Consider the following 555,741-nt stretch of genomic DNA (forward strand, 5'->3'; position numbering starts at 1 on the left):
GGCGGAGCCATATGGGGTGTGGCACGCTACGGGGGCGTGGCTATGAGGCGGCGGGGCCGCGCCCAGCAGCGCTGTGCTGCGCATGCGTGGCGCTATGGCGCCCGCCAGAGCCGTCATGGCCGACGGCTGCGGGCCCGAGCCGGAGCCGGAGCCCGACCCCGAAACGGAGCCGCTGCGGCTGCGGTGCCTGCGGGGTGAGGGGTACTTCGAGGTGCCGGCGGCGGAGCGGGTGAGCGCGGCCCGGGAGCCCCGGGGACTGCGGTTGTCGGAGGCCCTGCGGGACGGGTGACCCGCGGGCCCGGCACGGGGCGGAGGGGTCCGGGCGGCCTGGAGCGGGTGCCCGCGGTCAGGGGTGCTGGGCTCGGCAGCAGCACCGCGGGTCGGGCCGCGGGAGCGTGGCTGAAGGCGCTGTGCGGTGCCGGGGGGCTGGGGCCGTGACCGCTCGGTGCGATGCGGCTCTTCGGTTGTAGCTGGGGAGATGCCGGAGCGTGAAGGAGTTCGAGAAGCTGAACCGGATCGGAGAGGGCACCTACGGCATCGTGTGTAAGTGCGGAGCCGGCCGCTCCACCTCAGCTTGAGGGCGCTGTCATAGCCAGTAAAGCTGGGAAGAGGCTCCGCGTTTGCCGGTGCTGACCGCGTGTCGTGTTCTTCCAGACCGGGCCCGGGACACGCTGACAAACGAGATCGTGGCACTGAAGAAGGTGCGGATGGACAGTGAGAAAGATGGTAATGGAGGAGCAGGAGAGCTGTGGCAGGGGCGTCCCCGGCCCCTGCTCGAGGCAGTCATGCAGCGTGGATGTTGCTCTTTGCAGGAATGCCTGTCAGCAGCCTACGGGAGATCACACTGCTGCTGCAGTTTCGGCACACCAACATCGTGGAGCTCAAAGAGGTGGTTGTAGGGAACCATCTGGAGAGGTGGGATTCCCTCCTCTGGCCTCCCATTGTCTCCCGTCTTCTCTGCCTTTCAGAACCTGCACAGCCCCCTCTGCTGCCTCTCTCAGTGCAGACAAGTGCTGGAACACTGGAGAAGTGACATGGGGAAGGGTCCTGATTGTGTCTTGTCTATGACAGTATATTCCTCGTGATGGGGTACTGCGAGCAGGACCTAGCCAGTCTTCTTGAGAACATGCAGGCACCTTTTTCAGAGGCTCAGGTAAAGATCAGGCCAGGCTTCGGGCACGTTACCCCTGAGAGAGTGCTGCCAGATCACACTGGGCACCAGGGTGGGCTCCCTGGACCTTGTGCTGGGCTTCAGGAGGGCTGGGGAGTATCAGGGAGCCAGGATTCCTGGGCTTTGTGTGGAGCCTGGGCTTAGCTGGCCACTGGAGAACTCTCCAGGGCCTTTCCAGGCTGGGTTTTGGGCTGGAGCAAACTCTCAGGGGAACAGAGCTGGGAGAAAATGTGCCCCCAGGCAGCCCGTGGGGTGATTTGGCAGGACATGGGGACTTACACTCTGCAGAGCACTGACATACAGGGCAAACTGGAGGCACTCAAACGGGTTTAAGCACTGGGGGGGTTGCTGGTGCTGCCCTCATAGAGGTGGATGCTCCTGTCCTCTTTCTGTAGGTGAAGTGCATCATCCTGCAAGTCTTCAAGGGCCTGGAGTACCTTCACAAGAACTACATCGTCCACAGGTGGGAATGGAGGGATGAATGTAGGAAGTGAGGAAGGGGTCACAGGGAGAAGCAGCTGATGGGAGGAAGCCCTGCAACTACAGCGTTCTTCACCTCCCGCACCCATACCTGGGGACAAGCAGCACTCGGGGGGGTGGTTGAAGCAAATTGGTGGTTCCATGTGGGAGCAGGAGTGGGGCAAGGAGAGTTGAATGAATGATGGGATTAGCTTCGTCTCGTGGTCGCTTGGCTCAGGGCTCTGTAGCTGTCTATGAGCCCTGGATGTGCGTCCCTGAGGAGACGCAGGTACAGGAGGAGCTGGGCCTGAAGGGTGCTTCTGACCAAGCACTGACCTGCTCTTCCCTGGCAGGGATCTGAAGGTGTCCAACCTGCTCATGACTGACAAAGGCTGTGTGAAGATAGGTGAGCCCCCATCTGCTGCTGGTCCAGCTCCTGCCATGGATTGTACCCACATCTCTCCCTCTGTTCCGTGAGCCAGCTGGAGCCAAGAGCTTCCTCCTGATCCCAAGTCTCTGTTGCAGCTGATTTTGGACTGGCACGCACCTATGGGATGCCACCAAAGCCCATGACTCCCAAAGTTGTCACGCTTTGGTGAGTGGCTGGTGCTGGGGACAGAGCTGTGCTGGCTCAGTGTGACACAGCATTGTAGCAGGGTCTTCATTTGTCCCCTTGAGTCAGTGCTGACCCTTATGCAGGTACCGAGCACCTGAGCTGCTGCTGGGGATGGCGAACCAGACCACCAGCGTTGACATGTGGTAAGGGCAGGGCAGGGGAGGGGGCCTGCAAACCCGCAGGGTGGATCAATGGATGGGCTTTTCCTATCTCCACTGATTTTCATGTTGTCGGCCCTGCAGGGCTGCAGGCTGCATCCTCGCCGAGCTGCTGGCACACAAGCCACTGCTGCCGGGTACCTCAGAGATCCACCAGATCGATCTCATTGTGCAGCTCCTAGGGACACCCAACGAAAACATCTGGCCGGTGAGAGCAGTCCCCTGCTCCCTGCCCTCCCCTGCCTGCCCTGCCCTGCTCACCACCACCTCACACCTGACCCATGCAGGGCTTCTCCACGCTGCCCCTGGTGAGCCAGTACACGCTGCGGAAGCAGCCCTACAACAACCTCAAGCACAAGTTCCCCTGGCTGTCGGAGGCTGGGCAGCGGCTGCTCAACTTCCTCTTTATGTATGATCCCAAGAAACGGTAAGACACATCAGCAGCTCAGCCTGGGCAGGGGAGGAAGCCTGCTTCCCAAACAGGGCTGCGTGTGTCACACTGTCCCTAGGGCCAGGGGGAGCCAGGTCAGCACCTTCACGTATCCTCATCCCTGCAGGGGCACAGCAAAGGACTGCCTAGATAGCTCCTACTTCAAGGAGAAGCCCCTGCGTAAGTAGCCTCCCATGGGGCAGGGTTGGGGTGCTCTGTGCCCCGTTGACCACTGCTCTCTGCCCCACAGCCTGTGAGCCAGAGCTCATGCCCACCTTCCCGCACCACCGCAACAAGCGGGTGGCTGTCACCAGTGTGGGGATTGAGAGCCAGGCCAAACGCAGTAAGCCCTGAGCTCTGTCCCATGGGAGAAGCATGGCACATGCCAACTGGGATGGCTTTCCTCGGCTGAACAGCACCAAGGGCTTCAGCCCTTCCCAGGACGGCTCCCAGTGCGGAGATGGCCCGGCTGCAGTAGAGAAGCACTGTACCAGCTCCAGCGCGGAGCACCAAGAGCAGAAGAGAAATGAGGTGCAGGGATGCACAGGGCTCCATAGGAAGAGGCTGGCATGGGGCCCTCAGCCAGTGCTGGCTGCATGGTGTAACCCAGACTTTGCCATCAATAAAGGCACCTGCCAGCAGCTCAGAGTGATTTGCCTTATTCCTCGGTTCTGCCTGGGCTGGAAGCAGCCACAGCCCTGCTCTGTTCCCTTGTGCTACAGGCATAAGAGCATCCCTAGGCTCTGCCTCCCAACACAGCCTTAAATCTGCCTGGCCCCACTCTCCTTGGAGGAAAGAGCTGTTCCTGCAGGCCCCATCCCGCCCCTGTTCCCTGCTGCTGCCCCTGTACACCCCTGCACAGCATGAGGACACCACCACACTGCGAGGCAGCTGCACTTTACTGAGATGCATCCAGGCATGTACAATGGGAGGGCCAGGGCTGGAGCAGGCTCCCACCACCCTGGGGATGAAGCAGAGCATGGCCCATTCACTGCTCCCTCCCTGTGGAGCGAGCAAAGCGTCCCTCAGGCCCAGCAGTGGCTGTCCCCATCCCTTAGCGGGTGCAAGGGGATATGCACAGCAGCAGCACGCTGCAGTGCTACGACTGGGGTCCGCAGCTCTCGGACAGCAGCATGTCCACCTCCGAGCGCTGCAGCCAGAGCCGCTGCTGCCGCTCGCTGCGCAGCTCCTGCCCGCAGTGGCGGCTGCGACAGGCCAGCCCATCCGCGCAGGCACCGGCGTGGAGCTGCTGGCATGTGGTACAGCAGTAGGAGGGCAGCACGCCCGGGCGCAGGCACGAGTGCAGCTGGTAACAGGGCAGCTCTGGGGCCTCTTCAGGAGCTGAAGAGCAGGGAGAGTCCTGGGGCTCCCCCAGCACTGGGGGGGGTCTGCTCCCCACAGCCAGGGCAGGGAATAGGCTGCTGGCCCCACTGAGGTCCTGCTGCAGGAAGAGGTGAGAGGAGGAGGTGTCCAGGTCGGGGTTGCCGACAGGCAGCACCAGCTCCTGCCCAGCCTTGGGCTCTTTGCAGCAGTCCCAGCTCCTCATGGGCATGTCCAGGGCACCCACGGGGCTGCCAGGGTCACTCTGCAGTGCCTGGGGGGGGGTGTCCTCGCCCTCCACATCCTCGGGGCTGCTTGGCACGGCTTGGTAAAGGTCCACGTGGTCACTGCAGCCAACAGCCGCCTTGGGCTGCATCCCCATCTGCTGCAGCATCTCCACGCAGGCCTCCATGTCCGCAGCCAGCCATCGGGCCCGCAGCAGGTCCTCGGCGCTGGGCTGCTGTGGGTGCAGCCGCAGCACCACCTCCACCAGGATCTCACACTCCAGACGGCAGGCCAAGAAGCCGCAGGCAGCAGCGAGCAGCTCGGGCTCCGGGGGGAGCCGGGAGACCGTCAAGCGGTGCCGGTCCTGCCGTGCATAGCCCAGCCGGGCGAAGCTCCGCTCTAGGTCGTCTTCAGGGAGTGCTGAGCGCAGCGAGTGCACGTAGGCACCGGAAAAGGTCTGCAACGAGAGCGGCAGCACGGTTGGAACCCCGGGGTGTTCCCCCCCAAGCCCAGCCCCGGGGGCGCGGGCAGGCCCGCGGGCCCTCACCTTCACGGTGCCGAACTCCTTGCGCCAGGGGAAGAGGTAGAGGTTGATGGCCGCCAGCTCCAGCAGCCGGAAGGCGCGGGCCAGGCCCGGCAGTGCCTGCCCCGGGTCGGGCCAGCCCCGCAGCCCCCGGGCCAGCAGCTCGGGCGCGTCCTCCTGCAGGGCCCTCAGCACCGACGGCTCCCGCCGCAGCCGCCGCCGCAGCCGCTCCACGAAGGACGGGTCGGAGCAGGGCACGGCGCGGCCGCGGCGGAACTCGCGCTCCAGGCAGTGCCGGTACTGCTGCCCGTACTGCTGCCGCAGCGCCGAGCCCGCGCACATCCTGCCGGTGCAGGCAGCGTCAGCACCGAGCTCCCGCGCCCGCTCCACCCGCGCTTCCCTTCCTCTTCCCGCGCCACGCCCACCGCCCCGCTGACGTCACCGGGGCGCTGGAACCGCGGGAACGGAACCCGCGCCCCACAGCGCCCCCCGCAGGAAGGGAGGAGCAACCCCCGAGCCAGCCCCAGCTCTCCCCTTCCCCACCGCGGGGTCGGCTCGGTTCATCCCCACCAACGGGACCCCCGCGGCCCCACACCGGGTCCGCGGGGATGGGGACCAGCAGCACCTGGCGGTGGATGGCGGGGAGGGGTCCCCGCGGCTGCCTCCTCACTGCAGGGACTCCACGTAGGACAGGGCGCTCTGCAGGGACGTCAGGCAGTATCCCTCCTCCCCAATCAGGCACCTGCACCACGGCCACCGCAGCATCACAGCTGGGACACTGCCATGGCCACAACACTGCCATGGCCACCACACCGTCCCAGCCAGGACACCACCACCATGGCCGTCACACCATCACGACCACCACACCACCATGGCCACAACACTGCCACAATCACCACACTATCATGACTGCTACATGACCACAGCCAGGACCACCACAGGCAAGACACCAGGACACTGCCATTGGCCACGGAATTATCATGGCCAGGACATCACCATGGGCACCACTCTGCCATGGCCAGCCAGCACCACAGCAGCCAAGACACCAGGACACTGCCATGGACACCGCATCATCATGGCCAGGACAGGACACCACCATGGCCACCACACTGTCACAGCTGGGACACTGCCATGGCCACCACAGTATCATGGCTACCACATCATGGCCATGCCACAACCAGGACATTACCATGGCCATTACCCCATAGCCCTGCACCCATAGGAGCCACATCTCCCACCTGGCCCCCTCCCCATTCTTCCATCAATGCCTCCAGCCAGGGGGTACCCACACACCCCCAATGTTCCCCAGGCACTTACCCCTCGTGGATGAACTCCTCCAGGGCAGCACACTCAGACAGCAGCTGGGGCAGCCCTGTCTGCAGCACCACGTAGGACAGGATGGGCAGCAGGTCATCTGCCCCACTGCTGCCAACAGGAATCATCAGCCCCGTAGGCAGTGGGACCCCCCACATCCACACCTCCCATCTCCCCACCACAGCCCTGGCTCTGCTGTGTCTGGCCATGGGGCTGGCTGCCCTCCATGGCACTCACATGGCGGCGGTGGCGGGGGTCCGGCGGTCCCGAGCACCACAGTACTCCTCGGCACACTCGCAGATGCCGCGCAGGGCTCGCACTGTGGCACAGAACAGGGGATGCTAAGGCTCACCCCGGCACCCCCCCCCCCAGATCCCTCCCAGCCAATGCACTGACCAATGCACTCCAGCTTCCTCCGGGGACAGCTCTCCAGCGGGATGAGGCGCAGGTCCTCGATGGCAGAGCCATACACGGGGCAGCCGGGTGCCGTGGGCAAGAGCCGGGATGCCAGCCCCATGTCGGTGGGGCCAGCGTGCCGGTGCCGCTCCATGCTGCGGGCCAGGGCCGCCTCGCGGGTCTGGTGCACGCTCCTGCGGGCAGAGAGGTGAGGGGCTGCCGGGGAGGGGGCTCCGGGAGCCCAGCCCAGCCCTGGGGTCTCAGTACCTGTAGAGAGCCAACAGCGGGGCCCACAGTGGTGGGAAGAAGGCTTCCTCCAGGCAGGCCAGGCACTGGTCCTTGCCGGCGGCTGTGTTCAGCCCCTCGAAGGCCAGCAGCGTCAGGGACAGCAGCCTGTCTGAGAAGGGATGAGTTACGCAGTATGCTCAGTGAGTGACCCCAGGACACGCTGTACTCCCCACCCGGCCCCCTGAGATGCTCCAGCTAAAACAATGCAGTGCACTCCCCCAGATAGCCTACAGTGGGGGATGACTCCCCCGATCCCAGTGCCCATCCCTCACCGATGGCATTGTGGATGTCCCGCACGATGCCCTTCAGCTGCTCCGGTAGCGTCGCCTCTGTCCTGGGGACATCCAGGGGCTCCGCAGGGGCCCAGCCCTCAGGCGATGCCAGGAACCGCTCCAGGTCCTCAAAGGAGCTCTCCCGGGGGGTCTGGGGGGCTGCCGCTGGCCCTGTCCAACCGCCCTCTGCTTTTGGGGGGCCAGCAGCAGCGAGGGGCGTGCTGGAGACGCTGTGCCGCAGCCCGGCTGCACCATGCTCGGGCACTGAGAACATGCAGTGGAGGCTGCGGGAGGCACGGAGCCGGCGGCCCCCAGGCTCGGCGGGCAGTGAGCCCCCTGCGTCCAGTGGGAGAGAGCTGAGGCCAGCAGGGGACCCCGCGGCAGAGTCGGCAGCGCCACGGCTGACAGCCGGGTACAGGCGGGTGTACACCGCGCACTGCAGCTGCCGCAGGAGCTGTGCGATGGGGTGATCAGGGAAGCTGGAAGCATAGGGAGCGGTGGGCAGGGGGCATCAGCATGTGGCTGCAGCCCCCTTGCTCCAAGAAGGGTCCTTCCCCATCCCAGCACTACCTGAGGAGACAGGAGAAGAGCCCTGACACCAGGGAGAGATCCGTTGGGCTCCTCTTCAGCTTGGCTTTCCACTGCCTTGGCCAGTCCTGGGAAGCATCAGATGGGATGGCAGAGCACCCTGCCCCATGGCATCCTGCCCCCACAGTGACTGGGGATTGCACAGCACCCTGCCCCATGGCACAGCACCCAGGGACATCAAGATTTTCTGCCCAACAGCACCTGAGGGCAGCACGCATCCTGCACCCATGGCACAGTTCTTTGTCCCCACTCAGCCTCTGGTGTGTACTCACATGGTCCTGCTCATACTCGAGGATGGCAGCGTAGAGGGCTCTCTGCTCCTGCTCCTCAGGCGTGAGGGCCACGCTGCTGGAGAACCTCCTGTGGGTGGAATGGTCCTGGTAAAGGCACTACCAGGGTGACCCTGCACCGCAGGGTCCCTGCTGGGACACCCCTTTACCTGTTGGCAGCCTCCTGCAGCCGCAGCCGCCGCTCCTCCATCTTCCGCTGCAGCTGGGCCAGGGCAGAGTTAAGGCTCTGGAGCTCCCGCACCCCTGCAACAGCCAGCGCAACCGGCTGACAAGCACAGCTCCCAGGATCAGCCCTTCCCCACCTCCATCATCCCACCAATGAGTGGGATCCCTCAGGGATCGGTGTTGGGACCGGTCTTGTTCAACATCTTTGTCACTGCCATGGACATGGGATTGAGTGCGCCCTCAGCAAGTTTGCCGATGACACCGAGCTGTGTGGTTTGGTTGATACCCTGGAGGGAAGGAGGGACCAGGAGGGCCATCCAGAGGCACCTCGACACGCTTGTGAGGTGGGCTGATGCCAACCTCATGAAGTTTAACCATGCCAAGTGCAAGGTCCTGCACCTGGGTCAGAGCAATCCCAGGCACAGCTACAGGTTGGGCAGAGAAGAGATTCAGAGCAGCCCTGCGGAGAAGGACTTGGGGGTGTTGGTCGATGAGAAAATGAACATGAGCCGGCTTCAGTGTGCGCTTGCAGCCCAGAAAGCAACCGTATCCTGGGCTGCATCAAAAGCAGCGTGACCAGCAGGTCGAAGGAGGTGATCCTGCCCCTCTGCTCTGCTCTTGTGAGACCTCACTTGGAGCATTGTGTGCAGTTCTGGTGTCCTCAGAAGAAAAAGGACATGGAACTGTTGGAACAAGTCCAGAGGAGGCCACGAGGATGATCAGGGACTGGAGCACCTCCTCTATGAAAACAGGCAGAGAAAACTGGGGCTGCTCAGTCTGGAGAAGAGAAGGCTGCGTGGAGACCTCATAGCAGCCTTCCAGTATCTGAAGGGGGCCTATAGGGATGCTGGGGAGGCACTCTTCATTAGGGACTGTAGTGACGGGACAGGGGCTAATGGGTTAAAACTTAAACAGGGGAAGTTTAGATTGGATATAAGGAGGAGGTTCTTTACCTTACAGTAAGGTGGTGAGGCACTGGAATGGGTTGCCCAGGGAAGCTGTGAATGCTCCATCCCTGGCAGTGCTCAAGATCAGGTTGGACGAGGCCTTGGGTGCCATGGTTTAGTGTGGGGTGTCCCTGGCCATGGCAGGGGGGTTGGAGCTGGATGATCCTAGGGTCCTTTCCAACCCTAACTATTCTATGATTCTATGATCAGCAGCATGGGAGCAGGACCCCAAAAGCCTGTCTGGGGTCAGCCCAGGGCTGGGGCGGGCACAAGTACCAGGGATGGGAGATGTGGGGCTCTGTGGAGCCCGGCACACCCTCACCACCAGGAAGGATACAGTCTCCTCCCGGGCCTTGGCGATCACCAGGTTCTCCATCATCTGCCGCTGCAGGGACAGCGTCTGTGAAGCAAGCAGCGTGTTGGGGACATCTGCCCAGAGCCACCAGCACAGCCAGCACCGAGCAGGGGGCCCCTGGGCACTGCAGGGACCCTCTCCCCTCCCAGCCCACCCCGGGGGGGGCTCCCCACTTGCCAGGGACGTCTTCTGCAGGGCCTGGTTGGGGTTCAGCCGTGCCACCCGCGCCTCGTAGGCAGCCTTCAGCTTCTGGTTCTGCAGAGATGCCTCTTCCAGCGGTGTCAGCTCCCTGTTAGGAACCTGCCCTCAGCACCCACCACAAGGCACAGCGATAGGTGACAGGGCCCCTTCCCTGCCGTGCCCCACTCCTGGCACAGCCAGAGCCTGGGTATGGTCCATGCCAGCCCCACAGCCCCCAAGCAGGCCTGGGGCTGCACGTACTTGCGCGCGCTCTGCGCCTCGGTGATCTGCAGCTTCTGGAAGATCTCCGGGGGCAGGAATGGGGAAAGCTTCCCTCCCTCATCCGAGAGGACTCGGCGGTGCCTGGGGAGGGCAGCGGGGGCCCCGCTCCGCTCCTGCGCGGCCGGTTTGGCCTGGGCTTTCCCTATGGAGGGAAGGAGAGGTCACTGTGCCCCTCCACAGCCCGGCACAGCCTCCCCCGCCCCGGGGTCCTGCAGTCCCCCGCACTCACCCAGCGCCGCCGCGATGGACTTCACCCTCTCCAGGCACTGCTCTGCCAGCTTCAGCATCTTCGGCGTGTCGGCGGTGACCGCCTCGCTGCCGTCTACGGGAGGGCAGGGTGCTGCTCACCCCACACGGACACCGGCCACGGACCGCTCCGGCACCGCGGCGGGCACCGAGGTCACTGCCGGGCGCTGCCTTACCTGCCCCCGCCGCCTCCTCCTGCAGGGCCTGCGCGATGAGGGCGATGCTCTTCAGGTATTCCACGTAGGCCTCCTGCCGGGGACACGGGGCTGAGCCGCGGACCCCGGGTGCACGGGACCCCTGAGCTGCCTCCTCCTGCCCGGCACCCCCGGCCGCAGCCCCGGCGAGCGGCCGGGATCGGGCCCATCCCCGCGGTAACCAGGGTGTGTGGGACACACACACACACGGCCAGGCCACCCCATGGCCTCGGAGGGCCGCCGGGCCGCCGGGGAGGCCGAGCCCGTGGGGAGGCCCCGGGGGTCCCGCTCCGCGCTCACCCGCGTCCGCCCGGCACTGTCCATCTCCAGGGCGCCGCTGGCCGCCCGCATGGCGGTCTGCAGGGCCCGGCCCGCCCCGGGCCCCCACGGCCCCGCAGGGCCGCCGCGGCCCGCCGCGGCCATGGCGGCCGCCGCCCGGAACGGCGCGATCGGGCCGCGGCGCCCTAGGGGGGAGCGCGGCGGAGACGGACCGGGGGCGGGGTCCTCCGGGCGGCAGGGGGCGCTGCGGCGGGCGGGGCGGGCCGGGCCCGCGGCGGCGGCGGCGGGGATGAAGCGCGATCGGCGCGGCCGGTTCCTGGCGGCCGCCGGCGGCCCCGGCGCGGAGCCCCCCGAGCCACGGCGGCGTCCGGGCACGGCGGCCCGCGGGAGCGAGGCGGCGGCGAGGCCCGAGCCCACAGCGGGGTTGGCCCCGGCGGCCGCCGCAGCCGCTTGGACACGGCCCGCAGCGCTCGGCGGGGCCCCGGAGGCAGGTGAGGCCCGGCCGGGGCGGGGGCACCGGGAGCCCGCAGACGGGAGCGACGGAGCAGCCACGCACCGGGACGGGCCGCGGGGCGTCCCGGACCGGGCTCGGTGCAGCGGCGGACGGGCCTGGGGATGCCGGTAACCGGCGCGGTACGAGGGGCTGGGGCAGCACGGAGTGGCGAGCTCTTACCTCCGTGCTCCGGTGCCGAGAGGGAGCCGAGAGCCGAGCCGGGGCGGCTGCGGCGGGAGATAAGCCCGAGCACGGAAGGGTTGGAAGTTGAGCGTCTGAAGAGCGACCGGGGCTTGCAGGCGGGACCGGTCCCCTGCGGGCTGTACCGGAGGGTTTCCCTCACTCCGGTCCAGGAGGTTTCCTGGGATGGAGCCGTGCTCCGCAGAGCAGGAATGCCACGGGCGGGGGCTGCCGTATGGGAGGGCAGCATGGTCAGGGAACAGGGAGCGGGAAGGGTGCGTTGCATCGTGCGCCGGGATCACAGAATCCCAGCCTGGTTTGCGTTGGAAGGGAGCTTAAAGCTCACCCAGCTCCAACCCCTGCCACGGGCAGGGACCCCTTCCACTGGAGCAGCTTGCTCCAAGCCCCTGTGTCCAACCTGGCCTTGAACACTGCCAGGGATGGGGCAGCCACAGCTTCTCTGGACACCCTGTGCCAGCGCCTCGGCACCCTCAAAGGGAAGAACGTCAGCCTTATCTCCAACCTGAACTGCCCTTGTGTAAGTTTAAACATCCCAGCTCCCTGCCTGCTGCAGGGCACCACTGACACCTCGCAGGCTGAAGGCTGCCACCAACGGCTATAAATACGTTAGAGATAAATACCCTGCAGGGAGAAGATCTGCTTAAGCCGAGGGATGATGCTGGCAAAGCACACACTTGAGGGAGTGAGCCCCAGGAATGCTGCAGCTGGGAAGAGGATCCTCCATAGCAGCAACGAGGAAAAGCAGAGGCTGGTTTGGGGGTCAGCTGGTTGCAGAGCAATGCCCTGGTCTGCAGGGAAGGGTCACAGGGAAAGTGTCTTGCTTCCTGCCTGGCTTTTCCATGCTCATGTTGGGCTTTATAGGCAGCCTGGATTAAGGGAAAGGGAATGTCTTCCTGCACGCCACCACCGTGGGGCTGTAGGTGGCTGGGGTACTCCTGCAGCAGGCACTCAACGGCTGTGTTCAACCCTTCTCTGGCAGGAATTGGCCGAGCCCTGAGCACTGGGTATTGTCGCCTGTGCCACGGGAAGTTCTCATCCAGGAGCCTGCGCAATGCCTTCGGGAAGGTGCCGGTCATGGGGGAGAACTCGGAGAAGCAGCGCCGCGTGGACCAGGTCTTCTTCACCGACTTCCAGCGGCTGGTCGGCGTGGCGGTGCGGCAGGACCCCGCGCTGCCGCAGTTCGTCTGCAAGAAGTGCCATGCCCAGTTCTACAAATGCCGCAGCGTCCTCAGGACCTTCATCCAGCGCGTGAACGCGTCCCCCACGGGCCACACGAAGTCCAAAGGAAAGTACGTTGTGTCTCTTGCTTCCCGGGAGCGGTAAATGGCCACGTGTCGATGCCAGGTGCTTCTGTAACCCCCGAGACCTCACTGGGCTGTTCTGGGTTTTACAGGAGCGGTGTGGCTCAGGCCCAGCAGGGAGCAGAAGGAGGTGCCTCCTGCCTGGGTGAGTGCCTGCCCCCTTTCCCTTTTTTTCCCCTTCCTTTTGTCCTCTTTTCCCCTTCCTTCCTCTGTTTTTCTTTCCCTTCCTTTCTCACTTTCCCCCCAGCTTCATTTCTCCCTTCCCTCCCCCCCCGCCTTCTTTTCTCCCTTTTCCTCCCCTTCTTTTTCCCCTTCTTTTCCTTTCCCTTTTTGTGATGCCATCAGCACAGGGCTGGGTTTTTGGGTGTCAAGGGACTCCTCAAGCTGAGCTGCACAGTCACAGTCTCACACCACAAAGTGTGAGGCAGTAGCATGAAGAGAGGGTTTGGGTGGCAGTGCCAGGCCTGTTTCCACCACAGTCAGACACAGGGGACAAACAGAAATACACTCTCTGCTGTATAACTAACGATATCAGCAGCCAGTGGGGCAGCCCCAGAGCATCTTCAGGGGGTCTCGCAACTGCCCTGTCCCCTCCTTTGGGAACACCATGTCTCTCCCCACGGATGACTGTCTCTTGCTGTCCTGACTGACCATCCATGTGCCGCCTCTCCCCTGGCAGTCGACCTGATCACGTCAAGCCCACAGTGCCTGCACAGCCTGGTGTCATGGGCGCACCGGCACGCCGGGAGCTGCACATCGGCACCCAGCCTGCAGAGCGTGCTCTCCTCCGAGTACTGCGGCATCATCCGCGCCGTCTGGGGATGTGGCAATGGCCACGACTACGTCATGGACACCGATTCGGACTGTAGCACGGTGCTGGTCGACAGCGCCTTGTCTGTCAAACAGGAGTGGAACAAGAGCACAGCACAGCACTTAACTGACAATGGGGCAGAGGCAGACAATGCCGAGGCTGTTTCTGCTCCTGAGCCTCAGCATGCTCCAGTAAGGACAACTCCTTGCCAGGAGCCTGCAAACAAAGGGACCACATCGGTGCCACTGAACGTAAAGAATGAGCCGCTGCAGAACAGGGATTCATCTCACTCACAACTGGACAGCACAGTGCCCTTGCAGGAGACAGCCCTGCCGCAGCCTGTGTCACCAGTGAGCAGTGCCACAGGTAAGGGATTTGCTTTCTGATCTCCCCCCCAGGCCTCTGGGGAAGGATGAGGAACTGCAGAGCTGGCCCAGGGGCTGGCCCCCTACTTGGACACTGTTGTGGTGCAGAACAGTCACTGGTTCTCCAGCACCATGTTTGCCAGATGTTCCTTTCTGCTCAATTCAAACCCCATCCTTTTGAGGGCAAGGAGAGGCTTGCTGGCCCACTGCAGGTGATGCTGAACAGCAGGAGCCCCTTCTCTCCATAAAGGAAAATTGCCAGGCTCATAGGCTGAGTTACTGCTGAACTCCCCGCAGCGCCGCTTGCAGAAGAGAGGAATTAAATTAACACTGATTCTGAGTTACAAGTCAGGCTGCCTTTAGCTCTGACAGCCACTGCTGGAAAGGGGAATGGAAGCTGGGACACGTTGTGGGATGACTCATGAGGGAAACTGAAAGATGCTCAGGGGAACTGCAGGGTAAAGGCTCTCCTGTCCCTGAGCACATGAGACATGGAGTTAGGTTTAAATAATCATTAACTTTATTCGGTGTGGGCCATGCTAAGTGAACCCAGAGCGGCTGGTTCCTTCCTGGCAGCCATCTCCTCTGGCTTGGTTTTGCTGCTTTTCCTTGTAACACACCGTGTTCTCCTTCATTCCCTAGGACAGTTGAGTGGGAAGCAGGTTCTGTCTGCAACGTCGGATGAGCGGGTAAAAGACGAGTTCAGTGACCTTTCTGAGGGGTGAGAGAAGAGTGGGTTTAACATAGCCTAAATGTCTTCTTTGCGAGTATGCCAAACCCACCTCAGAGAGCTCTTTCTCCACCAGTGACCCGGCCCTCGAGGCCCCTCGGAACCAGTGTCGGAGGTGGATGGAGCTCATGCTGCTGGGGTTTGCACAGTGGTGTGTGTGGTTTTGCACGCACATGTGCTCTCTGTGCTGGCCACTTCCAGCAAACCTGGTCCTGTTTTGTTCCCTGCCCTGGGGAAGGAACCATGTGGGGGCTTGCTGGGGCCTGGGTTGTGCTGCTCCAGCCCCTCAGAGCAATTTCCCTTCATGGCTGCTCCATGCTGGGGCTCCAGAAAAGCAGTCGGTGCGAGGGGTTGGCAGTTGAAGTGTGACTAAATGGGAGGTGGGAGGGACACTGACAGCTTAGCAGTCTTTATGATCAAAGAGTTGGCTAAATCCCTCAAATGCTGGCATTTAAAGTGAGGGTTGTAAATAACAGAACTGAGTCTGAAGTATGGCCTAGTGCACATTTATTTAATTGTGTCAGCTGACCCCATCAGCTGTCACATTAAAAGTGCCACAGTAACTTATTGCCTGTTTCCTGGCCTCAGAATTAATTGCTTCTTGTATGGCTTAGGACTTAAAAGGAGAAAAAAGTAAAACCAAAACCTGTGTGGTTGCTGTGCATGATGAAATACAGAATGACCTGCAGCTTAACCCGTACCAGATAATTATATTACATTCTGCTGTAGAAAATTACTTTCCCAGTAAAGAAAGTGGTGGCAACATCCCTCAACAATAAATAGATCTTTCAGTAACAGCTGATTTTGTTCTCCTGACAGAGGTTCAATTATTCTTACAGAGATCTAGTCCTAAAAGAACCCGAATTTGCTGTTTGCTGTGTGCATGGGTGCTGTGTTTGCCTGGGGAGTTTATGGGGGAGGAGGACACGTGGAGCCTCGGCTGCCGTGCCGTGGGGGAGGTGGATGTGCTGGGAGCAGAGAACTCATGCTGCTGGTGCTGAAGAGCCAGGGTGGTGCTCTGTGGGTAAAGGGCATCTTCTTTCTCTCAGGGATTTCTTGAGTGACGATGAAAACGAGAAGAGAAACGTGCAGTCTTCAGATGACTCCTTTGAGCCCTACCCCGAGAAGAAGTAAGGGGCTTGTGGTGGGTGCGGTGAGCGGAGTGCTCTCTGGGTGAACGGGAGGGATGGTGCCTGCTCTGCAATGGACTTGGCTTGGCCAATGCCACTGCTTTCCTTTGTGGCCTCTGTTCCCTGTAAGTTCATGCCTGGAGGCCGCAGTCATGCCCAGTGCCTGTGTTCCGTGAGCTCCCCATTGAGTCCAAGCTCATCCCTCAACTCCAGGCTTGGCACTGATTACCACAGCTCAGCTTGTCCACACGTTCCTGCTTTGCCAGGGCAAGCATCGCGCAGAGCTGACACTCAGGGACAATTAGGTGGGAGAACTAAAACCAAAATTAAGTATTAAACCATTGTCCTTGTTCCTTCTTGGAGGGTTTCTAGCAAGAAAAGTGACAGCAAAGAAGTAAAGAAGGCAGAAGAGCCCAAAATAAGGAAGAAGCCAGGACCTAAGCCAGGCTGGAAAAAAAAGATTAAGTGTGAGAGGTAATAAGGAGTTAGGTGGCTGGGCAGTGCCCCCACTCAGCACGCTGGCTGATGGCAGGGCTCTGTTTCACAGGGAGGAGCTGCCGACCATCTACAAGTGTCCTTACCAGGGATGCACGGCTGTCTACAGGGGGGCCGACGGCATGAAGGTGAGTCAGGGTTTGCTCCTGTCCCAAACCTGATGCTTTCAGTACTGCAAAGCCACCTCCACATGAGGAGAGAGGCACCAGCAGATTTAATTCGCTGACTCTCTATAAGCACTATGAGCAGTCTGCTGAAAGAAGCTTTTTTCTGTGCTCCCAAACATAATAGGGGTGCTCTTCCTGGTCTGGAATTCTGCCACTGGCTCAGCAGCAGCCCTCAGCCCAAGCTCTGCTGTGTTCCATTAGAGCCCCTGCTGCCAGGGGTAGATTTGAGTCCAAGTGTCTGGTTTCTCAGTGAAGCAGTGCCAATGCACGAGCCTGCCAAGATGGTCTTTGAGGGATTCAAGCTTTTGGCTGGGGAAAATGCAGCCAGTGCTTAGAAGCTTTGTCCTTCCTTCACAGAAGCATATCAAAGAGCACCATGAGGAGGTGCGGGAGAGGCCCTGTCCTCATCCAGGCTGCAACAAGGTGTTCATGATCGACCGGTACCTACAGCGTCACGTGAAGCTCATTCATACAGGTGTGTCACAGCCAGCAACAGCATCACAAACACCCAACACTTGATTGCACAAGGCTTGTAGGTGCTGTGGCAGGGCGCTGTGTGGGGTGTAGAACTGCCTGTAAACCTGGAACAAGGCATCGTGTGGGGGATGCGAGGCAGGGGGAGGAATTCAGGCTCCATCAGAGTGTGGGCAGCTGCACGTGTGCTTTTCCCATAGTAGGAACTAAGCAGAATCATTACTCTCTCCTGTTTTCCATTGCAGAGGTACGTAATTATATCTGTGATGAATGTGGGCAGACCTTTAAGCAACGCAAACACCTCTCAGTCCATCAGATGCGTCACTCGGGAGCAAAGCCCCTTCAGTAAGTGCACACCAACCCTGCCTTCATAGCTGAGAGAAGGGCAGTGAAGTTCTGCTGAGCCCTCACAGCCACTGAGCTTAGCCCAGAGTGATTCTGTGACACAAACCCTGCCTGTAGCTGGCAGCATCCTGGCTGAATCACTTTAAATGTTCATCCTGTTTAAATGTTCCTGTTGCTGAGCACGTTATTACATCTCCTTCTGATGATGTTGCTGTTTTGAGTTCAGCAGGGGAGGGCTCAGCTACCACCAGCGAGCTGCAGGCCTGAGGAGAGGATTGTGTTGGATGATTGGGGTGGCTGTAGGAGACAGTGTGAGGCTGTGGTTGTCTTGTGGGGCTTCTTCAGTGTGACAGAGAGCTTCAGGCTCAGTGCTGAGCCCCTGCTTTGCCTTGCAGATGTGAGATCTGTGGCTTCCAGTGCAGGCAGCGAGCATCGCTCAAGTACCACATGACCAAACACAAAGCTGAGACAGAGCTGGAGTTTGCCTGTGACCAGTGTGGGAAGCGCTTCGAGAAGGCCCATAACCTTAATGTCCACATGTCCATGGTGCACCCTCTCATCCAGATTCAGGACAAAGCCAAGCCACTGGAGCCAGAGCCCATTCTCCTAAATACTTCAGGGACTTCGGAAGGCCAAGTGGTAAAGCCAGAAGTGACTGCACAGCAGGAGCCCACCTGAGGGGTTCAGGGGAGCTTTCCCAGTCCAGTCCTGTAGAAACCATATGGCAGAGCAGAGATTTTTAATCTACAGTTTAGTCTCCCAAAGAACTCGGTGGAATTAGCTTCAGCTTGCTCAGAAAAAGCTTGTTTTCATGCTGTGATCCTCCATGCTCACGTCTGATTCAGCAGTGTTGTACTAAGAGTCTGTCTAACCCCAGGGGAGTGGATGTTCGGCAGCACCCCTTCGTGGTCCCCCTTTCTCCCCACGCACACAGTTGTAGAAGCAGAGTTTGCCACAACTGTTCCCTGCCTGCAGGAGCTGCTGCTGCCTGTACTGAAGTGCCCATGTGTGGCTCTAGGGGATTATCTAGGACAGTGGAGCGAACTTTAAGCAGCCATTTTTGTTCTGGATTAAAAAAAAAAAAAATTATTCCCAAAGCAAGTCTAAACTGAAATTTGCAACCTACTTTTTATTGTAACAAGAGCTTCATGGTTATGCTTGTAATAAATTATTTACAAAGTAATTTGAAAGGAAGAGCAGTAGTGAGGAAGGTGGCACCTTGTCTGGCCCTTCAGCCACAGGCAAGGTGCTCTGCTGGGCCATGCACTGCCTGCTGCCCTGCCTGTCCCTCAGAACAGAACCAGTTCTTCATCCAGCTCCATGGTTGCAGAGGGCCTCAAGATGTGCAAGAGGGTGGCTCCCAGCTCTGGGTCGAATTCTTCACACGTGGCCAGTAGCTGGGGGGAAAGGGTGAATAGCATTAGACCCCCTCATGTTCCTCAAAGCAAGGCCAGAGCATCTTGCTGCTTCTCAAAAGCACAGGCAGAAGAGAGAAGCTGTTGCTGACTCACACAGAAGTAAGAACATTTCCTGGCTAACCTGTGGGGAACTTCAGTGCCTGCCCCCTTACTGTGCTTGATATTTCCCCCAAGACCAAGCATTAAGCAGTGGGAGTGAGACTGCAGAAGGGCAGCATTAATGTTGCTGAGGAAGATGGAGCCTGCAGCCCGGGGTTGGGAGGACAAGGCTATAGCAGTGGTTGAGCAGCAGGTGTCCTCCACTGCTCCCAAATGAGTTGCAGAAACCGTGTTTGTCACAGGCTCAGCAGACAGCACCAGCACAGCATCGGCACCCAAGAAAAGCAGGGTAAAGAGGGGGGAATCTCAACACACCGGTTGTATGTTTCCAAAGCTTTGGGCAGGGCATTGTGGGATCACACCAAGCAGGAACCGCCGGGCTGTGGAGAGCACCTCCAGGAGATCCCCCTGGAGAACAGGGAAGAGACGCAGCCAGTCAGGACCAAGCACAGTGTCACTTTGAGTTCTCAGTCCCTGCCTTCAGAAATGAAAAGAGGAACCAGTATGCCACACCAAGGGGCTGTTCACAAGTTAAGCAGATCAATACAGCCACACTGAGGTCCCGTACAAGGCAGTTTTGGGCAACAGCATGGCATCAGCTTCTCTCATCCCCAAGGCCTGAGCAAGCTTCCTGCCTGCCAAAGCAGCTGCACAAGCTCCCTCGGCCTCAGACAGGAAGGTAGGAACAAGGGGGATGCTGCAAGTGGCAGAGGAAGGGATAAGAATAGGATTCATGGTTCTCTTTTTCAAGACAAAAAAAAGGGACTGAGCTTCACTCACATGCTCTGTGGGGTCTGAGCTCTGGCTCGCTTGATCAGGCTGGGGCAGGTCTTTCCCTTCCACAAAGAGCTGAAGCAGCTGGATGTAGAAATCAAGTGCCACATAGAGAAAAGTCTGTTCCCGAGTGAGCAGCTGCTGGTGAAAGCCTGGGGTGAGGCTAAAGGTCACACAGGAGGTCTGGTTAGCACTGGTTCCACGACAGACACACAGAGCAAACACAGCCAGTGCCTTTGCTCTGGTTTACAAGTCCCACTGTGTGCAGGGCCACCCCACTGCTGGAGCAGGAGGGCAGCCAGGGACACTCCTGTTTGGAGCACAAAGCTGAAGAGGAACTTCCAGCAAAAAATACAGGGCTCCTTAAATATGAATCCTGTGAGATCAGGTATTCCCTCCCACACAGCTAAGGTAAGAGCTCAGCTCATCTACAGGCCAGTAGTAGTTACCCCTATGCCAGCTGCTGTACAGAGAAACCATCAGCCACATCCCCCCTCACAAACACCACCTGAGCCCAGCAGGTTGTTACCTGTAGAATGCAAGAGGCAGGAGCCTGATGTGATGGTCTGAGGCTGCACTGCGAAGGACACAGTACTGCCTAGTGTCTGCAGTGGACAAAAGAGAAGAACTAAGCATCTTTCATGATCCTCATGCCACTCTGCATGCTGCTATAGCAGCACAGGGGAAGCAGAGTTTCCTTCCAGGCCACAATAAACACTAGTGAAGGAAGCTGTCCCCACTGAGGCTTTCTCTGCCAGAAGGAACAATACTGAGTTTCAGTCACTCCTGCTCATCAGCTGTGTCACCAGACTGCAGGGTATTAGCAGGACCTTCTCAGCTTTTACTGAAGCAAGTCTCTTTTTGTGCTGCTAACAAAGGCCAGCTTTGTACACTCATTGATCAGAGACAGGACATGCCTGTCCAGCACTGAACCTCACCTTCCCACCCCTTGGCAGCAGGACTCACTCACCTTTCTCTGCTGAATGGAAGAGCAGTGGCCAGGATGCACCCCTCTCTTCCAGGCACTGCAAGATCTCCAGGGACCATTCTAGAGATGTCTGAAAATCCACTCCCTCCTGGGCATCAGAAAGGACAGGTCTAGTCTGGCTTTAGATGCACCGAAGCAGAAAGGAACCGCTCACAAGAAATTTTGTACATAAAGAGTTCCATTAAAGGACCTTTAGGAATTTAGCCCACATCTTTCCCCTCACCTGGCAGCCTGGATTCTCCTGGGCAACCAGGCACCAAAGTAGCACAGTGCCTTCATCACCAAACAAGGCCACCACAGGGCTCAGTTGAGAATGATTTGTGGAGGAGGAGAAGCAGCACCAATGAGCAATTGGCTCATCCCCAGCATACTTCCCAGTGGTGCTCGGCATGGAGCTACTGCATGTCCTGCACCAACCCACCCTGCTCCCCAGAGCAGGCTTTTTCCCCTCTAACTTTCTAGTGACAGCATGTCTTGGGATTGTGGGGTTGGGTTTTTATTTTGCATTAATTATTTTACTTGGAATAACCTCCCAGATGTTTCTTTGCTCAACAACTCTTTCTGCAGACTACTCCCAAAGGCAGACTATGATTATGTTTCACTGGAATCTGCTCCCTTATCCAATCTGTAGGTGACTACACAAATGGTTGCACTTCAAAGCTGTGAAGACAGCAAAGGGACAGAAACAGGCATTCACAGGCAGGAGGGTGCTTAGGGCAGGCAGCTGCTGGAAGAAACCTGTCATTTTTGCTCCTTCATTTAATAGTATTAAATCATTTGGAAACTAAAGTTCCCCCTTGCTGGTGACCCTTTCTCCTGTGAAACATCATGTACATTCCAGCTTTAGGAAAAACATCATCTAACAAATGTGAAATGCTGCAAAAAAGAGAAGATAGAGAGGAGGTTCCTGCACTACCTGGGAGGTGTAAAGCCTGGACAGGGAACTGAAAATTGTAAGTCATTCAGGAAGAGAAATAAAAGCTACTGTAGTGAAAAGGAAGATAAGGTCAGTTAGAGGGAAATACAGGTTTAATCTGGTCAGAACAGAAGGCTTTCAGCAGGCCCTGTCTGAGACATCACTGATCCCTTCCTTCTTGCAGAACAAGCTACCAGCCTCCACAGTACTGGTGCAAAGCATTTTTAGGCAGCAAACCAAGAAGATCAGACACATTTAGTGCCATGAGAATTCCCTCAGGGTTGAATTTACCTTTGGTGCTATTTTTGCTGAGATGAGATCCATGAGTGAGAAGAACAGTAGAGAAACAAGAAGCTGCAAGGAAAAGAGACTGCCTGTTAGTTGTATCCGTGGTGGTGACTCAGAACATGCACCTTCCCATTGGGAAATAAACACTTCACTGAGTATGTTCCCAGGATGGACCTGGATGAACCGCAAGCACTGCTGTTCCTCCCAGCTGAAGGCAGTGTGTTTGGAGATGACAGCCTGACATTGTCTGTTGCTTTTAAGGGTGTACTACACACCCAGTTCACTATTCTCAAAGTCAGACAACAGATGACAACTTCTCCCAGTGAAGGAAAAACTGAGTGAGCTACCACAGACATAAACCTGGAGGAGAGCTAGTGTTGGTCTACAGCCACCATGCCACCAGCAGATGCAAGTGCGTCGTAATCCTGTCCTAACATACACTGGTTATGGCTTTTCTGTATCGCTACTGCAAAAAAATCAAAGGATGCAGTGGCTCTGTGATCCTGGAAAGTAACTTCTCTATTTATGCTGCTAATCCAGTTGTAAAGCTAACCCTCCTTTCTTATCTATGTCTGAGAAAAGAGAGGGCCAAGCCAGACAGCACTTTCCATGCACAGCAGGTCTGTCTGCACATTCATAGTGGTCAGGGCAAGAAACATGGCAGTGAGAGACCTTTCCCTTCAGCTGAGAGCTTTCCAGAGGCACAGACTGCTGCACATGGATGAATCAAACAAAAACGAGAGGCACAAGTGGAATAGTTGCGTTCCTTGGATTTAACTGAAGTGTCTCAACCCCAAAAAGGTGGCTAATCCCACAACACTCCCATTTCTGACAGATTTGCCCCTTAAAGCTGTCACCTGAAGGGATGCAGCTCCCAACACCAGTGCTGTGTACAGAACTAAGTCCCCAATACACAGAGACCTGTGCAGTCCCACAGGCACCAGAGCACCAGTTGGGAGTGTGAGCTGGGGCCTGAACACCAGTCAGCCGCTGGAACCCCCACTGTTCTTACTCTTCCTGGCATCCTCCTCTCTCAAGGCAGGTTTTTGAGGTGAAAGCTGCTGTTACTCCACATGTACCAAATGCTCACATCAACTCAGTGACACCAGTTTCTGACTAGCAGCTTTTGGCTCTCAGCCAGTATAAACAGTAGAGGAGTAAATCCCATACCAAGAGGAACTGCTACCCTCACTGCTGCCCCAAGCAATAAACTGGAGAGTAAACAGTAAGCCACAGGTTCTGCTTCAACAGTGTTTGCCTGTGAATATTCTAATACAGTGACACTTTCCATATGGAGCTCTGGTCCCAGCTATCCCCTGCAAGATCAACAGACAGCACTGCGGGGCAGCAGCCCAGCTCCCTCCTCAGCAGGGTGCTTCAGATAATTCCCATGCACTGAGGGCACAGAGCATGGAAAGGCATTTCCTGGAACAGACTTGGGAAAAGCCTCCAGAAATCTCTCCCTGGGATTCCCAGCGTGTCTTTTGAGAGCCCCTGAAACATGTGCATTCCTGTCTCACAGACTTTCTGCATCTCCTTAATCTTCCAGCCAAGTTGCCTGTGCTAAAATCCACAGGGAGAGGTGATCCTGGCATGCCATGGATTGAGCTCTCCGTCCCTGCAGTGATCTCTCCAGCTTCAGCTTTTATAGCAGCTGATTATTAGTGCTCCCTGGCTTCACAAAGGAGTCAATAATGAGTTAAAAGTTAAAGTTTGGAACAGCTTTGCCTCTAGGATAAGTATTTAGCAACTGGTAATTTACAGCTTCACTTTATCAACTAGCCATCAGTAAGATTTCACAACAGGGTTTATCAGGGACAGGAGCAGTATCTCAGAACAACCATTTCTCAGCTAAAGACATTCTGCTTCTAGTATCCAAGTGCTGGGAGCAGCAGACACTTAAAATGTGCTCAGTCTTGCCTGTTGTGTGTCAGCCCCCAGCCTCTTCAGTGCCTCTCTCTCTTGTCCACGTGGTGACTGCTGCTGAACAGCACAATGGAGGAAGGCAGCTGAAATCCAAGGAGGCTCAGAGGGAGGGAAGGCCACTCCTGAAGAAAGGAAGCTAGGAAACAAAACCAGCATGTCATGAGTTTGGAAGAGGGAAATCAGCTTTGAATGAGGAGGAAATCAGGGGCTTGGGCAAAGGTGTAAGTCTGTGGCCAAAAATTCTTCCAAATTATTTTCCCTGCAGTTGGATGCTATGTAAGAGACAATTAAAAAAAAAATAAAACCCCAGAAGCAGGTGGAAGCATACCCGAATATCTTATCCGAGGTTGCACAGGTCGCTAACTGTACACTACTACACAAGCGATTGTCACTTGCAATAACCTGCAAGGAGATTCTTGTACTGAATTCCCAGCTTTTGGAGAAAAGTATCAGTCTGCTGAACAGACAGCAGAACAGCTAAATAAGGAAGGATACAGCAGAGAAGCAGTGGGTAGCTTTAAGAGACCAGAGATTCACCAAATCAGGGAGCAAAGGGTGCGGCAGCTTAAGCAAATGACTCAACACTGTGCTAAAGGCTATTTCCAGTGTTTCTCTAACAAGGACTCTGCCTTCCAGTCTCCTCTAAAAAGATTCTTTTTCTTATGGTAGAACACTCTAACCCATATTACACAGAAGGCCAGACTAAATAATTATAATGACCAATTTTGAGTTTAAACTCTACAAAGGAATCTGTATATAGCTGTCCTACAAGCCTCAGTCCACATTAGCATCTCATACTGCCTGCTGAAACCCAGCCTGGCTCAAAGAACAGGCCTCGTGGATGCCCATACCTCAGAGAGCAGGTTTTCCTGCTGCAGATCCACACTCAGTTCCTCATACACACCTGGTAGCTGAGGACTTTAGTTCCCTCAGTCTTTCCAGTTCTTCTGCAAGTGGAACTCCAAAGAGTCTTTTCCACTGAGAGCAAAGTACTGGCTCCAGCTTCGGCCACCAAAACTAGGAAGAAAGACAAACCAGCAGCATTAGTGGTGGTGTACTCAGTAGTTGTCTGCAATTAGCTATGCATGCTACCTCAGCCAGGTATTTGATATGGACATCCCTTCCCCTTATTGAAAAAGTCCAAACTATACATTCACACATAAGAACCATGAGGAGTTTCACATCCTGGAAATGTGAAGAGGGTCATATGTGACCATCATACCATGGTGCTCTGAAACTCCTGCAGCAGGACCAATCATAGAATCCTAGAATGGTTTGGGTTGGAAGGGACCTTAAAGCTCATCCAGTCTCAACTCCCTGCCATGGGCAGGGCCACCTTCCACTAGAGCAGGTTGCTCCAAGCCCCTGTGTCCAACCTGGCCTTGAACACTGCCAGGGATGGGGCAGCCACAGCTTCTCTGGGCACCCTGTGCCAGCGCCTCAGCACCCTCACAGTGAATAATCTGTGCTTTATGGACTTTTCGGTTGCTTGGCACATAACAATCAGCCGCCTTCACTGTGCATCTGAAACCCAGACAAGTCTCCCAGCTTCTCTTAAACAGCCTCTGTTCCTCTTGTATAGTGATGCTCCAACACCAAGGCTGAATGCCCAGAGCTGGAATCAGTGATACAAGGGTACAAAAACACTCCACAATTTCCCAAAGGCATTAAGAATTTCCCCACACTCACTTCACGGTTTGTATTAAATGAAGCTTAAGACAAGTGCTCTGAACTGGTACTTATCTAGTGATGAAATAAGAACAGTTACCGCTGCAGACAAAAGCACAATGGGACACTTGGTTTGACACGCTGTTAGAACATCGTTGATTGCTTCTGCAAATTTATTGCAGGCCAAGCTGGCATTAAGCAGGCCCTGGAAGGGGATAAATTACATGATGACTACACACGTATGTCTGTGCTGCTTTGAAGTATCTCACCAGCTCTGTGCAAACTAGTCAAAGGTAACTGTAGGGGTCAGCATGGCCCAGCAAAAGGAATGTGTTACCAACAACTTCTCCTCCCATCAGCTTTGGTGTGTTGTATTAGAATTAACCTCTACCATTACTGCCTCCTATTACTTCTCTGCATTTTCCTGGATTACTGCTTTTCTTTTTGGAATTTACAACAATGATTCTCAAAACAAGAGCATAAATAGGACATCTCATTGCCAAGAGTATCACAGTCTGGTATCTGGTGAAGAAACTACTCTAGTTAGCAGGGATACTGGAATAGAATGACAAAAGCAGCACTTACCCTAAAGAAGTGAGAAGTGATGTCATAGGACAGTGCATACCCTCTGGAACAGACGTTCTTCTGTGGGGAGAGGAAAAAAATCATTTCATCCCTTTTGAATTACGATTTTCTCTGAATATTTTGGGTGCCTGGCCCAACAGGACTCAGCACAAAAATCACCCTGTGAGATCCTGAGCATCAGTTCAGACTGTAATAATTTCATTTCTACATAAAGCAACACCACTGACTAGGTGGTGCTTTACAGTCCAGCACCAGGAAGCAAATCAGACAGCCCTGCTCACCACTCGTGGATGGCAGTTTGATTAAGTCTTGCAATGAACAGAGGTTTTTGGCTGTGCCTAGCATGACAGTGCAGCAGGGCTTGAAAACGCCAGTCAGGATGGATAAACAGAAAGGATAGCTATCCTCAGAGCACAAAACAGTGCTTTGGGGGACCCTCAGGTCAGCTGATCTCCTAGGGAGCTGCAGAGATCTTCCTACCCTCCTGTGTTACATACACTAGAGAAACATTTGACAGATGACACCAAAGACAGCATCCCCCAGGTTGCTGCACGCTTGTGCACACCACAAACATACACTGTCATGAGCAACATAACTGGAAAGAACACTCCCACCACTCAAGAACTGGCCAAGCCACCACCAAGCTACTCTGTGATCACCCACTGGTGGTTCTGCTTCTGGACTGTGCAATCCCAGCTCCAACTACTGCTATGCTGGCTGGCTCCACCCTAGATTTGCCTACACTATTTCCCAAGGATTCTCTCTCCATAGCATAAAATGCCACAATTCCAAACGAACAAACCCAAAAGTCATCATCCTACAGCAAAGTGCTGAGAGGAACTCTACAGAGCTAGGGGGTGTGAAGTCTTGAGCTCGATGAGCTGAATGTCCCTATGAGCTAAGCTAAGGTTGTTCCAAGTTTAGCTGCATTTTAACTCCTGTCCTAAACCCAAGTTTAAGGTCTTAATCTAGAGCATTTACCAACAAGAAATTACTGTTTGGCTAATGACACATACCAGCTCTGAGTTTACAAAACAGAAAAAGTCTTCACAGTCCAACACTGTCTTCTTTCCTTTTTGACATGTCATGATCAGAGTGGATGCAGGGAGCCCCACCAGGATCCTTACATAGGGAAAAACAAAAACAAAACTGAGATTACCATGAAGAAGAGAATCAGGCTCCATACTCTCAAGAACGCGTCTTCAATACCAAGGGAAGTTTGAGAGATGTTAAATGTGAGAGATCTCAAACACACAGACAGAAACTGCACAAGGAATTTTTCCCATAGGCAACAATCCCCCCTGCATTTCCATGATATACACACAACTTCCAAAGATACCAGCAATGACTCAAAAATGGAAATGCACATCTAGCTGACAGCAGCAAATAGAGTAATTTAACAACAGTTACAAATGGTTGCATGAAGAATGGCTGTAAACGTTGTCCATGAGGGCATGTGGGTCTTTGAAATCCAGTCTACTGGCAGAGCCAACTAAAGCCTAAGACAGCAAGACACAGTTAATTCACACGGGTACCATAGAATAAGTATCCCTTGCACAATTGTTACCATGACAATAGTGTCCTCCTCACTTGCAGTGGAATCAGAGGAGGGACTACCCAACTGCACTAGAATTTCCTTGAACAGCAGTTTTGTTCAAGATATTCCCAGCCTTTCAGATCTGCATTTACCTTCTGTGCAGCAGCAGCTCCTGCTGCCTCCACAACTGCTCACCCAAAGCAGAGCCAGGTTTTCTGTCTTTCAGTCTTTCCTGGAGAATCTCCAACAGGAAGTGCCTGGTGCAGTCAGAAAGCAACCTCTGCCTACACCCCAGCTCCAGCACCATCTCCTGAACAGGGAGATGGGGTAAAAAAAAATAAATCAGTGTTTGCCAGGACTGTACGCTAGTTTTCATTCAGACTCTCCATGTTTTGCTGAAGTAAGACAAAGAGATCAGTAAGAAAAATCTCCCTCCCCCCCAGTTTCCATGCCACTGCTGACGTGGAGAACTGAATGTCAATGTACACTGAGGTATTAGGAAATAATTTTTGACTTTGCTGGGTCAAAAATCAAGGATTGAATGTATAGATACATGGAGTCTGAAATCACCTGCAGCTTGCAGAAGATATCAGGATTGAGAGCTCTCTTTGACCGGCCGCAAGTACCCAGGTCCAACCTGAAATTAAGAGACACACCAGGTAACTAACCCTGTTAGCCCAGCAGGACAACACCATTCAAATAAAGTCAAATGGCTTCAGATGAACATAAAGCTCTAATATTAATATTCCTTAAACAAGCTGTAGGTGAGACAGCAACTCTCCTCTAGACCGCTCTCATTTTCCAGCTTCAGCCACTTCCTCAGGGGCACTGGTGCTTGTCTGGCCAAACAACCTGAATACAAATTCAGCATAAAGCTTGACTAGGGACTCTGTGACTGCAATCCCAGACCTGTCACCCAAAACAAGATTCTTATGCAAAGACTGGCGAGTCCTGCAGGGCCACCTCCCAGCTTTCACTCCCAACCAGACCTGTGAGAAGAGAATTGTTTCCACAGCCCCATGTGAGGCACAAGCTCACAGCTCCTATCTTGCATGGCCATTAGCAGAACTATTGCTTCTGCAGAAATGCAAGTCATGATGCAGAATACCTTTGTGAGGAATCCAGAATGGTACTGATAATAATGCCACATGCCTTCTCCAGGTCTCCATCGCAGCCACCAGAAGCAGAAGCTGCAGGAAGATACCACTGATAGATGGCCCAATAATGGAAATCCTGCCTGCAGTATTGAAAAGGAGAAGATAGAAACACTTATCACAGATTAGATTTTAATGGTGGTCTTTCCTTGATGTAAAAGGAAGCTCACACAGCAAGTGGAATGACACGTGAAAGCACCCATACAAGTACAGATAGAAGAGTCACCACCCAAAACCACATGTCCTGATGTCAGTCACCTCTTGCTTCTGGAAACAGGGAGGTTTTGTGAAAAGTTATTTGGAAGGACTGCATGTGCAGGCCAGAGCTTATCTTGGTAAGCTTCCTCAGTTAAACATGCCTCATTCTAGCATTGCTGCAACTCTGGACAAAGCATAGTAGTCAACAGGCATTTCTGCCCCACAACAGCTGGTTTATTTACTTCCTGATCTTCAGTACTTTTTCCTCATATGGGTGGGAAAGACTCTTGAGCTATGCCCTTTTCAACAGAGCCCCTCTGCACTTACCTTTCTGAAGCAGACAGAATATCCTTTTCAGAGGACACTTCCAGCTCCAATAGCAGCCACTCTCTGAAAGACAACTGGGCAAAGCAGTGAGTGAGGTAAGAGGGCAGACCAGCAAGGCAACTTGTGCAGAACAGCCACCTTCCTCCCAACATAAAACCCACCTTCGCCCACCCTCAGACACAATCCTGCACAGGTTAAGAGAGATGAGACAGAAAACATCAACTAAAAGTTCTTTCACTGTTTCTCTTGCAACCAATCTAAACTAAAACCCAATTGGCATTAAAAATTTACTGAAAGCAAGCCTATAAAACACTTCACCCACACCCACCCACCCCTCTGACATTTCTGAACATGCTCATCATGTCAAAGTCTAGATACCAGAATGAACACATGTTATTAGAAATAAATGCTAAAATGAACAAAGCACCATAGTCAGACAGACTGGTACAAGCATCAAAGAAAGGTTTTAATGCAAAGCTATTTTAGCTGCATACATCAAGCTAGCCAAGCACAAGGAGTCATTCTAGTAACATGACAGACTCCTCTGCACAAAGACAAACTGGTTTTATGTGAACCAGGTTAAAAAAAGAAATCCTGTCCAAGGGTGGTATGAAGAGAGTAGCTGTGATTTAAACCTGCTTCTCAGCAAGGCAGAGGCAAACAATCAGAGAAACACAGGTGGTTCAGGAGAACACTGACATTTAGACAAAGCACCAAAAAACCCCAAGTATTTTCAGTTATTTGACTCACCATCACTTCACAGGCAGTACACAGCAGGAAGCTGAGACCATGGACAGGTCTCTTCTCTACACTTCCTGACCATTTTCTCAGTATATACAATATAACTTGTCAAACTTTCTGCTTTCACAATAAGCAGGATGAAAAACTTAACTCTAATTTTCTATTTCTACCTTACCATCACCATCAACACTTACAAATAACACTGAGCACGTGATATCTTCAGCGGTCAGACCAACTTTCAAGCACATTAACTTTTTACAAGCAGCTTTTTATTGCCAATTAGTAAACTGCAAAGGGCATACTTGAAAAATGAGAATTACAGTGTGAACTGAAGTCATGAAAAATACTTATACCTGGAATGCTTTTTCCTTCAAGAGCTCTTGAAAGCGTGCTTGTTTCCATAAACAGAGGCTGGCTCTTCTGTAGTTCAGAGAGGGATGTGACAGGGAATTCCAGAGTAGCTCAGTTTTTGCCTCTTTGCACAGGATTTCCCGAGCTTCCAAGCTCAGCCGAGGCACTAAGTACTGCAGCTAAAACAAACATACAGACCCTGCACATTTCCATCACAAAAAAAAAGGCCCAGTGCAACCCCTGTGTGACATTGCCAAACAAGCAAATACATAAAATGGTAAGATGGGAGGATACCAAGATGCATTTTTATATAGTTTTCTTTGCATGAGTTAGTTTCACAGGAGCCTGCAGCAGGAAACTGAACTGAGACTGATCATTCTCACAAGTAAAACTTTTTTCCTTTTACCTTTTTAACAAGGCTAGGAGGAAGCAAGGCACACAACTCCTCATGAGAGCAGGATGAAAACTTGCACATAAAGTAAGATACTGCTGCAGTGCAAAACCTGAGAAAAAGAACAAACTCCATTAACTGTTTGGTTCAATCGTACCTTTTCCCACTCAAAGTCCAAAGTCAAAATAAAGAGTATTAAAAAAGCTTCTAACCTATTTGCTTTTGAGAGCACTTCATGTGCTCTCAAGCATCCCTCCTGTGGCAAACCTACACCAGGGAAACAAAGACACATGGTGGAGACACGACCTCACCTCATGCAGAAGGTAAACGATTCTTCCATCCTGCACTCTAGCAAGCAGTTCCAGAACTCAGAAAGGGAAAGGAGCTTTGCAGGAACAGGCTGAGAAATCCCAAAATTGACTTGCACTTCAGGAATTAGAGCTCTGGATTCACTTAAGTGGACCACAAAAGCTGCTAGTCCTAAAATATGAGCATTATTCAGGGAAGGACCCTGCAAGCCAAACATGAGTAAAGAACTGGAGAGACATATATTTAGAAACCACCTTTCTCAGAGGAAAAAAAAAAAGAGAATTAATCAAATAGCAGAACATTTACTTCTGTCCATTGACTAATTAGTGCAGCAGTATCAATTTAGCAGACAAGAGGCATCAATTACATCACAGGTTCTTCCTTCCTTGAAATTGTGCAGCTTAGGTCAACCTGCAGCAAAATTTGGACGTTTCTGTGACACAGTAACTTGAAGAAACTAGCTGTAAATTCAGCCCATCAGAACTGGAGATTGTCAAGGCTTTTAGCTTCTATGACATTTTATCATGCTTTTAGTCTGACATCTGCAATATCATGGAGTAAAGAAAATTAAACCAACAGTTCTTGAGAAGCCACACACTGCTGCACCCCAAATTTGGGGTATTTTTAAAAGGGGTGTACAACTGTGTTATTCAGTGTGGAAGCTCAGGAACTAAGTGTTCTACTAGTTTTCTTTTGGCTTGTTCATATACTTGCTTATTTTAGGTGCTGTTAAAATGTATCTCAGAATGCGTTAACCTTCTAACCTATGTATTTCTGCAGAAGAACATTCAGCTCACGCTCCTGAGAGCAAGTTCATGGTACTGGACCAAAATGAAGGTTTTGTGGAAGTTTGAACACTAGTGAAGTCCCTCCAGGGTGTAGTCCAGACAGGTACATGCCCCACAGCACAGGAAATGGAGGAAGGATAGCCTTTAGCACACTCTAACCACATTATTCTTGGCTGGAAAACTAACCTGATGATAAATAAGCTGGCAGAGCCTGCCCAGAAGCGAAGGTAAGAGATTCCTGTGTCCACACATCATCTTCACAAACAAGGAGAGGCATGGTCCCTGCCTGTGGAAGGGAAAACCCACATGCTCATTTTACTGCTGCTTTTTATCCCCAGTACAGGAAAAGGTATTTAAAAATGCTTAAACACAGTGAACCTAAGCCATGCTTGTAAATACAGGATAATTATCATTCCATCTAAGGGTTCAAAGAAGTGTCACTTTTGGAGTATGTGAGCAGAGGACCCCTACAAAGACATGAACACTACAAGTGCCTAATATAGTCAAAGAGGTGTTCTGAGATAACAAGGAGAGGTGGAAGCTGCCTGGGGCACAGTCAGCTTTTTTCACACAGAGCACAAGGTAAACAGAGGCAGAGCAATAAATGGGATCAAAAAAAACAAAGCAAGAGGAAAAAGGAATTAGTATGGCAAGGTCCTGTTGCAAAACAGGGGAAGGGACTTTCCCATCCAGCTGACAAAACCCAGCACATCCTCAGAGGAGATGGGATAGGGAGTTGGGTTTAGAAACAATTTCCTGGGATGTCCTTGCTTATCACAGCTACTTTTCAGCACAGGTTTTTGATACAGATTCATTTGCTCCGGGTCAAAACAAGCTGAATGAGGGAAAGATGCACCAGTTGCCACAGCACGCCGAACCCCAGGGGGGCAGGCACCTAGCTCAGTGCCACTGGCAGCTGGGCTTGCAGGCAGCTTCTCAGCACATTGTTGTTTCCCAACAAAGCCATTTTCCACTGAAATGTTGACCAGACCACAGTGTTTACAACTTCTGTTAACGTCAGGAAAGAGGTAGCTATTAACAGAGTCCATCCAGAGGCAATGGAGTGCTGCCTCTCCCTCCTCATACATGCCAGAATCAAACTGAGTCACTTCCAGGGGCAAGACGGGATGAGAGGTAAAGAGAAAGTGTACCATGCTCTTCCTGTGCCTGCAGTGTTAGGCTTTATGCCTCATTCATTTCGTATTACATATGGCATTAGGAATGAAGGGTGAACCTGCCAAAAAGACACCCCAAAGACACATCAGTACTCGCTGTCAGAAGACAAGCATTCGTCACCCCTGATCTCTAGAGTCAGCCAGCAAGTAATTCCTGGACAAAAGGAATTTGCTTCATTCCCCATCCTCCACCACTGAGCTGAAAACACCAACCTGAACACATAAGGTTGGTAGAGAGTTTTTATACATTGTCACAGAGCAAAACACAGAGCCAAAGGCCACCTTTTTCTGAAGGGAACAGTAACAAAAGAGGGGAAATACGTTCTATTTACAAATATACATCAAAGCACATTAGTTCTTAGATTACAGAGCCTCAGAATAAAGCAGCCTGCATCTGCCAGCCTGGCACAGTGAGTATGAACAAGCAGGAGTCTCTCCTCACCCCTGGAAGAGTTTTGGAATTCTAATGCACTAACCACTTCTGCCTTCTCTACTCTTTTTATCTGCATCTTACCTGTCAGGAGGGTTAAAGTAGGAAGCAGCAATTAGGTTTTGGCAGAATGATGTCAGCAGAAGATCGACAACCTGAAATTAGAACCACATTGCTAATTCCTAGTTGTTGGGCTGGATATCTAGATCTCATTTTCTGCTGTGTATATGTTTCCCAACATTAACAAGGAGACAAATCAGTTAATGACATGTGCTACAAGTTGTACAGATCCACTGGCACTAAGAGATGGAGAATTAAGCCAGTAACAGCTCAGGAATGATTCCAGCACACAACAGAGACAAGCCTGGTAGGGAAAGCCTAGCCCATTACAGGACTCCTTTGACAGAATCTATCTCCAGATCTTGCCACCAGTCATCCAACAACATCCAGGAGGCAGAAAGATATGAACAGTCTGTGCAGGGCAGAACAAGGTAGACAAAAGGAGAAATGTACTTCCTGTTCTCCACAGACAAAGCAGCCTTTCACACAGTATGCACTTTTACCCACCCAGCCCCTCATTTCTCACCCCAACGAAGGCTGTACTCACACTCTGATGGCAGGCCTCCAGCCTGGGAGCAGAAATGTCAATTTGGATTGGAGAATGCAAAGCAGCAGCTTCACTCTCATCACCACTGTGACAAAAGACTCTTGCCACTTTGTCAGAAACCACTGCAATCTGTGCTAGCACATCTGCAGGAAGATTAACAGGAGGAGAGTGTAACCAGGACAGAAAGCATAAAAGATTTATAATTCCACATAGCAGGAAGAAGAACAAGTGAAATATATACTCTAATTGAGTATGCTACTAAAAGCGTTACTGAGAAAGGAAAAAAAAAAGTTTAAATGGAACACAGTGATCATTGCCTTTATTTTAGAAGGCAGTGCTATTTTTCCCCCAGTACTATTTCCAATACACATTGAGAATAGTTTTTCACACCAGAAAGGAAACAACCTTCAAAAGGGGGCCCAGGTCACCGGGCGAGACCCAGGAACAGGGCTGCCTGCCTTAGCAAAGATCAGCGTGGTACCAAGTACTTTTGATACCAAGTATCACCACAGAGATCTGAAGTTCTGAACTCAAGCATGGAAACAGATCAGACATTAATACACATAGATATATAGATATATAGATATATTCATAGCTGGCAGGATTATACAGATCTGAAAGATTACCATCTTCAGGTGCCAGTGGCAACTAACTACTGCTATTGCTTTGGCTGTCATTAGCCACATTTTATTAATGCAGCTTTTAACAGCCAGTTATGGCTAGTTGCAACTTGCCTTCCCACATACCTTCATGCTTAGCCTGCTCTACAATCAGCACTCTTAGTTCAGCCAGGTCAGCCTTCAGCTGTTCCACAGGCTCTCTGGAACAGCTGGTCCCTATTTGAGATCCATCTAGACAAGCAAGAGAGAAGTGCAACACATTACCCTCACCTTTGTGCATTCCATCAGCTCAGAAAATGCATTCACCAACCTCTGCATAAATTTTCTGTAAAAACAGTAACTACTTTTCTATAAGGTACAACAGATCCCCAAACTGTCAATCTGCCACATAAACAGCTTTGGTTTCACATTCAAAATGTGCTATTTGATTAATTATTTATGAGTTTATCCCTAGTTGCAGAAAGGAAATTAGTTCTTAAAGGCAAGAGATAAAAGAGCTCTCCTTTCAGAGTTTTTTCCTACTTGCTCCAGTGCTCTGCCCCTTGCAGAAACATTTGCTGTCCTCAAACGACTGGAACCAGTTTCAAAATTCAGAGACAGTGTGAATACTACATCATCAGCGTCTCCTCCATGCAACATCTCCAGATGCTACATGTTCCTCTGTTCTGGTTTTTGTTTAAAAGAATAAAAAGGAAATTCCTTTTACCACTAGAAAGACAGTGCCACCAGCAACAAGCTGCCACAGCACAGCCCCAAAAACCACCCATACAGTTGGTCAGGCAGGAGCAGCATCTTGTACATGGGCCAGAAATAACTAAGGACTGAACATGAGAAGTAACAAACGTTAAAACTAATACTCATTATAAACACATGGCACGGTAACAAGGAGCCTGCTGAGTCATCTTTAGGTGCAAGGGTGAGCACTAATGAACAGCACAGGCTTAGACCTGACCAACACTTGATCCTGCCCTAAATCCAGCCTCTGTGCAAGAGCCCTACGTATGGGATTAGGATGTAGGGGTCGGGAGGGGACACAGATCAGGCAGATCAGGATGCAGTACCACTAGAGGTCACTGGCAACTCAAGGGCTCTTGCCAAGCCCTGGCTGCCCGTTGGGATCCTGCTGATCCCAACCCAGCATGTCAGATCCTTCATCCCTGCCGGTTGCTAGGACAACCTCAGCAGCCAGGCTGCTGCACATCTGCGGTGGCCGAGGACTGCTTTGTCATGCCTCTCTAGAGAGCTTCAAAGGCCCCAAGTGCCCTAAGAAGGGCTCAATTACAGATTCTGTGTACACAGAGCTCACTTATCTCCACCACACTGGCCACACTCTGCTTACCAGCCTGACCTTTCCATTTCTATAACCGTGTGGTGAGGATGTCACCCATTTAATATGCATCTGAAACACCCACTTGCTGAAAAAGATAAGAGGGCTCATTAAATACCTATTACACTGACACACACTGCACCAATAATGTGGATACAGTGAAGGGACCTGAAATTAGCGGGGCCTTCCCACACAAACACATGTAAACTATGGGCTGCAATCCCTGTCCCACTGGCTCTGTTCCTAGCCCCTCCTGTTTCTTCAGAGCTCATTCCTATCCCCTCCTGCTTCCCCAGAGCCCATCAAGCACAGTAATCCATTCTTAAAAGAGGACCATGATGATTTGAGACAGTGCCATTACGCAAGGTATCAACACAGCAGGTTCACACCCCAGGCTAGCCAGAGCCGAGGAGCATTCAAGCTGCAAATGCTGATTCATGGAGATGTCTCTAAGGTAGATTTAAATCAGCGAGCTCAGGCATTGTTTGCAGCCACAGCACAGAGCTCAACAATCCCACCCAAGCAGGATAGGCAGAGACTCATTACAAGAGTAACTCCTTAATACCTTAGTAAGACATAAAGAACATACACATATTTATGTGCAGATTAAAGGCCTCATCAGCTGTAAATTCTTGAAAATTTTCAATTCAGGAGGGCATCAATGGAAAAATTCACTTTTCTTCAAACTGATCCTGAAGTAAGTGTTCTACTTTTTACCTTGTAACATTTTCTTTTTCATAGCACCACAGGCTTGCATGTATGTTGAGTACAAGTTGGAGGGTATTTTATCAGCTCTGTAACAAAACAGAAAAAGCAAATACATTCATTATACCACATAACCACGCTCAAACTCCAGATTTATTAAGTATAAACCCAAACAACAGCTGTGCTATGAAATGTAATTAGAGGCTCCTAAGCATAGAAAGCATCTGAAGCATTTTTTCATCATCATCTGACACAAGGGCAAGAAATCTATACCTAAGGCTTTCATAGCAAGTATTATACACATGTAACACACACTACACAAAAACAATACTATATATATTATTAACACATGCATTGATACCCATTCCATATATAATGTGTCTAAGATCACATGAGAGTAAGTTGTGACATGCAGGATTCACACATCTAAAAGACTGATGTAATGGAGGCCAAAGTTTGACCTCTGATGCTTGCTGGGCAGGCATTCAGCACTAAAAACATGTTACATGAGGCTCCCCAGAACCCAGCTGCTTCTCTCAACCTTAAACAATGATCCAGTCTTTAATTTTAGAGCCAGACTAGAATGACGAGGCAGGACCAAATGCCTCATCTGTAGGCAGTGTCACGAACATTTTTTTCTTCATGATAGGTTACAGGGGAATTACTGGATTTAAAATAAAGCTGCTTCTGCAATGCAGAAAAGCACTTCTGAACACACATGTAGGACAAGCCTGAGTTCTGAGAGGGGCTGTGTTCTCCTGGGGTGCCTCAAGAGCAGCTCATAAAGCATTAACAGACGTTTCAGTTTCATCTTCCACTTCTCCAGTATTTTTTCCCAAAAAACTCCCCTTTATCAAAAAAAGGGGGGGGCTCATCTTCCTTATCAAATTTTATATTCAGCAGTATTCTCCAAAGTCTGCATAAAAATATGTCCTGCCTGCAGCCAGAGGGCTGCCTGGGACTCCTAGTTAATGGTTTCACAGTGGCTAGAGGCCTAATTACAGAACTGAAGACATTCACCTGTACAAATAAAATACTCCCTCCACGACTCAACTTGCACACCATGAGCCTGGCCATGAAGCCCTGCCAAGAGGGCTAGCCAGGGCTCAGCCTTCTGCAAACAAGGTATCAAAGCCTCCAATAATCTGATGTGAAGATAAATGTTCTGAGAAGAAAAGTCCAGAAGCACAGAAAGTTACACTGGGCAGTCACAATACCTCTTTAAAGAATCTATAAAAGCCATGCGCACATCTGGGGTTTTAGGGAGCTGCAACAGAAAAAGAGGCAGGTTAGGTACAAACTACACACTACGCACATCTAAATGGGAGGATCAAAAAAGAGAAGCCAAAAGCAAATACTAACCACACGCGGCCTGAGCAAAGCAGGAAGGAACCAGGAAGTATAATATCGTCGCCTGAAAATACTGAGACAGAAAATAAATAAAGCAAAATATTAACCATGACAAAGCTGTGCAGTACCATCTCATTACCACAACAGTTTATTTGGCTCCTCCAAACAAGAAATATTCATGTTGCCATGAATAATCACAGACAAATCAGGCTCAGATTAGCCAACAGTTATTAATTTCTTTAATTTTACTTTTTATTTACTATCACATTTGTGGACTTTTCCAGGTGTGCACATGCCTTTTCACTCTCTACACAAATAACCTCTATTTAGATGACTACTGAGGAAGGGAACAACATGGGAAGAACTTCCCAAAACCTCCTTTGCTCATATCCTCAATTTTTCTTGTTTTGTTACTTTGATTTGGACTTGGCTTTTATTATTATTAGCACCATCATCATTATTATTGTCACCATTATCATCACTACTACTGCAGCTAAAACCCGGAAGAGTTGGAGAGCATGTGGTACCTGGCTTCTATCACAGATGTTGGGATCTTCCTTGTGTTTTCAAATATCTGAAGGGCCTTTTCAACATCATGGAGTGCCTGGCCCTGGGGCTGGCTCACACAAGTAACAAGGAAAGAAAGACGTTGTGAGAAATCAAGGATGACAATACTTTCCCTGCTTGTTCTTCCAGAGTTAGTAACAGTCATCTGTGCTGGGAAGCAACTGAACAAACACAACAGAATAACAAGAACTACCTGATATGCAGAGTAAAACTGCAGGATGGAGAAGCAGAGCCTGAACCATCAGCCTGCCTCATTAAGGCTGTAACAGCTATTCTGGGTCAGCTCAAAGGTCCGTGTAGCTCTGTACACACCTCCGACAGCAACTACAGCTGATACTCCTGCTTAACATCACATCATATATCCAGTTGCACCCCATCAGGAACAGTATCTTTTCTGCTCCAGGTCTGGCTTATTTTGGTTTGTACACTTAGAATTAAACCCCAGCCCATGCTACTACACTCTGAGGGACTGCCATCATAGGTTTCTCTTGTCTGAGCTGTAAGTAAGCTTAAGACTACAACAACCTGTACCAGTTTCTCAACTGACAAACAGATCAGACTTGGAAGAAATGACATTAAATCTTCATTTACAACTTGCAGTTCATCACAGGACTAGACTTAATTGCAGTACACTCAGCTACCCTGTTGCCAGCCTGTATCTCATGTACTGAACTGACAGTATAGATGAGGCCCCTAGTGTACCATACTTGTGTTCAAAATAAAGGAAGGGATACTAAAGGCAAATGCTTCCTTATCAATTACTCTTACTACCCAAAACTTATCAAACCACAGTACGAAACTGCAAATTCCCTCCCAGAGTCTCCTTTGAGTATGAAACCTTGATAAAACACTAAAAAGATGACATGCTATACTGAAAACAATATATATAGATATTGATGTATAAAATGCTTTCCTATGTGATCAAATCGTTTGCACCAAATCCCTCGAGGGAGATGCTACCAAATCTGAGGAGAATCTGCATATTTATGGCCACTAACCCATCCTAAACCTGCAGAAGATTTGGCAGTGTGCTTAAACTTGGTAGGAGTGGCAGAGAGGTGGATAGCCTAAACTCTTTTCCAGAACAGGGGCATGACTGATGAGAAAACTGTTAGCTACACCAGCAGTACCTGCACAGGCTCATCTGTGGATGACAAGTCTTCGTAGAGCCCCATATCTTCTATAGCAACCTATGTGAGGTTACAGAGATACACACAGTCACAACACAACTCATATTTTAACATATCCAGGAAGAACTATTTGAAAAGAGACAGTTTTGACTGACCTTGAGGTCATCCAGTCTGGTTTTAGCCAGAGTGATGTACTCCAACAGAACAGACCGATGTTTCGTTGGCACAAAAGGCGGGTACATTATATGGACCTGAAATACGAAATTCACAAGATTAGCCACTTAACAGTGTAGAAATTCTGTTTAATGTTTACAGCCATTTATCTCAAATATTCCCCAAAGAACATGTTCTTGCTTCTTGTAGGATAAGCCATTTTCATGGCAACCAACACGAAATTTTTCCCCAGCAACAACACAAACAAAAAGCACTGACATGCTTAAATTTAGCTCCATGAAAGGAAAACTCCTTCTTGTCAAGTAAATAAAAATTTTGTACTTCCTTATTTCAGACAGGTTTTGAATAATGTATCAGCAGTAATGCAATTACTATAACAATATTAATAATATACTGAGCCTAGTCAAAGGCACACACTTTGGAGAAGTGTCTTTAGAAAACCATCTGCATTAGCATCTTCTCACCTTCAGGTACTGCGCTGGTTCAAAGGGCACCAGCTCTGACAAGAATTCAAAGAGGAAGAGCAGAGCTTTCTTACTGCTCGTGTGGTGACTACCAGCGTTCCCAAAGGAAGCCTGAAATAGGGAAAAATGACAATGCAGCCTTTTGGCACGAAAGAATCCCAATCCCAGCAATGCTGCAACTCAGCGCACAATTCCCAGGCATGTGTTAGAGATCTGCTCCCTATTAGGAGAACCTTCCTGGAGAAAGAATCTTTCTAAAGAATGACTATAGGCCATTAGGAAGTAATTCTTTACTGAGAGTGATGAGACACTGGGCCAGGTTGCCCAGAGAAACTGTGGCTGCCCCATCCCTGGCAGTGTTCAAGGCCAGGGCTTAGAGCAAGCTAAACCCTGTGCCTGGAGAACAGAAGGCTGGGTGGAGACCTCAGAGCAGCTTCCAGTGTCTGAAGGGGGCTACAAGGATGCTGGAGACGGACTCTTCATCAGCGACTGTAGTGATAGGACAAGGGGTGATGAGTTAAAACTGAAACATGGGATGTTCAGGTTGGATATAAAGAAGAAGCTCTTCCCTGTGAGGGTGCTGAGGCGCTGGCACAGGGTGCCCAGAGAAGCTGTGGCTGCCCCATCCCTGGCAGTGTTCAAGGCCAGGTTGGACACAGGGGCTTGAAGCAACCTGCTCTAGTGGAAGGTGTCCCTGCCCATGGCAGGGGGTTGGAACTGAATGAGCTTTAAGGTCCCTTCCAACCCAGACCAGTCCGGGATTCTGTGATAAGTCTCCAGAGAAAGTTTATTGAAGTCTCTAGGGACCTTTTATTTTACTTTCTCTGTCCAGTTTCCAGAGTCTGCCCTGTCATGCTTAACACTCATGTGCTACCATCAGAGGCAGACCAGTTAGAGGAGTTAAACAAGGTAACACTGAAATGCACCAAAAGGAGTGAGATTCATGAGGGAACCACACATCTGCAGGTTTCCACACAGGTTTACCCAAGCATTGTAAGGAAAATAAGCCAGTCTGAGACTATACAGAACATAACCAATTTACCTTTTGGTACATCCTGATCACTCCACCAGCAAAGGCTGTGTTTCAGATTTGCAAACTCATACAAAGGAATTTACAGATTTAAATTATGTGGAGATTTGCATACCTAAAATACTTGCATGTTTATAACTAGAAGCTAACAACCAATTATCTATAAGGTCAAACACAGCAATTACAGCTGCATGCAAACATCCAGGAAATATGAATGTTTCATCTGCAATAACCAACAGCTTATGCAATAACAGTGTTGGTTATCAAGATACTGAAATACATCCAAGATTATGATTATAACAGGAATTACATGTCTGCATTCCTGACAAATAATATGAGAAGGCACGATGGACTTAAGAGATGAAAGGAAGGAAGACCAGAGAAAGCCAAATAACATATTCTTCGCAGACATAAAGGCAGTAATGAATATTAAATCATTCCTAATACCAATACAATCACTTATTTCTCTTGGCTTTGGGTCCTCTCACCTTTCCCCCCTAATTCCTGACTATCTTGTGTGAAAGCGGGCTTCCACTGTGCAGCAGAACACTTCCTATGCACAGGTTTCCTCACATACTTAGAGTCAGGCTGCAGTTCATCTTACCTTAAACCATTTAGAGTAAGGCATGAACACAGCAGGGCCCTCTAGAGCAGCCTGCCGAGCTATCAGGAACGCTGTGATCATATTTTCCACGTCATAATTCCCAAAGGCCTTTATCAGAAGATGGCTCAGTAGGTCTAGAAAAATAAAACAATAACCCAAAACTTTGCTCTTGATACTGTTGTGTAATTTTCTACAGTAAATGAAGCCAAATAACTGTAATAAAACATCAGAAGGACATGTATTGCAGCTTGGGGAACGTTTAAGACCTGCTTGTACTTTTTCATGCACTTTCAACAGTCAGCTCTTGGATTTCAACATGCAGGAACTGCAGGGAGTCCAGCAATGAGATAATCAGTAAGAAGCTCTAAAAAACAAGGTCTGCTAGCAGAGGTGAGAAACAAGAACTAAGCTCCAGTAATTGCTACTCCAATTAAGAATGAAGGTAACTATCAAATAACCATTCTTAGCTGCACACAGAGTTTGAGAAGTGTCAGGCACAAGGCCTGGCATTCGCATGGCCAGGCCATCAACACGGATGTCTGAAGGGGAAAGCAGATTTTTCTGCTTTTCCACGCAGGAATCTCAAAACAGCAACTATAAATATCTATATTGCTACACCAGTTGGCATGGTTTCCCTATCAAGTACCTGAGAAACAAGCAGACATTAGATTAAAAGTTTGCTAATACCTACTTACCTTCAAAGAGCTGCTCAGCCTCAGCATGACAGACTGCCAGTGTGGAAACACAGGACAGAACATGCTGCCAGTTCACTTCATGAGTCTCCAGCACTTGCTGCAGCTGGCAGATCGACTCCTTTGCACTGAATGCCACAAACAGCTGGAAGAGTGAAAACAATTAATTTCAGCTATGACCCATATGCAGCCACCCATAAGAGTGAAACACACCGCCAGGATTAACATGCAGGTGTCTTTTGGAAAAACTATCCTGTGTACGTCTTCTGCATCAGCTTTCCAGAGCCAGATACCATCCTGGACTGGGACCATCCCTGGCTAAAATAAACAGTAGTATTCCAGCTCTTTCAGCAGTCATATCATATTCTATAACAGTGAAAATTCACATCTTCAGTTATCATCGTTTTTCTCATTAACAGCTTTGCACATATGAAAACCCCTGTAGTACTCTCTCTTCATGTTTCCTCCTGCCTACAGTTTCTGGCAGCTATGACTGGAACACACTGCTTTAAAAAAAAAAAGAACCTCATTTCAGGTATTTCAGTGAATATAAACCCAACATAATAAAGTTCTCTTTGTGAAACCAGGGAGACCTACTTTGCGATACAAGGTAGTGAGCAGCGAACAGGTTCTTGTAAAGCTCCACTCTTTCTGCATATGAATGGCATCGGACACTGCACCCAAAAAAAGAAGTTTACTTTTCAGCAATAAAATAAATTTTAAAATACACCCAAAACCCTTAAGTTAACCACACACTTCCACAAAAGATTTGGCTTTGGCAGCCAGATACTTCAAAAACTGCCCACTGAGATACTCTGTCTCCCATTCATTTGTCTTTGGAACACAGTCCATGGCAACAAGGACAGTATCATTTCACTACCGTGCTGCCACCTCGAAGCTGTTCTTGTGATCACACATTCATAGGCCAACAAAGAATCAGAGAGGAATTATCATTTTCCTCAGTAACTTCTCCCCACTGGAAACCAGCAATGACACTGCCCTCCCACACAACAGGCAAGCAGCTCTAATCATATCTCAGAGTGATTTTACCAGAGATTTTGTAGCCCAAACATATTTCTTCCTAAAACCATCAAGCTCCACAATTACCAATTGGGGATTAGAAGCCTTCCTGTTGCTACCTCTAATCTACCAAAAGAAACACCCAGCCAGCAGAGAAAGGCCATGTCTTATCAGTAAACCCAAACACGAGGGACCAGACTTGCTTTATCCACAAGCTCTCTGCAGCACTGCCTCTCCCACCCAGTTTCCCCTTTGGCCAGAACTGCTCCCAGAGGCCAGAGCTCTCCCGTGTCTGCCCCATAAAGGCTGCTATTACGCGTGACTCCAAATATCTGTTCACGAGCCACTGGCTGAAGTTCTGTTTGCTGACTTTCCACCTAGTTTTCTCCTGAACTACAGCCCTCTAGAGCCCAGATTTTAGGGAGTTTTGGTTTTGTTGTTGGGTTTTTTTTTTTGTCTGAGCTGGTACCCTGCATATATAGACCCTGGGAAAGAACTGGGAAGCCAGGAGCTTCTCTGGCTCCTCCAGGCTGGACTAAGTGAGGCCTGGTGGGATGGAGCTCCATACGCGCAGTGACACACCCTGGAGACACTCACTTCTCCCCACCTATTCCTACCTTTCAACAATGGGTTGTAGGTAAGAACCTCGATCAGGGTGTGTCTAAAAAACTGCTGCAAGGAATCCGGATGAACCGCACTGTTATAAAGTGACACACTGAACACATTCAACCTGTAAATGACAGGGAAATACTCAGAAACAATGCACAGGAAGTATGATAAACCAGGCGCTGATTATGGTGAATTACTCTTTTTCCTTCTACATCCATCTCTCAAATTGCCAGACACACACCCTTTTTGTATGTGTTTTTAAAATATCTATTGGTTACTCTACATCATGTAGCCATGAGATTGACAAACTTGAATCTAATGTATACCCCTGAACAGGATGGCTTTGACATGTACAAAGTAGTTAAAACAAGTTTGGAAGAAGGAACTGGAGAAGACAATGGCACCTTCCAGGTACTTCTGCTCAGAAACAGAGTGAGAAAACTCAAGGATGCTCTAAGATCAGTTCTCACACCGCTAGAACACCCTTTCCTACCTGACACGTATCTTTCTATAAGCATTTTTATTTGCACAGATTAGAGAGGAGAACACTAAACGTAAGTAACACTGTTGTGGGGTATGTGTAAATAAGTTACTAAAACCCGTAACATTTGCTTTACTTCAGTAACAAACATAACAGTGGATAAAAAAACTACTCCTGACATTATTCGTAGGAACTGCATTTCTTACCAGAACCTCCTAGCTTGCAACATGGAAACATCCTCCTGCTTCTCTTTACCAACAGCATCAAGCACCCCTGTACCCCAAAATAAAGACACAAAGCCACAGTGAGAGAAATGGAAATGGAAGGAACTGTGATACTAAACAACTGGCAAACTAACAGGAACAAGTAATTTGTGCACCTTTGAGAAGGTGACCCCATTAGGGAAATATGCAGAAGCCATTCAACAACATTAAATTCTTGCAATTTTTTTCGAGAGTGACAGAGAGACTCAAAAACTATTAACACTAACCTTGAACCAATTTAAAAGCATTCCCAAGAATGCGCTAATAAAGCCCTCCAAAAATGCACATAAATTAGTATTTAACTTCCAAACCCAGTTCCAACTGTGCATTGCATCTGCGAGTGTGAACACTACAAAGCTGCGTAAGAGAGAAGCCTGTCTGGAGGCAGACTGGCAGAACCAAGCTTTGAATTAACAATCCTGGTAATAAGGGTCTTAACCGCCAGGGCCAAAGAGGACACTGCGGTGAGTGCCACACATTCCAACTGCAGCAAGGCTTCATGTTACATCTGCTTAGCAGAAATTCTCTCAAAAGCTCAATCTGCCCCAAAAATGACTGGTGGAGGTCAAACAGGTTTGCAGCTTGCACAGCCTACATCACTCAAAGCCCACGCATTGAGAAAGCCTTTGCTTCACAGCCTGCTGCACCTGTTTCTCATCCCATCGTACCTTTAAAAGCCTCCTCTTGTAATAGTGAAAAAGAGTTTGGTTTGTTTATTTGTTTATTAGGATCAGTGAGCCACCCTTAAAAGGAAATTTACTGAGCTGTGTCCCTCACATGCTTTTCCAAGGCAGCCCACAGCATTAGTACATAATACCCTCTTCTCCTGCTAAGGAATACTTTAAGGTTAAGTAGGGGAGAACAGAGAAAAGGAGATAAACTCTACTTATCTTCAGCCACAGGAGTTCAATATAGCATTACTATGAAGCACAGTGCTCCCATGCTACTCTCAGCCTGTCCTTCTCCTCCAGTTAAGCTCTTCATTAATAGTGAATTATTTTACACAGAGAATCCTAATGTTCTTCAAAGCAGCTGATTAACAAAGCAAAAACCCTTAAAGGTGACCCAGAAGCATACACTAATAAAAATACCTTTTAAAGAACCTCATTTAATACAATTTTCAGACACACAGACTGCCAGTCAGTCAGTGGCAGCGCAGGCTGCACAAACGTGAAGGTCAAACGAAGAGCAGGTTAGCAGACTCCTGTCTGACTGCCAACCGCCTGCCTTTTTCCCCTCCAAAATCCCCCCTAGCCCTGCGTTTGGAAGGGTTATTTTTCAAGTACCAACATAAGGGCCTCCTGAGATGGGACTCATTAAATAATAAGCACTTCTTGCAGCTTTCCATTTTTAGGAACACTCCCTGAGGTCTGTGAGGCATCTCTGTCTACAGACAGTGCTCCCTGTGAGACACGGGTATGGGATCAGGCTGCCAGTGCCCACCACAAGAGACACAGAGGCGAGGGAGTAGTCCCAGTGTCACATCCTGGTTTTCCATAATCTTACAGCAGAGGGAAAGCACTAACCTCTGCAGCAGCACTAAGCATGTTGCAGAACCATACCAGCAACAAAAAGGAGAAAGTGCTGTCACTAAGGAGACAATGAAGTAACAGCAGCCACAGTCAGACTCTGCTAATACACCGGTGCAAGGCATGTGAGGAGGTGCAAGCAAACACTTCCTCTGCTGTACAGCAGATACAGCAACTTACTGTGAAGATCATCTGTTACACAAGACAAAAATAACCCTCCTGTGTTTAGTCTTTCTGCATTGGATTTGCAATGCAAACCAGGTGTTCCTCCTTGAACTCTCAGCAGCAGCATCTGGTCTGCCCTGGCTAAGACAGACACACCGTCCATAGGATAGCTTTTGAAGTCTGGCCATTTAAAGACTGCATACCTACATTAGATGTCTTTGCTCAGCATTAAAAACAAAATAGGTTTCACAAAACATTAGTCTGCAAATCCAGACTGTGAGCCAGCAAAATTGTTTCCTTGCACCTAACTTTCTAAATCCAAAGCTTAATTCACTGGGCAGGAAAAAAAAATTATCCTAGCCTAACCTCTGTGCTACAATTGCTTCCAATCCAACTTGTTAAAAAATCAGCTCAGATACTTGCTTGATGTTGCAGCTGGGAGCATCAAAATGAACTAGTATAAAAGGCAAGAAATTATCTGCAGTGTCAGGAGACACTCACTTTACAAGAGCAAAGGGAAAAGCAGAGGCACAGAGAATCAATGACACAAATATTATGCAGAGGAAAAGATTCTCAGGCAAAGTATTTCTTCATAGAGACTCAGAACTGAACAAGGAACACAAGCCTAGCAAACAGTGACTGCACAAAGCTACGAATCACAAGAATACTTACATGTCAACATTCTTTGTAAGACAGCATGACAGATCTGTTCAAAATTGACAAATTAAAACCATTTAAAGAGCCACAGTTATATGCAGACAAACTCAATTGACTTGAAGAAATAATTCTGTCCCTCTTAATTTAAAGCTTAACTTTTACCTCAACCTGTACTCCAGAACAGATACAACAGACAGAGGGCAAGCACTTCCCATGCTTACCAGCATTCCACTTACCAGCCTTATATTTAAATGAAAAGAAAAACAAAAAGCAATCGAGGTGAAACTGGGGAAGCTTAAAAAGCCCTTTCCATGCCACTTTGGAGAAATTCTCCGTTAAAGAAATGCTCTGTCCTGGTTTCACCATTTCCTCCTCACCCACCTTAGCACATGGACCACCACCCTTTCTTTGTTGCTCTGTGCTCAGATTTCTTTATATTCAGCAAGGCACAGAGGTGCATAATGGAACTACTTTTTCAACAACCATTTGTAAAGAGGTTCATTTTGTCCTTACATTGGGGACCTTCTTGAATTCCAGTTTCATTCCCAGCTCCAAATCTTGCTGAAAGCCATTCTGAAGAAACATGATAGCAAAGTCTGCAAATCAAGAATGAATTAGTGTTTCAGCATCCCCCTTTCATTAAGGGTCCCTTGCTCTTTGGCCTCCTCATCCCACTTTCCCAATAGTGCTAGTGTCTGAAAAGCTTCATTCACTATACAGCAGTTGGCAAGAATCATGTACTTTCTTGGAGTAAAATTACTCCCAGGCAAAAGGACCAAGAACAATGGATGGCAAGGAACACAGAAACATAAAAAGAATTACAAAGACTAAAGCAATTCCAGGTTTTATGCTCTATTGCCACCGCAGAACTCATACGGATTGTGCCTGACCACCTGCAGCAGGTCAAAGACGTAACTGCAACTCTTCAGTCAAATTGTGTAGTGATTTTTTGTTTTCTAAACAAAACCACCAAATAAATAATAGAAAATGACAGGGGGCAAAATGGAACTGTTAAATATTTCTGGCCTAAAATATCACTTTGCAGGATTGTTACGTTCTCAGTGCATGATCCCTACTCCATACACCCTGCAACTACACTTTCTTGGGATACTATAACTCCAAGGGATATAGAAAAATAAAACCAATTAATTTTTAAGGGGAAAAAATGGCTACATTCTTCACAAATACAAAAATATATTCCCCTCACTGAAACCGAGCACAGTAACACAAAGCTTGGCCTCAGTTTCTACACCTCCAAGCCTTTGACTTGCACAGCCCTCACCATAGGCTGAGCAGACCAGTGCCCAGTTGAGCCTTGCCTGAGAGAACGTGTCCAGGGAGCTCCATGTCCCCAGAGGACTCCACTGCCTGTTCACAGAGGCCACAGAGGCCACTGCAGAGCCACTCCACTGCAGCAGGGGCAGATGGGTTGCTGAGAACAAACAAAAACACATTCAATTTAATCCCTCCTGCTTGTGTGCTTGGGTTGGTTTTTTTTATACCACCACCCTCTTAGAGTCAGGAAAGAGTCATCTGTGTAGAACTCTGCTCTCTGTGTGGCATTTTCTTCTTTTAATTTGGAACCAGTAAAAGCTTTATTTGCTTTATAAAAAGATTCCACAACAAACACATCCAAAGGAAAACATACATGTGAAATTGTGTGTTCAATTATTTCCTAGTCTCTGACATTGAAGTGTTTCCATTTAGAAAGTTCTGCTAGACAGAAGACTTTGGTTCCAATGCCAGCCTGGTTTGTGTCAGAAGGCACCTTAAAGCTCATCCAGTCCCAGCCTCCTGCCACAGGCAGGGACCCCTTCCACTGGAGCAGCTTGCTCCAAGCCCCTGTGTCCAACCTGGCCTTGAACACTGCCAGGGATGGGGCAGCCACAGCTTCTCTGGGCACCCTGTGCCAGCGCCTCAGCACCCTCACAGGGAAGAGCTTCTGCCTAAGAGCTCATCTCAGTCTGCCCTGTTCAAGCTTGGACCCATTACCCTGATTTCTAAGATATTTAGATAAAAATGCTTTGGGAAAAAAAAATAAAAAATTCTTAGTCTATTCCTTTGGTTTCCCTAAATCTGAAGTACAGTGGGCACTGAAGGCTTTTTTCCAATCCCAGTAAAAGACAAGTAAACCAATATCAAAACCCCAAAAGATTACTGCAACATTCCTTTGACACCATTAAGAAGACCATCTGAATTTCACAAAGCATAACTGGGTTGTTAGCTCTGTATTGATAAAAAAAAAAAAATAGTAAAACCAAATCAATTCTTAGTATTCTCTGGAGATTAGCTCTGCCAAACCTTACTGAAGTGTACAGGTTTGTGAAGACAAAAGCACACAGCTTCTGCAAAGCTTCTCCTCAAGAGCAGCACTAACTCTTATAGGCTAAGAGAGTTTCCAAAGCTGACCCAGAGGCACAGTCAGATGAACTAAAGGAGCTGTGTTACCAAGTCCAGCACATCACAGTAACCACACACACACATACACACACAGAGCCAGTGAAACAAAGCACTAGGTAAAATATCACCCAGGACTCTCACCGAACCATTTCACTTTATCTCTGATTTGCACCCATCAGACAACCACCACACCTTGAACTGACTAATTAACCCAGAGTAACTTCTCAAACACAGGATAACTTCTTAAATCCTGCTAATCTGATCACTCACCAGCATCTGACTATATTCTTAGTCCAGAATACTCATGACTAATCCCTGATTATATTTCAATAGGCTTTAAGAGATTAAATACATCTGCAAACCCATAAACCTCTGCTCACCTCTCCAGCAGCTGTCCCAGGCCAATGATGTCGCCTCTGTACAGGTGCCACACCGCTTCCAGCACCGGAGGGTCCTAACAAGATGCCACAATTAGGTCATAGTCTGCATTTTGCAGTTAATATTTGTCTAATAGAAATTATATATTAAAAATAAAGATAAATTCACTTTATTCAAACTATCCAGAACTTACTGAAATTTGAAAATGACAACATAGGAAATACCAGCTGAGGAAAAATTATGTTTGATTTTTCCTTCCTACAAATTTTAAATGTTTTTAGGCTGAAGGTGCTTTACCACTTTAAATTTTCATGGTCAAAGTAATAAATAGATCCATCATTGTCCCTCAAAATAATGCTGATTCTGCATATGCAGAGGAGCAATGGACACCCCACAAAACTGGTAACACCACTAAGTTTCAAGTCTTCTTAATTCGGATCCAGAAAGAGATTAGAGAACGTCACGTGGTGTAGTAACTGTTTATTAGCCTCTGCAAAGCAAGTCCAATGCTTTCAAATCCATTTCTCAATAGGAGACTATACAAAGAGACACTACAATCATTCGGGCTGAGAGGCTGATGGACACAGAGGTAAAATAAACATCACATGGGCTCTAGATAGAAACACTCCCAGACAGAAACAAAGCTTTCACACCTCATGAAGGAAGAGGTACCTGGGAGTTTTGGGCACACAGGCCATTCAGAAGTAAAGGCAAAACCCAGGAGTTTACTGCAGTGAGTAGCAGCTGCCTCTCAGCATGACCCTGGACTCACCCACATACTTTGCCTTTGACAACCTAATTCTTTACTGTAACAATCTCAATTACACAGCAGCACTTGATCTCCATGTCTACCTGAGAACAAGGAGATCTTGATCAGCCTACAGAACACACAGAATTCTATTTTCAGCCCAGGATGGGATATTTGAGACTGGTGCATGCCTCTTTATCCTGGCAGATCAGCCTCTTCCTTGTTTCCCACCAGAGCAGTGAGCAATCAGAACTGCCCCACTCACAAAACATCCTCAACTCTTCTGAGAGCATCACTTATCTTAAGAAAACAAACCACCCAGATGAAATCAAGACAACACATTTGTAAAGCAACATGACCTGTTATCCCCTATCCTTTTTCTCTCAAGCCATTTTCTCCATGAACTCACTTGGGCTTATCACCAATCCCACATAAATGGAGGGATAAACCAGAATACCACTGAATACTGCTGGCAAAACACATAAAGGACTTTTGGGGCCTTGCCACTGCACAGCCAGCTGGGAGGTTCTGCACTGCTTGGTTAATTGACCCAGATTGCTTAGCCCACACAGCAAACCTATGTGTCAACTGATGAGTACTTCAGTGGTAGCAGCAGGGCAGCAAAGCTAAACAGGGAAGAAAATTATACCACCCACAGTGTCTAACTGCAGTGTCACTTCAGATGAGTTTAATCCCGTCACCCGTGCTGTAACTCCAGGCACTGAAGTGCCATGCCCTTCCCTAGCTGGTTCCTGGTGAGGACCAGCTGTGCCAAGGACAAATGGAAACAGTTCAACATCTCCCCCTCTACTAAGTCCTCTTCAAAGGAGCAAATCGTGCTACAGGGGCAATGAACTTGCTTTAAAATAATAAAAAAAACAAAGAAAAAACCCACCATAATTCAGTTCATGCTTTTGAAAGTTCAGAAAGACCACAGTCATCCTCAGGAGGAGTTCATGACTGCAGTCAAGCAGAGCAGGGTTGAGCAGTGGTAAGACTGCTCTAGATCACCAAAAAACGCGCCAAGGGAACCTGAACAGAATTTACAGCACTTCACTAGTCCATTTAACAGTTATCCATGACCATCATGGGAGAGATGGGGTGAAAACACACTACCACGTTCCACAGGTGAAGTCTAAATGGTCTGTAACACAGCAACATTTCTCTTACCTTCATTTTCCACATTTCTTGACAGAAGAAAGAGCGAGAGAACACATTGTTCGCCAGCAAATCCTTGACTGATTGAAGCAAGGAAGACAACTTTTTCTGGAAGCACCCCAGAAATGAAGCAGAAATAATTTCCTTTGTAAATAACACAGTCTTAGAAAATCAAATTTGTGGCTTTTCCCTGTTTACTGCTTTCTAAAGGGTTGAATAATTAAGAAAATTCATAGGAAAGGCCCAAAGTTTTCATTTTAAGGCTGAACTGAAGGCAATCTGGCTGACATCAGTAACACCTATATGTTTGGGTGACTTTACCAGAATAGATAAACTAGGTTTAAAGTTAAACCTAACATTACTGTTTTCTTGATAAACTAAATGTAAACCTTTTCCCTTACTCTCTGGTCCAAGTTCAGCAGTGGGACTGTAGAGGGGCTTGCAGAAGGCTGGCAGATCCGTTCGATGTTGGTAACCACATTTTTGGCTGCCAGTATTGCTGTGGGCACACCCAACCTTGAGGCCTGTTCCCGCAGAACAGAGACTAGGAAAAAAAACACAAAAGAAAAGAAAAAAAAAAAAAAACAACAAACCAGAAAGCTGTCAGTATGGGAGAAAAAAAAGCTTGAAAACATGACTGTGAAGACAGAAGTCCTAAGTCTTAAACATCTTCCAGCACAGATGTCATTTGTTTCACTGGGCAAGTCACTTTCATTTGCAGGTATCATTCATTTACTGCACATAAAACAGATGCAGAACAACCACAGAGGTGGAACACCCTTGTGAAACAGATTTCTGTGTTTTAGTCTCATGAGGCTCACAGTAACACTTTCAAATCAAACCATAATACTCCGTGGGGTGCCATCACCAAACAAGTAAGAGACATGTAGAATCATAGCATCGTTTAGGTTGGAAAGGACCTTTAAGATCACAGAGTCCAACCATTAACCCATCAGGTTTCTCTTCCAATAGTTTCCCTTCCACAGCAGGTCAGATTGTACCATTTGTTTTGCTTATCAAGATGCATTGTTTGTATCAAATGATAACATTCAAAATACTTGGTCAGTGCTGAATAACATGATTTTATCTGTACCTTTTGTTTACAGAGGCTGTCATGCTTGCAACATGCAGCTCCAACAAAAAAAGGCAAAAAATTACCTGTAAAAATCATGTGGAAAAACAAATAAAAAGCAGCTGGGTGGGACACCAGAACAATGAAAAGAAAGTAAAACTGGTATCACATTTAACGGACAAAAATTCATTACATGAAGAAAGCTTTTTTCCACATCTGTCTCCAATAGATACTCTTTCACTCACCTAAAAATGATTCTGATGGTGTTTCCTGGTGCTCTGGGCCATCCTCTCCAGCTGGCTTGACTGAATCTTGCACCTGCAACCCAAAATCCTAACAGTCTTAGATGTCTGTTACACACATTTACATACCTACACTTTCCAAAGCTCTAGCACTCCTGGGGGCTGGTGCAACTGAAGTGAAATTAACACTCCCAAGCTCCCATATGGTTATGGTAAAGCAGAGATTTCAAGGCACCTTACAGGAGACATATGTATAGTTATTATCATTTTATGCAAAGAAAAGGATACAGGTCACCCAACACATCAGCAGCAGCACCAGGAACAGAATTTCTATCTTTCAAGTCCCTTCTGTGAAGCCACACTGCCATAAATATTTGGTGAAACACGTCAAAACGTTGGATCCTACTCTAGGTAAATGCTCTTTTTATATAGACAAACGATCTCTAGAGAAAGAAACATCCTTGTGGCTGAACTATGGCAAGTACTGGAGCTGGCTATTGCAGTTACAGAAAAAGCTTTCTCCAGTGGATGAGAAGAGGGTAGAATGTGGCCAACTCAGAATACTGGCTCATGTGTCTGTACAGGCAGATTACACAGGTTTTCGTAAAGACAGTCACATTAGTTGAAAGTAATTGGCAATTCAGAGGAAACCCAAGTCTCTCTTGATTTCTTCCTATCCTCATAAGAAGCCAGTTCTGACCCCAAGGAAAAGGGGCTGGATTTTTCCTCTCACAAATCCAAACCATGCCTAACCATTTTTAGTCTGTAACAATAAAATACAGAAGAATCAAGGAAAAATAAAATAACAATCTCTGTTTTTTCTGTTTTTTTCTTTCCATGTATCATGAGAACGGTGCTTCCAGGGCATCCACTCTACAGCTGCCCTAGGAAGAACACCTCCAACTGGGATCTCCCACCATCCCCCAGCCTGACCTCTACACCCCAAACCACCCCACTCCTACCTCCAGGAGGAAGTCATTCAGGTTCTGATGGTGATCCAGAAGGCGCAGCGCTGCTTCCTGAAGCTCTGCTGGGCTTCCAAAGGCACTTTTCCGTTTCCTGGCTCTCCCTGCTGAGAAGTTGGGTTTATTTTATAACCCTAGCTTGCTCTGGCAGCCCCCCTGAGGACACCTCCCTCTCTTTGCTGCCATAGCACACACCACTGAGAGGGCAAAGGCAGGCCCAGGCTGACTGGCATTATCCAGCAGCATGCCAGGAGCAGCACGGGATGTTTGGGTATGGTTCGACGGGCAGCTCTGCAGACAAAGCCCCACGGCCTTTCACCACGAGCAGCCCGTGTCAGGCACTGTCAGCCTGCAAAGGCCCTTGGCACAAAGCATCCACAGCGGTGCCCTGACAACACCACCCTAGGGCAGTACCCGCGTCAGGGCCACCAGGTTTTGGAGCAGGGGTGAGAAGGAGCTGAGGCGAGGTGAGGTGAGGGGCTGCCAGCAGCCCAGAGCACCGCGGAGCCTGGAGGATGAGGGGTGTATGAAGGCAGAGAGGGGACATTCAATCCTCCCTTCCCCTCCGCTGTCCCTGCAGGAGGCACCGGGACAAGACATCCCCCAGCGCAGCCCCGGGGCCGCCTCAGCCCGCACCTACCCAGCAGGGCCCGCCACGTCCCGCAGCCAGGGCCCGCCATGACAGCGACACCGCCGCTTCCCGCCAAACAAACCCGCCCGCTCTGCGCCGCCATTGGCTGCCCCTGGCGGAGGCCGCCGCTGCCCATTGGTTGGAAGCGCGGCGTGGACCCGCCCCCCCGTCCGCCATGTTGGTAGTGGCGGAGGCGGCGGCTGCCATTTTGGGGAGGGCGGTCGGTGTGGATGGCCGCGGGTAGCTGCTGTGTCAGGCCGTGGGGCCACCCCGGCTGAGGGGGAAGACGCTGGTAGAGGGCATGGTCAGAGGGGAATGCTCTCCACAGCGGCTGTTTGTGGCAGTGTGTGTGGTGCAGGGGTAGCTCAGGCTGCAGCCATGACATGGCGGCCAGGAGAAGGACTTTTCCCTCACAGGCCCTGAGGGGAAGCTGCCTGCTTGTGAGGGGCTTAAGCATAGCAGCGACAGACAGGAACCCCCCCGGGCTGCCCGGTCCAGGCCACAAGGGCTGGGGACATCCTTCCGTGCCTCAGACCACTTTCTGATGCAGCATTCCCAGGACCAGCGCTGTCAGACACAGCGTTTCCCTGCTCCTGGGGTGTCCTGGTTATCCTGAGCACAGGACCCGTTGCCCTGTGTGCAGCAGACACAAGGTATTTGTTTGTGCCAGGTTCACACAAAAAGGGTGCTGGGTGGTATCCCACAGAGCTAGTACTCCTACCATAATTTCACCTATTTATACAGTTCAGCTCAGGTTAGTAAGTCCCTGTAACCCTCCAACCATTTAACAACTTGACAATTAATTTTCCTGCAGTTACATAATTGATTCCTTACTATGCATAATCAGGAAAAGGTCTTTTAACCCGGGTTTGGGTCTTTTAACCCGGGCTTGGGTCTTTTGACTTGAAGGTGTGATGTTTATTATTATATTGAGAACAGTTCATCTAAAAGACACCCTAATGTTGTGCTGACCATCAAAGCCATGCCTTAACAATGTCCATGTTTTTTCAGGATGTACCATCTGCAATGATAGTTCTTTCTGAGATTCATTAGCCCTGTTTCTTAAACTGCCTATGCATGGCCAAAGCCTCCTCCCCAGCTGACAATGCTCTTTGTTAGTCAGTATTGTTCCCAGGTCATCCTGACCTTTTAGGAGGTCCATTATCTGTTCAAGCTTTTCCATAGTGACACAAATACCAGTTGTTTAACTGTGTGTACTTTGAGCAACCTGGTATAGTGGAAGGTGTCCCTGCCTGTGGCAGGGGTTGGAACTGGAAGAGCTTTAAGGTCCCTTCCAAACCTAAACCATTCTGTGATTCTATGATAACATAAGTCCCTTTTTTTAACTGTATTTTAGCTATATCCCTTTTTTTTTTAGCTAAAGATGTCTACACCATCCTTGCAGACAGCTTGCGTGGTGAAACAGCCCCCATGTAGTCCTGCTTCCTTGGGAGCAAGGGTGCTGTGTGCTGAGAAGGGGACAAGAGGAGGCTGGAATTCCCAAGGAGACAAATCACCAGCCACATGCAGTCAGGTATTGCTGAAGGCCTTAAGGGCTGCAGAGGGAGCAGCATGGAATTCCCACAGGGATTTTGCCTGGTTACCTCTCCTCTGATCCTTCCTGAAGGTGAAGTGTTGCTGGCTGGCTGCTGTTAGCATGCCCTGCAGAGTGCTGGGAGCATGAGGTGGTAAGTTGTTTGGAGAAGGATGGCAGGGTATGGGCAGGTGAACAACCCCAGGGTGCTCCCTGTTGCTGCTGTTTGCAGAAGTTGGAGTTGTTGTGCTGGCATTGGCCGTGGGATGGTTTTATTGCAGTGCTGGCCCCAGGAGCACATGAGTCAGCAGCACTCACTGCCGGGAGCCAGAGAAATCCCTTCCTGGAGAAAACCCTTCCCGGCAGTGCTGGCGAGAGACTCTGGGTCCTGCTGCCATGCCAGGGAAGCTGCTGGAAGTCACCACAGCACCAAATCGTGGCTTGGAGACCGCAAGTGAAACCCTTTCCAGAATCACGTTTCTGAATCGCTTTAAGTCCCCAATCCACCCTCAAGCTTGTGGTAGCCCAGGTTTTGGAGGGGCACATCAAAAGAGGGAGCGTTTGTTTCCTCTGCAGCCAGTGGCTCAGTGAGCTCTGGTGCTCGCTGGAGAGCTCTGAGCTGGCAAAGCAAACCAAACCCTGCTCCACAGCAACCCTGTGGTGGGGGGCACATATGCTGAAAGTGGGTGACCTGTGCAGAGGCATGGAGATGAGGTGGTAGCAGCTGAAGGAGCAGGGCTGTGGGACCTGGCACCTCTGTGTTGTCCCTGGGAAAGCACAGCCAGGGGAAGCAAACTCCAAGGGGCGAGGGAGTACTTGGGGGTCAATAAGAGGGAATTGAGGGGAGCAGACGGAGGTTAGAGCCAGTAATTAACTTGATTAAGAAGCCGGAAAGAGGACTCATCTACAATGGAATTAAATATTTGCATCAGGAAGGGAAGGGAAAAAGGAAGGGAAGGGAAGAATTTGCCTGTGAACATCCTGGAGATAAGCAGGGAAGGAGAAAAGGAATTATTCAGCAAGGTACAAACAGAGAGTGTAGGATGGGACAGGGAGGGGAAGCTGCTTGTCCCTGAGCTCTGCGGTCAGCACTGTGCAGTTCAGGGGTCTCAGTTGAGCTCCCACCTCCAGGACATGTCCCAGGAACTTGGGGGGCTTATGGCACTGGGATGTCTCCTGCCCTGTCTTCCCCAAGCACCCCTGGCTCACTGTGGAGAGCCCGGTAGCAGAGCCATTGCCTACAGAGGGAATGGAACAGCAAGGGTCTCTCTTATTACTACTGCTGGAGGTCTCTCTGGCCTCACTGTTACACTGCTGTGCCAAGAGCTGTGCTCACTTTTAATCCTTCACTTTGTTATCTGTGAGGTACACTGAGTTAATGCAGTCTGCACAGAGAATTGGTTTTAATTAAAATATTAATGAAGGAGACTCAAGAAAGGAAAAGAAGCTTTAACAAACTCTGTGATTTCATCTGTCTGCCTCTTCAGCCTGCTGTGGTGTGTCACTCTCCTCCTGCAGCAGTGCAGATCTGGCAGAGCCCAGTGGTGCTCGGCAGCAGGACTAGCTGTGAGAGCAGGGTCCAGCTCAAACCAGGGCATTTGTGCTTTTGCAAAGGGGTCCCCCAGCACAGCTGGCCCTGGCAGGGCGTCAGACCTGGACCTGGGGCTTCTGGGGTACTCCAGTTGTTTATTCACGCAGAGAATAAGGGGACTGGGGAGTTCTTCCAGTGTCTGTGCCCTGGGAGCCTGGTGCCTCCTTGGCAGACAGCAATGTTGCAGACCCACTTCTGCCCCAGAGCGGGGTGGAGGGCAGCAGTAGGGAATGCATCAGGAGTTCTCAGTCTCAGAAAAGGGGCTGAAATGACTCGGAGTTGGCTGGGGTGTTTCAAGGAACCAGAAGGTCTTGGAGCAGCGAGTGCTGCTGGGCACAGTCAGGGACTTGTCTCTGGTTTAACCAAAGAAGAAAAAATGGGGTGAAACCATCACCATGATGGTCAAACCAAATGAGAAATGCTCTGAGGGGACGTGGAGAGGTGCAGCTGAGAGCTCAGCGTTGCTGTCCAGAGCCAGGGGCAGCACGTCAGACAGACACACTAGGAAGCTCCTCATGCTCTGGCCACATCTGAGGCCAGCATGCAGCAAGAGCAATCTGCCTTGTCAAACACCCCTCTTCATGGCCCTCAGTTCATTGCAGCATCTAAGGGATGTGGGGTAGGTGCATCCCACCCCACGAGTGCTCTGCGTGCTTATCTCAGGTTCCTGTGGCTTTTTAGGGAAATTGTTTTGCATGTGACAGATGAAACCCATGTGAATGCATTACTCACAAACAAACAGAGCGAGCAGTACAGAGCGTGCAGCACGCAGCCCTGCTGCAGGCTGGTGGGGAAGGCTCTGCCCTCTATCCCAACTCTGTGGCTGTCTCGCTGCAACATGTCCTGATTCAGTGCCAGCGGTGTCGGGGAGCTGGGAAGTCTAACCCACCTGTACTGCTCTGCAACCATTCCCAACCTGGTAATTTTTTTTTCCACATTTCTTTAATTTTTAATTGTATTTCCCCTGTGCACATACACACTTGGCTTTTTGTTTCGATTTTTTCCAAGACAGTAGCCTTTAATTACAACTTGATTTCATATTAATTACAGTTTTACCCAAAGCAAAAGGCTTTGTGCTTTGTAATTCAAATGCATTCCCCATTACTTCTGCAGGTTGGGTTATCGCCTCCTTCAAATGCCGCACATCCTCCCTGCTCCTGTTGCTGACGGTGCCGCCCTGGCTGTGTCCCCAGGGGGTGCGGGAAAGTCAGCAGCCGGCTCAGCACGGTGCGGATCTGTGGTGGGCAGCAGAAGCAGCTTTCCTCCCTCTAAAGGTGCTTCCCAAGCAGGCTCCGAAGCCAGATGATTACAGGGTAAATGTTGCATTCAAATCTCCCTTGTTGGTGTGGAAAGCCAGAGCCAGACCAGCATCGCAGCCAAGAGCTGCTCCATGTGCAACGTGCGGATCTAGCTGAGGCTGAGGCCAGCACTGGGCCCCTGACCCCTGCAATGTGTTCTTACCCCAGTGATGGCGTGCTTGAGCAATCCCAGAGATGCATGGCCAGTTTGGATCACTTGTATCCCTCCTCCCCCTTCCCAAACCCCAAAACACCACACAGGGCTCCATTTCCCAGCTGTCCAACCCTGTTCTCCCATTCTCTTCCCCAAAGATGGAGCTGACAGTGCTCAGGTTCTCTGGGAAGAGCACTGGAGGGCATTTCCCTTCCTTGGTGTTGCAGGGACTGACTCTTTGCTGGAGGACTCCATCCCCAGGGCAGCTTTTCAGCCGTGTGGGAAAGCTGGCACTCATGTGTCAGCTCTGTCCCTCTCCCAGCCATGCCAGCAAGGCTCTGGTGTTCATGCTCATGGATTAATGTAGCTGAGACAGGGTTTTATGCGCCTTCCATCATGGAAATGGGAAGCTCATCATCACAAGAACTTTAATTTGCTCTGTCTGACCTTTCAGCTCCCATTTTATCTGTGCCTGCCCACCAGGCACGTAGGCTTTGTTGGACAGCCACTGGGAACTCAGGTGCTGGGGGTGAGCCATGCCCCATGGCTATCTATGTGTCATGGCCACCACATCCCCTATGGTGGGGTGTTCACCAGTGGTGCCCTACACCTCACCCCCAGCACTCATCCTGCCCATGCCCTGGGGGTACCCACATCCTGCACCCTGTGCCCTGGGAGCACCCATGTCTTATGCCCTGCACCCCATGCCCCGGGGGCACCCATGTCCTGCACCTGAACCCCATCATATGCCCTGCACCCTGGGGGCACCCACGTTCTGAACCTTGTACCCAGTCCTGCACCCTGCAACCCATTACACGCACTACACTAGACACCCTGCACCCCGATTCTCCATCCTGGCAGCTTGGGCAGGCTGTACTGAGTTGCACTGTATCGTACTGAGCCTTACCATGTTGTACTGTGCTGTACTGAGCCTTACCGTGCCATACCAAGGCTTACTGTGCTGTACTGAGCTGGACTGAACTTTACCATGCTGTAGCAAGCTGTACTGAGCCTTACCATACCCTACCGAGCCGTACCGAGCTGTACTGACCCTTATTGTGCCATCCCAAGCCATACCATGCAGCACCGAGCTGCACGAGCCCATACCGAGTTGCACTGTCCTGTACCAAGCTGCACTGTGCTGTAACAAGCTGTACCGAGCAGCACCGTGCCGTACCAAGCTGTACCGACCCACAGCATGCCATACCAAGCTCTACCGACCCACACCGTGCCGCACCAATCTGTACCAACCCGCAGAGTGCTGCACCGAGCTGTACCGACCCACACCGTGCTATACCAAGCTGTACTGACCCACACTGCTATACCAAGCTGTACCAACCTGCACCTTGCTATATGAAGCTGTACTGACCTGCACCATGCCATACCAAGCTGTACTGACCTGCACCGTGCCGCACCAATCTGTACGAACCCGCACCGTGCTGCACCAAGCTGTACCGACCCACACCGTGCTATACCAAGCTGTACCGACCCACACCGTGCTATACCAAGCTGTACCGACCCACACTGTGCCGCACCAAGCTGTACCAACCCACACCGTGCTATACCAAACTGTACTGACCCACACCGTGCTATACCAAGCTGTACCAACCCACACCGTGCTATACCAAACTGTACCGACCCACACCGTGCCATACCAAGCTGTACTGACCCGCACTGCTATACCAAGCTGTACCAACCCGCACCATGCCACACCAAGCTGTACCGACCCGCACCGTGCCATACCAAGCTGTACCAACCCGCACCATGCCACACCAAGCTGTACCAACCCACACCATGCTATACCAAGCTGTACTGACCCGCACTGCTATACCAAGCTGTACCAACCCGCACCATGCCACACCAAGCTGTACCAACCTGCACCGTGCCGCACCAAGCTGTACCAAGCTGCACCATGCTATACCAAGCTGTACCGACCCGCACCGTGCCATATCAAGCTGTACCGACCCGCACCGTGCCGTACCAATCTGTACCGACCCGCACCGTGCCGTACCAAGCTGTACCAACCTGCACCGTGCCGTACCAAGCTGTACTGACCCACACCGTGCCGTACCAATCTGTGCGAACCCGCACCGTGCTGTACCAAGCTGTACCGACCCGCACCGTGCTGTACCAAGCTGTACCGACCCGCACCGTGCCGTACCAATCTGTGCTGACCCGCACCGTGCCGTACCAAGCTGTACCGACCCGCACCGTGCCGTACCAAGCTGTGCTGACCCGCACCGTGCCGTACCAAGCTGTACCGACCCGCACCGTGCCGTACCAAGCTGTGCTGACCCGCACCGTGCCGTACCAAGCTGTACCGACCCCACACCGTGCTGTACCAATCTGTACCGACCCGCACAGTTTCTCCCGGAGCGGCCGTCGGCGGCGGGCGGTGCCGCAGGCGGGGCCGAGCCTGGGTCGCTGGGGGCGGTCCTCTCCGCCGCCAACCTCTCCGCTCGTCTCCGCTCCGCCGCGCCCCCCCCCCCCCCATCCCCGCTCCCGCCCCTCCCGGGGCCCCGCCCGCCCGTGCGGCGGTGGCGGCGGCGGCGGCAGCAGCGGCGGCGGCGGCGCGCGGGGATGGGGCCATGGCGCGCGCGGGCGGCGGGGCACCGCGGGAGCTGTCCCTGGAGGAGGTGCTGAAGTGCTACGAGCAGCCGCTGAACGAGGAGCAGGCCTGGGCGCTCTGCTTCCAGAGCTGCCGCGCCGCCGCCGCCGCTCCCCCCGCCGCGCCGCTCCGCACCGCCGACATCCGCCTCCAAGGAGACGGCTCCGTCGTCCTTCCCGCGCCGCCGCCCGGTGAGCAGAGCGACCGCCGCAACGCGGGGTGGGGCTACCGGGACTTACCGGCACCGGCAGGGGGTGCTGTACCGCGCCGGCAGCGCCGGGGAGAAGCGGGATACCGGCGGGAAGTGGGGGGGGGGGGACGACACCCACAGCGGCTCCCCGCGGCGGGAGGGAGCGGTACCGGCAGCGGGGGAACGACGGGGGAAGCGGCACCGGCAAGGAGGGGGGCAGCAGGCACCGGCGGCAACAGGGAACCGGTGCGTGTCTGGGGCACCGGCTGCCGGGGTGCAGCGCCGGAGAGACTGGAAGGCACCGGGGAGCAGGAAGACGGCACTGGCAGGGACGGGGGTGAAGCCCCAGCTCTGGTCAGGCAAGGGGGAACGACATCTGCACCGGCACTGGTACTGCGGGTATGGGCGCGGGTGGTGGCCGGTGACTCGGCGGTGTCGTCGGCACTAGCACCGGCAGGGCCCGTCTGGGTGAGCCGGTGAGGCAGGACCCGGAGCGTGGGATGCACAGGGTGCCCATGGGTGCAGGGCTCACCGGGCCAGACCAGCCGTGGGGCTGCAGGACGCCGAGCCAGGGTAGGCAGGACACATGGCAAGGACAGACCCGGGGACACACACCTACACACACACCTGTACACAGCACACCCACCGCGCACGCCTGAACACTCGGAGCCCGCAGGGGACCCGGTCCTCAGCTCAGTGTCTCACCGCGGGGCTCCCACCCGGCCCTCGCTCTCCCCCGGCGACCCGGGAGCAGCCTCGTGGGGCAGCACCAGCACCGTCCCTGACCTTCGGACCCACGGCCGTGCCCTCTCTGCGGGCGGTTGGTACTGCTGGGCAGGGCTGTGGTGGTTACAGGCTGTAATTAAGCTCGGCCGGCTGCCAGCAGCGATGCCGGGTGCTCAGTGCAGCGAGGGCACCCCTGCGCCTAATGACAGAGCGCGGCACACGGCTTCAGGTGTCTCGCCCCGCGGGGAGGCCGTTGTGCCCAGTGACGGTGTCCGGTGCTCAGCACTGCCGGACGCTGCGGGGCTTCCTGGGGGCTCATGAACAGGCAGGGATGCTGCGGTGTCACTGCTTGTCCTTGCCCATGGCCGGGCAGGGGATGCTCCTCCAGGCAGGAAGATGAGCATGGAGTTGGGAGATGGGGAGCAGGGCAGGGGCAGTCCATAGGGGCCTGGGTGTGTGGGGCAGCTCCATGCCCAGGGCAGGGCCACACACAGGTATGGTATGTGCCCGTGGTGGCTGGGCATGGTGTGGTCACACCAGCTCCACCAGTTGCACATGGCTCTCTGAGCCACCAAGCCAGCGCCACTGTGCCAGCCCTGCTCCCAAGTCCCTCCCATGGCAACAGAGCCATCTCCCCAGGAATCAGCGTGTACCCCTCACAACAAAGCCCAGAGCTGGAAGGTCTCTGGATGCCTCCCAGTACCACTGCTTGTGGTGTCACTTGCCTGGCCCATGGCTCAGCACCTCCACCTGAGCACAGGGCTGGATCTGGTCTGGGTAAACCAGCAGCACCTGCTTAAGCTGATCCAACTGTCCACCCATAGGAACTCCCTGCCCAAGCAGCTGGAGGGAGCTTAGCCCATCAGCGTGGCACTCAACATGTTTGCTGAGCCATGGCAAGCAGGAGGGGACTCCAGCCAGGCTCTGGGTCCAGATATCAGTGTCCCAGGGGATGTACTGCTACATCCTCCCTCAGCCAGGGCAGGACATCCCAGCGTTGGCACAGCAGCAGGAGCCAGGCACGGCCATGGGGCACAGGGGTGATGTTAGGCTCATGTGTGGCCCCATGGTGGAGCTGGACCCTGTGCCTACACTGTTCCAACTGCCCTTCCCAAGCAGCACCCGGCCTGGCTGGCACACGGCCGGCACATCCTCACAGCTGCCGCTTGCTGCCGCATTGATGAGCTAAATGGAGAGCTAATGGCCATCGCTCCCCTGGGCCGGGGAAGCAGCTCTGCTGCTGCTGTTGGGAAAGCAGAGCCAGGGGCCCTGGGGCACGGACCTCGGGGACGCTGCAAAAGCCAGTCCTGCTCCTCTTCCCATGGCCACGGCTGCTGGGAGGGTGTGAGCTGCCCACAAGCTGGGCTTGTGCATGTGTGGGCACAGAGCTCTGTGAGTCTGTGCATGATGTTCCAGCACTGCTGGCTCTGCAGTGGAGAGCAGCGTTGTTTATTGGGCACGGCCTGTCACCGCATCCCACACTGGGCACAAGGGCCATGTCCTGTCTGTGATCTGCATCCCTGCCTGATGGTGCCCACACTGCTGGTGCCCGCAGCCCAGAGGGGTGCAGGGGGCATTTCCGTGTGAGTGCATAGCTCTCAGCTCTCTCCAGCCCCAGGAATGAGGGGTAAGGGGGTGACTCTGCCCCTACCATGTGCGTCCTGGGTTCAGCCAGAGGCAGCAGGGCCAAGTGGCTGGTGCCTGTTTGGGCTCGGCACACAGGTCCCCATTGTCCTGTGGAGCTGTGTGCTGAGACCAGGTCAGGATGGGACAAACTGGGGTTGCAAGTCCCAGCTTGGGGCAGCAGTTGATGGTGCTGGGACCCACTCAGGGTAGTCCCACAGTACCCTGTGCCTGGGGCTCGGTGGGTGCAGCATCCCTGGGCTGTGGGACAGGAGGTAATGGTGATGGGGCTGCAGGTACCAGTGGTGACTCTCTTCCTCCCCACAGAGCTGCCCCTGCTGCTTACACCCTCTGCTGAAGCCCAGGTATGTGGTTCTGGACATGGGGTGCAGCAGGGGGGTGAGACCCAGCACCAATGGCTAGGGGGGCAGCTGGTGCTGGCCATGTGTGCTGAGGGGCTCCCCACGGTGCAGCCAGTGCTGTCTCCCCTCAGATGGTGCAGTCGTTGGGCTTCGCCATCTACCGTGCGCTGGACTGGGGGCTGGACGAGAACGAGGAGCGTGAGCTGAGCCCGCGGCTGGAGCAGCTCATCGACCTGATGACCAACAGCGACTCGGAGGACAGCGGCTGCGGCACAGCCGACGAGGGCTATGGGGGGCAGGAGGAGGAGGAGGAGGGGGGCGAGGGGCCGCTGCGCGCCGTGCGCACCTTCGGGCAAGCCATGCGGTGCTGTGCCGCGCGCCTGGCTGACCCCGCTGAGGCGCAGGCACACTACCAGGCTGTCTGCCGTGCTCTCTTTGCCGAGACCGTGGAGCTGAAAGCCTTCCTTGCCAAGATCCGCGATGCCAAGGAGGTGAGTGTGGGTGCCCACCGGCATGGCCAGCCCCACTGCCTGGCCAGGAAACCATCCATAGGCCCAAATCACTGGGGTGAGCGCGGCACAGCCCTCTGCCCACCCTGACCATTTGGCAATACACTCTCTCCCAAGGCACTGTACTGTGGCACTGCCAGCTCCAACCTGCCGTGGTGGGTGCTGGCAGGGCTGGATTGTAGCGGGGATTGTGGTGCTTAGGGGTGCACATGAGTGCTGCGGCCCTGTGGCATGGTCCTGGCTGGACCCTTGGTGCCACCAGGGCAAGTGATGATGTCTTGTGTGGTGGCAGATGCTGCAGAAGCTGAAGGAGGACGAGGAAGCGGAGGAACGGCCGGTGGCAGAGCTGGGCAGCCTGCGCAACACCGACTGGGTACGGCGGCGTGGCTGGGCGCCAGGGCTGTGCCAGGACTGTGCTGGGGCTTACACCGTGTCCAAACCCCCCCAGGCCCGGCTGTGGGTACAGCTGATGCGGGAGCTGCGGCACGGTGTGAAGCTGAAGAAGGTGCAGGAGAAGCAGTTCAACCCCCTGCCCACCGAGTACCAGCTCACCCCCTTTGAGATGCTCATGCAGGACATCCGTGCCCGCAACTACAAGCTCCGCAAGGTCATGGTGAGTGTGGCCAGGCTGGCCCGTGTCAGTTCCCTGTCCTGTCACTGTGCTGGCCTTGGCACTGACACTGCCCATGGCCCCTCTGCCCTCTCTCCCAGGTGGATGGAGACATCCCTCCCCGGGTGAAGAAGGATGCCCATGAGCTCATCCTTGACTTCATCCGCTCCCGGCCCCCACTAAAGCAGGTGAGTGCCAACACCAGGACACCTCCGTGGCATGGCAGTGCCTGGCCTGGGGTTGGTGGGTCTCATGGGTGCCATCCTCACCCTGAGTGCAGGTCAGCACCCAAGCTGCAGCCACTGCTTGAGGTCCTATCTCTGTGTCCCGCAGGCGTCAGAGCGTCGGCTGCGACCGCTGCCCCAGAAGCAGAGGACACTCCACGAGAAGATCCTGGAGGAGATCAGGCAGGAGAGGAAGCTTCGGCCTGTGGAGATGCCATACCGTGGACAGAAAGGTGCCAGAACCACCCCCTGCCATATGGGGCTGCCAGTGATGTGCCCACCACCAGGGCAGGTCCCTGTTCTTCTGTGACTGAGCTCCATCCCCATCACAGGCTACAGCTCCCTCCCCTGCATCCCTCATGCCTGCTCAGGCCGCCTGGCCTCCAGCTCCTGCCTCGAGCTGTCCCGGTGCCCAGTGAGTGCCGCGCCGGTGTGCCCACGGCCCCGTGTCCTGCTCAAGGCACCCACCCTGGCCGAGATGGAGGAGATGAACATCTCCGAGGCAAGAGAGGAGACCTGGCAGGAGGATGGAGGTCGGGGGGACACAGGAGGTTCTGAGGGGACAAGGGGTTCCCCGGGGTGATGTGGTGACCTTGCAGGAGGAGGACTCTCCAGGCACAGAGGTGCCTCTGAAGCGGGACCGCTCCTTCTCAGAGCACGACCTGGCACAGCTGCAGAGCCAGATGGGGGTTGGCCAGCCTGCACCCCAAGAGCCAGAGCCGCTGCAGCCCGAGCCCCGGCCCCGCTCAGGTACCCACCAGGGGTCCCCCAGCACCACACCAACCCCATCCCCAGGGTGGCCATGGGTGCCCTGTGGCAGAGGTGGCACTGGGCAGCGTGGCAGTGCTATGACGTCCCCATCTCTCCCCACAGGCTCTGTCCCCGCTAGCTGCCACCCACTGCCGGACAGCTCAGCACCACCCCGGACTGCTCTCGGTGCCGTGGAGGAGAGGCCAGAGGATGGATCCACTACTGCTCCTAGCACCAGCTCCAAGCACCTCTGGCTGGTGAGTGCTGGCGTGGGGCTGGGACACTGTGTGAGCATGACTATGGGTCCACAGCAGCCCAGCATGAAGGCACAGGGTGGTTCATGGGATCTGCATCTAGAAGCACACTATGACCTGTGCCTATGCTGGGATGCTCTGCCCATGGCACAGGGATGCTCCAGGCCATGCCCTGTGCCACGGCCTTGCAGCAGACCAGGCTGACATTCCCCCTCACCCACAGGAGTTCAGCCACCCCGTGGAGAGCCTGGCCCTCACCGTGGAGGAGATGATCAACGTGCGCAGGGTGCTGGTCAAGGCTGAGATGGAGAAGTTCCTGCAGAGCAAGGAGCTGTACAGCAGCCTGCGGAAGGGGAAGGTGGGACCTGGGGCTGGAGGGGCTGAGTGCTGCCCGCCCGGCCCCCAGCTCTCACCCTGCTTTGCCCACAGGTCTGCTGCTGCTGTAGGACCAAGTTCCCCCTCTTCTCCTGGCCTGCAGCATGCCTCTTCTGCAAGCGGTAAGCACCACACCACGCCATGGGGCTGGGAGCGTGCCAGGAGGGTGCCTGTCATGGCCCCACTCACCGACCTCTTTCTGTGTCCCCAGCTCTGTCTGCAGCTCCTGCAGCCTGAAGGTAAGGATGCCACCATGTCCCTGTCCCTGTCCTGCCCCTACCCCATCCCCATCCCACCCTGACCCTTACACACCCGGCAGATGAAGATGCCCTCCAAGAAGCTGGCTCATATCCCTGTCTACGCGCTGGGCTTTGAGAGCCTCCCAGGCTCGCTGCTGGCCAAAGCCCTGCCGCTGCGGAGGAGAGAGACCTTCCAGTGAGTCCTGCAGCCCTAAGCCTTCCTCCCCTCTCCTCCTCCACCTCGGGCTGTGGCTGACCATGTGCCCTGTTCCACAGCTCCCTCTCGGGCACGTGCTGGCGCCGGGTAGAAGAGGAATTCCCCCACATCTATGCCCAGGGCTCGGTCCTGCGCGACGTCTGCAGTGACTGCGCTGGCTTCGTCACCGACGTCATCTGCTCCAGCCGCCGCAGCGTGGCTGTCCTCAACGCCGCACCACGCCGCGCCAAGGCTCGCTCCCTCTACTGTGACTCCTGGCACAAGTGAGGGGCGCAGATCCCACTGGCGGCCACCCAGATGTACATATATACATAGGACATATACGTACAGCCTCTATATTTATATACCTTATGGACCAGGGGGAGGCGAGGCACAGTGACATGATAGCCGCCTGCTGTCCCCCCTGTCCTCTCATATCCCCGCCACCGGCAGGACGCTGCAATGGCTACTGTGGGGATAGGTCCTGCCGCGGGGCACCCTCCATTGCCCATTACCCTCAACATCCACCTCCCCCCATCCCTGCTTCTGTGCCAAGCCCTGGCTGTGCCGGGGCAGCCAGTGCCGGGGGGCTGGCACGGATGCTCTGTATGTGCCCACCCCGGCTAATAAACCTGCTAGGCTGCCCCTGGGGCTGCGTGGCTGGTCCTAACTCGGGTCCTGGGTGGGTGAAGAAGCTGGGGTGGGGGGTGCTGGGTGTCCCACACCACCGTGGACTGCTTGATCACGTGTATCCACCCCGACCATCCTCCCTTTACGTGTCCCAGGCTGTGCTCCACTCGTGATCCCATGAGAACATCCCATGCCCTGAAACTGGCCCCCTGACCCCTGTGTGCCCGGGACACCCCCGCCTGCCCCCTGTGTGCCCGGGACACCCCAGCCTGCCCCCCGTGCCCCCTGAGCCCCCCAGAGCCTGCCCTGGGGTCGCCCCCATGCTGTGACCCCGCCACGACCCCGCCGGGGACCCGTGGGCATGCGCACATTGCCACGCCCCCAGCCCGCGGCACATTTCTCGCGGTGCGCCTGCGCGGGGCGGGAGGGGGCGTGCCGGCGGCGGGGCGCGCACGTGCAGTGTTGCGGGGCGGGTGCGCGCAGGCGCAGTGCGGGCAGGGCTCCATGTCGCGGAGGGCCTTGAGGAGGTTGCGAGGGGAGCAGCGGGGCCAGGAGGAGCCGGGCCTGGGCGAGCTGGGCTTTGAGCTTGGCTGCGATGGGCCCCCGACAGCCGCCGCCCCTCCCAGGGGACGCCACGGGTCCGCCCGCAGCGGTGGCAGCAACCGCTTCGAGCTGGTGAGGGCTGGCAGCGCTCGGGACGAGGGTTGGGGCCTGTGGGGCGGCCGGGGGGGACGGGGCCTGCGTGAGGTGGCAGCAGCCCGGGGAGGTGTGAGGGGGTGAGCTGGGGCTGTGACCGAGAGGGGTGGCAGTGCCAGGGGGGTGACACGGAGGGGACGTTTTGGGAGGGGGGGGATATGGGGTCAGTGGCTGGGGTGGGAGGGAGGGGTTCCGGTGGTGCGTGGCTGGGGGTGACTCAGGGGGGCTGGGGAGCGGGAGAGGAGAGGCGTGGGTGATGTGGGGGTGAAGGGAGGGCTCAAGGGGCAGTAACCGAGAGTGAACAGGAAGGTCTGTGAAGGGGTTGGGGGGACCAGGATGGGATGTGCTGGGGTGGTCAAGCAGTGGGTGAAACTGGGTTTAGGATGTCTCTGCCGCCTTTCCAGTGTCGCTAGGTCTCGGTGCTGGAGGCCAGGGACCTTGATGGAACAGATGGGACCTTGGGGTGATGGGTTCTGGTCACTTCTTGGATGGTTCTGCTGTCCACTCTCCTTCCCCAGGGGTTGGGTGTGTGAGCACAAGCTCGTTGCACGTTAGAGCCCAAACAGGGCCGTGCCATAGATGTGGTGTTGTGGCCTTGTGCTCCCTTGCAGCCAGTCAGTGGGTGCAGGGCTGTTCAGGCACCTCCTGGGTGACACATGTGAAATAAGGGGTCATCCTTGTCCATCTGCTGGAGAAGCTGCTCAGGCAGCTGAGCCCTGTGCTGCTTCTGCAGCATTTCTCTCCTCTGTTTGCAGATGGGAGAGGAGCAGACTGGATCCCTGGGGAATTCTGCTCCCTGGGCTCAGGACAGGACAGAGCACAGCCCCATGCTGGCTGGTTCTGCAGCTTATTTATCTCTGTGTGCAGATCACCGCTGAGGAGTCAGAGGATGAGCCGCCGTCTAGCGAGGAGCAAGTGGACACCTGGCTTGGCACACAGGATGCAGCAGAAGGGAACAGCAACAGGGCTCTAACTGAAGAGGCTGAAGGCGACAGGCAGAGGAATGGAGAGGAGGCAGTGCAGCTGGACCAAACGGTAACTGAACCTCAGAGGGAATGTTCCTGATAAGGACCTGATGCTGTGTCCTCATGAGCACTGAGGTCAGGAGGAAAACACCGTGGGGTTTTCAAACTGAGATTGGTTCTTTGCTCCTTTTGCTGCATACCCAATGAAGCTCTACACCACACACCATACATGGAGCTTGGGCTGGCGGGTGGATGCTCAGTGAAGTGTTTGGAGAGGAAGGTGTGAAGACTCCAAGCAAATACCAGGCGTAGTCTTCCCTATAATGTTGTGTTGTTCCATGTTAAGGTTCCCTCCTGGCTCTGTATCAGTTCAGAAGTGTCTCCTTGGAGTAGCTCATAATGAAAGGAGCACTTTAATCAACAATTTGACATCGTAAGTCTAGCTTGTATCTCACCAGAGATAAGGGTCAGGGTGAGAGAAGTCCAATTATCCTCCTGGCCTCACCTGTTGGGGCTCAGAGTTTGGAGTTTTGGTTGCCAGGCACTATGGCCAGTGGAGCAAAGACCTCTGTAGTGCTTTCTGGCAGGTTTCTGTGGAGATCTGGGTGACTGGTTAAACTGTAATGTTTGTTAGAAAAATAGAAATACAGTTTACCCTAGAAACTGAAGGAGGAATGAAACCTTTCCTCCTCACCTGGCATATCTAAACTGTTTCTTGCCTGATTTTCTAGTCTCAGACATTGATATGAAAGTCAGCTGAGGCTTAAACCTTTGGTCCTTTTCTCCACTTTCTCTTGGTGACTTAATTTCCAGTCACTGGCAAGCTTAAAGGAATGAATATTGTTTTTTTTTTTTTAAGGGCCCTCCTGACATGCTGTTACCCACTTCTAGTCATCCCTGTGGGTGCTAGTGATGCAGACAGCAGTAGCCTGAAGAACATAAAGAAGGACTACAGCGCCCTGGGAGAGGTGGTTAGGGGCTCTGGACCTCAGACTGTCCTTAAAAAGGCTAGGAGGATTGGGCAGGTTAACAAATGGTTAGAATGGTGTTGCCGCAGTCAAGGGTTTGGGTATTTAGAACACAGGATTCAATCTGGGAGGCCAGGTCTACTGGGGGCTGGCGGAGCTGGTCCAGGGGGAAGAGCGGTTTTTGTAGCAGTCTTGCCAGGCTGGTCAAGGATGCTTTAAGCTAGGTGTGTTGGGGAGGGGGGCATCATTCCATCCCAGCACTCCCAGTCAGCTGCCAGCACCTATAATAAATGCTCGGGGCAATGTAGAGATATCCCAGCCGCTCCAGCCAATGAGCCAGCTTCAGTTGGAGCTCGGCTCAGATGCCTCTATACAAACACCCATAGCATGGGGAGCAAACGAGGAATTAGAGATGAGTGCACGTCTACGGGGGTATGATGTAATGGGCATCACAGAAACGTGGTGGGATGGCTCCTATGACTGGAGTGTTGGAATGGAAGGTTACAGGCTCTTCAGAAAAGACAGGCCTGGCAGGCAGGGAGGGGGAGTTGCCCTTTATGTTGGGGACAGGCTGGAGAGTATGGAACTCTGTCTGGGGACAGGTGAGCAGTCAACAGAGAGTTTGTGGGTCAGGGTTAAAGGGAGAACAGCGATGGGAGACATTACTGTGGGGATCTGTTACAGAGCGCCTGACCAAGAGGAATCTGTGGAGGAAGCACTCCATAGGCAGATAGCAACAGCCTCACGCTCACAGGCCCTTGTCCTCATGGGGGACTTCAACCACCCTGACATCTGTTGGAAGGACGGTACGGCCCGGCACAAGCAATCCAGGAGGTTCCTCAATTGTGTGGAAGACAACTTCCTTCTGCAAGTAACAGAGGAGCCGACAAGGAGAGGTGCCATGCTTGACCTCGTGCTCACCAACAGGGAAGGGCTCATTGCAAATGTGACTCTCCAGAGCAGCCTTGGATGCAGCCATCATGAGATGGTCGAGCTCGAGATCCTCAGGACAGTGAGAAGAGTGTGCAGCAAGCTCACTGCCCTGGACTTCAAGAGAGCAGACTTTGGCCTCTTCAGGAACCTGCTCAGTAAGGTTCCATGGGATACAGCCCTAGAGGGCAGGGGGGCCCAAGACTGTTGGATGATATTCAAGGATCACCTGCTCCAAGCTCAGGAGTGTTGTGTCCCAACTAGAAGGAAGTGCAGCGGAGGGCCAGGAGACCTCCTTGGATGGATAAGGAGCTGCTGAGGAAGCTTAGAGGGAAAAAAGAGGCTTATAAAAGGTGGAAGCAGGAACAGGCGGCCTGGGAAGAGTACAGGGATGTTGTCTGGGATGCTAGGGACCAGTTTAGGAAAGCAAAGGCCCAGTTAGAATTAAACCTGACTAGGGATATTAAGGATAACAGGAAGGGATTCTATAGGTACATTGTGAGTAAAGACAGACTAGGGACAACATAGGCCCCCTCTGGAAGCTCTCAGAACTGGCTGCCCTGGATTTGGAGAAGTCTGAGGTTCTGAATGACTTCTTTGCCTCGGTCTTCACTGGCAAAGGCTCTGACCAAACCACCCAAGTCTTGGAAGGCAGACACAGGGACTGTGAGAACAAAGACCTTGTGCCCCCTGTAGGAGAGGATCTGGTTCGAGACCATCTTGAGAACCTGAACGTGCGCAAGTCCATGGGTCCTGATGAAATCCATCTGCGGGTCCTGAAGGAGCTGGCAAATGAAGTTGCTGAGCCACTGTCCATCGTAGTTGAAAGATCATGGCAGTCAGGTGAAGTTCCCAATGACTGGAAAAAGGGAAATATAACCCCCATTTTCCAGAAGGGGAAAATGGATGACCTGGGGAATTACAGAGCAGTCAGTCTCACCTCTGTGCCTGGCAACATCTTGGAGCAGATTCTCCTGGAAGGCATGCTAAGGCACATGAAAATCAACAAGGTGCTTGGTGACAGCCAGCATGGCTTCACTGAGGGGAAATCCTGCCTGACCAACTTGGTGGCCTTCTGTGATGGGGCTACAGAACTGATGGACAGGGGTAGAGCAGTTGATGGCATCTACCTGGACTTGTGCAAAGCGTTCGACACTGTCCCACACAACATTCTTGTCTCTGAATTGGAGAGACATCAATTTGATGGATGGACCACTCGGTGGATAAAGAACTGGCTGGATGGCCGCACACAAAGAGTTGTGGTCAACGGCTCAATGTCCGGCTGGAGACCAGTAACGAGTGGGGTCCCTCAGGGATCGGGGTTGGGACCGGTCTTGTTCAACATCTTTGTCACTGACATGGACAGTGGGATTGAGTGTGCCCTCAGCAAGTTTGCCGATGACACCGAGCTGCGTGGTTCGGTTGATACCCTGGAGGGAAGGAATGCCATCCAGAGGGACCTTGACATGCTTGTGAGGTGGCTGATGGCAACCTCATGAAGTTTAACCATGCCAAGTGCAAGGTTCTGCACCTGGGTTGGAGCAATCCCAGGCACAGCTACAGGTTGGGCAGAGAAGAGATTCAGAGCAGCCCTGTGGAGAAGGACTTGGGGGTGTTGGTTGATGAGAAACTGAACATGAGCCGGCTTCAGTGTGCGCTCGCAGCCCAGAAAGCAACCGTATCCTGGGCTGCATCAAAAGGAGCGTGACCAGCAGGTCAAAGGAGGTGATCCTGCCCCTCTACTCTGCTCTCGTGAGACCTCACCTGGAGCATTGTGTGCAGTTCTGGTGTCCTCAACATAAAAAGGACATGGAACTGTTGGAACAAGTCCAGAGGAGGCCACGAGGATGATCAGGGGCTGGAGCACCTCCTGTATGAAGACAGGCTGAGAAAGTTGGGGCTGTTCAGCCTGGAGAAGAGAAGGCTGCGTGGAGACCTCATAGCAGCCTTCCAGTATCTGAAGGGGGCCTATAGGGATGCTGGAGAGGGACTCTTCATTAGGGACTGTAGTGATAGGACAAGGGGTAACAGGTTAAAACTTAAACAGGGGAAGTTTAGATTGGATATAAGGAGGAAGTTCTTTCCTGTGAGGGTGGTGAGGCACTGGAATGGGTTGCCCAGGGAAGTTGTGAATGCTCCATCCCTGGCAGTGTTCAAGGCCAGGTTGGACAGAGCCTTGGGTAACATGCTTTAGTGTGAGGTGTCGCTGCCTATGGCAGGGGGGTTGGAACTGGATGATCTTAGGGTCCTTTACAGCCCTAACTATTCTATGATTCTGTGTTGATCCCTGTGCTTGTCTCCCTGTGGAGCTGTCATCCTTGCTGTCTGTAGGCACACTGACAGCTGTCCTGTTTATCTTTGCAGCCCATGTTGAGCAACAAGCCGCGAAAGAAGAAAAAGAAAAGGAAAACCAGGAAGACTTTGGCAGGAGAGACTCTGGTATGTCTGCATTTGCTCTCAGAGTTGGTGATTGTGCAAATTTCTCCTGGGGTTAGACAGAGTGGTAACTGAGGTAGCTGCAGAAAAGATTCCAAGGCAAAAATGCTCCATTTTTGCATTACACTCCTTGAAAATTATGAAACAGCAATAGCAGCTTTTGACTGTGGTCCTTCAGGCAGCCAGGACTGGCACAGCAGGTGCTTAGGGCTGTGAAATCCTTTCAGTAGCGCCTTCTTTCATCTCTGCTTCAAGGTTTCATGCAAGAGGGGTCCTGTGTGAGAAGTTTAGCTGTTTTAATTATATTTTCCTTGCTTTGCTTAGGCAGGTTTCTTGGCTCTGCAGAGCCTCGCAGAGCTCCCACTGCCAGATTCCATCATCCACGTTCCCTTCTTCTCCATGCACAGCTGCACACTGTTTCTGCAGTTGAAGATCTGCTGACATGCTGACAGGAGCATCTGCCACATGTGATTCCTATGGGACCTGCTCCATCCACTCAGTGGTGAAGGGAGCAAGGAGACAGTGATTCTCACTAAGCTGTCTACCCCTAAGGAAGCATGCTTGGAGCAAGGACTTTGTCCAGTGTCTCTGTGTGTTGTAGATAAAAATTGAGATGAATCTGTGTGCTTGAACGTACTTTTATCTGATAGTGCTAGGCTGGTAGTCTACTTCAGCTAGGCTAGGAGCCTAAATGGACCACATTATTGGTGGTCCCACTTGAATAAAGTTCAAGTGGGAGCTAGTTTGCTGCTGAAAGGATAGTGAAATCTTAACTATATTGACTGTATCTTAACTGTTCATGCAAGTGAGATTCTTTGCGCAGCATCCTGAGACACACTGTGTTGCAGCGCTGAAGGGTGAGCTGTGGCTCCAGTGTCAGTGCTTGGCTGGCCACCTCCTCCCTGGGAATTCAGCTGGATGAGCTCAGGAGTGAGTTAACCAAGGCAGAGAACCCAGAGAGCTCATTTCCTCTCACAGTCTCAGAATGACAAGCAGCAGGGTGACATTTGCCAGCTCTAGGGAGAATTCGTACCTAGAAACAGGCAGTTCCATTTGCCAGCTCGAGATAATACTACGTTTGGTTGAGTGCTTAAATGCAAAGCACGTTAAGCACTCTTCATGTATCCCCTCCATGTGGAGTGGCTATATTTAGCTGGAAGAGGCAAGCTTTCAGTTCTGTTTGGGTGTCTGAATGGAATTCTGTGTTCCACCCACGTTCATCATGAGGAGTATGTGAAGTGGCCGTATAAGAAATGTGTCACTTGCTATTTATGGGTAAAACCAGAGGAAAATCAGGATAAAAGTGTTCCACAGCTGTTGGATGTGCACTGCTGGGTGTATCCTTTGGGTTGTTGGAAGATGGGAAAGTGAGAGTGCAATACGTTAGGGTTGGGTTAAAATCAAGCAGGTTTGATACCTTATTAAAGGGTCACAGCAGTAGTGAGTAGTCCTGGGTTCAGCTGTAACAGTTATTGTTCTCTTTCCTGATATCTGGTGCAGTGCTGTGTTTAGGCTTTAGTCCAAGAACATTGATGTCTTCATTGTTGCTGTGTAGCATTTTCCCCCATCAAGGACTTTTCAGTTTCATGCTCTGCCATGAGGAGGAGCACGGGAAGCCGGGAGGAAGCAGAGACAGGACACCTGACCCAAACTAACCAAAGGGTATTCCATACCCCAGCAAGTCATGCCCTTTATAGAAGCTGGGGGGGAGTTACCCAGAAAGCCCAGATCACCCCTCGGGCTGGGCTGGGTATCAGTCAGCAGGTGGTGAGCCATTACATTGTCCCTCACTTGTGTTCATTGGGGTTTTTTTTCCACTTTCCCTTTTAGTTTTCCATTATCTCACATCATTAGTAGTAGTAGTTTTGTATTATACTTTAGTTATTGGACTGTTCTTATCTCAACCCATGGGATTTACATTCTTTCTGTTCTGCTCCCCATCCTGCTGGGAGCTGAGAGGGAAGGAGGGAAGTAAGCGGCTGTGTGGGTCTGAGTTACCAGCTGGGCTTACACCACAAGTAGCTTAGTGTTTCCATAGGAAGTAGATGGTACCAGACTAATTATATAAGTAATTTAGGATTGAAATCATCACTCCAACAGTTCAGAATGTTCTAGGGCTTGTAGTGGAAATAAAGCAAACAAAACCAGGTGAAGGCTGGGTAAGAAGGGGCAGACCAGAGACCAGACCTCCTGCCAGCTCCTGCCCGGGATAGATAGATGCAGCTGGCATATTCAGATTTAGGATAACAACAGTGCTGTGCTACCTTGAGCCAGTGGGGAAGAGCAGCCAGTCCTTCTGGGGGCAGCTGAGAAGGGAAGGCAGGCTCTGGGCAGCATTCCTGAGTGCTGCGTGGGGAGCAGGAGGTCTCAATAAGAGAGTACAAAGGCAGTGGGATAGCAGCAGGGTGAGCAGTAGATGGTATCGCACAGAGATCGAGATGCACCGAAGGACCTGGAGGCAGTGGGGTGTGATCTCTGCTGTCGTGACTTACTCTGTAGTAACTGCTTTGTCTTTGCTTATCTTAAGGACGACAATGACCTGGAGGACATCGACAGCTTGCTGGAGAAGATTGAGGATACCAGTGGGCTATGGCAGCAGACCCAGAGTGGAATAATTGCAGACAGCAGGCCTTTGCTCTATGTAGAGCACAGGTATGCCTCCTCCCATCCTGATTTTGGCCTTTGGTGTGATGAAGATATCTGTTCCCCCAAGGAAGAGAGCTGGGAGCCTTCCACTGTGATCTGGCCATGAATTCAGCACCTTGCTTGAAGGAGGCTGTGGGAATGGTTGTGCAGATCCCGATTTCTAACTGTTGCTCTTAGATCTATGTTTGGTTTTGAGCAGCGATTAATATTCTCTGCTGTCAGAACCTGGTTGGAGTGGGCGACTGGACCAGATTAGCCTCCAGAGGTGACTTGCAGCCTAACATACACTGTAGGAGAATCTTTCCAGAACTGCTGAGAATACTGGTGCATCAGCTTTGACATCAAATTGACCTCGCCAGGTGACAGGCTGCATTCAGCCCAGCACTAGGAGAGCAGGTCCCAGTACACCATGTGCTGTCCTCCAAGGAGGGCTGTGCAATGCTAGGAGCTAATTTCACCAGGAAAGCAAGTTAGACTTGTCTAACCTTTCCTGCATGTCACCATCAACAAAGTGGGCTAAGCACCAAGCATGTCCAGGAGCTGGAGGATGAACCTGTCTCAGGCTTGACATCTGTAACATCTGTGCCTGTATCCCACCAGGAAACCTGCTGGGAGTGGGCTGGGTGGTATGTCCACTGTGTTTCAGAGCCCTGGACTGGTGCAGAAGCTGGTAGCTCTTTCTATTCTCGGAGATAACATTAGTAGCTGGGTCAACTCAACCAGTCCTGGTTTTGAAACCCCCAGTCACACTGCGTCAAAACTGAGTCTAGGCTAGCACAGCTGGCTCAGAGACACTGCAGTAGGACTGGAATGTTTACCCAAAGGTGGTTTTGAACTCCACTGACTTCTCAGGTCAAACAAACATTCAGAAACTTTTGAGAGCTGGATAATCTCTGAGTAGGTGAGAGATGGCAGTGCTGGATCTCAACCTTCCCACTCCCTCTCTTAAGGCCTGGCTTACTGGGCAGCAGAGAGAAACCCCTCTCAAATACATCTCCCTTCTCTGAGCCAAATGTTGGATTAAGAAAACTGTAGGTGTTGCCATGCTTTGTTGTGAGATGTCTCTATTAATCTTTGCCAGCCTCCATGCTGTGGTTAGGATGCTTGCCCTGAGTTGTAGGCTGCTACTGCTAAACTCAGCAGCGGGTACCTTGTCTTTTCCAGGCACACATACCCCAGCTGTGTGCTCCTGAATGGAGGCCGACATGGGATTATCCCAGACTAAGGCCCCAGCTGCCCTGGAGAGGGCAGCAGAAGTATGTTCCAGCTCAGTGCTGTCTTTGGAGCAGAGCAGGAGGGCAGCATGCTCCTGGTGGAACAGGGCTTTTGATGTCCCCTGTTCTTGACCAGCTTTAGTCTCCTTTCTGTGTATTATGTCAGATCCATGGTGTGTGTGACAGATGGGGGGCTTGGCCAGAGGCAGTTTGAGGTACAGAGCACTTGGGGTTGATGGAGAGGATTCGAGTGTGAAACTTTGGGCTGTGTTTAACTGCTTTTCTTTCTTGTTTCAATCTTCTCAGAAACTTGAATCCAGAGAACGAGTTGAAGAGATACTTTGGGGCTCGCACTGTACTTGGTGATCAGAGGTTAGTTCAGAACTTTAATATTAAACCCTTTCAATGTCCACATTGGTGTGTCTGTCCTTCCCTGAGTGCAGCTTGCTGAGTCCCCAGTGCCATACCTGGGCAGGGAGTCAGGGTTCAGAGTGTCTTACTCATTTAGTAGTGCGTGTTGGGGCAGGAGAATATTTGTTTTGTTAGTAAGTGAGACTTCTGCAGTTTTTTTGATAGCATTTGCTTTTTTTTCTGCTGATATCCCTGCTCATTTACCATCAAAACAACCTTCTAAAATCCTTTCACTCAAATTCATAGAGTGTAGACTCTTAGATTCTTTCTTCCTTCTCCAGCATTTGTCTCCTGTGTCTGTCCCAGAGTCTGATGTCTTACAGATTGGACCCTGAATATGTTCTAGGGGGTCTCATACACTGTTTTCAGGGGCTTAGGAAACCTCCTGCTGTTTGGGCACAAGGTCTCTGTGCAGTTATCCATTGCACTGTGGTCAGCATCATCCATAAACTCCCTGCTTTCACGAGCTGATTAAAAAGTGTGCATGTAAGAAAGGATTAAGCTCAGAGCAGTGATGGTGGAAGCAAAAACTTTCCCTTAGAGAGTCTGTGGAAGAATATTTAGTGCTTGAGGAAGAAGCAGCAATGCCTTATGGAGGAAGCATGACTTTATTAGAGCAGCCTCAATTTCTGGTTTCCTTCTGCTGTGAACAAGTGCATTGGTTGCAGCTTAAACTGAATCAGTTGACATTTGAAGGCACTGCTGGGAAGAGAGGTGAGTCAGGGGCATGTGGGGCTCTCTCAATGGGACTGAGAAGCTGTTTGAAGCAAAGAAGCATCTGAGAACTTGGCAGGAATAAAAACGAGGGAGAAGCTATTGAAGTGGAAATGCTGGAGGCACTGGCTGGCCCAGAGAGAAATGCTTCAAGTAAAGCAGAGCCTGAGTGAAAGTATGTTGTGTCTTGAAGGCAGACATGTTAAACTCCTGGGCAAAAGCCCTGTGGCATGGCTGCAGATGGGGAAGAAGTTGGATCTCTTTTTTTTTTTCCCCTGGATCATCCTTTTTCTGGCTGGTTTCAGCTCTCCTCATTCTGTCAGTACAGAGAAACTGTGACGTGTCATGTTTTGTTTCCTCAGGCCAAGGCAGAGGCAGCGCCAGCACGTCCGCAGCACGTGGCTGACAGTTCCAAAGAATACCTGGCCACGCTATGGCAAAACAGGTGAGGCTTTTGGTACTGCTGCCTTGGCATAGGCACTGCAAGAGCCTCAGTGTATGGAAACCAGAGCTGCTTTCATCAGCTGCCAGGCCCAGGATAGGCACTGGCTGATGTGGAAAGGGAACTGCTCTGCAGCTGATGGAAATAACCTCCTTCCTCACAGGGAGAACTCTGTTGTGTTGTATCTTGGTATTTGAGGGGTTCTTTTCTCCCTTCCTGGAGGTAGCAGGTGATGAGAACTTCCTTTCTTAACAGCAGTGTTGCTGAAATACATATATCTACAAAGGTGCTGGAGAGGGGCTCTTCATCAGGGACTGTAGTGATAGGACAAGGGCTGAGGGGTTCAGACTGAGAGAGGGGAGATTTAGGTATATAAGGAAGAAACTCTTCCCTGTGAGGGTGCTGAGGCGCTGGCACAGGGTGCCCAGAGAAGCTGTGGCTGCCCCATCCCTGGCAGTGTTCAAGGCCAGGTTGGACACAGGGGCTTGGAGCAAGCTGCTCTAGTGGAAGGTGTCCCTGCCCGTGGCAGGGGTTGGGACTGGATGAGCTTTAAGGTCCCTTCCAACACAAACCGTTCTATGTTTCTGATATCCATGGGGAAGGCAAGTGGCCTGCACTTCTATAGTGGGTTTTGGTCTTTGACTCATGAGAGGAGGGAAAGGAGTGAAATTTTCTAGGAGTTTCTGAAGACACGTCTGGCTTTGGACTCAGTGACATGAATGAGCTTTCTGTGTGATAAGAGAGCAGAAGAGGTGCTCTTGCTGCTGTGCATCTCAGTGGTGGTACCCCTGTCTCCCATGCACCCTGTAGGTATCACCATGCAGCTGGTGGACACCAGGAGAGGAGTTCAGTACTTCACATTCGAGCACCATCGCGAGTACCAGCAAGTGCAGTTCAAGTTTCTGGATGCTGTAGAGTCTATGGACCCGAACAACATTGTGGTAGGTTGTGAAATTAAGTTGCCCATGCTTTTACCTCCTGCAGCCACTTTCCCTGGCAGGGGAGGTGGGCTGATGCATACCAGGGCTTCTCTTTTTTGCCAGTCTCATTTTGAGCAGTAGAGTCCTGTGCCCCCTCCATGTGGGGTGAGGTATAGTGTTGCTTGCTGAGCTCCACTAAGATAAGTGAGCACCTTGGTGCAAATGAAGTCCAGTGGATGGTGGCAGAACCTTGGTAGCTCTGCCCAAGAACATGCCATGTAGCCATCTGGAAGAGGAGCCCATTGAAAGGCTTTGGCTGAAAGGGTAGGAATAAAGCTCCCTTGTCTCAGCTCTTCAACTGAGGAAAAATACTGTATAAATGGATCTTTAAATGGGAATCTAAACTATAGCTGTTCTATTTATAAACTTGCATAAGTGAAAATGTGTCTTGTCTTGATATTTCAGCAAAACAGTCTTTGTATTGAAAGTTCTTCATGTGTGTCCAGCCTTGTTGAGTGGAATGGTAACATTTATAGTCTGTAGTGATAAACAGTGGTAAAATTGCTGTGCACGCTGCAGAACCATAACGGAGGTATTTTTGCTCTGAAAACCCTGGCCACATGAGCTCAGATACATACCCTGGAGACATTTCTTAAAGAGGCCATTGTCTACTAAATAAAACTTAACTTCTTTCTGCTTTCCCACCCTCTGCTTATGGTCACTGTTCTCTCCAGCTCATAAATGCTGCCTGCTGACTGGATGGAGGGATTTGCATTAAATGATGCAAGATGATTCCTCTGCAGCAGCGATGCACCAAAGAGCCAGTATCTTAAGGGCAGCTCAAACATGGTCTTGCTTTGCAGAGCAGGCTGGGGTTCCTGTGATGCATTCTTATGTTTATGCTCTGTCCCTGTTAAGTGGGTCTGGCTATGTTTGAAGATACTGGCTTTATTCTGACAGAGGGGAGATAGAGATGAACTCTTAGGCAGAAGTTCTTCCCTGGGAGGGTGCTGAGGCACCCTCCTCTGAGCAGATGTCCGTGCCCATGGCAGGAGGTTGGGACTGGATGAGCTTTAAGGTCCCTTCCAACCCAAACCATTCTATGATATTACTGCAGCTTTAGTCTTCTATTCTTCTTTTAAGTAAAGTTAAGTAAAATTTAACCTCTGGTTTTGCTGATGCCAGAAGTACTTCAAACCCCAACCAGTTTATCTGCAATAACCACAGTCTCAGTGTAATTGCCTTGCTGCTATCACTCAGCATAAAAAACCTTATTCTGGGGGGAGTCCTGCTCAGTGAGTGCTTTTTCTGCTCTTGCTAGTGGATTGAAAGGGTCTTGCTGGACAAGTTGGGTGTGAAGAGTGCTTTTTGACATCACCATGATCATTGGTGCTTCATCTCTTCCAAAAAGGACTGAAAAGGAACTTAAGAGCAAGCAAAGAGGGGGTAAAACATCAGGCAAGTGGCACGGAGGCAAAGGCACTGGACTGGGACGGTCCAGAGAATGAGGGTTTAGTACTGTAGGTGGTTGCACTGGCCACCATCCTGCACAACTTCTGGACCTTTTGAAGCTGCATTTTTCAGTTTATGGGAAAGAAAATCCTCAAACTAAACTGTGAGGAAATGTAAAGTGGTTTCACTATTTTAATACTGAAACTGAGTTTGAGGTGCTTGGGAAAAGTAGCCCATTTATAATTAGTGAATGCAGAAGGGGTTTGTGGTTAAAGTTCTATTCTGAAGTCTGGAAAAGAATTAATACATTACTGCTCAGGAGCTGGATCCTGCAGTTGCAATAGATGTATCAAAATGTCCTCCTCATACCTGATGAAAATGCCAAGAATTATTAAGAGATAGAGAATAAACCAAAAATGTAATTATGGCTGATGTGTGCCTCTTGACTCCTGAATGCAGTCCTGGGCCCTCCCCTTCAGAAGGGAATGGAGGAGCTGGGAGAGATTCAGAGGACAGTAGAGATGATCAAAGGCCTGGCATGGCCCTGGCACTGGAAGAGCTGGGTTGACTGGGGTGAGCTGCCTGAGGGAAGCTGTGATCAAGGGCTTAGATCGTGCTCTGAGTGGGAAGAGATCTCCCTGCTGTTCCTTTCAGCACATGGACAGAGCTGGCAGGTTGGGATGAAAAGAAGCTCTTCACACTGTGTGCTTAAGTGGCAGCTTTCTGTGTTGCAGAGCTGAGGTGCTGGAAAGGTACCTGTGTCAGGAAGGGAACAAATTCATGAGGGGAGATGCCACTAATGTGGATGGCATCTTTGATAGAGGGGTCCATGAACCCCTAACAGTTGGCAGCTTAGGGTGTGCTGGGAGCCATCATGTATGCCCAGCCTTGTTCCCTCTTTCCCAGGCATCTAATTTTGGAGACAGGGTGAGATGGACCTCTGCTCTGACCCAGTATGGCTGTTCTTAGGTTCTTTTAATCCATTGTTTCAGCTTTTCACATGAGGTGTGTCCCGAGCATTGCATTACAGTCTGAGCATTGCCTCTCTGATGGTGTGGGACAGGGTTTCTTCACCTTCAGATCCTGGAGGAAGAACAGCCTCTCTCTCTTGTGTGTGGTGTACGGGCATTTGCCTCCCTGCCAGGCTTTCAGAGCTTACCTTGTAGGCAGAGTGCACGAGAATACAGTGATTTGTGCCATCATCTAATAAAGGTCATGTTCTTCTGTAGCTGCTGCTTCAGATGAACCCATATCATGTGGACTCCCTTCTGCAGCTTAGTGATGTGTGCCGGATGCAGGAGGATCAGGAGATGGCCCGTGATCTCATAGGTAAGAGCTGAGGTGAGGAGCAGAGGTCCTGATGTGAATTAATGATCAAAGGCTTTTGGCTTTGGTTCATAGGAAAGCAGCAAACCAGCAAAGTTGGCTTGGCTCTGTGTTTGCGACTGGAGCTGTGAGCCCTCAGCCTTCCATTGTCCTGCAGACCAGCAGCTTTTCCTGGAGGCTTTTAAATAGATACAGACATGCTTATCTGGGGCAAAGCACATCAGTGATCACCTTCAAAATGAATAGAAGGATTGTCTGGACGTGGTGGATTCCCACCAGCAGGAAATCCCTTACAGGAGGAGAGTCTGACTTAGTAGCTACAACATACATCAGTGCAAGGGGCTGCTGCAGGAAGCCTACCCCTCTGCAGTGAGCCAGCACTGCCCTCCAGGCCAGCCTGCCTTGCCTTCCTCTGACCAGCATCTTGCAGGTCAGGCCCTGCTTGCTCCTCAGGGCTGCATTGAGCAGGAGGCACCCCAGAGGATGCTGTCCCTTGTATGGCCATGCTGCAATCTCTCGTGTCAGCTGGGCTGTTTGGTGTTAGATGAGGCATGTGCTCTGCAGCATGATAGCAGAAGCAAGAGGTAAGGTGAGGATGGGATCTTTGGCTTCCCCTTGTGAAAATAATTGTGGCAGAGGCAGCTGTACCAGTGTCAGTCCCAGACCTCCAGAGGAGTTACTTTCCACAGCTGGAGCATCATCTAATTTCCCACAGAAGGGAAGAGGGTTCACCTCCCTGGGTGTATCTTTTGCAACCACATAGTCTGCAGTAGCTTTGTGCTTTGCTAGGCTGTGAGCAAGCGTATATCATGGGGGTCAGAGCTCTTGGTGTCTTCTGGGCTAAATGAATTGCCTTTCTGTGAGCTCTGGGACTGTGTGGTGTGCTGGGGTGATGGCGTGCCCTGACACTGTCCTTGCTGCCTGCAGAGCGAGCGCTGTACAGCATGGAGTGCGCCTTCCACCCTGTCTTCAGTCTGACCAGTGGGACCTGCAGGCTGGACTACCGGCGGCCTGAGAACAGGTATGTGGCACATCTGCCTGCCCCATGTCTGCTGGAGAGCCGTCACAGTGTGTCCTGGCCTACTTTGGACACGGAGACCCAGATTCCAAATGTCTGCTGCGTCATCCATGGTGGCAGGGGGACCTTGAATGTCCCTTTCTGTCAGAACAGGCTCTGGCAGTTGGTGACAGTGCCCTCAGCAAGGCAGCAGCTCCTGAGATGGGTGCTGGGGTAAATGCAGCACTTGCTTCTTTACCAAGCTCTTTCCCAAGGGGTTTCTTACTGTAGCAGTAGTTGTTCCTTCCTGTCACGTCCTTTTCATGTGATCAGTGCCCCTTAGTCCAAAATGGCATGCATTGTCACAGTGTTTTTATGACTGTTCTTGGTCACTTTGCTTCCTGCCCGGCACTCGCCTGGCTCTTTACATAATGACAGCTCTGCAGCTGCAAGGAAAGGTGACTTTATTCTGGGAATTTTCCAGTCAGCTGACCCATGTCATGTATCCCGAACTGCTGTACCTGGAGGTTGCTCACTTTTCCAGGACCTGATCACTGACAGGCTTTGTGCCCTCTGTGACCTGAACGCTGTGATCTGTAACACCAGTTTGGGTGCTAGTGCTCCTCTGATAACACATCATGCATGCTGCGGCACTGTCCCTGTGGCTGGGCAGGCTGGGACAAGGCAGGATGCAGATGTTATGCATTTCCCTTTTTTTGTTGTCTGAGTTGTCGGCCCTGGTCTGTGGAGTCCATGCCCTGATCTGTGCTGCCCCTACAGTTGCACAAAGAGATAAAAGCAGTAAGAGGTGGGAACGTGGAGAGGTCTGTGGCACCTTGTACTGCACCAGGCCAGGTTTCCTGGACCCTCCAGGCTGCACTACAGTGCTAATGCTCAGGGAGCTGGGGCTCGCTCTGTGTCCCCATTTGTGAGCTCCAAATATGGCTTCTAAAACCTCTTGCTGTTTGCCACACAGGGCTTTCTTCCTGGCCCTCTTCAAGCATCTGATGTTTCTGGAGAAGAGAGGCTGTCCCCGCACAGCCCTGGAGTTCTGCAAGCTGATTTTGAGGTAGGTGTCCTCACCAAGGGCTGTGCCCCATTCCGTGGGGGACAGGACAGGGCATTGCAGGCTGGGGGAAACACACTTCTAACAATGCACCAAACCTGACCTGGGCAGGACAAAAACCCTGGAGGTGCGCTGCCACTCTCAGGCTCAGTGAGGGCTGTTTCCACTCCTCGACATGCAGTGTCACAGGTTAGCTTTGGTGCTATTTTGAAGAGAGGTGGTTGTAGAGAAGGAGATTTAAACAGATGGGACCGGGGTGACCCTTGCACTTGACCACTGAGCTGCGTGCCTGGATGGTTGGTAGAGCAGAACTCAGACTCTCAGCGGTGTACAGTGGTGGCTTCAGCCTTCCTCATAGGTGGTGATGGGGCACTGTCACCCCTCTGCAGGGACACAAGAGAGGGCAGGGCATTGAACCGTCATCTTGGCCATGTGGGAACAATCGTGTTCCTGTTCTCCCTGCTTGCTGAGTCACGGAAGTTCTCTGGATGCTAGTGGGAAAGTCTTGTTTGACTTAGAAACGAGGGCAGCTATTTCAGCTGTTGTGACACTGACTTTTATTTCCCTTCCTTGTGTTCTCTCCCCCTGAAGCCTTGATCCAGAGAATGACCCACTGTGTGTGCTGCTGATGATCGATTTTCTGTCCCTCCGAGCTAGAGAATACACCTTCCTGATCCGCATGTTCCAGGAGTGGGAGGTGAGATGCCAACAAGCAACCCTGGTGAGAGGCAGAGGGGTGGAAAATCTGCTTCCTGATGCAAGAGCAGGGAGGCCTGTCTGGGCTGTGTCACAGTGCAGGAGGGATTCCTAAGGAGGTTAGCCCTTTGCAGCTGCCTGGCAGTCAGGCTGCCATCCCAACAACACTGGAATGACCTGTGAAGACTTGGGGGGAGGGCTGTTTTTGTAATCCTGGTACCCTGCAAGCAACTGTACAGATTCAGATTGCTTACTCAGTGATGGGGGCACCAAGCCAGCAGCTGTAAAGTAACTTAATCGAGTGAGCAAGAACCTGTGTGCAGCCCAGCCCCATCGGGATGATTCTGCATAGCATCATTTCTCGGTAAACGTGTCCCTCTGATCTGCAGAGTCACCGGAACCTGTCCCAGCTGCCCAATTTTGCCTTCTCGGTGCCACTGGCCTATTTCTTCCTGAGCCAGCAGGAGGAGCGCTCCGAGCTGGAGCTGAGCCAGGCCCGGGAGAAAGCCACCCGGCTCATCCAGCTCGCGTTGGTCATGTTCCCAAGCGGTAAGTCTGTCCCCTCCGGTAAGTCTGTCCCCGCAGGCTTTGCCGCTCTCTCCATCTGTGAGAGCGCAGGCTGGGTCGCAGGCAGGCAAATGCAGAGACAGCAGTTTGCCTGTGGCTTGCAAATGATGTTCACCTCTGTCTGTGGGAGATGGGAGCCCTGACTCGGAGGGTGACCAGGCAGCCTGGTCATGGTGGCAGGTAGAATCCCAGACTGGTTTGGGTTACAGGGGACTTTAAAGGTCATTCAGTTCCAACCCCATGCCGTGGGCAGGGACACCTTCCGCTAGAGCAGGTTGCTCCAAGCCCCATCCAACTTGGCCTTGAGCGCTGCCAGGGATGGGGCAGCCACAGCTTCTCTGGGCACCCTGTGCCAGCGCCTCAGCACCCTCACAGGGAAGTAGTGGTGGTGAGATTCAGCCTTCCTGCACCATGGCAGGGCTGGTGAGAGTGTGGTGAAGCTACACAGGGCACCCTGCAGCTCTGAGCCTTTGACGTGAGTGCTAGGAAGAGACTGGTCATTGTTCTCTGTGCTGCACAGCCTCCTTGGAGCAGCTGATGCCCCTTCATTAGAGATGGTCATGGGCAAGTTGGGGGAGCATGAGAACCAGAGCCTTGGAGCAGGAAAATATTTCACCCCAGGGTTGCCCAGACCAGAGACAGCAAGCCTCTCTTGGCTTTCCCTGCCAGACACTGCTTGGTTTTAGATATGCTCTTCATGGGTGCCCATCTCTCATGCTTTCATCAAGCTGGTGCTGCTGTCCATGAAAGGAGATGCACAGCCCCTCTGGGCCCAGAGGAGGGTGTGTCTTTATAGGCAAGAATAACCAGCTCCCAAACAGAGGTTTAGTTTTGTGGTGGCTGAAACCATCTTTTTCGTCATGGTGACTGAAATAAAACCCTTGTTCAGGTTCAAAGGCCAGCAGTGTTAAGTGCAGAAAAATTCACCTTATTGCATCAGGGGGAAAAAAAAGTTTGTTGTTCTTTTACATTTACCCTGAATCTGTTTCCCTCATCCACACAGAGATCAGAGCACACCACAGCCCCCAGCAGCATCCTCACACCCCATATGGGTCTTCCATCAGTGCCTTGATGGGGTGCTGCCCCCCCAGGATGGAGCTGTGTCCCTGCAGCCCTCACCATGCTGTGGTGCTCCTCACCAGGCTGTTGATAATGAGCTGTCTGTCTTTCTCCTGCAGTTCTTATGCCGTTGTTGGATCACTGCAGTGTGCAGCCCGATGCCAGGGTCACAAACCATTCCTTTTTCAGGCTGAATGCTCAGATCAGGTAAGCCCTGGAGATGTTGTCAGTAAAGAGAAGGAATTGATCTTACTGGTAGTGGGGCTTTTGCTTGCTCAGGCAGCTAATGGAGTTACAAAACTGCGGAGGAGAATATTTGGTTTTCCTGAGTAGGCTCTTAGATGCTTTGATAATGAATTTCCATAATGGCCACCAGATAACGCTGATAGACGCACCTCACTTTAATGCAGATGGGTCAGAAGTTCATGCTGAAGCTTGTTGCTGCCTGTAGTGAGAGGGAGCAATGTGTGTGTGCTCTCAGGGCAGGCTGTCTCCTGCCAGTCTGGATTTCCCTGACATGTGGTCTTCCTAAACACACAAATGATCTCCTCCTCGTGTCAAGGCAACATTAACTTTCATCTCATGATTTTATCCCAAAAATAGACAAAGACAGAAAAACTGATGAAGATAGATGGAAATAGCAAAGCAGGGAGCTTGCGATTCCTCTCTTTGTGTTCTCGAGCCGAAGCACAGTGCAGAGACAAGCCCTTGCCAGCCCTCACAGGGACCTGCAGGTGGGAAGGAGGAGAGTGCCATGAGTAACAACTGTCTCCCGTAGCCAGCCTCCTGCCCTGAACCAGCTGACATGCCTCTACGTGGGAAGGACTCACTCACTGTGGAAGGACCCAGCTGTCATGGCATGGCTGGAGACCAATGTCCACGAGGTGCTGTGCATGGTGGATGCCCAGGACCCGCTGGTGGAAGAGTCTGAGCACAAGTGAGTGCAGCAGGAGGAGGTGAGCAGTGCTCACACCAAGCATGGGTGGTTGAACACGGGGACAGAGCGGGGCAGGGAGCCCCTCAACTACCTTTCTGATGGTGGCTGCTGATGCCAAATGTTACACAGTGGGCCTAGGGAGGCAAAAGCTTTTCTGTATTTTATGTAGAAGTGAATTAAGGGCTGTACCTCTCACCAGGGAATATGTACTACATGGGCTTCCCCAGCCTTGGCCAGCACATGTGCTGGGGAGGGCCAAGAGGCTGCTGGCTGGTAGAGGCAGGAATGGCTGCACAGCTCACACGCATGTGCTGCACAGGGCAAGCTTAGAAACACATCCCAACTCTGAGAAGCAGGAGAGAGGCATTTGGTCTTGTCCTAAACTGGAGTTAGTTTGCTCTGCTGGCCCAGTGAGAAAGATCTTTGCAGTGTCCCTGAACTGTTCTGCTCCTTTGTCTGGAGGTCAGCAGCTGCCAAGCAATTTTAGCTTGGCTTCAAGCCGATTCCATCCAGTACAGTGTGTGCCCCCAGAGCCAGGGATGAAGCTGATGGTGCACCTAGAGAAGCAGAAATTAAAATGTGGCTGTGCTGAGCTGTGCTCAGTGCGGTCCTCTGTGCCCTCCCCGCTTTAGGAGGAAGATGCGGTACCAGAGCGCACCCAGGAACATCTACAGGCACATCATCCTCTCAGAGATGAAGGAGGCCACGGCAGCTCTGCCTCTGGTGAGGGGTCTTGATGGGGCACAGGCACTGTCACTGTGTGCACTGTGGTGGCACTCGCATCCCTGATGTGCACGCAGATGCTGGGCATGTCTTAAACCCCAAACCCAGCAAAAAGTATCCACCTGACCCTGGAGTGTCCTCTCTATAGCTCAGCTTCCCAGGCCGTCACACAGGGCATGTGTGGACAGGCTGGGCACTGCACTCCCCCAGGCCTGTCCAGCTGGTCTGATCATCCCCATGCCTCGGTGCTTGCTGCTGCTGGCAATGCAGCTTCACCCCTTCTTTTTCCTTCCCCCCCAGGAGGTGACCTCACAGCCTGTGATGGGGTTTGATCCGTTGCCTCCTTTGGACTCCATCGTTTCCTACACCAGACCAGAAAGGTACCTCCTCCACCACTTGCTTCTGGGCTGGCACAACCAAAATGTTCCTGGCAAGCCCTCAGCCCCCAGACCTGGGTGCACGTGGGTGCTTGGAGCTGATGGTCCTCCTCCATCTCGGAGGAAGAGCTGCCTGGCTTGTGGCATATACAGGCAGGACTGGTCCTGCTGCTTCTCCTCGGTGGTCACCACTGGAGATGGTGACTGTTCACAGCCATTAAAGCAAAGGCCACAGATCAACTTCAGCTGTTTCTTTACCAAGGTGGTCTGGGATAAACACAGGCTGAAGCACAGCGAGCCGCAGTGTGCACGGCCTGTTGAGGTGAACCCATACATGTCTTACGCATTGACCCAGCTCAGAGCAAACCTGGCAGTGGTTTTAGTGACTGCTGTAGCCAGCTGCTGGCTGCCCAGGGGGGAAAAATCCCCCAAATCCCCAGGAATCCCCCAAATCCCTGCTTCAAGGCTGGCTCGGGGGCAGTCGGGTGCTGTTCTGGACATCATGGTTCTCTCCAGCATCCCTGTGCTGCCTCAGCACCAGCGTGAGATCGAGTACCAAGCTGCTCCCTTGACCCTGCTGCAACTTCTGTCTTTCAGGACAACTCATCCATCCAACGAAAGCACTTTATCTCTCTTCTTCCGCTCGCTGTTGCCAAATTTTAACTTACAGGTATGTGCACTGGGCTCCTGCAGGCGAATCTGAGCATGCTTCTGCTGTCGGTACACAGCAGTTTCCACTGCGTAGTGTTTCTGCAAAGGGAGTGGCTCTTGGCATATGCACTGTGTATTAAACGTCAGGTTGCAGAGCAGCCTGATGCTTTTTGGCAAGCAGCAGCGTCTCTCCCTGCCTGCTGCAGGCATGCAGCTCCCTGCATGGCCGCTCTATCTCTGCTGTCTTGCAGGAGGATCTCAGGCCTGATGGGGATGAAGAGGCTGGAGCAGGGCAGGACCTGAACCAGGGGGTGAACAGGCTCATGGCAGCCATGCGGGACATGCTGGCGAACATCCAGTTCCAGGAACCCCCCCGAGATGACAACCCTGAAGGAGATGGTGACTGGGACTGAGCCGGGAACACGTGTCATTCCCCACCCCTCTGTGACTGCCCCCCAACTCCTGTCCACTCCAATAAAGTGGACACAAAGCTCCAGGCGCCCACTCACTGTGGGGATGGGCTCTGGTGGGAAGGGGCAGGGCTGCCACCATGGCACCTTTCACCTCTCAGTGGGGGCTGAGGGCTGTCTGAGCGGGCAGAGCTAATCTACAGCAGCTGTCCCTCTGCCGCCTGTCAGCTTAGTCCCTTCTGGCCTCCTCCAAGCATGTTTGATGCCTCCTTCCTCTCTGGCTCTTGTCTTGTTTAATGGCTGGAGGCTTTTTTTCCATGCTCCTGAGCCTGAAGCCTCCTTCCCTCCATGAAACAGCACTGGATCTTCCAGCTCTCTGACAGAGAGCTCAGGGTCCCTGTTTTGGTAGCATTGGGGCACGGCAGAACACAGAATGGTTCAGTTTGGAAGGGACCTTAAAGGTGATCAAATCCAACCTCCCTGCCATGGGCAGGGACACCTTCCACTAGACCAGGTTGCTCCAAGCCCCATCCAACCTGGCCTTGGGCTCTACAGGGCCTCCCTCAGAGCTGTAGCTCTCCCTGTGCTCCTGGAGGGGTGTGCAGGGCGGCTCCTCTGTGCACTGCAGCCATTCCATCATGCTGGAAGCAGAAATCATCCCTCCTCTTTGTTTTCTCCGTCCCTCATCTCGCCACCTTCACCTTACAGAGCAGGGGATGAGATCAGCTTTTAACTCAGCCTTGTTGCCCACGAAGCTTTTTCCCCTTTTTCTGCTGTGTAATGCTGTGTGTTTGGCTCTGATGCTGAGCCAGGCTGTGCTGCCCGGAATCAATCCGGGAGGGCTCCCTGGGGAGCAGCCTGGATGCTCAGGGAGGGGGCTGGGGCAGGCACAGGCCCATCCAGATCCTGGCTCCCTGTGTTGTGCCCTTGCATCACTCACTTTTGCAGATTCGGCGTTTTCCAGCTGGGCTCCCAAGGCCTCCGTTTGTGAAGCTAAACATTCCCGGCACATACTGGTGTGCCGGGAGGGGTGGGGGGAGGAAGATGGGATCTGTTCATCCCGATTCCTGCTATTTACATTTCCCGGGAGGGCGAGCAGGATTTTGCAGGTCATCCAGCACCATGTGTTCACCGGCTTTGGTTCAACGCATGTCACGTGTGACCTGTGCTGGTTCTTGCGGTGAGGAAGGCACCATGGCAGCATGGGACCCCTGTTCTCAGAGCATCCGGAGCCGCAGGGTGCTCTGTGCCGTGGTGAAGGGCTCCCAGAGCCTCACAGGAAGGAGCGGATGCAGCCGACCGCAGGATGGGCCTTTTCATGCAGACGTGAATTGCCTCTTTGGCAGCCTAGCGGCTCCAGGCATCAACACCAACCCAAGGCACATGATGGTCACATGGGCCCCATGTCCCCCAGCCCTCCAGGGCTCCAGCTGGAGCACGGGTGCAGCATAGCATTAAATGGTGCTTTTGACAATGCCTACTGCACCCATCGCTTGCCCCGATGGTGTGAAACACCTTCCCTGGGGCCAGGCCGGGCCATTGGAGCCCATGAGGCCAGTGGTAGAGATGGGGATTGCGAGAGGCTCCTGTAGCAGGGATGATCCTACCGGAGTCTTGAAAGCGCATGGACACCCGAAGATGCGCAGTCCGTCAGGATGCTAGGATCTCCCAAGCACACACAGGACTCCAGGACACAGAGGACCACACACCACCCAAGCGTCACAGCATAGGGGTATGTGGTCTCCCTGGGACCCCAGGGCACACGTGGTGACCCCAAGCCCATGACTCCCCAGGGCTGTGCTGGGGGTCCGGCAACCCCGGCCTCTGCAGCAGCTCATCCCGCTGCCAGGGTGCCACCGTCATGCAGGTGACCACCCTCCTCGGGAGGAGGAGCCGCGGGAGCCGGCTTTAAAGTGGGGCAGAGAAAGGGCCCTTTCTTCCTCAACACCCCTGGCCCAGTGGGTGCGTGGCAGCAGGACACTGGGCAGAGCTGGCGAGGAAGCAGCCGTGACACGGGGGGGGGGGAGTGGGGGGGCAGGGGGCGGGAACCCTGCATCCCCAATTCCTCTGCGTCCCCTCGGCAGCACTGGCAGGCATCGTGGCGGGGCACAACGGGGGTTCTGGGGCTGTGCGGATGCTGTAGGGGGCCCTGGGGCTGAGCTGGGGCCATGTTAACATTGGCCCCCCTACGTCTGCTGCGTGAGCCCTGGAACAGCAGTGAGGGCAACCAGAGCAATACCACAGCTGGGGTCAGCAGTGGCTGGTGCCAGGGGCTCAACATCCCCAATGAGCTCTTCCTCACACTGGGGCTGGTGAGCCTGGTGGAGAACCTGCTGGTGGTGGCCGCCATCCTGAAGAACAGGAATCTGCACTCGCCCACATACTACTTCATCTGCTGCCTGGCCGTGTCCGACATGCTGGTGAGCATCAGCAACCTGGTGGAGATGCTCTTCATGCTGCTGATGGAGCATGGCGTGCTGGTGATCCACACCAGCATCGTCCGCCACATGGACGACATCATCGACATGCTCATCTGCAGCTCCGTCGTGTCCTCCCTCTCCTTCCTGGGGGTCATTGCCGTGGACAGATACATCACCATCTTCTATGCCCTGCGCTACCACAGCATCATGACGCTGCAGCGGGCTGTGGTGACCATGGCCAGCATCTGGCTCGCCAGCACGGTCTCCAGCACAGTCTTCATCACCTACTACCACAACACCACCATCCTCCTCTGCCTCATCAGCTTCTTCCTCTTCATGCTGGTTCTCATGCTGGTGCTCTACATCCACATGTTTGCCCTGGCCCGACACCATCTCCACAGCATCTCCAGCCAGCAGAAGCAGCCTGCAGTCTATCGTGGCAGCAGCCTCAAAGGAGCCGTCACCCTCACCATCCTCCTGGGCGTCTTTTTCATCTGCTGGGGCCCTTTCTTCTTCCACCTCATCCTCATTGTTACCTGCCCCACCAACCCCTTCTGCACCTGCTTTTTCAGCTACTTCAACCTCTTCCTCATCCTCATTATCTGCAACTCTGTGATTGACCCCCTCATCTATGCCTTCCGTAGCCAGGAGCTTCGGCGGACGCTGCGGGAGATGGTGCTGTGCTCCTGGTAGGGAGCGGGACACCGGTACTGGCCCGGCCGCCCCACCACGGGACAGAAGGACGGATGAGATGGGATGCACCGCGGGGTTTCCAGCTCTGGCACCCGATGCGGGCTCAGGGACTCGCGGCTCCCAATAAAGGCTCTTTGCACTGATGCCGTGGCTGGCACCGCCGTGCAGCTCCTGGGGACCACTTTCCGGCCCCACCGTCTCTTCCACGTTCGACTGCTCCCGGTTGCCACCTGCACCGGCCGCGGGGCCTTGCGGCGGGGTGCGGCCGGCGGGGCGCAGGGGCCGGGGCCGGTGCGGGGCACAGCCCGGACAAAGCGCCCCTCACCGCCGCCTTTGTTCTCGGGCCGCGCCCGCCACCGCCCGGCCGGCCCCGGGGGGATGCTCCTGGCACCGGGGACCCCCCCGGAGCGCACCCCCCCCCCCACCCCGGGCCCTGCCTCTTCCACCCCTGCGGCGGGACGCGGATTGGGGGGTGTCACCCACCCCGGCCGCCGCCGCCCCGGGGCGCTCCCGCCGCTGCTGCGTGGTCCCTGCGGCCGGTTCGTGCCGCGTGTCCCCTCCGGTGGGCGCCGGGGTCCCCCCCGCGGTACCGGGGCTGCCCCGTGGCCCGGGTGCGGGATCCCCCCCGCCGGTGCCCGCGGTGCCGGGGTCCCCGGGCCGGGCGGGGCGGGGCGGGGCGGGCGGCGGTGCCGGTGCCGCAGGGCTGTTGCAGCGCTGCGGCGGCGGCCGCCGATTGGTTGCGGGGCGGCGGTGACGTCAGCGCCCGGCCCGGTGCGGCGCGAGGCTGCTATAAAGGAGGCGGCGGCTGCGGGGCCGCCCCCCGCGCTCCCGGTGCCGCTCCTGCTCCTGTTCCCGCTCCTGCTCCCGGTCCCGCTCCCATCCTGTTCCGACCCGGCCCGGCAGCACCATGAGGGAGATCGTCCACATCCAGGCGGGGCAATGCGGCAACCAGATCGGCGCCAAGGTAACGGCGGCCCCGCCCCGCCGCTGCTGCGGAGCCGGGCGGCGGACAAAGACCGACCTCCCCCCCCCACCCCGTTCCGCTGCCCCCCCCCCGCGCTCCCGCCGCACCGGGAGGACAAAGGGCCCCGCCCGTTCCCCGCGCCTTTGTCCGCCCTTCAGCACCGCGGACAGCGCCCTGCCCGCCCCGCCGCCAGGGGGCGCCCCGCGGGTGGGTGTGGGAGGGCTGATGATGAGGGGTCCCCCGGGTCCCTGTGCCCCTCTCCCGGTACCCGGTGCCCCGGTACCCCCCCCCCCGCTGATCCCTGTCCCCCCCCCCAGTTCTGGGAGGTGATCAGCGACGAGCACGGCATCGACCCCAGCGGCAACTACGTGGGTGACTCGGACCTGCAGCTGGAGCGCATCAGCGTCTACTACAATGAGGCCTCCTGTAAGCGACACACAGGACCCCCCGGGACCCCTCAGGCAGGGCACCCCCGCACCCCCACCTTGGGCCTGGGGGGAACCCCAACATCCCTTTCTCCCCCATGCCCGGGTCTGCAGGGTGGGGCAGGTTGGGGGGGGGGGGGGGGCCGATACATGCAAGATACATGCCCCCAGCCCCCGGGGGCCCTGGGAGGGGAGCAGGGACACGTGCATCCCACCTTTGGAGCCCTATAGTTGGGGGGGGGGGGAGCCGTGCATCTGGGACCCCCATTATGTGTGGGGGGGGACACGATGACAGAAGTGAGCACCCAGCCCCTGATGGACACAACACACGCACCCAGCCCCATGGGACCCCACGGCTGGGGGGGGACACAACACACACCCCCAGCCCCATGGGACCCCGCAGGATCAGTGTGGGCTGGGGGTCAGCAGCAGGTCCCCCCCCCAGCACGGGCTCTCTCGCAGCTCACAAGTACGTGCCTCGCGCCATCCTGGTTGACCTGGAGCCGGGGACGATGGACAGCGTGCGCTCGGGTGCCTTCGGACACCTCTTCCGCCCCGACAACTTCATCTTTGGTAGGTCCCTGGGGTGGGGAGGGCGCTGACACCCGCGGCCCCACTCCCCTCCCGGGCCGTCGCTGTGCCCGGGGCGCTCGGCGGGCGCACGCCCTCCCATGCCGTGGGGCCCGGCACAGCCGGTTCGCTGCCAAACCTCTGCAGTTCCGACTTCCCACCCCACCCCGGCCTCAGATCTCGGCGATGCCGCCGGCGGCAGCGCCCTGTCCCCTCCCTGGCGTGGGCACCGGGGAGCCGGCAGCCATCGGTGCCTCTTTTCCCCACCTCGGCAGGGCAGAGCGGGGCCGGGAACAACTGGGCCAAGGGGCACTACACGGAGGGGGCCGAGCTGGTGGACTCGGTGCTGGACGTGGTGAGGAAGGAGTGTGAGAACTGCGACTGCCTGCAGGGCTTCCAGCTGACCCACTCGCTGGGCGGTGGCACCGGCTCCGGCATGGGCACCCTCCTCATTAGCAAGGTGCGGGAGGAGTATCCCGACCGCATCATGAACACTTTCAGCGTGGTGCCGTCCCCAAAGGTGTCGGACACGGTGGTGGAGCCCTACAACGCCACGCTCTCCATCCACCAGCTGGTGGAGAACACAGATGAGACCTACTGCATCGACAACGAAGCTCTCTACGACATCTGCTTCCGCACCCTCAAACTGGCCACCCCCACTTACGGCGACCTCAACCACCTCGTCTCCGCCACCATGAGCGGGGTCACCACCTCCCTGCGCTTCCCCGGTCAGCTCAACGCCGACCTCCGCAAGCTGGCGGTCAACATGGTGCCCTTCCCTCGCCTCCACTTCTTCATGCCCGGCTTCGCGCCGCTGACGGCCCGCGGCAGCCAGCAGTACCGGGCCCTCACCGTGCCCGAGCTCACCCAGCAGATGTTTGATGCCAAGAACATGATGGCTGCCTGCGACCCCCGCCACGGCCGCTACCTCACCGTGGCCACCGTCTTCCGGGGCCGCATGTCCATGAAGGAGGTGGACGAGCAGATGTTGGCCATCCAGAGCAAGAACAGCTCCTACTTCGTGGAGTGGATCCCCAACAACGTCAAGGTGGCCGTCTGCGACATCCCTCCGCGGGGGCTGAAGATGTCCTCCACCTTCATCGGCAACAGCACGGCCATCCAGGAGCTCTTCAAGCGCATCTCGGAGCAGTTCACGGCCATGTTCCGCCGCAAAGCCTTCCTGCACTGGTACACGGGCGAGGGGATGGACGAGATGGAGTTCACCGAGGCCGAGAGCAACATGAACGACCTGGTGTCCGAGTACCAGCAGTACCAGGACGCCACGGCCGAGGAGGAGGGCGAGATGTACGAGGATGACGAGGAGGAGTCAGAGGCGCAGGGCGCCAAGTGATGCCCGATGCCCCCCTCTGCCGCCCGCAGCCTCCCTGGCTTCGCGCTGCTGCACCCCCGGGCCCCGGCCGGGCTCCCCCTGCACCCCTTCAGTGTCTCCTGACCCCAACCCCCACCCTGAGCCGGCTCGGCCCCTCCCCCCCCCGCCTCCCCCCTTTTCGTTTTTTTTTTACTGGGTCGTGTCTTTTATTTTTTTTGAATACTCAATAAATTTATTGCTGTCCAGGTACCTCCTGCCTGTGCCTGGGGGGGGGGGGGCAGCGATGGGGGTGGGGACACCCTCTGCTCCCAGGGCACCCCCCCCACAGCCATGCCCGTCTCAGAGGGTTATGGGGACTCCACGTGCCCAGGCCATGGCAATGCACTGAGCCTCCCTGTGGGGCCCACATCCTCCTGCCCCACAGATCTGGGGGTGGAGGGCGGGTGCCGCTTTGCCCGGCTGTGCCTTTGTCCCCACTGTCACCCTTCTCCATGCTGGGAAGGGTCCCCCACAAACTGATCTGGGGGCATGGTACCCCGCAGTGCTGCCCCAGGGCTGTGCCTGCGTCTGGGGGATCCGGGACATCCCCAAACAACGCTAAGCCCCCCAGCTCCTGCTTGGGTGCTGGGCTGAACCCATAGTGCGGGGCCAGGATTTGCTGCCATGCTGCTGCAACCCCCCACGGGTCCCCGCGGGGAGAGGGGCTGTGCTGTGGGGTCTCGGGGGAGGGTTGAGGGCTGTAGAGGCGGGAGCTATGGGGCTGGGGGCTGTAGCGGTGAGGGCTATAGGGACAAAGAACTATGGGGCTGGGTCTATCAGGGTGGAGGCTATAGGGACAAAGAACTAGGGGGCTGGGTCTATCGGGGTGGGAGCTATAGGGACAAAGAGCTATGGGGCTGGGTCCATCGGGGTGGGAGCTATAGAGACAAGGAGCTACGGGGCTGGGTGTATCGGGGCGGGAGCTATAGGGACAAGGAGCTACGGGGCTGGGTGTATCGGGGCGGGAGCTATAGGGACAAGGAGCTATGGGGCTGGGTGTATCGGGACGGGAGCTATAGGGACACGAGCTATGGGGCTGGGTGTATCGGGACGGGAGCTATAGGGACACGAGCTATGGGGCTGGGTGTATCGGGACGGGAGCTATAGGGACACGAGCTATGGGGCTGGGTGTATCGGGGCGGGAGCTATAGGGACACGAGCTATGGGGCTGGGTGTATCGGGGCGGGAGCTATAGGGACACGAGCTATGGGGCTGGGGGCTATAGGGACCGCTGGCCGTGGGGTGGGGGCTCTGCAGACCTGGTTGTGGGGGCCGTTCCCGTGGGTCGCGCGTCCGCGTCCCCGCCGCGTCCCACGTGTGCCCCGCCCGTGCGCGGTGTGATCCTCCGGCCGGCAGGGGGCGGCAGCGCGGCGGGGCGGTGAGCCAGGAGAGAGCGCTGCCCCCTGGCGGGCGGGCGGTGGCGGTGCCGGTACCGGGGGCTGTGCGGGAGCCGGGATGGGGCGGTGCGGGGCCGGGCGGGGGCGGCGGAGGGGCGGGTTTGTCCGCGGCGCCGGTGCGGGTGCGGGTGCGGGGCTGAGGCGGCGGCCGCGTCCCGCAGGGCCATGGCGTACGACGAGCGGCTGGCCCGCTTCCGCCAGGCGCACCTCAACCCCTTCGACAAAGCCTCCGAGCCGCCGCCGCCGCGGCCCGACGGGGGGGACCCGGACCCAGGTGGGTGCTGCCACCCCCCCGCGCCCCGCACGGGCCCGGTACCGGCACCGGCGCCCGCTGGCACTTGGCCCCGTTGCAGGCCAGCGGCTGGACCCGTCTTCGGGGGACCCTGAGAGCGCGTTGGACCTGGGCCTGGCCGAGGATCACTTCTCCCGCCCCGTGGTGCGCGGGGCCGGGGGGGGGTAACGGGGCTGTGGGGGTGCGCGGTGCGCGCTGCCGGGCTCATCCTGCTGCTCCCCGCCGTGCCGCAGGGCCTGATCCTGGCGTCGGACGTGCATCAGCTGCGCCAGGCCATCGAGGAGTGCAAGCGGGTGATCCTGGCGCTGCCGGAGCACTCGGAGCAGCAGAAGGACGCGGTGGTGCGGCTCATCCACCTCCGCCTCAAGCTGCAGGAGCTGAAGGTGCGGCCGGGACCGGGACACGGGGGAAGGTGTCCCCGGTGTGGGGACGCCCAGGCGCAGGCTGACGGCCCCACGCGCGCCCGCAGGACCCCGGCGAGGATGAGCCCAACATCCGGGTGGTGCTGGAGCATCGCTTCTACAAGGAGAAGAGCAAGAGCGTGAAGCAGATGTGTGACAAGTGCAGCACCATCATCTGGGGCCTCATCCAGACCTGGTACACCTGCACAGGTGGGGCTGGGACCCCAGGGAGCCCTCACATCCATCCCGTGTTCCCGCCCCACGCTGACATCCGTCTGTGCCCCCTCCAGGCTGCTACTACCGGTGCCACAGCAAGTGCCTGCCCCTGGTGAGCAAGCCCTGTGTGCGGGCCAAGGTCAGCCATCAGGCCGAGTACCAGCTCAGCATCTGCCCCGAGAGCGGGCTGGACAGCCAGGACTACCGCTGCGCCGAGTGCCGGGCCCCCGTCTCCTTGCGTGAGGCTGCGCCGACGTGGCATGGGGCTGGGGGATGGAGGATGAGTGGGGCTGGGCTCCTCTGGGGCCTCTATGGGGGCTCGGTGGAGCTCGGGGCACAGCGGGGTTGGGGTTGTGTGGGGCTGGAGTCCCCCTTGTGTGTGGGGGGGCTCTGTGGAGCTGGGGCTGCCTGGGGCTGGGGAATGGGGATGTGTGGAGCTGGGGGGGGGGTGTGATACTGCATGGGGCTGGAGCCTGTATGGGCAGGGTGGAGCTGGGGCACAGTGGGGCTGGGATTGTGTGTGGTTGGGCTCCCTTGGGGGCTTTGTGGGGCTGGGGGGAGCTGTCTGGGGCTGGGGGATGTGGGGCTGGGCTTCTTTTGGGGTTGCAGGGTTTTGGGGTGGAGCTGAAGGCTGAGGCTCTGGGGGCTGTGTGTGGCTGTGAGCTATGGGGAGATGGGGGGCTCTTGGCTATGCAGGGCTTGGGGGGGATTCACAGTGCATGGGAAAGTGATGTTTGGGGTGCTGCTGTGCGTCCATGGAAGGACATGGCGCGGGGTGAGCAATGCATGGTGTGGCACTGGTGCCAGTACCTGTGCCAACGTGTGTGCCGGTGCGTGCCGCCGCAGGGGGGGTGCCCAGCGAGGCCCGGCAGTGCGACTACACGGGCCTCTACTACTGCAGCAGCTGCCACTGGAATGACCTGGCCGTTGTGCCCGCCCGTGCCATCCACAACTGGGACTTCGAGCCCCGCAAGGTGCCCCGGGAGGGGGCTTGGGGGCACCCCGGGGGCTGTGACTGTGGTCAGGGGAATCCCAGGGCCTCCATCCCTGGGTGGACGTCACTTGTAGGGCCCCATCCCTCATCGTGGGGGTCCCTGGGGGCCATGTCCCTGGGTTGAGATCACCTTGGGGCCATGTCCCTTGTCATGGGGGTCCCTGGGGACTGCATGGCTGGGTAAATAGAGGTTCACTTTGTGGGGGCCGTGTCCCCAGGGCTGTGTCCCTAGGGATGGGGCCCAGTGGCCATGGGGTGATGGTGGCTGCGGACGTGCAGGTGTCGCGCTGCAGCATGCGGTACCTGGCGCTGATGGTGTCCCGGCCTGTGCTGAAGCTGCGGGAGATCAACCCACTGCTCTTCAACTACGTGGAGGAGCTGGTGGAGATCCGGGTGAGTGATGGGGGGGATCCCACCTGACCCTACCGTGCAGGGCTGGGGCTGGGGCTGGGCAGGGTGGGCAGCAGTGGGAGCATGGGGTGAGCAGGAGGGAGAGGGGAGCCCTCTCAGCACCTGCTGGGTCCCACTGACCTGGAAAAGGGTAGGGGTGGGAGTCAGGACAGCAGGTGCCCAAACTGCGGCAGGTCTGAATTTGACTGAGCTTGACTTATCCCCATCACACCCCTATCTCCATCTCTTATCTTCATACTACCCTATGCCTACACCATCCCCATCTCATCCTTGTACCTGTCCCCATCCTGCCTCTGCCACCAACCTTTTCTGTCTTGTGCCCACTCCCATCCCCATTCCCTCCTGCCCTGTCCCCGTGCAGAAGCTGCGCCAGGACATCCTGCTCATGAAGCCCTACTTCATCACCTGCAAGGAGGCGATGGAGGCACGACTGCTGCTGCAGGTCAGGCCCAGGGGTCAGGGCTGAGCTGGGGGGGACCCTGGGACTGTGAGGGGGGGTCAGGAGCCTGGTGCAGCAGTGATGGGCACAGGGGTGACAGGCACAGCAGTGACAGGCTCCCTGCCTGCAGCTTCAGGACCGGCAGCACTTTGTGGAGAACGATGAGATGTACTCGCTGCAGGACCTGATCGATATCGAGGCCGGTCGCCTGAGCTGCTCCCTCACTGAGATACACACCCTCTTTGCCAAGCACATCAAGCTGGACTGCGAGGTGAGCCACGGGGCAGACCCACAGCATGGCTCCATGTGGGGCCAGCGCCGTGCTGGGGCGGCTGGTGGGGTCCCCTTAAGGCAGCTTTGGGACCTTCTGTGCTCCTGCCCCAGCGCTGCCAGGCCAAAGGGTTCGTGTGTGAGCTCTGCAAGGAGGGCGACGTCCTCTTCCCCTTCGACAGCCACACCTCGGTCTGCACTGACTGCTCCGCCGTCTTCCACAGGTACGGCACGCGTGGCGGTGGCCGTGACCGCGGCACCGGTGGGGGTACACAGTGTGGGGTGACCACTGCTGTCCCCTCCCCACAGGGACTGCTACTACGACAACTCCACCACCTGCCCCAAGTGCGCGCGGCTGAGCCTGCGCAAGCAGTCCCTCTTCCAGGACTCCACCATGGAGGCAGAGCCCTGATGGGGGGAGCCAGGCCCCACGGCCACCCCATGGCACCCTGGCACAGACATAGCCCCCCCCCCCTTCCCCCCCGGCTGCTTGTGGGCCAGGGTGGCTCCTGGCTTCAGGACCCTCTGCCTGTGGGGACAGCAGCGCTGGGGGCCCTGAGGGATGAGAGGGGATGGGGTGTGTGGGGGTTACTGCAGACCCCAGCTGCTCCTTACAGGGGGAAACAGGACCCCATTGGTGACCCACAGCAGCTCCCAGCACTGATCCCACCCACAGCAGAAGTGCCTGGAGCTCAGGGGCAGGTGCAGGCAAGGCAGGGGTCCCGTGTCATGGGGCAGTGTTACCGGCTGAGCCAGAGCCACGGCTGCACCGCAACCAACCCGAGCCGAGCTCCCACGGGCTGGGCAGGGCGGCAGGAGCCAGGGGAAACCCTCTTCCACGTCCACACGTTACCGGGATAGCGCTGCTGAGTCGGGGGCAGCACCCGGGTTTCCTGTAGCATCAATGAGCCTCTGTTCAACCCAGCACTCGTGTCCCTGCTTTGGCGTGGAGGGATGGGGCGGGCAGCGGGACGGGGGCTCCGGTGTCGAGTGCCATTGGCAGGGGGCAAAGCAGCGCGGCACCGGTACGAGCCGGGCTCCCTCTTCTACCCCCCTCCCCTGGCCGGCTCCGCTCCCTCCGGGTGCTCCCGGGCCCGACGGGAGCCCCGCGTCCCTCCCCGGCAGCGGCGGAGACGGGCGGAGGCGCGGCGGTGGTGGGTCGCTCGGTTTTACCGGAACACGGCACTGCTACATGGGAACCGGGCAGGCCCCGGCACCGGCCGCGCTCCGCCGCGGGTCTGTGGGGCCGCCGGTCCACCGGGCACCCCCGCGGGACTGCGGGCCGCTTCTCCCCGCGGCCGATCCCCGCTGACAGTCCTGCGGGCCGGGGCGGGCTCCAGCGGTGTCGGAACGAAGCGGCCGGTCCCGGTGGGTCCACGGGGCCGTCCCCCGGGGCAGGCGCCGTCCCTACGGCTCCCGCGGCCGGTCGGCGGGCAGGAAGGCGTCCGGGGGTCCCGGCGGCAGCTCCGGGTCGCTGAGGTGCTTCTTCTCGCGGCCCTGCTCCCGTGCTCGGGTCCAGGAGGGCGAGCGCAGGTACCCGGCCCTCGGCACCGGCTGCAGCCCTGCGCGACAGACGGGAGGCTCAGGCGGGTGGACCGACCTGGGAGCGGGATGGGACCGGGACCGGCCCCTCGCTCACCACCGGGAGCTTCCCCGGCCGCGTTCTCCTCGTCGGAGTCGGCGAAGACCTCGGCCAGCTCCTGGTCCGACATGTCGGTCAGCTCGGTCAGGTCCAGCAGGTCGAAGTGCACCTCCAGCGAGGAGACGCTGCTCAGGGGCTCTGCGGGCGGCGGCCGCGCTTCGGGACCTGCCCGCTGCCAGGCCTGGCGCCACGACGAGGGGCGGGAGGCGCTGGGGGGCACTCGGGGAGAGGGTAGGGGGGGACTCGTGCTCAGGGAGGATAACGGGGTCAGTGGGGGAAGGTGACCGGTTGGGGCTGCCCGGGGACCCAGGGGCTGGCGAGAACCTCAAGGGATGCTGAGGGCAGGCAGGGGACCCCAGGGACAGGCAAGGGACCCCTGGGACTGACAGGGGATACTAGGAGCAGGCAGGGGATCCCAGTGGCTGTCAAGGAACCTCAGGGACAGGCAGAGGACGCACGGGCTGTCAAGAACGCCAAAGGTAGGCAGGGGACCCCAGGGGCTGGCAAGAGACGCCGGGAGCAGGCAGGGGACCTCGAGGACAGGCAGGGGACAGGCAGGGCCGCACTCACGTCGGCGTTCGGTGACCTGCAGCAGGCCAGCGCTGGGGATGGGGATGCTGCCCTGCTCCTCTGTGGGGGGCCCGGGGGGCTGCTGTGCTGGCCCATGCGTGGGGGTCCCCGCTGGGCGTTCCGGGACCAGAGTCTCCTTGCCGAGGTCTGCAGTTCCGGCATGTGTCACATCGGTGATGACAGCTCCATCCCAGGGCACCACCAGCCCTCACGGGCAGCCCGGGTGAAGGGGACGGGGACAGCGGCCTCCCCCGGTGGGACAGGCAGAGCTGCCCAGGGCCATGTGCTGGCAGCCACAGCCCCGCGCCCCCCGCCCCGAGCAGCCCCTTTGTGTCGGAGAGACAAAAGCGCGGCCTGTGCTGGAGCCCAGACAAGGGCGGCTTGTCTGCCTGCGGTGGTGGCGTGGTGATGGACACCGAAGGAGGGCAGGAAACCCCGTGAGCCCGCCGCAGCAGCACCCAGACCCCTGGCGCACCCAAGGTTGGTGCTGGAGGAGGATGGACCCGGCTGCACCCTGGCACCATGTGCCACCAGGCCCTGCCATCACCGGGTGAGACAGCATAGGGATGGGTTCACCATGGGCTAGGCATCTCCTTGTCCCCCCAGGATGGTGACAGTGGGACAGGGAATAGAAATGTCCCCAACCCAAAAGAGCTGGGATGGGTAAAGGGGCATTGTGGGGTGTTAAGTTCCTGGTTCTGGCACATTAAGCTGCAGGGTGCCCGTGCCCCAGTACTGGCTCTACCACATTCTGACCCCACAAGGTGAGATAGACCAGGCACCCCACACTCCCAGCACCTTCCAGTCGGGAAATGGGGTCCTCACCCCACTCCAACGCTGGGAAGAGCTCCCATCGGATCACAGGTGCTGTGCGCTCCTGCCTATTTTCACCACCCTACCACCCAGCACCGGTGGGTGACATGGTGCTGTCACCCTATGGAGTGTGTCCCCCCCACCACCGGCAGTCCCCTACATCCCCACCCACCGGGACACTGCTCCCTGCCGCAGAAATCCCCGCGGGCCTCCGCCTGCATGGTCACACCACGACACCGGCCACGCCGCCCCGCTCCAGCCTGGGCTCACCGGCTGCCTGTGGGGAGCGGAGCCGGTGTCAGGGCTCCCTCGCCGCTGCCACAGCCGCTCTGCTGACTCACGTTAAACTGCAGAGCCCGGCGGTAGCCGGCTCCAGCCACCCCACCGGCGGCGGTCCCGCTCCCAGCTGCTGCCCATCCTGATAGCCCTGCCCGGCTGCCAAACTTTCGGTGCCCCGGGGCTGCCACCGGGACGCGGTGCAACCGTAATGCAGGGCACTTGTGGGAGGCAACGGTGTGTGCGGGAGCCACCTGTGTCACCATCCAGAGACTTGCCGCAGCCCTCTGTAATACCGGGGACCCACCAGCGTGGCCAACACCCTGTTCCCAAGCACCCACCCAGCCCTCCACACCCCTCCTACAGCACCGGCACATCTGTACCGGGGCTCTGCGCCGTCCTCCCGTGTGCCTCAGCCTGCCACCGGCACCCCAAACCCTGGCCTCGCACCCCACTGCTTCCCCGTGCTCCCTGGGCACCCCACTGCACCCCTACATCCTTCGGACATCCCGCTGCTGCCGCTTGTCCTCTGGACATCCCACTGCATCCCTGCAGCCCCTGGGCACCCCACTGCTCCCTCATCCCAGCCTCCCGCCTGAACCCCCCCTGTCCCCATCCCGAGCCTCTCGGTCCCCACCGCAGCTCTCGGGCACCCCCAACTCGGCCCCGTGCACCCGCACCCGGCTGTACACGCACGCCCCGTGCACGTCTGCGCCCCGCTTGCACGCACACCCCTCCGTACCCCCCCCGGCCCCCCGCATCCCCCTGCATCCGCGTACACACCCCCGTTACACCCCCCTTGCACACACCCCCGTTAACACACCCCTCTTCCCCCCCCTCCCGTCCTACATCTCTCCGTGCACCCCGGCCTCCCCCCCGCTCCCGCCCCGCGGGGCCCGGCCCGGTTCCGCCCGCTGCAGGCTCAGAGCCGCCCGGGCCGGGGCCGCGGTGATGGGCGCGCCGGTCCGTTATCCGCCCTCCCCCTCTTCTCCCCCCGCGGCCTCACCTGCGGTGTCGGCCGCTCCCGGAGCCGCCATGGGCCGGTGCCGGTGCCGGTGCTGGGCGGGGCGGGCCCGGTGCCAGCCCGCAGCCCGCACGGTCCTGCCCGCCGCGGCGGGGGCGGGGCCGGGGGCGGGGCGGGGGCCGGGGGGGGTGGGCAGGCGCGGACCGGCCCAGCCGGGACCGGGGACAGCGGGAGGGGAGGGGAGGGAACGGGGCGGGGTGGGGGCAGGCACGGCTGAACCGGGGGTGCGGAGGGGACTGGGTCGGGGGTGCGGAGGACACGTGGGGGGCACACACACACACACACGGGGGTGGGGGCCGGTGCAGGGTTCCGGGGAGGGGAACAGCGGCGGGGCCGGGGCGAGGGTGCGGAACGCTGCTCCCGGTGTGGCGGAGGGGCCCCGGGCCCGGTCACACAGGAGAGCCCCCGCCGGGCCCGGTCCGGAGCAGGCCCCGCCGCCGTTGCTAGGGCGGAGCGCCGCGTTGCTAGGGGGCGTGTCCGAGCTGGCGCGCTCCTCTCGCGAGATCATCTCTGCCGTTGCCTGGAGACTGCGGCGCCGGCGGCAGCCGCCATGGTGAGAGCGGGACCGGGACCGGGACCGGGACCGGGACCGGTACATGGGGGGCTCTGGGCCCGCTGCTGAAGGGTCCCTGGAGCCGGGGGGGGGGGGTGGTGTGGGCAGGGGGGCGCGGCCCGCTCCTGGGAGGGTCGCGAACGCCTCAGGAGTCTCCCCGGTCCATCGCTCCCCTCTGCCTCGGCCGTGAGGGGCTTCGTGTGTGGGCTGGGTCAGCGTGGAGAAGAGAAGGCTCCTGAGGGGGAGACCTGAGAGCAGCTCCAGTGCCTGAAGGGGCTGCAGGAAACCTGGAGAGGGGCTTGGGACAAGGGGTGTAGGGACAGGCCAAGGGGAATGGCTTTAACCTGCCAGAGGGGGGACTGAGATGAGCTCTTAGGCAGAAGCTCTTCCCTGTGAGGGTGCTGAGGCGCTGGCACAGGGTGCCCAGAGAAGCTGTGGCTGCCCCATCCCTGGCAGTGTTCAAGGCCAGGTTGGACACGGGCTTGGAGCAAGCTGCTCCAGTGGAAGGGGTCCCTGCCCATGGCAGGGGTTGGAACTGGAGGAGCTTTAAGGTCTCTTCCAACACAAAACATTCTGATTCTGTGATTTTTCTTATCTTTCCTTAGGCACCCAAAAAGAATGTCAGGAAAAAAGGGGCTGCGAGCAAAGGTCCGGCAGTGCAGGATGCCTTGGCACCAGAGGACATGACCAAGGGGGAGGTGAGAGACACCCCATTTCCCAGCCCACCCCTGGGCAGGAGAGCATTGCTCTCAGGACCCCTGCTCAGTGCCTGTCTCTGGCAACAACAGGTGGCAGAGAGTGATGGAGACAAGCAGCTGGGTTCCCTTTGCTGCCTAACGCCCGTCTGGGCTATGGGTGGGAAAGGAAGGAGCAGCCACCTCATCCTACCCTCCCTGCCGCTGCTCTGGGGTGCTCTGCTCTCTAGCCGTGTGTCCTTGCTGCCTTCTTCCTGACTGCGTAACCCCAGGATCTGGGCGATGGCTCAGCCCAGAGCTCTGTGACTGCAGCCTGCTGCACTCCTGGTCCCATTGCTCCCGGGCCAGGAGACTCCCGTAGGCATGGGGAGGGCAGGCAGAGGGGAAGGTGCAGCTGCTGCCCTCCATTGTTTCAAATACCTCTTATATTGCTGGGTATCATAGAAACAGAGGAGTAGGTGGCCCTGACCTGGGACCTTGCTCCTGCAATAAGGTCTTAGACATCTTGGTGCAAGCAGCGTGCCCACATGGCCAAGAGATACATCCTGGCCTGTATCACCACTACTGTGTCCAGCAGGACTAGGCCAGTGGTAATCAGTACTGGTGAGGCTGCACCTTGAATCCTGTGTTCAGTTCTGGGCCCCTCACTACAAGAGAGACATTGAGGTGCTGGAGTGGGGCCGGAGAAGGGCAACAGAGCTGGTGCAGGGCCTGGAGCACAAGTGTGATGGGAAACGGCTGAGGGACCTGGTGCTGCTCAGCCTGGACTAAAGGAGGCTGAGGGGAGATCCTATTGCTTTCTGCAACATCCTGACAGGGGGATGTAGTGGGGTGAAGGTTAGTCTCTCCTCCCAAGTAACAAGTGGTAGGACAAGAGGAAACATCTTCAAGTTGTGCCAGGAGAGGTTTAAGTTGGATATGAGGAACAATTTATCCCCTAGAAGGGTTTTCAAGCACTGGAACAGGCTGCTCAGGGAAGTGGTGGTGTCACTGGCCCTGGAGGTATTTATATAAAAGACGCATGGCACTTCATGACATGGTTTAGTGATGGACTTGGCAGTGCTGAGTTAGTGACTGGACTCAATGATTTCAAAGCCTTTTTCCAACCTAAATCAGTCTATGACTCTATAATTCAGGAGCATTTAGACACCTGAGAATGGTGTTACTGGACATGAATACTCAGAATACCTAAGCTCAGGCTGTCTACAGTAGGATAAGTTTGTATTACTGCTTTTCCAGAGCCTGATGGGTTCTGTCAAGCCCAGGCTGGGTCAGGGGTCCTCCATTTCTCTCCTCCTCTCCATCCCAGTAACTGCCACTGTGTCCTGCCAGGTTTGCAACACAGTTTGCCATGGATATCTTGCAAAGGCACCTCCCTTAAGACCTCTCTGTCCCCCTCCCTAACTCTCCCTCTCCCCTTTGCAGCTGGAGAAGCACGTTTTGCGTCTCCGGGAGGAGCTGGACCGCGAGCGGGAAGAGCGCAACTACTTCCAGCTGGAGCGTGACAAGATGCACACCTTCTGGGACATCACCCGCCGGCAGCTGGAGGAGAAGAAAGCTGAGCTGCGCAACAAGGACCGCCAGATGGAGGAGGCGGAGGAGCGGCACCAAGTGGAGATCAAGGTGGGGCAGGAGAGGGCTGGGAGGTGCTCAGGGTGAGCCTCTGGAAGTCCTGAGGAGGAGAGGGAAGAGGAGGAGGAGGAGCTGAGTGGGATGTGATCCAGGAGCATCTCAGCCAATATCTCAGCTCTGGGTGTCTCCTGCTGAAGCCCCTCACCTGGTCTGTGGCTTGTCTTTAGGTTTACAAGCAGAAGGTGAAGCACTTGCTGTACGAACACCAGGAAAACCTCACTGAGCTGAAGGCAGGGGGCATGCTGTCCATGAAGCTGGCCCAGAAGGATCACTGGGCCCAGGAGTTAGAGATGCAGAAAGAGAAGTGCTCCTTGAAAGCAGAGCTGAAGGAGCAGGAACTGGCCAACGAGGCAGTGTTGAAAAACAAGGACCTGGTATGTCCCCGACTGAGCTGGAGCTGTGTGTAAGGTGCCTCTGCTGCACAGGGAGGTGGTGGGGCTCTAGGCTGAGCGCTCCCAGCCACAGTATATGAGCAGGAGCCTCTCTGGCTCTCTCTATGGGGTGTGATGGGGTTTTCCACAGGCACCAGTAATGGGTGCACTTGAAGGCACTGGAAAGTGCAGGAACAGGGAGGAGGGATTCTGGGGCAGCTCCTGTGAAGAGGAAGAGGGATCTGTGAGAGCAGCTGGAGAACCTATGAGACGCTGTTTGCATGGATAATGTGGGATCGGTACCACAGCAGGAGCCTTTCCCAGGGAGCAGGAGGGAATCCCTCAGGCTGTGCCTGACTCAGGATTTGGTTGTCTGTTTCTAACACGTGGCTTCTCCCTAACAGAAACAAGAGCAGGAGATCACTCGGCTGTGCAACGACTTTGAGAGACAAGTGAGAGGTCAGGACGTGCATGAGCTCCCTTTGTCAGTGCGCTGGGGAAGGCTCCTCTGAGCCTCCCAGCACAGCCTCGAGTAGAAAGAGGGATGGTTACCCCTAGTTCTGGCCAGTTCTGCAGACCCCCAGCATCACACAAACAGAATGAGACCAGATGCCTGTCTTATGGGCTGCAGGGTGCACGCAGCGTACCTGCGGCTGGAGATCTTCTCCATGCAATGAGGTGGCTGGAGGAGTCCTTGCAGAGTCCTCACTCCGCCGTCCTCCTCGGGGGACGTTTCAGGTTTCTCACGGGCTGACTTGGAGCTTTTCCATGCCCTCTTTCCAAGGATGCTATTTCTGGGCTCTGCTCTGCATGGTCCCAGTATAACTGCTCTGCAGGCTGGTGGCTGCTGTGGTGATGCTGCTAACAGGGGCCTCGTCCTCAGCCTGGCGCTGGGTAACGGAGCAGGTCTGCAGGAGGGCCTCACCCAGCTCCTCTGCTCTCCCCCAGAGATTGAGACCAAGTATGCTGAGAAGATGCATGTGCTGCGGAACGAGCTCGACTTGCGAAGGAAGACTGAGATCCATGAGGTGGAAGAGAGGAAGAACAGCCACATCAGTCAGCTGATGAGGAACCATGAGAAGGCCTTCAATGACATGAAGAACTACTACAACGACATCACCCTTAAAAACCTGGAGCTCATCAGCCTGCTGAAGGTACTGCCTGCACCCCTGCTGCCACCAGCCTGCCCTGCAGAGTGCCACCCTGCCACCATGGGGGTGGTCCTGGGAGGATTTCACCCGGATCTGGCCAGTGCCCAGCTGGTGGTGCAGGTGCTGCTGGTCTCCTGAAGGTTGCATGCTGTTACATGAGCAAAGCTCTTCAGCACAGGGAGTTGTGCTTGCTGGGCCAGCAGCAGGAGCGTGTCTGACAGTGGGGGAAGCTCTGAGGAGCTGGGCAGCCCCTGGGAGTTGGCACTTGTGTTCCCAAGAACAGGAGCAGATCGAGGACTTGCAGATTAGAACAGATCGCTTGGAAAAGGAGAAGGCAGATGCACTGCTCCAGAATAAGCAGCTGAATGAGTCCCTGCAGCAGGCCCAGGAGCAAATCTTTGAGCTGGAGAAGAAGCTGGTCCGCTATGACAAGGACAAGGAGGCCCTAATGGTGAGTGGCCAGCCCTGTCCATTCCCAAGCTGCCCTGGCTTTCCTGGAGGGAGTCACTCAGCCCTGACCTCTGCCACTCAGCTTGTCTGGGTCACTGAGCAAAGTCAGTCCCTTTCAGCTTGGCCGAGTGCTTGTGAGATCTCAGATGGGATTTTCACAGCTCTGAGAAACCAGAGTAGAGGGCAGAGAGATGGCATGGGTGCTGCTTCCTGTCTTTTCCCACCATGTCTCTGCTGGTCACTCTCCTCCTGTGCCAGAACACATCTCCCACACCTCCCAGAGAAACCCTTGCTCTTTAACTGTCTGTCCCCGCTTGCAGAATGCAAAAGCCCATTTGAAAATCACCCAGAAGGAATGGAAGGATCTTCAATGGGAGCATGAGGTGCTGGAGCAGAGATTCAGGAAGGTGAGAGCTGCATGTGGGTCTGGGCATTCCACTTCCCTCTCCAAACCCTGTCCCTGCTGCAGGGGACTGAGCACAGGGGCTTAGCAACAGTATGCATAGCCGAGGGCTTTGCAAAGCTCTAATCCAATGCTGTGTGATAACTGCTGCTCCCAACAAAGCTTCTCCCAGCTTTGGCCTCTCCCACGATCAGCAGACAGGCCTGGCCTTGTAGTTTGCTAAGCAATCATGCACGCTCCAGCGGTCTCTGCCTGGCTGGTGAGGGACTGTGACCACAGCAGCGCCTTGGGGGCAGAGGGATTGTCACGGGCCACCAGCCCCAGCCCAGCTTGTTCCCTCCTTCTGCTGGTGTTCAGGGCTCTCTCCCACATCGCTTGTTGTACCAGGATGAGTCCTGTTAGCTGAGTTCTTCCTGACCCAGCCTTTCCCCCTGCAGCTAACCCAGATAAATCTGTGGAGGCAGAAGGAAGCTCATTTGCAATTCATAGAAATCCCCAGGAATATGAACATTGATCTGAGGCCTTGTTAAACAATCCATCATTAAGGCAGCAACATATTCAGTGCATTCAGAAATAGGCTTTGGAGGAGAGACTGTCCTAATTAGGACACTTACTAACTAGCTGTGAGCCAGGGACTGCTGCCAGCTGCAGGAAGGGGAGGAGAGACCCCCATGTGCTGTGGGGCCCTCTCTGAGGGCTAAAACAGAGCTGCAGTGAGTCCCTCAGCCCGTTGGGCTCCCGGGGGTGGCCCATACCCAGAGGGGAGGTGGCAGCAGAAGTGCAGGTACCATCCTGAGAGGGAAGGAAGCAGTGCTGCAGCACCTGCCTTCTGGTGCCGTAGGGAATAGCTAGGCTCCTGCTGGAGCAGGGCTGAGCTGCCAGACCTGTTTGCAGGAAGAGCCCTTGCTGGGGGTCCTGAGCATACTGTGAAAGGTGGGCTGTGTTTTGGGGAGCAGGTACAAGCGGAGCGAGATGAGCTCTACCAGAAGTTCACCAAAGCCATTCATGAGGTGCAGCAGAAGACGGGGTTCAAGAACCTGCTCCTGGAGCGCAAGCTGACGGGACTCCTTGACATCCTGGAGAAAAAGGAAGTGGAGCTCAGCGAGGTCTTTGCTGCCTCCAAGCTCGACCAGGGTGCCCTCACCCTGGTCTCACGCAAGCTGGAGGTACCTGTGAAGGCTGGCTTGGGTGGGCAGAGGCTGCCTGGGGTTGAATGCAGACCTTGGAGCCTGCGAGTCCCTCATCCTGCATGGCTGGAGCTGCCACGTCACCCATTCCTGGCACTCCCAGGGCCATGCACGGTGCCGCAGGGCACTCCAGCTCTCCCTCGAGAGCAGAGCACGTGGGTGTCGGGGTTTGGCACTGCTCTGTCCCTCAGGTGAGGCCTGTTTTGAGGAGAATGGCACCAGGCCAAGCAGCCTTCACCAGCACGGTGCTGCCGAGCAGCCGCTGCATACAGGGCCACCAGCGACCCAGGGTGTCTTGTGCATGGGGAGTCACAGCTGGGGGACCCTGCCTGGCCTCCCTGGCTGCAGAGACGGTGCAGACAGGTTCCCAGGCGCCCTGCAGAGTCTGCCCTGCTAAAAATACCCGTGCAGAAAGCCCTGGCGCGGAGGCTGGGAGACCCACATTCCTGGAGCCTGCCGCAGACGTAACCGGAGAAGCAGCACTTACTTGGATTGGGTGGAGATGCAGGAGATGTGGGCTCCACACTCGGCTTGGCCACCATCCTGGTACCCTCTTGCTCATCTGACACCAGCCTGTCCCCTTACAAGTGCTTTCTGTGGTGGGCAGCAATGACGCTTGTGTTCACCCTCTTGCAAAGCGTGCCCTGGGGATGAGCACAGCAGCAGCCAAAGCCCTGGGGCCATAGGATGGATGTGTCTCCTACTAGCAGGTGACACAGCAGCAGGAAGCAAAACACATTCCTGGGAAGCTCTCCCACAGCTGCTGGGGTCCTGGAATTCTTATGCTCAGCTGCTTCCAGCATCTCCTCAGGGAGCCCCTCTCCCTGTAATCCCCCTGGTGCCGCAATGGCAAGGCAGTGATACGGGAGCACGTGCTGCTGTTGTGTCCCCCTTGCAGAGGGGCAGAGATGACGGCAGGGCTGTGCTGGCACTCGCGGTGTTGGTGCGGGAGGTCCCTGTCCCTTGGTGCTGGCTGTCCCTGGCAGCGCTGGCTCGGAGGGCACAGGCTGGTGGCTGCCTGCCAGGCCCTGCTGTGTGCATCTCTGCTGGAGCCAGGCCCCGGTGCTAGCCCAGCCATGCCACCAGGGCTGGGCAGCCACTGCCCAATGCACCCTCTCCCTTTGCAGGACGTGCTCAACTCCAAGAATGCCACCATCAAGGACCTGCAGCTCCAGCTGGCGCGGGTCTGCAAGGTGAGGGAAGGGGATGGGGGCTGTTGGATGATGGCTGCAGCTTGGGGGGGGGATCGGGGTGTGGAAATGGGATGTTCTCCTCCAGGCCTTGCCTGTAATGGGGGGGAATGGATGCATAACAGGCCAGCTGAGCAGCTTCATGCCCTGGGCAGGCAGGACCCAGCTCAGGCTACTGTTTGCCTGGCACAGGAAGATGTGTTGGGGTCCCTCCTGGTGGAGGGGGGTACCCAGGCACAAAGGGGCTGCCTTGGAGCTGGGCTTCGGGCTGACCAGGGGGACACTTCTCTTGCAGGCACACAATGACATGCTGCAGACATTCGAGGCAAAGCTGACAGCCTTTGGGATCCCTCTGGACAATCTGGGCTTCAAGCCCCTGGAAAACCCCATGCTGGGACAGGGCCCCGCAGGACTTGTTGCTGTACCCATCTGATGCCAGCCTGCACAAGGGACCTACCAGAGCCAGGCCAAAACGGGGAGCAGGGACACCCCCCCCAAGTCCCCTTATTTCCTGTGCTGGACTCCCTGGCTGTGCTGCCTGGGGCTCTCCTCCTCTCCCCCTCCAGAATTCAGGAAAGCAACTTATTTTGGAGACAGATGGTGCTGTTTGAAGCCTTTAATGGTGTTGGTGGCATAATTCTCCCCCAGTGAGCTGTGTCCCTGAGGGAGGAAGGCCGTGCCTGTCCCCTAGCTGCCCCGGTACGTTGTGTAGGAGTAGGGACTGATCAGCAGTGGGATGTGCAGCTTCTTGGCCGGGTCTGTGATGGTGAAGACAACCTGGAGGGCAGAGTGAGGAGGCAGCAGCTGGGATCTCCATGCTGGGGCTCAGCTGGGGTGCTTGGAGCATGTGTGATGCTCCTGCAAGCCTTGCCACGGCACCCAAACCCCTGTCCCCTGCTCCCTCCACTCTGTACCTCCACAAAGGGGTAGAAGCTCTCGTGCCCCAGGCGCTGCCAGTATGCTGCTGTCTCAAAGTGCAGCTTGTAGGTGCCAGCCTTGGCCTGCCCTGGAGCCAGGAGGGACTGGCAGCGGCCATCCTCATCCGTGCACCTGAAGGGGAAGCAGCGAGCCCTGCCGCGATGCTGTCCATCACCAGAGGACCACCGTTAGCCCTGGTGTGAGGGCTGAGCAGTCTGTGGGCTCATGGGTGGCTGGGCAGCAGCACCCTCTGCCCATGTCGCTGCCGCTGGCTCTCCTACCTCTGCAGCAGCTCCATCCACTGCGGCCCCGGCTCCTGCAGCAGGGACAGGCTGAGGGCAAGGCCGGCTGCCGGCAGCCCCGTGGCCGTGTTCAGCACGTGCGTGGTCAGGGAGCCGTTCACCGCCTCGGACATGCCTTTGGCCTGGGTCAGAAGGGTAAGCAGGGCTGGGATGCCTCCTGGCACCACCTTCTGCCTCTTGGTGTCCCCCCGGCCCCAATCCAGGGGGGTCCTGGTCCAGCTGCCTGTATGCCCCCTCCCTGCAGCCTATGAGCCGGTGGCTGCGCAGTCAGGGCTGGCTCAGCACAGCCGCAGATCCCTGCTGCGCCCCAGGGCCCAGACACGGGTGCCCACATGCTTCCCGTGCCGTGGGGCTCAGCTCTGCAGTGTGGGTGCCTGCCAGGGTCCTGCCTCCCCATTCACCACGCACCCGTCCCGGTGGGCCGCGGTACGGCGGCAGCAGCAGCTGGCCTGGACCCAGGGAGAAAGCGGCCCCGTATCCCGGCAGCCCCGTATCCCGGCAGCCCCGTGTCCCGGCAGCCCCGTGTCCCGGTTGCCCTGTGTCCCGGCCGCCTTCCCTGCCTGCAACGTCACGGGCAGGCGGATGTTAACCCTGCAGGCACTCAGGAGCTGCCAGGGGCTGTGGTGCTGGGGGCTCCGGGGCCCGTTCCCCTCCGTGACCCCCCCCCGGTTGTGCTGGCAGGATGGGAGCACGTCCCGGGGGCTGCCCGCCTGGAGCAGCACCAGCTCTGCTGCCTTCCCAGCCCCAGGCCTTGGCTGCTGAGTGGAGCAGGGATGCCAGAGGGGCACGAAGGTGAGCAGGGGTACGCGGCTGCTTACCTGGCTGTCGCCCATCCTGCTCAGCCCAGGCCCCGCAGCCGGTGGCACTCTGCAGGACGCCATCCCCGCTCAGCTCACACCTCCTGGCACCGCGGCCTCTCCCCACGGAGCTGCTGGGGCTGGATGCTGCTATCCCAGCGCAGGGCCGCAGCAGGACTGGGCGCTCCTCCCCAGCTGGGCCGAGCCAGAGCAGGTGGCTTCCCCTGGGAGGTGCATCCCGGAGCCCCACCGGCACCCACGCTCCGCAGCACCGCGGCCCCGGGGCTGGTGGACCAGAGCCTGCCAAGGAGGAGCCAGGAGCAGCCCCAGCGGTGCTGCCAGCCCTGGAAAGCGCCCGGTGCGGTGCCAGCTGGGCACCTGGAGCTGCCGGGACCCAGCGCCGTCAGCACCATGATCTAACCCTGCCCAGCTGCACCGGGGTGGGCTCAACGCCTCACCTGCACCGTGGTGAGGGTGGTGTCAGGGGCCTGCAGACCGTGACCTTCCATGTCAGCTGCTGGGGTCTCCAGGGTGTATTTGGGGACCGCCTGCAGCGAGAGAGTGGGTCACCCCCAAATGGGGTGACAGCCGGGCTGGGGGGCAGCAGGATGTACCCAGGGCTCAGCCGTGACACCAGCCCTGTGCTGCTATTAATGGGAAACATCTGGGGCTGGGGCTGGGCTGGTGTCTGGCGCAGGATGGAGTACACCACAACCCTGTTATTGGTGCTCACCGTGTCATCTGCGTCAGTAACCAGCACCCACAGCATGGCAGTGCCTGGGAGCAGGTAGTTACCGGTGACATCTCCTACATCCCCTCACTGTCATCTGCTCACTGCCTCCTGCTCGGTGGCATCAGCCTAACCTGGCTCAGCCACCTCCAACACGGTCCTGTGGGACACCTTGGTGAAGACGGGCCGGTTGTCGTTCTGGTCCGTCACGGTGATGATGATCTCCATGGGGTCCTCCACAGGCTGCCCGTTGGCTGACACGGCATGGGAGAAGAGCTGCGAGGGCACCGTCAGCTGCGCGCGGCCCCGGGACCGTCCCGTCCCCCCCATCCTGGCCCCCCACTCACGATGTATTTGTCGATCTCCTCCCGGTCCAGCGGCTTCGTCACTTCCAGCCACCCCGTCTCCCGCTCGATGGTGAAGACCCCCACGGGGGGGGTGTCCGCCCCCTGCCCCGTGATGCTGTAGAAAACCTTGGTCTCCCTGTCCTTGTTGGATTTGATCTGGTGGCGAGGCAGAGCGCGTTTAGAGGGGTCCCGGCACCACGGGCCCCCCCTCCGCACCCTGTGCCCCATCCCTACGGGGCCACGTACCTGCACCAGCTTCTTGGGGAAGGGCCCCCGCTCGTTCTCGGGGCAGTTGATGGGAGGGATGACCCAGTCCCTCTTCTGCCGACGGAGCCCGTGCCTGGGCTTGGGGAAGGTCAGCACATCGGTTGCAGTGTCCTGTGGGGAGAGCGTCTAAGCTCTGTGCCAGCACCTTGCCAAGCCCCTGCATGCTCTGCTCTGGGGAGAGGGCCTTTGCTGACCCCAAGAGAGGGGGTGCACTTTACCTCTCGCTGCTCCCGGTCATGGTGGCGATGGTGTTGGTGCCACCGCCTGTGCAGGGTCACTCTGGCTGAGTGCTTCTTGCCTGTAGCATCCCATGTGTGGACAGAGAAACTGATCTCCTGCCGCCGGAGCTGCAGGGGCCGGGTGGCAGAGACGACGCCGTCCCTGCTCACCTTGAAGCGTGTGTCGTCTGAGAGGTAGGGGGCACGCCGCTGCTCGCCGCAGTCCCCAAAGCTCACTGCGGACAGGGAGAGCGGGTGGGCATGGGGCTCCTGATGCTGCCCCGGGGAGCTGCTGAGGGCAGGGGCAGAGCCAGAGGGCACATGATAGTGTGAGACAGGCACACGCTACACAGCCACGGCACAGAGACCCGGGGGGACCGTGGGGCAGCAGGCGTGGCAGGGGTGTATTGTGCTGCATGTTCTGCCAGCATCCTGTCCTGGGCATGTCGTGTGGCACAGTACGTGGGGCATCCCCGCTATGGGTGCAGCACGACTGGCTGTACCATTGGATCCCTGCCAGCCCATGACAACAGGCAGATGGCATGCAGGACAGAGCGCCCCTACCTATAGCACCGTGCACTGCACATCCCCACGCTTCACTCATCTATGCCATGTGGCACGACCCCATGCATGGTGCATCCCTGCGGTGCAGCATGTCCCCGGTGTGGCATGTCACCCATGCTGTGCCCTGAGCTGCTGCTACCTCTTCTTTTCAAATAAAATCGGGGGCAGCACCCACTCGCTCGCAGTGACACCCAGTACCCTGAAACCCAGCACCCCGGCACCCATCACCCTGGCACCCAGCACTCCAGCAGCAGGGCTCTAGGGGCTGCCAGCGCACACATGGCTGCACACATGGTTCCATCGGGATCCCACTTCACCCCTGGCACCCAAAAGCGCCCGAGGTTCTGAGCCCCCTCGCAGGGTGCTGAGGACGCCTCTGGACCCTCGGACCCAACCCGAGGCGGTGCTCGAGGCACCCCGAGGTGAGGGGAGAGGACAACGCTGCAGCGCGTGCCCGACGGGACCCCCGCAGCGGCGGGGTAAGCACCCTGATCCCCCCGCAGAGTGGGGGAGACCCCGCCGCAGGGTGCCGAGGTTCCGGGGGGGGGGGGGGGGGGTCCCAAGAGCTGCAGCCCGGGCCGCACTGGGGCCGGGGGGATTTGCGGGGCCAGCGGCCGACAGTGCCCGGGGGTACCGGGGAGGTAACGGGAGCGCTCGGCGGTAGCTGGAAGGTACCGGGATGCCGGGGCGGTGCCTGCGGGGCTGGCGGAGGTTCCGGGGCACAGCGGCGATGGGGGGCACAGAGGCACCGGGGAGGGGTGCACGGGGGGGGGCGGCCGGGGCCGGGCGGGGCGGTACCTGCGCGGCCGCCGCCTCACCTGGACGGGCGCGTTGCAGCGGGCGGGGCGGGACGCGGTGGGCGGAGATCGGAGCGGCGGCGGCGGCTGCAGCGGACGGGCCATGCGGGAGCCGTGCTCCGGGCTCTGCCCGCTCTTCATCATCCTCCTCTTCCTCCTCCCGCCGCTCCTGCCGGCGGCCCCGCCGTGCGTCCCCCCGGGGCTGCGCCGCGGGCAGCTCCAGGCACCAGGTAAGCGGCGCCGTCGGGGCACGGCTCCACCTGGACCCCGGGATGAGCGGCAGCGGGGCCGGGATCGGGACTTCGAGGCCCGGGTTCGGGCCGCGTAGGGGCGGGGGTGCAGCGGGGCCCCACCTCGCTGCTGTGTCGGTCCCGCAGGGCCCTCGGCTTGTGAGGCCGGCACTGGGGCCGGCTGCGAGCCCCAGGCTACGGGGTCGCTGCTTCTCGGGAGAGTATCGGTGCTGCGCAGGGTGTGGGACCGCCGGGGGTCCCCGTGGTGCGGGGCCGAGCCGTGGGGCTGGCGGTGCCCCATCAGCGCGTCTGGCCCCACCGCGGCTGATGCCAGCGCTGGCCCTTCTGCTGCAGCTGCGGGGCACCCACCGGGCAGGGCCGGGTCCCCGCAGGGTGAGCGCCCGGCGCCGGGTTGGCGATGAGGATGGGTGCCCCGGGGCCGCCCGTCTGCGTCCGCGGGCAGGAGTGGGCACCGTGGCCTGCAGGGTCCGGCCGGCCCGAGGCTGGGCAGGGGCTCAGAGCCGCCGGCCTTTGGCGTGTTGCCTGGGCCTGTTTGGCCGCTTCAGCATCCCGGGGGAGCGGGGCTGCTCTGGAACCGCGATCGGAGCCAGCGGAGCACTCAAAGTCCTCCTCGCCTAATGGCTGCGGAGCACTTAAAGCCCTCCCTGGCGGTAACTGCTCCCGCCGTGCCAGGGAGGGATTGGCCCTGACCTTCTCCTGGCGTGGACACCGCATCCCGCTCCCTTCAGCCAAGCTCCTGCCGGGAGCGGGGCTGGGATGGGGCAGGGGCTGGGGTCCCGCTGCACCTTGGTGAAACCCCTCTGTGGGCAGGACGTGCCCCAGGCACCGGCCGTCCGGCTCCACTACTATGTAGGGGGGACACGGTGCCATGCGGGCTCTGCATGAAGGGACCCCGAGCGCACGGTGAGGTCCAGACCCCCGAGGGGGGCAGGAACAAGGCTGCAGGCCCCGACCCCTCTGTGGCACCAACCTCTGTCATAACTGGGGGACCGGGGCTCCTCATACCCCAGTCCCGCTGCCCGGGGTGTCTGTGGCCCTTCCTGCCCCATTATGGCAGCCGTCGCGTCAGGGAGGAGCCCAGAGCGCTGCCCTCCGGGCACGGCTGCTGGACACCGCGTGGGAGCGAGGGGCCCCACCGTGTCCCCGGGGCTCGCTCCTCGCCCCGGTGTGGGGCAGCCGTGGGGCACAGCTCTCCTTGCCCCTCAGCCCCCCCCCCCCCCGCCCTGCTCTCCATCCCCTCCCAGCCGCTCAGCCTCCGGAGCTGGTTTAGCTCTGCTAATCCCCTAATCCTGCCTCCGGCCTCGGTGCAGGTGCTGGGCTGTATCCAGCACTGGGGATGCAGCCTGATGGGGGGGGGGGGGAGGAAATGGGGTGGTTGGGGGCGAGCTGTGCCCCTTGTTCCTGGCCATGGAGGGCTGGGAGCCCCGAGGGGGTGACACAGGGTGGGGGGGGGGGAGCTGGGCAGGGCTCTGCCTGCCCAGGAATTTCCCGTCATCTACAAAACAAAGCCGAAACCTCACCGAAACCTGCGCCGCGCTCCCGGCATCCCCTGCCTGATCCGGCTGATCCGCTTCGGGGGGCTGGGGGGAGCACGGCGGATGCTGGGGGGGACACACGGGGTCCTGGGGCTGAGGGACAGGCTTCCCCCCCCCCCCCCGGCCACCGTGACCCCTGCTCTCTTCCAGCGAGCTGTGGAGGCTGCGTGGGGCCGTACGGGACCAAGGAAGCTGATGTTGGGGCGCAGGAGGACAGGGGCCCCATGCAGCTGCTGGGGGTGGGCAGGGTGCTCACTGCTCCCCCCCGGGATGCTGCCGTCCAGTCAGACCCTGCTGCAGTTCCCGTGTGGAACAGGCGCTCGCCCCAGGTAATGCCTGGCTGTCCCCCACCCTCTGCCCCCCCATCTGAATGCACCTTCATCTTCCTCCCTCCATCTTGCAGTTCCTCGGGGCTCGCAGTGCTCCCAGGAGGCAGAAGAGGGACTGGGTGATCCCCCCCATCAAGGTTCCTGAGAATGAGAGGGGCCCCTTCCCCAAAAAGCTGGTTCAGGTATAGAGGGCTTCTGGGTGCTAGGGAGGGGTCCATCACAGCTACATCGGGGCTGGCAGCGAGGGTGGGGGGTACTGAGCCTCCTCACATCTCCTCGAAGATCAAATCCAACCGGGACAGAGACACCAAGATCTTCTACAGCATCACGGGGCAGGGGGCGGATGCCCCCCCCGAGGGCATCTTCACCATAGAGAAGGAGTCGGGCTGGATGAAGGTGACGCAGCCGCTGGACCGGGAGCACATCGACAAGTACCACGTAGGTCCCTGCCGGGGGATGCTGGGGGTCTGGGGCCACGCTGCTCCCTGCACTCACCCCACTGCCCACAGCTCTTCTCCCATGCTGTGTCTGAGAACGGCAAACCAGTGGAGGAGCCAATGGAGATCATTGTCACGGTGACGGACCAGAACGACAACAAGCCCCAGTTCACTCAGGAGGTCTTCAGGGGCTCGGTGCTGGAAGGTGCTTTGCCAGGTAGGGATCCTGTGCCGTGGGGAAGCTCTGCCTCCTGCCAGCCACATCCCGTGGGGAATGCTCTGGCACCATCATAGAATCACAGAAAGGTGTGGGTAGGAAGGACCTTAAGATCACCCAGTTCCAACCGCTGACGTGGGCAGGGATGCCTCACACTAGACCGTGTCCCCCAAGGCTCTGTTCAGCCTGGCCTTGAACACCACCAGGGATGGGGCAGCCACAGCTTCTCTGGGCACCCTGTGCCAGCGCCTCAGCACCCTCACAGGGAAGAGCTTCTGCCTTGTATCCAACCTGAACTTCCCCTGTTTCAGTTTAGACCCATCACTCATCCCACTCACTCAACACCCTTGTTCCCAGGCACCTCCGTGATGCAGGTGACCGCCACAGATGCGGACGATGCAGTGGAGACCTACAACGGTGTCATTGCCTACTCCATCCTCAGCCAGGAGCCGCGGGAGCCCCATCCCCACATGTTCACTGTCAACCGGGCCACCGGCACCCTGAGAGTCATCGCCAGCGGCCTGGACCGGGAGGTGAGCTCTGCAGCACCACAGGGCGGGCAGCCCCAGCCCCAGGCAGGGCTCACAGTGTCTGTCCATCTGTCCACCCACTGCAGCGTGTGCGGGAGTACACCCTGACCGTGCAGGCGGCCGACCTGGACGGCGAGGGGCTGACCACGACGGCACTGGCGGTGATCGAGATCGCGGATGTCAATGACAATGCCCCTGAGTTCGACCCCAAAATGGTAACATCGGGCCCATACCCCTCATGGGAGCACTGTCTCGGTGCCCACCGCTCTGTGGCACTGACGCTACCCCTGACCTGCAGTACGAGGCGGCTGTGCCGGAGAATGAGGCCGGGCAGGAGGTGGTCCGTCTGGTGACCACTGATCTGGATGAGCCGGGCACGGCGGCGTGGCGAGCCGTATACTCCATCCTGCGTGGCAACGAGGGAGGTGCCTTTGCCATCACCACCGACCCCGCCAGCAACGAGGGCATCCTGCGCACTGCCAAGGTGTGTGCTTGTGTCCCCATGTCCCCCATTGCTGCCCGCAGCAGGGAACTGCCCGGCCTCTCTTCTCTCACAGGGTCTGGATTACGAGGCCAAGAAACAGTTTGTGCTCCACGTGGCCGTGACCAATGAGGGCCCCTTCGCAGTGAAGCTGCCAGTGGCCACCGCCACGGTGATGGTCAATGTGGAGGATGTCAATGAGGCTCCTGTGTTCGAGCCGCCGGTGCAGCTCGCACGGGTGCCAGAGGATGTGCCACCAGGGCAGACCCTCGCCTCCTGCACGGCTCAGGACCCTGACAAGGCGCAGGGGCAGAGGATCAAGTGAGCGGGGCCGGGGTTGGGGTCAGGGTCTAGAGGGGTCCCCGCTGTCCCCTGCAGTGGCACCAGCTCCCCTCTGCCCCTCAGGTACCTGGTGGGGCACGACCCCGCGGGCTGGCTGGCAGTGCACCCCGAGACCGGCCTCGTGACGGCACAGGGCCACCTAGACCGCGAGTCCCCCTTTGTCAAGAACAGCACCTACACTGCTGTGCTGCTGGCCGTGGACGATGGTGAGGCTGTGAAAGGGGCCCTTGTTCTCCCTCCTCCTCGTGAGGGACACATGCTGCCATCACCAGGCATCCTGGCTCCGGCATGGAGCTGTGCTGGGGGCTGCCTGTCCCCACTGTTGTTCAGGGCATCCCCATCCCTGTGAGGGTGCCAGTATTGGGGATCCCCCCCCTCCAGCGTTGCTCCTCGCCACAGGCTCCCCACCTGCCACGGGCACGGGCACCTTGCTCCTCACCCTGCTTGACGTGAACGACAACGGCCCCGAGGCTGAGCCCCGGGACATCACCGTCTGCAACCGCAGCCCCCAACCGCACGTGCTCACCGTCACCGACAGGGACCTGCCCCCCAACACCGGCCCCTTTCGCGCCGAGCTCATCCACGGCTCCGGGGACAGCTGGGACGTGGCGGTCGGTGATGAAGGTAACGCCAGGGGGGTGCTCGGTGAGGGGCAGGCTGTGCTGCGACCGGTGTGTCCCCCCATGAGACACCCATCTCCACGCAGGTGACACGGTCACCCTGCTGCTGGTGGCACCGCTGCAGCCGGATGTCTACAGCGTGTACCTGCGGCTGCTCGACCAGCCGGGCAAAGCCCAGCTCACCGTGGTCACTGCGCGGGTCTGCGACTGCGAGGGGCCGACGCAGAGCTGCCCCCAGAGAACACAGGCTGCCACCAGCCTGCCCTTTGTCCTGGCTGCCCTGGGCGCTCTCCTGGCCTTGCTGCGTGAGTTTGGGGGGGCTGCGGGGCTGCACCTACCATAGGGTGTGGGGGGGAGATGTCCCCACTGACTCTGCTGCTCCCTTCCAGTCATCCTGCTGCTGCTGCTGCTCTTCGTGAGGAGGAGGAAGGTGGTGAAGGAGCCGCTGCTGCTGCCTGAGGACGACACACGGGACAACATCTTCTACTATGGGGAGGAGGGCGGCGGGGAGGAGGATCAGGTGTGTGTGCTGGGGGCAGACAGGGGGGACCGGTGTCAGTGCAGGCAGCCTGACCCTCTCCTGTCCCTCTCCATCCTGTTTGTGTCCCCACAGGACTATGACCTGCGGCAGCTGCACCGGGGCCTGGACGCCCGCCCTGAGGTGCTGCTCCGCAATGACGTGGCCCCCACTCTTCTGCCAGCCCCCCAGTACCGGCCCCGTCCTGCCAACCCCGACGACATCGGCACCTTCATCGACGAGGTGAGCCCCAGCCCTGGGACCTGTGCGAGGGGGGGATGATGAAGTGGTTTGGCACCATCGGGGTACCCCCAGCCCAGGGGATATGGGCACTGACCCCTCTTCTCTCCTCACCCAGAACCTGAAGGCAGCTGACACAGACCCCACAGCTCCCCCCTATGACTCCCTGCTGGTGTTCGACTATGAGGGCAGCGGCTCTGAGGCCACCTCACTCAGTTCCCTCAACTCCTCCTCCTCCGACCGTGACCAGGACTACGACTACCTCAACGAGTGGGGCAACCGCTTCAAGAAGCTGGCAGACCTGTACGGCGGAGGGGAGGAGGATGACTAGGACCCCTACTGCCCCCCCCACCCCATGCCTTACCATTGCCCTTGTGCCTTGGGGCTGCCCCCTCCTGCTGTGCCCCTGCCTCAGTGGCAGCCCCTTCACCTTCCTCTCCTGTATGGGTTATTTTTTTGTAAATGTATGAAATAAAAGTAGTGTGATGATACGGACGAGGTGAGCGGGTACTGGTGTAACTTTTAATAAAGGATGTGGTGGTTTTTTTAGATGCTACAGCCTCTGCCTGCCTTTGTGCCCTGGGGATGCTGCTGACCTAGCCCCACTGCAGCCTCCCAGCCCCATTCCTCTCCCCACAGCAGTGTCTGGCTGCTCCCAGCCCCAGCACGGTACCCTCAGGCACGGCTGCAGTGTTACCCGTGGTGGAGGGGCTTTGCCCATGGTCCCTCCCACACAGGGGGTTCCCCCAACACCTTTTCCCCACAGGGTGCAGTGTTTGTGCAGGTGAGTGCAGGCAGGGCACCCCATGCCTGTGGCAGCAGCACTGATGGCACTGAGCATCCACAGTGCCAAATCACAGTCACAGCCTGGTTTGTGTTTGCAGGGACCCTAAAGCTCCTCCAGCTCCAACCCCTGCTATGGGCAGGGACCCCTTCCACTGGAGCAGCTTGCTCCAAGCCCCTGTGTCCAACCTGGCCTTGAACACTGCCAGGGATGGGGCAGCCACAGCTTCTCTGGGCACCCTGTGCCAGCGCCTCAGCACCCTCACAGGGAAGAGCTTCTGCCTAAGAGCTCAGCTCAGTCTCCCCTCGGGCAGGTTAAAGCCATTCCCCTTGGCCTGTCCCTACATCCCTTGTCCCAAGCCCCTCTCCAGGTTTCCTGCAGCCCCTTTAGGCACTGGAGCTGCTCTCAGGTCTCCCCTTCAGGAGCCTTCTCTTCTCCAGGCTGCCCCAGCCCAGCTCTCTCAGCCTGGCTCCAGAGCAGAGCTGCTCCAGCCCTCACAGCACCTCCGTGGCCTCCTCTGGACTCACTCCAACATCTCTTTGTCACTCTCCTGGCCTCGCTGCCCTGGTGGAACCCTGACTTTGCTGGCCACTGGGCTACAGGGAATAACTGCACTGATCGGTGGGACCAAGGCCTTTGCTGCCGTACGGGGGGGCACAGGGGCTGGTAGGGGTCCCATGGGCATCCTGCCCGTCCCGCCCGACCACGGCCCTGGACTGGCACCCGCGGTGCTCCCGTCGACTGCGCAGCTGGGGCGGAGGCTCTGGGGTGCCGGGGGCGGACGGCACCGCCTCCCTCGGGACGGGACGGGACGGGGCGGGTCGGGGCGGTTCCCCGTCGTTGTGTGGGGGCAAAGGCGGGCAGTGAGCGGCAGGACCGGATTCACCTGCGGCTCTGCAGTGGACGCATCTGTCGCTCCGGCACCGCAGCGGCACCCAGCTATGGGGCGGCGGGGGGGCTGCGCGGCCCCAGTCTGTTTCCTCCTGCTCCTGCTCCAGGTGAGGAACGGGACCGTGGGACCCTGCCCGGGGCGGCGGGACCCTGTCCGGACCTGACGGCTCTCTCCGGGCAGGTTGGCCACCGGCTGTGCGAGCGGGCACCGGCCTGCGAGCCCGGCTTCACCGCGGGCACCTTTGCCCTCACCGTGCCGAGGGACAGAGTGGCGGCGGGACGGGCGCTGGGGCGAGGTAAGGCGGGGGCTGAGGGGACGGGCTGGGTGCGTAGCACAGGGGTGGCTGTGGGGACGGGGTTGGAGCCTTGGGGCGCGCTGGGTCCGTCGTAGGGGGTTGGCAATGGGGTAAGAAGTGTGCCCGGGGAGTGCGGCGGTGACAATGGGGACACTCACTGCCTGGCTCCGTGAGTGGGTATCGGGACGGCGCTATGGGGACGGTGCCACGGACGGCGGGGACAGGCTTGCTGCACACCGCAGCACATAGCACCGGGACGGAGCCGCGGCTGTGTGTGTGCCCGTGCGAGGGCCCGCGGTGCCGGTGCTGCCACCGCCGCCGCCACGGCGGGGTCCGCGGGGGCCTCTCCCCGGGGTGCGCCGGCGCTGACTCAGGCGGTGCAGACCTGTCGGTGCCGGCAGCCGGGACGTGGGGCCTCGACGGCGCCCGTCCTGCCTCGGCCGCGGAGTCCCGGGGCTCATGGGGTGAACGCACTAAGCCCGGTGCTGCTGGCGCTCGGCATGCAGGGAGGCGCCAGGGAAATGCGTGCCAGGGGAAGCGGGTGTTGGGGACCCACCTTGTGTATCCTGCACATCCCCAGCCCCGATCCATGAGTGCCGGGGGGCTGCGCAGTGGATGGGGGTTGCAGGCTCCAAGAGCAGTGTTCGGGCCATCACTATCTGTGCTTATGAATGGTTTCGGGGGCTTCCAAACGCACCCCTGGTTCCAGAAGGGCTTTGCTTGGTTGCAGTGTGCAGCCAGGAGCTGAACCCTGCCCCACACAGCCGGAATTGCCTTTTGTTAGCTTTGTGACTGATCATTAACGAAGCTCAAGCAGCCTGTGCCCGGTACCAGGGTGACGGGCAGCCCCATGGCCTTGGCGTCAGGGCTGGTCTCTAGAAGCCAGGACCTGCTGGAAATTCCCCATCTCAGAACTTCCAGTTTTAGGTCCTGGCTGGAGACAGAGAGTGTGGGAGGAGCGAAGGGGATGTCTGCCTGGATGGGCCATGGTCCAGCTGGGTAATGCCTGGCCATGGTGGGAGGCATGGTGGGAGCTTAGCAATGCCACCCCACACGCCATGCAGAACTCCAGAGTCTGGCTGCTGTGAGGGCAGCCGATGAGGCGGCCTGTAATTAGCTTGATGAGTTGAGCGTGGTGTTTCGGTGTTTTCACTCCAACAGGTCTGGACAGGCTTGGGCTGGGGAAGCAAACATCTGCGCGGGGGCCGATGGGGACCCTATGGCTGTATTTGATGGGTGGGGAAGGGGGTCTCTGGGGCAGCCACATGGTGGGGCTGGGACGTTCCCATGTCAGCCCCAGGTGGGAGACCCTCGAAAGTCTGAAGTCAGGGTGAAACTGGGGTGACGTCAGTGGGTGCTAGCACCTTCACCCCAGCTCCCGCCGGGTGACGTGAGCCCCCCCCCCCGCTGTCGGCTCCCTCCCCGTCAGCGCTTGTGCAAAGGGTGAGTCAGGCTGTGCCCAGCCCTGGTGACATGCTGTGGGACGTGGGGTGGGGTGGGGACTGCACTGCTCCCCATCCTCGGTGGGGTCTCATCCTCCTGTCCTGGTCAGCACGGGGCTTGGCTGTCCCACCTAGGGGACTTGGAAGGGGGGATCCCCCTGAAGCACCCCTCCCAGCTCTCCTCACCACTCTCCCCACCATTCCCAACGAGGAGAGGGGGCCCCGGGGAGGGAAGGGCTGAGGACAGGTTTCCTTCAACTGAAGAGCTGGAAAAACAGGTTGTACGTGTCCGGGTGGGAAGTGGGAAGAGGGGGAGCGGGTGCTGAGCACACAGAACTCACTGCACCCACCTGGTGCAGGGCTGAGCACTGAGAACTCATTGCTCCCAATGTGGGGCTCGAGGCTGAGCATTCACTGCTCCCACACAGCACGGCGCAGCTCACAGGCACCAAGCCCTGTGCCTGCACCCATGGGTGCTGGGGTTCCTCCCCCCGTGCTGCCAACAACCTGTGCTGCGGCAGCACCCGGCCTGCCCCGGCACGTTCCTGCCTAGCCGGCAGCACCGGTCCCACAGCCTTTGCCGGGGGTCCTGCCATGGGGCCAGGCTGGGCTGGCAGCACCCAGTCCTCGTAGGCTGGGTTGGGGGCACCGTGTGGCTCAGCCCCCAGCCCAGGGCTCAGTGATCACTCCCCACCCGCCTCCATCCCAACTCTGATTTCCCGGCTCCATGTGGGCTGATGTAAGCCCTCGAGCTGGCCTCGTGCTGCGCTCGGGCGTGCTGCGCCGTGTCCCACCCCACCTCCGTCTCTGCGTGGTGTGGGTCACACCGGGGCCGATTGTGGCCGCACCAGTGGGGGCTCTGGTCCTTGCTGCTGGCTCAAACAAACCCTCTCCCAGACAAAGGGTGTTTGTTCAGGAGCTCCAGCAGCAAGGCCCCAGCTCATGTGATACTGCTGATGGCCCAGGCGTGGCCAGAACCTCCCCATGGACTCGCTGCAGACCCCATGTACTGGTCCTGGTCTGTACTGTGCCCGAACAGGGTGCTAAGCTGGTGATGTCAGGACAGTGCCTGCCTTGGACTGTGGTGGGTGCTGCTGTCCCTGGGGACCCCCATCAGAGGTGTTGGAGGCACCAAAGGGTGTCTGGGCAGGTTGGGTGCCTCCGCTGCTGCTCTGTGCCACTGGTGCACTGGGGCTGGCACCTTCCTGCCGCACAGATTAATGTCCCCCTCATGCAGGTGGTTGCAGTCTGAGCTGTCCCTGCTGCAGACACGTGGCCATGGTCCATGGCCATGCGGGGCCCAGGGACCCTTATGTGTCCCCAGGCACTGAGGCACCGTAACTCACCCATCTGCAGAATCCTGTGGGTCACCGCTGGCAGCCCCTAGAGCCCTGCTGCTGGAGTGATGGGTGCCAGGGTGATGGGTGCCGGGGTGCTGGGTTTCAGGGCACTGGGTGTCACTGCGAGCGAGTGGGTGCTGCCCCCGATTTTATTTGAAAAGAAGAGGTAGCAGCAGCTCAGGGCACAGCATGGGTGGCATGCCACACCGGGGACATGCTGCACCGCAGGGATGCACCATGCATGGGGTCGTGCCACATGGCATAGATGAGTGAAGCGTGGGGATGTGCAGTGCACGGTGCTATAGGTAGGGGCGCTCTGTCCTGCATGCCATCTGCCTGTTGTCATGGGCTGGCAGGGATCCAATGGTACAGCCAGTCGTGCTGCACCCATAGCGGGGATGCCCCACGTACTGTGCCACACGACATGCCCAGGACAGGATGCTGGCAGAACATGCAGCACAATACACCCCTGCCACGCCTGCTGCCCCACGGTCCCCCCGGGTCTCTGTGCCGTGGCTGTGTAGCGTGTGCCTGTCTCACACTATCATGTGCCCTCTGGCTCTGCCCCTGCCCTCAGCAGCTCCCCGGGGCAGCATCAGGAGCCCCATGCCCACCCGCTCTCCCTGTCCGCAGTGAGCTTTGGGGACTGCGGCGAGCAGCGGCGTGCCCCCTACCTCTCAGACGACACACGCTTCAAGGTGAGCAGGGACGGCGTCGTCTCTGCCACCCGGCCCCTGCAGCTCCGGCGGCAGGAGATCAGTTTCTCTGTCCACACATGGGATGCTACAGGCAAGAAGCACTCAGCCAGAGTGACCCTGCACAGGCGGTGGCACCAGCACCATCGCCACCATGACCGGGAGCAGCGAGAGGTAAAGTGCCCCCCCTCTCTTGGGGTCAGCAAAGGCCCTCTCCCCAGAGCAGAGCATGCAGGGGCTTGGCAAGGTGCTGGCACAGAGCTTAGACACTCTCCCCACAGGACACTGCAACCGATGTGCTGACCTTCCCCAAGCCCAGGCACGGGCTCCGTCGGCAGAAGAGGGACTGGGTCATCCCTCCCATCAACTGCCCCGAGAACGAGCGGGGGCCCTTCCCCAAGAAGCTGGTGCAGGTACGTGGCCCCGTAGGGATGGGGCACAGGGTGCGGAGGGGGGGCCCGTGGTGCCGGGACCCCTCTAAACGCGCTCTGCCTCGCCACCAGATCAAATCCAACAAGGACAGGGAGACCAAGGTTTTCTACAGCATCACGGGGCAGGGGGCGGACACCCCCCCCGTGGGGGTCTTCACCATTGAGCGGGAGACGGGGTGGCTGGAAGTGACGAAGCCGCTGGACCGGGAGGAGATCGACAAATACATCGTGAGTGGGGGGCCAGGATGGGGTGGACGGGACGGTCCCGGGGCCGCGCGCAGCTGACGGTGCCCTCGCAGCTCTTCTCCCATGCCGTGTCAGCCAACGGGCAGCCTGTGGAGGACCCCATGGAGATCATCATCACCGTGACGGACCAGAACGACAACCGGCCCGTCTTCACCAAGCAAGTCTTCATTGGCTACATCGAGGAGAACGCAAAGCCAGGTACGTGGGGGCTGGCAAGATGGTGACCCCGTGGCTGTGGGACCATGTAATGATATCCACTGGCTTTTGTGCCATGAATAATCTCTCTCCTGCTTGTCCCTGTGTCCAGGCACATCTGTGATGACCGTGAACGCCACGGATGCAGATGATGCGATCAATGTGAACAACGGCATCATTGGCTACTCCATCCTCAGCGAGGAGCCCAAGAGTGCGCAGCAGATGTTCACCATTGACCCAGAGAGGGGCATCATCAGTGTCATTGGCACAGGGCTGGACCGGGAGGTAAGAACCCTTGCTGCATCCCAGGGGACAGTGCAGCAGCTCAGTGATAGGACTTGCTGCAGGGACTTGGGTGTGCTGGAAATCCTGGGTCTGGCTGTTCTGGGGACTTGCCATCCCTAGGGCACTGTCCCCTGCTCTAGGGGTGTCTGCAGCCCCAGAAGCTCATTGGGATCTGCAGTAGGGATGTTACAGGTGTCCCTGTCTCTGCTGAGCCCCAGGAGTGGTGGACTGCCAGCCCTTTGGGTGGGCAGAGGGGACATCAACAAGTGTCTGTGTTGGCGGTGAACGTGGTGGCTGGAGAAGGGTGGAAGAGCAGTAGCCAATGCCCCTGGAAGACGGGGACGTACCAGACCCCATCCCTGCCCTAACCATGGTGATTTTGGCTTGCAGACTACTCCCAACTACACGCTGATCATCCAGGCTGCAGACCAGGAGGGCAATGGCTTGACCAACACTGCCACCGCCATCGTGGAAGTCACAGATGCCAATGACAATGCTCCTGTCTTTGACCCCACCATGGTACCTGAGCTGGCTCCCATGAGCCACTGCCCTCCCTGGGCCGTCTTGATACAAGTCCATTTTCCTCAGGGGGTCTGGGACCATGGGGCTGACCCTCCCCATTGCCTCTTTTGCAGTACCAGGGAACGGTGAATGAGAATGAGGTGGGGGTGGTGGTGACACGGCTGCATGTGACGGACCGGGACATGCCAGGCTCTCCAGCCTGGCAAGCTGTCTACAAGATCAAGACTGGGAACCAGGATGGCGAATTCAGCATCACCACCGACCCCAGAACCAACGATGGCATCCTGAAAACAGCCAAGGTGGGTTGTGCTGTCGTGCAGCCACCTCAATGCCACCTGCCTCTTTGTCAGCGCTGCCCAGCTCCTCTCTGCTGCTGCTCCCCACCAGGGCCTGGATTACGAGACCAGGAGCCAGTACAACCTCGTGGTGACAGTGGAAAACGCCGTCCCCTTCACCGTGTCCCTGCCACTCTCCTCTGCCACAGTCCTGGTGACGGTTGGGGATGTGAATGAAGCCCCTGTCTTTGTGCCCCCTGTCAAGAGGGTGGAGGTGATGGAGGACCTGCCGGTGGGGCACGAGGTCACCTCCTACACGGCCCAGGACCCTGATAAGGATCAGAGACAGAAAATCACGTGAGTATAGGAAAGTTGGTGGCAGGAGCCGTGCTGCAGTGCCCGAGAGGCTGCACTGTACCCACTGTGCCATGCACCCCTTCCTCCCCTTCACAGCATCCTCCCCATTGTCCCCTTCTTGCCCTAGGTACCGCATGGGCAGTGACCCTGCGGGGTGGCTTGCCATCGACCCTGAGAATGGCATCGTCACTGCAGCCCAGCCGCTGGACCGGGAGTCGGTGCACGCCATTAACAGCACCTACAAGGCCATCGTCCTGGCTGTGGACAATGGTGAGGAGCAGCCTGCCTTGCCCTTTGGGAAGGGGCTGCTGCCACCCACCTGTGTCCTACCACAGTTCCTGGGGCAGGGACTGGGCTAGGACCACCTCCCCAGGTGCCACACTAACCCCCAGGTTACCACTGCAGGGTCACCGGATGCCACTGGCACGGGGACGCTCCTCCTCCTTCTCCAGGACGTGAACGACAATGGTCCCATGCCGGAGCCCCGGCTCTTCGATGTCTGCAACCGACAGCCTGAGGATCAGACCCTGACCATCATTGACAAGGACCTGCCGCCCAACACCTACCCTTTTGAGGCAGCGCTGGAGCACGGCTCTGGCACCAACTGGACTGTCACACCAAAAGGACAAGGTAGGTGCTGCCTGCTCTGGCCTGGCCATCTGCTCTCGGTGTGGGGTGGCAGGGTGACGATGAGCAAGGGCCCATGCCAGGCCCCCTTGGCTTTCTGTGCTCCCTCCCAAGCACAGCTGGTGTTGCCCTTTGTGGTGGGGGACTGCACTAGTGCCAAGAGTGTCCCCAAACCAAGGAGCGAGGGTGCACCTCTGAGCCCATCTGCTCTCTCTGCTGCCAGACCAGCTGGTGCTGAAGCTGATGAAGGAGCTGGAGCCGGGGGAGTACAGCATCTATCTGAAGCTGACTGATGGCCAAAGCAAGTCGCAGGTGACACAGGTCAAAGCTCAGGTCTGTGACTGCGAAGGGCCAGCCAAGAACTGCGAGCGGCGAGCATATATCGCCAGCGGGCTGGGCGTCCCTGCCATCCTGGGCATCCTAGGTGGAATCCTGGCACTGCTCAGTGAGTACTGTGGGATGGGGACAGGATGGGGATGGGGACAGCTCACGCTCACCCTGCCATGCTGATGTGGTGCCCTCTGCTCGCAGTTCTGCTGCTGCTGCTGCTGCTCTTCGCCAGGAGAAGGAAGGTGGTGAAGGAGCCGCTGCTCCCACCTGAGGATGACATGCGGGACAATGTCTACCACTATGACGAGGAGGGTGGTGGAGAAGAGGACCAGGTGGGATGACTGCCGGGCTGGCCCTGCTGGCTCCCTGTGACACCTTTGGTCCTTCCCATAATGGTGCCTATGGTATCCCTTGAGCATTGTCTCCTCATGTTCTCCCTCCTCCATCCCTACACAGGACTATGACCTGAGTCAGCTGCACCGGGGCCTGGATGCCCGCCCTGAGGTGATCCGCAATGATGTGGCCCCCCCACTGATGGCTGCCCCTCAGTACCGGCCTCGTCCTGCAAACCCCGATGAGATTGGGAACTTCATCGATGAGGTGAGCACCAGCCCCATGCGGTGCTCCAGGCAGGACTTGGGGGTTGAAGACACTGATCCATGCCAGCACCATTGGGGTACCCCCAGCCCAGGGGATATGGGCACTGACCCCTCTTCTCTCCTCACCCAGAACCTGAAGGCAGCTGACACAGACCCCACAGCTCCCCCCTATGACTCCCTGCTGGTGTTCGACTATGAGGGCAGCGGCTCTGAGGCCACCTCACTCAGTTCCCTCAACTCCTCCTCCTCCGACCGTGACCAGGACTACGACTACCTCAACGAGTGGGGCAACCGCTTCAAGAAGCTGGCAGACCTGTACGGCGGTGGGGAGGAGGATGACTAGGACCCCTGGCCCGGCTGCCAGCCGCCCAGCCTAGGCAGCTTGCCTCATTTCACCCCACTGGACTGATGTTGGTTTTTGCCTCCAACACTCCTCACCCTGATGTCCACGTCCCCCTCAGTCGGCGCAGGGGAATTGCAGGGTCACCAGGGCTAGGGAGGGCTTTTTTTTGGGGATCTTCCTTATTTTTTGCCCCCTTCAGCTCCAGGCAGGGCATGGAGCTATCCAGCCCCTTACCCATCCTGGCTGCGTGGACCAGGGTCAGCTCCTCTTTCCCCAGCAGGCACAGGCTCCCACTGCCTCCCTCCCTTTGCTACAGGGGAAATAGGATTTCTCTGACGCTCTCCAAAGTACCTCGTGCTCCCTACCCAGACACAACCACCAACCTGCCACTGTGCTCAGCTTACAAAGCTGTTGCTGGAGAAGCGGGGCAGCCCTGGCACCGTGCCTCTGCTGGAGCGGGGTGAGGTGATGCATAAATGCAGACCAAAGATGCGCCGTCATGCGCTATACATGGGGGATTTATATTTGATACAGTACATACAGGCAGATTTCTATTTTTCTGTATCCCAGATTATGATGATTTCCTGCTGTGTCATGCCAGGTGTAATTATTGTGCAATGAAAGGCGCTTTCGGAAATCAAACCGGCTTCACTGAAATTCTGAATTCTGTTTTAGCTTGTTTGTATTTTTTATCATGGGAAAAGGGTCTAATGTGGGCTGGGAAGCCAGCAGTTGTCTAGTGTTGATTGTAAGGTTTTTATATAAAATTGAAATAATAAATTGTCTTAAGAAAACCAAAAGCAGCTCTGCTGGTTGCACTGCCTTTGCTGTGCTTGGTGGTCAGCCTGCTTGCAGGGAGCCATTCCTCCCTGTAGCTGTGGCCACTGCTGCCTCCAAAGGGCAGATGGGAAACACCCAAATCTGTGTAAGAGGGATGTATCCATACCAGAACGAGTGTTTTCTCATCACCAAGGCCTGGCCACTAACAGGAGGTCCCAGCTTTGCCTTGCGCCAACTCTCCCTGGATGAGTCCTAGAGAAAAAGAGAAGGGCACAGCATGAAAACCAGGCTTGTGCTTACCGTGGTGGCTGCATGCGCTGGCCCGACACCGTGACCTGCACACAGCAGAGGTGAGGAAGCTGTTAGCAAGAGTGAGAGATTGCTGATGTTTGTCCAGCCCCGGCATTGCTGTGACCTCCCTTCAGAGGCCCTGCCCTGTGAGGAAACACAAGGGAGCAACGCACCCTGCAGTGCTCGAAGGCTTCGAGGCATAAGAGGGTGGCAAAGGCAGTCATCCTGCCTCATTACGCTCCTGGGGAGGCGAGCTGCTCTTCAGTGTGCTTTGCAACACGCACACAGCCTGTTTGTTCCAAAGGTAGGTCTGGCCATTGACCTCAAGAGCCCGCACCGACACCCATCGTTATCCACCAGTGAAAAAGTTAAGGTATTGTAAAGGATTATGTGTGCAGAACCTTGCAATCTGAGCTTAGAGTTGCGTGTAGCAGGATAAATCGGTGTTTCCTCACCAGCTCACACACCTTGAGGAGAGGTAGAAGAGCGACCAGTGAACCATCTGCACCAGAAGAGTGACAAGTCACTTCAGAAAGATGAGGAAGGCAGAACTGATTTTGGAAAGCTCATAAAAACTGAAGATAACTGTGTTCTAAAGGAATGTGATTCATCGTAATTCTAAAAGTCACACCCCGAGTTGAGACCCTTGCTCACAGAACATCCACAGTGACACAAGTACTGTGGTTTTAAACAGACAAGAGCCAATGGCTGTAGGTACAGGCTGTTTTATGTAAGGAAAACTCTGCTTTTCCCCATTTGAAATGTGCAACTGGCGGACAGGAGAGGCTGTGACAGCTCTGTGGGGTTACCACCCAGCACCCACCCCTGTGCAGACATGAACTGAACAAGCATCCCAATTCTTGTGTGTTAACTGGGACCTCACCTTGTGCATAGACCCACAGAATAGTTAGGGTTGGAAAGGACCTTAAGATCACCAAGTTCCACCCCTCCTGCCATGGGCAGGGACACCTCACACTAAACCATGGCACACCAAGGCTCTGTCCAACCTGGCCTTGAGCACTGCCAGGGATGGAGCACATGCAGGGACCTCCACCTCCACAGGCCCATTACACCATGTATTGGGGCTCTTCCCTTGCAGAACCGCTGTTTTCTCTCTGGAAGCTGTTAACTTCTGTTGGACGCAGCCGGAGCTTGCGCTCGGCACAGGGACGAGCCTCGGCGTGGGGGCTCCCACAGAACACCTCACCCTCCAGCGGGGCTGCAGACGGGGCCCGCACCACCACGTCCCCACACAGACAACAGGGGGGCTGACGTCCCTCTGAGGGCCCCGCCGCCACACCGGGGCGGCCCCTCAGGCCTCCGCTTCCCGCCCTGCCCTGCCCAACATGGCGGCCGTCAGCACGACTCCCCCTCCCCTCCCGCCCGCCCCAAGATGGCGGCGGCGAGCCCCGCCCCGCCCCTCCGCGGCGGCCCCAAGATGGCGGGCGGCATGGAGCCGGGGGCGGGCCTGGATGTGGAGCGGGTGGTGGAGGCGCTTGAGCTGCTGCTGCGGCCGCCCGCCGGGCCCGGTGAGCGGGATGGCGGGGCCGTGCCCGGCCCGGAGGGTGCCCTGCGGCTGGAGACGCTGCGCAGCAACGTGTCGGCGCTGGAGGAGCAGCTGCGGCGGGAGCCGGGCTGGGCGGCTCTGCGCGGCCTGCGCCGTGCCGTGCTGGCCCGGGCCCCCGCGCTGGCAGCCGGGGCGGCGAGCGAAGCCGACCCGTGCTGGGCCGCCGCTTGCGCGCTGCTGGCGCTGCTGCTGTGCCTCAAGGAGCGCCTGGCCGAGCTCGCCGCCGCTCCCGCCGCCCGTGGGGCCGGGGCCGGGGCCGCTCCGCCGCCCAGCGCCGACACTCTGAGCGTGGCGCAGGGCCGGGCGGTCGGGCGGGCGCTGCGGGCCGCCGTGGGGCTGGGCCTGGTGCCCTACCTGCCGCCGGGAGTGGGGCAGCTCCCGGGGCCCCGCGCGCCGGCCCCGGCACCGCCGGCTACCAGCGGGGCCCGGCTCCACGCTGCCACCGCCGCCCTGTCCGAGCTGGCCCAGCACCCTGCGCTGGGTGCCCCGCTGCTCGCCCGCCACCTGGGCCTCCTTCTCGCCAGCCTCTGCCTGCTGGGCCATGGACCTGCTGCCTACAGCCAGGTCCGTGGGTCTCTGCTTCCATCCCCTCGGTGCCGGTGTTAGTACCCAGCCAAGCTCACGCCCCGTGGCTGGAGCCCCATAGCTCCCAGTAGCATCTCCCATGCAACGCGTGTTAATCCTCATGCAGGGGAATAGATGGGAACCAGGGAGCCTGGAGAAGGGCTGGAGGGGCTCCGGCACGGAGTCGGGACCAGCGGGTTTAATGCCGGTGTCCTCCCCGCCCTGGGGTTTGTTTTGAACAGGGTATTTCGGAAGCAGAGCGAGCACGATGCCGGGAAACCCTGCAGCACATCCTGGACCGCATCTACCAGCCACTGGCGGTGCGGGAGCTGCTCATCCTGCAGGGACGGCCTAAGCAGGTACCCAGAGGTAGCAGGGAGCCGCTGGCACGGAGCGCAGGGACTGTGTGTTCTCACCCTCAGAGGGTTCCTTTGCTGCTCCACTGCAGTGTGCTCACACCTTACAAACCAGTGCAGCACGCCGGTCCCTGCGTCTGTAGGCTGCTGGGTGTGCTTTCCATGCATGGCAGCAGCTCAGGCCCTGCTGTATGGGTGTGTGGGTGAGTGTGATCTCTCATTGTAGCACATGCTGCCTTGGCTTGGCAGTTCCATTGCTGTGCCTGGCCAAGCAAAGCGCCTGCTCTTCCAGAACCTTCCCCTCTCCATGCGAGGGGAGCAAAACAGTGCTGCCTTAGCACTGCCTGGTGCTTGAGGCCTTTTCAAAGGCTGCCTCGTGGTGGTGGGGAGGAGGAGATGGGAAATCTTGATACTGCTTTTAGAAAGTCCTTGGGGAAGGGAGCACAGATCCCTGCTCCAAGGGTGCTGTGGGTGGGTGTGTGCCCACCTGCAGTGTCATGGTTTGGGGGTCAGGACACAGGTAATGCAGGGTCACTGGATTAGGTGCAGCTGTCTGCCACAAAGTGATCCTCCAGCTGGTATCACAGCAGTTCCCAAAGGCAGAAGCTGGTTGTCCCACCTGTGAGGGATGGACAGGGTCCATACGAGGTGCTTGCTTGTGCAGGGCCTTGCTCTCAGTCCACAGTGGTTCTGCAGAAAAACAGGGGTCTCCTGGTTAAACAAGCTGAGCTGACATCCCAAGCTGATCTTTGGACAATGTCTGTAGTAACATGCTGTAGTTTTGGGTCAGCCCTGAAGCGATCAGGCAGTTGGATTAGATGATCAGCATAGGCCCCTTCCAGCTGAAAATGTTCTCTTCTATCTCCCTAAACACAGCAGGGCTGGCCTGTCTTCTCAGGGTGTCCAGGCAGACGCCTCCATTCAGACAGCTCACACTATGGGTTTGCAGTCTCCTGACAGCTCTGCTGTTCCTGCTGTCCTGGGGGATTGCTTTGCTCAAATAGGGACCCTGAGGGCTCACAGTGCCACCTCTGCAGCACAGTGTGCCACATCCTGGCAGGGTTCACTGCTGCAGACCCCTTACCTGCATCAAACCTGACTTGTCCCCCAGGCTCCCTGTGCTTCATTTTGGTAATGAGGCAGTCAGAGCTGCTGCCTGATCCTGGTAGGCTTTAATTAAGGAGAGGGGCTTAATTAAAGGGGCTGCACAAGGGGCTGTTACTGGGGAGGCTGGCCTCTCTCATTAAGCCTTAATTTGCTTTGTGCTGCTGGATGAAGAAGTGATTTATTTAAAACCTTTCCCTGTCCTGTGCTCCTATCTGGTCACAAGTCATGGAGGGCAGGGTGCAGGCTGTTTGCCTGTCAGTGGGGGGTGCACAGGGGTGTGCAAATATGCTCCTTACCCAGCTCCTTTGTTTCCTTTCAGAGTCCTTCCTCTCCTGGGGAAGAAACAAAGCCAGCCCTTGTGCGGGCCCCGGGGTGGCTGCGGCGCCTCTGTGGTCAGCTGCTCTCCGAGAGGCTGATGAGACCCAGTGGGGTTCAGGCTGTGGTTCGGGGCATCATGGAGGGAACGTGCGGTGAGTAGGGTGCTCTGACACTGCTCTTGGCTTCCAGTGTCGCAGATTAAAAGAGACTGTGATGATGTGTCTGAGATGTTCGATCCCACAAGAGGCCCAAGACAGGCAGTGCCATCAGAACACTGAAATGGGAAACAGCTTTTGTCAGGCCAGGCTGACTCTGTCACATACACGCAGATTCTGCCTCTGGCTATGCAGAACTCCCAAATGGTGAATGCCTTCCAACTGCAAACGCTTTTAGTTTGGGGTACACCATCCCATTTGAGGTCCAGATCAAAAGCCCCTGAACTCATTTAACCTGTTTATACCTCCATGGGGTCACACCTTGTGTGTGTTCATTCTGAGGAGCTGTGCCAGTGATGGTTTCGTGGGAGCTGTGTGTGGTGCTGGGCTGTGAGCAGCCGCAGTGAGACCTGTCCTACTCTTGGGCTCAGCAGCCTTGCTCTCCTGCTCTCCCATTTCCTGCCAGGGAAGGAAACTGTTGCTCTCTAAAAGCTGAATCCCATGGTTTTTAGTGCCAGAGCCACCTCCAGCCAATACCAACCTGATGACACCATCCAAGCATGACTTCCCTCTACTTTTTGGCTCTTGCACCTATTTGTAGAAGCTGTTTTCCATCATCAGATATCTTGGATAGTATTTTTTCCCTTTCTGTCCTTAGGTTTAGGTGTCTCCTGAAAGAGGCATGGTTAAAGAGGGTAGTAAAAGCCAGAAATGCCTTTTTTTTTTTTTTCTGGGCCAGAAACATCTGGCTTCAGCCAAACCTTTCCATGCTGTTTGCTGTCGGTCGGAGCTGATCTTGGCTCTGTGCTGCTGTAGCAGGTGGCGCTGGTGCTGAGGCAGCAGCTGTGGACTGGAGAAAATGCGACGCGGTTGCAAAGATCCTGGCTTCCTGCCCGCAGCAGTGCCGTTCCCTGCAGGAGTACTACCGACTGGTTTGTCCCCAGGTAGGTCTATCTCTTCCCTTCCCTTCACTGCTGGCCCTGACTGGGAATGCAGAGCCAGCTTCCAGCTTGGAGAGTGTTGGTACTGTCACATCCGCTCGAGCATGGCCTGGCTCAAGCTAGGACAACGTGGAGTTGTGTTTCTGCTGCTCTGGCAGTGGGATGTATTTCCTCCCTACTCCTGAATTTTCCATGTTTGATTGAAATGCTGCATAATTTTTCCTGATGGCACGAGAGCTGTTCAGTGCTGCGCTACAAGGAGCTCTCTGCTGTGGAGCTCTTGCTTCCAGCCTTTGGCTGTGGGAGTGGTGCAGGCTCTTGATTTGAGCCAGAAATTCATCCCACATTAACATGCACATGGGAAGGAGAACAGCTCATGTAATGTTACAGCATACAAGAGGCTCCTCAATGTGCTGTTGGCTGCAAGAAGCCTGCCTGGCCCCCTTCTGAGGTGCTGCTCATCTTTGTTCCTTTATTGTGGACTTCCCTTCCAGGTTCTGGGCTTGCTGCACATCCAGGACAAGCTGACAGCGCTCCAGTTCCAGCGTGTGGCCACCACGACGCTGCTCACCATGGCGAAAGAGCACCCTCAGCTGGCAGAGAAGTACCTGCTCCAGCCCCTGCTGGCACCGCTGCTGCGATGCTCAGAGACAGCAGGTACTGGCTGATCAGACAGGAGTCTGTTTTCTTTTTTCCTTGGTCTTTTGTCTTTCTATCAGAATTTTCCCTGGCCGGTTTCTGGGCTGCTGAGCGTGAAAGCCCAGCCCTGCCAGTTGTGAATGTGTCTCTGTGGCTGGGTGCAGCGCATGTACTAGCACCTGAGTCAAATTACTGCAGTCTAAAAGCTGAATAGTGGGGCTTCTGCCATGAGTTCCTTGGGAAACTCTCCCAGTCTGACAGTCTTGTTTTGGGCTTCTGGACGGAAGCTGTCGGTTCCCCACGCTGACCAAGCAGCTCTCCAGGGAATAATCCATTGAGAGGTTGTGGTCTGCTTTAACTGGCTTCTAACCTTGAGGTGTTTACAACAGTGTAGTGATATTTAGAGCAGCTAATGAGGGCTCATTGGTTCCCATGCTGCCTTGATGGAGGGAAAGCAAGAGAGCTGTCAAAGTGTGCTTTCTGGTGCTGGGCATGGTGGGGTTGCTGTTCTGTTGGAGACTCCCCAGAGTGTGGAGGTGCTGATGTTTCTGCCCTTTGTTTTCAGAGCTACTACTGGAAGATCTATCAGCAGGGGCTGTGCTGGTGACAGAGGCAGAGCTTGGCAGCTGCGTGGAAGATGTGCTCAAGGTATTGTGTCTGATTAAGGCCTGAGGGTAGGTGAGAAAACTACTCTTAAGAGCTGCTTTGAGACTTTCTGAGCAGTTCAGTGTGTGTGTGACCGTGACAAAACTCAGTGTCCCCTGCAGTTGTGATGCTGAGGTGAGGCCAAGAGCTGTGCAGAGTAACCTCCTATGCCATGCTGCACTGGTGGGACTGCAGCTTTATGTTGGATACCAGAGGCGCTGCCTGAGTCCCTTCAAATGTTCTCACCCCTAAATGTTCTGAGATGGGAGTGAGCTCTTGCTGTTTTTTTCCCAATGTCTTTCTGGTGCGTCAAAGTAAGACAAGTCTGAGCAGTGGGCTGGGAGCCAGGAGTCTCCATGGTGCTTTCATATCCTTTTTCTCCATGAGCTGCAGCAAGATTTTGTGAGCATTGCTAAATTATGCAGCTTCTGCAGGATTCCAACACAGCAGGAGGCCCTAGTCAGGAGGTCCATGGACCTGGCACACCTTGCCTTGAGCTGTCAGTCCTGGTCTGAGGTGATGCTGCTGCTTACCTTCCAGCATCAGCATTGTGCAGCTGGTCAGAGGGAAGGACAGACTGCAGGGAATCTGCAGGTGCTGACTCTTCAGAGGATGCCTGAGCTCTCCTCCCAGGCTGTTGCTGATCCCCTTCTCTTTAGTGGCTCTGCCTCAGTTTCTTTCCTGTAGAGCATGGATAATAAGGCTCACGTTGAGCCCTGTTACCTGTGTGGGAGGGAGTTATTCCCAGGAATTCTGGGAGCTGCTCTTCCTGCCTCTGAGGTCTGCAGAGGGCAGCCTGAGCCAGTGCTGGAGCCGAAGCCTCTACAGCTCCTGCAGCATTAGTTCCTCACAGAGGAATGAATGGCAGCCAGGTCTTGTGCTGGGCCAAAATGCTTCTGAATGAGTGACCTGGGAAAGAGGGCACTTGAGGTATCAGCAAGTGGCTGGCTGTGCTGCTTGGTCCTGCAGTGAGGGCAGCTTGGCAGGGCCCTGGCTTGGCTTGGTGGTTGTGCAGCCACTTGGCAGTGATGCATTCGCAGTGGGTGTCATGAAATGAGCAGATTCAGTGCGGCTCTGGGGCTGCTGAGCTGTTGCTGTGGTGTAAAGAGAATGAAGGTGAACTTGGAGGCATCACAGAGCCATGGGGAGAGGTGGGAGAGCTTTCACAGTTACCATGATGTCTGCTGTTAGGAAGCAGAGAATGTGTGGGTATGGGGCAAGGAGGGTGGGCAGCAGCTCAGCCACAGGGGAGATGCTGTGAGTGGCTGCGTCCTCAGTTCAGGTGTCCCAGAAAGTGGGGGAGGACAGTGCTGTTAGTTCCCATGGGGTGCCCCCTGTGGTTCATCTTCCCCTACTGTCTCTCAGGCAGCTAAAAACATCGGTCTGTGTAGTCCCACTAGACAAGGAGGGTAAACTGATAATGATATATCAGGAAAAATGAGTATGCTGTTTTGCAGGGACCATTCTGAGCTGAACCCAGTGACACATGCATTTCCATGTTCATGAAAACAATTTTGAAACTGGGTGGGTAATCCTTCAGCAGCTGCTGGTGTCCATCCACCTCCTCTGGGGCTGCTTGCAGTGCAAGACAGTACCTGGAGGCAGTGGTGGGGCCTTGGAGCTGATTTGTGTGCCCAGCTTTCAAAGCAGAAGGGATTATTTGAGCTCAGCAGCTCTCCCAGCCCGGATCAAGTACTGGGGATGGGGAGGGTTAAGGAAAATGGAAGGTAACTTGGATCTCATCAAGAAAGCACTCTGGCTTTGCCAGGAACAGATCACTTTCTATATTAACAGGATGTGTCTTGTGGGCAGGACGGTGGAGGCTTAGCACCTTCTTTGGAGTTCCTTAGTGCAAGAGGTCCCTTGGAGTTACAAACAGGATGTTCAGCAGCGTAGATCTTGGATCTGGTGCTTGGAGAAGAAGTAGGGTCCATCTTGTGATCCTTATTAAGGAACAGGGTTTTCAGTGGAGGAGGCCTCTCTTCTGAAACCTTTCCTCGTAGTTCCTTTTTCTGCCATTCCCACCAGCACCACACTGCAGGCTTTGCTGCCTGCTCTGACAGAAGCCCAGCTCTCTGCTGCAGGTTCCAACCCAGAAGGACATCTCCAGCCCAGGAATTCAATTTTAAGAAGCTGGTGACTTGCTTACTGGCATGCCCCTAGGCAGGCTAAGCTCTTAAATGCTGTGATTGTTGTAGTATTTTGTGTAGTAATGATTTGTTGTAACTAGCTGGCAGGCAGAGACCAGTCTGGAGGGCTGCTCTGTGGCTCCCTTCACAATGAGTGTTGGGGGAGTTTGGGGCGGATCCCTCCTTAATGGCATAGTGCTGGAGGCCTGACAGCAGCCAGATTAGTGACAGAGGCTTCAGCCTGTGGATTTGTGGGGGTTTCTTGCTTGGCAAGTGTCATTTGATGCTGAGTGAGAAACCATCCTTGGGGCTTCATCAGGGAGGCTTTGTGTACAAAAGGTTCTGGTTAGGAAGAATGGCTCCACAGGGATTAGCACAGGAAAAAAGGTCTGTTTGCATCAATACAGCAGGGCAGAATGTTATCAGGACAATCTCCCTCCTACCTGGGTTGTCACACTGCCTTGAGCAGGCAAAAGCTCTTTGGTTTGTCTCCTGGGCACCTCCAGCCTTGGAACAGGGATTATTCTCCAGCTGCAGAGGCTGGAGGTGTGGGAAGCACTCTGGTGTGAAGGAACAACAGCTTCTGAACAGGTAGTTCACCGTCTCACACAGCTGGAAATCTCTTAGAGAAGTGATAAAAGGACTTTTATTTCCCTGCACCTTCCTTTTTTTCAAAGCTAAAAGCTACAGGAGATAGAGCCTGATAAAATGAGAAGCTGAACGCATCAACCCTGTGTCCAGCTGGGTCAAGGTTGGTGTTTAACCGTTTTCTAGACCAAGTTTTCCCAGCATTATGGCTTTGACTGAAAGCGTCATACCTGGCTTCTGGTTTCAGACAATTCCTTTAAAAGGATTCAAAAGAAAACACAGTGTCATAAGACTCTTGTGAGTGTTTTTCCTCTGCTCTGTGGGCAGCGAGGTAAGACTTGTGTGCAGTGAGCTGGTAGCAGTGGCTTGCCTGCGAAGGGTGTGCTGGTTTCGTGGAGGAGGGCATTGACCATGTTTTGGGAGGGTGCTGCTTGAGATGGAGGAGAGGCACATAGCCCTACAAACTTCCTTAGAGCCGCTGCAACTCACTTGCTCTGCTCAGCACATGTCAGCCCAGCTGCCGTGCTAGGGACTGATCTCTGTATTTGAGATTTGGCTCTAAGTGCAGTATTTCCATAAAGATTTGCTAATTCAGAGGTGCCTGTTGCATCTCTCTTAACACAAGGCATTACCCCTAAGCAGCAGACTTCTTGAACAGCTGGCTGCAGTGTTCCTGTAGCTTGGAGCCTTTCTGTGGTTAAGCAAATGCTGGGAGAAAGATGGTGCTGAAGGCTGCTTTTAAAACAGAATATGGCATAATCAGGGAAAACAGGCTCCAGACAGAAAGGAGCAGAGCCTGAAAACCCTCTGCCCTCCTCCCTGGCAGCAGCCATTCTGTGCACAGACATTCTTTGTCCTTCCCTTTGCCTTCCTTCTGCTCCATGCAGGTGTTTGACTCTCCTCCCTGTGCCCTTCTCTCCGTAGGTGTATGTGGTTGGAAATGACAGCTCGAGCCTGCTGCTGGGATCCTTACAGTCAGTCCTGGGAGTGGTTTTTTCCCTCTATTCCTTCGCCAAGCAGAATGTGTCATACTTACGGTAAGGAAGGATTGCACACAGCTCCTTCTTGGGGTTTTGTCTTCTGCTTTCTGCCCACCTCCAAGGGACGTGCTCTATATGAGCACATTCAGTAGTCAAGACCAGTTCTTTCACCCCGAAGTGCTCTCATTCAAAGTAGGCAGTAATACAGGCAGAGTCATGGTGCACAACCTTACTGGTAGACCTGTGCCCAAGGAAGCAGCCGTCACATTAGGTTTTGTCTTTCCTGAAGCCCAAATGTTTGGTGTAGAGGCGAACGTGCCCTGTGGGAGCACAGGTTAACCTCTCAATGCCTGCTTCAGAGCAGGGATTGTGATTGTATGTGGATGGAGATGATGGTACCTGACTGAGTGTTGGAGAGATCTGTGTACTGGGGATCTAGAAACAGGATAAAACAGCTTGAGCACTGGCTCTTGGAAATACAAGATTGCTCTTCTCCTGTCTGGGATCACTCTCCTCTGATGCATAGCTGTCCCTCACACTGTGCCCAGCTCCCCCACGACTGATATATGATGGTAAGCACCACTTGTGTCAGTCATGGTGATAGAGAAGGTGGTGACCTGTTGCTGGCTGTCCTCTATCCTTTCCCCTCCCAGGCTTTCCGTGGGCTGCCCTGCGTTTGGACCAGGCTGGTAAAATTACTCCTGGTGGGGTTTACTCTGCTTTGGTGATACCGGCATGCGGGTGCTGGAGGCTTTCCCTAAAAGGTTTATGTAGACACAGCCTCTACTATTATTAAAGACATCGTTAATCACTTCAAAGAGTAGTGACTGCTGTGGCAAGTCCGGAGAACAAGCCAAGTTAACACTGCTGCTGGCTGAACAGAGTCACTCCTCGCTTCTCTGTTTGCAAAGGAATTTGGCAGGGGTAACTAAAACCACAGCTGCCTGGAAGCATTCAGGTTTCCAGACCCCTGGCACAGTGCAACAGTGCTACTCCACCTCATTAACCTGCATTTTTTCTTGGCAAGGGTTCCCACGCCACCTTTCAGTGCTCCCTGTCTCCTTCCTCCTCTTCCTTGGCACAGCTGACAGCTCTGTGCTTTGTCATGTTGGCGCGAAGCACCAGGCACATCGTGCTGAGGCTGCGTGGAAGTGGCTGTCCTTGTACAGACACGCTGTTCAAACAGAGTGCTCCCTTCCTCGCAGGGCTGAAGTCTTGAAGGACCCAAATCCTTCCATCTGGGAGTGCCAGAAGGACCGGAGGTGCTGCTGATCCCCTTATAAACTTGCACAAATGCCTTCAGCTGACAGAGCTGTCAGCCAGAGCATCCCAAGGGGTGCCCGTGGTTGATGCAGACAACTCTTTTCTTTCCCACCCAGAGATGCGTAGTCCCACTGCAGTGCTGGGGTGCAGTGGACAGAGAAAGGTCACCACTGCTTGCTCTCTCCTTGCCAGCTCCCCATGCCAGGAGATCCTGCTGTGGTTCCTGGAGAAGTCGGAGCGGGAGGTGTCACTGGCAGTGCTGGAGGGCTTTGCAGGGCTCAACAGCATCGTGCCCACCCTCCACCCGAGGTGCCGGTTCTGTGCGGGCAGCGAGGGTGGAGCCACCATTGCAGTGGAGGAGACCATCAGGTGAGTGCTGTTGGGGCAGTGCCCAGGCATCATTTAGCATGTAGGCCTTTTCATGGTGCCTTTTTGTGCCTGGTAGAGTCCAGGTGAGTGTGGGGCTGGCAGAGCTGTCCCACTGCAGTCTTGTCCCCCCCAGCCACACAGGTAGCTGCTGTCTGCTCCAAGCTTGGGCAAGTGATGTTTCTTTTCTCTGGGTTCCCTATACACACCACAGAGCTCTGACTTTCAGCCCTTAAAAGCAGCCTGCTCTGTCTGAGTGTTAGTGTGTGCTCTCACTGTGCTTGTCCTGAGTCCCATGTCCTGCCTGCAGGGTGTCTGGGAATGGGACGTGCTCCTTCAGTCCCAGTACTCGCCAGATTCAACTTCCAGCCTCCAGCTTAAGCCTGCCTCATGGCAGATCATAGCTGTGTGTATTGAGTGAAATCACTCAGACACAGGTGGCACCACAGCAGCAAGAACTCCAGTTATGCCAGCACCTGAACTCCCCTCCTGCTCTTGCAGATGGTCTCTATGAGTAGACACAGAGCGTGGCCATGTGGGAAATAAACTGCAGCGATTAGACTCCAGCCAGGCAAACTGGGCCTCTTCAGCAGTGTGGCATTTGGTGTCAAGAGGGGTGGCTGTTAGTTGGCAGATACAAGCCTGAGGCAGTGCGATTGAGCAGTCAGAGCGCACGGCTCCCGCCCAAGAGCGTCCGTAACAAAACCCTGTAAAAATACACTTGTTTTGGCTTCATTTCAGTGTGTTCCTGACCTGAATTAAAAGAAGGTCTGCACTGGTTAAACTGGGTATACTTTAAAATTACTCCTTAACAGCCATGGCTGTGCCCATGTCTGCCCTATTTTCATGGTTATGACCACTGCATGAATTAACCAGCGCTAATCCCATTCTTTGTAGGATGGCTGGGTTAAACATGTGCGTTGTGCTCATGGTTTCTGCAATGTTACTCCTTTAATGAATGCAGGTTAATTAATGAACTGAGTGTGTGATCACATAGGCCAAATGAACTGAGCAGTAGTTTGGCTCAGGTGCCTCCAGGCTTCTGCTTTCTGGTAGTGCTGGGAAGGGAGATTTACAGGAGTGCAGAAGCAGGGTTTCACCTTGCTGTTCAGTACTTTAGAGCCAGCCCTGGAAAAGGTCTGGATGCATTCATGTAGGTGACACAGGGACTTGTTTCAGTGATGAAGATGATGCCCTCTACCAGAAGATTTCCTTGGAGCAGTGCCACGTGGAGAACTTGGTGGAGCTTTTGTCTCACTGTCAGAAGAGTGGTCTAGCCGGAGACTTCTTCATCCGCTGCCTGCAGGTAAGGGCAGGCAAGTCACTGGGTTGGGGCACATCTGCAGGATCAGCTTCCTCAGACTGAGTATGGCAGATGGGAAAGGAGACCAGTGGTCCCCTTACATGGCTTGGGAGCTCTGAACCAGGCTACTGCACATGTTGGAGCAGTCCTGCTGTGTGCTGGGCAGAGCAGCATAGGTGCAGAAGGCAGCCCTGGTGTCCCTGAAATGGTTAACCGTTGTTCCCCCCCCCCAGTCTCTTTTGACAACCAGAGCATGTCTGAAGTTTAATGGTGTGTTTGAGGCCATGAATGATCCCCGTTGGTTTCTTGGCTTTAGCAAGGGGGCCCAGGCATCTGCTCCCTTTGATCCTGTTCAGAGTCCCTGCAGTTCCCTCCTGGCAGTGCCTGGGCTGCATTTTCTGTGCCCTTGCTGGTAGTTGGAGCCCCAGCCCACAGTCACACAGGTTGTACAGCATCGTGGGTGTAGAGAGCTGTGGGCAGCTCTCAGAGACCTTGATTGTACCCAGTGGAAAGTCCTGGTTGCATGAGGAGTCAACATGAGCTCTGCAAAGGGGAAGGGCACTCTGGGTACCTATGTGAGCAGCCATGGCCAAAATCAAGGCTGCCAGCAGAGACCCAGCCAGCCTCACAGCCCAGAGGATGGTTTGCCCTAGGACAAGTGTTCAGTGGTGCTCATTGTGGTGTCCATGGAGGTTTGTGAGGGTTTGGCCTAGTGACAAGTGAGCATCTGGAAAAGGGACAAGGCTGGAAGAGGGGAGGTAACCAGGAACCCTTTGCAGCAGCATGGAGGTTTGGATCACATGGACCTGCTGTGCCCATGACTACTGGCACAGTGACCGCAGTGTGCCTGGTGTGAATTTGCCTGTGTCTAACCAGTGCATGTCCATGTCCTGTTCTTTCTTCCCTGCAGGCACTGACTCATGTGGCTGCGGAGGATGAGGTGGCTTCGAACTTGGCTGCAGCGCCTGGAGGGACTCTCTTGGAGCTGGAGCAGTACCACGCCGGGCAGAGGAGGAAGCTGCTGGTCCTGCAGCTTGTGGCCACGCTGTGCGAGAACATCTCAGACACTGTGTTCACAGATGTTGCTCAGGTTGGTCATGACAAACCCCTGGGGTATCAGCTGGAGCGTGTGGCAGAGCTCTGGGCTGCTGGGCTCTAAGGAGACAGTGGCTAAGAAACAGCTGGAGAAAGGTAGAGCATCCCCAGGAAAAGCAGTTTATTGATTCAGTTGTGTCTCAAAAAGACACTGTCCTCTGCAGTGCCACCAGGAAGGGCAGAGTGAGCTGCAGAGAAAGGACAGAGAAGCCCAGCAGATACTTTCATATTTGTGTCCATGGTTGTGTATTAAAAGCCAAGAGAGCAGCCTGTGTGTTAACAGGAACTGACTTACCACCTTCTCTCCTTTGAGCAAAATTTATTCCCAAGTTTAACAAAGCTTTAAAATATCTGTACCCAACAGACTTTTTAAGCAAGCGCTGGCTGCTTATCCATGATGTCAGTCCTGTTTGTAATGACACTGCTGCCACATCCTGCCACAAAATATATTAAATATTGTGGTTCCCAAGGCCAGCTGGGGCTCCTTGAGCCTGCTACCAAAAAGGGTTGGGAAGGCACAGTATTCCCCAGCTGATCAGTGCATTTGAACTTCCTCATCCTGGTGTTCTGGAGTATTTTTGAGTGTGGGTTTTTTTGGTTGGTTTTATGTTTCACCTCGGTGACCTGGTTATGCCAGTTAACTGTGACTGGCTCGAGCAGAGGCGGTCACTGCGAGCACAGGTGTCCTCACTTTTTCCTTTGGGACAAAGGAGTCTTTGTGTGTGCTGTGCAGTGACAGAGGGGACCCAGGCAGTGTCATTGCAGTGCCAGGGGGAGTGGCAGCCAGCGGGGCTTTGTCCCTACCTGCCTCTCCATCACACCCACCAGCACAGACCCGCTCCACTCCCTGGGTCACAAAGTTAGGATGGGAAGTGGGGAAGGATTTGCCAGGTTCTGGGTCCAGTGTGAGTCCAATATAAAAAGAAGCAACCTCCAAAAAAGAAACCCAGACAAAAAAACAATTACACTTCCCCTCGGGTTGTGTTTCAGAGAGGGACAGGCAGTTGCAGAACTGATTTTGAGCAGGTTCTGCAGCACAGGGTTTCTTTGGGTTTTTGCTCTTGCTGTGGGCACTCTGGTCAACGGCTTTATGCTTAATGGAGTTGGAGCAAGCGTGATCTGCCTTCCCAAAGCCAGAGCCCAGGAATGGCAGCAGCTGTGGACACCCTCAGCCGCACAGTTTATTTTATTCACATCCCCCCAGCTTTCATTGGGTTGACTTGATTTCCTTGATGCTCCAGTGGTGCTCTCCTCCTGCATGAGACTTAAATGTGCCACAGTGGTTTATTTTATAACCTTTTTTCCTCCTTCTAGATTAAGATGGGGTATTTTTCCCTCTAGATTTCTTTTAGCCTTTTGTTTTTCTCAGTAGCTATCTACTGAGAGATTATTTAGTCATGATGCTCCTATTTTTTTTTTTTTACATTAAATATAATTTCAACCCGTACAGCTTGTGTGTCGCTGTTGTGTGAGAGCAGATGTTCTGACGTTTACTTTCTTGCTGTTTGATGACATGTCTTTTCTGGACTAATCAGGCCAGAAGGTACCTAAGCCGTTTCCACAGCTGCTCCCAGCCTGCTTCCTTCCTTGCTGCAGCAGGGATGTGCTTTAACAAGGCAGGCAGTGATTGATCAGCTCTTCTGATGAGGAAACATGTTGTTTGCACCCAATGCCCATGTCCTGGAGGCTGGAAATGGATTTGGTGCAATAGTACCTTGTTGCTCTCATACTTGGGAGCAAAGTAGTTCCTGCTCTTTTATATGCCTGTTTCATTGGAAGGACTCTGGTCCAGCCCCTTCCCAGCACAGCTGGCAAAGGCATGGGGAAAATAAACTCACTGATTTAAAGTTCCATTAGAAAGGCAGGAAGCGTGGAGGATGAGGGGGGTTGGTGTTTAACGTTGAGAAGGCGAATGGCAACCAGGCAGGATCATTATGGGCCTGGGGAGAAAAGAAGCCCACAGAATACGTAACACACATGGTAAATGGCCCAGATCGAGTGTGGCTCTATGGGGGTGGCTGGTGGCTGATGAAGGGGGGCTATGGACAGCCGTCAGGAGCTGGAGCTCTGTGGAGCTGTCCTAGGCAAGGGCAAGTGCTGGCAGCCCCTGCTGGGGCAGGGAAGGGACACTCTGCATCTACTTGAGTTTTCCAAGCCTAGGACTTTCTCTAGCACAATTTCATACAAACCCTTTGTGTTTCCCTGTTGTTATTACCAACACGACCTTCCCTCTCAGCCCCATCCCACTTGGCTTCCCAGCTCCCATCCCATGGCCATAGAGCAGGGACAGGAGGCAGAGAAGGGGCTGTTTTCCCTCTTCTGGCTCCTGCAGCCCTCACAGGGGCTTCTGCTGCCAAGAGTGGGCACCATGGTTTAGCCATCACCTTGTTGCAGGCTGTGGTTGGTGGGCAGTAGCGCAGACCATGCTAGAGCCCAGTGGCTGTGGGCACTGATGGACTGGGCTGCCTGGCTCAGCCCTTCTCCCAAAATCCTCCTTTAGACTGTCTGATGAGGGGCTGGGGACTGTGATCCCAGAAAATTAGCCCAACTGTGCTGCTGCCAGAGGGGCAGAGAGTGGTTCATGAGCTCCAGTCCCGTCAAGGAGTCCAGCTCCCTTCTGCATCCCCAGTGGATCCACACTTGGACTGCACTAATGTCCCAGCTGTCCCCCAGGTCACTGTGGCTCCCCAGTCCTGCTGATACCACTCACTGGACAGGGTGATGTAAAGGGAGTTGGGAAGGTGCTGGTCAGGGATGGGGCTGAGAGGGAAGTTCAGGGTGGCGTTAACAACAGGGAAACACAAAGGGTTCGTATGATACCATGCTAAAGAAAGGCTTGGCCTGGGAAAAATGAAATAGATGCAGGGACAGTGAGAACCCAAGAGCTGAGGGCTGCAGGAGGCAGCAGCACCACAGGAATCCATGTTCCTAACCACTGTTACCTGCTTCTCTTGCTGGCAGGTGCAGGAGTTTGTGGCAGCCACGCTGCAGCGGGCCTGTGCCAGCCCGTCACGAGGCCCCGGCGCGGCCGTGGAGGCACAGACCCTTGCCATGGCCATGGGGCTGGTGGCTGCCATGCTTGGTGGAGCCGTGCAGGTGAGGGGTGATGCTGGGTGCTGGGTGGCCTTGGGGTGTGGGGAGGGGATACCAGGCACCATCCCATTGTGTCCAGCCACGGGGTGCTGCAGCCTGGGTGCTCACTCGATTGCAGTCTCTGATCAGTCCTAGCATGTGTATGTGTGTATATGTATTTTTTCCTTGTGGCACTGGCTGAGAGTTTGACCTCGTCAAGGCAGCCCTAAGAGCCTGGGTAATTAATTTATAATCCAAAAGGAAGGCTCTGACAGAGCAGTGCAGTCATGTACAGCATCTTTAAATACCAGCACTGCATCCTCTGCATCCCTCATTCACAAGCTCCATCTCCGGAGCACAATGAACTTCCTAGTATTGGCTGTACCAGTATGTATGATGTATAAATATCATAGAATCAATGAGGTTGTAAAGATCTTTAAGATCATCAAGTCCAGCCATTAGCCCAAGACTGCCAAGTCCACCACTAAGCCATGTCACTAAGGGCTTCTCTAAAGACATCCTTTCCAAAGCTGGTACATCACCCGGTTGCCCCGTGACACAGTGACTGAACTGGGATCAGGGAGCAAGCACATGTTCATTACCTCACTGTAATCACTCTGGCTTCCACTTACATCATTGAGCTGTAGGGGTTGCTTCATCCCCGGACATGCCCAAAGGAAAATGCAACTGTTAATGAAAAATGATTATTGTGTCTTATTGCTAAATTTCTGACACTGGGAAAATAACATCGTTTAGCTGGAGAAGACTTGAAACCAGAATCTTGCGACTGTAATGGGCCCCCTCCCAGGCGAGCTCCTGCTCCGCTCTGGCGTTAATGGGAGCAACTTGACTTCACAAATTGAATGCAAAACAGCTGAAAAGCTGTTGGGATTTCAGTGGCCGAGGCCTTTTTTACAGAATCATCCAAAAGCTCTACTAAAGCATCACTTTTCAGGTCTTACAGCCCAGATTTTGCTTTAGCAGTTAAACCCGAGTCAGGGCAGGAATTTCTCCCTCTTGGGTGCTGCAGTCTGAGGACAGGTTGCAGCTTCTTTGCCTGGAGCTTCCTTCCAAGCAGGACCAAAGGCAGGAACAGTGGTAGAGATGTCCTCAGCTCAGCCCCTATGCTAAGCAGCAGGGTCCTGCATGGACACCACTTTCGTTTGGGCTCTTCCTCTTCCCATCCTGTCCAACAGCACCTTGGGACAGATCCATGTGCATTGCTCCCAGGAGCACCCCAGGGACCAAACCTACATTGCCACTGCAGTGATGCCAGTGCTGCTTCTCTCCTCCCACAGCTACAATCCAGCGACTTCGCCGTGCTGAAGCGGTTGGTGCCGCTGCTGGAGGAGCTCTCCCGCACCTACCCTGAGCCCGTCACCCAGGAGCTGGCCTCAGACCTGCGCATCGCCATCTGCACCCACGGGGCCTTTTCCCCCGGGACACTGGGTGCTGCTGCTGACGGCGTGCTGGGGAAGAAGCCAGGGACTGGAGTGCAGAGGCCTGCTGGCGTTCCCAGTGGAACACCAAACCTGAAGGGTGGCTGGGCACCATCATGGCACAGCCACAGCAACTCCTCGGCTCCTGGGCAGAGGAGTGAAGAGCAGACATTGAGCCGTGAGCCCAGCACCACTGGTCCTGCTCTAGCCCCATGTACTGACAGCCCAGCTGGGCTCCAGGAGCTCCTGGTGTCAGCCTACGACCCACAGCCGCCGGGCCGGGCAGCTGCGCTGCGCTGCCTCACCAGCCTCATCACACAGCGCGATCCAGAGGCCCTGAAGCTTCAGGAGAAACTCCTGCAGGTATCAGGCTCCCACTGTGGTCCCCATCCTGTGCAGAGCCGGGGCTGGGGATGGTCCCTGTTAGCTGAGAGCCCTCTGACTGTGCCATTACTGGTGACTGAAGGCATCAGGCAGGAGGGACCAGGGCTGTGGGGCTGCTGCCAGTGGTGCTCCCTTCTCCTTGCAGGTGTTCCTGGAGAACGTGCAGCACGAGGATGCCTTCGTCTACCTCTCAGCTATCCAAGGTGAGTGGTGCCTGGCCAGGGCAAGTGGCAGTGCTTTGTAGGAGAAGGTTTTGTGCTGGGGGCGGGGGGTGGGTGGGTAAGGAGAGCAAAGCACAGGGGACCTGTGGCCAGGCTGAGGGCTCAGCATCTTTTGTCCTCCTGGACTGTGTCTTTGTGGTGTTTGGTCAAGCCTGGAGCCACATGCAGGTTTTGTACTGTGTTCCCAAAGCCAGCAGGCTTTGCCTCCCAGTTGTTCTTACTCAGTGGGTAATTAGTTCATTTACCTTCTGACTGAACTGCTGGATCTGCCCAGACCACAGGTGCCTCCTTAATGGAGACAGACCCCGAGGTGAGGGTATCCTGGGCAGGCTCACCCTCAAGGCATTCCCTGGCTAGAGGACACCCAGGAGCCCATCCCTGTTCCTGTGCCAGGTCCATGCCACTGACCTGGGGCTGCAGTTTCAGTGCAGTGTGAGCACCCTGGCCCTGCACCCAGCTGACTTTCTGGCTTCCAGGTCTGTTCTGCTGAGGCTGGCAGAGGAGCCAGGGCTGTGGGGACCCACTGGTGCTCCCTCAGGGCTCTGCCACATCCATCCCGATGGAAAAGGCAGTAACAACCCAGTGCTGCCACTGCTTATGCTGCTTCCAAGAAAACCCTTGGGTCCGTGCTTGCGCCGGGATGCACAGCACAGCCCCATGGCACTGGTGCCATTAGGATTCACAGGCAGGTGCCTCCATACCCAGGATAATGCAGGCATCCTGTACGACAGTGGGTCATGGTGCACCAGGTTACATGGAAGGGAGGTGCCATTCCCATGCCCAAAGCCATACCAGTGGTGCCAGGAGCCCCAACTGCCTTGGATAGGGAACCTTTAGCAGCAGCTGGAAAAGGAGCTTATCACTGTGCTTCCTTCTGCCTGTACGGTCTTGAGTGGGATGGGTTTGTCCTTGCCCTGCAGGTGAAACACAAACTCCCCAGCCGTCCCCCGGTGATTAATTCACCCTCTTCAGCTGCCTCCGTGTTTCACTGCGGCTGTGATTAACCCTGACGCGGTTCCTTGTGGCAGTGACTCAGGCAGCCCCTGCTGTGCTGGCACCGCAGCTTGCCATGCGTGATGCTGGACACTGCCAGTGGGGTCCCTGCTGCCATGCTCCAGCTCCCCAGTGCAGGGGCAGGGCTTGCCCACCACCATGCTGGTGCTGGGACTGGTGCTGGTTGTCATGCAGCCAGACTCTGGGCAAGGTAAAGCCAGAGGAGAGGTCGCTGCCCCACTGGATGTGCCTGGGCTTGCAGAGGGTAACCAACTCTGGGCACCCTCTGATAACCAGGGAATGGGGTTGGAGGTGAAGGCGGATGCTCCTGGAGGGCAGGGGAATGGGGCTCACCATGACTCACTGCTTGGCACTGCTGAGGCTCTGTTTGCCCTTTCCCTGGAGAGCAGCTGCCTTTCCCCATCAGAGAGGCGCCTGCTGCCTGCGCTTTCCCTCAGCCTGCATCTCTAAAGGGATGGTAAAGCCAGTGCGGCCCTGCAGCACAGCCCGTCCTGTATCCCATGTCTGGGGTCTGACCTCTCTTTATCCTTGGGGAGATGTGGCAGGCATGGGGCGCACTTAGGCTCCAGCTCCCAGCTGAGCCAGGCAAACCCAGGGGCTTCATGGAGCTCCAATGGGCACAAGGACACCCCAGGAACATGTGCCTGATGGCCAGGAGCAGGGAGCAGTGACCAGACACTGGCTGCACATGGCCTGCAGTACCCAGCTGTGCTGTTGCTGGGCCAGCTCAGGGCAAACCCTGCAGCCAGCAAGGTGAGTCAATGCTGGGTTGATGAACATTAACCAGCAGCAATTAGTGGGCACCTGCTGCCAACTTCTAAATTACTTATTTTTCGGCTTGGCACCCAACCAGGCCCAGCACTGGGCTGCCCCAGTGCTGTGGTTTTGTGTGAGGCTGGGGCAGTGCAGGGGTCCTGCAGGTGATGGCTGCACCCAGGACATGGGGTGGCACAGCCACCGGTGGTTCCTCTGCCGAGGGTGGTGGCATGTGTCTGGCTCTGACCCACACTTACCTCTCACTGCCCCCAGGTATTGCCCTGCTCTCCAGCGAGTACCCAGAGCGGATCCTGCCCATCCTGCTGGCAGAGTACCGGTGCCCAGCACGTGGCACGGAGGATGCTGCAGCTGCCATCACCAGGATGAAGCTGGGCGAGGTGCTGATGCGTGTCACCCAGGCACTGGGTGAGTCCATAGCCACGTCCATGAGCACGGCAGTGCTGGATGCTGACAGCAGCTGCAGAACTGTGCAGCCCCTCGCCGTGCTCTTCTCTGCCGTCAGCTCCAGGGGGTAAAGCACATGGGGGATTTTGGTAGTCCAAAAGTGAGAACCAGCTCCTACAGCCTGGTATGAGCAGGATTGGAGTGGTGGATCCTGTCGGCAGCCCACTGTCCCCTCAGTTGGCAGCACTGGGTTTGGAGGCTGCTGGGAAGCGCCCGGACACGCAGGGCTGAGGGGTAGAAGCTGGATGAGGCCTTTCCGGCAGCTGCTGTTGGGACATGTCCTAAAACGCCTTGTCTTATTCCCAGCAGAGGCCAGAGCGGCGAGAGCATGTACTGAGAGCTGTCTATGGCCAGGGAAGGTGGCAGCCGCTGTCCTTGCTGCTGGACAGCCAGGCAAGGGTTCCCCATCAACCGCGGGTGCTTTGTTCCCTGGTTGGCCATGGCAGAACCAACCTCCTCCTGCAGAGCCAAGACTGCCTGAGGCCCTGGGACCTGTGCTGGCTGCCTGGCTTGCTGGAGCTCTCCTCTGGGGCACAGCAGTGTCCCCTGGCCATGGTGACATCCCTGAGCAACGCCACTGCAGGCATCCCACTGGGACCAGTGCTTCTAGGGCCAGGTCATGCTGCTGCCCTGCCCAGCTGCCAGGATGAGGACGGCATTGCAGCCAGTGATCCCATCGTGTCCCAGTGGAGCTCCGGTGGGCAGCGTGATAGGCAGCAAACGCTCTTAGTGTCTAAAGGCCCTCGGGCAATGTCCGTCCATCCAGCCCTCGCTTTGCATGGCACTGCACGGTGCTGGGTTTCCCTCGGCAGGGCTGGCAGTGGGACGGTGGCACAGCCTCCGCTGAGGTTCTCCCCCCACTCCTCAGTGCCTCTGCCGCGGGCAGTAGCTCCAACGCGTCCTGGCTCGCCTGCGTATTTATAGAGCAAATCGCACAAAGTTGTTTTTGTTGCAAAGCTTCAGGATTTAAGAGCGAGCACTTATCCGGTGCTTCCAGAAGCGCTCTGCTGCCTACAGTGCCGAGCTCCTGCGGCTGCTCTGGGACCGCTGTGCCTCCCTCCTGCCTCATCCCTGTCTCTGTCTCTGCCTGACATCCACTGGAGTGGCTTTTTCCCATCCAGGAGGGGATTTTACAGCAGGCTCCTATTGCCTGGCAAATCACCAAAGCACAGTCCTGTCTCCAGCAATGTGGGGCCAAGTGCTACGCAAGGATTCGTACAGACCTTGCGCCAGCACAATTAGCTGTTGCTGCAAACCCATTAAATCTGCTCTGGGTGCACCACAACAGACCTTCTCCCTTCTCTGTCAAGGGAGCATGCGCCTGGTTTGCTGCAGGAAAGGAAGCACTTCATGCTCTTTCTGTGGCTGATCAGCAGTGTGCTGTTGGCTTTGGAGGAGCTTGGATCGTCCAGCAGTGCTTGGGCTGACTCCTGGGGTGCAAGGACTGAGCAGGCTGCATTCCCAAGCAAGCATGGCCATCCTTGGCATCACAGTGCTGCCCTGAGCTCTCCCACCCTGTGCCATGGAGGAGCCATCCCTGCTTCTCCAAGTGCGTAGTGTGAGAGAGAGGGCCATGTAGGAAGAGTGAAGCTGCAATGGAGTGGTCCTACAGAAGGACCTGGTTTTTCTGTTCCTGCCCAGCTCTTGGCCATCACATGGTTGCACACAGCCCAAGGCTGTCAGTGTGCCAGTGGTGCAGGGGCTGGCCAACCCCAGCCCCTCACAGTAGAAGCCCTGAGCCCCCATGTGCAGGATGGGTTCCTCCACTGCCCATGGGGCTTATTTCTGTCCCTGCATCCTGGGGCATCCCACTGCCTCCACTGGCTGCAAGACACATGCAATCACAGAGTGGTTAAGGTTGGAAAAGACCAGCTCCAACCCCTAGCATGGGCAGGGACACCTTGCACTAGAGCAGCTTGCTCCAAGCCCGTGTCCAACCTGGCCTTGAACACTGCCAGGGATGGGGCAGCCACAGCTTCTCTGGGCACCCTGTGCCAGCGCCTCAGCACCTTCACAGGGAAGAGCTTCTTCCTTATATCCAACCCAAACGTCCCATGTTTCAGTTTTAACTCATCACCCCTTGTCCTATCACTGCAGTCCCTGATGAAGAGTCCCTCTCCAGCATCTTTGTTGCCCCCTTCAGACACTGGAAGCTGCTCTGAGGTCTCCACGGAGCCTCTTCTTCTCCAGGCTGAACAGCCCCGATGTTCTCAGCCTGTCCCCATACAGGAGGTGCTCCAGCCCCTGAGCATCCTCGTGGCCTGCTCTGGACTTGCTCCAACAGCTCCATGTCCTTATGCTGGGGACACTGGAACTGTCATCAGTACTCCAAGTGGTGTCAAACCAGTGTCCAAGGAGTATCCAGAGCTCAGGAAAGCCAGGAAACCACCAAACTCAGAGTGGGAGCTGTGCCCATGCCATGGCCACCAGCCATCCATCTCGCACAGGACCATGTGCCTGGGTGATTGTGCATGCCGGTCACGGGCTCTGTGTGCAGACCTGTAATTAGGCGGCTCACACATCCCCGGGGCCTCCATGTGCTAATTGGGGTGGGGGTTTGTGCAGCTGAATTATGTGAGAACTTGGGCTTCGCACATCGTTTCTGTGGCTGTTCCTGGGGTCACCTCTGAATGGCCCCGTGGGAGCTGGAGGATGTGGAGGGCAGCCCCACACAAAGGTCTTGGCTGTGGGGTCTGTTGGGGGTTGCTGGTGTCCCGCAAGTCCCCGCTGAGGCTCTGTCCATGCTTCACAGAGGGCTGTGCCAGGGTCCCTGTACTGGGCACAAGCCACGCTCCAGATGTTGCATACAGCTGTTTGGTGGTGCTGCAAGGAGCAGGGAGCAATCTAGTTGCTCCTACTGCAGCGGGGCTTTGTTAGGAAGGGGCTGTGGGTGTCTCCTTGCCCATGACGTGCTGCTCTGCTCTCTCTTGCAGGGGACATGGTGTTCAAACATCGGGAGCCACTGGTCCAGGCCTTCCTGCAGGGTGCACGGGACCCTGACAGCGCGCTGCGGGCCAGCAGCCTCTCCAACCTGGGCGAGCTCTGCCAGCGCCTCGGCTTTCAGCTGGGCTCCATTGTCCAGGAGGTACCAGCTCCATCCCAGCGCTGCCAGCCCTTTTCCGGGGTCCCTGCCTCCTTAATGAGGGTGGTTTGTTGGTGGATGCTGAACTGCTGAATGCTCGTTGCTGGGGACACAACAGCTTGGGGTTTCCACAAAGGACATGAGTGGTAGTTCCTGATATTGCAGGATATAAAAATCATTGGACCTTGCAGCAAACCCTCAGGAAATTCTAGCCTTGATTTTTAGGGCTAAAAGATCTGTAATCAGCTTTATAATTGGATGTTGTTTGTGCAGAGAAGCGATAGCCCAAGGAAAAACTGTGGTGCTGCTCCACCCATGGCAGTCTGCAGGAAGAGACCTGGGGGCACATTTATTACCTGCCAAAGGCACCTCCTCATGCTTAATGATAAATCCTTACCAGTCCATTATCAGCATCAAAACCCAGCTGATAGCTGGTGGGGTGAGACACAGTGCTAGAGCCACCAGAGCTGTGATCCTGGTGGGGTGAGCCTTCCTTCTGGGGGGATCTTCTCCCGGATCTCCTTGATGGGAGTTGCGGGCATCACATTTGGCAGCCCTTGAGCCAGTGGCTCTGTGATCCTGTAGGAGTTAAGACCTTCAGCCCACGTTGCCTCCTGGAGTGGGAGGAAGGTCAGGAGACATCAGTGACACAGTGCACAGGGTTCTTTCCCTGCTCCCCACTCACAGCCACGCAGCATCAGTGGGGTACCGGCAGTCTGACGAGATGCCAGCGTGCCACACGCTGCTATTTTGGGAAGGCTTGAGCTGTGCTAATTCTCCGGCTGTCACTGCTGGGGTTTAATTAGGTTCCTTTGACTATGCCTGCTTTTTATAAAGCTTCTCAAGGCAGCTGTGTGGAAGGAGAGGGAGGGCTGCTCGCTGCCCTGTGCCACGCGAAAATCAACCCCCCTGGGCTGGGTGCTGGCAGGGGAATGTCCAGCTGGGAGTAGGGGTCCCATCCTCATCATCACCTGCTGCTCTACTGGGTCCCCCAGCATCCCCCTGCCCTTGCTGATGGTTCTCCCACCCTGTCCCCACAGGTCACCTCCTGTGTGACGGCCATAGCCAGGACAGACCCTGAGGCAGAAGTGCGAAGAGCCGCTGTGCACGTGGTGGTGGTGCTGCTGCGGGGGCTCAGTGAGAAGGCCACTGAGGTGGGTCACATCCCTGCCTCTCGCCAGGACCAGAGAGTCTCTGCCAGGCTCCTTGGCACCCCCAGGCCCTGTGAGGGCTGCAGGGCTCATTCCCAGGCAGCTTCCAGGGAAAGTCTTATGGGACTGGGGGTTCCAGCTTGTGCCTCCCTCACCGAAGGGTCCCTTTGCACTGGATCCTTCTTGGGACAAACAGGACTTCATGGGGCCATCTCCCTGAGCTGCTTGGCTATGCTGTGGGGCAGAGCCATGCTGTGGGGCAGAGCCACGCCATGCCATGGGTAGTGCCAGCTCCTGGGAGGTGTGGGAGTTGTTCATCACTGATTTGACTTGGTAATGCCCAGTTTATCCGTGGGCCGTGGCCTCCCTCCCCACTTCCCATCTCTGAACATGTTGGGACTCAGCTCCCGTGGAGGAAATGGCTGATTCTCCATGGGAATACCCACAGCCAAGATCTCAGCTTCCCCTCATGCCCCCATGCTGGGGGGGGGGCACCACAATGTGCCGGTGCTGGACTGCACTGCTGCTCTGTGGGGAAACAAGTCACTGCCTGAGGCAAGGGGGGCGGTGGTGCCGCTGCGTCCCGGCACCAGCAGTGTCAGCGGAAGGGCCAGCACTGCGCCTGCTAGGGCACGCTTGGGGTTGTGGTTTGGGTTGTTGCGGGTGCGGGCGAGACCCCGGCGGATGCTGACGCTCCTCCTGCCCCCAGGTGCTGCAGGACGTCCTTCGGGACCTTTACCGGCTGCTGAAGCACGTGGTGGTGGCTGAGCCTGACGGTGCAACCAAGCTGCATGCACAGCTGGCGCTGGAGGAGCTGGACGTGGTGATGAGGAGGGTTCTCTTCCCTCCACAAACGCTGGAGAAGAAGATCACAGTGCTGCCATAGGCTGCAGAAGTTAACTCTTCCTGCTCAGGAGCTGGGGCCAGCTCTCCAACTGGAAGGGTTCGCTGTGCCCCTGGGATACCGCCAGCCAGGAGATGGCTGGGGCAATGTGGACTCGCTGGGATGGGGCAGGAAATAAAATGGAGACGTGCTCAGCACTGTGTCCGTGATGTCTCTGGGAGCTTTGTGAAGCTTCTGGGTGCCGTCGTTGCCATGTCCCAGCCTTCGTGTGCTTGGGCTGGTGGCAGTGACCCAGGCTCTGAGTGAGCACTTGGGTGCCGTGGAAGGGTGGGCATCAGCCAAGGGCGCCAGGAGGTGAGGGGTCTGCACAGCCACACAGCCTGGTCTGGTCCTCCCTGGCACTGTGCTCATGCCATGAAGGTGCTGGAGGGAGCTGGGACTGCTGGGATGCTGGCAGAGCCTACATGCTCCCTGCTGGGTGCCCGCTGGCATGGAGGAAGCTGTTCTGGGTGCCAGCCCTGGATGAGGGACAGGGACAATCCCTGGAGGCAGCAGCTGAGCCAGCTTCTAAATGTTGTGATTTTAGCCAAATCTGAGTGATTTTCCCGGGGTGGGGGGGGGGAGAAGGAGGCGGAGCTGGCATTGCCAAGCCTGCCAAGGTGGTGATGCCACAGTGCCGGGAGTGGGGCTGCATTTAGGACCCCATGCCCCTCTGCAGTGTCCCTGGGGAAGGCCCTGCCATGGCACTGTCCTTCTGCGCCTGTTCCTGGGGTCTCCCTCACAGCGAGATCTTAGGATGAGGCCCTTCCACTGCAGCACCAGGAGCCCCATCTGTGCCAGGACCATGTGTGCTCGGGGACATCCCAATATCAGTATCACCCGTCTCCCTGTAGCCAGGGCAGCCCCCGTGAGTGCTGCAGCACCACGGGCCCCACTGCTGCACCATGGACGCACCGGGTGGGGGGAGCAGGGCTGGGGACTGCGGTAACACAGAGCCCTCAGGGGCCCAGCCCAGAGTCCCCCCTTGCACTGGGCAGCCCCAGCCCCGCCATGCTCGGCCCCGGGTACCTGATACCGGTGCCGGATGGTGTGAGGTGCGCAGCACCGCTGCTCCCCGCAGGATTGAGGCTGCTGGGCTGTGTGTTCACCCCGCAGCGAAGCCGCCTGCGCCGGGCCCGCACCTCGCCGTGCCGTGCCGGGTGTGCTCGGGCAGCGGGAGTGCATTGTCCTCACCGGAGAGCGGCTGCAGCCCCGCGCTCCTCGCTGTCGCTGCTGCCGCCAGCCCACACCGGTGCCGGTGCCGCGCACGCCGCGATGCTGCCGTGCGGGCTGAGCCTCCCCGGGGCCTGCCGCAAGCAGCAGGGGACGGATTCTGAATGAAAAGTCTCTTTTGATGGGGCTGGGCGGGCGCCGTCCGGCCATCCTGCCGCAGGGAACAACGCGGGTGGCTGTGCTGCAGGAGGAGGGAGTTTGGTTTCCATCTCGGGCAGGGCTCCTGCGGCCAGAGCCCGGCCGGCAGCGGCGAGAGACACCCGGCAGCCACGGGCATAACGGAAGGTAAGGGGCAACCCCCGGGCTGGGACCCTGCCGAGAGGTATGGGGAGGGCTGCAGGGTGGGGACACGCTGCCCCTGTCCCCCGTTCTCCTCCCTGCTGCCTGCCTGCAGCTATGGGCACCCTGCATGCGCCTGGCAGCAGTGGCATAGGCAGCACCCTTCGAGATCTGATCCACACCGGCTTTCACACCTCCATGTCCCAGCGCTGCCCGGCTCAGCCGGGGCGTGTGGGAGCCCCACTGGTGGTGCTGAGGGTCCTGGTGGATCTGTGCCTCCTCCCCAGCGTCCATGGGCTCGCCAGTTCCTCACCACCTACTCCGAACACTGCTCAGCACCTGCAGTGGGGATCTGCTGCTCAGCATCACAGGGGTGCTGGGGGTTCCAGCTGAGGGCAGCCATTTGGCTGGGGTGCTCCTGCTGAAGGGATCCACTTCCCCAGACCCCGGGGGGGGGGGGGGGGGGGAAAAGGGTCAGGGCCTAATCACAACATCAATTTGCAGCCAGCTCCCAGCCCACATCAGGATGAAACCCCAAATGTGCTGGGTTTGAGCTCAGAGCTGAGGCTGCAGCTCCTCTGGGCTCTTCATGGTCCCCCCGGGGGCTGGCTGTCCCCTGCCAAAAGCCGGCACAGGGCTGCGGTCTCCCGGGTGACCCTGGTCCTGCGCTGAGTACCACTGGCCATCAGGACAGAGTGAACGGTGTGGGGCAGGCCCTGGGCACCCCCAGGGGTTCGCAACCTTGTGAGGATACCGGGGTGCAGGGACTTGACACGTAGGTTACCCGCGGTGTCATGAGAGGGATCGCGAGAGTGGGGCAGGGGGACGGGGTGTCCCGGGGTGTCCGCTGAGGTGTCCCCGGGTGCCCAGCCATGGTCAGGCAAGGGGCTGCGGCCGGCCCCTGGCCAGCGGCTCTAAGCCGGTGGCCGTGTCGCCTGTGCCGGATGCTGCCGGTGCCGGTGCAGCGCAGCGCCGGGTGATGCCGGTGCCGGTCATCACTCCCGCAGTGCGGGGCTGGAGCCGGTGCCAGGTGCTGCCGGTGCCGGGAGGGTCTCCGCTGCTTGCGGGCGGTGCCGTGGGTGGTGCCGGTGTCGGTGCCGGTGGTGCCGGTGCCGGGCGGAGCCCCCGCGGGCTGCGGGCGGTGCCGGCCCCGCCGCGGTATAAAGGGGCCGCACGGGCCGGGCCGAGTGCACAGCGGCGGCGGCGGCGGCGGCCGGGGCGAGCGGCACCACCGGCACCAGCACGGTGAGTCCCGGTCCCTCCTTCCCCCGGTTTGGGGCGCCCCGACTCTTCCACCCTCTGTCTGTGCCCCCACGCTGCGAGAGCGGCCGCGGCGGCACCGGGAGCACAGAGCCGGTACCGGAGGCTGCGGGGCCCCGGGGAGGGTCTGGGGCTGCCCGGGGGCGCTGTCGGTAGCTCGGGGGTCCCCGGTGGGGGCTCTGCCCAGGGCTCTGCGCCCTGCCCGCACCCCTTGCCTGCACCTTCCCCCACGTGTTCGTTCCCCCCCCACCTACCCGCGCTCCTTCGCCTGCCCGCACCCCCCGGCCGTGCCTGCGGTACGGCTCTGCGGTCCCCGCCGCTGCCCGTCCGCGCTGCCCAGACCCTGCCCTTACCGGGGTGGGGGTCCGGGAGCTGCCGGCTCCCGCTGCCGGAAGGTACCCGGGGACGCGGGGGGGCCGTGCACAGGCAGGGTGTCTCCCATGGGGACAGCCCGTGGCTCCCACGTCCCTGTGTCCTTCTCTGTCCTCCAGCCGGGAGGTTGCCTGGGAGCTGATGCAGCCCCTGCTGGGTTGGACGGGGCGTGGGGGGGTGCAGGCACCGTATTCAGTGGGATGCTTGGGACCCCCACGCTATGGGGCCACCTGGAAGGTCTCACCCCCAGACTGATAACTGGCGACGGACAGGGTGGCCATGGGGCGGCAGACCAGCGGCATCCCCGTGCTTTCCCCTCCTGGGGGTCCAGGCAGTGGGTCTGGATGTGGACTGTCCCCTGCGCCCTGCCCTGACACTGTCTGGTCCCCCCACTCCCCAGATGCCAGTGAGCCTCTCCACAGCCCTGCGCGTTATTGGGACCAGCCTCTTCGCCTTGGCGGTGCTGGGGGGCATCCTCGCTGCCTACGTCACAGGCTACCAGTTCATCCACACGGAGAAGCACTACCTCTCCTTCGGGCTCTACGGGGCCATCCTGGGGCTGCACCTCTTCATCCAGAGCCTCTTTGCCTTCCTGGAGCACCGGCGCATGAGGGGCGAGGGGCGGCCGGTGCGGCTGGGGCGCTCGGTGGCCCTCTGCATCGCCGCCTACCAGGAGGATCCTGACTACCTGAAGAAGTGCCTGCGCTCCGTCAAGCGCATCGCCTTCCCCGACCTCAAAGTGGTGATGGTGGTGGATGGAAACGGCCCCGACGACACCTACATGCTGGACATCTTCCATGATGTGATGGGCTCCGAGCATTCAGGCAGCTACATCTGGAGGAGTAACTTCCACGCGTGGGGAGAGGGAGAGACAGAGGCCGGGCTGCGGGAAGGGCTGGCCCATGTCCAGGCGCTGGTGCGCGGCACCACCTACTCCTGCATCCTCCAGAAGTGGGGTGGGAAGCGGGAGGTGATGTACACGGCCTTCCGGGCGCTTGGAGACTCCGTGGACTATATCCAGGTGGATGCATGGGCTGGGTGGGAGGGGGGGAATGCGGGCATAAAGTTGGGGCCAGGCAGAGGGGCTGCGGGTGGAGCAGGAGCAGCTCTGTGAACCCATCGCAGCACCTGCTGCCTGGTGCTGGATTCAGCCCTGTGCACTGGCTGCGGGGCAGCACCACTGGGGTTGGGAGGTGAATGGCTGCTGGCCCGAGGTGTCAGGCCCTGCCTGTGAGGGTTTCACATCACCTCTCGGTGCGTCCCCTGCCGCAGGCAGGTGTCACACTATGGGACAGTGTCATGGTGTGGGGTGCCAGGTCCCCACGCGCGACTGAGGGGTGGTGGCCAGGGCAGGTCCCATGGCAGGGCTGGGTGGCCCAGGGCAGCGGTGCCGGTCTCGGGGCTGTGCCTGGTCTCGCCGGCCGTGGCTCGGGCTTGCCCTGCTGCGGGCTGGGCTGTCTGCCGGTGCGTGGGTGCAGCGGGAGCGGGGCTCGACGTTCCCTCTGCCCCCAGGTGTGTGACTCAGACACGGTGCTGGACCCCGCCTGCACCGCGGAGATGCTCCGCATCCTGGAGGCTGACCCCCGCGTTGGTGGCGTCGGAGGCGATGTGCAGGTACCCCCCTGCTAGGGAGGGCACCCTGGGGTGGCGATGGGGGGGAGATGCAGCAGTACCAGGGCTCATGTCAATCCCTTTCCCAGATCCTGAACAAGTACGACTCGTGGATCTCCTTCCTGAGCAGCGTGCGGTACTGGATGGCCTTCAACGTGGAGCGCGCCTGCCAGTCCTACTTCGGCTGCGTGCAGTGCATCAGCGGCCCCCTGGGCATGTACCGCAATGCCCTGCTGCAGCAGTTTCTTGAGGACTGGTATCACCAGACCTTCCTGGGCAGTAAATGCAGCTTTGGGGATGACCGGCACCTCACCAACCGCGTGCTCAGCCTGGGCTATCAGACCAAGTACACGGCTCGCTCCAAGTGCCTGACGGAGACTCCCACCCGCTACCTGCGCTGGCTCAACCAGCAGACCCGCTGGAGCAAGTCCTACTTCCGCGAGTGGCTTTACAATGCCCTGTGGTTCCATAAGCATCACCTATGGATGACCTACGAGTCTGTGGTGACCGGCTTCTTCCCCTTCTTCCTCATTGCCACTGTCATCCAGCTTTTCTATCGTGGCCGCATCTGGAACATCCTCCTCTTTCTGCTCACGGTGCAGCTGGTGGGCATCATCAAAGCCACCTACGCCTGCTTCCTGCGGGGCAATGCCGAGATGATCTTCATGTCCCTTTATGCCCTCCTCTACATGTCCAGCCTGCTGCCTGCCAAGATATTTGCCATTGCCACCATCAAGAAGTCTGGCTGGGGCACATCAGGGCGCCGGACCATCGTGGTTAACTTCGTGGGGCTGCTGCCCGTGTCGGTGTGGGTAGCAGTGCTGCTGGGCGGGCTGGCCTACACTGCCTACAGCCAGGACCTCTTCAGTGACACCGAGGTGGCCTTCCTGGTCTCAGGTGCCATCCTCTATGCCTGTTACTGGGTGGGCCTGTTTGCCCTCTACATGGCCATCGTTGCCCGGCGCTGTGGCAAGCGGCAGGAGCAGTGCGGGCTGGCTTTTGCTGAGGTCTGACTGCAACAGGGGCTCTGCACCAGAGTGACCGTCACTGGTCCCTCCTTGCCCAGCACAACGGGTGCTGAGCTGTTGGTGCTGGGCAGTGCTGAGCGAACCCGCTGCTGTGTTTCTGATCAAGTCTTGCTGTTTCTTTTAGCATTGTTCTGGGTTTTTTCATAGATATTGATTTTTTTTCTGTACAAAAGCTGGCTGCTGAACGGGGAGAGGCCGAGCTGGTGCTGCCTGGCACCATGCTGGGCACAGCCTTGGTGCTGCAGGGGTGACAGAGGTGTCCCCCCACCAGTGCCATACTGGTGTTTATGTGGAGCGCTGCTGGCCAGGCTCCCCCACCCCTGTGTCCTACAACCTTCGGTGCTTTCTATGGGGATTTCATGGTCCAACCACCACGGTGCTATGGCAAAAAGGTCCCACTTGGCACCGTGTGCCAGCACCGCTGGCTGGTGCTGCCTCTGCCCCACGGCTGTTGTATGTGTGGGCATGTACCTAGGGGAGCCCTCATGGCTCCCTCCAGCCCCTTTTGGGGGTCTGGCTGCCCCAGGAGGGCAGCACCTCCTTTTAGCTTTGCCAAAGAGCCAAGGGGGGATCCCAGCACATGGAAACTGGGGGCTGTGGCTTGGCCAGAGTGTCACTGCAGCCCCATCATACCAACCCTGCTGCCTTCCTGGCACCTTGTCTAGACAGTGGGGAGACGCTGGGTTTTTGGGCTTTGGCATGCAGAGGAGGGTGGGGAAGAGCAGGTTCCCAACCTCTCCCCTTCCTGGGGAATTCACCCGGTCCTCTCCCATGGGCCCTCTTTTTTTTCAGGGCTTCAAAACCTTTCTACAATTGAGCTTTTAGATGGTTTTGTTTAATTTAATACAAGGTTTTTTAGGAGACTTTTGTAGCTCTTTGGTATTCAGACTTGCTGCGAATTGTTTGTAAATCTATTTATTTTTTAACCCGCGGTTGATTATTATTTTTTTTCTTTCATATTTTGGAAAAAAATCTGTTTTTATATCCTGATGGATTTGTCAAAATAAAGACTTGCACCGAGGCATGGTGGTGTGTGTGTGTGTGTGTGTGTCTGTGTGTATGGAGGGTGATGGTCCTGGTCCCCTGCCCTGGCTCAAGGGAAGCTGGGGCTCAAGTCCCTGCCCAGCACCGGATGTCCACATAGGTACAGAGGTGCTTTTAGAGGGGACACATCAGCAGATGGGCCCTGCTGCCACTCTCTGCCACAGGCAGGGGGCCAGGCAGAGCTGGCAGCACACTGGGACCTGCTGAGTCCAGGCCCTGAGGGCAGCCCCTGGGCTCAGAGGATGTCTCTGCTCACCTGGGATGGCACTTGGGTTTGTGCCCAAGAGCATGGCAGCTCTCAGAAACTGAGTCATTACAGGGGATACAAATGACCTGTGAAGGGCTCTGGGCACCCAGATGCAGGACCTGCACCATGAGGTGACCATTGGAGTCCTCTACACTGGATGGAGATGCCAGCCCTGCATCGCCCTGGTGCTCACAGCCACCAGCCCAAGTCCTCACGCTTTCTTGGGCACGTTGGTGATGATGGGTTTGGGGCGGGTTTTGAAAAGGAGCTTGGTTTTGATGAGGGCAGCGATGGTGTAACACGTATCCGGCCCCGCGGGGCCCGGCTCCTCGGCTCCCTGCTTCACCAGCACAGCGAAGGGCTTCTCCAGCTGCACCACCTTCCCGTAGAGGATGTGATGGCCCACGATGAGGACGGGCACCCCCTGCGGAGAGCAGCGAGGGGCGGCGGGTGAGGGCGAGCAGCAGCGCCCCTGTCCCCCGGTAGGGCCCGAGCCCCGGTACGCGCGCGGCCGCCTCACCTCGCGGGTGTAGTGCAGGTCTCCGAGGAGGCTGCCCGCCAGCGCGCCGCTCTGCCGGGGCTCCACCTCGCCCTGCAGCTCCACCAGCACCCACTGCGCCAGGCCCCCGGCCCCGCCGCCGCTGCTGCGGGCGAGACACGCGGGGGCTGCACCCGACGGCTCCAACACCCCCCCCCCTCCACCCGCCACCAGCACCCCGGTGCCGTCGGGGCAGGACCCGCACCCCGCGGGGCGGCGGCGGCGGCCTCACCTGGAGATGACGATCTGCACCATGCTGCGGGCCCTGCGGTGGGGCACGGTCAGCGCCGGGGGGGGGGGACGACGACACCGGCCCGGCCCGGCCCTTCCCCGGTACGCACCGCACCGAGCTCCCCGTTCCCTCGGGCCGCTCCGCGGGGCGCTGGTGCCCTCCAGTGGCTCCCGGGGCTGCGGGGCCGGGTCAGACCAGGGCACCCCGAGCCCCTCCCGCCTCCACCGGCCGCTCCCCGCCCACCCCCGGCAGTTCCGCCCCCCCTTCCCCCGAGGTTCTCCCCGCCCGGTCCCGCACCCGCCGCCCGGTAGCGCCCGAATCTCCCGCCGCCCCGCTCCTCTGCTTCCGGTTCCTCTTCCCTGCCCAGTTCCGTTTCCGGGTGCGCCGAGCGCACGTGGGGTTGCGCGGGGCGGAGCGGTCCCGGCCCGGTGCCGGTGTGGGGCTCGGTAAGCGGGGGGGGGGGGGGGAGAGCGCGATGGGGGAGTTCGAGGTGCACCGGGTGCGGTTCTTCGGGCTGGTGCCCGCGGGGGTGCGCTGCCTCGCCTGGCAGCCCCGCAGCGACCGCCTGGGCCTGGCGCGCACCGACGGCACCGTCGAGGTTTACAACTTCGCCGCCAACTACTTCCAGGAGAAGGTGAGGGCGCGGGGCCGGGCCGGGCCGGGCCGCAGCGGCGGGGGGAGAGCAGCGGGTAACGGGTGTGCGTCCTCAGGTGATCCCCGGGCATGAGGTGCGCTCGGTGGAAGCGCTGTGCTGGGCGGGGGACCGGCTCTTCGGGGCCGGGCTCAGCGGAGAGATCACCGAGTACGACCTGGCCGGGCTGTGCGTGGCTTGCTCCGTGGATGGCTGCGGGGGCCCCATCTGGAGCATGGCGGTCAACAGCAGCGGCACGCAGCTGGCGGTGAGTGAAGCGGGGCTGGGGCTGCGATCGAGGAGGCAGGGGATGAGGATTTGGGTCCGCCCATCCCGCTGGGGCTGATCCCAACCCTCCTGCAGATCGGCTGCGATGATGGCTCCGTTAGGTTATTCCAAGTTGTACCGGGTGGGATCCAGTTTGAGCAGAATCTGGACAGGAGGAAAGGTGAGTCCGGGAGCGCCCAGTACCTCAGTGCATCTTTACTCTGCCCTTCCTGTCCATCCTGGTGATGACCAAGGGGCTGCGAGCCCACAGGGCCACATCTGGAGCTTCCTTCCCCACAGGCCGCATCCTGTGCCTCTCCTGGCACCCATTGGGCACTCACATAGCAGCTGGCTCCATCGACAGTGTCCGCGTGCTTGATGTCTGTTCAGGTAACTTGTGCCCTGGGAGCTGAGCCTGGCCTGGCCCCTGGGTCTGTCAGCACTGGCTGAGCACTGGGGGGGAACCCGTTGTCATCCCAAACCATCCTTCCCCTATCTCAGGCCAAACTGTGCAAAGGATCATGGTGAATTACCACGTACAGAAGGTGAAGCAGGAGTGCATCGTGTGGAGCATCGCCTTCCTCTCCAGTGGCACTGTTGTCACCTCAGACTCCTTTGGGAGGGTGCAGTTCTGGGACTGGGAGCAAGGGACACTGCTGGACTCTCACACTGTCAGCAACTCGGCCATCCTCTCACTGGCTGTGTCGGAGGTAGGCAAGTCTCCTGTATCATTCCCAGGCTTCGGTGTGCTGGGGCAGGAGCTCCCTGGCTCGGTGCCTTGGGGCTGGGAGCGAGGTTGCTGGTCCCTGTCTGCCTCCCAGTGATGCCTTTTCCTTCTTTCCAGTCTGCACCCATAAACCCTTTCCTTGTTTTTCTCACCAGAAAGAAGACAGCATCATTGTGGGCACCTCAGCCGGCGCCACGTACCAGTTCCAGCTGCTGCCGGTGAAGCTGAGCAGTCAGGAGAAGCGCTGGATACGGACAAAGCCATTCCACTATCACACCCATGACGTGCGAGCTGTGGCGCACAGCTCGACAGCTCTCATCTCTGGGGGTAGGACAGGCTGCGGTAACCAGGAGGGCTTGGGTATCCCTGCCCCCAGACATATTTTGGCTGACCTGTGCTTGGCTTCCAGGGCTGGACGCCCAGCTGGTGATCCGCCCGCTGATGGAGAAGATGCAGGACAAAGGCTACGAGGCAGCGCTCCGCAAATTCACCTTTCCCCACGTGAGTGCTGCTCTGAGCCAAGGCAGGCTGGCAGGGCTGGCTCTTCCTGTGGGAGAAGGTTGGTCCTCCCTGCCCTCCTGGGTCCCCTCCCTGGCCCTGGCGCATCTGGAGGCTCCTGCCACGGAGGGTGTAGAAGCTGGCAAGCTCGTCTTGCTGGTCCTGCTAGCTTTCCATCTCCAGTCTCCCATTCCGTGGGACCCAAGTCCTTCCTCTCCCCCACCCCGGAGTCTGTGGCACCTCAGGGCATTTCAGCTTTGGCCCAGCCCTTCATGCCAGGCTGCGGGTTTATGACGGTCTGTTCTGCACGCAGCGACGCCTTGTCTCCTGTGCCAGGGAAGCCCGGCTGCTCCTCTTCCAGTTCTCCCAGCACCTGGAGCTCTGGAGGCTTGGCTCCACCAATGGGACAGGTGAGTGGCAAGGCCCAGCTCTCCAGTGCCAGCCCTGTGGCAGAGCCTGTGCTGGGTTTCAGGCACAAGCTGTCCTGTTGCTTGGGCAGCAGAGGAGTGGCTTAGTTCAGGTCCCTTCCTTCACATGGCCCTGCACTGGTGATGGCCCCGGGCAAGGCTGTGATTCCCAGATTCCCAGCGTGGCATATGCCAGGGCTTTCTTGTGCTTCCAGTGGAGCTGGGCCAGGCCCTGGGGGGTTCAGCCTCAGGGAAGGCTGGGGGAGGGTCTGGGTTTTCCCTTGGTGCTGCTCTCCATGATCCCCAGCTGTGGTTTCCCCACAATTTGGGTCCTGTGGGTTGGGAGCCTGGAGATGGAGACCCGTGTGGTTTTGCTACCATCACTGATGTACCGTGTGGTTTCTTATTGACCCAGGAAAGGATGGTGACGTCCTTCCCCTGAGCAGCATGCCTGAGCACCTCGTGCAACTCAAGAGCAAGGTAGGGCTGAGCTGGGGCTTGGGGTCCTCTGTGGCCACCCTGCTGCTCTCCCTCTGACAGCTGACCCCATTTTCCTGGCTGCGGGGAACTCACAAACCCTGTTTGGCCCCTCTGCACTTCCAGGGCCCGGAGCACATCTACTGCAGCTGCATCTCGCCCTGTGGCAGTTGGGTCACCTATGCCACTGCCTCCCGCTTCCACCTCTACCGGGTGCACTATGAAGATGACGGTGTCCGAATTGAAAAGGTGAGGAGGGTGATGGGCTGCCCTGCTGCAGGGACGGGTGGTGGGTGGCTGGGGGGCCGGGGCATGGTCAGTGTTATCACAGGGATGAGGGTGGCAGTGGTACGTGGCTGCCAGTGCTGCTTTCTTCCTATCTCAAGATCCCCAAAGTGTCAAAGCTGCTGCTCCCAGCCTACCAGCTCCAGTTCTCCTCTGACTCCAGCAGCCTCTTCATTGCCTCCGCTCGAGGTTCTGTCCACGTTGTCCTGCTCCTAGAGCCGGGGGGCTGCAGACACCTGCACACGCTTCAGCCACCATCAGGTTTGGGCTGGGGGGAACTGGTGGGATTGGAAGGTGCTGGGGGTCCCTGGGCTGCTGTGTCCCTCCCTTGCAGGGCTGAGGGCATCCCCCTTTTCCTGCTCCATGGTGTATGCATCCTTCCCCCTCTGCCCTTTGTGCTGCTCTGTAGGTAGGAAGCAGGGTGCAGATCAGCAGGGGGAAGACATGGGTCTGGATGTCCCGTGGTGGTAGGTCTGGGGCTCTTTGCAGGCTCAAGCACCCATTACACCTGGTGATGGTGTTTCCACAGGATCCCCTGAGGCTGTTTACCTGCTGGCACTGAGCGCAGATGGGCGCTGGGTGGCTGCAGTCAGTGGGGATTGGGCAATCCACATCTACAAGCTGAAACGCTTAAAGGTAGGAGCAGGAACTGGAGAGTGGCTGCAGTAACGGGCCCGCTGCCTCCTGCTGTGGGGATCTGGGTGATGGTGGGCTTCGTGTGTAGATCCCCTCCCCAAAAGGGGGATGGCTTTATCCATGGAGCAGGGCTGGGGGGTGTGTGTGTGTGAAGGGGGGTTGGAGGTAGCCTTGGGTGTTCCTGTCTGCATGCTGTCCTCCTGCCTTGCAGCATCACTGCACGGTGCCCATGTACAGCTGCGCAGTGACAGCTCTCGCCATCCACCCTGTCACCAACAACCTTGTTATTGCCTACTCGGACCAGCAGGTAGGAGCTGTACCAGTCCCAGACCTCATGGCCTCAGTCCCTTCCCTGTTTCTCCCCCTGGCCTTGAAGCTTTCTGGTCCCATGAGAAAGCTGCAGCTCCAGGCAGGAGCAGGGACTCAGTGTCTGGCTCACAACCTGGCTGGAGCTAGGGCTGCCATGCACCAGCATGAGGGGTAAGCCAGAGAGAACCAGGCCTCATGAGCCACCCCATCTCCCCTCTCCTGCTTCTCCAGTTGTTCGAGTTCAGCATTCCTGAGAAGCAGTACACGGACTGGAGCCGCACAGTGCAGAAGAGCGGGCTGCACAAGGTCTGGCTGGAGAGGGACTCGCCCATCACCCACATCACCTTCAACCCCAAGAACCCCTCACACATCCTGCTCCACGATGTCTACATGTTTTGCATCATCGACAAGTCCCTGGTGAGCCTGTGTGCCCGGGCAGGAGGGCTGGGTTTGTTCCCAGGTCACAGACATCCCTTGGCCATTGATACCTGTCCCTGCTGGGTGCAGTGCATGGCACTGGTGAGCCGGGCAGTGCTGACACATGCTGTGCACTCTTCACAGCCCCTGCCAGACAACAGTGCCCTTCTGATGAACCAGTACATCCTGAAGCAGCTCCCAGAGAGCGCCAGGCAGCAGCAGCTCCACGCCTTTAAGATATGCAAGAAATTCCAGGTAGGTAATGGTGTTACTGGGTGTGTGCTGTGTCAAGGAGGGGGTTGCCCTGCGCCTGTGGTCACTGTGATCCTCCCTGTACTCGTGCCCAGTTGCTTCCAGTGGTGTGCCAGCACCGAGCAGCAGAGCAGCTCTCTGTCTCAGCACAGCCACTTGCTGTGATCTCGTGGGCACAGATCCCCAGTCAGTGCTGGCTCTGTGTGGCTGAGCCCAGCAAGCCAAGGCAGACGGGACCTGGCTCTCATCTCCTGCCCCTTCTGTGCCCCCCAGCCCCTGCTCTTCGCAGATCTACTGGACGAGAAGTGCCTTGTGATGGTGGAGAGGCCCATTATGGACATCAAGACCCAGCTACCGCTGCCCACCCAACAGAAGAAATTTGGCACCTGAGAGCAGAACAAGCCGCTCTGGCCCCATGGAAACTGTGTATGTTGTTTTCCTAGAGCGCTGTACAAAATAAACCCCACTGTGCTGTATGCCTGTGGGCTCGTCTTTGCCCTGTGGGGCTACTCTGGTGTTCCAGGAATGGCTCAGGTAGGTGCTGGCCTGACCATAAGGGTGCAGCCTGCTCATGGTGTTCCCATGCTGGTGATCCTCCCAAGGACAAGGCAGCACTCCTGATCTCTCACCTTGTCACAGCATTGTGTCCTGGGTTCCCATGCAGGCCAGCAGCTGAGTAGTTTGGTGGGTGTATGGACACCCATCCCCTAATGAGGGAGGGGAAATCAAGTATCTAGGAGTAACTGGTAGATCAGTTCCCTTAGAAATCATAGAATCAAACAGGTTGGGAGAGACCCCTAAGAACATCAAGTCCAGCCTTTACTCCGGTACTGCCAAGGCCACCACTAACCTGTATCATTGATCACCTTGTCTCCACAAGTGTCCTGGGCAATCTGTTCCCATGCCTTACCACCCTTCTGGGGAACAGATTATTCCTAATCTCCAGTCTAAACCTCCCCTGGCACAGTTTGAGGCCGTTTCCTCTTGTCCTATCCCTTGTTACTTGGAAGGAGAGACCAACCAACTCCTCCAGCTTCCTTTCAGGAAGTTGTAGAGAGTGTTTTAAGTCCCCCTGAGCCTTCTCCACACTGAACCCCCCAGGTCCCTCAGCCGTTCCCCATCACACTTGTGCTCCAGGCCCTGCACCATTGCCCTTCTCCGGACCCACACCAGCAGCGAGGGGCCCAGAACTGAACACGGGATTCACCAGTGCCCAGCGCAGGGGGCGGTCGTTGCCCTGCTCCTGCTGCCACATCGCTGCTGACAAAAGCCGGGGTGCTCTTGGCCGTAAACCGGGCGGGCAGGGGCGCGAGGCTTTAACCGGAACCCGGGAAATGGAGAGCGGGGCTGGAAGTAAAGCGCGGGGGCGCGAAATCGCCCGCGGGGCGGAGCTTCACTCCCCCTCCCTTCGGCGCCACCAATCGCAGCAGAGGCAGTGAGAGCCGCCTCTGCTGCGATTGGTCTCACCGGAGAGAGGGGAGGGGCCTCTTAGCCCCGCCTCTCCCGCGGCGTGTAGCCTATAGCAGCGCGCCATGCGGGCGAGGGGCGCGTTTACATGCCCACGCCCCCTCGGTAAACCCCGCCCCCTTTCCCGGTGCGCGGCGGCGGCGGCGGTGGCGGCATCACCGGCGGCATGGCCGTGTGGACCCGCGCTTGCAAAGCGGGGCTGTTGGAGCTGCTGTTACGGGAACGTTGGGTGCGGGTAGCGGCGGAGCTGAGCGGAGAGGCATTGAGCTTAACGGCGGAACCGGGAAGCTGCGAAGCGGCGGTGGTTAACGGCGTGGTTAACGGAAACCCGGAGGCAGCGCCCGGTTGCGTGCGGAGGGTGCGGGTGGTGAAGGCGGAGGCGGGAGGGCTCGGTATCAGCATCAAGGGAGGTCGGGAGAATCGTATGCCGGTGCTCATCTCACGTATCTTCCCGGGGTTGGCGGCGGAACGGAGCGGGGCGCTCCGTCTCGGCGACGCTATCCTCGCCGTTAACGGCGTCGATCTACGGGATGCTACTCACGATCAAGCCGTCCAGGCGCTGAAGCGTGCCGGGAGGGAAGTCATCCTCGAAGGTACTGACTAAACCAGCCCCGTCCGCGTTCCCCATACTGGACCCCTCCTCTCCCGGGTGCCCCCCAGCCCCACTACCAGGTCTCACGACACTTCCCTGCCTGCTGTCACTGGGCTCCTGGACCCCCCCTTGGGCCCTTTTTCCGGTTGGGGGACCCCACTCTCCCTGTTCTCCCACCCTTCCCACTGTACATGTGTGTCCCCCCAAAACTCCCAACCCTGGTGCTGGGTCCCGCTGTGCCCCTGCCTGGCACGGGGACGAGGACAATGCGTCCTCTCCCCTGGGAGGGGTGCTCCTGCTCGTGGTGGGATGGGAACCCCTCCCAGCTGGCAACAAGGGTGGGCAACTCCTACTGACCATGTCCCCCACGACGGCAGAGCTGAGGTCCCCATGGGAAGAGCTGGGGTTGCCCGGTGCAGAACTGGAGCCCCCTGGCTGCAGTGGCCCCCCATGGATAGTGTCCCCAGCCTTCAAAGACAGAACCTCCACGGTGGGCACTTGTTCTTCCTGAAGCCCTGGGAGGGCTCTGTCCAGGGTGTTAGGGTCTGCCCGTTACCCTGGGGGCTCTGGACCCACCGTACAGCCAGTTTGGGGCTGGCCTTATGGAGCCACCAGCTCCTGCCCGACCTGTTCCCGGCAGCCCAACAAGCTCAGGCAGGACCCGCCTGCCCTGTTGGTGCGCGGCACACAGGGCTTGTGCTGTGGGGTGCTGTGCCCCAGGCAGCTGGCAGGACACAAGCCCTTTGTGTTGTGTGGGTCAGAGTGTCCCAAGCAGGTCCATGGTGCCGCACACGGCATCCTGTTCTCTGGTGCGTGGAGCTGCTCTGCGGACACAATGCCCATTGGGTGCTGGAATTGGTCACCTGTACCAGGCTGGGCTGTGCTGGGCTGATGCTCGTGATGGATGCTTTCAGCACGAGGGCAAGCAGGTGGGCTCCTTGGCACGGGGCAGCTCTCTGTGCCTCGGGCAAGGCTGGGCAGCTGTAAGGACCATGGTGGAGCTGTGTCGTTGGGCTCGGTGTTTAAACACCCACCGGTTCAGGGCCGCTGTCAACAGCAGCAAGAGAGTCCTCGCAGGACACCGTGCCCCATCCACCACCTCCCCACTGCATCCTTTCCCTGTCTGTTTGATCCTGTCCCACAAGAGCTCCAGCCCCGTGCCATGTTTATCCTTTGCTTCCGCCGCAGGCACAGGCGCCACAGCAGCCGCCCCTTCCCTTCCTGCTGCGGCGGCTCATCCAACGGCTGCAGCTGGCCCAGGGCCTGGCAGCACTGTCCAGCACCGGCTGGCACCTGCAGGCCACGGAGAGGACATGGGGGAGACCTTGGCTGTGCCGTCCCACCACGTCCCTCCCTCCTCACCAACCCCTGGAGCTGTGACAGCCCTGGCAGGGTCCTGGACGGTGCCAGGCTTCACCTGGGCCGGCAGCTCCTGCCCTGGGCACTGGGTTTGTCTGCAGGGACCAGCATCTGGCGCTGTCGTCTCGGGGTGCCCACAGGCACACGGCGTGCTCTGGCATGCTGCGGCGTGCTGGGGGCAGGGAGCCCTTCCGCCTGTGCTGGGAGCTGCGGGCAGAGCTGTGGCCGGCAGGCGCACACTGGGCAGGCAAAGGGGAAAGCCCATTGCAGAGCTGACCCATGTGCAAAGGTGGAGAAACCTCTCTGGTGTCTCCCCTCTGGGTGAGGCACCGGTGGCAGGAGGGGGCTCCAGCCCTGAGCACCAACTGGAGCTGTCCAGGCAGTGCACGGGGGCTCAGCCCCGTTGAGGCTGGTGCTAACCCGGCATTGCTGTGCAGCCAGAGCAGCTTCCTGCAGCAGGTTGGGCGAAGGGTGCCGGCAGCGACCGGGTTTCCTTTGTGGTGAGGTGTAGGTGGGGCAGCACAGGCTGTGTCAGGGGGTGGCTGTGCTCCGGACACTGCCTCACCAGGAGCAGAAGAGGTGGCTGCAGATGCCATCGTCCTGGCCTGTGGTGAGCTGGTGGCCGTGCCCCGGTGGACACTGGCACGGCAGAGTCTTGGCACAACGCTCTGGAGGGGGGTGGCTGCAGGGTGCCAGGCTCCCGTCTGGTGCTGAACGCAGCTGTCCACATCTGGCAGAAAGCCCCATGGCAGGACCTGCCCCGCGGCGCGTCCCTGCCCTGCCCAGCCAGGCAGCAGGATTAGGGGTGCGCGGGGACGGCGGTAATCCCGGGATCAGTGCGGCGGGAGGCTAATATTAACTCATTTGCTGCCCGCAGCAAGGACAAGCGTCTCATGGCAGCACGTCCCGCCCTGCTGTGCTGCTCCCTCAGCAAATCAAGCAGGCGGCTGTGGGGGGCTGAGAGCCCCTGTGGTGGGGGACGCAGCGGGTGAGCCATGGGCTGTATCATGCCCATGGACCCGGGGGTCCGGCAGTGGTTCTTGTGGCCGAAAGCAGGACCGGGGCCCCATGGCTGCCTCTGTTCCCCTCCCTGGCAAGGCGTCGGTTGTCCTGGCTCTGCAACAGGGAGTTTCACTTCATGGCGGATTACGGCTTATTTGCCTTTTTCTGTTGTTTAACTCCCCGCTGCCCTGGGGTGTGTGAGCGTTGCCGTTCCCGGCACGTTCCTCCACTGTCGAGGGGCTGTGGGGCTTGGCACGGGCACGCTGCTCTCTCACGCCATGCGTGCCGGGGGGTAGCGCGGCGGGCGAGGGTCCAGCCCCAGCTGCGATCGCCTTGTCCCAGGCTGCCGTCAGCACTCCTCGCAGCTTTCCTGCCTCATCCCGGCCCTGGCAGCGGCTCCACTGACGCTCCCTGACATCTTGGAGGCGTTGGCTTTCCCTTGGCGCGGCAGCTGCTGCAGCCTTGGCACAGGGGGAACCCGTGGTGGCACCGTGTGCGGGGTGAGCCAGGCCACCGCTTGCCCCATCACAGCTGGGATGGGCTCCAGGGTGCCCGCGCCTCTCTGGGGCTCTGCTTCATCCCGGCTGGGTGGTGCACACGGAGGGATGGTCTGGGGGGAATAGGAGTCGGTGCCTCTTTCCTTCCTGCCCAGCCTGGAGAGGAGCGTGGAGCCGGGATGTCCTGGCTGCAAACGCTTCTCCTCGTCTCCATCCCGCCGGGAGCGGAGGCAGGCTGCCGGCAGGTTGCTGGCAGGCACAAGCAGCAGCATGGGGTCAGCTCGCCGTCAGCGCTTGCGGCGCTGGAAACTTGGCCAGTGCTGTTCTTGCAACGCGGCAGCCAGGATGGGCTGCAGCCTGACCTCCTGCCCGGCCCCATTGTGCTGCGCCGCCTTCCCTTTCCTACACCCGCGACGGCAGCAGGGATGAGCCGCCACCGCCTGTCCTTCACTTGGGATATCTCCATCTCCGGGCAGGGTGGAACCCTCCAGGCCATGGCCCCATGTCCAGGCCTCTCCAGCCGTGCTGCACCCCCGGGTGGGAAGGGGGGTGCCCCTTTCCTGCTGCCTGTAGCATGAGCAGGGAGCGAAGTTCAGCTCCCTGGCACGTGGGCTGTGCTGGGGCTGCTGGGGAGTCTGCCCGAGACCCTCTGTGTGCTGTGGGGACAAGACACCCCATGATCAGAGCATCTTCGTCGTGCAGGGCTCGAGTGTAGGGGTGCAGGGTCCCTGCCCAGCCCTAACCTGTCCTTTCCCCTTTTCCCCCATAGTGAAGTTCATGCGGGAGGTGACCCCCTACATCAAGAAGCCCTCGCTGGTGTCGGACTTGCCCTGGGAGGGGGCTGCCCCGCAGTCACCCAGCCTGAGCGGCAGCGAGGACTCGGGCTCCCCGCAGCACCAGGGCCCCCGTGACCGCAAGGTGATCCCCTTGAAGATGTGTTTCGCTGCTAGGAACCTCAGCATGCCTGACCTGGAGAACAGGTGAGGGACTGCCCGTCCCGTCCCGTCCCCCCCCCGAGTCCAGTGGTTGCTGGTGGGGGGATCCACTCCCCATGGACTCCCCCAGGACAGGGCTGGGTGCTGCCCACGACCCCCTGCTTCCGCTGCTGAACTCTGACAGGGAAGTTGGGTGGTTTGGCCAGGGCTATGCTGTGCACTCCCTGACCCTATGGGGTGGCTGGCAGCCTCTCCTGCCTATGGAAAAGGGGTCCCTGCAAATCCCCCCAGCTCTGCCTGCTGTCAGGGCTGGCACCAGCCTCCCCGGCACAGCCAGAGCCCCAGACCAGTGTGGGCAGTTTGCTGGGCTGGGCACAGGTTCATCTGGGTGCCCCCGTTCCCATCCCCTCTCAGGCTGATCGAGCTGCACTCCCCGGACAGCCGGAACACCCTGATCCTGCGCTGCAAGGACACAGCGACGGCGCACTCCTGGTTCACGGCGCTGCACGCCAACATCACTGCCCTGCTCCCGCAGGTGCTGGCTGAGCTCAACGCCATGCTGGGCACCGGCGGCGCCGTGGCCGGTGGCAGGGAGGTGAAGCACATCGCCTGGCTGGCTGAGCAGGTACGCGTGCCAGGGCTGTGCTGAAGCTGCTGCTGTGGGGACAGCAGTGACAGCAGCGGCGCTGTGGGTGCAGCTACATGGCTGATGGAAAGCTCCATCACCAGCCTGGACACCCGGCTCTGCTGTTGTGGCTGCACCGCGGTGTTGTGGATTAAGCCCAACTGGTAACTCAGAACCATGCAGCCTCTCGCTCCCCCCTTTTGTCCTTTCCATCTGGGTGGGATGGGGAGGAGAATCAAAAGAATGTAAACCCCATGGCTGAGATAAGAACAGTCCAGTAACTAAAGGATATATAAAACTACTACTACTGCTAAGGGAAGTAACAAGGGGAGAGAATATAAAACTAAAAAGGGAAGGGAAGAAAACCCCAATGAACACAAGTGATGCCCAGTACAATTGCTCACCACCTGCTGACTGATACCCAGCCCAACCCAAGCAGTGATCTGGGCCTTGCAGGTGATTCCCCCCAGTTTCTATACTGGGCATGATGTGCTGTGGTATGGAATACCCCCTTGGCTAGCGTGGGTCAGGTGTCCTGTCTCTGCTCTTACGCAGCTTCTCATGCTCCTCCTCACTGGCAGAGCATGAGACTGAAAAGTCCTTGATCAGGGTTAAGTGCTACTGAGCAAGACTAAACCATCAGTGTGTCACCAGCATTGTTCTCAGACTAAAGCCCAAACACAGCACTGCACCAGATACTAGAAGGACAAATACAGCTGTTACAGCTGAACCTACGACACGCTGCAAAGGCAGTGCTTCCCATGCCCTCAGCACCTTCTCCTACTGGGATTTCCTGGCTATAGATGTCCATCACCCTCTTGCTTTTCCATGAGTTCACTGCCTGAGAGCCACAGCCTGCCCGGGTGGGTACCACAGTGAGGTCAGCCCCAGCAGTGGAGTCCCCTAAGGGCTGCTCCCAGCTTGGTTTTGTGGGGTCGGTGGCACCCTGCACATGGACACTACTGAGAGCCCTGCAGTGTGGAGCCGCTGCATCGGGGCTAGCCTGGTCATAGCTGCAGTGGCCCTCCCGTGCTCCTCACCGTGCCCTCGTGTCTCTTGCAGGCACGCCTGGACGGAGGGCGGCAGCAGTGGCGACCTGTCCTCATGGCAGTGACAGAGAAGGACCTGCTGCTGTACGACGGCATGCCCTGGACCAGGGATGCCTGGGCATCCCCTTGCCACAGTTACCCGCTGGTGGCTACCAGGTGGGCTGGCAGGGCTCAATCCATCCATCCTCATCCTCTGGGCCCAGTTCCTTGGCTCTGCTTCTTGCTGGAGCAGAAGACAGACACTGAAACACTGGTGGGCATGGTGCAGCATCCTCCTGATGCTGCCATCGTGCCCCTGACTACCCCACCTGTGTGTTCCCCCCACCCCAGGCTGGTGCATTCAGGCTCGGGCCTCCGCTCGCCCGCCCTGGGCTCGGAGCTCACCTTTGCCACCCGGACGGGCTCTCGGCAGGGTGTGGAGATGCACGTGTTCCGCGTGGAGACCCACCGGGACCTCTCCTCCTGGACACGCATCCTGGTCCAGGGCTGCCATGCTGCTGCTGAGCTGATCAAGGAGGTGACCGTGGGTGAGTGCTGTGGGGAGGGGACACTCCCGGGATCCCCCCTTCCCTGCAGCAGAACCCGGCTGTCCTGGCAGGGACCTGCACCCGGGGTGCAGCAGCAGCAGCAGCAGTGCAGGCAGTGGGTTAAGCCCTGCCTGTGCCCGCAGGCTGCACCCTGGGTGGGCAGGAGGTGCTGCTCTGCATCCACTACGAGTGTGGCTTCACCATCTGCCGCGAGGAGCCGGGTGGCAGCATCCTCTTCCGCTACCCCTACGAGAGGCTGAAGATGTCGGCAGATGATGGCATCAGGACCCTGTACCTTGACTTCGGGGGCCCCGAGGGGGAGCTGGTGAGGAAAGGGGCAGCCGGGTTCGGCCCTGGCTCTGGGTGGGCTTCCCTTTGTCATTCACTGTGAGGGTGGTGAGGCGCTAACACAGATGGAGCTGTGGCTGCCCCATCCCTGGCAGTGTTCAAGGCCAAGGTTGGACACAGGGGCTTGGAGCAAGCTGCACCAGTGGAAGGGGTCCCTGCCCGTGGCAGGGGTTGGAGCTGGAGGAGCTTTAGGGTTCCTTCCAACCCAAACCATTCTGGGAGTCGTTGATCCCTGCAGCATCACCATGGCTGCCTGGACCCGTTGGGTACCACTGGCTGGGAGCTCCCAGCCTTGGGTGTGAGATCCTAGTGCCCCCCATGGGGTTTGGCAACATGGTGGGGGGGCTGACTCCGCTCTCCCATCTCCCCCCCAGGCGCTGGACCTGCACTCCTGCCCCAAGCCCATCGTCTTCGTCCTGCACACCTTCCTCTCAGCCAAAGTCACCCGCATGGGGCTGCTGGCATAGGTGGTCCCACATGCCCCCCCCCGCCTTTCCCCATCACAGACCAGGGGGAAAGGGGAGGGCCCCCCCCAACCTCCTGTCCTACCAGTGCCTTTCCGGGGCTGGGACTCGCTGCCCCAGGAGCTGCCGGGGCAGTGGCAGGATGGCTGCTCTGGGCTGGGGGGGGTCTGAGCCTCTCCTGCTCTGCCCTGGCAATCCCAGCCCCCCCGGTTCTGGGGGGAAGGACAGGGCACAGACAACAGCTTTAACTCCCCCCGGGCCTAAACCCATCACTCATCTCACCAACTGTGCCTTGGAGCACCCCAGTGCTTCCTCCAGCACCCCTCCTGCCTTGGGGCTCCCCTCCAAAGGGGGTCACATTGTCCCCAATTGGGACGGGTCTGGGGCTCCGTGATGCCCCCATTGCTGCAGCATAGGGTCCCTCTGCCCCAGTCAGGGTGGGGGACACATACTTATCTTACTTGGGGCATTCATGGGTACAAGAGGGGACCCCCTGCACCCTGCTGCTGCTCTCAGTGCTGCTGCAGAGTGCAGCAGTGATCCCCCTAAAACCTCCCAAAGCCAGAAAACAATGCTGTGTCTCTGCTTCCTGCAGGGCTGGGGCTGCCAGGACCCCCCCCAATGGCACCCCCAACCCTGCAGCCTGGCCCCTTGCCCGGGAGCTGCTGGGGATCTGGCCCCCCACGGCTCGGGGGCTCGCAGGCCCTGGGGATTGGGGCAGTACATGTAGATTGATGCACTTTCGCTTTTGTACTTTCTCTCCCTCTGGGGGGGGGGGGGGCAACTCCGTGCCATGGGACACCCCCCCCCCCCCCCCCCCCAGGGCTCCCTGCTCCTAGCTGAGGCCCTGTTGCTCCTCAGCCAAACTCCTCTGCTCACTTTCTGCTTTCTATGGGGCTGTGCTAGCTGGGGCTGTGGGGTGCAGGGGGATCCTGGGGGGTGCCAGCCCCCACTGGGGCTGCAGCTCCCACACAAGCACTACAGGCCCCGCACGCCCCTTCTATTTTTGTATTCTTTGTAAATCGCTATTTATATCAGATTGCCTTTGATGGGGTGTCTGGGTCTCATTCTGGAGGGGCTGTGGGTGTCACAGAGGAGGTCACAGTGATGCGTGTGTCCGTGCTGGGGGTGAATTGACGGTACAGCACATGGTGGTGGTGGGGTGAACAGTGCTGGGCTACCCAGTGTGGGAGAGACTGGGAGGGACTGGACAAGGGGATGCTAGGGGGACCCTGGAGTGTTGTAGTTTGGGTGCCTGGGGTAGCAGAGCCATGAGGGTCATCGGTGGGCGCAGGGACACACAGCTGTAGGATTGTGCACACATACATGGGTGGGTGAAAAGGGGGGGATGTGTATCCGTGTTGGGCTGTCTGTAGGTGCAAGCACATGCCCGGGGTGCACACGTGTGCGTTTGTGCATCCATGTGTTGTGGTCAACATGCTGAAGGGAAGAGATGGGATTCAGAGTGACCTGAACATGCTTGTGAGGTGGGCTGATGCCAACCTCATGGAGTTTAACCATGCCAAGTGCAAGGTCCTACACCTGGGTCGGAGCAATCCCAGGCACAGCTACAGGTTGGGCAGAGAAGAGATTCAGAGCAGCCCAAGGAGAAGGACTTGGGGGTGTTGGTTGATGAGAAAATGAACATGAGCCGGCTTCAGTGTGCGCTTGCAGCCCAGAAAGCAACCGTATCCTGGGCTGCATCAAAAGGAGTGTGACCAGCAGGTCAAAGGAGGTGATCCTGCCCCTCTGCTCTGCTCTTGTGAGACCTCACCTGGAGCATTGTGTGCAGTTCTGGTGTCCTCAGCATAAAAAGGACATGGAACTGTTGGAACAAGTCCAGAGGAGGCCACGAGGATGCTCAGGGACTGGAGCACCTCCTGTATGAAGACAGGCTGAGAAAGTTGGGGCTGTTCAGCCTGGAGAAGAGAAGATTGCGTGGAGACCTCAGGGCAGCTGAAGGGGGCCTATAGGGATGCTGGAGAGGGACTCTTCATTAGGGACTGCAGTGACGGGACAAGGGGTGATGGGTTCCAACTGAGACAGGGGAAGTTCAGGTTGGATACAAGGCAGAAGCTCTCCCCTGTGAGGGCGCTGAAGGCCAGGTCGGACCCGGGCGCTTGGGGCTCCCCGCTCGAGTGCGAGCCTGGGGTCTGAGTGCGCGTGCGCGGCCCCCGGGCCGGGCAGGGAGCGGGGGGGGGGCGTGGTTTAACGCGGAGGGGGCGAGGCCCCGCCCCTCCCGCGCTGGAGGTGCGCCGGCAGGGGGCGCTGTCGCGCAGAGCCGCAGTCGCGGGCGGTCCCCCCCGGGCCCAGCTCCGCCGCCGCCGGGCCGGGCCGCGCCAGCAGCGGCGACCCCGGGCGATGAGATGACAACGTCCACCCTGCAGGTACGGGGGCTGCCGGGGCAAGGACCGGGCCCCGCCGGCCGGGGAGCGGCTCCTCCGCCCGCTCCGGGGGGGAGGCCCTCGCCCCGCCCCGGTGCCGGTGCGCAGCCGGCGGGGGAAGGCCTCGCTCCGCGCTCGGTGCCGGGCCCCACCGGGGCGGCCTCATCCTGCCCGTGGTGGTGGTGGCGGCGGGGGGGGCGGAGGAAGGAGGCTCCTGTCCCACCGGCCGCTGTGGGCCGCGAGCAGGGCCGGTCCGCCGGTGGTGGGAAGGAGCCGGTGCGTGCCCGGTGCCCGGCTCACCGCGCTGCGCACGTCCCCGGCAGAAAGCCATCGACCTGGTCACCAAAGCCACGGAGGAGGACAAGGCCAAGAACTACGAGGAGGCGCTGCGGCTGTACCAGCACGCCGTGGAGTACTTCCTGCACGCCATCAAATGTGAGGGCGGCGGCTCCGGGGGGCCGGGGCGCGGGAGCGGGGCCGCGGGTGACGGCTGTGGGTCTCTCCAGATGAGGCTCACAGCGACAAGGCGAAGGAGAGCATCCGAGCCAAGTGCGTGCAGTACCTGGACCGGGCGGAGAAGCTGAAGGACTACCTGCGGAGCAAGGACAAGCACGGCAAGAAGCCGGTCAAGGAGGCCCAGAATGACACCAAGGGGTGTGTGGAGGTGCTGGGCCCCCCCCCCCCAACCGACCACACTGGGGCCAGTCCCGCTCCTGACCCCATGTCCCCTCTCCCCAGGAGTGACAGTGACAGCGAGGGTGAGAACCCGGAGAAGAAAATGCTGCAGGAGCAGCTGATGGGTGAGGAGCTGTTCTGGGCACAGTGGGTACGGTCCTGATGGTGGCTGCAGGGTCAGCAGAGGGGTTCCTGAAGGGCCACTGCAAGGGGTGGCTGTGGGGAGGGAGGCAGGCTGTGGGACTGGGGACCAGGGGTGTGTTGCTGGGGTCTGGTAACCCCGGAACCAGCCTCTGTGCCAAGGGGTGGTGGGGTTGGTGTGAGTGGAAGGGTTTGGTGGAGCAGAGTGCTAGGGAGGGATGAGGGCTCCGGCTCTCCCGGCTTTTGGTAGATGCTGGGAGCATATTGGCCTGTCTCTGTGGGGCTGCATGGGCAGAGCTGCCTTCTCACAGGTGCCATCATGATGGATAAGCCTAACGTGCGGTGGAGTGATGTGGCTGGCCTGGAGGGAGCCAAGGAAGCCCTGAAGGAGGCTGTGATCCTGCCCATCAAGTTCCCACACTTGTTTACTGGTGAGAGGCACGGCAGCGCCACGGCTGCTGCTTGCCCATGGAGGAGGTGCCATGGGGCAGCAGGTGGGGCAAGCGTGTGCTGGGATGTGACCCCAAGCACAGGAACGTGTGTCCCTGTGAGCCCACACGGATCTGGCCTGCGCAGGGACAGGGGAGCTGTGACACTGGCCTCTGTCGCAGGGAAGCGCACACCCTGGCGAGGGATCCTGCTCTTCGGCCCCCCTGGCACTGGCAAGTCCTACTTGGCCAAGGCTGTGGCCACTGAGGCCAACAACTCCACCTTCTTCTCTGTGTCGTCCTCTGACCTGATGTCAAAGTGGCTGGGAGAGAGTGAGAAGTAAGCTGGCAGCAAGGAGGTGTGGCTGCTGCAGGCTGGCTCCCGGCCTCCCCACCAGAGCTTGGCTGGGGCCCTGTTAATGCAGACAGTGGGTCCCATGGCAGAGCGTGGGCACTCACAGAGCTCCACAGGGGATGATGGACCTTCTTCCAGCATGGTGCTTGCCTCGTTGTCAGCACGGGCTTCCCAGGGTGGGCTGGAGGAGTTTGGGGCTCCTGACCTGCGGCTGTCACAGGCGCTGGGTGTCTTTGGTGCTGTGCAGGGTTCCTGGTGGGGAACCCCATCCCTTGCTTTCTTTGTTCCCAGGCTGGTGAAGAATCTCTTTGAGCTGGCAAGGCAGCACAAGCCCTCCATCATCTTCATTGATGAGGTGGACTCACTGTGCGGCTCGCGCAATGAGAATGAGAGTGAGGCGGCCCGGCGCATCAAGACAGAATTCCTGGTGCAGATGCAGGGTGTGTGTGGGGAGAAAACAGGGAAAGGAGGGAGCGGGATGGACAGGCAGGCACAGGAAAACTGCCAGATGCCTGTATCACACATGTCTTTCCTTGGGGATCACACTGAGCGATCTGTACTGCATTCCTGTGCAGGTGTAGGGAACAGCAGCGATGGGATCCTGGTGCTGGGTGCCACCAACATCCCCTGGGTGCTGGACTCTGCCATCAGGAGAAGGTGAGCAGGACCTGGCAGCCTCCCAGCTCCAGACCCACAGTCCTGGCAGGGTCTGGCAGCATGGGGCTCACCCCCTGCCTGCACTGCTCATAGGTTTGAGAAGCGTATCTACATCCCGCTGCCTGAGGAGGCAGCACGGGCCCAGATGTTCAAGCTGCACCTTGGCAACACCCCGCACAGCCTGACCGAGGCCAATATCCAGGAGCTGGCCCACAAGACTGATGGCTACTCAGGGGCTGACATCAGCATTATTGTGCGGGATGCCCTGATGCAGCCTGTACGCAAGGTGCAGTCGGCCACACACTTCAAGAAGGTGAGTGGGGACAGCTCCTGGTTTGGGGGGCCTGTCCTGGGGTGGTGGGGGAGCCCCATAACTGGTGCTGGTGCTGTGGCCACCATCCCACCCTGCCGCTCTGCTGCAGGTCCGTGGTCCCTCCCGCACCAGCCCTGGCACCTTTGTGGATGACCTCCTGATGCCGTGCTCGCCTGGCGACCCGGGAGCCACTGAGATGACCTGGATGGAGGTGCCCAGTGACAAGCTAATGGAGCCAATGGTCTGTATGGTGAGTGTGGTCACTGCCGCAGTGCCAGGCACCCATCCCGGTGCGTGGAGGCTGGTGCAGGCCAGCAGTGCCCTGCCACATCCCTGTTCCTCCTCCAGTCTCTCTGTCCCCGGCCAAGGGTTGGGCAGGGCTGGGGTGTGTTAGGGGGCCCTTCTGCTTGCAGGAACCCCTTGGGACACTGGGGCCCATGGCAGCCTGCCGGGTGGGCAGAGCTGCCTGCACTGCTTGGGGGCTGGGGGGTCCCTACCCTGTGTCAGCTCGCAGCTGCCTGTGTTGCAGTCGGACATGCTGCGCTCACTGGCCACCACCCGCCCCACCGTGAACACTGACGATCTGCTGAAGGTGAAGAAATTCACGGAGGACTTCGGACAGGAAGGCTGAGGGGTGGGTAGGGTGTGGGGCTGGGGTGGCCCCTTCCCTGCTGCCTGTGCCAAACAGGTTTATCTTCTGCTCACCGCTCACCCAATTGCACTGCAGCACCTGGTGGGGCCCGGATGGATGGCCCGGGGTGGGGGGGATGGAGGGTATCTGGGCACGGCGTGGGAGCTGATTGCCCCCCCTGGCTGCACCCCACTCTTCTTCCTGCTCTTTTTTATTTTTTAAATTAATGCTGCTTTGGGTTCTGTCTTGTTTATATGAAAATAAAAACAATCCAAAAGCTTCAGGTGGTGCCTGGTCCCTTCCATGAGGATCTGACTGCACTGGCAGGGGTCAGCTTGGCCCCTCAATTCCACCCAGTAACACAGTGCCTGTGCAACTGCTGTGTGCAGGCAGGAGCCGCTGGGAGCTGCTGCCTGTACCCAGGCAGAGTGTAAGTGCTCTGCCCCCTCTGAGAGCAGTCCCCAGCCAAGGGAAGAGCCACAAGGGCTCCTGCCAGCTTGCCTCCCCATCTCACCCAAACTGCACGTCCCATCCCCAGCTCCACCCCAGACCACAAACAAGCCCTGGAAAAGGGGTTCCCTCTTCCAGTACAGCCCTGGCAGTGGTGCTGGTTCCTAGACTCATACGATGACTACAGCAGTCAGAACAATGAGGGCTGAACCCCTGTCCCACCCCCAACCCAGGAGCAGGAAGGGCCAGGAGCCAGGCTGAGGCTTCACTGTGTATTTTGGCTGTAGTAATGGTGAGTAGGAGCCCATGCAGTGCCGTGATGCCCCTCTGGCCAGTGTCCGGTGCGGGGCCCCGCTGCAGCTCTTCTCCAGTGGGATGAGGCCCGAGGGCGTCAGTCCATCAGCTCCATCCAGCTGATATTGGTGAAGGTGCGTGTGTCCATGCGGTCGATGTAGAGGATGCCATCCAGGTGGTCCATCTCATGCTGGACAACACGGGCGGCCCAGCCCTTTGCCTCCCAGCTCACCGGCTCCCCGTGCTCGTCCACCCCTGCTACCAGAGAGCAGCGGTCAGGGAGCAACCACGGCGCTGGGCAGACGCCGGGGGTGCAGGCAGGGCTGTGGGGTGCGTACCCGACACACTGACGGCCCAATGGCGCGGGACGTAGGCAGAGAAGCCGCGGATGCTGGCGCAGCCCTCGCGGCCGGTGACGAGCCGCGCGTCCACGACGCGAAGCACGGGGTTAACGAAGAGGCGGAGCGGGAAGGGCTCGATGCAGTGAGCGCGGCGCAGCGCCGCCGGGTACCGCTGGCAGAGGGCGGGGGGCAGCTCGGCAGCGAACACCCGCAGCGGCACCCCGAGCTGCGGGGCGCTCAGCCCCAGGCACGGCCCGCTCCGCAGCCCGGCCGCCAGCGCCGCCGCCAGCTCCCGCAGCTCGGAGCCGCCCAGCAGCTCCGGGCCCACGGCGGCGGCGGCCGCGCGCAGCACCGGGGCTCCCACCTGGCAGGGGGCGGCGAAGGGCGGCGCGGGCGGGCCCAGCACCCTCCGCCGCAGCGCCCGCCAGTACGAGCGCTCCCGCTGGGCCCAGCCCGCGGCGTCTCCGCACCCGCGGCCCGCACCGGGCCCCAACACCGCCCGCGCCGCCCCGCGCCGCCCCGCCGCCAGCGCCGCCGCCATGTGCAAACCCCGCCGGGCACGACGGGGGGAGACGGCGACCCCTGCCGGCGGGGAGGACCGAAGGGTGTGACGGGGTGACGCGGCGCAGCCCCAGCCCCAGCCCCGGCCCCGCTACTCCGTGGTCGCTGTCGGCAGCGGAGCCCCTTCGGGGGACCCCTCCTGCCCGTGTGCAGGCAGGGGTGTGGGCAGGGACTCGGCCTCCTCTTCTTCCTTCGGGCGCAGAGGCTCCTCCTCATCTGGTGGAGCCGGCAGCAGGGAAGCCAGCGAGTCCCTCAGAGCGACCACGTTGATGCGGCCCAGGTGGCCGAAGCGCTGCAGCTGGGTTGGGGGGACGCCTGCCAGAGAGGGAAAGGGGGGCTGGTGCGAGCCTGTGGGCAAAGGGAAGCCCCACAGAGGCGGGACCAGCAGAACTAGGGGGCAATGAGGCTCCCCACTAGACACAACCCCCTGGGATCTCACCCAGTGCTTGTGCGATCTGTGCTGGCGGGAAGAGGACCTGCAGGCAACGGTTCAGGTAGGGCAGCAGGTCATCCAGGAAAGCCGTGCAGAACTGGGCAAAGAGCTCCTGCTCCCGCCCGCTGAAAGCTGCCTCCTCCGCACGGTGGAAGGCCAGGATGGTTTTAGTCACCTGGGGTGGAAAGCAGAGTTGTTAATACTCCCCGCAGACAACCCCGCACGTAAAATGGACGCTCCTTTCCCACCCAATTGTACGAGGTTCAATAGGGCTCACAACCACCCCATGCAATGCTTCAGCTGCGGGGAAAAGTGACTGGAAAGCCGCCCACAGAAATAACCTGGGGGTGTTGGTCAACAGCAGTTGAACATGAGCCAGCTTGCGTGCAAGTGGACAAGAGCATCCTGGCCTGTATCAGCAACACCGTGGCAGCAGAGCCAGTGAAGTGACTGTTCCCCTGCACTGGGGACCAGTGAAGCTTCACCTCAAATCCTGTGCTCAGTTCTGGGCCCCTCACTACAAGAGCAACATTGAGGTGTGGAGCAGGGCCAGAAAAGTGCACCAGAGCTGGTGCAGGGCCTGGAGCACAAGTGTGATGGGGAATGGCTGAGGGATTTGGGGGGGGGAGTCAGTCTGGAGAAAAGGCTCAGGGAGGACCTCATTGCTCCCTACAGCTGCCTGACAGGAAGATGTAGTGAGGTGGGGTCGGTCTCTTCTCCCAAGTAACAAGTGATGGGACAAGAGGAAACAGCCTCAAGCTGTGTCAGGTGAGGTTTGGACTGGAGATTAGGAACAACCTCTTTCCCAAAAGGGTTGTCAAGCACTGGAACAGGCTGCCCAAGGAAGTTGTGGAGTCACCAGGACACGGATACACGGCACTTAGGGACATGTTTAGCGGTGGTTTGGCGGTTACCAGGCTAACACTTGGACTTGTTGATCTTAAAAAGTTCTTTCTAACCTAAATGAGTCTATGATTCCATCCTACCAGTACTCAGAGCAGGACGAGCCTGCCCCCATGTCCTCCTGGGACAAGGCACAGCTCTATCCCCTGGCACCTCACCTGACCAAGCGCATCCTCCAGGCAGGTGGTGACATCCTGTGCCAGGGCTATGGGGCAGCAGAGCCTCAGGTCATTGAAAGCGACGAGGAGGCTGTTGAGGAAGCAGGCGAGGGGTGGGAAGTCCAGCAGCACCATGGGAGGCTGCAGCGTCCCTGGCTGGGCCATGGGCACCGGGACCCCCACGGTGCCCCCCAACACTGCTGGCGTAGAGATGAGAGTGTAGGAATTCATCTCTTCCTGGAACTTCTCCACTGCCTCTTCCACCGCCTTCCTGAAAGCGCTGGCGGCCACATGCTGGAAGAGGGGCGCCAGCTGCCCGCGGAAATCGGCCCCTACCCGGCTGAAGGAGAGGCCGAAATACATGCACTGCCCTAGCAGCGAGTCCAGGCGGCCGCCCACCCCACGCCGCAGGTCGCGCTCCAGCGTCCGCAGGAACTCAGACACCTTCTGCAGCACCCAGCTGTGGAAGATGGCCCCCTCGTTGAGGGCCTGACCCTCGGCGGGCAGGAGCGGCTCCTCATCGGAGAAGATGGCGCGATACTGGGTGATGATGTCGAAAAGGTGGACGCGACAGGCTTCGATGGTCTTGGTGATGTGGAAGTAGGGGTCGTCATCGGGGATGGAGGCCTGGATGGAACGCAGCCACGCATCCCGTGCCTGCAAGAACTTGATGCGCAGCTCAGCCTCCGTGAAGACATCCATGCGGCGCAGGTAGCCTATGACCCGCAGGCAGGCTGGAAGCTGGATGTTGGTGCGGAGCTGCTGGATGAGCTGGTTCAGCATCAGCTGGGTGCACTGGCGCACTTCCTCCACAATGCCCTGGGGTGGGACAGAGACCTCAGCCACAGGAGCTGGGTGCAGGGTGGCACAGGGCAGGGGCAGAGCAGATCCTACCTGGATCACAGGAATGGTGCTGTGCTTCCTCTCCAGCCGTCGCACGTAGGCAGCGAGCTCCAGCGCCTCCTCGTAGTAGCCGTTGCGGACGCAGGTGTCCATGAGCTGCGGTATCTCCAGGATCTCCAGAATCTCCGTGTGCCGGTTCAGCGTCAGGCTGTTCATGCGCCGGCTGCAGGCGATCTCCTCGGCATCACGCATGAAGTTCCTGCGGGATCAGGGTGGGATCAGCACGAGGCTCTCCCCTGCAGCAGGTAAACCCCGGGACCCTCACACCCTCCGTTATTTCCCCTCAGTCCCATCCTTCCCAGCTCAGCACCACCTCCCTCTCACTCCCCAGCCCAGCCCTCCACTGCCCCATGGCCGCCTGTGCTCCGTCAGACCCTGTCCCAGCCTCCCTCCATCTCCCCCCGTGCCCTCACCGCCCCGCTCCCCGCCACCCCCGATCTCCCCGAGTCCCCGGCGGGCTCCCCCCCGGTGCCCGTTCCCGCACCGGCAGGCGTCCTGCAGCGCGGGCAGGCGCTCCAGCAGGCTCCCGAGGCGGCTCTCGATGCCGCCGAAGCCGTGTCCGGCGCGCCCGGTGCACTCGGCGGACCGGATGAAGGCGCGGTAGTGCTCGAAGGCCAAGCGGCGGGTCTCCGCCCCGACCCGCGCCCGCTCCGCCGCCAGCCGCGCCGGCTCCCGGCCCAGCTCCGCCAGCCCCAGCGCCGCCAGCTCGGACACGTAAGCCGAGAGCTCGGGCCCACCGGGCGCCGCGGGGCCGCGCAGCCAGGCCAGCAGCCGCGCCTCCTCCGCCGCCGCCGCCGCCGCCATCGCGCCGCTCCAACGGGGCGCCGCGCCACTTCCGGCCCGGCACTTCCTGTTCCGACGCTCATTTCCCGTTCCGGTGGCTCCGGTGGCGTCCCGCGTGTGCGGCGTGGGGCGATGCGGCCGCTGACGGAGGCGGAGACGCGGACGGTGTTCGAGAAGCTGGGGCGATAGTGAGGGGCCGGGGGCACCGGGGGGGGCGGGAGGGGGTGGCGGGGGGACCGGGTAGGGCTCACGGCGTGTGTCCCCGCAGCATCGGTGAGAACATCCAGCTGCTGGTGGACCGGCCCGATGGCACCTACTGCTTCCGCCTGCACCGCGACCGCGTCTACTACGTGAGGTGAGGCGAGGGCCGGCAGCGGGGCGCCGGGCAGCGGGCGCTGCCCCGGAGCTGCTCCAGCTCTGTTCCCGATCCCCGCAGCGAGAAGCTGCTGAAGGTGGCGGCGAGCATCCCCCGGGAGAGCCTGACGGCGCTGGGCACCTGCTTCGGGAAGTTCACCAAGACGCAGAAGTTCCGGCTCAGTGTCACGGCTCTGGACTTCCTCGCGCCCTACGCCAAGGTGGGAACCGGCCCCCGGCAGCCCCCGGCCCCCAGCATCCCCCAGCCCTTCATCGTGCTGTGTCTCTCTTGCAGTTCAAGGTGTGGGTGAAGCCGGGCTCGGAGCAGTCTTTTCTTTATGGCAACCATGTCCTGAAGTCGGGCCTGGGCCGCATCACAGAGAACACAGCTCAGTACCAGGGAGTGGTGGTGTACTCCATGGCTGACGTCCCACTGGTGAGTGGTTGGTGCGGACCCCGTGCTTCCCAGGGCGGGAGTACAGGGTTGGGGGGTAAACTCTTATCTCCTGTTCATTCAGGGCTTTGGGGTGGCTGCCAAGTCCACGCAGGAGTGCCGGAAGGTGGATCCCATGGCCATCGTGGTGTTCCACCAGGCTGATGTTGGGGAGTACGTGCGGAACGAGGACACCCTCATGTAAGAGGACTCCGGCGCTCCAAAGACTCAAGTGTTCCTGGCCAGAACAGACTTTGTCCTGCAGTGCAGGACAGTGTCAGTGCAGCAGTGTCACAGGGAGCCCACTCTGCTGCTGGGGTATGCTCTGGTGTGATAGGGCTGGGAGCCACCAGCACACAGCTGCATACTCTGGGGGAGCTGCTGCCTAAGTGAGGAGCTGCTCCGCAGGCACCAGACCTGCCCCTGCTCTCAAATAAAGCCTGTTCCTTTTTCTAAAGTGCCTGTTGTTTAGGGCAACGTCTCAGAGGCAATCAGCCTTTGTCTGTGGTACATGCCCCTGCCTTCCTTAGGCAGCATGATGCACTGGGGTGAGGCAGCAGAGGGGAGAAGCTGCACATGTAGCTCTGTAGAAGAGACTGGGAGAGGCACACAGCCTAGGGCCGGGTGGACAGGCTGACCACTGAGCTGAGGAGAGAGAAGGAGAGGGCAGGCAGCTGCCTGCAAGGCAGGGCTTGCTTTGTGCAGGCTTGCAGAGGATGGACAGAAGGCTGCTATCACGCCCCAGATTGGGTGCCAGGGGTTCTTTATTAAGTGCCTGGTAGAAAAGACATTATAGGACACCATAATGATGGGTAGGGAGGTAATAAACTGACCTAGCACACAAAGTCCAGTGTTGTGCTTTTCTTCTGTTGGGGTGATTTCAGCCAAGGGAGGGGCAGGGGAGCTCCCCTTCCTCAAAACAGGATCCGGCCTTTCCTCCCTCTCTGTGAAGGGTCAGAATTAGCTGTCAGCGCTGTCACCAAGCGCTGAAGGCACTGGTCCTTCCCACACTCTTGGACATCACTAGCACTTCTGCCTGCTGGGGGCTTGCACATTGAAGAGGCGCTTGAGGAAGTAGAGCTGCAGCACCCCAGAGAGGACAATGGCACAGCTCTGAGCCATCGACCACCAGTTGACGTAGTTGTAGTTGGACTCCAGGAGGAAGGAATCGGATGTTTTCCGCATCCGGGCAAAGTTGTAGAACCGCCACATGTGGAAGATGTGGAGCTGCAGTTTCTGGGTGCTGACCTGCGGGAGAGGTGAGTGCTCAGCAGCTGGGCTGCAGCAGAGCCTGGGGCTGGAAGAGCTGCTCTTGGAGCTCTCCCTGTGCTCAGCATTAACTTAAAGCTGCAGCTCAGCCAACAGCAAGCACCCTTCTTGGTTCCCTCGGGAGAACCTGCCCATCCCCGTGGCATTGGAGCACTGTGGTCACCTTCACACTCACCCCAATTGCCTCCAGGGTGTCATTCAGCTCTTTCCGCTCTTCTGGCTGCTTGTTGTCTGTGTCAAAGGCTTTGTAGTAGACACCAAAGTTGAGATACACCTGCATGAAGCCCAAGTGGTTTTGCTGGTTGTTCAGGCACAGCTGGTAGAAACCTGTGGAGAGAAATGGGGATTGTTGTTCCCTGAGCAGAAGAGCCACTGCCAGGCAAACCCATCCCAAGCGCTTGACCCTCATCCTCCCCACTGAGGAGGGAGATGTGATCAGACTCATAACGCCCCTGGGAAATGCTGGCTGCCTGGGCAGGACCAGGGCAGCGAGGACCTTTCTCCTTGGTGAGGAAGTTGATTTGTCCCCGCACATGCTGGGAAGCACCAAGCTGGAAGCCATTGGGGTCGCTCGCTGTGACCAGGATGTTCCTGCTGTTGCCGATCCCCGTTGCACGCTGGACCTGGAGGCAGAAAACACCCGAGTGGCATTCATGGGCCTGATTCTGAGCTCAGGGAACAGACAGGAGCCCATAGGAGCCCTCCTGTGCAGGGCAGGGGCCCAGTGTGGTCCAGCCTCTACTGAGGGTTGTTTTGGGGTCCATGGGGAGCTGCCCCCTCCACTGCTGTGAGCTGGAGCCAGGAACAGCCTCCAGTGACATGTAAAAGAACCCCAAACCTCACAGCCCTGGATGATAAACAGCAAGGCTCCCAGTGCCCGCCCATGGTGCTGCAGGCTCCTGAACACACCCCGTGCCTCCTCCCCCTGTACCTATTCGATCTCCCTGCTGCCTGGATGGGGTGCTCCTGGCACTCCTGCAGTGTTGGGAGATGGAGTTGTGCTGAGCCCCAGGGCTGTGCCGAGGCCCAGGGCTGTGCCACGCTTTTGTGGGGCTGCTTTGCTGAGGTCAGAGCCAGGGGGAAGCTGTCACTGCTGGGCATGGCCATGCTCTTGCTCTCCTTCAACCAGCCTAGTGTAAACAGGTGATGAAAGGCTGTCGTTTTCCCTTCGGGAAGGGAACAGAGCACGAGGACAAGTACATAGGGCTGTGCCTGAGACCTTTGGCGTGCCTCCCAGCTGCAGCTCAGAGAGACAAGGGCCGTGCAGCAGCCTTCAGCCAGCCCAGCAAATGGCAGAGCTCCCCCAATGCCAGGACACCCTGGAGCTCTCTGCATGCTCAGTCACCACATCCAGAGCTCTCACTACTCCTTTAAAACAGGTATTTAAAAAAAAAAGAAATGTGATTCATGACAGAAATTGCCTAAAAAAAGTACAGTCCCTGAGGTGGAATACCCAAGCGACTGAAACCACTCCTGTCTCAACTCAGGATCTTCCCCATGCAAGGCAAACCCCCTCCGTGCTGGGGCTGGTGGATATGGAGTTCAGCCTCAGTTGCCCTTCTGCACATAAGCCTGGTTCTAGGCCCACGGTGATGGAACTCCCACTGCAGGACCTGCAGTGCCCTCGGAGGAGGCAGTGCCTAGCACTGCCTGTGGAGCTGCAGCACTGGACTAAGCCAGCATAGCCATTCACTGACCTCATCAGCAGCTGCGCACCTTCCTGGGATGCACCTCCAAAACTTACCTCATAGTTGAAGAAGAAGTTCCCATTCTGGTGTGCAAACTGCCAGAAGCATTCCATGGTGCCGGCAGCAATGATGATGGCAAAGTCGTAGCGATCTGCCCCATGGAATAGCGGGTCCTGGCTGGATGTGCTGAGGGGCTCACTCCTGGGGCAGCCAGCGGAGCCCAGCAGAGCCAGGAACACCAGCAGCAGCATCCTGCTTCCCAGCCTTCTGCATTCCCTCCAGCCAGGGCAGGAGCGGGGACTGGAGGTGTCAGGGATAATCATTAACTTCCTCAGAGTGGCACCTTGGCAGGGCCAGGGCTGGAGTCGGGGGAATGAGGCACCCTTGAGATGATCTTGGGGAAGAGCAGGGGCTTATCCAGTTTGCCCACATTAGAGCTCACCCAGATGAACCCTCTGCAGAGGCTGTTGTGAAGAAGCTCCACAGTCACCAGCAACACTGAGCCAGTCCCCAGCTAGCCCTGCTCCTCACTGACCAATGCTCCACCAGTCTGTATCCTGTGAACAAGGAAATTAAGCAGGAAAAGTGTTTTACCACCAGAAAATGCACACAGGCATAAAGTGGGTTTGTGGGGGGATGACCTTCCTCCCTGGCTCCTCCCTGCCTTGGCTGCAACAGCCTCCCTGCATAGCCAAGGACAAGAGCCTGGTGCAGAGAAGGGAAGTATGGGTGAATCCATCTTCTCCAACTGGGCACAACCAATGGGCATTGCCTCACAACAGCAATTACTGGTCCAGCTTGTGGCTCACATCAAGCCTCTGCAAGTGCAGGGTGTCCCACCCACCCATGGCTGCTCTGGCCTCAGGGAACACAGTTTTACAGGCAGGCGGCAGGGGGAAACACACAGCCACAGCCAGGTGCTGGGGCAGGCTCAGTCCAGCAGCTCCTGCTGAAGGACAGAAGGGAAGCAGGTGTTTCCAGACAGGCTTCTCCCAGCCCCAACTCTGCAGGAATGCTGCTGGGAGAGGCTGCTTCTAGCAAATACCGCCGTGGCTCCTCAGCCTTTGACTTCAGCAGAAACCTCGTCCAGACGCTTCTGCCCTATGCAGCACCTCTGAGCATCACTGTTCTACCCCAAACAGCGGCTGACACAACAGCTCAGGAGGCAAAGGTAAAGCCCCATGTTCCTGACGTGCTGCCTGCCCCAACTGCCACATTTCCACCCATATGGTACAAGCTCACACTTACAACTCAAGCCGGCCAAGAAAACACAAACTTTATTTATGGAAGACTGGTAGTACATGAGCTCTGGCTCCGGCTGCTGGATATGCAATGCCCTGGGCACCCATACGCTTGCAGGGATTGCATACCAGCAAGAAGTGTCAGTAAGATATGGCCCAACTTTTAATATAGGAACAACCAACAGTTAAATCCTAAGATACACAAAATTATATTTTTTAAAGCCTCAAAGCTGTGAGGGAAAAATTCTCACTCCTAGGCTCGCTGCTGCTCAAAAAAAAGAAATGTGAAGAATGAAAGATCTATTTGTCTCAACCTCCTCCCTGTAAGCTGTGGGGCTACATGTTACCTCCCACCCACAGAGAACTGAGCACAAATGGATGAAACAAGTGACAGTTTAGACAACAGAAAAATAGGATGTGAGGGGACTACCCTGCTATTTGACAGCATCTGAGCAGACAAAACTCACTACAGCTGGGATTCATTCAACAAAGGTTGCAGTTGTCAGAAGAAAGTCCCAATCCAGGCCATTTCCAATCATGTGCTATCAAGCCTGCACAAAAACTAAAACCTGCAGCTAGAGCTCGAGGCTCCTTGGTTCTTGTCACCTGATTTCTGTCTGCTACATCAGTCTCAGGTGCCACTAGCCACAGGGGTCCTGACACACACACATCAGAGGCAGGCACAGCAGCCTCCCATGCTGTGACACTCCAGTCGGTCTTTCCAAAGAAAAAGGTTTGTGCACTGGAGGTCCTGTGGCTGCCAGCTTTAGAGGATTCCCAGTTTTTTCATGGTCCGCCAGCGATCCTTGATCATCACTGCTGTGCGGTTCTGGAAGGGGTATTTCTGGAAAATTGCCTTCCATCTCCCTTCTCCAAACTTCCGCACGCCTTCTTTGATCCACTCGCTCTCTTCCACTGTCCATTTCTACAAAAGAGCATGAAAGCAGTGTCCTGTGAGTACAAAGTGCAGCATCAGAGTGCCACTAGCAGAGAACCACATGGTAACTCTTCCCGTGTGTGTTAGCTCCCCTTTACCATCTGTGCTAGTAACACGCAGGAAAGGCACAGATGTCCTGTCAACAGCACATGCAACACTCAATCACTCCTCTGTGGATGTGCTCTCGTACCCGTTACGAATAACAGAAGTGCTCAGCTCCAGCAGAGTGCTACGTGATGTACAGCAGCACATGAGCCAGCAGCTCTCCTACAAGCCAGGCTGAGAGTTCCCAGCAGCCTCTTCCCAAGCAACAGCTTGGGGACCTCTTCCCAAGCAACAGCTGCTGTACGTGGGTCCTTCACGCAACCAAGATGCTGAACCTCTCCAGCATGGAGGGAACCCAGCAAACCCAGCTCTGAACCACATGCATTGAGGAAAAAGGACTTCATGCACATACCCAGTGCCCAGCACACAGCCTTACCAGCTACCAAACTGGGCTGTTTTAACAGGGAAAGTCCACGCACCTCTGCAAATGCAAAGGCCTGCACAACTTGGATCAAGCCTGCATACCACAAGCACCAGCCTGAGGAAGCACTTTCCAACCCAGCCTCCTCACTGAAAGCATGACAGCAGCTCACCCTGCTGTAGTGAACTGCAGGCTGCTGAGGAAGCAGTCTGAGCAGCAACCCCCAGCAGTGTATTTCAGATTGTCTGGCATTTTGCTCTTCTCTGCAGATATATCATGATCTCAGGCCTTGCTGAAAGGACTTAAGGGCTCCACATTACCTGTTTCTTGGAACTTAAGACTGTACTGTTATAGCTGGCTGTCTCAAATGATGCTGAAAAACAAGGCAACAGGGTTACATTTCACCTTAACTCAAGAGGTAGAGACTTCCTTGACAGACTGCCTTGAGCTTAACTGCTGAAATACAGAGCCTACAATGAGAGTACCCCATGACGGACAAACCAAACTCCTTTATCCTTCCCTTTTCTGCAGCCCCAGCTGTTTCATGTGAAAGCTTTCCAATAGGATCTGATTTGTTTTAAACTAGCCAGAACAGGGGCATCCATCCAGGATGTGGCTAGACTGTACATTGAAGCTGGAATTAGACACCCATTATCCACTCCTTTTCACCAGTTAACCTACATATCTAGCTGGAAAAAGGATTGGACAATTGATCTGACTGAAAACGTAAACTGAACCTTTATTTCATGGCACTAAAGTAGGAACAGGGAAAAAAGCTATATTTCTGATGTTCACATTCTTTAAGCTAAGCATGATTTATCTGAGACCGGAACAGGTGGCTTTGGCACACATTTCAAGGCAGATATACAAAGACCTGGACAGTTACCCATTTTTCTGGGTTTTAGGGTTTCTGGTTTCAAAATTCAGTCACACAGAAGGTAGCAAGAAACCCATAAATGAGCCCCACAGCCAGGATTAGCATCAATTAACACCCACAGGAGGGGCTCTGTTCTTACCGGCACCTGGGAAAAGCTCCTCCTCCTCACTCCAACTCTCTTTTTCTTCCAACCCCTGTCTGCTGTTCCACTTTCTTCTGAAGGACCTGAAAGCAGGCAAGCATTTACTTTGGCTGCTGGCTAGGAAGGATGCTGTTAGGGGAGAAGGTAGGGACACAGAGGATACAGCAAGCAAGTCTTTGATGAGGTTGCAGCGCTGAGAAAAGTGCCCATAAAGTGATTGATATATGTATAAACACACTGCCACCTCCTCAAGTCCCCTCTGAAGGTGGATGAATCCTTAGCAGCCTCCATCTGAAGGTACAGTGTGCTATATGTACTCGATAGAGGTGGAGTACTGTATTTTGTAGCCAGCATTAGCAAAAACAAGCGAGAGGGTATTAACTACACAATGAAGTGCTTACACCAGACAGAAAGCTGGACTTCCCAGGCCTCTGTATGTGGCACAGACTTGCCAACAACCTGGGGTAGAAGCCTTTAGACTTCCAAGGGAGCCTTTAATTCTTACTGGTTTACTGCTAGCACTACTGAGGTCAGCCAAGCTACAGAGGCCTCTCAGTGATATCAAGTGCCTCAGTGCTGTCACCTGCTTCCAGTCCTCAAACACAGACTTGTGAAGTTAAACTAAGCCTGTTAAAAAAAGCCTTCAGAAGGTTCAGCCAAGGATATTGCATCCAATATAATTGAAGCCACTGAGAAACAACTGATCTCTGCTCTTACTTGAGGTTGCACTGTTGAACACCTCTCTTGCACATAAAGATTTGTGAAATAGCCTCTGGCAGAGATGCACACAATGAGATTTCCAGACAGATGTCAGCACCACTGCTACCGTAAGTACTGACACAGAAAGACTTCAAGACAGGACATCCATACAAGGAGCACAGACAATAAATCACTTTCCAGGTGAACTGGAAACCAACTTGCACAGCATCAGGGCTTGAAACTCAAGAACTACCTACACCAATATCAGCAGCCCCATTCTTGGCTCCCACCCAGTCTGGCAGAACCCTCACTTTAGCTGGCACAGGATGGGAAGGCATCACATTCACGCCTGGCTGGCTCCTTCCCATGGCCATCAGGCAAAGCACATGGCCTCGGATGAGTTCACAAAACATCATCCTATTCTCACAGGGCTCCCTAGATCACCAGAATAAACTCCAGACACCCCAGGACAGCAACATCACCTACCAGAAAAAAAAAACCCAAACAAACCAAAAGATAAAGCATTGCCACTCAAGTCCTTGAAGAGCAGGAAACTTAACGGCTAAATTTTCCCCATGACTCTTAAGACAATAACAGGGTAGAAATCCCTTCCCAGCATCACCTCTGACAGCTTAACCCTGAGCAATGCAGACCAGCAAGAGTTTTTACTACTGCTTGCACAGACACCAGCTGCACTGCAGCACATCTCAACTTGTGGCCACCCTCCAGCACTTCAAAAATAGGCAACTCCAAAGCAGCCAAGCAATGCAGAACACCAAGGTCTTTCCTGCCTGCCCTTCAAAACCAAACCTTCATATTCTCGAAATTCTTAAGCCAGAAGACAAAGGAGATTGTGTTTTATCTTTCCAAAGACATGAAGCTCTCCTCAGTCCTTCCAGTTTCACTCCTGGGGATCCAAAACATCGTTATTGCTGGCTGCTCTGCAACTTCACTAAACAGAAGAGCAACTCAGATGTTTAAGCAGGAAGCTTTGCCACACCCTTGTTACAGCCTACAGGAACTACTCATGAGACTCATAGTTTTACAGTCTCCTAACAGTGCTAATTTTAAACTTCTGCCAGTAAGCCTACTTTGCTGTCTTCTGTGGGTAATCCTTATAAACAGGAAAAACCCCCTAACATATCCCACATCTTACTGCAGTCATTTCAGCTGCAAGGTAAGCGACAACTCATACTGAAAGAGAAAGTTACAACTAGGAGTTTCTCATCCAACACTGGTGTCAGGGGGGGAAAAAAACCACCCAAATAACAAAACCAAAAATCCCAGAGACCTTAAGCAAGGTGAAGAAGTAAAGAGAGTTTAAAACACACCACAAGATGCATCCATGAACTCTTTCCACTGTCAGTGTCACTAACCAAAGCACAGAGAAACACACATTACCCACAATACACACACTGGAATTGTCTACCAGTACTACCTGCAGTATCTCCAACCCACTGCCAGTGGAAAACAGGTAATCTTCTCCCCATTACACAAATAGTGAAGTGTAAGGACAAAGTATTTACTTCGCCCAGTTGCACATATGCTAGCAGACAAAGATGATCAATACACTCATCCTGAATTCAAGAGAAAGGTTTTTGTTCATGCTACCAATGTCAGCTGCAAGTCAAAAGACTGGGTGCATATTAGAATATACCAGAAGAGATGGACTTCATACTTGGCACTGTTGGTAGACACAGGCTGGTCACACAATTTCTGAACAGGTCTGGAAGCAGAAGATACAACTGGCTCTTGGGAAGAGTCTGGCCTCTCACTCAACTCGCTGCACTGGCTGTCTTGCTCCATGACCAGTTTGCTTATTGTGTACAAGCGCCTGGTCTTATGGATAATTTCAGGAGAGTCTGAGATGTCAGAATCTTGTTTCTCCGCTTCTTTCCGTTTCTTGGTTCTGTGGGATACAGAAGGAGACAGTTGCTTGGGGAAAGAAAAGTCTGTTTCATCCAGTTTGGTGAAGAGTGCACCAGAATCCCGGGAGTCAGACAGGATCTTGAAAGCTTCTCTCAGAACAGAAATCCCATACGTGGTTTCAGTTCCAGAGGGCCCCCTACAAAACAAACAGAACTGAGCAGGTTGTAGAAATACCACCAAAGTGGCTCCAATTCACTGAAATCAGGCTTTTCCCAAAAGGTGTGACCCTCAGTAACTGACCCCAAGGTGCAAATAAAATTTAGTGAAGAAGGCATTCTCAGCCCTTCAGTCCTCCCTCCTTTTAAACCAGGTGGTGCAGCAACGAAGCAGGTCTTGAGAGAATATGCCCATGTGCTATTCTCAAATAAGGGCTGAGCCACATGGACACCAAACGCTGCTTTGTGAGAGCAAACCTGCTGCCAGCCACTGCCCTCCCTCCCTGGTTTGCAGTATCTCCAGAAAAAAATCCCAAACCAACTGAACACTTTTACTGTGATCTAGACAGAAGCCATACACTGAGCACCTCCAGGGCTTGCTTGGGCAGACCCCCTGAGGCTGGCATGGGGGAAAACTTAAGAGCTACCTGGAGAGAGGAAACTACTGACTGGAAGAGAACGGCTGCCACACTTTATCCACAGTGCAGGCCCAGATTCCTCTGCTCACCTTTTTGAGTCCATGCAGGACACTCCCAGAGGTTGTGGAGTTGCTGCTGGGTCAGCAGCTGGAAGTTCTGGAGTTGCTGCTGCTGCTAGTTCTTTAGATATATGCATAGGCTCTGATGCATCTTCCAAGTTATTATCCGTTGCTGTTATATGATCAGGAGTTGCTTCTGGGTCAGTACCCTCTTCCATAGGCTCAGATGCTGTTGCGAAGTCACTAGTTCCTTCCCCAAGATCTGAACCTGCTGTGGGGTCATCTGAACCTGCTGTGGGGTCATCTGCCCCTTCTGCAGGGCTGGGAGCTCCCTCCAGGTCTTCCGGCATTTCTGCAGGCTCTGGAGCTCCTTCTGGGCCCTCTCCTTCTCCCAATGGCTCCAGAGTATCATCCTTTGGCCCATTTGCAGACTCAGGAGTCACTGATGGGCGTCTTGGTTTTTTTGCATGTTCTGAGCTCGAAGTCTTTTTAATTATCTTGGACAGAGAAAAAGCACATAACCATCACAAGATGATTCCTTGTACTGGCACCCAATGTCATCTCCTCTCAAAGGCATTTTGAGCTGCCACCTGCAGCTAAATCAGCCCCAGATACAGAGCTCATGCTTATCAATTAAAACTTGTTACACAGACTGAAAGATGCATTCACCTCTAGAAACCTTTCTGGAATAGACTGATTTTGTGGTATTTTGGATTTAATCCACCATTAATTAGCTGCATAAACTCAAACTCATTAACTGATACAGAAGGCATGTAAAAGACAAATTCCTGTATTTCATTGCTTTCTGGCAAAGTAAATGTTGGTTCCCCCAATATCTACACCCTGTGCTGTACTGGGAAGCCAGGTAGGCAAGGCAGACACATACTGTTTGCAGCAGGGGCTCCGAATCATCCATGTAAGTCTCCAGGAACTGAAATGTGCTCCGCTGGAAGTCCTTGTAAGAGAAGTTTCTGGCCACTGGATGACTGCAATCCTTGCCCTGGATGACAGTCAGCAACTCTTTCTTCTTTTTCTAGAGGAGATGTAAGAATGCTCTGAATAGATACAAGGATATAAACACAGGAGCTAGGATCCAGGCGAAGTGTGGCCCCTTCCTATTTGAGATTCTCCAGGCACAACTACTTTACACTGACACAAGGCTAGGAAAAGGCCAGAGGAACAGGACCATCACCTTGTTTCAGCAATCCTGACTTTCTGCTCCAGCACCCAAGACATTTCATTGCCTACAGAAAGAGGAATGGGGACTCTTGCTTTCAGAACCAACCCTTACCAATTCATGCTCTACACATGAGCCTGAGTTTTCCTTGAGGTAAAGGATGAATACCAATACTGGGAAGACCCATGGAGACACACGAGAGAATACAAGTAACAGATAGAGCTTCAGAAATTATCAATATGCTTGAGAAATGCAGAGCACTCAGGGTCCATTGCTCAAGGAGGACTCTTTAATTCCAGTTTTGGAATCCTTACCTTTCTTTCTTGTTTGTGTGTGTGCTTCTCAAGGAAAGCTCTTAAACCCTCAGAGGTCATACTGCCCACCCTGTAAGACATACCAGAAACTCCTCCAGGTACCCCTGCACCCCAACACCCCACAGGACATACCAGACAGTGCTCAAGCAGCTGTCTCTCATTCCAGCACAGACTCACCTGGCTTTTGGGCTCCTTCCCTATATGCCTCCTGACAATTTCTGCAGCTTTCTCAAACTCTCTGTTTCTGATGCAGACAATAACAGCCTACAGGAGAAAACAAAAACCATTTTCTCTGCTGACACTGAACTTACCATGCTCTGTAGATCAACTTTGGAAAAGCATATATGATCATCAAGCACAGCACAGGTAACAGCTTAGTACCAACTTACAAAGAAACTCTTCTATATTAACTGATGAAGAAGCACATGCACTGAAGATACATATTTGCAGATAAGTCAGCCCTAATGATGGTATACCTGAGGCAATTTTCACTGTCATTTACACAAGACCTTTGTAAAAGAGAATATTTACTCAAAAACATCTTACAGCTTCCTTCACCATTTCCCGAAGAGTTTCCATTGTCTCCTGAGTCACAGCGAATTCTGTATGAATAAGCTCAAGGACACCGATTGCTGACTCCAGAGGGGTGAGGTCCGACTCCTTATCAAAAGTGCAATCTACAAGAAACCAGAGCTGGTGGTTTGTGAGGAGTTCACAGACATCTTACACAGACGTAGTCACTTGTTTGCCTGTTCTGACTGCAAATCCTACAGCTACCGAGGATGAAGGTGAGAAGGAATGGAAGGCTGTCTGCCAAGGGCCTAAACTGCAAGATCCACCCCTAGGCATAGGAAGCTACAGAAACACCATGTGCTTATTAATAACTGATCTGGGGGAATGTTGCAGAAGCAACAAGGCTGAGCCAAAGCCACAACCACAGAACTGTAGAATCACGGAATGGTTTGGGTTGGAAAGGACCTTAACATCATCCAGTTCCAATCCCCTGCCATAGGGACACCTCACACTAGACCATGTCACCCAAGGATCTGTCCAACCTGGCCTTGAAAACTGCCAAGGATGGAGCATTCACCACTTCTCTGGGCAACCCATTCCAGGGCCTTGCCACCTTCACAGTGAAGAACTTACATCTAACTTGGATATGTACACTAATGTTGGTGTGTGTCTGGCTAACAAGACAGACTGGTATCTAGGACACTACTCCTGCCTACAGCAGCACGATGCAGACATGAAAAGCCACGCTCTTCAGACCCTTGCCTTCAGGGAAAAGCTACTACAGCTGAACAGCTTCAGCCCAGGCTTCTGCTCTGCGCAGAAACGCTGTTCCTGGCTGCTACTGGGTCGGAGCACAGGGACAACGGGCTGAAGCCTCACCCTGCCGCGTCTTTTCCCAGGGTATTACTGGGAGGTTTGGGGACTCACCGAGGTTCTCGCCTTCCTCGACCCGTGACAGGAATTGCATCAAGCGCAGCCTCCGGGCCGTGACGTGATCCTTCTCCAGGGGCCGCACAAGCAGCGCTGCGGGACAAGGGGTAGGTTACACGGCGCTAGTACAACACGGCGCGGCCCCGGCTCCCCCCCTCGGCCCCGGCGCACCCTGCATGACATCGCGGAGCTGTCGGAAGTCGCGGTTGCGCCCGGCGCGGTAGGCCGCTAAGGCCTGGTGGAAGTAGAACTGCAGGACGTGGCTGTTCACCGCGGCCTCCTCGGCGTCCCGCGCCCCCATCGCGTTCTGCCGCGGCGCCCGCCGCCGTTTCCCCACCATGGAGCCGGGCACTGAGGCACAGCCCCCGCCGAACGAGCGACGGCGACGAATCATCCCCTCGGCCGGCCGCGCGGCGGACCTAAAGCCGCGCACAGCCCGCTGGTACCGGCATGCACCGCGGCCAGCCACCCGCGCCACACTCCCACCCGCCCCCCGGACTGGCGCCCTCTGTCGGTGGGAGGTGCACCCGCCAGCCACCCGCCTGTTCCGCGCCCCGTAGAGCCCGGTCCCGCCGTGCCGGAGCTCGGGGGTTGCTCTCCGCCCGCCTAGAGGGAGGCCCAGAGCGAGGGACGGGGCTGTCCTCCGGCTGGTGTCGTCCTCTGGGTACAAGCAGCGTTTCCCGGGGCCCTGCATGCCCTGTTCGGGGTGGGAGGCGTGGAGCAGGAGGGCAGTGCCCGCTGTGAGCGATGGGAGCCTGGGTGAGAGCTTCCCCGTGCACCTCACCGGGGGCACACGTGTCCCTTCAGCCTGTCCCAGCACCCGGAACAGAGCCAGTGCCCTTGCCGTCAGCACAGACATGCTCAGAGCTGTGTGCCAAAGCATGAGCCATCCCACCCACCATGCCCAGGTGGCACTGGGAGCACCGACATGATGTTAAGGCAGAAGCACAGCCTGTGCTTGTAGATGTGACTGAACACTTCAGGTATTAGAGCAGCGTCATTATTTTATGCTTTATTTGGGGTTTTATTTTACTTTATGCTCTTTATTCCACTCTTTTGAACAGCTGGATGTTTTCTACACTGCATACACCCATTGCCATGACAGGATGGCTCCCACTCAGACACAGCACCTATGTGGCAGCACCTCCAGGGAACACCACCGAATGCCATTTGGGAGACAATATCACCTGAGGCGGAAAAGCAGGTGGTTAAAGGGGATACTCCCTCCCTTGTGAGCAAACTCCCAGTCTCGAATGGAAAACAGTAAAAGCAGGAGGGAGTTTTACAGGCAAACAAACTGAAGTTTGTTCCATCAGGAAAGGAGGGTGGCTGCTCATTTGCCAGGCCATCACGGTGCCACACGGCTGCTAAATGTTAGGAAGGATGTGACAACAGATAACACCAGCTGCTTCTTGGGCTGAGGGGGTGCTGGAGTGACACACTTCAGTAAAACACTTTTCCCTATGAAATACTTGTGCTCCTGCACCTCAGACACACACTGGTCCAACCAGATGAGCCAGGGCTTTGGCAGATCCCACCAGCTCAGTGCAGGTTTTGGGATTTTGGAGCTATTTTTGCTCAAAGATTGGGAAAGAGGAGTCCCTGGAGTCCTTTCCCAAGGGAAACAAGCTGTGTCAGGGCTTCCTTCCCACACATTATGGGGCCTGCCCATGCCAATTATGTACTCACAGCACCCAGCACTGGAAAATGAGCCTGAAACTGCAGTTTCCAGAGTAAACACAAACCAGTTTTACTCTCTCAATCTTGTACAATGAATGAAAGGGAAGCAGGGAATATGGAAGCAGGCAGTGGACCTGGAATGCTGGTGGCCTTCCTGTCCTTTTCACCAAATCGTTGCCTGGTGTCATCACCAATCCGTTTCAGAAAAAGGTTTAGGGCTCACGTGCCGGGCGAAATGCTGGGCAGGAAGGCACAAATTACAGTCATGTGCTTTTTAGCTGTAACTCATTGATTTATGGATTTGATGAAGTGATTACAGATTAAACAAAACATTCCAGGGAACAAGATCAGCACGTTGCCGCAGTCTCATGTCTTTCTGTATGAGTTACAGTGGAAAATAAAGGAGAATCACCGGGAGCACCTGGTCACTGCACTCTGTTCTCTTTGCTGTTGTTGAGCACGGGCTTCATAAACAGGAGATGACAGCAACTGTGCACAGGGTTTTTTGCTCTGCAGATGGGCACATGACAGATTTCTGACTACACTTTGGGCTTGATAATGGTAAGAGAGAGCAGTGACTGAATCGTGTTGCTCAGTAAGTAAATAGATACAGAGCTTGTTTGTTACTGTGATCATTAATGGTATTGCTACTTTGCCTAGAAAGCCTGGACATGGAACAGGGCACCACATGTAATGCACAAGTGGAGTTGTCTAACAGAGGCAGTGACAGCTGCCAAAAACCAGGCAGCAGTTAAACAGCAGGAAAGGGGAATGTTGAGGAGGATCATGAGACCGCTTGTGCAAAATACACGGCAAACCCTCCAGGTGTGAGAGCTGCAGAGAAGCACAAAGGCACTTATTAAAGAGATTTATCGAGTAGGTTATAGAAATGGATGCTGTGAACCAACTTGAAGCAGAGGTGAGCACTTCATATTGAAATCAAGCCAGGTGGGAATAAGCTGGGATGTAGAAGAAGAGATGTAGCTTTTGATGCAACCAAGGACTGGGACCAACCAAAATGTGCCAAGAGGTGGTCAGCCTCATGAAAGCAAAAGAGCAGTGATCTTTGCTGCAGTATTTTGTGCGAGATGAGACTTGGCTGCCCTTGCTAAGGCCAGGCAGAAGGATGTTGGGTGCATGATGATGAAATCCCCTTTAGTTTACAGTCTGTGGCCTGGCTGGGGGAAGCTTCTCTCTCAGATATGTTACCCAGTAAAGGACCTGCACAGTTGTATGTCACATCAGAGCAAGGAGCTAAAAGGCTTCCATTTCAGAGGGGGTACTTTGGTCACACAAAGAATCAAGGAAACATCTTTCATGACTGGGAAAAGGTACACAGAAAGAATCAAAAGGAGAAGAACAAGTTTAGGGTTTCATCTGTGCTGAGACTGACCTATTGATGAGGAGACTGCAGAAAAGTTTCAGGACAACAGGCCAAGACTTTGACAATATACAAATACCTGGTTAAGTAAATGCACGGACTTGCCCCAGTAAAGAAGATACCCAAATCTGTGTTTGCAGACAAAGTGAGAAATAGCCAGAGGCAGCTGAAAGGTCTGTGCGCTCCAGCCTGCAACAGAGCTCCATAGGAGGATGATGATTTTGGGAACAGCCTGCTACTTTACACAGCCAAAGCCTGTATGGAGAGAGCACTTGTTCTGACACTCAGCTTGGAAGAAGGCACTGTGCAGTCTCTTAGGCAATGGTAGGGAATGAGTGTATGTTTAAAGGAAGACTTACAGTGTGTACATGTTGCCTCAGTCCAAAAAACCTTCCCAAAATTATAATAGATTAAAACACAAAGAGACAATATTGTAACTCTATGGCCGTGTCAGTAAATGTCATAAAGTTTAATGTAGAGGCTGGCCACACAAAAGCGTTCAGTTCACCACAGTAATATAACAAAGGCAGTAAGTGGAGCCACACACTGCACTACCTACCAGGCTTTGGAGGAGCAGAAATCCTGGTATGCGTTACTAGCAAAGCATGAGTGATAACTGAGGAGATCAAGAGCTCGCTGGGAAGCACAGGGCAGTAAATGTGCTTACAAAAAAGACAAACACTGCTACAGCAGTGAGAAACTAGCATCTTACAGAACAACATGAGGAAAAGTTGCCAGCACAGCAGGTCCTAAAGGATGTGAAGCAGTCGGTACCGTGGTACATTCAGGTTTGCAGTTTACCTTTTTAAGATAGAGCACACTGATAGCAAGAGACAGGTATGAATCCTGCACATCCAATGCTTCCTCTCCCTGCACTTAGCTCTTTAACCTCTTAAGGTGGCTTTATTTCCTTGCTACTTTGATTGTACCTTGATCCCCAGTTCCTGGTACAAAACCAGCAGAACAATGACAGGATAAGCTGGTGTATGAAAACCAGCTGCCAATGCCAGGCCTCAGCCCAGAATTGCAGCCATTTGCAAAGGTTGGGCCTTACAGCAGTAACTGGATTAGAGATGACGGTTGGCAGGCACCACTGGAGCAATTCCTTTCCCTCTAGTAATAAAAGACCTTTGTCAGGATGACATCTCTGAGCTGATAAATCTCCCAGACTGTGCCATGAGGTATGTCACATTCCCATGGAATCCCAGCTTGGTGACACAGGTACCTACTTCACTGAGCTCCTTTTAAAGTCCCAGCTGCAGCAAACTGCACAGCTGTGAGCCTACTTCAATTCTCCTTGCAGATACCTTTAATCTTTAGTTAGTGTAGCCAATGATACTAGCACATATTACAACACAGCAGTTACATTAAAACAAACAGCCCACTGTCCAGCCTTACACCTGCAAGTGCAAGGAAATAATTTCCATAGCAAAAAATGTCAGTTTATAAATGAAAAGCATCAGACTTAAAAATTAATCGTGTTTTTGAGCTTCCAAACAGCCTGTTTGGCCCTAAATCTGTTCAGTGGGGCTGGCAGGGAAGAATTTAGATCTGCACGTGAACATTTTCCTTTGGGAACTGGTGGTAACACAGCACTTGAAGGTGTGCTGCACCTCCTCTGGCTGTTTAAAGCTCTGAGATGGCCATCTATTTTATGCTGATTCGGAGAAAACTCCAGGAACAAACTCGCCAGCAGAGTTTCAAGTTGACAAGCAGGTATTCTTTATTGCGGCGCCGGGAGACACGGGGAATAGCTCCTCCTAACGCGTGTCCCCGAATTGCTATACAGGTCATCCTTACATGGTCACTGAGCGTATTACATCACTTTCCAAAAGGTTTCCGGCACGCTTACAAAAATGTGGTGGTCTTTAAGGGTCGTTTACTTTTCCCAACAAGCTTAATTAACATTACAGACATGGCAATCATCCTGCCCTACTACTTATCAGTTAGTTTAACTGCTCTCATCCTGGACATCTGCTAGTGCGGGATACTCCCTAGTAGATGCTTACAGGAGCTTAATGGGTTTATTAACACCCCAAACATAGCAATCATCCTGTCCTTTTACTTATCAGTTAGTTTATCTGTGCCCACCCTGGACATCTGCTAGTCCCAGATACCCCCATCCCCAGGTCCTGCTTTTCTATTCTGCTTTTCTCACACCTTTTGTACTGAGGACCTGAACCTATGTCAACTACCTCCAAGCACCGCAGTTATTTTCCATTACAAAGCCATCAAACTTAACATTACTTAGAACTGATTACATTTCGTACTTTTGTGCCTCCTAGTCTCAATGTACATAAAGAATACACCAAAAGGAGGGGTACAAATCTCCTTCCCGTTGGCAGTGGAATCAAAAGCCAACCAAAGGTGCGCTACAGCTCGGCCAAGGGACCCTCACGCCTCAATAACCCTTACCAGCACACATCCCATACGCTTCCCAATGGAAGCAACCACTCCCTGTCCCCGCACTCATGTGGATGGCTGGCACCACTCATCCGCAGCCTTTACTACCGGAGGCCCAGCTCGGGAGGGCAGCTCAGGCAGTCCCTGACAGGGGCTGGGATGTGCAACCCGCTCTCCGGTAGCCCCGGAGGGATCCGGGGCCGGGCCGGGCCGGGCCGGACCGGGGCCCAGCGGAGGGCGCGGCCTGAGGCAAGGCGAGGCCACGCCCAACACCTTCCCGCTCAATCGCTCTGCCCGCTCCCTATTGGCCCAGGCCGGCGCCGTGCCCGCCCATTGGCTGCAGCCGGCACCACCGACCGCGCCACCGCCGCCCGCTCCTCATTGGCCCGCGGCCTGGGCCGGTGGCTGTAGGGGGCGGGCGCGGGGGGGGGGGGGGGGCTGTGCTGTCGCTACGGCGGCTGCCGTGAGCCAAACCCGTCGTTTCGCGAAGCTGTCGGCAGCCGCCATGGAGTCCGGGAAGGCCGCGGAGGCCGGGGATTGCTCGGAGGCCGGGCCCGTGTTCACGCTGGAGGAGGTGGGGAAGCGGAACTCCAGCCGCGAGGCCTGGTTCGTTATCCACGGGCGCGTCTACGATGTCACGCGCTTTCTGGAGGAGGTGAGGCCGGGCGGGGAGGGGGCATGGCCCGTTCCCCATGGGGCAGGTGGTGCGGGGTCAGGACATGCGGGTGCTGAGGGACGAGAGCCTGGGGTTGGCGCTGGGGGGTGATGGGGAAGGGGAGGGTTGGGGGGTGCGGGAGCGGTGACACGGGGGGGGGGAGGCAGAGATCCCGGGGCGGGAGGGGCTCCGGGCCCAGGGTGTGGGGGCCCAGCACTGGCGGAAGGAGGGTCCCATGAGCCCTGACTCTTCGCCTGTGCGGTTCGTGTGCGCAGCACAGGGCCTGCCCCTGCTCCAAGGACCTGCCGTAAACGGGAGAGGAACGGCGGGTCATGGGGTTGTGCTTGGACTCCTTTGAGTCACCTTCTGGTCCGCATGGAGCTGCTGCGGCACGCCTCACCTGCGAGGTGCAGCTCTCCGTACGCTGTGTTACTTCACTTCTGGCCTTGTAGGGTAAACCTCACGGGCCGGATCAGTAGTTTAAATATGACATCTCCAGGGACACGCCATAAGCCGAAGGAGAGAGTAATGGTGGTTCAGTAGGTGAGCACCTGCTGCAGCACTGCCTTCCCTCAGGGACCAGCCATGGATGGCGTGGAACCGATGCAGCCTCTGCTGCCTGATCTCCAGTTCTCTTGGCTCTGTGGACAAACATTGCTTCTGGACTTGATGCTTTTGCCTTCTGTTTTTTGAGAAGGCTGAGATTGTGGTGTTAGCATTTGGAGATGAAAACAGAGTGGGAAGAAACGGCAAAAACTTTCAAAGGGGTTTATCCCAGCTTAAAATACCACCAAACCCGTTGTAGCATCTACAGGGTAACGTACAAAAGTTACTCTGAATTGGCTTTAAAAGCAGGGCAACCCATTGAAAATGCACATGTTGCTGCTTGTTGGTTTGCTTGCCTAAATTAAACTACTATTTTCCTCCAGGCATGTATGATTAAAGCACATCTGCTATGTAGTCATAACATATAATGGCAAAGCTACCTTTGTGAGGTGTAGAAGCTTACCAGAGGAGGAGGGAACAATAACCTGGCTGCTTTCTTGCAGCAGACTGACAACTGAAGGTAGTGGCTTTCTGTGTAGGTTTTGGTATTTTATTACAAAGTTGGAGACAATCTGTTTTGTTCTTTGGGTCCAGCATCATAATATTTCCTTCAGGATCTGACTTGTGCTTTGAGTCTTGCCCCAACATTTATTTTAAGAGACCCTCTAAGGTATTTCAGTGGCCAGATTAGGGAGCTGTCTTTTACTACAGTGGCTTGAACTAGCCTTTGCCATAGCCAGTTCTGCACTGTTTATAGCTTTCATAACAAAACAAATCTTGCTTCCAAAGGACCATAAATGGATCCTGGCTGCTCTCTCGTTTGCTCACTGGTGTCTACTGTTGGTACTCCATCACTATAGAGGCCTCTGTGTCAGGTCCAGGAGCTGAAAGGCAGCTGCTGCTCTTGCTCTTGGGTCTTTGATACTCAAGAGAGACTTGAGGCCCCCAGTATGGTGCAAAGAAAGGCCTGTGGGACAGTGGGATGGTGCTTGGTGGAAGCATGGAGCTTTGGAGCTACAGACCAGCAGTGGTGTGAAGAATTACCAGCTGATGCTCAGCTGTTGGTTTTACCTGAGAGCCCATAGGTCCAGCTGAGGTGAGAGACCAGTTGCATGTTTAGTCACACACATCTACAACAAGATGCAAACTGTACTGTAGACAGCTTATTCTTGGGGTGGGAAAGAGAAAACAAATCATTTTGAGTGTAACTCTTAACTCAGGAAGCTCTGAAGTGGTGGAGCTGTGAGCAGAATTAAGGTACTCTGATTCCTGTTCCAGGTTAGTTCACAAGACCAGAAGTTTTCCGGATGGTATGTGAGGGTTTTTTTAAGCAGCTGACTGCTTCCTCCTACGTGTACACACAACCCACCCCTCCACCCCCTGGCCACTGTTTGGGCTCCCCAGCACTAGGCCAAACCTGTCATCTGGCATCTCTGAAATTCCTGAGAATTTGGGTGGGTGCAGTGGAGTACAAAGCTGTGAGCCCAGCTACCTCTGCTGAGCAAGTCAAACTGGCAGAGTGGTGGGTGTGTTCTGAAGAAGGCTTGTTACTCCACTAGTTTTTTAAATCTTCCATGTTTGCCTGCAACTAGAAGTCTAGTACAAGAACAAGGGGACATCAAAGAAGCTGGAGCCAGGTCCAGAACAAACAAATGGTGTTTCTTCATGCAACAGGGAGCAGACCAGTGGAACTCCTTGCCAAAGGTTGTTGTGGATGCAAGAAGGTTAAGTAGATTACGGGGAAGACTAGGCAAAAATGTGGAAAAGCAATCCGCTGCTGGTTTCTGAATAGCAAAGCACTGTGGGTTTAGGAAGAGCCAAAACCAGCTGGAGGTTGGGACAGTACTTGCAGAAACCATCTGCCTTGTCTTACACTTGCCTCTGTGTTCCAGATACGGTTGCTACTTACTGCTTTTCAGACTTAACGATTAGAAAAATGTTTCTGAGATACTAACCCTTGTGTGAATAATGATGTCCTTCAGAGCAGGGACACTGCGTGGTGCTCAGTCTTCATCTCAGTGTTCTCTGTTGCATCTGAGACATGCTCCTTGAGACACCTTCAGTATTATAAATAAGCCCAGAAAGACACTTTGCCCCCCCCCCCCCCCCCCCCGCAAGCTAGGTGTAGCAGTGCCCTGAATTTTACCTTTAGATGATATTTCATGTTGTCCTTTCCAAGCTCATTATCCCATTTGTGTCTTTTCCCCAACATGAAAAACTTCTACTCGGACTAGGGATTGAAGAATAAGGTGACTGTTTTAACTGTGCCAGTGTGGCTGACACAACAGTCTGCTGTGTATGCCCCTTGCTGATGTAGTGAGACTTTTAAGTGTAGATCAAGGCCTAAATTATTCACAAAAATGCACTTTATATCTCTTACCCCACTGTAATCAGTTGAGCGACAGGGGAACAATGTGCAACTGATTGGAACCAGGGATGTTTGTCTTGTTTAAAAGTTGAAGTTGTCTGATAAACTGTTCTGCTTTAAAGCATTGACTGGTGTAGCTGCAACTCTCAGGCTTTCAGTGGGTAGTGTTTCCCCTTCACCCTGTGTAGTCACTGAAGCTGTGTCTAACTGTTGCCTTTTCTGGCCTTTGGTCACAGATTATTTGAACAGGATTGCTGAATATCCATCAGATCATTACCTCAGAGTGCTTGTGTAATCTGAACAAGCCTCGCTGCTAAGAGATTGTTCAATTCTGCTTCATGGTTCCTGCAAACTAGGTACAGCAGGTCAGCCATTAGCTAGCCAACTCACAATCCATATGTTGTTTGAAGCATAGATCACTTTAAACTTCCAATTTACTTTGTTATTTGCTGTGTAATAGGAGTAATAATTAAGACACCACAGAGCAAAATTCCGCTGAAGTCTGAGGTGAACAAAATGCAGGCAATGTGTAAAGAAAGCAACTGATATTTCATAGGAGTTTCTGAGAGGCTGCAACCTCCTGTGCTTCAGAAAGCCTGTAAGTACATTCTGAGATAGCCTGTGGCAACAGTGTAATTTTCTCCCAAATCAAGGTGGCTGGACCACCAGAATACTACTCCTCATTGCAGCAGTCTAGAAAAGCAAGGGAAGGCTATGGCTAGAGTAGAAAGGGCTGGCTGCTCAGGTAGGTGTGAATGATGAGTCAGGAAGCGGAGGAAGGCAGGTCTACCTCCCTGACAGGCGCTTTGAGGGCTGGTCTGCTCACACATACACCCTCACAATCTGTAATAGACTTAATTTCACACGCATTCTAGTGATGGAGGGACACGGTTTATCTCTATTTTTACGCAGTACTAAAAGAGTCTGGAGGTATGTGTTTCTTCAGTGTATGTCTGTTGCCTGAGTCCGCAAGACACAGCGGCCACCACCACTTTGTGTCTTGGGATGTGCTGTTGCTTCTGATACCCATGAGAAGTGTGGCTAGAAATCTGTTTGAACTTGTTTCCAAGTGGCATGAGCCTGGGTTGTAACAACTCTAACCCACATTGGTCAGTTGGTTTCGAATATAATGTTCTTCAAACTGTGTTTCAAATGAAGGAAATACTCTACTACTGACAGCTTCTCATTAAATGTACATGGTTCTAACAGAGCATATCACTTAGATGGAAGTGGAGGGGCTTATCAGATGGTTGCTTTCACAACAGAGGCAGCAAGTTTGAATACCTTTCTTTGTCCTTCTGCATTTGAGTCTTGCTTACTCTGGTGTATCTGAAACCAGAACTCTGTAAGGGGGAAGGAGGAATGTCAGAGATCTGTTTTTGCTCATGCTGACTTGCTCCAGCTTTGCAGAGATATTTTTTGGGGAACCTGTTCCACATTTTAAAACAAGCTTTGAAGGATGTGTGGCTGATGAACACCATTGGTGTCTACGTGGCTGCTTGTCCTTGTTTCCTGTCTTGTATTGTACTGGCACCTTATTACTGCACAGTGATGCTCTTCCTTTCCTGGCTTATTTCTCTTAATACTGGGGGCTAGGAATGAAAGCTGCTGCATCCCTCCTCAACCTGATGATCCTGTGTCTTACCTGCTCCAGCAATCTAATTAGTCGTAGAGCTTAGCTTTGCTTCTGAGTTCATTTGTAGTCTGCAGTGGGTCTGTAGCAGCAGTTGCCAGGCAGACGTATGCAGATGGACACTTGGGAGTTTGCGGAAAGGCGGCTGGCTCTTGGCTCTCGCCTTCTCCAGCGAGTTTGTGTTGTGCCTTTGCTGTGCGCCTCAGTTCTGGCTTGCTGCTGCTTTTTGCTTGTTCCATATCCCTTCTAAAGGCTACACAGATAAAGCATCTTCTGAGGTCTCATGAATAAATACAGCCTTGCTGGCTGAACACTGGAGATGGACTATATGAGTTGCTAATTAGGAAGTGAGTCATCAAGGACAAACTTGGCCATCTTAAGGGAGTCAGTAACACTTAAGTGAGCTTGGTATGAATATGGGGCTGCACAACTCCCTACTCTGCTGTTCTCTGGACCCAGTTTGGAGAACTCAGTTGAAATGTCACACTGAAATGGTGCTTTTGAGAGCACCTCTTGTAGCTGTGAGTGCTGCAGAGCACGAGGAAGTCTTGGGTTTCCTCCCCCCAAGTCTCCTGACTATGGCAGGAGCAGGCTGGCCTCCCTTCTGTGCTGCCTGGGCCAAGGCCTCTTAAGCTGATGGTGGCTGTTGTGTTTTTTACTCCCAAAGGACAGGGTTCTCCCTGTAGAACTGTGTTCTTTGCTCAGTAGTGTTGGTCATACCCTTCCAGAATTGGTGCTTCAAGACTATTAATGTTGTTGTCAATGTGTACTTTACTGTGTGTGCTGAAGGCCCCAGTGACAAGGAGGTTCCACTTCTGTTGCTGTTGTTGAGGAAGACTTCTGAGGACTGGCACTTGGGCCCACCTCTCTTGTTCTTATTTGCTTTTGTCTGTTTCTTTTCAGAAACAGACATTTTTCAGCCATTGTTTCCTCTGGAAGCACTTCCCCTTCCTTCCTTTCCCCTCTCCCGCAGTTGCAACATTTCCAGTTTTCATGTTTTCCTGCAGAAACTGTAGCTTTGAGAAGTTTTGTGGCAGCGTAAATGACTTCCTGTATAAATAGTCTGGGTTTACGTTAGCTGAGATATGACAGGGTAAGAATTGTCTGGTTGCAGTTGTGGCTGTCCTTTTAGAAAGATGACATGCCAAAATGGTCTGAAGTCTTTTGGTTTGGGGATTACAGCAAAGGACAGATGTGCATGAATAATTAATTCTTTTTTTTTGTCACTGTGGATTTAGCAAGTGCATAGAAAGGCTTCAGACCCAAAGGGGAGTAAACTTTACCTTTCTTCTTGTCTCTCCTATGTGCAAAGACTCGATGCCACCAAAAGCCAATATCCACTGCATGTTCCCTATTACTGCAGGTTTTTTTCCTGCCCTTTTAGGGTGGATGATTAGGAAAGCAAAGGTGTTGCCCTTAAAATTCAGTTCTGATATTTTTCCATCTGAAATGAGATCCCTGGTTAAACATCCCCAAGGAGTTCTTCTAGAACGCTTAAAGTAGATGGCCAGTTTTTATCCCCTAGTTTCTACAGGTGCTTTTATAAGCACCTCAGCATATTTAGTGCTTGTTGCCTGATGCTGTAGAAAACTGGGTTAGTCCCTGTGTGTGCACTCCGAAGCCAGACTTTATTGGTTTAACTGTATGAGCTGATTGTTTAGATTTAACTAGTTGTTCACACTCACACTGTAAAGACATTGCATTTTGCTGGCTTTGTGGTTAGTATGCCTGTTCCTGGACTTATGGTATTGACAGTGCTAGACAAGAATCCAAACCATCAAGGAGAACAGAACTGCACCAGGGTTCTGCGTCAGTTCATACCACTTGGTCTGTCAGTTTTCTGTGACCATCTGCCACCACAGAATCGTCAGTGTTGTTGTGGAGCATCCTTGTGGATTTGGTACTTTTGTTGTTACAACTTCTGAATCTGAGATCGGTTTGTGATGTCGAACTGATCATTTTTCATGACACTTCTCTTCGTGGTTGTTGAGTGGCTGGTTGTACACTGGATGAATGCAGTATTGTTGGTGCTACACTTGAGCTGTAGCCACATATGCCACTAGCAAACATGATGCAGTTCTCTGTTCTTTTCTATTTGTTTGACTGTCAGCCAAATACTATTATTTTCTGAAATATCTAAAGAAGCAGAATATCCTTTCCTGGTGCCTGTGAAGGCAGTGTTGTCTTGTGCTTCTTAGCAGCTAAGATGCCTCAGGGCAGTTCTTGTGAAAATCATGCAGGAGAGGCTCCTCTGCAAGCAGGGGAGTCTGATTTGTGCAGCAGAGCCCATGAAGAACTACATGAGGATATTCTTCCATCTGTGTTATTTTCTTGCCCAAATCCATTATGGAATCACAGAAGGGATAGCTTTGCTGTGGGGGACAAAGCTGTGCTCCCTGTGTACATTGGGGATTTGCTTCTTTGGAAGGCTTTTTATTATGGAAGGTGTTTTCCAGGCTGTGCAGCACACATAGTTCTCTGTAAATTCCTGAAGGAGAGGTTAGACAATTGAACTTTTGGAAGATTTTCTTGATGGTGCTGGTTTGAGGCATCTGTGATGAACAGAAGAAACGAAAGCAGGCAGGCAAAGTTACTCTTGTACCTTTTTTGCATCTAGCCCTTTGCTCACCTGAACTCTTCTCTTCCAGCATCCAGGTGGAGAAGAGGTTTTGCTGGAACAAGCTGGCAGAGATGCCACTGAGAGCTTTGAAGATGTTGGGCATTCCTCAGATGCCAGGGAAATGCTCAAGCAGTACTACATCGGGGAGATCCACCCGGTAAGGACCAGCTGACTGTCACAGCCTCTTTCAAACACACGATGGGACTGTGTGAAAGTGTGATTCTCCTTTGTGTAACCCACTGAACACACAGACTAAGATGTGTCTTGTGAAATAAGTAAGTAGTTAAGGGTTTTGGGCAGTCTTTATGTTGCCCAGGATTTCTGTTGAGGAAAACCAATCTCTGTTGAGGAAACAAAACTAAATTAGACTTCTCTTCCCACCATTTAAAACAGATTTCTCACTACAATTAAATTAAGGGCACTTAAAGAATGTCATCTAATCAGTTTCCTCCTTTAGTGGTGGTACCATAACTTTGCCTTGCCTTGTAATTTAGAGTTCAAGAGGGTGAGAGATCACAGGGGCATGGCACAAACACCAGCTTCCTGCCTGCTGCAACAACTGTGCCTTTGGGTGCTGAAGGAATGACTCCTTTGAAACCTGAGTCCAGGCAATTGCCCCTTCCTTGAGGACTGTGTACAGAACAATTCCCTTGTCAGGACTGCAGGTTTCTCTTGCAGTCAGTGCTTATATTTTTTCTTCTTATTTTTTTTCCCCTTGACAGCACGATCGTAAAAAAGAAGGTTCCAAGGTAAGCTATTAGTATTTTACTTTCCTGTTTTAATTTAATGCAGTGGAAATGACGCTCATAGAATGAAACAAAGAAGTTGTCACACACCTCTTCTATGTGTTTGTTTTTTTTTTCTATGGAGCTTGTGGCTTTCTATTTAAACAAGCTAAAGTAATGAATAAATCTTCCAAGCAAATTATACATTTGTTCTGAAACTCAGCAGTCATCTTGGTGTGAAATTGGAAGGGTTTTTTGTGCCCTCTCTCCCCTGACATCAGCAGTGTTATTTCCACACCTTGAACCACAAACTGTTTTCTTTGCATCACTCGCTATGTCCTGACCACTGAACTGTTGGTGTTGTTTCATTCAAGCCAGCAGACAGGCACAGCCACTGTGGGGTTGGCTGTAAAACAAGAATTCTCTGTTAACTGCCCTAGTAATTACTGGCATTGCTTAAAACTCAGGTACTCCTGGATTAGAACAGAGCACAGTGTTGCAAAATGCCTTTGAAATGGATGGGGAGGGGGAAATGGTAATAAATAGAATCCCGTAGGAGAGGTAAACATGTGCCTTGCAGCTGGCTTCTTTTCGTGCTTGGCTTGAAGGCTTAGACCAGGCGCAGCTTTGCCTTCAACAACACTTTCATTAGCTGCTGTTCGAAGCAGGGCCACTTGCAGGGTAGCCGGACCCAAGAGGGAAACTGTCAACAGAGGGAGCAGTGGCTGAAGCCCTTGAGAGTGTTTGCTTGCTGTAGTCATAGAATAATTCAGGCTGTATGAAGCCTACACTTAGTTAAAACATGGGACTGCATAATTATGCATATATTCACCTTGAAATCTATTGTTTCGTTTAACTCTGTTTCATAAGCAGGGTCATAAATGTGTCTAGAAATAAAGAGTAATCTGAGTGGCTCCCTTGGATATGAGTTAAATACTTTTTCTCAACTGAAGATAAAGTCCAGTGAATTATGTACTGCTAAGGCCTTTCTCCAGTGTACATCATCTGTTTTAAAAAGCAGGCCCAAGTATAACCTAAAAACAGCAGCAAGAGGTAGAACTCAGTAATGTGAAAATAAATAGGTGGGAGGAACAAACACATAAAAAACTGTACATGTATATCCTTGTGATGCAGCTCAAGAGGTAGCTTCCCACAGGTAAGGGTCAGTGTTTAGCAGCCACTGGACGTATTACAGCAGAAGGGAAGCACTAAACCTCTCAGGAAATTGAGATAATTCCGTTCAGGATGGGCATGAAAGGTGATTTTTGGTTGGTAGTTATTGTTTAAACTGGAGAGCAGCAATCGCCATCGAGGCTGTAGAGCTGATGAAAGCCCAGCTGAGAACTGCAGCTGACTGGAAGGAGGATTTAAGTTTGCAAGAGTTCTATGAAAGGAGGAGTGCAGAAGTTTGGAAACAGGTTGTGTGCGAGGGAGAGCCGATGAGAACATTGTGGTTGTATGCTTCAGTGGTCAGGGAGCAGGATAGCAAATGGGAACGTGGGCAGGGGTTTAGAGAGGGCATCACACTGAAAGGATGGTCTGTATCGGAGTGCAGGTCACAGTCCCTAGTGTTTAAAAGGAACAGGCTGCTTTGCAAGACCTTTTATTATGAGGATGCAAGTTCCAGTGTGAAGTTGGTGACTGGGTGGGAGGGATTGGATTGGGTTGAATTGATGGAAAGAATGTGGAGGTGAAGACAATGGCAAACAGCCCCAGAAACGTCCATGCTTGTGATAGAGGGTGACTGGGAGAGGAAGGGAGCGTTATTTTTACCTTGTGTTTGTAATCACATGTTTAGTCTTGTAGTCTCATTAGCTCGTGTTTAACTCCCTATTTCTTCCTTCAGAATCCAAGTGTGACATCCTCAGGCCAATCAAGGTATAGTATCCTCTTAAGAAAAACTGAGTAAGAAATCAAGGGGTTAGGACTCTCCCTTTGTAAATCTGCATTATTAACTCTAATGGGCAGGAAAAAAACCTTGGGGTATTAGTGCACTATAGTCCCTCTGCACTATAGGGATTATTTCAGTGGGCACTGCAAACCACAGGGTGACACAACACAGTGATGTGCATGTTTTTGGAGGTTCTTCACCATGACCAGCCCCGTTTATTTGAAAATCCTTAGAGCCAGAACAGGGCCTTAGTCTTTTGTAGCTGATGCAGAATCTTTTAGCTAAGGAGGCTGCTGAAGGTGAGCCTGTGGCCTCTGGTTTATGAGTGAGGAAGATTTATTATGGGATGGATGTAGCAATTTCCATCCTTGAGTCAACTCAGCTGTTTGTATAGCACAAATTACAGTCTGACTTATTTAAGGAAAAACAAAACAAGACAAACCAACAACAAAAAAACCCAAACTGGTTTCTGTATGTGCCAGGCTGGAAGCTTCAACAATTCAGCTGCTGTTTTCTAAGGCACCAAGCCCTTGCAGGCACAGGGGACTCTCACAGGGACTGGGCTGAGCACTGAGCATGGGGATGGCCAATGCTGCCCAGCCCTGAGAGCCACAGCCCCTTTGGCTGGTCTGTCAGCTGATGAGAGATGGGTTTATAGAGTTCCCTGGGAGAAAATAGACATGTAATAAGTGATGAACATTTTGAATGAATCATTAACCTGTGATTTTCTTCTATTTTATGTGTGTGTGTTTTGGTTTGTTGTGTGTTTGGATTTTATTCTCTCTATAGTTTCTGGTCAACATGGCTAATCCCCATCTTCGGAGCACTGGTCTTAGGTTTAATGTATCGCTATTACACGTTGGATGGGAGAACCTCTTGAACTGACCTTGCTGGGACCTCAGAAAGCCTGAAGAGGAGGGTGTGAGAGAGAATGCACACATGCAACACATGGAGTTCTGTCCCCCTTAACCTTTCTTGCCTTGCTTTTAGCTTAGTCTGTCAAGTGATGTTGAGATCCATGGGACCAAGCTAATCCCAACCTGTACTAACTCTGGGAGCTGCTGTACTTTCCTCCTGTGGTGGCAGGGCGAGTGTAGCTTCCTGGTATTCTCTCATTTGTGTGTGATCTCCTCGCGTGTGCGTGGTTGTGCACTCTCTCTCGTGCTCTTTCTTGGTTTCTGAAGGAAACCACAGACAACATTTTTATTTCAATGCCTTTTTGTTAAGCCAGACGACATGAGACAGCTGCCAGTGAGCCTGTGGATTGCCTCAGTCCTTCACATAGCATCATCAGACATAAACTGCAAGTTGTCCAGAAGAGATGGCCAGAGATTCGGTTGCACAATAACTATTCCAGTGCATGCAGGCAACACTAACTGGAGCAGCAGGAAGTTGTTAGCTTTGCTAGCTCTTTCTGTACATGTCTTTTTTAACGGTTAAACAAATGCAAGCATTTTAAAAATGATTCTGTTCATTTTGTAATGTTTGTACTTGTCCCTTTTAAAATGTATGTTCTGTGAAACCATTTACACCTTTGAAGCCTGGTTTGTTTGGGTGCTTTTGTGCTGTGTGTCGCAGTGCCAGAAATGGGAGCTGACACGTGGCTGCTCAAAATCCAGATTTTTCCCCTTTTTCCTTGAGGTCTTGATCCAACCCATGTATTGGAAGCAAAACTCATTATTACTGTGAATGCGCACCAGACTGGGGGGGGGTGTTGGGGAAGACAAATCCTGTTTTTTCTTCCTAAATGAAAAGGGGAAAAAATCCATTTGAGATTTGTGCATAATGCTGGTTTTGTCTTGGAATAGAGGAGGATATTTCTCTCTTCTGTTTTTGTGTGTCTGATGTGGTTGGCCTCTAACAGTGCAGAGACAATATAAAGTACGCTTTGTGCATTGAGGCACAAATCTTTCCAGCTCTTCCAGCATGTTGGTCTGTGGCTCCAGGAACTGCTAAATAAAGGGAACTCATGTCCTGGTGTCTGATACCCTTCAGTGGAGCTCTACAACACTGCTCTGACACAAAGGTTACAGCAAAGCTGATCAGCTCTTTGAATTGCTGCAAAAAGGGATGCAATCTACTGGGGTCCTGTTTGTGAAGACCTCCTGGAGGTTGTGGCTTCTTCTTCCATGAAACCACTCTGTGCCCCTGAAGGTCATCTAGAAGAATTTATTGATGTGGGATTACACTCCACCTGTTCAAAGCAGAAGTCAAAGCTGCTTGGTCCCTGGGAATGGAAAGCTCTGCTGGTGCTTAGTCCCTCAGCTCCTCTCATGGGCATGGCAGTGCCAGCAGCAGCTTAGCTTTTGGTGCTCATTGAGCAGAGGAGCGACAGCAGTCCCTGTAGATGTCTGTCTTCCCATGGGACTTTTTCCACTGCCATCAATTGTTTTATCTCTTACAGTGGATTATCTGGCCAGAGAAACCTGGAATTCACTGCTGCAGTGGGTCTTGGATATCCCTCCAAGTCCCTCATTAGGCCTGGGCTGCTTCCATGGTTTAGTCTGAGTTTAGTCTGCCCTAACGAAAGCGTAGCAGAAGAGTGTAAATCTGAGCCAAGGAAAATCCCGTAGGAAGGACCTGCGATATTCTGGTTAGCTACATGATAAACTACAAAGGTGACAGGCCACAGAGTCATACGTTAACATTGGTCTTAAACTCAGCAAGGGGTCACTCATTGTAAGTTTATGGAAAATAGATCTTATAATCTAAAATTATATTTTTATATTCCAGACTACTGTTGGCAATACCGCCTGTCACTTTCTATCTCTTGCAGAACTTCTCTGTTCTGCTGCTTCCTTTCAGCAGATTAACTGCCTGGGGGAGACCTTCAGTCTTGTTCCAGGGCCTCTCAGAGCTGTTCAAAGTCTTGCCCAATACCTTGTGGAAACCCAAGCAACCTTTGCCAAACAGCTATCCCTTTTCTGCACACTCACTAGCTCTCTCAAGCATTTTGAGGAGCTTGAGATGCATTTACAGAACCCACATCCAAGTTTTCCCACTTCTCCATCAGGTACAAGCTTAGAACAGCATCAGTATGCCCAGCACAGGCACATGTTTTACTGGTCCATGGCTCTGCAGATCCTCCCTGCAGCTCTCTGCCCATGCAACCTGTTTGAAGGGGAGCATGTACATGATGGAGGCAGGCTAGCGTGAGCCTTGTGCTCTCCTGATACTGAGCTCCCCTGCCCAGGGCTCCCTCTGGCAACGTCGTGAGCCCAGCCTGCCTCCCCTCATCCTTTTCTCTGGCTTGATGAATGATGGGTCCCACAGGTGTGGAACTGCTCAGATGACAAGGGAGGCATTAACAAAGCTTGTTTACCTGTTTTATTTGAGGATTAAAAAAGACAATTCCAAATCTTTGTCCTTACATTGAACTTCTCGCTCAGCAATGGCTGGATGCCAGGTTCCCTGCACAATGCAGGCACTGTCTCAGCTTTCAGCCTGTGAAAAAACTCTCTGGCTGAAATTAAAGCTGTTTATGTGTGTTTTGCTTCCTTCAGGTGCTCTGGAAAATGAGTTGAGTGAAGAACTGTAAACATGAGCATGGAGGCAGCTTTCGCTGTTCATCTAACCATGTTGCTGGCAGAACTGTACAGGTCTCTTTGCCTCTCCACAAACCTGAATCCCTTGACAAAACAGAATGTAACTGTTGATTGAATTGATGGTTTGCAGACGATAAGTAGGAGGTCTGAGCATGTTCCTGGTTTTGCTGAAATTAGCTGATAAAAAGGAGTAGCAAGGGAATGTGATGTGGGGCTTTCCATACTGCAAAGGTTGGAGTTGGGAGCTGTGGGCTGGGCCTGGCTGGGCACTGCTCTGTTCTGAGCTGGGAGACCCCAGAAAATGCTGCTTCTTGTACCCAGAGTAATAAGGGTCACACAGCTACAGTGAACAAACTCCTGCCCTGGGTCATGCTCTGACAGTAGCAAAGCCTGTGTGGAGCCAGATGCTTGCCTTGCTGCCAGCAGACCATGAAGACTCGGTACCTCCTGATGCAGCCGAGTTGTGTTTGCCCATCATATCTGCTGCTCTGGGAGGAAATGCTAGGGATGCTGTGGTGGCTTCATCCTGGGATTGAATGGGAAGACCCATTGCATCAATGGTTTTTAAGTCTTTTTTCCTCTTTTTAAAAGCCTTACAAGCTAGCCAAATATTCAGGAAACCAGCAAATCACACAAACTGGGTTCTTGTCCCTAAAACCCTGCCCAGCTATCCGCCACACAGGCTAGGATCCCCAGTCATCCCATTCCCCATCTCCAGCATGAGGTGCAGAGGTGCTGGTGTCTCATGGCAGCAGTAACCTGATGTCTCCCAGCTGCCCCATACCTCCATTATGAGGATGATGTTGATGCCAGTGTCACATGCCTCACAGTGTCTCTTCTCCAGGGACACCGCCAAGAGAAATTACTATAAAACAAGTTTCCTGCCAACCTCAGCAGCTCTAATGAGTCAGGAAGCAGTAATCTGGGAATAGGGGAACTGTTGACAGAGCCTAATTATTTCATGACAGTCTTTCTAAAACAGTTAGAAAATAAAACACCTACACAGGCTTCAAAATTGGAAATGGGGTTAGCAGTACTACGCATGTACCTGCTAATTTATCCCCACAATCCTGGTTTAGGCTCCTTCCTCTTCACACCTGCTGCTCTCCAACTGCTTCTGCAGGCAGAACTTCATTGTAAAAAAGATAAAATACCTTAATTACACAGAACATGTAACTTCAAATGGGAAGTCTCCTGTTCTGGTGTCTGGCGGTTAATTTGTTAGGACTTCAGTGTATTTTGGTTACATGTATTCCATATATTATTGCAAAAAGCACTGCCACATTTCACAGACACGTGAGCAAGAACAGACTTGTTGAGGTGTCGTCTTGCCCAGGTCTGCTGCCATGTGCTGCTGCTCCTTCGTTCATTCATGCTTTGAGGATCAGGATTTTCCAGACTCCAAAGGCAGAATGCCAGCTGGAGCCCATCTTCTTCTAAATCTCTGCTGCAGAGACTAGAAAACCTCATCATAGCTGCATACCACACTCAGCTGCAATCCCTCCTGCTCCTAAACAGGGCACTGATTTCCTTTACTGTACTATTTCAACTTCCACTGTTTGTGTAACTTCCACAGTTTGGATCCTGCTTACTGTTCCCACCACAGGCACTGGTTTGAGTTTGCCCTTTCAGGACATTAAAGGTTTTGCCCATCAGCCAGTCTGACATTTGAAAAGGATCTACAGAACTTGTATACAGAATTCCCCAGCACACCTCTCCAGAGCTGGCACTGAAACTGTATGTTTATCCAAAGCAAGAGGCAGAAGATGTTCCAAAATCATAGAAGAAAAATACACAAGCAGCTCAGTGGTCATTCATGTATAACCTCCTTTAATATACAATAAAGCTCCCCAGTTTCTAGTTTTACTTGTGATCAAGACCTATAGCCCAGCACCAACAATGTGTTTGGAGGACTCGGTCCCACACTGACTTCTGGGGTTAGGTACCAAAGAGCTACACTGTGCCACCCTCATGAGCAGCTGGATTGAATCCATCCTATACCGTCCCTTAATTTTCCTGGGTAGGGAATACAAGCCAGGTTTCATTTGCTGTTAACACAGCACATCATTACAGTGAGGTATGAAGTGTGTGACCAGGGGCTGGTGAGAACATGCAAGAGAAAGATTTAGTTGAACATTGTAGTTGCTTTTGTAGCTTAAACCTCACCCTGATCTTGGGCAAGTCAAGGGAAGTTGGAGGCTAAGTTCCTGACTGAGAGTCATTAGTGAAGGTAACCCTCTCTCTTCCCTTGCTTTATCAGTTCAGCCTGTTCACATGAACATTTTCTCTGCCTTGGGAAGCATAAGCAGCTTTTCTTTCCTGGGTAATTAGTACCAGACCTCCACTGAAGGGTATCAGACATCAGTGAGTGGTGCTGGGCTTCTGCAAGCAGCCCAGAAGCTCCCCTGTGATTCAGTGAAAGTGCACGTCCACAAAAAGTAAAAACATAAGTAAAACCAATCCTGTAAGTCCTCGCTGCTGCTATCTACCAGCAGTGAGAGACAAGGCTCAATTAATGTACTACTTCATGGCATCCCCTGAACAGCACAACTGGTGCCCTCCCTCTGTGACACAGGATCCTCTGCCATGGGCTTGGGCTGCTGCCTCCTGCATTGGTGAGACCCTTCACTGGTGTATCCAGGCTAACTGGAATTTTGTTTTTCATGTATTTCCATCATACACCATTCAGGATAAGCATCTGTCTTAACATTTGTCTAAGGCGCGGGAGTGGGTCACTCCATGGGCTAGACGGGTGATTCAGCAGCTCTGCTTAATGAAACATTTTTTATTGCCTTGGGTAAATCTGTGTCCTGGCTCAGTTTGTCAACGCTGGGTATGTGCAATGTCCTGAACACACTCCCGGGCTCTGGCTCGTGAGGTCTTTCTGTTCACCCTATTGTGCCTCCTCTTTTTACCTGTCTGCCCCTTTCAATGTATCTTGTAACTCAAGCTGGATTTCAAAACTGTTAGATAAGAAGGTGCAGTCCTGCCTTCCCTGACAGCTCCTCTGTTGTTTGCTCCACATGGATTTTTTACCTGCTGGGGTCCATGGGAGGAGTTTATGGCTTCAACTGTATTCCAGTAAACCTTGTACTTGTGTTTTGCTGACCTGTCTGGCTGCAGTTATTTCCCCCGAGTCCCATGGCTAGGTACTGCTCCATGCTGCACCCTGGACTAATTTTATTTAGTCATTAGAATTCTAATTACACAGGACTGCATTCTCCTTCCAAAGAGCAGATTATCTGTTTCTTCAAATTTGGCCTTTGCCCATTGCCTCCCCTTCTTCATGCCCCTCCTCCCATTTCAGATGTGCGGTCAGTCCTGGGTACACTGGGGAGGGAGTTCTGTCTAAGAGTGGCATTCCCAGCACTCAGTGTCCCGATCAGACATGGAAGCCCAGGACAACGCCTGGGTGGCTGCAGGACACTGTGCTCTGGACACAAACACAGTCTGCATTGGTTGGACAGAGGTGCTTAGCTTGTGTCTTGAGCAGGAAGAGAATGTTCTCGTGCCACCTGCAACTGTCCTGGCAAACCAGTCACCAGCTGTGGGGTGACCTGTCCCCTGCTGCAGTGGAAGTCCTTCAGTTGTGTAGCTGCTGCAGTGCCAGTACATCTGGGATTTTGGCACTTTCCAGTCTGGCTGGCTGGCAATGAATTCTGCTCCACAAAGGCAGGGGAGCTACCTGCTCCATCCCAGACTGCTCTGTCTCTCATCATTCCTCTCTCAGAACTAAGTTGTGTTTTTCTTCTCTGCCACAAACCATCTGTTAGTAGCACCTTCTCAGAAAGCTTTTTTTCCATCATTACTTAGACAGGAGGTGATCATAGCACAGTCTGACATTTTTTATCCTGGATGCTTCCCAAATGGTTTGATTTTGTACTGCCAGAGTAGGAGTAGCTCACTCTCTTCTCAAGGCACTCTTCCCTCGCGGGGTAGGGCAACCCTCGCCTGGAACAGAGGAGCTCACCAGCCCTCCCAGAGCTGGCAGGTACATGATTTCAAAGGAGTGATCTTTCCCTTCAGCTCTTCTGAATATGACCACTCCACAACCTTTTTTTTGCCTCTCTCTGAAGTTCCCATCATAAAAAATAATTTACAATTGTTCAGTAAATTTATCAGCAAATCCTTTTAATTTCACAATCATATAATCTGAACCTGCCAGTCTGCGCAGTGCCATGTGTATTCTGCCCTCCTCTTTCCTCCTGCACACTCTGATAGCTCTACAAGGCCCCCGTGCTGTTCAGCCTTTAAATTTAGGCTTTGAAATTATTTATTGGATTTATAGCTGGTGTTTTACCTGATTTCAGTCACTCAGTATTGCTCCATTTGGGAAATTGCGTTGTTGGTTTTCATATTCTTAGGCAGCCTAACAGTTGAGGTTGGCTGTGGCCCTGCAGTCACGCTGAGCTACGTTGAGCTAAGCTGAGTTAAACTGAGCTGAGTTGAACTGGGCTATGCTGCTCTGAGTAAGTCTCACCTCTCTGCTGCACAACCTGCCCTGTGCTGGCACTCGCACTGAGCAGGATGGACTCCAGCTGCAAAAATGACCCCATTGCAAACTATCCTCAGTAACACATCCCCCCCCCCCCCCCCCAGCTTTAGACAGCTTCATCAGGCAGTGGTGATCCTGCAGCCTGCAGTTCCTGGCTATTTCCTATTTGTCTTGCACAGGAATGAACCAATATCTTTTCAGGACAGCAATGAAGTGGTGACAGCTAAAGGCAGCCTGTGAGTGCTGTGGGTGATACACAACACTTACTGCACCCCCCATCCTCTGCTAAGGACCCCCATCATACCCACGTCAGCTGTCCCTCCTCCTTTACAGAGTGCTGCCCACCCCAGCTTCCCATGGCCTTGTTCTCAGGGTCTCAACTGCTTTTGGACATGGCACATATCACGTCTTCACCCTCACAGACAGCTTGTATCACATACAGCTTCTTCTTATCAGCTACCATGAAACTGTGCATGAAATGCCTTCAAGTGGGATTCCGTATCTGCTCTCACATTGCTTCCCTTTCCTCCATTAACAAAAGGATAGTTTTGCTCTGGTAACATTTACAGAATCAGCCCCCCAAAACCCTGCTATCCGCACACTCATCTTCCAGTACGGGAATTTTTTGCTGAAGTTAAGAACTGCCATGCAGAACCTGGCAGTGGGACATCAACATCTGAGAGTCAGCAGCCCCTCTGTGCCATTGCCATAGCTTCAGAAAACAGCCAGCCACAGGGAAATGTTGCCTGTAAGCTGGTAACAGAGTGATTACAGGAAAACCCTCAGGAAGATTTTAATTTGGGAGGATACTTGTGCCTGGCTTGAAGCAAATGAACAATGTCCTCACACGATGCCGTCTGCCCACTCCACTGGAGAAGGCAAGGCTCTGGGGAGACCTTAGAGCAGCTCCAGTGCCTGAAGAGGCTACAAGAAACCTGGAAAGGGGGTTTGGCCAAGGGCCTGTAGGGACAGGCCAAGGGGAATGGCTTTAACCTGCCAGAGGGCAGATTGAGGTGAGCTCTTCGGCAGAAGCTCTTCCCTGTGAGGGTGCCCAGAGAAGCTGTGGCTGCCCCATCCCTGGCAGTGTTCAAGGCCAGGCTCGACACAGGGGCTTGGAGCAAGCTGCTCTAGTGGAAGGGGTCCCTGCCCGCGGCAGGGGTTGGGACTGGATGAGCTTTAAGGTCCCTTCCAACCCAAACCAGTCTGGGATGCCGTGTTTCTACGATTCCCATTCTGTTTGCTTTCAAACACATGCTCCTTTACCTGCCACAACGCAGAGCTCTGGCTCCCATCCCCATCCTCATCCTCACCCTCAGGACCAACACCAGCCCCACCCAGCGCCGCGCTCTCCCTCAGGGACCGGGGCCGGCCCCCGCTCCATTCTAGACGCTTCCACGCCCCCCGCCGCCACCGCGGCGGCTCTTCCCCCCGGCAGCTCCCCCGCGGAGCTGCGATGCCCTCGGACTTCATCTCTCTGCTCAGCGCCGACCTCGACCTCGAGTCCCCCAAGTCCCTCTACTCCAAGGGTGAGTGTGGCACCGGGCCGGGAGGTGGGGCCGCGGAGGGGGAGCACCGTGCCCGCGCCGTTAAATGCTGTTAACGGCCGGCCCTGCCTCCGGGCCCGCGCGTCGGGCCGCCGTCGGGGAGCTTCGCCCGCCCCGACCTCGCGCGCGCGGGCCCCCCCCCCCCCCCCCCCCCCCCCCCTCCGCCGGCGTGCGGGCCGCGCCGGGATGCTCGGCCGAGGGGCCCTGGCACCCGCGCCGGGGCCGAGTCCGGCTCCCCCGGCCGCATTCCTGGCCCGGCCGCGACGGCCTCAAGAATGTGTCCCGACAGGTTCCTGCGCTCGGGGCCCTGCGGCGGCCCCCGCGGGAGCGGCGCCACGGCGGGGGGCTCCCCCACCCCACTTCCTCTCTCCCCGCTCCCTGCCTCGCCGCCGGTGCCGGCCGGGAGGGCGGCCGCGGCCCCGCTGCCGCTCGCTTGACCTCGCCGTTTGGCGGCGCATCCGCAGGGATGCGGCTGGAGACCGACGCTGCCCCGATGGGGGCTGGTGGGGAGGCAGCGCCTTCGGCCTGGAGCTGCGAGGGCAGAGTAACGGGGTGCGGGCGTCTGCAGGCTCCCCGAATTTCTCGGGAGGGGGCTTCGGCCTCGGAGCGACCCTGAAGGCTCTGATTTGGGTTAGAAACTGGGCAGGGGGCCCCGAAAGTAGAGGGCTGGTTTCCGTTCCGGTGGTGTGTACCGATACCAGGGGGCTTGGAGCATCCCTGGCTGTTAACTCTTGGAGCAAGTGTAAAACGGCATCGCTGGGGCGTGGGAAGTGGAGCCTAAGGGAGAACGTGGGGAATATTAAACGAAGAGAACGCCAGTTTTCATAGGATTTCTGTTCTGAGAAGCGCACACTATCCGGGGGTGTGTGTGTTCAGAGAAGTGCTACATGCCACGCAAGTTCTTAACCTCGCCATTGCTTATTTGAGACTTAAGTCACTACAAGTAGTTTGTTGAGCATGTCCGCCCACGACACAGGTGGTGGGGAGCAGCTCTGCGGGGCATGACAGAAGAAATTGTCAGTCTTTTATTAGCCGGAAGGTACCTCAGCGGAGTTCTGTATTCTTACGGGAAAGATTAAACTTCTAAAGAATTTCTGGAGCTAACTGCAGTGTGCTCATAACTCAGAGTTGTGTGTTGTTAGTGGTGAAGCTATAAGAAATAAAAAGACTTTAACTAAATCAGAGCACACCTTTAAAGCTCTTAAAGTGCTCTAGGTTATTGTGGTGCTGTTTAGAGATCTTAAAAGTTAGCGCCAATTTGTAATAGTCTAGAAATTTTAAGATGTTCCTGCAGGGGCTTGAAGCTCTCCTGTTCCCTAACCTGTACGTATGCCAGTTGATTTCAGTCCTAGTGAGGGTGGCAGAAAGGAAAAGTGTATTTTGAAGCAGGGCAGCTTGATTGAAAACACCGAGGTGATAAATCCCCATCAAAGTGACCATTTATTGTATTGGATATTTGAGAAATGTGCAGTGTGAATTTGTAAAAATTTTAAATAAAAATGTTCTATGTGAGTTACTAAACTTCTTTAAGGACTTGTGCTTAACTGGGCAGAACTTTGGAACAATTTGATCTTACTATGATTTTCCAACTTTTTTTATATTTAATGGAATGGCTGAGATCCTTTTCCTACCTGAAACAGACACTCGGACTGATTAATCAAGAGTGTATTTTTAATTCCGGTGGTGTTGATGCAAGTTCAGAGCTACAGAAGATCTAGAGAGGGATGTTTGGTCCATCTCTATCCTTTTCTTGAGGGATGTTTAGGAGAGGCCATAATGAGCTGTTGGATCCAGCAAGATGGCACATGACAGAGGTGTCTGGAGCAGTGAGTGGTTATAAAGAGATTACAGCAAAGTTGGCTTGTCATGTTTTGTCATAATAAAAGATCAAGGAGATGTTAAGTTGAAATGCAGTTTAATTAAAATTTAGAGCCAATGAATACACTTTTCCAGAGTGAATAACAAAGCGATCGTCTCTTTATTGAGATGTATATTAGTATGATTTCTAGCTGGATTTAGAAAAGGTGGTTAGTGTTATCTCGTTAATCAGAACACACTTCAGTGTGCTTTTGGTTTTTTTCCCCTCTATATGTACAGATAAACTTACCCCATGGACAAATTTCTGGATCAGAGTATGAATACAGCTGATGCGATAAAGGGAAAGGCCTGAACACAGTGAGAAAGCCACAAATATGCATTTGTGATGAGGGTGTGTTAGGAGCATGTAGCTTCTCATAACTGCTCTCCTTTTAGAAATGCAGCTACCCTGCAGTTTGGAATCCATCTTGCAGATTGAATTGGGGCCAGTAACTTCTCCTCTGAATTGCATTCCTGTGTGTGAGTTGGGATGGTTGCGGTTTAGTGATGCCCGTCTTGTATGTTTGTCCGTGGCGATCCCTGTGGTGTTCTGGAAATGCAGAGATGATGAAAGCAAGAGATTGGGGTGGTCCCGGGAGTAACGGGGTTTTCTAACATTCAAACCTCAGTTAAAGTGGAAGAGTTTTAGAGTGTTGATTAAAACACACTTGCCTATTATTAAAAGTGAAGTTCTATTTGAAACCCCAGAGAATCAACATGCAGCTTCTGCTAGTGCAGTTTTTAATGGTACAGTTTGTCCCCTTCTCTGGAGAGATTGGGTTGTGTCATCAGTCATGCTGCGTGTTAAAGTTTTGGCTTGTGTGGCCATCTCAGTTAAGATTTTTGTTTTCATATTCCTCAAAAAATATTAAGCAAGACTAAAAGCACACAAACCTAAGGCAACATGGCAGTACAAGCAAAGGGAGAGTCATTAGTTTAAAATCTCAGTTATTTCTTTTCATTTATGCATGGCTTAGGAAAGGGAATATTTTTCTTTGACTATTTAAATACTTCCAGTTTTCACTCTTGTAGTGTGTTTTCATGAGCAGTTCCAGCCAGTATGAATTCCCGCTTGCTGAGTTCAAGCAGTCTTGTCCCCTGCCTGTTCCTTACTGCTCTGTGCATGTGAACTCTTGTGACAATGTGGAGAGCTGGGTTGGGGAACTGGTCATACTAAAATGAAATCTACTCTTCCCCCTATTCCTTCTCAACAACACCAAAAAGGAAAAAGGGAAGAGAAATGTTGGTTTTTAACTAGGTGAGTATCTTTGTCATGTTTGCTGTGGGTCTTTGTGAATGGCTTGTGCTGACTCAAGAAAAGGACATGTGGAAACTAGCAGTGGGGAAGGGTGGGACAGCTTCTTTCAGCAGCAGTGCCAGCTTATATTGGCTTAAAATGATAGTGAAACCATACTTAAAGTTGCAGGCTTCTGGAATATGACTGATTATAGCTGCAATAAATACGAAGTCTTGATTCCAAGGCCTGTTGCTGAAGCTTGTCCCCACAGCTCCTGAAAAACTGAGTTGTGCTAAGGACTAAAATCTGTCTTGTGATGTTTAATCGGTTGGGTTTTTTTTTGGAAGTATATCCTTTGTAACCATTGCAGAAGTATGATATCTCCTAACAAGAAAATAGACATATACAAAAATGTATGCATTTTTGAATGCTGAAAATCTTTAGAATGTAATGGGTTTAATTCCCATCTTTACATAACATACTGTCCTATTTGAAATAAAAAAACCCAAATGTGCATACAAATTAGTAATGTAGTAAAAAAATCACTGGAGCATAAACCATAAAACCTTGAGGCTAGTTTTCTGCGGTTGAATATCATATGCACCATTCAGATACAGCAGTTAGCTATTCATTGTCAACAGGCAGAGCTGAGAAACTGTGATTAAAGCAGTTCATCAGGTGTCAGGTACTAAAGCCAAATTGATTAAATATGGGATTAATATAGCAAATATATTCATTTTAAACAAAGTGTGTGTTTGTTAATACAGTTGCATTTTTGAACTGCAGCAAGTTCATCCAGAACTTTTTGTTCGTCGTCTCCCCCCTCTGATTTCTTTTTACACAGCCGAGTAACTGTAAAACTGTGAGACTTTCTGGAACTTGGAAGCATCAAGAAAAATGTTTGTAGTCTCCTAAATAACTCTTTTGTCCTAAATATGTCATATAGTTAGAACTCAATTTTCTTCCATGATTAAATGTTACATGACAGTAATCTACTTGTATTTACTGAGAACTGTTGGTACAGCGCGTGGTTTTGGGTGAATTTTTTTTCTTTTTCCTACCAGAACTTTTTTCTTTCCATGATCCAGAGGATAACTCTGGTAATTGAATTATCAAAAAGGGATGGAGCAGATGCTTTATAAAAACAGGAAGAGCCTGCTTTTAGTTTTGAACTTTAGCTAGTACTAGCAGATTTTAGGAATAGAAATAATACTTAGCTTCTTCTTGTAATAATACTTAGCTGCTTTCTAGCTTGCAGAAGGTGCCGTGCTGGACAAGGAGTGCTGAGTGATGGACTGCATGCACCCGCCTGCTGCAGCTCTGCCAGCTGACCCCAGCACCTTCTGTTTTAAGTCAAGGAACCAGTTAAATTCTGTGTCAGCCCTGTAAATGTCTATTTCTACTTTGAATCTTACTAGTTTATTAGCTATAAAAACAAAAGTCTGGAAAATATTGCTTCAAGATGAGTATGTGTGGTGCTGGGATAAGGAGAAGGATTTTTGAATTCACAGCTTTCCACACTGTAATTTGAATATTCTGGTGACAGAGCTGTTTTAACAGACCCCTTACCCTCCCATCTGTTCTCACCCATGTGCTGTTCTCTGCATTGTGCCAAAACAATTGCTTTTTGTGGTGGCAAGATGAATGGGATTGGGAAACCAATCTAGAATGAGTATCCTGTACTTCTGATAAGATCCAGGGAGAACAATGTTAAAAAATCGTAAGTGTGCTGCTGCACAAGTGATGGTGTGAGGGCAAGAAAAGGAGGTATTGAGGACTGGGATTAAATGGTGGAGGAGGTAGGAGATAAGGTAGAACTGAAAAACTGGCTTTGCAATGGAATGAAATGCTCCTCATGTTGTGCCTTCTGTTGCATTTGCTGTGCCTGTGCTCTTGTGCTTACACCGTGAAAGCCAAGCTTTCTGCCTGGGCTGTTTTTCTGGGGGATAGATGAGGGAATCCATGTCTGGAGCTTGAGAAACTGGGCAGGGTATAGCAGCACCTCCCCTGCTACAGGTGTGAATGGAACAGTGCGAGACTGTTCCTGCCATAGGCTCTCCAGTGCTTGCTTGGAGAATATATGTAGTGTAAATGTGTGGTGTGGGTCAAGGAGTAAAGGGATTAAGAGGAATTAAGTAAGCTTTTCCTTTAGTTCTAAGACTAGTTGGGTTTTTTCATTGCCAGTTTTACTCATTTTGAATACTTAACATCTGTGGAAGTAAAGATGTTTTATTTTCCTTTTGGAGAATCTCCATATATTGCCCAACACTCTTGTCCCATTTAAGTTTAGATATTCAGAGAAACCATGAGTGGAGAAAATATATTTCAATCCCATGGAAAGATCTGAATATTGCAGTGGGGAGCTGGAATTTGACTTGGTTTAGTGAGACCTCAGTGTCAGCATGGCCACTTGTCAGAGTAGTGTGTTTGCAGCGGTGGTTTCACAAGAAAATGGGCTCTGGTGCTTTGTCAGCCTGGCTGCTGCTTTTGAAGCCTGTGGGCCGTGAATGTGTGGTTCCCTGCAACCAGAGGTGTTTGGTCCAGACTTCTACTTGCAGAGTTAAACGGGTATGTTTTATTATGTTTTATTTCAGCAATCTTGGAGAGTTCTCAGGGACCCAGAGGCTAGAAAACTGATTTAAGTTACAGTGCAGATATTTCTGATCGTGAATGTGCTTTAGAGGAAGACGTGATTTTGCAATAGTTCCCATCCATTTTAGTCTATTTTCGGCTCATCACATTCTTTGCTGCCAGGTTATGCCACTCAGCATCCCTTATATTATATCGATCAGCATCATCACACCTTGCATTTTATTTTGTTCTGGAAAGTTCTTTTTGCACTTTTGACGCTTAGCAGAGATCTGAGAATCTTTAGAATGTAAAAATATGTAAGTCAAGAGTGCTTGTGCTTCAGTTAATTCAGGATTGTGCTTCATCATGTTTGAAATCCGCTGTAACTGCTCATAAGGGGAATCCATAGGGAACTGCTGTTCAGTAGTCAAGAGGTATAATTTTTTTATCTCATGTTTTCCAGATTGTAGGTTAGGATTTTTCTATTTTTATAATGCATCTGATTTTTATTTCTAAGTTTTTGACAGCATAGTTACCTTTTGGGGTCTGTTGACTAAAAATTGTAGTTAGTTTGAGGCTTGGATTTTTTTTTTTTTTTTTTCTGATTTTTGCACTGGTATGCATACTACTTAGTTTTATGTGGAAGTATATTTCTTTTGAGTTGGAGAAAACAAAAGAGAAGTAATGCATTCTTTTATGCAGAAAAGGCAATGGCCTGAACTCATTTTGAAGTGTAGATAATGCTGGTAAACCCTAGAGGGAATTGATGAGTGTCCAAAGTGCAGGTGAAGTAAGGCATGTGATCATGTCTCTGCAGTTTATCACGTTTGTTATCTTCTCTGGGTTTATGTAAAGAGCGAACTGATGAGGTTGAATATTTGGACAAGTTTTGGCTTTCTCGTCTGCAAGTACAGCAATTATTTTAGGAACTGACTGAAATGAACTCTTGGATCTAACTTTGAACTCTGGTGTAAGAGCAGATTCTGATGGGCACATAAGAAAATCTTAAGTATTTGTGATTTCTGAAAGTGTGCAGTGCTTTAGCAGTGTTGGATGGAAATGCTCAGAATCAGTTGCATTATGTTATTAACTTGTGTAGTTCTGAGTGATTTGTATAGTGAATATCATCAACTGAACTAGGAGGAATGTTTTCACTGTTTATATAAATAAACTCTGAAGAATTGTTCTCCAGTTCCCTCAATTACTTGTCCCTCCAGTAGTTGGAAGGGTAACCTGACAAAGTTTATAAAACTAATGCAGTATGCCAAAGTAATGCAAAGTTTTGATGCTGAAAGCAGATTTGAGTTGCTGTGAAGTTCAGATTGTTTGGCAAACAAAGGGAAGCTGGACAGCAGTCCCTGTTAACGTCCAGACAAGGTGAAGCATATAGGAAAGTAAAGACAGTAATAAATGTTTTCAAGTATTGGAGTTCCATTACTGTTCAGAAACTTTGACATTACAAGCCAGTTGTTTCAGCCTCTCATTGTCTAGAGGCCTGTGTTTTTTTGTATGTATTCACTCAGCAGAAGAATCTAAGTTTTGATAGCTGCAGAGTTCAGTAGCTTCTATTAACTGTGACAGTTTCTGTTGTCTTCTGCTGAGGGAACATGACCTTCTAATGGGACTGTTAACTGGTAGTGGTCATGCAAACGTCTTTGTGAAGTGGGGCAGGAAGATGTGAGTTGTAAGTTCCAATCTGCCTCTGCTAAAACTACATTCTGCTTCCCTGTGTGCTTCTCCTGGGAGAGTGTTGATGGCAGCAGTGGCTCCTCCTGAGCTGGAGGCGGTAGTGGAGTTCTTGTTGAGCAGGACTGCACACCTACATGTTTGAGTAACGTTGAGTACCACTGTTAACATGTGTTTCACAGTTCAGTCAGTACATCTGCCTTTGCAGTGAGGTTCCTTTGTGTGTATGTGTATACATGTCTAACTATGCCTGGCGCTCCAGGCATACTTAGCAGGTTCTAACTGTTTTAAACTCCTCTCTGCTGCGTTTGTTAAGAGTCATAGAATAGTTAAGGTTGGAAAGGATCTTAAGATCATCTAGTTCCAACCCCCCTACCATGGCCAGGGACGCTTCACGCTAGACCATGTCTCCCAAGGCTCAGTCCAACTTGGCCTTGAACACTGCCTGGTATGGGGCAGCCACAGCTTCTCTGGACAACCTGTGCCAGCGCCTCAGCACCCTCACAGTAAAGATGAATGCCACACCGCCCTCATTCAACCTAAACCTCCCCTGTTTAAGTTTGAACCCATAATAGATAGTGATAAGTGATGAAGAACTTCCACCATCTCGTCTGTGAGTATATTTCAGTGTGATCAGTGCCTTTCCTTAGCCTGTGTGCAGATATCATTTGGGAGTAGATCTTACTTTGCTTTTCTTTTAGGGCATCTGAGTTCTGGACAGGGCCATTTGTCTTGGCTTGAAACTTGAACCACCCCTGGAATGGCTTTGCTTTTTAATCAAATGGGAAGGAAAAAAAAAAGTTTTCTTATTTTGTTGTCTGAAAAGATTCAGTTTAAGCTTCCATAATTTAGTTATTTGCTGCCACTTAAGTAGGAATGGTTCTTTTGGAGGTGTGGCAGCAAGGAAGGGATTATATTGTTTAGAGTACCCCTTGCTGTGCAGGTATTTCAATACATTAATACAATAGCAAAAGAATTCATTTAGGAGGATTACTACCATTCTGCACCTGATCTGGGGAGTTTACAGGCTTTATTTACACTTCATTCAGCTTTTAGATATAGAGGAAAGACAGCTGAAGTACCCTGGGCGTTTGCAACAAACACTTTATATAGTGGGTTACTAGTTTTCTTGTTGAAGAAACTCTGAGTACAATTTTTTCCCTCCCTGAGAAGGACAGTAAGGGAAGACAACTTAAATCAAGCTGAAGAGATCTTTCAAGTTTAACAGCATATGACTTCTGAGAAGCTGGTCATAGCAGCCTATAATAGCTCAGTTTCTTGGGGAGCAGGGTGGGATAGTCTCAGGGAATGCTGGAATCCTCTGTAGGAGGTAGGCTGTATTCATCCAGATGTAATCATCTGCACGCTTGCTATTTATCCCCATGAACTCTAACCCTCAGAGCACTTGCCTTCTGTTATGTTGTCTTTCCTTGAATTGGTGTCAAGGTTTAACATAGACAAGGTCTTGCATGATTTAACTGGAGATACCAAACTGAAGAAGATTTAAATGAGGGGGAGAGGAGTATGAAAGCCAGGAATGGTATAGCACAGATAAATAGGCTGTGCTTGTTTATTATTTTTCATGGCTTCAGAGATAATATGTGCCCAATGCAAAGTCTAAGCAGCAATTTAAAACAAAAGATGATGTTGTGGTTCAAGCCCAGCCGGTAACTCAGACCTGTGCAGCTGCTCTCTCACTCCCTGCCTTCTTCCCCTCCTGCCCCCAGAGGGATGGGGAGGAGAATCGAAAGAATGTAAATCCCACAAATTGAGATAAGAGCAGTCCAGTATCTAAGGTATAACACAAACCACTACTGCTACCACCACTAATGATAATGATAAGGGAAATAACAAGGGGAGAGAATATAAAATGAAAACGGGAAAAGAAAACAATAAACACGAGTGATGAACAATACAGCTGCTCACCACCCGTGAACCAATACCTAGTCCAACCTGAGTAGTGATCTGGGCCTTTCGGGTAACTCCCCCCGGTTTCTGCACTGGGCATGATGTGCTGTGGTATGGAATACCCCTTTGGCTAGTTTGGGTCAGGGGTCCTGTCTCTGCTTCCTCCTGGCTTTGTGTGCCACTCCTCATGGCAGAGCATGAGACTGAAAAGTCCTTGATTGGAGTAAGCATTACTGAGCAACAACTAAGACGTTGGTGTGTTATCAGCATTATTCTCAGGCTAAAGTAGAAAACCCAGAACTGCACCAGCTATTAAGAGAAAGAAAAACAACTGTTAGAGCTGAACCCAGGACAGATTTTTTTTTTTTTTTCCCTTCTCTTCTATACACCACTTAGTTGTGGAAACAGTTGAAAAATGCTTTGAGTGGTAAAAGGATAAATGGTTCAAGAAGCTGTTAGATTTGTAGAGGGTATATCTATTTATGGAAACCTGTAAACTGGGGAGTTAATCTACAGTAGGGCTGCTGTCAGTCCATTCTCCACCTAGCCTGTAGTTGTGCTTGGAATTGCCCTGACTCAAGTGCAGGACCTTGCACTTGGCCTTGTTTAACTCCATGAGGTTCACGTGGTCCCACCTCTCCAGCCTGTCCAGATCCCTCTGGATCTTATCCCTTCCCTCCAGTGTTTTGACTGTACCATACAGCTCTGTATGGTGTCATCAGTAAATTTGCTGAGCATGCTCGACCCCACTGTCCATGTCTCCGACAAGGATGTTAAACAGCATTCACCTCATCAGCTGCATCCCTCTTTATCTGCAGCCTAAGGGAGCCTTGGTGCGTATCAGGAGCACTGCTTGTTGGGAAGAACATAGGACTCGTAGTAATGAGAGACAGCCTGCATGTTTCACACGCTTTTCGTGCAGTCACAAGGCATCTCAGAGCATGGCACACAAGTCCCAGATTACCTGCTCAGCTTTCTGTCACATTTAGCACTACAGCAGCTATTATAGCAGAATAGCAGTGTTACGGACAGCTTGTTCAAGGTAAGCTTTTACCAAGCCAAGGTGCTACAGTTCCATTTCAAGGCATTAGTAAACTGAGGGTTGGGTGGACTCCTCTGTGCCTCCAAACTTGAATGGTGCTTGCGCCTAAGGAATGAGCATAACTGTGTTTCTGGTGAACTTTGGTTCTGAAAACAATCCTGATGTTTTAACATGGTTGATAAATAGCTAATAATGATACTCTGTGGTCATACTGTATTTGGGTTTCTTTGAACATTTGAGAAATTAAGTCTTTGAGGTGGCAGAATGTGAAGTTGGGAAGAAAACCAACTCTCCTTAAAACCCATTGTAGTATAGAATCATAAATAACTAAATGCCATTGTTACGACAACTGTATCCAAGAGTGTTGCATGGGAAAATGAGGTGATTTGAATTCCTTAATTGAATTTTTATACCTGTCATATTTGGATTCTTTCCAAACATAAGATTAGCTCAGTTTCCTGCATGCTATCAGATTAAAACATGGCAACATCAGATTTACTGTTTTTAATTCTTACAGCGTTGTGAACGGATTGATTCCCCCCCCCCAATTTTTATTTCCGCTACCATTTTGGGTTGTTTGAGAGAACTCTTGTCTTTAAATGCTACTCCTTATACGTGATTAAAGCCTTTCAGAAATGTTGCTGAAGAGTTAACTTCATCAGAGCGGTACCCTGTTGTGCATGCATGTACTTTTCAATATGTCATTACCAATCCGTTTCTTGAAGTGGCAATTACTAGATAATGATGTTCTATCTTTCGGAGGTGTGTAAAATTGCATGCAAACAAGACACAGGATTTATACTGCCTGTCTACATTTAGAAAAGTACTCTTTGAGCTGTGAATGGGGATGACTGAAACACAGCCAGGAAAGCTTTATTTGATATTTGGATGGATGCCGTAAATACAATTCAGCTAACACATGCCTTTGCCAGTTGTGGAAATTCAACTTTAAAAGGGTTAATTTCTCAACCCTATCCTGCTGTTCAGAATCCTGAATATTGAGATTAACAGCTTTTCTGAAGGTTAGTGGAATACTGCAGTAGCTGGTTTTGTTCAGTTGTGAATTGCTTGCAAAATTACCTTTTTAATACTAGCAATTTTTGGTACTCGTACTTGTGCTTTAAAAAAAAAAAAGGCAAGAAACAACATTTAGGTTTCATTTTTAAGTACAAAAAAATAATGATATTACAGCTGTGATAAAAGTGTAATGACTTTGGTTAATAATAATTACTGATCATCTTTCTTAAAATAGAAGGTCTGTCTTCCAGCAAGCTCTTCTCTCTCTTTGCTAACACACTATAATGTGCATTTCAGTAGCAACATTTGCAGGCAAGATTTGGATTTTACAGCGTCTGGTTCTAGATCATCAACACAGAGTGCTTGGATCCTCTGCTGATCCTTCAAAGTGGAGCTGCACTGCCATAAACTTTTTAATCATTAAGTTTTCTAATGTGGTCAGAACCATGGCATCTGCCTTTGCCTATGTGCTTATGAGTTGTGTTGATTTAGGGTTTGCTGCTTTTGTCTGAAGCCAGAGGGAACTGGAAGGAAGATTTTCTGTTTGGCTGTGTAAAACATCCTTGTATACACTGCAGTTTCTTTGAAAACCTGCCACTGTTGCTGTAGCAGCAATATAATTCTGCCAGCATTGATAATAACAGGAGCACTGGCGGGAAGACTTGCTTCCAGTCCTTTACTGCTTTACCATCTACAAATGCTCTGAATATAATGTGGCAGATAAGAGGGAGGGAATAGTAATACTCTCTAGTTGTTTCCACTGACCTCTCCTTAGACGTGCTACTGAAATGAAAGCACCAGTACAAAGTCAGGAAGCATGCCAAGTGTCTTCACACCTTCATTTGAGGGATGTGTGAAAAATAGTGTTCTGGGTATTGCTGGAGAGCCTGTTCAGGATACCTTAATGTCTACAGGAACAGAAGGCTGTAGTCTCTACATATTTTAGGTACATTGTTGATTTGAACAGAGTCCTGTGTTTAACCACATTATTCTGAGATATACTTGAAGACATGAAATAAAGACATTGTTTTAGTAAGTGTTACCTAGCGGATTAAGCACTGTATGAGATCAGTTTGACTATGTGCTGTTGCTGGCTGGCAGGGAAGCCTGGGAAGTTACGTTCTTCTTACAACTCAGTTTCTGCATTGGCAAAAATAGGAGTAATCAGGCTGACAACTTTGTAAAATGTTTGATGGTGTCTGCATCAAGACTATAAAGTAGTCTTTTGCTGAGCATCATCTAACTGTTCTAAGATTCTATGAACTATAGTCTTTTTCTTGCTTTTTGACTTTTTTGACATGCAGTTATGCAACAAGTATCTTCATGGTGTAGTGGGACTTGGCAGAGAAGGTTTATGGTTGGACTCAATGATTTTAAAGGTGTTTCCCAACCTAAATGATTCTGTGATTCTTTGAATACTTGCTGCTTTTTGTCTGTTCTTATGTATGCTCAAGTAGGGTCTTCCCTTCTTGCTTGGTATGAAACTTAAACCTGCCTTCAGGGCTGTTTGCCTCATTTTCACTACTGCTAAGCAAGCCTGTGTTAAATCTACTGAAGTTGTAAAGACGTTAGGCAGCACAGAAGCTGTGGTAGTCTGTAACGTATCATAAATCCTCTTTTAACAGATACAGAACAAAAGCTGATTTACTCTTTTATGTCATCTACTCTTTTTCCAAATCTTTCCTGTAACTTTATAACATAAAATCTCTGCTGTTCCTCAAGCAGAGCTGCCATTGCCTGCAGTTGTGGTGAGTCTCACTTATGCAAGTGAAAGTTTTGGATCTCCTGTGGAGTACTTGAAAAATACAACCAAACTAAAAGGGGGAAAAAAACTGCACAAACCCAAACTCCCAACAGCAACACAAACACCATGCTGGAGTAGAAAGTACTTTAGTGGTCACAGGTTCGTCTGGCCTGTGCCTGTCTCAGGCTGTTTCTGTTCTGGTTTTATGCACTTGTCTGTCTCTCAGTCTACTAGTTGCCTTTCTTGACTCTCAGAGCTTCTTCTGTTGAGCTGCTTACTGGGTCCTGCTTATCCTGCTTTGGCTTCCTGTCTGTACAGTCCCTGTTTGGTTCACCATACCAGTCCTGGCATGCCATCTTACGGGGTTACAAAGCATTCTACAGGCAATGTACAAATTGTTTCATTTGCACAAAGGTACAGGTATGCATTCTCAATGTAGCTGTAGTAATGTTTTGTCTTGTTAACTTCGAGGCAAGCTGTATTTTCTATAGTTTTTGTTTATTTATGTCTCTGTTTTCACTGCAGAATGTAGTCCAGTGTATCCTCATGTTACTTCTTCCAGTTTACCCTAGATGAATGAAGCAAGAGCAGTCTCTGTGAAGGAAGTGAAGGATGGACTATCTTTGTTGGTTCTCATGCTTGAAGGGTGGCCTAAGTTTTCTGAAACATATCCTATGTTCTCTGTGCTGCAATAACCAAACCCATTCAGTAAATGTTTTTTTTGGGTTCTGCAGAAAAACCTGCTTGTCTTTGGTGAGTGTATGGAGGGAACCGTGGGGAGGGCTGAGAACTGGAGAGGCTCATCAGCCACCTCGTAGGGGTTCTTCCTGGCAGGCAGAAGTCTCTTCACAGTATTCCCACACCAACCTTTTTGCATACAGAAAAATCCACAAGGGTCACATGGCACTAACATTTAGCAACAAAGCGAAGCTTTCATTCGATGTTGAGTGTTTAGAGCTGATGTAACACTATCCTCGTTCCCCGCATCATTCGTTAAAAAACTCTTTGTGAACTAAGCTGTGGTGGTGGAATCAGTGGCATACGATCAACTCAACGATGAAACTGTATTTTTTATCATAGATACTGGACTTCTGAGTAGAGCAGAACTTGAAGTTAAACAAACCAACCTCGGGGTCTTCTGACAGATTCAGAGAACTGAACTTTTTAGGTGTAGAATAGATTCTGGGTTTAGCATCTCTTGCCCACAGAAGTTTCTGAGAGATACACAGCTGCACATTCAGTTTTATGGAAATGCAGCTACGTTTGGAATGAGGAGGGGTCACAGTCAGGCCCTTAGCTGACGTTTGGAACGTTGGTAATACAGGTTTAGCCCCAAACTCTGTCTTTACATAGACTGATTGGCATCATAGAATCTGTATACATGTGTGTATGAATACTTTGAACCTGATCTGTCTGCTTAGCTGGGGATGTGGTGAAATATGAGCATTATTATTTTTTCTTTTTTAGAGTTGTTTTAATTTGCTGAGCATGTTTCTCCACTTTCCTCACTTACCTCCCGTGTAGGAGAGGCTGCTTGAAGATTCATGTATTTCTAATTGATTTTTAATCTTCATTCCATATAAACAACTCTCTTTGCCTGCTTGCTTGGTTGTTTTTTTGATCAGCTTAGAGTACATCATTAGAAGAGATTTCTGCTTAGATGCTGCCAACTGATTAGAAGAATACACCAAGGTTTTTTCTTAATCTCTGGTATGACTGTCATGTGCTGCAGTGAGGAAATGGCCTTGGAAGAAGCAGCCAAATCTGTACGGGTATTAAAACATGTTGAGATGGGTATCAGTGGGGATCAAATGCACAGCGTCCAGTGCAGGGAGCTTATTAAAAGACAAGGATTAACTTTGCTGTTGTCCAGGAGGTCATGGAAGTGGATGTACCTACCCTTAAAGGCAAAAGCCACCACCACCAAGTGGAAGATGCCCTGTCTCTGCCTCTGTTGCAGACAGGCTGGTTTTCATTGTCACCCGTTTATTGATTGTGCTCTCCCACATAATTGCCTTTAGAGTAGGAAGGTGGTCATTACCGTTTAGCCTGGGGCTGGGGATAAAAGGAGTGCTGCTTAAGGATCCCCCGGTGTTAGAGGGGGTGAAGTCACAGGAGAAGATCCCCATGGTGGAACAGGCAGACAGACAGGTAGCCTGCGGAAGAACAAGGAGAGTTGGAATGGAGGTAGAAGCTGTAGCTGTAGCAGAGTTAAATGATGTCTGCTATCTTTGTTGTTAAGAGGGAAACTTCAGCAAAAAATGGGATTTTTCACATCATGATCAGAAATTGATTTAGAGGGCATTACGTGCAGTGGAAGGATGTCTTCATGCAAAGGCAGAAGCAATACTTCTTTCCTGGGTCCCTTTTTTTGTGTTCTTAGCTGTGTGTTGTCAAAAATAACCTGCTAACTTTCCCCCACTATTTCAAGTTTAACTGGTTATTCCACTGAAATTGATGACTTGAGCCTCCCCAGAACAGGAGGGTATAGGGGGAATTGCATGCCTAAAAATCAGAAATGGCTGTTCTACTGCCTATTGCTCTCTTGGTTCTGTAGCAGGATTCTCTGCACCTGTAGCAATCTGAAGATGACCTTTCCAGATGGTGATATCGGTCTCCCCCTGCGCTAGTTATGACCTCGTTTGCTAGCAGGTCAGGGCAAAGTTCTGCATCACATTCGTAACTTGGCTTCCATGTGTGGAAGTTCAGGATGGCCTGGCCTTGCTCCTGGTACAAAAGAGCAATGCGCAGGGAAATCATTGGCCTATATAAGCCCATTCCACAGCGTTTAAGGCGCTCATGGCAAAATGAGGATGCCAGCATTCATCATGGATGAGCCTGCTGTTGCTTTTGAACATTGAAAATGGGTATTCTCTGCTGGTTAATGTATCTTCTGTGCACCAAGTGCTGAGTTATGAGAAGAAGCTCTCTGGTCAACCAAGCAGAAGGATCTCAGTTAAATTTGGGATAGGGTAAGAAAGCCTCACAAAAGTTTGAGGACAGAAAAGTCCTTGGGTAGCATTGTGCACTAGTCCTAACACAGTGCAAGTTAATGAGGCACTAAATTACTAGAAATGGCAATTCTTAATCTGTACATCTGAAATTCCTGTGTAGCTGCAATGGAAAAGTCAGTCAAGATTCATTAAAGGTAAGCAGCTGTAGAAAAGGCTTGCAAGGGCTGCATGTGATAGAGTACTGGATCCATGTGTACTTATTTTGCTGTGTTACAGCTGATCTGATTATTTGCAACTACTTTCATTAGCTCTTCTGGGGAAACTGCTTCTCTTTCCTCTTCTGCCTTCCGTACTCTTGAAGTGACAGCATCTATTTCTGTTTCCGTGTTAAACTTACGTTATTTAACAAGAGGCCTTCTACTTGAAAGTGATTTCTGTTGTGACCATAAAAGGTCATTTTAAAATGAGAATTCCTGTTTTGCGTTAGGAGGGAGAGCCCTCTCCATGGTGGGAATACGTATGTTTTGGAAAAAGTGGGGCTTTCTTTGGGACATGTCCAAAGCTGGTGACTTCTCACAGAATCTTAGAGTTGTCTTAGCGCTCCTAGGCAGGAAGCAGTTGTACTGTGGTCCCTTTGCTCCCATAAGCTTAACTGCTATGTTCCTAAGAATAAAGTTTAAACAGAATCACAGTTTCTTATTTATAAGGAAACATCTGATGTTGCTGGTCACAAGGCATGGTCTGTTTCTGAAAGGTCCTTTGATACTGTGGTGATGAGAATGGTTTAAAAATTTCAGTGTAGTGTTTTCTGTTGGTGGTGATGGGGGAAAGCTGGAGTACTTAGATTTTGGTGTAAGCTCAGATACCTGTCAGCTGGGTTAGTCTGTGTGTAGGAATCTAAAAACATTCTTACAAAAGGCCCAAATGTCTGTGTGCAGTGAGGTGAATAGAGTCAAATAGGAAGAGAAGGAGCGCCTACAATTGTGAGCTTGCCATTGTGATCCACCAGCATTCATGCAATCACAGAATCGCAGACTGGTTTGGGTTTGAAGGGACCTTAAAGCTCATCCAGTTCCAACCTTCTGCCATGGGCAGGGACACCTTCCACTAGAGCAGCTTGCTCCAAGCCCCTGAACAACGCCAGGGATGAGGCAGCTACAGCTTCTCTGGGCACCCTGTGCCAGGGCCTCACCAGTCTTACAGGGAAGAACTCCTTCCTTACATCCAACCTAAATCTTCCCTGTTTAAGTTTGAACCCACTGAGATCAGATCAGCTTCACCCACTGCTTCTTACCTTCTGTGGGTTATTTTGCCTGCATCTTTCCGAGTCCTCTTCTCTCTCCTCCTCAAAGACACAGCTCCTGTCACAAGCTGTTGGGACTGATCCAGATACGTGTTGACCCAAGGAGATGTTTTTGTGGTGACGGATGGTGATGCATCCAGCCTTTTCACAGGTAGCTTTTGTTCAGTTCTCTCAATTTCAGCTGTGTGCAGCAGTTTAAATGAGGTGAACATACCTTCTAGGAGTGCTATATATATACTTTTGTGTATCTTCAGGTTTTGTTGCTGCTCTTGCAGCACTTTGGGAAGAGTGGTGGGGATACTTTTCACCTGAGACAGTATGCTGGCTTCATTCCCATTGATAGCTAGGTGTGCTGGAATGCTTATTATTTGGTTTGGGTGCACTGTTTTTGATGTGCTGCAAAAACCAAGCAAGTCTGGTATAATATTACTTAATTATTTTAATATTTCAATTCTGAACGCTTTGTTTCAAGCAATACACTGGCAAAAACTTATCTTCCTCTGACTGAAATTTGGCATTTTTGGTTATTGACCTAATTGTCCTGCTCAGTATAGCCACATGAAATGCAGCTTTCTGAACTGTCAGTGTAACTGGCAGGAAGATCAAAGTTACAAGCAGCTGATCTCAGATAAGAGGTTATAAGGATAGAATAATCGGATAAAGGGCAGTTGAAGAAATTTGACACTTGCTGTAAATCTGCCTCTCCCCATGTGTCCTTGATTTCAATAGTAGAATTTGCAAAGCCTGGGCTCATCTAGTTAGTTTAGTTATTTTGAGGGAAGGTATGAGATTTGGGAGTTTATTGTAAATAGGGTGTGTACTAACTTATTACATGAATGCAGGTGAAGGTTTATATGTGGAAATGAGTTTCTGTGACTCAGCTGATCATAAGTAGCTTGTTATATTGTTTGTGTGTTGATCTTATTTAAATTTATATACCCTGAAAAGTATATAATATAGATATTTTATATATCCTGAAACACATGTTCCTTTCTTCCAGTATGGTGAAAAAAAAATGTGTTTGGAGGAGATGCTGGATATAAATGGAGCTACTGCTAGAAAAAACAGCCCAGAATCTTCAGGTCAACTAATGTATTTGTCGAGAGGGTTTGAAATGAGCAATAAGTTACAAGACACCTTTTACTGTCAGTGAATGAAATTTCAGTTGCTGCTTCAACACAGTGCTAAAAACATTCCTGCTGAAACCAGGATTTTGTCTACATACTTTTTTTTCTTGTTAATTAAATAGAAATATGTAATGATGCTGAATTTTTCCTTTTGCCTTCAAATGTAATGCTGCATTTACATACATCTTTTATTTTTCTTTTTTTGTGGGTGTTTTCCACGTGAGTAGCCTTAAAATTATAGCAGATAATTTCATACACTTAATGTTCTTGTGTGCGCACTGGTGTAAAACATGGTGATGGAGGTGAGCTGATCAATAGGAGCTTTAGCTATTTAAATACAGTATCCGGTGTGGAGGGAAACTGTATCCTCTGGGAAGAATTAGCTTCCTTGCAACAACTCTAGTCTTTCTGGAATTTGTCAGTTTTTGCTTTAACGCTGTTTATAGTGCAGCATATATAAACACTGGCCTGTGTTTAGGTGAAAACACAAAAGTTTCATTTGAAGTCTGATGTGTGCAAAGCAGGTTTATTGCTTTCTTAAGCTTTCTTAAAGATACCCAAACAATTTCAGATTCTTCAGAGAAGTGTTGAAGCGATAGTTCGTAATAATCCACTGCACTAAAGATGTGTTTTAGACTGTGAAGCTACATCTGTTCTCATGAAAGGTCAGGAGTTTGTGTGGGTTTTTTTTCTTTTTTTTTTTTCTTTTTTTCCTTAAAGTCTGGGTTTGACCTTAAACTTCTGCCATGTGTTCATAGAATCCCAGCCTGGTTTGTGCTGGAAGGGACCTTAAAGCTCATCCAGCTCCTACCCCTGCCATGGGCAGGGACCCCTGCCACTAGAGCAGCTTGCTCCAAGCCCCTGTGTCCAACCTGGCCTTGAGCACTGCCAGGGATGGGGCAGCCACAGCTCCTCTGGGCACCCTGTGCCTGCGCCTCAGCACCCTCACAGGGAAGAGCTTCTGCCTAAGAGCTCATCTCAGTCTCCCCTCTAGCAGGTTAAAGCCATTCCCCTTGGCCTGTCCCTACAGTGAGGTGTGTGAGTTTCTTAGATGGCTTAGCAGGAAGAATTTGTTGCAGGGTGCACCTTGAGCTATGATCATTCTTTGTCAACACAGCTGACTGGGCATAATTTTCCGTATGGGAGGTTGTGACAAATACCTTGGGTGGCATTTACAGTGCAGCAGCTGCTGCAGCACTGAGCATCTGCCTCTGGCTCAGCAAGCCTGGGTTTTACTAACCTGTAGCACCAGTGCCACCCAGAATAAAGGCTGCTGCTAATTTACAAGAGTTTGCTGTCTGGAGCTATTGTATGAACTGCTAGCTGCAGGGGCAATTATAGTTCAAGGTGCAGGGATGTCAAGTAGGGAAGCACCCTCTTTTGTCATAACTGTATTTTTCTTCAGCTCATATTTGTGCTTTTTGTTACTGGGACAAAATCTGAACCTTCCATTCTTTAGTCTCTTGAATTAAGATACTCATCTTGAAGAACACTTGCAGTTCAGAAGAAAAGAGGACCACACACATCTTATGGTTTCCAAATGCCACATTTTATTTGGAGTATTTTTTGACGTATTGAGGCTAGTGGCCAAGCTTACAGGAGCCATTCAGTGTGGACATAAATAAGTGTTTCCTCTGAAACTGCTTGGGCTTTTGTGGTTTATAGAAGCTTTCTCAGAATCCAGCATGTCAAATAATGAACATGTGCAAATATGCAGCACTGGCTGTGCTTCAGGGGATGTAGAATGTGAGTGGTTTGGGAGCGTGAGTCAGGCTGGCTTGTTTTCAGCAAGGTGCAGACACATGTTTCATTCTTCCCTGGGCTTTGTGCATCAGGACTGGCTTCGCAGCTTGTGAAAGAAAACGGACTGAGACTGAAAATCCCCAGTAGCAGTCAGAAAGTATGGTAATGGAATCATAGTACAACTAGGGTTGGAAAGGACCTTAACTTCATCTAGTTCCACACCAGCTGCCATGGGCAGGGACATCTCACACTGGGCCTTGTATCCCAGGGCTCTATCCAACCTGGCCTTGAACACTGCCAGGGGATGGAGCATTTACTGCTTCGTTGGGCAACCCATTCCAGCGTCTCATAAATACAAAATACAAAATAAATACAATTTATTAGCAGGTGTCACTGTAAATTCAAATCTGGTTTAATAGATGGAATCATTAGAGTGGGAACCCTTTCTCGTTATCAGGGATCCTAGTGATAGGACAACAGGTAATGGTTCAAACTTAGACAGGGGAAGTTTAGATTGGATATAAGGAGGAGGTTCTTTACCTTACAGTAAGGTGGTGAGACACTGGAATGGGTTGCCCAGGGAAGCTGTGAATGCTCCATCCCTCCATCCCTGGCGGTGTTCAAGGCCAGGTTGAACAGAGCCTTGAGTGACATGGTTTAGTGTGAGATATCCCTGCCCATGGCAGAGGGGTTGGAACTGAATGATCTTAAGGTCCTTTCCAACCCTAACTATTCTATGATTCTATGAAAAAGAAATGTTACAGATAAATGGAAGTGAAGGATCTTACCTAACAAGAATTGGCACTTAATACATGGGAAGAGCATAGAGTGCTCTGTGGATGATGGTACTAAATTAATCTCTTTCTTTGGAAGTTGCACATCTTGCTCTGAGAATGGGTTTGTCTTTGATTCTCATGTACATGCTGTCAACCCCTTCATTCTAAATGAGGGCTGTTTCTGTGGAAGTTCATGAATTATTTCTTTGTTTGAACAAGATTGTGTCCTTTTGTTTCAGTCTTGAGAATGTGCATCTTAACATTTTTGTGGTTGGTTTGTTTTCTGACATAACTTTATTCCATGATGTTGAGATTTCCAAGTGCTTAATGTGACCTTTTCAAAGGCTGGATTATTGTTCCTATTTTAGGCAAAAATGTTATTTCTTTTCCTGTGCAGAACATGAATAACATTTTGATTAAATCCTTTATGTTCAACAGAATCTGTCTATGACCTTCTCCCAAAGGAGCTGCAGTTACCACCTTCCAGAGAAACATCTGTAGCATCCATGAGCCAAACAAGTGGTGGCGAGGCAGGTTCGCCGCCTCCAGCTGTAGTTGCTGCTGGTAAGTGTTCTCATTTATTCAATTACTTTAAGGTTGGTAACGTTCTGGCCAACATGAACAGTGCTGGCAAAGTTTTAATTGTGAAAAAGAGCATGTCGAGAAGTATCAGAGTTCATTCTAGGAGAACTCAGTATAAATTATGCTGGGTGATCTAAATTATCAGGTATTCTGTTTTAATTTGCTGTATTTCATCTGTGTAGATATTTATTTTCATAAGAAATAAGTTACTTGTGCTGTTATTATCAGCACAGACCTGTTAACTCCTAGAATGCTCTCTGACTTCAGTGGTAGTAAATTCCTGCTTGGAAATAAGGGACAATTCCGACCGACTAAACCAGCGAATTCTAGGTAGGATAAAAAATGGAATGGGAGATTACATTTTGGGTGATGAAGCTTTTGCCAGACTAAAGGAGGAAAAAAGGTTGTGTTTTCCTTTAAGAGGCCTGAGGAAGCTTAGTATTTAAACTCCATTCACACATATTACAAAATTCTCAAATACGTGAGAACAGAGTATATGTCAGGATGGCACTTTCATAAACTGTTAGGTTAGAATTAGCTACTTTTTCTAATTGACAGCATATAAGAATGAGGCATGACCTTTTTAGCTTCATCTTTATCTTGCTCCCAGTCATGTTTCAGACTTTAGTCTAAAGATGCTGTCGCTGATCTTCATTAAACATAAAAAAGTGAGGATTTAAGGACAAAGTTAGGTTAGCGTTAGTGCTGGTTTGCATTTGGAGTTCTTGTCAGTAACTTGTATGTTCTAGTAAATATATGTGCAATGGGGAAAAAATCATTATGCTCAGGACAGATGCATTTTTCTTCATTGGATGAGGAAGTTTTTGCATAATTTGATCCCTGTATTTCTTACAAGGTCATGTTCCACTTTCCTAATTGGCCTTAAATTGTTTCTTGAGAAAAATGTGTATATTTAAGGCGAGGATTCAGATAGCTGCAATATTCTTTTTTCTCTATATCATATGCATTAAATGTTTGTGTGAGAATGTTTCCCAGATTTGCATGGTACAGGAATCGTGTTCAGAAACTGAAGTGATTGTAGACGTGTCAGAGAAACTTTACAGCACTGCTCACCATTCATGTTTTGCTACACCTCTTCTGAGAGAACCTGTGGATTTAACTGTGCACAGTGGAACTTCGGTTATTGAAAGAATTTGATGGGTTTATTTATTATATTGAAAGGATTTGATATTTTTCTATCACTTATTAAAAATAATCTGAGCAATATATTTCTAAAATCAGGATGCTTAATGATCAGTTTGGTTTAAAGACACAGCAGCAGCCAAATCCTGTAGAAGCATGTATTGTAAAAACAAGTAAACAAAAGAGAACAATCCCACAAACCCTGTTACACTCTAAATCCACAGATAGACGTGAACTGCTAATTAATTCTGAATCTAACAGAGAAGACTTAAAAACTTGAATGGAACTAAATGTCTGCTACCTCCAGGTATTTCGTGTCTGCTTACAGCCAGTCCTGTTCCTTTTAAAAAACTAAGAACACATTAGCTGTGTTTGGGTTAAACTGCAGCACAATTTTATTGAATGAAAAAGTTAAATAGTGTTGAGATTATTTTTTTTTTTTTTGTTAACTCACAAAGGAGACCCACTTGTTCAATTAAGAACACATTTCCATGTCAGAGAGTCGTGTAGTTTCAGAGACTTCAGGGTGATACCACTACCCAAAGTGTGTGCTGTGTCAAGAATCTGCTCCAGGTTAGAGTTGACACTGGTGGGTCCACTGTGGGTCAGCACAACTGCTTTTGGTGGCGCAGGATGAGGATTGATCTGGAAAAGAGCAGCCAGAAAAGGTGGAGGTAGCTGGTGTCCATGTCTTTCAGCTTGTGCAGTTTGAATTGTTTGCTGACCCATGGCTTTGGAGACCTTCCAGAGGTGTGATGAAACAGTTAAGTTCCTGGGTGCTGTGTAAGTGAGAAGTATTAAGCACAAGCAACTAGAGCTGTTAAAAGTTGTGTTCAAAGAAAACTAACCAGCCAGACAAGACCCCCCAAACAGAGCCAAGGCAAGTTTTGTTTTCATTGCTTATGTCACTGTGCACTACAGTGAGGACAAAACCAGTGCGCCCTCAGCAAGTTTGCCGATGACACCAAGCTGTGTGGTTCTGTTGATATGCTGGAGGGAAGGAATGCCATCCAGAGGGACCTCGACACGCTTGTGAGGTGGGCTGATGCCAACCTCATGAAGTTTAACCATGCCAAGTGCAAGGTCCTACACCTGGGTCGGAGCAATCCCAGGCACAGCTACAGGTTGGGCAGAGAAGAGATTCAGAGCAGTCCTGCGGAGAAGGACTTGGGGGTGTTGCTCAATGGGAAACTGAACATGAGCTGGCTTCAGTGTGTGCTCGCAGCCCAGAAAGCAACCGTATCCTGGGCTGCATCAAAAGGAGCGTGACCAGCAGGTCGAAGGAGGTGATCCTGCCCCTCTACTCTGCTCTCGTGGGACCTCACCTGGAGTATTGTGTGCAGTTCTGGTGTCCTCAGCATAAGAAGGAAATGTAACTGTTGGAACAAGTCCAGAGGAGGCCATGAGGATGATCAGTTGGGGCTGTTCAGCCTGGAGAAGAGAAGGCTGCGTGGAGACCTCATAGCAGCCTTCCAGTATCTGAAGGAGCCTATAGGGATGCTGGAGAGGGACTCTTCATTAGGGACTGTAGTGATAGGACAAGAGGTAACGGGTTAAAATTTAAACAGGGGAAGTTTAGATTGGATATAAGGAGGAGGCTCTTTCCTGTGAGGGTGGTGAGGCACTGGAATGGGTTGCCCAGGGAGTGTGTGAAGACTTCATCCCTGACGGTGTTCAAGGCCAGGTTGAACAGAGCCTTGGGTGGCATAGTTTAGTGTGAGGTGTCCCTGCCCATGGCAGTGGGGTTGGAACTTGATGATCTTAGGTCCTTTCCAACCCTAACTGTTCTATGATTCTATGAATCCTGTCCTTCTGTAAGAGGGTAACTGTTGACTAGGGTCACTCAGTAGTGAGTTGTGCTGTGGACATGCATAAGGAGAGGCAAGCCCCAGCCCGAAGTAGCTAGGGCTGGTTATCGGGGAGTGGGTGCCAAACCCTGTAGGTGTTGGGGAAGGTTCAGCCAGTGGATTCTATCAGATAGTTTCAGTGTAAGATGTTAGGGGTGTCTTTGTTTTTATGTGTGCTTGTCATAGAATCCTAGAAGGTTGGAAGAGACCTTTAAGATCATCAAGTCCAACCATTATCCCAGGACTGCCAAGACCACTACATACTTTTGTTTTTTTTTTCCCTACTTCTCGATCCCATCCTCGAAAGAAAACACATGGATCTTGGACAAGTGTTTACCAAAACAGGTTCATAGACTGCTCCAAAACTATAGGGACAGAGCAGAAGGCTGAAAAGAGCAGTTCCTGCTCCTCTCTCTGGTGTTGGAAGGTAAGAGAGATAGATAATATGTAAGATATAATATAAACCAAGGGTGGACATGTCCTTCTTCTGGTAAGTCTGAGGCCAGACTTTCTCTTTAAAGCTGGAGACAAAGTGTTAGGAATAGAGAAAGGAATATCAGTGTGTACAAAAGTTGTAGGTTGGGGTACAAGAAGTGGACCCTATTGGATTGTTTTATAGTCATAGTCCCCCCTCCTAAAAGTTCCTGCTGTGTAGTGGGCAGCTAGGATTCCTCCTATAAGTCATCTTGAACTCAGCACTTCTGAACTGATGGTGGTACCTACAGCACATGGATACCTTGGAGCAGGAGCATTCTTCAGTGTTCTCAGCTGACTTTAAGAATCCCAGGAGCGCTTTTGAGGTTAGCTGTGTGTTCTGCACCCAAATCTCTGTTTTATCAATAAACTGAATGCGAGTGTTTTGGCTCCATTCTTGCCTTAACTGTACCATATTTCTAGATAAGAGGGTGTATTGCATTTTCCTATTTTCTTTAGTTTCAGGATTGCTACAGTCTCTGAATAGTTGCTACCATATTTTCAATCCCCGGCACCCTGCCTTGTGTAATAATGAGAAGTTTGGCTGGCCTGGGCTCTGATTTCTTAACAGGAAAATAAGAGGAAAATCAGCCTGGGCTTTGTGCATGTCTATATACTTGTACAGGAAAACAGACTTTACATGTCTGTTTTAAAAGACCAAAATAGACTATTAATTTGCTGATGTCAGGTCCTAATAGCAGACTTGTAGGCACATTTCTGAGGATCTGACACTGTACAGATGAGAGGATGAGGAGGAAAGATGACTTTGGCAACTTAGTGTTCCGGAATTGGAATCTTTGGTTTGTGTAAGTCTTTCTTTTTCTTTTATTTTCTTCTTTTTTTTTGTGTCAGCTCATGCTCTAACCCATCACTTTATTTGGGAAATGACAGTTCAGTCTCCATAGCATTGCAGGTGATTTCATTTACTCTTGTTTTTCAAAGGATGGGGTGATTTGAAATGCTGCTAGCAACACTGTAGGTAGAAATCAGTTGCAGATACGATTACTCTTAATAAGGAGAGGATTATGTTACAGGGAATGAACTGAAGTGGTGAGAGGTTTTTATTACTCTCATAGTTAACACAGTTTGTTCTCTTTCCCAAAACACAAGAGTAAGGTAGTATCTGGCTGAAATTCAACTTACTTGTGGCTTTTTTGTTGGTCACTGTGCTGTGGGGTTTTGTTCTACATAAATCACATTATAGGTGAGAAATAGATATTGCTGCAGTTAACTTCTCTTTTTTTTTGGAGGAGCAGGATGGGCTGTTTTTAGCAGCAATGACCTTGCATGGGCAGACTTCTAGTTCTTCCATTTGGAAATTTGTTTTGTGATTTACAGAACAGTTTTAAGAGTATTATGTTGCTGATTGGATTTTAATTGTTAATAAATGTATATCTCATATTAATTAATCCAGAGAAAAGGTATTACCCACTCTCTGAATATCGAACAGGCAAGTGTCATTTAAAAGAACTCTAGGATTTTGAGTTGCGATGTTCACAAACTGAGCTGCTCTCTCAAGCTTCTAATTCTGTTATAGTTCTGAAAGGCAGAAGGGAAGTGAAGGATCTTGTTTTACTGCTAGAAACTGTTATCGGAATCACAAGTGTCTTTGTTCAGGGGACAGGAAAAGGAGGATTTTGCCTGGTGAGGTACCATAAGCACATTAAATATGAATCATCATCTAGACTCTTGAAATGCATGAGGGTGTCATGCTGAGAAATGTCATTGTAAGCTGTGCTTGGAGATTTCTACACAATATTTTTAAGCTCCTGTTGCAAGGGGGGATGCTTGATTCTTTCCTGTTGGTTCTTAACGGTTAAGCAGTTTTTTCTTGTTGATCAAGACACATTGAACAAGTGCTTCAAATGCTCAAAATTCACACTGCTGATTTAAGCCTTTTATCAAAGGTGTCTATTTCGTTGGTAGATCAACACCTTATTCTTGTCCTTTGGGAATGATTCAGGAATATTTTTGACCATGTAATTTAAACAAGTCTTGCATTTTCACCTTTTATCTCCAGTAACAGGAATGCTCAAACCTTCTGAAACCCCAGTGAAGAAAACTGTTGCAGAAACTTTCTTCTCTGCTTACCATCCATTCTTCCTGTGGCAGATCTCGGGATGAGCTGCTTCAGTTTGCTGTTGATGCTTTAAGCTGCTCTCCATTTGCCACTGAGGCAAATATATTTATTTTTTCATATTCTTTGCACTGCTCCCTAGTACAGTATTTCTTGCTTTGCTTCCATCCTGACAGTTCCCAGTTCTTAAATTGAATTTTCCAGAGCTGTAGCAAAAAGGGAACAGATTTTATGCTATTATAATGTATTTACTGATCTCTCTTTGCATTTTTCGTATTTGGATACAAATAACCTCTGATGTATTGATTTTTTTTATTTTTTTTTTTTTCTGGCTCTCAAACATCTATGATTATGTCCTGGGAACACATTTGGTAAAAAGTTAAGCTCTACGTTTTTGTGATCGTGTCAGTTTTGTGCTCCTTTTTAATTAAAGGGACAACTACTTGTCCCAAGCAGGCATAATTGGCTTTTTTGATTAGAGTTGTTATTTAAGTACTTGCCATAAGCATTTTTTGTCATTTTAATCATGAAAATAAGGCTTTGCCTCTCAATTGCTACTGTAGAGAAATGGATAAAAATACTTGCATCCTCTGTGGGGTAGAGGCTGGGTGCTGAGGGGTGTGGGAGATGTTTTCCACTGCCAGGACAAGGCTTTTTCATCATTCTCAAGCCAAAGTTTCTAATAAAGCCTCAGAATGGAGATGTGGATGGTTTGTTTTGTGTGTACAGGTTTGTTTTTTTTTTTTTTTTTCTGAATAGCTAGTAGAGCTTCTTTATTTTTATTGAAAATATTTTGTCAATTTATCATCCTTCCTGGTGTCGTTAGTCAGTTTTTCCTGTTGATACAGAAATAATTACTAGAGATTTCAAAGGGGATGTCAGTGCTGCTACTAATTCTATTATCCGAGGGTTATAAGTACATATTATAAACAAATTACAAGAAAAAAGCATTATTCTTTGTAGTTGGTCTATAAAAACTTCCATTTCTTTGTAGGCTTTTCCCTTCCTCTTCCCACCGCCCTCCCAGTTGGAAACGCCTTCCTGTAATTTCCTAGGAGGATGTCTTCCAGGGATTTCTGTCTGCAGCTTGCTTGCTTCAGTCATGTGTCAAATGCTTTTTTCTTACAGAATTAATTTAAACCAGATCCTAAAGTTCTTTAAAAAGGCATCTTCCTGGTGCTGTATGTTTGTACAGTGCCTGGCTGCTCTGTCTCGCTAGTGCTAACATAGATGTGAACAATTTTAATGATTTTATGTGCCTTCAGTGCATATGTTCTCCTCTGCGTGGAGCAGAGCTCCCTTATAATTACCTCTTAAAGGTTATGTAGATGTACTCTACATCATCTCTTTTTTCCTAAATTAAGCTTATTTCAGGTCTTCCTGAATGTCATACAGTCAATAAACCCAGCTTTCCAGAACTGCTCAAACGCAAGTTGTTTTATCCTTCTGAGAAACGTTTTGTTAATAGCTAATTCTTGCAGTAAGTGGCTCCTATTCTTGCATCAAAAGGCTTGAGAATTACTTTGCAATAAGAGAATTGCCTGTTCCTTAATGAGTAATGAGAACCAAAGCCAGTGACAGGCAAAAAGGGAACAGCCTTATTGTACTGTTGTGGGGGCACCTCCTTGCATCAAAGGCTTTGTGAAGGCCAAGAGGCGTCCTTAATTTTTTAGGGAAAACCCAAGAACAAAAGAGTCTGTTTCTTCAGTTGGGGTGTTCTTTGTCAGATCCATCAATCTTGACACAGCCATACAGTCCCTCATTTAGGGTGGCAGGAGCTGAGGAGATGACAGGTAGAGCTTCAAGAGAGCAGCTGAGGGTCCTAGAGTTCTGACTTGCTTGGATGCAGCTGGTTATTGCTCTGAGTGGGGAATGATGTAAGATACATGGAATTGGTGTGTGTGAGCCACTAACAAAAGCTCTATTTAAATACCTAGAGTGTTAATTTAAGAATGGATGTAATTTATAACAAAACCAGATTGACTGATGTATTTACCCAAAGTATAATACACTGCTTGGTTCAGCATGTGAATGTAAGGGGAATTTACACTGTTGGGCTTAATGTACATTAAATTAACCTACCTATCTTGAATCTAAGTGTTTTTAATAACTGGTGAATTGGATTGCTTTATTTTATTTGCTGGGATGCTAGTTTTTTTCTCTATTAATACACTTAACTTGCATTCTAGCTTCGCCATTCAGAGACAGGCATCGAGTGGTGGGTTGTGTGACAGTGTCTGTCAATAGTGAAGACAAATAGTGCCAGAGACATTTAACCCATCCAATCTCACCCAGGGTATAGGTCGGTCTTGTTTTCAGACTTCTTCATAAGTCTCTTTTCTTTCTTCCTTTTTTTTTTTTTCTTTTTTTTAAAATCTTTTTTTTTTTATTTATTTCTAAATAGTGAATTGATACTGATTTGAAACTTAACATTTTGGAAAAGTTTTTGACATTACATCAGTAATATGAGAAGAAGAAAAGTAGAAACCCAAGTTTGGCATGTGAGGTGTTGAAAGCAGGTTTGCAGCCACTTTGTAAGTTCTGATGTTTACCTTTCAAACCTTTGGCAACACAAGGGCTGATGGTAGAAATTTTGCACATAGTACCCTGTGGTTTTGTTCTGAAATTGTCATTCTGTGTTCAGATCAACATGGGAAAGTCTTATTCAAGAACATGACATAAATTAACAAATGTAATAAATGTGTATACTTAATATATTAAGCCTGTACATCACCTAAACCTCACCCTGTGACTTTCCTTTTTTGACACTTAATTGTTTTCCCAACACAGTATAGGGATCACGTGGGATGCAGGTTAGGCTCTGAGGAAGAGTTCTTTAATGGCTTTTTGCTAGTCCTGGCTGTTCATGCACAGGTGGCTGAAAAGCCCATGAATCCCAAAATATCTCCACTTATTTATGTTCACAATCTTAAGCTTTCCAGGCTGGGAAATGACTTGCTTTGCACTCCAGCTGCAGTTAAGAAACAAAAGTCATCAGGACGCTATTTGTTTCGTTTGGAGGACTTGGTAATCCTTGTTGTATTAAAGGATCTCTTTGGAAAGAGCAAACAAGGATTTCAGGATTGGCTCCATGTAAGTGTTATCTAAATGGAAGATTCCCTCAATGCCAGGTAGTCATTTTTTTGCTTTCTCCTGCCTTTCAGATGTTTTTTTAGAGGCTGAATGCCTTGTTTTGACTTCACAAGTTAATACGATATAGAAATATGTGTCATTGCCTTAATTGCTAACTCAGGGGATAATAAGTTTTCTTTGTACAATGCTTTATGTTACTGAAAAGAAAAAGACTGCACTGATTTGCTCAATGGGATGCTCTTTTCTCTGTGTTCCCTTAGTTTTTGATATTGTATTAGCCTGTGATTTTTAGCAGCATGTATTTGTGCTACACGCATGTTGTAGCCCTTCTTCCACTGCCTGCTTTTTGGCTGCTTTTTGTTTTCAGAAGGATCCTCAATTACTCGGTCTGTTGGTTGTGAATGTAATTCTGTTCACTGCCTGAAAATGAGGGAAATGGTTGGGAGCAATAGGCACCTCTTTTGATTTCCTGAGAGGCAACGGTACAATGACTGGTAACACGAACAACTGGAATTTCTTTGAACTTTAGTCTTCCTTGGAGTTGTGCAGAGTAATTGGTTATCTTTATTTGCATTCTGAACTCCAGCACTAAGCACTTAGTTTGTTATTTCTTGGTTATTTCCTCTCTTTGATTTACACGTTACAGAATTGCTTATTATTGATGTGTAAATTATGAAGTCCAAAACAGACCGAGAACATCCTTATGCTGAACTGTTTGTTACCATTCTGCCTCTCCTGGAGATAAAAGGCTTGTAGGACAGACAACAAATTCTGAATTATTTATTTTACCTACCTTAAAAGTTACAGTGATGGCAATGAATAGATTCAGGGGGTTTAGTTTCAACAGTGATCAGACTTGCTCTAACTTGGAAGTAGTCTTCTCTCTCGATTTTTTTTTTTTTTTTTTTTTTTTTTTTTTTTTTTTTTTAAATTAAAAAGAAAAAAAAAGGAAAAAAACAACCTTGTGATGCTGGTGCACGTTTCATTTCTAATAGTGTGGCTGCAGTCTTGCCATAACATGCACTTGGCTTCTATTCAGTGCTAAAAAGCCATTTTTATTTTGAGGTTCTGTTGAAATATATCCAGTCTTATATTTCAAAATGTACATACTCACTTAACCTATATATTTGTCATTGCAAGCTCTGTTAAACTGCAATTCAAAGAGCCACCTGTAACAATTCCAGTTATTATGTGTCTAAAGAAAATAACATCAAATAAAAGAAATGCTGAAACTGGGGAAGGGGTGTGTGTTTCCATTCCAACCTGACAGACCAGTGACCAGGTACACCCTGCATTGAATGGCCACTATGTATTTGGGTGGTGTCTGCGCTTCATTCTCAAAACCAGGAAATGCAAAATGCTCTCCCCTTTTAAAACAATACCAGTCCAGTCTGAATTACTGAAAACTTCATAATATTTTTTAATTTTTTTTTTAACCCCTTCCTTATGCAGCATATTCAACCAACAGATCTCTTTTGGGTGTCACATACCTGTGTGTCAGTGTGTTGTCACTGGCTTTAGAATAAACTGATAAAACCAAATGGGAGCCATGAAATATCCAGTGGTTTATTCTTTACAGTAACTTCATTAATTCTTTTTGACCCCATTTACTTACTAGTTGTTAAAAAAAAAAAGTTCGAAAGAGGATGTGTTGGCTAAAGGCCTGCAGACTCCATGAGAAAACATATTTTACTGTGTTTCTCAGTATTTGCAGCTTAAAATGTTGCTAAAGCAGTTAATAATTTATCTCCCAAAATAGATTTTAGAACACTCAAATACACAGGTTTAATATATCTAGTGTATTTCATTGGCTATATTCCTTTCTTACATTTTTTAATTACTATAATAGAGAAGACACTGGCCTGGACATGCTTTAAAACACTTGCATGTTTATGGATGGTAATGACATTCGTCTGAGAATATGTAAGGCTAAAGAGAGGTTTTCTTGCCATTACTGTTTAGCTTGATGTTGTTTTGATACTCTAATCTTTCTGTTACACAGCAGTGTCTCTGGTAGATGGAGGAGAGTATAACCAATTTATAATGGACAGTATTTCTTTCCTTTGTAAAGGTACAGAGGAAGAACATACACCAAAGACTCATACACATACATGCTTTTTAACTTCTAGGCAAAAAAAAAAATGGAGGAAACAGTGATTTATTTATTTTTTCCTAGAAAAGTGAGGGGAAAAATACAATTATTGAATTTCTGGGCAGGATATGCATTGAACCATTTGATAGCAGGGTATGGTCAGTGTTTGACATACTTGTTCCAGTGCAGACCATGTCCCTTTTAAGTTTTTCTTTCAGGTCTTTTAAAAGACCTTTCTAAAACATTCTCAATATTTGCTGCAAAAAGAGAAGTTTTTGATAATCTTGGAGGAGGAGTCTTCCAGTTCAAGAGCCCTGCTGCCTGGGTCAATGTACATAATTACTGATTTGTTCAAGTCTTTGTCATGCACAGGCAAACACAAGAGGTGCATACACTGTGTTGTACTGTGCATGATACTCAGTTTCTTCCATTAAAAGAAGAATTAATTTGAAGGAAAATATTGCTATTCAGTAATCCAGTTCTGCAGCATTACTGCCATGTGCCATGTGTTACCATTTGCCAACACTTGCATGCAGCATATATGCTGTATGTATGCTGCTTATTTCCGCAGTGTGGTTTCTTTCTGTTTGAGTGTATAAATGATGAATGGAAACTAATTCTATTTAACAAACCAAAGTAAACATCCCAAATAGCAAAGGTCTTTCTCAACTCAAAGTGGCTGCAAATCAGCTCCTAAATATTGTCCCTGAAATTAATATCTAGATTTAATAGTTCTTGCGAATTCTGTGTTTTTGAAAAACAGCATTGCATTAATGCATGATATAGAAAGGATAAATTCACCTTTAAATTGGAATGCAGTTCAAAGTGACTGAATTCTCCCTATTTCAGCCACTATATTTGCCAAAGAACAAACTGGAAAATGGAACTGGTATCATTCATCTGCTCCTGCTTCACTGGGAGGTTTGGGGAATGGACTTCCTATGAAGATAAGAGCAGAATAGTTTATGGATAACCTGTAATGACCACTGAATTTGACAGTCTGAAGTAGCATAGGTTTACTTTTAAATTCACTTAGCATGGAAAAGTTGTAAGAAATGGTACTGTTTTAAAAAATCTGTATCATCACTCATTGATCCTCCTGGTAATCACAAGTAGGCTGATTTATAGAAAGGCTTGCTGCATTTTATTGTTAACTAAATACATACGTCATGGCTGAACATGCTTTATTCTGTTACTTTTAAATTGCTTAAACTGGATAAGATAGTTAAACTATCTGAATCTTTTAGTCTTGAGAGGTTAATATAATATTTTGGATTAAAAAAAAAATCCTCAACAAGAAGGAAGCCATCATGTTCCTCTTGATAATAGGTATTACCTCTATGACACCAGTAATTACGTGAACAAACATACTGGATAAGTACGTAGATATATTATATACAATTTGTTTGCAAAATTAGATTATTTCTGTGGTTCTGGTTTATTGGTGCAAGATGTGGTCAGCAGGGCAGAAATACAATAAATAGCAGCTCCCTCTCAGGAAGCTTATATCTGGCTATAAAATTCAGTTTTCTGTTTCTTTAAATCAGCTGTGTGTCACTGAGGAATCAAGACTTAATGTTTGTTCATACTGCTTCCTCTGAAGTATTTCAGCTTAGGCTTTCACCTGATCTGTCCATTAAAATTCTTCAGTGGAAATGATTATGTTGGTGTCCAGAAATATTCAGAAGTTTGTTTTAATCATTTAGTTGTTCTCCCATGTTTCTAAACCAGATTGATCTGTGCGACCTCTGGAGGAGTCACAATCATGTTCTTTAAAATACCTTACTTCCTATGAACTTCTTGGAGGTCTGTCCCAAGCTGTCTCTGTCTGCATAAGGGACTTGGCTGATAAAGTCTGAGAGAAATCTCTCAGTGTCTGAAAGAGTCAAATTACAGAAATTTCACATTGTCTTGTATCACCATGTCACCAATACAGATACTTCATCCCTGTTTTGAATGTTCGAAAGAGCTGTCATAGTGACTGATACCAGTTCCATTTTGCCTCCCAACTCAGTTGATTTTATATTTTATTTCTCATTTATGATGGAATAATCAGCAGCTCTTTTTCTCATTTATTTTCTCATATTTTTATTCCAGGATTTGCCTCTGAAGCAGGGAGTGTCTGCATTAAAAATGACCTGTAGTTCTCTGCTTCATAGGTTAGAAACTTATTTTAATACTTTGTGGCTAAGCACAGTCCCGTCTCTTTCAAAAATAAAAAATTCCAACAATAAATGGTTTAATTGGCATTGAATGTGGATTATAAGCATTTCGCATTGGGGCTTCCATTATTTTTAGATGAAATGGCTTCTACACAAATAATTACTCCAGCTGAGGCAATGAAAGCTGTGTTTGCTTAGAGCCATTTTTATGAATTAACATTACACTTTAAAAGCGTTGATTCCAGTGGATCATACTAAGTCTCATTTGGACATTTCCAAAGTAATGTATTGGTTAGGCTGTATTGCTTTAAGCATTTACATTCTAAAATTTACCAAATTCCAAATATTTGTTGGGGGAAAGAAATCTGTTCATAAATCACTTTGTGTCAATGGGACTGCTATAGCCAGCACACACAGAACCATGTATCTTGTATTTACTTCTGAATTATACACCGCAGATGCTTCTTCAGCTCCTTCCTCTTCCTCCATGGGCGGTGCTTGCAGCTCCTTTACCACCTCTTCCAGTCCTACCATTTACTCTACCTCAGTCACCGACAGCAAGGCTATGCAAGTGGAGAGCTGCTCCTCAGCCGTGGGGGTAAGTACCAGAGGGGTAAGTGAAAAGCAGTTAACCAGTAACGCAGTCCAGCAGCAGCAGTCAACGCCGAAGAGACACACAGTCCTGTACATCTCGCCACCACCTGAGGACTTGCTGGACAACAGTTGGATGTCCTGCCAGGATGAGGGGTGTGGATTGGAGTCAGAACAGAGCTGCAGTATGTGGATGGAGGATTCACCCTCCAACTTCAGTAACATGAGTACCAGTTCCTACAATGATAACACTGAGGTGCCACGTAAATCACGCAAACGAAATCCAAAGCAGAGGCCAGGGATCAAACGTCGAGATTGTGAAGAGTCCAACATGGATATATTTGATGCCGACAGCGCCAAAGCGCCTCACTATGTCCTTTCTCAGCTCAGCACGGACAGCAAAGGCAACTCAAAAGCAGGAAATGGGTTGGTATCTGTTTGTTTTTTTTTTTTTTTTTTAAATAAAGTTTTATCACCATATGTAAAACCAAACTAATAAAACTCTCCCCATGCCCAGTCAAGTGTTCTACTTAGGTTCTCACATAAATCCTTTCTCTTCTCTGCTGTTCCCTTTTGCGTCCTAGCCTTTTGATAAGGTTTGATTAGACTTGGTAGTCCTTATTTAGAAGATAAAGCTGAACTTCCCTACAACAATTGACGCAGCACCGATGAGCTCATCTGTATTGTTATTTAAGTGAAATTCTTCAAAGATTGCACAATTCCATTTATAGAATGGCACTGAAAATGCATTTGAAAAGAAAAGCAGAAGCGGACTGGACGCACCCTAAATCTTAGTGGGTTTTGTAGGATTTTATGTGAGGATTTCAGTCTGTACACTTTACCTGCTTCTGTTTGTCTCTCTATTTACCAAATAGAGAGAGTTATGAGAGAAGAAGCAAATGGCTTGTTAGGATTTCTCATCATTGGACTTAACACATGCTTTACTTTTTTATAAAATGTTAATAAGGTGAACCAGATTTTGTTTCTTCTTGTGAATTCACTTCTGTATTTTGTTTTTTTCAGAAATAAATCTCTAATCCTGTTTCTCTCTGTGCTTCTGGGTTCTGTGCATGCGTGTGTCTGTACGTAGGCACGCTGGGTGGTGGTCTCTCATCTCTCCCACTTTCACACTCTTCACTAAATGCATTTCAGTAGTTGCTTAAAGAGGAAAAACTCCATCAGTTTACAGTAGTGTGTTGATACATTTTTATTTTTTAACTTGTGGCTTCTTTAGTACTTTTAAGATGATTGAGTGGATAGATTTGGCTTTTTTTGTTTTGTTTTTTTCTTTGTGGGGGGAGTGTATTTTGTTTGTTCTATATACGTGCTTGCAGTACATTCTAATGTTCATCACAGTAATGGTGAATATGAAAATCTGACAGATGGGAAGGATTATGAACTTCTCATATTCCAAAGGGAAAGAGCCTGGAGTCTGTATTCCCAGGGTCATTGCAGTTCCATACTTAAAATTTCACTGTGAGAAAGTGATTCTGAGAAACTCTCCAGAGTACTGCTGCTCCCTGCCTGCTGGGTATCACATCAGGGCCCATGGAGCTACCTGGTACCAGGAACGTTGGCTCTGCCATTGACCTGTGTGTCTCCTGGTGTCTCTGTATAGCAGACACTAAGCTTGGCTGCAGTTGTCCAGCATCTCGTTTTCACCACCTGAAATCAGTGTTAACAAAGTAAAACCTTAGTACATGGTAGACCCAAAGAAGCAAATTAGTGTATGTAAAGCAGCCGCTTGGCAGGAGGAAGCTGTCTCCACTGAGCAGAGGGGGTCAGGTGCTCCCATACAAAAGAAAGACACTTATTGAAAGGCAAGAACTGTGTGACTGTAAATATGATCTCTGGGCAGAGAGGAGATTTAGTAAACTCTGGAACAATATGAAGGCTCCACACCTGGTATTGTTTAAGGCCAGGCTGGACGGGGCTTGGAGCAACACGCTCTAGTAGAAGGTGTCCCTGCCTGTGGCAGTGGCGTTGGAACTGGATGAGCTTTAAGGTCCCTTCCAACCCAAACTATTCTGTGACTCTGTGATGTCAATGTAAAGTGTCACAAGACTGTAGCATTCCCTAAAATATTAGTGGCTACCCAGTGAGCATTCATCAGTGCTGTCAGCGGTGCTCTGAATGCAGGGGAAATCATTGTTTTTTCTCTAACATGTCAAATACAGGCTAGTTGGAACTGCAGCAAAACTCTTATATAACAAAATTGTCCTTTTGAATAAAAGCTCTGGGGCAAAAAATGTCCGAGATACTAGAAAATGTAATTTTGCAGCTGGAATATGGAGATTTAGTGTTAAAAATCTAGGTCACAGTAGTGACTGGTTGGTTTGCTTGTTTTTTTTTTTTAAAAAACTTTCTAGCCCTTTGGATTTCAGCCAAGGGAGTTCATTTACTTTTGGCTTTAAGAAAAGAGCAAGGAAGGCAGCCTTGCTAATTTGTGAAGTGGAAGTAGCATTTGCCTTAAGAGACTTTTAATAGGTCTTCAGAAGCTAGGAAGGAAAAAAAGGGTATTCCTGTGGAAACTGTTGGAATTTTTGAAAGCCTTTTTTAGAAGTGAATGAATTAATAGTGATTTAGGGCAAGGAGGCTCAGATTTCTGACATGCTTGGCCTCACTTTCACTTGCAGGTCTTCACTGGAAAAGCCCTGATGCCAGTGTGGGACCAGGAAATCAGTTCTAGTAGAGTCATAGGGTTTGCTACTTACACTTCTTGTTTAGAAAAGAAGTGCTAGCTTTGGGTAGACCTTGTCTGGTAATGGTTAAACTAATAAACCTGTGGTGTGAAATGTTTTACTATCTGTATGTGCACAAACATTAGCATTATGAATAAATTAAAAGGATGTGTAAATGATATCCTTGGAATTTGAGAAGAAAAACCACTGAGAAGTTCTGGTGAAGGCTTTACAGTTACTTTCAAGTTCAGCTAATCTGATTGAAAGTAGTGATTACTTTAGGTTTCTAGAGGGAAGACTTTCAAAATAAATCTTGAGGCAGAATAAATATGACAATGCGTAAAATAATAGTATGTGGACAGTTCAGGTGACTTGGGTTTTAAGAGTAAAGTACTCTCAGGAAAAGAGAGTTGTGTTGAAGAAGCCAGAGTGTTAACATCACACTGCTAAAACTTTGCATTTTGAGTGTTGAAAGTCAACTCAGTTTTGATAGCTGCCCCCTTCAAAAGTCAGTAATATCTCAGTCTCTATCAATTTAGGGAGTGGGAACCTCCATGTATGGTATCTTTCTGTGAAGCATTCTCCTGTGCTGAGGTGCGGAAACCTTGTGGCCCAGGCACAGTGTTGGGAAGGATGTGATGGTTGCCTGCAGCAGCTGGGGTTGCCTGGTGGGATTTCTTGTGTTCCCTCGTAGAAGCCAAGAGGTTGTAGCTGTGTGATTGAAAATTCATGGGGGGGGAAAAGAGAAGATACTCACTGCAAGTTCATAAACATATTCCTTTTAATTAGTAGTCTGTTGGAGTAATGTCCTGACAGGAAGAGTCGAGAGTGATTATCTAACGAGGTTGAGTGTGATTAGTGTTTTTGCTTAAGGTGTACAGAAGCAAGGAGCACAGTGCTGTTAATTACAGTTTATTTAGTGTATCACGGGTTTTGTCTGTGCTACACTGAAGGAGAATTTTGTCCCTTTTATTTTCCTGAAAGGAAGGATGTTTTTACATAGTGTTTTTTTTTTTTTAAACAGCCTGCTTGACCAGACTTTGGCTGAGTAATTACAACGTTTGCAGAAAGATAGGGGTCTTGTGAGGTTTTTTTAATGCTGTTTTTTTATCTAGGTCCTGCTTCTCTGCTGTTACTTGGTTGAAGACGAGTGTGTGAGGCAGCCAGGGCTGCTCAGGGCATCTGTCCTGGGCTCAGCTGGATGAGCAGGAGGCTTTGCTGGGCTATCTGCGAAGTGGTTAACCTTCTCAAACAGAAAAACATGAATGAAATTCATCCAAAGCATAGAGCTCATAACTGCTCAGCAGTGTTCATTTTAACCATTTGTTACAGGTATTAAAAGGTTTTGGAAGGCTTAGCAGGAGATGTGGAACTGGGGCAAAGTGTTCAACCTTTCCTGGAGCAGAAGACCCCTCCATAGGAAAAGACAGGCTGAGAGAGCTGTGGATGTTCAGCCAGGAGACGAGAAGGCTTCACGGAGACCTTAGAGCAGCTCCCAGTACCTAAAGGGACAACAAAAAGCTTTGGACAAGGGCCCGTAGGGACAGGCCAAGGGGAATGGCTTTAACCTGCCAGAGGGGAGACTGAGATGAGCTCTTAGGCAGAAGCTCTTCCCTGTGAGGGTGCTGAGGCGCTGGCACAGGGTTCCCAGAGAAGCTGTGGCTGCCCCATCCCTGGCAGTGTTCAAGGCCAGGTTGGACACAGGGGCTTGGAGCAAGCTGCTCCAGTGGAAGGGGTCCCTGCCCATGGCAGGGGGTTGGAGCTGGAGGAGCTTTAAGGTCCCCTCCAATACAAACCAGGCTATGAAAAATGCTGGGACAGGTTGTGCAGGGCTGGGGAATGACTTGGAAGTGTTTGCGTACCATGTGGTCTTGTGCTGTTCATTGCACAATAGGAATTGTAGGAAAGGTGCTGATAAAGTTTGTTAGTATAAACTATCAGGTAATTGGGAATGAGAGCACTATGGGTTACCCCAGCCTTCAGGTCAGTGAAAAACTCTTGCAGAGGCAAAGCTCTCAGTAGACAACTTTGAAGAAAAAGCATTTCTTTCACCCCCCTCTTGGAGAATTAAAATCCTGGATAAATTACTTCTGTGTGTTGCACATTGAAACAGGATTTTCTTTTTAAGCAATTCACACCTGTTATTTTAAACTGCTTTCTTCAGAATCATTAGCTGTTAGAAACTACATTTTGGTAGTAAAGAAGAATATTACATTTGCATAAATCCATTGAGCCCTTTTTCTGCCTATACCATTTTCCATGGCATGTTTACCTTTGCTGGTGTTAAATGAGGTTATTAAACTTCATTATGCAAACCTGCTCTGTATAAGATCACGAGTTATTTTCCATTGTGCTTTAAAGTGAACACAAAATGCATCACACAATGTTATACTTTGGAGGGCTTCTTCATTCAGGTTTTAATTATGGAACTGAACACAAGATATACCTTAAGGTATGCACCTGGAACAAAACAGTCTTTTTGCATATGCTGCAGATTTCAAATTGGTGCAATTTCATCACAGCTTTTTACAATAACTAATCTGGTTTAAATGTCAATTTATCAATCCGTTTTGACAGAAATTAGTGTTTGAGTTTGCATGGATATGCAAGTTCAGGTGAAGACAGGCATGAGGCTGTTTTCCTATTTAAAGAATTATCATTTAACCTTAAATCCATTCAGTATGTGTGTCTACGTATGTATATTTGTTACAGAAGCAAAGCATCTTATTCATACAATACCAGGCTGTATTACATACTGTGAAAAAGCATATTATAAGTCTTCTTCTGTTTAACAGAGTTTAATGCTAATTGCTTTTCCCTTCCTTTATGTTTAGTCTCTGAAAACCAGTTCCTATTTGCACTGGATGGAGGAGGCAGGGAAGCACTGTTCCTCTTCATCTTGCAGGTTTCCTTCTCTGTCAGAGAATTCCAGTTTTTTCTCAACTATAAATCATCTATCCATTAATATACACTCTTTATCTTTTTAGCTTTTCTCTGATTTAGTTTGGTTTTATTGGAGAGCAGCTTATAACATCTTTTTAATGGCGTGCTTTGACTTCCCAGAGCATCAGAGAACCAGAAAGGAGCTGGAGGGAAGAAGACACCAATGTTGTGTGGTCAGTATCCGACTAAGAGTGAGGGGAAGGAGCTGAAGATCGTGGTACAGCCAGAAACCCAACACAGGGCTCGTTACCTGACTGAAGGCAGCCGAGGCTCAGTGAAAGACCGAACACAGCAAGGCTTTCCAACAGTCAAGGTAGGCTGCTTAGTGTTGAGTGACTCCTTCCCAATTGATGCTTAAGTAGAATGGGAACTAATGCAAAGGGCCTAGAATCTCCGTTTTTAAAGGGAAGGGGAGAGACTTTGCAGTCTCTTTGCTGTACAGATTATTATTTCTTGCAGGTACCAGGAGGTCTTATTTGCATCACAGTTAACAGGAGGAAGGAAGCTTTATGTCAAGGCAGTGATGTATAGTCTGTGACGCATGTCCCTTTAGACTACAATTGCAGAAATTCTCTAAATAGACACTTGAAGCATGCAGAAGTAGGATAGTGAAATGCTGTAAGAAATGCAGCCTGTTACCTGTGTAGACCTGATATCTTCAGGTGTTGCTGGTCAATCGATCTGAGGCAGCAATGAGCAGCATGCAGGTTTGAATGGTGTCCTCAATCCTGCTGATCAGGAGAAGGACCTGGATAGAGCAGATGCAGTCAGGAATCCAGGCTCTGGCTGCATAGCTGGCTCTCCAGCATGCATTTAGCTTCTTTGTTCATCCTGCTTCATTTGGAGAAAAGGACAGCTGATGTAATTCACCTTGCTCAGAGAGGGGGAAAGCTGTTGGTGGTGAGGCTTGCCAGCCTCTGCCAGAGGGCTTTACTGCAAGTTCTTCAGAGGACGGGGACCAAAGCCCAGAAGGAAAGTAGAAGCTACAAATAGAGAAGAACCATGAGGAAGAAGGCTACAAAAAGATCTTTCGCCTTTCTGCTCAGAATGGTGACATTCAAAGGTTGTCTGCCAGTGCATGCACATTAATGACCAGAGTGTGAGTCTGCAGGTCTTGTTTTTTTCCCTTGCGTAGTCAGAGAGCTGTGAGTTGACTGGAGTCACAGAGGCTTGGGGTGGTGTCTGGAATGCAATCATGGATATGTAGCAGCTGTTTAGAAGGAAGAGAGGAGGTCATGTATCATGAGGTGCTCCTCGATTGCACAGATCTCGAGCAATGGATTGGAGACCAGAGGAGGGAGGAAGTTAGGGAAAATGTTTTGGTATCTGTTACAGACTTCCTGTCTGAGAAGACAGTAGATGATGCAGGATTGTCCTGCATACAGACCTCTCTGACTGTGGAAGATTTCAGCCATCTGTCCATCTGCAGGGTTACATAGGCTGGTAGAAGCCATCAAAAAACTTCAGGGCTGTGCTTGTGAAGGCTTCCTGATGCAAATGGTAGAGGGGCTTGCCAGGAGTAATGCTTTACTTGACTTAAACAGGAGCAAACAGAAGAAGTGATGTCAGACACGATCGCAGAAGTTGCAGTGGCAAGAGTATAAAGTTGGGGGGGACGACACTGAAGTCAGCACAGGCTGGCACTGTGTGCCCGTTGGAACTGAGGTGAATGTCATCCTGGTCGTATTGGGTGGAGTGTGGTGAACAGGCAGAGCAAGTAGACAACTTTATCTGGGAAAAGACATTTCCTTTTTTATTTTTTATTAATTATGATGCTTTGAGAAAGCACCAATAAGTTCTTAATCCAGACTAATTTACCAGGTCCACAAGGCGTGTTTATGATAAGAGCCCTTAAAATTTGTGCTGAGTACTGCTGACAGACTATAGAAGTATACTTATCTTTAAAGTCCTGTTTGACAGCATTAGAAATGTTTCCAAAACTTCACTCAGAAATATAGAAATCTGTTCCTTAGAACAGATGCGGAAATTCTGTTCCTCAGAAATGTAGAAATCCAATTAAGTTTCATAAGAAAAGAATCTGTTCATATCATCCTGTTGCTATGGTGATTTAGTGCTTATTTATGCGAAATTTCTTAATGGGCCTTTGTTCATCTGAATTTCCTTTTAATTCTTTTCCAAGTCATCCTTTAGTACCCATCTGTGAAAACTCTGTTTGGAAGAGTCTCATGTTACTGAATTCCTGGAAGCTCAAGCTTGCCTTACCAGTAGGTAGACTAGTTCATATGCTGCATATAAAAGTCTGCCAGGGCTGGACAGACAAAACGAGTCAGTGGATCTTCAGGAAATCTGAGCTAGTGATGAAAAGTCTGTAAAGGACAGGAGGGTTTTTGGTTTGTGTTTTTTTTGGTTTGTTTTAAAGATGTGGAAGAAGAATGTAAAATTGTTGCTAGTTCGGAAGAGATCTGGTGCTTGGTCTTCTCTGGCAGCATAGGCAGCCATTCAGATGCATCACTCCTAAGTGGACTGAGGAGAAGAAGCAGGAGGTTCTGTGGTCTAAGGAAAACCATGTTACTTGATGACTTAGAACTAGAGAGACTACAATCAATATGCAACATTAAAATTGTGTAAACGAACATTAATTAAGTGACTTGGCTGGCAAAAGAAAGATTATCCTGAATGCAGAGTGTCAGCAGGGGTGTCCCTGCCATCAGTAACATCTTCATGTTGTCTTGCTAATGGTATCTCAGAGCTGGAGCAGTTACCCAGATCATGTGAGATACTTCTGCACACTGTTCATATGTTCTTCTAACAAGAACACCAGAAAGAAAAGCAACACTACTTAGCTGTGACGATGCTCTTTCTGGCCAAGGAGGCCTTGGTGATGTGACACAAAGACTGCTCATTCAGTTTTCCATGTAAATGGTAGAATATCAGAGTACCCTTTACTTCCCACTGCCTTTTGACTGCCTGGTGAACTTAAGTCATCTCATAGGCTGTTTTCATGGTCACTTCACTTGTGCTCTCTTAGCTCCTGAGCTCTCTGCTAGGAACCCTGCCTGTTAGCTCTTGTTTCCTACTTGGAAGCCTGTCAGGTGGCCACCTGCAGAGATATTCTGGTTTTGCCCGTCCATAATGGTCAGAACACCCACCTCATTGCTTATTGTTCCTTTTGGACATGAGTAATGTTCTGTTCTTACCAGTGTTTGCTCATTTTTCCCTTTTCCAGACTCGCTGAGAACTTCAAAACTTCAGTTTCTAAGTTGACAGGGATAAATCTCCTAAAAGATCCTCTGGAGGATTCTGCTCTCATTTGCATTTCCTTACTAATAAAATTTGAGCTTCTTTCTGTAAGTTTTGACTGGGCTTCCAGGCCTAGGATGAAATATAACATTGGCACTCAGAAATTCTCTAGCAACAATTGTGGCTTAATAAAAACATTGCAAGTACTGGTTTTATCTCCTCTTAGAATGCCCTGGCAAAGAATTTCTCTCTCACATGGGAATCTGGCAGTGACCTTGTGTTTCTTTTTACTCAGGAATATTTTTCTTAACTACTACCTAAAAAAAAAAAAAATTACTTTGTAATACAATGCCCAAATTTACTTCAAGACTTCTTTTACATCACAGTAAAAATAAATTTTACCTGTTTATTAAATGACTGTCTTTTAATGAAAAAACGAATGCCAAAAGATAAAAGAAGTTAGCATTTTGTTTTTAAACTAGATGAAAAATTTCTGTTCCTTCTGCCCTTAGGGTTGTTTCCAGCAACACTGGGAGCTGATTTACTTCAAATTCACCTGCATAAAATGTTTTGTGTTTTAATTAACAGGAGTTCTGTTGAAATGTTTGATTTGTGGTGTTGTGTTTCAGCTGGAAGGTCACAATGAGCCGGTGGTGCTGCAGGTATTTGTGGGTAATGACTCCGGTCGAGTGAAGCCACATGGGTTCTACCAGGCCTGCAGAGTTACTGGGAGAAACACTACCCCCTGTAAAGAAGTGGATATAGAGGGAACTACTGTTATTGAGGTTGGACTGGACCCAAGCAACAATATGACACTTGCGTGAGTAGCTTTTTTTTTAAAAAAAAAATAATGTAAATTAATTTATTAGTTTATTTTCAGAAACTGATTTTCTTATTTTGATTGGGTGGGTTAGTAGTTAAAAGTCTGAACATCTTGGAACACACCAGGTACTTAGTGAAGGTGTGGGTATAAGAAAAACTTTTAAAATTACATTCTCAATTTGTTTATTTTATTTAATTCTTAACCTGGTCTTCCTTAAACTTTATCAGTTAACTGTTACATTAGTTTCCTGTTGTGTTCGATCAATAATGTGCATATTCAAGCATGAGGTGAATTATAACTGATTGGTGATTCTTCTAGTTGTTGTGTCTTTTAACAAGAATTGCTGAGCAGATGCAAACTTCAGATACAAGTGATTTCCTAATAAGCTGTTCACATGTATCATAACATACAGAAAGGAACTGATCTTTTTTCAAATAATTCTTTTCAGTAGAATGTGTTCTTTTCAATGGGTATGTGATTGAAAGCTGCCACTCTTTACTTGGCAGCTTGTCTTGTTTCAAGAGAAGAAAGGTTTATTTAATTGTCAGTATCCACTTCTCCAGTAGGATAATACAGTTTGTTAATAAACTGTATCAGTTTGATTTTTTAAGGTAAAATATATTCCCATGATAAGTTTGGAAACTGCCTCTTGGAGAGTAATTTTATAATTGTCCTCAAGTGTTGATGTAAAACCATGTAAATATAGAGATGCTAGAAAGATGAATTAATTACTTGGGAAGCAAAGTTTTGCTTAGGCTGTTCTCTTGTAAGAAATCTTGATGTCTCAAAAGAAATCTTCCTGGTATTTCAGTGACTCTGTAGCACCTCTCTATTGATGGTAATGCTACTGCCACCTTCTGAATCACGCTTTTCCCTGCTCTCTGCTCCCTAGTTATTGCTTTTTCACCCTCTAACAGTGCAAAACTTTGTTGTACTCAGATTAAATATCAGATGGTCCCTGTACTGTTTGGATGTAGAGCCCGAGATCCTGGTAAAACTACAGTATTATTCTTAACACCTCATGCTGTGTTTGGTTGGAATTTTTGTTCTTTTGTTTGAAATAATTTTGCATCTAGCATGCCCTTTTGAAAGTTAGCACTGCCTCTCTCTCACCCTGGCCCTGTAGACATTTCCCAGAAGGCCAGAGTTATCTTATGACATAGCTATGACTTCCAAGTTCCACTGAGCGTAAAAAATGGTATCATTACAGTAACTTTTCTTCTACCATTCTTAAAGGAAATGCAGAATATTTTGTAGTAACAATCCTACAAATCCAGATCTAGCCACTGGAATGGAAGAGTGAAGACCTGTGGTTATAAACTGAATGCTAACCAGAATGACTTGTTATATCGCATTTTGTGTTTTACTCATACTGCTTTATTATTCTGTCCTTCCATAATCCATCATAAAATGGTTTGAGTTGGAAGGGACCTTAAAGCTCATCCAGTTCCAACCTCCTGCCATGGGCAGGGACACCTTCCACTAGAGCAGCTTGCTCCAAGCCTCAGTGTCCAACCTGGCCTTGAGCACTGCCAGGGATGGGGCAGCCGCAGCTTCTCTGGGCACCCTGTGCCAGCGCCTCAGCACCCTCACAGGGAAGAACTTCTGCCTAATATCTAACTTGAACTTCCTCTGTTTCAGTTTAAACTTATTCCCCCTTGTCCTATCGCTGCAGTCCCTGATGAAGAGTCCCCATCCAAGTTATGTTAGGTTGAATTGAAAAGCGAGCTATGTAGTGAGAAAGGTTGTGTAGGGATTTCATTAAAAAAAAAAAAAAATAAATAGACTATTTCAGTAATTACTTCCAGAGTTTTGACTTATGGCCTAACGTGTTGAAAGACTATTAAAGTGCTGAACATATTGAACTGTATTAAACTTTACACTGTTTTGTGTTGATAGGGTTGATTGTGTGGGGATACTGAAGCTAAGAAATGCTGATGTTGAAGCTCGGATAGGGATTGCTGGCTCGAAGAAAAAAAGCACACGTGCTAGGCTGGTATTTCGTGTTAACATCACTCGCAAAGATGGTTCAACTTTGACTCTTCAGACACCCTCTTGCCCAATTTTGTGCAGTAAGTATCAGAAAGTTGGTATTATTGGACTCTGAATTATAGTGTGATTGCCATAAAATGCCTCAGGGAAAAAAGCCCACCCCACTGTAATTCCATGACTATTTCAGAATTGCTGTGGCTAAGGTCACGTGAATTAATTTTTATTTGAGGTGGGATGTTAGACAAATGACTGACCAGTATTTAAAAGTAGTTATGAATTTCATCATCTTCTATTAAATTAATCTTTGCCTTTTAAACAGTCAGATTTTTTTTGTCCTTTTTTTTTTTTTAAACTTCGATATGATTTTTTGAGACAAGTTTTAATCTCTTCTGCATTGTGACGTTCATCTGGCAGCTTTCAGTGGCCAAAAAGACCTCTAATGAGTTAGTGAGCATGGTTCTCTACAGTTGTGGTAGTTTGCTGGGCCAGAGGCTGAATCTGTTCTGGTTCACTGCAAGAATGGAACATTTTATAGCTCTTTACTAAAATGCTCTATTTAGCACTGAGCACAGATGGCTGCGCTGACTGGTTTGGTTATGCTGAACAGCAGCGAAAATTAAACCAGAAAGGGCTGCATGTGTCTGTAGAGTCTGTAGCAGCTTCCAATTACATGGAATTCTGCTCATCTGCAAAAGAGAAAAAATAGGGAAATATGTTTAACACAGCTGTCGATGGGGTTACTGATATTTCTTGATGAACAAGAAGATAGAGCTTTTTCTCCACATGCGTGAAACATACTGTGGTTATGCAAGCTCCTTGTGTTGTGTTCTTTCCATTGTATAAGAAGTTCTTGGTTTTGGTGGGTTTTTTGTTTTTCTAAACCCTGTCAGTACCTATTGTGTCAACGCTCCTATTCAACTCATCAGAAATTGCAGCTTTGTTGCCAGTGAAAGAACAGATTGGAAGAGGAGATAATTAAAACCATGTGAGCTTCTACATCGGCTACCACCATGCGGTTCCAGTGCTGCAGGCAGCAGGCGGTTTGGCAGATGTGGCATGTGGCCCATCCCTCCTTCCAGTCTTCTGCTCTTACAGAGAATCCGTGTGCAGGACTCGGGTGGAGCAGGAGCCCAGCAGAAGCCCTAATAAAGCTGATAGCCAAAGACGTGCCACTGCTGGTGCAGGGGAGGTCTCTCCTGTCCTCAGCCATGTTCTCTGCTTTAGGCAGTGGTTTGACTTCTGGTGTGCTCTCCCAGAAATTGGTGTTCCCCTCCCTCTCTTTTCCTCTCCTGCCACTTTTTTTCCTAAATCTTTCTTTTCCCAGTGTTTTTTTAACTGGTGGAGCTCTCAGATGTAGGCATTTATGTTATTGGAAAATATGTAAGCACGTTTGCTAGAGCTATGATTGTCTCTGTAGCTCCATTCCAGTCAGTGGAGCATTGTAGTATCTGACACTAATTTTCAGATTTAAGAAAAAAACATTTTCTGTAAAATCTGCAAGATCTCTATCTGCATACATTTTATTTGTATCATTAATTTACTGGTTAAAGTTATTTAAATAATAGCAGAAATGGGAACAGAATTCATCTGATGTTTTCTTAAGCACGTGACAATCCAAAACTTGCTACTGTAGGTAGAAGCTGAGTGTCTGAGATGTTTTAGGAAATTTAAAGATAGGCTGTTCAACTAAAAAAGCTGTATTTGATGCAATTTCTGCTCAGCTTGTTGGTAAAGCCATTCTAGTACTGGCTTATGAGGATCCCTTGTAGTCTTCTTTCTGTTTGTTCAATGAAGCCATGTATACCTGTAGCATTAGTAGCTGTATTTTGAGATAGGGGCAGTGAGTGAAAAGTGGAATATATGACGTGCTAAGGGCCGTTGTAAGAAAAGGAAGAAGGAAAGAAGGACATAAAAGTTATCCTTCTATAAATAAAGTTCTAAAAAATTGGCTTAGTTTTTAGCAAGGTGGGGTTTGGTCAGTTGATCAGAAATTTTTCCTAATTGTGTAAATCTCCGAGAGTTTGCCCAGGAATTTTATAGCATCTCCATTGCTGGACACCTAAAACAAAGAAACAAAATCATGTCTTTGAGTAGTAGTGTGGGTAAAACTAATCGTGATGTGAAGGTTGAGAGGGGAATTCTTGAGGCTTTTCCAAGGCTTCTGTGCTTCTGATTCTTAACTTACGCGAAAGTCACAGTGATTTCCAGCAGACCTTAGCCAACCAAACTATGCCAGTACGTATACTGCCTGATCCATATGGCATAAAATGTTGTTTATGAAGTTACTCATTTATATAAATCATATCCTCAGGCACATTACACCTGGTTTGTTTGCTACACACATCTTATTACAGATGTGTACTTGACTTTCTCATAATGAAGTTTACATTATCACTCATCACAGCCTGCTTATATTGTGTGCTGTCACTAATACTGCTGTCAAAGCTGCGTTGCTGTTCCTGAAACCATAGGAAAGATGTTGAATAGATGCAGGCTCTTTATTTAAGGTCTGTGTTTCAAATAAGCTTTGTTCACTTGCTAGCAAACCTAAATCCAGTTACGCTTTTCAGACATTCATGTGTCTTTAGCATATTTAGTAGTTGTGTAATGGTTGCCTAGGAACCCGCTGCAACACTTTTAGAAAAAGCCTCTCTGAAAGGTCATCAGATAATTTGGAATGTTACAGTGTTATCTTCTTCTGTGTAGTAAGCCCACAGAATATTGTTAATAAACACTAAAAAGTAGGCTGTGTAAGTGCAATGCACAAGTACAAGCTTATGCCACTTGGATTTTGTGGTGAACAGAAAAGGTGGTTGAGAAACTTCTAAGAAGCTGGAATTACTTTATAAAATACGAAATGTGACAAAGTCAAAGTACATAATTTTAAAATGTGTGTCTATTTAAATTGCCTTTGGTGCTCATTTTCATTTAGCCCATGTGGCCCTTATGCTTTAAGAAGCATAGAAATAGTTTGCAGCAAAGGTATTGTAATACATGTTATCGCAAATCATCATCTGAATTGCTGTCTGAGAGGTACAAGTTTCCAGGGGTGTGGAACTGTAAGCTGCATTCTCTTTGCTACTTCATAGGATATAAGTTGCTATAATCCCCAACTATACCCACGTTAACTCTTGCAAGGGTTTCTGTTAACTGAAGTATATAATTCTAGAAAGTCATGGAATGGTTTGGGTTAGAAAGGACCTTGAAGTTTATCCATTTCCAACCCACTGCCATGATCAGGGACACCTTCCACTAGACCAGGTTGCTCAAAGCCCTTGGTTAGTTCTTGCACCAGCCAGGAAGCTACTCCATGTAAAAAAAACAAACAAACAAACTTGGAAAAAAAAAAATCCAGGAGAATTACTACTTATACCCTTTTGCGTAGGAGGACAAAATGAGCTTTATATTAAATTGATAGATTTGAAGATGTGTTTAAGGTGTGTCTAAGGCCTGATGCATTTATTGCTTTCTATGCCAGGAAATTACAGGACTGAAGTTTCTTGAACTTTAGCTCTAACACTGAAAGTTTCGCTTTTGAGGATTTAATAAATACAGGAGAAAAGGGAAAATGTTATTAAAGGATCATTTCCCTAAGTGGGATTTTTGAGGCCATCACATTTAGTGAGGAGATAATAGAAATGGTTACTGTCTGAAAAGCTTTTTAATAAAATTAGTGATATAGTAAAGGAAGAGCTGAGGAATTATTTCGTTCTTTCTTTTATAATCCTGTAAGTAAAACTTTTTTGTTTTGGATGTTGATATTTTCTTGATTTCAGACTAGTTTTTTTCAATTGCAGCTCAACCAGCAGGAGTTCCAGAGATCCTAAAGAAAAGCCTGCACAGTTGTTCAGTGAAGGGTGAAGAGGAAGTTTTTCTGATTGGCAAGAACTTTCTAAAGGGAACAAAAGTGATTTTCCAAGAGAACGTTTCTGGTTAGTGTGAAAGCAGTAACAGCTTGGGGTGCTGAAGAGGGTGTGATGCTGGGGTTTACACTGGGTGATAAAGTTTAATTGTAGAGAGCAAACTGACAAGCAGAATCAGAGGCAATAAAATAAATTTCTTTATATGGATGTACAATAAATTATGCTTTTTAATTTTCATTTAGATGACAATTCATGGAAGGCAGAGGCTGAAATAGACATGGAATTATTTCATCAGGTACTTCTGTGTTGTTGTTGTTATTACTGTTATTGCATTTAAATAAGAAAAAATACTGTTTCCAAAAAAAAATTAAATAAGCCTTTCCTTTTTCCTGTGCATTTCTGGAAATAATACTCCTTTTCTTAAAATAAGTTCTATAGTGAATCTGGTTGAATGTCATTGGTTTGGGTTTACACAAGTACAGTTGTTCCATTTCTAGTTAAGAATTTCAATACAGTAGGAGTGTGGTATATGGAGCAGGTGTTTGCCCTTACATAAGTTTAATTAAAAGGCCCAGTCCAGTTTTTCCAGTAGCTTTCCTAAGGCCACGTTAGATTAGTACTGACTGGAAATAGATGATATACACCATAGTCTTTATACCTGGCTTGATTTCTGATCCATTCTGAAATGTTTTACAAAATATCTCTCTCTTCTTTTTGCCACAACCGTCATTTTGGACTATTGGACTGAAATGAGAGAAATTATTAGATATAAAAGACATTTGACAAACTTCACCTTGCTCCCATCTCTGTAGGCAGTATTCCATGTGTGCACTGATAGAAATGATTTCTCACTTCCAGTGGGTAGTTGGGGAATAGAGATCCCTCATCGCTATTCCTGTTGATGAATGACTGCAGGCCTATTTTTTGATGTCTGCTCTGTGTTAAATCTTAAGTGTAACATGAAACTGCATCCCTGCATCCTCCATCTTTTCACACTGAATACAGAGACCTGAGTCAGCAGAACATGAAGTGTCTGAATCCAGCAGAACTTGATGGGAAACTGACTGCAGTTCAATAAGGCATGTTAGGCATAAGCTTATGCTTAAAGTACTGGACTTTGTCTTTCCATTTGAATTGTAGGTTGCCAGTGAGCATCATATAGGGAGATTATTCAAATCTCTCTTCTAGCGCTAGTCAGGTATCAGTTTACTTCACTGAAGATGTAATGTGATCACATCTCTCCCAATGTCTTTGTTTTTTGGTGTTTTATCAGTCTGTTTCTCTGTGTTGATGGATATAATACAATTAAGGTGGTAAAGTTAGGCTTCTGATGTGATTTTTAAATTATTTTTGCATTGCAGAATCATCTTATTGTGAAGGTGCCCCCATATCATGACCAGCAAATAACCTCAGCTGTTTCTGTGGGGATATATGTTGTGACCAACGCTGGAAGATCACGTGATGTGCAGCCATTTACATACACTCCAGATACATGTATGTGAAATAAAAATCTGAAGGAAAAAAGGGGCAGTTTTCCCTGAAAGCATTTTGGGTTTGATTTCATAGCATTTAATCCATGCAACAGAAATGTTAAGTAACATGGACCTTTTCAAGCTCATCTTGCTGGCAGTGTTTACTCTGTTAAATAATAAAATCTAAAGGCTTGGCCTTTCTCATTTATGTGGCAGGTATCTCAAAATTTCAGCTGCATGGAGACAGCTGTTCAGAATGAAGCTGAGCAGGAAAAAAGGAAACACATTACATACAGTGCAACAGATCCAAACAAAAAGTAGCACCAAGCTTTATCCTGAGGAAGGTTGAAGTTTGACCGTATCACTGTATTTTTGTTTATTTATTTATCTGTATTACAATACGCAGTCCAGAAGTTTGTTTGGGTTTCAAAGAACCTCAGTTTCTTTAGTATATAAGTAACTGTTTTGGTTAGCTTGTTTTTTTTTGCTTGTTTGCTGTTTTAACATAAGGAAGTTCTCAATGTGTTTTGTCTCAACAGCTGGTACTCTGAATGTTGATGTGAAAAAGGAAATCTCCAGCCCAGCCCAACATTGTTCTTTTGAGGAGGCTATAAAAGGTACTAAATTGATTCTTATCATTGTTGTTAATAATTTTAACTATAAATTCCTACTCAGATTTGGGGGAATGAATCAAATGTCCTGTGAAGATAAGTTTGTTCTTATAAATTTTGGCCACATTCTTACAGTGAGGTTTGTTTTCTGGTTCTGAATATTTTACTTAATAAACAGTATTCTTTTACATATATTTTAACATGAGCTAGTACAGAACAAAACCTGCAAAAAATAGTTTTTTTTTCCTTCTGTTTTTTGTTTATTTCACTTTTCATTGCTAAGGCTCTGAAGTCTAATCTTCATTTAATATGATTTCAAGTGAAGAATTAAAAAGAAAGAAGCCAAAGATTTATAAACAAAGGATTTAGAAACAGTGTAGTGTTAATTTAAGCTAAACTATATGTAATGGTAGTGGTGGGGAAGAACTGAATACTGAAAACATGAGCATGCCACCTGGTATTTTTTGGACACTCTCCAGTGGTTTTATGAGATTGCTTTCAGTGGGTCTAGTTAAGAATGCTAGTTCTGGCACTTCCAACTTGTTCCTTTCAATGAATTATTGTTGTTTAGTTTGGTTTTTTTTTCCTTTTTTTTCCCCTTTTTTCTTTTTTTTTTTTTAATTTGTTTTCATTTTTTTCTGACCATTCATGACATGCAAAGTTTGTTGTTTTGTTCCAAGGGAGTAAGTTTTAGGTTTGTCTGGTTTTTAAGTGTGAATTAAATTGATGCTTTTGATAGTGAAATAGAGGAAGGAAATGTTTCTTAGTTGACTGTTAAAACTATAGTAGTGTACAAAGATTAATGGAAATTTCCATAGCCTGCTCTGGTGAAAGGTTGAAAGTAGGCAAATTAACAATGTGATCACAAGTTTGATAGGAATCCATACCTTCAGGTTAAAATTATGAAGCTCATGTTTGAAGTTAATAGCTTGGTCTTGGCAGGGAATATATTTATAAGTTGACTTTACAACTTGTTAGGGAGGATAATACAAGATATGATGAGTTTAAACCTGCAGAGAATGTTTGGGGGAGAAGTATGCAAAAATATTTAGGGCAGTGAAACAAGCTGATAAAAGGACTGGTAAGACCTCTAGTAGCAAGATCAAAAAGATGAAGAAAATAACTTATTTTTGTATCAGGGCAAGCTTGACATCCAACTAATTTAGCATGGAGGCTTAACAAGGGAGGATATCAACGGCAGTGGGAGAACATCTGCTGTTCGTAAAATGTGCTATTTCTATTGCTTCATGTCCTCCATTTAATTTATGTGATAAATCTTAATTTACTTTCTTGTGTGGGTTTTGTGCTAGGCAGCTCAGTTTGATGGCTCATTCCTATACCTATTCTGCTCTAGGCTGATCATGAACCAGATAGTTCATGATCAAAACCAGATCAGTTTTGTCTGCTTCATGTGCTTTGTCTCTGATTGTGCCGCAGATAAAGGTGGGGATCCAGTGGGATACTTTAAGTTAAAGATTAATTTACATTTATATGGAACTATGATTTTTACATGCTTTCCCATTGGTTTGTTTTAAGCTCAATTTGAGCAGTATTTGAAATCAAGAAAGTTAATTTTACGTACAGCAAAGATCTCAGCTTATGTATTTTTTTAATGTGGATCAGGAAAAATCGAAATTAAAAAGATCTAATTCATTTTAAAAAGCCACCTTTCTATATTTAAAAACATGAAGAAACTAGGCACTACAAAGGCAAAATTACAACTTGCTCTTGCTACAGAGCTGACATGCAGGTTTATCAAGGTTTGATTGATTATTCCTTTAACAGAATAAAAATACAGTCTGAATGCTTTGAGCACTCTGTTCACGTGGTTATCTGAAAACAGACATTTTTCAAAATGAAATAGAGAATTTGCACAGTTAAAGTACAGTAAAGTTTAGAATGTGAGAATTTGTGGAAAGATATCTTAAGCTTCTATGTTTGCAGTTCAGGCAGTTGGTGGATGGTTCTTCTTGGTCTAGAAATATACAAAAAGGAAGAAAATCAAAACTATGACATTTTTGTTAGTCTTAAAAGTAACCTTTGAAGGTTGTGATATCTCTTCATATTAGCATCTTGTATGAGGATGAGAGCTCCTGTGGCAAGGCTGAAAAGTGAAATGCCACTGCTACAAATCCACCCTCTGCATAATGGATGTTAACATTCCATTGCCCTTCCTTTATTTTTATGCAGCAGTGAAGGCCACTGGTTGTAACCTGGAGAAGGTCAACATTCTTCCTAGTGCCTTGATAACTCCGCTTATGCCAAGCAGTATGATTAAGAATGAAGATGTGGCTCCAATGGAAGTAAGTGCAGAAAAAAGATCTCCCCCTGTCTTCAAGGTAAGTTTGATTGTGATCTGAAGGCTGTAGCTTTAATAGTTATATCTACCCATCAGTCCAAGTTCTAATAGTGGAGAAGCGTAACACACAGGGGAAATGTCAGGTCTGAGATTGGTCTGGACAAAACGCACAATCACTGAGCATGGTTACGTAATTATTTAATAATAAATATCTATAATAATTTTCTCTGAAAGTAACTTACCTTGTTTCACTCTCAATTCCAGGGTTGATTGGTTAGTGATACTATGATTTTTTTTTTGTGTCCCTTGACACAGAACTAGTAAATCACTGTAAGAATATTGTTTTAATCACTTTTTAGCTTTGTTTTCATGAAATTGTACCTTAATTTATTCCTTAAAGTAGCATTTCCACTGCTAGTCCTTTACTTATTTGTTTGGTTATGTATGGAGAGATGGATACATAGCCATCAAATCTTCCATCTAATCTTTCTTGAGGATTGTGATTGGTGGAAGTTTTGTAAGCATAACTGAAGTAAGCTTATGAATTGCTTAATGTCTGGCTCTATTCAGGCTTCAAGTGTGGTTGGACCAACTCAACAAACATTGGAAAACAGTATGTCTGGCATATCAACTTCTGCTTCCCATTTACCTTCTGAAAATGAAAACCAGCAACAAATACAGCCGAAGGTGTATAGTCCAGAGACACTAACTACTATCCAAACACAGGACATTTCCCAGCCTGGTAGCTTTTCAGCTGTTTCAACTCCAGGTCAGCTGCAGAACAGCGATGCATTATTGCAGCAAGCTGCACAGTTCCAAACAAGAGATGCCCAAGCCAGGGAAGTCTTGCAATCAGATGGCACAGTAGTCACTTTGTCACAGTTAACTGATCCATCACAACAACAACAGTCTGCACTCTCAGAACCAGCACAGGCATTGCAGCAACAGATTTCATCAAGTATTTTCTCGTCAGCAAGCGGTGTGAGTCAGTTACAGAACACTATCCAGCAACTGCAAGCTGGAAATTTTCCAACAAACACTGCCACTGGCAGCAATAGAAATGTTGACTTGGTGCAGCAGGTACTGGAAGCTCAGCAGCAGTTATCTTCTGTTTTATTTTCTGGTTCAGACAGCAGTGAGGATGTTCAAGATCAGCTAAATGCTGACATCTTTCAGCAAGTTAGCCAGATACAAAATAGCGTAAATCCTGGTATATTTTCCTCATCAGACACAGCTGTCCATTCTAGACCAGAGAACCTTTTGCCTGGCCGAGCTGAAAATGTTCACTCACAGCCTGAAAATGCATTGTCCAGTCAACAGCAGCAACAACAGCAGCAGCAGCAGGCTATGGAGACTTCTGCAGCAATGGTGATAGGAATCCAACAAAACATTTGCCAGGCTGCAACACAGATGCAGTCTGATTTGTTCTCCTCAACAACATCAGGGAATGGAGCCCTGCAACAGTCACCTGTTTACCAGCAGCCTTCCCACATAATGAGTGGGTTATCAACAAGTGAAGACATGCAAATGCAGTGTGAATTGTTCTCTTCATCTCCCGGTGTTTCTGGGAGTGAGACTACTCCTGCTGCTCAGCAACAGGTCTCCAACAATGGACCTGCTATGTTTCAGACCTCAAATGCTGCAGATGGAGAAGAAGCTTCAGGACAGAATAAACAGATGCAAAACACTGTATTTCAGACCATGGTTCAAATGCAGCATAGTGGAGAAAGTCAATCTCAAGTTAATCTCTTTTCATCTACTAAAAACATGATGGCTGTTCAGGCAAGTGGAACTCAACAACAAGGAGGTGGTTTGTTCCAGCAGGGCGGAGAGATCATGTCTATTCAGTCAGGAAGCTTTATGCAGCAGTCTCCACATTCACAAGCTCAGCTTTTTCACTCTCAGAATCCTATTGGTGATACTCAGAATTTATCACAAGAAACACAAGGCTCTATTTTCCACAGTCCAAATTCCATTGTCCACAACCAGACCAGTGCCAATTCCTCTGACCAACTGCAGCCTCCAATGTTCCACTCACAGAACACCATGGGTGTATTGCAAAGTTCTTCAGTTCCTCAAGACCAGCAGTCAGCCAACATGTTCCTTTCCCAGAGTTCAATGAGCAATGCTGCAACTCAGGAAGAACAGATGTCATTCTTTACGAGCCCAAATTCCATTTCTCCTCTTCAGACAGCAACAAACACTGAACAGCAGACTTCTTTCCAGCAGCAGACACAGATATCTCATATCCAGAGTACTATGCTTCCCCAAGAACAGGCCCAGACTCAGCCCTCTCAGCAAGGTTTGTTTCAGTCTCAAGTGTCACTAGGCTCCATGCAGTCCAGCTCAATTCCTCAGAACCAGCAAGGAGCTATCTTCCAGCCTCAGCATTCAATAGTTGCTATTCAGAGTAGTCCTCCATCCCAAGAACAGCAGCAGCAACAGCAGCAGAATATGATGTTCAGTAATCAAAATGCAATGAGTACAATTGCTTCTCAAAAGCAGAACATGATTTTCAATCCAAACCAAAACCCGGTTACCAATCAGGATCAACAAGGCCAGTCCATTTTCCATCCACAGACTAACATGGCATCAATGAACCAGGAGCAGCAGCCCATGCAGTTCCAGAGTCAGAGTACCGTATCTTCTCTTCAGACTCCTGGATCCAGCCAGGCTGAAGCGCAGCAGCCAGCCATCTTCCATAATTCACCCCAGATTCAGTTGGTCCAAGGATCACCAAGTTCTCAAGAGCAACAAGTCACCCTCTTCATCTCTTCAGCTTCCATGTCTGCCTTGCAGAATAGTATGAGCCAGCAAGAGCTGCAGCAGTCTCCTATGTATTCGTCTCAAAACAGCATGGCAGGAATCCAGGGAACTGCTTCTCCTCCACAGCAACAAGCTTCTTTATTCCACAATGCAGCAGGAGGTGCTATCAATCAGCTGCAGAATTCTCCTGCTTCATCTCAGCAAACATCAGGAATATTCCTGTTTGGCATTCAAAACAGTAAGTGACAGATGCCCGATTCTGAGTTTACAATTTAGAGGAGCTACTGATTGGTGTCTGCAGGACAGTGATAACTCAATTCTAAGGTATTATAAAGAATTGAAATATTCTGGAGTGAGTAACATGGCGCCTCAATTGAGAATATACATACTCAACATGGTGCTCTGAATGTTGCTTAGCTTAAATACCTGTTGGTTGTCTTACACTTAGGATTAACATGTGACAAAACATCTTACGTATGTGTATATCTATACAGAAATAAGTATCTATATGGTATATTCTAGAAATACTATTAATAACTCTATACAAATATTTACATAAAATACATATACACACATGGTAAAGGGTTATGCTTTCTTAAGGCAGCTCCACTAATGTTTCTCTTGGTGCATGATGTTTCCACAATGTACACAATGGCTTTCTGGAGGAGGCTCTGGGGAGACTTCAGAGCATCTCCTAGTGCCTAAAAGGGCTAACAGGAAATCCGGAGAGAGGCTTTGGACAAGGGCCTGTATGGACAGGACAAAGGGAATGGCTTTAACCTGCCGAAAGGGAAATTGAGATGAGCTCTTAGGCAGAAGCTCTTCCCTGTGAGGGTGCTGAGGCGCTGGCACAGGGTGCCCAGAGAAGCTGTGGCTGCCCCATCCCTGGCAGTGTTCAAGGCCAGGTTGGACACAGGGGCTTGGAGCAAGCTGCTCCAGTGGAAGGTGTCCCTGCCCATGGCAGGGGTAGGAACTGGATGAGCCTTAAGGTCCTTTCCAACCCAAACCATGCTGTGATTGTATGAGTCAGCACTTGTCTTCTGCTGTGTGTTTTGTTTTTCTTCTAGTTAAGTGTTCTCCTCTGGGGTGTTAATAGTGTTTGGTTATAATACAGTATCCATATATGCAATCTGTAGATGTGGAACCACTGCTCACACCCTGAGGGAGTGGTTAGTAGGAGTGGCTGTGTGAACAAAAGTGCGCATAACTTTTTAGACAGATCATATGTGAAGAAGTTGGCTGGTTCACTGCATGTATTAACCCAGTTTAAATGGTCCCTTGTCCTTCATTTACTGTTTAACAGACTGTGGCCAGCTGCTAACTTCTGGACCAGCGACGTTGCCTGATGAGTTGATGGCTATAAGTCAGCCAGGTCAGCCACAGAGCGAGGGACAAGCAGCCGTGCCAACGCTTCTCTCCCAGCAGATGCCTGAGACATCTCCACTACCTTCAGCTATGGCAGCCAACCAGAATATTGAGAAAATAGATGATCTGCTCGTGTCATTGCAAAACCAGGGGAGCAATATGGCTGGCTCCTTTTAACTAGTCAAGTAAGTGACGTGTTTGGGTTTCTGGGCTCTCTGTTGCCACACAAACTTTTGTTCAGTAGGTCTTTACTTTGAAATGTATCACCATGCCTTATGAAATGTATCACCAGCTAAAATACCAGTTAAGGTTAATTAAGAATATAGTACTGGTGACTAAAATGAACAGTTAATTTATAACAGTCAGAGGTCAGGACTAGATTGAAACTGATGGTTGAGGTTGGTTCTCATTCAGTTGCTGTATGTTTTGTCATCTGCTGTTAGGGTGTAATACTTTATTAGGAAGGAGAGTAGATCATTGATAGCTTGTCAGATAAAAGTATTATGAAATACAACCATAGTTAAAAACTTAAGGCTTATTGAGTAAATAACAACTCAAGTCTGTACTATTCTGAAGTTGTTCCCCGGGTTCCAGTAACATATGTAAAAACAAGTTTTGGTAGAACATGGCATCTATTGAGAGTGTGCAGCATGCTGAGTCTTTGTGAAAACACCATCAGCTGTTACTAGGAAACAGTCCGCTTTTAGAAGGTGCCTTTTCCAGAGAGGTGAAAGAGGCTTTGACTACAAATGAGTACCAGGAACCAGGAGGTCTCTGGAATATAGTATTGTCCACAGTGTGTAACTTTGCTCTAGTTAACTGTGTGGCTGTCCTAAATTCCCTGTAAGTTTTGCTTAAGCAATACACTTCATTTTCTAATCTGAACTGTTTTGTATATGAAGTTATGAACTGTGGAAGGCAAGTAATGCTACTCTGTGAAAGAGTGCTGCATTCTGTTAGTTACATGTTTGCTGGTGAGCAGCACTTCCAATATGAAGGAACTAAACTGAATTAAGGGTATGGCTTTTGTTATTTTTTAACTGTTTTGCTTGCCTGTTTTTTTCCTGCAGAAATTCTGTGAAGAAAAAAGTGATGATTTCACAGATCCTCTCAGACCTTCCAGCTCTGGATTAGGTTGTGTGGAACTGATTGCTTTTGTCAAAGAGTAGCCCTCCTTTTTAAAGAGCACACACATGGCCAATTGCAGCATCTAGCACCTAAGGCTATGAGCATAGTATTTGGGATTTGTAGTGCCAATAATGCTGAAAAGTTATGCTTTGTTTTACTAGGGCATGGGATTGTACTGTTACCAGATTCCTAAACCTCATTAACAGTGGGGTGCTCTTTGAATTTAAAGCATATCTGATCAGCTATTATTGCTGGTAGAAGGTAACACATGTCACCACGTTTACTATTGTTTCCTCTTCTTCCTTCTTTACATCTCCTCTTTTGACTAGAAAAGCTTGTGAAGTAGAAACTTCAAATGCCTGTGCCATGAGCCACAACTCATAGCTGTCAGTCAGTGAAGGGGATCATGTTTTAGAGTTGTGTGGGAGACCTAATACTGCAATTTGCTAATTGCAGTAGGCAGCAATGACAAATATTGATAACTGTAATCAACAAGCGGAGAAATTGTTCGCTTCTGTAGATAGCCAGAGGTGGGTGCTTCCCATCTGCAGATGTGATTAACGGTTCTCCATGTCTCTTACATGTAACTTGTACATGGGGCAAGGGTTTGGTGACTCTTAACAAAATGAAGGAATGAAGAACTTTCTGTTTTGCTCTTAAAATCTTACCCTCTAAAATACCTTGTAAAGAGCATTCTGCCTGGCTGAGGAAAGAACTCTGTGTCTCTGACTGGATGGGTTAGAACTCTGTAAAGCTGCATTAACCATTCTCAAACCAGTCTTCTCCCTTCCACTCTTTTCATGGTTTTCCTTCTCTCTTCCCAAGTTTCATATTGTGTTTTAATATCTTACTGGTTTTAAATACCAGAAGCGGCTTTTAGGAATCCATGGCATTAAATTGCTTAGTCAGTGAAAGCTTTGACAAATAATCAAGGATTAAGGAGAGAGGAATATCTCTACCACCTTCTAAATGCAGGAACCCCCCTTAATCAGGGTTTTTCCAGCTGTTATTGATGTGAATCTTCAGCTTGACTTTACTCCAAGTAGGGGACAAATTACATCATTTTTAAGCATTCTGGAAAATTTCACTTCATTCTGAGCTGTTCCATCTTCGTAGTGTAGTGAGCTCACTGCAGTTTGGAAGTGATTTTTTTTGTTTCCACCTACCAACAGTCCCCCAAGTCTAGTTTCTAGATTGTCGTGTTTCAATTTAAAAAAGAAAAAGAAAGCATTGACGGATGTTACAGAATGTAAGAACAACCCACTCCAGACCATGCAGTTGTATTGTGAGGCGTGTGCATTTTTGGGTGCTCCAACTATCCGAACAGTTTTGTGAATGTTCACTACAGCCTCATTCAGATCTTTGTTTCTTCTTCTGCACGTAGAAAGCTGTTGCTGCCTTTAGAGCCAGACAGCTGTCATGTATGGCGATTATGCCTTGGTAGAGTGTAGTTGGTATCATGTCATTTTACACTTTTGTTATTTTCAATAACAAAGACTAGTCTGTAAACGGTTTTTTAAGTTTCTCTAGTCTGTTTACTGTGTGTTTTTTTTCCCTTAACTCGTGTGCTTAGTTGAGCCATGTAGAGTTTTTGTTTGTTTAATGGATTTTCCCGTTTGTCAGTCTGTCCTACCGTTCACTTTCTCTTTCTGTCTCTCTCTTTCTCTCTCTCATTGAGAGGCATTGAATTACGTTTTCAGTAGTAAGGCTTCTTGCCGATATGAAGGGAACTTTTCAGAAAGAGACCTGCTCTGGGTCATTTAATTTTGAATACAGTTTTCAATCGTTCAAGTTTTGGATGGTTTATATCTAATGTGTGTTTCATTTTTTTGGAAAGCTATATTTTGTATTTAGGAAATGGTATACTATTTTGCTATTTGTACTGAGTGAGTACATTGGCATAAATATAAAAATTTATATATATACATATATATAAAATATTCTTTTTGCCACACATTTTTGTGGTAAATTTGTGAGTTTGTCTGATGTTCTACCACAACGTGGCGTCTGATAACAGTGGGGTGGGGTGGGGTTTGTTATGTCTTTATTGAGTATTTAAGTACTTTTTGCAACATAAATAACTTGTTCATCTCTCGCCATTCCATCAGGCATTTTATTGTTCCAACTGGCTGTGAGAAGCTTCCCTGTATGTTTTGATGTGTCTGTCACTCAGCAATACAATCTAGCAAGGAAACCTGTAGGCATTTAGGCATATATAAAGTAACAGGGTTTCATTCAGGATGAGCCATTCAGCTTTTATCCACTATCACTGTCTATTTAATATTTTTGTTATTAGCGCCTCTGTGTTTTAACTCTTAATTTATGATTATGCTAAAATGTTTAAAATTTTAATCATGATAAATACAATTCCCTGCTTCCTAGTGTCCACAGCTGCTTTAACCCTGAACCATACTTTTTCTTTCTGTGATTTATTTCTTATATCCTGCTAAGACAAGATATTAACAATATCGTTACGGTTCATGACATGAAAGCAGCAATCTAAATGCTATTTGAGGCTATGTAGAAGGCAGAATTATGGACCGAAGCAACTTCCAGATGCTCATGGAAGTCAATAGCCAGTTATTTGAAAATGAACTAGTGGCTTTTTCAGGATCACAGTCCCAGGACAAGCTGCTAGGTGTCGTCCAGGGCCTTCGTACACAGAAGAAGTAACAGGAATGATAAATTCACTTGTGTGCTGCTTCAGTTCGTTCCGTTGTTCCAAAGGGGTGTATCCTTACGTGGAAGTGGTATGGTTGGTCAGTGCCAAGTCACCAGGGACCAATTCTCCATTTAACAAACTGGGTGTCCAAAAGAGAACTTCATACCAAGACTGCTACAGCTCCAGGGGAAGGGTATGTCTGAATTGTGTGCATGTTTTGGGTCGCTCATGAAGAGATGAGAAAAAAATGTAAAATAAATAATAAGGGCTGTGCTATCAGGTTTTTCACTTCTGGATAACACCTTTTCTTGTGTTAAACTTATTGTGTTCATTTTAGGTCAGTGTTTAAATGTACAACACTTGGAACATGTGATTTGGATACAAAAAGTATTTGTCTTCTGAATAAAGAGATTGCTCAGTGGTTGATCAGTGCTTGCAGAGAGCTGTTACAGAAGATAAAGAGAGGCTTGATAAGCCAGTAAAGAGCTTAAAGGCGCTGCAGGATTTCATGGCAGAAAGACCCAAGAACAGTGTGAGCCACATCTGTATTTTATCAATCCTGAACATTTACTTTTGGCATTTAAGCATTTAGTATTGATAATTGGAGCTTACTCTGATATTTTTTCTTTTATTTTAATCCCATCTTCTCTGTATTTAGTCTTTTGCATGCTCACTCTGCATTGCCTAGGATCTGTGAGTAGATGGATGGAACGTTCCCTGCAGAGATGAGGTGGTGGCATCATGTCTAGTCCATTTTGGGTGAGAAAGAAGATACTGAGATACTGGTCTCTATAAATTTAGAGTTCCCAATGACATTACTCTAAAGGGGAAGTTACGTCATATCCACAGAGCAGCAATAAAGTGTAGAAGACACTACTAGGTGAACATAGAAAACTGTAGAGCTGCATTGCTGGGATGGGTTTTAAGTGACTTGTTTTTTTTGGCTGCCTTAAGGTCACTTCTGAAAGAACTATTAAGTCTAAACCTCCATGTTCATAGTTGGCTTTACCCTTGAGCATTTGCCTCTTAACACACCCGTGGTCCACTCTGCACAGCATCTGAGGAGTGTTGGCTTCACAGAACACCCATTTTTTGGTACAGGTTAAAATCTGGGGAGATTTAACCTGCCTGCTGCCAGTCATGACCGCTGCATGCGTTCTTTTGGCTGCTTATATGCTGGGTGTACACATATATATATATGAGAATTGTATGAATAGCCCGTAATACACAGTTACCAGCTAAGCATCTCCTCTGGCAGGAAGTTATTGCTTCTTTGTGCTTAATTAGCAAGTCCTTTCTTGTTATTAATTGCCTCCTCACTGTCTGATTTTTCAGCAGTTATTCAAGCCAAGTGCTTTGTTATTATTTTAATGTAAAAGTAGTTCCAGAAATTATTTCAGGCTTGCTGTTTCAAAGTAGATGTTTAATCACCAATCATTTCATTATAATTACTTTTAATTCCTGATAGGGTAGTTACTTCCTACATAGTTCTAAGATAGAATAAAGCATGAGCAGTTCAGCATTTGTCACTTTGGCAGATTTTTTAACTGGAAAAACTGAGAGTCTGGGCAGCTGTTATCAGTGGACATTCCCCTAATTTAGATAAGTTGATTTGTTTGTATTTGTTTACTTTTTAAGCTTCTATTGTGATTTTGGTTTAGGATGTAGTTTCTAAATAGAAAACTTGTCTGAACGTATTTTCTGTTACCTTTCCAGAGTCTTCAGAAATACTACTAATCAATTCAGAAGCTTGTATTTGACTTAAAACATAGTTTAAATCATTATTTGAGTAGCAGGAAAGATGATTTATTAAAAAACAAAATCTGAAAGTTGTTACTGGACTAAAAAAGCTGCACATGGTTTCCTCTAAGGGTACGTTCGTCAAGTCAGAAAAGAGTTTGCCTGTCAGTGTTTGACTCTCTGCGGTGCCTCTGTCTGGTAAACTGGGGCTGCTTTTTCAGAGTAATTCCAGGAAAGGAGTATGACGGATTACAGACAGGGACAGAGGCAAGAACAAGGAGAATGAATTGCTTTATGTGCTCTGAGCTGTGAGTTGTGGGTGGAAGGTGAGAAGAACTATTGATCACTGTTGATTTTTCATTAGTGCAGTGCTTATTTTCAAGGAATAGGTGTTTGTTGTGTTCTGGAGGACTGGTGGCAGCTCCAGTCTTTTAGCAGCTAAAAGGAAAGCACTGAGATACTTTGCTTGATGGGTTTGTTTTAATTTGGAGCAGTTTTTTGAGGTAGATTGTGAGCTGTTGAAATGGGTTAGGTGCTGTTTAAATACAAGGAAATGTTGTAGCAGCAGATAAACTCTGGTAGAAGTGTACTTGTAAAACTCTCTAATGGAGTTTGGGGCTCTTGAGGGGTCACGCAGGAGGGAGCAGCTTTTTCTTTCTTACAGTCTATATAAGTCTGTAAATAGGCAATGCCTGTATATTCTAGGATTATATATATATGTATATAGAGGAATCATATCTATTATATATAAATAATTAGTAGACATGTGCATAGAATACTGTTATATTTACATTTTCATAAACCTGAAATACTATTCCTTAGTATGAGGTCATTTACTGAGGGCTGTGTAGTAACTCAGCAAGTTTGCCGATGACACCAAGCTGTGTGGTTCGGTTGATACCCTGGAGGGAAGGAATGCCATCCAGAGGGACCTTGACACGCTTGTGAGGTGGGCTGATGCCAACCTCATGGAGTTTAACCATGCCAAGTGCAAGGTCCTACACCTGGGTCAGAGCAATCCCAGGCACAGCTACAGGTTGGGCAGAGAAGAGATTCAGAGCAGCCCTGCAGAGAAGGACTTGGGGGTGTTGGTGGATGAGAAAATGAACGTGAGCCGACTTCAGCGTGCGCTCGCAGCCCAGAAAGCAACCGTATGCTGGGCTGCATCAAAAGGAGCGTGACCAGCAGGTCGAAGGAGGTGATCCTGCCCCTCTACTCTGCTCTTGTGAGACCTCACCTGGAGCATTGTGTGCAGTTCTGGTGTCCTCAACATAAAAAGGACATGGAACTGTTGGAACAAGTCCAGAGGAGGCCACGAGGATGATCAGGGGACTGGAGCACCTCCCGTATGAAGACAGGCTGAGAGAGTTGGGGCTGTTCAGCCTGGGGAAGAGAAGGCTGCGTGGAGACCTCAAGAGCAGCCTTCCAGTATCTGAAGGGGATCTATAAGGATGCTGGGGAGGGACTCTTCATTAGGGACTGTAGTGATAGGACAAGGGGTAACGGGTTAAAACTTAAACAGGGGAAATTTAGACTGGATATAAGGAAGAAGTTCTTTACTGTGAGGGTGGTGAGGCACTGGAATGGGTTGCCCAGGGAAGCTGTGAATGCTCCATCCCTGGCAGTGTTCAAGGCCAGGTTGGACGAGGCCTTGGGTGTGACATGGTTTAGTGTGGGGTGTCCCTGCCTATGGCAGTGGGGTTGGAACTTGATGATCTTAAGGTCCTTTCCAACCCTAACTATTCTGTGATTCTGTAACTCAGTAGTAGTTGTCTGAACACCTTTGAGTACTGTACATGTGGTGCTGTTGGTAGTGTTGCTCTGCTTGTGAACGTCACTGATAGCTGCGGGTTGGAAGGAGCTGTTCACTTTTGTACTTTTGTATGTTTTTAGTCATAATTTCAGCTGTGGGGTGGTGAAGTGAAGCAGTCAAACTGGCAGCCCTGGGCAGAGCTGTCACTGGATGGACTCTGGGGATGTGGCAGTGGCATGGGCTGTCTGCATGTGTGCCTGCCCTGCCAGCTTTCCATGGGTGACTCCTGACCTGGGGACCTTTTCCCATTATCAGTCTCCCACAGCTCATGCAGGTAGGGAATGGTGGTGGCTGTGTTGCTCTGGAGGAGCTGGGCTGACACCAGCAGTTCTCTCCTGGTGGATTACAGTTGTTGCATAGCAAAGGACCTGGCTGCAGCTCAGCTGGGTTTTCTTGTGGATTGGGAAGGTGAAGCTTAATCTGGTCACTCCCATTTCTTGTCATAAAGGCAGGCATCTTTATTTTCTTTATGACTTTTTACTGCGACAGTCCTTACCTAGAAAACTCCGTGGAAGCTGATGAGAGCTCCCCTTGGTTTCTGGGCATGAGGAGGGACCCTGTGCACTGATCTCTGACTTAGATTCTGTGAGGAGCTGAACTTTCTCAAAGAAATCCAGATTGTTGTGTCACTGGTGTGTATTTTATCCACCAGGACCAGGATGACAAATCAGGTGCAGTTTGACACAAGGTTGATTAATGGATGTTGTTGTCTGGTACAGGCTCTATCCAAGCACCTCTGCCAAACTGAAAAGAATGCCCTGGTTTCCTCTCTTTGAGGCATCATGTTGCAGGTCTCATTTTTGCTGTTTCAGAGATCTGTAATTTTTGCTGTTACAGTTCATCAGATTGCCTCACAATATTCAAGTGTACTGGGGGTGAGGAATCCCAGAACTGCCTTGCTTGCTGTGGGACATTCACCAACACTCTGCTTGTTTGACTCCAAACTTCCACCACTCAGCAGCAGCCCACTGTGATATGCTCCAGTTGTGTGTGTTTGCTCCAGGACTCAGATGAGCCAAGGGCCCTGTGTAGATGTCCATGACTTCACTGTGGTCCCTGAAGCTGGGGACAAGCTGACCCGAGTGCTCCTTGTTCAGGAGCGTGGCTGTGCCGAGGTTGGGGTAACAGGGCTTGGGGGAAGCTCCCTTTTGGAAGGATTGAGAGCAGTGCCTCGGGGTTGTTGCAGAACTGGGCACACACTCCCGTGTCCTGCTTAGTCCACAGTATTCCTGAAGCCTTTTTATTGTGGGCGCGATTTGAAATACTTATGTTTGAGCTCCTTATTAAGGAGTAAGCTCCAACAAACCTTGAGAGCAGAGCTTTCTACCTCTGTCACTAGCTGCATCTTGGAGTGGCTTTACCCACCTTTCTGCCATGTGTTCCTGGGGCACCGGTCAACTGCTGAGCTGCCTCTTCCACTGTCCTGCAATGTGAAAGTAGCACCAGATATTCCTTTGTGCATTTCTGTGTATATGGCTTTCGTAGTTGGGGGTTTTCCAAGCACTGATACCCAGTGTTTTCAGTTTGTTCTATGAGGGGATATTTTATTTGCATCTATGTTTTTAGCTATCCTGTGATAACTTGTTGAATATTAAAAAACAAAAATATTTTGCTTCTATTGGGACATTTGTATACTCGCAACTATATTTCTGTAAACAGCTGCAGTCAAGAATAAAATAATGAAAGTTTTCATTTTGCAGTGTAAAGTCTTCTTGTGTTTTTTTTTACAAGAGCATTGCTCTGCTGGGAGAAAACGCTGTTCCTCAGTATGGAATGGACCTGCCTGGGAACCAATGGAGCTGGGTCAGGAAGTACTGGGATGACAAGAGCCTGTGCCAGCCAAGTGTCCCACTGGAGCTGCTGCATGAGAAAAGGCACCATGTCACACCTGTGTTCCTTCTTCACTTTGTGGCACTGAGTCCAAAGTAAGCTTTGGGCCGCGCTGCTGCAACCCTAGCCTGCAAATGACCCAGTGTTCCAGGGTGCAATGCAGAGGGCTCCCTGGGATGGTGCAGAGCTCCTCTGCCTGATGGAGGTGATGCCAGAAATCCTAGGCCAAGGTAATGGGAGTTACACCCCTCATCTGCACCCATGGTGTGTTTATGCTCATGTGCTACAAACACCCCTGAGTTGCTGAGGCTCAGTATGTGTCCCCTTCCTGCTGCCCCCAGCAGGAAGACTTGCCTCCATTGGGACTGTGGGGTCCAGCAGCCAGTTGGTCATGTAAAAAACTACACCAGCGTAAGAAGCAGCTGCAGTTACCCCAGAGCTGGGCAGAACGTTTCACTGCCAAAGACGTAAGCAGATTTATCCAAAAGGCTTTCCCCAGCCTGTACCACTGCCCCAGCACCTCTCCCTTCAGACCTGCACCCACTGCCAGGGTCAGATGTGGCTGTGCCGCAGTGGGGCAAATGTAACCCACTGACATCTACCCTTCTGGAGCTGCTGACCCTGCTGCAGGCACTTGCTACCCACTGGCCTTGTTAGTGCCAGGGGACAAAAGAAAACGCCCCAAGAAACCCTCCCAGCCTCCTCTGTCTCTCGAGGCTCACAGAAAGGCACATGCCAGCCTCTAAGCCCAGCCCAGGCAGACGCAGACACAAAACTGAACCACGGTGCTGTGGGATTTGGTGTTTATTAGCAACACAGCCATGGCTTGCGGGGTCCAGGGAATCGAGCAAGGAAGCCAGTACCTTCCTGCCAGGCTATCCAGGCTGGAGCTTCCCCAACAATGTCATGCCCCGGTCACGGCTGCTCTTTGCGCATCAGAGAAGCGTGGAAGTAAAGGCCCAGCCCCTCCGCAGGGCAGCTGCCTCTTCCTAAAGCCATCAGCAGCAACACGCAGGGGGCTCATCCTTCCCTCGCAGCAGCGGCTGCAGGGACCCCTCCGAACACTCACCGCCTCTTCACAAACTTCTTGGTGACGGCGTTGGGGTTGAGGCGCCGCCTGCCCGCGCCCAGCGCCGCGTCCCGGATCTGCAGGTTGGCCGCACGGCTGTAGACGTCATTCTCGGCAAAGGGCGAGGCCCCGGCGATGTAGTCGGGGTCGAAGACATTGGTTTTCTGCCTGGCCTTGCGGGACAGGCGCTGCTGCGGGAAGGGCTGGTCAGCCACCAGGTGAGGGTTGTTGGCGTGCTTTCCCCCGCGTGGCGCTGGCAGCGGGTACTGCAAGGGAGAAGCAGTTTTAAGCATGCTTTAGGGGCGGCTTGTCACCTTCAGGGACTCAAAGGTGGCCACAGGCCACTAGGGATGAGCTGAACAAATTAAGCTCAAAAGCCATGGGGTTGAGTCTGACATCTGGAGGACAATCACAGCTTCACTTCGATAGCCATGAGCTGATGGTTCCCTCCAAACCCCCCCAGCCACAGGCCAGGCTCTTGTCCCAGGACCCAGCATGTGAGGTACAGGCACTCACCCTGAGCCCTCGGGGGTTCAGCACCTTGGGGTTGCGGGAGAAGTGCATGTGGAGGCTTCCATCATCACTGACACTCACTGCGACCTTCTTCAGGGTCTTGTTACCACAGTGGGGACAGAAAACCTTAGTCATGTCCGAAGTGGTCCTGCAAGACAGGGGCACAGGGGTTTAGTACTCCCCAGGCCATAGAATATGGGATCATCCAAGTAACCTGTAGTGATAGGACAAGGGGTGATGGGTTTAAGCTTAAACAGTAGAAGTTCAGGTTAGATCTAAGGCAGAAGCTCCTCCCTGTGAGGGTGCTGAGGCGCTGGCGCAGGGTGCCCAGAGAAGCTGTGGCTGCCCCATCCCTGGCAGTGTTCAAGGCCAGGTTGGACACAGGGGCTTGGAGCAAGCTGCTCTAGTGGAAGGGGTCCCTGCCCTTGGCAGGGGTTGGAGCTGGGTGAGCTTTAAGGTCCTTTCAAACATACACCATTAGATCAGTCTATAATTCTAAGCACTATGCCAAGGGCAGAGCAGCTCTGCACAACCACACTCACCTGAAGCAGCCGTGGCAGCGCAGGATGTAGCTCCTGGCCTGGCGGATCAACATGCCATTCACTGCCAGCACGTGGAGGCCCATCTGCAGCAGCACGTTCTGCAATAAGGAGGGAGAGACCAGGATGCTCTGAGCTGGGTCTGCTGGGACCCTTCACTGGGATCTACCAGCCCAAGGAAGACAGAGGACAATGGGAGCAACACCAATGGGCTTTGTAATGGGGCCTCTGCCACAGAGAGAAGGGCATGGTTTTAAGGTAAAAGAGGCTGTCAGTGCTCAGCCTGTCCAGGTGCTCCTCTGTCTGCTCACACTGGTTTAACCAGCCCAGAGGTTTGAGTAGTTTTGAGAATCCACCAGCCCCACACATGCCTGAGGCTCGAGTTGTCCCATGGAAGACAGGACTGGCACCCACCTGCATGGCGAAGTCCGTGGTGACGCAACCGACCTGGATGCCATTAGGAGCAGTATCACAGTGCCCCGTGTCCTGCTGGACCTGCTTAAGGTTGCTGGGTGTTATCCAGCCCTCATCATCGCTCTCCTCATCTTCCTCTTCATCAGCACTGGCCTCATGCTCAGACCTCCGGTGCTCCTCAGTGGTCTCTGGGCTAACAGAGATGGCTTGAGCGCTCTGCAGTGGAAGATGACGGCAGTCAGTGATGGCACACGCAGTGGAGGAGGTGGGAAAGGCCAGCTAGACACTAGGGTGGCTTGGACAGCAAGGAGAGGAGGCCGTGGGTCTCACCAGCAGCTCCTGCAGCTCCTCCTCGATGCTGGGCAGGGGCACTCGCCAGTACAGGAAGGAGCTGAACTCGTAATTCTCGGATGGGGCTGTGCTGCCCTCAGGGCTTGGCTGGTGCTGCCCCTTCCCAGGGTGCTTGTGCTGTGGAGGACACATGACAAGGGGATCACTTGCTCGCTACTGCCGGGGGGGATCTGCAGGACTGCACCCCATCCCCTTCCTTGGAGCACTGCAGCCCCGTCCCTTACCTTGGAGGGCAGGTGGAAGCCAGCGAGGTGTATGGGGGCCTCGGGGTGCCGCGGGGTGGAGCTGAGCTGCACCTGGGGAGGGAGCAGGGGGTTGGGGGAGTGCTCCAGGGATGGGGTCACATCCCTGGGGACGGGGGACACGGACCCACCTTGTCCTGGGGCTCCCAGCGGAGGCAGCCGGGGCCCTCGGTCTCAGCCTGCAGCTGGCAGGTGAGGGCGAGAACCTGCAGGTCAGCGGCCGAGAGGCTGGGGTAGTCCCCGGTCTTCTTGGAGAATTCGGTCACTGCAGGAGGGAAGAAGGGGAAGGGAAGAAAAGGGAGAAAGGAAACAAAAGGGGAAGGAAAAGAGAAGGGAGAAGGTAAGGGAAGGAGAAAAAGAGAAGGGAGGGGAAAGGGAAAGAAAGTGGGAAAAGGAAGGGAAATGGGAAAAGGAAGGAGCGGAGCGGCCGGGCCGGGCCGCAGGCAGCGGGGCCGCCCCGAGGCGCAGAGAGGTCCGGTCCGGTCCGGGACTCACCGAGGCGCAGGAGGTCGGGCCGCGGGCGGCGCAGGTGCAGCTCGCAGGGCAGCGCGGCCAGGCGGCGGCGCGTGGGCCGGTCCCGGATCTCGGCCAGCACCTCGGGCACCGTGTACAGGCTCTGCGCCAGGTCCTGCGGGCAGCGCCGTCAGCGCGGGGCCGGCACCGGCACCCCCCGGCCCCGGGCACCCCCCGGCCCCCTCCCGGTACCTGCAGCGGGGCCGCGCTCAGGAACGCGCCGGTGTCGGCCACGACGTGCGCCACGCGCGCCATGCCCAAGAGCCGCCGCGCTGCACGCCGGGAGATGTAGTCCTGCGCTGAGCACGCCGGAAACGGCGGCCTCCGCCGGCCGCGTGACCGCTTCCGGGCCGTGCGGTCAGGTGACCGGTTGGTGTCATATGACGGTGGACGGTGGAGACGGAAGCGGGAGTGGAGCCGTCGCTGGTAACTCGGGGGACGGGACGGGACGGGACGGGACGGGACGGGGCGGGGCGGGGCGGGGCGGGGCTGGGATTCGCTTCCCTTCCTGTATGGCTCGGTCCCGCTCCGGAGCTCCCGCCCCGTGGTCAGGGCCCGATGGGGCGCTCCTGGAGCCGCTCCGCTGCGGGCTGTGCTCCGGTACCGGCTTGGCGAGGTGAGGTCCTGCCCGGGGCGGCACGGCCCGTGGGAAGGGTTTCCCCGGCCGCCGCCTGCCCCTCGCAGCGTCCGCGGGCGAGGAGAGCGGAGTTTGGCTTTGGCCGGTGCGCTCTGCCACTTGCCGCCCTCTCCCGCGGTCGTCGCTGCCCCTCCCGGCTGCGTGTGGGGCGAACCTGCCCCGAGGCAGAGCCCGGCGGGGTGCCGCGGTTGCTGCCGTCGCTCTGTGCCCTCGCGTTCGCGCGGAGGCGCAGGGCTGCCCGCTGCCCCGGGAGGCGAGGCCGGGCACCGGCGCGGGAAGCCAGGCAGGGGAAGCTGGGGAGGGGCGCCCCTGGTCTTTGCAAGAGGGAAACCTGCAGGCGTGGGGGCACAGGGCGGCTCGGAGCAGGGAGCAGAGTGGGTCAGAGTGGAAAGCTGTGCCTGGGCATCGGCCCTGAGCACAGAGGGGTCCTGTGGAGGTTGAGAGGCGTTTAATGTGACCCAGGACATCAAAGCAAGCAACAGAGAAAGGATACAGGATCAGGAAAAGAAAAATTAGGAAGAGCCAAGATTAAGAGGGAAAAAAGGATAGACCCAGCCCGAATGGGACAGGTCTCTGATGGCATCTTTTGTGGGAGGATGCAGTGAGGAAACCGGTGGGTGGGTCCTGGGGTCTCACATACCGTGGGATGTTCAGGCTGGTTTGTAGGGCTGTCACAGTGGTCCCTGCTGTGGGGCCTTGGCCCTTACAACAATACCTGAGGTGCAGGTCACTAATGGTGGTGTGAGAAAGGCCCCAAAGGACAAGTTTGCTGTTGGTCAGCCCCGGGGCCTGGTCAGAGCCTGGTGCAGGAGGGTTACCTGTGCCTGGCTGTGTTCTGTGGGTCTTCTTAATGGTGTTAATGAAGTAAGTGGTGATGTGAAGCTGGGGAATAAAAACAAACTCAGGAATAACAATAACCTAGGGGAAGGTTGGGGTGATCTGCGGGCTGGGATAATTGGAGTAGAAGTAACCATAGTAAGAGCAAGTACAATTAGTCTTGTGTCAGCTCTCCCCACTGGGGAGCAGGTGGGATCAGCATGTGCTAGTGAGCGTTCTGCCACCTCCTGCTCTGAGACAGGGGCCATTGTGGCACCAAGTGAGGTTTTCCAGGCAGAGGCAGGGATTGTTCCAGGCACTGGCTGGCTCTGGGCTGAGCATGGGGTGCTGTGCAGGTTTGCTGTGCTGAGGGGGTGAGGGGCTGGCATGGTGAGGGGCTGGAGAGTGGAGACCCTGGTTTGTGAGAGAGGATTAAATAAGGATCCTGGCTTTGGGATGAAGCTTGGTTAAGTCTAATGATGTGGGGAGAGAGCAGGAATGAGAGTGAGACTCCTCCGCAAGGAGGGAGCTGGTAGAGGCTGGAATGTTGGAGATGCTCTTATCTCCTTTCTGGGTTTTTATCCCAGTCAGGTTGGCCGGTGCCCCAGCTGAGGCTGGGTAGGAGTGTTGACCTTGGTTTGGTGGCTGTGGGGGAGGCTCAGATTTGGCCTTGTCACTGCCCCTGACAACACGATTGAGGACCCCCTTTGCTTCTGCCCAGGGGTGGACAGCGAATGCCCCCATCTGCCCCACTGTGTCGGGGGCTTGTGCAGACAGGGACCCTCTGCTCTGTGACCCTGATACCCACCACAGCCACATCCTCTCTAGCTGCTCAGCCTGGGGAGTGCAGAGAGGAGGGGTGCTGCCCGCAGGCTCAGGAGGACGGGGCGAGTCAATAGCTGCTCCTGCGGTCCCAGACCGAGCACCTCGTGCTTCTGCATGATACGTGACCTCATCCTCCTGCTCCCTGCTCGGTTCTTTCGGCCGAGCCCCGTGACCTGCCGGGTGCTGCAGCCTGCCTCCTTCCTGCCTGCTCCCTGTCCTGGTGACTGACTCCAGGGGGGAGCTGCAGCCGGAGGGGCAGGGGGAAGCGCTGTGCCTGTGGTGAGTGTGGCGTGGCGCCGGAGAGCAAGGAAGTGGTGAGTGCTTGAGGAAGTGGAGGTCTGGGCTTGCAGGCGGCTCTGCAGTGTGATCCTTCCCTGTGTTCAGAGCAGCCGCGGTCCCCGTCCCGTCCACGCTGTGTTAGAGTAGATGGGACTGATCTTCCCGTGGGACTTTGCTGCCAGTGAGAGGCCCGGGCTGTCCGTGAGGATGTGGCTGCTTCCCCGTGCTGTGACTGTGCCTTCCTCTATTCTGCTGGTGTCACTGCACTGTCCTTCCGGAGAGATCCCCTGCGTGGTGGCCGTGCAGGCTGCTGGGGAGCCGATGTCGCTGCTCCGGAGCACAGAGCAGGGTGTCAGACCGTGTTTTGGGAGCTCCTCATGCTGGCTGTGATCAGCAGCGACCTTTGGGTCGGGGTGAGCTGCAGCCACCAAAATGAGGTGTCCAAAGGGCTGGCACTGCCCAGCCTGGCTCGGATCTCCTCAGGCCACGGCAGTGTGGTTGAGGAGGGGTTTGTCTCCCTGAGGCCACAGTATTGCCATTGCCTCTGGTGAAGGGCTGATTTACCAGCAGCGAGAGGGAACCTGTGTTCACCGGGCATGTGCCTGTCCATTGCCAAGTCTCCCCACCAAGTGGGTCACTTGCAATGATACCGTGGCTACATTTGGGCTCAGAGGGGACCCCAGTGAAGCTCTGGCTTCTGCACGCAGTGGGACTGGTGCTGAGGGCTCTCTTCTCTCTCTGCTTCCAGACAGGGGTGATGCCATGGCCGCTGCAAGCTCCAGCAGGGCCAGGGCTGGGCCACCCTGTGAGAGGTACCAGCTCGCTGTGAAAGGTAGGTGCTGCTGCCCCAGCGAGGTGGGGCCGAGCCCCGTGCTGGGGAACCTGGATTTGGGTGCTTCTGGTCTGGGTGTGTGGGAGACCTTCGGGGGGAGCCGGGGATGGGCATGGCGGCGCTGCCTTGTGCCCCATGGACGGCCGGGTGAGCGGGGCGGCCATCGGCTGCGCTGTGCTGCTTCCGCCCCCCCCGTCTGCCGCGGGGACCTGGGTCCGTGGCCCTGCCAGGGCTGCAGTGGCCGCGAGGTGGCTCCCGACTCCTGGAGCTGCGGCCCCAGCTCAGCCCCACAGCGGGCACCGCTGGGATGGGGGGCAGCTGAACCGCACCCGCTGGGTGCCTCAACCCAGCGGCTCCGCAGAGCCCCCTTGTCCCCCAGCCTTGCTCCCAAGCGCTGGGGTAGGGCAGTGTCTGTGGGGACTGTGATACTCCTGCAGCCTTCGCGTGTGGGGCTGAGCTCTGTGTGTGTAGCTGGGGACCGGCAGTTATCAGGGGCTGGTGATGGGAGCACCCACATCAGACCATTGCTGCCATGAGGTTGCTGCCATTGCTTCCCCTTCTTCCAAAAGCACCCTGAGCTGGCAGAGACAGGGAGGAGTGTGTGGGGCAGCAGACAGGGTCTCCCATATGGCTTCCTGACTCCGTCTACCCTCCTATCCAGTGGTGTCCCTGAGGCCCAAGGTGAACAGCCGCCCATCGCGGATGACCTGCTATGTGGAGGTGACAGGCGACGGGCTGCCCAGTGAGACCAAGAAGACTGGGAAGCAGATTGGGAGCTCTGAGGTGCTGTGGAACGAGATCCTCATCCTGTAAGTCCTCATCCTGTGAGCCCCTGGCATGGGGCTGGTGCTAGGACTGGCCCTGTGTTCCCTGTAACCCTCTGTGTATCCTCGGTGCTGTCTGGTGTAACCCTCTGCGCTATCGGCTGGGGCCACTCGGGTGTCAGAGATCATTGCCCCTAGATAAGGATGCTGCAAAGGGCAGCCAGGCTGGGAGGGCCACTGTGGGGGATGTTTCCCATTGCCCTATGCCCTTGCCTGCCTCCTTCTGCTCCCTGGATTTGGCCTGGCACTACCCCTTCCCTGAGCATGGAATGGGTTGGGACCACAGCGATGACCCCGTTCTTTGGTCTCTGCAGGAACGTCACGGCTCAGAGCCACTTGGACCTGAAGGTGTGGAGCTGCCATACCCTGAGGAATGAGCTCCTGGGCATGGCCTCCGTCAGCCTCAGCAACCTGCTGAAGAACGGTGGGAAACGTACGTACGAGCCGGACACCATGGGGGCCCAGGCCTCTGCCCTGCCTGGGGTCCTGCCCCTCTCCTGCCCACAGGTGTGTGTGGAGGAAAGGTGGTGGCTGCAGTGGCTCCCGTGCAGCCCCTGCCCCGGGTGGGAACAAGGCACCAGTGTGTGCCCCGTCAGGGCCGGGGTGTGACGGAAGCCGTGCCTGCTCCCTTAGCCAGGGTGCTGCAGCCTCCACGGAAACACAAACCCCGCAGCTATTTGCTGCCATTTGTGGTCTCCAGCGTGTGGCTCGTGACAGCAGCTACAGCATAAAGGCGGCCATTCAGGGCTTGGGCTGGAAAAGGCTCACTCTGTCTTTTCCAAGCACAGCTCTGCTGCTTGTGAGACACAGACCTGGTATTGAGTGGGGAGAGGGGCCTCCTGTGCCCTGGGGGGGATTTGGGGCTGGTTCAGACTGTCCCCAGTGCCAGGGGCTGGGATGAGCTGCTTCCCCTGGCACTATGGAACTGTGAGGTTGTCCCCCTGTGTGGACAGGCTGCTGTGCCCCTGGGTGGCACCTTGTCTTGCTGGGGCAGTGAGGGCTCCATGGGGAGCTGTGCTGCTGCTGCCACTGCCTTCAACTCACAAAGCCAGTGATGTCCTAAATGTCCCCCCCAGGTAGCTGCAGGGCTGGGCTACCTGTTGCTTGGGCAGCTGCTGTCAGGTGGTCTGCAGTGTGGGTCTCTGCCCCAGGGCACCCTTCCCTGCAGGGTTTTCTTCCTGAGCCATGCAAATGCCATGCGGGGCTCCAAGGGCTGCTGCTGCTCCTGCTACCTGCCTGCTCCTCTGCAGGGGCACAATCGGCTCTTTCATTAGCAGGCCTCCCAGGGGGCCATGTGGAAAATGAATGGAAAAGGCAACTGGCTGTTGTAGCTTGTCTGTTAACATCCACCAGAAAAAACGTGTCAGATTTTTCCTTGACACCGAGAGCTGGGAGGGAGGATTCTTAAAGCTGCAGAGCCTGCCCTTCCGGGAAGGTGCTGCTGTGGGCTGGGAGCAAGCTGGCACTGCTGTGGTCAGCCATGTGCTGTTGTCTGCCTGTCTGATCTAGCCTGGAGCCTGCTCCCTCCTCTCCTCTGCAGACGTGCTGCATGGCCTTTGCTGCACCTCTCCGTGGGCCAAAGACTGCTGCTGGTCCCCCAGAGGTCCCATGTGAGCCTGCATCCTTTGGAGACCCCTTCCTTGGGAGGGTTTCTCACCTGCCAGCCTAGGGAAGTGGCCAGGTCACACAAGGGTGTGCAAAGGGCATTGGGAATTCAAGCCCTCCCAAGTTGGATATGTAGTGTTCTTATGCAGCCCACAACCCTCTGCCTGGACAAGGCAGTGAAATGCATGAGGATGCTGCTGCTGCTGGTGGGGGCCTGGCCATTCTTTCAGCAATTCTTTCCCCTCCTGCACGCTCAGCAGGAGTGTGCAGTCCCCAGGGCTTTTGCAGGGCAGCAGGCATGCTTTCTGGTTTAGATGAGTTTGTAACGGCATTAGGGAGGTTTTCTGTAAGTTACTGTTAATCGAGTTTAGCTGTGGCCTTTGGTTTGTGTCCCTGTAGTTGTTCTACTTGGTCCAGAAGAATTGTTCTGGTTGCTCTGCCTTTAGGTAGGGGTGGTGTTCTCACTGCTGGTGACGTCCGTGCAGTGCATGCAGGGCTCCTGCCTGCCAGGAAGACTCTAGAGCTCCCTCTGTTCTTTCCTTCTGTTGGCCCTCTTGCCAAGCACGCCTCACTTCAGGTGGAAGAGTCTCAGCTCTGAGGCTTGGAGCCTGGAAAAAGAGCTCAGTGACGAGCCTGGTCAGGGCTGAGCTCCCAGGCAGACTGGGAGAGCTGCTGGAGGTAGCAGCCCGAGCTGTTGAACAGGAGCTCCTGCCCATGGAGGGTCCAGCCTTTGGGCTTGCAGTGCTTCCCAGGGCCTTGGCAGTGCCTCCAGGGCCTCTCCTCTGGCAGGCAGCACCCTCCTGCTTTCAGAGGGGATTGCTGGGGAGAGATGGCCGAGAATGGGCTCAATCACAGGAATCCAGCTGGAGCCTTCCGTGGAGCTGAGCTGCTCCCAGGCTCCGGTGAAACAGCCAGTTTCACAACAACCAGAGCCCTCTGCCCTGGTCCCTGAGCCCTCCCTGCTGCAGAGGAACCTCTTTGTTCCCAGGTTCCAGGAGCACCTCGCCTGCCCCTCCCGTGGGGCTGGCCTCGTACCACAGTCTGCGTGGAGGCTGATGCTGGGTCTTGCTGGTTTCTGCTGGTCCTGCCATGTGCTTAGCAGTGCGTGGCTGAGCCAGGCTGCATCTCCCAAATGAAGGTGCTCACTTCTATTGCTTGCTGCTCAGGTTGTGAGTTCTACCAAGAGGCTCCTGTTCCTGGAGTGGCACCATGTGCCAGGGCTTTACAGACCCTGCACAGCCTTTGCCTTGCCTCCTGCTGTGCCGCAGGCAGAGCTGCTGGAGCTGGGCCCTGTGGGACCCTCCAGGAAGCCAGCAGTGACCCCCAAACCTCTGGAAAGCTGCAGCTTTTCCCCCTGTCATGGATGCAGTGTCAAAGGAGCTCTGCTGTGTGCCCCAGCAGTAAACACTGTTAGTAAGGAGTCATGAAGCAGAGGCTCAGACCTGCTGGTGTGGCTGGGCCATGGTCTCACAGAACTAGTCATCCAAGCCAGGAAGTCACAGTGAGGCTTGGACTGTGCCTACCCTGCATCACCTTTTGGGTGTCATGTCCTGAATGTCCTGCATAGCTGATGGGACCATGGCCACCAGCACTGTCCCCATGCCCTAGCCATCCCTTTGGATGGGAGGATGCTGTCTGTGCCCGAGCCAGCGTGTTAGCAGGGTCCACTGGCTCTGGTCCTGCTGTAACCTCCCAGGACTGTTTTTGTAGACAAAAACAGAGCCAGTGGGCCTCTGACCAGGCCTTCTCCTCCCATCCTGTCTTCTCTCCCAGGCCTGTGATGGTTCAGAGAAACGAAGCAGAAATCTGAGGTTCTCCAGGTTATACCTGGCAGATGCATGGAGTGGGACACAGTTGTATCTAAGCTGTTTGTGGCCAAGACTGGACCAGCAGCATGAGCAAAGCTTCCCACTGCCTGGGGAGACTTAAATTTTACCCAGGACAGTAAACATTATCCCTTCCCCTACACCCTGGGCTCCTTCTTGCTTTAGGGATGGCTGTGGAAGTCCAGCTTTCCCCCTGCTTCTTCCTGGGGGAGCCTGTAGCCACAGCATGGAGTCATTGCTTTGGCTGCAGGTAGGAGCACCAGGGAGAGGGGTGCTTTCCACCCCCAGCCCCGAGCTGTGGTTAGCGCGGGGGACCCTGAGACTCCAGGCAAGCTGGCTTGGCTTGGTGCTCCCACTGATGTATTTGTTGCCTTGCCTTTTCTGCCTGGTGCCAGGGTGATTTCAGGGCATGGTTCTGCCTCTCAGATGTGATTCTTCTGTGGATTGATGAGGGGAAAAGGAGGTTGGTGCTTTTTGGGTAGCCCAGAGGATCTGCTTATCTTCTGTCTGCATAAGCAGCAGTCCCAGCTGCTCTGGAGGGGTGATGATGGGTACAGTTGATTGCATGGAACCGTTTGAGTGGAAACTGGCCTTAGCAAACAGTAGAGCTGTGCAGCGAGGGTTTGGGAGCTGAGAGGGTGGGAAGCACTGTCTGTCTGTCAGCCTGGAAATCTTCCTGGCTGCGTGTGTGGAGATGGAGCCACCTCACCCAGGGAGGAGGCAGCGGGGCTGCTGCCTCCTGTGAGACAGCTCCCTGGCGTTTGTGTCCACGGATGTCAGACGTGTGTGGTTGCAGGCTCAGCTCGGGGCCGTTATCGCGCTGGCTGCTACCAACTTCGTTTCGTGGAACTGTAAATCCGCTTAATGGGCTGGGTGGGAATTGCAGCTCACCTCTGCTAAATGGGAGCTCTGATGCTGCGTGCGGGGCGCTGGAAGGAGCTGAACTGAGACCTTATTGAGGCCCAAATCACCCCCAGACCCCCTCCCAAAATAATAATAATAATCCTTCTGACATTCTGGCTGCTGGCAGGACACAGGCAGCCTTTGTGCTCAGCCGCTCAGGGGACCCTCTGTTGGTGCAACAGCAATGTCCCTTTGTGCGTCCCCTGTGCTGGATGGGGACAGTGAATGGAAGGTTCTGCTCGTGTTTATTTTCTTTAAAGAAGCTGAAGGGGGTGGAGGGGGAGAAGGAAGCTGGCTGGGAGGTTCATGTTCACATCCTCCACTTGGAGACACCTTGTCTTAGCTCCAACGCTGCCGCCCCTCGGCCGGGCGCCGGCACAATGAGGGCTTGTGCAGCTCCAGGGGGAAGAGCCGCTCACACAGGGGGATGGAGGAGACCCCCGGAGCGTGCGGGCGCAGCTTCTGCGTGGCTCTGAGAAAGTGCAAATTCCGATGGCTTGGAGCAGCCAGGGAGAAACAGGGTCTGGATTTGTTCGGGGTTTTGGCTGTGCTCTGTAGCATCTTCTATCTCAGGCTCTTAAATCTGAGATCAGTTCCCTTTGGAAGCAAACTGAGAGTAACTCCTTTAGGCAGATGGGTAAGACCAGGCTTCCTTAGCGGAATCCCTTGGTGGGTGATCGGTGGGTAATGAGCAACCCCAGAGCTGGGCTCCAATCTCCACGCTGTGTCCCTGTGACCGTGGGCTCCTGCTGCACCTGGGCGCCGGGGGCACCTGCCTCCTTTGCACTAAACCTGAAAAAACCCGAGACCCTGTCACAAGATCCGTGTGTCCTGCAGCCCTGTTGTCACTACAGACTCCTGCAGCCCTGCCAGTATATCTCACCTCAGAGCTTGAGATGAGATGAGGGGTCCATGGGGAGCAGACCATCCTCCTCCTGCTCCCACTGGCAGATACCGCACCCTGTCCCTGCAGGAGACTGGGACAAAGCAGGTTGCTAAAAAATGGTGCCATTGTGTCATGAGCAATCTGTGTATAATAAGAATATTATTTGAGTAAATGAGTCAGAAAGTGTCTGGGCTGGTGTCCCAGGCTGGTACAGCCAAACTTTTCTGGCCTTCTTTGCCAGAGCTGGGTGTTTTGGTCCTGCTGGCTCTGGCAGGCATTGCTGCGATGGTGTGAGAGCCCAGCCTGCCCGTGGCATTGAGCATCATGGTGTTCTTCTGTTGCTTGTGGGCACCGAGGGTCATGTTCTGTGGGGATGCAGCCCTGCAGTAGGTGTGGAAGAGGTTGTGGGAGGCCTGCAGGCAGCCCCTCTGCACTGCGCCTTGCTTCAGCCGTGCTGTGCTGTGTGCTGGTGGCTTCCCAGCTTTCCTCACCCTGCTGCTCCCTGTAGGAAGCTGACAGGAAGCCTCAGGGGGAGCTGGAAGGGTGGTGGGTGTCCATGGTGCAGGGCTGTGCCTGCCAACACGTGTTGGTGAAAGAGGGCAAGCCCTGGTTCTTGAAGTGCTGCTGTGTGTCCTGGTGTGTGGCACCATGCAGGTCACCAGCTCCTCTTCCTCGTCACTCCAGCCCCTTGCTCTGTGCCCAGGTGATGTTCCCAGGGCCGTTACCTCTGGCAGTGCTGCGGTACCTGGCTGTGCAGGGAGCTGAGGCTGGCAAAGTCTTGCCAAGCTGCTGGAGCCGAACTGGCTGGTGATGGAGGGGAGTGAAGCTGGCAGCTGCCTCCAGCAGCCTCCCAGCCCATGTCACCCACTCCAGAAGCTCCCATGAAGGTGGTCTGATGCTGCAGTAGTGTTTCTGTTTGGGGGCAGCAGCCCTTTGTGCCAGTTTTGTTCAGTAGAACTCATATGCAGGGATGCGGGTGAAGGGATGCGCTTGAGGTTTTCCTTTGCTGCTTACCTGGGTTTACTAGGTGGCATGAGGATATCCCTGATTCTGAAAGATGCTGCTTGTTCTTCTGCAGCAGGACAGGGCTTCAGGCCTCCTTTAGCATGTAGCCATCAGCCTGCTTCATGTCCCAGGCATCTGCTGGTAGTTGCCCTCGTGCAGAACCCTTCTTGTCCCATGTGTTGTTCCAAACCAGATGAATCCCTTGGCTTTCCTGACACAGTCTCCCATACAGCTCCAGCTCCTGGATGTGTGAGCCATGGTGGTGTCAGATGTCACATCAAGGGCCTCCGGGGCAGCTGCATCCCTGTGTAACAGGGTGGTGGGACCCAGCTTTGTGAGCAATGGCTGGTGAAAAAGGGTCTCCCTTGGAGCTGGGGCTGGGGCTGGCTGGGTGTCCTCTGGTGGTGCTGGTAGGTACCTGTAGGTGTGGGGCCATTGCTGGTGGTGCTTGTCCTGAGGGATTGGGCACATTGTCCTTTGGGGATATGGGAGTGCTTGGAGGGGACCAGGAGGCTAACGTTCGATCCCATGGGGGAGCTTGGGTGGCGGAGCCATCCACGGTTGGCATCCCGAGTGATGACTGCTTGGTCTTTTTCTCCGTGTCCTCTCATCTTCCAAAGTGGAGAACAGGCAGCTGACCCTGGACCTGCAGACGGAGAACAAAGGCAGCGTTGTCTCCGGCAGAGAGCTGACGATTTTCCTGGACGGGCCCACTGTTGATCTGGGAAACCTGCCTAATGGCAGTGCCGTGACAGAGGGTGAGTGCCGCCCGGCTCCACATGCATGCGGCAGCTCTGTGCTCGAGGCGGTGAGCAGCAGCGGGGCTGAGAGCACCCCCGGCACCCCCGAGCCAGCGTCCCAGTGCCAGCAGCCGCCTCCTCTCCCAGGTAAGGCTCCGGTCCCTGCCCACCCTGGTCTTGTGCACGGGCTCCCCTGGGAGCGAGTGTGTGGTGGGGCAGGAGCAGGAGTGTCAACAGGCATGATGGCCTGAGAGCAGAGGCCCTGCTCCAGCCCTCCACCAGCTGCCCATGCAGCTCAGCCCCTTCCCTTGCTGGCCTCTGTGGACTGGGAAAAGGCTTCTGTATTTAATGTACCCCGAAAAGGGCTCCCTGTGGCAGAGTGTATGCGGAGACATTGACTGTTGTCTGTCAGGGGAGCGAGTAGAGTTTGTGCTGAACAGCGGCTGCTGCATTGCTTTCCTTTAGCTCCTTCTCTTCGTCACTGGGAGATGGAGGGTGCTGAGGCACAGGAAGAAGTTTCCTAGAGAAGTGGTAAATGCTGTACTCCTGGCAGTGGTCAAGGCCAGGTTGGACAGAGCCTTGTGTGGCATGGTCTGGGGTGAGGCGTCCCTGCCCGTGTAACCAGATGATCTTAAGGTCCTTTCCAACCCTAATTATTCTATGATTCTGTGAATCTGTGATTCTAGATGTGGGAGTCGTAAATGTGGCCATTCTCCTGGTGCTGCCAATTCTGCATTTACCTTCCTAGTGCTGTACTTGGAACCATGGGGTGCTGTAGGGACGGGCTGTGCCATGGCATGGAAGTGAGCAAGGAGAGCACCTCAGCGTAAAAGCAGGGGTCCCTGTGTTCTGGTCCCTTCTGGAAGGAGGAAGGGAAGGAGGGTAGAACTAGTAGGTGTCTCAGTTGTTTTCATCACCCACTTTTTCTTCCCCCATTCAGGGTCCCAGCTGCCTGGAAGGGATCCCAGCAGCATGGCTGCAACCATGGAGGGCAGACACCAGCCTCCCAGTGCAAACTTCTGTGGAAGCAGACCAAGGTAAGGGTCCTCACAGTTCAGTTTTCAGCGGTTGCTGGGGCCTTGAGGTATCTGGGGAATGTTTGGATTGTCCTTGTGCAGCAGACGCCGCTTTGGGTCTTCCAGTGAACCCCAGCAAAGCAGCCCACGGGAGGTTTGGAGCAAGCCAACCTCCTGAAGGACAACAGAGTGGGAGGTACTGGGGGTGGCCATACAGCTGAGGTGCAGCTGACGTGAGCCTCTTTTGAAGTATGTGTTTCTCAAGGAATATCAGGTCTGTGATGGCCCTGACAGTTTCCACCAGTTGCTCTATTGGCAGCCGAAGGAATGGTCCACTTGGGGAGATGGAGCAGGCTGTGATAAAGCAAACCAGCTGGTCTGCAGGGGTCCCTTCCTGTTGTTATAGGCACCTTGGTTCTTGCCTCAAGCAAGGTACTGGGCCAGGCTGGGAAGCACAATGCCCCTGTGGGTGATGGTCACGGGGGGATGCTGTGGAAGGTCCAGGGATAACGGGGGAAGCAGAGCAGGCAAAGCTGCAGGGAAATAACAGCTGCTTCCAAAGGAAATGAGCTGCTTGGGCACCAGGCCATCCTCTGCCTGGCACTGTGCCCTGCCTTGCCTTCTTACTGGGCTGGAGTGCCTCAGCGCTGCTCCTTTTGGAGCTGTAGTTATTGAGAGACATGTCACACTGTCAACATGGAGTTGAATTTAACACCTATTTATATTTTCAGAGCATGGCAGTGGCCCAGCAGCCTATACAGATGTTCTGGTTAGAAGTGTGCCTGTAGAGAGGGCGCCTGCAGCCTGCCTGATGTACTGTTCTGCATGCCCCCAGGCTTAGGAGCACTCCCAGCAGCAAGCTCCATACCTTGAGCCTTTCCCCTCCTCCTTCCTCTGCCAGACACATGCAAGGGATGAGTAAAGGGGAAAAATGTTTTTGACTCTGAAGTGAGACCCTGTCCTTCCATATTGTGGGTTTGTCTCCCACCGAGGAGGAAGTGGGACAGGAAACTGGGAGCAGGTTGCTGAATGCAGTTTGTGCCCTTTTGTTGCGGTTGCTCCTCTTGATTCCTGCTGTCCAGGTGTTAAAGCCTTCTAAGGGGTGAGAGAGTGCTCAGTGTCCTGACAGGAGCTGGACTTTGCAGCCACTTAGCAGCTATCAATAGGTGCTAGAAAACATGTAAGGAAGTTGTAGTCTTGGAGGCTCAGCCTGATGACTGCTTGCTCTTAATTCCTAACTGCTTATGGATGATCTGTAAGTACTTCCTGTTTTTGGTATCCTCTTGACCTGTCAGCATGTGAGATAAGTGTGCTGAGTTCTGGCCAGTGCTTCTGCAGGGGACCTTCAGAGACCTTCCAGGTGTGCTTGTGATCATTAAAAATCCCATGGCTGCTCTGGCACAGGAAACTGCCCAGGAAGTTTTCAGTTCATGCTACACTCACCTGAATTTTTAGGGTTGTTCTGGCTGTATGTACCCACCGTGGAGGCAGCTGCCTTCTCCAGAGTAGAGGATGGGTCCTTTGCGCTTGGGAATGCTGTTTGATGTTTGCTCTATTTATACACAGAGCCACGTTTATTTTCATGGGCTTGGTGATGGATGCTGGCAAACTTGCTCACTGGCAGGGTGGAAAGAAAAGGGCCATTCTTTGCTCCTCAGCTATTTCTACACTGTCCCTTCAAGGGAAACTGCTTGATCAGGACTTCTCTTTCTTCTCCTGAACAAATGTCATCTTGGGATTTGCTGCTAATCTTGGTGATGGGGTGTGAAATTCCACAGCCCCCTGTTCAAATTGAAAACAGTGCCCAGAGGTCCCCAGCTGAGAGCTGGTGCCCTGGGTGCCAAGAGAGTTGCCACAATGTCCATTTTGTCTTGTGATGGCCAAAGGGGCCTTTTCTGACAGCACGGGATAAAGTAGCCTGGTTTGCTGCTTGCCTTATGCAGAGGCTTCAGCTGGTGAATCATGTTGGTGTTATTATCTAGGCTTGGCTGTGAGGAACTGCTGTCACCTGTCACAAGCTCTTGAAAGCTCCAGTGATTCCTTCAGTGAAGCATCCTTTGATTCATGTGCTTCTGTGACGTCCAACAGTGACCTCTTGTCTAGTGATGGGCATGAGCATCCCTGAGGCCTGGGTCCCTCAGATGAAGTATTTCCCTTCGTGAGACCCCCTTGCTCTGCAAAGCCCCATGTGTGGGTGCATTATGTCCCCAGGCATGTGGCTTCGTCACCAGTTGCAGCCCTGGCCCAGGCAGAGGGGAGGCAAGCAGTGCTGTGTGGTGGGTGTGCTGTCTGCTGCTGCCAGGGGCTGCTCAGGTCCTTGGGGGACAAGCTGGGAGGTTGGTCTGGGGTCAGCTGAAGGCAGGGGGGGTAACAGGAATAAACTGGGTTCAGGGTTTCAGAGCCAGGTTCAGGGTTTTGGAGCCAGGTGCCTCTTTGGGTGCACATCCTGCCGCCATGGGGTGAGGGGCTGTTCTACTGCCCCAGCTCGAGGGTGGTGCTGCACTGGTGCCATCTCTGCTCCAGGCACTGCAGGTGTGAGGGCTGGGTGCTGGGGACATGGCTGGTTTGTCCCCCTTTTGCAGGTGCAGGGGGAATTTCTCAGCTCCATGTTTTGGGAGCCCATGTGGCACTGGGGCTCTCCCGGTTGTGTTTCCCAGTGGTCGTGCTTGATTCCCTGCAGCCAGCACTGGCTCCTGGCTGCGTTCGCTGCCCTCTCTCCTCTTTGGCTGCAGTTTGGTATCTGGTGTGCTGAGGGAGATCGAGACCGGTGCAGTCGCCTATCCTGGCATCTCATGTCAGGACCTTTTGGCCACTGCAGCAGGTGGCCAAAATCTGAGGTTCATGCCCAGATCCCACATCAGCCACTGTGGTATGGGGGCACTGCCTTGCCAGGAGGTGGAGAGCCAAAAGGTTGATGTCTCCCTGGCTGACACCAGTTTCCTCTTTGGCATGATCTGCTCCCTTTGCCCCCAGGCCAGGAGGGGCAATGGGGCAGAGCACGCGATGGGGCAGCCACCCCTGGTCGCCAGTCAGTGGGACGTAGCAGGGGTCTTGTCAGTTGCCTGGGTAATGGGCTGCCTTCCCCAAGCCCTGTTTTGTCCCAGTGGCATGGCTGTAAGAGGCTGTTCCCATTTGTGCTCTGCCTTGTTTTCTCCCCACTCCTATTTTAGGAGCATGTTCCCAGCCCTGCTGCTCTCACTGGGTTTGTTTCCACGCATCTATTAAAAGACAATGCCCAGATGGGAGCAGTCGTAGGAGGGCTGGGCTGGGTGGCGGGCTGCCTAATTCAGGCCTGGTAACCCTATGTGGCCGGCTGGCAGCCTGGAAACATCCTGTTTTGGTTTCTAAAAACTCCCTGGACAGCTCTGAGCTCATCTGTGCTGCTGAGCAGGGCAGGGACCAGATCCATCCCCTGCCTCGGGCGCTGCTCCCAGTCGACCAGCACCTGCCCCGCTCCCCTCTGGCGGGTGCTCTGGGGGCCACACTGTCTCCCAGCCTTGCCGTGGGGTGAATGTGCAGAGGTGGGTCCTGGATGGCTTTTGCGAGGTGCGTGGTGCTACTGTGCCCCATTGAGCCCCATGGGCAGACAGTGAGGAGCAGCCTTCACCTCCTGATGGGGGGAAGAGGAGCCTGTTCTGCCTCAGCAGCAGCTCCAAGTCCTCAGGTCCTAGTGGCCAAAGCCAACCCCAGCATGCAGTGATGTCCTGGGGGTAGCCAGGGTTTCTGGGGTGGGTTCAGTGTCTGAGGAGCCCTTTTGTGGGGCTGCTCTCCTGGGAAGGTCTGGAGCTGTTCGTAGCAGCCCCAGTGGCTTCTGCTCGTGGACTGCTCTGCCCATGGCTCTTATCTGATTTATTTTTGACAGCCGTCTCTGACTTTCCCATGTCTCCTCCTGATCCCAGCCCTTCCTCTGCCCACTGTTGTGAGCAGCTCTGGAGCCGGTGGGAGGAACCAAGGGCTTGCTGGAGCTGGTGAGGGTGGCATGACTGATGATGCACCCAGCCACGGCCAAGCTTCTGTCCCCTCCCAGCTCCAGCCCTGAGATGTGGGGACAGTTTGTGGGTTTTGCCCTTTTAAGGGGAGAACTTGGCTGGGCAGACAGGCTTCCTCATCCCTGCGGTCCTCACCCTCTGTGTTCACAGCCCTCGGCTGTGATCCTGGGTGGTGGTGGCCAGGCTCTGCCTCTGGTCCCCTGGCCCTGGATGCAGGAAGGCAGCATCCCCCTCCTGCCCTGTCCCCTTCCCTGCCTGCAGTAACAACCTGGCTCTTCATGAACGTGAAACCCCAGCCTTTTCCTCAGTGCGTCCAGGCTGTCTCAGGGGTTCAGGGCTGTGTGAGGGGGAGAGTTTGCTTTGGGGGTGCTGTAGGCGCTCTGCCCACAGAGGTCAGACTGCCCCGGCCTCCAAGGCAGGGAGCTCCAGCGGAGCACAAAGAGAAGCCCCCTGGGAGATGCAGTCACATCTGAGCTGGTCACAACTTGTGCTATGATTTAAGCTCTCGTCTTTCCCAGTTCCTTGTTCCCTTCTTTACCAGATGCCGCAGCTGTCCCAGCAGCAGCAAACACTTGCACCTTCCTCGCCTTGTGCAACGCTTGTAGCTGGGCAGGAGACACCAGTGAGGGTTCCCACTGCAGTGCAGGAGCTGGTGCTGGCAGGGGATTTCTCTTGGGATCCCTGCTGCATCTGTGGATGGAGCAAGCCAGTTTAGTGCTGCAAGCCCATTTCTGGCCATGAATGCCTGAGGCTGTTCCTTAGCAGGTTGGGTGGCCGTGGTGAGCGCTGCAAACAAATGCAAGGTGATTGTCACCCAGGTTACTTGTCCATCGGACTCTGCCACTGGTAGGTGGGTGCTGGGATCCATGGGCAGGTCTCAGTAAGCAGCAGGAAGTTCAGGGGACTGCTGCAGGAGCAGAGGCACGTGGCTGCATCTTCCTTGGGGGAAAACGATGTCTGTGCTGGAGGGGAAGCAGCACAAGACGGAGGCAAAAAGGCAGGAGTGGGGTTTTCTTTGTGGTGCGTCTCACCTCCTGTGTTCCTTTCCCTTGCAGGACACACCGACATGTGGCAGGAGTCGCCAGGCAGAACGTGGGGAGTGGAGAGCAAAGTCCCAGCGCCAGGAGCAGGCACCGGCAGCAGGCCAAGGGCACGCAGCACACCAGCGTGGCCAACGGCATGGCCAATGGCATGGTCAACAGCACAGGTAAACCAGCGCCCGTGGGAGGGGGGAACCAGAGCTTGTGGGGCTCCTGTGGGGGGAAAATGCATTTCTGCTAAGATCATACAATGGTTTGGAAGGGATCTTAAAGATCATCTAGTTCCAACCCCCTGCCAAGGGTTGGACACCTTCCACAAGGCCAGGTTGGTCTTGTGGTGCCTGGGAACATTTCTTCCCTGGGAATTGATTTTTAACTGATTTTACTTTTGATAAGCTGGGCAGCTCCACAGAGCGCACTGGTAGAGTCTGCTCTGCCCCTCGTGCATGATTTCTGTGGCTTCTCTCTGGAGTCTACCTGACAAAAAAGGCTGCACCCAGCTCCAGCTTTTTAGAAGAATACTGGGACAGAAATATCACCGGTGCTACAGTAAGTGATCCTTTTTCAGGGTTGGGAGCATTCAGATGAATTTGCCCATCAGTCTTCAGTGGAGATGTTTTGAGCTCTTTGCCCCTTGACGTGGGGAGAGCAGCTCTCACTGAAGCATCACAGAAGGCACACTCACTCCTCAACCTGGGGCTGGTTCTTACATGAGGGGGTATTTTTTGAAAGGTTTCTCTGTCTTTTCTTGGGTTTGTCCACAAAGCCATAAACCCCTTGTGAGCAGGGGCTGGGGCCTGCCGAGTGCCTGACTGCAAAGCCACAAGCAGCTTGTGTGTTTTCCTTTTCTGGCTCGCATGGAGCTGGCCAAGCAGTGCAGCATCTCCTGCTCCTCTGCACTGCTGCCTGCAGTGTCCTTTCTTTCCCTTTTGTCTTGGAAAAGAACAGCACAAAGTGGAGTGCTTCTTTTGGAGAGAAGGAAATGGTTTGTTCAACCCAAAAGGAAGATTTTAATTTTTTATTTCTGTTTCATTAGGAACATATGGACCAATCTAATTTCAATTTTGCCAAACCCCATTTGGGAATAGGGGGAGCAGAAAGCTGGTGTGAAATGCTGCCTTCCAGCTCTTGCTCCTGGTCCTGCTCCCTTCCCCAGGCTGTGGCTGGTCTTTGTGGTTTGGTGCAGTGCTGTACTGGGTGTGAATGTGTTGTTCTGTTCCCTGTGCCCACCCGGCCCTTCCCGGTGTCATCGCTGTGCAGGGGATGCTCCTTCAGGCTGTGGACAGAGTTTTTGTGGTTTTGTTCCCGGGTACAACTTGGCTCCTTGCTTTGGTTTTAAAGCACATTTAATTGGTCCAGCCCCAGCCTCCCCAGTGACTTCATGAGTGTGCTGTCTTGGTCCCTGTTTACCACTCACACAAGCTCCGTGTCTCCCACAAGTCCTGTTGGTGATGATTTTACAGTGGAGGATGAGAAGATGAGTGTTTCGGGTGGCTGGAATGAAGGCTGACACTCTTCCTTGTGCTCTGTTGGAATGCCTCTAGAAACCAACCTCTTTCTCCTCAGCTTGGTACATTTTGGTGACGTTATTGTGTTTTTTGAGCAGACTGTTGCAAGAACGTTCCCCATTATGTTTGTCACTCACAGCTGTAATTGTCATCGGACAATAAAATGAGATTTTTTCATGGCATGTTTTCTCCACAGCCATGTTGCTTAGCCCTGTGTTCCCCTAGAGTGTTTCCTTATCAGGTGAACTTTGGATCAGCTTTTCCCCTGCTTTGTCCAAGACTGAGATCAAACTGATCACAGTGTAGTTACCTGGGACATTCTGCAGGTTCCCTTTGAAGACTGGCACAATGTGATTGAAGCTTCTAAAATTGCCCGTTCCAAGGCTTCCTAGAAATGAGTAGCAGAGACCCCCTCAGCTCAATCTTGCAGGACTGGTGGAAGTTGCTGTGAGCCTGCTGACCTGAAGTCTTCAGTGCCTGTAGGTGCTGCCTGAGGGGCTCCTCTAATTGCTGATGTTGGAGGATTTGGTACCAGGATTCCTCTGGTGCTGCAGGATGCTGTCCTGCTACTCCCCAGCTGCAAAGCACAAGTGTCCTCAGCAGTCTGCCTCTTCTGCAGGGTAGAAGAGTAGTTTGTAGTTCTTTACTGCCCTGTGTGTTGGGGTTTATACTGATTTGAGTCTTTTTCCTGCAATACTTCTAAATACTTGGGCTTGTAGACAGAGGTAATTTGCTTAGTTTTCTGCGTTTCTCGGTTCTAACTTGTATCGCTCTGTCTGCGTGCTTTACTTCTTTATTAAGTGTTTCTGGTTTGTTTCTAATGCTTTCATTTTGTTACTGAAGCCAGACTGTTTTGTGTCAAAAGTTATCTTCTGGTGGACTGCCAAGACTCAGGGGTTTTGGCTGTCTAACAAACGCTTGTCAAACAAATTGCCTTTCATTTTATTTTGTCTGCATTTTTCTCCTTATCAGTTTGCTTTGTAATTTTCCTTGTTCTGTCTCTTCCCTGTCCCTTTCCCAAAAGCTCAGTGGAATCCAGCAACATTTAGCTCTTTCCAGTGCTGGTGACTTGCTGAGCCTGGGCTTGTCTCTGCCTGGGGGATGCTGCCACAGCAGTTTCTGAGCTCCTACTTGTTACCTGAATTCCCAACAGGCATGCAGTGCTTTTGCAAGTTACAGAGGAGATAGTGAGCTTTTTTCTTGGGACAAAGGCAGTTGATAGTTGGTCCCACAGGGATCCAACTGCTGGGTAAAGGAGGTGCTGCCATTGCTGTAGGCTGGGAGCACTGTGAGTCCTGTGTTTGGGTGGTAGTGGCTGTCACCCACTAGGGCTCTGCTTCCAGGGCTGTGTGGGTACAGTAGGTCAGTGAGGCCCCCATCACCCTTCCTGGGTGTTAACATCTCTGCTTTCTGCTTTTCCAGTGAACGGAGACATCATGGGTGCTACAGACATCGAGGAGGAAAGGCCAGTAGCAGAAGCAACCCCAGCAGCATCGAGCGTGACTGATGGCTCTGTCATTCCTGCCCTTCCTGCCTTGGTCAGCTCTGGAGAGGCAGAGGAGGCAGCCTCCAGCTCCAGTGCCCCACCAGCCCGGGCAGCAGCACTAGCCCTGGATGCTCTGCCCCCTGGGTAAGTTCTGCCTTCTGCTTGACTTTTGTTCCCTTGAAGAGGCTATGTCTGGGGGGACATGAGCAAACTGGGGCACTGCTGCGTGCTGGAAGAAGAGGATGTTTGAGGGAGGGGGCTGTCCTGCACCAGGAGTTGGTGGACTGTCCTGAGGGTGCGTGTTGGGGATCCCTGCCACCTGGCACAGCCTGTTCTCCCTCATTGGAGCCCTCTGCTTGTGGCTTCACTTGTGGATCTGTCCCCTGGGCTGGGGTCTGATCTGTGTCTGTTGTGGGTCTTGGGTAACATACAGTGATTTGCACCTCTACACCATGGTGTCCATGCCCAGGGGAGCATCAGAGTCCTTCCTCTGCTCTCCTGGGGCTGCTGAAGGGATCAGTCCAAAGAAAATGCATGAGAGGGTCAGTGTGGACCTCCAGGGAGCTCCCACTGAGCAGGAGCACAGGAGCATGCACTCCAGAGACGCTGTGGAGATGCTGGCCACTTCTGGGGGGAGGTGGGCAGGACCCTCACATCGCTGTGCCCGTTGTTCTTCCTCTTCTGGATGCTCTGCATCCTATTCCTCCCGTGGGGAAGGAGCCAGGAGGAGAGCTGGAGCTGGCTGAGCAGTGTTGCTGGGTGCGCGGGCTGTTGGTGGGGCTGCAGTCAGGCTCTGGGCTCAGCTCCTCTGTGCTGCAGCTGGGTTGTTCTCCCCTTGAAATTCAGACACCTTTAATTCTGGACTTGAGAATGCAAAGTGGTGGTGGGAGGGAGGGTGAAAATGGCTTGTGTTTCGTATGAAGGGAGCTGTTTATTTTCATTTGGCTGAGGCGATGCCTGGAAGGTCAGGGCCTCCTTGTGTGTCAGTCACAGGTAATTAGGGTTAACGGCTCAGTGTGTCTTTATGCAGGGTGTGTGAGGGTTTCTGTTCTCTGGCCTGGGCACTTCCTGTTTCCAGGCAGCTGGAAAAGTCCAGTGCTCTGAAAAAGGTCTTTATTCCACCCAGAGCGTGTGGCCCTTTCTGCTACAACCAGGTAGACTGAAGGTCTCCTTTTCCCCACCTCTGCGCAGCTCGAGGTGGAAACAGGCTGTTGTTACTTTCCTGGGGTGGAGAGGAGCCTGTGGGTATCTCAGGATTGGGGTTTCTGAAGCTCAGGAAGGTTGCAAGCACGGCTTTCTGAGACACCAGGCATGCATTTATCTGGCCCAGGGAGGTGGAAGGGTGGCCCGTGTCCTCCCTGTGCGTGTCTCCCTTCAGTGCTCACACGTGTTGTGCATGTTAGAGCAGGGAGGAGGATAAAGCTGCTGTGCTTTGGGAGATGGTTGGAGGGGAGCAGTGAAGGGGCAATGAGCCATCTTCCAAGCTGAGCTTAAGGAATTTGGGTCTCTGGAGACACCTTTGATTAGCGCCATGTGTATCAGTGTCCCCCTGTCCTGGCTGCAGGATCCCTAGGGTGGAAAGAAAGCAAAATCTGTCTTCCATGTGGTGTTTAAACTCTGTGCTCATGCTGGGCTGGCTTGGGTAGCAGCTGACCTGCTTGGTGAGGCAGAGACCATGTACCAAGGTCTTCCCAGGTGAGGGAGAGTAGAGAATTGAGGATTCCACGGTGTTAGATCTGCCCCGAGCTGCTAGATCAGGCTCTGGGCTAACAGGGATTTGCTAATCACGGACTGTGCAAAACCCTGTGGCCCTGGGGTTGTGTAAATGAGCTTCTGGGGTCTCTTGAGACTTGATCTAGGGCAGCTGATTTTTGGCTGTCTCACCGCACCAGGGTATTACTTTGACTAGTGGTTTGGGGCCCATCTTGGGAGGTGGGGCTGCGGCTGGCTGGGCTGGTGGAGGCAGCAGTGTCTCAGGGAGAAGGGATGCTGACAAACCCAGGCCACTTTGCCTCTGGCAGCAGTGTGCTCTGCAGAAAGCCGTGCAGGATAGGCCCTTGCTGGCCTGGCTCCCAAGGGATGGCTGTGCACAGAGCGTTGCACAACCCTGCCCTGCCACTCACAGGAGCAACATCTGCTGCAGAGCTGCCATTCGCTCCAGCGCTGAAGAGCTGGAGAGCTGTCATGTCCCTCCTGCTTTCTGCATAAGCTCTGCCTCATTCTGCCAGTGCCTCCTTTCATCCGTGGGAGCATGGGCAGCACTTCAGCCTCTGCAGGGGAGGCAGCTTTTCCCACTGCGTGCTGGTGAGTGTGCTGAACCCCAGCCTCCCTGCTTGTGCTGGGCTGCGTGCAGATGGAGCCAAGAGTGGCTGGGTTCATGTGGGGATTCAGAGCTATTTATTCTGCTCAGATAGCTGTTTCTGAGCATCTGTACCAGATGTGGTGGGCACAAAGGCATCTCTCACACAACTGGGAGTCTGTTCTAGGGGCTGGGGGGTGCTGGAAGGTGTTGTGAATAATTCCAGCCCCAACAGTGCCCAGAACTTCCTTCACATCCTCCTGGCTTGGGCAGAGCTTCCTTGCGGAGCCGGGGAGTGTGTGTGGCACAGGAGCTGCTGGTCACAGCACCCTGCGCCTTTGGTGGAGGTTCTGCTTCTCATGTGGGGGCTTCTGAGGAGAGTGATAGCGACAGGAGGGGAGAGCAGGAGAGGTGCTGGCTCCTCATCTGGTTTCTATCAGTGATGATCCCTTACGGGGACAGCTGCTGTTAGCACGGTGTGTATACACAGCACTGTCTCGCCCGTACAAAGAGGTACATTATGCTGCCTGGCAGAAGGCATGGGGCTGTGGTTTCTTACATAAGGAGGGCGTTTTGTTTGGACTGCAGGGTTGCCTCAGCGCTGCCACTTTGCTCCGTCCGTTGCTCCTGGTATCCATGCCTGGAGCCCTGTGGGCAGCCGGAGGGGAGTGAGTTGGGACCAACACATTGCAGGATCCATGCTTGCAGCAGCAAGTGGTGAGAGCTCCCATCATCAGTGCTCAAGCACTGATCTTGCTTGCTGGTGGCCATGTGGCAGCAGGCACAGGGCAGGAATGGCAGCTGGACTTGGGGTCACCAGAGGAAAAGCCTGTGCTTGTGCATCTCCCCAGCTGTCCCTTGCGGGATGCAGGGAAGCTGGAAAAGGCTGAGGCCTGCCAAGACTGGGCAGGGTGGTCTGAGCAAGGATGGGTGTCCCCCAGTGCCCCAGTCTCTCAGGCTGTTGCTGTGTGTCAGCAATGACAACAGCTCATCACAGCTTGCTGTTTAATGGTGGTGATTTGCTTGTTCCTAAGGTGAGGCAGCTCTCAGCAAATTTACTTCCCAATCATCTGCTGACCTGAGGAACATGTGAGCTTATCATCTGCTTGTATAGGGTGTGAGATCACCTGTTTGTATAGGGTGTGAGAAGGGAACAGAGGACAGCAATCAGTAGCTGCCATCACCAGCAGCTTTCCCCAGTCCTGCGTGCCTCTTTGCAGTCACGGAGGCACCCAGAGGAGTATCTGAGAGGGATCCAGAAACCCTCTGCCTAGAGGAGTCCTCACTGTGGGATTTCTGATCTCTAGAAAAGACACAGAAATGGTACCTGGTGCTCGAGAGCCTCTTGTCATATAGGACTTGCAAGTCTTGATAGGGATATAGGATATCCTTGATACAGGAGCTGCGAGTCTTGAGAGCCCTATTGATCACAGAACCTGTTGTTAAAGAGTATGGAGGACCTGTCACCTCCCTCCAGTAACAACTGCTGGCACCACCAGTTCTGCGTGCAGGCAGAGGTCCTGTCCTTGCCTAAAGCACTGCATGTCAGCGTGGGCAGAATGGGTAGGACATTGGGCTGGGGCTGTCCTCGCTATAAGCAGGTGGTGCTGCAGCTTCTAGATCCATCTGGAGAAGGCTGTTACATAAAACTGACCTTGGAAAGGTGATGCTTGAATTGATCTAAGGATCTCTTAAAGGGATGCTGACTCCTGCAAAGCCTTATGAGTGGAGTTGTGCCTTGAGGTTTTGTTTGTGAATAGTGTTCCTCCACCTGAGCCTTGTGCCAGGTCTGTATCTGGTTGCTGGTGGCAATCTGAAGTACCTGTGGTAGTAGTCTGGGAAGAACCTTCCCAAAGCTCAGCCTGTGATGAGCAGCATTCCCACTGAGCCAGCACACTTCCTTCATCCTCCCTGAAGATGCCCGGGCACCTTCTGCTGTCCATCTCATGGGGTGGATGTGTTCGTGTCTTCAAGAAACCACAGCTATGTTGATTTTCTCTTTAGAGATTTTAATCTTTTTTTGCTGTCCGGTGCCTTCATGTTCTTGAAGCACTGAGTTCATCCTTAAGAACAGGAAGCTTCAGGCATTTCCCCTCTGACAACACCCAGTGCTGCCCAGGGGTAACCCAGGAAAAGGGCTGACCCTGGGGTGGACAGACAAAGACTTCCTGATGCCACAACAGCACCGGGTAGCGCTGGCTCTGCTCTTACGTGGTCTCTCCTTTGCATGGTGTTATGCTTGGCAGTGCCTTGCCATCAGTGTGTGTGGGCACTGCAGCTCCTTCCTTGGACTCTTTGAAAGCACCACTGGTGTCCTGTTGGTACCTCTTGTACAGATGAGAAAGACTCAGTGCTGCTGACTGGTAGCAGCGTCTGCAGATGTTACCTGGTCTCTGCAGATGCATTGACAGTGCTTTTGAGAAGCCCATGGGAGCAAAGCCAGCAGCTCTGGTTTGGGTTAGACAATCCCTTGGCTAAATCCTGAGCCTGGCATTCATGTTCCTGTCCTGCTTTCGTGGAACTGACTCTTTATCTCGGAGTGCAAGTGTGCCTCCTGCCCAGGGCAGAGGTTTCTGGACTGCCTGCGTGGCCGATGGACTGCTGCAGTTCCCACTGCCCAGGCCTGGGAACACCGTGGAAGCTGTCTCTGTTTCTGCCTTCTTACCGCTTTTGGGAGCTGTGATGAGGCTGCGATGTGCACGATGTGTGGTTGTGGTTGAGGTCACTGTTTGGTGGCTTCATGTCCCCCGGGGAGTTTTGAGGGTGAGCAGGATTGGTGCAAGCCTGCGTGAAGGGACATTAGTTCTTACAGCCTCTCCTTCACAAAGGGCTGCTTTCTGCAAGACCATATTTCTTCCCTTGCTGTCCCAAAAGCTAGTATATTAATTTTCTATAGCTTTTTGTGATAATTTATTGACACTGAAGATTGAATTGGGAGCGATACCTGGGGAGCAGAAGCATGGCAGGAGAGCACTGGATCTGTCAGCAGCTGCCAGTTCACCTCTCTGTTGCAGGATAAAAGCTAACAGGAATGTTCAGTGCTCCATGGAGCTTTTACCTTTGCCAGGGCATACACTTTCATGAATGAATTAAGGCAAAGCATGAGTGTCAGTGTAGCCTTGTAAAGCCAGGCTTCCCAATTGTACCAGGTCCCCAACGGGACCAACTGCTGACCAAGTTCCTTGTGGCCGTGTGATGTCTTTGAGCAATATCTGTCAGCAATGAGCAGGAGGGCTGCCAAGAGGAAAATTCAGCCCCAACCCAACCTCAAAGGCTCCCCTTTAAAGATGTATTAAGAGAAGCCAAATGAAAACGACATCAAAAGCTCACAGGGCATAAAATTGACCTGTGTGGAATCCTATGCGGACCCTCCTACTTTCTGGAGGAAATGAGGAATTTATGCTTCAAATGATGCTTTTTTTCCAGAAAGCAGGCTGCTGCGGCATCTCTCTGATCATCTTGATCTAGCAAGCCAAACAACTGCCATGTAGACCTGTTCTCATTCTTCATTTTAAATAAAGGTTAGAATGCTGTAGCTAACCAATGTGAGGAGGTAAGCTTGCTAATCCGCCAGCTGCAGCTGCCTGGACATTCTGGCTAATAACATGATTATTAATTATTCACAGTCACTGATCTGGGCAGGAGACTGGGCTGTGCAGATGCAAGTGGATGGGCACAAGTGCGAACAGCTAGGAAGGCCTTTTGGACAAGATTTAAAGTAGATGGAGGGGTCTGTGATGTCTCTTAGTAGGTGATGGCAGAAAGGCTCTGGCTGCCCTGAAGATGCAGGGCCTGCGGCTGCTGGATCCGTATTGCTTGTTCCAGTTGAACCCTTTGCTTATCTATGTTTAGGAGAGAGCAGGTGCCATCTTGTCTGCCTCGGGTTTGCTCCACGTCCGCTCGCAACAGATGCTGCTCGCCCCCACTGGCCTTGGAGCAGGGGACAGGCGCCTGGGAGCCCTGGGGTGATATGCAGTCGCTCTGGATGGCATCGAAGAGAGCAATTTGTTTTGGTAGCTGCCCCTCAGTGTTTGGGCTCTGGGCTTGCAATAATCAGCTGGTTCATCATTGTTTTTCTTCCTGCAGGTGGGAACAGCGAGAGCTGCCTAATGGTAGAGTCTACTATGTAGACCATAACAACAAGACCACCACATGGGAGAGACCTCTTCCTCCAGGGTAAGGGGCTCTAGGGGGAGCTGGCATCTCAGATACTCAACTAACTTCTTGTAGCAGACACACAGGAATCTGTACAATAGGAGGGAAAGTGGCAGGAAAGTCTCTTAATTCCTGAAGAGAAATGGGGTGAGATGACCTAGTGTTTACTGGCCTGAAAATACATGCTGTATCCTCAGAAAGGTCTTTTCAGTGTTTGTAGAAAGGAAAAGGCCTTCCAATCTGTTGGGTTTTGACCTCTTTTAGAGGATTCTTTTTTTAACAGTCCACAGAAATTGCTGAACACTTGAGTAGCAGAACCAACCACTTATGGGCAGAGCAGAGGGGTTAGCCTTTGGGATGGGATGCCAGCAATGTCCCCCTGAGGACCAGAAGAGAGGGTGGGTCTCATGTTCCCTGGATACTTCTAGATGAGGGCTGAGCTTCTGGTGAGCAGATACAGGCATTCACAGCGTGCCCTGAGCTGGAGCTGGGTACTGGGCTCTCTCAGAGGGGCCTCTTATGTTCTCAGCCACAGGAGTGGCTGTGCTTGAGAAGACAGTGCAGCTCAGCTCCATGAGACTTGCAGGAAGCACTCTGCAGAACTGTTGTCCAGGAGGGCCATGCTTTCATTTGGAGGAGTAAACAGTCTTCAGCTCATAAAGGCTGTACGAAGCCATATGCTTTTTGGAAACTTGTTGAATTCTCACCTCTTTGTGCTCCTAAATGGAGAGAACTCAATACAGCCAAACTGTTGTTCTCTAGACTGAATTTGTTCAAGTCTGGAATGGCTGAAGTGTGCTTTAACCACAGTGTAATGTGTGAAAGTGAAATACAAACCTATCCTGTTCTCTTCCAGATTTCTGTGGGCGCACACTACTTTCAGTTAGGCTGTAATCTCTGCAGCCACTTTCTGATCCTACAACAGCTTTAAATTTGTTTGGTATTAAAAGAGGGAGGCTGTTACCTGGAAAAGTAGGTTTGCTCCTTCCCTCCTGCACTGGTCTCCAACCCAGTGCCTTGCCTGTGTTGGAGGTCAGCTATCTTGGAGGAATGCTTACAGCATCCTGGTGTGAACTCAGCTAGGGAGTAGGCATCCCATCTAGGCTTCATGTGCCCTTGCACAAGTCTTACTAGTATTTTGTATTTTCTTCTGGTGGATATTTGTCCAAAAGAGCCCCTTCATCAGTGAAACTGGTGGTTATAGAGCTGGAAACAGAGGCTTCACGTTCAAGGGTATCTTAGTCTTGTGAGAGGAGCCAGAGAGCGTCTCTCACAGAGAGCTCCAGACAGGAGCAGAGAGTCTGAAATCAGCTTGTAGTGTCAGAGTGCAATAAAAAATCAGTCTCTATAGCTGGACCTCTGTGCCCAGGCAGCTCTTGGGTCTTCCTCCCTCGGAAGACTATGAGCTCCATTTCTCACCTGTACTTCCAAGGGGCAGAACTCAGCCATGAATCCTCTGCTGAGCCCCTGCGTGGGCAACACAAGGGGAGTGTGGCAGCTGGGGAAGTGGTTTGTAACCCCATGCTCCTCTCAGTTGTACTTTCAGCATGTTCTAGGACAGCAGCTGGATGTTCTCAAACTGCTGGGGCCCCAAGGGCAGCTGTACCCCCAAGGGCATCTGTACCCCCAGGAGCAGCCTTCAGACAAGGACAGTGGGAGGTTCCTCTGTCTACCACCGTCATCTCTACCGTCTTTTGCGCCTCCCCATGTCTTCAAGGGTTATTTTTGTTGCCTTCACACCAGCATTTGCACTCAATTGCTGTGGGGCAGCACCTTGACAGCAGAACCCGCTTGAGCCAAGGCACTGATGTCTTCATCTGGTGCTTCCAGGTGGGAGAAACGTGTGGATCCTCGTGGCAGGTATTACTATGTGGACCACAACACCCGCACCACCACATGGCAGCGCCCCACGGCTGAGTACGTCAGGAACTATGAGCAGTGGCAGTCCCAGCGAAACCAGCTCCAAGGAGCCATGCAGCAGTTCAGCCAAAGATTCCTGTACCAGGTGAGAGCCAGGGTGGTGGTGTTGGGGTCTCACTCAGCCCTCCCACCAGTCTCGCCCAGGCTGGCCTGGGAGACACGGAGCATGGAGAGGTGCTTGTTGGGCTGTGGTAGAGCCCACAAGCTTCTGTGCATGTGGAGAACTGCCTGAGAGTGACTTTGCTTTCATAAAGCAGCTTGCGCTGCCCTGAAGGGTGGTGGGAGGTGTCCTCAGCAGCCCAGTGTCCCTGCAGTGCCAGCATGGCTGGGCACACGCTTTCTCCTGACATCTCTCACAATTTCTTTCTATCAGGCAAGCCTTGCTGCTGACCTGCAGGGCTTGTGGAGCTTGCTGCATGGTGTTGGAGCTGGCACGAGTAAGCCGTAGGAGCCTGGTCTGTAGTGGGAGAGGAGGCTTTTGGGGCTGCGCTAATCCTGCCCCAGGTCTCTGTTGGGCTGAGGACAGTGTGGTTGGGTCCTGGGTGGGAACAGGAGTCAGCAGCAGGCCCAGGGGGCAAGTGCTGACATGGTGAGTGAGGGCAGCAAGAGCCCAGGGACCAGAGAGTGCAGGGAGCAAGCACTGCTGGGCTTGGCAAGCTTCTCCTGCTGTCTCTGCTTCTCCTCACTCCTGGTATGGGCTGAGTAGCTGGGCTTCCTTGCTTGGGGAATGGACCCTCAGCAGCTCTGCAGAGCAGTAGTTCCTGGGCAGGGACCCATCATGTCCTGGCCTTGCCTTTGCTACTGGAGCTGGGACCTGGCTTCCAGTGGGGTGAGCACCCTCTGCTAACCGGCACTGTGCTCGTGGCCATCATGCTGCAGGGAGCAGTGCTTGGGAAAGAGCCAAGCTGGAGCGTTTCCACCTCCCAGCGTAGTGATGTCCTAGCGCTGTCTGTTGCCACCCAGGTGAAAAACATGGCCCTGGCCACGAGGCAGAGGTCTGGTGTGGGCTGAAGGTGGGCAGGACAGAGTGACCAGCTTCTCCTCGATGTTTAGCTCATCTAGGAGGAAGCCAGGAGGCTGCCGTGTCCCAGCAGCGCTGCTGTGAGCTCTGCGCCCCTGTGAGGAGCCTGGGTGCTCTTTTGGGAAAGGGTGCAGCCAGAGCAGTTGTGCAAAGTCTGTTCTGCTTGAGACACAGCTGGTGCAAGAGGCTGCTCTGCCCCTCTCCTCCCCCTGCCTGTCTCTGGACAGCTCACAGCCCTTCCCAGCCTGGCAACGGGAGCAGGACTGCCACAGCTCTGCTGCCCACTGCCAGCCTGTGCTCCTCAGCGCGGAGGGGCTTACACTGGAGGCTGAACAGGGCTTGGGTCTATTACTTACTCCCATTTCCACCAGTGCCAGCCTTGGAGCTGCTCCAGTGCTGTGCAACTTGCCCTGGCCAGGCTCCGTGGAGAGCAGAGGGAGGGACTCGTGCTCCAAATTTAGCCTGATGGAACGATTGTACTTCTTGTACAATCTGCCAGTGGTGATGGCTCTGGCTTTTCCTCCTTCCCTAAGGGGCTTTCTGTGTTGCCTTTCCCTCCTGTCTCCAGCATCCACTTGCCCTCCTTGCCAGAAGAGGAAGGTGGGGAGGTGATGGATGAGCAGTGCGAAGCAGAGCGTTCTCCATGCAGCCCCCTGCGGCGACCCATGGCTTGCGGGGGCCAGGGTGCAGCCAAGGACCACTCAGTTACCTCGATGACACAGAGCTGTGCCTGCATGCGGCATCTCTTGCACCAAGCAGCCTTCCTGGCACCGAGGGCCCAGGTTGTTCCCATGGGCTGTGGAGACCTGCAGGAGGGCTGGATCCCCAGACCTCTGCCCCAGGCTCGTGTCCCTGCTCTGTTAATTTTAATTAGCTGGTTTTAGGTCACAGCGAGGTGGTACTTCTGGACATGGCTCGGCTGTGGCTCTGGCCAGCCTGTCTGGGCAGGGAGAGAGTGGACACAGCCCGAGACCGAGGCACACCGTGCCGGGGCAGTGCCTCCTGTGCCCGGTCCTGGCACATGGGGTAGGGTACAAGAGACCTTGGAGAGGCACAGACTGTGCCGGCCCCATCCCTGTCGTCCTCCAGGACACCCCGGGATGTTGGGCTGCCAGGGGTGCCCCGAGTGCTGGCGCCTTGTCTTGGAGTGGGGAGGGGGTCCTGGCATTTCCTAAGCCCAGGATGCCTCCGATCCCCAGCCCAGCGCAGAGGCTGGGACGCGGCCCCTCTCCGGCAGCTGGTTTTCAGGAGGTGCAATTAAAATGCCTTGTTGGTAACAATGCGTTTCTTATTTAACCGTTAACAGCCCCGCAGGCCTCTTCCTCCCTGGACCCCGACTGTCGGGGCTGCACCTCCATCCCAAGGGACCTCCCCTGGAGCTGGGCCGGGGGGGCTCCGGCGCGGGGCAGGGCTCCAGCCTGCTCCCCCGTCCCCGGGGCATCCCCTGCTTGAGGCTGGGTGACGGCCGCCGGCTCTGCCCGCCCCGGGGAAGAAGAAAGGTGCTTTGTGCGTGGCCCCCAACCTGCGCGGGGCCGGGGGGGGGGGGGGGAGCCGCCCGTCTGCGTGGGATGAATGTGGCCTCAGTGCGAGGGCATCCCGAGCTCCGCGCCCTGCCCGGGAGGAGGGGGCCGCGGGCCCGCCAGGAAGCGCTGGGCGTGGACTGGGTTTGTGGGAATGATTTCATTGGAAAGGCCTGCGATATTTTTTCCCCTCTTGTGTGTGGTTCTTGGGGGAGGCCGGAGGTGTATCTGCTGCGGACAGACGGCGGGAGCACAGCGGCCGCGCGCATCTGGACCGCGCTCTGCCGTCCCGCTCCCCTCCGTGCGGCGCAACCCCTGCCCCGCTGCCCCGGGCGCTGTTTAGTTTGGGCTTTTGTTTTTTTCATTTATTTATTTATTTATTTATTTATTTTTAACTCTTTGCCCCCCCCCCCCCCCCCCTCCTTCCCCCTTGATGGTGCAAGCGGCTTTTTTTTCCAGTTCTTTGGGAGCTGCAGGCTAAGGGGAGGTGAGTGGAGCCGCGCAGCTCAGCTCACCGCTGCGTTCCGCTCTTCCCGCTGTCCTCCGGCCCTGGGTTTATTTTGTGTTCTTGCCCTCTCTGTTGTCTCTAGTCATCCGGTGCTCCGCCTGACAATGATCCGCTCGGTCCCCTTCCTCCTGGCTGGGGTAAGTACTGAGCCACCTCACCTGCCTGCTGCCGTGCCTGCCACACAGCCCCGATGGGGACTCCTCTGTCACTCAGAGCAGGACCCTGAGCGCACGGGGTGGTGCTGTCAGCAGCTCCTGCGTTCCCATCCCTGCTGTGAATGGGAATGTTGGCTGGGGAGCCAGTGTTCCCTGTGCTCTGGTGCATGGGGGGCTGAGTCTGCCTGTGATTAGCACAAACTCTGATTTGAAATCCAGCTTTTTTTCCACCTTCTCCTGGAGGAGTTCCCAGCCTCTTTCAGCTGCTGGATGCAGAAGTGCTTGTGGTTGTTCTTTGGATGAGGGGAGAGGTTTGGGGATCCAATTCCTTGCTCATCCCCAGACCCCTCCTCTGCCGAGCAGGGATCCATCCTGCTGCTGTGTGTGCCTTCTGGGATGCTCTGCCTCAGCCCACAGTGGCGCTGGGATCTGGCTGGAGCTGGGCTGCTGTCCTGCCCCCGTGGGCCAATCATCATGTGCTGGGAGGTTTTGAAAGGTCCCTGCGCCATCCCCAGGGAAGAGCGGCCCCCTCCATGGCAAGAGCATCCCTGGAGAGGGCAGGCTGGGATGCTCGTGGGTGCAGATGAGCTGTGCTGTGCCAGGCAGGGAGGATAGGAGAAGAGTTAAAACTGTGGGAGCTTAGAGCAGGACAGAGGGCTCAAGGCTGCTAAGGGGGTCTCCGGGGGCAGGGTCTGTATCGGAACAGTGCTGGAGCCTTTGCTGCCATGCTGGGTGGTCCACCTCCTGCATTGCCAATGAGAGGGACCCCATCCCTGGTGTAGGCTGAACAGACTGGGGGGGAGGCACAGCTCTGCGTGAGGATGAGCACCTTGGGGTGGGGATCCCCAGCATGGAGATGAGGTCCCGGAATGGCTGCAGTCCCAGTCACTGTACATGAGGTCTGCTGGAGCTGCTCCTGTGGTCTGCGGGTGCTGCGGAGTGAGGGGGGCCTGGTGAGTGGGAGGTGACAGCGTGCGTGCAGGGCGTCCCGGGCGGCATGGAGCAGGGCCCTCGTGTGCGGGGAGTGACGCAGGCACATGGAGGAGGAGGAGGAGGAGGTGTGTGTTGTGTGGGGCGCACAGGCTGAGGGGGTGCGGCAGGCAGGCGGAGGGGTGAGAGGCAGAGCAGGGTTGTTGGGCATGCAGGTGGGATGAGAGGGGCTGGTGGGGTGGGTGCAGGATCATCAGTGGGTCAGGGCACATGGTGCCCAGCCATGGCTGGGAGGCTTTGGCTATTCTGAGTGTTCAGCACGGCCACAAAGGGAGTTGGGATGCATTTGAGGAAGCATCTGCAGATCCACAGGGAGGGATGTGGGCTTGCAGAGCACTGTGTGTCTGAAAGGGGGTGCGTGTGCTCCCTGCCCAGTGAGGTGCACGGCTCTTGTGCCAGCCCGGCAGTGCATTGGCAGGGCTGACCTTTGCCATGGAACCTCCTGCTTACTGGAATTCCCTGGAGCCTACATGCAGCAGCTTGTGCATGTAGAAGAAATACAGGGGCTTTATTCTGCCTTTTCCAGGTGAGCCAGGGCAGTGTTGGCGGGCAGTGGGATGGAGGAGCTGACAAACTTCTCTGAGCTGGGAAGGGGAGGACTGTTGCTGGGACTGTGTGCCAGCACTGGTCGGGGCGCTCCATCTAATGCTTCCTCTCCTTTTTCTCGTAGAGAAGAGACAGGACAATGGGCGAGTGTATTACGTGAACCACAACACACGGACCACCCAGTGGGAAGACCCTCGCACACAGGGGTAGGCAGCCTGAGGGGAGAGCAGGAAGGATGCTTGTGGTTTTGGAAGTTCCATGCAATGGGCTATTTGGGAGCTGAGATCTGTTTGTGATGGGGGTCTGAGCAGGCTGCTTTGCTGGGGAACCAAAAACACCAAGAACCGCAGGCAGCACGCAGGCAGTGCTGGAGCTCCGGAGGGTGGGAAGCTGCAATCCTTGGCATTGTGGAGCAGCTATCCAGCTTTCAGGAGCTGAGGGTAGAGATGAGGAAGTCACAGGGAAGACTGGGCAGAAAGAGGTGCTTTCTCCTTGCCCTGTTGCCTTCCTGCAGGGCTCTCCTTGGGTTCCTGAGAGCTCTGGGTTGTGGTTCTCCAGAGACCTGGCCCGGGCCTCCACTGAGGCTGCCTGTCCTGCAAACAGAGGATGAAGCTGTAGCTGTGTCCAAAAGTGCAGCCCAGGCTGGGCTCCTGGCTTGGGGTGCAGGCGGGTTGCTTGCTAATCCCATACCGTGAATCCTTCCTTTGTGGGGCACGGAGCTGAGCTGCAAGTTGAAGGTGATCCCCACAGGCTGTAATACGACAGGGGCTGTAGGTCAGGGTGAGGTGTGTGCCTGGTGACCTTTCCTTGTCGTCAGGATGATCCAGGAGCCGCCACTGCCGCCCGGCTGGGAGATGAAGTACACAAACGAGGGTGTGCGCTACTTCGTGGACCACAACACTCGCACCACGACCTTCAAGGACCCGCGCCCAGGATTCGAATCTGGGTAAGTGCTTCTGGGCTGAGCCCCTCACCCTGCAGCCAGGCTGCACACCGGGAGCTGGGGCTGCCTGCTCACAGCTTGTGCCTTCCTGTGGGCATGACAGAGAGTGGGGGAGCTGGGTCAGCTTTGTTGCACAGGCACCGAGCAGTGGGTTTAGGGGCTCGCGTTTGGCTCTGGTAGAAGAGAGCTGCACCCCAGAGATCGTCCTCCTGCCTGGGAGGCCATGAGGCTGCTGGGACCAGGCAGTTCACACCAGGGCAGGCAGGGATGCTGAGACAAGGCCTGTGCTGCTTTTGCAGGAGCAAGCAGGGTGGCTCCCCGGGAGCGTATGACCGGAGCTTTCGCTGGAAGTACCACCAGTTCCGCTTCCTCTGCCATGTGAGTAGAGTGGCCAGAGGGCCCTGCCGGCTCAGGGCTGCTGTGCTGATGGCTGCGTGGATCCCTGACCCTGTGGGTGAGAGGAGCTGCTGTGCCAGCCTGCACAAAGCCTCGTGTCTCTGCCTTGCTTGCAGTCGAACGCGTTGCCCAGCCATGTGAAGATCAGCGTTTCCCGGCAGACGCTCTTTGAGGACTCCTTCCAGCAGGTGAGGAGGTGTCAAGGCTGCAGCTCCTACAGTGGAGGTATGGAGCCAGCCCTTGCACCAGCCACTGGTGACAATTCTCCTTGCTCCTCCCCAGATCATGAACATGAAGCCATACGACCTGCGGCGCCGCCTATACATCATCATGCGGGGAGAGGAAGGCCTGGACTATGGTGGCATCGCCAGGTGAGCACCGGGTGCTGGACCGTGTACCTGCTGCTGAATGGGACTGTGGTGTGGAGCCCTAAGGGCAGTGCAGGCACTTGGGTCTGTCCGGCAGCTGCCCCAGGTCCCCAGCCTTTCTGCAGCGCCTGCTTGGGCAGAGGAGCCCAAGGGTGTTCCAGTGGGAAACAGTGTGAGTTTTAGGAACAGTGGGACACCCTGAAGGCATTGCACCGGCCTGTCCCTGGCACAGAGAGGACTGGGGAACCCAGCGTGAGCTCTCCTGCTACCCCTGGGACATGGGGTGATGAGTGAAGCAGCTTCTTCTCCCCACAGCCAGCAGGCCCTGGTGTTTCCTGGGACAGTTGGTGTGTGCCAAGCATGGTGCCTACCCCGAGGGTGGTGTTACCACAAAGCACAGGCTGTGTCTCAGCTGTAGGGGGGTCCTGTGCCCCCATCAGGCCCCACTGGCTCACTTGGGGTGTCTGCCTTGGTGGTGGGCTGTTGCTTCCCTGCCTGCTGCTGTTCCACCACTCGACTGCCGCGCTCTTACCTGCTCCTCCTTTGTGGAGCTGCTGCCCCCGGCTCTGGTGCAGGGGCTCCTGCTCTCCACCTCTCTGTGTCCTGCCAGTGGTTTTACCCTATGGTAGGTTACGTCATGCTGTTCTACCACAGGGTAGAACCACGGACAGGATGCTGGGGCTGCCTCTGCATCTGAGGACTCCTGTCTCCCTGCACAGCCGGGGGAGCAGAGCCAGGACAGTTCCCATCCAGCGCTGCTTTGAGCTTGGGATGGAGCTCCCGGGGAGAGCCTGTGTGGGCAGACTTGGGGTGGGTGTGCACAGCAGCACGTGTGTATGTGTGCAACAGCCTGCATGGGACTGAGCCGCGTGGTGCCTGCCGGGGCGCCCCGTTCTGCAGGTGGGGGGATGTTTGTTGCTGGTGTCTGCAGAAGTGCTTCACAAACCAGACAGAGCACCCCTGGGGTGGAGGAGACCCTCACCAAGTCACACTAGTGTCCAGTACTTGCAGCGGCACCCCGTGGAGATAGGGACCTGGTTTGTGCGGGCTGTGGAGCTGTGGAGCCACTGGGGCGCAGCCCCTGGCTCCTCGAGCTGCTCGTCACTGTGTTCCCCCTTCCTCTTGCCCCAGGGAGTGGTTCTTCCTCCTGTCCCATGAGGTGCTCAACCCCATGTACTGCCTCTTCGAGTACGCTGGCAAGAACAACTACTGCCTGCAGATCAACCCTGCCTCCTCCATCAACCCCGACCACCTCACCTATTTCCGCTTCATTGGCCGCTTCATCGCCATGGTAAGAGCCCAGGGGCCGGGGAGGGAATGGGGTACGAGATGCTTCATTCGCATGCCCCATGGAGCAGGGGCCTTGCAGGGGGTGGGGTGGTCAGTGGGGCAGCTCTGCCTGCCATGGCTGTGCTCAGCTTGGTGTCGTTGCCTTCCTTAAGCCCCTTCTTGCTCAGGTGTGGGTCCGTGGAGGGGTTGCAGTGGGGAGGCTGCGTGTGGTGTGTTTTAAATCCAAGGAACGGCTGCAGGGCCGCAGGGGACCTGGTTTCCCAGGGGCGGTGCAGGGATGGCTCCAGGTCTCTGGCTGCCACCCCAGGTGCTGTCGGGTCTGCAGCTCCAGGCGCTATTTTTAGCCCCGGCAGTGTGAGATTTTCCAGCTGTCCAGGCCCTGGAGCGACTCATCCTCTTCGTGTTGCATTCCCCAGGGCCAAGGTGCTGCGGGTTGCGCTGCCCTGGGCTGGCAGGGGGGCTGGCAGGGGCTTCCTGAGTGTGGGGAGGGGTCCCTCGCCCGCAGCCCTGCGAGGTGTGCGTTGGAGGTGGCTGTGAGCTGCTCTGGACCCTGCTCTGCCCTGCCCTGTGCCTTGCAGGATACCAATAAAACCCCAGACTATTACTCACTGCTGGGCTGTTCTAGACAAGCGTCTGCATTATTTTTGGCTGCCTTTGCTTTGGGGCTCCTGGAAGCCAGGGATTCAGGGAAGCCACAGCACAGCTCTGTTTAAACAAGTGCTCTTAATAGAGCTGTGAGGGGAGAAGGAGACACGGTGGAATTCATGGTGGGGAGGGGAGGGGAGAGGGGCTGCGAGCACTGGGCCATGCTGCAGCCCTGGGGGGAGCCTGCGCCTCCCCATGGCGTTTGCCAGCCGGGAGCGAGTGCTGCAGCTCTGGGACCCTGGGGGCGATTCCCTCTTGCTCTGTGGCTGCCCCAGTGGTGGAGCATGATCCCGCCCCACAGCTCTGTCCTGGCATTCCCCATGACCTGGTGTCGCTTTCCCATTGCAGGCGCTGTATCATGGGAAGTTCATCGATACCGGCTTCACGCTGCCCTTCTACAAGCGGATGCTGAACAAGCGCCCCACGCTGAAAGACCTCGAATCCATCGACCCCGAGTTCTACAACTCCATTGTCTGGACAAAGTGAGTGCCTCATGCTCCCTCCTGGCCCTGCTGTGTTGGGCTGTGGGGAGGCAGTGCTCCTTCCCATGGCCTCTCGCTGCTGCCCAGTTCCTCACATCCCAGTATTCTCCTACAGGGAGAACAGCCTGGAAGAGTGTGGCCTGGAGCTGTACTTCATCCAGGACATGGAGATCCTGGGCAAGGTGACCACCCATGAGCTGAAGGAGGGTGGCGAGAGCATCCGGGTGACTGAGGAGAACAAGGAGGAGTACATTATGTGAGTGGCCATGCCGAGGCCCTTGACAGGCCCTACCCTTGCTGGCTGCAGCGCAGTTCTGGGGTGGGAACATGGGGCTTGGGACGTGGCTGCCTCCCTGGGCTACGTGGCCTGTGACAAGTATGGGCTGGCGCAGTCGGCCGCGCTCCGCTGCGGTCTGGCTTGCTGCTGTCTGGGCAGTTGCCAGTACTTTCAGGAAAGAGGAGAGGGGAGAGAGGGTGAGACTTCTCTCCCTGTCCCGTGGCTGCTCACCCTGCCTGGCTGCTGCTGGGCAGGCTGGGGGCTGCCAGGGCCATGTCCTCCTGCTGATGCTAGGCTCCAGCCAAGGGACGTGGTTTGCACCCCTCAGTCTCCTGAAGGCTGCTGGTCTGTGCTCGGGGCTGCTGCTCATCAGAGGCAGACAGAGAAGCCCACTAGTGGGGAACCCTGCTGATCTGCAGGAGCCCCTCTTCCCCTCCCCACGCACCCCTGTGGGTCCTGGGCCCTCCCTGCTGGTGGGAGGAATGGTGATGGTTCCTGTGCCGGGCCAGCAGTGCTGGCTGCCTGCCGACCTCTGTCTGCCTCCCCAGGCTGCTCACGGACTGGAGGTTCACACGGGGTGTGGAGGAGCAGACCAAGGCTTTCCTGGATGGCTTCAATGAGGTGGTGCCACTGGAGTGGCTGCGGTACTTCGATGAGAAGGAGCTGGAGGTGAACCGGTGCCTTTTGCTGGGATGGGGACATGGAGGTTTTGGTGCTTCCCAGCTGCAGGCTGCCTGGGAATGGCATGTGGTGATGGGCTCCGTTCACAGCCTTTGCCACTCAGCTCTGCTGATGGGGAGGTGGTTGGGTCTGTGGGGTGGCTCTGTTGGGTCTGTTAGCAAGAAAACATCTCGTTAGAGGCACGGGATTCCTCCAGACAGCTCTGTTGTCCAGTATTGGAGTCTGTGCCTTAGGAAGCCTGGCAGTAGAAGTGTCAGTGCTCTGAAGGGCGGGTAGAAAGCCCTGGTTCTGTCCCCTGCTGACTGTCCCCTGTCCCCAGCTGATGCTGTGCGGCATGCAGGAGATCGACATGAATGACTGGCAGAAGAACACCATCTACAGGCACTACACCAAGAACAGCAAACAGATACAGTGGTTCTGGCAGGTGAGTCCCAGTGCCAGCAGCATCTGTGACCTGCTCCAGAGCCCTGGGATCATCCTTTGCCCATGGCCTGGGCAGGCAGGGCTGGGTTGGGGCGGGCAGCCTCGCAGGCTGTCAGGAAGAACAAAATACAACCGCGAGCACGTGTTCAGTAAGAAGCATTTGGCTGTGGCTGGCAGAGGCCCCGGTGCTGCCGCTGAGGACAGCAGGCAGCACTTAGTGGTCAGCGTGCTTCTAGCAATAGCTGCTGTTCTTGGGCAGGGTGACAGAAGGGGATGACATGTAATAGAGCTGAGCTGGTTTGGGTGGTGCTGCTCTGTGCTGGCCAGGAAAGAAGTGGGTTGGAAACGGCTCAGAAGGAGTACAAATCTGGGCAGAGCTGCTCCTTGCAGGCCCTTCGGGATGCGCTCCTCCTTGAAGATGCAGGATGGAGGTGAGGGCTGGACTACCCTGGGCTGTATTGCAGGGCATGGGGTATTCATGGTAGGAGCCGTGGTGCAGGATGGTGCCCCATGCCCGGCTGAGCTGCAGGTGTTGGGGTGGCAGGGCTCCCATTCTTCTGCCGTGTCCTTGTCATAGGTGGTTAAAGAGATGGACAACGAGAAGAGGATCCGGCTGTTGCAGTTCGTGACGGGGACGTGCCGCCTGCCTGTCGGGGGGTTTGCGGAGCTCATCGGTGCGTGTGCCTGGGGCTCCTAGGGGGCTGTGGCCGGGTGCGGGGGCTGATGGTGAAACCTGGGTGTCCCTGAGTCCATCACAGAGTGCGAGGCAGCCGCAAGCAGTGAAGTGGCTGCGACATCTGAACGTGGTGATTTCATCTGGTGGAGTGCTGTTACCAGACACATTCCTTAGCCATGAACTGTGCCACCACAGTTAACTTTGTTGGTCCAGTTTGTAATCCCATTTTGAATGAGATTTGTTTTTCGATTTAGTTTTGATTTCTGTGTGATGAAAACCCCTTTCCAGAAAACCACAGTGTGGCATTATTCTCCTCTCATACTTTAATTTGCTACTTTTTGGGGCCTGTACCAGCCTTTCCCTTACTTTCCTGGAATTGGTGTTGAGCTAACTTAACCCGCTTGTATATTCTTGCTGGCAAATAAGGTTTTTCCAGCCCCCTGGAGCTTCTCCAGCATTCACAGTCAGTTCAAAAGTGACCTCAGTGACTCAGACTTCCTGAGCAACGTCCTTTAAAACTCTCAGATGGACCCACTCAGACCTGTGGGTCCACGGAGAAATACGTTTTATCCCTTGTTGTTTAACCATCCTGCTTGGAAGCTGTGCTGTTCCCTCTCTGTGCCGTCAGTATGCATTTCAGCTTTCTCCCTTCTTCTTTCTTATACATCCTCTCTGCAGAGGGGTCAGAACAAGCAATGAGTCCTGCTATGGACTTATCCCTGATGCCTTTCTAGCATCATAAAGGGGAGTGATGGTGCTCAGTTGGCTACTGGTGCGTTGGAGGGTTTTCTTTTTCAGCTTCTGGTCATGTAATGGTATTTGCTGTGCTCGTAATTAACAGGCAGCAACGGGCCCCAGAAATTCTGCATCGATAAAGTTGGCAAAGAGACGTGGCTGCCTCGGAGCCATACATGGTAAGTCATTTCTCCTCAGCCCTGTTAGGAGAATGTGGGGACAACCACAAGCAGCCTTTGCGAAGCTGCGTGGGGCCCCGGGCACCCTCTGTACTGTACATCTGCGTTCCCATGGGATGTAGCTGCCATTCCTGGCTGCTGCGTGTGGCTGAGGTGGGAAAGGGTCCTGCTGTGGGGAGGAGGATGGGGATTGCAGCGCTGCTCACAGCCTCTGCTGTCTCTCCAGCTTTAACCGTCTGGATCTCCCTCCCTACAAAAGCTACGAACAACTGAAGGAGAAGCTGCTTTATGCAATTGAGGAGACGGAAGGGTTTGGACAGGAATGATGGAGCTTTTGGGACTTTCCCAGATTGGGGAGGGCCCTGGAGTGCTGCTGGGCATGAGATGCTGCCCGCAGAGCTTGGCGCTAAGCCCTCTCCGCAGGATGGTGCACAGGATGTGCATATGCTGTTGCTCTTGTTCTTGGCTGCAGTCTGTATTAAAGCAGCCCTGGGGGAAACTGGTCTATGTTTTCCTCCCCAAAGAAATCTGAGGGGTGACAAGAAGTGTTTACATCTCTTGCCCCTCTCTGGTTCTGCTCAGCTCACGAGGGATGGGGATTGACACAGAGGGGATGGGGGAAAAGTGCTTGGCAGGCAACACGAGGTGCACAGAGGTTCTCTGATCCCCCCTTGCAGACACAGTTAAATGTGATCTGGTTTTGGCACAGGCTGTTTTTGTCCCAGGTGTTTTCTGCCTTTTCGTGGCCCTGTAGTAGATGCAGGTGAGGAGGGGAAATGGTTCTTGAACTGACTCTTGGGTCACTTTTGGGTCTTATCCTTCACCAAGCAAAGGTAATGGGGAACCAGAGTTGTGTTGCACTGTGCAAGGGCCACGATGGCCCCTTCCCGTGCCAGACTCAAACCACCCGAAGCCAGAGCCCAGCAACATGTCTGTTATGTGCTTGATTTGCAAACTTGTGGCCCCTTTGCAATTGTATGTGTCCTGAGTTAAGTGGTCTATTGCTTGGAGCTGGTGCTCCACAGAAGCCTTGGGGGCTCTGGTCCTGTTGGGGCACATCTTTCCTTTACTTGGTTATGGATTCAGCCCAGACTCCCTATTTCCTTTGTCACCGGCTGGCTGGTGGCAGGAGCTTCTGAAGCTGTGGGTGAGGGCAGGATCAGGCCTGTGTCCCTTTTCTGGTTGCCACCTCTGCTTCCCCCTGTCCCTTCTGTGCACGAGGGGATATGGACCCACGTGAGTGTTGATGTACATAGCTGTACATAAAAGAAGTCTGTGGATACAAGACACCGCAATAGCTTTTGACTTGTAACTGAATAGTTTTGTACTGCACCATCCTGCCTCAGCCATACCGATTTCTTGTGCAATAAATGATAAAGCAGCTGCCAAGGTGTGTGTTCCTGTCAGTGTGCGACATGGGGGGACAGCCTGGTGCAACCGCCGGGGTGTCTGGGCTGTGATGGGCACTCAGAGCTCCTTAGTGATGTAGTTAAGTATTTTTGCCATGCACACACTGTGCAGTAGGATCAGGCTTCATCCAACATCTAATTCAGGTGGCTTGCCAGAGCTCAAGCCTGCCTCCCTGTGTGAAACTGAGAGCAGCACCAATGGAACAGAACGGGGTGCATGAGGCCAGCAGCTGCAGCCTTGTGGTGTTTAGTGAGAACTAAAGCAGAGCTAAACAAACCCGTTCCTGTCATTGGGACAACCTGTATAATGTAATTTTGCCATGACTTTGCTTTTCAGCAGCTGCCTTGGCTCGTCAGTTCTTTGTGTGAATTTGGAAGGTTTATCTGGGGGCTGTATTTTGGTTATTTTTAATAGCCTGTACTTTGTGAGTGATCCTTGCTTAGTGCCAGCCCCATCCCAGCAGGGATACTTCCATTGCTGCTGGCACTTTCCACTCTCCTGGCACCACTGTGCTGATGCAGCACTTGTGGTCACCTGGAGCCCCGGGTGCTGTTCCAGCCCTGGCCAGGGTGGTGGCAGGAATCCACCTTCTCTCCCCTCCATCTCTCCAGGCAGAGCATCACACTAGGCCTAAGTTCAGCTTTTATCTACTTCTTTTTCAAGTGACAGGTAGCAAGAGCCAGCCCCAGTCTTATCACTGGCCAGACAGAAAGGACAGCAAAAAAATGTAAGATTATACTAGCCAAGCACAAGGTACAGCTTAAAAAACAGCACCAGCCCCTTCATTAGTAACTGTGTGGTACTTCTGGAACTTGGCCCCTCCTGCTCAGCTCAAAAATGAATTCATATGAGCAAAGTGGTTTCCACCCAGGAGTGAAACTTGGTAAGACCAGACTTCATCTGAAGCATAACAAAGCACCTGGTAGAAATGCTCAGCTGCTGGCCTCAATGCTTTGGTGGCCCATGCCGGGGAGGAAGAGTGCTGCACTAAACAAACAACACATTTCCCCCTGTTTTTCAGCCCTCCCTGGCTGGGTGCTGAGGCCTCCCCATGGCTGCCTGCTTGAGAAAAATCTCTGCAGCCATGTCATGATGAGCACAAAAAACAGATACCAAAGTAGAGGAAAGCAGAGCAGTGACCCTCCAAGAGACAGGAATCCAGCACCAAAGTGATTTAGTTTACAAGATCTTTAATTTACAAATAAAAAACCTACACATTTTACTTTTTCTCCTTTTTCTCCTCTTTCTTGACATCACTCTTCTCCTTGTCTTTCTCCTTTTCATCTTTTCTCTCCTTTTTACTGTCTTCTTTTTCCTGTCCTTCTTTCTTCTCTGCGTCCCTGTTGGCAATCTTGTTGTTAATGAGGTTGTGCAGGGCAACCACAGAACGGATGAGAGAAGCCAGGTAAACCACCACCATTTGGTCATTGGTCTTCAGATAAAAGGCCTTGACAAACTCTTGCAGGTTGACGTCTGGTAGCAGGTTAAAGACATCCTGGAGGTGGTAGATGATCTGGTGATTGATGGGGAGTTTGCCCATGGCTACTTTCTCTAGGTAGCTCCTGATGTCCAGAAGCTTGGAGTTCAGTCCCTTCAAGCCATGGACCTGATTTGTGATCCGCTGGGACAGTGTGCCCACGGTGGTGTCCTTGATATCCCTGAAACACCCACCACAGAAGGAATCAGCATTAGAATATTACTTTGCATTCCCATTAGCAGCTGGGCCCATTAACAGCTCTTTCCAGCTTAAAAAGCTAATCTGTTTGAAGCACTAGCAAAATGAATGTGCCCAGTCAAAGAAGCAGCACAAGCAGCTGTATGTTACAAAGTATATCTACAATAGATCACTGAGGTATCCTGTGGTGTGTGCATGTTCTCTCTGGAATAATATTTGTAGCACTGGTTGAGAGGGTGAGAAAAACAACAGTATTTCAGAGGGTGACTGCTCGCTCTTGTCCAGAGAGCTACAGAGCCACGAGCAATGTTCCCATTCAGCCCTCAAAAAGGATGTGATACCCTGCAGGTTTGATAGCATGAACATGTACTGTTTATCATCCTGTCAGTGGGCAGTCACACTTTTCAGCAGCAGTGAACAAACAGGGCAGGCGAGACTGCTAAGTGAATATGCAGTGAACATTTAAGTAGCACACTGAAGGGAAAGCTGGCACTCGGACACCAGATAGACTGGATCATGGTCCTAAGCAAGCCTCTTAAGAACACCTGAATGTTAAAGGTGCTTACCGTAGCAAGTGTTCAACACCAACTTCCTCTGCCTCCTCTGCTCCAATCTCACTAGTCACATGCTCAAACGTCTTGGAGGTTGGAGTGCCGTCCTTTGGGGCACAAGGATGGAGGAGATACGGTCAGACTGAGCCACGGGTATGAAGGTGCGTGTGAACCAGCCAGCACAGGCATCCCCACGCAACCGGTGGGACAGGTCATGCAGTGCCACCCTGTCAGATTAACTGATGCCTGTTTACAGGATCAGGAAGAGGCAGTGGCACAAATTATGTCAAAACAACACCTCAGGGGACTGCAGTACACAGCTCAGGGAAGAAGGATGTAAGTGAGTCACAATACCTTTAAAAAAACACTGATTTTAGACAGAGTATGAGAAACTGCACTAATGAAACCAGCACAGTGGTTGTACAGACTTCACAAGAAATCAGAGGAAAGGCTCTAGTTGGATTTTTCTGGATTTAATGAGGGTTAACAACTGTTGCAAGTACAGATCTGTGAGCAACTTCTTCTTTCCTGTACTCTGTGTAATTTTCAATAGATGTATTTTGCTGGTTTATGAACTGGTGGGTAGAATGGAAGGTACCTCTAAATATCACAACTATTTCTTACTTTCCTGACATAACCTTATTAGATTTCAGAATACCTGCTGTCATCCTGGTATTAGCTCTCAGCCAATTAGAAACATACACAATTCCAGAAAAAAAAAATAAAGTACCAGTATGGAACAATCTCATACAAAGTATAACTTACACACTGGATATTAAGAAAGATGTTTAAAAGATATACAGGCTGAATACCTGAGAATGCCTCAGAAAGGAAAAAGGGTCAAACTTACTTATATATATATATATCCAGAATGTAATTTAAATCAAAAACCTGCAAATGAAAAGCTACAGCTGACTTATTACTGTATGTTGTTTGTCTGCATGGTGCTGCAAGTGATGAGTGTTGCTCATGCCTGACTGACCTACCCACCACTGCCAGGTGCACAAATGAGTAAGCACACAATTACTCCAAGCCATCTGCAAACAGGCTGATGTGTCAGAGTGACATCTTAAAAGCACTCCAGTCTGTGACTTCATTCATGGCCATGGACACATCAGAAACAGATAAGAAGCATCTAAATCACATGGACCACTGGAGTTGCCGAATTCCTCAGGTCAAATGGTAACTTTTCTTCCAAGTGCACTGGTGGATGAAAGCTTTAGTTACAAATGCATGTATCATGACTGGAGTTTAACCTCTAATGTCAGCAGATTTTGGCTGCAAGTCACAGGCCCTCCCTAGCGAGTGCAACATCCTGTATGTCAAAGGCAACTGTGCACCATGGTATGTACATCTTTCAGAAAATAAGGCAATCTTAGAGGCCATCTTTTAACAGAAACCCAGTTCTAGGAAAAGGCAGAAAGACATGCTGAATACTCACATCGTGAACTTCTTCAACTGAAATATAAGCCTCTGTGGGCAGCCCCAGATCCTTTGGCTTCACATCAATAATCACCAACACCTGACGGAAAAAGCAAACATTTCAGAAAGCTGAATTTCATTCAAAGACCAGAAAAAAAAATCCCCACGTCAGCTCTTCATTCCAGAGCAATGGTACGCTGGCTGCTGAGAGGCGTAAACTCCAGGCTCTGAGAAAAGACATCTATAGTTCTTTGATAAGACTCTGATCTGAGTACCTCAATACTTTTGCAGCTACCAGGTCTTTAACATGTTACATCACCAGTCACAAAGTTGGGGCCAAGGACTCCCAGATTCAGGGAGAGAGAGGACCCTGATCCCCCCACCAAAGAAGTGCTGTACTCACAGAGTTAGGACAGTATCTTTTCATCAGTTCGTTGATGGCAATGTCGTTCTTGTGCAGCTTAGGGCCTGTATGGTACCAACCAACTATTCTTTCTCTAGCTGAGCAAAACCAGAAAGGAATCTAAATCAGAACTGCGTGGTAAGACAATAGCAGAAAGATTTATGCAGATATCAAATTAGGAAAGGAAGGGTGAAAATCTGATATGTGTAGGCAGAAATAAATACCAGCAAGCAAGGCAATGACATGGGTAGTGACACACAGTTTACTAATTGTACCTATCATAGCTTACTAACTGCATCTAACTTACTAACATCGTTCCTAGGTTTGTAACTGAACTGGACTATTTAATATGACTTATTAATTTTGCTGATAGCAGGATGCAATAGCTTGAAACTGACACCTAGAGATGCAAAAATTCTACAAATGCAAATTGTATCATGAGAATGACAGCTGGTCTCAGGACTAAGAAAATTCACAGGAACTGAAGTTATGACTGAACATTCTGCTCAAACTAAGTGGTAAAGACACTTTTTAACTTCAGGGCACATCTGTACAGAATGGATTTTAGAGAGAAAGCTCTGAAATTCTTCGGAAATAATGGCATTTTGAAATCTGAGTTATTCTGAAGATACAAAGCTGTCAGGAGTCTTGGGGAAACTAGCGAGGTATAAATTAATGTGTTAAGAACAAAAACCTACCTGCACAAATTAACCAGTGGAAAACCATCAGTGCAAGTGAAGCCATGCAAGGAATTAGCATGGAGTGGCTTCTTATGTGAGCAATTAACTCTCAACCGTACTATGAATTCAATTCCCCATAGTCTTTGAAGATACTGGGAGTGTATCCCTGATGGCAAGAAGACTTCAACTTACCATTGACCTTCTTAAACATTCCATACATGTTCTCTAGATAGTCATGGTCTAGGAACCACACAGTATCATCCTTGTCATCTTCATCAAAAGGTACTGGGATTAAAACAAAATATCAGTATTTAAGAATCCAACTTTCAGAATAAAGATGCTTACAGAAAGACTGAGGGCTGGGATATCTTTGGCTGCTAAAGGATAGTGGATTTTAATCAGTTTCAACTGTTGTGCAACATTGCTGCCCAAGCTAACCTGTCATGTTCTCTCATGCAACGTCTCATCATTACTAACAGTTCACAACTGAAAAAAGAAATGCAAAACATTCTGGGAGTTATCCTTGGTGGGCAACATCAAGAATCAGAGAGAAATTCTCCTACATACAAAGTAACTTAGTAGTGTGCGTAGATATTTGATATGATAAACTGAATATCTCAGCAGACTCTGTAGCTTGTCAATCAAGAGCAGTCTACTTAAAAATTCCTTTTCTGTGTAGAACACGTCTTCAGCACATTTACAGACTACTAGAACACTGTGAGGCATTTAAGTAAGGACTATTTACTCTTGAGTAAATGGCTAGCTGTTTTACCAGCATGTATACGGGCACACAGGCTCAGTTCTGAGAACAAAGACTGGCCTCAGTCATTTAATTTTCAATTATAGTAAAAGCTTCATAGTTGAAAGGCTGTGAAAAATAGAAAAAAAAAACCTTTTTCATCTGTAATGGAAAAAAGCTTGTCCAAAAGTTGGAGAGGAAAAAAAACAAGAGTCCACACCTGGGACAAAACTCCATGTAAACTGTGAAACTATCACATATAAATACTTAAGAAGAAACTGTTTCAACACTATTAGCAATATACTTAAGGAAAGAACTAGTAATTAATTGGATGAAATCTGAGAAAAAGGAACAAGGCTAAAATATACATTACATCTTTACAGGAATAACAGCTACATCAGCACTGAGCACTCTGATCTCTGCGTGACATATTGAGACACTGATCACTTGGCAGAGGTCAGCAAGCCCAATGCAGCAAAACATCCATCAGCATTTTAAAAGAGGTTTACACCCGCTCCTGAAACATTCCACAGTGTGCAGGGAAGATGCAGCACAAGACTGGGCAGAATAGGTACATTTTTGACAACAGTAAGCATTTTTGTAAATATATAGGCTGAGTTATACATGGAGGGAACAGTCTGTGCTCTCCCAGAGTGGCTTAAAAAAAAACCAAATGCAATTCAGCTCTTAAATAATTCAGTAGGTTTGAGGAAGGGCAGGACACCCAAACTCACCTGCAAAACTGTTGGACACATCCAGTATTTTTTTCTGCCATGAGCCCAGCAGCACACCGACGACTCGCTTCTGATTTCCAACTTTTCCTATTCTAAATGGAAAAGGCTGTGAGCTCCCACAACAAAACGCCTAATTCAGGGAAGAAGGTGACAGTGGACCCCTTGCTTTGCCCCTTGAATAGCACGCATGTTGGAAGGGAAGAAGAGGCGTTATGACTGTTTTATTACTGATTGTTAATTTACATCCAGAAAAAGGCATCTTAGTGCCCTCAGAATCAAAGCCTGCAACCCAGCGATGCAGAAAGAGGGCTGCAAGGTCCGACGGAGCTCACGAGGGCGTCAGGACCTGAAATCAGCACCGCTGCAGCCTCTCCGCAGGACAATGCGCTATAAAAAAGTGAGTAAGCGCTTACACTGCTCGGTGGCACCCACAGCTCGCTTTCGCAAGAGCAGGCTCGTTCGCCTTGTGAGATTTTTAGGTTTTGACATTAAAACTGCTTGTCAATCAGTGCAATTAAGTTAAACCATGCACGAGTTACACACGAGGTATTTAGGGGGCCATGACTTATGTTCCGCTCGGGAGCCCCGGCTTTTAGGATCAGAACCCGTTTCTCCCCTGCTCGTGTTCTGACCACCGGGACGTTGTTTCCGTGCCCTCATCGGGCCCAAGGAAGGCACCGACCGGACCGCCCTCGGAACACACCAGAGGCGGCAGCGAGGGCTCGGGCGGCTCCCGCAGGCCGCGCTCCCGCCGCCACCGAGGCCCCGCGGCGCTGGGCACCGAGCGATCAGCCCGGGCCCGGGTGCTCCGCACCTCTCACAGCTCGGGGTCCCTCCCCATCGCGTTCTGCTCGGTCCGGGCCCCCCCGCGCCGCTTCCCTCACGGCCCAGCAGGGCCCGGGCCCGGGCCCGGGCCCGTGACCGTGACTCAGCGCCGCGGCGGGGCCGCGCGCCCGGCCAGCCTTACCTGTTGAAGTGATCGACGACGCTGAGGAGCACCAGCGGGTGCACCACCACCCGGTCCACCGCCAGCTCCGGCATGGCGCCCGCCCGGCCCCGCTCCGCCGCCAGCACGGCCCGACCGACCGCCGCTCCTCCCGCCCGCACCAGGCCCGCTCCCCGCCGCGCAGCCCCGCTCCCAGCCTGCCCCGCGCCGGGGCGGAGCCACCGCCGCCATCTTTAAGAGGTCGTCGTCGGCAGGAGGACGCCATCTTGGAGAGGTCGCAGGAGGCTGAGGCGCCGTCGCCATCTTGGGAAGGTGCGTCCCCTGCTGTCGGCAGCCCGGCACCATCTTGGGGAAGTCGGGCGGCTCCGCCCGGAGGCGATGGGCGGGCGCACGGGAGTGCTGTGCCCCGTTCTCTGCGGCAGGTCGGTGGCTGGCCCCGCCTGACGGGGGGCGGCTGCGGGGGCTGGTTCCTCTGAGCGGGGGCTGAGGGGACAGGGTGCGAGGGAGGCGGGTAGCGCCGTCCGGGCACAGCCGGCGGGTCCCTTGCCCACCTAAGTGGCCAGCAAGAGCGTTTGCCCCATAATCCTTCCAGGGACAAGCGGTTTCAGGAGCTGGCCGGCCTTCCGCGGCTTCCTCTGCTCTTCTGGAAAAGAGCGTGGCATTTGCCTTTTCCTAGTTGTCAGGAACATCTAATCACCATGACCTTTAAAAACCGAGAGTGCAGCCTTAGAATGGTGTTGCAATCTTATCATGACCACTAGACTGCAGGTTTAAAATGCAGGGGTGCTGTATTCTCATCTTGACTGAAAGTGGAAGCGCTAATAGCATATTGCAGGTGGTATTCTGATGTCCTTAGCTGTGTGCTTTGCGTCAGCTTCTGTGTCTGCAGCTTCAGGAGTCATTGCAACCTGGGCTGGGAAAACTTCCGTACCTTGCCTCTTTTTCCAAAGCTTCAGGTAACTTCAGGGTTCCCAGTACCATGGTAGTAAAAGCCTATATAAATAGGCAGAAATCTTCATGACTTTAGTGTTTGCTTTCTTCCAAGGGGACTGTGTTAGGCTTATTTGTTTTGTAGGCATAACTAACATCCTTCAGTCTCCTATTCGTAAATGTTTTTCCTCTCTGAAGTATAACTTTCCTGTATGTAAAGGAGAAACAGACTGACCTAAGCTGAGTGCTTCTTTGTAGTTGGGTTTATGTACCTCAGGAATAGGATCTATAGACACAGAACTCATCTCTTTAATTCTAGCAAGAAAATAGAACTTAAGGCTGTTATTCCTGAGTCTACCATGAGGACTATTACAGAGGAATTATTGACTTGAAAAGTGTTAGCAGAATTCTTGAGGATAGCCTCACTGTTTTTAAAGCATTATGTTATCCCTTATTTTCTACACTTTTCCCATGTTATATGTTTTTTGCATATTTTTCATGTCTGACCAAATAGCTATATTCTGGGTGAGTACTAGGAACCCTGACAGCCATCAGCATTTCCAAACCTGAATCTAGATAAATTTAGTGCCGGTTGAGAGGTGGGTGACATCTTAGCCCAAGCCGAGCCCATGCACAAAAGCTGCTGTGATGTCCCATCCGTGGCAGTGTTCAAGACCAGGTTGGACACAGGGGCTCGGAGCAACCTGCTCTAGTGGAAGGGGTCCCTTCCCCCAGTGGTAGGGGTGGGAACTGGATGAGCTTTAAGGTCCCTTCCAACCGAAACCACTCTGTGATTCTACGAAATCTATAGTTTTACGTTGCTGTTTAGCACCGTTTTACACGTAGCGTTCAGCAAGAGCAGCATTCATTCACAAACTCTACGAGAACTGGGGACCTCTCGTGGATATTTTTGGACGTTACATCCTTTAGGCTTATTTTTAAAACCAATTTCTGCTCGAGTTTTTAGAGGTTTCTTCCAGCAGAGGGAGACCTCTGACCGTGAAATAAAGGTACAGCCGGTGTTCTTGTCGCCTGTTTTATCAATATACGTATAAAACTCAATGTTCAAATTAACTAGTTCAATAAGTAATTTAGCTCATTGATTTTTGGGCATATCCTAAGTGCCATTACAAGCTACGGATATTTTAAATGCCATTACCTAATAGAAGGAATGTTTTAAGCACCTTTTATTGATTTTATTACTGCTTTATTTTGCTGTCTTGGTTTAAAAATCATTTTAACCACTCTGTCATCAAGAAGAAATATATCGTTGGTGAAATACAGTCAATTTCCCAAAAACCTTTGACATTGTTAAATAAGGAATTACAGTTGTTAAATCATGTCAGGCAATAACCAAGGGACAGAAATGGTATAAAATTTGGAACAGTGGTCCAGCATACCAGTAAGCTGTTTTGACCTTTGGCATTCAGATGCTGTATGTGACAATCACACTTCAATTCTGTTCTTGGTTCTTACATCAGTCAGAAGAGATTTAAAATCTCAGCATGCCAGGAAGGTTGTGGAAGGGTGATGGAGTACGATCCAGAGACAATTAAGGGACATTTTAATGACCTGCTGTGACTTTTTTGTTAAAATTACTCTCTAACTTAGCACATTCTAATTTTCATTTGCTGGAGTGTATTGCTAGTAGTTTAGCGTATTGATGTTATACACAAAAAGAGTAAAGTGAGTCTGCTCATAGGGATTTCAGTTACTTTCCCTCCCAGCTCTTTTGACTTGAGAAGATTATCAGTATTATTGAGCTAATCAGCTGATAGACTGGGAATACAGGTAATACGTTGCTTAATCAAAGAATTGAAAAGTGAGTAATGTATGTTGGTGCTCAATAAAACCAGCTAATGAGTTGATTGCATTGATGCTTGATGTATTTTAACCGTAGATTGGCAAACATCAATACTTATATATGACTTGGCTTGTTGATTGCTGAGCTGAAACTCAAAGTTTAGAGATTCTGTAGTGTATGAGCATCTGACAACTGACCTCAAGTGGGGAGGGAGCAAGCTACGCTCTGTCCCCTAAATGGAACAAGTGATTCCATCATTAACTGCTGGACTTCTGTTTTGTTGGAAAAAAACGAAACACGAAAATCCACAGAAAAACCAAACCCAAACCCCAAAACTTACATGTAACTGTTTTCAGATGTTGAAGAATGAGTTCTGGATTGAAAAATAAGAATCATTAAGAATAAATTAACTTTTTTTTTTTTATTATTCTCTACCTCTTGATCTGTTAGGTATTGTAAACAATAAAGTGCAAGGTGATGCTTACTGGAGGCACAGAAAGCCATCTTTATAGGCTTTTCTAAAACAGGATCTGCTACTGTCAGCTGCTGCGAGGCAACAGGAAGAAAACTTTTGGTACTCAGATTCTGAGTGGTTTTACATCTTTTGTCATGTTCTGACCTCTTTTCCACACTTGAGGATTGCACTTTACTTCAGGAATCTCACTTCCATCAGGAATTAGTATTTGTCTTTAAATTGTAAAGTAATCATATGCTTCAGAAATTTTTTATTTCTGCAAAATGTCCCGTGTTATGTTTGGGCCTACGGTCCTTATTAGATTGGTGACACATTCTGTGGGGAGCCATGAAGCATACCTTTGTGGAGTTTCTGCCTGCCAGCTGTTCTATAATTTAAGTAACGCGGGCCCACAAAATCACAGTAACACAGCTGAAGGACACTTTCAGTGGCCTTATCTCTTACCTTCTCCTTTCAGCCTGTCAATACTGGGGGTGAAGGGCAGTGGTGAAAATTTGTAATAGGGGAAATAAACCAAGTGGAGGTGATTCTTTTGGTAGAATCATAGAAGCATGATCATCTATGGACTAGGGAAGGCATGCATTTACTGAATACATGCAATTTGTGTTTCTAGGTGTTCGTTCCAGTGATGACAGTTAGAAAAATAAGAGTGCTTTAAATGAAAATACCAGCATGTCACAATAATGACTTTGGTTCATCAAGGCCAGGAAGTGAGGCTTGGGTGGCTGTGACCTCCAAATCTTGAGCCTGCTTTGGGTATAGCGAGGTGTATTTTTCCATCTTCTCTATGAAGGAGCTGCTTTTTGCTGGTCCGTAGCCTCTCCTTGAGAACAAGGTTTGATTACCAAAATCAAAGAGTATCTCTTGGATAGAGGGTCTCTACCACGTAAAGGGCAGGGTGCATCAGGGAGGATGCATGAGCCAGCAGATGGTGGGCTATGGGCAGGCAGGCTCAGGAATAATACAGAAGGCAGTAACACTTCAGCCTGATTTGCTCTTTGTAGCTTTTCAGTGTTTGCTAGTGGTAAGTGACATCCTTGGGATGTTGGCTACAAAGGATGGACACAGCTGGGAAATACTGTTGCCTGATACTTTGGATCATAATCCTAAATGACACTTACTATGTGCTCCTTTAATATTAGTTGTCTTTGTCTTTTTAAAAAAAAACCTCTAATTTATTTTTCTTGTCTGGGGCCGGGGAAACTGAACAGTTAGAGCAATGTCCACTGACATGTAGTTTCACTGAGATGCCTTCTAAAATATGTTTAAAACCCAGTCAAGAGAAGATAGGCTTTCTTTAGACCTTTTGATAGTTTGTCACATAATACTTTTGTGCTACCAATTCAAACAGGAAATACATTTATTTCCTAATAAATACGTTTATCTTTGTCCAAATAACTGTAGTTTCCTATTAAGATTTCTTTGGTCAGGGTGTACCATGAACTGTTTTAGAAGGAATGATGCTGCCTGGAAGTGAGCAAGCATAATGTAAGGCATGGAAGCAAAACAAAGTCACTGCAATGGTAATTCTAATTTGTCTTGGTTAAACTGTAATTCAGTAGAATGCTGGCACTGCATACTCAGTGCATGATGCCATAACGAGTGTCCTTATCCAGACTGCAGTTTTCTTCTGAAGACCTCCAGATAACCATTTTTTCCTCCCAAATGCCTGTTCTAGAATGTTATCTCTAAAGCAAACTTATAGGTATGTAATTATAAATTGATCTGTCCATTTTATGATATGATGTTTGTGTATTATGTTGTAGTAACTTACTTGTTTCCCTATAAGGTACTGTTGTTTGACCAAAAGGTACATATATATGTAGAACTTGTGCTGCTTACTGTAGTTTGGCAATCTGTGAATATTGTTATAGTTTCTGCCAATGGATTTAAAACTTCTGTCCATACCCATGGGTTATAGCTGGTGATTCCAATAATCCTGTCTTCCTACAACACTGTAACAGATAACAGATAAAGCCTGCCAACTTTTGGATATAGAATCATCATTTTTTTTTATTTAAAACCAGTTTATAGAAGTATTGTCAACATGTAAAACTATGGAAAAATCCTTCATGTTTTACATAGCACAGTTCTGTTTTTTGTTGCTGTTTCCAGATATCACAGGGTGTAGAAATGCCAGAAAAATCTTTTTTTTTTTATTTTATTTATTTAATAACTACATCACTGACTCTAATTTTTATATTTCAGTGCAGAGGGATTTGCTTATTTTACTCTGGTACCATTGCTACAAAATGATTGTTTTTGGAAAATAGTGGAAGCAAACAGTTAAAAAAAGAACGCACAACAGGTTCTAGTCATACTCATTTTTCCACACCTTGAGGACTAGCAAATTCTTTAAAATGAGATTTTATTTGTGCAAAGCAAAACTTCAAAACCACTCAAAAGCTTTCTTATTAACTGCTGTCAGTCCTTTGATTTACAAGGGCAATAAAGATCTAGAGGGGGCACATTTATCATGGAGTTCAGCACACCAGGAGCCATTTTCTCAAGCAGTAAAGCCAAGTGATAAAATGAGTTCTTTTGTTCTATAACCAAGACACATTCCCTGTTTTTAAAAATGTGTGTGTTGGACTTCTTGGCTTGTAGTTTGGCCATGTTCCTCTAATACATTCATAAATAATGCAAAATTGCTAGCATGCAGATACGGATGATGCATCTGGAAAAAAACAGACTATCTGAAAGAAAGAAACTTACTTTCAACTTTGTCTTATTTGCTAGCTTTTTCTCCAGTGATAATTCTTGCATGAATTTTTAATAACACTTTTAATAACATTTTTTAATATATTTTTTAAATTTTTGTTTTGTTTTGGGTTTTTTGTTTTTATTTTGTTTTTAAAATGATTATATACCTCTTTGCAAAGCCTAAAGAATTGTGGTTAGGAAGCATTACAAATACTCTATTTAAAATAAAGAACCATGTTCATAGTGTGTAGTGCTATTTTGCAAGCTTCAGTTTCTTCATCTGTTTCTAAACCTGTATTGGAGGGACTTCGTGAATGCAGTTCTTTAATGTTCCTGGGTAAAAAGTTTAGCTTCTTGTCTAGACCAAAATATTGATGGCTTGTGTGGGCACTTCATTAACAGATGTAGCTCTGTGGGAGGAGCCAATTGTAAGAGTAAGTATCCTTGCAGGTGAGCAAGGGGCTCAGAATCTGACCATAAACTGAGTATTAAAAAAAGTGAATGCTGTTTTTTCCATATAAAAATGCAGCCACCTGCAGTCTCTTCCTGGGAAACAGACATGTTGCTACTTTCCCTGGTCAGCTGCTGAAAGTTCTGGGAAGCCCAGTCACACTCCGCTATCTAGTGCTCCTGCACAAACACCTTTGAACAGAAGCAGGAGAACAGACTTGCAAAAGGTACATTCCAATACAATTTTGAATAGAATGATCTTTAATTGTAAACGTGAAACTGTGTGAAGTTGCTCCTGATGTTTTGGCTTCAGTTGGGCTGCTGTCATAACACATGGAAGAGTGAGTCTGGAAAAGGTCAGAGGCATTAAAGCTTGTTCGTATTTAAATCAGTGCCACACTTTTCATACCCATATAACTACAGCAGTGCTGCAGTAGTACCTGATTGTCCCCAAGTTATGCAAATGGTGATGGATGCGCTTGGAAGGCATTTTGGATAATAGTTGCTTCTTTGGTTTTATTCTTGGTTTCTCTTATAGACAGTCTTTTAAGAAAAACTGTTCTGTAAACAGATTGCACTCGTGGGAAAGTGATCACATAGCTCTTGAACGTGGTGTTTTATGAACAAACCACACTGAATGAAAGGACCAGAGGTCTGCTACATTTTCTTTGACTGTGGTCAGTAGCAGGTTTGTAGGCAAGTGTTAGAACAGGGCAAAAATTGTCAGAATAAGAAATGTGGAACACAGGTCTTGCCAAACCTATTTATTGATCTTGGGTAAATGCTCTTCAACTGTACAAGAGGTGTGTGGGACAACCAATTTTTGTTCACTGTATGCTACATTAAAGAGTTTGGAAGCAGGACTTGTCCTATTATCACCCTAGTTCAGGTGCAGAAGGAAGCAGCCAGAAGACCCCACTATGACTGCTGTCCTAGCTTACTGAAGCTAAAGGTTTGGCTGACCTGTTGTGGCAGTCACCTGTAGCACAGGGACTTTGCAGACCTCTGCTGCGGTTTTATGCTGGCACTTGAAATTTAGCAAGAAAAGTTGTAGTCTAGGAGGCCCACCTTCTTGCATAGTTGTATATGCTACTTCTGATGATACTTACATTGCAAAACCTTTAGCCTCTGAGATTTAAGGTCAGAAATTAAGTTGGTTTTATTTATTTATTTATTTAAAATCCTGAGGCCTCCTCTAGTGTAGTATCTTGAAAGATCCCAAAGCTTTGAGGGGGGGGAAATTTAAATACTTTATTTTATGAAGCAGTTTTGGAGGCAGTTTTTCTAAAATGTATTATTTTATGTTAGATAGTTTAAAGACCATCTGTTAACTGAAACCAACCATAAGTGAAGTTGCAGCTATGTTTCCTATTAGTCTTGTATCTTTCCTATTAGTCATGTATGAAACAGTACAGAAACATCCAGCAGAACTCGAAACAAAAATTGAAAAAGCAGATGTTGAAACTGTTGGCTTGTTGCTTTGCTTTTACAGGAGCAACTAATTATTGATGGATCACAAAAATACAATAAGACTGGTTTTGTAAACTTTTATCCAGAATCACAGCTAAAGATGTATTTCTGGTTATTGTATAGTGCAGTTGAAAATTGGAGTATTTCACTTGGAGACACTGAAAAGGGTTTTAAAAAATAGATAATGAATATTGTGGCTGGAAACATACAATGAAAGATAAAATATAAAATTTTAAATAGTTATGAACTTCTAGTCTCTCAGGGCTCATTTATTATGTTGTCATGGTGAGCAAGGAATAACAAAATAAAATAAAAAGGCTGTTCCTTGGTAGTTGTGACTTACTGGTAGTTCTCTTTTACAAGAGTTCCATGCTGACTTAAGTAAAGATCTCCAAGAAAAAAAACAAACTTTATTTTTCAAATAAATTCAGCTAAGAGCTCACAGCCTTTCGTGACACCATGCTGAATTATTATTAGTGTACACTGCTGTGAGAATAACACTCACTGCTGTTTAACAACAATGCCTTTCCATAGAATTTCACACAGACAGTAGGAAAACGAAAGGCAGAATTGAGTGTTGAAAAAGAATTAAACCAGTCCATCCTGAAGCCAGGATACTTCCATTATTTTTTCCGTAACGAAGAGCAAGAATGAGCATGTGCTGTATATGCAGGTCCATATGATTTTCTTGAAGAATTTTTGATGGGTTGTGAATGTTAAGCAGGAGGTCCTCTCTTGCCTGAATAAAATCACCTTAAGTGTATTTCTTTCACTCTTTCTCTTTTTTATCATTGTTACTGTTCAGTCAACATCAGGACTGTGCATAATTTTGTCTACGAAAAGTTTAATTTGTCATGGAGAGGAGAAGTCAACTTTTTTTGCTTGCTTCTATTGTGACAGAAAATAATGTGTTGCACTTGGTAGATGATGGAATTAAAATAGTTTGGAATTAACAGCCATGTCTAGATGGTTCCATAAGATTGTTCAAAAATACTGTCCCAGAAGGGTTCCCCAACTGTGAAATGCCACTGAGCAGGTGCTTGGATGCTTCCACGTTCCCTTGTTTTCAGCTTCTGGAGGGCACTTGAGCTCATAGGCACTAATCTTGTCCCACGTGAGTCTTTCTGCTGGAGGAAGCTTGTACAATTGGCCTGCAGTCAGGGCAGCGAAACAGTATGGGCTAGTCAGGGTCTGTAAGGAGATGCCTCTGAGGACTGTGTGTACAGTTTGGGAGCAGGAGTGTTTCCTTGAGTTTAGGAGCAGGTCTGTCAAGTGTCACAGTAATAATTGTGAGGGTACAGAATTACTGTTGTGAAGAACTAATCACCTCTTTGCTCTCATAGGCACAGTTATGGGCAAAATTCTAACTGTTTACTACCAATTTTGGGGGAAAACCTCTCAGAAAGCTCAGTTGTGAGGCTTGGACTGGATATTAGGAACAATTTCTTCACCAAAAGGGTTGTCAAGCACTGTAACAGGCTGTCCAGGCCAGTGGTGGAGTCACTGTCCCCAGAGGTATTTAAAAGACGTGATGTGTTGCTTGGTGACATGATTTAGTGGTGGACTTGGCAGTGCCAGGTTAACGGTTGGACTTGATGATCTCAAAGGTCTTCCAACCTATATGATTCTACAGTTCTGTTATTCTACTTATATTAAGGCTTTACTATCAGGCAATCATAAATCCTGTATAGCCTAATTCTTTATTTTGCAACCCAAATTTACTGTTCTTCTCAATGCTTGCTGTGTGATAATGGCTTCTTCCCTTGGACACTACTCAAATATTCCCTCGTCTGCACATCTTTGGCCCCTTAGCCAAATAATGGCTGTATACACTCAACTGACAGGGAAACCAATGTTTTGGAAGACAGATCTCAGTTTCTCTTCTGAGTAATTATAATTTTTGGAAAGCTTCCCTCTGGTACAGACCACAAAGTCACACAGAATCGCAGACTCTGTTATAATAGAGTTGGAGGGAACCTCTGAAGATTATCTAGTCCAACCCCCCAGTTCAGGCAGGGCTACCTAGAGCAGGTTATACAGGACTAAGTTTTGTTGAAGGAGGTATTGAAATGCAGGTGTTTTACTGAAAATATACCTGTACTCCTTGTGCACATCTCAAGTACTCTCATTTACTGCTAACAACAGTAATTGATGTCAGATGCAGTATGATCTTTCGCAGGTATTTCAGAATTTCTGTGCCATCTTATCTGTGTTAGGCTGTAGATAACTGTATGGTTTGACATGCTTCGCCATGATTTTCATGTGTAGGTTAAACACCAGTAAACACATATATTAGTAAGCCAGTAGGTTAATGAAAATATGAATCAGCTTTTTCACTTGTGTTTGACCAAATACTGGTTGAGACTGTTACTGTATAGTCTTGAGGAAAATGGGGTAATCTTCCCTTGATTTTATTTTAAGGCCTCAATTTTCATGATAATGTTTTTTAAAAGTGCATCTTGTTTGTACAGGTATACAAAAAATTCAAAACACATGGCATCTAAAGAATTTCTTTGTTTGAGGCTTTTGATATTATCCTGCTGTTGTTAACAGTGCTGGCTAGGTGTTGGGAACAACTAGGTGCAGGGACCTCAGCTTTCTAAAGGTAAATCTAGCTGGGTGTATGGCTGCCAGTCTATAGGTTTTTAATAGGTGATAATATTTAGATAGGACAGACTTACAGAGTGGATGTTTTAATCTCAAGAAATCCCGTACCTCTTTGGAATCAAAATAGAAAGAATAGAGAATACAAAACACACTCTTGTTTTGACCTGCTTTGAAAATCTATTGATGCTTTTTGTTTGTTTGCCTGTTTTCATGAGAGTCTAGTGAGGTCAGAGGAAAAGGGGGATGTATGTGTGTATGTGTATAGATATTAGAGAATGGAAGTCTGAAGTGTTTTGTCGAGGGGGCCCTGGAATCAAAGGGACAGAGTAATTTAAATTAAGTGAGGGAAAACATTGTACAAGGTGAGATATGACCACTGAATGGCGAACTCTTAAATTACTTTAGTAACTGATAAGATGATTGGGTTTTGGTTGTAGGTTTTTTGCGTAGTGTGGGGTTTTGATTTTTGGTGGAAAGCATTCTTTACAGGTGGTTCGTTACGGAGACAATTATCCAAGTGTTGTTTTCATGTTAAAGCATTATATGCTGTGTTTGGTGATGTAAAGATGCATAAGGTTTTTACTAAAGATGCCTTTCTCAGCTTGTGCAAAATTGTCATTCTAGCTCATCCATTCCCACATTCTGGTGATAGTCCTTTTAATTTCCCTTTGCTCATCTTGGATTCTAGAAAAGGTTAATTAGTTATCTACTGAGCTTGATAGAAGATTTTTTTAGACTATAATATTAAGAAATGTTCTACAGGGGTATGAAGGTAACACCACAAGGGGGTACTATAATTTCATCAAATTTGCCTTGGTAAGTTTTTTTATTAAGGTAAAGTGATTACAGCCTGCAGAGTTAATTTTAATATGCTAATACACCACAGCAAGTTGGAAACTTAAATAAAATGATACAATTAATTTAAATTTATAGAAGGTAGGGAAGCTTAGTAAGGTCATCTGTATGTTATATTAAGATTTCATATAGGCTTACCAGATTTAAAAGTCAGTTTTCTCAGCAGTAAGCTTTAGAAGGTTGCTGTGTGTACTTCATTGACCTTTGCATGAGGCAGTTAGTGTAGTTCTGTGAAAACTAGGTTCTATGAAAAGTTCGTTTTCATGTGAGAAAAAGAACCCTTTCCTCTCTGTGTACAGAAAGCCAATGTTGGGTATGTACAGGTTTTAACAGTTTTAACACTGTGTGGAAGTTTATTAGGACTATTTTTTTTAATTTGCTATAGAAAAACGCCTTTTTTTTTTTTTTTAGTGAAGTAGTAACTCGATTAAGCTTTTTGACAACACATTAATATGACTTGCTGCTGGGCTCATGGTTGCGGGAATTGTGTTACTCAGTTTTGGAAGGAGTGGGTATTGCTCTTGTTTCTTGAAGCAAATACTGTAAGCACTGTAAAATATATGGATTTTTGAATTTTCATATCACTGTTGTGTTCAGAGGATGCCTTCCTATTCTCTAGAAGAATAGGATAGAAATTAATTTACCAGAAACAGCCTTTTTGAAAACCTTGCTGTTATATTTGGCCAGGGAAACTAGAAGTATAAAAAGTAAAATGAAATAAAGAATGAGGGAACTAAACAAGAGTACAGTGAAGCAGGAGTTATGCAGACTAGTTCCAACATTCTGTTTGTAGCCAGTGTGTTACTGTTTGGCAGTTTCATCTGTCTAGATCAGAATTTATCGGAACAGCATCTGTTCCTGGTGCAGAGAAGCCATGATTTCAGGTGAGGGCTTAGGGGTGTCCCCTGCAGACATAAAGCAGCACCATGGGTAATACAGAATGATTAGTGCAAGGTAGATGGGTGTTAAATCCCAAGGGCTGCCATGGTGTATATGAGAAGGAGGGTGTAGAACTTTAACGGTGGTCCTTGTTGTCTTTGGAGCCAGTGAGGTCCTTGGAGAGCCAAGTTAGGAAACAAGAAAGACATAATGTGTCAGTAGAACACAGGAGAAAAACATTTTCTCATAATTTCTACAGAAGATAACTAATTTGTCATTCCTGTGATCGTGTTGAGTGAGTTTTACTTTCATCAGGAGGGTCCTGGGATCACTTTTTCCACACAGGATATGGAAAATCAGATTGCCTATCAACAAACCAGTCAAGGGGCTAGTTTGCCAGATACAGTAACTGGCAATGATATAACAAAATGGGATTTTCCAAATGCTTTTGAAGTTGGAAAAGATGCTGCTTTTTCCAGTGGCCATTTGCAGTGTTATTAAAATCTACACATAGCATCTGTATATTTTGGAGGGTACACCAAACTGGCAAAGTCAGTGTCACAAACCTGCTTTTGATGCAAGGAGATGGATGTATGAAACCCAGAGTCATACAAGGATTGATCCAGGTTACCAGTAAAACCTGCCAGGTTTCTTTTTTTTCTGAAGTCAATGTATTGTAGAAACCTCACAGAACTGAGGATTACAGCGACAGTGTCTTTACCCGTGGGGCTCTCTGCTTTACCTGTTTTGTATGCCAAGCAAATCACCATTGCCCATGCAGTTTGAGTGAGTGCTCCCTGTTGCTGTTTTTTTTTATCCCTGTGTGAAGAAATAAACAGTGTGGCTTTTTGGCACAGTATATGGAATCTGGCACTTTAGAAGGTCATAATGAGTCAGCTTCTGTAGAAAACAGGTTCAGTTTTGCTGTAGTCACTGTTTGTAATGGTTTCCAGAGAGGTGTCTTTCTGCTAAAAAGTGCACATCAATGGAAAAGGAGTAGGGGAGAATTTAGCCTCCAATGGCAACAACTTGCTGTTCATTCCTGTCATAGCTTTCTGTGGTGTTCTATTGTGGTGGTCTTGTGTTGAAGATGTGCCCAAAGAGCATGATCAGAACTTCATTAATGAAGCAAGGCAGACTGTCCTAGTCTTTGGCATCTTCCACAAGAACAGGAGGCTGGACTTAAGGACATTTGAGTAACAGTAAAAGGGCATGATACTCATGATACTCACTGGGTATGAGTCTTGACCCATTTAGGAAGACTGCAGGCAAAATATGGCAAAATTGGGTTATAATAAGAATGTTTATTTACAGAGACTTTGAATGTAACTCTCCCCCCACCTCTGAGAAAAAAACCAAATGAATGCTTTCTAGATCTGTATAACAAATTATTGGCATTAAATTATCAAATTATATGCACAATTAAATTTTTATTAAATAAGGAATAATGTATGCAATGTTATGATAATCTTCTAAAGTATAACAAGTTTTTAACTTTAACAGCACCATGCACTGTGCTTCTGCTTCTCAGGGGACTAATTTTAAAAGTAAGGCATTCAGCAATTTAAAAGAAAATTATGAAATTAGTCACTTGAGTAATTTAAACATGCAAATAAGTATCCCAACTGTGTTGATACCAGATTTAGCCTAATTTACTGGGACTGCTTAGACTTCATCATCCTAATTACTGCAGCTTTGTGGCAGACTTAAGAAAGCAGAAAGACAGAATTATCTATTATTAAGTTTCTTATGGTACTGTGTTACTGTACTGTGTATCCACTAATGCACTCACTGGAAAAACTTATCCCAAGATTTTTTTCCTCCTAATTAGCAGAACAAAGGCAGCCAGGACTGTTTTATCATTGCTTCTTGTAAGAATGCCAGAGATTTGAAAACACTTTGATTTTACTTGCTGAGCTAAGTGAAGTATGATGCATGTATCTTCTGATATAAAATGATACAGCAATAACTGATTGAATTCTGATATTTGTGATGTTTCTGTTATGAGAGAAGGTGAAAATACCCTACTTCAAAATAAACTGACAAACGTCTTTGGTGGAGTGAAGATAAAGATTTTAACAGTGAACAAAAAATAAAGGCAAGGCCCTTTATAAACTTGTAACCCTGTAAGTGATGAAGTACCTTAAAAATATGCATAGTTTTGTTTTCTGTAAAAAGAGTAAGCTGAAGGTAGAACTGCAAAGATCGATTTGTCACATATAAAAAAAGTAAAGAAAACAATTATTGAGGAAACTTTAAATGGGTAGAATTTGAACAAGATTGCATTTATCAAGGCTGTACAGAAAAAGGTTGTAGGATTTATGATGTTATGTGATAAAGGCTTGATCAAGACATTTAGCTGGATGGAAAGGAAAAGTTGTGTCCTAATAATGTCAGGCAGGAAGAGCATCAAGTTAGATTTGATGGAAGAAATAGAAAAATGAGACTTGGGTAATGGCCAAGCTGTAAGTCTAAACATGGTGATAGCTGGTTTGTGAAGATGAGTTGGGAGAAATGGGGAATGTCTGAAGGCAAAAATGCAAAGGTATAATTCAGTAAAACTGACTTTATTTGGTCTTATGGTTGGACCTACATGTCAGAGAAAGGGAACATGACTGGGGTGACGAAGCAGGAGGAAAGAGATAGAAGAGAGGTGTTGGTCCAAACATAACAGTTAGTCATGCTATAGTGCGAATTTGTTTAAGGAGAAGGTGTATATCTGAACCATTATAGCTTTCTTGAGTGCTGGCAGGTTCTCATCTGTGTCCAAGATCCATGCTCCCAGGGCACCAAGAAATGTCATCAGACACCTGGGGTTTCTGTCATGCCTTTCCCAAGGAGATCTTCACGATGGAGAAAATGGAATAGGGTTTGCTTCCTTTCTGTTGCCTGAGTGGCATCAGTGAAGTTGAGTAGGGTGATGAATTATCCTCATAGTTTGATCTGTTGTCCCATCATCTGTTCTACATTTGCTGTGATAATCATAAGTTTGGCAATACTATGCCTTTTGTTGTTATGCTTAGATAATGTTTTTTGTTTTTGCAGAACCATCTCCTTTCATGGTTTTTGCTTTGACATTAAAATGTAACTGTCTACCATGAAAACATATTTTAGAAATCTTATCTATGAGAAACTAGTTAAACATTGTGAGAGGAATGATGATGACACTAAATGTGTGACCCATGCAGGACTGTTTTTAGGCTTGTATTAATCTTAAAAGAATGTTAATACAAAACATTAAGAAATCAGAGAGCAGTCTCCACCTACATAAAGTCCAGGAGCTCCCTGCTGAGCTTTACTACACCAGCAAGTATAGATGATATGTTATTAAATTGATTTAGACCTTATTATTGGCATTTGGACAAGCATTCCAAAGATGTGAGATTAATTTATATTTTTTTAAAGATATTTTAGTGATAAAAGGCTGAGAGTCAAGAAGACAGTTCTTATTTTTTGGCATAACTTTTAGAATTTTTCTCCTGGGAAATATACATGATAACCACATTTTCCACATGTGGGTAGAAATGGAAATAATCTTCGCAGGTATGGATATTTCTTAATATTAGTTGAAAGTAAAGATGTGCATAGGGCTTCTGCTCTATAAAGGTGAGAAAACAAATAACAACAAGTGTTAATTCATGTACACAGTATTTTTTGTCTGCACAGCAGGTAAAAATGCTACATTAATGCTGGAAATATCTGTCCTGCTGTGTAGTTTTCCTTCCTTTTTATTACTTCAGTGTTTGGTCTTGTATGAATGCACCATACTTATTTTCATGTTATCATGACAAATTCCTCTTTGCTTCTAGTTACCCATATAAAGAGATAGAAGCTCTGCATGACCTCAATAAAGTATTCAAATGAAAGACTACATTAAAAATATCTTGGTTTTCACAGTGCAATATATATTGCAATATATATTTTATGTACATAAGTCTTATTTTTAGTCTAAGTTATTAACTGCACACAAAAATGCTAAATAAAAAAAATGTTATTACAGTGTAATCCTGAACACTTCTAATTATGGGAATGTCAGAAGCAGGGTTCACTCAGAATCTCCATGAGATTAAATTGAAAATTATCTGGACTGTGTGATTCAAAGCATCTAGCACTGCTGAGCACTCTGCATGTGAAAACAAATCCCATTATCTTAGTATCTAAAGATACACAGCACATTGACAGTGCCACCCCCTATTAGTGGGCTGGAGGTCAGTATCTGTGGAACATACAATTAGAGAATACCTCTGGCAAATCTGATTTAACCAAGTGGTTTAACTTTGTAGAAGTCTTTCTGGGGCAGGATGAAATTTAGTTCTCCAGGGAAGCACTTAGTTGTCCATAACAATAAGAATTTTCTTCTTCTTGCTGCCCCAGACTGACGTGATCCATGTTTCAGAAACCATTAACTGTGGTTGTGGTACCACCACAGAGCTCAATAATGTGTCTTTGATCAACGCCTGTTTTCAGAAGGGAACTCATATCTCCATCTGTATGTGTACAGAGATGAAGAGCCTGTGTTTCTTGGGGAGTGAAATCTTGTCATTGCTCAAAACTTGAGCTGGATGTCCAATTTGAAAATGAGTCTGTTCTCAGTAACAAAAGTGTCTTGGCTTTGTCTGATGGGAATGCAGTGGCTCTGTCAGGTGGGGTAGTTCAAGAGGAACTTGTGCATTAGTGGAGGCTACTCTGCACGGGGCTGTCAGGTGTATGATGCTGCATGCTTTATGTGTCTTCCCCCTAGTTTTCAGCTGAATTATTTTATTTTATTTTTAAAAAGAAGAGAGGCTACTCCAGTGGTGGTCCTGAGGTCAGCTGCAGACTTGGTGCGTGCCTCTCTTGGTGCCTTAGACTGGTGGTGCTCTCCATTTCTCTGTCATGTTGTTGGCCTGCAGAAACATTGCTGGTGTCCAGGACAGGGTCTTGCCTCAGGTTTCTACAGGAAATCCACCACTTGTTATAAAATACACATAATACTACATTATTTTATATGCTAAGTTTATTCAAGGATTGGGTACAGAAATCTCTGTGGACAATGTTTCATTTTGTTTGTGTCTAAATTACTAGCTATTTGAAGCCTTTGTGTATGAATAATAGTGAAATCCTGGAAATGTGTGTTCCAGCGATTTACTCTGTTCTGGTTCTGTATTGGATTTGCAGTTGTCTTAAGATACATGTTGTAGAAATAATTCCTCTCCCCTCTGCACCCTCTCTGCCTTCCACATGAGTATAATAATTACGAGAACATACAGATTTCTTATTAATTTGATAATTCTGCCTTACTTACCACACAAATTCCCAGCCAAACCATGTCCTTCATGAGGAGTTGAGTGTGATGTATGTTGTATTCTCTTTTGGTCTGTATATTTGCCTACCTATTCTACTAATGCTATGTTATCCTCTGAGAGAGTTGAACAAAGGCAGTGTATAAAGGGGAGTAGTTTTTTTAAAAAGGGAAATGAGTGCAGTAACTGAAAGAAGGGCAAAAGGACATAAAAGTAAGACAAGTATCATATCAGTCATTTTAAGTTACTCTTCCAGACTGCTTTATGTGGCACTCACATTTTTCCAGTGTGTTTTTCTGATAATGCTTTATGTATTTTACTTGACACAGCAGATACTTGGGATTTGTACTTTCTTGTATGTGAATCAGAAAATGGGCTTTTTATTTAAAATTGGTACTTTTACACTGTTTTATGCAGCAAAGTGGTGAGTTGGTGTGCTAGTACTTCAAACTGGCAGGTCAGTAAAGCGTGGTTATAGTCAGAACATTGACTGTAAAAGTGACATCATGGAATCCTTTTTCTTTTTCAATGATTCCAGCAAAATGCAGTTTACAAGCTAAGATATGCCTGGGTTTAACTTTTGTTCTCCTTTTTCCCTTAACTGCAGACTCTGGCTTCTAAGAATGCATCTGTTTTTTTTTCCATCTCATACATTATCGTTGGTAATAAGGGCTCTACAGTCAGAGTTTACTCTGAGTGTTTCCATTTATTGTGCATCAGGCAGGCAGGCTCCAGTCTGTGCTTCTCTGTGTGTGTTGACACTGCAGAAATAAAAAGAGCAGAATTTCTTTTTTAATTACGGTAAGCAAAAATGATGTACAGAGATGCAGCAAGGGCTGTTTTCATACTGGTACCTCGCTGTTCGTAACAAGAATTTGAAATATATGCTAGGGCCATGTTTATAAGCAACCGGCATGACAAAACCTGCCCCAGGGAAAGAAGATCATGTGCTTTAGTTGCATCACAAGGAACAGGGAGGGTGGTTGGAAGCCCTCTGAACGGATGTCTGAGACATGGGCTGCTGACTGCCATCCTTTTTCTCAGTTTCCTTATGCAAAGTGGTCAGTGTGATCTGCTGCTGGAGGATTTCTGGGCTGTGTACAACTTGCCTGATGCCTTAGGTGCTGGTAAGTTAAAACAGTGCTGGACTGCTCCAAGATATATTTGGGACTTGCAGTCTTATTCCAAGATACAGCTTCCCAGACATCCCTCGTCTAGGTTCTACTGAGCTAACCTGAAAATGTGTACTGGTGTTTTAAAGTACTTGAGGTGCTTTACAGAGTAATTAAATGAGAAGAGTGGAGATAAATGAAGCAGCATATGTGTGCTCAGTTATAACTCAAATATAATGAAAACTCACATACTGAAGGATGGGGACACAGCTACACCTTTTGTAAGAAACCTGCTGTATACTTTTAGCTTGAAAAAAGAGTTCTGTTACAAACTTAAGTGAAATCAATCTTACAAGCAGAAAAAAACAAGTTGTGCACATTCATGGGCATCTTTCATTTTGCCATGTACTGCAAGGCAAGTCACAAACCTGGAAATATGTGTATTTGCTATGCTTTTTCCTGGGCAGAGCTTTTTGGGAACATTTTACAGTGAAGTGAAACCAAAGAATTTCATTCTCCAGGTCAGCTGTCTCATGCATGGATACCCATTACTTGTACTTCTTTGTCTTATCCTGCTGGTCTTTGGGAATTTTTAACTCCTCAGAAGAGCAGAGCAGTTTGAATGTATACAAATGGCTTCCTTTGTGATGGTTCTCTATGAATATTTCCATTGCAATATTCATCCCAAGAACGTGAGATAGCAATACTTTATGTAAGGTTTGCATCTTCAGTTTCCCAAGTGCTGCAAAGAAAAATGGAAAGCTGTTTCCCATTGGATATGTAATTTGGGGGCTGGTTTGATGGAATCTTCAGGACTGTTCCCATGTCAGATGGCCAAACCATTGAAGCTATTGTGCTCCATGGGCTTCACTGAGGTTCCTGCTAGAGTGGTCAGCATGTAATCTGGTGGTGGCTATACCTCATCAGTTCTGAAGAACAAGTAGTTTGCATTATGTAAATAAAAGGGACATTATTTTTAATGAACCAAGAGGTCAGAGAAATCAGTCTCTTGCACGAGTTGGTACATGGTACATTGGTTCAGGAAAACATCTTACTGGGCTTGGCACATGCTGGATGCTGTACTGGTGCTGGTTGGGGCAGCCTGCAAATGCCGTGCTGGATCTCAGGGCTTAGCTTGGCTTGTGGTTATGGGCCTGCCAGAGGCAGAAATGTGCCAAAACAGCAATAGCACTGAAATGTGCTGACTGGCATTGCCAGTTGATAGGTGATAGGAGGTGATAGTTGGACCCTCCAGGTCGACGTTATCTTCATTTTGCTTACTGTGTTTTGAGCATTTTACAAAAGCTCATCCTTTGTATCTTCAGTACACAATGAAATATTTAATCATTCAAAGTTCAAATTAGGTCTAGAAATGGAAATAGTCTGAGTCTTATGGAGAAAACTTGGTGTCTCCAGACAGTATCAATAGCAGCTCTTCAAAGCCGAGATGGCTCTTGGCTGCGCAGCTGACCCTGGGGTATCCCTGCAGCTCTGAGTCAGCAGGGAAACTTTAGATTCCTCTCCAGGTTGTTTCTGGAGCTTTCACTGGGCAGCAAAAATGTCACTCAAATCCCTTGTATTTTAATGCAGTTGCTTCTCTGCAAAGAATGAGTTAGATGAGGTCACATCCAAAATATGTGCTTGTTCCTCTTCTGACCTAAAATGTCTATATTTTGTTCTCTGATGTCACAGGGCCAAACTTCTCTTCATTGACTTTAGAAGACTGTGACTGTGGTACTGCATTGGATGCACTGGGGGCTGTGTAATTAGCATCTGAAATCATCGATTAATAACATGTCTTCACAAATTTATTTTCCCTTCTGGAAAAAAGTGTTGATATTTTAAGTGTTTTAACTGTTCCTGCTTATTTTTTTACTTCCTTTTATGACAAAAAAATTCAGTTTGCTGGTTCATTTTGAGCCTGACTGGAAGGCTACGTTTGTTTGTTTTGGCAGCTTAGTTGTAGATCGGCCAAGAGGAAAATGAAAAACTGTAGCCTGTAGGCATTCTGCATGAGCTTATCTAAGTACTTCTGGAGCAGGGATAACTGTCTCTTTCATAGGAAAGGTAAAAAAGGTTGGGAGAAGCCTTATTTATTCATATTTTCTTTCTGTTTTTTACTGTGTCAGTTATGGGCTGCGTCTTGAGGGGGACGGGTCTGTTGTCCATATTGGCAGTGGCATAGGCACACCTGCAGACAGAAAGCTGAGGGTATGGGCTAAAGTACTTTTGGCCAGAAGTTTATATCAATAAATTAAATATTTGTCTTTTCTTCTTGAAATATTTTGAAAATAGCTTGAGGCTGTATATTTTCTGTTTGAGTCTTAATCTAACAGTGAATCAGAAAACAGTAATAGTTTATGTAGGCTCCTTTTTTGGTGGTCTTATTCGAAAAAGGGCATGCATTCCTCCAGATTGGGCACAGCCCTGGTACCCTCAAGACTCCGCACTCTAATCGCAGTCCAGGACAGGCATTGTTGGGTTCTACTGCTCACGCACCTCACAGATTTTATTGGTCCCATCAGTACCAGGACAGGACACATGAAGGATGCAGAGGGAGCCCTGCTACCACCTATGACTCCTAACACCCCACATCAGAAGCATCCTCTGCATCCTGGTTTTCTGTGGGTGATGTAAGTGCCATCAACCATTGCTGAAGTGTAGAGCTTTGTGCCTGGGAGCTGGCAGGTAAGTTAGGGACAGCTAATTCCTGCTTGAGTGGGATTTGTAACCTCCAGACCATGCAGTACACTACCATACTGATGTGAGATACTGAACAGCTGTGTTTTACAAATCCTGTGATGCTCTTAATTTGCTTTTACAAGGTGCAGGGGAATAGAGCATTATCATATATTTCTCACAGGAATATTTTAAAGATCTGTAATTATGAACTTTCCAACATGTTGTATCACTTTGCACCGTGCTTCGTGTGTCTTGTATCACTTAGAATTTTTTCTTACAAGAGATGATAAACGTGCAAAATTCTAATTTCTTAGGAGTTGGTAGAAGTTGAAATACTATTGCTGTTCTTTTAAAAAAAGATAGTAGTGAGGGAGAGGGAATAAAGTAGATTGAAAAAGTAAGGGACCTATGTGTTTTTTGGTGATATTTTTGTTTGTTTGTTTTTCTATTTTAATACTCCTTGCTAAAAGGCTTGCTATCTGCTGAGGACCTGGGTATTGTTTTTGTGTCAGTTCTTTCACAAATAAACTATTCGTTCTGTTATTCTAATCATATGTGAACACTTTAGCCTAATAAAATTCTTCTTTGCGCATCTGAGAGAAAACCTGTATTCATTCATCCTGGCCACCACTACGGCTTCGGTGGATTAGCAGATGAGAAGCTTATTCCAGAAAAACAGCTTTTTCAGGAAAATTACTTTGACAGAAAAGTCTAATTCATGTGACCAGAATTCACATGCTTTAAAAATAATTAGGGTAACTGGCTTCAGTTAAAAATAAATACACAAACCAAATCCGGCAGTAGATTTGGCTGTTGCTTGGCAGCCTTTCTGTGACTGTGGGTCTGTCCTGGGGTAAATGAAGGGGAGAAGGAGTTACTGATGGGCAGTGAGAAGCCTTTATTGCTAGGAAAACAAAATTGCTCCTCTCTTTTTAGCTGGAACTCTGTCTTTCAGTAGTGGGGACACCAGCCTTGCTGCAGAGGTTCAGTGTGTTGTGGCTGTGCTGCAGGGAGGCTGCAGGTCACAAACCTCATGGGTTTAACCCATGTCTACTTGTAAGGAACAGTATGAGGGGGCATTAGGGAAAATGGGCATTGAGGTATCGAGCACTTCTGGGAGTGGGTGGTGGGGTGCAGAATCCTGGGGTGCAGCTGCAGGTGGCATCACCCATAGGACATCCCTACACTGCTACCTGGTGTGCCCCACTGTCAGGTGCTGGTGGCTGGACTGGCAGTGTGATTCCCCAGTTCCCATTAAGGAGAGAAAGTGTCTGTATATTCTTGATGTATCCTTAAATCATTAAAAAGTCTTTGGGGAGAGAAAAAGGGGAAAAAACCCTCTGGGAGAAGTGATTCTTTTGATGGCCTTTATGACCAATACACAACACTATCATTTCCCCACTTCTTTTAGTTCAGTAACGAGTTCAAATTGTGGATTTACTGCTGCTTTGCTACTCTTAAGTTGTGTGCCTGAGGCAGCACCTTCCTACTGACTCGTATGTTTTTCCACTCTTAATGTGTGTGCTGGGGAAGTGAAAATAACTGAGGGAGCATTGGGCTTCTGCATCAGCCTGCACGAACCTGGCTGAAGGGAAAACGGCTTTACTAGATCTTATATGGGCCTAAGCCTAATTGCATTTCCTTATGCTGCTGGAGCACATTTCCCCCCCTTCTGCCTCTGATCCTATGGCAACAGAACTCAAAGGTCATGATTAAATAACAGCAAAATCTGTCTGTGGTGTTTGATCCACGTGTGCTGTGGCGACAGCTGCATGGGGCGGGAGGAGTTTCCATGTGTGTGCTTTCTTATAAAAGTCTGGGATAAATTTATTTGCAGAAACAGGACAACTTCCAGTGCATTCATGTGTAAACCAGGCTCTGCTGCCATGGTCAGTTGACACAGGGCTGGTGATGGGCAGTGGGGGTTTAGGTAGCGTGGGCACCTTGTATGGCTGTGCCACTGGAGCTTTGTGACCCTGCCCTGTCCCAGACAGGGATGTCCCAGTGCTGGAGCCTGCTGGGTGCCTGGGCTGGTGGCGAGGAGTATTCCTAAGGTTTAATGTGGGAAGGTTTACGTGCCAGGTTGTGCTGGTGCTCCCCAGGTCAAGCCAAGCAGGTGATGCCCAAGACAAGCCTCGTGAGGAATGCACCCAGCTTTTCCCCAAAGGAAACATGAGGAAAACATCTTGTTTTAAGAGAGATATTTAATATGTTTTTCATATTTGGAAAGCAGTTAATGTCTGGGAATGTCCTTTGGCTCCCTTGCCAGCATGATTAATATTACTTTTGATTTTTTTTTTTAATTTAAATTAAAAGTGATTTATCTACAACAAAAGCAACAGTAATTATTTACTCTGTAGTAACATTTAAAGTTGTTTCCTTTTAAACATTTTTTTTGGGGGGGAGGGTAAAAGCTCTTGAAAAATATATTTCAAGTTATTTTTAGATTACAATATTAGGAGATACTTGGAAGGAGAGCTGAATTTTAGCATTTGAGCAGTAAACCAGGGAGTCAAGACTTTGGAAACACAAATGTAGAAAGGCAAAGCTAATAATGTGTTTTCAGCTGACTGAAGCTAATTGCACAGCATGCCTAATGAGAATGCTTCCCTCACTGTACCCGGGTGGGTTTGGTCGCTGCCTTGCTATGTTGCCAGCCCTGTGCTGTGGGGGACATGGACCTGCTGGTGGGCACAGGCAGGGGTTAGGTGCAGGGCTTGACCAAAGATGGTGGGATGCACCCACCCACGGCATATGGGAAAGCCTTGTCCATTCAACTGGTTTTGAAAGGCAGCAATAAAAGCTTCCCTCAGCAGTGCGTTGTCACGTGTTTTATATAGGATTATGCACAGATTATTCAAGATATGCTTGAGAAAGCATGTCAGAATTATTTCTGTAGCTTTCTTGACTGCAAAGCTGGAAGCTTCCTCTGCCTGGTCCTTAATGCCATGGTCTGGCTGGGTACTGTGTAACCACTAAACAGCTCAAGGTTGCAGTATGGGAGTGATGGCATTTTAATATGTATTAGTTGTACTATGGTCCCTTCCAGAGCCAGAAATGGGCACAATGTACTGACGCTGAGGATGGCCTCTCTGCCCAGGGAATGGCAAGCTGCAAATCCAGGCCCACTCCAGCATTGAGAACAGATAGCTGCTAGGGCTGGGTAGGACTTGCTCCATGCATCTGACTGGGACACTGCTGGTGCCTGGCTGCACTGAAGCTGGGAAAAGAAATGCCTGCTTTATTTCCTTATTTGTCTCAATTCAAGTGTTTAAAGGTTATCTCTGCTCAAGTGCCAGCTCTGGGAGATGTGTGAACTGGTGATCCATCCATCACCTGTGTGAGGGGTCTTGAATGCATAGGTGAAAACTGTGGGTGTGGAAGGACAGAGGTAGCAGCTGTGGTTGCAGATCCATTACAGGCAGAAGGCTTGCACCAGCTTTACAGTCAGTGAGGTTCTGGCCCAGGCTTTCACAGTTTTTTGTACTGATTTTGTATTAATTTTTCCTAATTTCATTTTTCAGAACTTCAGATAATAGGTGAGGGGTTTGTTTGGTATTGTCATAGTTTTATCTTGTAAGACTATAATCCAGCTAACAGCAATGCTGAAAAATTTTATACGGTGAATTCTGCTAGACAAGAGTCCTTTTTACCAGAAGCAAGTTTTCTACAGATGCATTTCCAGGCATTGAGGTACTTATTTTTCATAGGAACACAACTAAATGCCAACAGATATTTCCAGCAGCAAACAGTTTTACTATATCACGGGTGGTACCAGATGGCCCTTGGGTTGGCACCACTCATGTGCTCAGTCACCCTGCTGCCAAGGGCTTGTAGGGAGTGTTGTGTTGATGTGAACATCATTAGTAGGCACTGAGTTACTTGGGATGGGTCTGCCTTCACACAGTGCCTTTTATGAATGCTTCTGGTTACTTACAAACCTAAGCATTATATGTAAACAGGCTTCATTTAACTCAAATTGCGTTTAAGTTAAAATTGCAATCGTGAGTAAATTCTAATGCAGGAGAAAATGTGATTTTTAGGGAAATAAAACTTAATTACATTTAAAGTAATATTTCAACCTCTTTTGTATCAAGCTCTGATCAGTAAATGCTTGATCTTTGGGAAATTTTAACAACATTAGCTTGTGATTTCTATGACCCACAATGAGGCAAAATACAGTTGCCAAAATTCTGTGTTATTATGTGAAATATTTAGATTCCATTAAAAATCAGATACACTCCACAGAAGTGATTTGTAGGATAGGGTGTGAAATCAGCCCAGGGTTGCACAGCATGGCCAGCCCGGTGTGGGCACTGGCATGATCTGGGGCTGGGACACTCAGGGCTGTGTGACTGGTGGGCATGAACGCACCCACAGCTGCAGAACACTGGGTGGTCAGTGGTTCTCACAGGGAAATCTGTCCTCTTCCCATCATGCCTGTATCAGTAGCATGAGCGTCTTTCTCCTGGATCACCTGGCTGGGGTCTCTCCTTGGCAGGCGAAGTCAGTTAGCATCCAACTGAGTAGGTAGCAGAGTCCCATGGACTGGGATGCACTGAATTTGGATCTTTGCCTTTTCTGCTAACAGCTTTCTGTCTGTGGCCATGCCATGTCTGCTTAATGATAACATATTAAAAAACAAGACTAACCTATTGAGTCTGTGATACATGAAAAAGCCGGAAGGATAATCCCAAGTTACTACTTTGCTACTTATAGAAAACAGAACCAAGTTTTTCATTTTGTATTAAGACTTGGTATGATAGCACATTATGTACCATATATGTGACTTTAAAAGAAAACACGGTTTATCCCTCTGATTTGATTTAAGCTTGGAATGAGTTACAGAGATTTCCTTTTACTTACCCCTTCCATTACGGTCCTAAAGGAGCCATTTGGGTGGAAATACTGCAATGATCTGATTATAGTGCAAAGTCACCCATGTTATTTTCACCCTTAAATTCCCAAAGAGATGCGTGTCCACCCCAGCTGGGACTGCGGCACCAGAAAGTGATTCTGCAGGACTTGTATGTGTTAAATCCTGTGATGCAACCTGATCTTGTTGTCACCCCCTCGGACATTGGCTCTTGTGAGGGTTTGCTAGGGGGTAGCAGGGTGACCAGGGCAGTAGGGGGAAGCTGGCCTGGGGCTGACCAACCTTTCCCTCAGTCCCAGGGTTTGGTTCAAACTCAAGAAGAGTGTGAATTGGTCAGACATGGCTGCACCAAAAGCACAGTGTAACACAAACAAAATAAGGATTCAAATTGAAACTGATCCTTAGTTAATTCCTTCTACAAAAGCATGCCTAAAGAGATCTTTTATGTTTCTGAAGCCCATGTGTGTTATAGCAATGTGCCTTTCCAAGAAAGTGCAGTATTTCTTGTTTTAATACATGAATAGTCTTTTGGGAGTTGATACACAGCCATTATTGGTTTAATGTCTTTCAGTGTTTCAGTAACTGATAGCTTGCTTTAGTTCTTTAAAGCTGAAATTTTTCTTGCCTGGTATCTGTTAAAATGTTTCTTTAAATAATTCAGAGTCTGTTGGATTTCTGGATCTTGGTGTGAAAATAATGCCCCTTTTAAATTCCCCCTTTGTGCATAGCCAAAAAACCCCAAATCATTAAGCCTGGTATTTCACATTCAGTAGGTAATGTGATTACTGTTGAAGAAGGAAGGAAGTAGAAGCCAATTTTGTAGAAAACAGGCGCAGTGTTTTTAAATATATGGATATTTCAAGGTGGAGTACTTGTGGATGAGTACTGGAGTAGTTCTAAGTTGAAAGTTTTTCTGTGATGTACATTTAATTAAAAAGCAGCAGGGTTGCATATCGACTCACTGGCTCCAGGTCCTGGCATGTGTGCACCTGGAGCTAAGTCAGAGATTTTCCACTTTCCATTGCCTGTGCTGGGTTCACCAGGGCTCTCAGCTGAGCCTCAGGGCTGTGACACAGCTGCTTCCCAGTGTGGTGCTGGATGGAGGAGCTCCTCACTCCCACGCCTTTCCCATGCCAAAAGACGATAGCATGCCAATTCCTCTGGGTTATTTTACAATACCTATCTGTACAAAGTGGTGTCAAGATGGACAACATAGGATAAAATATTCTAAACAATACACCCTACATGCAACATCCGTGTGAACATTTTCTTTGTTCCTTTTACCCTGCTCTGTCCCTTATGGGAGATCAGAGTGAGGTGGTGCAGGGAGGCAGCCACTTTGCTTTTACCACTTGGATTGCCTGTGCTTGGTTTCTTGTTCCTGGAGCTAAACACGAGCCTTGTCATGGTGTTGTTGACACCTTGGCTGGCTGTTGTGCTATTGCTGGGCTTGGGATGGACTCACACTCGGTTGGGGCTCTTGCACCTCTTTAGTTATTTGTTAATACAGAAAGTTTTTGTGCTTTGTATTCGTGTTGATAACGTCACAAAAATTGGCTGCAAAAAGTCACATGGGGTTGTTTTCTTCTGGATGTATGAGCTCAGTCTTGACTGAAAGAGCTGATAGTTTCCTCTGTTGTGGCTGATACAATTAAGGGTTTTTTTTGTCTTACTAGAACTATATGACAAAGAGATGCTGCCAGAGCAAGCCCATTTCTTGAGCCATGACTCGTTTCTGGGTATCAAATAGTCCATAACTCACTTGTCACTTTCTGTGTCCTTGGACACAGACTCTGTGACTCTGTCAGTTTCTGATACCATCATTTATTCGCAAGGCTGCTCTGCTGAACATCAGATGATTCTGATTTGCCTCCTTGAAACTGTCTTGGCATGAGGTTATCCAGGATGAACTTACTGATCATTCGGATACAGGATAAGTTTTCTTGTTGTGGGTGATATTGTGCAGTGCTCTCCAAACTTGACCTCTAGGCTATGGTAGAGATGTTTTCTGGTTGAATCATCCTTTGTGCTATCCCATACCTGAGCTCTCTCTGCGGTTAGCCCATGTTATCCATTTGGATTAGCTAGCAGAGTATTTTGATTAATGCAAGCAACTCCTGCAGGGTGGTATTTTCTGTTTCAGGATGCTGAGAAACCTTCAGGCTCTCCACTTTGATACAGTTGTTTGTTCTTTTCATTTTTAGGGTACAAAACATAACTCCACTTTTAATGCGTTTACGCAGCTAAAACTGCCCTGTTCCTAAAGGGGAAGATCCTGTCATCCATCTTTGTTGCATCTGTATTTAGTGTATTATAACAAATATAACCAGCAGTTCAAAAATCCCTTGTGTTTAGGAATGCTTGTGCTGTTTCAGAAGGGGTGTTCTCGGTCTTGTGCTGCTCATCCACCTGGGGCTTGTTTCTGTTAGGCTTGCGGGTTTCTTTCTTGTCATAGTCTTCGCTGCTTTGCACTCCTGATCAATGTTTCTTTATACTCAGAAATGCTAGACTATTATTGATCTTGCACAAATACCTCCAGTATTTTACCCACATTCTCGTTTTCCACTGAAGTACTCATTATTATATCTGGAGTGTGAATATATTAGGTAGCAGGATGGTTCTGTGAAGAATAGCCTATATATTTCAGTCCTTCCTGAAGTGTCTCAAGGTTTGGCAAGTGGTTCCTCTGAATTTGTAGTTTTTATTTTTAAATTAAATGTCTCCACTCTTTGCAGGCAGAGAGTCTACTCATTCCTCCTAGGTGCTTCAGCACCGCAGATGCGACACATTTACTTCAAATCCCTAGTGAGCTGAAAAATATATCCTCAAGAGTGGTTAAGAGTTGTGAACACTGTAAATAAGAGCATCGATCACAGAGGTATAGGAAACAGATGTTGTGGTTTTTGGTTTAAATGCAGGGGCTGTTGTGACAAAATACCTTAGACTTACTAGATGCCAAAAGGTGCTACAAACCCATGCAAACCATTGCACTTAAATGTTGCTGCCTCAGAGGTGTTGATTACCACGCTGGCTCACCAGCTGAAGAAATTTGAGATAGGTTGTGATACCCTGTTGTCCTGAATTTGGTAAAAACATGCTATCTGTGAGTGGCAAAATTAGTTGAAGGGAATATTAGTGAAATCTACCCATCTTCCTTATAGGAATATGCTGCATTTCCAGAAAAAGGAAATGAGACTTTTTTTTTGAAAGTTTGGAAACAGCTGCTTCTTAATGGTCCATGTATAAATCCAGAGTGCCTGTGCCTCTGTGTGTGCATCCCTACAGGCTCCTCTGCCAGTGTGCTGGCAGGCATGTGGGTGATGCAAAGAGCAAGAAGGACCTGAGGGGTAGTAGATGGTAGGATGTACGTGGTCCATGTCAACACCTGTGCTGGAATCCTCATCTTGCACAGCTCATGCTTTTAATTCACCAACGTCATTACTTTACACCCCTTAAGGTGGCCAAAAAGTATGTGTCCTCTCTCATTGAGGTCAGGTTAGTGCAATGTTAGAAGAACCTCTACTTTGAGGGCAGAAGGAGAAGAAAGCCTTTCTTGCCAGGTAATATAACTGTAGGTTTGATAAGTTACAGATAGTTTTTGGGATGTCAAGTTGTGGTCAATACTTTGGTGAATATAAGCTGCGTGGTTCAGTGATTTTAAGAACAGTTATTGCCACTGTGCTTGGGTGTGAAAATTTATCTTCTGTCACCCTCACTACTGTTATAAAGTATATAAACAGGGTTTTTCATCTGCTTCCCATTTACTATAACATTTTGTTGTCTTTGCCATGGGTGTTTAAAACTGAGATGTTCTAAAGAGCCCTGCATGAAATTTTAGAGAAACTGGACCTTTCATCTATGCACCAGCAGGACGCCAGATAGATGAACAAGAAAAAAAGAGAAATTGTTTTTGAAGCAATAGGGAAAAAAATAACAGTAGAAGCAATTATTTTATCAAAGGTTTAGTTTCTTTCTTTCTTTTTTTTTTTTAAAGACCTTTCCTCTGTTGAAGCTGGCAACCTTCTTATGTGTGTTTGATTTGTGGTTTTCCCAAGGTCCAGATGAAAAATGTCAGCTGGAAGATGTGTACCTTTAATAAGCAATCACAATGGCACCAATGATTTCAGTGAATTTTGGAGAATTGCAAAACTCTAGTCATCTGTCCTCAAAACAGGCACAGGTTTCTCCTTCGTATCTCAGTCTGTTCCCTGACTATGGACCGACCTTTTGAAATATTAAGGATGGAGGTAGTCTTTGTTTGTTATGTTCTTTCTTCTAGTGAAATAAATAGTGTTTTTCATGATAAGGAGCTAGATTATGATCCATCAATCTCTATTTTCAGGCCATTGAGCAGTAATCTCCACTCAAGTTGATTTGGCTTGTGTTGGTTACCTGACTCTGAAGTTCAATACCACATTGCTAGTTCCAGGCCCTTTCAACTTGCTGCAGGTTTTAATAGTTTTTCTTCTACTGAATTACTTCCTGCCTATTGCTTCTCACCACAGTGGGAGAAGTTTCCCCTGAGGTGATGGAAGCTTCTGCTGGAACTCCAGCTGAACCCCACGGCTTGGCTGGGCTGGCACTGACTTGCTCCAGAAGTGCAGGTGGAATAGCCTGAAGTTTGTGTTCTGATGGTGTTCCAGTGGAAAGGAAAAATATTTATTCTCTTTGTATGTTTGTTGTGTGACAAGCTGGGAACAGACTGCAAATATCACTGGGTTCTCCCAGAATTAATTTGCAGCAGAAGAAGGATTTAAGGAGAGAGCAAAGACACCAGCTGTGACAGCACAGAGTCACAGGAAGGTAAGTTATATATGGAGCTGGGACCGACTGCTTGGCTGTTCTTTACTCACATGCTAATAAAAACACTGTTCTGGAGGAGCTACGTTGTCCAGAACATGCAGGACTAAGCATCCTGTGTTGGATGGCTTATTTAAGGATGAGAAAAACTTTGAGAAACCTAAAATATGAATAAACATAGCTCATCTTCTTCAGTTTTAAATACATATATATACTTTGTATAATTAAATAGGGTGAATGGGCAGAGAAGGGTTTTTGTACAGCCAGTGTATATTGCATATATATATTGCAGTATATATTGCAATGGTAATCCTGCTCATTGCGAGAGGAACCTCAGGTTCAGACCCCTGCTGCGTGTGCTTAGCTGAGGAGCCACTGGCGCAAGGCTACCATCTGTGGGCTTATGACTGAATGCCTCCAAGTCAGAATTGAGCCTTGAAGCTTGATGTTGTGCTGTTGCGTCATCAGTCGCTCGAGATTGACCCAGGAAGTGACAGTCTTGTTCAGAATGCGTGGGTTAAAGCTCTTCCTGAATCTTTGTTAGCGAAGACAGGCCTCCCTCACAGGAGAAGGAAAACTCCTATTTTCAAACCTGGGCAGATGGAGCTCGTCTAGCCTTGTAAGGGCCTCCATCTAAGAGAAGGACGCTCGTAAAGCCTACAACCTGAGGACTTCGTTGTCACTGTCCTAGCTAGCTAGGCCGTGGCAGTTAAACCTCAGGTGTAAAGGGTGGGGCCAGTTCTGCGCACTCTGCCCTCACCTAAAAAATGCACTGCGCAGGCTGGAAGGGCTTACTCTCACTTGTCTGCATGGACAGGCGAGGGTTGAAACGGCAGGTGACAAGGTGCATGGGAAGCTGCAGATCCAACCTTGCATGCGGCTGGACCAGGGCATGGGTTGCTCATGATTGCCCAGGAGATATCAGTCCTGGTCGGATGCTTCCTGATTGCCTAAGCTGCTTCTTTTCCAACCAGTTTTGCATATCCCACATGCCCTTGATCATCATGCTTGTAGTAAGAGTGGTAAAGCCCTTCCCAAATCTTCGTTTGCGAAGCCAAGCCATCAATCAGTATCTTGAAACTGGAATCTTGTTTGAATTAAGATGATGTCTGCTGGGTGAAGGAAACTTATGGAGATACATAAGGCAAAAGCTTCTAGCAGTCCATACTGTCTTTACTGAAAAGCATATTTATATCTTCCAGACTAGTAATTAATCACTTGGTAGGATTTTTTGGGATGTGCATTCACAGAAGATCATTTTGTACTGCCAGAAACCACAAAGCATGGGCAAAATTAAAACACTGATTTAATTTATTATGTAGAGGCATGGAATGGGAATGTTTTAAGCAATGCTGTCAGGCCAGGATTTCAGAACCACCTATATTTTAAAAAATAGAAAACAAATGCTGCTCCTTACAAAAATTAAATTATATTAATAGCAGCTTTCTACTATACTACTGAGAAAGAAAATAAAGTTTTGGCATTAATTAAGATGTGAAGAAACGTATAATTTTTTAAGAGAATACATTTCAAAGTTGTCTATAAAAATAAGATACTGCCTTTTCTGAAATGCACTTTAAAAGCATGCAGCTCTCTTGAAAAATTAAAAATAATTGCTGAAAAGGTTTTGTATTTTGATAGCTTCTGTAGCTAATCTGAGGAGCGTCTGCAGCTCCTTCAGTGCCTTCGTGTGCTATTGATACCACTGATGGAACTTGCAGAAACAAGACTTTGACCATGATCAGTTGGTGAGCATCTGGGGCTATGGCATGCTGCCTGCAGCCTTGAAAACTGTGTACATACATGGACACTGTATACATGGGTCAAAAAAGCAGCTGTTTGGTTACTGTAGATTGGTAAGACATTATCCATGTGCATGTTTACAGCTGCCCACTGTCACTGGATCTCTGTGCTGTTTTAGTACCTGCGTGTTTGAAGGAGGGTCCTCAGCACTGGAGGACCTGGAAGAGTGGCACAAGCTCTTCCTTCTATTTCTGTGCATGGAAGTGCCTCTGTGGGTTTGCGGTGGGCTCCTCACAGCTGCAGAAGCAACTCTTCATTGCAACTAAGAGAAACAGCCACGAGCTGTGAGTCTGATCTGGTCACCCTGGCCTAGCCTGTGCAAATGCAGATAATAAAACATCCAACGTGAAACTTCTGAATTGCTCCTGCTGTTTGTAAGTTATTTAAAGGAAGCCATTTTTCTTTATTAAAAAAAAATAAAAAAATAAAAAAAATTCATAAAGCCTGACACAGCAAAACACGTAATGCCAGCAGCAGACAAAAGATGCTTTTTCTGCAGTGAAAGTTGCTGAGATGTTTACCAATTTCCTTCTTGTTATGACTCTTACTTTTGTTTCTTCCTTTGCTTCAAATATAAAGGTCTCATCAAGGCATAAGGTTATGCAGGAGATAAATTAATTACATCTTTAATTTGCTTGAATCCAATTGGAGCAACTCAAATATTTTAAATGTAGATTATAACTTGTAATGGTTTTGTGGTCTTGATGGTTTTAATGTTTTGGAAAATTACATTGTACTGAAACATCAAATGGGGTGAGGTCGCAGCTTGGGGCAGGGATGCACAGTGAGTGGTCACCAGCTCTGTGTCACCACCATCTATCATAAAAAAGGCTATTTGCTCTCTGGCCCATTGGTAAACTGCTACAGTATAATCTGAACACCATTTATCAAGAAGGTGGACAGCCCTGGCTAAGAATAAATTTTTTCTTTCGAGAGTTCTTGACTATATTTCCCCTTACTCCTGGATACATTTGTGTGATGCCTGCAGCAGATGTCATCTCACACTTTTTTTCTGGGGTCTGACTTGCATTGTCATGCCTGTGGTCATGGAGGGGTGGCCCTGTTCACTGAACATTGCTGGGGGCAGCTGCCAGCAGTGCTTTGTTTGTGGTCACCTGCAGGCTGGTTACATGGCATGGGAATGCTGAGAAGTACCATTTTTTTTTCTGGGGATGCTTGTAGATATGATGAACAGGAAGGTCTTGTGTGCCTGCCTGCCCTCCATGAAGTGCCTCTTGTGCAAAACTGGAGTTGGATTGTCTCTGCAGACTCACATATTTCTGTGTTGTGCACTGAGTAACAGCACTTGAACGTGTGAAGGAAGCCCAGTGTTCACCATCGGCGTTTTCTGTTTTTCTACCAGATACTGCTCTCTGCCTGCACGTGCAAAGAAAGGATGAGACAAGTTCCAGATAACCTATTACTCAACTTTTCATTTGACATTGTGCAAGTATCCTCCTTTCCAGCCTGAGAAATACCACTTGTTTTGAAAAGTATTATCATGTGTCATCTCAGTGATCTGTGAATTAACAGAAATATGCTTCCATATAAGGTCATTTTTATCACCATTAAAAAGTTAATTGTGTGACTGTAGCTTTGAGATATTTTGATCTGTGTCTGTTGTGGAGACTGTATTCTCTTTGAGTTGTCTGTCACTTTTAGCATGACTACAGAGAAATCTGCTGGTGCAGTCCTTTCACACAGGACCCGGAGGATGCTGTGTAGGATTAGGGTTGTATGATCACTCTTTGCTGCTGCAGATGCTTCTGGAATGTTGTCTGTTTCTTGTCCTGGCACTTGTGGAAAGGCACTGAAACAGTAAGAATCCATGAAGGTGACTAAATAAGTGGAAGATTTCTTATGGTGACAGATAGAAAAAAAAAAATAAAAAATCAAGCCTCTTATGTTATCAAAAAGGCACTTAAGAGGTGACTTGAACGTGGTCAGCAAGTGCTACACAGGCAAAAGGAATCTGGGGATAAAGAGCTCTTAAAAGTAGCAGGAAAATAGTATAATGAGATTTAGTGAATTGAATTCAAGGTAAGGAAAAAATTTGACTAGAAATAATGTACATGTTAATCAGGCAAAGTGATTAATCACTGGAACAACTTAATGGCCATTATGGTAGATATTTTAAAATCGAGATTGGATGATTTTCTAAAACCTGCAGTTCAAGTGCAACTGTTGAGGTTTAAACTGGGAGGAATACAGAAAATTCTGGTGGCCTATATTATGCAAAGTGTCAGATCAAATCATCACATTATCTGGAGTCTATGAATTAACAAGGCACTTTTGTTTCTGAATAAACAAGACCTCCAACCTCTAATAATTTCCTGTTTCTTGAATAATTCAGCAGTCCTACCATCCAGTGGTTTTGAGATGATGTTTTATTCCATCACTGTGAATTGTCTGAATGTAGGATTTCTCCAGCGGTAATCCAAAGTAGAGAAAATAAATGATAATGAAACAAGCTGTCAGGAAAAAAATACTTGATGCTTCTACCTTTTTGTGTATTCCTATCTGTTCTTTCTTGAATCTCCTGTGCTTTATGTGGCTGTGGCACCCATGTTAAGCATGCTGTTATGCAAGGCTGGAGTGACAATCCCAGCTTTAATTTTGTTGCTTTTGGTGAATGTCACAACATTAGTGTTGTCTGTTTTATTATTTGTTTACCTATGTTTACCTATGTATGTGCATTGTATTAGTTTAATGATAGAGAGCAATGATGGGATAAACTGCAAGGAACTGAGAGAAGTGACAAAGGAGATAAAGGGTTTTAATTTTAATAAACTGCACACTAACACGTACTGTTAAAAAAATACTCCTCCTACAAAATATGATGCAATACAGAGCGAATATAATGAATTATGGGCACAGAGACATAACATCAAAGAGTGGCTAGACTGTCATTCTCAATCAGAAGTGTACCTTTTGGAAATGACTTTGAAGGTTATCTTGGAATAGCTTCCCAAATTGACTTTACAATTCAAGTGCAGAGGAATTGATGGATGGATGGTAGTCAAGGAAATTAAATGTGGGTGACCATCTGCATGAGCAGAGATTTTTATATAGGATAACACCTGACCTATTAATTTTTATCATAAAGTGATTACAGATTGTGCCCAGAGTTCTGTAATGATGATAAACACAGTAGAGCTTTGTTTCTTCCAAGCAAGATCTCCATCAGACTGGTCCTGTAAACAAGATTCACTTGCTGAGAAATTGGTACATGATATACTTTTACATCCTTAGAAAGCAAGATGCAAATCTCCATCAGGGTGGTGAAGCCAGCCAACCTAAATTCCCTTCTTCATGAGGGGAGATGAGTCACAGCTTTTTATCTTAACCATTCTTTCCATGGGAAGATCTTGCCAAAATACCTTTGCTTTATGAGATGCTTCCATTTGGGATCTACATGGGAATTCCCTTCTTGGCCAATGGTTCACTTTGTTTGAAATGGGAGATGGCTGTTTCCACAGGTGGCTGGTGATAAAGGGATCAGCCAAGGCTTGCCACTGTGGTCCTCTTCAGTTGTCAGATATGCAGGACTTGGTTTATCCTGTATGTGTTGCTAGATGTAATCCAACTGTGCAAATCCCAAGGTCAGAAGAGAAACAGTGGGGGACCTGTAGAAGATGTTGCTGTAGCAAATGTTGTGGTGAGGGGCTTTGGGGGTGGCTGTGGTGGCGCGCCAGTCCCCAGTGCATGCCTCTGGACTTGCTGTGGCATACTTTAGCCTGCGGATCATGCTGTCCTCCTTACATCTGCAAATGTTGTGATAATATATTTCTCCATTGAATCTGAAAACCAACAAAGGCTCCGAATTCTCTTTAATACCTACAAAAAATTGTATATATTGTATATGTTGGTGTTTTCTGAAAACAACTTACTCAGATGCTGTCTTTGCTTTGTTTGTATTTATTTCGTCTCCTCTTTCAGATTTTTCTATTCACTTTCCAGTTCCTTTCCTTTTGCACAATTATATTTAAGCACATACACTTAGTTACATGGGGCAGTTTGGGTTTTTGTGACAGAGGATCTAGCTGTTTGTGTATTATTCAGATATTTTTCTTTTCATATTCTGTTTATTTTCTTCTGCCCAAACAATGACCTGGTGTAGATAAGAACCCAGGTTCTGCTTGTTTGCAGCCTGCCAAATGCATCCATGTTTAATATGCACAAGTCCTCAAACAGGAACACATTGGTTTAAATAGTTGAATTAAAAACTAATGTGGAATGGTGTTTGCGTATGTTAAATGCAATATCAACAACACGGTCTCACTAGTGCTGTGCTGAATGCATCCCTCTCTCCCTGATCTTTTGCCTTCCCTTTTCCAGCCCACCTCCAGCACTGATGTTCAGCTCCTTGTTTCCGCCTCAGTCCAGTACTCACTGCTGCCAAGGTGAGCCCAGGGTCACTGCAGTGAATGGGAGAAGCTTGTGGTGATTTCAGCTGCCCAAAGATTTCACGCTGGCAGTGCTGGAGTTCTGCTAGAGCAGAAAATAATCAAAGGCTGCTCTAGCACTGCCTTTGCAGTACAGCCCAGTCAAATATGATGGGAAGGAATGAGTGAATGAAACAATGATGCTTTAATTTACAGATCAATTGAATGTGATAAAAATAGTAAAAATTAAAAAACCTCTATAAACATAATTGACTTTTCAGGGCAAATATTCCTGCAAGTTCAGGCTATTTCAAATAACATGTACAGAAGTTTTTATACTGGAATTTGAAGGACTTGTTTGTGAACTGACCAGATACATTTAAAAAAACGTACAAGAAACCACAAACAGATTTTCAAACCTGTTCCAGGACAAGTAAAATTTTGGTATGATTTACAGTACTCCTGGAGGAATACTTCACAGTGCAAGTCTCTGTTTCTTCTGGGACTTTAAGAGGCATTTGTTATATGTGTTTCCATGTTTTAAGAAGCAGGTATTATTCCATGTACTGGTATCAAATGGTTTTGTCCTGAAATGGGAAGAGTTTTATTGCATTGTTGATGTCAGGGTCAGGAGGCCGGGGGACACCTGTTTGTTTGGTTCTCGGTTAAGAACTCTGTCCATTGACATCTCTTCAGATTTATTCACACACTGTAAATTGCAGATGACAGTTTCTCTGACTTTCTTTTGAGATTCATGGTTTGGAAAGTTTTTTTTTTCTTAATGAGCTGTTAATTCATAACAGTATTCACTAGTTACATAAAATAGAAGGCTGCTGCTTTCCAAGCTGGTTTGCATTGTGCTGCAGTTTGCAATTTAAAAAAAAAAAAAGAACTATTTCCTCCTGAGATTTCTTTTTCAGATCTCAAAATTTCCTTAAGATGAATTTTTCAAGTTGTTTCAGGTTATTATTTGCACAAATGTGTGCAACATCTGGCTGGAAAGAATTGTGTGTGCATTATTGCATTTTTATGAATGTATTGTCTTTTATACAACCCCCCTGATCTACATCTCCTGCAGTCTACAGTGGTGTCCACAGTATTGATCCAGGCACACCACAGCTTTGTTCTGTTCCCATCTTGACTTGCTCTGAAAACTCCTTGTTGCTCTGATGCATAAACTCACAGATGCTGGAAGCTTGTGTATAAACTGCCTTTTGGTGTAAAATAATGAACTATTTAAAATGATAACATCTTGTCAATATTGTTATGCTTTTGCATTCTTATGTGAATGTGATTTCAGACTGGAGAGGGAAGTGATAGTGGGAGCACATACCCTCTGTTTCCCTGTAGGCACTCTGGGAAGCTTTCTGGTGCACATGCAAGTTTGAGGCAGCATGAGGATGATTATAATATTTTTCATTGCTTGGTAAGTTGAGAGATTGCACAAAAGGCAAGGCTCTCCCTCTCTTGTTGATTTAATGAAAGCTTTGGGTACAATATGATGGGCATTGGAGGCTTATAGAAACCAAAGGAAGTTCAGTGGAAGGATGTTGATGCTGCCCTCGTGATAGCATCTCAATGCAAAAGGTGCACAATGGAGTCAAAACTGACGGTGTGTCATCCAGAGTGCTGTGGATAAATCCAAGTGCTGGCCCATGTGGATTTGTCTGAGTTTTAGACATTTAAGTGATGTTAGACAAAATGACTTGTGACTTTAAAGTGAGCTCAAAAGGTTTGCTTTTTCACTGCTAGTAATTCAACATCTTCAACCTCTGCATGAACAGGATTATGCATGGAGTGAACAAACTGTTCAAGAGCTGAAGCACATGAGTACCTGTGCTGTGCTCAGTTCTGGGTAGGGGGCTGGGTTTTGCAGACACCTGCCTTGCCCTTGCAGTCAGTGTTCATAGTAAAATCTCAGTTTTGTAAAGCAGGATGGGAGGAAGCACAAACACAGTTGGAAAGCTGGCAGACAGAGGTGGGCAGCCCGCACCAGCCAGAGGTGGAGGCAGTGCCCTTGTACTGCTTGGAAGATATTCAGTAAACTGGGGAGAAGTTGTGAAGAGCCACAAAAGAGAAGAGAAAGAGCTTGTGTCTGAGGAGGGGAGAAAGTGGCTATTGGAGGGCTGTTGGGATGTGTGATATGCTCCAGGTGATGGATGGGGAAATTATCTTTGCAGTAACACTCCAGACAGGCTGTGAACAGAGCAAGAGTGCATTTGTTAAGGATAGAGAAGAGGATGCTGCAGTAATTGAGAAATGTCTTTCTTATTCATACTAGGTATTTAAGGCAACACTCCACTTGAAATTCACTTTGGCTGTATGGGATGCCCCTTACTTTTGAGGTACTTGGGTTTTGTCCCATAAAAATGTATGAGGTTTAATTACAAATGGCAGTATATGGCCCTTACAGGCCTTTTGTTTGCTTCTAAAACATCCCTCTGCTGTATCCAGACTGGGATGTTGTAGTCTCCTGGAGGCTCACACAGTGGTTTTTTGTTTTGTGTATTTTGTTACTGTAGGAGTAAAGTGGATAAACACTATTTGCTGCTGCAAATACTAAATATCTAGCAAAGCCTGGCAAAACAGGTTAGAATTATGAGCACTCACAATTGTGCTTGGTAGTCAACTACAACAGAGAGGTATCATGCCTAATCTGTCAGTTTTCTTCTGCTCAAACATTTTACTTTTGAGTAGTACTAAACATCCAAATAATTTCACGAAGTAGGTTCTTCAGTGGTGTAGAAATAAAACTGAGAAGAGAAATTATGACTCAAAGCACTGATTTAGTAACTGTAGCTGGGGCCAAGCTGTAGCTGGTAAGAGAGAGTGTGGGATGAATGCTTGGTGATGAGGGCTTGGAGTTCATATTCTTATTGCTCACACCAGTGACTAGAAAAGAAACATCCAATCCCATCAGCAGGGAATGTCAGGATGCTGCAATCAACACATGTGCAGCAGGTGCCTGAGCCAGCCGCTGACACCAGCTCAGTTTTCCTAGCAGCTGGAAAATGAGTAACAGGAAGACAGTGGCTGTACCTGCAGGGTACCGCTCCATCGCCACGGGAGGACACCTGCATCCCCAGCGCCACAAAACAGGGAGGAGTGCCTGTTCAGACATCAAAGATGAATATAAATAGGAAAGAAGCCAGAGATAAAAAGGACCATAAGGTAGAAACAGTCCACAGATATTACATGTTTATAGCGGGGTCTCTGGGAATAATGGGCATTTATAAATGAGTTCAAGGGGATAATGTGTATTGAAATATGAGTCCAGAGGGAGAGTATGTATTCAAAAACTATCTACTGTATATAGCGTAATAATCCCAGTATTTCATAAACTCGTAGGAAAGTATTAAATAAAAATAAATTACAAATGTCTGTGGCTTGATTGCAAATCATTTCAGAGCAAAGGGAAAAAAAATCCTTTGCAAAATGTGGAAACCATCTTGTGTTAAACAGCACCAGAAGAAAAATTATAATTGTAAAAAGTAAATGTCAGTTATAGCTATTACAGTGACCATGTTTTTTCCAATAACAATTTGGCATTTTATTTAGTCTGTAACAATCTACAATTTAAATTTAAAATAAAGATTTTTCTTTTATTTCCCTCTGAAGTTGTGTGCCAAGCACAGCAGAGCAGAATGTAACATCTGTTGATGATTAGAACAAGCTTTCCTATGGGCCCTGAATACAAAGTAAACATGGATTTTATCCATAGTCAACAGCATTTACAAATGTAAAGGGAGGAAGCTACTGAGTTTTTGAAGAATGAGCTGTGAGAGAGGAAATAGAAGTATGAGGACGGCAGATGGCGATAATTAGTTCCATATCGTGAAAGGCTTCTATTACAAAATAAAGAAGACAGAGTCCTGTATTATGCTGCTGTTTTATTAAAGCGCCCTTTATTTGCCATGATTACCCCTCTCCAAGTGGTGCTGTTACTTGCTGGCCCATGGGTGTGCTTACCCTGGAATGGGTGAGCACATTGGTGTCCATGGACCTGGTGCTGGCACAGAGCACAGCCACTCAGAACAGATACTTTCCTAGCTTTTCCCCACATAGCACTAGAAACTCTTTGCTGGCAGTAGGCAAAATTTGGGAGGAATTTATTATGTGGACCTATAGGCTAGTAATCTTGAGTTTTATTTTGTTTTAATTTAGATTTAAGGGCCAGGGTATCAAAGGTTAAAGGCTACTGTACGTTGCTGATGGCCCTTGTCTCCTACTTTGCCCTGTTTAATCATGTGTCGCGTGATTCCCACCTCAGTGTTCAGCTGTCATCACTAAGAGCTACTTCCCTTTCTGCCTTACCAAGACAAATGTATCTCTGCAATTCTAGTCTGTGTGTTTCTCCTACGGTCTATCTGCATTTGCTACATTACTCAGTTTCACCATATTAAAGAGCTAATAGGTACTACTGGAATAATTTCATTTTGTAGGGCTTCGCTCACCCTGTTTGTCTTGTTTTATCTTGCTTTGATTTTTTTTCTCAATTATCCTTAATGCAGAGTACATTAAATGAAGTGTCAAAATGAAAATCCTATTTATGGAGATTTCCCTCTTTCCCAAGGAGAGGACAAACCTCTTCTAGATCCCAGAGTGCATGAGCCAGCTCTGAGCTTGCACAAGGGTGTTATTGACTCTTCTTTTAGTTCTGGGCTGGTTTTGTTTTGCAACAAAAGCCAGGCTTTTTTTTTCCCCTGTCAGTATTTTGTAGTGTTCCAGTTCATATGTTATTTTGGAATTCATTTCAGTTTTTAATTGCAATTTCTTCTTTCCTCACTTCCATCCTCCTTCAATTTTCTTTCCAACTGGAAGCTGTTATAACCAAGCTCTCAGCACAGGCACAAAGTGGAAATGCCTTTGTAGCCCTGCACAAACACAGAGTGTTAATCTGGCACTCGCTCTCTGGTTGTGATTCTTTGTTGTTGTTTCTTTTTCTTTCCTTCCATCATTTTATAATTACCTGAGATGGTAACAGCTCTTAAGAGCCTCGTCTGTCACCCTGGAACCAAATGCTTTTCATTGAAAATTAACGAGAGGCTTCGAAAGTTTGAGTTCTTTCAGCAATGAAATATAACAGTCCTCCAGTAGAAAGAGTATTTCGATGATGGATCCCATTACACCAAGTAATGTAGGATGTAAGTATGCTTTTGTGGTTAAGAGGAAACATAAAGACTGGAGGCTTGTACTTGTTTTCACAGACTGTGAGCGCTGCCTCGCCTGGAGAAGGCATTGCACAACTTGCAGGGGCTTTGTCAAGGTGCACAGAGCCCAAAAGCAGAGCCACTGGCCCTGCTGTTCTCCAGGTGATAATGAAGCTATCTTCTTAAGCAGCACATCTGGACTGCTGTTAAATATTGCAGTGACAGAGAGAAGGTGCTGAGCAAGGAGGTAGTTATTACTGGATTCAAAAGGAGGCGATTTATCAGGATGATATGAAAAACATGCATTAAATGTAAATCTAAAATGCAAAAAGAAAAACTGCATGGAATTTAAAATTACTTCTAAATTGCTGAAAGAATGTATGGGAAGAGTTTTAGGCAAAATAAAACTAGATCAAACCAAAATAAGAGTCCAGATCTGCTGAAACATACGTTTTGGGCAGAGTTTTCCTAAACTCATAGCTTTAGCAAAATCTTCAGGTAACAGATATTATACTTAAATGTCCAACTTCAAAGAGAAATGACTGCAGAAGCAGCCTTGCTTTTATTTTTAATTAAAAATTTGAAAGCATTACCTCAGTGGACCCCAAAAGTTAAAAAGCAGAAGGCAAATAAAATGTTATGTCTTTTAATGTCTTTGAAGTTGAATTTCATGATTGCTGGATCCTGTTATCTTGGTGTTTCTGTGCATGTTTTTGGATCCTGCATCAGGCTGGTGTGGAGGGGGTAGGTGAAGCAGTGGAGATTGTAGAGGTGTCCCCAGAGCAAGAGACTCACCAGGGACTGGAGGTGGAGGCAGATCCCACCTCCACTGTGGGGCTGGTACTGGATCTTTCAAGAGCTGGATCACAGTCTTTCCCCTTTAGGACTCATGTGAAGTCGTAAATTACACTCTTGCACTTCAGCAATTAGTCATTGACCATGCTTTGTGGCTGTCTGTGTGGTAGCACCATAACTGTATTTGCAGCACTGTTTTGTACTTAACTTTATAGAGAACTTAGCCTGCCCAGCTTCCTACATCACACCGTATCACATATCCCTAAAGCAGTCCATATATGACATCAAATAATTTAAAAACAGACCCCTGAAGTTTGAGTGGATGCAATGAAAGTCCCATGGTTTAAATGACTGTGATCTTGCAGCACCAGAAAACACTCTGCCTCTTTAAAAAGGAAACACCCTAACCACACCCCAAAACAACCCTTGCCAGCTCTTCTTGCCCTTTGGGAAGGCCAAGGCGAGTTGTGGCACCCAATGCGTGACGTTTGCAAGGACCTTGGCTGTCTCCCAGCTTTCACTGTTTTCCAGGTAATAATGGTTTTGGAGGCCCCAAAGAGTATTGGAGCCCTTCCAGCAGATGATTATACTGCATCTGCTGGCCTGTAAGTGAGGCTGCTGGAGAGCCAAGTGCCAGCCAAGGCCTCTCTGTCATGTTATGGAGTGCTACCAGAAGGCCACCAGACTAGCTCTGTCTTTCCTTTTAAATAAGCAGCTTAATCATTCTCTGCCTGTAATTAAAATTTGAGTTGGTCACATGTGTTGTAAATCTGCACATGGAGAGCTTACTTAACTAATAAAAATTAGCCTTAAGTTGTGTTTATCTGAGCAACTAGAAACTAAACTCTCTGGATACATCAGCTCCACTCTCTTATGGGTGAGTGTAAGGTGGTTTGCGCAGAAGCTATCCAAGGGCCAGCCTCAATCCCCTTTAATAAAAGCCATTATTTCAGCTTCTGTGCAATCTGTGCAATTTGGAGTCTGGCCATAATGCAGGATGGGAACACCTTATAACACAGATGATCTCCTGCTTTCAGTCGATAGAGGCCAAACTTCTGTACAACTGTGTTGTTTTCTCCAAGAATTGGCTGTTGTGGCTTATGAAGCATTTCCGGTCCAAGGCCAGTAGATATGATAGAAGTGGCTGTAAGGAGTGTCTCTACCACATATACTCTTTGTGGGGATGTTTTTACTACTACCCTTAGCCACCTTGCTTTCACTGTAAGGACTGATAAAATGGACTCATGTGCCAACACTGTGATAACAGTAACATTTTCTTATGCTTTGCCATGTCTTTCTGTCAGTGGTGTGACCCAATACTCCGAGGTCTACTTGAGAAGATCAACGCAAGTGAAGGATGGAGCTTGTTGCCCTCAAACCAACGTGACATAGCTTACTGTGGTAGCAAGGGTCTAGTTGGAACGCGATAACCTGTGTGGTGCCTGGTGACTCTATCTCTGACCTTCTGCTGGTGAGTCACCTGCTGTAGTACTGGGGCAGGGAAAGTCCTGGGGAGTGTTTGCTGCATGGTGCAGCCCTGTTTGCCCAAAGGCTGTGACTCAGTCAATTCAAACACTATGAAACCTAAAAAAATCAATGTTTGCTCAGCAAGACTCTGTACAAAACATTTGTGACTTGAGTTAATTTTATTCCCATCCTCTAATATTTTATTGATCAAACTCTACATTAACTTTCATTACTTTCTGCTGAGGATTGATGTCAGGTTAAGCAACCTATAGTTACATGTCTTGCTTGCTTTGTGAGTATGGATACAGTCCATGCTCTTCCAGCATTCTGCAATTTTCCTGCTATGTTAACTTTTCTCAGTTATATTGACAGGTTAGTGAGCTCTCCTGGCAATTCTTTCATGACTTAGTAGGGCAACGCATCCAGAGACCATCAGCTATCAGACTGTTTAATACTCCCCATGGGTAGAAATAAACTCAGACTAGTTCCTTGTCTTCATCTGATGCATGCTGTGTCTTTCCTAACAAAATGTTTATTGAGTCTGTACTAGTCTGTTTTGTATCCTTAATAATACAATCTCCACTAAATAATAAACCAGTTCTTGGAATTTCTTTTGGTCCTGATATGCCAAACACACTCTTTCTGGCTGTCCTTAGCTTGGCCAGCCCAGATTTAGACATCTGCCACCTTCTGTCAGTGAGAGCTGATAACTGTGCTTGATAGGATACCCAGGAGATGATAACTATAACTGTGCTTGACAGTGGAAATTGCAGACTCATTAGCATTGCAGGTAATAGGATTCTTCAAAAGTCACTCCCAGCTTTTTACCCATGGAAGGGAGTGGTTGTGAGGAAGGTGGTAGATTCTCTGAGGCAGATTTGAGTAAATCAGCACTTGTCTTCTCAGACTCTTGTATTTAAAAAGTTAATTATGGTGGTAGAGTTAGAAGCTCTGTCTACCAAATGGAAAACTCAACAGAAGGCTGAATATCAAGAACAGCAATAAAGGCAAAATATTTAACCTTGTGGTGGTGGGTTATTTGCAGCCATGTGGCTGGTCCTGAATTAATTCTATGCATTTCCTTTAATAACTTCTAATAATTTTAGAGATTAAATAAACAACATCAGATTAACTTTGGAGAATGATGAGTAGTGAGGGTTTTTCTACAGGTATAATACCAGGTTATTTAGAGAAGTTAGAAGCAGAAAGGGGAAAAATGAAATTCAGCCTTGAAAAATACAGATGATATAGCAGCCTGTGTATGAAAGGACTAATCCATCATAGGTATGCTCAGTAGGGAAGAACCTGAGTGGTAGCAATGCTAAAAGGTTTTTCAGGGTAACAACAGATAGCGAATTAGATATGAGTTTGCAGTGTCACACAGGAAAAATGAACAGCATGGATTTGGACTGCCTGCACTAAACCATCATGTTAAAGAGCGGGAAAATAATAGTGACCTTCAGACTGACCCGTGGCTGCAGCTGGGAAATCATGGTCTGTTCTGGCACTACGTCACTGGCTTTCTGTTAACAAACTGGAAAAGTTACAAAGAGAACTGGGGACATGGAAGAACTGACTCATGAGAAGAGATTAGGAGAGGTAAATTTTTGCAGCTTGATTAAGCAATGACTAGGCAGCCACATCAGCACACAAAAATGCCCACAGCTGTGAGCAGTGATGGAAAGATCTGTTATCCAGGAGGATGCCCGCCTGACAAACTGAACACGAGCGGCTGAATTTAAAAGAAGAGATTTTTAGGCAATAGTAGGAAAAAAGCATCCAATAATGAAATCTTTAAAACTAAACAGAAGTCTCAAAACCAGGTGAAAACTCCGTTACTAGGGAGTCTTAAAGCAACATTAGGTGACAGCAGAATATGTAATATTGTGAAAAGCTCTATGTTGCTGAGATGTCCACAGCTGTTTGATGTTCTCACTCTTCCGGTATGGCAAATATGCAGATTCCTGAGGGCACCTGATATTGCATAGGTGCAAGCTTCACATTTTTATCTTGAGAGATCTGTAGGTATGAATACTACCGTTGCATCTCTCAGGATCCTCACTTATCTAGTTCATCATGCCTTGAATCTCTACTGCAGCACCCACCTTGTGGGTCTTTAAGATGTTTAGACCATAATTTTACATGCCAGGCCCAGATGCTGGGTGATGCCACAAACTTGTCTCTGAAGTAACTTACAGACAGTCACAAATGTGGTCAGCCTGTGTGCAGAGTGGTGCTGGGAGAGTAGTCCTTGCTCCTCAGGAAGTTTCTGTTTGACTTGACCCGTCACAAGCAATGAGGCTGTAGAAGTAAACACTGCACATCTGGTAGCCTGCTCCATGGCAACGTTGAGTTGTCTAGTGTAAAATAAAGCCAAATGCTCGTAAACTTGCAAGACTACATTGATAAAACACTAAGATATCAAAATGTATTAATGTGGCTTTTGCTCAGCCCTGGACTTGATGCTTGCAGCAGGTAAATCGCTTTTGGGCATCAGTGCAGCAGGGTCAGGGCTGCTCAAAGGCATCGCTGCAGTGGCTCATTGATGACGACAGCGTTCACGCCACAGATCCTGGTGTAAGACCGTGGGGGAACAACTGATATTTTGCACTACACTTGGTCGTTGGTTTACGGTACTTGTACGGTGAACAGGAGGGAAAACATCTCCACAGAGTGCCATCAAACTCCAAACTGATGAGATAAATATGGTGATAAAAGTAGTTTCTGCATTTGCTTCATTTCAGGCTGTTAAGTAAATAAAACAGTATTGAGATACATAATGAAAGAGTTTCATTTTCCAGTAAAGGAGAAGCTAGAGGCATCTCAGTACAAGAAACTAATGCCAAGTCTATCTTAAAACAGACATTGGATGTGGACTATCTGTGGGGTGCAGAGGCTCTATGCTGCCCAGCTTTTCAGCAACTATAGGAGTGAGTTTTGATGTTCCTGACCTTGTTTTAGCATGTGCAGCATGATGAAACTGCCTGTTCAGAGTTTAGCTTGTGAAGAAGAGAGAAAGGATTATTTGAAATGGAGGTTAAAGCATGGAGCTTTTTGCACGGTTTGCATCCTTTACTTAGGACTCAGGGGTGGGTTTTCTCATGCCAGGTTTTCCTGTGTCCATGCCTGCCCGGCACGCGGTATCTCTTGGATTTGTGGTGGTCAGGCAGGCAGCAGCAAGTCATGCCCATGGCACTGAGAGTGTGTGCCCAGGTGATGCCTGGGGACAGCTCTTGTCTCTGCACTCCAGGCAGGTAAACTGGCTTTGCTTTTGTAACTTACACCTTTGTCCGTTGGTGCTCTTATCTGTTCTGGCACAGCCTGATGTTCCTTTGCACGCTGGTGCTGCTTTGTTCAAGTATTCATTCTTTGCCTGAATTATTTATGAATTCATTTTTCCCCCTTAATTTTTCCTTCTGTCTTTCCTTCCACTGGTGTCAGGTGAATTTCTGTTTCTCCAGCAGCTCAGCAGGGAAGGGATTAATGTGGTTGGAGCATGACTGTAGTCGTGTTGGGCAGCTGGAGTGACGTCCTCCAGGAAAAAAAAGGGACAAAAAGGAAAGTATCCAGCAGTCAGAAATAGCAGAGAGGTGGGGAGAGGCGGGGGGGGGGGGAGGGAAGGAACTCTGTGTACTTCTTGTTCATTTCCACAGCAGACATGTTCCCAGCATTGCTGTTTTCCTGAGAAATGAAATATAATGCAAATCTTTAATAGAAGGTGAAATTGAAAGTGCAAATATTGAGTACGAGTTGTATTGAAAGAAATGGCAGGCTATGATCCAAAACCATGCAAACTTTAAGTGCTTGGCTAAGGTTAACAATTATGAGCTCTGTTCTCACAGTTCTTATTGTTTCAAGCAGCATGATGCAGGAGAAAGTGTCTCCTTTCCTGTTGTCCTCTGCTAATGGCATGATGAATTTTGATTACACTGCAATCGCATCCCTACAATGTGGAAGGCCACAGTAACTATTTGGGACATCAGTTTTCCTTCTGCCAACTTTCAGGAGCATTTTATAGGATTAATATTCAATAAAAACCCCTTAACATTAAAAAAATGCTTAGTCCCACAATTGTTATTAAATTCTTTTCCTGTGCCATAATGCGGATACTTTGATCTAAAGTCCTGCAGTTTCTGGAAGGAGCTTGCATGATTACGATAATGTGCAGTGCTCTTTCTGCTATTCCTATAGGGAAAATAAACCCCACATTAGTTCCATATTAGTACCTGACTTGGAGAAGTTAAAAAGTGCCAGAAAAAGGTTAACCAGAGTCAAGTACACATAAGAGAGCTGTGATTATTAGTGTTAAGGGAGCCATTTGAAAAAAAATTTCTGCTTTTACAGAAGAATTTATTGGTGTCTTTGCTTCTGGCTGCTTTATGCATTTTAATAAAGCAGTAGCAGTAATAACAGGGTGTGGGAGTTGGTTATGCCTATATTGAAAGAGTTTCTGTGTGATTGCCCCTGTCCCTGCCTTTGGCCTCCCCCAGCTGAGGGCTGCCCTTGGCTCAGCCTGGGCTATTTATTTGTGCCAGAGCTGGGACTGGGAGTTCAGGTAAGAGCCCATGACCCAGCTCTGCCCAGAAGTTCACATTCCTGAATGCAGACTTGGTTCAGTCTCTCTGACTTGCCAGCACACGAATGGGATCCATTTGGAGAGCCATTTAAAAGAAGCTAATAATTGCTTTTGTGTGTTAAAAGTTACATACAGCCTACAAGCAGCTTTGGCAATTTCCCTGCCAAATGTCTGGAATTATTTTGAAAACATGCTCTATTGAAACCAGTCCCAGCCCAAGGTATACCCACACAGAATAAAACTTGGATGTCTACTGAATGAAACTGGCCCTGGAGAAACAGCTTTTGGTGGAGCAGATGCTAAAATGCTTCTTGTGTGTGCGGAAGGGTTTGGGCTCGCCCAAGGCACCCGCTGCTGGTCCCTGTCAGAAATGGACACGGGAAGAGATGAATCCAGGGTTTAACCCCATAGTGCCGTTCTTATGTGCATTACCTCAGTATAAATACTTATCAAAGCTCTCAATATTCTAAACAAACAGATGGAAATTACATTTCACTCTGGTTTGCTGTAGGTGGCCAGCTAACATGCACCGACTGTCCACTACAGATCATCCTTCATTAGAGGTGGGTCAGTGGTTTAAATGCCTTATGAGATCACATGTCACAGGTGATGCAGGGGAATTGTGTTCAGTTTGTACAAGGGTTTGCTTAGAAAGGCATGTATGAAATGCAGGCAGCCAGAGAAAATGTGAATAGTCTGTGGCTTGCACATTTGGAGAAACATGGATGTGTTTGGTACATGTGGAAGCCACATGAACACATAGGGTTTTGCATTTAAAATGTTAGCTGTGTTGTATACTTGTTCTGCTTTGTGCTGAGTTTGATTTTCTCTAAGAATGCGCCTCTCTTGCTAGAGGTTCACAGCATGGATGACCTGGTTTCTAGCTGGTCTTTTTATGAATTTATAGTCTGCTTAGTCTGTGTGGGATGATTTTTCCTTTACTCAGCTGCTTCTTTCTCTCCCTTTTCCCCTGCCTGTATCATTCTCACAGAGTCTTAAAGCGTATCTGTGGAAATCATAATTTTTCTCACAGATTTTCTATTTAATAGCAGCTGCGCTTGCATGACTTGTGATAATGGTTCTTTGCTGTCGTTTAGCTGTGGAAGTTTTACAATTTTTTAACTTCACCACAAAGACCTAAAATTTATTAATGAAAACCCTGACATTGTTCATCTTTCACAGCTACAATTTAATACAAACTTGGGTGCATCCTGAGTGTCAGATTTTGCTCCATGATCTATATTCCCTCTCTTCAAGTGTTTACCTTTCTAGAACTTATTTTATTTTCACACCCTGGTTCTGATCTCAGGATCCCATTGTCTGCAATATTGTTTTCTCTGCAGTGATAATTTTTCACATGTCATGTAGAGGTCCTGTTCATATGTTTGGAGAGAGCAGGGAAGTATTTTGCTTTGCAGGTCTGTAAGTCCGTCTGTGCTCCCACATATGGAAAGGCTCATGCCGTCTGTCATGTTGGTGCACTGGGACAAGACTTGTGATGGAAACACATAATTCCCAAAGCTGTGATGGATAATGATAAATCCTTTGTGAAACGTGGATTTGCATTTAAGATTCTTTCCTGCTTCCACTGTCTGCAGGACATTTTACTGGGCTTCATTTCCACTGTCCTGAGTCTAAACTCCTAATCCCCTCTTGTGATGCTTCAGCTTGAGCTGATACTCCTCTGTTGCTCCTTCATTTCCATGGTTTTCAGAGCTCAGTCTCCATCTCGTCCCTTTTCTCTTCCCCTGGCATCCTTGACCAGTTTTCCCATATCCTCCACTTCTGCTTTACTTCAGGGCTACCTCATCTCACAGCCCTCAGTTCCCCTCCTCTTGACCCATTCCTGCTCCTCGCCAGCTGAGCTGCCATTGCAGGTCCAGTGCCAAAGGTGCTCCCAGCCCCTCCTGATGCAACTGTTGTTGATACTGAATCATTGCAGGAGAAACGCAAAAGGGCAATGGGGATTTGGCAAATGCAGATCGTATCCAGTTAACCCGATTTGCAGGAGCAACCATGCCACTGATCCACAGGAGCCTGGACCTGGGATGTATTTTATGCTCAGCAATACACTGACAGTATCCCACAAAGCCTTGCTTATAGTTGTCTGCTCTGACACTCTGTAAAATGGGTGCATATTTGCTAGGAGAATGAAATTTTCCAATAGTATTGTTATCAGTACTTTGTTCTTAAATTGAGAAGGTAAATCAAATGGAGAGCTAGAAGGTTTTGCCTTGGACAGGAGTTGTTTAATCACCTCAGATCTGTGAATGGTGAAGGAGTGAACTTGCTCTTGAGGCTGGAAGAGAAAAGGAGGGGAGCGGCTGCGATCACTCTGGAGGAGAAGAGCAATTCAAGACAATCTTGGAAAGGCTGAAATATGGTTCGAAAAATGGAGCTGAAATTCAATTAAGAGATACTTAAATATCCATGCTTATTCATCTATTTATTTTCCCTTCATAAATACGAACACAAGAGAAACTGGTTAGGTAGCAGAATTGGAAAGCATTTCTGCAGGTAATGGCAAATTGATGTGACTTGCAGTGGGCTGGTGTGTATATCAGTGTCTTGATGATGGAGCTTTATGGGATGTGTTGCCTTAATATATAAGGTACAGTTATTACCTTGCACTGGTCAGGGCTTGCAAAGGCTCACTTACACTTCAATATATGGTTGGAGCACCACACTTCACTAAAAATGTGAAGTTCTTGGAGTTATAGCAGAGGAGAGCAGGGAGGAGGACAGCCATGTTTGCCACAAGGGTCAGGCTATGCAGAGCTGGAGGGCTTGTCAGGCTGGTGATGGCCCAGGAAGGGGTTTGGAAAGAGCAGCATACTCAGTGTATGATGCTGATATGATTGCAAAACCTCCTTCTTTACCCACTATGAAGGCACTGTCTCACCAGCCTACTGCAATCTATACCTTTCAGGTGGCTTTCCATGATTCATTTGCTGACCGTTGGCCCTATCCGTCAACATCCTTGAGGCCTCTTTTTGCTTGAAGACTCAGGCATGGCAATGTATCCCTTCAAACCTCTGCCTGTCACACCAAAAAAACAGCCCTATTCACAACAAAGCAGCCCTCAAATCAAAGAGGCAAATAAAATGTTGCGTACTTAATGATGGGCTAGAGGCAGACTTTTATTTCATGCTTTGTCCCTGCAATTTCCCCCCTTTGTTTTACAGGGTATGACTTTACCAAAAATAGTCAAAGGAAGAAAATAAAGTTTAAAAGTTCTGGGAACTAGCCAAGATTTCCATGCTGAAAATCAATTATTGCTTAATATTTTAAAGGCAAGATCACTGCACTCTGGCAATAGGCCAGTTCACCCCCGTTCACCTGCTTTGTTCTTTATTCACAAGAGTCGAAGATCTTGTGAATAAAACTTTTTATTTCTAAAGAGTTTTGAGTTTCAAGGGAGTGCTGAATCTTATGGCAAGTACTGGCAGCAGAGGAAGGTGACTTCTTACCCTAATCTGTGTGTTTTTCAGGGTTACCCACAACAAATAGAATTATTACATGAAATAAAATTATTGCTTTTGGAAAGAATTGCAAGGTGGCATAATTAGACAGTGGGCATTTTTAAGGTTACTTTTCTACAATGGAACCCCAAAAGATGGAAGTAATTTATTTCTTCTTGATTATGCTCTTTTCTGATCTAGCAATTTATCAGAAATATTAATCCAACAAGCAGTAAGTGTGTACTGGGAGGACCAGGCAAGGGGAATGGAAGAAGGAGAGAGAAGGCATTTAAAATTAGCTTCGAAATACTGTACATCTCATTAAAAATGTAATCATGCATAAAATGGGATCAATGGCAATTTATCTTAAAGTGCAAGGAAAAGGAGTTTTCTGGTGTGATACTGGGTATAATAGTCGGGATTTTAATTTTGTCAGTTTGCAACAAAAAATCTCTCCAGGCTAAATGGAACAGTTTCCCTCCCAGTTATTGTATGGACAGTTAATTTTCTACACCTTTCCTTCTAGTATTTAACCTTATCTCTTGCTGGATAGAGGTTTCAATATACTGCAGAGTTTGTTTTCTTTACATTTTCTATTACTGCAGTTTAATTTGCATGATAAACGATGAGAGGTAGAAAGATGATAAAAAAGAATCAAAACATTTCTTTATTAATTTTGTTTAAATTAGTGTAACTTTTCACTGACTCTGCTTTTTACACAGAAGGCCTATGTAGGAATTATTTTAAGACTCTGTATTGCAGTTGAAAAAAATTTATTATTTGACAGCTAGCTCCTTGCCTCCCATGCTAGTCTGCATGTTCTTATTTTTGTATGTTTTCTTCTGCTTTACACCATGCCTAATGATACTTCTCAACCAGTCTCGTGAAATCACCATCAACTTTATTCCAGAATCTGTGATACAGGAATGAGTTTAGATGTGTTTGAAACATGCATTGCATAATGCTGAATTTGTTTTCAACTTTTCAAATCCCTTTCTAATGATAGTTTTGCAGTCTTGGAGGGAGCACCAGGAAAAAGGCCCAGTAAGGATTTATTGTTAGTGTTCCTGGTTTCTAAGGTGGGAATCTGAATGCCTTTGACAGAGCTGGCTCTGTCTCTCACTGTGGGTCCCAACACCGGGGTGGGATGCTGAGTGAGGATTTAGGGCTGGACCCAGTATAGTCAGCTCCTGACTGGTCATAACTTCCAGCTTTTGGGAAATTGCTGCTCAGCACTGTAAGAGAGTCTGGGCTTAGTTGAGGAAAAGTGATGAAGTGTTCAAAGGCGTTCGGGTAAAGCTGCTCTGTGTTCCTGGCCTTCAGTCCTCCTCAGTCAGATTTGAGATTCAGGTGGCTGGTCATCCATGATGAGCTGGATTAAGGTATTACTTCTTTGTTTTATTATGTGCAAGCAAAGTCATTATAACATCTTAAAAACGGTGGCTTGTGCATCCGTGCCCTCCTTACCTGCCCTCTGCTCACAGCTTGGGGTTTGTTTCATCAGGACAAAAATTTGATCAACTTTATTCAAAGCTGTTAGTTCAAAATTCATGCTCATCATGTTTCTTTTTCTTCCTGTTTTCACCAAACAAGTGCTTCATTTGGGCACTGTAGCCTGCCCTGCTGACCTGATAAGGAGGAGACATCCCTTGTGTTCCAGTAGGCCCAGTCCTTTCCTTTCACTCAGGCATGCTCACAGGAATTGGCTTGAAAGGTATGAGTTTTGAGAGAAAAAACTTATTTGAATCTACTCTAGTAATTTGTTTTACATTGCTTAATGCTTCCAAAGCTAAAGGCAACCTCTGCTGAGCCCCTGACGCCAAGGAGAAACCTGGGGTCTTTGTTTTCATATTCGTTTCCTTCCCTTCTGAGATTTATGTTAATTAAACACAAAACAATTATAGTTTTACAGGTGGAAGAATAAAATAAATCTCCCTAAATTTAGGTAGAAGTGCTTGCAGGATTACTTACAAAGTAAATCCCAGTAAAATTGATGACAAAGGCATGCTGTGGTGTGTGGCTGGGCTGGCACGGGCACGACTGGGGAACACCTTGCCTCCCCCTTTGTGGTCCCTGTCATGACTCATTGCAGTGTGCTATCCTGCCCTCAGAGGACATATATTTACATGGCTACAAGTGTATTTCTACATGAACACTTAAAAAGAGACGTATATATAATACTACATTGCTTAACATATTCTGCTGTAGTATTTTTGTGATTTTTTTTTTATAAGCCTTAATCCTGATGGTGTTTTCTGCAGACATTTGTAAAGAGACAAGAAAAAAGCACCCTCAATGGCGATTTGCCATGAATGTCCTTCTTTCCCCAGTTTTCTGTTTCCCAAATGACATTTCATTGCTGTAGTGTTGAGTTATAAACTTTTGAAAATTGCCTTTTTCCTTCTCTCTGCTGTAAGAAAAATATAAGGAGAACAACAAAATAATATATAAAAATTGTAATTCCAAACCTTGCTGCTGCCTCAGCAGCCTGCTGCAGTGCAGGCTGGGTTTAAAAACAATCCTCCGTGCACACTTTCTTTAACAGAAAAGGAGAGAAGGAGATTATGTAAGTTTCAAATTCTAAAAGTTGGAAAATTATGAACTAAGTTTTCTTTGAAGACTGAATCTTGTCTTCCAAGTGCATGAGGTGTGCTGCAGGCTTCTGCTGCAGTGGTGGGCTATGAACATCCCCCCGCATCCCAGAGCCAGGAGTCTCATTGCTCATGTGAAGCAGGCAGTACTGATCACAGCCCCTGACCGAGCGCAATCTCTGAAGTGTTGTGAATGTTTTCTTCTTGCATTTTGCCCTGCCCTGTGCTTCCTGATCTTTTTCCTTTTGCTATCTGTTCGCTATCGCTCTGCCCCACACATAGCCAGACCTTCCTGACCTGAGTGGCTGCATCTTGCACTGCACGGAGGCTTGAGTTTTATAAGAAACTCTTCTCAAATCCCCTGGCAGTGTCTCCTCAGGGGACGCTCAGAACAGGCTCCCCAGACAGTACCAGAAACCCTGTACAAACTTTTGTGTCACTGACCCATCTTCGCTTGTGCTGCCTTCTCCCCCTTCTTTTTTTCCTATGGTTCTTTCCTCTCTGGGTTATCCTTACTGCCCTCTAGTTCCCTGGAAGTCTGACTCCACTAAGATCAATGCTATTAATGGATATATTAACTGGCATAATGTGGTAAGTTGGGGCTTAATTTCATATATGCTTTTTATCTCCACAGGTGGCCAAATGCTTTGCAAAAGCAAGGTATTGATCTACAGATGTAATATAACTGCAGAAGTGTTTGGACATTTGCATTGAATAATTTATTTTTATATATAAGGAACTTGTCTTCTATGTTTCATCCCAAAGAGTAATCAGCTCAATGTGTTTCAGCTGAGAAGCAGAAAATGTGATCAAGTTTTATGTATTATGCCAGAGGATGAATTCTGCATTAGTTTTCACTTGTTGCTGCCTGCCAGAGGAGAAAAAAGGCCAGTGGTGTTTGAACTGAAATGACAACTAGTTTTGTGCAGAGGAACAGTAAACACGTGAAGGGTTGCAGGAGCTCCTGGTGAGTCTGCTTCCACAGCATGAAAGACAATTGTGCTGCAAACAGAAAATGGGGAGGCAATACAACCGAATAATCTCAGTTATTAATGGTTTGTCAAGGAAAAATGAGGGCCACCAAAGAAAAGCAGAAGGCACTGATGTCCATTTTCCTCTGAGTAGGAGCCCTGTGTGTACCTTCATTCTGCGAGTATTTGTACCATTCCATATATTCAAGCCAGAGATACAAGAGCAGCCCCTTGGAACCAGACATTTTCCTTACTTTATTTAATTTTCTGCTTTTAGTTTCTATTTCTATGCTTTGTTTCCTGCTTTCATCTTCACTATGAACAGCCAGAGGAGCTTTGGTGTAGTCATTTTGCTTTCCAGGATTTCAGTTTAGTGATAGTGTAAATCTTTGGAGCCCTTGTTGTCTGTGATCCCTCTGATGTAAGACTATTTGCACTACTTCAAGGGAGAGGAATCTCCTATCAGTTTTCCCAGGATAAATATGGAGCCTGTTGCTGAAGAGGACATCTGTTCACTGCTGGCTATTCATTGCTTAACTCACTGTTGACTTGCAGCTTCTGGAGACTCTGGAGAAGCAATCCCTTCCTGCCAGGGATCTGCTTTAGAAGGACCTTAATTAGAACTATTTCCTGGGGTAGATCTTGGATGCTTGTCCATCTGCATATGAAATTTCCATGCAGGAGTGGTGGCTATTCTCTCTGCCAAGCAGTAGGAGAGATCAGAAACTTAAGAGTGATCTCACTACAGGGTCTTTTTCCTGGGAAGGGAAAACCCTAGGACTTTGGCCTACCCAAAATTGCTGCCCACAACTGTGTAGAACCTGATTTGGGTCAGGTTGTTATCTCTTTTTATTCTGAGAGATGTAACCACATAGATTTTAAAGGGTTTGGGGAAAAGAAATAATAGTGAAACTGGTCTACTAAGATATAAAGAGCTCTTTGTATTTCCTTTCTGTGTGAGTTAGCTGTCAACCTTTCATCACTTTGTCGTTAAGACAAAAGGCTTAAGGCATGCTGCTCCCATTTTAGAGCAATCCAGGTGTGGTCTCCCTGTCATACATGGCTCCATCTGCTTTGTTAGCCTTCTGCCAGTCATGAAATCTTCTGTAGTTATTCCTAGAGTCTCTCCTAGTTTCTTCTGTTGTGTGTCTTCCAAAGGCATCATTATACACAAGGCTTCTAATATTGAAACTCCTCATTTTACAGTTAAAATGAATATCATGGCTATTATACAGAATATTACTTTATGCTCTCCACATAACGGTTCAGTGTGATCCATCTGGTTGGATGTTTGTGTTATGATGTCTTCCTCTTCATCTTACATGCACAGAACAAAACATGCTCCACTTGGCTCCCTGTTTTCTGCTGATAACGCTACCAGGCTCTTAGCTTCCTTAATTTTATTTGTCCATTTAAAGTTGGTGCATTTTCTGACTTCCTGTGATTTAATACACCAGCCTGTGGGCTGTGATGTGTCGAATAACCTTTTAAAATACAAACAGATTATGTCCCATGTTTTCTTCCTGTTTGCAATCTGTGTTACCTCTTTAAAAAATTCCAGGAGATTTGTCAAACAAGATTTATCCTTTATAAGACTCTGCTGGATACTTTTTATACCAGCTCACATTTCTCCAGATGTTTTGTGATCTCATCACTTATTAATGTCTCCCTGATTCTATCTTCTGCTGAAGTTACAGTTATTACTGATTAATGGGGCTATGAATGCATCGTCTCTCTTCCTTATTAGACAGCATCTGATGACACAAATCTGCTCAGGATGGGTTTGAAGCTTAATGGAAAGAATCTTTTTTTGGTCTCAAATTTGAGGGATTTAGAAATTCCTCAATTTTCTTAATCTATTACTTTATTACTGTTATTTAATAATCTCATCCAAAAGGAGCTGGGATATTTCCAGTAACACGTCAGTGGAAAGCCCCTGCCATGAAGATCCCTCAGCTTTCCTGTCTGCCCCTGTTTAATAATTTCCCATGCAAATATCATTTCAGCTCCTGTAGTTTTCTGGACACATTTTTAACTCTTCTGAAAACCCATCTGGTGTTCTACTCCTGCCTTCTGACTTGTAAAGCAATTGCCATAGGACTATGGCTGACTCAGGGTGCCTGAGTCAAGGTAGATGAGCAAGAAGTTTTTCTACATTAGTGGAGGTAAAAAGCTGCCTTAAAATCCACCCAACTGCTGCTGCCAGCAGTTGATGCTGACTAGGGCACTGATTTGTCTTGTTTGTTTCATGGAGCCATTGAAATGACAGTACCTTGATTTTGCTGTGCATGTGGTCTTGGAAATGTTTAATTTCACTCAGTGTCCAGAATATTGTTAAAGTATTTGTGCCTCTGTGGGCACTCAGGAGGTGGCATGTGTGAAAAACTACAACTGGAGAACCATGAGAAGGTGGCATAATATATCAATGTGATTTCCCTCCTTCAAAAGAAGTAAAACTTTATGGGAAGCATGAGAACTTTTTCCAGAGTTGTCCCTGCTTTGGGACTGGTTAGAGTGGCTGAGAATGGAGGTATGTCCATGCTGCAAAAATTTATGGGAAAGTTGAAGTGCATGGAATTTGGACTGGATACAAGTCAGCCTCTCCATTACGTGTCTATGTCTCTCTGCATATTTGTGATTATCCTTATGAATAATGTAAGCTATTGCTTTCAGATGGGAGAGGCTTCTAGAAGGAGTTAGGGAATATGTCTGAGTGCTGGTAATGAACTCGGAGTAAGAAAAGATAAAGCAATTTGTCAGTGGATGGAGAGCGACAGTGTTATGTAGAGCCAATAATGTTTCTTGGTAAAGGACAAAAATGTAGTTTTTTTTTGTTTGTTTTTTTTTTTTTGTTTTTTTTTTTTATTGCAGTCTCTGCTTCTGGAACAATCTTCTTTAACAAGTTGCATTAAATCATATTAATGTTATTATGTGACTTAAAACCAGCAGCTCTTATTTTGAAACACTCATGTCTGTTAGTGTGAAATTTTGTCATGGCAGTGACTCTTGAATCACCTGGAAATTGCTGTTGGTCTCTTTTTTTATTTTATTTTATTTTTAAGCATTTTGTAAAAAGTTAACATTTTGATTCCCAGAATAATAATTCTTCCTCCCCTTTTCCAGGGAAATAAATTCTTAATACATAAGCCTCAAATTTCTCAGCTGGGAAATCCAGCAGGAGGTAGAGATGCTGAAAGCTATTGAAATGCTTCTAATGAGTAAGATGTTAACATTTCATGGGCCTTCACTAGAAATGTCTACTGTATGGAGGTATTTTCATAAACTCACCCAGGTCACCTGAGAAAACTGTGCTTAAAATTCATTCATCAGCTTGTTTTCTCTGGGTGGGGTGTTGTAGTACGTGGAGGTGGGTTTGTTCATCAGGGAGGCAATGGATGTCTTCAGAGCAGCTGCTCCTGCATCCTGCAATAAAAGAATTCCTCCAACAGCATAAAAGGAGAGCACAGGGAGGTTTTAATCTTTTCCTTGCCCTATTGGAATACTTTTAAGGGAGTGCTGTAAAGAATTGCTCCTGGTATTACATTGCAATGATGTATGAGATATACAGCTGTAGTCTCCTACTGCTGTGTAGCTGCTGTATAGCTGTTCAGGGCAGAAAATAACTGAAGAATAACTGAAGAAACCATCTCAGCATGCTGGTCAAGCCTTTCCATCGATTTTGGTCATGCTTGTGGTAGATGCTGATGTTGCTTGGGCATTGGTTATGTTTAGCAGTCTTACTATTCTGCAGAAGACTGCGCACCTATTTGCTAACCCTGTATTAAGATCTTAATTTGGTGGATATCCAAAATAATTTGGTTGAGGTTAGACTATGAGATGCCAAATTTTGTCTGTAGAGTGCTCTACTGTTTATCTGAAGGAAGATAAGGTGTTGCATAGAAACATCTCTTCACCACCAACACTCTCTCCTTACTGATGGTGGGAAGGACTTGGCATTTGCTTCAACAACCCTATAGTGGTGGTCCAGGCCCTTGGATCTCTCTCCAGCACTGTCTGTCCATGTGGGACAAGCTATTTTGTGCCTGTAGGCTACCAAATTAGCCTGTTTCTCCTGCTGTAGCAATCACGTGGCAAGGGAAGGAAGGGGAGTAAGGGGGAAGGTTACCTTCTAGTTCTGATTCATCACTTTTATTGAACTTAAATTCTTTTGTTTTAATGCACACTTGATTGAGCCAGCATTTATTGAAACGGTTATGGTTTGTAGGAAAAAGAGACAGTTGAAAAAAGAACAAATGAATCTAATGTAAATCAAATACTTAATGCTTTTATAGAAACTACAAAGCCTTAAATGTGTATTCTTAATGGCAATTTTACAAAACACCACTAGGCATCTTCAAATGGAGGTGTGACAGTGATTGTTTCAGTCTGGAGATGGCTTTCCTTTCACATGCTAATCATCTGCTCATGGTGATATTTCTCAGCGTAGCTGCAGTCAGTGAATTGAATAATTTATGGAATGAATTTTGCTGTAAATTTATTGTGTCACAAGCAGGTTGTAATTTCACTAACAGTACACTTAAGTTATTAAGTAAAAAAAAATAATGTGTTTGATAGGATCGTGCATTTGGAGGTTCTCTTGCTCCCTCCCCAAGTAGTTCTCATCTTATATATTTTCAAACAGAGTATTTACCTAATTTTCATTCAGAATCTGATCTGAGAAAGAGAGAGAGGATACATTAACATAAATGGGTTTGCATTTGCACACTATTGTTGAATCTGGGAGTCGTAAACAAATTACAGAAGATTTTATATAGAAAGAAATAGCATTAAAATGGCAAAGCTCCATTGCAGTGCTGCCTTTGTTCCCTATTCGTTTCTGAGTAATTGTTCTCAGCTCACAAGTGATGAAGTGTTGAAGTTACAGGCAAATTTGCAGAAAGCAGCAGAGTCTCTTGCTTCTTCCCCAACTTTGGTCTTAAGATAATTGTGAGGCATTGCTAGAAAGTTGTTTCTTGCTGGAGAAGTACAGGCAGTTCAGTGAGGGAAGAGATGCACATCCCCTGTGCCCACCAGTGAGGACCTGGACTGGCAGCTGCTCAGTGGGGTGCTCGGCCAAGCCTGTGTGGTAAAAAGAAAAGGTTTGGTGGCCCTGAGTTAAGTCTCCGTATTTCCTTATGCCAGAAATTCTGGTGTTTCTCATGGGCTTTAATGGTATTTTCTACCTTCACTGACAGCAGCTGCATGCTACTCATGGTGGTGCTTGTTTGGAGGAAAGTTAAATAAGCACATGGTCTTTCATGTCACGAAGTCCTCAGAGTTAAAGCGGAATATAAAGAAATAATAACATAGCTGGGATTTTATGTTGGGAATATAAAGCATTCATCAAGACATCTTTTTGTTCCTGTGTCCCAGCTATTTCCCAAGACTTGTTGTATTTTTTGTTTTCACCTTTCCTCCATGAGAGCTCCTTGGTGTTTTGCCAGATCAGGGAGGAGCTCAAGGCCCTGCGTTGATTGTATAGTTTGTTTTCCAGCTTCTCTGGTGAAGTCTTGTGTGGTGTTTCCGGGAATAATGTGATTTTACTGTTGCATGGTACCTCTGAGCCACTGTGGGAGGCCTGCACAGGTTTACTGGTGCAACTTTTTGAGAGTTTTTCTACAAATATACCTCTTTTATAAGTTTAAAACAGCTGTGGAAACTGTATCTAGTTGCTTATTGTTAATCTTACGACATGGGCTTTTTGGGTAAAGGCCTGCTTTTAAGTTGCTTTATATGTGCTTATACACACAGGTTTTCACATCACCATAGCTATCTTAGAAGCCTGCCCATCCTCTTCCAGGTATTTCATCCTCTACAGCCTCTCCTCTGGTCTCTGCCATCCCTTGGAGACACTGACAGGAGTTAACTGTGCCATTCCATTTGTCACATCAGTTTTCATATGTGGTAATGAAAGGTGACAACCCAATTCAGTGGTTACTGAGTGGGCAGGAACCCCTCATGCAAGCTGGTGCTCCCAGCAGACTTTGGCAGCTGGAAGGTACATGGAGCTGGAGCTGGTTGTGGGATATAAACACCATGAAAAGCAGAAGCATTGTGATTGTTTATTTAATTGTTTAAATATGCCAATGTTAATACACGTAATTACACAGTATAAACATATTTAATTACTTGAGCTAAATATTTTTGCATCTTAGTCTAAAACTGCAATCAGAAGTTCTCAGTGGGTGGCAGATTTAGAAAAGAATTTTTTTCTCTGATGGATGCCTCTGAATATTTTTCTGTTAGGAGTATAGGTGACAGGGCACAAAACCCAGAGGACCCCAACTGCACACAAGTATGCAAATAAAAGGTTTCCCTGGCTAACTCAGGTTTTAATGATCTTGAAACTATCTGTACAGCAGAAGATACTGACTGCATGTGATGAGGGGGTACAAATATTTACTGCATTTTGTAGTGGGCATACGAACACAGAGAAGCAGTGAACTGGGGCAGCCAGTGCCAGGCTAGAGAGTGGGACTGGGCACATGGTGCTGGGAAACCCGCATGGCCCCATGTCTTCAGCTTTGACCATGCTTGTGCTAGACTTTGGCTAGAAGTAACACAAATAAATGTCTGTTTTTTTTAAGCACTCCTCATGGTGCTAAATACTGGACTAGTTGATTAAATTGCAATGGATTTGTCAGAATAGTGTTTCAGGACTTAAAGTGAGAATTCACTGAAGTCTCCTGTATAGACTTTGGTTTCACTAGGTTGCTTATCTCCAGCTACTTTTTCCTGCTACTGTAAATTGCAGTTAAAATTGAGAAAGTGTTTCCACATTTCATCTCTCAGATGAAATTCCTCTTAGAAGCACTGTATTGTAATTATGGTTGTGCGTGTTAAATTTTTAATTTGATTTTCATTTGTCTATTCAATTGATATAATTGATGAGCATCCTTTCTCCCTCAGGACACAGGTTAATAACCTACTAACCTCAGAATGAAGGAATGATAAAAGGATACCACACTAGAGTTTAAGGGACCATTTATAATATATATTTTTAACTGTAGCCTTATTTTTTGTCCTTTGTAGCCTACAGCATTTTGTACTTCCAAAGCCTTGACAGGCATTAAAAACATTAATTATTTTAACTTTAATGAAAAGAACTATTCATACTGGACCTACAAGGAGTCTAATTATATTACCATTTGTGAATATCTTACAAAGCAAAAGAGAAAAATAAGTTCTATAAATAGAACCAATTTCTGTTCATTATCTGAAGAGGTACTTCTTGGTTGCTTTTGTTTTTGTGCTTGCTCAAAACCACAGAGGGGATTTGCCAAATGAGTAGTACTTCTACAAAAGATTATGAAAGTGAGTAAAAGAAATATATAGATAACATCAAGGCATTTGCTAACTGTGGAGGATCATAGAATCATAAAATCAACTAGGTTGGAAAAGATCTCTAAGATCATCGTCCAACTGCTACCCCAGGACTGCCAAACCTACCACTAAACCATGTCACTAGACCATTAGATATCTACATCATTAGACATCATTAGATAATTTTGAAGCTGGATAAAGTGCAAAGGTATATGGGCTAGGGTAAATACATTGTAGACTTATACTTGATGCCTACTTTTCCTAAGTGAAATGGGTCCTTTTCCATGGGATAATCGCCCTTACACACCACAGTCCAAAGTCAAATCTCCTACTACTACTGGAGCTGGAAGATCAAGCTGTTTTGCCAAATCCAGGCCCAACAAGAGCCAGAGAGGCGTTCATACTGGGATGCTGAAAATACTGGAAAAGGTCCTTCTTTGCCGTGCCTCAGATTAGGAACATTCCCTGCCATGACCAGCCTCTCCTGACTCCTGCTCTTTGCTGAAAACCTGCTGCCCTGGAACCTTGCGGCTGCTCTTGTAGGCTGGCAGGACACATCACTTTCCAGGTTCCCTTTGGGTCCCAGCTCACTTGGCTTTGATTGTTAACTGGTGCACAGTGGACACATTTCTTCTGGGACACCAGTGTGCAAATCTTGCTGGAGTTTGTGCTGAGCCCTGGCCAAGCCTGAAGCTTATTCTAGCGGAGAGAAACACTTTCTTCTAGGTTAGGATGCTGGAAATGGAGTGATTAAATGAGCCAGCAGTAAGTGCAGAATTAGCACATGGCTGAGTCTGCTCTCTTCTGGATGACTCTGGAGGTCTCAGAGGACTAGCAGAGCTGGGAGGACTGGGGGAAGCTGCTTAAAACCTGAAAACAAAGATTTAGTTGATTAGATATAACCACATTGATTAAACTAGCCCAACAATTAAAAATTAAACCTTGCCTTTGCATGTGGGAAATAGTGGAAGCCATTGACAACAGTGAGGAACTCATGCAAACTTCTTGGACTGCTCCCACTACAGCTCACACTCTTTGGCCATACCAACAAAGGCCATAATTTAAATTTAAAATTGGAGCTAGCATACCTGGCTCCAGTGGCTTTATAAATATGTTCAGTGGTCATGGCCTGTTCTTGTGGGGAGAAAATCGAGTTTGCTGTGGGAATGTCAACCCTGAATTTTTTGACGTGCGTATAAAGTCTCATTTTTAAAGATGTATGACCACAAAGACATAGCTTCATTAAAAATTAATCCAACATGTAGTGTAATCTTGAACAGTTTGCATAATGCTATGAAAATGGCAATGCCAAAGCTGGGTGTTTCATAAGCCATGAAGAGGCTCAGCAGCATAAACAGTGTAACATGAATGAGCTGCATTGCTGGGGATGCTGCTCCAGCACCCAAATTGAATCAGACTCCGGGATTTAAAAATGATGTGGCTTTCTGCTGAGGTAAAGCAGACTTGGTTTTGTTCTGCCAGGGCTAGTCCTGGTTGCAATTTTCAAGCAAAGATTTCATTCCAAAGCAACAAATTCTCATCCATCCTTGCCTTGGAAGGGTCGGATTCATCTTCCAGGGGTGTCTTGTGCCCAAATGCTTGTGAGGATTCTAACTGCTCTACATGTGCAACGACACGATGTGACCTCCCAGGGAGGAAAATGGGAACTGGGTTTGTTCATTTGCTGTTAAACTGCATGTGTGCTGGCTTTTAGATCAGGCTTTTCTCATTCTTTATTGCAAGTTGTACCCACAACAACACCAGTTGTACTAGTCAGCTAGTTGTACTAGTCAATACTAGTTGTACCAGTCAACAATATTGTTGTTTGTCTTTATTATGCTGCTAACTGCAGGCAGGTATGAATCTGTGTAGGCAGAAGTGTGCTGTCAGAGAGCTGATGCTGCAGAAAACAAGTGCTGTGCCAAGACTGTTGGGAATTGCTGGTTCACACTCATCCCTCTCTGGAATGGTTCTTGGATCTTCTAGGGGAAAACCCAAGACCCTTAGAGGACACTGGTGCTGTGTAATTTCTCCCCAGTATGTCTATCTTATTTCTCTCTCTGGTAGTTAAAGATTGACATAAACCCAAGGGTACAAAGTTTAATATCCTTTCTAAACTTATTATAATTAATTAGGAAATCATGGTTTTAATCTCGTGTCTGCCTCCAGTGACTTCCTTTGGGACAGTCCAACAGCATGCTTTATGAAAAGATGTTTGGTTTGACCCTGTTCATCTAGGATATTGTCAAGTCTGTAAGTACATTACTTTTTGCCTCTAGCATACATTTCCTTCTACTTATTAACATTGATTTCCATTTCCAATCATGTTGCTGATTTCCCTGCTTTTCTCACTATCCTCTCCTGTACTAATTACCCTCAAACTTTTATCTATCTTTTCTACCAAACATATTAAAGACCATAAACTTAGCTTGTGACAAGCATGATCTGGCCAGGGTGTAACACAAAGCCATCTAATTATCAGAGTGCTAGAAGATGGGAATAGATTTAGGGATGCTGTGAAATCCCCTGTTTAAAGGTTTTATACAACAGGTTGTACTCACTCCTACTTTAATATAGAGATTTTTGCTTGGGAGCTCCTAGAGCCCTTTAATTTTGAGATTTCCCTAATGGTGGCTTACAACCAGATGTGATGGTCCAAGTGAGGCTCCATCCCACACAATCTCCTCAGTATGATGATGAGGTGCGGAGCAGTGGGTGGCTGTGGTGGGCTGTGCAGATGAAGATGAGCAGCATGTGTCTGACATGGTGGACAAGAGGAGCCCTTAGCTGTTTTGAAGCCCTGTTCCTTTGTGGACTCACTTTATTTTCTTCTTGCTTTAATGCTGACCTCCTTCCAGCCTTTGCTGCTTTGCTCTCTGTCTCACCCAGGCATTGCATGGCCTGAGTTTATCTTTGTGCTGTTGATGGCTTTTTAAGAGATGTTCCTTGAGTGAGGCAAAGTTCTCACCAGCATTAAAGTGTATTCTAATGTGATATTCTCAAGCCTGCCTTTTGGCTTGCTGGTGCCTTTTCTACAACACACTGCTGAGTTTTGGACTGGACAGCAGCCTATATAACCTGTTATCTATCAGAACCTTGTGTCTAGATTTTTGATTTCTTAGCTTTTAAAAATCTTTTAAAATAATAAACTTTTTTGCAGACTTCCTAAACATCTCCAACATAATTTCTGTATTACTCATTTTTGCCTTATGGTAGTCTATTATGATTATTGTTATTTATTGCTGTTGCAGATGAGGCAGGAGATTACTCAGGCTCACGGGTCGGAAAATGGGCTGACCATTGATCACTGAACAGTTGAAGGGTAGTAGGTGAAAGGCAGGGGTCTCTTCAGGTCACTCCTTGGGAGGAGCAGGGGTTGTCTTTAGCAGCAAGGAAGTTTTAAACCAGCAGTTAGATCTTAGACTTACCATACTTGTATTTTCAGTCTGGTATCTTCTTATTTCACTTCAAAAATGTTTAAGTTGGACTGTGTGCCAACATTTGGATGGAGGTGAGCCAGCATTGTATGCATAACTTACTGCCATTGGTTGGATTCAACACCATTATTTTAGTTTTCATCCTCTGATTCAGTGTTTATCCCCTAGTCACTTTATCATTTGCTAATTGTGACCTGTGGATCTCAGGCAAGGTATCTTGAAAATATTGGATTACTAACCCAGCTGTTTGCCTTTTGTGTGCTTGTGGATTGACCCTACAGAGCCTAATTAAAATGCATTGTTACTGATGCCTGATGTTGTCACCTGAATCCCTCCAAAGGTGACTGGGGTGTACCCAGCTAGTTGATGCAGCACAATGTACCAACTGGTGGTTTGTGCTGGAGGAAGATGAAATGTAATTCTGCAGCTGTGGCAATCCAGCTGAGAGCTGGGGAGGAGCGTGGCCCAACCAATGGGATGAGGTGTTTGGGAAGCTCCCTCAACATGCTGCTCACCAGAGAGGGACAGAGGCTCCTTCAACAAACTTCACATCTGCTTGATGAATACAAAATGTATTGCTGTGCCTGCTGATAGAAAATCACTGCATGCAACAAGGAATTTCCCCAGTGGGCTGCGATAAAGGATATTGACACTGGCCCTTTGAGACACCGCTGTTCTCGCAAAGCAGGGGTTGACCAAAGCACACACCTTTTCAATGAATTCAGGACAACAACACACAACTGCAGTGTTAAGGAGCTGGATTTCGCTGCTTTCACTTGAAAAAATATTTATCCCCACATTGTAAGGACTTGGCTTTTTTGTGCGAACATGTGGCTGCAGGGCTGGTGCTCAAACTGTCAGTTACAACTTCACAGTTTCCTGAGCTAATCTGATTCATTACTGGTTGTCACCGATGACTGACCCCTAAAACCAAAAACCAAGAGGGGCAGAGCCAGCCCCCTGGCACCCACCCGCACAGCTTCCCCTCTGTGGTATGTGTCAGCTTTTCACCGTCATGTCAATGTAACTGGTAAAAAATGGGTATTTCTGACCATAACATTCTGAGCACCTTCAGGCTCTATAGATTATATCTCACATTTTGAAGTGAACCCAAAAGCTGACAGCCAATGCAGTGTAAAAAGCAATAGGAGTTAATACAAGATCTGAGTCTCCTGCCACCTCCTAAGGCTTTTTTCTACAATATTATTCAAAATATAGGCAGTTTTCATATTAATTAAATGGTAACTTTCTGTATCCCATGATCAAACTATCCAATAATGCTTGCTCAGAGCAATCGGAAATGACAAAAACAGAGTACTAATATAATTTTATTATGCATGATTTGATCCCTGGGGTTTCTATCATATTAAACAAAGAAACAAATTAACCAGTGACTGAATTAAGTGGAGGAACTTGCATCATGTAAAGGCAATAGATTTTTTCATAGTTAAGCTGCCAGCTTCCTTCATGCTTCAAGTCCAGTTTCCAGGTTTACCCATGAGTTTCCTAGACATAATCCTGCTGCATATTGATGTGTATGTCAGCATGTAGCTATATTTTTTTTTTTTGCCTTTCACACGAAATGTAGTAAAGATCAGAAGGATCTCCCAAGCCCGTTGGGTTTCACCTGGTTGTGCTGGATGGGAGGCTCTCTTCTTTATTTATTGTCTTGTGTTCCACTTTTAAAATAATTGCCATCTCCTCCGTTTCAGCTGTTTATTTTCTGTAGGAGACCATTGCACATATAGGCTGTCAAACAGAAGAGGTTCAAAACATTTCCCGTATTTAGAAATGTATTTATCGCAGCAAAGAGAGATATTTGATAGATGGAAGCTCCCTGGCACAGCCTTCCTCTGGCGAATGGATGCAGCAGCAGGAGGCAGGAGGAATGACTCTGCTGGAAGCTGCTCTGACCAGGAGCCTTCTCCTCACGCTCTGCTCCATTTTGTTCTAGAGACAGCCATGGTCTGTCACACCAGGGACCTCTCTGTGTTACTGGGATGGTGCCAAAGAAGTTTGTTGGGGTGTGCTCACTGACATTTAAAAGCACCTGTGCCTTTGAAAGTGCTACTGTGTATTATGCTATGTTAAATTTTATATAATATACATTGCATTAAACATACCCTTTAGGGAACAGTTTGGTAAAGAATGGGACCTGAATCCTGGAGTAGCAAAGCACTTTTAATTGCCATTAAGGTGGTGAGATCATGTGGCTTTTTCTCTGAGATGCGCTTGTCCTTGCCAGCATTGAGGTGTAAAGGAGAACCACATTCTTGACTCATTGCTTATTTTTTTCTCTTCAAGTTCAGACTTCAGTCTGTCAGGTGGTTCCAGACTGGGACCATACCAGTGGGCTTTGGAAATGATGTGGACTTCAGCTATTTTCTCTCCACAAAACTCCGTGTTTTCAGTGCAGAATGGATTCCATTATGGCTCTTACCCTTATTATTGTGAGCACAGAAAGTTTCTTCTTCTGTGAGAGGCAAAGCAGCTCTGAACTCAGGACTGAGCAGTAGCATCTCGCAACACAGTGATGAATTTCCCTGGCTATGACAAAATGATGTTTTCTCTATCCTTTGTCTGAGGGCTTTGGGGTGTTTGTGTGCTGTTGAGCTTTTGAAACATAGCCCTTCCTTAAAAGCGCTGGTGTATGGCCCTGGTCTGCACAGAGGTGTGTTGTGAGTCCTGCTGGGCTCTTGCACAGAACAGGAGCAACCCAGAGCACACCTGCCTCTGACATTGTGAACATATGTTATTTACATACAATGCCAAGCATTAGACATTATAGGCTTAGACAACGTTGATAAAAAAAACAGGAATTGGTGTTTCAATTGCATTCCTGTCCCCAAAAGCTTTATTTCATGGTAGATCAATTAATTCATTAAAAATCAAGTACAGCAAAATATACACACAAAACACTTAGAATCTGTGTGTAGTGTGTTACTGCTTCATTATTTACTTTGCCCTCTTTCATTTGGACCTGGTGCCACAGTCCCCCAGCAGTGCCTGGCAGCAGTCACAGCTTGGTAACAGGGACTTGGCAGCTATGAAGTCGCCTGTGTCCTCATGAGGGGCAGCCCAAGTCCTGTTTGTAATCGTTGATTATTAATTAACATCAGTGTTCTGGGGTTGTAATGGGCAAGTCTGGCACGGGCGCAAGCGTGGGAAGGTCTTGAGCTGGCTGTCTGCCGAAACCACTGTGGTTTGTCTGCATTTGTAATCAGGGCATGGTAGGAGCCAAACCCTCCCCACTCCACATGGAGCTTCCCTCCATCTTGTACCTGCCCGCAACACTGCTGTGGGTCTTCAGTCCTCTTGGCAGGGATGCTCCACATCTGCTGCACTGAGGGGGAAGGACAGGAAGTGGTATGAAGTCCCTCAGCTTTTAATACTGCATCTCATCGTAATATGCTGTATAAGACGACTTCAGTCACATCTCTCTCTTTCTAAAAATGATACTTTTATAACAGAGGGATTAATCAAAACTAGGGTAGGCTAAAGCATGCCCGTTCTGGCCAGCCTCTGATTTCAGCAGTTGTTAAATAATGGCCAGCCTCTTGCTCCTCGCTATAAACATCTGGACGAGGACGCTGAAAGAATTAGATTTTGTGCCTGAAAAACGACATATTGAGTAGGAGCTTTGCTTTCATCTCTGTGATCATGTTTTTAGGAGAATACGCACAGAGTCTCAGTGTTAACATTCTTTAACTGCTCCTCAAATTACTAATGCTTCACGTTGCTTTAATCCATTCTGCTGTAATAGCTTTATTAGATTAAACTCCCTGCTGAGCAAGTGAGGAACAGTGGGATTATCACACTTCCCTTTGAACAGCCAGTAAAGACAAAATAAATGGTTAACAAAATAGAACAAATTCAGTTTGCAGGTGATCTGCAGTTCTCAGCCTCACGGACTGTGGATAGGCTCTGAGCATCCCTATTATTCCTTGCTTGAAAAATGCCTTTTTAGCAGCCTGAAGAAATTCCCGAGGTAAAAAAGAAGTCCTAATAGAATAAAAGTTCCTCTTTCCCCTTTAGATGTGTTGCTAATTGCATCGTGCCCACTGCAGGGACAGTGTGAGGAAAACCTGAAACTTTGTTTAAAAAAAAGCTTATTTTTAGCTCCACTTTTGACGAAGCCGTAGGTGTGCCAGGAACAGCCTTTATCCAGTGTCTCCAGAGTGGTAACTCCTAATGACTGAGATTTCTTTTTCTTTTTTAGCAAACCTAATTAACTATTTGAAGTATTTCATCAAGAGGCTCATGGTTACTATACACAAGCAGTGGGTGGCTCTTCTAGAGTCTCTTAAAAACTCAGTTTCTTCTCAGCATTCTTAAAATCCTCATCTGCTGGAGCAATTTGAATTTTGTTATTAGGGACTGCTGGAAATCATAATTCAATAAAGACTAACTCATTTAAAAATGCTTCATGCTGAGCTTGCATTAGGTAACTTGGGAAACTTAGGAGACACAGAAAAACATATACTAACATTCAGGTCTACACAGGAAATTGGTACGGCACTGAGCAGTTTGAAGGAGGCTTTTTGTATTTCTTTAAGAAGCTGCAGAAAGGTTAGAAGGAATGCAGGTTTTTTCTAGGAAATGTATTCTTTCCCTCACCCCAGCATTTTTTTTCCTAACGCACTGGCATCCATCCAAAGGAATTAAAGCTCCCAACATAGCAGGGGATAGTGAAAATACACATGATAAACATTTCTGTAATAATTTCATAGAAAAGTAAGAAAGCTGTCATGTTTCTTTTCCTAAACTCCTTGTATGTCCTTTATTACTTGTCTTGAATGAGTCTGGAAGTTTTAAGTATCTCTCCTGCCCCATCTCTTCTATTCCCTTTATGGCAATAATATTGCCGTCGTAGAATATATGGTATTGCCATAGGGGAATGGGCCTCCTGCTCGGGTTTTTAAGCCACATCTGTAGCTGCAGCTGGAGCAGGCTTTGAAAAGGCCGGTATTATGAAAGGATGTCATTTTCTAACAATGAATTCTCCTTCAGAAGATGCTGCGCCGTTTCATTCCTGCCCAGTGCTGTCCAGCAGCTGTCTCCTCTGCAGTTCATTTGCTGCTTGAGTTCACCCTAGAAAATACACAGGGGTATTTTTTCCCAATTTCTTTCCCCACAAGTTGTTTCATCTTTAGAATCACAACATTTCCTGCCAACATCAGAGGTTTCCATTCTTGTCTCTTCTCCCCCTTGTTCTTTCTAGCCATTTTCAGACTTATATAGCCCTTCTGTTTCTCACCATCTCTCCCTTTCATCCCCTGGTCCTCTCACTGTGCCTCCCTCGTTTCAATTCTTCACTTAGCTGGAGTTCAGAAAACAATTGCCGTCTTCCACCTGGTTTTCCTCTTTTGTTGCTCTGTGGTTTGATTTAGCCTCTCTTTGTCTGCTTTCTCCTTCTTGGATTTTCTCTTTTTTCCCCCTCACCTTAGTTTCAAAATTGGAGAAAATGATCAATATTATCCCCCCCCCCCCCCCCCCCCCCCCCATCCCGTTTGATAAGATAATGCTGGACTGATGCAGTGGAGGTAGATTTGTTGTCACTGCAGAGGAGGGAAAAAAAGGGGTAGTGAAGGTGTTCCAGAGGCAGCGAAGGGCACAGATCTGTGTGCTGGCACCCGCTGCAGGTAGTGTGCTCTGTGCCAGCCTGAGTATATGTGTCTGTGATGCAGTGGGTAAAAAACTGGGACAAAGGGTTCCTCACCCAGGCAAAATGCCCATGGAAACAAGTTCGTGTGTGTCAGAGCATAGAGGCTGGGTTTCGGTTGTTTACCTTGGAGGTAATTTAGTAAAGCCTGCCTCGCAAGAATGTCCTTCGGCCCAGCTTGACACTGCAGCTCCGTTTTGTTTTCTACACTTGGTGCTTTCCCCTTGTGACCTGTGGCTTTGCTCACTTCGCAGAAGAATGGCGTTACCCCCTCAACTTACCTCGCTGGCCGTGGCTGCCGTGGTTCGGAACTCACTCCTCAGTGGGACGCCAGCCTGGTGCCTGGTTTGGGGGTACGCCGCACGCACACCGTTTTAGGGGAGCTCAGGGTTTTAAATCATTCCTTCTTCTTTCTTCCTAATATCAACGATGTGGGGAAGGCAGGTAAGATTTACTGGGAAAAGCCCGACCGCTCCTCTGTGCTGCCCAGGTGGTTGAGTGTTTCTGTGGCCTTTCATTTTCCGCGGTGTTACATATGGATTACATATGTCCTGCTGCTGCAGCTCTTCAGCTGAGCCCCCGCGAGAAGCCAATAAGCACCTGCTGTACGCGGAGCCGCCCGTACGGTGCTTGCCGTCCCCGGGAGGCCTGGCTGCCCGCACAGCCCCGTACTGCCGGCACCGGCGAACTGGGGGGGTGGTTATTTGTTTTCTATTTATTTCGGTTGGCTTCGTCTGGTTTTACCCCAGGGCGGCCCCTCCGCGGCCGCTGTGAGCCGGGCACCCGCCGCCCCGGTCCCCGCTCCCGGTCCCCGCTCCCGGTCCCCGCTGCGCTCCTTCCCGGGGCGAGGTTGCCCCCTGCTGCTCCCCTGCCAATAAACACAAAGCGAGATGCACGGCGGGATGCAGGGCTGTGTTGGAGGTGGGAATGTCCTGGGAGCGGATCCTCCGGGAGCAGGTTTGAGTGAGGCAGGAAGGGCTTGGAGAGGCTCTGGCATAAAGGTGGTTTTAGAAAAATAAATAAATAAGCGATGGACACTTTATGTGTGATTCCTTTTCTCTAGGAAGGAAAATTAGCCCGGGAGAAATACCCCAGAGGAGGCCACGGAGGTGCTGCGAGGGCTGGAGCAGCTCTGCTCTGGAGCCAGGCTGAGAGAGCTGGGCTGGGTCAGCCTGGAGAAGAGAAGGCTCCTGAGGGGGAGACCTGAGAGCAGCTCCAGTGCCTAAAGGGGCTGCAGAAAACCTGGAGAGGGGCTTGGGACAAGGGATGTAGGGACAGGCCAAGGGGAATGGCTTTAACCTGCCTGAGGGGAGACTGAGCTGAGCTCTTAGGCAGAAGCTCTTCCCTGTGAGGGTGCTGAGGCGCTGGCACAGGGTGCCCAGAGAAGCTGTGGCTGCCCCATCCCTGGCAGTGTTCAAGGCCAGGCTGGACACAGGGGCTTGGAGCAAGCTGCTCCAGTGGAAGGGATCCCTGCCCATGGCAGGTGGGTGGAACTGGATAAGTTTTAAGGTCCCTTCCAACCCAAGCCAGTCTGTGATTCCATGATTTTGAGCATTAACTGAGGCACAAGCAGTGAAAGGCACATGTGCAGGAGTCAACAGTCAGCAGATGTGTCTGGTTTACCAGAAGTGTTCTTGTTTTCCGTCTGTATTTGCCAAGGCTTGACTGAATACCAGAAGTTTTGTGAATCCATGTTCATTGTGTTCTTAGGAGTCAGTTTGAGATTGCACTGACCCTTGCTAACTGGAAGCTTATGCTTAGTAAATGACTTTGTACACTTAGGATGTGACTTTATCTCTTCAGCCTGTACCTGATTCAGCTCTCCAGCAAAACTCAAGCACTTATACCTCTGGCCAAGGGGTACTGCAAAAATGGTTGGTTCTTTACTCTCCATTGACAGAAAACAGGGGCAAGGGCAAGGCTGGCTCTGCAAAGATCTGCCCAAGCCTGGCTAGTTTTAGCCCAAAGGAAATTGGAGCAAGGAAAGGTACTTGGCAATTTAGTCCTGATGCTTTGGAAGAAGGGCAGACTGATGTGAGGATGCACAATAGCACATTATTGGAGGCAGGTGCTTTGTTCTGGCTCTTTAAAAGACATTGTTCTTGCTGAGGACAGCAGCACATTGTATCACAATTAAAATGTGTAGCAAATACTCCTTGGCATGCCAGCAGGTAGTGCCTTTTTATAGTCCTAGGTATCGTTGAGACCTGGAAATAATGGCTGCAGCCAGTGCTATGGAATATAATTTCTTTAAATGTAAGAAAAAAGAAAAACTCAGAAAAATTTTATGGCATTTTAACTAACTTCAAGTGTGCTGGCTGATTCAGTTGCCCCTTTGATGTTGCAGCCGGGTGACCTGGCCTCCCCTGCCATTCATCACCGACTGAAAATCAAACTCTTCACTTTACAGCCCTTCCTCTGTTCTGCTAATAAACACAATATTATTTAAAATAAGCATACAGGAAACGTTCAAAGGGGATATCCATATATGAATCTTAGTGAGAGTGCAGTTTCTTGCTGCCAAGTCCTAACCTTCAAACTGTAACACAAAAAAAGTGCATTAATCTAAATACACAGCATTGGATTCACAAATCCCGTCGCTGTCGTGGCAATCCTGTGATCAGGACCATGGGGGAAATGTCTTTAATTACTTCATTTCATGTTATTTTTTACAACGTAGGTTTGTAGGTTTCAAGTAACAGCTATGTAAACCAAAAAACCCTGTTAAAGAATATGATCCATAATGAAGTAGAGAATTCCCTCACAATGGCCCCTGGACACTGTTGAGCCAGTGGTCCCAGAGGCAGGTGGCATTGGAAGGAGCAGGCTGTGGCTGTGGTGGACATGGTGCCTGTGTGGCACCATCAGTAACCTTGTCTCCTGGCCTCCTGGCCTCATTTGAGTGGTGAACTTGGCAGTGACACTTTAACTGCTTTATTTCATCAGCACTGTACTGATGGAGCTGTGAAATGGAGCTTGTGAGTAACGTGGTGTCTCAGCTCGTTCTGTTTGCACTGTGCTAACAGCAAAGACGTGGACCTCACTGTCTCAAAGCATGGCAGCAGCCCTCTGTGAGCTGCCTGAGTACTGCATGTTTGCTGTTCCTGGCAGAAGACATGTGCAAAACACTCTCCAGGGTGTTGTGAAGGAGAAGGTCAGGAAAACCAGCAGCGCTGCAATTCTGAACAAAGTAAGAAACAGTGGCAGTTGATTCCATCACGTATGTTCGCCTCTCTTGCTCCCTGGGTAGTGTCACCCCTGTGGCCATCTGCCATCATTTCCCTCCCCCTTGGTTCTGTGTTGCACTAGGTGTGACGAAGAGGAGCACAGGCTTGGACACAGGAGAAGAGCAGAGGCAGAGCCGAAGCACCAGTACATAAATAACTGTCCCTTTCCCCAGTGCTCAGCCCCTTTGCAGCCCTGTGGGTGCCCTCACTCCTGGGGTGGCTCTGCTTGAGCCCATCTCCCCTGTGCTTGGCAGGTTACTCTGTGCCTGAGGACCCCCAAAGATGGAGTTATGTTGTCTAGGCATGGAGGGAACACCCAGGTAATAGTAGCTTTTGGTCATGACCAGCCAAGGGAAACTCTTCACGGAGGTGGAAGTGAGGCTTAATTGGAAGAAAATGAGCAGAGGATTTCATGTTGTTTTGGACTTCAGCACAAGTTCATTCTGTGTTTTCTGCAGATCCTCTTGTTGCCATCACTTTTGCTGTGTGTTATCTGTATCGTGTAGGAACGAATGAAATGGGCTGGGAGGGACTTCTGGTTGGGTTAACAGCTCTCTGTTGCTTTTTCATAGCCAGTACATTTTCTCCTCTTAGATCTGGTTCTTTTCATCTTCACTGCCTCTTTGCCTCTCCCTTTCTAAAATGTCTGTTGCTGCAAGACTTCATGGAAGCAGATTGCCAGGTCCAGCTGTACACCCCATGCCCGCTGCAGTCCCCTGAAGCCAGGCCAGCCAGGACTCTTGCTGCAGAGGCAGCTGGTTAGTGCTTTCCATTTCAACCTTCTACTGCCTGATGTTCTCAGGAGTGTATTCTTATTTTTTAATAATATATGCATGGCAGGGAGCAGAATGATGTTATTGTCTGTCATGTAACACAAATATGCCTTCCTGTGAGGAGGCAAAGCTGCTTGTGTCTGTGGCATTTCGGCTTTGTGTCAGTGTGCACTAGCCCAGCTAACGGGTTGTTTTACTTTCACCTGGTTTACCTGTTGTGCACAGAGTAACAGACATGTCAGTCCAATACAGTGAATTGCTGTATGTATTATGGCAACGCTGTAGAAATACTTCTAAGCAGCAGCCGAAAAACCAAACATTTAATTTTCTGATGTCTTGCTGAATATGGAATGGAAAATATGTTGATTTAACTCTAAAAAAATGCATTGTCAACTAAAGGCGGGGGGAGTAAGTACGTAAGAAAGAAATCCTTTACCATATCTGATTTCTTTAGTAACCTGTAAACGGAAAATGACGAAGAGGTACAATTTCAAAGGGCTGGTAACCCACACATTTTACGTAGCATTAATCATGTGCTGTTAATTTTTTGGTAGCAGAACTCCTCAGCGCTGCACTCCCACTCTGAGATCCACATGGCAGTTGGTGAGGGTGGCTGGTGGCATGGCCCAGTGGGACCCCCCCACAGCAGCACCCGTCAACACGGGTGACACCACACGGCCAGACCCACCCCACGGCGTGGATTTATGGCCACGTGCTGGAGTGTTCAATGCCTCTGCTCAGCCTGGTTTGAAACACCACTTTTCTGCATTACCCTTTCAGAGGCTCTTTCTCTTCCAGGCTGTAAAGAGGGTTAAGAAAGGAATTGTCTCTATTATGGTAATTAAGCTCCCAGGAAACAGCCTCATTAGACTAATAAAGAGTAAATAAAGCAGGCAAGGGCACACTTTTCTTTCCAGTAGTGCAGGGCAGCGATTACCTCTATTCTGCTCACCCACCCGCCTGCTCCTTGGCTCTGCCTGTGACTGTGCGGCTGCCTCTGCCCTGAGCTCCTGCCTGGCCTCTGCACCCACTTGGGGTACCCCCTCGGAACTTTCCCAGCAGTCTTCCTCCTGGGCCAAAGATTTCCTTGTGCATTTGCAGGACAGGGAAATAGATAAACCTAATGCTAAAGGAAGTTTTTGGTTTTATTTTACCTACCTCTATCTAAAGAAGCCCTCCCCCCCCTCCCTTTTACTTGATGGCTTCACAAGAGGCTTGGAGCAAATGCAGTGACAGGCTGCAGCGTTCAGTTGCTGAATGCGTGTCACAAAATCCAAGCAAAGGATGCTGGGTTTTGTTTCTGGCAGAAATCACATTTGTGGTGCACTTGTGGGTGATACTTGTTCTCTAGCGTTGACCCCAGCTGAGGCAGGGAACCGCACTGAGATGCACATGTAGCTCCCCTGCTTTTTCAGAAAGCAGATTATGGAAGGAGAATGAAATTAGCAGTAAAAGTATTAAAATATTGATAGCAATCATTCCATGTCCTGGCTTTACTAATTAATTATTAATTTTACCTTGAAGGTTAGTGTAAGAGATGGACTTTATCATGCCTTCACTTAGCAAGATGTGTGACTATATATTTTTAAACATTATCAGATCTCTAGCAAATAGCTGTCATTTTTTATGGTTAGCTGGGATTTGCTTTGTGTGACTTCATCAAGTGGGAGAAAAGATTGTTCTGTGAAGGCCTTGGGGAAGTGATCCTTCTGTCATGTATTAGTAATTTCTGCTGATCTTTCCTCGTTGCTGTCCTTTTGGTATAATACTTGTTGCTTTGCCATATGCAGGGGCCTTTGAAGGCCTATACAGAGTAAAGAAATGTCCTGACCCTGTAGGCTCTGCATTGCAAGATAGTCAAAAAGGAATTGTTTTTACCACAAACCCAGGGATGCTGCAGGTGAAGGGGTGGTGGGTGCTTCCCTGGAGCAGGGCTGCCCTCTTCATCCATCCTACACCTCTCCAGCTCAGGTATGCACCCAGCAGACGTGCTTTTGCAAGGTTTTTATTTTGATGAAAAACAGTACATATCTAATTAATAAAAAAATTTGAAGCTGGGTAAACTTTTGAATGTATTGTGAAGAATGTTTTTTGCTTTAGTGCAACTTTAGTATTGATGTAAGATTAAAATATGGAAACATTTATGTGTGTCTGCTGCTTTGCTTGTGAGAAACCATATTGATTTCAGTGAACTATACACACGAGGAAGATCAGGGCTGTGTGTGCAGGACTGGAGCTTTACTTTTGTAAACTTCCCATTTCCTCTCTTGCATCAGAAAGGTTTAAAAGATCTGTTTTACTGTCTTGAGGGTAAATGCCTTTCATTTCTGGAATGGTTAAACCCACTTCTCACTTGTTTCTCTTAAAGTGGACCTGGTTTTAAATGTGGACAAATGGAAAAAAGCTTCACCCACCTCCCTGGGGGAAGGGAGGCTGCAAACATCCAGCTTTGGAAACAATGATTTTCATTTTGTCAGTTTTAAAAGGGAATATTAGAGAAGGAAAATTTTGCTGTGGTGCTGTGAAAAACAGAATTTACCCAGGCTGGATCCTTTTAAGATAAAATTAAGGAAATTACTGCTTTCTTCTGCAAGCTACTTTCCACTTTTAGCATCTGCAGTTTTCAGGTCCCAGTGGAGCTGCTAATGTGCATGAAGCTGAGACGTGCTTATGCTCTTTGCAGGACAAGGACTGTACTTCTCTGTGTGTCTGTCATGTGGGGACATACACAGGTGAACAGGGATGGGAGTGTTCACTGGAGCAATATCACATGCAGCTTTCAGAGTCTTGATTGCTCAAAGGAGTTAGAATGCTCTATGCTTGTTTTTTATTTGGGGAAGAAACATGTTTGTTTACTGAGTGAAATGGCCAATTTTGGTTTACCTCTAATGTACCTATGCTGGTTTGCCACTCATCACTGTGAGTTAGATATTGATACATTTAAAAGCTACAAATACACTTTTTATCCCCAGCACCTTTCAAAGTGTTTTTCCAGCCCCTCTGCCAGTGTCTTGTCTTAGCACAACCTGCACACCAAGTACCAATATTACAAGTCCATCAGGGGCTGTAAAGCATAAAGGTGGAGATGCAGATTCTGCATTTGAGGGCTGAGAGGCACATGCTGCTGAGGATGGGGAGGCTGTGTTGACGACCACTCCACGTCGTCGTCCTGCTTTCACTCCCATTCCATGAGCATCCACTACAGCCACTGAAAGACAAGGTGTAGCCATGGAGGAACCTCGCTGTGATGCCCGTTTGGTTGATCTTCAAGAAAGAAAATGCTCCTTCTGTGTGTAGTCAGGTCTCAGTTGTACTGATGCAGATGCACATTGATTCAGGCCAGGGTCAAGGAACTGGCACTGGTATAACAGAAATGTGATATTAAGAAACTTGCTCCCAATTAGCCCTCTCCTTCCCCTTTCAGGATATTATTTCCAGCAGAAAAATGCCATGTAGCATCCATCTTTGTCCACATAATTGGCAGCACAGTGTGGTCATATGTGTATGTATGACTTAAAAGCAATCAGTTTACAGTATCCAAAAGAAACAGGCAAAGAAAGATTTTCCTGCCACGTTATGACTGTCTTTGTGTAATTTCTATTGTACAAGTTATAGGAACAAATGCAGGATTAAACCAAAATATCAGCTAGAATACCGGTAGCACCAGTTCTGGAGAGACTGCCTGAAGCACACTCATTAGTGCATTGCCACTTCCCTACTTACTCACCACATCAAAATGTTTCCCCCAGATAACAGTACTTTCAGGATAAATCACAAACTGCAATACTTTACATCTGCAAAGTGGATTGAGCTTCCTGAGCTCCTCCCTGTGCTGATCCTCCCTTCTTGCCATGCTCGGGGCAATGGTGCTGTCTGTGTACAGGGCAGGGGCTGGTGAAGCCCAACTGCGTCTCCCAGTGGAGCCCAGAGATGGTGTGGGAATGCGAAAGGCAGTGATGAGAGGGGATGAGCTGAGCCCTGCAATCACATCAGGCCAGATGAGCTGCCTACTTGTGAAGAAATGTTTTCATGCCCTTCAGGATCACACGGTGTGTTAGATTCAGCTGTCTCAGGGCCTGTGCTGGCTTTCCTCTGCTTTAAAGGGCAGACTGCAGAGCACTTCCTTGAAGTTTTTCTTTGGTACACAGTTCATGGTTTCTCTTAGAGGCTCTAAAGTGGAGAGATGAGCTCCCAGAAATCCTAGGGTTGGGGAAAGCCGTCCAAGCCTTGGGTGAGGCAGGCAAACATTGCCTTCTGCTCAGAGACAGCTGGTTTGGGACAGCTACAGGCACAGGCAGTTTTGGGGAGTCAGTCTACTCCCCTGGGGCAGGGCATACACTGAAGGGCTCCTGCAGACCCTTTGTCCAGCAGGAGCTGCGTGGCTGCAGGCGGATTTCTGAATCCCTGCTGTTGCAAATGATTTCTCTGAGTTTGGGGGTTTGATGCTGAACCCCTTGTCCCCTCCGTCCTGGGTCACCGGGATTCTTGAGCATCTTGTGCCAGGAGCCAGGGGAGAGGTCCCCATAGCCGCCATACAAGTATATCCAGTGTGTCTTCCACAAAGGTAATTCAGGTCACACCAGTCATATGGGGTGACAGATGGAAACTTTCATCTCTTGTCTGAGTTTCACAATGAAGACATTTTAAAGTGTTTTGCTGTAGGTTGAGCAGAGTCTGGAATGGAAAGTGACAGAAGTGACACTGTCTGAGCAGCCCTGCTGTGCTCAGCAGCACGTTTCCTCCCCTTCCAGCCATCCTCATCCTCATGCCTCCCAGGCAAGGATTTGCACCTCCCTCCCTTCCCTGGGAGGTGGCTGCTTCTCCCAACTCCCAGACTGGCTCCACAGCACTTGTATCCTTCCTCGAGTCTGTTATTGAGGACCTGGTTTGTAGCGAATGTGCAGCAGTTCAGGCCAATGGAGGGCTTAGGCTCAAGAGAAGAGAAGCCGTTTCTGAGCAGGAAAGAGGACAGCAACATGATACTAATGAGACATACTTTGGGTTGTGGGGAAAAGTTCTGGTCTAGGGTCCTGCTTCTTGGCACCTATGAACGTATCTGTTGTTAGTGGTCACTCAGGGAGGTTATGGCTGTATGGACAGGAGGCATAAAGTGACTGGTATGTGACTTGCTGTATGTGACTGATGTGTTAAAACATTATATTCTCCTTCATTAACAGCACTTAGTGTTGGAGGATGCTACAGGACACTCAGGACGAGCACAGTATTTTTAACAAGTAATTTAAAGCCTGTCTTCACCATGTGATAAGCTTGAGGTATAACTTGAGAGCTGTTAGTACATTAACGTGGTGCTTGTGCATGTCTTTAGCTGGAGCCAAAGGGTGCTTTCACCAGGGGCTGGGGATGGAGCTGGTGGTGTTCATGCCATGGGGCTGAGCCAGGACCTTTGACCACGGGGAGCAGCTCAAGGGCTGTTCCACAGAGCTGGCTGCACTCACCCTGAGCAGATGAACTTGAGAGGAGTTATTTTAAGTATAGAGAGCTTCAGCTGATAGTGGAGTGAGGACAACCTCGTAGACAGTTGAGAAACTGGATGGAACTTGGAAATACACAGAGATAGCTGGGATTCGGCACATATCAGTTCTCACTTAAATCCTTTTCTTTTTTGAAAAAAAAAAAAAATTCTTTCCACAGTAGCAAACTCACAGCTGTTAACTAATCCCATAACAAGTGGCATTTAGCCACACATTTTCCAAATTAAATAAGCTTGGATGTTGGACTAGTTTCATACCCTGTAATACAAATACTTTCCCCGCTGGGGAAAAAAAAAGAAAAGAAAAATCCTCTCAGGCGTAGGAAGAGTGGAGAAAGGGAAGATGGTGTGTGAAAGCCTGTGAGCAGGGCTGGTGTGCGCACATCTGTGAGCAGAGCTGGTGTGCACACATTTATGTGCAGGGATGGTGCAGCCTGGTTGTAGCTACCACTGTCCCTGTCAGCGCAGCATGTGGAGATGCTGCAAGGAGCAGCGTTTGTTGGAATATCTGATGGGTTATCAGGGACTGCTCATGCTTAAATTATTAGTTAAGGCTGTGACATTAAAGAATTGTTATTTGGTCATGGTCTCATGGCTGTGTTTTGCTAGGAGGTGTTTGAAAATTCTCGTCTGTGCTGTCACATAATCTGTACTTGCCCTTTTGTTTCATTTTTTTTTTTTTTCCCTCTGGTCATTTGAATAATGTTTTCAGATCCTCAATTTAATCTGGGTTCAGTGGAGCAACATTTGGAAACAAGCAATTAACTGCATATTTTGTTAGAAGTTGTGGTGGATCTTTTTTTGAGGGTGTTTGAGAGCACCTACGTCCCTACCCCTCCCTCCCTGCACATTTTTAAGAATCCCATTAAAAAATTTTCAGGATCCCCATCCAAGCCAAATGCATTGTTTCCATGGAAACAATTAATGGGGAGAGCAGTTTATAAGACTGATGTAAAAAAATGAGCACTTCATCAGACCCCCTGCTGCTCTGATATACAGTCTCAGGGAAAAGTCTGCAGTGAGGTTTGCATAAGCTAGATCCTTAAAAAGGAGAGGGGGAACATGGACAAAAAGGAGTCTGCAAGTCTGTCTGTGGCACAGTGAGCGATGCCTATTGTGCTGCACAGGCATTAGGAGCTCTTGGAAAGGACTAGTAAATTCTCATTTCATGACGTCTTTTGAAATGCTTTTCCTTTAGAGAACGTTTTTTTTTTTTTTCCTAATCCCACCCTCTTCTGCAATACACATGGCTGCGTTTGGGGAAGGGACTCGTAGCCTGTATTACACAAGGCAGCTAGTCCCTGCCAGAACTGGGCCTTTGGTTAAAAGGCATTCAGGATGCCTCATATCGCTCTGCCTTTCCAAGGGCTTGCAGGCTCCTGGTTAGAGAGACCCTGCGTCAAAGTGTTCTCTTTGTTTTGTTTTTTTTTTTTTTTTTAAATCCTGCCATTCCAGTTTCCTCTTGGACAGTGTTCAGCCTTGACTTTATCAATATATACATACAAACAGCTCAGAATTTGTTATTGATATTAGCGAGTGAGCACTGCACGCCACGAAACAGCCTGCACTGTCATACTGGACAAGTGTCTACACAGGACTTGGTTTGGAATTCCCTGAAGAGCTTCTTTTTGGGGAAATAACCCAACAAAACCCCCATGCTGCACAGCTCTGCTGCAGGGGAAGCAGGAATCCTGCACGTCTGCGCTCTGCAATACGTGGCAGGGATTTTAGAGCCTGCCATAAAACATCACCTTGCAAATGAAATTCTTCTATCTGCTCCTGTACCTCCTGCGGCTGCCGGCGCAACCAAGGCAGCTTCAGGCCTTGGAGGCACATTTCAGCTCAGGGTCCAGCTGCGCTTCCCGCGCCCGCCAGCACCGATGTGTTCTGTACTAAGGAAATGAGTAGGGAAAAATAATAACGCAGGAGTTGGCTGGCTTCTGCTCCGCTTCTGCGGGCGGTTCGCCGGCTGCGTGCTCCTGCAGAGGGCACTCGCCATCCACGAACCAGCTCCTGCGTCCCCCAGCAAACCGCGAGCTATGGGTGTAAAAAAAAATCTAAATTATGAAAGCAAATTATTCCCTTGTAGTGCATGAGGCCATCTGAAAGAGCAGCGGAGATTTAAGGGGAAGGGGGGGGGGGGGAACCCCATGGGGAGCAAGAGGGCCAGGCTGTAGGGATGGAGGGGACCGTGGCGTGGGGTCCGGTGTGCCGCTGTAACTGGTGGTAATAATAAAAAAGGATGAAAAAAACAAAGGCTGTGTGGCTGGTTTAAAATTTAATAGGATTGGGGATGAGAGAGGCAAACGCCTTAATTAAACCCAACTAAAAAATGGGAAAAGCCTGCAACAGAGTGGGGCAAATACCCTGAATTATTGTCAGCCTATAGCCACTGAAGTATTAACTATCACAGCATTTGGAAAGCAGTATTTATTTCAACTATATTTCTTTCACGCTTATATATGGGAAAGGAATAGACTTACAAAGAGCTCAGCCCAGAGAAACACAGGGATCTCACCATGTGAGGCTTTAAAATACATGTCTGTGATAAATAGTCAGCAGCCGAATGATAAAACAGTTTAAATATTCTGGAGTTTGTGGAAAAAAAAATAAAATCTCAAATTACTAACAAGCTCCCATTGAAAATACATTATAGAAATTGCTTATAGTGTAGAAAATGGTCGGGCACTTTCCAATGCCCATAACTAATCAAAGGTAGAAAAAACCCTTGCATATGCTTTTCAGTTTTAATATGACTTGCGTTTTATAACTTGCTTTTATTGTGCCAAAGGAGAATGTAAACAAAAATACCCACCGACCGTCAAGGCAGCTATCAGAAATGTAGGTCTGTGTCTTGCAGAAATCTGTAATCCAAATTATTTTCACATTGCTAATGAGAATTGTGAATCTATTTTGAAAGTTTCTCTTGGCTACTTGTTTAATTCTTTCTTTCTTTCTTTCTTTTTAAATGTGTGTTGCTTTTTCTTTTTTCTCTGCAAATATTTTCTACTTTTCTCTTGAAATTTTAGCATTTTGAAATGGGAATTCTTTTACTTTACAAAACACATTTTGTATTTGCTTTAAGTCCCTGATTAAAATAAAATATTATTCATTTGCAGCGAATTCCCTCACATCAGTATATGTTGCCTCTGCTTGAAGATGAGGAGGGAAGGTAGGAACGTTGTTAACAGCAAATTTTGTTTTGGGACGTTCCAGTCTGTTTTTAAATGCGTGGTTTGGGCTCTCTGGGGCCGAGTCAGGTGAAAAGGAAGCAACAACAAAATGGCAGAGCAATTACTTAAAGAGGGGCTCATGGAGGAGGGTTGTCAGGTTTCTGTAGGGAACTCGGGCAGACGGTAAACTGATACGATCTCCCCCGCTGCAATAATCCAGCTTGTTTCACAAACACAAATTATGAACACTTCAAAATCCGTAACAGAAATTGGGTTTCAGAACTGTACAGTTTCTTTTGAAGGGGCTTCTCTGTTGAAAAGGCTCTTGTAATTTTATTTTAGTAGGCTTAAACTCTGGATTTGAGGAGATAAAACAACCTGTTCAGAATTATAATCATGTTATTTGGGCTCCTACATTTAAATTAATGCAACTGTTTCAGGTATTAGCATCCTGTTTTCAGGTTTGCAACTCAGCCTGAAAAAAATGGTTCAAGTTAAAAATAGGCACAGAATAGTTCAGATTTATTGTAGCTTTTTCTTAACAAATTTAAATTGTTTTAACTAGTTTTAATTTTAGTTATGATTTTACAATAAAAATAAAGCTCTCAGGATTTACCTAGACTGGTATTTTCCTATTTTAAAAGGTTTGTGAATTGAAAGGGATCATGGCTGGTTGCTGTAATTTCATCTTATTTCTTCATTTGGTAGTGAAAAAACAAAGGTGAACAAGGAAGTAAATGGGACTGTTCCCAAGTATATTAATTATTATGGGGCAGTTTTGGGCTGAAAAATTATGTGAATGTTCCTATTTTTGTGCAGATGTGGGATTTCCCAAATGACAGGACAAACAACATCATGTGTCTTTTTTTTTTTATCTATCTGGTACAGAATCTTTTCTTTTATAAATCGATCCCTCATATCCAAAAGATGTCTTTATTTTTATGTTTTGCCAAACACATTTGTTTTTATCTTAACGTGTGTTTTATACATGAATACTTATATGTAAGTGTAAAATACAGCTGTAACGATTGATTCCTAAATAATCTCACAGAGAAACACATCTGTCAATTCCAAATGCTGGTTTCTCGGTAATGCAGAATAAAACCAGATTTTAGTGTTGCAGTCTCTCCTTCTGAAAATGATCAATCCAAGCAGCAGCCCCACAGCCAGAGGAGAGCCTGGGGAGGCCAGTGGGTGCCTGCATCCCATCCTGGGGTGACCGGTGAGGGTGGCCTGTGGTGGTGGCTGTCACTCGCCCGTCCCGGGGACCGCCTCTTGGCTTTGACCTGACCCTTCCTATTATCTCCCTTCCATTTTACATTCGCTCTTGCTATAGATATTCCCATTCATAAAATCTTTTCCTGATTGCTTACAGTGTGAAGGCAAGTGCTGGTGTGGATCAGAAATAAATTAGATCACGAGCAGAAGCTATTCGTCAAACCCCTTATTTCCTGGAGTTCCTTCCCTGATCCCTGGTGCATGAATTCCATTATATTGCAAAATCTCTTTTTATTTAGTTTATACTTTCTTCTGGCCTTTATTAAACATCAGAGTATTTTCAGCGTGCTCAAATCCCATGTATTCAGGCAATCTTGCCCAGGAGGCTTCACCCTGTGAGAACTCACAGTTCTGGGCCGACTCTTGACTATTGTTTTTTATGACAATCCCAAAAAGCTGTTACAACGCGGCGTGTCATTTTCTGTCTGGTATCCAGAGTTCTCCCAGTGAACAGCACAGCAGCGGGGGACGTGGGGAGCTGCCTGCAGTTGCTGTAAGGCAGGCTGTCCCCTCGGCCGCAGCTGGAATGCCAGCAGGGCACAGTGGGAACGGCCGGCAAAGTCCCTGCAGGAAAATGGCTTCGTTGGCACCTGGCTTTGCCAGTGTGTCTCATGCAGGCTTCTTGCTGTGCTGCATCAGAGACAGGGAAAAATATTGTGACTCATTTTACATGGTGGAATGCAAGTAGTAATTCCTTCCCCCTGTTTGCTCCAATCCTGTTTCAAGAGGGCATGCACAGATTATTTTTGTTTGTTTGCTTAGGTTTTTTTTTTAATTTAAAAAAGAAAAAAAGCCCTTATGCAGATTATTTTATTCTTTTTAATCTTGGTTCACAGTTAAAATATTTGGGAATATTGTTTGCTAATATTTCCTTTTTTTTTTTTTTTTCCCTCTTGCTTTCTCTCTTTAACTCTCATTTCCCTTTTAGTCTGTTCACCGGATGGGTTGTGTTTTCTTTCTAAGCTGAAGCCATCGCCTGCCTATGCATCAGGAGGATAGGATTATATGTACTTCTTTCAGACCTGAGGCATTACTATTTCTTCCCCATACTCAGCATACAATTGTCTGGCTCTATCTGGGTCCTAAATCCATTCTGAATTGGTTTCATAGCTGGCAGATTTGTGTGTTCCATCTTGGTTTGGGACCTGGCTTTCATGCGAATACCTCAAATAATTTTATATTTTTCCAAGTAGAAGTTTTATTATATGCAGGCAATCTGTATATGACTAGTGAAAATGAGGAGATAAAGGGTTGATTGAAAACATGCCAAATGCGAGTTTTTGCTGGGGTGCGACAAACCCAGGTTTTATTGTGAAGGGAGCAGTGACAAACCCTCTTGTTTTGAATGGATGGTCTCGCGTTGCCCTCCGGTAGAGAAATGGTTAAATTATGCACTCGTTGGAGTATGAAGGCAGTTCTTCTTTGCTGACAGATAGTTTGACCAGTGTCAGGTTATCCTGACGCGTTCAGCATACCTTCATTGCATCATAAATAAAACAGACAAATTACTTTCTTTTTCCTGGGGTGGAATAAGCAGGAGGAAGGGGAGGGATAGAGATTGGGGTAGATGGGGGTTTGAGGGGGTGAAGAATTAGAAGGAAAAGAAAAAAGGGAGAGATCTTTGCAGACACTCTATGAATCTCTGCTTGGCAGCTGAGAACAATGAGAAAAGCAAGCAATTACCTCGAATCCTTCCCCTTATCCAGACATAGGAAATATATTCCTGCCTGAGCCTTTTTTCTCATCTCTCTCCCTCCCTCCCTTGCCCTCCCTCTCTCTCTCTTTGCCCCTCTCCCTCTCTCCTTCCCCTTGTATAGCTAATTTAATTCTTTGAGGCAAGGCAGATGTAACAAAGAAAGGAGGGTCTGTGTCGACGGCCCACTTCCTCCATGGCAAACGTCCTTTTCCATTCCCTGCCCTGGCAGACTTCTGCAACCTCTGAAGCAGCATCCACAAAAAATGAGTAGAAAGGTATTTTATAGCTCCAACTCTTTCACAGATTTCTCCCAAATAAAGTGGTGTGAATACTATATCACCCTGTCTGGGTGCAGGAAGCGGTGTGTTCTTTATCTTCAGAAATCCACCCCAGAGGGGCAAACAGAGCCCTTTCTCCATATTTCCCTCAACTCTTGTATTCAATGACCTCTTTACTAGTGGCTTCTATATTCTCCTGGAATTCCTCTAGGATTTAAACTATTGTTCTTGAATCTTTTCTACCTTCTTTTTTCCAAAGTAACATTTGCAAATGTTTCCTTAGGTTGCCACGTCCATAATGAGGATGTCCCTGGATGTTTCCACTCTGGCTGTCACCACCTTTGCTCACTGTGTCACCTGAAGGAAAATGGGCATTGCTGTGGCCTGGTGCCCTGCACTACCTTCCGTGTAGGACCTGTGTCCACTCACTGTGCTGTGGGAACGATAGTTTGCATAAAGATATTTTGACCCTTCAATTGCTGATAAACCTTTAGCTAGCAGGTTTGTTTTTATTTCTGAGGGAATAAATGATACAGGTGTGCTTGCTGCTGATGGGATCGTTGCTCTTGTTGGTCAACCCTGATTCATGCACCAACAGCTGAAGGTGTGGAGCTACCCTGGGTCTGCAGCATCCTGGAGAGTTGAGTATAGTGCCCAGAATTGCCCCTGTGCACCCTGGCAGCAGGGCCCAGTGTGGCTGATGGGCTCAGCATCCAGCACAGCTGGAGCTGTGAGTGTTTCACTCTGTGGGGTACCCCCATAGGACCCCTCCACATGCTGTGTGCACCATATCGGCTCTGCAGGACTTTTTGGGTGCCTCAGGTGATGCTGCCAAGTGCAGCTCTCAGAGCTATCACTGACATTTCACAGCTCAGCCCCATGATGGTGTGTCCCAGATGTTGCCCTCCCCAGCCAGGGTGCAGGCAATTCATCCCCTGTCCCGCTGCACTGATTGGTCACAGCACAGCCCCCTCGGGGGTACCAGGCACCAGCTCTGTCCCCAAAGCTGAAATATTTGCCAGCCTCCCATGAGCAGTCTGCCACTGCACAGGACCATGGGTGCGAGCCCCCTGGTCAGCTGCCTCCCCCTTCCCACCCTGGGATTTGGCATTGGGCTTTCAGGAGAACATCCATGATTTTGTTTGTGCTCTGCTCTCTTACCCAGACCTTTTCCTTGCACTGTTTGCAGTCACCCCAACACCTGCTTATTGTGATTTAAAAGTGGACAAATTGTCTGTTTCCGTTGCCTTTGCTTTTAGAAGGAAACCGAAACCACTATTAGACTTTTAATAATTTAAGATAAAAATGCCGTTCCTTAAGAACGTTTTCTGGCTATATTTTTGCAGTAGGGGGATAGAAAGGAACATTACAGGAAATTTAAAGGAGGCTTTTGGTATTAAATCTTCACCTTTTCCAGAAGATAACGCAATTCCGTAAATCTGTGAGAGACCTTTGTTTAACCCACCCCCCGCTATCGCAGGCGAGGTTTTATAGGCGCCTGTCTTGGTGCCGCTCACAGGCTGTGTTTTACATAATACCCTTCAGCATCACTGATATTAACCTTGATGGCATTATTATTGCTATTTACAGCTCATATGCTGGTAATGGTAAACCTGAATGGGATTAATAAAATAAATTAAGTGATAGAAATATTAATGCTATTAACAATCAGTAACAATAGTTGACAGCATAAGAAAAGGAATAACCTGCCATTAACCAAGCAGGGTAAGGTATCTCTAGCATATGCATAAAGGTATCTGACACTTCATTTTGATAAACCCTAGATTAATTTTCTTTCAAGCAACAACTTTCCCAGCGCTTTCATGCTTCTCTGTTTCAAAACTGAGCTGTTGGCACGTTTCCCACGTCACCTTTCTGATGACCAAGAGCCCGATTCACTGTAGGGCAGGCTCAGGGCAGGAGCTCTGTGATGAGGACAGAGCCCTTGGGCTCCAGCTGCTGCTGCTGCTGCTGGGTTTTGGTCCCACATAGATCCTGGGCTTCATGAAGCTGCTGCAACACATTCTCTGTGCTCCCAGTCTGCGTTTCCAGCCCCCCCCCCCTAAAATTACAGCCTGCTTCTGGGTGCAGATTTCCAGCTGAAGGACTGACCAGTGGTGCATGACTGTTTCTGAACGTGCCATTCACATTTTCATGTATCCAGCTAAGGGATTCTGAGCCCTGGTGTAGGAGCTGTTCAACATCAGTTTGTGTTGATCTAATGTTGCATGGGTGGGCACTGCTGGGGACCTCTCCTCTCCCTCCTTGCCACTGCAACACCAGCTTTGGAATGGGGGAAGGTGACTTTCTGATGAACTGTGAGGGAAGTGGTGACCTCTGGGCTCTTTAGGTGGGTCGCTGTGAGTTTTGCCAAAGCCTGTGAGAACAGAAATGCCAGTCTGTCTTCCTTTTCATTCCTTATGGGAAGCTTTTCCTATGCCAGAGTGCAGGTTTATCAGATGTGACCATGTTTCAGTGGGTTTCTGGACTAATGCACTGACTGACCTCATACACCACTGCTCATGGGTCAGACACCAAGGCTGCTGTGGGGATTATTTAAGCACACTGGAAAATTCCCTGCCTAATAAGGTGAGCGAAGGGTGGTAAGAAAAAAGCATTGCTAATTTTTTTTCCTCTTAGAAATGCATCTTGCCAATCCTTTACAGCTGGCTAAAAGCTGGGATTTCTTGCGCTAAGAAAGAAAGTGAGACCATAAATAAACCAGTGCAGGACACCTGGAAAGAATAAAGTGCCCTTCTCAATGTTGTAGGGGAGGAGGAATTGGTGTCTGCCTGGCTGGTACATGGAAATGGAGTGGGGAAAGAAGCCTCAGATCCGGCCAGTGAGGAGATGCTCACAATAGTTTTCTTTCATAACATTTTCTCTGCTGAAACATATATTTTTAACGTTACTGATAATAGTAAGTCTGGAATGGAGAGCCCTTGCCACTATTCCAACAGTGCCATCTTTGGTCAGAACAGAGGCTGAAACCTGTTTCTCAATATAAGCCCAAATTTCAATCCCCTCTGCTGAAGGCAGAAAATGGATCAGCTCCAAGGGCAGGGGATTCCCAGGAACCCTAAAGGTCAATGGTGTTGCATGGTGTTGTGACAGTCTAGAGAACAGACTGTGCAACTCTTTTCTTTCATGTTTCAGATTAGCTTGTGTCCAGATTTCAAACGTGTTGGATTTTGGCTATGGTAAGGAAACCCCCTCTTTTAGTAACACACGTTCTCTTTGCTTTCTGGTGGGGAGAAAAAGGCCAAACCACCTGAAATATCCCTTAGACGACTCCTCTCAGTAGGAATTGGCTTCCCCTCAATTCTCAACCCCTTTTTTTAGAAGTGACTGAAGAGGAATAGTGGACTGTAATCTAGAGACATGAAATATCACCACAAAACTGCATTGTTTCACAGATGCACCTTATCTCTGATGCACTCCCTGCCACTCTTAGAACCTGATACTCTTTCCAAAGCGCTTCAGACCTGTCCATTCATTATCTACACAGGGAGCAGATAAATAAGTACACACGCTTTTCCTCAGACCCTGGAAAAGCTTCAACCTGGCATCCAGAGGGGCCCTGTGCCAGCGATGCCCATCACTGCATGCCTTTGGTCCTTTGCTGTAGTGGGAGGTGACAACCGTGCCCATGAGTTTCATTCATCTGCATGTTCGAGAGTGAGCCTGGGGCATCTGCTGCATTAAACAGGCATTTCCCACCAAGATGTATTTAATGCTTCTCCATGCTGTCTCCATCTTTGCTGCTCCACTCTTGACTACCAAGGTATTTCCTCTGTGGTCCTCTGTCATCTGGTGCTGTCCCATTCCCTCCTGCATGCCAAGGTCTGTGTTTGGTGTCACCGTGCAGTGCCCTGATGCGGTGGCAGGATCCCAGCCACTGCCTTATGGAGAGGAATGGGAGAGATTGCTCTGGCTTGTTCTAAGGGAAGTCACTGGAGGCAGTTAGGCAAATTCAGCAAATACAGAAACCAATGAATGACCGTCTTTTGCAATAATGTGCTGATACACAGCTGGTGTATTTCAGTGCTGATTTAACACCAAAACGTTGACGTGGGAGCACTTCTGGAGAGAGACAATTCCTTTGGCCCTGGAATTACTGAGTAGTCTTGTGATATTAAGAAAATTCCTCTTATTAAATTGATATTTGCCTTAATCATCCATTAGCCATTACTTAGCTCCATTAGCATTTGAGCCAATATTACAGTTTATTCGAGGAAGAATACTATTTTCTGTTTAGTTTGTTCTTGGTGAACTTAAAATGGCTGCACTGTGCTGTAAGATGGAGCCTCGCTTCTGTATAGACAGAAATGGAATTAGCAAACGTAAATTGTATTCAAAATAGTGGTTCCTGTTTTATCTCATTGTGTTTTGCCTTCCTCCTGGTACTCCTCTCCTTTCCTCATAAGCTGTCCCAGCCCCTTTTGACAGTGTAGCAAATAGTCATTACAGTGGAGATTTTTTTATCCACTGGTTTAACTTGCATATTTCTGCTTCTCTTGCAGTGAGGCTGTGAGGCTGCTAGTTAAAGTTACAGCACGACATTGGTTTTCCCACACGCTTTTACTCAGAAGGCTTATAAAATTGCCTGGGAGAATTCCGGCCAGGTAAAGACCTGCCTTAAGATGTGTAAACCTGGGAATCATTTTTTTTTTAATGTTACAAAAAAAAAATTTCAAAATACAATTTACTTTACTATTTTTAACTTGACATCATTCTGGCTGTGCGAGTTTCTAAGCACCTTCAGTTCCCATTTATTTTAGTGTTCACCATCTCCTAACAGCAATTCAACATCTGAAAGGTTTGGATCCAAAAGGGTTTTGTAAGAATAATGCCAGGCACGTGGGGGAGGGGGTCAAACGATCAAAGAGAGGGAGTTTAATATTGTTGCCTGAGCCTGGTTCGAGGCGCATGTTTTCTAAGCATGGCTTTTTTGTTGTTTTTTTTCCCTTCCTTTTACACTGACTCCAAGTCAGCCCTTTAGCAAGTCACTTAACCCCTAAATCTATTTTTCCATCTGAAACCAATAACACCATGGTGATAAGGAATCTGTAAGTACTAATTATTCTTCTTATTATTCATAATTTTACTCCAAGTGGGGCTGGCACTAGGTGTAATTGTTTTTATTACAGAATAATACTGGAAACAACCATTTATAAACCTCGGTAAATCTGTAGAAACATTTACTCTCAAAGTTTCATGAAGCTTTTTATGATTTCCACACATATTGTGGTTAACGTTTCCAATTAAGCTATCATACATACTGCATATATTATGTAATTATACTAGGCACAGAAGGAGCAACTTAGAAATTACAAGACAAGGGCACATACACAACAAAAATTTAATTAAAAATGTGAAAGGCAGAAGAGGCAGAGAGAAAAACAAATTTCAGGAAAGTAATAGTCTAGATTAAAAATTATTCAGCACCCTAACTCTAATGGGATACCATTTTAATATTCAGCATTCCATGCCAATATTGGATGTTTAAATCCTGAAATGTGAATTTCCATGCTTTTGTGACATTGACTCACGATCTTAACGTCCTTTTAATGTACTTTTTGTTGTGTAAATCTGTGTAAGTACCATCAGTCATCAAACTTGACATCTGATGGCGTGATGTAGACCCAGCCTGCATGTATTAGGGCTTTTTGTGTTTGTGCAGTGGAACCTACTTACACAAATTCCACTGAAGGCATAAACCTGTTAAAGGAATACATTTCCTTTACACTGAAACAATAGACTGCATCAAAGGAACATCCAGGGAAAGAATAAGTAATTTAAAAAGATAAATTTCTTTTCTGCAAAAAGGCAAAATGTACAGACAGCCTGACCCGCAGAAGAAATGATTCTGTTGACTTATCAAGGCAGTGTGCAAACCGAATTAGAATTTAGATGATCATTTAAAAATTATCAAACAAGAATCCAGGCAACACCTTGTGCTTTTAATGCACTGCTATGGTTTGAGGTGATTTAGAAAAAATTAAGGAAAATGTGAATGAGAACATTCCCAGCATCCTTAACGGTATTCTATTCCTACCCCCTGAACTTCAGATCAAGGCTAAAGCTTAACTTACAGACTTCGTCATAACAAGCAAGAAGCCACAAATAATATTTTTAAGTGGTAATCCCAGTGCCACCATCAGGGTAGAGGCATCTTCCAGCCACTCAACTGAGAGGATGGGATGGGTGTCCATTCCCTAAAACCTCTGTCTCACCACATCCACCTGCAGCGTTAACGCTCCTCTCAGCTGTGGGGAAAGGGGAGTGAAGAAAAGGGGCTTAGGAGCAGGGTTTGCTTCTGGCAGGACAGGTATCTTCTTGCTGCTCTTTATTTTAAAGATGAGAAAGCTGATGTCCACACTGACTACGGAGAGGTCTCTGAAAAGTGCCAGGAAAAAGCCTCATAAAGTTCCTATCTCAGTATATTCTCCAAAATCTTCTTCCCAGTGGGGCAGAGGGGAATTGCACAACGCTCAGGGAAAAAGGGAGAGCCACTCTACACGCAACCTGGTCAAGGTCCTGCTGAAGACCAGAGGGGCCAATTGATGGACTTTGCTTTCTGGCACAGTGCTTGCAAGGATTCCCCAGCTAGCACCTATGCACGATGATACGCATATCTGGATGAAGACAGACATGCTGAGTCCATCACTGTGAGCACCAGGCGGAACATCCCATCACTGGACTTCTTCCAGGCTGGGTGTCTGGATGTCCGGCTGCCTCTCTGTCAGCAGACCCAAAGTCCTGCATTTCCCTGTGCAAGAATAACCTCTTCACAAACATGGGTGACAGTGCAGCTATGACACACAGTGCCAAGCATGGGGCTTGCCCGAAGTGGCAAAGAGCTGTCTTGATGCCTTGCACCAATGAAAAAGTGGATTGCCTGCAGCTACAGCACGTACCAGGAGCTGAACCACTGTCCCTCTGGCCAATCCATTACCCCTATGGCACATTGAAGGCATTCATACTCCCTTATGAATTTAAAGTATATTATTTACCTACCTGACATACTTGAGCTCTAAGTATACTTTTATGGGTATCTGCTCTGCATTTGGCACTCCTAGCTGGAGTTTGGGCCAAATTCGGCCTGTGAGTAGATTCATTGCTGTCATTTGGATTTGTAGTGGCAGCATTTGCCCATTATTGTGTTATTTTAATTCCCTCAAGAATCTAATGAAAATTAAGTGAAAAAATAAGGCTTTCTTTATTCTATTTTCAGAATGATGGATTGATAGAAGGACGGGCAACTTATACTTGTAGGCTGAAGATTTTATGCATATATACATAACAGATATGGAGACAGAATTTTTCCCTTATGGCAATGGAATGGTTTTGATAGTCTTCATTAAAATAGATTTGAAAATACCATTTGTTTTATGTTTAAACCTTAAATTAAATTTTTCAATAATAAAGTATGCTTATTATAACCCAATTCTATCAATCACTGAAATGAACAGCACATTGGTGGGTTCAAGCAAGTAAATAAATAAATATGTTATTTTTATTGCATGTCAGGAAGGCTTCTTGGATAGAATTCTTCCCTCTGAACTGATGGGTTAGAGGTTTAAGCATCGTATCAAAGATTTGTACTAATATCGAGTGCTGATCCTGCCTCTCAGTGCCTCGGACAGAGGGTGGCAGTTCAGGCAAAGTGTAAAAGCATGTTGTGCTCTGTCCAAGCCAGGGGTAGTGTTCCCCTGGTCCCTTTGAAGAGGTGCCACTCAGGGCCTCAGTAAAGAGTACCTCTTTGTAGATGTGGTATTTTGAGGTATAAGTGATGTGTGATATTCTGCAAAGATAGTTTTTTTAGTTGTTGCTATAGATCTTCCAGCTGCTGCATTTGTCTGGGGTCACTGTGATAGTTAAACTGACCATTTTAATAAGTGTTTGGAGAGACCTTGAGTAAGAAAAGAGTTTTAGATAAAATTCAAAGAGGCCACATTCTTTGTTGGAAACAGGCATGGGTATGGAGGGCATCTTGCCCCTCGGTCAGTTCAGAGTTTTGCACTACAAAGACTTTGCAAAATTTTTCCTATGCACAACTAAATAATTCCCTACAGAAGGCAGGACAGGTATCCTCTTAGCTGGACAGATACGGCTAGGTGAACCTGGAGTGAATCTTGAACATGTCTGAGAGGCATTTGAAAGCGTCTAGAGCTGCTTGAGTCGGGCTCTAAGCCTCCATGTCCCAGGCTTCTGTCTCCACTAGGTTCAGAGCAGCTCTAGGAAAGATGCACAGCCACTGTTCTGCTGTTGTATTCCTGTGACTGATCACTGTACCAGGCACATGTCCTGTGTCCCTTCATGTCTCATGGAGCACCGAACCCCCAACCCCCAGATGGCTGCTGATGCTGGGTGCAGACATGGGGTGAGCTGTGTTCCTTGGCTGTGTCCTGCACTCTGACACTTGCTCTGTGCATGTGGAATGCTGCTGACCATGCCCAGCTTAAGCTGCCTCTCCCAGTGGCACAGGACAGACAGACCCTTGCACAGAGCAGCTCTGCTGTAGCAGGCGTTAGCTGAGCTCAGTGGCTGGCGGGCAGATGGTGCAGGTCATGGGGCATAACTCTCATTAACTTGTAGCTGAAAGCCTGTGCTCTTGCATTCTGTAATATCATGGCCTGTGAACACTCTATAAAAGGAGACCCAAATGAATCATATTACAGTAGCCTGGAGAAGAGGTCACAAATCTTTTTGAAGAAGAGCCACTTCTGGCCACTGCTGAAACATGAACTTCCACATGTATCCTGTTATAAAAAATGAATTCCATGTTGGGAAACTTATTGACATGTTTGGGCATATAGCTCATAGACAGGGAGAGCTACTAACACCCCAATGACACCTTCCAGATGTTCTCCCCTCAACAATTATCTGTCTTATCCAGGCTGGCTTGCTGCTCCACAGACATCTCTGGGCAGGCAGGATGACAGCCGCTGAAGGCCACTGGCAGGTTTGGCAGAGGTGGGAATGTTCTAGCAGGCTGAATAAACTCTGAGTACTTTGTGTTATCCATCATTAACATGGCTAAAATGAAAGAGTGGGGACAGAGTTCAGAGGTAGCCTTTTGTTCAAACACAGAGACGTTGCCCCTCCAGGTTCTCCTGGAAAAAGCAGCATTTCCTGACCAGGTTTCTGTTCTTCCAGCCCATGCTGGTCACCATGTAGAGTGTGGATCTACACACGGATGTGTATACCAAGGCATGAACAACTTAGAGGTGGTGAGGTAGCAGATCATCAACTACCATGAGTGTCACAGAGAGAAAACCGTCTGTGACACATTGAAGGCTGTTACCAAATTAATGGGAAGCATGACAAGGTGAGAGGCACTCCCCATGGGTTATTTTAGCAAAGCAGGTTGGTCCCAGTGCACAGCGGTTAATCCAGAATCCCTGTGGTCTCGTAAGGCTGTGAGGCTCCAGCCTGCAGCTTCCAGACCCTGCTCTCATCAGTGTCCAAGGGTCCGTTTCATCTCCCAGCCCACCCTGCTGTCACTTGAATGGGGCAGCAGTCAATGCAGCACTCAGGTACAAGCAGAAAGTTAAAAAAAAAAAACATTTTCCCAAGAAGACAAAATAAAAGAAAAATGTTTTTCACCAAATAACAGGTGAAATATCTTTGCAAAGCTGTTTTGGGGTTGAAACATGAAGAGCAGAGCTTGCATGGGTCTTTTGTTTTACAGAATTTACAAAAGCACAGCGAGCAGCTGCAGCAAAGCCCACAGAAGGGATTGCTTGACCATGTGAACAGTGCTCAGGAAAAGGGGGTTACCAATTCAAACAAGAAATAACATAACGTCCGATCTGGGCTGGCAGTTTCTCACCCTCTCCTCACTTTTTGTCCCTTGGGAAGTAAAAAGAACTGAGAAGAACAGAACTTAGTTTTTAACGAAAAAAAAAAGATAAAAGGAGGCAAAATTTAGATTGGCTGGACACCTTCAGAATGTAAGGCCAACGTTCCTCAAACATCGCATTTTTGGGGCACAAATGCAACACTCTTGAGATTACCATTAATTGTGTTTTGCTGTTTGTGACTTGAGGCTCATGATGTCATTTTGTCTTTATCTGTGAATGAACCTGGGTATAACATAATGTGAACATGACAAAGTGTGCTGGAATGCCAAAAGCTAAAGAGAAACATATGACTTCTGGGCTGAATACCTGCTTTGCTCTAGTATCTAAGAAGAAGAAAGTTGGGATGTGAAAACAGGGTGAACAGTAAGAAGAGAAAAAAATTTGGCACGTCTTTTGTTGAAATTCTATCCTCCCCCTCCCTCGTATGCCCAGAAACCATCTGCAAACTTTTCAATCATTTTTTAGGATACAGTGAATTTTATCATAATTTTGTCAACCAAAACCATATGTGCTTTTTCTATTGACAACATAGAATAACAAAATCATATTTGTTCAAACCACAAGGCAGGTAATAAATAACTGTGGACACACTGCTATGTTACAACTTAATGTGGTTTTCTTTTTTAAAGAAAAGTATTGAATATTACCAAAAAATTTAATTTGGGAGGTAAAGTAAACTTCTGAAGAGAAAACCATCTGAGAGAAAGCTTGTGGCTCAATAACTTTCCCCTTCCTGTTAGACCAATTCTAGCTCGCTGTCCTGAGGCCATAATAAAATGAGATCTTCCACTGCCTGCCTTCATCTGTGTGTGGTGTCGATGCAGATGCAAACTGCAGGTAACGGCTGCAGCATGTCCCTGCTGCACACACGTTCTGCACTTGGCTCCCCGAGCTCACACTGGACATTGCTCTGAGAAGCTCGGGTCCCTGAGGTTGAAAGATTAAATGTGAGTTGAAGTAATTCAGGACACGCTTCCTTGTAATACACCCACCAAGAAAAATCTTTCCTTACTGATATTAGACAAGCTAATCTTCTCAGGTGTGACCGGATATTGCCAGAACCATGCAAAAATCATCACTCTAGAGCATCGGAATTGTCCTGCTCTAGGTTCTTTGGTGACAAGCGACATTTGCTTATTCTTTGGGTCTAAAAATGCAGAAATCTGGAACACAAGTAGGTGCCTAAAGCACTTTAGAGAAGTCAGCCTTTTTTTCTTTCCTTTTCTTCCCCGTGTCTGTGTGTGTGTGGATGGAGGAAGCCGTTGCAAACAGCAGTGGGCCCAGCTGCTATCACCAAAATTCCAGCGGGGAACATGGCATGGATATGTTAATGGCACTAATTAACCACTGTAAAAGGTTACTGAAGAAGCTGGTGGACTCTGTCTCAGGTTATCTATAACTTGGACAACTTTCCTGGTCAGTGCTTCAACAAGTCTTTGAGCTTAAAGGATGAAAATTATTATAGTGTGATTACACCAAGTATGGGTCAAGTGATTTACAGAAAAATATCTAAGAATCCATGTGTAGACAAACATATGGTTTTAATATGATTATATATATTGCATTAATAAACATGCAATTGTCATTGTGTTAACAGTGATAAACAAGCTTAGGTTTTTATAGTAATGCCTCATGAAGGTTGACCGGGGGTCTTGGTTGGATCTCTGCCACTTGACTTTGCACAACTGCTCTTTACCTGGGCGTTGAAGTGCATGCAGAAAAGCTTGTGCTCCACTGCAAAGTGCTCTGCAATCTGACAATGAAAAGATACAGGTAAAATTCCCTATTGGAAAGGTTACTGCATTCTCCTGGCTGTATCCATTTTAATACAGTACTTCCTCACACGCCTTCATTAGCCACAGTGTTTGACTCTGCCATATTGTTTTCATTTTTTTCTTCTACATAAGAATGAGACAAACAGAAAGACATAAACCTTGGTCTGAAAAATTTACTTTTAAAACTATGCTTATTTATTATAATAATACCCCGAGACTTCAGCTGAGATGTGGCCTTGGGGTGTTGTGATCAAGCAGGAATACAGAAAGTTCCCCTTGAAACCTTCTGGGTCTGAACAGCACAAAGCAAAAGTGGGGAAATTCTATAAAGGAAAAGAGGGGAAGTTCTATAATTTTTCAGCAAAGATAATGATAAAATAATTAACAGACTTTGCACGTCTTTAAAACCCTCCTGCTAAGTTCTTGATGATCTTAACAAATAATCAATTAAAGCCTTCTGAGATTAGTGAGCATTATTATCCCTGGTTTATGGATTAGGTGACTGAGGTACAAAGGGATTAAATTCTCAGCCCTGTACCTCCCACCTGGGGCAGCTTCCTCCTGCCCTGAGCCCTCGTGCACTGGTGTAAATGCCAGGGCACACCATGACACAAGAGCAGCTTCTGAGGCACTTTTTAGGATGCCCCGTGGGATAATCTGAGGGACATCCAGCTGTTTAAAGTCTGCTTTTTGATCAGTTAATACTGATCTTTGATTAGTTAATACCTTCTCCCATTCTAACCTGGTTTCTCAGGTCAGTTCAGCCAGTTTTCAAGTTGTATTTGAAAAGGTAATGATACAAAAAAGATAAGAGTGGATATTACATATGAGACCTACTTAGGAGATGAAAAGTGTCCTACAGAAAATATGATGTAGCTGAAGATGTGGTTAAGAGTCAACACCACCACCATAGCTGCTGCATTCCTCAGTGAGTGCTCTTCATGGAGCAGGGAGTGCTTCAGGGAAATGGTGCTCTGCACGTGGCTTCTCTAGAGCTGGAGATGTAGGATCACCACAAAATCGCTCTTACAAATAAATCCATGCACAAATCTATCCACGTGTTGGTTGGAGAGATGCAAGTTGCTGCCACTTGTAGACCACAAAACCTACAACAAGTGGGTGTATGAAGTCCTCACACACCTCACCTGATGTTAATGAAATCAGCCCTTCCTTGGGAGCTCCTCTTCACTGCGCAATAGGTGCCTGAGCCGCATTGCAGCAGTGAAGGAGTAGCTGGCTGTTGGGGGTCAGAGTTGTGCTTTTGTCCCACTCTACAGTGTCATCCCAGGGACAATATTTGGAAGAGGATAGGTGGTGGCAATGGTGGAGAGCGGTGCTTGAGAGGCGAGTAGTCCAAAACTGGGTATTCCTCTGGCTGTTGGGTGGTCAAGATGGTCACGTGTTGGGCAGTGAGGTGGGAAATGTGTCTTCTGAGGTGGGGTGAGAGTTGAGATCTCAGTGTAGCCTGAGTCTTCCTCTGCTGTAGATGTTGTGTCTCTGCTGCAGCAGGAGTCTGGAGAGGGTACCACTATCCTGCAGAGGGGGCTTGCTGGGACCAGAGAGCCCTGTGGGTCCTTCATCCCAAAGGGTCATGCTTCTGCTCTGAGCTGTGTGCATCCAATTAGAGATACTTCTCGCCTCCCAGTCTGTGACAAACTGCCTTTGGGTCCAGTGTTTAACCTTCTGCACAGCTGCTCCAAGGAAGTGAACTTTCTTGTTGAACTTATTACACCACAAAAGGGGTTGTTTGATACACGCCTTAGTTAGCAAATCCGTGTCTCCAGGAGATTTGGGTGAATGGGGCAACTGCTTGACTTGTGAAAGATGTGTTAGAGCTATTCAGAAGTTTTTGGTGCCAAATATAGCAGTGATGGTGTCTGGTTGTTTTGTGTTTTTTTTTTTTTTCCTCCTCCAACGGATGCTCTATTTTCCATCCTTTTCACTGTTTTATACAAGAATTTCTCCTGCCTCTTTCTCTATGTGGAAATCAAAGACAATGCTTCTGTTCCAGAAATGTAGTCCATTTTCTTACGGATACTAGATATTCAGGACAAAGCACATGTGCCAAGGTTTCTTTTTGGGCAAATTGAAAGGGAGAGCATGGGCTGTGTTTTGAAGTGAAAATTACACAATTTTTCTATTTCTGAAGAGGTCTCATTAACACCTAATTTCCAGGTAAAGGAGCAACTTGATTTTCCTTCCTTTTTGAACATTGAATGAGGAGCATTTCATAACTATTTTCTTTAACAGGCTTGAGCCTGAAAGGATCCATGGTGTCTTTCATAGCTCATCTCCACTGATCTCTCTATCTTGTAAATCCAAGCAGTTGCTACCAGCCTTTTTTTCTCTTCAATATTTTAATATTGCATATAATATTTAACAAGCATAGAAATGATGAAAATGCCGCTGAATGTGTGACATAGGACAGAACTGAATTAAGTCTGCAAAGAACCCTTGTTTTTAACATACATTCATGATGGTTTTGTGTTGTGTTGTTCTGGTTTTAAACCCAAACAGAAACCACTCCAACATCTCTACAGGAACTTTAAGAAGCTACATGCTTTGCAGGTGGAGGCGCTAATAAACATAATAACCCTGTTCTCAGTACACTTAAAAGAAAAACAAGATTAGATCCTTTCACAGCTGCCTCAGTTTGGAGGGCAGAGTTTTAAAAAGGCAGCTTCTGCACTCAAAATCCAAAATGTGATCCTATCAGGGCAGCTCCTCCATAGGAGTGTGTGGTGCAGTGTGGACGGGGTGAAGGCCAGGAAGGGAAGCTTATTTGGAGAAAGTGCTACTTAAAGTAAATGCTGATGATTTAAAATGTTATTCCTTCTGTGCTTTTAGAGAGAGAGAGAAAAAAAAAAGAAAAGAGGGGGAAAAAAAGGTAATAAAGGCTCCCAGCCTGTACCTCATCTCCAGTCACTCCCGTGAAATTCCCGGGAGAGCATCCAGGCTCCCCTCTCCCCCTCTTTAAAAATGGTAGACCTGGAACCACTTACAAGAGAGGCTTAATAAGAGGCAAATGTGTTTTATATTTTGTATCTTGTTAAGTGAAAAAAGATGGATTCTCACAAGTAGTCTCCTGGTGCAGATTTGAGTGGTCTATGCATGCAAATGTTGTGATGCTTCGTCTGCCAGCATCCCGTTTCAGTCCCCCTTGGCCACTTAAAATCCCACCCCCCAGAGCAAGCAGAGATGAAATTGCTTCATTTGTACAATGGATCTGCAGATCTAGGGAGCTTGTTTCTATCTGATTTGCTGATAATTTACTCCTCATCTGATTTTTTTTTTTTTTGTTTCCCTTGTCTTCCCTTCCACCCCCCTTAGAAAGAAAACAGTGTCTCAGCTCACATCTCTTCCCTAAGGAGGCAGGAATTGTTTCACTGGGCTGAGAGTATGATTGAAAGCAACTGAAAAAAAAACTAAAAAAGACCTACACAAAGATGGCACATTTATTACAGGACAAGAAACCCCCTTTGCAACTGAAAACCACTAGTAAAATTTTCAATTTACATTCCTGATTGCTGAAAAATCTGCTAGAAATAATGTAACTATTGAAAATATACAGTATGTTCTGTGAAGGTGTGTGCTGAACAGCAAGGCATTTTCCCCCTCTGATAATCAGTTTTATGACCTTTTGGTGCAAGATAGTGTCATGCTTACTGTCTGCTTTCACTATTCAGTGTTGAGGAAACGCATTATATTTGTCTTTGATCCAGAGATCTGGATTGCTAAAACTGATGGCTACAATTAAAGACAGTCCTGCTGAAAACCTGACCTCTGTCTGCTCTCAACTTCATGTAAACTTTTCAATATGGATGTAATTTAGTATTAAATTACCCGTGCTTTATTGCTTTTTAGCACAGCTCTGTCCTGTTGCCTTTTAAAAATATAAAGAGCAACATAAAAGAAAAATTGCACTGCATCTGCTTAATTATGTAATTATATACTTGTTTTCCTACATTTAGAAACCTTTCTGGGTGTGTTGTCTACAGAAAAGCTGTAATACTTGAGGTGGATTACTTCTCTCTGTTCTCAGAGCATATCCAGAAGAAAACATGCAACTGCTCTTGAGAGCGTTGCTGTTGTGAAGGGATTGTGTTGAACTGTGCTCCCATTTTTAGGGCAGCCCAATAAGTCCGTGAGGTTTTTTTTTTTTCCCCTCAGACCTTAAACATGACACCAGACTCTGATTTTCACTCTGTGGTCTTGTAGGCATTCTGTTTAAATGAGAACTAAACTCCTCAGCTTTAGGAGATCATGGAAATCACAGACAGTGTGATAGGAAGGGACTAGGAGGCATCATCTGATCTCTCACCACTTCTAAAAAGAAAAAAACCAACGTGGAATTTAGTGTCCAGGTGTCTACAGGCTCCTGTTATCTTGTGCCAGATGCTACTGTGCTGGCGCTGGTGCCTCCAGCTCCTCCCTCATCCAGCTGCTCAAGATCTGGGCACCCCGCACTGCGCTTGCCGCCCATTGGGTGTCTTGATCCTTGACTGTTCCATCCAGACTTCCTCCCCCTGCAAGTCCTTAGCAAAGCATCCAGTGCTTTATCCAGTGTGCCCTCCTCCAGCCACCTGGGGATCCCACTTGTCATCCTGAACTGAAACAAAATGAAGGAGTGTTTTTTGAATTGGCAGCAAGGCTTGGTCATTGTGGGTCCCAAATAGCTTCTCCCAAGTCTCCATCCCTTGTAGACATGAAGGAGAAGAGTGAAACTGAGCCACTTGTCCCTTGGCAGCTGCTTGTGCACACCATGGTGGGTACAGGCCAGAGAGCTCACTGCCTGAAGTGATGGAGATGCTTCCTAGGCACGATGTTGTAGTAGTTGCTCTTCCTGCTGTTATGGTTTGTCCCATTGCTGTGTAATTTAGATATTTCAAATGGGACTACAATTCTGTTTTAATGCGTCATTAACGCAAGCTGTATCACCAGGGCTCGTGCAGCCATGGCTCAGCCTCCTGTGTGAGGCTGGGTCCAGGCTCCTCTTTGTGAGAGAGCTTCCTTTTTGCTTCCCACTGTGCAGCAGAAGCCAAACAGCTACAGCTGCTGATTGCTCCAAAGGCAACTGAAAGAGGAAAGACAGACCAGTCAATCTCACCTTTGTGCCTGGCAAAATCCTGGAGCAGATTCTCCTGGAAGGCATGCTAAGGCACATGAAAATCAACAAGGTGCTTGGTGACAGCCAGCATGGCTTCACTGAGGGGAAATCCTGCCTGACCAACTTGGTGGCCTTCTGTGATGGGGCTACAGAACTGATGGACAGGGGTAGAGCAGTTGATGGCATCTACCTGGACTTGTGCAAAGCGTTCGACACTGTCCCACACGACATCCTTGTCTCTGAATTGGAGAGACATCAATTTGATGGATGGACCACTCGGTGGATAAAGAACTGGCTGGATGGCCGCACGCAGAGTTGTGGTCAATGGCTCAGTGTCCGGCTGGAGACCAGTAATGAGTGGTGTCCCTCAGGGATCGGTGTTGGGACCGGTCTTGTTCAACATCTTTGTCGCTGCCATGGACAGTGGGATTGAGTGTGCCCTCAGCAAGTTTGCCGATGACACCAAGCTGTGTGGTTCGGTTGATACCCTGGAGGGAAGGAATGCCATCCAGAGGGACCTTGACATGCTTGTGAGGTGGCTGATGGCAACCTCATGAAGTTTAACCATGCCAAGTGCAAGGTCCTACACCTGGGTCAGAGCAATCCCAGGCACAGCTACAGGTTGGGCAGAGAAGAGATTCAGAGCAGCCCAAGGAGAAGGACTTGGGGGTGTTGGGTCGATGAGAAACTGAACATGAGCCGGCTTCAGTGTGCGCTCGCAGCCCAGAAAGCAACCGTATCCTGGGCTGCATCCAAAGGAGCGTGACCAGCAGGGGGAAGGAGGTGATCCTGCCCCTCTACTCTGCTCTCGTGAGACCTCACCTGGAGCATTGTGTGCAGTTCTGGTGTCCTCAACATAAAAAGGCCATGGAACTGTTGGAACAAATCAAGAGGAGGCCACGAGGATGATCAGGGGCTGGAGCACCTCCTGTATGAAGATAGGCTGAGAAAGTTGGGGCTGCTCAGCCTGGAGAAGAGAAGGCTGCAGGGAGACCTCATAGCAGCCTTCCAGTATCTGAAGGGATCTATAGGGATGCTGGGGAGGGACTCTTCATTAGGGACTGTAGTGACAGGACAAGGGGTAATGGGTTCAAACTTAAGCAGGGGAAGTTTAGATTGGATATAAGGAGGAGGTTCTTTACTGTGAGGGTGCTGAGGCACTGGAATGGGTTGCCCAGGGAAGTTGTGAATGCTCCATCCCTGGCAGTGTTCAAGGCCAGGTTGGATGAAGCCTTGGGTGAGATGGTTTAGTGTGAGGTGTCCCTGCCCATGGCAGGGGGTTGAAAATGGATGATCTTAAGGTCCTTTCCAACCCTAACTATTCTATCACTTTCAGAAGTATCATGAGAACTGCAGGTTTCCTTCTGGTCTCTGGTATGTTGAATATACTATGGGAAGAATTTTCTGTCACAACCACTCAGGTACTAAAGCAAATAAAGAAACAGGTATCAAAAAGTATCACCCATGGGAGGTAAATATGATTTTTTAGAGACTTAAAATATAAAATTACAAGATTAATTAAAAACGAATCTAACAGAGCAGCTTACAGGCTAATCTAGCTGTATTTATTGTCTTCTCTTTCACACTGCCTTACTTTGATCCACTTCTCCTTTAAGAACAAATGAAGCATCTACTAGAAAAGAAGCAACACTGACTGCATTGAATTTTGACTTCCATGCAAAAATGTATCTGCAGCCCATCAAGAAACTGCTGGGAGTTTGATTTGTATCTTATCTAGCTTTTCTTATGTCTTCATTTTGTGGGTTGAGAGCCCTCACAACAAAAGCAAAACCAAACAAATTGAAATTTACCTGTGGGTGATCCCCTGCAGCTTCTCCAGCTGTTGTTTGAATAAGAGTCCATCACAGTTTTGTTTAGTTGTGTGTCATCCACCTCCCTGCTGCCTGTGTTTGCTCATAGTACTTTGCCTTCACGGGGACACAGGAGCACGTCGACCATATGGGCAGGTGTTGAGAAGCAATATGCAACTGTGACAACTTGAAAATATAATTATCTCCCTTCCTGAGACCCAGATAAGGTTTCTGTTTCCCAGGAGAGTGAAACTAGGAATGACTTCCAACGCAAAAGTGCTGCTGGAAGTTTCCCATTGCCATTAATGCCTCTTACTCCTCTTCCCACTGCACGTGTTGGTGTGCAGTGAGGTTGGTGGTGCCTGTAGGGTCACGCGAGAGGTTGGCAGCATCCTGCAGCTTGTGCCAGTGGTGCAGGGAAAGCACCTAAAGATAATTAAGCTGAGGAGCAAGGGATGTTTGGTGGGGGAGGGGAGAAAAAGAGGAAGCTCCACTCGCACTTTTTTCCCAGCTAAAAATGGTGCTGTGAAGAAATGGAATTTTCCACCTAAATGTCTTGATTGAAAATCTTTGACCTTTAACATGAAAAACAGCAACTAATTTTTGGAAGCAATTTTTTTTTTTTTCCATTTTTGGTTAAATTGAACCATATAATTAATTTTGTAAATTAACTGATGGATTTCCCCCCCCCCCCCCCAAAAAAAAAAAAAAGAAAAAGGGAGAAAATGCTTCCTGACAAGCTTTAATAAAAACACAGTTAAGGGGATGTTTTCTCATGTGGATTCCATTTCCTAGGATGCTGATCCCAGAAGCCTGGGACCTGTGCTGTCTGTGGGCTTTTCATATGGAGGGTTTGTGTGTGTGTAGCTAAGAGAAAAACACGGGAGTGTTTTGAACAGTAAAATCTCCGAACAGCTTAATGGTCTGAAGGTAAAGTCGGTGCACGTGTGAAATGTAATGGAGAGCTAATGGGGCTTGGGAGAGAAAGGAGAGCATAAATTACACATTGAGCATTCTGGGATTTGATGGTGGAAGTGTGGTACAAATGCTTAGCTATCATCTGGCAAAAAAGGCAGGGCTCTGAAATAATTTCTAGAGGGATGCTGGTGCAAAATAACCCTTCTGTGTCCTCATCAGCATTCACAATAACAAATACCTGACAGCGCTGCAGGCTTCATCCCAGAGGATGGCATGCAGGGAGCAAGGAGCTGGCGTAGGGAGCTGGGTATTGAGTAGCGATCTGCTGGGGGCCAGGGCTGCTGGGGAGGGTGGTGAGCCACTGCCTGGGGTTGTCCAGGGAGCAGAGCTGGCAGGAGGGCCGAGCGGCAAAGCAAGTTGCTCTGGTGGGAAATGGGATGGTTCTGCAGCTGCGTCCTGTAACCAGCTCAGGATGTGCTTCCTTTTGTACCAGCTACTGCAGCTGATACGGGGCTATGGCCCAGAGCACGTGTCCAGTGGACAACAGGCACTGCAGGGAATGACCTTTCCCATTACTGACTCTGGTGCACCGACGTCATTGCAAAGACATGGGGGTTGGCAGGATTTGTGTTTTGTCGAGGCATAAAGCTGAGATGTGGCCTATGCATCCTCCATTCAGAACCGTGTTTACAGAAAAAAGGGTCTGCAGGAGAGCCTTATTTTGCCTACACATAAATATAAAATAATATATCTAATACATATAACATATTCTTTCCTCTCACAACCTCCAGCTGGCTGCAGGTGTGCTGGAGAAAGGCACTGTGCAGGGATGATGCCCTGCTGCTTGCAGCTCCCTGGAGTCATCTCTGCCTGCCACCCCCTGCACTGTGGCTTCGTGGCACAGTCTTGCCAGCAGGGATTGAGGCTCTGGGGTGGGATTTAGCACCAAGAGGCTGCTTTGGGCTCGAGGCCTTTGAGGGCTCCCTGTGCATGTGAAATGAAAGGTGCTGGAGCAGGAGGTGGGATGCAGGGAGGGCAGCAGTACCCGTGTGCTCACTGCCCCATGCTTTTGGTCTGGGGAGGTTTTCCAAGTGACTGCCACCCAGAGAGGGTGGGTGCAGAGGAGCAGGAACCTGCTGGCTCTCTTGTGGGAAGTGTTAAATAAAACCTGTTTCTTAAGCTGGGACACACTGAGCTGAAAAACCTTTCAGCTGTCTCCACTCGGGCAGATGAAGTGGCCAGTGGCAGGTTTGTGCCTGCCCTGCTGCGTGTCGCCGTGTGGCTGTGTGATGGCAGCATGGTCGGGTGTGTGTGTGCGCTGGCTGATAGGGAAAACCATGACTGACAGCATGTGCCTCTTCTCTCCCTAACTCAGCGCTCTGTTCTGCATTAGCAGACCAAGTTCTTCAGAAAAGGGAGCAAGAAATGTCAAGTTAGACTGGTGCAAATCTCTACCTGTGTACTATTTTTCCTTTTTATTCCCTATAATTAGAAAGTGAATTAAATCACAGCTTGTATGATGTGGGTTTTTATTGTTACCATTAACTACTACAACTCTGGATATTTTTTTATATTGGAATAAACATCTACTCCAGTTTTGCATCTATCTGCATTTCGCTGCTCGGAATAGTCAGTGTCAGGGAGTTCCCAAGTTTAATTTGCATTTGTGGGAAGAAATGCCCCTTATTGGTTTTGAATGCATCACCTTTTAATTTCATGGAAGTTGTGCAGGTACTATCTCATAGCTTCTTGGTTATGAGATAGCCCAGAAGCAGCTGATCTACCCCCTGTAGGTTGTTCATTATCTCATACACTGCTGTTATGTCTCCTCTTATTTATTGCCTAGTTAAGGTTAAAAAAAAAACGAAACAACAACAAAAAGTCTTTAAATCACTGGTCACATGAGAGATTTGCCATATTCCTCATCATTCCTGATGGTTTGCTCTGAATGACCCCTAATTATGTAATACTATTTTTGAAATAAGCTGGTCACTACTATACATTACAGCTGAGAATACTTGATTTACATGTGCTACACATAATTTTCCATATTATCCAGCATCCCAATATACTGGCTTTTCTGACCATGATATTTCAGTCTTATTGATTCTAGCATCCCATCCTGGTAACTTCTGGCCTTCAAGCCAAAATGCAGCAGCCACCATCCCTGTTACTCAGCCCTGTCATTTCCACTTTTCAGGCTTCTTCCCTGGTTTCCTCTTGCACCATAGGGAAGCTCAGGTTTGCTGCTGTGCTCTGCACAGTGTGGTCCCAACCTCTCTGCTGCTGTCTTGGAGCTGATGTCTCTGTGTCTTCCCTGGCATTTCCACCAGCCCTTGGAGCTTCTCACTCATTACTTGGGATGTGTCTCCTTTCTTTAAGTCCCTTCTAAAAAGGTTAGCTCCTGGGAGAGCTGCACAGGCTCTGATCCATGTCACTGAAATACTTCCAGCATCCTTCAATGCTGAAGCAGAACTTAAAAATGATAAACTAAATGTCTGATCCCTCAACAGCTGCACATGCAAGTTGTCTTGACTTCAAAAGAAATGCTCATCTGAGTAAAGTCATGTATGAAAATATTTTTAGTGATGAAAAATCCTTAGGGTTTGGAGGTTTTTTTCCTTTGTTAGTAGCACAGAATTTTGAGCCTCAGTAAATGACTCTCATTAGAATTATAGGGTTACTTAGATGCTTTCAGTTTAAGTAGAGTCCTACCTGTCTCTCCAAACCAGTCTGTGCATGGCAGTCTTGGAACTATTTCCCACATTTGCCAAACAGGGAAATTTTATATTTTCTAATTATGCTGATTGCCTGATTTGTACTGAAATTAGTTTTTATGTTGTCACATTTTTTTTTGTTGTTTAAGTAGATGAATATTTCAAATAGGTATAAAACAGAATAAAGAAAATGCTAAACTCTGTAGCAGAAATTAAGTGTGTATAATGGAAGACAAATTTCCAGTTTTTATCAAGAAGCAGAATATGACTTCATTGGTTTGTGTAATTTTTGGTATGAGTCAAGCAATTGAGGTTAAGATGTCTGTTTGATATTTAGGAAAAGATTTGATGCTTTAATAAGGGAATCCTCTGCCTGCCTCATCTATCATTTGTCATCCTCATCCATCCAAACACCACTGTAAATTTGTCAGGCCCTTTTCCATATTCAATACTTGTATAAATAATGGCCGTTGTGAGCAGAAAAAAGGCAACATGCGTTTCCTGTTTCTGTCCTGTCTCCAGTCATACCCATGGAAATGTTCATCAGATTTCTGCCTTCAAAACACTCCTGCTCAGACCATATAATATAATTGCTTAAGGAAAAGTGCATTCCAGTGTTGCCCCTTATTGTGGTTGCTACTTGCCAAAAACCCATGAGTTTGTGAGCTTTTCTATAATATATGAAGCAGCCTGTGCTTCATTACTCCACGCTTTTATCCTACTTCATCATTTCTTCCTTCTTTTCTGTGCTATCTTAGGGATTATGCAGCTTCTCTGCAATATTCTGAAATTAATCAAACCAAGCAAAACCTCATGCTATATTATCCATCACTGGAGAAGAATGATTTCCACAATCCAGGCAGCTTTACATTGTTTTGTCCAGGGGCTGCAGCAGAATTCCATTAACCAGAATACACTAGAAATGTGATTTCTCACAGAATGCATTTGCTAAATATTCAAAACCAGCAATTTTTTTTTATTTGAACCCATATATAATGCTAATAATTTTTATGTTATTTTAATTAGGAAGTGGACAAGCATAATGTCCACATCTTGCTGTGAATTTTCACCCGTGCAACAGCAGCTGTGCACTAGTGCAGCGAGACTACCAAAGCTTTGCTCTGAGAGATGTAAAAACTTAATGGATGCTGACCCAGAGTAGTTTATATTTGGTCTATTATATAATCAAGCTCTAAAGGTAATTTCTTTCAATAAATTAGTAACCATACTGCAGATTACAGATGCTTAGTTTGATTGAAAGTAATAAAGACAGATCATCCATAGAGTTTACTGAATGATGGTTCTGACTGGACCTACTGCTCAGAGAGATAAGAATTAATCTCACAATCCTCCCCATGCTTCCACCCACCCTGATCTGCCCAACAGCAGCACAGGGTCCTATCGGCTCCCCTTGTGCTGGGGCAGCCCTGGCTGGGGACAGGGACCCCGGTTTGGGGTGGGTTGATCTGGGTCATTCGAGTGCTACAGATGATTTCAGACTGGTGATGTGTGTTGACAATGGTGCTACCCAAAACGCACAGGACGTGCAGCTGGTTCCCACACAGTATGGTTACAAAGGCTGCATGATGTCTGCCTGGCCTCGGATGGCACCACACGAGGGCATAGGAGCATGAAGATGAAAGTTGGAGACTGAAAGAGGCTGTTTAACAGACACAAGTACTTGTGCTATAGACATTTTTTCTCTGTTAGAGTAAGACCTTGGCAGTGGACCTGACTTGTGCATGGGCATATTTACCCTGCTCATTCAGGCTGTGTCTGGTAGCTCGGAACAGATGATTGTTGTAAGTCCCTGAATTTTTATTAAGCTCACCAGCTGCAAGGCTCTTCTTCTCAGGAAAGGCACTAAAAGGGGAATAACAACAGTTACTGCTTGTCTGCCACTGGGAAGTGACTGGAAGAAACCAGAGCTCTAGGTAACTCCAGCTGACACAGAGCTGATATTTAGGTTCAAACAGTATCTGCATTCTGAAGTGTTTACACCATTTTCCCTTCCCCTCCTTCTGCCCGCGGGTTTCTTCTTTGAGCCCAGAACTGCCATGGGCTAATAATTCCTTTTCCAGGTATTTTACCATTGCCAAAGGTATTTCCTCTTTCTAAATGGCATTTTAATGAGTGCCTCCACAATTTCTGATGATAATGTCGTTAATTTATTCTGTACAGCTTTGCTAACAACTATGAGCTGTTTATTTGTAATGATCCTGACTTCTCACCTTCTTGTTGATGTCTTTGGTGTTGAGTGTTATATTAAGTGGGGAAAATGAAAATGCCTTTAAATAACAGAATGGAACCACTCTGGGCATCTGGGGAGTGATAGTCACTGGGGAACGATGCTGACCACAACCAGGGAAGAAGAGGCAGAGTAAAGGCTTGGGGTGTACCTGGAGGTCAGGGGGGATGCTGAGCCCAGCGCTGCCCATACAGTTACCCTGAGCCATGGTGAGAGATGCAGAAGTTTCCTCAGTGGGGAGGGAGATGGGTAAGAGCTGTTCATGTGCATTTCTTCACCTGTGACTACTTTCTGTTATGCTGTTGCTACGTATAAACAGTGAGCTTATGCCCGGAGTTAGGATGACACAGACACCAGCAGTATGGAGGGAACGGCAAGTACAAATTGAACTGTAGTCAGACATGAAACATAACTGTCAAACAGATGAGCAGGTTTATGTTTGTTGCTTTATTGTGAAATAAAATACCAATGTTTCCAGTTCACACAGAAACTATCAAACTGCTGCTCCTTCACTTTTTTTTTCTCTCCTCCTGAATTGTGACTTATGAAAAAATTAAGAGATTAGGACAGCATAAACCTGTTATTTAGCTGTCTAAACCCCCATTAAAAATAGCATGCTTCTATCTTCATCTCAAGCTTTCCATTAAGGGTGTACACTGCTGCAGAAGGACTTCAGTAACTACTGAATGACATGTTAGAAAAAATGTTTATCTGCCAAGGCAAAGCTAAACCGTAAGAGTGCAACTTTACTGCATTGTTCAGCTGAAATAGTACCACAGCCTCCTGCCACATGAAAGCAAGACCCCACAGACAAATAACCATCATTGTGTGCAGTGCAGTGGAGGAAAGGGCAGGGGGTGGCTTTTTTTTCCCTGTTGCCAAATTTCCCTCTCCAGCGAGAGAGCCTGAACTTGTGTCATTATCCACACTCACGCAGACCAGTCACTCTCCTTCTCATTATACATTCTGCTGCTGATAATACCACTGGGTTAATGCACCAGCTTTCACAGCTGCATACGTCAGTTCACAACCTGATGTGTCTACAAGTGAAATGAGGGTGATGCAGACCTCAAACAGATCCCTGGTGGATATTATTTCATAGCAAATCATATGATTATTCATAGATTCAGTGGATAGTTTTTGCTTGGATAGCAAGGAATAAGGTCCCGTTCCGCAAGGTTTCGATGCTCTTGGGCTGAATTCAGGCAAACACTGGGCATTTCCCAGCACTCAAAATCATGAAGGAACATGGGGTGCCTTCTCCTGCCACAGCCCAGTGCAGCACTCCTGAATCCTTATCTCCGCAAGACAGATGGACAAATGCAGATACAGATGTGTAACTTCGTGCTGCTCACATACACTGCCAGAAGGGGGATCGTCCCGTTGCCATGAAATGGGCATGGAGTGACAATGAGAATGTGAATTATTGGGTGAACTAGGTGAATTATGAGAATCATATTTGGTCGTTTGCCTGTTTCATGCAGGCAAATGCAGCTGCACAATACCCTTTGCATCTTGCTTACCATATTTATGCTATAGTTGGATGAGCTCTTTTTCACTGACTAACAAAAAGCCCAAAACCTACCCCAAACTGCAGTTCATTGACAAGCTACACTGGACATCAGGGTACGAGGCTAATGTTTGTAACACCCCCAGAGCTGGGGGTGAAGTGATATTCAGACATTACAATGCAAATAACAGGTTTAAGTTCTGTCTTTCTCAAGACCCTGTGGGTGCTTTGCTTTGGGTTAAAAAAATAGAAAAAGGTCAAGCGCCATTGAGCTGGTCTCAGAGAGTAAACAGTTGTTTTAAATGTCGCAGTGTACTCACTTGTGTGCAACATGAGAGGTTCTCCTTGCAAGAAATACAGTAGCATTCAAGTATTTAGGTCTCCTTAAAACTGTTTCTTCCCCCACTTGTGTTAATACAGATATTAAGCCTAATAGTATCTACTTAGCATAAACAAGAAGATAAAAATGATTTCTGTGATTCAAATGTTTGTTATTTAGCATTAAGCATCTTCATACTCTCATGTGTTTTGCATTTTAATCCACTCTGTGCTTGGTTTTGGGATTGATAGATTAGTTTTAATCCCCTGTCTAATAGTGGAGTACTAGTGAGATTTATTAAACTGGCAGGGTTTGGTACTTGGATTTAAGAGGACTCACATGCACTGCTCATGCATATTAAATTTGGGAAACCACCGATTCAGTTTATAAAGGGCTGTGATGTCCTTTACCACTGAGTGTTTCTGTTGTGCTCCACTAGCTCAGTAAGTCTTTATATTTCTGAAATGGAGCTTTTTTGATGGTTCCTTCCCACTGCATAGACACAATACACCACCAATACGTTTTTGACTGTTAAAGTTACGATTGAAATTCAGCTCATTTTACCCTGAATTTGTGCTGTCCCTCTCCTCCTGGGTTCCGAAGCACTGACTTTTGGGCGAGGATCCCTTGGGGTACAACAGCTTCTGCTGTGGGTGCCGAATCCAGGGGCACCAGAGCCTAGGTGCATGCTCACAAACACTTCCCCTGCCTCTTCATTAGCAGATCATTGACTCAATGTTGCAGCTGTGTGTGACTGAAGCTGTTGGTTTGGGTGTTTTGGGCTGAAATAGATGTTCCAGAAGCTCTTCTGCACTGACGGCTTTGACCTGGTTGCCGTGGACTGGACTTGCTGGCAGAGGTGGTGCTTCCAAAGCGTGTGAGTTTGATGGTAATGTGATGAATGTGACGGAGATATGGAGGGTGTGCACTGGCTAAGAAGGACAGTCGTACTGAAAAATGCTTACTGGAAATCAATTTTGGAGAAGCCTGTGTGCTACGCTGGCTGTAGTCATTGACTGTCCTGGTGTCCCAAGCTGAATGTCCTAGTTTGCTCCTGGCTGGAACACCTTACATGTTTGCTGCATCTCAGGACACAAATAAAAGTGCTGCATGGTGATTAGAATGGGAAATACTGTTACGCTGGGAAGAGCAGAAGCCAGACAATAGTTAAAAAAAACACTGAGAACTTCAAACTCGCCTAAATTGCAAATTCATGCCCTATCAGTAGAAGATGAGTTGACTTAATTTGCAGTTTTACTGGTTAATATACCATTAATGCTGTAACACTAGTAAGGCTGTGAGAAATGGCGGAAATTTACTTTTTTGTTAATGTAATTATAGGATTGCCGTATAAAAGTTATTAACTGTAGAAGTGAAAACTAGTAAAAAGGAGTTTAAATTTAATGATAAGCTAAAGAAACCACTAAAAGCTTTTTGCAAGAAGATGCTTTATTATTGTAGGTTTGCTTCTTCAGCTAACCTCCAGTTTTGATTTACCAAATAAATATATAAAGCAGATATTGCAAACACAAGGGGCAGCAGTTATAATCACCAGCTTATGAAGCCCCACATTTGATTAGAGCACTGATAATAATAAAAATAAAAATCTTTCTGGAATTTTACTTGGTCATTGGGAACTGCTCAGTCCTGTGAACTAAAGGGGAGTTTCAACACTTGGATTTAAGATCCAGCAATGGAAGATAGAAACTTTAATTGAAAAGAAATTGTGTGATATGCTGGATAATTGACAATACTTTTCTACCTCAGTTAAAGCAAATTTTTCATTCTGCATGTGACATAAAAAAGAGATGAAGAAGGCAAATAGACAGTTATTTATTCTTAACCCTTCCTTTTCATTTTCTTTTTTCCTAATGCCAGAATCCAGGCAGTGACATTGAAAGGTGGCAAATTCAAACAATGTTTTCACATAACATGCTTTTAGCCCTTGGAGTTCACAAGATGCTGATGGTGCCACAAGATGCTGATGCAACGAGACTGAAAATATTAGATGTTTTATTTTATGCGTAACAAGAACACCCATGCTAATACATATAATTTCAATTAAATAATCAAAATTCTACTGCTCCAGGACATAAGACAATCCCTAACTAATGCTAAGGGGATGGAACTCCCCTGTGGCCACGTTATTTCATAATTATCAGCTCTGAGGTTTCTTGCCCATTTCAGGGAGAGGATATTGCACAAAATTAACTGTTTGGAGCACATGAAAGTAGGAAACCACTTGGTTAATCAGCTTTTTGTGTTCCTCAGGAAAACTACCCATTTGCAATGAAGGGGTTTCCTGGGTCCCTCGTTTTGTAAATGTGAAATTTCAGAAATGTTTGCAGAAATGATGTTGTCAGAAGGGTAGAATATCACTGTATATCTTTCGTTTGTTTGTTTTCCAGTTTTCGTTTCACATATCTAGCTTTGGCAGTTTACCACAGGCAAATTTAACACAATCTAATATATTAAAAGAGAACAAAGAAGGCTGTTGTGTAGGGAGGTGGTGTAACCTCTCTGGTATCTGTCTCTGCTGTCCCTTGCGGAGTGGTATGGGAAAGATGTTCATGGGGTGCGGCTGGACTGGGGGCAGCATGTGGTTCTTTGGCAGAGCATATCTTGGAGGGTCCCCACAACCCTCCACTTTTACCTGATGACCCATGATCTGAGCAAAATGAGGAGAAACATGAAAAAGCTATACTTTTTTGGGTAACCTTGCTATTCTGAAATAGTTGCATCTAGAAGAATTAAGTTGGCTTCACTAACTGACTTGTGGGAGGTGGTTGCTAAATTAGAGCTCACAGGGGACTCTCTTTGGTATCACGCTTTCCACAAACCCTTAAAAGAGCCCCAGGTGCAAACTATGATCTCCTTATGACACCAGTATCCTTAGGTGCTCACTTGTCTTAGGATATTCTGGCAGATTACAACTTCAGAGAAGCAAAAGCCACGTCTGGGAATAGATCTAACAAGCCTAAAAGAATTCGTAGAAATGCCATATGGACATCACAGCCTGGGTTTCAGTTTCCATCTATATTTCCAAGGCTCTTGTGGTACCACATGAACCAACAGCATGTTTTGTTTCATGCTAACAGCCACCTTCAGCTTAAATCAAAGAGGAAATGCAGTGATGCAGCAAGCGATTTGATCCGTTTTCATTCTGCCATGCGCTGGGTTTTCTGTCAGGGGTGACCATGTATCAGCCCACCCTAGATCTGCCTGAAACTGCTTTGACCTGGCTGCTGTCAGCCCTGAAACTCTCACTTGGGAACAACTTGGCAATGAAAAAACCTCGTTGCTTACTTAAGGTGATTTGTTGATATTTGAGTATATTAGTAGGGTAAAATATGAACGAAACAGACTGGAGTGAGCAGGTTGTGCACAGCATTTCTGCAGCCAGGATTTGTCTATGGGCACAGTGCTCTCTGTGGAGGTAGCAACTTGTGAGTGCGGGGTTTTGCCGTATTCTCACCCAACTTTGTGCAAGACACCGCAAAGTCACCAAATTACAGGAAATCTCTTGTATCAAAAGAATTAAAACAGTAACGCATGTCTTTGCCATCTCTGAAAACACTGCCGACACTGAAATGTGCATCTATAAATGAAAAGGTGCTGTTTCACTGGCACACCTCTGATCCTGGTTTTAGAAGGTTTCTAGCCATTTGCTGAGCACAGACATTGAGCTGACAGCTCTTTGATGGCTTCCCCAGTGCAGATCCAGAGCGTAGTGGCAAACCTCAATGAGCTCATACCTATACTGAGCTGAAATGACGTGACAAGGACTTAGTTTTGTGTTTTAAATCTTCCCTGGGCTTCTGTTGCAATTAAACAATATGCACACATTGGTAATTGGGTTCCCCTGCTGCTAGGTTCCCGTTACAGGAATGATACCTGCTGGTGAGGATGATCATGGTCTTCAGTACTTATTTCCCAAAGTGCTTGCATATGCAAAGTATTTCACTGGTACTCCTTGCTGTTTCAAATACATTAGAGATGCAGCTCCAAGAACAAGTTCCTGCTTAGCCCCAACACTGGGATACTTCTTTGCTCTCCAATCCCTCCCCCCCATGCCTACAGACATTATTTTTCCCCTTTTAATTATTTACAGAAGTTTCAGCCACGTTGGGTGTCTTCCCTGTCAATGCAGCTCTGGGATGATGTTCTTCTCCCCTGTGACTGTTGCCAGTCCTTGTAAACTGGGATGGGTGTTGTTTCAGCACATGTATCCTTGAACTTTAAATAGCAAACTCCTTCTTTTCTACTTTTTGAGTCTATAAAAGTTATGAGTTCTCTTCAAGGTCCTGGTGCTGGCATATGCTACCAACATGCTGCTGTATGTGCTTTCCCTCAGTGGTGAATTTGGCTATGGTAAATCTTCCAGTGTCCTCAGTTATTTTGATTAATTAACTGTAATATGAAGCAACATTGAATGATGTCACATGAATAGAAGTAAGAAAACGTCAGCTTTTAAAATAATTTTTGGCTTGCCCCTGCTGCATGGCAGTAGTTCTTAACATTTGAAGAAAATTTTTTTGTATACTTTTATGTAAACACATTGTGTTAAAAAAGGCAAACTATAAAACATTAAAAACCCTGCAGGGTATTAAAAATACTGGTCTCAATGCATGTGTTCATTCCTTTCACTTTCTTTTTAGATCACTAGTGTTGGTACAAAATGAGCTGAGAGAAGGAGAGAATTCTAATTAGGTTTAAAAAAGAAAAAATATGGCAGTTTATTTTGAGCACATGTCTGCTTTGCAAAGGCATATCCCATTTCAGATGCAGGCAAAATGAATCATTATTACACATTTATCATCATAAAAATGCTTATTTGGACTTTTTTTTTTTTTTAAAGAAAAGGAAAAAAAAATATAAGAAGGGCAAAGCAAAGAGCCATCTCTGAAGGGCAGTTATTGCTTGCCCTTGCTTGGGAAAAAAGGCTTTCTCAATGGGATTACGTCCCCGCTCATAACCTATCAGCCGTCTGATCAGAAATTCATAACGCAGGCCATCCATTTCCAGCTCTGCGAGGGCTGCATGATTGAATTTAAATAGGCAAATGCCAGACTTGAGCTTTGACATTCTCTCTGTCTCTCTCAATCTTTCTCTTCCCTGCCCTCCCAATCACAGTGCTTTTCTTCCTCCCTTTCTTCCCCTCTTCTGTCCGCACACCACCATTTCACAGGAGGCTTGAGCCAGCGTGATGAGAAGTTATCAGGAAATGGAGGATGGATGTGAGGGGAGAGGGAGAGGAGGCATGCACAACAAGGGAGAAATACTGACGCAACTGGACAGCAGAAAATTAGAAATTGTTGCTCTCATACTTTCACTGGGACTCTAAAATCTGGTTTTAAAGACCACGACCTTTTTTCCCCTCATTTAAAAAGAGGTATTTCAGCATACATTAATAGTCTGTATCCTTACCCAACCCGTAGGATGTCTGTGAGCACAAAGCTCCTAAGCTATTCTCTTTTTTCTGTTTCTTACATAGCTGATAAGGATGAAAATGAACTCATAGCTGCGTGCTCTCAGTCATGGCAGTTTAAGGTGCAGGAGGTGACAAGGCTGCCCGGTGGCAGGCACTGGCTGGGCAAGGGAACTGTCCCACCCCACCTGAGCCCCTGTGGTGCTGCCAACCCTCCGTGGGGTTCCATAGGGATGGTGCTGGCTACTACGGCTGCAGGATGCTATGGGGTGCCAACCCCACCAAGACAGACTTGAGCGGGCACCAGTGGGAGTACAGCCAGGGATAACATCCAGGCTGAGCTGGGCCTTCTGAGCAAGGCAAAATCCCATGGCCAGGTAGCTGTGCCTGTTGTTGCTTTCTTTTTCTAACAAGCTTTGGCGTGCAACCTGAGCCCGCAGGAGAGAAACATGCTTCCTGCTCCCTCTGCCCAAACCCCGCTCCCTGGCGGAGAGAGCTGATTATTGAGTTAGGGATATTAAAATGATATTTTTATTGCTTTCTTCTCTGCTGGGCCTTTTATCCCCTGTTCAGTGTACAGGTGCAGTTTCAGCCTAAACCTTCACTGTAAATTGTGCTTCAAAACAAACGTTTTAAAAGTCTTACTTTGTCCTTCAGGAAGCAGGTAAACACTCCAGAATGTGCAGTTTTACCTGGTGGCACTTTATGGCCAAGCCAAGCACAGAGAAGTGCAAGAGAGTATGTTGTCAGTGTAACAGTTGTTTTCAACTTGAGGAAGCTGCTCTGAGGGTATTTTGGTGATTTTTCTTTTTTTTTTTCTTTTCTTTTCCTTCCACCTGCAATTTAAGTCCACAGGGGTCTTAGCCTGTACATCCTCTCTGTCCCTTGAGTTTTTCTCAATTACAGACTTTTCTAGTCCAAAACTAGAGTCTTACTAAGGCTTCTGCTCAAAAAAGGCACTGAGTTTGTGGCTAAAAATGACACATGGAGAATCAACCCCTCCTTCCCTAACACTTCCCAGAGATTAATCATCCTTGTGGTAAGAAACATGTCCTTGGATTCTTATGAGTTGTCTTCACTTCAGCTTCACCACCAGATCTTTGTTTGCCCAAGTTAAAGAACACATTTCCCTGCTGGAGTTATTGTCCACAATGGTTTTTCAACTATTATTAACTTCAGGATTCTTAAGCTTTCGCCTAGCTCTGTGCCCCACAACAGTCCTGAAGATGCTGGGTCCATGCTCTTCCACTGAGGGATCAATTCTCTCTCTGCCTGCCTCTTCTTCTCCACTGGCTGTAGCTTCTGGGTTGACCCTCTGCAGCCTCCCAGGTCTTCAACCAGCTGCCAGTGTTTGAGAACGTCTGCTTTGTACAAAACTGGCACTAGTATGCACATTCCCCTCCCAGTTGGTAAAAGAAGCTCCATCCTGTGTTAGCTTTCCTAATTTAGCCTGACTTTCATTACCAACGACTCCTTGCTATACCGTTACTTGCATCTGGTGGCAGAAATCGAGATGAGGTCTCATTTCTGGAAGTGCCAGAGACCTGCTAAGGGTGGCTGTCAGCAGTGCTGGTGTCCTGGGAGGCTGTTGGCTTAGCAGAATGTACCTGCTCTCTATTGTTTAATTTCACCTCAGCTTATCACTAAACTGCTTCATGGTGGTTCTTACGTGAGTTTGTCAAAATCCCTCTTTTGAAATAAGAACCATGAAAACTTCTGTGTTTTTTACTTTATATTTTCTGCTTCACCATCTCAATCTCATTGTGGTCGTAGAGGATTGCTAAGTTTTCTGTGTTTCTATTTCACTTTAAAAACCGGATATCCCCAACTCTGGAACCATTTTTTGGCTGTCTTTAGCTTTCCTCACCCATGTTCTCCTGCCCATAGCTTCTTGATTATTTTACTTGTTAACTATTGTCCTCATTTCCATTTGTTGTCTTGGTTTCTATTTCAGTTGCTGACTTTATATTGCTAACAAGCCAAGATGTGTTTCTGCTGAAGTTGTCGCCTTTCTTCATTGTCCAATTTTCTTTTTGGCCATTTAATATGTTTCTTCTGTAGTTTTGGTTGATTTCCTCCTAAATCCTTTATTATGATCAGATTTCAATGCTTTTTGTAGCTTTAGGAAATACCATGTACGTGTGCTTTGGAACTGTGATCTGCATAAGCAGGTTAAATATAAGGTGAAAGTTCCTGAAGCCCTGGCTTCAGATTTCCAGATGTGAATTTTTTGGTGCTAAAACTGTATGTCCTTTACTTTCAGTGCCTTCGGTAAGAACTAGTTATCTTTTCTGAACGGCCTATCCCAAAATTAGAGTAGAAAAGGAGAATATAAAACTAGCAAAGGAAGCTGTTAATTAGTCAGTCTTTTGGCTGATGGGAATAGCCTTGTGCTGAATCACTGGGTTTGTCTAACAGAGTACAAGAAAGAGAGGTCGTAACAAGCAGGTTTCAGCATGAATGACTCTTATAGCATGTTATTGCCATTAGAAAAGAATAAACACTGCACAGTGAGTTTCTTTTCTATAGATTGTCAAAAGGGAGAAACTAAATGCCAATGAAAAACTTGTATCTTACTTTTGATGAAGGTATGGCAAGCCTTTCTTTAAAATACACAGCAAAGTTTGACTCTTGATAATCTTCTTTGCTTTCCAGAACAGATTAATTAGAGAATATGTTTGACAAAAGTAATAAAACTTCTGGCTTTTGGTAAAGCAAAAAATATTTGCTTTACCATTTCAGCTTATGTATGCTAATAATTTAACCACACAAGGACTGAATACAGCAGATTTGTCTTTAGGGGCTTTCACAGTAACACCTGTGGTTGATAGCTTGAATCTTGAGTAACAGGTATATAATATTTAAAAGGCAAATATTGTATTTAACAAACCAGTTCAGATTAATTATCTCAATGATAGATGTAGAATTTCAGTTCTGAATTTAACAATCAAATGAAGAAGCAGAAAAATGCAAAGAGAAAAATTCTAATTCAAATAATTTTTTAAATTTGGAGTCTTACTTGAAAGTCCAGCTATTTCTGGCTCCTGCACAGGCACTCTAGTGATGATACCAAGTAGAGCAGTGGTAACATCTGGGATAACTCCTTCCCAGGGGCCCTGCAGAGAGTAAAGGCAGCAGTGGTGGTGGAGTCAGAATTGCAGACGGGGTTCGTGATTGACTGAGAGCTGAATTCAGCTCACGTTACAAAATTCTTAGTTTCACTGAAAACCAAGTGAGGTCTTTAACTCTTCTGAAAGAAAAATATCTCTCAAGCTTATGGTTATAATTAGGGAGAGCTGGTTGAGTCTTTCTTCCTCCAGGATCACCACTTCTAAATCGAAGTCATGGATGTGTGTTTAGACATTGCAGTCAACAGTCAAGGGGCGTGAGGCTGGGAACCTGTTTGAGCAATTTGCTGTTCTCAGTTTTACAGCAGCAGGAGCTCACCAAAGTGCAGCTGAGCTGGGCTAATTCTATTTCAATTTAATGAACTTAAAACATTTGCCTTTGATAGGGAATTCTTTTCCAGCATGATCTTTGTCTCCCAGGGCATTATAAAAAATCAAAGATATGGAAAGCAAGCGCAATCTTCATTGATATCAAGTTTAAAGAACTGCATACATGTATTTCATTAATTATTTACATAATAATTTTTAAACAGTATATTTTTTATAAGGTCCACTTTCTTTTGTTAGTTGATTCACAAAGTAAAAGAAGCTGGTTAAGCTTGAGCTCAGTGGTGGATGTGGGTGTTGCAGAATTTCCACGATTACCTCCCATCACTAGAAAGGGTAGTTGAGTTTTAAATGGTCTGCAAGGTTATTACTTTACGCAATTGCACAGTAAGATTTTTAGGCGTATTGGGATTTTTTAGTGTATCTAGCTTTGCATTATTTTGGAGAAAAATTTCTTTGTATACATTTCCATGTCTTTGTATAAAAACTGACTTCACCATATGCCATGCCTTTCTAGCTTAAATATAAACTATGCAGTTGAATGTATGTGCTCTGTGTATATTTTGTATTTTTCTTTAAAGACATGGTGCCAACACCCTTCTGTATTTACAATTTCAGGAATAATCATCTAGTTTGTAAGAACATCTATTTAGTAGTGCATGAGACTTGTCAACTAGCACCTATACAAGCAAGCTGCTGCTTAAAGGGAATGTTGTTTTGCGCTTTCTTGTTTAAAGAAGTAAGCACAAGAGTTTCAGATAATGTTTAATTGACTATCTGTTCTTAAAATGCTCTTCTCAATTCCCTGTGAGAGGTATTATGTTTATTCCCTGTATGATACGTATCAAGTCACTGGACAGGGAGGCAGGGGAGCAAGCTGCAGACACAAAGAAGTACGCTGAATTATGTAACAATTTTGGTTTTGTACCCCAAATACTGCACAGTGCAATCCTGGCTCGTTGCTGACTGATGTGAGCACAAACATGGGAGCAGTTTGTGGCTGGTGGCATTACCCTCCCCATTGGTGTTTCAGTTGGAATTGACGCGTGTTTTGGTTGACTTTTATTGTGGTTCTATTTGGTTTGGGACATAACAGCACCACCCTTACTAGCAAAAGCTGTTTCTTATTCCAGGTTTTTTAAGGCACCTCCTAAAGAGCAGTTCACTCCTGCATGGCTCATGCTCCTGGGCAGCAGAGTGCAAGAGGGTGGGCACCAGCTGTACATTGGCTCAGAACACAGCCAGGACACAAAAGTAGCCATCCACATATTTTTACAGTTTTTATTTCTCTGTATTTTAAAACAGCATCAGAAGTTGCCAAAATAAAATGGGTGCATGTGTTTTTAAAAGCATATAAGTGATGTAGGAACACAAGTGCCATTGAGCTTCAGGGGGACTTGAGCTGTTCAAGACTTGTTTGCACAGGAAAGTTACACCTTCTATGCCAGTGTAGTTCTACTGATGGATCACTCCATCTGGAATAACTGGCTTTTTTGGGCTTGTTTAATTTCTGTTACAAAATACTGTTACTGTAACTGTATTTTGGAGAAGTTAAACCACTGTCTCCTTAGCTGTAGTCTATAGAATTACATTAAATGGTAAAATTTATGAATGAGTCAGTTCTGTGTGGTTAAGCAAGGTGACTCAAAGAAATTCCACTACTGAGTAGCTGTCTCTTGGCCCTAACTTTAAGAACCACTAAACTAAATAAAATAAAGACATCCTTATTCCAAATTAAGGTCACTGAGGGAGTTATAACTGTGTATGTTTTCAGTTCATGCCCTTTTTTATTAAGGTAGCCCTCAACTTGCTAAGAAAATCCAATCGGAATTGCTCTGTACCATTTACAGTGCAGAACTCTACCTAAATCCTTTATGAAAACAGAGGAATAACACTAATATCTTGATGATGTATAATATTTTAGATCTTAAAGTGATTCTGAAAGATGGGCACGCTTACTCCATCTCTTAATTGTTAAATTGCTATATTGACTATATGATTCTTAAGTTTTAAGCAACAGCAACAAAAAAACGTGATGCCATTATTCTCCACACAAGTGACCATTTATGAGGTTTGAGGGTTGTTTTTTTTTCATGTTCAAAAACCAGATTTTTGTGTTTATGGCAGCTCAGTTATAGGATGATCCTTATCAAAACTTTGAATACGTTCATTTTCCCTAACAGCAAAGTCTTTTAGACTGTGAAATAATCTTCCTTGCAAAGGCCCATAAAAGAGCAAGTCTCACCACTGAGATAAATTAAATGTCTTCCTCTGTATCACTCTCGGTTTTAACCAGAGGCAATCTGGCTATTTAACGATCCCCAGGCTTCCTTGTGTGTCCTTTGGCTGAAACGTGGGGTCTTCTCCAGGACCTTCTCTGTTCTACACTGAATTGCCAGTTTCTGATGTAAGAGTCTCTTGTAAGCAAGATGATACTCCCTAACCAGGTTGCACAGATGCTTAAATACCCCTAGGATTCCCAGTTTTCACCTTCCAGAGTTACATGCTGCAGTTTCCCTCTGGGGCAGTTACATTTGGACTTCTCTGTAGCTCCCACTTCAAATTCAGTTCTCTGTGGGATTGAAATCCCAGTTGTGATCTTTACTTTCCTCCCACTCGTTTCCTCCAAAACTGGATTACCTCTGGTTGCAAGTGAAGAAGAGGTAGCATTTCCATGATTACGAGACTGTAGCTGCTGCTGGTGTGTATTTTTCTCCACAGATGATTTTGGCAGGGTTCAGGTGATTGAAAATTAAGACCTTGCATTTCTGTGGCTGCAATGCAGTCTTGGGCATGCAGCCACATTCTTCTTATTAGTGCTCTAAAAGCATTGGGAGACCACAGGCAAGATCTGTATTTCACTATGCAGACACCTGAACTTGTTTAACCTACAATTTTTGTTTACTAAAGTGTGTGCCAAAACTCACTGGTTTGAGAGGAGCTAAAATTTCCCTCCCTATTGTGCAGAGTTTCAGTTTAAATAGCTGCAAGAGATGAGTCATGAGAGAGGTGAATTACCATTCTCATTCAACAGAAGTATTAAGCAACTGTCCACAGCTCAGGAGGCAGTTGGTGATATGCCCAGAGGCTGGACCAAGCCCAGCATCTCCACTGTGGGGACGTCAGTCTTTGTAACAGTTCTACGCCAAGAATGGAAAACTAACAAAACTCCAAACTCCCTTCATAACTTTTAATAGGACACATGCAGAGGCTTCATATATTTAGGTATTAGGCTGTGGACACAAAAAGCTTTGTGAGCTGTTTTTTAATAACCGAGGCTGCTTAGAAAACTTAGCAGGTAAATCCTGCTCTGTGCAAAATAATCTAATATTCTGATTCCCAAAAGAATGCCTTAAAATGCACCTGTATATTTGTTATGGATACATTTGTTGCAGGGTTGGGGATTTTTGTAGGGGTTTTATTGTGCTGTTGGCTTTTTTGTTGTGGTTTTTTTTCTGTTTTTTTTTTCTTTTTTTTGGTGTTTTGTGGGGGTTTTGTTTTTTTTTATGCCTGTTTTTGTGTTTTGTTTTTTTTTTTTTTTTTTTTGTGGTGCTTTTGGTCTTGTTTGTTTGCTTGTTTGTTTCGGGGACCTTTTTTTGGTTGCTATTGTGTTTGAAGGAGGAAGACGGTACCAGAGAGTTACAGTAGAAACACTACAGGGGTGCAGAGTAGCTACAGGTGTGTGTGCCCCTGTGATATGCAGGTACAGCAGTTCATGTTTGGCATGATTGCTTCATTGCGATCCACAGATGGGCACATCCATGGAGTTATATATTTAGAAATGAGAATGTGCTTATTTTGAGTATGCTCATAAACCTAGCAGAATTCAATTTCCCGTGACAATCAGCCCCTTCCCCACCTTCTGTCTGTCCAGCACAGAAGATATTTGGAAAATGCACCCTCATAGCCAACAGTGTGGGAGTGTGTTAGATATCAGAAAGGCAAGAGAAACAGATTTTAGCTTAATAAAATGTGATTAATAAAAAGCCAAAATGGCAAGAGAATCCTTGAAACAGTTTAAAGAAGAGGTACAGACTGACACACAAGGCAGGGTAAACACTGCTGTACTTGTGGGAGATAGGGAATTGATACAATCCAGTTACATAAAAAATAATTTAAGTGGTTGTTTTTATAATTGTGTTTTTGATGTTAGTTCAAGAGTGTTACTGAGAGCTGCAGTGGATTAGAAATCCTCCAATCAAACTGCTTTTCTCTGGGTGCCTAACTTTGCCTGGGTTTATAAGGAGAAATAATACTTTTTATGGGATCTGCTGGTAGAGCTTAAAAAACTCAGCACACTCTTGAGATCAGAATTTGGCAATCAGTTTTGAAAACTGTATTTTTAAATCCAGTAGAAGGTTGTCACGGTTCTAATACTCTCGTTACTTAAGCTTTACCACCTGAAGGCTGAGCACAAGAGCTGCTTAACACAATTCTCTGAGTCTCCACGCCTTTGATTTTACTCTAAGACATTCAAATATTCCAACCAAATATGAATCATCATGTTTGTTGCTGCTGTTATTACTTAAAGGAGGGATATGATTAAAAATATGTATATGCAAAAAAGGTCAAATACATTGTAGACAAGTCCAGCTAGGGTTTTGATAAAAAGTGACCTTACAGTTTGGGCACAGAGTAGTTACGAGTATCTTGAGCTCAGATGCCATAGGCCTAGTTTGGCTGCTTTTGATGATTCACAAAATTGGAATGCCAGAAAGAGAATAACTGGGAAGTGTCACCGAGACTTCTGGTTTGCCTCTTTGTCCAGGTATCAGTTTTAATTCCTTGTTTATATCTGGCACTATCAAAAATGTGGATTTCATTTCCCTGTCAGTCATCCTTCTCTGAAACAATGCTTTTTACTTTTCATTTGTTACCACAAATGTATGGTGACACTTTGTATTTAAACTGAGTTTTATGGTGATACCCAACATTCACTCTTGCTACCTTTGTGATCATGGTAGAGTAGTTTAAAACAGAAGTTAAAAACATGTTCAGGCATTGCTTGGACTGCAGTTCCACAATGAAGATCCTATGTGCATGTGAAGCACTAGCAGTGATTTGTTGTTTTTTATACGGGCTGTGAGAAGCGGCACTTGATGAAATCCTTTCAGAGGTTTGGGTCACACCAGCAAATCCAGGTGATCTCTGCCTACCAGTCCCCCCTGCATTTCAATGCATGGCATGCACAGCAAGCACTACCACAGTTCCTGTGGTGCCTGCAGCATCCCAGAGCTGGTGGGCAGACACCTGATCCTGGAGACCTGCTGCTGTGGAGGTGCCATGGGCTGCGCAGGCCTCTCTCTGTTGCATGTCCTGTGAAAGCCACCAAGAGCATGAGGGGAGGCAGATGCTGCATGTCTCCCCCAGACCCGTCTCCATCGCACGTCCAGAAACTCTTTGCTCCCTCCAGGTTCTGGGCTGCTTCAGTTCTCATTTCAAATTACACCTGCTGTCAGAACTGGTGTATATATATACGCTCTTTCGGTATACGATGGCAGTTACATGTATTTCATCACATTACTATGCATTGATTCCTGCTGTCATCCCAGGTCTTCCCAGCCACTGACCACATTAACCTTTTAGAAGAATGGGATGTCTCCGAACATGTGGGAAAACCCAGTTGCCTTGGACAAGCTAAAGTGTTGCTGTGCCTCTTGTGTTCTCTTGAGAATTCTCTTAAATCCCTCCAGTAGTGGATTTCATGGAATCCAAGGCACTAAACCACCAAGAAATCACCCAACCCCCTCACTCAGTGCTGTTAGCAGCAGCCCTTTGCTCTCCCGGTCTGCCATGACTGCTAAATTGTATTCTGTGTTTACCTTGAGGATTTTATTTGTCATTGATCACCATTCACAGTGCTGTCTCCAATGTGCAGTCAGCTGCTTTGCTGCAGAAAATTAATAATACTTGAGTCCTAATTATTGTAGGTGCTCCCCTGGCAGCAGTGGCTGCAGGGCTCTGCCCCGTGACTTGTGTGTGTGGTGTGGACTCTCCAGCTGTAACAAAGGCCAGTTTAACACGCCTGCACATAAAAATCCTCTGAAAGAGCAGCTCATTTTCTATCAAATTTGGTCTGTCATGTGCAAATGTATATGTTGGGGTTGCTGCACTATGCTCCCCCCGGCCCTCAGCTGGAGAGTCGCACCAGTTACACTCACTTTGCTGTGGAAGTCAGTGTGGGAGGAGGGTGGGTTGTTGGAGGAGTGAGAAGAGTTTATTTGGACACAGATGGAGACAAACACCATGTTTTTTCCACCTACATCTCCCTCTGAGTTTTGCCTTTCCTCCCAACTGCTTGAAAAGCTAACAAGGATGTGGAGCTGCAAAACAGCTCCATATTTTGACACCTCTTCACATTGCTCTTGTGAGGATGGACCAGTGTTGCAGCGAGTCCTTTTGTTTTTTTCTACTACCTTTTAATCCCTATTATCCACCATACTGTTGTGGCTTTTCAAGCTCTGCTCAACATCTGATCTGAATGAGAAGCAGTGCTACTGGAAAATGTTTGGGAAGGGCTCGTCCTGCAAGGCCTGCTGCTGGCCACAGCCTGATCTTGGAGAGATTTCACACATTTCCTGTTTCCTGACCATTTGCTGGGGAAGGGGGGAAATAATTTTCATTTCTCTAAACCAGATTTTATTTTTTAAAACAGTTCAAATAATAAACAGCCACCTATTAACCCAGCATGCTTTAATGCTCCAAATCTTAATATAAAGACTACAGAGAGCACAAACATAACATTAAAAAAGCGTGCACAGTTATTCCTCCTGCCCAGCGCCTCTCCCCCATAGAGCACGCAAGCTGTCTCTTTAATAATGCAAAGGAGCAGTAAATTTCAAGCTGAGGATGGGCAATAACAAGGAGAGTTATTTCCACAATGCCCCAGTGTCAGCCTCTGGCTTAGGAGCACACCTTATTAGTTCTAACAGGCTGGTTAGCATCGGGTCACCTCTGTGGCTCCGCTCCCTGGCAGGGTCACCCATCTCCAGGCTATATTTGGGGCGAGGGGGAAGGGAGGCGAGATGTGGAGATTCTCTTATCGCCCAGCGTTTTTAGCACTGTTTATTTTTATTTACACCCCCGCTTTCTTTTCTGCCTCGCCTTCCTCCTGCCCTCTGTCCCACCCAGTCTATCTTTGCAACCTGCATAAATCCCGTGTGGAGTGCAAGCCCCTCCCCTGCAAGAGCAAATTAAAGCAGAAACTGTGTTACTGTGGGGGTTCATCTGTATTTCTTTTCAGCAGAGAAATAATTCAAATTAATCAGGCTGTGTTTGTGTATGGACAAATAACAACGTGCATTAGAAATTTTTAATGAAAGCAAGCCCAACATGGTTGCACTCCCAATTAAGCATGACTGTAGCATGACTGTCTGAATTGAATGCGCCTGTGTGTGCACGACGGGCAATGCTAAAACCCTCCCTCTATTTTTAGGGGCCACAGAAATGGTGTTTAGGATCATTCCTTTAAAGCAAGCCAACCCAAATAGCTTTTAAAATGAATGTTCACTTTTTTCTGGAAGGAAAGGTAGGAAAAGCTGTGCGTTACGGAAATGTTCATGTGCAGTTTTGATACGGCCCCATCGCCACCTGCCCCCTCCCCCAGCCGCCAGCTCCCATCCAAAAATGAATGCAAAGAAATACTATTAGGCTGTCTGGTTATGTATTTTTTATGAGGCCATACAAGACACTGCCTGACCTCGTCCAGCTTATGTTATAACCACATTGAAGATGCTTTTCATTTGGGTTCTGCTTTTCAGCCTGGATGACCTCTATTAAATAAAAAAAAAAAAAAAAAAGAAAAAAATGGCCTAATATGTGACCCCTGGGACTAGTCTCTTCAAGGATTACATTTAATTCATATGATAATACTGAAATATAATGTTTCTGCGTCTAATGTTTTGGACATTTTTTTCTTCTTTATTTCAGGGGCCTTTTGAGTCTTGTCAAAGATTTATTTATTTATTTATTTAAAATCTGTTTTGGGGGGAGGACAAGTAACTAACTGGTGTTCAGTGGTCAGATTCTTAAAAATCACCTTTCTTCCTTTGGGAAGCCGTCGTGAATACAAAAGGCTGCATTTTCCATTTGAAGGAGAAGAGGAGAAACAAAGGCAGAGAAATTATTTTTTATAAGAAAGCGTGTCTGCCAAGAGCTCGTCAAAATAAAGACACACTCTTTGTTTTGGCGTTTGCTTAACCAGTTGATAAGGAGTGACCTGCTTTCCCCACGCAACCTGTCTGGGGGGGCGCTGGCAGATCCCCCCTTTACCTCCTTCCTCGCCTCCAGCTCCCATTGTCTGCCTCGCCACCACCGCAGCCCTGCTGCTACCAAAGACACGTATTTACTGCACAAACCCACTCGCAATGCCGCCTCGGTGCCAGAGCCGCATGGTTGGGCTACTCGCCCCAGTGATGCAGCCTCCCAGCAGTTCTGAGAGACATACACGTATTTCAGGGGTTTATAACTTCTCCATTAAAATGTACTCTGGGATGAAACATGACTCGTGGCGGTTCAGCTTAGGAGCAAATTTGCTTTTACCAACTGCAAATATAAATCTGACCCTTCCTTAAATATTCTGCATGCAAAAAAATGTTTAATAAAGTGTGTCTATATATATATATATATATATATATATATATATATATATATTCTTTTTTCCTCCAACCCTCTCACCAAAATCACGTCTGGAGGTGTACAGTGGAACTCGGCAATCAGTTTGCAATCTGATCCGAGACCTTGTGCTGGGGAGCAATGAAGCCCTTAATCATTCACAGTAATGACACGTTTGTCAGGAAGCGCCACATGTACCCAACACGCGTTTTAACGTTGTGGCTGTTAAGAAGCGGGTGTGATGATCACAGCGATGGTGCTTTGGTGCGAGGGGTCTTCCTCTTCCTCCTGCAGCTCACCCAGGCTGTTCGCTCCCAAAACCTGTGTCTCTTTAGAACAATGGGCCTGTGATCCTGGACACGCGCTCCCAAAACATGGGTGCAATGTTTGCAAGGGGATACACCATCCCGATTATCATTCTCTGCTGTGACTGGAACTATGAAATAGTAAAACTACTCTGTGCAAAATGAGACCTCGGGTTTTGTGGTCCAAGTCATTAGTGTGCTGATGGGGACCTGGCTGCTCCAGTGCCGACGGAGCTCTGGTGCTCCACAACCCACATCCCTCTCAGCCACCACGAGTTCCGAGGAGCCCTGAGGTTTGGGGTCTGCACATTAACCTGGAATGCCGCTATGTTTATTTGCGTCATAGTCTGAACCTTGACAGGTTTTGGTGACATTTTGGTGAAAATGTAATTAGTGCAACGCACGGCACCACGCACGGTCCATACCTATGCTCACCAGCGTTTTGTGTGAGATATTAAAATAACGCCATACATCCTTTTGGCTCCCTTTTGTAAGGAGCTGTGACCCTCCCCTCCCTCCTCCCTCCCCCTGTAGCCCCAGACTTCGCCATGCCCTGGCTGCCGGCTTAACATGGAGTTGTCTTTTTTTTTTTTTTTTTTTTTTGTTTTTTTTTTTTTTTTTTTTCATAAACCCAGTCACAACACGGCAAGGAGAGGAGGAGGAGGAGGAGGAGGAAGGCAGAGCAGGGCAGGACTGAACCCCCCGAAGGATGGGTCGTCTCCAAAAGCCCCCGGCGGAGCCGCGGGGGTACCCGGCCGCTGAGGTAAAGCCCGCGCGCCCCTCGCCCCTCAGCGGGCCGCGCGCCCCCGGGGCAGGGCGGGGCGGGGCGGGGGGGGGGGAGGAGACACCTCGGCTCGCGCCGGCGGCTGATGTGAATATGCAAATGCGCGGCGGGGCACGTGCCGCCGCCCCCCTCCCCCCTCCCCTCCCCTCCCCTCCCCGCAGCGCGCGCGGGTCGCGGGGGGGGGGGGGGGGGTGCGCGCGTGCCCGGGCGGCTCAGAGCGGGAAGCGGCGGAGGCGCGAGGCCCCCCCCCCCCCCCCCCGGGGCGCTGCCGTCCTGAGGGGAGCGGGGCCCGGGTGCGGGCCGGGGCCGTGGCCGGGGCCGGGGCTGGAGCCCGGCGGCGCTGCCGGGAGAACTTCCCATAGCGGACCGGAGGGGCGCGCGGTGGGACACGGGGCCAGCGGCCGGGACGCGGGGTCGGGATGCGCGGATCGTGTAACGCGGCCCCCGGTGTCTCGGCGAGGCTGGGGGGGAAGACGGGAGCGGCGCGGTTATTACCGAAGGAGAACCTTTATCCTGGAAGGGTGGTTTAGGAGTTCGCCGTCGGTGGGATGTCATCGTATCCGTTGCCTTTTGCTCCATCCACGTTTGAGTAAAACGGCCGTAAGGGATAAAAGCACCCGGTGTTCGCTGCACACAGCGGAGCTCGGGCGGGCTGAACGGGATGGTAAAACTCCGCGCCCCGCATACCGGCCGCACGCACAGCGAGTGAACGGCAAGAGCGGCTTTCCACATGCCTTACACAAAACTTCCTGAAGCGTCCCCCCCATCCCCGTGTTTGCCTACCCGGTAATTCGGGTGTACCCGGTAAAACCGGGGACTTCATACAAAGTTAGTGGGGGGAGGATAGTTGCCAGAGAAGTTGGGCGCTGCTGGTGACACCTGCCAGCACCCCGGTGGGGACTGACCTCTGACAGCCTGCCCAACAGCACCGGCTGGGGGAAAAATAAATGAGACCAACTTGGTTAGTTTCCCCAGGTGTTCCCACGGATTTCAAAAGGATATTGTAATGGGATAGCTGTATTAGGTTAATAAATAAATAGAAAATACCCAATTTTTGTGAGAGTTGGAGCTGGAGGAAGCTGATGAAAGTGTCTCATGGTAAACTGAATAGAAATCCTGCGTTGGTGTTGCCTGATTGATCACACTGTAGTGCAAAGAGAGACAAGTGGAAGGAGAGGAGGGCAAAGGCAGGAGCACCTATAGGAGTGTGGTGTAACCCCGCTACAGTGACATGTAGGGTGAACCCATCTGCCTGCGTGCCCTGGTTCCTGAAATGATGCCCTGTGTTGCCACCTAAGCGCCATGCTCACTTTCAGTTCTTGGAAATCCCAACTTGTAAATGCTGGTTTTTAATCCCATTACCTGTGTTTCTGTGCTCTCCCACGGGCCAGTGCCGGGGTGCATGCTGTCCACCTGCATTGCAGTCATGGCTGCAGAGGGAGCAGCTCCAGCGGGCCCCAGGCAAAAGGCCACTCAGAGCCACTGTGAATGTTCCCATGAAGGGAAAGCACTAGCAGTGCCATGCCTTTTGGGACAAAGGGACAAGACTGCAGTGCCTCGGCCACCATTTCAGAGGTGCTCCGAGTGCACCAGGCCGCAGCCCTTGCCCATGAGCACCTGCACCGGGTGTTCCGTGCACTTGAAGCCCGGCGCGAGTGTGTGCATGGGCTCCCTGCGCCTCCCCACTCCTCTGTGCCAATAAAGAAGAAAGGCAGGGATGAGGATTGTTGCTATTGATCTGCCCAAGGGGATCATTAGGCATCAGTATCAATCTACAAATCAGTGGGCCTGTGTTACTTGCTTGGGCAGTCATTGCCAATTTGTTCCTATTAGATGGCCAAGCCTGGAGGTGTTTGATGAGCAGATTGAGTCTTTATCTCGGCGCTGGAGAGCAGGCGGGCTCGCAGGGAGATGCTGGAGCTTTGCAGAATTTCTGGTGTTTGTTTGTTTTCTTTTGCTGAAATCCGGCTGCCTCTTTATTGCTCTGTAAAGAATTTCGTATGGGCTGAATATGTTTCTGCTTTATAGATGGTTTTTCATATCATCATATTAAACATATTGAGAGTTAAGGAGAAACTATTTTAAAATAATCCCCTCGCTTTTATTTGGTATGTTTACCAGCAGCAGTCCCTATAAAAATACATATTCATGCCAGATTCTTTTGTTATCCTTTCCAGGTCAGACTGAACATTAGGAACACAATTTTTCTTTTGCTATCCCAGTGCCCATTCTGAGGGATTTATTTAGTTGCTGTTGGTGAGGTGACCATTTGTGTAATATTGCTGTCTGCAATTTAATTAAACAAGCCCAAAATCAAAGCTTGCAGACAGTATTTTATTTGGAAGTGTTTGCTCTGGAATGGCGGTCCCGGTGTCGTAGGTTGCCGCTGGCCAGCAGTCCCGCCTGAGGGTGGCATGGGAACAGCTTGCCTTGTCTGCCTGTCTGCTCAGTTTCTGTTTCAATACTATGCAAAATGAACAAACAATAGAATTATAGTGTAATAGGAAAATATAAATTAATGGTAAAAGAAGGATTAAAGCAGTTCATACACATGATCTGATCTGACATCAGTGCCTTGTTGCTTAACGCAAACCTTGATTTCAAATGTTTTGTCTCACTCCTGACATGAGCATCGTGCAGTTTAAACATCTGTCCAGCTGTTACAGACCCTACTGATGCTGGGTTATTGGATTTCTAATTTTCAGGTTTTGTCAGGGGGTTTAACGGACTACGAGTGTTTATAATTTCTAATGGACTAATCTGTAATTTGTGTTTATTATCTGTGACTGTCAAATCACTTTTGCAGTATGTGGTCTGTAAAAATGGAAAAGAAAGAAAGGTGGGTTTCTAAATAACCCCAAATATTTGTCATATCTTTTATATACAAATACGTGTGCAGTAAACAGAACTACGCATTCTTATTCTGTTTGAAGATCAAGACTGATTTTAATCCTGCGTATCTGCAACAATCACAATGTATTACCTAAACCCAAGTTTCTTTGAGGACTTTTTGGATACATGTCATTATTTCAGTGGAGATAAAATAATGTATGTTTTAGGGTACTGCAAGGCTGATTATTGCTGCCTGATTAGTATTTGATCAAATTCTGTCTTTTTTTTTTTTTCGTCCCTGAGACAATTCAGCTCCTCCACATCCAGAGGTGAATTCTCCTCATTCTGTCTGACAAGTGTTTTGTTGTGGAGCAGTCGATCATCTCCATGTAAACATGCATCTGCCAGTGCGTGGGGTTGGAAGCAGAACACTTAATTTATCATAAACTTCATAAAACTCATTAGCTTTCATCTTTACTTTACATGTATAGAAATGGATTTGGAGTGTACTCAGGCTTTTTTTCTGAGGAGTTTCCTACACAAATATTTATGGCCCTTTTCCTTTGTAGTACAGATTCCAGTGGAAATAACTATCATGCGGTTAACAGCAGATTGTGACTTAGGGAAGAGGTTGCCAAAAGCTATTGTTTATTTAGTTGTGGGGCATTTTGTATTGAAATTTATTTTGCTACTATTTGTAAAAATACATGGCTCTCTTAGGAGGAAAAGTCAGGATTTTTTCCCATAGTCTGGGAAAAAAAAAAAAGAGGAAAAAAGCCTCCCAGAAAATTAAATATAAGCATGTTTGTATGTATGAACAGAACTGTAAAATCATGGTATATTCTGACTATTTTCTGTGAAGGAAGCTTGTTGTTGCCCATTCAGAAAACACACACATGGAGATTTTAGTGTGGTTTTCGTTTTAAAGATAATGATTTGTCTCCGAGTTCTAGTTGTTTATGTTTCTGTCTATATCTCTTTCCTCTCACCTGTTTTATTTAGTAAGGTTTCATCTGTGAAATTTCTCCATGAAACAATTGATAACATTCTCAGCACGCGGCAGCGAGGGAAAAAAAGCCCTTAGATTAATGGTCAGTGTCTCATACACACAAATTTGTGTTACGATACTACAGAGAAGCTGCGAATTACTGACAAGATCTAGAATAATTCCTAATGCTGTCGAAGGCTTCATTTTCTCCTCCGCATGATGGATGAGGCATAAGAAGTGCTTTCTGAGATCGTTAATGTGCATCATTCTGTTAAGTGTTATTAAAGTCCGTCTGTCTTAGGCAGCAGAAACAATAGCTTATCCCTTATTTTGTGTCTCTCCTTGCTAAACTGTAACTGTCTTTTACTAATGTGGCCTTTTGCTGGTGCTTCTCTTTCAATGGCTAGTCTATACCACAGCATTTAGGTGGGGTTGAGTATTGTATTTTCCCTTTTAGTCAAAGTACTGGCTTGTGGCGTGTGAAGGAACACCTAATTTCAAGATTATACTATCTGTAACCTGGAGATGATAACAAAGCCGTGGAGGACCCATACCAAACACTGTATTTAAGCTTAGGAAATAGGATTGAACTTTCCTGTGGAGGCTGAGCCTGTGGGAAAGAGCTAGTCCGGCCGTGCAGCCCTGCCTGCTCCAGCTGAGTCGAGCTGGCTGCCTGCACCCTGTACCCTGCAGAGGAGCACCCTGTGCCTTCTCCTCTGGTCCCAGCACTGGGAGCCCCTCCACTGTCCACTGGATTAATTATTTAAAAATCTGGGGCTTGCTGTCTGAGCACAGAGCAAAGGCAGTTTCCTGCTGGGAGGGAGGTTAGCACAGGGACAGCATAGCAGGTGACCCAAACTTGTTCTGTTTGGGCAGAAAAAGCTGCCCCGTGCCGTGGTCCTTTGGGCATCATCCCATGCACCAGTACACTGCCGCCCAGGGGGTAGGCCAGGTACAGAATGCAGATGGATCATATTAAATCAAAAGTACTTTTAACCAAACAGAAGAATTCACTTTAAAGGTTTTTAACCTTTCTTAAGAGCCAATTTTTCCTTAAGCCCTGTGATAATAAAATACACTATAATTTATAGAGCGCTTTCCATGGGTATGCATTCCTCTTCTTTTTTTTTTTTTTTTTTTTATACAGTCAGATAAAACATATCCAACAACTGGGATGATAATCAAGAAAAAACAAAAAGCAACTGATCATAAAGCCATTTAGAAATGTAACATTCCTTTTAAAAGAGGTTCAGCCATACTTGGAAAGCCTCACTTACATACTTTTAATAGAATTACAGAAGTGTGATGCACAGCTGGTAAAAGCTCAGTCATCCACAGCACAGCTAGTTTTTGAGTATTTAATTTTATATTTGAATAATTCTCCAGATCAGGCTATAATCATGAATGTCATAGAAAAAGATTTTTTTTTCATAAATTACATTATTTCACAGATGTGCAAATACTTCTGTGAAAAAAATTACATTTATCAGTTTTTAATACCCCCCTGTCTCACCCTTCAGTCAAAAGAAAAAATAGCTTTTTTCCCATCTTTGTCTTCAGAAAGGTGCTAGATTGTAAACATCTGAAGGAAATGAAAGGGGGTTGGCCAGTCCACCCCAAATTCTTTCCAGATTTTCATTCCTTTCACCAGCAGCCTTCTGTTCTTAGAGGAGAGGGAGGAACAGCAGAAGAAAGAGAAGATGTCTCTGTTTCTTATTAAAATTTAAAGTGAAAAGCAGTGCTGTATTTTGCTGATTTTCAATCTGCTAATTCAGGAGGCGTTCGGCAGGGTGAAGCAGCGCCGTGGGAAGCGGGTTCGGCAGCTTGCGTTCTGTGGTTTCGTGTGATAAACCCTTGCAGGCAATTGAGATCTGACGGGAGGGGAAGGCAGCAAGGCTCAGCCACCCCATCCTGAATTGGCTTCGCTGTCAGAAGAAAAGCTCACACTAATTGGACTCTTTAAATTAGGAATTTATGACACTTTTTTGTTTTTTTGTTTTTTTTTCTAATAAACAAGTGACTCTTCTACTGAGAATAAAGTTTGTGATGGGGCCGGCCAGTGCTTTGGTCACGTCTCCTCACTGTGACAACCTACGTGTGGCATGGGAGTCGGTGCTGGTGCCTGGTGCTGGCACTGCCATTTCCATTAGATTCCTGAGCACTTTTCTTGTTATCTGGTCCAAAAACATTTAACTGAGGCATTGGTAATTCTGCAGGTCCTATTATTACCTGCAGAATATCTGATTACATTGTATGTTGTTGTGAATGGAAAAGTTTGCTCTAACGCTTAATTCAGGGATGACAATTAAGATAAATGCCTATTTCCAAGCTCTCTCATCCCATATACTATTAAGTTACACTTTTAAGGAAAAGGAAGGCTAAAAATAACTTTATAAAAAGTAAGCCAAGGTGTTACCCCCTGACTGTTTAGTATTAAATCATAGTTGCCTGGTTATTTTTCAGGAAATTTAAGTACCAGATGCACTTGGAGAAGGCAATCTAAACAGCAGAGTTTATTTTCAATATGCAAGTGATATAAAAATATGCAAACCCTGATCACAGTGCTATGGAAACTACTCCACAAAAATGTGGAACGAAAGCTGTTACTGTAAGTGTGGTTCATGTACCATAACAGCTGTGACAGCCTGGTGTGGCTCCACACTTGTCCAATTATATGAAAATATTCAAAAGGAAACTTGATTTAAATAAGATTTGTAATAATGTTTCACATTTACAAAGTAAACTCGTGACAAACACTGTCCTCCTGCATGGTGCACCCTGATGCGGTGTCAGCATTGGTTTCGGCGACGGGACACGTTTCTCCCCCCTCTCACCAGATCCAAAAGCGTTTTTCAGGGCTTATGTTACAGTTATTTGCAGATTATTTTAGGTCTGTGTTCTTTTATATCCACTTAGCAACTTGCAAGGAATCTTTCAGGAGCAGACCATAGTTGACATGCATCCTTTTTGGGGAGCAGGAGGAATGGTTGTGGTGGATTTAAAAGCGATTATGTATTGATGACAGATGGTTTTCAGTTTATGCCAGAAAGCCCATATAGACATTAGGGCAGAGACAATCATTCTGGGAATTTGGACATGTATCTTTCGACTCTTTTTGTTAATCAAATGTGAGAAATAGAGTAAATTTGTTTTTATACGTGACCTGTGGAACAAATATGACCAACAGATATTAAACATAACAGGTCTTAAAAGGAACAATTACAGTTTCCCTTTAACTTTTCTGATTTGTTACAAGTTGTATTGATTTTCAAGGTTTTAAGAATACTAACGATTAAAAGCAGCCTACCGCATAAATTTATTTACTGTAGTTTATAAGTATTGTGCAATGACCTGGCTTCATAAAGTCAGTGGCTTAATGTAATTTAGACTCTGAGAGTGTAAGTTCCTTGATTCATTTATCATTTTCTGCTGAAATTTGTTTAGTCTAAATAGAAGTCCTACTCCACTTTTCCTACAAGCCATATATGTTTTGTATGTTGGAATTGAGAAGACCTTTGCGTCTTTTCTTTTTCTTGACCAAAAATAGTCATTATAGACTTCTTCATAAACCCCCAGACTTTATAAACAAAGGCTGTTGACGGACTCTAATGGGAGTTCCATGCATGGAATGAAAACAGCCTATGGCCCTTATTACTAATTTTTCAGAATTGTAGTGTTAATACAGAATAAGTGTGGAATTAGTCTTAGGTTTTGATTGTATCCCAGGCAACTCTTTTATGAATGTAATTATAGTTTTAATAGCTTCAGGGGGAATTAAGTTCTGAATTGTTCTATAAAGAATGTTTATAAATATAGATATAGATTAAATATATATAGCTGAAAGCTGAAGGCTATACAATAATTTATTTAAAAAATTCTTCTCTAGTCAGTATGAGTGATTTCAAATGGGATCCGAGAATCTCCAAGCTGAAGCTCTCATCTTCTAAGGAATTTCAGTTACCTGGAATAAAATGTTGCCTTAGAAATTATTGACGTAATAGTCCCTTTGGGAATCCCACAGCAGTCAAAGCAAAATCCAACAATAAATCCAGGGGCCACCTGGATAACTACCATTAAAGGCTTTTTTTTCAGTGGAAAAAACTCTTTAAAAGCTTAATTCTTCCTAAATGTAAAGTTCAGTGATTGTGTTTCTATATAACTTTCATAGTTAGGTGTTTCACTTTACTTTGTTTAAACAACTTCTCAAAGCAACTTTGACAGTGAAAATTATACCATGTTTTTTCTTGATGCCCTCAGTAACTTACACCTATATAAGGAACCCTTAGGAGCTGGGCTGATGCAGGTTTTTAAGCATAGCTAACTTGGCAGCACTAATAATTCAGAAAAGTTTGCAATGACTATTGGAACCAAACGCATGAGAACAGATAAAAAACTGCGCTTTGCATTTCTGAAGTTGTTATAAATCAAACGTTGCTCAAGTGCTAATCCCACCCAGTGACCTTGGCACAGAGACCCCCTCCCTATAGGCATCCTTTCCTATGAAGGGTGTCTGCATGTTGGTTTCTGCTGAAAACCAGGGCAGGTTGGTTGCCGTGACTGTGGCCAAGCCCTGCTCCTCATCTGGAAACCCCAGTGAACTGAATTTTGAGCAGAAATGGGAAGTAGAATGTGCCTAGCTGCTGGACTCTGGCACTGGTGAGGCTGGTAAAAGGTTCGACCACTTATAACTGTTATTTTGCTTGCTTGTGACTGTAAGTCAGCATTAATTTCATCGAATTTAGCTGTATTGATATGGGCTGGATCCCAAAGTGTGGCATTTCTGAAGACACTGTTTAACAGCACCTGTAGGTAACAGAGGAGGACCCAGGTGAATGCTGATGGAAAGTCCTTGCTGGCTGCTGGCTCAGATCTGGTGAGGATGGGCACTGAGTGGCATCAGGCTTCTGGGCTCCTATGAACTGGACTTCTGTGTTTGGAATGCTGTTTCAGAATTACAAATCAGAGGTTTAGGAAAAAACAATGAAAAGCCCTGCTTTACCCATGAGGCTGCTGACCTGATCATTAGGGATTATTTACATATGCTTTTTTCCATTTCTTTTTTTTTTTTTTTTTTAAAAAAAGACCTTCTGTGACCATCCCAGTCTATAATACATACAAGCAAACAGGCAAAATAGCTAAGTCTTGAAAGGGTGCTGTGGAGGTACTGGAGAATATCCAGGTCCGTGTGACAAACTAAACAGTTTCCAGAGTGTTCCCCTGCTCCACAGCTCATCTGTTACGGGCATGAGATGTGAAAATAGTTTCTTGTTTCTCGAAGGTATGTATCAGCAGACCCCACAAACAGTGTTACTTTAAAAATGCAGCTGATTCATATAGGTTTATTGTGAATGACTGGGTATGTGTGGTCCAGCTCAGCTAATTACAGAAAACCCCCATGTTTTAAGGTGGGTGAGTGGTGAAATGAAGGTACAGGAACTACACACTGGGTCTGACATGTCAGAAAGGCAAGGATGTCAGCTGAGGTTTGTATTTTTATTTGCTTCAAACATATATGAAAACAATTTGAAAGCGTTATTTTATGTGTGCAGTTAGTTTATGTGATTATATGTTTCTAACCATGTTTTTATTCTTTCCTTATTATCTCTCACTTTTCCTCTGACCTTTCGTTCCCTCTCGGGTTAAGTCACTGTGTCAGCTCTTTGGGGCAGGATGGCTTTCTGTTTGCTTGACAGCACCCAAGCGTCACCAGCGGTTTGTGTTATAACCCATACATGCAGCTGTACATCTGTATATATATGTGTTCATAAAAATAACAGATTGAGAGGACTCTGGTTTTGCCAGAATTCTGAGTTGCATTTTGGACTGTATTAGAAAGGCACCACCTGGCTTTTCAGTGAAAAATATTAAGGAAGAAACAGTTATCCCTGGTATCAGTGGAAATTTATCACAATTACCAGATTTTTTTTTTTTTTTTCAAAGGAAAAGGAGAGGACAAGAACAAAGTGTGTTAATCTTGTCTTTTGTTATTAGTGAACATTAGCTATCTACTACGATTTCCATCTCCATGTCCAGTAAAATGGGTTCTGTGGACCACGTTAAAAAAAAGCCTACACTTTTGATTTTTTATTGAAATATATATATGTAAAAATAGATTCTGTTTCAGTTGTACTAGCATATAGCCACTTTACAGATGTCCTGGTGTGATGGTTGGAAGACAAACCTCTGTGCTAGTATTCAGGATTACACTGAATTTACCAAATTCTAAGTTATAGATAATACAGATTTTTAAGCAGCTTTACAGGGGTGCAATATTTAATTTTTTTTCTGTAAGCTTCAATTTTAAACAGCATCTATTTTTCATGTATAATGAAATTATCATTTATAATTATAAACAGTCTAAGCCAGTTATTTACACTGTTTTTTATCTTGAAAAGAGGTTTGTTACATCTTTTGGGTTTGGTTTATTTACCTGAATATTCCCTTATCACCCAGAGTCTTTTTTTTGCAATGCTATTTATTGTAAAATTTCTTAGTATAATTGTTTCGACAAGAGTTTATTCCTGCAAGTATATAAAGAACTTGTTTTGATGTTTTCCCTGAAGCAGTTTAATGCAGTAATACATGCAATCACATGTAGGAGCCATCACTAATATCGGGGGAGATGTTTTGTCTACAAAAACACGGACGAAAATGTATCCCGATAGCAATCAATATTTGCATTGAAATGCAGGACTCGTTAAAGTCCTGGCTCTGATGCACATACATAGGTACAGAGATGCATTCTCAGTATTGCCTGACCTGAAAGCATTTGTCTTTAGCCATCACAGGCCTGCGGGCTTATCCAGGACAGTGAAGGTTCCCAAATTTTCTGTTCCTGTGTTTGGGGTGGGAACAGGCAGGCATTGTCTTCATTGCCTATAATGAGCAGTAGAAGTGTGGCATTGTGGATCTAGGCTGAAAGTATTTCACAAGCGATTTCTACTTAAAGGCCACCACTTTAAGATTTTGTGTAGTTTGAGGAGAAGACAAGTTTGCTGCACAAGAAATGCAATAATCGAGTACGGGATGTGCTGGTTATGATGGGGGCCACATTCAGACTCTGGGATAACGTACAGAATACCATGTAGGATAATGACAGCAGAAGCAGTTTCTGTTCCATCCCTGGCTTGCTGCCTTCCACCGGCCCCTGCCGTACAAAGCAAAGCCTCTTGCAGCTGCTTGACCCGCTTTCACCTGCCGGACTGTGATGGTAACAAGGGACCATCTGCCCTGCAGACATGGAGGGAGCAGCCCAGGGAGCCCACCTCCAGCCCAACCTAGCCCATCCCCAGCTCAGTTTACCCTACCTCTGGGGCCATGCTCCCACTGTGGGGAGGTCTTTACGTGCCCCCTCATGACTGCACCCCTCTCCTCCCACACTGCTTGTAGTGGCTCTGCCCTACCCCTGCCTTGCTGGGTGTCTGGTGGAGGAGGTGGGGAAGCAGCGGGTGGGACCGGTGAGGTTTGCCAAGGCAGTGGTGTTCTGGGGCACAGGAACTGGCATGACTGACTCTTAGCCAGCAGGGTGGCACTTGGCTCCTCGTCCTGTGGACCTGCGGTCCTGCGTACCTTATGGCTGGGCAAGGGGATGGGCAGAGCCTAGAGAGCGCGGACTGGATTCTGGAGAAGCTGCTTTCTCATCTCTGAACTAACAATAGGTGGTTTTCCCACTCCCCATGTATTCTCTGTCTTGTCTGCCATGGCCATACGTGCTCGGGAGGTGAAGCGCCTCCTGCTTCAGTGCAGGGCTCAGCGTGGCGAGGCCTCAGTGGGCTGGCTCTGCAGGACACCATCAGTGACACTGGGATGATGGCCCCACAGGGGTTCAGCAGCAGGAGAGCAGCCTGCTTTCACTTGTTTTCCATGGGCTGTAGGTCGCTGCCTGTAGATGCTCCCCCAGCAGCGCTGCGGGCACCCGGGGGGGGGGCTCCTGTGGGTGCCGGCTCTCTGCTCTGGCTGCAGGCCCCTGCGAGGCCTCACCCGGGCCCAGCCTGGCGGCGGGCCGACCCCGGGCACTCAGGGAGGGCTGTGCCTGGCCGCCGCGTACGGTGAGCGCCCAAACGAGCCGATGTTTCACAAACCCCGTCGTTATTTTCTTTCCGTTCGGCGTTTTCCCCTCTTCAATTTCGCGGCCTCCTGGGCCCGAGAGCGGCGCCGGCTGCCCTCCCCCGGCAGGTGGCAGTGTCGCCTGCGCGGCGCGCTCCGCCGCGGCCTCCTCCTCCTCCTCCTCCTCATTAAACACCAACCGGTTGTTATAAATAAGGATCTTGTTCTGCCTTCTAACTCGCAATTCTGGAAGGACCCGATCGCTTTTAATGTTTCCCTTTCAATCTCTCTAAATAAACATCCACAGAAACACGCTGAACCCCCAAACCGCGGGGCTGCGTTTTGCTGGGTTGGAGCGCGGCTCTGTCCACCCCTTCTGATAACCCCACCTCGGCTCAGAATTCAAATTACTATGGCGATTTTTGCATTCAGGAGTTGTTTTTCATAATAACGTCCCTAAGACCTCATGTGCATTTATATTAAGATAGTCTTCCTCAAGGGTTGTTTAGTGAACAAACTAAATTTCTACCAGAAAGATAAAGGTGGCTGTCAGATAATTTTAATATACCATTAATTTTAAATGTGTGTAATTGTACAATTTTTTTCTTGAAGACAGGAGATCAAAAAGGTGTATATTTTTTTGTGTGTGGTGCACTGGGTTTCTGTTGGGGGGCGGTGGATATTCCAGCATTTATATTTCTGCCTCAAATATTTGTGTTTGTTTTTCATGGGCTTTGTTAATACCTAAGGGAACCATTAATGTAGCCGAAATAACATGAGATCTGATGTTCTCATGGTATTTTAGTATTTCAATTCCTCGATGGAAATACCATGAGAACACCAGATCTCGCGTTATTTTGGCCCCATAAATAGCTCCCTTGGGAATTTTTAAAAAGCCCATAAAATACATAAACACAAATATGGAGATATTCAGGCTTCTGCAGAACCTGCATGCGCAGCCTTCTTTCTGTTGAAGACATCAGTCAGCAGCTTTCCTTACCTTCCAGCTGATTTATCTTTGTCTCCGAATGAAACTACTCTTACTCTCGCAAAACTGATGGTAGAAAGCTGGACCTGTGTAACTAATTGTGGTTGTGGAAAGGAAAATTCTGTGTTACTCATACAGGCAGCATATTTTTCCTAATATGCTTTTTTTCTAATGTGACCATTCCTTTTTTTTTATTTTTTTTTTAAATAAACATATTAACAATATTTTTATTCTTGTTTAACTACAATTTTCATTGCATACTTGGTTGTATCTACTTAATTACCTAACCAAGCAAATGGTTTCTTTGGCTCTTAAAACCAGATAACATCCCAGTATCGGGATTAAGTTTTCATCTATATCAACTGACTTAAAAATACTGAACTTGATTCCTTTTGAATTAACTGAGTCTTATTTTATTTTTTTTTTTCAATATCACCTATCACCATAGTAACCACTAGCTGTCAGTTCAGTTTCTGACATTTTTCTCATTTGGTAAGATTTCAGAATTGCCATCCTCCCTGCCAACATGTCATGAACAAGAAAAAAAAAAAAATGCATGAAAAATCTAATGGGTGTCTGGTCTGATTGTCCTCACTCATGTCAGGAAAGACAAAAACTGATGAATTGTGAAATGTATTCAGAGGGATTCAAGAAAAGCAAGTGTCTTGGACCCCCTCCTCACCCACACCTCCTCGTTTTCATCTTGTTATGCTTGATGCACCACCATACATGCTTGCCCTGACACTTGGGTTTGTAGAAATTTAAGATTAACAGTTTTTACATTCACCTCGATGATCCCTGTTTTTTAAAGTCATCATTAAAAATAAAGTTAGCAGAGCTTGTATTTAGCACCATTTCCCACTCATTGATGAGATTTTAGCACCTTCAAATTTGCAACAAAACACTTCTGATGCCTGAAGTCAACTAAATTCTGTACATTTCTGCATTTTTATTCTCTACTCCTGTATTTTATAAATTTATTAGAAAGAAACCATTAAGCAGGCCAGTAAGTACTAAAGAGAAAAGCAAATTCTGGGTAACTCACTGGGCTGGTGTTACATTCATGTTGGAAAAGGGCAGTAAACAGCAAAATTGTGCTTGCTTTTATTTCTCCGATTGGTTTTGCTGGGGGGAAAAAAAAAAAAAAAGGAAATTTAAGAAAACATGGGATTGCATTCAGGAAGTGATAGTGTGTGTCCTGAATGGAAAAATATCTGAAAGAAACCCAATTGCCAGTGCTGCAAAAGGACAGCAAAAAGGGGAAGTACTCGTTTACTTCTGGTAAAGGAAACAAAACTACAGCAAGAACGTGTGGCTTTAGAACATGGTGGGTTATTTTTGCAGGGATTTTCTGTACAATGCACACACGTAAGTGTAATCGGCATGTCGTGCTTCCATAGGTGTAAAACAAATATACCCATCTGTCTCTGTACGTGCACAAAGAGAGAGCACCCTAAATGTGTTTTCAGAGGTTTTGTTTTGGGCTATATCCATCTATTTCCATTCCCCCCCCCCCCCCCCCCCCCCCCCCCAACTGTCTCTGAATTCAGGCTCAGCAGCAGGAACTCATTTCAGAAACATAAAACTGATTTGATAAGCAGCTGCAGCGCTCGGGTCCCTTTTGCTAATGGGTGGACAACCCCAGCACTGCCAGGGCTTGCACCGGACCGTTGAGGGTTCAAATTTCACATACTGGGGCTACGGCGTTCCGAAACCCATGCAAACCCAAATGAACATAATTGAAACAATACTAGGACATTATAACCTTTTGGGAACATTTGGGGCAATTTTTATTTGTAAGTATATCTGCTCAGTGCTCCTGCATCTGTATGTGATAGGAATAGAGAGGCAGAGGATGTAGCTCTTTCCAAGAAAAATACATATTCATATTGTAAGATCCAGGACTGTGTATTTGTAAATGTTTTTCTCTCTGAAATTGTGGATTAAGCTTTAAAATCTGTCTAGAAAACTGTGTCAAACCAGCATGTTGCAGGGGAGCAGGCTGCACCTCCTGCGCTGCGGAGGGAGACGTGGGGCTGGGTGCGCCTTGCTGTGAAAGCACACGCGTGGTCATGGGGGTGCAGGGTTCATCAAAATAAAACTGATTCTTAGCCTAATTGGTTTCTTTTTAAATTACACATTTCAGACATGGGAAACGTTTAAATATTTTCTCAATTTTAGAATGTGAAAACATAATTTTTAGAAAGAACTTGTAAATGATCAAATTTTACTGCCTATTTCAGACATGTATTTTGCCAGCTGTATTTTTTAAATAGTTATATAAATGTAGCTCTTGAAATAAATATGCTGGGAAAGTGTAACTCTTTTAATGACAAATAATATTGTTGTATGTAATATTTGAAAATAAATGGTGTAAACAAAATGCACCTTAATGTCTTTATGGTTTATAAGATTTATAACAATAATCAGGAAACCGCTGTAACATTGTTTGCACCTTGTGTGCCCTAAAGCCATTGGATCACTCAGTTAATTGTATAAATTCCATGCACTATGGAAAATCATGATGTATCATTTATATTCAGCTATGTCAGGTATATAAATATTAAAATATATTGGCCAAAAATGGCTGATTACCCCTCAAACATTTCATGATAAATCTTATCTTTTTATGGTGGTTGGTAGTGTTGAGGGTGGGGATGGGGGTGTGCGTGGACTAAATATTTCATGTTATTTGGAAATATTCTTCAAACAACCTAGATATATTATTAATGTTTCACAACTGCTTCAAAAATCCTGAAGCTCGGTTCAGGTTTATAGGATAAAGCAGTTCAGTACCTGAAGAAAAAGCGATTTTTATACGCAAAACACGCCAGTGATAAGGATTATGCCGTTTATTCAGCCTGTAATATGTGTGGTTCATAGAGACTTCATGCTGACACCCCCGTATAAAATAAAGGTGATGTTCCCTAATGCATGCCATCGGTAGGCAGCACCTTGGTGCTCTAATACTGGCAATATTAACGTGTATTTCAGCAGGGTTTTATCAGCACCTATAGTCTTATTCAGTAAATGTGCTGCTATCCCCAGTGCAGTGTATTTTTATATAGGTAGATGCAGTGTTTATGACACAGTCTTTTGACTAAAAATATTTTTAACGTATTAGATGTGTGCATATTTCTATATGTTTACGACACACAGCACCCAACCTAGAGACGTGGCTGCGGAAGGAATTTGGACAGCAACGTGAAGAAAATATTGTTATACATATTTATTGATACTAATGCATGTGTTTTAATGAATAAATAAATACAGAGTTGGACTGTGTTGCAAATGTGTTTGGCAACTAGCCGTATCCAGTGAGGAGGGAGGAAATGTCAGAACAGGGTCTTGTAAATACATGTGGCTGGAAAGAATAAAATAAAAATGATGACTAGCACTGACAAGCAGACTTGGGGTGTATGATATACTTTGTTCATTTGATTCTTAGAACTCAGTCGGGGTTAAATTGGAATCCAGACATCAAAGAATTCTTCTATCAGACCCAAATTTTGCCCGTATAATTTTTTTCTTACAGTTGTCATAATTGTAGCTAATTTCACAGTGCAAAATTTTTTTGCTGTTTGAAGTATTTTCCTAAATATACATATCATATGGCAGTGGGATATATTCTTTTTTATATAATGTGTTTCCCTGATATTCACAGATAGGCTGCTATAAGCCCACAGTACCCTCTGTGGATGTGAGAAACCTTTAGGTTTGATGGTGTCTGTCTATACGCACCCTCGTACATACCATATAGAAGCATAATCCTTAAATTCTAAGGGAGGGGAAGGCTAAAGGCTTTAAATAGCAACGCCCTTATTTTTTCTTTTTTTTTCTCCTGCCCCCGACTGTTGTGTCTGAAAATGCTTGAAGCATGTGGTGCTGCATATTTGGTGGGTTTGCAGATTTCTGCACGATTTTTATCTGAAGGTCAGGGCTGTGGAAATACATCAGGTTGCGATTTGGGATGTTTGCCATTTGCCATTTAGCCTTGCTCCTTCTTATCAGATTGCTGTGGAACACAGGCCTAATAAAACAGGGAGCTGTTATGAAAAGGAGAAATAAATTTTGTTCTAGTTTTATGGAGTCTCTTTACTATTACACAGCAGGTGATTTTAAATGTATTTATTTACGTTCACCTTTTTGCTTTGGAATTGTTGAACCAGGTACAAGAAATTAATAGTGGCTATTTATAATTTCACCTGCTATTTGCATACATTCATTTTTTTTTTAAATGAAAAAATTGCTTCCTTTTCCAGATTGGGGAAAAAAAAAAAAAAAAAAAAAGAGAAAACTTGCAGAAAGACCATGCCAGGAAGGATGAATGGGTAGTGAAGTTTTCCTCTGCATCCTACATCAGTGTCTTAGTTGTGATTTCTTCTGCCTGTGCTTATTGATGGGATTTTAGGCACCTGGTGGCTATTCACCACTGAGCATGTTTCTCTCTATCCTGCCAGGATGGGTAATTTGGCTGCAGCACAGAAGAATTAAGGGAGATGTGGTTAATGTGTCGCTGCCTGGGACTGTGTGGGCAGAGCTGGTGGCCGAGCAGTCACTGGCTTTTATTTCTATACTCTGTCAAGAGTGAAATGACTAATGCTGGTGACCCAGTTCTAAGTGCAGGATCAGGCCTGTATGTGTGCTACATGAGAGGGGAGATTTCTGCCTGTGGATCTGGGGTTGAACATCCCTCTGGGCCCTGCCTGCAGCAGCTAGAGGAGAGGAGCCTGGGACAATGTGTTTATCCCCCAGCCCTGTGCTTACAGGGGCTTCTCTGTGGCCGTGACCAGCCTGGCTTGATGTCAGTGGGTTTAGTTGGGAATGGTGCTTAAACCCAGAACTTTCAAAAATACCCTCTGCCTGGGGTCAAGCTGGGTGGGGGTGCTGGTCCTGGCAGGGCCCTTTGGCGCAGCAATACCCTTTGTTGATGTGGCCGGAGGTGCCGGACGCCAGCAGCATTGTGCTCCTGGCAGGATGCTGCCTGTTTGGGGTGACCATTTTCCTGGTGCCCGTACAGGGCAGTTCAGGTAGTTTTGGAAGAGTTCGTCGCTCCCAGGCAGTTATTAACGGTTCCATTTGCACAAAGCCGTCCCAGCTGTGGTCTCAACACAAACCACTTTGGTTATGATTGCCTCATGGTGAAAGCCCGTCCGACACAAGGAGTTTATTTTTCCCCTGGATTGGCAGGGGGGTGGCTGGGAGCAGGCAGGGGTTTGAAAGGCCACTGCAAGCCTTGTGAAAACAACATTTCGTTATTTCAATATTTTTTAGAGGAAAGCGTTTTACTCCTGTGTTGATACCTTTTTGTATTTTATAATTTTGTTGCTAATTTACTTAACCATTAGCAAATTAAGGTGGATTACTGCTTGAATGCGTTAAAAGCACCAAGGAGTTGCGGTCCTTGTGGCTATTTCGGGCAGTGTCATAAGCACACTCTCTTTTTTTTTTTTTTATTGTCCTCCCAGGGAGCAGAATTTGAACTTAATATTCCATGAAATAAGCCATTGTAATCACGTTGGGTTAATAGAAGTAGTAAAATTGCCTCTCCTCTCACAAGACATTAGAGCAAGGCTGCATTATTAAAGTTTTCTTGCGGACAGGCGGTTTAAAATATATCCTCAGTGGCTGACGCAAGTCTTTTCAGTGGGGATGACAGCTTTTCAGATCTTAATAGGCTGTTCATTTCTGGCCTACGAGTTTTCAGCATTTCTTCTTTTCAAGCCAGGCTGTGACATGATGGCTAAAAACTGACATAAAGAAGTGCCATGTACTGTGAAAACCTTTATTCACTAAGTGGCTCCGTATAAATTGGTGTCAATAAGCAAACAATTAGAACTTTAAAAAATTGTTGGTTTAAATCCGTTTTCTCCTTAATCATTTGACCTAAAAATTGCTCCTTTATTTTTCCCTTCTTTGAAAGTGGCGCATATAAACTAGCGACAAAGTGTTTCACAAGTTAAAGTGGATCAGATCTTTGTTATAAGTCAGGAAACGATATTTAGACAAGGTGAGGTTTTTTTCCCTTTGAAATGAAACTTATGCTAAACGAAATTCCAGGTAAATTATAATGGAGAATGAAGGGGCTGTTTTTTCTGCCCTTTCCCCTCACCACCCCCCCCCTACTCCCCCCCCAGTTGACTTATCCATGGTTTTGGAGACGCAGCCTCCCGGCAGCAATAATAGCCTGCTGATTCTGTGAGCTTGGCTAATTTCAAGAATTTGGTTATTGTTGTTCATGCTTTCTGGAAATTGTTTGCTTGAATTATTTGCAGGAAAGAATTTTTTCTGTGTCATTAGATGAAGAAACGGAGTAACGCTTAATGCTTTTCCTGCTATTGCTTTGCACAGGAAAAAAAAATATAATTTCAGTGGAGCTTTTTGTCTCTCTGTTTTAATTTCTGATTTCTCCTTTTCTTTTTATAACTCGACTCCTTTCCTCTTTATGCATCTTGCCTTCATCCAAATGCAGTGGTGAGCAGACCGCTCTGATGGCCACTGAGTAAGAATGAGTTGATGTAGCTTGGTACAAAAAAATAGCAGAGTTAAAATACTAAGGCTGTGCAATATATTTAGTATAATGAGCCTGGCATGACATGTTATTTTACCTAAGTGTTTTTTTCATGATCCCCTTTGAAAATAATCTTCTCAAATGCCAAAAACCACTACCCAGATACAGTTACGAAAAAATGCTAAATGCACCTCCTCAAAGGATACCGCTTCAAATGACAAGAAAAATGGTGCAACGGCAGTTTGAAGGAGGAAGATGTTCAGCGACGGTTTGCAGGATATTTACTTCCTTTGGCTTTGAAATGATGTTTACTTTTTATTAATATGGCTAACTGTTGTTAGTGGTAAAAATAGTACTTCTGTTACTGATTAATATATCGGTGTAATTTTAACAAGTAAGACCGTGTTCAGGATTTCTGTAAGGTACAAGTCATTCCCCTGGTCCTGTCCCTACAGGCGCTTGTCCAAAGCCCCTCTCCAGGTTTCTTGATGCCCCTTTGGGCACTGGGAGCTGCTCTAAGGTCTCCTCAGAGCCTTTTCTTCTCCAGGCTGAACAAGCCCAGCTCTCTCAGCCTGTCTCCAGAGCAGACCTGCTCCAGGCCTTGGACCATATTCATGGCCTCTGGACTTGCTCCGTCATGTCCATTTCCTTCTTATGTTGGTGGCCCCAAAACTGAAGTGGTCTAAGTCCGCTTCAGGTTACCTGTGTGCTTGAAAAAGCTGGATTTGTGTCTTCATACTTTGCTTTCTTATTCAAAGTATGGGGAAACCAACCCTCCTCCTGCCTTGGGCAGTTGTCCTCTGTGGGTGATGCAGTGGGAGCTGCCACCAGGCACTTCCTTGTGCATTCTAGAAACACTGTTTGTGCTGTGGGCAGCGGGGAGAATGTCCCCTGCTCCACAGAAGTGATGCCAAACCTCCCTTTGTTTTCAACAGCCATTGTGTAATTTTATGTATGATAAAAATATTGGTGACATTCTTTTTATTTTGTAATTAAAGTATATATTGGTGATTCTAGAAGTAATTTCTCAACGACCACATGTGAACATTTGAAGGTGCTTGTGCGTTGCAGTAAGGGAGGAATGAGGAAAGCTGCAGGTCCTGGAAAGGAGTTTTTACAGAGGAAAAAAAAGGCTAATTATTGCCTTTAATGTATAAAAATTCTGTGACAAAATTATATCCTAATTTTGTAAACTTTGATGAGGGTGGCAGCAGGCTCTGAAAGCCTGGAAGTGTAAACCAGGTTGTTTTATTTTATAACACTTGCAATGATAACCATGAAAACTATGTTCAAAGGCTGTTTAATTCCAAGCTTTCATTCAGGTCTGCCTGAGAGACAATAGAGGCTGAACATCAAATAGGCTCCAGCTCTCTTCAGAGTCTGTATTTTTTTCTTTTAAACAAAGCTATAAGTGAGATCCACCTATAAAGGCTCTAATGGGCCCATGAGAATGGTTGTGTTAGACGTGAGATCTTGTACGCTTCATCTGATCCTTCAGTGCTAGAAACATGTATTGCAGCCTCAACTCATTTTCTTTACAGATAAAGAATTTTAGAACTACATTTCACATGTTTTCCTCTTCAAAGTTTGCAGTAAAAGGACTAGAACAATATAAATACAATTAAAATAAATCAAAGGTATTATGAAAGCTTTTGCATTTATGTGAGCTAAAGGAGCAAACATTTATTAAAATTTCCAGAAATAAGATAAATTTATTTAGGCATAACATGGTTATGACATATTGCTTACACTGAAAACATGATGCAAAAGATCATATCGATTATTTCTGACAATTTTCTGTAATATGATAATTATACAGCATTTGGCAATTTAAAAAATTATTGCTGTTATTCCTTTTAAAGCACTGGACAAGAAGTCATTGACACAGTCCTCAGAGGCTGGCTCTCCTGACTAGATTTGTGTGTATATCTCTTGCAATATTTTTCAGTAATCAAGGCAATGTCTTTAAATAAAAGTGAAAAGTTATGTGACCTTGACTGTCAGACTCAATTTAGACTCTGCCGCAACACTTCGCTTTTTATTTTTTAAATTAGCTGTTGCCATCTTTTACAATTTGTTTATAGGCAGAAAGAGCCAGACAAAATACAGAGGATCCATGAGAAGTTTATAGTCGTTGCTTTATCCACAAATGTAGTAATTTTTAATAACCTTAGCAGCTTTTTTTGGTTGTTTTTCCTTTAATCTCCTCTTAGGTAGTGCTTTGATTTATTGCAGTCAGTTTTCTTTTCAAATAATAAATTCTTTTTTGTAAGATTTTGGGGGTTGCGTTCCCCTTCTGTTTCTTTTTTTCTTGTTCTGTTTTTTTTTTTTTTTGTAAAATGCACCATTAAAAGATGTGCAAAGTAATATTCCTTCTAAGGCTATCCGTATGAAACCATTTTGTTTCCTAACTATTTTTCTGCATGTTACAAATAGTCAGGAAAAAAATCCCGTGTCATGTTTTTTCCTGGGGGAAAAGATGAGAGGGAATCTGGTGCAGCTTCTCAGGTACCCTGGGCCAGTGGTGATGTGGCATTGCAGAGGTGGTGGGTTGACATGATCTCACTCTCCAGCGTGCAGCTGGGTTGTATTTTTGTTCCATGGACATTTGCACAGGTATTGGCATTGACTTGTTCCTTCCTTTAACTTTGCTGCCAATAGCCATGCAATTTTCCCCTTCCTATGGCTGAAAGTAGGTCATCTGCATTGCCAGAGACACCGAAAAGCCCATTTTCTAACTGATTTTTATTTTTTCATAAGAAAAATTTTTGAAATATACATAAATAGGACTGAAAATAATATTTCAAATGTCAGCAGCCCTGTAGCATTTAAGCTGAGCTGCTCTGTTTTACTGTTTGGAACAGATAAAGTCATTCTACTGAATGAAAACCAAGTAAAAACAACATGAATTGGAGCAAAACTATAAACCATTTTGTAGGACATTGCCTGGGACACAGGACGGCTGCTTGTTGCTTTGAAGATGGAATATAAAATGGAAAGTTTGAAACTTTTATTCATGTAAAATACAAGGACTGTTTTGATCTAAATATAATTTAAAAATTAAAGAAGAGGAAAATCATATGGCAAAACACAAACATCTGACCACATTGAACTTCTCTGGGTAAATTTTGAGCATGAGAATTCACTCAGTGTTGTCAAACCAGATCCTTATTGAAGAGGGGGTGATGGTGTGGGCAACGCCCCATGGAGCTGCTGCGTAACTAATGAGATGGACATACATAATGTTGTCCTTTTCTTTTTACTTTCACAGTTTTGCATGCATTTTCAAATGAATTGTTACATTAAAATATGTACTGTTAAGTATTTTAGGCTTAAAGAGTCAATTGTATTGTTCCATTTGACTGTTCTGCTACCAAAAATTATAATTAGATCATTTCAGTTGGGTGTATTTTTGTACTTCTAATGAGAACAAAACTGTTATAGAATGCTTAGGCAAAATTAGCAAATTAACATGTATTGTAATTCATGTGAAAAAGCTTTAATCCAACCATTTGGTGTGAGAGACAATGGACTATCGATTATTTTGTGATGCTATAGCAGCACCACACAGTTTGCTAACTTACTCTGCAGCACTGTTTGGAGGCAGAGTTATTTTCTTTTGAAAAAGGAGCTTTTCTATGTCAAAATGTGTGGTCAGGCCTGAAGAGGAGCCTGCTGTTTTCACTGGGCCATCTGAAGCACCACATCTGGAATAAAAAATGACAGCGAAACATGTATTTCTGTTAAAGACTCCTAATGTCTTTGGTGTGGTGTTTGCCTTTTCCATTCTCTTTTTCCCTAACTTTAAGTCATATAATGCTAATACTGCAGGTATGCCTTGGACTTGCATCAGTTTGGCCAGTACAGCATGAAAGAGCACGCAGCGGTTTGTAATGCAAGGGGACAGACACCGTTGGGCTCCCTTGTCCTCTTCTGAGCATATTCTATCCCTGCATTATTGTATCAAACATCAGTTTTAATACAATACCACAGGAAACTAAGGGCCCTATTCAGAGATTACATGCACCCCATGGAAGGGTGCTTTTCATGTACTGGAAGCCTGATTTAAAAAAATAGCCCTACGTGACTCTTCCATATACTGTAACTTGCACAAAACGGGGAGTTCTTGAGGTTTCCTATATTAGTCCCTGCTCCTTTGACATGCCTGGCACAAGCCCGACAGGATCTCATTGTGGCATTTTTATTAAGAAAGAGGATGCTGATTCTTTTTTCTCTGTCAACTGCTGAAATAAGAAGGTTTTAAGAACAAAGGAAAAACTTGTACAAGGAGAGACACAAGAGGATTATCATTCCCTAGAGAAGGTGGACGTCCCACACGCCAAAAGACTTGCTGTCCTAATGAGCTGACGGATTTTTCTGAGGCTGGTAAATATATTTAGGGAGAAGTACATTTAGGAGTCATCGCTACTCATTTATTCTTCAAACTGTAATGCTGCACATTTTGGGTTTCACTATATTGCATTTTAAAACTAATGATGCATTCATTTTCAGAGCAAATCTTATTTCTAAGCCCTAATTTAATAGAATTAAACTCTAAGCTGAATTGGTTTTATGAGATAAAACTCTGAAGTTGATAACTGCATTTAGGAATAGTTCAGGTATTGAGTTTCTAATTTGCTTCCTGAGCATGGAAATCCCTCAGATAGTCAATATTGACGACCTGTAATTGGTAAGAGAGGGTCTTGCTGAGATTTCTCGCCTGTGCTGGAGAGATACTCTGTGCATGGCAGCGGTGCTGAACCTTGCTCAGTTGAGCACGGCTCCACTAGCCCAGGTCCGGCACAGGCTGGAGCTGGCGTCAGCTCCTGACCCCTTCACTACTAACACATGTCGGGCCACTAATAGTGCCTTTGCTTCCGAGAAAGAAGCCAGTCTCAGCTTTGCTTGGGCTCAGCTTGGATGCGGAGCCCAGGCTTTAAGCTGCACACTCCATGTGTGAGCGTTTGGTAGATGGATTCTTAAGGTGACCATGTCTTATGTGGGTTGAGAAGGAGAAGCTTTAGAACAAGCAGAAGCTGCCTAACACAAAGTGCTGAGCTCATAGCAGGTACAGATCGTTCCTGGGAATCAAAGGGTTTAAGTGAGGAGCAAGCTTTCTGAACAAACACATGCTGAGTGATGGTGCCGTGTTTCCGGGATATTAAGCCAGTTCTAGCATTATCACTTTCCATCCTGGAACCCTGTGGTTTTGAATGTGCTGCCTGTAAATCATCCTGTGCTAATCCTGCTATTGCTCATGGCCAGTCTCAAGGCAGAGCAGCCAACTCCCATAGCCTGGAGCAGCAGTGGTTGTTTTTGGGCTCATGCTGCCATTTTCCCCAAGAAGAATGAAGTCTTTTCACGAGCCAACAGGGCTTGAGATAGATCATCTCAATGTGATCTCGCTTTGATGCCAGCTGGGCGGGAGAATTGGTGCAACTTCTGCTTTACGGCACTTCCAGATTTTGCTCCAGGTTTCACAAGTACTTGATTTAGCTGTTTTACTACAGAATAGTTTAGGTTTTGAGGGCTCAGTTCCACTAAGCTTAAAGAGTAGATCCTTAAAGCACCTGGATTTAGAAAATTTACCACTTTATTTGCAGATAGGTACCACTGCAAATACAGCATAAACTTCTCCCAGGGAAATAGCCTATCACTTAATTTGGAGCTACCTAAAGCTCTGGTGAATGAGGATGTGTGCACGCTGCCATCTCCATTAGTTATAATTTAGTAGAGTTTGTTATTCTGAGAGGATGACATTTTTCTCAGACCCTTCTGTTTGAGAGACCCACTTTGCAGCATTTTGGGATGGAAAGTGTTATGCTGTGATACTCAGCCGGGAGAAAAATCTCTGTACCAGTGGGAATGCAGCCGCTGAAAAAACACTCGAGGAACCCTCAGCATAAGAGATGCTGCATTCATACCCTTGATCTTCATGGTTATTTATATTTCCATGCATGTTACAGGCTGTTGGTTACGGTTTGGTGCAGGACTACTTAATCTGGCGTTGCTACTCTTCACCTTTTTTCCTGTATAGGAAGCTGAGATTTTTTTTCTAATCCATGGTAGAAGCTGCTACTGACTGCTGCACAGGAAAGGAGGTGCCCAACCTTTGCAAACTCAGTTTCTCTACTTATGGGTGGTGTTTATTTGATTTTGTTTTAATTTATCTTAAACCATTCTCCTTTCCCACCTGAAGAAATCACAGTTAGTATTCTCCCCAAAAATTTGGGAATGTCTCCATATACGTGTGCCTGGGGCAATTTGATTATACTTCATTAGCTTTCTGAGATGTGAATCGTGGGTGGTTCTGCAGAGAAACTGGTTATCAAGCCTGTGAAGTTCCAAAAATAAACAAAAGCAAAGAGTTGCACTATGTAAAAAAAAAAAAAAGGCACAGGGAGAAAACAACCCAGTTTTTATTGTAGTTGCTTAATGAAAAAACTTGTTTTTTTGACCTAATATCTAATGATTTAAAGCATTGGGAAGAGATTTGCCAGCTAGTTTGTCTCCCTCATTAGGTTAATGAGATTTTCATTGTAGTTTTGTAAAACCTGCTGCTGTTGCTCCAGGTGTCTTTCCTGCATTTACAACCTGCTGTATAAGATTAAACTAAGGAAAACACAGAACAGTTGCCATTGCTGTGTTTTGTGCGGTCTATAACCTTGCATGGGTGATGGTGTAAGATCAGTTCCTGGGCTCTGGTGACCAGTGGAGGGCTGGTGATGATGATAACACTCTGTGCCTGCTGGACAGCCCAGAGGGGTCCAGGGCTGATTCTTATTCTGTGTCGCTGGGATCAGATGTGTTGGTGGCCCTAGTCAGTGTTAGCAGGCCAGAAGTACTGTAAAATACATGTCCTTGTTGCATATTCAGGGATTTTATATAAAATGTTCTGTGAATTGATTTCTACCTTCAGGCATTTTGTGAAATGACTGATTTTGGTGACTTCATCAGATGCATGAAAACCATACGGCAATGTTTCATGGGTGCTTCTAGATGACTATTGGACACTCTTGACTAAGAGAGCCATATGCAGAGATGCATGTGTACATGCGTACATCCAACTGCAAGCCATCTTTGTTTGATTCCAGATTGTGTGGTGTCCAGAGTGGTGGCATGGGACCAGCAGTTCCGTTGGCACCAGAGATGCAGGTGGTGGAGACCTCCTGTGTTCAATAACCACCATGTTCCATCATAGTGGGTAGGTCTGGGAGGGATGGTGCAGGCAAATCTTGCCCATGGCAGTTGGGAAAAGGTGGTGGTGCCTGACCCAGTGCCGGGCTCTGCATGATGTGGAGGACTAGAAGCATACCAAGGATGGGGAGGCTGCCCTTGGTGGGGAAAAAAACCCCATCCTTGGTTGTCCAACCGAAGTTCTGTCTTGCAGCATTTGCATCCAGTTACCTGCTACAGGCTCTGCTTTTACCTTCTTGTGGCTGTGATTCAGTGGAGCATCAGTAATATAAGGTTTTGCTGTGGTTCCTAGCAGTGATCCAAGTTGTTTCATGAAATGCCTGGGAATTTTAGTAATTTTGTGAAATAACTGGTTTCATAATATGACTGTAACATGTACACTGGGCCGGCAGTCAGGTGGCAAAATAGCATTGGTTGCTCTTTTCTCCTGCAACCAAGGCAGCTTCTGTTCTGCATTCTTACAGATTAAAGTTTCTTCTCCCTACAAATGTTATAAAGTCTGCTGTTTAGCTATAGACAGTTGCAAATGATAAACAAATCAATATTTGTTAATGTTATGATGTACTTGCATCTATCAGATACGCATGGAATGATTTATAGAGTACAGCATTTCAGGGCTGACCCTTGCAGGTCTCAGAAAGCACTTAAAAAATAAATTTACCCTGGCCTCTCTCACCCCATTTCAAAAAGGGTGACAAAGATGAAGTAATTTATAAGTCACACTTTTATTAATGCTTTTAACTTTCATATACTTGGCTTTCTTGCCCTCTGAGCAGCTAAGTGCAGCTCTTGGTCGAATGGTAACCTTCGGTGCTTTGAGAGGGGGGTTTGTACAAATGATCAACTCATAAATAGGTGCTGTGCTCCACATTATCCTGCCATAAATTCATGGGACCTTTCAAGTACATCAAGAAAGAGCAACTTGAACTAGGCGTTTTGCGCTTGAGTTTACAGACTAATGCAGTACTAATGAGCAGCTGGGCAAAGGGTTTCCAGAGCATGTTGAATGCTTTATGTTGTGATACTGTGCTTACTCCTGGCTGAAAGAGCCCCGTGAGGCAGGAGGGAGGTGGACGTGGCAGTCCATCTGAGGGACTTGTGCACACCTTTTGTTGCTAGCTTATGGTAAAGTCATGGGGAGTATAAGGAATATTGACTAGGTCAGGGTGGGTGAACTAATTATCACTAATTATCACCCCTCTGATTATAGGTATTGTTGAAAAAAAGGTGATATGAAAGAGGACAATACACAGATATACTTCAAAATACTTTTCATGATGAGTTCTTGCAGCTCAGTGTAGCCCTTATGACAACACTGCCTGAATGCTTAGTCAGCATTTGTATGACTGCTTACCAGCACCTCCAGAACTTTTTCCATGCAATAGCTGTATGTTTGCAGAAGAGTTGTGTGGTGATGCTCATTTGAATACAAAAATGCACATACAGAACAGCCTTTGCACCCTTGAGCAGGTAACATTAATGTAAATGAATTGTTCAAATTCAGCTGTTCACAACTGAATCTAAATATATCCAAACACAGGAGTATACCTGCCTATAAGGTATTGCCCACCCTGTGGAAGCAGTCAGTTCTGCTTACGCACATACCTTCTGTCTCCTTGGTGAGCCTGTGATGTGAGGCAGTGGGCACAACCCAAAATACAGGAAATCCCAACTAAACACAGGAAAGACTCTTTCTTCCCTATGATGGCAGTCAGACACTGGCAGAGAGATGGTGGGGTCTCCATCCTTGGAGATTTTCGGCTTGGCATGGTCCTGGACCACCTGCTCTAGGTGACCCTGCTTGAGTGGGGTGGGAATTGGACTAGGTGTTCACCAGACACGGCTTCCAGCCTTGTTTCTGTGATCCCGTAGTCAGTCCTTTGCAGCAAATTTTCTGTGGGTTGATATATGCTGAGGAGAAAATCTATCTGTTTCCAACTGGAAGTGGCATTAGGATTTGTACAGACTTGAGGAGGAAGAATGCTTTATTCAGCTGCAGCTAAGTGATGCAGTGAGCAGCCTACTCTCTGTTAGATCTCCTGAGAGCTGAGGGCTGGCCATTGATGTGAGGCATCTGATTATGAACAATGAGGAAAAGGAAAAGTGGTAAAGACAAGCTGTTTTTCAGGAAGTAAAGAAGAATCATGCTTTAAGTTTCTGTGGTGCACTTCTGATGTTTGAGCCCAATGCAGAAATGTGCTCATTTTGGATTTTGCACTTCTGGGATTTGGGATTCCTCTAGTCTTACTGCTGCTGATTCTATGAGGTCTTTCATAGCAAAGGCCTGCTTCTGGGGTGAGAACAATAGCCTAGACCCTGCTCCCATGGAGCCTGCTTGCTGGTGATAACAAGCAATAGCAGCTAGAGCACAGCTCATTGATGAGATCTGCACTAACCAATACTACACTGGAGTAGCTCATCAGGCAATTTATCAGAGATGCCGTATAGGTAGGAGGGAGTGAGTATATCTGAGGGTCAAGCAGTTGAGACTGCTTAGCATGGATGGTACTGAAACAGCAGAAGGAAGGAGCTGCTTTAACAGAAGCAAGGTATGTTTGGGTTTTCCATCTGTGGTTACCTAGTTAAGCTTCTCTGCAATTGTAGGAATTAAAGGCTAACCTCAGTCCTGTGTGTCTCTCACTAAATGACCTTGAATGTAGGGAGCTTCAGCAGTAAAGGTTTTGCTGGAGTCCTCTGTTCCTAGCCAGGCTGTCTCTGGGACCCATGGTCTGTGGCACTGGAAGTGGTTGCAAGCAGTCAGTGTCCTCAGGAGGCTTTGGTGGGTTCGTGTGGTGGAGCTGAAGGCAGCTGTGACTTGAGACTTCTTGAGCTTCCTACTAGTGAAGGACCCTATCTTTGAAAATGTTGATGTTAAGTTCCCCTAAAACTACTATTTTGTCTCCTCTTGCCCCCATGCAAGTAGGAAGTTTGTGTTTTCTATTCCCGTTTTCACTATTGCTCTCAGAAATGAACCTTGTCTGCTCAGATATCACTTGCATGTGGTGGCTATGAAAACCTGCCTTGAACCGGGCTCTGTCTGGGTGACCAGCAGAGTACTACGGCTTTGGATGTATGATGTAATGAAAATACACTTTATTTTTACTTGAAAGGAACTTGGGTTTGCATATGAGAATTTCATTATTAGTACAGTGAAAGCTATGTTGGATTTTTTACTTGATTGCAGAGTAGCTGTTTCCTCAGAAGGCTTGAGTTCTTTAAAAGAAAGTCTCACATGAAAAGCTTCATGAACTTCAACTAATTTTAAAAAAATGTGCTTAGAACCTTGTGTCATAAAATATTTGAAGCCTAGGCAAGGCAGCATGGGTAGAAGCTATTTGAATGCATTGATTTCTTCTTTTCTGAATCGGATCCATCTGTCCAGATGAAGTGGGGAGGAAAAAAGAAAAAGCTTTTATTTCAGTATAAAAATGTAATGCAGTGCATGGGAAAAACAAATTCCCTGTATTCAAACCATATGCTCAGACTGAGCATGGGCGCTGTCTCGTCTGTTATTAATGAATATTGTTAAGTCTGAGATCAGTTCGGAGTCGCCTCTGCCTGCAGTGTCTGGTGGCCAGGACAAACTGCTTCAGGTGACTGAAGGGCTGTGCCAGACAGCAGGTTTTGTTGCTTTGTTGAATGTAAGCAGCTTCTCACAATCACTGTTTCTCATGTGCTACACTTTAAAACACAGTCAAAGGAGAGAGATGAATTTGCTTGGGGTTTTTTAATTTACTAAGACTTGATGCAATTAGAACACTTGATTTTTCTTTTCTGCATAATTAATAACAGCAATAGGGGTATAACAGGCTGGTGGTGAACTTCCTAATGGGAAGATAGCAGAGAAAAAGTTAGTGAGCTAGAACCCAGAAGTTTTTTAGTGCTCCTGCTTCTCCTCTTCCACCCCCTGGAGTCACTTGGGTTTTCTCAGCAGAGGTTTAATTTACACCAGTGCATAATTTATGTCTTTGCTGCATGTGCAAGGTCTGTACTCTGCAAACATTGTCATATTTGTTGGAAGAACCCTTGTCTCGGCTGCAGAGGCTCTGTCCCAGTGTGGTTCATGGGAGATTTGTGTTGCTCCAGGGAGTCTTGGGCACCTGCCCTGCCATGGACCTGATGCTAGAGCAGGTCCAAGAAGTGTTGAAGGTGCTGCCAGCTCTGGGGTGTAGCACATCAATCAGGCAGCTTCATGCTACTTATTGCATGAAGGATACTTGAGCATGAGTTATAATCTGCAGGTGACCATCCAAAGGAGCTTTTCCAGCTTTTTCTCCTATTATTCTCATACCAAAAAAACCTCAGCTAGCAGTGAAATGAAGCAATGACCCTTAAATCTAAATTTCCCCCAATTTATCTGTTCCAGTCAATGTGTATCAATGTTCCAATATAAGCCTTTGTATTTTAAAGCCGCCTGTTCTAGGAGATCTCAGGGTAATTCTGCTGTTAATAATTTAAATGATGAAGTAGACTCGGTGAGAACAATAACCGTGAAACAGATGGAACTGTGTGCAGTGTAGGGCATAAATCCGTGAAAACTCAAGGCTCTGTTGTTGAGCAGCTGAGTGGATTAGCAGCTACAGGAGAGAGCCTGCTGTGGTAGAGGCACGCGCTGCCATCGGGCAGGTGGAGGGGCTCCACAGACTCAAACTTTTGATCTCTCCTCTTCATTTGGGAGATAAACCCCAGCAAAACAACCAAAGACAAAGCAGCAACAGAGTAAACTCGGTAATACTAGAAATGAAGCTGCCCATTTTTCTTCTCTGCATTGTTCTTTCAGTTCTCAGTTTGCCATTTTGAGAAAATTCTCCCTTCCCCAAAGATACTCTTTCGGTATTCACACCCAGGTCCCTCCTTACTCAGTTTTGATTTAGGTGTAGTTGTGGAGCTCAGGGATGGGGCAGATCTGTCTCTCTTTCTCACAGCTCATGTGAAGTGATGCACTAAAGTCAATTTGGTACAATCACCAGTTTCTAAATTAAAAAAAGTTTGACTGAAGCCTGGGCAGAGGAAGGAACTCTAGAACTCAGTTCTCACATGAGATATGTTCTTACATTTATTTCCCTGTGGTCTCCTACAAAACATATTTAATCTTTCAATGTGCCTCAGCTGGCCTCCTAATGACATTGACCTGCTTCATCTATGTTTGATGAAGAGGGAAAATGATCAGTGCATATTTAGCACAACACCAAGATGCCTTTCACTGCCTCTGAGTGTTAGAGGTGAACAACAGACCAGGAGAATTGTGAAGTCCCATTAATCAGCGTAACTGGTACCTGAATGGTATTATGAAAATTGGGTGGGAGCACGGGTGCAGTGGAATGGGAATGGGTTATTACTCCTTGGGGAAGGACAGGTGGCTAAAGAGACGTGGTCAGAGATGAGGTTATGGAGATGTGGTTTCAAGTGGCTGGAAATCCGTGTTTTTATAGGTGTGAAAAGTTTGGTGAAGCAATGCGAGGGAGCGGGATGTGAACTCTGCATGGGCACGTCCCAAACCAGCGTTGTCTCTGCAGAGTCATGTGGGTGTAATACTGCCAACTTTGACGTTTGCCCTGTCCACACTGCATACCCTGGGGTCACTGTGCATCTCTTGCCAGGACCGTGCTCCCCATGAGAAGACTTGTGCTCCTTTAGCACCTATCTCAGCTGGTGGGTTTTAGTAATAATAAAAAGCCTATTTAAAGAGTGTATTGTCATTGACATAAAAATGACAATATCTTGTATGTTTTCCAAAAATTACTTTTATACTCAATGGTGTTATTTCCATTTACTTTTTGAGACTGTGGCATAGCAGTTTCTTTAGGTGTCCTCTGCATTTGGTATTAAAAAATGATGAATAGGATCTCTTGATTTCTCTGCCTCCTGCTTTTTTTGTCCAGTCATGTACTTGTCATCTTTTAAATCCCACTTGCATAAGTTTTCTTTACTAATTTTTGTACACTTTTAGAACTTTCATGTGGATTATTGGGCAAAATACTTTTCCATATAGCAGCCAAACTAAGACAATTATTTAAAAAAAACCCACAACAACCTGTTATACTGGTTTTCATAAGGATATTCCCAATACATTTAATAACAGCGTTGCTAGAATCAACTGTTTTGTTGACACTTTTAGCAAGACTGTGTGCTGAGCAGATGTTTCTCATGTCTCGCTCAGGATTCCTTAGCTCGTTTCCTGAACAGTAGTGATGCAGTCGCATCTTGCCAGTCCGAAGCTGATAGGAACTGCCTCTTCCCATGCATGTCACATCTTGCCAATCCTCAGGTTCTCCCTGGGTTTGCTGTCCCATAGCCAGGCTATGGTCTCAAACTCAACTGGATTTTAAAGCCTGGCTGAGTCTCCACAGCCTCCACCTTCAAAAGATTTGCTCCAGGCTGAGCAAAGCCATTCTGTGATTGCCTTGAAAGAGCCAGAGCAGCAGTTCATCTGGGCATCAGCAGGGAAAGCTTGGGCACTGCTTTGTCTCCTTATTCTTTGCAGCTTGAATGCCAAATCAATGTGAGGGAGAAGGCAGGAAAACAGTATTTAAATAGGCAGGAGGGAGGAAGGAGTGGAGCTGGACAGGAGGCTGGAGGAGGAGCTGGTAAGGGCAGAGGAGGCAGAGCTGAAGGGTGTGAAGGTGATATATGTAGGAGCATTTGGGGGAAATAGAGGAATAACAGTTGAGAAATGGTGGGGAGAAAGGAGCAGATGGAGGTGCTCTTCTGGTCAGCTCTGGAGAAGGATGCTCATGACGAAGTGAAACAGCCCTCCCTGGAAGCTAACTGCGGTTTCACATGCAGGGAAACGTGATGTGCAGAGGTGTGAGGCTGGACCTGGCATCCCGTGTTTCTCCCTTGGGAAGGGGAGCCTCCATGTGTCCACCTTGCTGCTGCTGCTCAGGCACGTTTTCTAAAACGTGTCACAGGAATATCTGTGCTGATCCTCACTGCTGTGGCTGAGGGAGCACATGGCTTGTTCACCCACACAACATCAGATGTTAGCCATGGAAATACTGTTTTCCAATGTAGTTGCTTTACTATTGCGTTTTCCCGCTCCCAAAGCAGATGCGGAATAATTCCTTTGGTTTTAACCATGTGTCAAGGGCTCTCCCTCGTCAGAGGTATTTGATTTTTAAGATTAAATTAGCTCACATTAGGGTTGCAAACTCCTGTTCCCTAGGTTATGTCCTTTCCTTCTCCCAAAAGAAGAGCTGAGGACAGCAAACTGACTAGACGCTACTTCAGTGCAAAGGTAACCAGTGCTGCTCCTAGTGCTTGGTTTTCTAATGGGGAGTTGTATTCAATTTGCAACTGAAGCACAATGAAAAACTTGAGAAAATAAACATATAAGGAGTCAGGGTGGGTTTTGGTCACTGGTGACTGTCCCCACAATTCACCTTCCTTGTGTTCAGCTCCACTGATACTGGTATTGTGGAAGCACTATAAATGAACTTAGAATGCCACTTTCCTTCCTTTCCAGTGAAGTCCAGGCTGTTCCATGGCACACTGCTGCTCTGACTCTCTTGTGAATGCTGTTTCTCATAATAGCTGTAAATGATCATGGCTTTGCCACCAGACTCAACCCCAGCAGGTTAATCTCATGGTTTAGGTTAGTACTTCACTAGCGAAATACAGGTGTTACATCAAATATTTTGTGGTTTTAGTTAATGCAAAGTGCTGCACAGCTGGATTATTGAGACTTGCATTGCAGATTTGCAGAGTCTTCAGGTCACTTAAATGGGAAGGGACAGGGTCTGTCTTCCCATCCAGTCCTTTTGCTGTGCCTCCATGGCTTATACATCTGGACACTGGCTCAACCTCTGTTGTGTCCTGTGGTTCTGCAAAGAAAAGGGAAAACCAGAAGAAAAACCCTCCCAAAACGTCGTGTTTTCAAAGAGAGGATTAAATCAAATAACCCCGAAGTTCAGAAACCAGAGAACAAATAGAGAACCTCAAAGTAGGTATTTTTTGGGGAAATGTAGTGCTTTCTGGGCACCCAAGTTATAAATTTTCATGCCTAGAACTGCATTTCTGAGCCTTGCAATTCCCAGGAGTGGGTGCTGTCATTACCTGCCATTAGATGAGGTTGTCAAGACTGGTTTAAATTAAGCTGGGGCAAATAGAGAGTTGAGCTGAACTCCTCTGTGCACCTCCTCGCTCCCCTCTTCCCGCATCGCAGCAGCCTGGCGGAACGCCGGCTCTACAGAAATTCGCAGTGTTAATAATGAGCTCCTGATTGTAACGGAATGAGGGATGAGGTGGGATTTGCAAATTGCTTAAAATTATTGCACTTAATTATAGCTAGACCTGTTAAGCAACTTAGAAAGGCTGACTGTCCTGTGCCTGTCCTGTGCTGCTGGCTGTTAGCTGGGCTTGTCAAGGGTCCCCATCGCCCTTTCCCACCGAGTGCTGCTAGTGAACCCCCCCAAGCTGTGTTCCCTGTCGCAGTGAAGTTTTACAGGACTCTGCAGCCACATCCCAGGGGTGGCACTGCCTTGACATCCCTGCAAAGCGATGGGATCTGGCTGCTGTGACATTTCATTATGCTGATTTTAGCTGGCATGAGTAAAACTTGTGGACAGGCTCTGGTTTTGTGAGGGGAAGGAAAGAGTTGAAAAAGCAAACCATAAATTAAAATAATAACAGTATGGGCCAACAAACAGCACACACATGTATAACAAAGAGAGTCACCCTAATAAATACATTCACTTTGATTTATGGTGCTGTGATAATCCATCCCCTCATCCTCTCGGTACTTGGGAGTTTTATTTTGTGTGGTGATGAAGGACAAATCAATGTTGGGGCTTTTCATTCTTTTAATAAGAAGAAGATAATTCCCCCTCTGTGTTCTGCCAGTCTTGGGACTTGGCTTCAAACCCCATATAAATCTGTAAAAATGTAGTATTGCCTTAGGATCTTCTTCCTCCTGCTGCTGGAGGAAGGTTTTCCTGAAGATGTTTTTGAGCCTTTTCCTCCTAAACCTGGCTGCTCCAACTCACCTTCCCGTCCTGTGGATTTGGGCAGTGATTGCCCCTGGTCCTGCCATCACCTGTGGATGTGGAGGTGCTGGGAGGCGGCAGCCCTGCCAAAAAGGCAGAGCAAACTGCTGAATGGCCCGCGAAGGGTGAGAAGCACAAATGTTTATAGCTCTCTAATACTAATGAGAGTGAAATATAAACAATGCCAAGGCAGCATCATTTGTCAGTGAGGATCTTGTGGTGCTCCACAAGCAAAATGTGAGTGTGATGTGAGCAGCTCCATGGTGAGGGGCACCAAGAAGTCAAAAACAACTGACATAAGGGAAAGAGATTTGGAGTGAGATGTGAAATGTGGGCATGACTATTGGAGATGCTGGAACTTCCCTTGTTCTCCTGCACAACAGCAACTTTGTTCTTTGTTGTGTTTATGGCCTGCACCACCAAAATAACCCCGTGCAGGATGGGGAAGCTCAGCCTGGGGGTCCTGGCAGCCTGTGTCTACCTGGCTGGACTAGCCTAACCCACATGGGCTCTCCCCAGGGCCTGGTGGTGGGTCTCCAGGCTTGGAGGGTGATAGCAATGAAGCCTCTTCCATCTGCAGCATCACCTGCAGTGCGCACCGGAGAGGAAAACCTGAGTAGAAATCCCACTGGGCTGGAGGGGAGCAGTTTATGTTTCTATATTTCTTTAGTGTTTTTGTGTTACAGTGGTGAATATAGAAATGCTTTTATAGATTTTATTCCTTTGAAGTAAGTAACACAACTGAAATTCACCCGCAAGAATAGAAAAAACATCCTCTGGACCCGTGAAAGAAAGTTACTCATTCCTAATATGTTGGGTTTTGTTTCTCTCATTTTATGTACTCTTCACAATATATTTACAGAACAGTGTTTAAAATGATAAAAACAATGATAAAATTAGCCCATTTTATTTACATGTAATGCTATTTTAGTATCAGCCTCATCAACATCATGCAATATTTCTGTAAAATTGTAGCAATCTTAGAAATGCTTCTCCAGATATAAATCAAATACCTTAAAATTCCTCTTTTGCCTGCCCTTAACCAAAGATATTTAGGACAGTTTAACATATAAACTATTTTCTTCTCTCTGCAGAATTAGGTGATGAGTAATTTAAATGCTTTGCAGTGCATTATTGTGAAATACATTTCATCAAGTGCATTATTTGATATTCTTAATTCTATGAAAATAAAGATTGTAGTTCCATGAACCAGGTTTCTGCATACTGTGGGCATGTAGCTCCTGAGTGAATGCACATACTGCCCCTGTACAAGCAAACAGCATGTCTTTGGAGTTGTATACATAGCACAGCCCTGGAATAAAAGTTTTTAAGGTTTTGTATAGAAAACACTGCTATTGCCAGATAAAATTATCAGGGTAAACCTAATAAATAATTTCTTTGTGGTGTATTTTTACACTAACCCCCTCCCCCCATTTTTTTAATGCTACACGTAGGTATAGACACTGTCTTGCTGTGCAGCAAAGGCTCAAAAAAGCTTTTATTGCTGTTGAGGAAGCTGCATGTATCATATGTGTGTATTGGGGAAGACTATTTCACGTCCGAACTCTGAGGAGCACTAGGGGAGAGCGTTGGAAGGGGATGTCTATCCCCGCAGACTCTGCCCCACCACAGCACTCTCAAACCCGGGTCTGTTGGAGTTATGCGGGACTCCATGGGGCTGGGGACAGACAGTGGGTGCTTCCAGGTGCTGCATCCCATGGAGTCAGGCAGAGGCATACCCCTCACTGGGAATACAGCCATGCTTCTGCACTTAAAAGAGCATTTCTTTCCAGCTGCAAAGCATCCCTGCTCTTACTCCTGGTCCAGTACCTGTTTTTCCATGTTTGGTGAAAGCTGTGTGGTTTCTAAATCGTTTTCCTGCGGCCTTTAACCTGAGCAGATTACATTTTGGGCAACGACAGAGGACAAGCCTGCTGTCAGAGCAGAAAATCAAATTTTTTTGATGTGATGTTGTTGCATTAAAAGGGCCAATCTTGTGTCATGTAACATGTGAATAATGAGACTAGCATGTGATGTCAAAAATTTCCAACTGCCTCATAAATAAATGCAGTCCCTCTCTCCCCCCAGAAAGGTCACCCCGCTTGAACCTGGGCTCGCATCCCAAATTACCAGTGTGCTCAGAGTCAAGGTTAAAGGTACAGTATCCCCTTTCAAAAGGCACATGTCAGTGTCTGTGCTGGGAATGATAAATAACACTTGAAACAGGCTATCAATTTCCAAGGGCCCTGCCCCCCTTTTCTATAGTGCCGAACTTTGCCGCGGGTCTGGGCCTGGGGAGGGAGCAGATATTGTGCTGTGGTTTGCTGTGAGCGAGAGCCTGCTGTGATTTTGACCGCCCTGGCTCTCACTCTGGCCATGGGCAGTCCGGACCTTCAGACGCCGGCAGGGGCTCCCACAGCATCTGTTGGGTCACCAGGTTGGGAAGCCTGTAAATGTCACTGCCCTTACGCCAGCAAAGTCATTTAGATAGCTAATTTCACACATTTAAGTGTTTAAAGCTTTATGCCCACTTAGGTCATTAAGGTTGCAAAATGAAACAACAAAGTGAAAAAGTTTGTAAAAGTGCCAAAGTTTGCACGTACAGCCTTGTTCACCATCCCTGGGGGAAAGTGACTGATCTGGCCTGGAATCCTCCTGGCTCATAGTGCTTATCTGAGGGGAGCCCTGGCTGATTTGGGCACGAGGACAGAGTGGCTCACGGTGAGCGTGACATCTCTCCCGCTTTCCCTCTTACCTTTCTTGTGCCTCCTCTGTGTGCTGTTTACCGTACCGCCGACAAACAATGTGCTGGCTGCAATGCAGAGTCCATTCTTTCTTTCTCAATTAATCATGCATCTATTGAGGTGCAGTGGTACTTAGTAAACAGTTGGAAAACACCCTCTAAATTTCCTTGTGAAATACCATGTTGTTCATAAGGCTTAAAGCCAAAATAAATCACTATTAACCCATTTTTACACCCAGTCAAGGCAGTCGCTGTTGTTAGGGTCATGTATGTAAGTTACATATCTGAATTTGGTTTAAACGGGGCTGTGTGTTTATACCCAACAGATAATTTTGTTATTCAGCACCAACCCATAGCATTCCCTGCTGTGCTCACTAAATGAGGTCAGGCTTCTGTAGAAGGATAGCAAATTAGCATATAATTAAAGCATGTGTAACAATGCATATGCAACAGAGGGACAAATTAAAGTTGAAGAGGTAAGTTTAATGATAGTTATTTTCTAGCTTTTTGCAACTTCAGCATTTTATACATAGCTTTTCTTATGAAAACCACATGTGGGTCTTAGAAGGTAGCCACAGAAGTCTGTGGTTTCTGTGGAACATGTGTGGACCTAGAAGGATAGCTCACTCAGCCAGTTTGGACAAGTACTTTCCAGCAACTGTATGGCTGGGGAGTACACTTTGCTTGTTGCATCTGTAGGTTTGACAGTTTCCAGACACCACCTCTGTTTTCCAGGCTCACTCCAAATTTGGGCTTTTATTATCTGGGTTCTTTGGTGATTTAAGCAGCTGGGGTGTCAGTGGTCCTTTCTGCACCGGAGGGCATGTCAGGAGGCAGATGGCATCCAGGGTGTCATCCTTGGAGGTAGGTGCAGACATTTGTGTGAGCCATCATAGCTCTCTGTAGAGCAGTAGAAACAGATAAACACTTTCAGAGATGGATAAACCCTTTCAGAGACCAGCTAGGACAGGTCAGGGTGCTGCCTACTCCTCTCCAGAGAGCTATATGTCTGGACTGCCTTGGCTGCCCTCTGCCACATCGTTCCCTCTCCAGTGGAAGTGCAGGGTGCACAAACTGATTAGATCAGACTTACCAATGAGCTGGATGTCCCCTTGGGGAAAATGAATCCCACCCAATATCCCCTCTGATGCCCAGGGCTGCCTGCACCCTTCCATCCCCTCAAAACCCACCATGTCTTTGGAGGAGATGGATGAGTGACCTCTATCCTAAGAAATGAGGCATCCCCTGATGCTGCTGTTGCTTAACCAAGGGAGGGATAGAGCTGATGCCACCAGACCAATAGGGATCATTACCCACATATTCACTATTAGCTAGTAGGTGTGGTGGAGCTTTCCTGTGTTTAGGTGATGAATCAAGTGTTAGAATTGTCTGTGTGATGTCTCTTGGCACATGTTTTCTCCTGGTACCTACTCAATGTTATTAGCCTGGTAGCCACATGAGAACAGGCTGTGGCAAAAATGAGTCTGTTGCCCTAAGAGCAAGTGATGTGTGAGGAACTTTTGAAGGAACTTAAAAAGATTATTAAACTCTATAGAATTTTGTGAATTTTAAAGCTGCTTTTTTTTTTTTTTAAGAAGAGTTTATTTTAAGAAAGCTTTTTCCACCTCTGCTCTCCATTAATGAAATGCTGAGTGCTGGACTTACAGTGGGTCACTTCCATGAGCTGTAGTGGCAATAATTCTCAATGTGAAGCCTCTCCCCTGACCAGCCAATACTCTGACTTCTCTTTTTTAAACATTTTTTTGTTAAGTTATAACTAAAGTAACAGTATATAAACTAGTCTGGCACATAAAACCTATATTCATGTTTACTTAAATGGAAGGAATGGGGGTTTATGGAATTAGGTCTGTAAAGGAGGTTTGAAGCCCGTGTACCTGTAGGTGCTGCTGCTGGGCGCAGGGGAGGGTGGCTTTGGATCTGTGTGCACATCCACCGGCCTGTCCACTCCTGTCTCTCTGGAGCAGTGCAGGGACCTTCCCAGGCACTATGGTGTGCCAGAAGCCTGCGCCCTGGGAATGCGCCTGCTGACCTGCTCTGTGTAACAGACGTCAACCCCAAACCCTACTGAAGCAGCTACATCTGTTTTGGCTTTGTTCGCAAGGCAAAGGGGAGGGAGGTGCTCTCTGTGGTCAAGGGCCAAACTACATGTCATATTTCATTACCTTCATTAGCTACTACAGAAGGCTGTGTTAAAAAGAAGGTTGTGGTTAACTCTTCAGCTGCCAGCTTTTTCTTTTTTTTTTTTTTTTAAATTCAGTTTTATTTTCACTTCCTGCCCTTCTCAATGCATCTTTACCTTTAATTTTAGCTTATCAAATCTCGAAATCATATTTATGCCCAGGATTTTGCCCTCTTAGTGCAAAAGAGGCAGCCAGCTGCTGTTTCATTCCCAGCTAGCAGCTTGGACAATTGCTGAACCATCTGGAAACAGTTATGGAAACAGTAGTGTAAACCCAAAAGGGAAAGTGTATTTAGCATTAATAAAACTTTCCTTTTTATTTTGTGCATGGTTGTCTTTTTCTTTTCCATCTCACATTATTCTGTAGATTCAATAATGCTGATTTCTTTTGAGGAAGGTAAAGGTGAAAGGGCATTTTGTGATTGTGGTAAGGTTGGGGTGAATTTAGTTCCTTGTTAAGGATGCAATTTCTTGTATAAACAAGTATAATGAAAAAGAATGAAAACCTTCCTATGCATCAATTACACAAAATATAGTATAGATATGTTTTATAATGTATTAATGTATCAGATGTCATCAACACATGATGCTTCATCACATTTTTGGGGTTGGTGTGTCAGGGAGCCTTGCTTTAACAGAACGTAACATGAACACAGGTACCAACCTGCCACATTTAACTTTCCATCTGACGCGCTATAGGTGTTCATAGCACAACCCTTTTGGAGTGAGAAGATAGCATTTGGGGGCTTTTAACATGTATCCTCTAATTCAGCAAGTGTGTGAGAACTCTGCAATCCTGTTAGTTCTGGAGCCTGGGAACCACATGCTGCATGTATCGTCTGAGCTACATGTGAAAATACTTTTAGGAGGCAAATGAAGAAAACGTGCTGAAAGTTTTTTAGAAAAAGTTAGGAATGGATTAACACTGTAAATGGTTTTGATATTTCTGTATTACAGAATTGACAGTAGGAACAGATCCGAATTGCATATTAATTAGTAAAAATACTGAACAAGAGACTGTGAAACTGATACCATTTCCCTTCACAGTCTGTAAATCTCCTTTTTCACAGGCAAGTACCTATTTGTTATTTATTCTGATATTTTTGCACAGATATGTGGAGACGTAATCTGCGCTGAGGCAAGATAGAGCAGGATTAAGATTTCACTCTTTATCTGATGTCAACAACACAAACAGTATCTTCACTATTATTCTTAAAATCCCGAAAGCCTGTGTTCTGAAATGACTTAAATGTTTTAAAGGGCATGTGTGAGGGGCACACTTTTCTGCATCTATGCCTGTAATGTCAAGCAGGTAGTGTTTTTTTTTTTTTTTCTCAAAATTTAATGAAAATTTTGATTTGGAATGAGATTTCTACCTGGCTATATTTTGGGTGCTTTTTAATGGGAATACCTACACAACTATAGCTACAGTAGTGCAAAAGCAGCATGATTAAAAAATGAGGCAGAACAGCAAAATACAACTTTTAATTTATCATTTAGTGGTAAAAAAAGGTTTGTTTACTTCTTTTTCATCTTCTGTGCTCCTAAGACTTTTGGCCATTATTTTGAAATGTATTTTATAATAAAACCTCAGTGGGTTTGTTGCCTAGGGCTTTAGTGCCCGTTTTCAAGGAAAGAAGTATTTTTAAGCTTAAAAAAAAAATATTCCACTGACTGATTACGTTTCAGCACTTTAGTTGGATGCTGCTGCTACCTTGAAATATACCTACTATAGCAGAGATTTAAAAATAAGTCTTTGTGATCCTATGAATCAAAAAGGTTCAGTAAATCCTGTACGCTATAGGTACGATATAATTTTTATTCTCTTTCAAGCAATTAGTTTAATTTTACAGGCTCAGTGTATGCAATCTATAGTTATTTTTAAAGGTGAATCCATTCTCTCCCATAATTCCAGTTGCAAGCATGTGTGTATGATGTATGTGTCGTGCTAGTGCATCTTTTAAGAGCTGCCCTTTGGGCACTGGTGACTGACATGAGGTGATGGGCTTCATCTCACCAGACTCTGCTATTCCCCAAGGCTGGTTCCTGCAGACCCCAGGGCAGAAACATCTGCCCCACTCCTGCTCGGAGAGGATCCTCAGGGGCTGCCGAGCACATGGAGCTTCCCATCTCATGGCTTTGTTCTGCCCAGCAAGAGTTTCTTCAGCTATACGAGTCATGTTTCATTTGTTGGTGCTATGGGAAGCGCAGCATCAATTTTGCTGCTTGTACCAGTCCTTTTGCCTCTGTGGTCCTCATCCATGTGAGGATCTCCTAAGGAGAGGGAGGGAGATGGACCTGGGTCTGTTAAGACCATTCTCCAGGGCTGTTGCTGGAGTCAAACCCAATCTTGTCATGTGCAGCAATTTTTCTTTGATGTAGGTACTGCAACCTTTGATGCAGTCAAGGATAAAATATTATGTTCTCCCCATTAAGAGATTCATGGACATGATTCTCACAACTGAAGTATGTTATGCCCAGACTCTTTGCACTATGTGGTGATCATAAAGCCATACTAACCCATCACTGAAAAGACTGAAAAGACTTCATTCTTGGTCCTGCAGCTAATGTGTTAACTGGAAGCCATGCTAATTCTCAAGATTAAAACTCATAGAAAGACAGGGATTGTCAGGAGAAGCCTCTCAGGCTGTGGTTCTTACTGCAAGGCCTCAAATTTATTCTCATCCATGTCAAGAGCATTTGGCCTTAGCCACAACAGAGACAGTCACATTTCATTGCAGTTAGGTTTCAAAGCCTGTTTGCCCAGGTGCTTGTTCGGTTGTCCTCAGTAGAAGAACCTCAGGCAACTCTGTACAGTGCAAAACAAAAATAACCCCTCACATGCTTGCGCTGAGAGCTCCCCAGAGCCTGAAGGCCTGATCTCAGCCACTGCTGCCTGACCCCTTGCCCACGGATGCTTCCAGCAGGAACCCTTGGCACAGAGCGTGCTGTTCTAAAGTGAAAAAGGAAATGGAATTACATGGCAGGGTCACCTAGCATGTGCACAGGGGTGTCCAGAAGATGAGCAGGGAATAGATCTCTCCCTCTATCAGTCCATTTTCCCCCTAAAAACTCCATGAAGCTATAATACTTTATACTTACCAATCTGGGTATATTTAAAGCATATTCCTCTTGTTCCCCAGGGATGAACAAATACCTGCCTGAGTGCAGATCTACTGCAAACACAGACAGTGATACAGACACATTACAGAAAGAACAACTAATGAATGCATTCCATACAATGCAGATTCCTTTTGCAAGGTTACATCTGGTGAGCACACCCGAAGCAGGGATGTTCCGAGATGAGGAAGGCTGTTAATTATCACGTGCTACAGCCAGTTAATGCCCGGCATAATTTTCGCAAGATTTTCTTGATTTTTTCTGGGCATCTAAACAGGAGGTTGAGGAGGAAGTGTGGAACAAGACGTGCCTTTGCAGCTGTGAGAAGACATAGGAGGTGAAATGTGGACTCGCTTGGTGATTGCAGTGAGGCAGTGGCCCTGTAGGCTCAGAAGGAGTGAGCACCAGGGAGGAATCCTTGAGCATGTTTCTGTCTAGACAAAGTACCCAAGAAACACTCTGATAACCTTTAGATTTGCAGTATCTTGGTTCCAAGTAATACGTGTAAAGTCAGTTGCTATTTTGAAAACGGGAGATTGATTTCATCACTGGCCAATTCATTATTCCTTACATGGCAGAATGGTGATGCTCACTCAGTTTGGTAAAACTGCTTTAAAAGTCTAGCTAAAGTAAGTCTGTACACGTGAAGTTATTGCTGCTGCACTGTCATCTCATTTCCATAGGTGTTCACAAAGACTAATAGGAGGTTGTGCTGGGTTTATGTGTGAGTTCAAGTAAAATGACTGAAGAAACAAAGCACTTAGAAAATCGGTGTACACTGCAGTGCTTCTGTGGCCACAGGTCTCTCTTTACAGTCTTCCCAAGACTGGAGTTCAGGGATGAAGTAGATGAGGAGCGTGGTACCTTGGCAGGATCACGCAGCACTAGAGGAATGGTATACTGGGGCTAATGTAATTTGTGAGTGAGGGACATTGTTCAAGCACTGTATGAAAGTGCTTACTTCCTGCCTCTAGCTAGAGCTATCAGTATATCACTTTCAAAATGAGCAGTTTAAATTAAAAGCTAAACTGAAAGATACCTGGCTGCATCTGGGACTTGTTAGAAGCCTCATTCAAATATGCCATTGTCACATTTTCCAAGAGTCGGAGTATGTGGAAGATAATTATCCCATCCCATAGACAAGCCTATTTGTTCCTTATGCCAGTTGCTTCTATGGATGTGCAATTTGAGTCTATCTATCTTCTTTTTTCCTCCTCATTTAAAGAGTACAACAGACTTATCAGGCTGCTGCTCTCCTTAAATTTCCTGTGTGCATACGATGTAAGCATGAACATTTTGTAAAGTTAAGTTTGTCTGGATTCCCTTACTCCTAGATCACCTTATAAATCTATAGATTGCATGTTTCATTATGTCCCTTAAAGTAGCAAGTTCATCATGCCAGCCAGTCTTTAAGGAGAATTCACCCATTCTGGTGAAGATTATCTTCTGCAGCATCGGCAGTGTTGCAGCAGGCCTGGCATATATGATCAGTGTGAGTGTAGAAGTCCCTCAGCTGCACACTAGAGATGATGGCAGCAACTTGGAGGCATTCCATGTCTCAGTGAGCTGGTGGGTAGCTAATAATCCTGCTACCCTGGGCTGTGACCTGGCTGTCTCCTAGCTCCTTTCTTGCTTGCCAGACATGGCAAATGTCTCTTAAGCTTGGTTGGCCCATAAATTCTCCATCAGGTGGGTGGTGTTCAGTTTTTGTTCTGTTCTAGCTTGTGCTCGGAAGGATGAGCATGACAAGAATGGTGTGGGCTTTGTCTCTTTGGGCCACTGGACCATTTTGGTGGAAGTTTATCCCGTATTGTGCAGCAGCACCTGAACACCCAGAACATCTGAAGGGCTAAAATCAGTGTCTAGACTGGGTCCTAAATTCCACTTCTGTAAGGACCGTCTTCATGATTCCACATGCTGACTTCCTTCCTTTCTGCCATTACCTTTAATTGGGATTTGTCAGCACCAACTTACTGCAAAGGACTTCCTGAAGAGTAAACTGATGTGTGGTGACTTAATGGTGCAATAATGAAAACGGTTCTTTCCAAAATTCATTAAGCTTTTTGTTTAATGTTCTGCTTACTTGAGTTAAAGCCTTTGAAATGAACAGTCTGTTTTGACAGGGACAGGGTTCCTGATCACCCAACCAGCTGTAGCCCCTTGAGCGTTATCACTATAATCTTTACATATGGCTAAAAGAAAATTGGAAAGGCCCATTTGTGCTGGTAAAGAAGAAAACAGAAATTTCACGAATGGAAGGGAGGAGACGGAAGGGATTGCCTTTCTTTGCATTAATATAAGATGAAGATTAATTCTGCTAGCAGGATTCTGTCGTCTTGTCAAAATTCAGTGATTTTCCATTTTGGATCAATGCAGTGCCAGAATGTAAATCCCATTGCCTTGTGTCTTTCAAAATAAAATCAAAAAGCCTTACTTATTGCTTATATGGGCAGCTAGCACACCTTAAGAAGTAAGAAAGGTTCAGACAGGAATATAATAAGGCCCAGGAAAGTGGCAGCATGAAAGGAATGACCTTTATTTGCAATCATAGCTGAGATTTACAGTTTATTACTGATAGCTTTTATAAAGAGCCATTCAGTTCAGAGGTGAGAGGTTTGTCATCTGGAAATGCAATTAACTTTAGCCTTATCCCAATCCCCCTGGTCTTAGTGTGAGAGCAGCACTTCAGCAATATCATGATTTCCCCTCTAATTTCTTTTTCCCCTACGTTTTTGTCTCTTATATCCCTTGTTCTTTGGCATAAATGCAGGTGCATGTTTTTTGCTGCTATTAGTTCATTATTATTAGATGCACCTTTGAATTTTTTATTAGATCCAGCTTGATTTTTGAATGAGAATATTTCAAAGAAGAGTGACATTTAAACCTGAGAAGAACTAAGGTAACTCATGGAAGGGAATTGTGCTATATATGTCAAAAATTAATTACAGACATGGAGAATATAAAGAAAAAAAAAAGGGGGGGGGGGGGAGAAGGGGAGAAGGAGATACAGTTGCTTTTTAAATAGCAACGATTATTGCTCTTCCACACATAAAACCTGTATATTGACACCCATCCTTGCCTTGATATTTGGTTATATACACTTACACATCAGCCAGACGTGGATATGTCACATGTGCCCACATATACACACGTCAATGAATATGGCATGAAGAAATGAAAGTAGTTTTGGTATCCCTGCTATGTGCCTGTGAGAAATCCCTGAAGGTCTATTTTTGTTTCAGAGGCTGGCTTTTATGGCCCTCTCTTGTCTGTTAAGTCAGGTCTGTAGGAATTTAAGAGCCAGACACAAAAGCAAGAATTCAGTGCACTTGGGCAGTTGGTTTAGGTTATTTGACGTGTAGGCTGCTAGGTTTTCTACAGTAGGCTACAGCCAGATATATCAGAGGGGAGCATGCCTGTAACAGAGGGGTCCCTCCTGTGCCTGGGGGCTGCTCACCCACTGCCCAGCCCCACTGCAACCAGTGTGCCTGCAGCACGGCAACCACCAGCCAAGGGGACAGCAGAGGTTCCTACAGACTCTGCTCACTCCTGAGTAAACCAGAGCAGAATCATTACTGCCACCTTGGTTTTCATCCCTGTTTTATTGTGGCTATTATTTTCATCAGTGTTAGAGGTTAATATCCCTGTTTTTCTCCTCTGCTGCCTGAACACAATAGGGGCTTAGCATGGAGTCAGCCCAGGTAGCTGAGACAGCGACACCATCCCCAGATGAAAGATCCCTAACGAGGGTCCCTAGCCTACGGTAGGAATTGGGAATGGTCCTATCACAGCTTGTCCTGTTGTCATGTGGAGCTGGGGCCATTGCAGAGGATTTTGTGTTTTGTCTTGATAAGAAAGACTTCTTAGACTGAATATTGTGTGAAATGGGGAGGGTGTGGGGTGTGGGCATCACTTGAGTGAGGATAGATGTTGATTCTCTGCTCATCCTCTCCAGCCAGGGTGTTTGAGGCACCTGTCCCAGCGGTATCCAGGTGTCTGATAGAGTGGAGAAAAAGGCAGCCCAGTTTCAGTGTCCTTAAAAACACCTTTCTGTGGTGCAAACAAGTGTTAATGTGGAAGGGGAGATTACTTCAAACAACATGCTCTCTAACTGGGGAAGTAAACACTGCCCTTTGCTGCAGAAAGCTTTTGTTCTGTGGCACTCTTTATCTTGATGATATTCCAGTCCAAAAAGCCTCTTTCCTGTCTCTTGATAGCAATAAAGAAACCTCAGTTGCACTTACAGATTTATCTTTTTTTCTTCCACCTAAAGATCCAGAACTGAGTAAGGGTATCCTTGGTAGGAATGCGTACCTTCGTTTTCCTTTTTTTACCACTGCTGTTTCTTTAAGCAGAGTGCTTTTATCTTAACACTCCTTGTTACAGAGGAATGGTAGTGCTGCTTCCAATGCAATTATTTATTTTGTTTGGAGGCAGAGGATCTGATTTTCCTGAGCTGAGAAATGGAATCAGTTTATAAATCCTGAGGTAAACCTGTCCTGCTCCCTCGGTATGGAAGCAGTAGCAGAGATCCTGTACATACAGCAGGGCCGAGTGTTGCTTTGAAATGACTGTGTTTGGTGTTTCCCATTGTGTAATGGAATTGGAGAAAGCTAAAATATAAATAGATGATAAACTTTCATTTTGTGGTTAATATCCTAGACAAACTGTTCCAGTTCAGATTTTCTTTCCTGTTCTGATTATCGGGGTGAAAAGAAATGAGTTCACAGATCGTCAAGTAACTGTCTTGGGTTTTGATCTATAAGGAGAAGAACAATTTTGGCAGCAGTTTTTCTCCCATCAGATTTTTAAAAGTCCATGGAAATAAGGCAAAAATAAAGGTGGCACATGCTAAAAGGCAGGAGGAAAGCAGCAGCCCAGCAGCATGGCCTTTGGGGCAACCCACTTTCATATTAATATTCGTACCAATTTAAGGTTGTCGCTGAACATTCCCTTCCTTTGCTAACCTGCAGAGATATGGTGGGGTGCTACATGCTGATATGTATTTTAAAAAGATATACATAATAAGAAAGGATTATATACACTCTATCAAGTCAATCCTTATTAACTGGTAAAGATATTGTTACAATGGTAGATACTAAGTCAATGCTAATAAATAAAACAAGATAAACAGACATGTTTTCAGTTGATAGAGAATGGCTAATAATTATTGTTAAGACTAGTACCAATATTAAGTGTTGTCTATAGTTGGACTAGATGATTGTTGTAAGTCCTTACCAGCTGAGTTCGTTTATCAAAAGCAATATGAGACCTATAATTAATGATTTAGAATTTTCATTAAGGATCTAAGGAAAGGTACAAAATCAAAACTGACTAATTGAGGTTAACGCAGAATCAGAAGTAGCAAATGCCAGTGGACCAAAGCCAAACTTAGGAAACTGGACAAATTGGGAATTTGTATTTCAGGTATTAAAATGATATTCAGCCCAAAGGCCTGTAGCCTTGTACTCAAACATACAGGAAAGTGGCACATATCTGATGTAAAGATTTAGGGAGACTGAGTCAGGAAAAGATCTGTCATGGATTTCAGTCAAAACGTCACATTGCAATAAAAATGCCTTTTTTTTTGTATGTGAATATGCAGTGGAATTACATGTAAACTTAGGGGTTTTGATATTGCAATCTGCTCACCTTGTGCACCCATGTCTAGATGCATTTCAGTGAGGATGTGGAGAAATTCCAAAGTACAGAGGGTACATGACACATTCCTCCCAGCAGCTTTTTCCTTCTGATTATTAGCAGTGATTTTATTAAATGGTCAGCTGTTTTCATGCAGTAGTAATAGGAATAGATGACTTGAATAGATGATAAAAAAATTCCTGTTTCTGGTAGCAGCACAGAGGCTTTTGTAGATGTTTGCCACTGCCTTGGATCAGGACCCATGAGGAACGAGGGGCAAGTTCCAGAGCCTTGGCTCAGATTTGCCCCCAAAGGTGGGATGCTGAGGCATGAACTGCTGGTTCTGTGGGGCTGCGTGGTCATTGGCCTCCCTGTCTCTGCTGACAGTGGTAAGTGCCTTCCCTCAACTGTCTGGAATACATGGTGGCTCAGAAATGGTTAATAGATTCTTATGGATTCATTTAATCCACTAGAAAGTAAATTCAGCATGTACAGTGTGTGGATAATTTTTGTTCCTTTTTGATCAAATGAAAAGTTAAATGAAAATGAACTGTGTGCTCATCCACAAAGGATTAAAAAAAGGAATCTGTTTTCTGTATAAGAAAGAAGAGTAGGAGAATTCCTAAAACTTGGTTATACCAGTCATAATGTGGCTACTCCACTGCCATAGCTTCTGCTATGCCATGGACTTCCAAAACTCTCAACTTCTGGTGATGTCTCTTCTGCCTGTTTTTTTTTTCCCCAGTAGTCACAGGTTGATGGCACACTGACTACTGTAATAAGTTAATGATTCTGTTTCTAATGTTGTCCTGGTGGATCATGGGATGGGAGTGCTTGTATCTGTGTTTTAATTAGGGTGAGGAATTAACTCCAACTGAGGTCTTAGGTACCTCACCTGGTGCAACTGCCGCAGTCTGCACAGTCGGTAGGTCACCCTGTGTCTTCCTCTCTCCTGTGAAAAAGCAGCAAAGTTTCCTAGTATACTTAGTGTATGTCTTACGGGAGGATTCAGTAGAGTTTTAGTCGCTTTTAGTCTTTGAACAAAGATATACAGCAAACTATTTTGAAAATGAAAGATGCATGGGGGTAGAATTGCTCAAAGGAAGGTTGGTTTGAATTTTTAGGGACACTCGGCACAAGAACAATGGGAATTTCTATGGGTAATTAGGTGGGCTATTCTTTGGTTGAGTTTTTTATTTTCATTTTGGTAGAAGAGATGAAGTTTGGTAACAAATACCAGTGGTGCAGGCCCCTGGCACGTATCTTGGTGCTAACAGGAGTGGGTGCCTGGTGAGAGGGGGCTGTGTTTGCTGCAGAAGGCAGAGTCAACCAGACAATAAAACAAATACACTTTATAGAGCATCATCTATTTTACCTTAGTCATTTGCAAATGAACACAAATGGGTTCATGTGAAACATGGATAATAACCAAGATGTGGTAGGAAATTAATTAGAATTTATTTATAATTACACACTTAACTCGAGCCTATTAGTTACACTATCTGTGTTTTAATTGGTTTCATTTTCTGAATTTCCTCAGACTTTTAAAAATACAGTAGCATTTAATTTAAACATTGTAAAGTTTATACCTAGAAACACAGGTTAACTCAAAATGGGGAGATTTTTGGCAACTGGGAAATTATGTTTTGAAGAATTAGGCACTCTGTGCTTTAGAGCTTTAGGTATTTACAGACTTCAGCCCTGGGATAGAACCTGAGATATATGTAAAATCCCGAAAAAAGGAAAATAAATATAGGAATTTATTTCCAAATTACCATTTGCACATATATAAATAAAAAGAGAGACAGAGAGGGATGGCAAAGTTACACAAGGAATTATATAGACACAGCTTCTAAGAACTTTTTCACATTTCAAAGCTTGGTTTTGTTCTAAATTGTAATAGAACTAGATGAAATAGATGTAATAGAAACCAGATGAAAATGCTTTAAAAAGTTGTGCATTCATCAAATTGTGTTTAGATTTTCACTTTTTGAAATTCACTATTCAATTCAGTGTTCAGTAGAAGCTCTAGGAAAAAAAAAGGCTATAAACATTGTGTTCCAAAAGTGACAGACAGCAAATGGAGAATAAGGTAGTTCAAAGTTGCTAAAACATTTTTTTCCAAATTTTGTTTTACAAATGAATCTTTGGTGAAATCTTCAAAATTTGAAAAGTATTTACATTCTCATGAATCCACAGCTTTCTGTGGGGAAGTTAAATGTGCTTTATTTCTAATTTAGGAAAATGGGCTTGAAGCTGATTTGGAAAGGATGCGAACCATTTCCAAGAGTCAGAAGAGCTGTGAATGCGGGGGCCGTGTCACCACGTGTTCCCCTGCGGAGTGGCCACTCTGCTTCCCGGGGTGCAGCTGAGCCCCCCATGCTCATCCCCTGCTGAAGGTCCTGCACTGTAGAGCTGGGGCTGGAGAGCGACCAGCTGGGGTCCTACCTGCCCAACCTTCTCTGATACCCCTGATCACCTTCAGTAGTGTGATATGGGCTGAATGTGTATGAGCTTTTGCTCTTTTGTGAGCTGTTCCCCTTAATTTGGTGAATGCTGCTCTATTTCCAATGACTTTCTCATCATGGACACCAAGTTTTCACAACAAGGAGCTGAAGAGGTGTGCAGTGGCTCCACCTCTGCTCTTGTAGTTGACATATGGCTGCCATCTTGGGGATTAAAACACCTGTAGCATTACAAAATGGAGTCTGTACCCATGACATGATTTGTCATGGCTGGTTGATACCAGTCCAGTCCTTCATATTGGATGTCCATTCTAGGAGGGTGCTGTGTGAGGCAATTCTGCAGAGCCTACAGAGACTTCAGAGATCCAAACCGCTGGCAACTCTGCCACTGGCGGGTGCCCTGGTGCCTGTGTGTGTCAGTGGAAGCGGTTGTGGATTAAGTGATTCAATGATGCATAGGAGGGATTTAGCCTTGAAGTCATTGTATAGCTTCAAATAACCTTGACCATCTTCTCCAGGCAGAAGGGCAGCAGACTGGACAGTTGGGCTCTGGGTTATGCTGTGGAGGCATCTGGGTTCTACCTCCATTGGGTTCTGTTAAATCTCAAGGTAGAGGTGTTGGCCAAAGCGCGGGGACAAGTGGCAGTCTTGTGGCCTGGGCAGGTTGGCTTGGCTGCCATGCTGTGAACCTGGGCTTGGTGAGAAGACAGGAGATATGGAATTACTGTTTAAACTTTCAGGTGTGTGATTTTGATGTGAAAGGAGCTTCTGCACTACATAGTTTGAGAGATGCAAGAATGAATTAAGATTTCTTTTTTGCTGGCTAACAGTACTTCCTGCACTGATGTCTGGGTTTTACGTTTGTTGTTTAGCAAGGAACCAGTATGCGTGAAAATGTTTGGACTCTCCAGGAGATGTTCAGACTAAATGAAGAGCATTTCCTACCACTTCATGGAGTATAAAGGACCTGGAGGTCAACAGTTACTGCAGACCACTCTCTGCTTTTATTTTGTCTGAAGAAATTATTTTCCAGCCTTTGTATTGGTCACATTTATTACATAATTGTGAAAGAGAAATGACTGCTTCTTATGTCTGCATGAAAGCAATTTCTCTGTGTCAGATAGCTTAGACTTGAAGATTATATATAGGTGCGAAGAATGATGAATAGGATGCAACAAGATGTAAAATGGCTGATAAGGTTAGTGGATAACTTGCTGACTGTCCTGGCTTCAGCATAGCAGTCATTTTTCTCCTTAGTAGCTGGTGCAACGCTGTGGTTTTGACTTTCAGCCTGGGAACAGCGCTGATAACACCGATGTTTTTAGCTGTTGCTAGTTTAGTCTGACCAAGGACTTTGAGTCTCATGCTCTGCCAGGGAGGAGGGGAAGCCAGGAAGAAGGAGAGACAGGACACCTGACCCAAACTGACCAAAGAGGCATTCCATACCACAGCACGTCATGCCCAGTATATAAACTGGGGGCAGTTAACCCGAAAGGGCGAGTTCACTGCTCGGTTGGGAGGGGTATCGGTTGGCAGGTAGTGAGCGGTTGTATTCTCTTCCCTTGTTATTTCCCTTATCATTATTATTATTGGTGGTAGCAGTAGTGGTCTGTGTTATACCTTAGTTACCGGACTGTTCTTATCTCACCCCATGGGAGTTACATTATTTTGATTCTCCTCCCCATCCCTCTGGGAGTGGGGGGGGGGGGCATGGAGGGGAAGTGGAAGGAGTGAGAGAGTGGTTCTGATTTATGGCTGGGCTTATACCACGACACTGACATCTCTGGATGCGATTTGAATTTCTCTCCTTTAGCCTGTTAATATTTTGTTTGGAGGCAGAGGACTACCTCTGCCTCACTGTTTTAATTTCATGTAACGTGGACTTTATATTTCTGTGCAATCACAAGCATTGGGATCACCTACTCCATGTTGGCCTGGTGGGTCCCTCATGCAGCAAGGCCCACTTGTGCTCTCCTCTGCTGAAAACCCTTTCTTACCTCTTGGAAGTGCTTAGAGCTATAAGGAACACTTATTTCTTCCTTGACTGTTCTCATTCTCTCTGGTGGGAAATATTTTTCAGGATAAGTTTTCACTTTCAAGTAAGAAACTAGGGAGAAGAACACTTTTAGTTTTTTACTGAGCTGGGTGATTTGGTGCTGCTGCATGGAGCAAGGCATGCAGCATTTGGTCACAGTTCTCACTGGGCAGAACAGAAACATTAAATCTTATTATGTGATGATGCTACATTATTAGAATTTTTCTTCATAGGTTTGCTCAAACTGATAATTTCTATATGTTCCTTAAAAGCAGAGTAGAAATTGCATGAAAAATTATTCATACATTATATTCTATCCTGAAAAATAGTCTAGTGCCCTATCTGCTTATTGATATAATTAAAAATGGATTAGTTGGGTGGATTATAGAGTTTTCTGAAGTCATTAGGGAGTTCTCTGTCTCTTGTGACCACCCTATCTCTGAATTTAACTCTATTATGAACTAGCTTGTAACAGTGAGGTCTGGCTATGTTTTCATAGAATCATAGGATAATAGAATAGTTAGGGTTGGAAAGGACCTTAAGATCATCCAGTTCCAACCCCCTGCCATGGGCAGGGACACCTCACACTAAACCATGGCACCCAAGGCTCTGTCCAACCTCAACTTGAACACCACCAGGAATGGAGCATTCACAGCCTCCCTGGGCAACCCATTCCAGTGCCTCACCACCCTCACAGTAAAGAATTTCCTCCTTATATCCAACCTAAACTTTCCCTGTTTAAGTTTTAACCCGTTACCCCTTGTCCTATCACTACAGTCCCTAATGAAGAGTCCATCCCCAGCATCCTTACAGACCCCCTTCAGATACTGGTTTTGTTCTTAAGCTTTTTCTCTAGTTTGATTCACACACGGGACTGTGATGGTGGTTGTGTCCTATTAGACCTGAGTGTGAGTCTTAATCCCTCAGGTTCCTATTTCTAAGAGTAAAGCCAACCCAGGTGCAATCAGGTCACTGACAGATACAGCAGCATGGTTTAGGGCAGTATTTTGAAATTGCTGAGGTGAGCGGCTCGAGAGAGGACGCCTTCAACACCGGAGCCGGGGGGAGATCAGCGTCCAGGAGCCTCAACTGAGAGCGGCGAGAGCCACCGAGGGAGCCTCGAGTCCTCTCCAGGCCCTGCCCAGGAGCCGGCAGCGCAGCTGAGGCGAGCAGGGACTCACAGGGGACGGAGCCAGGAGCGGCGGCACCAGCCCTGGGTGGGTAAAAACCTGCCCCGGGAGCGCGGCGAGCAGGGAGGGTCGGGGCGGTTTGTGCGGCCGCTCGTGAGGGGCGGTGAGCACTCGGCCTGTGAGCAGGGCCCGGCCCGGGAGCTCTGCGCTGGCTGCCCCGGCGGTGGCAGCGGAGGCACCCAGAGAGAGCCGGTGAGAGGGGAGGCTGCAGGGCAGAGCTCGGGGTGCAGAGAGTGCCTGCACCGCTCTGGTGAGGGGAGGGGCACGGCGGGCAGGGCTGCTCTCGGTGCTCCCTGGTGGAGGTGCTCCTGCAGCAGGGGCTGAGCTGCGGGACGCTGTCAGTAGGCTGCAAGGTGTCAGGGAAGCTGAGAGGAAGCGGCACTGCTTGCTCCTGGCCCAAACTGTGCAGGGGCCTAAAGCATCCACTGCAGCTTATGCAGGAAAGTAGGAGGCTGTTAACCCAGGAAGCTGGGAATTAGTGACAAAAAAAAAAAAAACAACAAAAAAGGGAGGAAAAGGACAATTAAAAGCAAGGGGCTTCCTCCTAAATCTGGTGGGATGTCCCCACGCAGAACCGCTTTGCTGTCCTGCAGGGGGCTAACGAGCAAACACCCTCGCACCATGAACAGAACAGCCGGCTGGTGCTCTGCTAAAGAAGATCTCTACTGGTGCTGCCAGGAAAAAGCGGCGGGTCGTAGTGGTAGGGGACTCTGCTTTGAAAGGCACAGAGGCACCCATCTGCCGGCCTGACCCGGTCTCAAGGGAGGTGTGTTGCCGACCAGGGGCACGGATCAGGGATGTGGCAGAGAGGCTGCCTGCTCTAGTAAGTCCCACGGACTATTACCCACTCCTGGTGATCCATGTGGGTGCTAGGGATACAGACAGCAGTAGCCCGGGGAACATGAAGAAGGACTACAGAGCCCTGGGAGAGGTGGTTAGGGGCTCTGGAGCTCAGGCTGTCTTTTCGTCAATTCTCCAGGACACACGGGAGGACCTCAAAAAGGCCAGGAGGATTGGGCAGGTTAACAAATGGTTAGAACAGTGGTGCCATAGTAAGGAGCTGGGTATTTAGAACATGGGACTCAGTTTGGGAGGCCAGGTCTAGTGGAGGCTGGTGGAGCTGGCCTTGACAACGAAGGGGAAGAGTGGTTTTGGTAGGAGTCTTGCCAGGCTGGTCAAGGATGCTTTAAACTAGGTGTGTTGGGGGAGGGGGGCATCATTCCATCCCAGCACTCCCAGTCAGCTGCCAGCACCTATAATAAATGCTCGGGGCAATGTAGAGATATCCCAGCCACTCCAGCCAATGAGCCGGCTTCAGTTGGAGCTCGGCTCAGATGCCTCCATACAAACGCCCGTAGCATGGGGAACAAACAAGAGGAATTAGAGATGTGTGCACGTCTACAGGGGTATGATGTAATGGGCATCACAGAAACATGGTGGGATGGCTCCTATGACTGGAGTGTTGGAATGGAAGGTTACAGGCTCTTCAGAAAAGACAGGCCTGGCAGGTGGGGAGTTGCTATTTATGTTAGGGATAGGCTGGAGAGTGTGGAACTCTGTCTGGGGACAGGTGAGCAGTCCACAGAGAGTTTGTGGGTCAGGGTTAAAGGGAGAACAGCGATGGGAGACATTACTGTGGGGATCTGTTACAGAGCGCCTGACCAAGAGGCCTCTGTGGATGAAGCGCTTTATAGACAGATAGGAACAGCCTCATGCTCACAGGCTCTAGTTCTCATGGGGGACTTCAACCACCCTGACATCTGTTGGAGGGACGGTATGGCCCAGCACAAGCCATCCAGGAGGTTCCTCGATTGTGTGGAAGACAACTTCCTTCTGCAAGTAACAGAGGAGCCGACAAGGAGAGGTGCCATGCTTGACCTCGTGCTCACCAACAGCGAAGGGCTCGTTGGAAATGTGACTCTCCAGGGCAGCCTTGGATGCAGCGATCATGAGGTGGTTGAGTTCCTCAGGACAGTGAGAAGAGTGCAGCAAGCTCACTGCCCTGGACTTCAAGAGAGCAGACTTTGGCCTCTTCAGGAACCTGCCCAGTAAGGTTCCATGGGATACAACCCTAGAGGGCAGGGGGGCCCAAGACTGTTGGATGATACTCAAGGATCACCTGCTACAAGCTCAGGAGTGTTGCATCCCAACTAGAAACAAGTGCAGCAGGAGGGCCAGAAGACCTCCTTGGGTGGATAAGGAGCTTCTGAGGAAACTTCAAGGGAAAAAAGAGTCTCATAAAAGGTGGAAGCAGGGACAGGTGGCCTGGGAAGAGTACAGGGATGTTGTCTGGGAAGCTAGGGACCAGTTAGGAAAGCTGAGGCCCAGTTAGAATTAAACTTGGCTAGGGATGTGAAAGATAACAGGAAGGGATTCTATAGGTACACTGCAAATAAAGACAGACTAGGGACAACGTGGGCCCTCTGGAAGCTATCTGGAGAACTGGCTACCCTGGATTTGGAGAAGGCTGAGGCTCTGAATGACTTCTTTGCCTCAGTCTTCACTGGCAAATGCTCTGACCACACCACCCAAGTCTTGGAAGGCAGACACAGGGACTGTGAGAATGAGGACCTTAGGCCCACTGCATGAGAGGATCTTGTTCGAGACCATCTTAAGAACCTGAACATGCACAAGTCCACGGGACCTGATGAAATCCGTCTGCAGGTCCTGATGGAGCTGGCAAATGAAGTTGCTAAGCCACTGTCCATCATACTTGAAAAATCATGGCAGTCAGGTGAAGTTCCCAATGACTGGAAGAAGGGAAATATAACCCCCATTTTCCAGAAGGGGAAAATGGATGACCCGGGGAATTACAGAGCAGTCAGTCTCACCTCTGTGCCTGATAAAATCCTGGAGCAGATTCTCCTGGAAGGCATGCTAAGGCACATGAAAAACAGCAAGGTGCTTGGTGACAGCCAGCATGGCTTCACTAAGGGGAAATCCTGCCTGACCAATTTGGTGGCCTTCTATGATGGGGCTACAGTACTGATGGACAGGGGTAGAGCAGTTGATGGCATCTACCTGGACTTGTGCAAAGCATTCAACACTGTCCCACACAACATCCTTGTCTAAATTGGAGAGACATCAATTTGATGGATGGAACACTGGGTGGATAAAGAACTGGCTGGATAGCTGCATGCAAAGAGTTGGGGTCAATGGCTCAATGTCCGGCTGGAGACCAGTAATGAGCGGTGTCCCTCAGGGATGGGTGTTGGAATCAGTCTTGTTCAACATCTTTGTCGCTGACATGGACAGTGGGATTGAGTGCGCCCTCAGCAAGTTTGCCGATGACACCGAGCTGTGTGGTTCGGTTGATACCCTGGAGGGAAGGAGGGACCAGGAGGGCCATGCAGAGGGACCTCGACACACTTGTGAGGTGGGCTGATGCCAACCTGATGAAGTTTAACCATGCCAAGTGCAAGGTCCTACACCTGGGTTGGAGCAATCCCAGGCACAGCTACAGGTTGGGCAGAGAAGAGATTCAGAGCAGTCCTGCGGAGAAGGACTTGGGGGTGTTGGTGGATGAGAAACTGAACATGAGCCGGCTTCAGTGTGCGCTCGCAGCCCAGAAAGCAACCGTATCCTGGGCTGCATCAAAAGGAGCGTGACCAGCAGGTCGAAGGAGGTGATCCTGCCCCTCTGCTCTGCTCTTGTGAGACCTCACCTGGAGCATTGTGTGCAGTTCTGGTGTCCTCAGCATAAAAAGGACATGGAACTGTTGGAACAAGTCCAGAGGAAGGCTGCGAGGATGATCAGGGGATCGGAGCACCTCCTGTATGAAGACAGGCTGAGAGAGTTGGGGCTGCTCAGCCTGGAGAAGAGAAGGCTGCGTGGAGACCTCATAGCAGCCTTCCAGTGTCTGAAGGGGGTCTATAGTGATGCTGGTGAGGGACTCTTCATTAGGGACTGTAGTGACAAGACGAGGGATAACGGGTTAAAACTTAAACAGGGGAAGTTTAGATTGGATATAAGGAAGAAGTTCTTTACTGTGAGGGTGGTGAGGCACTGGAATGGGTTGCCCAGGGAAGTTGTGAACGCTCCATCCCTGGCGGTGTTCAAGTTGAGGCTGGACAGAGCCTTGGGTGCCATGGTTTAGCATGAGGTGTCCCTGCCCATGGCAGGGGGGTTGGAACTGGATGATCTTAAGGTCCTTTCCAACCCTAACTATTCTATGATTCTAATGTAGGAGTAACACTAGTGTGCAGTCTTGTGCCCTTGGGCTTTGTCTTGGATTATCGGCCAGGCTGAAAGAGGGCTCAGAATGGTCCACAGACTGCAACAAAGTTCCCCTGTATGTTCCTCAGTGAGATGCTGGGGAGTAATTCTTAAGCCAGTAAGGTTGTTAATGAAAATTTTGATCTGAACAGAGCCTGGTTGGAGCAGGTGATCTGTCTTAGCCCTGTAAACTACCAGTCTTTAACACCACCTCTTCCCTGCCATAGAGGGAGCACGCTACCACCCATGATGCTGGTTGGATTCTGCAGCAGTGCCTGTGCAGTGGAGGTGCTGAATAATTCTGCATCGTTTTGTGATGTATAAAATATAGAAGGTTCTGGAGGAAAATATGTCTTACCTGAGAAGAATAAACAACTGAAAGTATCTTCATCAAATAACAGTATGCACAAGACTAGCCTGATTTGTTTGTGGATGTGGAGGAGGGAATATTCATGACACACAAATACCTTTGCATTCCAGGGCCAAAAGATACTGAGATGATTATTTACTCATAGTGACAGCATTAGAAATACTCAGCAGCTACACTGAATAAAAAGATTATTTGTATCAATCACAACAGTACCCATAAATATCACGTTTGCCATCAAAGTGAATTTTATATTAACCTATCAGCAAAAAACAAACAAGCAATCTTTAAATGGTAGCTTTAAAATGTATGTAAAGTGCAGTGTATATATAATTTTTCAAATGTTAAATAAGCCTTGTACTGACACAGAAGATTTGGCTGGGATTTAGGACAAATGTCCAGCACATAGAATGCTTTCTTGTTTTTGAAGGCATTTGAACAAAGTCTGAATGATCCGTGCAAAGTTAGCTTGTTGTGTATTACCAACGTGTTTGTTGTGGGGTCGTGTTACACAGCTAGTTTCCTCTCTCAAAGATTTTTCTTGGACAAAATTGCTTAGAAAAGTCTTTGAAAAGGAGTTCCTGTGTTCCGACACTGTAAAAATAGCTTGATAACAGCTCATCAATAAGACGTTACGACTTCTGTGTGACACAAAGCCCGACAGAATAGAGAGGAATTATTGTGTGTGCCAGATGGGCAATGTGCTTCCCTCTGGTATGTGGCCATATTTAGTATGATTAAAATGGGCGGGGGGAAGAATTATAGGTAATTCTTAGGAGCGATTTAAAAGCTGAATTCTGTTGAGCCTGCATCTTCTTCACTAGAGAGGTATTTGTAGTAAAATCATAACTGGGAGGTTCCTGTCTCTTTCACTGTTCAATAAGAGAATAATTTATGAATCTGACAAACCTACTCCGGGATAGTGTTAAGACTAACATAATGTTCAGTTGAGTAACTCTACACTCCTAAAGTTTATTAGAGTGTGTAAGAAGCAGGGTTGGTATAGCGAAATGGCATACGCAGTCACTTTAGAGGTAGGATGTCTTACTACGAATACACTACAAGACAATGTTGGGAATCTTCCCTGTTGATGGCCCACTCCTTCCAGACAGAGATGGGATACAGGTATCTGTTCAAGGAAGACTCATCACACAGAGATTAATTTATAAGCAAAGAGAAAACGAAAAAATGTGGGCCCTAACATCTACTAAGCCTGGCAAAATTTTTGTTTTTTGCAAGCAACCTTTTCTTTTTCCACCCAGAAGATTAGAGAATCATTTAGATTGGAAAGGACTTTTAAGATCAAGTCCAATTGTGGTGACGCTGTACCCCAGAGATGGGGCAGGGCTGCTCTGCCCTGGTCATCAGCTGGTGAGAATTAAATCTTCTCAGCATTGTGAATGGTGGGGTCTCTCAAATATCACAAAGCACATTTTATAGCCAGGGAGGTCCATGATGGGCAATAGCAGTCCACACTGAAGTAAGTGGGGTGGTCAGCATGGCTTGTTTGAGCACAGAACTGTGCTGTTCATTTCTTAGAGACTGTCAAGAAAAAGTGAAGGCTTTAAGTATATGACCTTTAGCAGAAATTAGTTCAGCAATAGCATATTCTACTATGTCAACTACAGTTGTAGTTATAACAATGAATTTCACTTTGAGAATGCAAATTGAGTTCCTAACTGTGAGTTTTAATCCAGGGTGTGCTGGGCAGTAATCTCTTAAGAGTTTTGTTCCTGCTAAAGCATTTTAGATTCTTGCTAGATTCAATATGCTGTTCCAAAGTTGAAAATATTATATGCATGGGAATGAAAAGCGAAAAAGGAAAAATGACTCTGCTTAATGAAAGCAATGCTGTCGTGGAAAGAAAAGATGCACCAAGCTTTGCTACACAGGGAAGTTTTAGATATACAGGTCCAGATTTTCATAAAACTGTCCTGGGTTAAGCAGTAGCAGTCATTTTTCTCCTTCTTAGTAGCTGGTGCAGTGCTGTGTTTTTGACTTTCAGTGTGGGAACAATGCTGATAACACCGATGTTTTTAGTTGCTGCTAATGTTTACTCTGACCAAGGACTTTCAGCCTTATGCTCTGCCAGGGAGGAGGGGAAGCCAGGAAGAAGGATAGACAGGACACCTGAACCAAACTAGCCAAAGAGGTATTCCATAACACAGCACGTCATGCCCAGTATAGAAACTGGGTGCAGTTATCTGGAAGGGTTAGATCACTGCTTGGGTCGGGCTGGGTATCTGTCGGCAGGTAGTGAGTGGTTGTATTCTATTCCCTTGTTGTTTTCCTTATCATTACTATTATTGGTGGCAGCAGCAGTGGTTTGTGTTATACCTTAGTTACTGGACTGCTCTTATCTCCACCTGTGGGAGTTACATTATTTTGATTCTCCTTCCCATCCCTCCGGGAGGGGGGGAAGGAAGTTGGTGGAGGGGTGGAGTGAGTGAGCGGCTGCATGGTTCTGAGTTACTGGCTGGGCTTAAACAGGGACTCTGATAAGGTCACCTGGAGGAAGAATGGAAGCACTCCCCTGCTTGCCAGAATGTTATGGCTGCATATACAACTTGGGAATTTGCTTGTGTGTGTAACCTTGCTTGTGAACATAGTTAATCTGTGGGCATGCTCCAGCATGCACCTCTACAAATAGGACTTTCTATAGATAGTAAGATAAATTCTGGACTGTTTTCTGCTATTTTTTTTTTTTTGTTTTAGTCCTAAAAAAATATGCCCAAGCCCCAACAATCCATCTCTATACAAATTCCAGAATTCCATGTATGTGTCAGGGTTGGATGCAGTTTGCCCAAGTTAGAACAAACAAACCAACCAGAACAAAACACAAACCAACCAACCAACCAAAACTAAAAAAAAAAAAAGCAAACAAAGCCCAATTCAAACAAGAAATCCCAAAACAAAGCCTAAACAAAACAAAAGAAACACCAACAATGCTCCCCCCCCCCCCCCCCCGATGAAATTTATAACGGCTGCAGAGATATCCTTTGTGAGAAGTTGCCTGATGTTTTCTTTTAATTGCCAAAGTAGTAGTTTTGGCATAGGTTTCTGAACAAAGTGCTGAATTCCTGCAGTTGTCATTGTAGGTTTTCCTAGAGACATTAAATCCCCATGTATATTGATCAAAAATATCTAAAATTGTGATTAAATGCCACTTCATATGAAGCTGTACAATTAAAAGTGTGTTACCTGCAAAGATAAGGATTTAGTGAAATTTTTTTGCATGTTTTTTTTTTTCCCACAAACCAAGTGTCTGATTGCTTTTGACTTATCAAGAGGCTCATTTGGATAATGACTGCAAATTTGGAGCTACTTTTGTACGTCAGAAGGCATCACAGAATTTCAGTGTTATGCCCTTTGGGTTAACATACAGCTAGAGTCTTTTACAGATTAATGAACCCTGTCTTACGAAGATTAATTTAAGAAATATTTGTTGTCTGTTTATATGAAGTCACAGTAGCAATGTCTGCTTCAGAAAAGTGTGCATATGGAAGGCTAGATTTAAAAGTGAAATGCCAAGGAAAATTAACTTCCTCTGACATCAGGTCATAATTTCAGTAATGACAGTGCATCCTGCAGGAATGGGAGATGTTCCGATGTGAGGCATCTTCAGCTGCTGCAAGACGTTAGATAACGAGGGGGGATTAAACCTCTTCCATTTTTACCAAATTTACTGCATTTACAGGAAATTTAAAGCTGAAAGCATCTCATAAAAGGAGCTTGACAGTGAGTAGAATACATTGTAAATGAAAAGGACTGGGTTGAACTTACCTAATGAACGTTTACCCTGGCATAGGGAAAGACATTACCAAGGCCCTGGCTGCATGGGCACAGAGGATGTTGCTATCACACAAACCTGTGCAAAAGCAAGAGAAAAATATTAGAGATGATGGAGATTGTCACTTCTTGAATTCCAAAACAGAGATTCAGCGTGTCTTAGTGTGTTCTAGGATGAGTCTTGCATACTTGCAGGGTTTGCTTATCTGCCCTGTTTTAGGACACAGTGTTGCAGCCAGGGCAATGGAAGAGTTTGTTGTAGTTGTTAAAGCCCACTTTTAACATTTAAAATGACCATTTAAAAGGTAAATATTTATCAAGAATGGAGCAAAGGAGCTCTCATTTCAAGGTAAAGTCACTCTGGTTTTGATTTCTTCACAAATTGCACTCTGTAAATGAAGAAAATGTCATTTTAATTAATATTCTAAAGAAGTACTCTTTTTGAACATTGGGACCACCAAATTAATCTGATATATGTATGTAGATAGATCTGTTAACTTAAGGATGGCTTTTACTTGAAGTGTGCACCCTTTTCAGGTGGACTACTGACAGAAAATTACAGTTATTCCCTGCATGTTTCTGTAAGTTTAGGGATAATTTAAAAGTAATTTTAATGAGAAAACAATTCTGTTAAATAATCTGGCAGGGTGTTTCATTTATGATCTTTATGCATGGCACTGATTTGTCAATTCCACTTTTAAAGTGAGAAATCTGGGTACCAAGGAAGTGTGATGAGGTTTGTGTGTACTTTGGGGAGAGGCTGTTCTCTCGAGTTGCTGCTTTTCCCATAACAAAGTACCCACTTACCTTTTCTTTCTTCTTTTTTTCCTTTTTTTTTTTTTAAATGAAATACTACTTTTTACCAGCATTTATTTTTTGGTTTTGATTGTGTGTTTTCTGTTGTTTTGTGTTTTTTTCTTCTTTTTTTCCTTTTTTTTCTTTTTTCCCCCCCAAGATCTCTGTTACAACTCCATTTTGCCCCTTTGTATTTTGATCTTGGCAGCTGGGATGGGTTTTCCAAGCACTCTGGTTATTGAATTTGTAATAACAGAGCAGGCACCAAAGGAAGTGTACTGGGAGCAGAATGGAAAACCCATCCTGAGCATGTCCCCCCCAGCCTGTGGGCATTTTTGGGGGAGGCAAACAGAGCAGCAGTGCTCTGCTTTTCTGCTCAGCCTCTCCTGGCTTTACAAACAGCAGGATTTGGTTTCACTGAATAAATCTTAGGGCCATTTCATGAAAATTAGACAGTCTGTGAAATGAAATGTAAGCATCTGGCAGATGGCTTGTAAAACAGAATCTCGGGAACCACCTGGATTTTAGGGATCTGAGTTACCTGGACTGAGAGGAGTTTTCTTGGCACTGCTGACCTGTGTGAGCTTTGCTTTGGAAACTTTGCGTGAAAACAATGTGGAAGATATTGGGATTTCTGTGAGATGCCGCATGTTCCCCAAATGCAGGGCATGGTGTCACCCCTGGTGATTGCCCCATGAAAAAGGAGGCTCACATCTAGCTTGAGGATTTATGATGCTCACATAGTGCATCCAGGCAGTCCTTTTTGGGACAGCCTGGGCTTGGAGGGGAGGCACAGAGCAGGTCTCCACAGGGCCTGCTTCAAACTGCAGCCATCCATCCCTCTACATCCCCTGTCCTGAGTATGTTCACAGGGAAGATGCATTTGCTGGATTGAATTGGTTGGTAGTGCTCTCCAGAAGTGGTTCTGTTCTCATCCTCCTCTTGACCAGTTGAACCATGTATGAGTTCCCAAGGTCTGTATTCCCTTCTTGTTTGTTAAATATTATTATTTTGTGATTGTGAATTGAAGCAGCATGGATCATGAGCTACCCTCTAAACAGTGTTTCTCCACAAAGAGCGCAAGTAGTTCCAAATAATGATCTTGAACTTTGAACACTGTCAGTGGAAGTAAATTAGGAAATCTTAAATTGTGTTTTATTCTCCAAGACATCTGCTTTGTATCATCTTTCTCCATAGAACTAGACCGGTTTTGACTAGGCAGGATGGATGCTATTTGCATTTGCTGTGAAGGTCATGGTCTTCCTTACCAGGCTGTAAAAAGGGTCAGATTCTGCCCAGTAGATTAAGTTAACTTTTGCAAATTTTCCTGTGGTATCAACACTGTGGAATCTCCTACTTTTACTTCATTTTGGTGATTGCTTTTTACATGACAGATTCTTTCTTGCTCTTCTGTGTAGCTTGTCACTTGTGACTTGAGCAACTTTACTTCAGGAATTTGGAGTGTCTTGTTATACTTTGCACATCATCCGTTTATGTGTATGAGCTGCAGTAAAGTGCAGTGATTGCTTAAAAACACTATAGTTACTTAAAAGAGATGACTTTGTGTATTTTTTTTTTTTTGTTCCCATCACAATAACACTTTGCAGGTGATTATTAAATTAGAGATTTTCTTTGTTTTTCTAACAAAAAAACCCCAACCTTTTTCATGTCAGTGCCAATTATGAGTAGTAATTTTTCACATTTTACAAAAGAATTTTCTGTCCTGCCTCCACGCCCCCCCAAATAAAGAAGGGCTTTGACAGACTATGACAAGGAGGTGGGGGGTAGGGGTTTTTATTATTATTTTTTGCAAACACAGTGCTTTTGACTTTTCTTTAAAAAATCTGTTGACTCTATTGAAATGTGACAGGGCAATATTTAACCTGAATAGAGGCATGTTGACTCCTCTTATTAAAACTGACAGTTAAGGACATTTCTCTCTTTATTCCTTCTGATACACGCAGACAAGTCTTCACTGCTAACTAGTATACAAAATCAAAAACAAAAAAATACAGAGTGAGGAGATGAGTACCTTATAAACAATATATGAATGACAATTGCAAGTTTAATCTAGCAAAGAAACCTTTTTTTATCCTTTAAGAAAATTAAAGCCCTTTCAAATTAGCTTGATATATGGAGACAGGCTGACATCATTAATTTTCAAGTATTCATTCTTCTTCCCTTTCTCCCACTGCACACAGATGCAAGATGCTCCAGGTACTCTGTATAGGTCCACAGCGACACCTATAGCAAGAGGTGGATTGTGCTTTGGCTGAGGCTGTGGTGGGGTAGGTTGCCTCAGGGGTGTGGGACTTGCTCTTCCTCTTCCCTGGGGGTGTATTAGGGCAACTTGGCTTTGGATTTTTTCTTCTGAAGAAGAACTCAGGCGATATGATGGCGTTGATGGCCAACTGCTCTCCCTTTGGGCCAGTTTGGACCATGTTCCCTGTGGCAGCCTGACCCTGCCATGAGACTTTCCTGAGAACTTGCAAGTTCTTCCTGGCTTGTTGTAGCAAAGGTTGAAAAGGCCAAGTTGCTGAATTTCCCCTAGGTACTTTCTGATGCAATTGTGCAAATATCTGTAATCATGGAGTATCTTTCACCTGCCTGTTGTTCGTGCTTTGCCTCTGCAGAGGTTGGTGGTTCTCGGCTAACAGCAGCATTCAGTGCTCTGTATCCTATGGCTGTCACCAGCATTTCCCATGAGAACAGTGAAGTCCCAAGCAGAAGAGTCCTCTCACTCGGTTATCTTGTGGAAGGATAAGGTAACCATTTTACAAGCTTCCTTGCATATTTTCAGTTGTTGTGTGGCAGAGTACATAGAGGGAGGTCTACGTAGCCTAGCATCTCAGCTTGGCTCTGGATACCAGTGAGGCATGTGCTACCATTGTCACTGGATGAGAGGTAAAAGATTTAAAAACAAGCGAACAGTAACTGAAGAAAGGCTTTGTAAGGTTCCTTTGACTAAGATGGCCATAGCACAGTGACGGTAGCTGTCCTACTACCATGGAAGCTGTGGCATTTGGAAGTCCCTTTGTGATGGCTGACGTAGCATATCCAGGAACAAGAGAAAGATGAGCATATCCAGGAACCAAGAGTGAAAATGGTAACTTACCTGTATTCTTTGTTACTCAGCGCAGCCAGTAAACTGCCTATATAGTCTCTAAAAAAAATGGTTTCTTCAGGAAAAGGAGTCAGTTTCAGTAGCATGAAATGGAAATTTAAACCCTCTGACGTCAGGAGTTTGAACATCAGGTACACGAGCAACCGGAAATAGCTTGTTCTTAAGCTTATCCTGTCTGTTGGAAGAGCAGAAGTGAAGCCTAGCAGGAGATGAAACAGCAGTTATGATGGTTAGACAAACACTGCAAATCCTTCTGTTTGCATCAGTCAGTTAATTTAAAAGAGGGAAAAGTCAGATGTATATTTTGTACTTGTCTCAGCTGATATTAGGAGAATATATAATGCCCTAAGGCAGATAGTTCAGACATTTTACAAGAAGTGGATTGATATACTCTGTCATGTAGGTTCTGTGGAGAAATCTGGGGCCTGTAGATATTTTCACATAGGTTTGAGAGAAGGATAACTAGACTATCAGCTGTGGTGTCTGGAAAATCCTGGATGGGCAGTCAGACAGCAGCAGAAGAGAGGACTGACAGAAGAAGCAGGAGACCAAAATGATGGATTATAGAATTTATGGTGTTGAATCTGCTGAAAATCCAATGAATTTAAGATGCAAAATTTAACATCTTTTCTAGTGGGAGTCACATCTCTGAATTAAGCTGCTAGTGAAAATTTTTTTGGTACTTTTCGTTCCAAAACTTGTATGTATCCAAGTCAAAGAAGAAGATCCAAATCTGTATGGAAAATATAAGAGGATCTGATGCCTTATTTAATATGTGTATGGTTGATAACCATGTTTCTACAGATAATGAAGTGATCAAGGACTCTATGTGGGCAGAAAAATTTCTATGTTTAGAGCCAGGGGCAAATGGAAAAGAGCAGGAGAGTAGTGCACAGGGATGGGGAGGCAATGTGTTCTTGATAAAGCAGAGGTAGTGAATTTATGGCAAACTGAGTTTCATGCACTGTTCCTGTTATTTTGTCGCTTCTGCTCTCCAGACACCTACAGGCACTCTCTTGTGTAAATCTGGCTTTAACTTTGATATGCCACTGTCCTTTGATTTGTGTCAAGGCTGTAAACTTTGTCTCACCCAAGATCTGCTGTCTGCTTCGTGAGCCCTGTTTTTGCTTTGGCAAAGATCACCCTGCCCCTGCTGAACCAGCCTTCATTCCAGCAGCCTCGCGCCTCTCGCATCTCTGCAGATATCCTCAGTGAGATGATTTCACTGCTGTGACTGTATCACAGCTCTACTTAAGGCTCTTTGTTGGCTCCACTGCATCTACCAAAATCTCTGTCTTTATTCCAATCCCCTTACAGTTTTGCCAGAGCTTGCTTCTCTGTCATGGTTTTGTTTGGATGCCTGCCCTCATTCTCATCCTCTACAGTTATGTGCTTTTCTGATGGGTATTTTTGCACTTTCTGCCATACTG

The 555,741-nt window shown here is 49.0% G+C and overlaps 31 protein-coding genes and 2 long non-coding RNA genes across 51 annotated transcripts; 21 read left to right on the forward strand and 12 right to left on the reverse strand.

Moving 5' to 3' along the window:
* The first annotated feature begins 74 nt into the window (after positions 1–74).
* CDK10 (cyclin dependent kinase 10) lies at positions 75–3,475 on the forward strand. Of its 5 annotated transcripts, none has more exons than XM_062612973.1 (13): positions 75–229; positions 471–543; positions 655–701; positions 813–889; positions 1,072–1,153; positions 1,567–1,634; positions 1,984–2,036; positions 2,156–2,225; positions 2,330–2,389; positions 2,489–2,612; positions 2,692–2,831; positions 2,962–3,014; positions 3,085–3,475. In XM_062612973.1, the coding sequence occupies exons 1-13, from the start codon at positions 83–85 to the stop codon at positions 3,186–3,188; spliced, it is 1,098 nt and encodes a 365-aa protein (XP_062468957.1). In that variant the 5' UTR covers positions 75–82; the 3' UTR covers positions 3,189–3,475. The 5 variants fall into 5 exon arrangements, with proteins under 5 accessions (XP_062468957.1, XP_062468959.1, XP_062468958.1 ...); XM_062612974.1 differs by having other exon boundaries at positions 85–229; positions 813–915; XM_062612972.1 differs by having other exon boundaries at positions 87–229; positions 655–726; positions 813–915.
* A 240-nt stretch (positions 3,476–3,715) lies between these two features.
* Positions 3,716–5,422, reverse strand: SPATA2L (spermatogenesis associated 2 like). The gene is made up of 2 exons (XM_062612969.1): positions 4,927–5,422; positions 3,716–4,836 (listed from the first exon to the last, which is right to left on the reverse strand). The coding sequence occupies exons 1-2, from the start codon at positions 5,242–5,244 to the stop codon at positions 3,934–3,936; spliced, it is 1,221 nt and encodes a 406-aa protein (XP_062468953.1). The 5' UTR covers positions 5,245–5,422; the 3' UTR covers positions 3,716–3,933.
* A 21-nt stretch (positions 5,423–5,443) lies between these two features.
* Positions 5,444–10,865, reverse strand: VPS9D1 (VPS9 domain containing 1). Of its 2 annotated transcripts, none has more exons than XM_062612963.1 (15): positions 10,720–10,865; positions 10,402–10,474; positions 10,209–10,301; positions 9,959–10,121; positions 9,695–9,806; positions 9,500–9,562; positions 8,200–8,252; positions 8,033–8,120; positions 7,743–7,828; positions 7,173–7,651; positions 6,880–7,009; positions 6,613–6,806; positions 6,454–6,535; positions 6,220–6,327; positions 5,444–5,644 (listed from the first exon to the last, which is right to left on the reverse strand). In XM_062612963.1, the coding sequence occupies exons 1-15, from the start codon at positions 10,840–10,842 to the stop codon at positions 5,569–5,571; spliced, it is 1,923 nt and encodes a 640-aa protein (XP_062468947.1). In that variant the 5' UTR covers positions 10,843–10,865; the 3' UTR covers positions 5,444–5,568. The 2 variants fall into 2 exon arrangements, with proteins under 2 accessions (XP_062468947.1, XP_062468948.1); XM_062612964.1 differs by having other exon boundaries at positions 5,445–5,644; positions 6,220–6,324.
* A 101-nt stretch (positions 10,866–10,966) lies between these two features.
* ZNF276 (zinc finger protein 276) lies at positions 10,967–18,393 on the forward strand. Of its 2 annotated transcripts, none has more exons than XM_062612960.1 (11): positions 10,967–11,189; positions 12,372–12,681; positions 12,786–12,838; positions 13,373–13,870; positions 14,512–14,590; positions 15,649–15,729; positions 16,093–16,203; positions 16,262–16,352; positions 16,749–16,866; positions 17,111–17,210; positions 17,606–18,393. In XM_062612960.1, the coding sequence occupies exons 1-11, from the start codon at positions 10,988–10,990 to the stop codon at positions 17,886–17,888; spliced, it is 1,926 nt and encodes a 641-aa protein (XP_062468944.1). In that variant the 5' UTR covers positions 10,967–10,987; the 3' UTR covers positions 17,889–18,393. The 2 variants fall into 2 exon arrangements, with proteins under 2 accessions (XP_062468944.1, XP_062468945.1); XM_062612961.1 differs by having other exon boundaries at positions 16,277–16,352.
* On the reverse strand, positions 18,320–54,943 carry FANCA (FA complementation group A). The gene is made up of 43 exons (XM_062612982.1): positions 54,871–54,943; positions 54,228–54,337; positions 53,269–53,341; positions 52,353–52,495; positions 51,964–52,059; positions 50,048–50,121; positions 48,587–48,699; positions 47,781–47,863; positions 47,283–47,316; positions 44,860–44,926; positions 44,181–44,293; positions 43,141–43,217; positions 42,547–42,688; positions 41,852–41,985; positions 40,218–40,328; positions 39,735–39,830; positions 39,580–39,639; positions 38,410–38,498; positions 37,895–37,955; positions 37,750–37,799; positions 36,545–36,621; positions 34,627–34,731; positions 33,881–34,023; positions 33,358–33,428; positions 31,855–31,954; positions 30,883–31,082; positions 30,587–30,683; positions 30,183–30,359; positions 29,089–29,162; positions 28,518–28,646; positions 27,980–28,046; positions 27,562–27,719; positions 26,889–26,994; positions 25,873–25,932; positions 25,388–25,492; positions 24,524–24,636; positions 23,614–23,755; positions 21,697–21,759; positions 20,472–20,577; positions 20,031–20,106; positions 19,508–19,664; positions 19,043–19,135; positions 18,320–18,607 (listed from the first exon to the last, which is right to left on the reverse strand). The coding sequence occupies exons 1-43, from the start codon at positions 54,908–54,910 to the stop codon at positions 18,500–18,502; spliced, it is 4,293 nt and encodes a 1,430-aa protein (XP_062468966.1). The 5' UTR covers positions 54,911–54,943; the 3' UTR covers positions 18,320–18,499.
* Positions 54,944–55,151: 208 nt separating this feature from the next.
* Positions 55,152–59,210, forward strand: LOC134160702 (uncharacterized). Its single transcript, XR_009963662.1, has 3 exons — positions 55,152–55,514; positions 56,240–56,395; positions 59,100–59,210. It is a non-coding gene; the product is annotated as an uncharacterized LOC134160702 (long non-coding RNA).
* A 2,773-nt stretch (positions 59,211–61,983) lies between these two features.
* Positions 61,984–68,749, forward strand: SPIRE2 (spire type actin nucleation factor 2). The gene is made up of 15 exons (XM_062612958.1): positions 61,984–62,237; positions 64,913–64,950; positions 65,079–65,438; positions 65,749–65,829; positions 65,905–66,069; positions 66,168–66,254; positions 66,400–66,523; positions 66,623–66,792; positions 66,890–67,040; positions 67,164–67,297; positions 67,518–67,652; positions 67,724–67,791; positions 67,881–67,908; positions 67,989–68,104; positions 68,185–68,749. The coding sequence occupies exons 1-15, from the start codon at positions 62,027–62,029 to the stop codon at positions 68,390–68,392; spliced, it is 2,076 nt and encodes a 691-aa protein (XP_062468942.1). The 5' UTR covers positions 61,984–62,026; the 3' UTR covers positions 68,393–68,749.
* A 474-nt stretch (positions 68,750–69,223) lies between these two features.
* TCF25 (transcription factor 25) lies at positions 69,224–91,416 on the forward strand. The gene is made up of 18 exons (XM_062612959.1): positions 69,224–69,409; positions 70,298–70,465; positions 74,658–74,732; positions 77,257–77,381; positions 78,896–78,961; positions 80,077–80,159; positions 80,967–81,097; positions 83,758–83,857; positions 84,782–84,875; positions 85,828–85,920; positions 86,509–86,614; positions 87,003–87,162; positions 88,359–88,446; positions 89,018–89,176; positions 89,809–89,899; positions 90,200–90,279; positions 90,874–90,946; positions 91,179–91,416. Exons 1-18 carry the CDS (start codon positions 69,239–69,241, stop codon positions 91,338–91,340), a joined length of 2,025 nt encoding a protein of 674 aa, XP_062468943.1. The 5' UTR covers positions 69,224–69,238; the 3' UTR covers positions 91,341–91,416.
* A 2,042-nt stretch (positions 91,417–93,458) lies between these two features.
* Positions 93,459–94,742, forward strand: MC1R (melanocortin 1 receptor). The gene has a single exon (XM_062612976.1). It carries the CDS (start codon positions 93,506–93,508, stop codon positions 94,448–94,450), a length of 945 nt encoding a protein of 314 aa, XP_062468960.1. The 5' UTR covers positions 93,459–93,505; the 3' UTR covers positions 94,451–94,742.
* Positions 94,743–95,221: 479 nt separating this feature from the next.
* TUBB3 (tubulin beta 3 class III) lies at positions 95,222–97,921 on the forward strand. The gene is made up of 4 exons (XM_062612967.1): positions 95,222–95,414; positions 95,732–95,840; positions 96,302–96,412; positions 96,685–97,921. The coding sequence occupies exons 1-4, from the start codon at positions 95,358–95,360 to the stop codon at positions 97,758–97,760; spliced, it is 1,353 nt and encodes a 450-aa protein (XP_062468951.1). The 5' UTR covers positions 95,222–95,357; the 3' UTR covers positions 97,761–97,921.
* A 1,358-nt stretch (positions 97,922–99,279) lies between these two features.
* DEF8 (differentially expressed in FDCP 8 homolog) lies at positions 99,280–102,679 on the forward strand. Its single transcript, XM_062612968.1, has 11 exons — positions 99,280–99,449; positions 99,529–99,611; positions 99,701–99,850; positions 99,937–100,078; positions 100,159–100,323; positions 100,931–101,058; positions 101,358–101,471; positions 101,851–101,931; positions 102,059–102,199; positions 102,313–102,422; positions 102,508–102,679. Exons 1-11 carry the CDS (start codon positions 99,341–99,343, stop codon positions 102,608–102,610), a joined length of 1,326 nt encoding a protein of 441 aa, XP_062468952.1. The 5' UTR covers positions 99,280–99,340; the 3' UTR covers positions 102,611–102,679.
* A 669-nt stretch (positions 102,680–103,348) lies between these two features.
* Positions 103,349–106,659, reverse strand: DBNDD1 (dysbindin domain containing 1). Of its 2 annotated transcripts, none has more exons than XM_062612977.1 (5): positions 106,506–106,659; positions 105,396–105,500; positions 104,411–104,557; positions 103,838–103,978; positions 103,349–103,760 (listed from the first exon to the last, which is right to left on the reverse strand). In XM_062612977.1, exons 2-5 carry the CDS (start codon positions 105,442–105,444, stop codon positions 103,606–103,608), a joined length of 492 nt encoding a protein of 163 aa, XP_062468961.1. In that variant the 5' UTR covers positions 105,445–105,500; positions 106,506–106,659; the 3' UTR covers positions 103,349–103,605. The 2 variants fall into 2 exon arrangements, with proteins under 2 accessions (XP_062468961.1, XP_062468962.1); XM_062612978.1 differs by having other exon boundaries at positions 105,396–105,496; positions 106,506–106,625.
* On the forward strand, positions 106,430–114,747 carry GAS8 (growth arrest specific 8). 2 transcript variants are annotated; one of them, XM_062612966.1, is made up of 12 exons: positions 106,430–106,447; positions 106,971–107,076; positions 107,682–107,774; positions 109,197–109,394; positions 109,571–109,777; positions 110,179–110,233; positions 110,723–110,928; positions 111,209–111,376; positions 111,696–111,782; positions 112,735–112,944; positions 114,093–114,158; positions 114,451–114,747. In XM_062612966.1, the coding sequence occupies exons 2-12, from the start codon at positions 107,074–107,076 to the stop codon at positions 114,586–114,588; spliced, it is 1,431 nt and encodes a 476-aa protein (XP_062468950.1). In that variant the 5' UTR covers positions 106,430–106,447; positions 106,971–107,073; the 3' UTR covers positions 114,589–114,747. The 2 variants fall into 2 exon arrangements, with proteins under 2 accessions (XP_062468950.1, XP_062468949.1); XM_062612965.1 differs by lacking the exon at positions 106,430–106,447 and having other exon boundaries at positions 106,882–107,076.
* A 9-nt stretch (positions 114,748–114,756) lies between these two features.
* Positions 114,757–116,487, reverse strand: LOC134160715 (5-hydroxyisourate hydrolase-like). Of its 2 annotated transcripts, none has more exons than XM_062612979.1 (4): positions 116,194–116,487; positions 115,355–115,497; positions 115,070–115,205; positions 114,757–114,932 (listed from the first exon to the last, which is right to left on the reverse strand). In XM_062612979.1, the coding sequence occupies exons 1-4, from the start codon at positions 116,254–116,256 to the stop codon at positions 114,843–114,845; spliced, it is 432 nt and encodes a 143-aa protein (XP_062468963.1). In that variant the 5' UTR covers positions 116,257–116,487; the 3' UTR covers positions 114,757–114,842. The 2 variants fall into 2 exon arrangements, with proteins under 2 accessions (XP_062468963.1, XP_062468965.1); XM_062612981.1 differs by lacking the exon at positions 116,194–116,487 and adding an exon at positions 115,784–115,843.
* Positions 116,488–119,067: 2,580 nt separating this feature from the next.
* Positions 119,068–125,143, forward strand: LOC134160718 (B-cadherin-like). The gene is given in 15 exon segments (XM_062612985.1): positions 119,068–119,325; positions 121,032–121,210; positions 121,285–121,392; positions 121,493–121,648; positions 121,720–121,864; positions 122,222–122,397; positions 122,481–122,609; positions 122,693–122,938; positions 122,940–123,196; positions 123,281–123,423; positions 123,617–123,841; positions 123,924–124,142; positions 124,227–124,357; positions 124,451–124,597; positions 124,713–125,143. Coding segments are annotated over 15 exon segments (2,601 nt in total). The 5' UTR covers positions 119,068–119,198; the 3' UTR covers positions 124,926–125,143.
* Positions 125,144–126,200: 1,057 nt separating this feature from the next.
* On the forward strand, positions 126,201–135,052 carry LOC134160717 (cadherin-1-like). Of its 2 annotated transcripts, XM_062612983.1 has the most exons (16): positions 126,233–126,376; positions 126,451–126,565; positions 129,981–130,216; positions 130,324–130,455; positions 130,546–130,701; positions 130,773–130,917; positions 131,027–131,199; positions 131,590–131,718; positions 131,835–132,020; positions 132,109–132,353; positions 132,481–132,623; positions 132,759–132,983; positions 133,204–133,425; positions 133,512–133,642; positions 133,767–133,910; positions 134,040–135,052. In XM_062612983.1, the coding sequence occupies exons 1-16, from the start codon at positions 126,320–126,322 to the stop codon at positions 134,250–134,252; spliced, it is 2,652 nt and encodes an 883-aa protein (XP_062468967.1). In that variant the 5' UTR covers positions 126,233–126,319; the 3' UTR covers positions 134,253–135,052. The 2 variants fall into 2 exon arrangements, with proteins under 2 accessions (XP_062468968.1, XP_062468967.1); XM_062612984.1 differs by lacking the exon at positions 130,546–130,701 and having other exon boundaries at positions 126,201–126,376.
* Positions 135,053–136,699: 1,647 nt separating this feature from the next.
* On the forward strand, positions 136,700–161,809 carry TANGO6 (transport and golgi organization 6 homolog). The gene is made up of 17 exons (XM_062612986.1): positions 136,700–137,454; positions 137,697–137,813; positions 139,237–139,387; positions 140,207–140,334; positions 140,826–140,988; positions 141,536–141,618; positions 145,257–145,369; positions 146,768–146,944; positions 148,121–148,247; positions 149,155–149,334; positions 152,301–152,435; positions 153,710–154,213; positions 154,380–154,437; positions 156,499–156,651; positions 159,624–159,775; positions 160,813–160,926; positions 161,633–161,809. The coding sequence occupies exons 1-17, from the start codon at positions 136,717–136,719 to the stop codon at positions 161,807–161,809; spliced, it is 3,270 nt and encodes a 1,089-aa protein (XP_062468970.1). The 5' UTR covers positions 136,700–136,716.
* Positions 161,810–163,087: 1,278 nt separating this feature from the next.
* HAS3 (hyaluronan synthase 3) lies at positions 163,088–168,610 on the forward strand. 2 transcript variants are annotated; one of them, XM_062612988.1, is made up of 4 exons: positions 163,088–163,324; positions 165,351–165,971; positions 166,463–166,564; positions 166,651–168,610. In XM_062612988.1, exons 2-4 carry the CDS (start codon positions 165,351–165,353, stop codon positions 167,572–167,574), a joined length of 1,647 nt encoding a protein of 548 aa, XP_062468972.1. In that variant the 5' UTR covers positions 163,088–163,324; the 3' UTR covers positions 167,575–168,610. The 2 variants fall into 2 exon arrangements, with proteins under 2 accessions (XP_062468972.1, XP_062468973.1); XM_062612989.1 differs by lacking the exon at positions 163,088–163,324 and adding an exon at positions 164,489–164,563.
* CHTF8 (chromosome transmission fidelity factor 8) lies at positions 168,489–169,673 on the reverse strand. The gene is made up of 3 exons (XM_062613078.1): positions 169,662–169,673; positions 169,401–169,559; positions 168,489–169,304 (listed from the first exon to the last, which is right to left on the reverse strand). The coding sequence occupies exons 1-3, from the start codon at positions 169,671–169,673 to the stop codon at positions 169,092–169,094; spliced, it is 384 nt and encodes a 127-aa protein (XP_062469062.1). The 3' UTR covers positions 168,489–169,091.
* Positions 169,674–170,024: 351 nt separating this feature from the next.
* On the forward strand, positions 170,025–175,032 carry UTP4 (UTP4 small subunit processome component). The gene is made up of 16 exons (XM_062612987.1): positions 170,025–170,284; positions 170,361–170,549; positions 170,645–170,729; positions 170,849–170,938; positions 171,050–171,258; positions 171,431–171,602; positions 171,685–171,776; positions 172,087–172,183; positions 172,596–172,660; positions 172,784–172,906; positions 173,044–173,203; positions 173,472–173,578; positions 173,790–173,885; positions 174,119–174,304; positions 174,449–174,559; positions 174,830–175,032. Exons 1-16 carry the CDS (start codon positions 170,126–170,128, stop codon positions 174,944–174,946), a joined length of 2,058 nt encoding a protein of 685 aa, XP_062468971.1. The 5' UTR covers positions 170,025–170,125; the 3' UTR covers positions 174,947–175,032.
* Positions 175,033–176,143: 1,111 nt separating this feature from the next.
* On the forward strand, positions 176,144–184,190 carry SNTB2 (syntrophin beta 2). Its single transcript, XM_062613005.1, has 7 exons — positions 176,144–176,616; positions 180,243–180,453; positions 180,823–181,033; positions 182,096–182,238; positions 182,413–182,609; positions 182,753–182,934; positions 183,332–184,190. The coding sequence occupies exons 1-7, from the start codon at positions 176,190–176,192 to the stop codon at positions 183,422–183,424; spliced, it is 1,464 nt and encodes a 487-aa protein (XP_062468989.1). The 5' UTR covers positions 176,144–176,189; the 3' UTR covers positions 183,425–184,190.
* A 1,494-nt stretch (positions 184,191–185,684) lies between these two features.
* VPS4A (vacuolar protein sorting 4 homolog A) lies at positions 185,685–189,148 on the forward strand. The gene is made up of 11 exons (XM_062613006.1): positions 185,685–185,808; positions 186,129–186,240; positions 186,312–186,459; positions 186,544–186,605; positions 186,933–187,052; positions 187,233–187,389; positions 187,696–187,844; positions 187,980–188,061; positions 188,155–188,374; positions 188,484–188,624; positions 188,904–189,148. Exons 1-11 carry the CDS (start codon positions 185,788–185,790, stop codon positions 189,003–189,005), a joined length of 1,314 nt encoding a protein of 437 aa, XP_062468990.1. The 5' UTR covers positions 185,685–185,787; the 3' UTR covers positions 189,006–189,148.
* Positions 189,149–189,702: 554 nt separating this feature from the next.
* Positions 189,703–193,883, reverse strand: COG8 (component of oligomeric golgi complex 8). 2 transcript variants are annotated; one of them, XM_062613004.1, is made up of 5 exons: positions 193,533–193,880; positions 193,040–193,247; positions 192,146–192,964; positions 191,091–191,259; positions 189,703–190,004 (listed from the first exon to the last, which is right to left on the reverse strand). In XM_062613004.1, the coding sequence occupies exons 1-5, from the start codon at positions 193,850–193,852 to the stop codon at positions 189,847–189,849; spliced, it is 1,674 nt and encodes a 557-aa protein (XP_062468988.1). In that variant the 5' UTR covers positions 193,853–193,880; the 3' UTR covers positions 189,703–189,846. The 2 variants fall into 2 exon arrangements, with proteins under 2 accessions (XP_062468988.1, XP_062468987.1); XM_062613003.1 differs by lacking the exon at positions 189,703–190,004 and adding an exon at positions 190,708–190,966 and having other exon boundaries at positions 193,533–193,883.
* Positions 189,998–190,646, reverse strand: PDF (peptide deformylase, mitochondrial). Its single transcript, XM_062613011.1, has one exon. The coding sequence runs from the start codon at positions 190,629–190,631 to the stop codon at positions 190,008–190,010; it is 624 nt and encodes a 207-aa protein (XP_062468995.1). The 5' UTR covers positions 190,632–190,646; the 3' UTR covers positions 189,998–190,007.
* Positions 193,884–193,896: 13 nt separating the features above from the next.
* On the forward strand, positions 193,897–195,075 carry NIP7 (nucleolar pre-rRNA processing protein NIP7). The gene is made up of 5 exons (XM_062613012.1): positions 193,897–194,019; positions 194,100–194,186; positions 194,268–194,406; positions 194,481–194,621; positions 194,704–195,075. Exons 1-5 carry the CDS (start codon positions 193,964–193,966, stop codon positions 194,821–194,823), a joined length of 543 nt encoding a protein of 180 aa, XP_062468996.1. The 5' UTR covers positions 193,897–193,963; the 3' UTR covers positions 194,824–195,075.
* Positions 195,076–195,347: 272 nt separating this feature from the next.
* Positions 195,348–198,449, reverse strand: TMED6 (transmembrane p24 trafficking protein 6). The gene is made up of 4 exons (XM_062613010.1): positions 197,632–198,449; positions 196,384–196,510; positions 196,063–196,214; positions 195,348–195,866 (listed from the first exon to the last, which is right to left on the reverse strand). The coding sequence occupies exons 1-4, from the start codon at positions 197,896–197,898 to the stop codon at positions 195,642–195,644; spliced, it is 771 nt and encodes a 256-aa protein (XP_062468994.1). The 5' UTR covers positions 197,899–198,449; the 3' UTR covers positions 195,348–195,641.
* A 760-nt stretch (positions 198,450–199,209) lies between these two features.
* On the reverse strand, positions 199,210–207,831 carry TERF2 (telomeric repeat binding factor 2). Of its 2 annotated transcripts, none has more exons than XM_062613002.1 (10): positions 207,605–207,831; positions 207,431–207,526; positions 206,537–206,667; positions 206,168–206,254; positions 205,386–205,532; positions 204,530–204,996; positions 203,616–203,846; positions 201,236–201,321; positions 200,540–200,592; positions 199,210–199,741 (listed from the first exon to the last, which is right to left on the reverse strand). In XM_062613002.1, the coding sequence occupies exons 1-10, from the start codon at positions 207,825–207,827 to the stop codon at positions 199,583–199,585; spliced, it is 1,680 nt and encodes a 559-aa protein (XP_062468986.1). In that variant the 5' UTR covers positions 207,828–207,831; the 3' UTR covers positions 199,210–199,582. The 2 variants fall into 2 exon arrangements, with proteins under 2 accessions (XP_062468986.1, XP_062468985.1); XM_062613001.1 differs by having other exon boundaries at positions 203,616–204,002.
* Positions 207,832–213,337: 5,506 nt separating this feature from the next.
* On the forward strand, positions 213,338–224,800 carry LOC134160723 (cytochrome b5). Of its 2 annotated transcripts, none has more exons than XM_062612990.1 (5): positions 213,338–213,552; positions 220,748–220,876; positions 221,442–221,468; positions 223,291–223,322; positions 224,567–224,800. In XM_062612990.1, the coding sequence occupies exons 1-5, from the start codon at positions 213,403–213,405 to the stop codon at positions 224,709–224,711; spliced, it is 483 nt and encodes a 160-aa protein (XP_062468974.1). In that variant the 5' UTR covers positions 213,338–213,402; the 3' UTR covers positions 224,712–224,800. The 2 variants fall into 2 exon arrangements, with proteins under 2 accessions (XP_062468974.1, XP_062468975.1); XM_062612991.1 differs by having other exon boundaries at positions 213,343–213,552; positions 224,125–224,800.
* Positions 224,801–232,821: 8,021 nt separating this feature from the next.
* On the forward strand, positions 232,822–293,932 carry NFAT5 (nuclear factor of activated T cells 5). Of its 3 annotated transcripts, XM_062612998.1 has the most exons (15): positions 254,323–254,448; positions 262,197–262,309; positions 267,290–267,351; positions 267,813–268,371; positions 273,690–273,882; positions 277,400–277,590; positions 279,493–279,665; positions 283,383–283,517; positions 283,691–283,743; positions 284,810–284,942; positions 285,460–285,537; positions 287,722–287,870; positions 288,401–290,834; positions 291,900–292,146; positions 293,032–293,932. In XM_062612998.1, the coding sequence occupies exons 4-14, from the start codon at positions 267,842–267,844 to the stop codon at positions 292,136–292,138; spliced, it is 4,308 nt and encodes a 1,435-aa protein (XP_062468982.1). In that variant the 5' UTR covers positions 254,323–254,448; positions 262,197–262,309; positions 267,290–267,351; positions 267,813–267,841; the 3' UTR covers positions 292,139–292,146; positions 293,032–293,932. The 3 variants fall into 3 exon arrangements, with proteins under 3 accessions (XP_062468980.1, XP_062468982.1, XP_062468981.1); XM_062612996.1 differs by lacking the exons at positions 262,197–262,309; positions 267,290–267,351 and adding an exon at positions 232,822–232,901; XM_062612997.1 differs by lacking the exon at positions 262,197–262,309.
* Positions 293,933–301,920: 7,988 nt separating this feature from the next.
* NOB1 (NIN1 (RPN12) binding protein 1 homolog) lies at positions 301,921–305,033 on the reverse strand. 2 transcript variants are annotated; one of them, XM_062613007.1, is made up of 9 exons: positions 304,968–305,033; positions 304,758–304,890; positions 304,394–304,527; positions 304,245–304,316; positions 304,000–304,137; positions 303,670–303,885; positions 303,259–303,356; positions 302,720–302,864; positions 301,921–302,469 (listed from the first exon to the last, which is right to left on the reverse strand). In XM_062613007.1, exons 1-9 carry the CDS (start codon positions 305,028–305,030, stop codon positions 302,200–302,202), a joined length of 1,269 nt encoding a protein of 422 aa, XP_062468991.1. In that variant the 5' UTR covers positions 305,031–305,033; the 3' UTR covers positions 301,921–302,199. The 2 variants fall into 2 exon arrangements, with proteins under 2 accessions (XP_062468991.1, XP_062468992.1); XM_062613008.1 differs by lacking the exon at positions 304,000–304,137.
* A 97-nt stretch (positions 305,034–305,130) lies between these two features.
* Positions 305,131–346,590, forward strand: WWP2 (WW domain containing E3 ubiquitin protein ligase 2). The gene is made up of 24 exons (XM_062612999.1): positions 305,131–305,201; positions 308,081–308,164; positions 308,826–308,973; positions 309,303–309,421; positions 315,834–316,100; positions 316,894–316,990; positions 322,014–322,165; positions 324,929–325,136; positions 331,378–331,467; positions 333,277–333,451; positions 336,498–336,552; positions 338,231–338,312; positions 338,924–339,052; positions 339,349–339,427; positions 339,562–339,633; positions 339,728–339,816; positions 340,945–341,104; positions 342,097–342,230; positions 342,346–342,486; positions 343,056–343,176; positions 343,508–343,612; positions 344,189–344,285; positions 345,129–345,201; positions 345,428–346,590. Exons 1-24 carry the CDS (start codon positions 305,156–305,158, stop codon positions 345,525–345,527), a joined length of 2,823 nt encoding a protein of 940 aa, XP_062468983.1. The 5' UTR covers positions 305,131–305,155; the 3' UTR covers positions 345,528–346,590.
* Positions 346,591–347,784: 1,194 nt separating this feature from the next.
* PSMD7 (proteasome 26S subunit, non-ATPase 7) lies at positions 347,785–353,972 on the reverse strand. The gene is made up of 7 exons (XM_062612993.1): positions 353,783–353,972; positions 352,816–352,907; positions 351,535–351,627; positions 350,663–350,760; positions 350,279–350,359; positions 348,853–348,944; positions 347,785–348,269 (listed from the first exon to the last, which is right to left on the reverse strand). The coding sequence occupies exons 1-7, from the start codon at positions 353,854–353,856 to the stop codon at positions 347,831–347,833; spliced, it is 969 nt and encodes a 322-aa protein (XP_062468977.1). The 5' UTR covers positions 353,857–353,972; the 3' UTR covers positions 347,785–347,830.
* Positions 353,956–449,607, forward strand: LOC134160725 (uncharacterized). Of its 2 annotated transcripts, none has more exons than XR_009963664.1 (4): positions 353,956–354,073; positions 354,597–354,717; positions 446,747–446,848; positions 448,692–449,607. It is a non-coding gene; the product is annotated as an uncharacterized LOC134160725 (long non-coding RNA). The 2 variants fall into 2 exon arrangements; XR_009963665.1 differs by lacking the exon at positions 448,692–449,607 and adding an exon at positions 447,214–447,360.
* Positions 449,608–555,741: the final 106,134 nt, after the last annotated feature.

The sequence above is a fragment of the Pezoporus occidentalis genome, unplaced genomic scaffold (genome assembly GCF_034315485.1).
Source record: "Pezoporus occidentalis ecotype Australia unplaced genomic scaffold, CSIRO_AGI_Poc_V1 ctg163, whole genome shotgun sequence".
NCBI classification, from domain to species: Eukaryota; Metazoa; Chordata; class Aves; order Psittaciformes; family Psittacidae; genus Pezoporus; species Pezoporus occidentalis.

Coding starts and splice junctions, on each gene's coding strand:
- CDK10 (XM_062612970.1), top strand. CDS start 95: ATGGCGCCCGCCAGAGCCGTCATGGCCGACGGCTGCGGGCCCGAGCCG. Junction 2,226..2,329: donor CCCAAAGTTGTCACGCTTTG/GTGAGTGGCTGG, acceptor ACCCTTATGCAG/GTACCGAGCACCTGAGCTGC. Junction 2,390..2,488: donor ACCACCAGCGTTGACATGTG/GTAAGGGCAGGG, acceptor TCGGCCCTGCAG/GGCTGCAGGCTGCATCCTCG.
- SPATA2L (XM_062612969.1), bottom strand. CDS start 5,244: ATGTGCGCGGGCTCGGCGCTGCGGCAGCAGTACGGGCAGCAGTACCGG. Junction 4,837..4,926: donor AGGAGTTCGGCACCGTGAAG/GTGAGGGCCCGC, acceptor CTCTCGTTGCAG/ACCTTTTCCGGTGCCTACGT.
- VPS9D1 (XM_062612963.1), bottom strand. CDS start 10,842: ATGGCCGCGGCGGGCCGCGGCGGCCCTGCGGGGCCGTGGGGGCCCGGG. Junction 9,563..9,694: donor CCCTGCAGAAGACGTCCCTG/GCAAGTGGGGAG, acceptor CTTGCTTCACAG/ACGCTGTCCCTGCAGCGGCA. Junction 8,253..9,499: donor CCAAGGCCCGGGAGGAGACT/GTATCCTTCCTG, acceptor GCCCTGGCCCAG/CTGCAGCGGAAGATGGAGGA.
- ZNF276 (XM_062612960.1), top strand. CDS start 10,988: ATGAAGCGCGATCGGCGCGGCCGGTTCCTGGCGGCCGCCGGCGGCCCC. Junction 12,682..12,785: donor CACACGAAGTCCAAAGGAAA/GTACGTTGTGTC, acceptor TGGGTTTTACAG/GAGCGGTGTGGCTCAGGCCC. Junction 12,839..13,372: donor AGGAGGTGCCTCCTGCCTGG/GTGAGTGCCTGC, acceptor CTCCCCTGGCAG/TCGACCTGATCACGTCAAGC.
- FANCA (XM_062612982.1), bottom strand. CDS start 54,910: ATGGCGGGCCCTGGCTGCGGGACGTGGCGGGCCCTGCTGG. Junction 54,338..54,870: donor GACGTGGCGGGCCCTGCTGG/GTAGGTGCGGGC, acceptor CCAACTTCTCAG/CAGGGAGAGCCAGGAAACGG. Junction 37,956..38,409: donor ACATCTGTGATAGAAGCCAG/GTACCACATGCT, acceptor TTTCTGTCTCAG/TATTTTCAGGCGACGATATT.
- SPIRE2 (XM_062612958.1), top strand. CDS start 62,027: ATGGCGCGCGCGGGCGGCGGGGCACCGCGGGAGCTGTCCCTGGAGGAG. Junction 66,524..66,622: donor GCCATACCGTGGACAGAAAG/GTGCCAGAACCA, acceptor TCCCCATCACAG/GCTACAGCTCCCTCCCCTGC. Junction 67,909..67,988: donor GCAGCTCCTGCAGCCTGAAG/GTAAGGATGCCA, acceptor CACACCCGGCAG/ATGAAGATGCCCTCCAAGAA.
- TCF25 (XM_062612959.1), top strand. CDS start 69,239: ATGTCGCGGAGGGCCTTGAGGAGGTTGCGAGGGGAGCAGCGGGGCCAG. Junction 69,410..70,297: donor GCAGCAACCGCTTCGAGCTG/GTGAGGGCTGGC, acceptor CTCTGTGTGCAG/ATCACCGCTGAGGAGTCAGA. Junction 77,382..78,895: donor TTGCTCTATGTAGAGCACAG/GTATGCCTCCTC, acceptor CAATCTTCTCAG/AAACTTGAATCCAGAGAACG.
- MC1R (XM_062612976.1), top strand. CDS start 93,506: ATGTTAACATTGGCCCCCCTACGTCTGCTGCGTGAGCCCTGGAACAGC.
- TUBB3 (XM_062612967.1), top strand. CDS start 95,358: ATGAGGGAGATCGTCCACATCCAGGCGGGGCAATGCGGCAACCAGATC. Junction 95,415..95,731: donor GCAACCAGATCGGCGCCAAG/GTAACGGCGGCC, acceptor CCCCCCCCCCAG/TTCTGGGAGGTGATCAGCGA. Junction 95,841..96,301: donor CTACTACAATGAGGCCTCCT/GTAAGCGACACA, acceptor GCTCTCTCGCAG/CTCACAAGTACGTGCCTCGC.
- DEF8 (XM_062612968.1), top strand. CDS start 99,341: ATGGCGTACGACGAGCGGCTGGCCCGCTTCCGCCAGGCGCACCTCAAC. Junction 99,450..99,528: donor CGGGGGGGACCCGGACCCAG/GTGGGTGCTGCC, acceptor GCCCCGTTGCAG/GCCAGCGGCTGGACCCGTCT. Junction 102,423..102,507: donor TGCTCCGCCGTCTTCCACAG/GTACGGCACGCG, acceptor CCCTCCCCACAG/GGACTGCTACTACGACAACT.
- DBNDD1 (XM_062612977.1), bottom strand. CDS start 105,444: ATGCAGGCGGAGGCCCGCGGGGATTTCTGCGGCAGGGAGCAGTGTCCC. Junction 104,558..105,395: donor CGGCAGGGAGCAGTGTCCCG/GTGGGTGGGGAT, acceptor CCGGAACTGCAG/ACCTCGGCAAGGAGACTCTG. Junction 103,761..103,837: donor GGCCGGGGAAGCTCCCGGTG/GTGAGCGAGGGG, acceptor TCTGTCGCGCAG/GGCTGCAGCCGGTGCCGAGG.
- GAS8 (XM_062612966.1), top strand. Junction 110,234..110,722: donor CTTTGAGAGACAAGTGAGAG/GTCAGGACGTGC, acceptor GCTCTCCCCCAG/AGATTGAGACCAAGTATGCT. Junction 112,945..114,092: donor TGGTCTCACGCAAGCTGGAG/GTACCTGTGAAG, acceptor CTCCCTTTGCAG/GACGTGCTCAACTCCAAGAA.
- LOC134160715 (XM_062612979.1), bottom strand. CDS start 116,256: ATGGCGTCCTGCAGAGTGCCACCGGCTGCGGGGCCTGGGCTGAGCAGG. Junction 115,206..115,354: donor TGGATGGAGCTGCTGCAGAG/GTAGGAGAGCCA, acceptor CTTCCCCTTCAG/GTGCACGGATGAGGATGGCC. Junction 114,933..115,069: donor GCTTCTACCCCTTTGTGGAG/GTACAGAGTGGA, acceptor TCTGCCCTCCAG/GTTGTCTTCACCATCACAGA.
- LOC134160717 (XM_062612983.1), top strand. CDS start 126,320: ATGGGGCGGCGGGGGGGCTGCGCGGCCCCAGTCTGTTTCCTCCTGCTC. Junction 132,021..132,108: donor GCATCCTGAAAACAGCCAAG/GTGGGTTGTGCT, acceptor GCTCCCCACCAG/GGCCTGGATTACGAGACCAG. Junction 132,984..133,203: donor TGTCACACCAAAAGGACAAG/GTAGGTGCTGCC, acceptor CTCTGCTGCCAG/ACCAGCTGGTGCTGAAGCTG.
- TANGO6 (XM_062612986.1), top strand. CDS start 136,717: ATGGCGGCGGCGAGCCCCGCCCCGCCCCTCCGCGGCGGCCCCAAGATG. Junction 140,989..141,535: donor GCGATGCTCAGAGACAGCAG/GTACTGGCTGAT, acceptor CTTTGTTTTCAG/AGCTACTACTGGAAGATCTA. Junction 160,927..161,632: donor TCAGTGAGAAGGCCACTGAG/GTGGGTCACATC, acceptor TCCTGCCCCCAG/GTGCTGCAGGACGTCCTTCG.
- HAS3 (XM_062612988.1), top strand. CDS start 165,351: ATGCCAGTGAGCCTCTCCACAGCCCTGCGCGTTATTGGGACCAGCCTC. Junction 165,972..166,462: donor ACTCCGTGGACTATATCCAG/GTGGATGCATGG, acceptor CTCTGCCCCCAG/GTGTGTGACTCAGACACGGT. Junction 166,565..166,650: donor GCGTCGGAGGCGATGTGCAG/GTACCCCCCTGC, acceptor TCCCTTTCCCAG/ATCCTGAACAAGTACGACTC.
- CHTF8 (XM_062613078.1), bottom strand. Junction 169,305..169,400: donor ACCTGCACTACACCCGCGAG/GTGAGGCGGCCG, acceptor TGCTCTCCGCAG/GGGGTGCCCGTCCTCATCGT.
- UTP4 (XM_062612987.1), top strand. CDS start 170,126: ATGGGGGAGTTCGAGGTGCACCGGGTGCGGTTCTTCGGGCTGGTGCCC. Junction 172,184..172,595: donor TGGCTCCACCAATGGGACAG/GTGAGTGGCAAG, acceptor TTATTGACCCAG/GAAAGGATGGTGACGTCCTT. Junction 173,579..173,789: donor ACAAGCTGAAACGCTTAAAG/GTAGGAGCAGGA, acceptor CCTGCCTTGCAG/CATCACTGCACGGTGCCCAT.
- SNTB2 (XM_062613005.1), top strand. CDS start 176,190: ATGGCCGTGTGGACCCGCGCTTGCAAAGCGGGGCTGTTGGAGCTGCTG. Junction 181,034..182,095: donor TCGCCTGGCTGGCTGAGCAG/GTACGCGTGCCA, acceptor TGTCTCTTGCAG/GCACGCCTGGACGGAGGGCG. Junction 182,935..183,331: donor GGGGCCCCGAGGGGGAGCTG/GTGAGGAAAGGG, acceptor TCTCCCCCCCAG/GCGCTGGACCTGCACTCCTG.
- VPS4A (XM_062613006.1), top strand. CDS start 185,788: ATGACAACGTCCACCCTGCAG. Junction 186,460..186,543: donor GCCCAGAATGACACCAAGGG/GTGTGTGGAGGT, acceptor CCCTCTCCCCAG/GAGTGACAGTGACAGCGAGG. Junction 188,062..188,154: donor GACTCTGCCATCAGGAGAAG/GTGAGCAGGACC, acceptor CACTGCTCATAG/GTTTGAGAAGCGTATCTACA.
- PDF (XM_062613011.1), bottom strand. CDS start 190,631: ATGGCGGCGGCGCTGGCGGCGGGGCGGCGCGGGGCGGCGCGGGCGGTG.
- COG8 (XM_062613003.1), bottom strand. CDS start 193,852: ATGGCGGCGGCGGCGGCGGCGGAGGAGGCGCGGCTGCTGGCCTGGCTG. Junction 192,965..193,039: donor GCACCATTCCTGTGATCCAG/GTAGGATCTGCT, acceptor GTCCCACCCCAG/GGCATTGTGGAGGAAGTGCG. Junction 191,260..192,145: donor TGGAGGATGCGCTTGGTCAG/GTGAGGTGCCAG, acceptor TTTCCACCCCAG/GTGACTAAAACCATCCTGGC.
- NIP7 (XM_062613012.1), top strand. CDS start 193,964: ATGCGGCCGCTGACGGAGGCGGAGACGCGGACGGTGTTCGAGAAGCTG. Junction 194,407..194,480: donor TCCTCGCGCCCTACGCCAAG/GTGGGAACCGGC, acceptor TCTCTCTTGCAG/TTCAAGGTGTGGGTGAAGCC. Junction 194,622..194,703: donor CCATGGCTGACGTCCCACTG/GTGAGTGGTTGG, acceptor CTGTTCATTCAG/GGCTTTGGGGTGGCTGCCAA.
- TMED6 (XM_062613010.1), bottom strand. CDS start 197,898: ATGATTATCCCTGACACCTCCAGTCCCCGCTCCTGCCCTGGCTGGAGG. Junction 196,511..197,631: donor ACTTCTTCTTCAACTATGAG/GTAAGTTTTGGA, acceptor TTCTGCCTCCAG/GTCCAGCGTGCAACGGGGAT. Junction 195,867..196,062: donor ACACCCTGGAGGCAATTGGG/GTGAGTGTGAAG, acceptor CCTCTCCCGCAG/GTCAGCACCCAGAAACTGCA.
- TERF2 (XM_062613001.1), bottom strand. CDS start 207,827: ATGATTCGTCGCCGTCGCTCGTTCGGCGGGGGCTGTGCCTCAGTGCCC. Junction 206,255..206,536: donor GGGAAATGGTGAAGGAAGCT/GTAAGATGTTTT, acceptor TTTCTCCTGTAG/GCTGTTATTGTCTGCATCAG. Junction 199,742..200,539: donor TCTTAAGTTCCAAGAAACAG/GTAATGTGGAGC, acceptor GCTCTTTTGTAG/AAATGGACAGTGGAAGAGAG.
- LOC134160723 (XM_062612990.1), top strand. CDS start 213,403: ATGGAGTCCGGGAAGGCCGCGGAGGCCGGGGATTGCTCGGAGGCCGGG. Junction 213,553..220,747: donor TCACGCGCTTTCTGGAGGAG/GTGAGGCCGGGC, acceptor CTTCTCTTCCAG/CATCCAGGTGGAGAAGAGGT. Junction 223,323..224,566: donor ACATCCTCAGGCCAATCAAG/GTATAGTATCCT, acceptor TTGTTAAGCCAG/ACGACATGAGACAGCTGCCA.
- NFAT5 (XM_062612996.1), top strand. CDS start 232,829: ATGCCCTCGGACTTCATCTCTCTGCTCAGCGCCGACCTCGACCTCGAG. Junction 277,591..279,492: donor AGCAACAATATGACACTTGC/GTGAGTAGCTTT, acceptor TTGTGTTGATAG/GGTTGATTGTGTGGGGATAC. Junction 283,518..283,690: donor TTTCCAAGAGAACGTTTCTG/GTTAGTGTGAAA, acceptor ATTTTCATTTAG/ATGACAATTCATGGAAGGCA.
- NOB1 (XM_062613007.1), bottom strand. CDS start 305,030: ATGGCGCGCGTGGCGCACGTCGTGGCCGACACCGGCGCGTTCCTGAGC. Junction 304,317..304,393: donor GCTGGGAGCCCCAGGACAAG/GTGGGTCCGTGT, acceptor CTCCCTCCCCAG/GTGCAGCTCAGCTCCACCCC. Junction 303,357..303,669: donor CCACGGACTTCGCCATGCAG/GTGGGTGCCAGT, acceptor TCCTTATTGCAG/AACGTGCTGCTGCAGATGGG.
- WWP2 (XM_062612999.1), top strand. CDS start 305,156: ATGACGGTGGACGGTGGAGACGGAAGCGGGAGTGGAGCCGTCGCTG. Junction 316,991..322,013: donor TTCTGTGGAAGCAGACCAAG/GTAAGGGTCCTC, acceptor TTTCCCTTGCAG/GACACACCGACATGTGGCAG. Junction 339,817..340,944: donor GACTATGGTGGCATCGCCAG/GTGAGCACCGGG, acceptor CTCTTGCCCCAG/GGAGTGGTTCTTCCTCCTGT.
- PSMD7 (XM_062612993.1), bottom strand. CDS start 353,856: ATGCCGGAGCTGGCGGTGGACCGGGTGGTGGTGCACCCGCTGGTGCTC. Junction 352,908..353,782: donor GTCGTCGATCACTTCAACAG/GTAAGGCTGGCC, acceptor TTTTCCATTTAG/AATAGGAAAAGTTGGAAATC. Junction 351,628..352,815: donor TGTGTCCAACAGTTTTGCAG/GTGAGTTTGGGT, acceptor TTTTAATCCCAG/TACCTTTTGATGAAGATGAC.